Raw genomic sequence first — 440,266 nt, forward strand, 5'->3', positions numbered from 1 at the left:
CGGGGAAGGGGCGCGGGCGGCCGCGAGGCCCCTCCCTGCCCCCCGCGGCGGGATGCGCCGTCCCCGCCCGGGGAGCGCGCGGGTGGGCGCCGGGAGCCGGGGCCGCCAGATCCAGGCCTGCCCCGCCGGCCCCCCGGGGGCAGGTGGCCCGGGCTGCTGGCGGCTGCGCTACGCGGCGTGCGGCGGCCCCTCCGCGCCTGAGGGCGAGCTCGCCGGGGGTGGGCGGCCGCCCTGCTCCAGCAGGTTTCCCAAGGGGCCGGGGCCTTGCCCACCCCACCTGACTCCTGCGGGTTGCTGTGTGCTTCAGAGCCCTCATTTTATTAATGGGCCTGGTCGAGCCGCTGTCATTCGGGTGGCCCACAGCCAGCAAAGCAACAGCGTTTTGTCATTGAGCCCTAAGAGACTGGCTCGCATCTTAAGACGGGCCCAGAACTCCCCGAACAAGCAAGGGGTTGTCCCTCTGACTCGGAATCCCTTCCTTCAGGATGGTTGATAACTCTGAACTCAGGTCCTTATAAATTCTTGGAGTATCATAGGATGAATCTTTCAATGTCATGCATAATTGTCAGGAAATATATTATCAAGGATGTGTACTCGTACACATATAGGTTCCGGCCTCTGGAAGGTTCTAGTCTTAATCTTGTGTGTGTGTGTGTGTGTGTGTGTGTGGTCATCAGCTAGGCCCAGATTTCCCTAGTGATGAAATGGGAGTTGGGGACCAGTGACTGTTGTGTATTAGAAGGCCAAGGTTGGAGGAGAAGACCTTTGACAGGGAGCAGAAATAACAGGTGGCTATTCGGTTACAGTTTGTGATTCCCATTTTCATAGCTACAACTGTGATTTGATTGGAAATGAAGTAAGAAAGGACAGGGCGGTCTATGGCCGATATTCTCGAGGCGGGTATATGAGCAGCAGTGGTTTTTTACATTCAAAGATTAAGTTTCAACAGTTCTAAATGACAATCATGCTTCTCACAGCTCTACAACAACAACAACCTATTTCCTCATTGGTTCGGTTTTATTCTGTGGGCCTCTCTAGGTTGGATTCTTATTCTTCTGTGGTATATTTTGACCCAGCTATTGCTAAAGCCAAATAAAGTGAAGGAACAATCGGGCTTGGGAGGAAAATTAAAAAGTGAATGGGCTCATGGTACCCCTTTCCTGTTCGTAGAAGGCAGAACATCTTGGCAGAACAGATGCGCTGTCCCTGCTAAGGACTATTCTAGAACTTCTATAAAAACTGAAGACAAGTCATGTCTTGTGGAATGGTGGTGCTGTAGTTACAACTTTAGATATCACTTGCAAGATAGTCAAAAGAGGAAAAAATGTACTTCTAAAAGAAAAAAAAAAACCCTCAAAGTTATATAATTTCCTTGCAGTTGAAAGACTGGAAGGTTCGAGTGGCATTTTCTTCTTCTTTGAGTATGGCATTTCCTTGAAATGTGTTTCATTTGCTTCTCTTTCCTGCATACATTGTTTGTGCATGTGTGTATACACCTGGGCATGCACGTACATATTTGTTTTATAAAAAAAAGTTATGAATTGTTTCCCAAAAATGGTATCAACATTTTAAAGGTTATCTGTCATGTTGTATGATTTTTACCTTCTTCAAAGACCCATGCAAGAAGCTTTTACACCTCAAAAGTCTTTGTATGCAAACATTAAACATTTAAAAATTTATCCTTTGAATTTTAAAATAACCAGCCATGAAAGAAATGACAGAGATGATAGACAAAAAAAGAATAAACTAGTCCATAGTCCTAATAACTGAACACAAATAATTATAATATCTATGTATTTGCTATAATCTTCTTAAAACTACATGACTTTGTGTAGTTGGAATCATGGCATTGTACAGTTTTTATACTGGTTTTCCTGTTTAATATTTAGCATAAGCAATTTTTTAATTCTATACAGTATTCTTACTTAAAAAATTCTAAATAGCTGTATAAGACTGCGCCCCATGAATATAGCTTCACTTCTATGACCGTACCTCTGGTCATTGCACATTTGTTGTTTCCAGTTTCTCATCATTACAAATAACATATCAAAAATATTTGATAATCAAAATTAAATGCATTATCAAAATTATTATGGAAATATATAATATATATAATGGATATACTGTATCTATCTAGCTTTAGGTTGTTTTCCTAAAGATATAAATTTGAATAAGATGTTTTCTATGTTTCTGCAGTAAATATGCCTTCTTTTGGTATTTGTGGATCATTTTCCCTCTTTTACAGGGATAAAGGAAGATAAAAAAATATCTTGGACATATAACCTTTGCACTATGTAAAGACTTGACCTTTAACCAATTCATCTAAAATCAAGATGATAAAATATACTTCTTAGTGTAAAACCAAAATAAGAATGTTATAAAAGTGGTCAGGTGAAAAAAAAAAAAAAAAGTAAGTAAATGCAAATTCTTTTAGGAATAATGATTTTTGAGCCCAGAGGTCTAATTCTGGTTTTTTGCTTCCTAGTCAGACTTCAAATAAATGATCAAATGACTTTATATAGTGAGAAACCTTTACCCCACAGGCACAGGGAAGGGAAGACCATTTGCTTGTGGGCTGTGGACTCCGAGGCATTTCTGGTAGATTCAGCACAGATGGAACTGGACAGATGGGATGGGTGGCAAAACTAAGCTTCAGGCCACAGTTCCCTTTCGACTTGTACAAAAAATAAGGAAGAGAGTTCCAGGCAGAACTCCTTTATCTGAAGGGTGAAGTCTGAAGTTGACTTCTGAAGCAGTTTCTCCAGGAGACCCTGGGGCGGGCACAGCCATACCAGATGGAATGTGCTCCAAGGACAGGGACTGACCCCATGGTCCAAAGAGGGGTGCGGGACTGGGGCTTCTGGGAAAAGAGTCAGGAGATGAGAAGACCAAAGATCAGCACACTGTGGCCAAAGGAAGCGCGTCTGCAGAGACTGAGTGGGACTTCTTTCCAATTATGCAAAGGAAAGAGAAGGGGAGACTTTGTTTGGAGCAGGATGATAGGTCTGGAAGACAGCCAACAGAGACACACAAAGAAGTGCTCCTCCTGACAGGGAGATCAGAGCAGATGGGGTGCAGGCCGCCACGTTCTAAGTGAAATGTGAGCACTGTTTTCTTTTAGATGAAAACAAATAACCCAAATATGCAGATGGAGATGAGTTATAATGGACCAGGAAGGACTAACAAAAAGTAGCTAACATCTTGTTAGAACCTAGTGAACACTTTGCATTTGAAAAACTGAAAAAGGAAAAATACCCCATCAGTATTCTGATCAAGTTAAATTTTTTTTTTGCCAGCTGGGCAAAATGGGTAAAGGGGGTCAAAAGCATAAATTTTCAGTTATAAAATAAATAAGTCACGGGATGTAATGGACAGCATGGTGACTGTAGTTAATAATACTGTGTTGCATATTTGAAAGTTGCTAAGAAAGTAGATCTTGAAAGTTCTCATTACAGGAAAAAAACCATAAACTATGGTGATGGATGCTATCTAACTTACTGTGGTGATCATAACAACAAAAAGAAAAAGGACAAAAAATGTTTATCTACAAAGAGAACATGTAGACCGCCTTCATATATACCCTTCCCAAAATTAAGTATCAGCAAGCAGTAAAATAATATCCCAAAGTTGTATAATTCTGAATAATACCAGAAGACAATTCTTGTAGGATACTCCTGTGGGTCAAAAATGAAATAGAAAAAAAGATGAAGACATACGTATTAGGCAAGTGAAACAAAAGGTGAAAGAAGAATGTAAATAACAGAACAGTTGTTTGAAAAGTGATTAGATGAGAAAAAAGGACCTTAAAGCAATAAAAGTTACTATCTTTTTTTTTTGATGTAGTGTTCCATGATTCATTGTTTGTGCATAATAAAAGTTACTATCTTTAATAAAGTTATGATTATGAGCCTTCTAGCAATACCAGTGATCATAACAATGTAATATTTTTAGCCAAAAGTATTCTTAAGTGTATCTATTTTGGGAGACATGGCCCATAGATGCAGTATTTTCTCAAAGGTTCTGTGACCTATGATGGGATAAGAAATGAGCATTTCAGCCTAGGAGGTAAAGAAAACAACACAAGAGCACTAGAGAGGACGAGAAAGGAGGTAACGTTTAAAAAACACACGTGAATTCGTTATAAAATAGGAAAGCTTTAGACATGATAGAAGAACACTGAACAGCCAGAGCATTCCAGTTTTTGAGGCACATTAGTATACATCCAAGAACTAAAGAATGAGGTCAAGAAGAAGGAGGAAAATAACAATGGGGATCAGTGAAGGAAGGTGTTGGAGAAATTGGGTGTGCAATACCTGGAACCAGACTATGATCATGGAGCCAAGAAGTGGATAGTAGATTTATCAGCAGAACAAATGCTAACAGATCCTGGTGATCAAACCAGTAGAAGGAAAGGGAGGGCATGGGTGGAAAGTAAATCCAGGATTTCAAGCTCGGGTGATTGATTGGCGGTGTTTTGTTTTGTTTTGTTTTTTCCTATTTATAATGCCTAGACAAAACAACTAATCACTTCATCTCTCAGTGAGCAGTATCTATAGATTAAATCATTTGCTTCATTATTTTTTAAATCTGTTCTTCTTTGTTGTAATTATGAAATCCATAGGTCAGCTTCGTGGATCACTTCTGAAGTCGAGGAAGGATTTTTAAAAATTACTATTTCTAAAAAGGACAAATTACAGAAGCCTCTATCAGACAAGATACAAATTTGTATCAGACAAGTCAGTGATGACTTAAGACACTATTAAATATATATTACAGAAGTTGAGGTTAAAAAATCCTGGATAATGTAAAATGAGAGGATCTCTGAAGGATGGCAACTTCCTTAACTATTCCTCCCAGGAGCTAAAACACAGAGATGGAGATAAGTATTGTGAATAAGGGATTTAAATTTTTAGAAATAGGGCTTCTTGGATTTGGAAACACCTTTCGTTGAATTAGTATTTCTATTTCCTTCAATTTGGTATGTCAATACTTTATGGAGAAAAAAAAATATTAAACTCTGGGGAACCACAAAACAATTTTCTGCTGTTTATTAAGTAAAAATTAAAGCAATTTTAAAACCTAATTAGTTGAACTAGACAATTTGTTTTTGATTTCTTCGTTTCAAGAAATGAATAGTCATTTTCAAGGTATATTCTATACTAGAACGTTGTAGTAGAAAAGCCAAGGAAAAGAGTTCTTAATTATGTTCTCATAAGACAAAAACCAAAATCTTATTCTTGTATGTAAAGTATATTCCATGTAGTTATTTTTTTGAGAAAATTCTGAAGGTCTCTGAGGAAAACTTAAGAATAGAATATACTGCATGTACATACAGTTATAAATCAAAATTTTTGTCTCCGATTTCTATTTTGTCTCAGTTGTTGAGAACTCGTCTCTTATTTTTATCCCCAAACAACCAGTCTTGACTCTGAACTATAAACTCTGGAGGTATTAAAATGCTCTTCTGAGCATCTAGATCAGTGACCCCATCACTAATTGGGACCACTTGTGGGATAGTGTGTTAGAATTCCCTGGGGACCATTTCCCATAGTCCACCCCAGAAGGTTCTTAGTATGCCTGACATGAAGGACAACCAGGGTTGAGAATGTTTAAGAACCTCCCTGGATGATTCAGACATTCAGCAGTCTTTGGAAACTACTATTTGGAGACCTTTCACCTTCTTTGTCCAAACTTTACGGATTCCTATTACAAAATCAAATCACCACAAACAAAAAAAAAATAGGTAACTCCTTTTGAATTGCCATCTTGTTTAAGTACAGTCAGGTCAAGTTTTGAAAACCACTATTTTAAACCATCCATCTTCTTTGTGCTTTGCAGATGCATTACAAGATTAAGCAACCACAATAAAAATAGATAATCTCCTTTTCTGAGTTTTCATAATATTTAAATGATAATAGCAGTTTATCAAGATAAAATGCCTGTCCCTGAACTCTTGGAAGATGAAAACCCTCAGAGGCCCTGCGGCCATGTAGAGGACGGGAGAACCTTTACGGGACTATTCAGAGATTGGGAAATGTGACCTTCTTGCAAAGTCACACCATCAACCTCTGGTGATTTCTAACTCTGACCTTCTTTTCCTGAAATTTTCTTACACCTACACCATACCCAGAATAAGTCTCAAAATTATAAATGTATATCCTCTCTAACTTGGAGTGAATGACAAGTTTTGTTAAAAGGATTGATTGGATTTTCTGAGTAGAGATCTGGCCAGAGGCTGATTGCTTCAATTTGTAATCAATACAGTGATTAGGTGACGCAAATACAGGCCCGTGCCCTCTCCTGTGGCTGGGCCAATTTAGTTTGGGATGCAGGGTATAACAACAAAGGGGTGCTGAACCATTCTAATCTATCCTGAGTTCCTTTCCAAATCCAGTGATTTTTAAAGGTCAAAGAAAAATCAATTTTCACAAGTAAAAATGAAACAAAACAGAATTCTTAGTAATGACAGTTTTGAAGCATTCGTAGAAAGAACCAGAAAAAAGGTAATACGCTGTTTTTCTTTGGGATTTGGGAAGTAGAGTCAGTATAAAAAGTGGGGGACCATTTTCTTTCTTTCCTGTTTATTATGTTCCGTTACCCACTGTATAGCACATCATTAGTTTTTGATGTAGCGTTCAATGATTCATTAGTTGTGTATAACACCCAGTGCTCATCACAACATGTGCCCTCCTTAATACCCATCACCCTGTTACCCCATCCCCTCACCATCCTCCCCTCTGAAACCCTCAGTTTGTTTCCCGGGGTCCACAGTCTCTCATGGTTCGTTTCCCTCTCTGATGTCTTCCCCCTTCCCCTTTGGTCCTCCGTTCTGTTTTTAATCAGTGTGCTGACAAAAGGAACAGAGAACGGAAGAGCTCGGTTTAGAGGTGGCCTTTTGAAATGTTTCACTTCCTCTGCTTGGTGGCCCGTCCTGGGTGGCCCCTGCGTCCTGCTGAGACTGGACCATGCGTGCAATGCTCTGTTTTTGTAGGACTACATCCTGATTTAGCAAGGGCCAAATTGTAGATGAGTAAGCACCCAAATGAAAAGTGCATTCGGAGAGAGTCAGAGAGAGCTTGCTGCTGTGACCCCAGGGGTCAACATTTCAATGATGTCTCAGTTCTCCTGCTAACGGTTTGCGCTCTGCTGACCGCTGGAGCAGACATAAACTCAGGCTACTTTGAGAGACAAAACCACACAGCCACCTGCCTTTTCTGCAAGCAGGAGCCCGATGACAGGGAAAGATGTGTCTGGCCCATAAAATTCATGAGCAAAGGGGACTGATGACAGGCCTGCTTGAGAGTGGCCTGGGAGGACTGAACTGCACTTCTAGGGGCTGCCATGCTCAAATTTGGTTTCACCACTTAGACATGGGGGAGGCAAGAATTGGAGAATCTTCATCCCTGATCTCTGAGAAAGAAGATTCTAGTCACCACGCCTTGGAAAGGTCAGACTGAAAGATGTGGACAGCTGAAGATCACGGGGTTCAAGATCAGAAAATGACCTCGGGCGGGGCAATCTCTCAATCTCAGTTTAATCTCTAATATAGGAGTAAGAGAACACCTGTCACTGGGGCAGGGCAAGAAGTCGGTGAGATGATCCACGCAGATCTCTTAGCCTCACACGTCATAAACTCTCAGCAAATGTTAGGTGTAATTTGTGCAAGCTTCACAATGAATTATTTTCATATTGTGTTTGTTTTGAAGAAATCACAAATGAATTTCATCACTGTTGCAAAATGTTTGAATTTTATAAAAGCTCTTGAATTTCAGACTTCCCTGGAATCTAAAATTGTTTCCAATTCATGTGGCATTGGGCAAGTTTGCCTCAGATTTTTAATCTGTACAATGGAGATTTTACTAAAAACTACTTCAGAGAGATAGTTAGGCCTTGCAATTGTGCCTGGCACAGAGCCAACTTTCCATAAATGTTTGATTTCATCTTTCAAGCAGGGGGAACAAAAGAGAATACATAATGCTTGATTCTTTACATACATAAAGCTTGATTCTTTTCTGAAATTACGTACAGTGCTTTATGGACTATCACCCTACCCTAAGAACTGATCAAATGCATAAAGTTAGGAACAACTTCAAGAGTGTGATAATAGCTTTTATCATTGGGAGTGTCTTGGGATGTGATGTACTGCAAACTCCAGACGGTGCAGGAGTCCTGTCTGCAAATTTCATAATGTATAGTAATTCTCTCTGAGAATATCCAGAAAGCAGCTGGTCACCTCTCAGGATGACCCAATGCATTATTATTAGAAACTTTTAGAAAAACAGCTACTACTTGCTAACTTCTGATTGATAGCTTCCATTTAGTTTGGATTTTCCTTGCTGGAAGAACCACTACAAAACCAAATCACAACCTTGACCATGTTCTGAGCTGTGGATTTTGAGTATGGCAAAAGGACTTCTCCTGATAAACCCCTTCTTTCTGCCTTGGTACATTCTCTGCAGAAAGCATATACTCTTATGCCAAGGTGTCATATTCTAGTTTCTAGTTTCACATTCTCAGCATATTCAGTCAAGAATTTATGAGACTAAGGGCGCTTGGGTGGTTCAGTTGGTTAAGCGTCCCACTGTTGATTTGGGCCCAGATCATGATCTCAGGGTTGTGAGATAGAGCCCCGTGTGCTGCTCGGTGCTGGGCGTGGAACCTGCTTAAGATTCTCTCTCTCCGTCGCCCTCTGATCCTCCCCCCATCCCGCACACATGGGCATGCGCTCTTTCTAAAAAAAAAAAAAAAAAATTATGAGACTAAAACAAACTCTAGGAAATTAAAAAATCTGCCATCTGTAGGAAATTAAGACAGCTGTCTCTTTCCTACAAGATGTAAGATTATCAGGTGAGAGTTCACAAATGCTTTTTTCTCATTTTTATTTTGAAATTTAGAGAAAAGATAATAAAAGCATAATAGAACGTTTCTAGAATTCACCCTCGAGGAAGAAGACTGGATAATGAATAATGACTTCAGAAACCTGAAAGTGACATTTAGATAGATTCAATGAGACATTTGAAGATTCTTGCCAGAAAAAAAAGACACATTTTTATAAACGTGTGGCTGGAATAACCATCAAATGAATCATATAATAAAAATGGATTCAATTTTAAGAAATGAGAAATGTCTGCACTATTTTCACACACAAAAAATAATTGATGCCAAGAGAGTTTATAATCACTAGGTTGTATGATGAGACTATGTTGAAAAAGTAGTTTTCTTTTTATTACCACTCTGAGTTATAGTATGGTTAATTTTAAATTTAATAGTTCTGTAAGCCACATTGTCTTGGTTCATATCCTGCCTCATCTCTGAGCCCAAGAGAAAAGGTCCTTGTAAGAATGGAATGACATGATGCGCGATGCGCTTAGGAAGCCTGGCACCTGACAAGCCCTCAGTAAACGTTGGTAGGAGTCTGTTTTTACATGGCAGTTGACGGATTTTGAGAAGAAATCAACTGATGAGCTCATAATTTTACCATGGGAACTTCCTTATCTTCCAAAGCATTTCATCACACTTTTGTGGGGGTTTTTTTCCCTGTAGATTACTGTGTGTGTGTGTGTGTGTGTGTGCGTGTTTGAGGGTTGTTTTCTTTTGTGTAAAGCATTCAGACTGGGGAATATATATATTCAGCTTCATATAAAATCCTGCCTGTAATACTTGTCCTTCAGTGGTTTTGAGGATTAAGATCCAAGGTAATTAGTGAGCACCTGCTAAGCAGGAGATGCAGGGCGGTTGGAGTCCACGTGGGAGAGTGCTGTGTGCCACGCTATGGAGGCTGTAAGGGGGGAGCTCACAGTGGTGGCTGTGGAATGCTGAGAAAGCACAGGATACCGGTCCTTGGTGCCCCTAGGAGAGAACCTAGGTGCTGTGGGCTTGCAGAACTAGGGAGGAGTTTCAGCCATTCACAATGGAGTGAGAGGACACTCAGCTGGGAGAGGAGGAGGGGTCATTACAGGCTCCGGGGCACCACTGTACCCTGGAAATCGGAGGAAGGATGAGTGGACGGGATAGAGAAGCATGAGGCACGGCGGAGAGATTTTGGACCACAGAAAATAAGACAAAAATAGCGGGGCTTGCTCCCTCATTTACAAGCATGGCGTAAAATGCACGATGCTATATTCATTTTTTCTGAATGGACCTCTTCTGTTGGGAAGGACATTTGGCCAGCCAAAATGTAGAGTCTGTATATACAGAAATAACGGCATTTGGCAGTTCCATCATCAGCAATAAACATCCCCTTTGTCTTGAAACTGTTAAGATCATGTGCTGAAGTACAACGGACTATTTAAATATGCATATGGGAAAGGCAGAAAACTTGTTACAATACAGATATCAGTGGTTTGTTGGTATGGGTTTCTGCGGCCATTTAAGCAAAACAACGACAACAAAAGAAGTAGGAATACTTGAAATAAGAAATAAGATTGTAATGCTCAAAAGAATAACATCAAATTCAGTTGTCTTCCAGAATACGTGGTGATACCTTTCTCCCCTGCAAATTCAATATTGACAGCCAATCTAGAAAAAATGTCTTTTTATCTGTTTACCTGGCAAGGCCTTGCACATATAAGGATGTAAATGAGCTTAAGAGACGAGAAAGACAGAGAAAGGCAGATGTTTGAAGGGGGTGTTTGTTTACAGTTAGGATTTTCTGTGCGTCCATATTTATTGACAGAGAAAGATGTTCACAAGATACTGAAAAAAAAAAAAAACAGCTGGTTACAAGACAGTGTTTAAGCAGCCATTTAAAAATAAATATATGCATGGAAAAATATATATGGAGAAGAAGATAGTAGATATACAACCCATATGCCGTTGGAGAGTAAGTGCTGCAACTAAAGGACGAGAGGGAATATATTTGATTATTGCTCCATCTGCAGTGCTTTGCCTCGGGACGGGCACGATGTACGCACACAACAAACACTTTGCAAAAACAACGGAGTCTCTAGAAGTGGAGTTCCTGATGGTTTTCACCTTGTTCCTCATTTTGTTTTTATATTTTTTCTAATTATCCTGCTTTGTTAGTGTAATGAAAATTAAAAAATAAGATTATTTTCTTTTCGTTTTAACTTAAGATGTAGGTATTTGAGGTCCAGGAAGGGAGGATTCAGCCGTCCTGGCCTGTCACGTGACGCTCGTCGTGGCTGACAACGCAGATACAGGTGCATGTTGGGAATCAGCCGTTCGGTAAATACTTGCCCGGGGAGGTAGTGCAGAGCTAGCAATACGGTAGTGAAAAAAATAAGAATACCATTAGGTGGGGCGCCTGGGTGGCTCAGTTGGTTGAGCGACTGCCTTCGGCTTAGGTCATGATCCTGGAGTCCCGGGATCGAGTCCCGCGTCGGGCTCCCTGCTCGGCAGGGAGTCTGCTTCTCCCTCTGACCCTCCTCCCTCTCATGCTCTCTGTCTCTCATTCTCTCTCTCAAATAAATAAAATCTTAAAAAAAAAAAGTTTAAAGAATACCATTAGGTGGAAGTTGAAGAATGAGTGTGCAGCAGTGAGAGGCTCTCCTTTAATTCATCAGTTGCTCTGTCGTTAATTAAGCATGTTGTTTGCCTGTGTCAGGAGCACAGAGCATTGGAATCCTTGGAGGAAAGAGACCAAGTATGTTTTGTTAGTGCTGAATTCCTATCACCTCACACAATGGTTGGGATCCTTTTTTTTTTTTTTTTGAATGAATGCATTTTATGCAAGCATGAATGAATGAGAAACTTCTGCTAGCCATGAAGGCTGCTCTTCCAAAGACCTAACAGTAAAGCTGGAGGTGAGGAGTCCAAGGGATGGTATTGAACATTTTGTTTCCTTAATTTCCTTTTAAAAACTCTGCATGGGTTCAGTTAGGGAGTACAAAGGACTGATGTGGGATTGGCAGCAGACCAGGAAGAGGACACAGCTGGAGTAAAGCTGCTGAAGTCGCTGAGAAAGATCGTAGGGTGGGGGTGATGGGACGCTTAGCCAGTTCAAGTGGAGCATGTGGGTTGTGAGCATGACCGGAAGTGCAGGTAAAACTGAGCGGGGCGGAGTGTCCTTACAACGTGAAGCTCAAGAAGGCAGGCGGGCTGCGAGCTCCGAATGCCTTTGCTGTTCCCTGCTGGGAACCCAGCACATGTCACAGTGCCTGATACCGAAGCACATGTGCAGTCTTTCTCTGCACATGTGAATGAGTGAACTAATGTGCAAGAACCAAGGGGATAGGCTGAGAGCTTTTCTGGGTTCCAGGAGAGACCAGGTCAGTGTTTTGGGGAGTTGATGTCTGATATACAGGACGGGACATATCAGAAAGCTTGATGTTTGTGGTAGTCCTGACCTGAATCCATCGCCCAGCAAGGACTCTAGTAAACGGGGCTAAAGCCAAAGGGGCCGTGTACATCAGGACAGAGAATCTTCTGCGCATGTGAGGACCTGCACGTGAGGACATGGCCTTCTGCACGTGTGAGGAGCTGCCCGTGAGGACCCGAAGAGCTCAGAGCACTAGGATCTGGGAGTTGAGAGGAAAGGGGGAGGGTAATGTCGGACTGATACCCACCTGCCCTGTTGAGTTTCAGGTGGTGACGGTGTCGGTACGGCCTGCACCTGAGGGCAAAGATGCACGACCCGGGAGCCAGGCAGCAACAGATGGTGATGGAGACTGTACGAGCAGATGCTCATTTAAGGCATTAAGTACGGAGGACAGACACAGGGGGCAACAGGTAAAGGACATGCTGTAAACCATCATTTAGAAGATGGAAGTTTCAAAAGAGTTTAATGCAAACCCAAGAGAGCTACAAGGAGAAGAAATGACCTACAGTGTTGCAAGCACTTCACAATGAAAGAAAACTGAATCTATTCATTGCAATGGGTCAAGAAAGAACTGGAATGTCCTAAGGAAAGAGTATGCCGATGGAAGTAAAAATTTATCACAGAATGCGAAACTGGATTTTAACCATTTAAAAGGGAGCAATGAACCAAAATATCTTTTCTCTTGGAGTTGCCATTAGCTGTTTCCAGGCAAAAGATTTATCAGTGAATGTATTGTAACTGTGCAGCCTTTCCCCACTATTGAACTATTTAAATACCACTTTTAATAAGGGTGAAAAAGCTACTGGAAGCCTTGCTTTTTAAATTTAGTGCACTGCCTAATGAAGGACACTTCTGTAAACAGAAAAAAAAATATATTGGGTTATAAATACATCATAATGATAAGGCTAAGATACACAAAAGCAATTTCCTATCAAAATAATCAGCTTACCTAGGATACTTAAATATCCCTGCTGGTCTTTATCAGGGGAATAATAGGTTTGCTGTACTTAGTTATATTGACTCAACGTGAATGAATGTAAAATCATATTTCTGTGTAGAAAGGAAAATTTTTATAATCAACTGCCTCAAATTAATTTTGAACTCTTCATGTATTTGTAGTTTGCATTTATTTTACTACTTGGTTGCTTTACATAATATTTGGTATTATAAAATCAGTCAAGATTTCAGTGATTCTGGAGCTAGTGAGTTTTAATGTATATTTGTGGATTAACCAGGTTCCATGGGAGTTTGAACAGATGGTTTTCTTGGGCACTGTTTAATTTGGTGGCATTTTTGCAGTAGGTAAAATTAGGCATCTTTGCAGTAGGTAAAATTAGGCAATTAATATGACAATATCATTCATCATACACGGTTTGGGTGGGTCAAAAATTGCTAGCATAGAGATTTAAAAAAAAAATAATTCTGGATGTCTACTTCTTTAGATAAACAAATCCATAATCAAAAATCGGCTTTGCTTCAGATGGGATATTTATAATAAAAGGTGCATGGAATTCATATATGAAGGTATCACATTCATACATCAAAAATTTTTCAGACTGTAAATTATGGCCAGATCATAAGAGCAGTAAATGGTCATTCATAAGTCTCCACTGGCTCAGTGAAAAAGGTATTATGGTTGGTGGCCAGGTCTATAAAATTTTCTTGTATCATTTTTGAACAACCTTGTACAACCACACTTTATTTCCTTTGTGTTGGATTATCTTGAAGGATTTCTAAAAGATTCTGTATCCTGTTTTTGGGTACATAGGAGACTGTCATTCAAAAAGCATCCCAAATTGAGGCCGCCGGGTGTTTCCCTCCATAGTAAATCAGAGAATAAGCATAATTTGAATATTCTGCATAAATTTACATATCGATGTCAAGAGTCCCTAACTCCAATTATGTAAAATAAAATTAATTAGTGCAGCCTACTGCAAAGCCCATATTCAAATCCAGCATTCAGGGCAAGATAGCCTGGAAGTACCTAGCACATCTTAAAGCCAATTAGCTCAATTTCTTCTGGGAATAGGAGGGCTGGGCAAACACACCTACCTGGGCACATCAAGGAGATCCCGGACATAGAAGGAGGCACTCAGACAGAGAATCAAAGTCAAAGCTGATCTGTCCTGAGCTCTGTGGTTTGTGCTCTTTCCCAGTGAAAATTGCAACTGCATTTATTTACAGATCCTGCAAACACATTCTTGTTTTTCTCATGCTCCTGCGAGAACTGAGTGGTCCTCATTGTCCTTTGGTTAGAGTTCCGTGTCTAGCCCCAAGGAGCAGCCGAGAGGGCAGCCAGCATACCTTCCTGGTGGTAAAACCACTGCGTTTTCCTGACTTGGCATTTCCAGCGCTATGCGCCGCCTGGACCTTTCCCCTCCCTTTACTGGCCTTGCGCGATTCTGATCAGTCCCCAGTATCAGTTTGGTCCACTACACACGCTTAGGCTCTGTAGTCGAGGGAGCTTCTTCTGCATTTCAAGTTTGGGTGGGTAGCCTTGGTCGAGTTATTAATCACCCTGAGGCTGGAATTTCTCATGGGGGCGTGAAAAGACGAGATGTTTTCCTGTCTAGTGTCCATTGTAAAGATTAAGTAAAATATCGTTGCTAAGTGTCCAAAACATAGTATATAGCCAAAAAAAAAAAAAAAACCCACTAGCTTTGCTCCTTTCCTTTGAGACTCAGTCCAGGTGTTCATCAAATAAGTCTGTCTATGGACTCAGGGTAGCCAGGTGCCGCCTACCTTTGGGTCTCTGTTCTGTTGCACTTGTTTGCTATTTGTGTCCTGAGGGCCTGGCATACAATAGGCCCTCCTTCTGTGGCTGCTGGGCTGTGGGAGGTGGTAGCAATGGCCAGACAGAGGTGACACTTAAAGCAAGATGTGGATGATCGGAATTGTGGAAATGTATGTACATGGCAAGCGGGTATCTCATCTCCGTCTTCGGTGTGATTTGAATTTACTTCAAGGTAACTGGAAGAACTGATGCAGTTCCAGCATTCGTAAAAGGAAAAAAAAAAAAAAAACCATTTAGAGGAGGTTCTGCCCCATCTGTCTGCCCCACATCCTCTATGTCAAGGACAAAATTGGGAACTCCGTTTGAAACTATCATTGGAAATAGATGTTTGTGAGTGTCACATTAAATTAACCTGGGGGAAAATCCTGGGAAAGATCTGAGTATTTCATGTGGATTGGTCCCCTGTGCTCTGGCACAGACCGGCTTTAAGTGGAGACAGCTCTAGGCCTCAAAAAATGTCCTACTAATATGTATATCCGAAAAGGCAAAGGCATTCTACCCCAGTTAATCTAGACGAGTGCTCTCCAAACAGGCATGCAAACTGTAGATGAAGTGCACAAGATGATCTACTGGGTTGAGAAAAAAAAAAAACCCTCAAGCTTGGATTAGTATTTTTATCTTACTCTTTTAAAGTTTCTTTTTGGATGCGTTTATTATGTATCATATAGTAGAACATGTGTCTAACGAATGCGTATGTATACACGGGGGACTCCATTGTTGAAGTGATCAGGGTAAAGATGGTTTAGGTCACTAACAGAACTGTCTTTCTTCTCGCAGACTGCAGTTTTGTACTTGCTCACCAAAGCTAACTTCAGCATGCTCAAAAGGAAGCAGAGCTCCAGGGTGGAGGCCCAGCCGGTTACTGACTTTGGTCCCGATGAATCTCTTTCAGACAATGCTGACATACTCTGGATTAACAAGCCAGTAAGTTTCTTTTTTGAAGAAGGGAGAAGTGCACGCTGATACAAAGGAAATTTGATTCATATAATTCAAAAATCACGTACCTTTGGCTTTGAAATGACTGTTTGAGGTGCAGTAGAATATGGATGAGTCTCAGAGTCTGGAAGTGGAGAATAATTCGGATGAAATAAAGTGGTGTCGCGGGGAGTTATTCACATAGGAAGGTCTGCTAGGTGGTCTGCTCCCACTTTTCCCCCTCCGTGCACGCTGTCCTCAGAGTCACGCCATGCAGCGATAATGCTCCTTCTCAGTCTGAGCCAAAGCTGGAGTCCCAGATGAGTGATCTCTTCTATCATACTTCCTTGACTTAGAGTTCTCAGCATGCATGAATGTGTGAGGTGATCATCAAATGTTTGGAATTAAAGGTCGCCGTCTGAGTTGCAAGTGTTGAGTAAAAGTAAAGGTTAATGAAATAGTGGGTAGTGTCTCTGAAGAATTCCGTCACCTTCTCTGCCTAATGAAGCTGATGAGACCTTGAGGGGAACCCTGGGGTAGATCGTGTAGCAGCCAGAGGGTGGAACAGCATGTTCACGGCTCTCGGAAGCTCAGCCCAACCCCGGAGAGTAGGCGCCCCTTCCGTATGAACTCCCAGCCGAGGCTGAAGCAAGGGAATGAACTGTTCCCCTCGAGCTGATTGTCTTTCCCTTGACCGGGATAAAGGTCATCTGCCCGGGCTCCGTGCCCTTTCCAGTCTTCTCCATCTCATCTGCCCTCCAGACTCCGTGTCCAGCATGCTCAGATTTCCTCCTGCATTTCCATTTCTGTTCACATTGCCCTTCTGCTTTATAGTCGCTGAAACATCTCCCTCACCTACATTTCAAATTAAAATGTGTTAGTTGTACAGTGAGGACTTTCCTATTCTGGCTCTAACTGCCTGGCCAACTGTTCTTTCCTGGATCTGCACACTGGCCACTTGAGCCTCATCAGCGTCTTCCTGCTCCTCCGAAATGTCCAGCCAGTTCACGTTGCTTCCCTGCCTGGAGGCCTTTCCCAGCCTTTGATGAGTCAGTCCTCCTGACCCATTAAAGGCTGGCTCAGATGTCAGCCCGCCCCTGTCGGCCTCTGAACGGTTCCTCATTTGACCCTCTCCACCACACACAGAACGAACCTCTTCTCTTTCCATTTATCCTATTTTACAATTGTATGTAAATAAAAATGTATATTGCATATAAATATAAATGTGTTATGCATATCAGACTGCTAAATAGTGATGAGTCAGAAACGCGTTTAACATTTTTGTGGCCCCAGAGCCCCACAGAATTTCTTACACATAGAAGGTCTGCCATTCCTGATTAGAGAATTTAACAGGATGGAGAATAAAGCATTCACTAACTTCTTAGTGTCCTTCACATATAAGGCTTTTTGAGAACCTCTGAGGAAGGTACCATTATAGATGTAGCCTTGGATGCACTAACTAAAACGATTAATGCTTAGTTAGGATTCTTTCTTTAAATTCAAAATAGATTTATTGTGGAAGAACCCATCTTTTGAAGCTCTTTTGTGTAATTAGATCCTTTGTGTTGGAGATCCAGATGGGGCTAAATTTGCACACTGATATTTATTGAAGGGCATCCAAATTGCATGAAAAGGACATCAACCCTTAAAATGAATTGAGTCATCAGTGACTTACGTGATATAGAATTAATGGCCTTATGTCTTCATGCAAACATTGTAACTGTCAGATTAATATTATAACCCACTCACCAGCCTACAAATGTCTGAGTCTTCTCACAGTTCTGACAGTCTTTTTGATTTTTCATCATGGGTGCTTGCTAGTTTGCATAGCTGAGAAGATACCTACCATGAAACTGTGACATCTTTTTCAGGGGCGGTAGTATAATATTAAAGGATTAACATGACTGCAGATACATCCAACACTGTCAATAAATAACACATTTAAATTATGTTTAAGAATTGTGTACTGATTAATTAGCTAGTAATATTAATTGTGTGGGGGTAGCATTCAGAAGCAATGAATATTTTTTAGCCTAGGTGTTAGTTTTTGTAATAAAATATTATATGTAGGTGATCCTATTTCCTATACATACACACATGTATGTGCACACACGTGCATATACATGTTTATCTTTTTATTTCTACATCTTTATGTTGAAGTTGAGGAAAATATTCAAACAGCATGTGCATTCCTAGAATTGCAGAAACTTACCTTTTGGAATTTTGGAAAAGCTACCAGGGCTAAATTTGTACAGAATGTTCTCTAAAATAGAGAGGAAAGTCCATTTATTATCTTTTGAAAATGTAGGATGTCAGATTTTGAATATATTTTTTTATACGAGAATGTTACATTTAAGATACAAATGGAAAGAAAATCGGACACATACAAAGTGGTATGTATCAAGTCATTTTTAAAAACATTGGCAATCCAGGAGGATAAGCCATTGTGCTAGCTACCAGGGATGTTACGTTAAGTAAAATATAAGTCTCCAATTCCAGGTGCTCATAGTATATAAAAAGTATAAAAGTGAGGTACTGACCCATGTTTTAATGGGATCGGAATCTCCTTATGTTGTGGCCCGATGCCTTGGAAAGCTCAGAGCCATTGAAGTAGCCTGCCCAGGTTCACAGTGAGCCCTTGGCTCTCATTAACTGCAGGAGCACAGAAAAGTCTCTTAACCCTTCCTTCCTTTCAGCATGTGGAAATTAGGCTGCTTTCAGAATTAAATGATGTAAAATATGTGCAAATATTTAGCACATTATATGCACTTAACAGATACGAGTTTCCTACTCTCTCTTCTCCATGCGGGTAAGATATTTGAATCTCGAGATCATATTTTCCAAATGGTGTGGTTTATAACACAAGTTTAAGATCTCATTTTATGGTGTCAAATGATAACTTTGGACCGATTTTGCAGTGGGTTCACTCTTTGCTGCGCATCTGTGCCATCATCAGCGTCATTTCCGTCTGTATGAACACGCCCATGACCTTCGAACACTACCCTCCTCTTCAGTATGTGACGTTTACTCTGGATACTTTGCTGATGTTTCTCTACACGGCAGAGATGATAGCAAAAATGCACATCCGGGGTATTGTCAAGGTGAGTGTTCTAGAACCAAAATGCCTTGAACATCTAAGTTTAATAGTATTTTCAGAATAATTTCTTTTTTTTTTTAAGATTTTATTTATTTATTTGAGAGAGACAGAGATAGCGAGAGCAGGAACACAAGCAGCGGGAGTGGGAGAGGGAGAAACAGGCTTCCTGTGGAGCAGGGAGCCCGATGCGGGGCTCGATCCCAGGACCCTGGGATCATGACCTGAGCTGAAGGCAGCCGCTTAACGACTGAGCCACCCAGGTGCCCCAGAATAATTTCAATCAAACAAAACATCTCTTTATCCATACTGAAGCTTTTAAAAATAGGGCATAACTCCAGAGATTGGTGAAAATATGATGCATAAGAACATTTAAAAAGTGAAATAAATTGTGTAAGACACAAAGCCTTGAGATATCCAGGAAGGAGAGAGATATTTGGACTACAGGCTTCATGGCCAGAATAGGGTCGATTATGCCACCTATGGGTGAACCCATGGCCTGGCACAGTGACTAACCCAAGCCTGGCACCTGTGGATTTATGGGATGCCCAATAAATGTTACATGATAAAGTTACAATGTGACGATATTCAGGATGTCATTAACCTGAAATGTTCTGAAGATATAATGCGGTGAAAAGAAAGGGCATGAGGTGGAAAGCAGGAGTATAAGAAAAGCAAATGGCACCATTGGGAGACAAGAAATAAAAGAAAAAGGAAAAGAAAGAAAAGGAAAAGAAAGAAAAAGCAAAGAAAGAAAAGTTCTGTCAGAGGATATTCCTTCTATATATTACTAACCTTCACACAGGATAAAAATAGGTAGATGATGCTGTCTCTCTGAAATATTTGAAATTATGCTATTTAGGGAGCAGAAGGGACATAAGGGTCTGCAAATGACAGATTAGACTCAAATCCTAGCTCTTTCCTTTACTGGCTGTATCAGCATCTCCAGTTACATAATTTTAATGGAAAAGGACCTTATTTTGTACTAGGATTTTAAGAATCTAATGAGATGATGCATAACATGGAATTACTTATGGGTCAGTGCATCTCTTTATACATAATTCATTTTGTATTATCCTTAAAAGAGAGGGGTCACAGTCAGTGCATTACTCTTTTTCATTTTTAACCTTTTGAAAACCTTTTTATTATGGAAAATTTTAAGTTTACACAAAAGTAGAGATTATAGTTGTCATGAATCCCTATAACTCAGTATCAACAGGTAGCAGTATTTGGCCAGTTCTTTTCATTTTAAAGCAAGTCTGAGAAATCAGGTCATTTCAGAAGTAACTCCTTATGCATTACTGACTGAGAAACTTTCTTTTTAACATAACCATCATGCCATTATTGCATCTGGCAAAATTAACAATTTCTTAACGTATGCCAGTACCCAAGTCATAGACATAGTTCCCCAATTGTCTCAAACATTTCCTTTTATCATAAGTTAGCTTCTTTGAATCAGGACTCCAACAAGCTTCACAAAGTATATTTGTTATATTTTTAAATCTCATTTAAGTCTCTTTATGCCCCTTAATTCTCAACCCCACATATCCTGCAAAAAAAAAAAAAAAAAAAAAAAATTCTTGTCATCGATCCATTGGGAAAATGAGTCTTGTAGAACATTCTGCATTCTAGATATGGCTAATGCTTCCTGGTGGTTCCATTTTTAGTTTCTATATATTCCATATTCCCTGAACCATTTTGATTTTGACCAGCAATGTACACAGGTGACTCTTTCCCCAAGTGGTTGCCACAAAATAGTTCGTAAAACTTTTGGATATTTGCCCATCTGATGGGTGAGAAATGATAACTCGAAGTTTTAGTTTGAATTTTCCTTTTGAAAGTGAGGTTGAGCCTGATTGTATACAAAGGCCATCTTCAAGTTGTTACTATTTTTCATTCAAGTTTTGGGTACTCTTTGTGTTGGGAATATGAACCCTTTGTGATGTAAATTACATTTACTTTTCCCCTTTTATGATTATCTTTGCTCATGGTTATTCAGGCCACACACACTTCTTCCTATTCCAAATCATAGGCTGTCTTTCCATTCGATCAAGTCCAGTCTTGTGTCTTACAGGAGTGTTTTATACTTCTCCTTATATGCATTTTGCACATTTTTTGTTATATTTATGCTTTGGTATGTTATTTCATCTTTTTGCTATCACTGTGGGGTCTCATCTTCTACTAAGTATTCTAACTTGCTCTTATTCTTTAAATGAAGCCTGTTGATTTTTTATGTTAATATTATTTCCTGCTACTTTACTAAATTTACTAATTTCTTATATTTTTTATGGTAGTTTTTCCATTAATTCTTTTGGTATTTCCATATCATCATAGTATATAAAAATACAGATTTGTCTTTTTATTTCCAATTCTGATGTCTCTAGTTGCTCTCACTTATTTAATTGGGTCAGCTCAATTTTAAATAGTACTAGAGGCAGTGAACATCTTCTTTTAACCCCGGGCTTATTTAGAACATCTCTCACATTTCGTCATTAAATAATTTGAAGGATTAGGGTTTGAAGTATGTATATTTTATCAGGTTAAGAGAACAAACATTTAATTCCAATTTTTTACTGTAATATCAAGAATAGCTTTTAAATTTTGTTGAATGATTATTTTTCTTTTTAGCTCTTGTAATAGGGTAGATTTCCTAATATTGAACCATCCTTACATTCCTAGAAAAAACTGAGTGGGGTCACGACACAGTTTTCTTCTGGTTTAATGTGCTATTTGAGGATATTTGTTATTATTTTCCTCATTTTAATTTTGTCTAATCTTTGTCAGGTTTTGATATTAGATTTTCCATGTATGTGTGTATACTCCTATGCTTTAAAATAGTCTGAATAATCTTTAAATTGTTTTAACTTTATAAGTTTGGTACAAATCTCCTATGAAACCATCTGGTCCTAGTGCTATTTTTTGGTGGGACTCCTATTTCTGTTTCTTTTATGGAAATTGTTCTGTTCAGACTTGCTTGGTCTATGGGATCTGTTTGGTGAAGTATACTTTCTTAGGAAATTATCCACTATTTAGTTTGTTTAATTTATTAACAGAAGATTGCATACAATAATTATAATTTTCTCTGTTTGATTTATATTTCCTCTGAATTTTGAATTTTTTGTTAGATTAGAGTTTCTTTTGGTTGGGTTGGATAGTATTGTTTATTTATTTTGTTCTGTTTCATTTTGTTTTATCTTTTTTAAGATTGTATTCATTTATGTGAGAGAGAAAACATGAGTGGGGAGGGAAGGGGTGATGGGACAGAGGGAGGGGGACAAGCTTAATCCCAGGACCCTGAGATCATGACCTGAGCCGAAGGCAGACACTTAACTGACTGAGCCACCCAGGTGCCCCTCATTTTGTTTTAGATTAGCCAATTGGTTTACTTATCTTGTTGATTTTTTAAAAAGAACTAGCTTATTCATTCATTCTAACTCATTAATTTATGCTTTTAACTTTCTTTTTTTTTTTTTTGCTTTATTTGGTTTACTTCTTTTGGTCTATTTCTAGATGTTTGAAGGTGTTTCACATTTTCATTTCTTGAGATTCTTAAATATGTTACTTCATTGCTTCTGGTATAAATGTGGCTGTGAGAATGTTTTTTCCTTCTTTGTGATTTGATCTTTCTCTTAAATACTGAGAGTCTTTCCTTTTATTAGTGAACTCAGTAGATCTATGAGAATATGTCTTTTGTTGACTGTTAAGGGCATAGGTACATCACAGGATATTTATTTTATTCCATTCTGTCTTCAGGGTTTCTCTTATTTTCCAGTTACCCCAGATTATGTTTTGGTCATTTATTTCCATCATTTTCTTTATGTGTGTTTTTTCTTTTTTTTTTTTTTTCCATTTTTATCTTTTCTATATTCTGTTTCCCTATTGTACTCCCCATGCTGTCTATTCTATCTTGTGTTCCTTTGAGTTTACTTCTCTTTCTAAAATGATTTTTTTTTCATTTCTTTCTAATTCTGATTTTTTCCTGAACACTTTTCTGTCTTTTTTCACAGTCTCCTACTATTTAGACATCATTTCCGTACTTCCCTGTTTCCAGTTTTGTAGTACTTTTTAGTATCTCTTTTTCTTAATTTCTTTTGATCACTTCGTTATATTGTACTACAGTTTTTATCTGCTTTGTATGTTTATTCTTTGTGTGTCTTATTTTTATACATTATTTGGTTCATTTATATATTTATATGGACTTGATCATATATATTGTAATATATATAATCATAAGTATGATTATAATATATTCATTAGGACTTGATCATAATCCTTTTGTTCTGTTATCTTTCTTGCTATTGCTCATTTGAAATGGGAGTTTCTCCTGCTTAATGGGTAGAGTAGCTTCCATACATTATCAGTTTGAGGGCTCCTTCCCCTGTTGTTACCATGACGTATAAAATATGTAGCTTCTCTGTGTAGCAACCATCCCAGATCTGAGCTCTGCCTCCTCTGGACTGCTGGTCCTCTTATCTAATCCTTGCTATCCTTTGTCCCTCATGTCCCTGCCCTAGCCAATTTGGATTCTACTCCAGGAGTTTTTGTTTAGCTTTGGTCTCTGGTCTACCAGAAAAGGGTTTTTAATCAGGTCCACTTGGGAGATTAGGATGTTCTATTACCTCTGATCTTTCTGCAGCCCCTTGGTGGGCATTTTGCTTTTGTTACTTATTTTTGTTTTGTTCTTTTACTTTGCATTCACCTGCCATTGATAGATTGCTGTGTTACATTTCTAAGAATGTTGCCATTTATTCTCAGGTTTACTTTCTGAGGCTTCCACTAAGTGTTTTGCTAGTATTTGTTAGTAGTTTTGGTGCTATGAAATTCTTGGATCAGCCAGAATTTCCCTGCACGCCTTCCCTCTACATCCTCCCCAAGCTAGGGTCTTGAGTGGGTGTTGATATTGTCAATAGTTTGACGTTTATTTTGGAATACGTTGTCAGTTAGTTTTATTCAAGACTATGTCCATGGATATGTTTTTCTATGCTATCTCACTTGCTTTGTTTTCTTAGGAAATTTGGGAGATTCGAAAAAACTGCCATCATGATCTTACCCAAATTGAAGTCAACTGCTTAACCTTTATAGTAGTTTATTTAGCATATACTTTGTGTTAGGCACAACTGCCTACTGTGTGGCAAAAGAGACACATCCTGTTGTTGTTGTTTTTAAAGGAAGTGGTGGGTGGTCTCCTGGGTATATTGAGTGAATGAGGCACCGGAAGATCAAGCTTAAAAAGCATACTCCAGGGAGCTCTGCACTGGGGCAGCAGTGACCTCAGCTCAGGTCACACTTGGGGACAGTCTGGTCCACACACCACCACTGCTGACACTGAACATTGCCCCGGGTTCTCTCTGTCTTTGTCTTCAGAAGTCAATGTTCACAGTTCTGAGAGTGAATATATGGTTGGCCAGGTTACATTGGGATCTAGAGGAGAAGCCATGGGGGAAATGCAGTTGGTGCACCTGATAGTGAAGAGATAAAGGACAGGAGTGAGGCTGGAAGCTTGTTTACAGATACATTTTATTAATTCCCAGAGCACGGCTCTTAAAGAGTTTGTTATCGTCTGACTTCTCTCTTCTGATTTCATTGTCATAGTGGCCTTTAAAGAAATAAACTCAAAAGAGCTCACAAGTACTTTGGAGTTTGTATTAGTTTCCTACTTCTTGCATAACTAACGACAATGATCTTGGTGGCTTAAAACAACAGAAATTTATTGTCTCACAGTTCTGGAGGCCACAAGTCCAAAACCAGAATGTCATCAGGGCCTTGATCTTTCTGAAGATTCTAGGGGAAACCCCTCCTTGTTCTTCCTCACTTTGGGTGGCCCTGGGTTGTTTTTGACATTCCTTAGCTTGTAGCTGCGTTGCTCCAATTTCTGCTCCTGTCTTCATGTCGACTTCTTCCTTCCATGTGCCTCTGAGTGTCTTCTCCTCTTCTTTTAAGGACACTAGTCATTGGATTTAGGGCTCACCCTAATTCAGTAGGACCTCATCTTAACTAATTACATTATTGAAAGACCTTATTTCCATATAAGGTCACATTCTGAGGTTCTGAGTAGGCATGGATTTGGGGGGGCACACTGTTGAACTCCCTGAAGAATTAGCTTCAGCTAGCCACTGGGCCAGCCAGCTGCTTGCTATTGTCGGATATTGTAAGAAGCTTTGAAAAAAGCTTTCTGAAGTTTGTGCAATAACTCACAGAAAATTGGGGTAGAAATACAAAGGAGAAATTCAATTCAGTATAGGAATTGAACTTGAAGGGAACCATCAAAGCCACGGCAATCCTAATGCATTTACCAAGAAACCAGTAAGCTCAGAGAATCACCAAGAGCCTATTGTGGGTACAGTGAGCATGGGCCCCAGGAGAGCCAGCATGGCTGTAATATGTGATCCACAGCCCACGAGGAAGAGTTGTTGGCTTATGGGAGCAGTGGGCACCTGCCATGCCTCACCCAGTGGATTTCAGTGTGATTTGAAGATCGTCTGGGTCTTTCACAAAGTTGGTAGGCCAGATATTCTGAGCATGGGGCTTAGATACGTTGAGATGCCCAAAATTGGAAGCTAAACCAGGAGGTCAGCTTGGGGGAAAGGTGGTCTTGTGAGGGTGCTAGAGGTATCCTTTATGCCACTGTAATTTCACTCCTAGTACAGCCTAGCCCTGTTTTGAATTCTGTGATTCCCCGGAGGGCCTTGGATGATCCTGGCACTCGTGTATGTTGGTCATTCAAACAATGGCAATCTCTGAATATTTTGGGGGATTCAAATCATCATGTATTGATTTCTTTGAGATTCCAACTTGAAGGAACAAAAGCAGGACATTTCCTAGAATAAAAGTTTTGTTTCTGAAGTTATTTAATAAATTAAGACTTGGATTTCACATCATGAAAATGACGGTAGACTTCACAATGTCACAGTCTGATGATAAAAAGAACAGAGGTGGACTTAATATATTCATGCCAAGTGAACCGAGCACCGAATGAACAGAGGTTTTAATAGTTCAAATATTAAAAGTCAAAGCAACCATTAGATAAGAAAATATTTGATTTATGACCAGGTTGTTTTCAAAACCCTTTTAGTGAGTCATGCCCAGTATTTTCTGACTTCCATCAATATTTGGATGATGAGCTGTTGACTAAAATTAAAAGTGTTGCTTCAATTTTCAATCTGTAAGAACTGAAAACTGAAAATGAACATCAAACACAGTCCTTCTGTTTCTCATTTAGGAATACTTGGATTAAACACAAATATAACGCAGATTATAGTAATACTGCCTTGCTAACCTTATCTGGAAGTAATCATTACAGCCTCATATCTCATTAAAACTGGTATTCAGTGTTTAAATGCTAGCTGAGATTTGGGTATAGGAAGTCTGATTATCCTGAACCAAGCTTTACATTTATCATCTCACTGAATTCTCACCCTTGAGGTCCCCACTGCCCAAAGTCACGACTTTATTCTCATTTTTGTAACATAAATTTCTGCAGTCATGCATGTTATGACAGACACAGACCAAAGAGTATGTTGGATTTGAGATTACATTCTTGTATTTAAAACTTAACTTACTTGCCTTTGAAGATATGTACTTAGAAGTGGGATTTCAGGATTATAAGGCAGTTCTGTTTTTAATTTTTTTAGGAACCTCCATAATGTTTTTTTTATAATGGCTGGACCAATTTATATTCCCTGCAGCAGTGCACAAGGGTTTCCTTTTCTCCACACCCTCCTCAACACTTGTTATCTGTTTTCTTTTTGATAAATCCTAACATGTATGAAGTGATATCTTACCGTGGTTTTGATATTCATTTTCCTGATTGTTAGTGAAGTCGAGCACCCTTTCATACACCTGTTGGCCATCTGTATTTGTCTTTCTTAGAGAAATGTCTCTTCAGGTCCTTTGCCCTTTTAAAATAAGGTTATTTGTTTGTTTGTTTTTGCTGTTGAGTTGAAAACATATGTCAACAACTAAGTTGTACACCTTAAATATATACAATTTAAAATTTTGGGTCATATACTAAAGCTGGAAACAAATCTTAAACTTTTCATAAAGTCTTAGTTTTAGCAAAATATCACCTGTTACAGTACATTTGTGTCATTAATTTAATTTTTATTGACTCCATATTTTCATTTTATGAATTTGCTTTGGTTTACAGTTGCATGAGAAAAATGTAGGTATGTAAGTTACTCCATAATAAAAAACATCAGCCTATACAGGGGCTATATGATCATTTTCTAGAGGACCTCATGTCACTCAAGTTTGAATTACTATGCTCTCATCAGTTAACCCTATTATATGTTTTTAAACTTTTATTAAGCACCTGTCTTCCAAAAAGCTTGTTTTTTCATAAAATATTTCCCTCCTTTTTCTACCTTAATTCATTTTCCAGTAGCACTACAGTTACCTCTTACTCAACTTTTTAGTGTCTGTACCCAGAAAATTTGCAAATATGTGCTGTGTTTGTTCACTTATAGGACTTATGCTTGTGTTTTTCGCATACATATGTAGGGTCATTATGAATATATATGTGCATATCATGTTCTATTTTAAGCATCAGGTTACGCTTTTATTAATAAGTTTTCACATTGTTTGTAACAGAGCTGAACGAATATTTTGGTTGGAAATCATATTATATGTACTGATTTCCAACCACCATATTTCTGAGGAACAGTCAGATTTAGTTATTAAGTGAGTAACACCAGTATGTCATATGACCTCTGTTGGAAGACTGTGTGTGTTTGTCGATGTACACATATGTCAGAGGTTTGGGGAATGCTGGCCTTTTATTTTTGAAAGAGTGTTTTCCATGCATAAAACTATATTAATCCATATACAATGTTTATAGAAGCAAACCAGTGTATTGTTGATCCTCATCATATGCAATGTTCTAAAATCATACCTAGCCTGGTTTAGCAACATTATGGTACATCTGAAATTCATACCTGATGCTTAAGGTAAGGTGATCTAATAATACCTAGTTTATAGAAGTATCTACAACAAACCAAACCGAGAAATTCTATTTTTCAAGACAAAAGTACTGCGGCTATGGCTTTCCAGGATTGCCCACTAATTTTATTGACCGAGTGTTTTGCCTAATATATTAAAGTATGTATAAATATAAATTTAAGGTGCTAAAATTTTAAGATACCGGAGATATAAGTATAATACAAATATTAGAGGGAGTTATGTTCTCAAACCCAAGTACAGTTTCCAAGTTTCCCTTTAATCATTCAGCAAACATTGATTGGAACACTTATTATACTGAGCTCACCACTGCCGTAGGAGAAGAGACGAACAGCAGAGCCCCTGTCATCAGGGTACGTCTGGGCCACTTTGTGGATTAGACTTGTAAAGCACATATAAGCATTCCTCATTTTCTGTTTCTGATCTGTTCCTGCAAATATATTTCAGCATATTTTCAGAAAACTGGAACCTGTATTCCATCAATTTAAATGGGAAAATCAATAATGCATCATAGAAACCAAACCAACTTCTCCAGATATCACTAAATCACTCTCTAACACTAGATAATAATCTACCTGTACCTTTCTGTATAATAAACACATTTAAAACACCTATCTCTTGGGGCGCCTGGGTGGCTCAGGCGGTTAAGCGTCTGCCTTCGGCTCAGGTCATGATCTCAAGGTCCTAGGATGGAGCCCTGCATTGGGCTCCTTGCTCAGCGCGGAGTCTGCCTCTCCCTCTCCCTCTGCCTGCCGCTCTGCCTACTTGTGCTCTCTCTCTCTCTCTCTCTGTCAAATAAAAAAATAAAATATTAAAAAACAAAACAAAACACCTGTGTCTCAATTATTTGTACTTACTGAATTCAGGAGTGGGTGTTTTGCATGCACCAAACAAAAGTGAGAGCATGTGCTCTTATGTAAATAAGCAAAGAAATAATCTGTGAAAGGACTATCTACCATGTTTGACTGAATCTATGAGGTCATCACTGGTAAGACGAGGTATCACTTTATAGTCCTTAGGAAAGAAAAAGTGCTACTAATTACACTTGGATTGTAAGATGGAAGGTTGCCACTGATGCACTGATTACAAGATACATCCTAAATTTAGAAAGGTTAAACTGTGTTGGGGTGGGGTGGGGGGATAGTATGTCTTAAAATTGATGAAATAAGATCAAATGACCTGAGTTGGTAGACTCCAGTCTTAGGTACTGCGAACAGCTAACCTTCTCAGGGAAGATAGGGAAAAGGAAGATTGTGACGTACCTGACACTTACCTCTTGTTAAGTAGATGATTGATGCCAGCACAAAATTTAGCTCAAAAGAACAACAGAGTTATACATGCATCGCACACTGTATCTTGGCAGGATTTATGGGCAGCTTCAGTGTTACCACTGACACACACACAGATCCATTATAGTGGTTCTTCTTGTTACATAGTGATTTGGGGGTAAATATTTTCGCAAATATAAAGGGCGAATTATTCGTATCGTGAGAATTCAGATTGTGAGAGATATACCTTCGTTGTTTTGTGCAAATGCTGTAACAGTATTCTGTAAAAGGTACGGGGGAAGGAGGGCACAAGAAATAGTGAAAAGTCTTCTTGGGGATATCAGAGGAGTCTTGAAGAAAGAGGGAGAGGAAGCCAGTGTCCTGAAGGATGAGGAAATGTGGTCTATGGCAGGAGTGTTGGGGGATGGAAGTAAAGGATTTCACAGGGGGAGAAAAAGAATACTTGGAGTCCCAAAGGCCTGGAACAGCCTGGTGCTTTGGTGAGCTCTAGGGAGTGAGAAGTAGCATGGGGGCACGCAGAGGATTCTGTGAAGGTGGCCAGCAGCACGGTGGAGGGCCTTGCATGCCCTGTGAGGAGCTCAGACTTCATTCTGTGCTCAGTAAAGGTGCGGGGGGGATTCAGATCTGAGAGCGACATGATCTGCTTTGGATTCGAGAAGTTCACTCTGGAGGTGACGTGCTCGGTGCACTGCAGGAGAAACTGAGGCAGGAAGTCCTTCTGGCAAGAACGGTCTTCAAAAATTTTTGTTAAGAGACATGTTTTGTCTTAAGGATTTCACATCTTTTATAATGTTCCCCATGCTTGAAGTTATCTGCCAATTCATTCCCATTCCCTAATCATTCGTTCCTAATTGCCTTCCCCTTAATTCCTATTCTGAGAAGCATTCTAGCTCACCAGATCCCTGGAGGCAAAAATAAACCATTTGGGTGATAGATGTTTGTGTTGTTGTAAAGCATCCCATGTATCGCAGACTGTGAAATCTGCAGACAGTTCTCAGTTGTCTATTTGTCATCTGGCAAAAAACCCCAGTGAAGGTAACATGCATGCTCTGAGCAGTGTTGAAGTGATAAATAATAATGCTAAGACACAGTGACAGATGGGCTCTGGGAACTGGGAACAATAAGTCATGGTCTCGGGAAACTATACCAGTGCATATCATTTTGGAACTGCAAACTATATCCCTATAAATGTCTTCAGATGAATGTGTTTGGTTCGTCTGCTTATTAAATACTTGCATGGCGATTTAAGTGACTCTAATACTGCATAACTGACTGGCAGCCTCTGAGTGTTTACCTTTGTAAAAAATGACAAACAGCTCTTGAGTAACTCCTCAGCCACCAGAATGCTGCTGATTTGTGTTTATAGCTCCAGCATTCTCTGCTCTCCATTTTTGTTGATGGAACAAGCAAATTAAAACCTTTCTGTCGTATTTGAGGTGTTAAAATTTCTTGAGAGCCATACATATTAGGCCCTGGTTACATATTTTGGAAGTAGGGAAAAGGAGCAGCTCATTATTTGCAAATATTATATATGGGTATGAATACAGTAGGATTTTAAAAGGATCTGGACATACTGCACCAGTTGTGATTTAAAGTCTTTGACACACCAAAAGGAGAATTTGGTAAACGTGTCAAACACAAAATGTATTATGAGATTGTATTTCAAAGCGCCAGATTCAAAGACTGTATTTTATTTATTTCAAATTATTTTAGACTTATGAAGCCTTAGTGATTATCAGTAATGAATAACATGATATACATTTCAATTCAGTCATGTTTACAATTACATTATAGTGCACAAATTATATTCACCTTGACCCGATTCCTGTTTGCATGGCATGTAGCTTTGTTTAGTCAAACTGTATGAATCCAGGAAATATCCCAAAGTTATCTCATTATTTTCACCTGTGGTTTTTCATGGTCATATAAGAAAAAAGTCTTAACTTGAAGATATTACCTTGAAAGGTAATAGTACATCTTTCTCTCTTTGCCTGGAGTCAAAGAATCATTTCTTTTTAAGGAACAATACTTATTTCAATGAATGGATGCGTGAATGGATGCATTCATGAGGCATATGAATGGACTTCTTACTACATGCGTTGTAATCTGCAGAAACTCTCTGAGATATTGTACATATGCTTATCTAATTCACTCATTTAATATCTGCTGTATGTCATGCTCTGTGCTAGGTGGCTGAAATTGTCTAGTCTCAAGGTGTTACTAATCTTCAGAAAAGACTCAAATATTCACGGTGGGGATAGACTATTTTTTAATGCAACACCAGAGAGTAGGTTTAGAGAAGGTTTGAATGGGAAACCCAAACTTCACAACTGGAACTGATAAATAGGAGGGAGTAAACTGTAACTCATTCAACAACCAGGTGGAAATTACAAAGGACGATTCTGTAAGCTACACAATATGAACATGTTTTTAATACCCATGAGCTGAGTTTGCTGCTTGTTGCATTATGTGTGAGCTAAAGCATTTATCAGGGTAGGCTATGGTCAGATCTGAGTCTGGAGAGAAAAGTTGGCACAGACTTGGGAGAATTTTTCAGGAAGACAGAACAGCATGAAGAATAATGAACATGGAGCCTGCGTGGCTCAGTCGGTTAAGCATCCGACCCTTGCTTTGGGCTCAGGTCTTAATCTCAGAGTGGTGAGATCAGGCCCCACGTCGGACTCGTGGCTCAGCATGGAGTCTGCTTGTCCCTCTCCCTCTGTTCCTCTCCCTGCTTTCTCCCTCTCTCTCTCTTTCTCATAAATAAATAAAATCTTTCAAAAAAAAAAATAATGAACACTAAAAAGCAAAACTTAAAAAATAAAGGGCGGGGGGGGGGGCGCCTGGGTGGCTCAGTTGGTTAAGCGACTGCCTTCAGCTCAGGTCATGATCCTGGAGTCCCGGGATCGAGTCCCGCATCAGGCTCCCTGCTCAGCGGGGAGTCTGCTTCTCCCTCTAACCCTACCCCCTCTTGCCCTCTCTCTCTCACTCTCTCTCTCTCTAATAAATAAATTTAAAATAAATAAATAAATAAAGGGCGGGGGGACATCTGAGTGTTACTGGTCTTTGTGTTGCAGCTCACGGCACCACTGCTTATTAAAGGTTTTTATAAATATTAAATACCTCTTGGGAACATGAGCCAAAAAGTAATATATAAAACTTGTCCCAGTGGCTTATTTCACATGTATTATCAGGAAAGTCAAAAGAAGCCAGTTCTAATTGCCATTACATACCATCTAGTGTGTGGTGGTCTTGTTGGCAACAGGTAAGTGCCATTATGAAATGCTGGAAAGTCTAAAGCAGAGCACATTCCAAACAATGCAACTGAAATGACTTCCTAATTCAGAAATCGTTTTCTGTGTTATGTAGTGGAAGTTTTGCTAAGCCAGTTTTCATACTGTGAGCTCATTTGAGTTAGACTATGTTTGCATACTTTTGTTTTATTTGTGATCCCCACCAGGGCTTCTAAAATGATTTTAAATAATCCATCCTTTTATATAGTTGAGAATATACTTTAGGTCATCATGGCAACATCAATTTCCTTAGCAAACAAATTTATAAAGTAAATAAGAAACAAAAATTCAGCCACCTCTGTTTTGATAGCTTTATATTCTAAATTTGTGGGGCCCCAGTTTTTCAAAATTGACTTTATTTGTGCCAACTTAAAAGCAAAAAAACTTAAGAAGTTTTGATAAAGCTAGAATGTTCATCTTTTTAAAAATTTCATTTTGAAAATCTATTTAAAAAAATAAAACACATGAACATTAGTCAAAGACATGTATGAGTATAATGTGAATAGCATGTTTCTCTTCCCTCTTTGGACCCTTGCCACTCAGGTACCCTTCCCGAGAAATATCACTGTTTATTCTCACTTTTACATTTTAAATAATCCTAAATGTAATGAGATCTCATCCCGTATCTTATTGAATATAATTTGTTACTAAAGCAAGTTATGAGCAACAACGGAGGCTAATTGGAGTGACACTATGTATAATATTTTTTAATGACAAAAAAGAAAAAATAATACTGTTTGGGAAAAATACCATATAAACTCATCCTATTAGGGGCCTGTGTACCCAGTTCATCCCGGTGATCCTTTTTCTGCCAAACATTTACTTTTAATCGTTCCTATTTTAAAGTAGTTCCTTTTTTTTTTGGTCTTTCCGTTTTTATTTCATAATTTCTTTTTTTTTTTTTTAGTTTTTATTTAAATTCCAGTTAGTTAACATACAGTGTAGTATTAGTTTCAGGTGTACAATTTAGTGATTCAACACTTGGATCCAACACCCAGTGCTCATCTCAAGTGCCCTCCTGAATCCCCATCACCTATTTCCCACATCTCCCCCTCTGGTAACTATCAGTGAGTTCTCCATAGTTAAGCGTCTGTTTCCTGGTTTGCCTCTTTCCCCCCCTATTATTGTTTGTTTTGTTTCTTAAATTCCACATATGAGTGAAATCATATGGTATTCGTCTTTCTCTCACTCACTCATTTTGCTTAGTATAATACTCTCTAGCTCCATCCACATCATTGCAAATGGCAAGATTTCATTCTTTCTTATGGCTGAGTGGTAATCCATCGTATATATGAACCACCTCTTCTTTATCCATTCATCAGTCAGTGGACACTTGGGCTCTCTCCATAATTTTGCTATTGTAGATAATGCTGCTATAAACATCAAGGTGCATGTATCCCTTCGAATTAGTATTTTTGTATTCTTTGGGTAAATACCTCGTAGTGCAATTACTGGATCATGGGGTGGTGAGGATGTGGATAAAGGGGAACCCTTTTACACTGTTGGTGGGAAGGCAAACCAGTGTAGCCACTCGGGAAGACAATATGGAGGTTCCTCAAAAAGTTAAAAAAAAGAACTACTCTAAAATAGTTCTCTGTTGAGTCCCATAAAATTTCAGCTTTTGTTTGTGGGATTCTTTGCATTTTTTAAAACAATCACAACTATGCCTAGTTCTTAAAATAAAGATCAAGTGATATTTCTCTTTCCTTCTTCCTAACATTCCAGGAAAAGTACATTTGTTTAGTAAAAGTCAATTTGAAAATACACACTTTTATTTTTCTTCGTAATACTTACCAACATATATTGTAGAGTTAACATTTTTTTAAACTGAGAAGGTAAATCACATAAGGAGTTTTTGTTTTTCTTTTCATTCCTGTGTCATTACTGCCTTAAACACTGTCTAGATCATAATGGTATTCTGTACATTGAGTGAACGAATGAATGAATGACAGAATGAACAATAAATTTTGAATTTATTGAACAATAAATATTAAGAAACTCAAGGGAATCTTTAAAGTGTAACTTTAGGGACGCCTGGGTGGCTTTGTCGGTTGAGCGTCTGCCTTCAGCTCAGGTCATGATCCCAGCATCTTGGGATCGAGTCCCACATCAGGCTCCCTGCTCCGCGAGGAGCCTGCTTCTCCCTCTCCCTCTGCCTGCAGCTCCCCCTGCTTGTGCTCTCTCTCTCTGACAAGTAAATAAATAAAAATCTTTAAAATGTATCTTAAATAATTTGCGTTCCATTATCTTTTTGGTTATCAATTAAAATTAGGCTCAGAGATAATTCAATTATATATTGTCTATATTGTCTATATTTTGATTATAATTTATAATCAAATATATAATTTATGTTTTCAGCTAACCATGCGACATACAATATTCAATATTGCAATTGAATATACAGTATGCTATATACAATATGCAACTGAAATACACACTATGCAGGAACTATATTGCCTATATTTAGATTATAATTAATTTATATTTTCAGCTAACTATGCAGTATACAAGGCAAATATGATGCTTGTAGTAAAAGATATTTTGTGATATTTTGTGAGGTTTTGAGGACAACGATCATATCCTTAAATTATTTGCTCTGTATGTGATGTGTGTGTGTGTGTGTGTTTCAGGAGAACCAGAGGCTCCCCAAGGTGCAGTTTTTCTCGTCATCACGTTTAATCATCATATGTTGATCATAACACTTAACGGGTTCATTGTCCTCCTAGTTACCCAGACCCCAAGCCTCAGGCTTGCTTTCATACCTCTTTTGTGAACTTCTCAAATATACGAACTACCAAATTTAGTTGATTCTCTTACCAATGATACAATTATTTAGGCATTTGGGAGCTAGCATTGTTTTCTCTAAACTCTCCATAGAATTAATCTTCCTATCTTCCCCACCACGTTTATAGCTTTATTATAAGTTATTCTATCTTACACATTAGTTGGGTGTGTACATATCAGTTTTTCTATGCAAGATTGCTGTGTGTGTGTGTGTGTGTGTGTGTGTTTCAGGAGACATTATACATCCTCTTATGTAAAGTAGATGATTCCTCAGTATTAACTAAGTTGAATTTATACTTCACATCTGGGTCAGATAACTTTCATGAAGTGGTTTATCATAATGTTAGTTCTGTGAATAATACAGATTATTTCTGAAAACTTCTCAAGGAGTTTTTTTGATAGCCTATTTATTAATAAGAGTAGGTGGTTCTGGAAATTATTTTATTTTCCTAAATATCCTATAACAGATTTCATCCTTTTATTTAAAATCTTGGCTTTCTGTTCCTTTTTTATTTTCTAAGCAGGTTCAGTCAGAGCTGGTAATGGTAGATGTCACTGAATTCAGAGTTGAGGTTCATCGATTATGATGGAACTAGAGACTTAATGGGGCAATCCTAAGAAAGCAAAGGTCTTCCTATTTAAGGTTCCAATTCTAATCTAAGGAGGTTTTCTGTTTTGTTATTTGAAGGGAATTTTTTTTTCTAAAATTCCCATTTGATAAAAATATGCATTCTAATGTCAGAGTAGATTCATTATTAAAAGATGAAAGTAGTGTGTCTTCTTTATCACATGTGATTCCAATTAAAGTTAAAGTCAATATATGTTTGATATATTTGCTAATGAAGGTAAGTTGCTTCTTCATGTTTAATTTAGCTCGAGGTGAATTCCTGGTTAATTCCATACTTATGGTGGTTGATCCACAGGTTTAAAGGCCTTCATGCTGACCACTATTGCTCTTGGTTCTTGTAGGAAGAAAGCTGGACTTAAGCTGCCTACTGAGTGGGATGACCTCTGGTTTCTTAAATGGTAGTATCTGTGAGGCTAAGAGAAAAAATAGTGATGTTTTCTGTTTGTGTGAACTTAAAATTTTCCATGCATAGCTCTGTAGTTACTTGTGTTTCATAAATTATTTTCTTCATATAAAATGCCATTTAAAATGCCAAAGGTATTCCACCGGGTGCCTGGGTGGCTCAGTCGTTAAGCGTCTGCCTTAGGTCATGATCCCAGGGTCCTGGGATTGAGCCCCACCTCGAGCTTCCTGCCCAGCGGGGAGCCTGCTTCTTCCTCTCCAGCTCCCCCCTGCTTGTGTTCCCTCTTTGCTGTTTCTCTCTGTCAAATAAATAAATAAAATCTTTATAAAAAATAAAATAAAATGCTAAAGGTATTCCTTTTGAAAGTTTCTTCAATTCTGATACAAAAACTATAGATAGCTTATACTGAATTAACACATGACCCTTCTCTCCACAGATGTTTTTTGAAATTATTAATTTTGCATAACTCCATGTGAAATTTATTTTTAGGGGGATAGTTCCTATGTGAAAGATCGCTGGTGTGTTTTTGATGGATTTATGGTCTTCTGCCTTTGGGTTTCATTGGTGTTACAGGTAATTAAAACTTTTAATTTACATGGGGGTATTTTCCAAAATGTGCTTTGTTTTGCATTGAAACTCTAAATAAAAATAATAATCAATATATGTCAAATGTGATGGTGTAACTTTCTTCAACATCATGTTATTTTAAATGTTTATGATAAAAAACTAACATTTTAATCATTGTCAGTCACATCTGTGAATTGTTTTTCAATCAACACTATAGCAAATTATTTCTTATTAAAAAGATATAAAAATATATTTATTGAAATGAAGGACAGAAAATGGGGTAAGATTTCTGTATTTGTAGAATAAAAAAATTGAGTTTAAATATTAAAATTCCAGTCTTTTATGTGACTTGAGTCCTCACCAAAAAAAGCTGACAAATATAGATACATTGGAATGAACATAAAATACCATATCGCAAATAGAAAATGCCTTACTATGAGAAATAAGGAACATATATTTAAAAGGCTAAAGGTGGGATTTTACTGGATAATAGAATTAATTTCCATGCATTCATTTAGGCCTCAGTTTTGCATTTAATTCAACTTAAGGTAGTATATTCTTCATTACAAAATTTAGAATAGAATAAATTCACAGTCCATCCTGCAAAGTCATCTTAATGCTTATTGATGAGCTCTCCTTATTTTTACAAAGCTCACCTCTCCAACAATCTGATTTCATCCTGCATATTCATGCGTTCTTTTCCATTTAATAGCTATTATATGACTGACAAACGTTTTCTAATTATCATTTTGCCTCTGTTAGTAAATGGTACAATTCCTTTTTTATTTTTTTATAATAATCTTAACCCTTTCTCCATTACTTTATGTTCTAGCTATTTTTAAAAAAGTTCCACCAAAGGACATTATTCGTGAGGAAGGCTCAGCATACTTACTCTGTATTCTAAGTTGGCACTTGTTTTTGTAATAAAAACTGGGCTTCGATGAATTATATGGGAAATGAGTAAGAGCAATGGATTTATATTAGTTTATGTATTCATTTCTCTGAAGATAGCTATAGCTTCAAAATGGACCATTTCAGTGGAAAATAGTGCAGGGCGAAGTTCGGAGTACAGGGTGAACTCTTGATGCCATCTGTGTTTGTCATAACTACAGGCAAAGCTAAGGGAAGCTCTGAGCTTGTTTCTTCTTACCTCTTAATTCACAGGTATTTGAAATTGCTGATATAGTTGACCAGATGTCACCTTGGGGCATGTTGCGGATCCCGCGGCCACTAATTATGATTCGGGCATTCCGGATTTATTTCCGATTTGAGCTACCAAGGACCAGAATTACAAACATTTTAAAGTAAGTACTGCTTTTATGTAAGTTAAGGAGAAAAGCTGATGACATTTTTGTAAGTTTTGCCTACCTTTTTTCCCCTCTAGGCGATCGGGAGAACAAATTTGGAGCGTTTCAATTTTCCTCCTTTTCTTTCTGCTTCTTTATGGAATTTTAGGAGTTCAGATGTTTGGAACATTTACCTATCACTGTGTGGTAAATGACACGAAACCAGGGTAAGTTTATCTACTAACTGCATTTTAATCTAGGTGATAAACAAGAAAGTTTCTGCAATTCTTATGAGAAAACTCTATGTCTAAGTTGAACAAAAAAGTCTTTATGTACTCTGTTCTGTATTCTCTGTTTCCTCAAAGTTTTCTTGCCTGATTTTTAAAGACAAGTATTCAAGACAAGCCAGACTGAAAAATGTTTACCCCGTGGGAAAGTAGACTAAGCAAATTCAAAGTGTGCATTTGGAGATTTTCCTCAGTGTGACAGAATGAGGGGTGTGCTACCCTAATATCATCTGAGTATTTTCATTTCTTATTTAAATAAGATGGAAATGAGAAATGGTGTAACTACTTGGAAAAACAGCTAGGCGTTTCTTAGAAAGTTAAACAGACACCTACCATATATCCCATTCATTCCATTCCAGATATCTAACCAGGGGAAATGAAAACATATGTCCATAAAATAGACTTAGACATAGTGATTGTATTTGTAATAGCCCAAACTGCTAACAACCCAAATTTCCACCAACAGGTAAATGAATAAACAAATTGTGATATATCCATATGATGAATACTGTTTAGCAATTTAAAAAAAAGTATGAGAAATTGATAAATACAACATCTTGGACGAATCTCAAAATAATTATGCTGAGCAAATGAAGCCAGATGAAAAAGATTACATATTCTGTGATTCCATGCATACAAAATTCTAGAAAATGCAAGCTTATCTGTGACAACAAAAAGGAAATCAGGGACTGCCTGGGAGTAAGGTTACGGATAAGAATAAGGAGTTACCAAGGGGCATTAGGAAACCTTTGAGGTTGGGGCACCTGGGTGGCTCAGTCGATTAAGCGTCTGCCTTAGGCTCAGGTCATGATCCCAGGGATTGAGTCCCGCATGGGACTCCCTGCTCAGCGGGAAGTCTGTTTCTCCCTCTCACTCTGCCCCTCTCCCCGCTTGTTCTCTCTCTCCCTCTCTCTCTCTCAAATAAATAAATAAAATCTTAAAAAATAAAAAAAAGAAAACCTTTAGGGTTGATTGGTATGTTCATTATCTTGATTGTGGTTCTGTGCACATGTTAAAATTTATCAAGCTGTACAATTTAATGTGTGCAATTTATTGTATGTCAAGTATATCTTACGAAAACAGTTTAGAAATGTTCCAGTGTAAAGCGGAAATCTAAGTTTCTTCATATGGTTAGACAGTTGGTCCAGCACGATTTATTGTGTGCTGGGCCCACTGAATTTAATGCTACTTTTCTCATTTACCAATTCCCGGTCTGTATTTGGGTTTGTAACTACGGTCTCTGTTGTGCTTGATTAATCTATTTGACTTATCTTTTCACCCATATTACACTCTGGAATTTGTCTAGATAATAACATGGCTGTATGTATGGGGTCACTTTCTAGCTTCCTGCCTTATGTATACTCTGGACCCTGTTTTCTGCCTCTTGTGGGCATTAAAACCCAAGCTCTTAGCTACTGGACACTTAGCCCCCATCCATACCACGATTTTGTCAATTCATGGACTCCCCTCTATTTTTAGTTCCCTCTTACCTTTTGACCTTTTGGGACATATTTTTTCTTTCTTGTAAGCCCAGATATGCATTTTTAAATGTTACCATTTATTCAATAGATCTAGCTGTTTGTAATGGAAAGAGTTGAATTTAATATAGCCCAGTTTGCCAGACCTAGCCCTCGGGCACTCATAGCTAATTCCCCCCGCCCCCATTTTTCTCATTACACTGTGAAGTCCTTGAGGACACAAAGGACAAGGGTGGAGAAGACTCCTTTTAGGGCCAGTACCTAGTATTCTAGCATAGAGTAAGTACTTAGTAACTATGTGCTGAAGGCATGGTGTATAATACATTATATTTAGACATTGATATAGAAGAGGAAATTAAAAAAAAACAAAGGGAGAAAAGCAAGCTGTTAAATGGGACAAGGGAGAAATGGTTAAAAAATAAGAAAGCACTGCTATGAGTGGAAAGAAGAAGTGAGCTAGCACACACACAGGGTGGGGACGTTGAAGGAAGAGGTGAGTAAGGGGGTTGCCTGTGTGGGTGATGGAAGAGACACATGTGTGAAAGAAAACCTGTAGGTAGTTTTTTTTTTTTTTTAAGTGTATGTAGGCTGTAAAATCTGTCTAGATTGTTCCATGAATGAATATGGAGGTGGTAAAAAGATATTGTGTGGGCGGGAAACAATAGAAGAGAGGCAAAGAACAGAGGAAGCTTCCGCATAAGAAAGCCCGCTGTGTTCTAATAGCTGCAAGCACAGGAAGCTGATTTAAAGTTTCCATTTTATTAAAAATCAAGTCGGGATGTGTGAGAATTCTAAAGCTTGTTAAAATTGTAAAACTAGCTAGATGATCAGGCATCCTGCTGGCAAACTTAACTTTGACACATAAAGTACAATGCAAATGGCGAAGAGGTAGAGGAGCGCCTCTGACCTCAGGACCCTTGCATCACTTCAGAAACTGCTCTTTGCCATCTCCTCACCATACCCAGTACTAGGACATGAATGGCTTTGAAAAGAATACTAAAAGCCTTTTGTATTCTGAATATTAGCTCCAGCTCATTATTTTATCCTAAAAATGGAGTTCTCTATGAAGAATTACATACGTTTTGGCAGAATTTTCAGTTACTCTAGACATAGCAGTTATGGAGGAATGTCTGCATTTTCTCTTTCCCATATTTATAAAATCTGCCCATTAGCTTTATGAACATGCATATTTATTTTGCCTTCCTTTTCTGTGACAATTACTCTTTGAGAAGAAAATAGGTAGGTAGCTGCAGAGCAATACTGTTGCTCATAATAACAATTTTCATAAGTTTGATGATTCATTTCAAAGACCAATCCCTTATACCATTTTTCTTTTAATTTTCAGTTCAGTATTAACTGAATTTTAATGTCTTACTCAGAAGCAGAAAAATTGTTGATGCCGTTTTACCATTAGTTCCAGCCAGACCTTAATGTATTTTTAGACTTAAAAACCGCCCAAAGTAAAAAAAAAAAAAAATGCGTAAAAATCTCAATTAAAAAAAACTCCAACCTTTTTATTTTCTTTGGTTGCTTCTGAACTAGGAGTTTCTCATAAATTCTCATAAAAAAAACCGCCCGAAGGAAAAAAAAATGCATAAAAATCCCAATTAAAAAAAACTCCAACCTTTTTGTTTCCTTTGGTTGCTTCTGAATTAGGAGTTTCTCATAAATATCTCTAAATGAACTAGGATTAAGCTACAGTATGATGGCTGTGTTTCCAGTGATTCGTGTTGCCAGTCGCTGTCATGACCTCGTTTTTCTTAATTGTTGTCCTTTACAATCGTCCGATTTCTGCTTAATTGATTTGCATGCACTATAGCCTAATAATGGGAGAGTTTGCAGGCAGAGCTGTGTCTGCTCAGGAACCTGTATATCCCGCGTTTCAAGGCTGACCTCTGGAATTGATTGTGTATAATCTGTGAGGCAAACAAGATAAATAAGGAAGCAACTCAATACACACAGTTTTGCTTTTAGATGGAGCTGATTTCTTTTAAAGCAGAGAAAAGGGAGTCTTCCCTTTGTCCTCCATAGCATTACTCGTAAAGCTTTAGATTTTTCTCTGTTGATGAATGGGGGACCCAAGGCAATTATGGGACGAGGAATGAGATTTGACTAAGCAAAGCAGTTCATATCCTAAAGAAATTTGAGAAGAGCAGTGGCCTCTGGCAGAAACAGGTGTTGCAAAATGCCAAATCTCCCGGAAGCTACAAGATGAACATGTGAGAATGAGCTGGTAGGTGAAATAGAAGAGATGAAAGCTTATCTGCCACCTTATTACCATTCCCGAGAAAGGAGCGAAATTTAGTCCTAGCTTAGTATCAAATAATGAAATCTTCCCAAGAGTGAGATAATTAGAAAAACTCTAAAGTAAGCAAATGTAAATATTAAGTATATAAAAGTTTACTCTAAGGAGAACAGGGTTCCATCAGGAGTTCAAGTAAATGCTTATAATGGCTGAGCCATTAGGTTTGAGACATGGAGGTGGGGGGCCACATGTCACAGATGCTCAGGACAATCCTCATAGGTCCTTTCTGTGGCAGAGTAATTACTAACAGCTTTCTTTTCCATCTCAGGGGAGTTTCAGGATGGTCACCCCACCCGGGGCAGCTTGTAGGACTCGGTGGTATTTTATAAAATATCACTAACACTTAGCCTAGAGACAACACAGAGTTGGATTTGGGTTAGCTTTCTCTTGCTGGTCCCAAATAATATTTAAGTTTATCCTTTAGGGTCCTTGGAAAATAAATGAATTATTGGCTTATACATTCTGTTCACAAAATAATGAAGTTTTTTTTTTAATGGAAAGTTCAGAAGAATTAAAAATAGAAATGCAGTGGAACTTAAAATATTAATTTCTAATTTCTATGGACTTTATCAAGAGGGAATTTTGTAGAATATGTAAAATCATAACTGCCTCAAATTCATGCAAAGGTCTTTGAAGTCTTCTTGATTTATATTTAAACTTCTTTTGAAGGATGAAGACAGACTGCTACATTTAACTTACTGGATTCCTGCAGAGATGTCTGCTGGATGGGAGATAGAAGAACAAATTTGGATAAATGCATATTGGAAAGCTCGTCTTTAAAATATTTAAATAAGAAATGAAAATACTCTGATGGGTGCATATAGATTTCTAACTAAATTAATAGCAACATTTGTGGAGCACCTATTATATTTCATATATTTTGCTTCTATAACTAATTTTCAGAGCAACCTGAAAGCAGTTATTTCCCCCATTTTGCAGATGAAGACACAGTCCCAAAGAAAATAAATAATATGTTCATTTCGTAAGTGAGAGCACCAGGATTTGAACTCAGGTCTGACTTTCCAGCCTATGCTTGATCTGCCATTTGAGCAACTTCTACCATATTATAAGCCCACATTTGTAAACCTATATGCACATTAGATCCACGTCCATATGCATAAGCTCTTTATATGGCATAGAGAAAATGAAAGTCCATATGACATCTGGTTTCTTTCCATCCCCATGTAGATGTTATGTTCCAGGGGATTCTGCCCCATCCAAATCTATAAAATAGTGGCATGCAATATATTTGTATCACTCCATATATCTCTTTTAAATCCATTGTGTATACCCATCTCAAGGATGTGGCCCACCTGAGCCCCAGTTAAATCAACCTTTCATATGTTACAAATTTTTTAAAAAATATAAGAAAATATTTCAGAATAAACTGAATTCCCATATGAAAATTAATACCAAAGTGATTTTCACCAGAATAGAAAAAACATATCTGCATCTTTAGCATTAAAAAAAAAAAAAGAAAACCCTACACTTTGAAGAAGGGTCTAAAAGAAATTGGGTAATTTCTTTCAATCAATTACAATATAGCACTTTTTTTGACCTTACTTTCCAAAAAGAAGAGAATATAATAACATAGGTTATAAAACTCTTACTTACTATTAGTGGTAAATAACTTTTACTGTACAATTGATATCTGGGGTTTTTTTCTCATTTAATACCCACAACGACCTGTTAACGTCATAATCTATTTTTACACTCTGTATTACAGCCAGGAGATTGAGGCTTAGTGAGGTTAAGTAAGCTATCCAAGATGAAACAGTGTGTAAGTGCCAGAAGCAGGGTTGAAACCCAGTTCTCCCTGACACCGATTTCTATGCCTTTCAATATTCGGCTGTGCCTTGGTCGGTATATGAGATGATCTTCAACACATGTGTGTCCAAAATATTTGAGTACAATGATTAGTTTCCCTTTGGTTACAAGGAGCACATGCTTAGGAGACAGGCTCTGCATGGGGTGGATGAATACATGGTTAAGATGGCTTGTATTAGGACTGAATTCTGCCGTGAGGTCCTGGGACTCTTGATCATATTATATGAATGGGAAATGAGGAGCCCTGACAATTCAGTCCCTTGCAAATAGCATTCACTGTAGTTGCCTGTGTAGAAATCATACCTCGCCTCAGGTTCAACCAGACCAGCCTGCTTTCCCTCCGATAGAAACCGTAGTCACCATGCCATGACCATAACAGCACGAGCAGTACATTTGGGGAATTCATTTCCAGGACGAGATCTCTCTGATAGAAAAAATCACCTGGCGAGCTTTGTAAAAATACGAACTCCAAGCCACACCCATAGATTCATATTTATAGCAGGGCTAAGATTCTCAGAATCGGTTGGGTTAGAAATCAGTGTTTTAAAACCTTAGTTTTACATTAAAACTCCCAAAGATGTGTTGTAGAGTAGAACACAAATTTTGCATGGCTTCGTCAAAGATAAAGCTGGAGTCTTCAAAGAAATGCTAAGCTTTCAGCTGCTACACCCCCACTGCGGGGAACTTGACTTCCCTGTTCCCTGAAGGCTGGTTCCTTAGAAATGTCTGTGAAGCACCAGAGGTAATCAGAGCCTCTTGTCATTCTTCCAGAGAAGCAGGTTGTCGGTGTGTGTCCTGGGATCACAGGGCAGTCATCTCAATTTTACTGATTCAGGGACTCCTACCTTTTTTAGGTCTAGCAACTGAGCTGGGCAGGTGTACTGTGTGGTTGAGGGCACCTGGGGACTGGGGCTCTGGCACGTTCCACATCCTTCCCTGATCTTCACTTTTAAGGTAGCTACATGTTCTTAGCACCAGTGAGCCCTGACATCATTTGACCCCAAAGGATGGAACCCCAACCATACAACTCAGCCACACAACAGCCAGTAAACATGAATATATTTGGAGCTCCTCATATGTATGAGGCACTTTGTATTCCTAATTGCTAATTCATAATGTGATCTCATAGGTTGGACATGATGATTCTCATGAAAGAGAAGAGGAAAGAGCTCCTTGCCACACATTAATTAATTGGCAAAATCACCAACTGAAAATCTGTAATCTTGGCCCCAGATTCTGGTGGCCGTTTTCCACCATGCCAACTGACTCCTTGGTCCGTTATCCTTCCAGATAACTTCTCACCCTGGATCGTGTAGTTTCTCAAGCAAAGGGAAAAGAGTTACTGCTTGAGGAGCCCTTGGCCTAGATTCACAATGTCAAGGGTAGTAGACTTTGTCTTATGACCTCAAAACAGTTGTCACATTTCCAGTTTGGAGCTGATCAGTGCAAGCTCTGTGTCCTGATACTTTACTTTGCTGATACTCTTTGAATACATTCATATACCTCTCTTTGCCTAATCCTTGCTCAGATGCCAGTTTCCCGGCATCTGGCCCCTTATCCATATTGGTGAAGTAGTGAGCAATATAATTAAGGGAGTGAAGTTGGAGAAAATATATAATTAAAAGAACTATTCAGATACAACAAGGTATGTTGACAGTTTGAAATACTTGCTTTCAAAAGAAAATCACGTTTTGTCATTTAAATTACATACATTATTTGAAAAAATACTTAATTTTACCATTTTGATGCATGACGAATTCGGTTCTTTATGGTATGGCTTTGTCCATCTAGCCATTCAGGAATGGATTAAGGCATGGAAAATCATATTACGATACTCTCCGCTTAACAGTAAGGGGAAATTTATTCCCTAAATTTTTAGAAAATGTGCCAGATTTCCTTGTTTATAAAAAGTGGTGTGATGTCAATATTATTTCCTGCCGCAGACTACTTGTCTTGTTTGTGGTCCCTATAAAAGTCCCAGAGAGCAATTAAAAGTTTTCAAAAATCAATAAGTAGTCTCTTCTCTGCAAATTCCAGGGTGCGGTGAGTGTTCCAAAGCATCCAGCATTAGCAGTAGCCAGGCCAGTTCATAAGAGCTTTTAATTAATCCTGAAAGCGGAGGCCAAATAGGAGTGAAAACAAAGCCAGATGATTCTCTGGAATGAACCCAAAAGGCGGGTAGCAGCCAGAGCAGGTTCCTTGTCAATACAGGAAAGGGACCACATCTAAATGCAAGAAAGTGAGCCTTGTTTTTCTGGCTGCCACTAGGAATGAGGCGAGCCAGGCCTTAAGGTATCAAAGGGCACATTCACTATCCTCCCAGATGCAAAGACTCTGTGTGTGTGTGTGTGTGTGTGTGTGTGTGAGATTCACTCCATGGGTTTAACTCAAGTGTGTTGTGTTTATCACTTCTCCCTAGAACATACAGTATAAATAGAAGAGAAACCTATTGATGGCAATAAATAACAAACTGATCTTAGGCGTACAGTGTTATCTGTTGCATATGGATTTGCTGTGCTGCCTACCTCCTTTGCACCACTGACAATTTCCCCATGGAATGCAAACTTCAGAAACACCTTTGGTGTAGCTGATCCTCTGTGAATTTTTTTTACAACAAATGGACCAAATTTGGCTACAAGCCCGCAGTGTTTTTCTGCTTATGTTTAGTTCTTCAAGGGAAAAAAGAAAAATATAAACAAAAATCTGTATCTATATATATATCTATAAATTCCCATCATAGGTATATTTTATGAAAATCATGCAAATAACTTAAGTAATGATCTCTTTTGTAAATTAGTGTGTTTGACCTTTTTGGCCATTCTCACAAACGAGGGACAGATTGTAGTCAGTGCAAAGTATATCAGACATACTATGTCAGTTTGGGGGAAGCACAGATTTTTGTCTTTTTCCCCAATATGCCAATTTCTGAGAATGTAGTTTACAAATTGTTTGGTATGGTAACAAGTGATTGTTTATAAGCCCTGAGAGAAAGCTGTGAGCAGCTACACCCCAATGAAAGGGCAAAAAAGTTGTTCTCTTTCTCTCCCTGTGATTTCTTGTTCTTTCTCTCCTGTGCACACACAGGCTCTGGCATTTCCACTTTCCAGGATGCCAGGGGGTGTATCCGCCCTAGATCTCGTGTCTGTTGATCCTTTAGTGGTCACCCCAAGCAACGACCCCATTGGGAGGTCTCCCTGGTGCTCACCATCCACCACCCACACTCATGATGTTTCTGCTTGGTGTTCCTGTAATGCTAAGAGCCGATATCTGGCTCTCAAAGCATTCATCGTGCTCTCCTGTGGTCATTACTTTTCTAGGTAATAAAGACTTTGATTTGGAAATATCTTCTTAGTCATCTCCATTTCTAGCATGTTGTGTGGCGTAGAATTGGCCTTTCAAATTTAATCATTTTGAATGAATGGATGGACAAATGAAATAAAGTGGCCCTACCAGGAATATGGAAAAAACAATCTCTAAAAAGGGGTTAAGTAATGATAACCACAGTTATGTTCATAAGGGACAGTCATTACAAAAGGCCAGCACTAAATGTGTTGCAGCAGTGAGAGCAGTTTGATACTGGTAGAGAGAGATGACATTGTAATGAAGAGAGCAGTTTGAGCACAATGTCCTGAGCTATTGCATTTGGCATCGGTGAATCCTGTGGAGAGATGAGAACAGAACACAATGGGCACATGGTTCGCCCTAATTATCACCTTTCTTTTAAAAATATGAAAGTGTGATGGGGTCGTTGTGGGAATTGTTTTTTAATAATAGCTAAGAAGTTTCTCATTTTACAGATAAGGAAACTGAGGCTCAGATGGTCAAAGTGAATTGCCCAAGGTAATTAAGTTGGTTAATCATTGAACTGAGATGATAATCCTTGTGTTCCGATATACAGCTCAATCGATGCTCTTTACTATCAGGAGTAATGGTTACCTTAAAACCATACAACTCTTAAATATTGAGGTGTTGTTTGGGGCTGTTATAAACAATATTAGCAACAAGTTGAGAACATATTTTCTTAGATCTCAAACCCTTACATAATGTTATTTGTAAATACGATATTTTAAGAATTAAAAAATAAGGGCACCTGAGTATCTCTGTCGGTTAAGCATCCAACTCTTCATTTTGGCTCAGGTCATGATCTCAGGGTCATGAGATCAAGCCCTGAGTCAGGCTCCACACTCAGCTGGGAGCCTGCTTAAGATTCTCTCTCTATCCCTCTGCCCCTCTCCACCTTCCCGCTCTCTCTAAAAAACAAAACAAAACAAACCCAAAAAACAAAAAAACCATATGCCAGGCAGATAATTAATGTCTTTTGAAAAATAATTAACTTCTCCAAGGGATTCCAGTATTCATTTTGAAACATGGAAACTACTAAAGCCAAAATTTAAAAAATGGTAATTCCATGCCAATTTTTAGATATCACACTTAAAAATTGCATAGAAACAGGGGCGGCTGGGTGGCTCAGTCGTTAAGCGTCTGCCTTCGGCTCAGGTCATGATCCCAGGGTCCTGGGATCGAGCCCCGCATTGGGCTCCCTGCTCTGCCGGGAGTCTGCTTCTCCCTCTCCCACTCCCCCTGCTGTGTTCCCTCTCTCGCTGTGTCTCTCTCTGTCAAAAAAAAAAAAAAAAAAAAGGGTAAAAGAATTAAAAAAAAAAAATTGCATAGAAACAACAGGATCCAATTGTTGAAGAATTTTTTCTGTAGTTACTTTATAAGCAAACAAATAAACAAGCACATAAATAGATTTGCCATAGATTTAAATAATGGTGGAAAGAAACATTCCTTCAGTTAGCCAAAAAATAATTACGATGGCATTTTATTTATTTATTTATTTTTATTTTTAGAAGATTTTATTTATTTGAGAGAGAGGGAGAGAGAGAGAATCTCCAGCAGACTTTGCACCGAGCACAGAGCCTGCTGGGAGGCTCAATCCCAGGACTCCAAAATCATGACTGAGCCAAAACCAAGAGTGAGATACTCAACTGAATGAGCCATCCAAGCACCCCAGTAGAATTCATTTTAAAGAATTGGCTCATGTGATTGTGGGGACTAGCAAGACCAAAATCTTCAGAGCAGGCCAGCAAACTAGAAATTTCAGAATGAGCTGTTGTTGCAGTCTTGAGTCCAAAGGTAATTTGGAGGCAGGGTTCTTTTCAGAAGATGTCAGTATTTTTTCTGAAGGCCTCCCATTGATTAGATGACGCCCAGGCACATTATGTAGAGTAATCTGCTTCACTCACAATCTACTGATTTAAATGTTAATTATATCTAAAAAATTACCTTCATAGCAACATTTACATGGTGTTTGACCAAACAACTAGGCACTATAATCTAGCCAAATTCACTCATAAATTTAACCATCACAGACTATGTGTTAGGGGCTATAGGGAATTGCAGCCTACACTGGGGAATAGTCGAGTTTGGAAGACATCCAATGAACAGTTGACCACTCAAACATGAATTAGACACTTCCCAAGTGCCTGAAATGTGAAGTGTGGGTACTTGGAGAAAGCCTAACCCAGCAGAGAAGCCTAACCCAGCCTGAGGGACTTGGAGTAGCTTCCCTAAGAAAGTGACATGCAGACTGGGGGGCCCGAAAGCTGAAAGATGGGTTAACCAAGCAAAGATGGGAGGAGAGATCTCCAAGCAGAAGAAAAAGTCCTGAGGTAGAAGGAGCATACCAAGAGCTGGGAGAGGCCACCATGGTTGGATACCAGGACACTTGAAAGGGGAAGAGCCAGATCCTTTAGGATCTTATGGATGAGATTTGCCACAGACAGACCTCAGGTAAGACTGAGATTATGAAAAGTCTGTCTTAATGCTCTGTGGCTAATGGATCAGAAGGGCTGAGTGGCTGCAGGATGACCAGTTAGGGGACGAGATAGTGGTGCAGGTGGAGGTGGAGATGGTGAGAGCTGAATGAGCTCAAAAGATATTTTGGAGTATATTTAGGGACACATGACGACTAGTTATGGAAGTTGAGGGAGAAGTAGGTATCAAGGAGATTCCACAGTCTCAAGCTTGCTCAGTACTTTGGATGAAGGTCTCATGGTGCTGCTTGTTATGAAGAAATGTTGGGGAAGGAGTCTGTGTTCAGTAAGGGGTATAGAGTTGGAGGCACTTGGGGTGTAGCCAGGTGGAGACATCTACTAGGTAGTTGGACACATAACTCTGAGACTAAAAGACACCTAGGATGAGAGAGAATTGAAACTATGGAGATGGATTTGTCTGCATAGAGAGCATCATGGAAAAAGAGAGGAGGCTAAGGACCAAGCTCAGAGTAACTCAGGCCTGAGGGCCAGTTACAGGAGGAGAAGATGGAAAAGGAGAATGACCCGAGAAACAGGGACAAAACTAGCATCTTCCAAGCCAGCAACACTGCCTCTCTGTCTCTCCCTAACCACAACTGGGAAAGGTTTTCTGTTTTTACGGACTTGTGTGATTAGGTTGGGCCCACCCAGATAAACAAGGATGATCACTCAAGACTTTTAGCCTTGTTCACATCTATAACCTTAATTCCATTTGCCATGTAACATAACATCTTCAAGTGTTCCAGAGATTAGTATGTGGATATCTTTAGGGGGCCATTATTCCGCCTACTACCAAAACAACCATGTGGAATGCTGCTTAGAAGTCGTAGAAGATGAAAACTGAAAGTGTTCCAGTTGGATGGGGCACGTGGAAATAAACTAGAGCAAATTCAGTGGATTGGAGATCATGTAAATGGGCTAAAAATTAAGTCAGAGGGATTAGAAGTAGATAATTTTTTTTCAAGAAATCCAACTGTGAGTAAGGAATGCAGGTCTTGAAATCCACTTAAGCATGAGTGAATATTAGGCCTGGAAGAATCATTGTCTGTATTTAGAGTTTGGCTGGTGGTTAGCAAGAATTCTACCTTCCCTAATTCCAGAGAGCCTCTTGTGTTCTATCATGAATATCTGAGGGAAGATGAACAAGGAAATAATTAACATTAACAAATAAAAATAACACCTAGAAGATAATTGTTAACTGTGACAACGAAACTAAGATAAATAACAAATACACATTCTGAAACTCTTGATGTTTATTTCCACTTTTCAAAAGAGTAATCATCATGTGGTTTTAGATACATGAGTTCCAGGGCAATTAATCATCTAATAAATGTGTCTCTAACAAGCATTTGCTAATAGCTTGATTTTGGCAAAAATAATATGTTTCAAATCTGCTGCCTCTGAAGCCAAAAGATTTCAACATAATATCTGTGCTGGTGAAGTTTGTGCTTGAAATGAAAATCAGTGTTAATATGAAAGAAACAAAAACTAAATCAAATAAAAAAGGAAAAAAAACAATACTTAGAAACCAGTGAAAGCATAGTCATAATAGGTGACAATTATTGAGTGATTGACTAATTGCCAGTGCTATTTCGGGAGTTGTACGTTAGCTCATTTAGTCATTAAGACACTCCTACAAATAGGTAAAAAGGCTATCCCCATTTTAGAAATGTGGAAACTGAGGCAGCACACACCAGGACTAGAGTTCCAATCTAAGCAGTCTACAAATTTCGAGATACCAACAGCAGTCAGTAACACCTGATACTTGCCGTCTGCCGAGTACCCCGTTTTAAGTACCTTACAGACCTAAGTCACCCAGGTTTGCCAGAGTCCTGAGAGAGAGGCATTTCCCTGCCATCGCCTGAGGAAGAAACTGAGGCACAGATAGGGGAGGCCACATATGCAGTAAAGGCGAAGCTAGAATTCACATCCAGCAGACTGGCTCTGGAGTCCAATTTCCTACCCAAACAGCTGAAAGGTGATGTTTTTTTGAACTTTTTCATGGAGACAGTGCTTTCTTAACCATCGCTGCTGTTGTCTTCTTAAAGTCTTAGAAATGAAAAAAAAAATTAATTTCTATGGGCTTCCCTCTCTGAAGTTCACCTTCACCTTTCTTAAGTTAAGAATTGGGTGATCTATAAAGTTTCTTTCAGCTGCATAATCCCGTGAACAAAATGCTGTCGGTATCATGTGCCTGAATTCCTTCTGTTCTTCTGACAAGTCTTTATTGTGTTTTTACATGTGTTTTAATTGTATGCTACATTTTATGATCGTAATGATCACTAATTGTTTATAATAAGCATTTATTGAGCATTATTGTTATTATTGAGCCTTTCTTTATTGTAACATGCTGGGTGCTAGGCTGAGTGCTTTCCTTGGTTTCCTTTACTTAATCTTCACACAGGCTTTGCTTCTAATTACGGTTACTCTCCCTAGCTGACAGATGAAGAACTGAGCTTAGAGACATTTAGAACTTTGTTCAAGTCACACCACTCGTAATTGGCAGAGCTTGAGATCAAACCCAGAAAACCTTACTCTGAAACTCTGAAGCCCAGTCCCCTTACCACTTTGCCCCAATGTGTGGGTTCCACACCAGAAACTCAGACCAGACATCAGCAAAGATTCCATTTGCCATGTAAATTTAGCTTACATATAAAAAGGTGAAATGAAGAGAAATACATGATATGTCTGCCTAAAACCATCTCTCTCTGACATAACCAAGTGGTAATTTCCACAACAAGACCTTTCCCCTGGAGTTTTGCATGGGGGATCCAAAGGAGCAAATTAACATAGGATTGGGAACAATTCTTTAAATACTTATTCCCCGAGCCAGCAGACAGATTATTTCCTTGAAGCTAACAGAATCTGAAGGAACACACTTGAAGTGTCTGAAATGCAGGTGAGGCTTTTAGAGCTTTGTTTATGACTGAGACAGAACTGGATGAAGTGTCACCAGGCCTGGAGTGTGTATGTAAACTCATGAATGTGTGTGTGCACGGTGGCCTCATGCAGGTAATTGATCTCAGAGAGTTAGGTGTCAGACTCTAGAGAAAGCGTATTATATACAGGGAAGAAAGCAGCCAATTGAATGTAAGAGGGTATTAAAGAAGAAATATGACCCAACACGTCTGCCTCAATTGGGCCATAAGCTGAGGGACAGAGACTGTCCTGACGACGGTCCCCACTTAGGAAATGCCTAGAAACATCGAAGTAGTGGGAAATGAGTTGTAATAAAATCATGGATTTAGAAGGCTTGTGAAATTGTCTAGCCTAAACTTTGGCCACTGCACAAGCCACGTGAATTGCCTCCGATAGCAGCTATTCGGGGCCCATTTTAAAGGTCAGCCCAGAATGAGATTCCACAGTCGCCGTTCCAATGATGACCTGTCCTTGCTCCCAAGAAAGCCATTACTTATCTAAATCCTTGTACATCAATTTAATCTCCACGTTGCCCTCCAGAACAATGAAACAGGGATGTATCACTGTCCACCTAAATGACCCTCGTGTTCCTCTGCCAACACAGAGGAAGACCAGGTGTCATTTATAAGACTCATAGTAGTCGTACCATATGGAAAATGACTGTCATCATTTACTATTGCTTAGAAGTGGAGAAGTAAAATTTGTACCCACAGGTAGGTTAAGCATTTTGTGAATAACAAGGAAGCCCAAGCACATTAACATTCCTTACAAATCTACAGGAAAATTCTTTCCTTTGCTTATCTGGGTCTTGGTCCTTAATGACAAAAACAATGATGGTAATAGTATTCTTATAAAGCGCTACCGTGAGGATGAATCACGTACCATTTGAGAAATGTTTACCGTCATCTGTGCTATGAACACCATTCGGGAATCATGACTTTTACATCTGTGCCCATATGGAGCAGATGTTAGTGAAGGGTGATTACATTATTCATTTTGATCAACATTTACAAGTGTCGAAATCGGCTAACTTTTTGTAATTTGTTCACAGAAATGTAACCTGGAATAGCTTAGCTATCCCAGATACACACTGCTCACCAGAGCTGGAAGAAGGCTACCAGTGCCCCCCAGGATTTAAATGCATGGACCTTGAAGACCTGGGACTTAGCAGGCAAGAGCTGGGCTACAGTGGCTTTAATGAGATAGGTCTGTCTTACCGCTAAAACACATTTTCAGTTTCTTTTTTACAATGTTTATGAAATGGAAAGAATACTTGTGTGATTGATATTTTCTGTTAAGATTGGCTATAGAGCATTTAAGAAACACAATGGCAGATTGTAATCATCTGCCTAGATTGTGATATAGTCTCCCCTGCAGTCTATAAAGTACAGTCTGCTTTTGGGTGGATATTCAGCAGTGTCTGTGGAGAGTGAAATATCCCTGATTTTAGACTATTTTTGATTCTTAATTAGAGCACTTAAAAATATTTCATTGACCAAGGTTCAGGGCTTGTTGACTCAAAGGTAAACAAGGCTTGGTGTCCTTTCGCATGTAACCATACCCTAGTAGGCAAGGTAAGTCTTATGTCTCTGAAATAGTAGCCACTGAGTGAGTGCGTGAGAGCTGGAAAGTAATCCTGGAACAGAAGACAGCTAAGGAAATACTTAATGAATATCCATCAACTGTATAATAGATGCGTGGGAAGTGCTTATACATGAATATGATGTACTCAAATCTATACATTTATCTGTGGCTTGTCCTAGGAAGTCCTGAAATGTGCCATTATATACAGTAATGAAAGCACTTAGCATCTGCCATTTACTTGATATCATTGCATTTATTACAATTCTGTGCAAGTTGTACAAATTTCGTTACTGAATCAAAAAAAAAAAAAAAAAAACCATGGAATTCTAAACAATTATTCCAGCTTTGAGAATCTGTCTTAGCCAGCTCAGGCTGCCATAACAAAATGCCATAGACTGGGTGGTGTAAATAATGTAAACTCATTTCTCACCAGTCTGGAGGCTGGAAGTCCAAGATCAGGGTGCCGGCATGGTTGGATCTGGTGAGGCCTTTCTCCTTGGCTTGCACATGGAGGGAGGAAGAGGAAGAGGGAGAAAACTCTCTGGCTTCTTCTTGAAGGGAAATAATCCCATCATGAGAGAGCACCCTCATGACTTCATCTAAATTGAATCAACATTCCAAAGGCTCCATCTCCTAATACCATCACACTGGGGGTTAGGACTTCAACATATGAATTTGGGGTTGGCGGGAGCACAAACATTCAGTCCATAACAGAATCGTTATCAGAATCATTTGAAAAAAAACAAAAACAAAACAATTTTTCCTTGAAGTGTCAAGGCCCAGGTGCATTTAAGAGCATTTAGACACTCACAGAATCTTAGAGACTAAAATCTCAGTGTGTAGCAGGGTGGTGGTTATCTTTGGAAGCCAAATCTATTTTGTGAATTTTAGTGTGGTTTCATATCTCAGTGGACAGCTGTACAATGGGGGGTTTCCATGGCCAGGGAAGAAAGCATGAGTTCCTTTCAACCCTGATGGCAACTGCTATGAACCCAGCCAATCAATCTTTATGCATCAGGAACAGTGGCTGATAAATCCTCCTCTCGCCCCAGCCTTTAGTGATGGCAGCTCCCAGATGGTGTTATTGCAGGATGGCATCAAGAACTCTGGGCCAAGTACGGGAATTTCAGAAAGAATATGTGAAGGTCTTGCACTGATTGAGGAATATTTTTCTGGTATATGAACTAAACCACAAGGCTACAGCCTCTGGATGGAATAGAATACTGAACTTGGCCTGAAAAAACACAATAGTTGGTATTAAAAAAAAGTGAATTTTGCAAATAACATTCCTAAATTTTTACTCTTGTATTTTAATATGCCCTCAGAGGTGGATTTCCAGCATTGAATTTAGACAGATAATCTTTCATCCCTTTGGCCAATGATATAATTTTGTAAAGTAAAAAAATTTAGAAGCCAGCAGATGTGGAAGCATTTCAATTTGCTGTACTCTCTTAAACTTATCTGGCTTTGGAATCAATCTTACAGCCTTCCCCTCAGCTCCTAAGAGCAGAGGACTTTTATGCATTATACCAGTGACTCTCAGGGATGAGCAGGAAATCACAGGTGTGGTATGGGAGATGGATATATAGCTTGGGTAAACTGGTGAAACAAGCTGCAGGAATCCTAAGAGCTGGGGCACAGCTAGAACGCACGGCTTCTCAGAGCCAGCAGCTCTTTCTCTTAAGGGGGGCTAACTGGGTGTACCCATGTCTCATATGGAGGGTGGCCAGCATTCAGTAGGGAGGCTGTCCTTGCACAAAAACCTCCAGTCCTTTCGAATCCTATTGCTAAATCAAATCACTTCCTGGCCATTTTGAATGCAGCAACTGTGCCTAAACTCAAAAGGCTGCATTATGTTCAAGCTGATTCAGCTTTCTTCACTATGACTTCCAATGACTTCAACCCATGTACTCTTTGAGGGAGGGAGTTTCCTCAGAGAGTGTGTTGGCTTGAGAAGCCTGACTCAAGGAGAGAACTGCCCTGGGGGCAGCAAGCCCCCATTAAGGCAATAATCTTACTGTTTATTTGCACATTTATCTCCCAAGGATTTAAGCTCCTTGAAAACAGGAAGTACATCTTTTCATCTCCATGTCTTCAGGGCCTGGCGCAGTGCCGGCCTCTATAAATATTTACTAATGGACTGAACAAAGTATATGTTCTTTTGAATTTGATGGTGACCAGTCATGTTTGTGTTAGGATATAGAGCCATAATAGAGAAGTAAGTTGTTTTCTTGTTGTTCTTTCCCCCAGTTTTGTGTTTTTGTTGGCAGTATTCACTACTCCTCATGACTTGCTTTTCTATACAAGCTTAATTTGGTCTGCTTGCTTCTTTTTCTCAAATGATGCTTGAGTCCAACGCCATTGTTTGACTAATGGTTACATAATGAAATGTTAACTTTGTACTATAATCAGAAAATTTTAAAATGGTCACTGTAGTTTGGACTGAAAAGGTCTGTTATTATGCATCTATGTAGATACACAAATTGTGGTATTTTAGATCATCTTTAAAGTTTTTATGGAAACAAAATATAATTTTCCCCCAAAAATGAGGAGAAGAAATTATTTTCTTAGACTCACATGATCATCTCTTTTTGCATGCAGTTGAATTTAAAACAGGTGCCTAATTGTGCATATAAATTTGACCAGTGTACTTTATATGTAAGTAAGCATGATTAATTTAAAAGGAGCACATTTCCTCTTCTTACTAATCAAATTGTCATACAATACGTTGAATTGCAATGCATTTATAAAATTTCATTTATAAATAGCTTTGTCTCATTAAAATTTAAAATTGATGATATTGAGAAACTCAATTTTTGAAATATATTAAAAGCCAGAGTCATTAAAGTAGAAAAATTACACAGAGCCCCAACTGTAAAATTGCAAAGACACCTTTGCATCTCTGAAATCATCCACCGTCAAGGAGACTGAGAAACAGAAATGCAATTTCCATATTCAAGGACTCTGAAAAACCTGTGACTAATAAACCACACATCGGAAGGCCAGGTGTCTAACAGAATACTTTCTGAAAGGATTCTGGCTACTGAGGATCTCTAGCAGAGCCAGCAGAATGCTGACATTAAAAATAAAGAATATTCCCAGAGGAGCAGAACAGTCCTCTCTTTGAGCCAGGGAATCAGTGTGTGGCTGACCCTGGGAGCTTTCTGGGACTCAGTGGGGTACCTCAAAGTGGAGCCCTTGTTGGGGCCCAGCGGTTGGTAGAGAAATAGAGAAGACGACAGACCCTCAGTCTAGAGGGGCCCCAGTGCTGCTGATCTGTGCTCATGAATACGAGGGGCAACCGGGCTATACCTTAGGATGACCTTGGGGAGTTTAAAACACACCAATTCTCAAGCACCACTCCTGGGCCAGTTAAATGAAAAACCTTGGAATGATCCAAGGCATAGATGGTTTTTAGAAGCTAGAAGGTGTTCTAATGTGCATGCACAGTTATGAGCACCTGGACCGAGGCAGCAGTGATACACAGGTAAACACACCTGTCTTAGAAAAAAACTCTCTTCTCTCCAGCAGTGCTACCTGACAAATACCTGGTCCTCTAAAATTGATTTCACAGGTGAGTAACAGTCAAAAAGAATGAGGACCATATCTATAAAAATGCACTTTCAGGTATGTTTAAAACTGAGAAAAAAATCCAAGAGATATAATTTTTAAAATTGCAGAAGAAGACAACCTAAATAGATGGATTTAAAGGGTACCACTGTCTCAGTAGATGAGCAGAGAACAATCAATGCTGAGGCATTTCTTACTAAAGTTGCTGGACTTCAGAGCTAAAAAAAGCATCCAACGGGCATCCAGAAAAAAATGATCAAGTCAGTTCTTTTTCTTTTTCTTTTTCTTTTTCTTTTTCCAAGCGACGCTCAAACATGAGTAGCCCCGGGAAGAACCTAGGGTCCCCAGTCAGTTCTAAGGGGAGCCATCAGAGAGGACTGAAACTTTGTCAGAACTCAAGTCTAGGATACAAGGACACAGGGCTTACAAAGTCCTCAGAGAAAGAACATGTTCAGCTCGTTTTGGTTACTGTCGAAGAAGCAAGAACTCAGAAACTTCCTTTTATGTTAATCCTCCTTGAAGACACTCGGCCAATCAAGAAGGATGGATCATGAACCTAGTCTCTAGTATCTCCTCAGTGTAAAAACAAAGCTAATATGACTTCAGGATTTCCAGAGTATAATATAAATATTGCAGCTTATGGTCATGTAGAAGAGCAGAGAAGAAAATCAGGGGAGGTAGTGTAATGATGTTAGTGTCCTTATACTCAGCAATAAAAAATGTATCATCTTATACAATATGTGAATCACGTGATGGAGGTGTACGTGTACTTGCTCAAGAATGCATTACAAAGTAAAAAATTACCTACTTTAGGGGCGCCTGGGTGGCTCAGTTGGTTAAGCGACTGCCTTCGGCTCAGGTCATGATCCTGGAGTCCCGGGATCGAGTCCCGCATCGGGCTCCCTGCTCGGCAGGGAGTCTGCTTCTCCCTCTGACCCTCCTCCCTTTCATGCTCTCTGTCTCTCATTCTCTCTGTCTCAAATAAATAAATAAAATCTTTAAAAAAAAAAAAAAAAAAAAAAATTACCTACTTTAGAAAAAATTCAAAACTCAAAATAATGGCCTTGCGGTTTGGATCACAGCTGTACCACATACCACCCCACATACCATATACTGTGGGGTGACCTGGGAAAAGTAATTAACCTCTTCTGGCCTCAATGTCCTGATCTGTAAGATGGGGTAAAGGATAGACCTCCCTTATAGGGTTGATGTTAGAAGTCATGGAGACACTGCACTTAGGACACTTGGCACAGAGTGAACACCTGATGAGCCAGAAATCAGAGCTGCACTGGCAAAACGGGAATGCATCTCTGTGTTATTTGAGGAAAAAAAAAAAAAAGACTACTTTAATAAGAGAGAGCAGAGCACAATGCTTTCATGTTAGCCCAGCCTTGTCTCATATTATTTTCTTCTTCCTGCAGCAGTTTGTTCAGGATCTTACAGCAAGGGGGGACAGGAGAGGAGACAGGGACAAGGTGTTCTTCACCTTGCATTCTGTTCCTATTAACTGATATCCCACATTTTATCTCACTCTCCTCAACGTACAGAATTCCAGAGGGCCAATTTTTGGTGGCGTTTGGTCTTCATTAATCAATTATTCTTCTCTTGTTATTCTCAGAAATATAATTCCTTTTGTGCTTTCTCTCTCTCATTAGAATCTTACCCATATTTCGCCATTGAACTTTCTACAGTGTCATCAAGCCTTGTGCCTATACTTTTATTTATCCCTGTGCATTTGAGTTTGTGACCCCAGATTGAGCCACGCCCTGTCTTTTAGCAGACTGCCAACTTCCATAGACCTCAGAAAAGCATCCCTTGGCTCACTGAGCAAAAGCCGCCGCCGTGCTATTTCCTGCATGGTCCCCAGCCTTCAGTGGTTGACTTTCTGTCCTCCCGCAAATCTCTGTGCCAAATGGTGATGGAGATGCTGGTTGTTTCTCTGTCCCTGTCTTCCATTTAAATACCTTTCCATCTTTATTTCTGGGTACCTTTCCTGCAGCCCATTCTCAAGGACCCTCAACTAATACATCCTCTCTAGGACGTTAGCCTGTGTACTTGAGACATCACCTACTCCCCACATTCCAAGCCTATGGAGGAATATACATTATTGGAAGGACATATTTGAAGATCACAAAATCTGTTTAGTGGACATTCGCATTCTGTGATTACAGTGAGTGAATGGGGAGGTGGGGAGCCAGCACACAGTGAAAAGGTTTGGGGAATGATGACACCCCCAAAAACTATACTGGAGGAGTGAAACCAAAATACCCCATCAGTGTACCCTGTTTTGAAAATGTGTCCTGCTTCCTTCCATTTTCTGAGTACTTACCCCACTTTCAGCCAGCCTCCCCTTTCCCCTCTGTTGCCACATGCTTATCCACACGTGGGGCAAACAGTCTGAGACACTGTGATTTTCGGTAATGGGACTGAGAGTGAAACTAGAGGAATTTTGAGCTGGAAAAGATAGTAGTCATTTAGTGCACCCACACAGTTTTATCGAGAGGCCAGCTGAGCATCCGAGTGAGCAAGGTCAGAGTTCTAGAGAATTCCACATGGAGGCAGGGCTAAACTCACTTCTGATTCACAGACTCCCACCAAAACTTACCTTCGCCCTCAAACTTTTTACCCATTTCAGATCAATGTTTAATTAAGAATCAAACTTAAAAAAATACCTTGCAAAGTTAGTTGTAATCTTAATTTTGTAGTAGAAGGTTAGCGTCACTCACCTTTGGTAAGATGACGCTATAGAAGACAACTAACTATCCAAACAGATGTGATATGCCAGTTAGAAAAAAGCAACAGCAAGTCTATCACACGTGGGAAGGAAATCACAGCAAATGCCATTAAACTGGCAATTTACTTGTCATGATCTTTTAAAAGAGGTAAGAAATTGGGTAGAGCAGATGAGTACAAATCTATTCAGGTTTGAACTCTCCATTCACTGAACAGTCAGGTAAAAACGAAACATGTTCAGAGTTTTCTGTTGGTTTTCTTTTTTTATGTCTTTACTTATTTAATTTTTTTTAACTTTTTATGTTGAACTAATTTTAGACTCACAGAAAAGTTACGAAATAGTACAGAGTTCCTTTATACATGTCACCCAGAATGGTAACTTCTTGCACAACTGTACTATCTCATTACAGCTAAGACATTAACAGGACACAATGTTATTAACTATGGGGTATGCATCCTGTTAAATTTCACTGGTTGATCCACTGTTGATCTTCTCCTATCTTAAGATCCTACCCCGGATCCCACATTGTACTTAGTTATTAACACCCTAATCTCTTCCAGTCTGTAAGTTTGTCAGCTTTGTCTTTCATGGTCTTGACACTTTTCAGAAGCACGAGTCAGTTATTTTGCAGAATGTCTCTCAACTTGGTTCTATCTGGTGTTTTCTCATAAGTGGAATGAAGTTATGATCAGAGTGTTTACACGATGTCTGGCTTCCAAGACGAAAGAGAAGTTGTGTCTTCTTTACTTATTTCTTTGTTATTTCTATTTTTTTATTATGTAAATTTCAGGGGTACAGCTTTATAATTAGACATTTGTATACACCAGAGTGATCAAAACATACTTAGTTTTGAGAGAACAACCCGGTATATGACATATAAGGATAAAATTCATCCTGAGAAGTCACTTAGGAAGTAAACAGATAGCAGGCATGTCTTGTTGTCATTAGCCTTCAAAGTCATAAGAACAAAACACAAAAGCCCAAATTTGTAAAAATCCATAATAAACTAAACCTGATGGAAACAATTTATATCAGATAGAGGAAGTCCATTAGCAAGATCAAACTATAAACAGGACATTCTGACAATAAAATAGAAAAAATATTTAAGTTATATGCTTTTAATGTTAACCTGGACTGAATGTAGTGGGCTGTTTTCCCTATTCTTTATATGCAATAATCAAAGGTAAAGCCAGGAAATAACAAACACTGTGTTCTTATGGTGACTAATTGCCCTTATTGTAATTACTGTCATTTCTTATGACAAGTACTGCTTATCATTTATCGATTACTCACTATGTATCGAGCACCAGGCAAAAAGGTTTTCTGTCCGAGGTGTTTTTCATCCTCACAATAAACCCACAAGGGTCATTATCCCCAATTAAAAGTGAGCAGAGTGAGATGAAAAAGAATTGATTCGCCCAAAGTCACATCCGGGCCACAGTTGGGAGCCAAGGGTTGCTGTCCAAGTGCACACAGGTCAAAGCCTGCGTTATCTGCGAAGTCGGCCATGGGTCCCCACCATTCCCTGTCGCTGCTCAGGACAGCTGGTTCGTCAGAGGGTCTCGTTATGAGAGAGGAAGGGACATGTCTTCCAGCGTAACAACCCACCGGACCTGCTGCCTTCTTCTCCCGTCACTGTGCCTCTGGGACAGAGGGTTGAGTGTGAAGGAGGGTGATGGTGACGTCCACTGCAAACTGAGGGCCATTCGGAGCGGGTCTCTGGCTTGGCATCTATCCCCCTGCACACTGTGTGACAGAGTTGGTGCATTATAAATGTGATTTTTATGTAAGAATTGAAATATGAAAGAATATACCTGGGAGGCAGTGCAGTTTTACAAGATAATTTATCGAGCTATCAACATTTGGGCAAGGATTTGAGGCAATGGCAGCAAAAGCAGGAAATATGCTTTTGATACAAAATGAGATGATAGAGGCTAGAGATGTGGGGGAGAACATTGAAAGCAAGAAAAAATATGGTATTTGGTATATTGCAATCAGGTTCACACTTACTTGAGCTAAATTCAAAGTTCCATTATGATTTATGTGCTTTCTGTATGTACTTTATCGCTGTGTGCATTAATTTCTTCTGCATATTTGAATTTACTTTGTCTTTCCCTTTGATATGTGGATATTTAATTTTGCTTTCTAAATACCGCAAATTAACCAACAAGTTTGCTTAAGGTGATTTTGAAAATGCATATTAATTCCTTTATTAGCTATATGACATAAAAAGTATTTACCTTATTAGTCCTTTCTATTATTAAAATTTTAAAGTTTTCCTTATATGCCTTCTTTAAAATATTAGGTAGAGGGGCGCCTGGGTGGCTCAGATGGTTAAGCATATGCCTTTGGCTCAGGTCATGATCCCGGGGTCCTGGGATCGAGTCCCACATCGGGCTCCCTGCTCAGCAGGGAGCCTGTTTCTCCCTCTGCCTCGCTCTCTCTCTCTGTCTTTCATGAATAAATAAATAAAAATCTTTAAAAAAATAAAATAAAATATTAGGTAGGAAAACTACAGGTCATCGGCACCACAGAAGTTAAGATGTGGATTTGGGATGCATATACAAATTATGATCTTTGAAAATTCTTTTGATGATAAATTAATGGGCCTTTTGATAAAATGAAAAAATTTAGAGTGACTGTAGCCTGCCAGATTCTCATCTACTCCCAAGTCCCTTCTGAAGAAGGCTATTATTGGTACTGGAATTCGGGACTGGTGTTTTTTTCCAACGGGAAATATATTTTAGCTGCTATCCACTTTGCGGTATTTTCCTTATTTGACTTTGGGTGGTATTGACTACAAGGTACAGATTCAGCTCCCTGTATGAGTCCTAGATCAGTTTTATTAAATATTGATGAGAAATAGCATCAGTGGTTTCTTTCATCACTGGTAGTGTTCCGTGCTTGAAACTACCTCATATCTTGCTGAACTGGGATTGCCCATAAAGCCACCTACACTGATCTAATGTTTCAGTTTTAATACAGGATTTGCTTTACTTTAAAATTCTCCCATGTTTTTTTTTTTCTATCGGCATTCCATTATTTTTATAATTTGTCTCCTGTTACATCTGATATTAAATATGGCCATAAAACGTGATGAAAGAAAATGACTTTTACTCAAATCCTAGTAGAATGTGAATTGAACTTTGCTGATGATGCTGCTAAACACTGATTCGTAGATTTAAATGATGTTAAACTGTATTTCATGCTGCAGTATGTGGTGTCAGATGAAAACTTTACAAATGAATAGAAAAAGGGAGTTATTCTGTATCTGTAACTATGATTTATTGCAGAATGTACATAGTTGCAAAAAGCCACAGTAAAGACTCATTTGTAAAATATGTAATTGAGATTTATAATACTTTGTGGAAAAGCACCGAAGGCTTGTTTCCCCTGCATTAATCTTGATGTGCAGCGTTGCTCCTGGAATTACTTATCGATTTTTATGAAAACACATTGAGAAGAGAAAACCGGGGCAACAGAACTCAACCTAACGTCCTTCCTTGAATCTATGACAATTCTATACTTGCCGTCTGAAGGAATTCATGTGTCACAGGACAAGGAAGACCTGACATGCTTTTGTTAAATAGAGGACGAGATCATGAGGCTTCCCCAAGAGGAATAGTTGCGAGAGCCTTTGGTCAAGTACGGGGTTTTATCCCTGGGTTCAGGCATCAATACATGCCCTCAGGTTGTGTACAAAAGTGTGTGCTTGAGGTCTTCTAAAGGAATAAAGCCTTTGGGCTTCATTAGATTCTCAGACAGGGTCACAGACTTATTTAAACTGAAATTAGATATTCAGATATTGTTCAGAATATTAGGAAGACAGAGGGTCTAAAGATAGAAATTGCAGTCATGATTTTTAAAAAGTCTGTCCACTGGCATCCAGCGGATGCTCCAGAGTTCTTGTTGAATGGATTAGAGAGACAGCTGGGGAAGGACTTGCTGTCGGACAGTGAAAGAAGGGATTTTAAAAGTGGATTTTGAGGGCATAAAGTGATGATTTTTTTTCATACTATACATGGAAGACAATACTCTTTGGAAATATTTAGTGGCTTCCAAGAAATTAGCATGTTCATAGTCACATTTTAACTATTTGTAGATGACAAAAATAAGACTTCAAATAGCATAAGAGGTTTCATGACAGTAATAAATTCTGCCATATGTAAGAACCTTCCTTCCTCTCTCCTTTCCTTTCTTTCTTCCTTCTTTCATCTTTATCAGTCTCATGTTATTTAATAAAATGCTTTTAACTGTTTCCCTGCTATTAGACATTTAAGTGAATTTCAGTTTTTGACTACAGTAAGTAATTCTGTGGTGAATCCGTGCTCTCACACGCATATACATATATATGTTGTGTGCATGTGTGGTATTCTTTAAAATAGGTTCCTAGGACAATTTCTAGGTCAAAGGGGAGGCGCATTTTTAACATAATACATAGATAGCGTTTTATTTCTCAAAAAGATTGTAAGAACTCATAGTCCTGCTCTTACAGTGTGAGAGTGAATTTTTAAAAGTATAAGGGATTCTTTTTTGATATGGAATGACACTGAAGTAAAAAAATAGCAGAGGCCATATTGTATTTTGTGCTCTTCGGAACACCAGTGGTTCATTCTCTTTTCCTAGAGTTCCTTCCTCCCCTTTTTCCCTCTGAATGCCTCCTCCCCCCAATTCATGACCCACCCTCCAGGGCCTGTGCTCGTGGAACTTCCCATACATCAGCAACACTAGGCCCCTGTCTGTCTGAACTGGGACACAGAGTTTGTCCATGAAAGTTAATGCTTCATTCTGTTTGGTTCCCATTGCCTGGTGTGTGTGTGTGTGTGTGTGTGTGTGTGTGTGTGTGTGTGTGCGCACATTTTACCTTTTCTTCCCAATGAGCTCATTAGACCCCAGGTGCCTCAAGTAGGTGCAAACCTTCCTGTACTTCTTGGAATGTACTAACTCTCGGTGAGCTCGTTATCTACTCAAGGATTGGTTGATCATTTGTGGGAGAATTTTATATTAGATACATTGCCTTTTTAAATCATTATTCTGTGGAAACTTCGTGATGGAAAATTTAAATAAAATTCAGATACAACTCCTGCCCTGTAAGTTCATTCCTCATTTGAAATTAAATGGCATCTGCCTTATGCCAGATATTCACATGAAACAAATGTGAACAGACTAGCACGGAGTCTTGTGTTGACAGTCAAGAAAACTCTCCCTTGCTCGTAAGGGCAGTCAGTGGAACATAATTCCCTTGACAGTCTATGAAATTAAATTAATTTCACCAGCTAATCAGTTGGACCAAAAAGGAATAATGTCATGTAGGGAAGCCCTACACAGCTCTTCCCTCAAGGCCAATGAGGCCGTAGGAAGGCCGACTCCTGCCTCTCCTGGGATTGCATGTTCTAATACATGAGCCCTGCTTAGCACTGTGCTGACAACATGCAGGGCCTCCTCCTCTGAGGGGAAAGCTCTCTGGCCTCTGAAAATGGGTTTCTAACCTGAGCCACCCAGGGCTGTGAGAAAGTAGACGGCGGCCACTCTGAGGGGGCCACTGGACTGTGGAGACCGGGAGTCTCTTCCCTCTCTCCCCCTTTAGGCTCCTGGACCCCTCAGCTCCCATGCCCCTAGGCCTTGAATTCAGGAATTATACTGAAGATACTGAAACATACTAAATATATTAAGATAAAGATACCAAATAAAAATGAAATAAATATACAAAAATAAGTCGTAAATACCTAGTAAATATTAATTGCCACTATTAAAACAAAGGCAGCTACCACAACTGCTATTACAAAAATTATTGTGGATCAGATTTACTTCTAGATACAAAGGAAAAGTGAGATGTAGTCGCATTTTCATGAAAGTATGAGAATTTTTGGAGAATACGAGATACATTCTCATAATAAATGGAAAAGGAGATGTTTTCATAAATAAGGTACTCAACGAATATTTGTTATGTATTTACTCTATGCCAGGTGTACAGGGCCTGAAATATAATGACGTGAGTCAACATAACCAGGTTCCTTCCCCCAAACGAAATGTTAAAATAAAATGGGAAATGAAGGTGAAGTAAAGTTGGAAGAAAGGGTTGATCTTTAACTTGGTAGATCCTGCAGCTTTACACCAGGTACAGGAGTGTGTGCCCCAGTGTCAGTGCCCAAACATCTTTTTTGAGTAAGAGTATGAGAAAATGAAGCAGGAATGCTCCAATTTGCTGCAAGTCACACCTGCTCCCCCCTACACCCCGCCCCGGCCGCTTGCCTTGTATCCAGCATTTCTCCCTTTTACACAATCTGCATAAACTCTGAGACAAATGCTTTTGTTAGGTCTGATCGTTGAAAATGCTGACCCGAGAATTATATTTTTATTTTAGTTTTTGTTAAAGAAAATTTTTAATGACATAGATTAAGTGTGCCACCTTTTTTTTTGTGCTCAATGCCTCCTTCTTATCCACTTTTCTGAGAATGCCTTTATCTTATTTTTGATTAATAGCTTGACTGAGTATGGAATTCTTAGTTGGTATTTAGTTTCCGCCCAAACTTTGAAATCATTCCCTTGTATTCTGGAATACAGCCCTCCGTTGAGTCTAATTGTGGTGCTTTTGTGTTTTTGTTTTTACGGGGTTTTTTTTTTTTTACTGTATTTGTGTTTTTTCTTTGTTAATTTTTAAGATTTACTATTTGTCTTTGCAGTATGGTCTTACTTACCCCTAGGCATGGATCTTTATTTTTTTTAATCTAGTAGGGATATTTTTTTTTTTCCATTGGAGACTCATGCTTTTTTTCTGGGAGATTTTTAGGTGTTATCTTTACAAATCCTTATGTGTTGTTCTCTATTCTTTATTTTCTGGAATACTGATTACAGCTTTGTTAAACCTTCTTCTTCCATTTCCCATGCGTGTAGATCTGGCTTTCTAACTTCTCTCCACATACGGAATCTGTCCTCTGGACCCCTCCCATTAGATGCCTGGAGCATCTTCTTGTATCATATCCAAGTCTTGTAAAGTTGTTTACATATTTTTCTCCTCCACTTCTTTGCTGAACTCTGGATCATTTTCTCCCTCAGTGTGTCTAGCCTGCTATTCATCTTATTCATGGGGCTTTTTGTCCCAACATCTACAACCTGCTTATCTAGAATTTCTGTTTAATTTTTTCAAATCTGTCTGTTCTTTTATGTTATAGCCCTGTTTTTACCATTTTCTTTCTAACCCTTTATCTCATTAGACATTTTAAACATGCTTATTTTAGAATTTCTTTCTGATTCTTCCCTATCTTCTGATGCTCCATTATAATAGTTCATTTTCTCCAGTGGTTTGTAGTGTGTTTAGCTATAGTGTGATTCCAGCGAGGGTTTCTTTCTCTCTGAGGTCACTGTGGCTGCAATTCCAGGGATAGTAACCAATTCTGGACTCATTCTTATGTTACCTTTGTGGCTTGTGGGAGGAGAGACCCGTGAGCTATTGGTATTGTAGAGGACAGCGTGAATTTGGACTATGCACTTCGATCAGCCCAGGTTTGGGGTCCTAGTTTCTCTTTGGAGATTCTTCTTGGGCCCCGGATGGATCTGGACAGAAGGCCAGCAACTCTCTGCTTGCCTGGCCAGGAGGGCAGTGTTCTGGTCTCCATATATATGCAGAGCAGCCTTTGTGGAACTTCTGGCTTTGCAGACATCCCCCAGCTCAGTGTCTGCTTCCTTTCCTGGGTGAGGGTGCACCCCAACAGCAGCAGAAGGCCAGGGTCATATTGACTGTGAGTATAAATCTGTGAGCCAGCTCAAATTCAGCTTCTGCTTATGGCTCTCATTCTGTGTTCTGTCACACTCTTTGCCCACTGGATATTCCACTTGCTTTCAGGCTAATTTATACACTCAGAAATTATTTTGCTTTTTTAATCTATTTCCTTGTGTTGGTTGGGCATGGGGTCAAGAGGCAGGAATTTTTAATTTTTATAAAATTCTATGTCAGTGTCATTTTTATTACTTTTTTGCTGTTGAATTATTATACTAATCTCTGTGCAGCCTGGTAAAACTATCCCTCTGTGGTTCCTTTGGTAAAGACAAAATCTGTGAGAGACAGAGAGACTACAAATAAGCAATAGCTGTGATTGAGCACTAGAGTAAATCCTGATGGATTGAAATGGGGTTCTTAATCTTCTTAATATTAATTGCAACAAATATTCACATGCTTTCTCCAACCATGGAAATGCTTTAACAAGTAAGCAAAAAAATAAATAAATAAAATAAAAATAACAAAAAATAAATAAATAAAATAAAAATAACAAATGCCTAATCAGGCATTACCTAAATAGAAAGCAAATAAAGGTTCTTAGGCGATTCTTACTCTCATGTGTCTAATAGAAGATAAGCCATATTTGCCCAGGGAATTATATTACTTTATTTTAATCTTTTTTTTTTAAAGATTTTATTTATTTATTTGAGAGAGAGAGAATGAGAGAGAGCACATGAGAGGGGGGAGGGTCGGAGGGAGAAGCAGACTCCCTGCCGAGCAGGGAGCCCAATGCGGGACTCGATCCCGGGACTCTAGGATCATGACCTGAGCCGAAGGCAGTCGCTTAACCAACTGAGCCACCCAGGCGCCCGATATATTACTTGATTTTATTTTATTTTATTTTAAAGATTTTATTTATTTATTTGTGAGAGAGAATGAGAGACAGAGACCACGAGAGGGAGGAGGGTCAGAGGGAGAAGCAGACTCCCCGCTGAGCAGGGAGCCCGATGCGGGACTCGATCCCGGGACTCCAGGATCATGACCTGAGCCGAAGGCAGTCGCTTAACCGACTGAGCCACCCAGGCGCCCATATTACTTTATTTTATAACTACTAGTGACTACAAACCTCGACACCAAATCAAAGTTGAGTTGAAGGAGACTTTCAAGTAAAGACTACTTGGGGCTAAGTATCATAGGTGAGGAATGTCATCTCCTCATCACATCACCACATGCCTGATATTAACTCCACCCAACCAACACTGAGATTCAGGGAAGGAAAGCAGCTCTGGGGGATGGGAGCAGGGGTGACCCTATTCCCAGCGTCTCCAGTGTAGAGCTGCAGACGTGGGCATCCTGTGAGTGCTCAGGTCCTGATAAGAGAAAGACTCTGTTTCAGGATGTAATCTGTAGCTCGGTAGTGGGTAACATAGGACAAGCTCTTTGACTTCTTTCTGCCTGCAAACTCAGGGCAAAAACTGTACATATCTCAGAGACTAGTAGAAGATTAGATTATTCTCATTCTCATGCCTGAGTCCTCAGTAAAATTTAACTGTGGTTCTAATTATCATTTTTATTAGATATATAATTATCAAGTAAATAAGTGAGTGAATTATGGAACACACTATTCTAACGTCACACAGAAAGTGAGAGAAAACTCATCCAATATCTATATTCTTTCCAAGGCATCAGCTTCCCTTCTTGTAGTCTTGGCAAAACGCTCAGGCTCATACAACATAATTTAACAATATACTCACGTTTTATTGTGCTAGTGTATGCCGCCTTTACTGGTGTATTCTTTCCTCCATGTACATTTTCACTGGAATATTCACGGGGAATAAAATGTTAAGAAATATCTTCCTATGTCCTGCACTGAGATGCTGCCAGCAAAGCCAATTCTAAGCTGAGATGCTTTGTCCTTGCTGGGCTTCTAAAGAGTTAAAGCAGTGCTGAAGTTGCATGTTTACAGTGGGCGGAGCAGGACTCAGCAAGCCCTGGCTGGTGGGCCAAATCCTGCTTATTGCCTGACTTTGTAAATAAAGTTTAATGCAACTCCATGCCCGTTTGTTTATCTCTAGTCCATGGCTGCTTTCTGATGCCACAGCAGGTTTCTGCAGCTCCAACAGAAATCCCTTGGCCCACAGAGCCCACAGTATTTACCATCTGATCCTCTCCAGAGGAAGTTTGCCAACCCCTAGACTAAAGGTAGGAAAAAGTGCTTATCCCATGCTTTTTTTTTTAAGATTTTATTTATTTATTTGAGAGAGAGAGAGAGCAAGCATAAGCCGGGGAAGGGACAGAGGCAGAGGGAGAAGCAGGCTCCCCGCTGAGCCGGGAGCCCGATGTGGGACTCGATCCCAGGACCCTGGGATCATGACCTGAGCCAAAGGCGGACGCTTAACCAACTGAGCCACCCAGGCGCTCCCCCCATGCTTCTTTTTTGTTATATTTTCCCACAGCTGCCTAGACTCCTTGACAAGCTTTATGTTCACGTCTTCTTATATCCCTTGGATTTGGAAAGCCAGAGACCACAACATGTCTGTGATTTTGTCTAGGTTCATGAGAGTCCATTACTGACCCTCCTTCCCTGAGTCAAAGTTCCTTAAATTCTAAACATGGGATTTGCAAAGAAAGGTTATCCTGGATGTATATAGCCCTGAAAGTCACCTCCTCTCTGTGGTCTCATAAATACACAGGCTACTGAATCTGTAATTGATGTGGAATTTTTGAAGGATGGGTGATATGCTACACATTGAATCCAATGAATCTTGATTAGATTTAATCAGATGCATATTCTTTAGTCTGGGGATAAGTCTCAGTGGTTAAAAAGCCTCCTTAGAAAATCAGAATCAAAATACTCTTATTCCCCAGTGCCTCCTTCTAGCCAGAAAAAGTTACTGAAAATAAGTAAAAGAAGGGGGAAAGATTATTATATTTACAAAAGACCAATAAAAACAACATAAAATAGCATTTCTGAAGACAGTTTGTCTGGGAGATATAATTTGCTCGCTGCTATGTTGCACTTATTGGGACTCTTGAAATCAGGAATGTTCTGGAAGACTTAACATGGACAGTCACCATATTTGAGCAATGATTCAAGTGAGGATTGTAGATAGTCTTCTAATGGTCTTTCATTCACATATTCACTCATGCAGCACATATTTATTGAGAACCTACTACATGTTAGGCCGCTGCCTAGCGTTTAGTACTTTAAGGCACCAAGTAAGCACTGATACAGAACTACAGATGGATAGCGTTGTATTTTCATTTTATTCAAAATTCATCCTTGCTTATGAAGAGATGACTTGTTTCAGGCCTTGGGACTCTAATTGTGGATTTAATTTTTTTGGCCAACCTAAGTATAGCGCTAGATTTCAAGAAATAAATTTTTGAACAGGATTGAACTTTTTTTTTTTTAAAAGGAAACTTGTAGGCCAAAACAAAAAAATAAAATAAAATCGAAACTATGTTATTTAATAAAACAAGGCCCTTTAGGCATCAGCAGAGTTTGGTAAACTCTCAAGTCTCAAGCATATTTCTAAAATGAAACTATTTTCTTCTTTTAATCAGTTTAAAAGAAATGCCTTGTGTTCATTTTAGTTGGTGGTGGTGAACTGCATTTTATGAAGCTCTGGAAAATGAGGCCAGCATGAACAGAAATTGAATCAAAATAATGGATGACACGTCGTACATATTCTTACCATCTTGTGTCCTGACCATGCCACACTTTAACCTAAGGGCGGACACCTGGAGGGGTTCATTAGCTTGCAGCTGTTTGCGATTAGTCTGCAAAGCCTAAAAAGAAAATCGGCCACCAGAAAGCCGCTGGTACTGGCCTGGAAGATGAACAAAGGAAAGGAGCAGCTGGTGGGGAAACACACATTTGACTGAGACCTTTACAGAGGGGTTGAGAGGCCCTAGGCCCCTGGAAATGGAACCTGGGAGCAAAGTCTTGATGGCAGACAGCCTGGAATCAAGGGGCAGCTGCTGTCTGTTTTGTGTGCGGAGCGAGATTCAAGGGGATGTAGGAGTTGTGTGGTAGAGCGACCATTATCCATGTGAGTAAGGAAGAGAAATTAGCATTAATTCAGTGGCTACATTGTGCCAAGCACCACAAGAGGTACTTTTGCCTGGTCAGCTAACCTGATGTGCAAAGCAGCCCTTCGGTGGGTTAACTCCTACAGGTCCAGGGTAGCCTGGCAGGTGTAAGTGCCTCTGGCCATCTCTGTTTACATGTTTGTTCAAGACATTTCATAAAATCAACCATGGTTCATTTCTTATCTGTAGTCTGTACTGTTTCATGTGAAAGATGCATGCCTTTTGATAGTGTTCAAAATTGGTCAGTCTGATACATTGAGCTACCACGAGCCTGTGGACGGACAGGTAAGGGGTTAGTGTTGCCAAGGATGTTTCGTGCAGAAGCTTAATCCTTTGAGGAAAAGGATAGCAAGCATAATGGTGATTGTCAGGGGGGAAAAAAAGCTGCTGGAGAAAAAAAATGTATTTAAAATGTATTTACTACATAACTTGATAAAATATTTTAAATTCTGGCATTACTAAGGTTTTTTTTTCATTTTTTTTATTATGTTATGTTAATCCCCATACATTACATCATTAGTTTTTGATGTAGTGTTCCATGATTCATTGTTTGCATATAACACCCAGTGCTCCATGCAGAATGTGCCCTCCTCAATACCCACCACCAGGCTAACCCATCCTCTCACCCCCCTCCCCTCTAGAACCCTCAGTTTGTTTCTCAGAGTCTATAGTCTTTCATGGTTCGTCTCCCCCTCCGATTTCCCCCACTTCATTTTTCCCTTCCTGCTATCTTCTTCTTCTTCTTCTTCTTTTTTTTTTTTAACATATAATGTATTATTTGTTTCAGAGGTACAGGTCTGTGATTCAACAGTCTTGCACACTTCATAGCACTCACCATAGCACATACCCTCCCCAGTGTCTATCACCCAGCCACCCCATCCCTCCCACCCCCCACCAGTCCAGCAACCCTCTGTTTGTTTCCTGAGATTAAGAATTCCTCATATCAGTGAGGTCATATGATACATGTCTTTCTCTGATTGACTTATTTCGCTCAGCATAATACCCTCTAGTTCCATCCACATCGTTGTAAATGGCAAGATTTCATTCTTTTTGATGGCTGCATAATATTCCATTGTATATATATACCACATCTTCTTAATCCATTCATCTGTCGGTGGACATCTTGGCTCTTTCCACAGTTTGGCTATTGTGGACATTGCTGCCATAAACATTGGGGTGCACGTACCTGTTTGGATCCCTACATTTGTATCTTTGGGGTAAATACCCAGTAGTGCAATTGCTGGATCGTATGGTAGCTCTATTTTCAACTTTTTGAAGAACCTCCATACTGGCTAAAATTAACAAGTCAGGAAATGACAGATGTTGGCGGGGATGCGGAGAAAGGGGAACCCTCCTACACTGTTGGTGGCATTACTAAGTTTTAATGGTTCTTTTTTCTTCTTGCAGAAGGGAAGCCCCCTAAAATGTTGCTTACTGATATTATTTTTATTTACTGAGTTGAATATTTGTTATGTGGTAGTATAAGTGATGTCATCATCATTTACTCTTCTACAAGCTGGCTGGGATGTGTTATAAGTGCTCAAATTATTTTAATTCATGGTAACCCAAAGTTAGAGAATTATGAAGGATGTAAGCCATTTTATCCCTGATAGTAAAATTTTGACCCTCTGGTTTGCATAATTAAATACAATTATATTGATAATGTATATTTCTCCAATATTAACATCATATTAAGTTATTAACAGGGTAAGTTTCATTTCCCTTGGATTGCTGGGTGATATGGCATTTTGATGAATTCAGCGTTACACTTTTTATTCAGGGCGGACACATGCCTTTGTGTGATACGGGATAGCAAAATGGCAGAACACAAGGTTAAGGATTGGGGAAAATACCATGTTTTACCAAACACAAGTCTTCAGACAGTGTATAGGTAGGCCATCCACAAAGTGAACATCCTAAGGAAAGGATCAACATGAGAATACATAGATTCATGAATTGCATGTTAGTACATGTGACTACTCCCCTCATTTATTCCCACCCAGATTCATGGCAAGTTATTTATTTATTTATTTATTTATTTTATTTTATTTTATTTTATTTTTGATTCATGGCAAGTTATGAGGCCTGTTTTTCCTTCCCATCTAGATTCCATTATAAAAGCTCTGCTTTTATAGGTTGTGAATTCTAACCAATAATTGAACTGACTCTGTTGAGGCTATAGGCAGATGGTAAGATTTAAGTGTGACCCTTTATGTTCTACCCCTTAAATTTCAGGTGTATTTTTTAGTCTTTAGTTTTTTTCTCCAGCTTTATTGAAGTATAACATTGTGTAAGTTTAAGGTTTGCAATGTGATTTGTTCCATGTGTATATTGCCAAATGATTGAAGTATAAGATTAGTTGTAGGTGCTATTAAAAAAAATTATTGGGGGGGCGCCTGGGTGGCTCAGATGGTTAAGCGTCTGCCTTCGGCTCAGGTCATGATCCCAGGGTCCTGGGATCGAGTCCCACATTGGGCTCCCTGCTCCTTGGGAGCCTGCTTCTCCCTCTGCCTCTCTCTCTCTCTCTGTGTCTCTCATGAATAAATAAATAAAATCTTAAAAAAAAAAATTATTGGGAAACCTGGGTGGCTCAGTGGGTTGTGTCTGCCTTCGGCTCAGGTCATGATCCCAGGGTCCTGGGATCGAGCCCCGCATCGGGCTCCTTGCTCAGCGGGGAGTCTGCTTCTCCCTCTCCCTCTGCCTCTCCCCCTGCTTGTGTGCTCTCTCTCAGTCTGTCAAATAAATAAAATCTTTAAAAAAAATTAAAAAATTAAAAAATTACTGACTTTAAAACAATCACCATGTGCTAAGGAACTACAGTCTTAAAAATAGATTTTGGAAAAGATGGAAGAGTAATAGGGGCCTGTGGTGATAGAATCCAAGAACTTTTGCTGAATTGTTCACATCCAGAATTGTTGAATACAGATTGGTTGGTGATGTCAACAGATTATACCATTAAATTTATAATTTGTTTGACATATCTTGACAACTCAGGGATATTTATTCTAGTTAAGACAAGTGGCTGAGACAAGTGACTCATAAAAATATGGGTTATTTAAGCCTTGTCATCTGCTAAGATTCGGCAAGTTCATTATTTATAGTTCCTGATGTACTGCCTACTATACCAAATTAATTATTTGTTGATTGGTGTTTGGTATACTGATACAATTAACAGTAAGCTGTTTTATGAAGTAAGCATATTTTAAATGAAATCAGTGTTATTAAGTTATAAAAAACTGTTAATAAAGATGGTGAATTATTATTGTTACTTTGTTGGAATATAGTTTTAGAATTTTTAAAGATTCAGTCAACAAAACAGACTTATCTTTTAAAAATATGTACACTCAGAGATGTTTAACTCAATTATTTTCAGTAATTTTATAGCATTAGTTTAAACAAATGATTCCTACATAAATCACAAGTGATAGACATGAGGGATGAAACTAACTTTGTTAGTTCATCGATTCTAATATTCTGCTGAGATACAGACTTCAAATAAAAGGCACATCAAACATGGAACAGATGATTTCTTTGATAGTCTATTTAAACATACTAAATTAATGGACTGAAAATTTTTATTTTATTTTATTTTTTTTAAAGATTTTATTTATTTGACAGAGAGAGATACAGCGAGAGGGGAACACAAGCAGCGGGAGTGGGAGGGGGAGAAGCAGGCTTCCCCCCGAGCAAGGAGCCTGATGCAGGACTGGATCCCAGGACCCTGGGACCATGACCTGAGCCGAAGGCAGACGCTTAACGACTGAGCCACCCAGGCGCCCCATGGACTGAAAATATTTTTAAAATTATTGTTCTTGGGGCGCTTGAGTGGCTCAGTTGTTAAGCGTCTGCCTTCGGCTTAGGTCATGGTTCCAGGGTCCTGGGATCGAGCCCCGCATCTGGCTCCCTGCTCTGCGGGAAGCCTGCTTCTCCCTCTCCCACTCCCCCTGCTTGTGTTCCCTCTCTCGCTGTGTCTCTCTCTGTCAAATAAATAAATAAAATCTTTAAAAAAAAAATTATTGTTCTTTGGGGATGGTATGAAACCATACATCAAAGTAAGGAATTTTACACTGATATTAATGAAGTTATATACCTTTGAACCTAGCATTTGTAAATGTTGCATGCTGTAAAATGTATTATGTACCTTATCAAATAATTTACACACTATCGTTTGCACATTTTTATCATCTGCATTCTTTTACTTTGTATAATGTATATGTGTGCATTGTCAATTGATTTGCATAGTAAGAAGAATCAAAGTATATAATTATAAATCCATTTGTGTGGGTTCCCTATATCCCACATGCAAGTGTACACTCATATGCATATACAAACATACTTCTTAAAACTAGATCCAGATAATGGATACAAAGGCAATATCATTTAAAAGATAAATTCACTGGAAAAAAATCCTATAAGCATAGAGTTTGCCCTGATAGTGAATTATAATCTATGAATAGATACTGCATTTTTTTCAATGTGTTTGACTTGTAAAGTGAAGGAGTTCTATAAAACTTTAGTGTCTGCCTTATAATCTATATGTTTCTTTAATTTTAAAACATTAAATTACATAAATGATTTTATTCTTTTAAAAAATGTTAAAACAATGGTCTTTTTTGATGACTATGTCCAATTTTGGTCCCCTTTCCAGTATCCCCAAGATAACATTATTACGGGTTTGAACTGTATCCTTTCAGACTTTAAATTCATCTGCATATGGATATGCATGAGTATGTTTGCATAAGATATACATAGTGTCGTTTCCATATTAGTCTCATGAATAAATTAGCATTTTCTTCGTTTAGTTTAGCACCCATGTAATCTTTTGTTCTATGACTATCAAACATTTTATTTGGTCATTGTACAACTGAGGGATATCTTTTTCTCTTGTGTGTGATTATTAACATTGGAGTATTAAATATTCTTGCATGAGTCCCCTTGTGCACAGTGTGAATGGTTCTCTATAAAAGATAATGTGGACATAGAAGTGCCGGGTATGTACATTTTTATATTTAATAGCTACTTCTAAATTGCTCCTATGTATTTCCATTAGCATTGTGAATATGTTTTCCTTCCAGCATGTCAATATGTGAGGATATCAACCTTTTAAATTTTAGCCATTCAAATGGGCGTGGAAAGGCATTTCTATACCTTTTTAGTAATTGGTGGGGTTTTAATCAAGTGAGCATCTTCTCATATGTTTATTGGCCAATCAGATTTTTTCTTCTATAAATTGCAGGTTCATATACTTGGCCCATTTTTCTCTTGGGTTGTTTGCCCTATTCTGATGTATGCTGTGGATACTTGACTTCTGTCTGTCATTTGTTTTCAGGCTATAGTACTTTACAGTTATGAAGGTATAAAATGCCCAAAGCCTTGAACACAGAAATGTCCAAGGGATTCTAAGCAGAAGCCTTGTTCTAAATAAGGATTTGGCTGGTGGAAAGAAAGGGAAGAAAAGAGTGTGGAGTGTCATAGATGAAGGGCTTAGCACAAATGGGCTATGCAGAATCAGGAATGATTTTGTCACAACACGGGCACCAGAGAACGATATTGCCACCTGTGTCCTGATCGAGACATTAACAGGACTGCTCGGTAGACTGGCAGATCTCATTAGTACTTTCTTCTAACCCTGGGGAAATATTCCCAGGGTGGAAAAAGTTATGTGGCAGGGATTCTATTCAGAAGATGTTAGAATAAAAAAAAAACGGGTGTGCCTGGGTGGCTTAGTCGGTTGAGAGGCTGACTCTTGATTTTGGCTCAGGTCATGATCTCAGGGTTCTAAGATCGAGCCCCACATCAGGCTCCGTGCTCAGCGGAGAGTCTGGTTCAGGATTCTCTCTCTCTCTCTCTCTCTCCTCTCTCCCTCTGCCCCTTCCCCCGCTCTCTCTCTCTCTCTAAAATAAATAAATAAATCTTTAAAAAAAAAGAATAAAAAAAGGAGGAATAGATGTAGCAAGAGAGGCAGATTTGATAGCATAAAAAAATAACAATGAATAAGCTCATCTTGGGCATCTGTCAGGAGCAAGGATGGAGCTCTGAAAGCTGACTGTTGTCAGTAAGAAAAAGCCTTTGAGACACATTCAAAAACCTGAAAGCCTGGTAATGGGCCGTTCCTTACAATCAGTGTCTTAAAAGGCAGTAAACTGTCTAATGGGATATAAAAGTAGAGCCTTTTTTCTTCCCCCACCCTAATATCTTCCTATAAAAAGCTAACTTTATATGGCGCTGGAAATAACAGCACACAGCAAGAACTAGGCAATGTGGCATTATTGAGCATCTCAAGTGTCGAAAAGGTACAAAGCTAAAAACCAAATGACTTCAGCATGGAAAATGGCCCAGAATTTGTGATTTTACTTCTTTTTTTTTTTTTTTTAAAGATTTTATTTATTTATTTGACAGAGAGAGACACAGTGAGAGAGGGAACACAAGCAGGGGGAGTGGGAGAGGGAGAAGCAGGCTTCCCGCGGAGCAGGGAGCCCGATGCGGGACTCGGTCCCAGGACCCCGGGATCATGACCTGAGCCGAAGGCAGACGCTTAACGACTGAGCCACCCAGGCGCCCCTGTGATTTTACTTCTAAAACAGAAATTCAGAGGGAAAAAAAACCCAACCTTCATCTAAAATCAAACCTAAAATGACAGCCAGAGGTTTTCTAACATATATTTTATGTATGAACATTGAGAACTCATAATTTCGTCATGTTTTATTAATTTCAGTGACTTGTAATTTGAGGAAGCTGGGAGAGTCTTGTAAAATTCTTCATAGCTGAGAAGTTGCCACACATATATGTAAGACTTTCTTTGTTGTTATTGTAAGCTGAATACCTGAAGTATACGGAATAACCTAGTGTATACTCAGTACAAACAAACAGAAAAAGATGGAAAATAGAACTTACCTGGATGCCCAGGAAAGTTCTCATCACACCAGAGTGAGAAATGAGATAGGCAGGAAGAACAGGAGCCAGTGACTATCATGGGAAACATAAAAAGAATTTGATTTTAGGGGTTATGGACTTGAGATCGATTTCAAAAGAAAAATGCCTGTTTACAAATCCACAGATGCTTAGGAAATATGTAACTATTTTTAAGAAATAGTATATTTTATATTGATAAATTTTCACAGCAGTGAACTGTAACTTCATATAAAAGTAAAACTATAACTACATGTATTTCCTGATATTAGTAGAGTCCACATTTTAAACGGCATCTAAATGCAGCCCTGTTTGCTTCTTATATATACAAGAAAATCCTTTTTCTGTACAACAAATGAGTATTTTCTAACTAAGTGAGCGCTAATATGTGCAGAAAATATACATGGCTGCTTGATCTAAAATGTTTGTCTCGTGACAAGAGTAAAACATACATTCTGGGAAGATTTGAAAATGTAAAAGGGTCTAACAAAAAGAAATCACTTTGAAAGCAAGATTTATATATTTTCCAAAGATGAAATATAATAAAATATATTTTAGTCCAATATTCTGAATGCAATTAAATCTCTTTGATCCAGAAGGTAATGTACTTCCTGAGCATTTTGCCATTTAAAGCAGAACGTTTGATCTTGCAGAAGTGTAACTCTCATCTGGAGGGTCTGTATGATTGAGTCACATCAGCCCTAATACCATCACGGGTGTGGCATAGGGTAAAGCAAGGCTCAAACCCAAGGGGGGCCGAGAAGGACAGGCAGGAGAGGCTGTCGGAGTGGAAAGATCCTCAGGATGAGGTTTGCCGAATATAGCAGGTTCGGAGTGAAAAAAGCCCAACCGTCAACAGAGAAAAGCATTTCTGAACACTTACTATGTCTAGCGGCACACTTGGGGGTTACTTCCGCTCGCCTGCGAAGAGCCGCCTCTGACAGCTTCATTATTTCCCATTCACGTTCAGCTTGAGTTGCGTTCAGTCTGCAGGTACTTTCCCTCTAAAATGGACCCAGGTTATGATTCCCAGTCTCTCTATATGACTCATGATAACATTCGGCCGCACTTTCCCCACAGTTGGGAGTTCATTTGGTTCTTACTTTGGCTCGGGTTTCTTAAGTTTGAAGGAATTTCTGTTTTTATAGGTCATGTTCGTGTGACAATAATCTGTCCCATTGTCATGGTCATTCTACACCTGGGTTATGTTTAGTTGCACCCACAGGCTTTAAAAAAAAAAAAATTTAAACATTAGTTTTGAATTGTAGGTATTTCTTTTTGGTAAGTTACTGAAAATTTTAGTGTTTTCTCGAAGATTCTCTGGTCTGGATTTCCTTAGTTCCATGTAATTTTTGTCTCTGTCCTATTGCTGGTAAAAGGGACATCAAATACACAGACCTTGGATTTAATTGCATTTTTTTCTGCTTACAAGCCAAGTCATTTTAAGAAATTGATGTCAGATATATCTCCCTAACTAAGAATGCTAGATGCTGCTTCACATAATTAGGTTTCCCTAACCGGAAACCTTTTTCTCTAATGACAGTGGAAAATGCCAAATGCACCAGCTTCATTGTGTTCTAACAAGGTCCTTGCTTTTCTGTTTTTGATACCAACATAATCTCATCTTGCTCTTGAGGTATAGTCTGTCTGGGGATACAGTCTTTCATCACTTCCCTTTATTAGACATAGACTGAGCACTGCATGCATGGCTAGGGTTGGGAAGTGGGTGGATGGGATAGAGCAGATGAAAGAATTTGCAGTCTACTTGGGCTGTTAGATTTGTAAATAATGTACTTCTGCATGCTGCAAAAGGACAAAGAAAGGAGCATTTTTTTTTCCCCTTAACTATCATAGGGTCATCCCAGAAGAACGGACATTTTAGTGAGTGTCTAAAAAGAGAGTAGGGAATTTTTTAGCTTTTTAAAAAAATAATGCGATAATTCAGATATATAAAAAGAGTCAACAGGGGCGCCTGGGTGGCTCAGTCAGTTAAGCGTCTGCCTTCGGCTCAGGTCATGATCCCAGTGTCCTGGGATTGAGCCCTGCATAGGTCTCCCTGCTCAGCGGGAAGCCTGCTTCTCTCTCTCCCTCTCCCACTCCCCCTGCTTGTGTTCCCTCTCTTGCTGTGTCTCTCTCTGTCAAAAAAATAAATAAAATCTTTAAAAAAAAAAAGATATGAATAACAGATGTAAAAGTTTTCTTGAAAAAGAAGGGCAGTTATGCTCCTTAGTATTTAAAAAAAAAAAAAGAGTTAACATAAGTAACATATATGTGAGTTATGTAAGCATAGGATAAAGAAAAAAAAACAAACACCGGTTAGCCCATCATCCCAACTTAAAATACAACCTTCCTAAAACCCTGAGATTCCCAGAGTGGCCCCTGTAGAGGTGACTATTCCAGGAGAAAGTGTGAAAGATCAAAAGGGAATTAAGCACATTCCATGTTTTGGGGATCACACAACCACAGAAATTACAATGCAAGACTCTCTAAGTGATAGGCTTGATCAGTTTTATCACAGGGAATCTTGAGTGATACAGGATGTGATAGACCAGCTAGGCAGACATGGAGGCCCATGCTGGGTAGTGAAATAGTAAATTAATCAGCGAGCAGTCTCCGGTTACCAGAGCTAACTGGACCATATCATATCGGTTTAAATCAAGGACACTCCCACGGGAGAGAGAGAGGCCAGGTCATCTGGACAATGGCCCTGGTCTTCATTTTTCACATGTAGATTAGCGAGCCAGTACCTAACCTGGCTGAATTAGATCAAAATTCTTAACTGATCCTGTAATATCTCCAGAGGATATTTAAGTTATGCATAAAATTTCTTGGCTTCATCTCATAAAATTATCCTTACTTATAAATATTTCCCATATCAAACATTGTTATTTACGTCACATTATATTTTCTTAAAAAGACTTTTGTAAAATAAAATAAGTGGAAACAAATTTAACATATCTAGAACAGCCTTTCTAAATATTTGACTAAACAAATTCAGGTAATAGAAAGCCCTTTAAGTTCACCCAAACTACATTTACTTTGGGAATTCATAGATAGTCCTAAAGTGAGAATACTAGGAGGAAATATATTGAGTATTGTACACTTCAATTAGCTGTTTAAGAGTAATTAGAAACATTTAGGTTAATTATGGTAGGTAGTTGTAACAATTTATTTTAAAAATGAAAGGACATTAAACAATCTAAAATTACATCAAATATTTTTATTTAGCAGCATAAAATTACTTAATTTCCTGCATCTGTCAGTGAAGCAATTTTTTAATCATAAATGTATTCTGTGGTGATCTACATATTTTTTTTTAATTAGTAGGGACTATTGTGGTCATTTTGTCCCAACCTTTCAGAACTTTAGAAAGCGAATATATAAACTGAATGTTGTTTTTTTTTTTTTCTCATGTGATACATACAAAAAATTAAAACAAGAATTTTCCAGGGTACAGGTATAAAAGGGTACATTCTTTATAAGAAACCATGGTGCTGACAGATGGCTTAAATTTCCATCCAAGAAAAATTTAGTGCTTGAACTTCAGAAAATGGAAAATTTCTTTGCTGGACTTCACATAATATTTTCAGTGCCTACTGAAAGTCAGGAAAGATGAATGTGGAAATAAGAACTTGAAAACATGGCATAAACGGGTAATTTTGAGAAATCACCAAGGTGTATCTGTCCCGATTAGGTGTGTAGATGGAGAATAAATCTGGAATCTTTGGAAGACTCTCTAACCAAAGTTTTTCTCTCACTCGTTCAAATAAAATGCCTGGGTACTTCCCTAGGAGCTCCTTGAGGGAATAGATGTAGTTCAATTAGATTAGGGGCTGTTTGAACTTAGAGGGATAGTATACAGTTTAATGTGCTTGCTAATTAGCATGATGAATTTGACCATTATCATCTACTGCTGTGTAGGAGAGGAACAGGATGGGATATATATGTTCTGATAAGAGGAACATGACTGGGTAGCAATTGCACTTTATAGAGTGCCTTCTTACACATCACCTAAATATCCTCACGGTATCAACTAAAAAAGTATAATTCATTTTTTTAGCGTCAGAGCTACGGTTGCAACTTGAACATTGGGTGGCTTAGATTATCTTACCATTTGACCACACTGAGTGACATGCACAGAAGGCAAAGGAGAAGGTATAATAAACCCTGTCTGTCCATCAGTTATTTCAGAGCAGGTGCTGGGACTCAGGCTACATCCAGAGCGTAGTAGGTAAGAAGGAAAAACAAGATGGGCAGCTTTAAAAGGAGGAGTCAAGTCTTGACAACTCTGAGCACCCACCTCTGCAGAGATTGTAATCTCCCCCCCCCCCCACTGCTTAGAACGAATCTGCATTGGTATTTCTAAGTCTATGCTTTCTAGTCTCTGTGTTTATTATATTTGGGAAACATTATCATTAGATTAATTGATATTAGTGATGACTCGGTAGTAATTATTATTATTAACCATCACTATAAATCAATGTAAAAGAGCAAATTAATTTTAGTGGCTTTTTTGGGAGGTTGTACATTTATGGGGGTGGTACATAAATTCTTATTAGGGCAGTTTCCCTCTGCTATATCTTAACATAGAATTTCTCATTTAATTTCTACATGGAAACTTAGTATAGAAAAGATTGTTTAGTGAGCTGTGCAGCCAGCCAGCCCTACTATCATTCAAGATGATTTCTCAGTCTTTTCTGAAGGATAAAATGTGAAACGGCGTTGAAATTAGTGCTACCAGATCTATTCTTCTAGTAATCCTATCAACAATCAATCAATCAATCAACACGTAAATACAGTTTCAAAAAGGAAAGTAAACCAGATTGGAATCAGTGACCTCTTGGTGAGTTTGTTGGCTCTTGGCAGGTTCCACTTTCTCTTTTGAAAGGACTGCAGGTGTCTAGACTTTCTAGGATTAATGGTTATTTTATAATATTGACCATTTTTCTTTCTCAAGGTCAGGGCCTTGTCGGCTTTTTGCTGGTTTAGGAAATACTTCTCATTTTTACCGATTTTTCTTAAGGATTACAACTTATTTATTTACTGGTGATTTATTTGATAACTATTACATAGTGCTCTTGAACTCATGTGGTTAGGATACCTTACCCACCTCTTCTTTACATCATGTCCCCTAATTAGCCGTTCCCTCCTGACTGTGGCCTGTCCAGGTTAATGATGGTCTTCCTCAAGGCAGTAGATCAGTCCCTCCCATTTTTATCCTCATGCTCCACATTGCCAGAAATCATTATTTGTTAGAAATTTTGCAAGCTTCAACCTCATTTACCAACCTAATGTATTTATTTTTGGTTGCATACCCAGCCTTGTGCCTTTAGTACATCTTATTTATGAAATATTGGCTCCTCAGACAGTCTCTAGGTAGTTAGCTTGGTTTCTTTAGGAATTTCTTCAGCTTCTTTATTAGGATCATTTGTTTTTGTATTGACTAAGAGTTCCTCCTTGAAGCCCCTTTCTGTCTTTTCCCTGTGCCCTTTTCCTTTGAAAAGCTTTTCTCTCTATTTGAAAATCTCTTCCTTAGGTTTTCACTGGAGATGATTTCTAGGAAGCATAGGATTTGGACCTCCCTTGTGCTGTCCCCCACCCATCAGTGGGAAGCAAGAGTGACTGACAGGTATACCCTGGGATAAGATCATAAGGACAGACAACCCAGCGGATCTCGCAGGCATCCAAATCACACATTATATGCAAAGTCCTGCCTTTGTATGGGATCCTGCTGGTCTGGTGTTTGTGGAACTTAAATGATGGGTCCCCACCACATTAGTGTATCTGTGACTTCAGAAATTCACTTTGATCGGTATAATTTGTGATCAGTATTCAGTTGAACCTGAATACTGTGCATTTGTCCAAATGGAGAGAAGAGAGGACTGAACGATTCCTGGGCATATGTGGGTGATGGAGGAAAAAGATGAGCTGTAGTGTGGCTGCCCCTGGGTGTGGCTGTATTTTGCTAGTGACTAGAGAACTCACACTGATGGAACAATGTGGGCTATAAACTATAGAGACCATCTGCCGTAGAGGGAACACCTTAGGAAAATGCCACCTGTTCCTACATGAGTCTGGCCCCTGCCTCACAATTTCACATGGACTCCTGTGGTTTCTTGGGCTTTTTTTTTTTTTCTTTTGCTATTTCTCTGATTCATGCAGCTAGTCAATGACTAATGAGATTTTTACACATTCCCTGTTCTATTATTTGATTCAGTCCTGCTCTTATTTGCTTTCCAGTGGATGTGGGTGTGTTTCCTTAGGATTCTTCTGAGTTCCCTTCCTGGCCATTCAGTTATTAGAGAAAATATTTCTATTCATTCAACATTCAGCACTTGTTTATTGGGGACCTGCTATGATACAGTGAACAACATAGACAAAAAAAGTCTTTGCCTTTGTTGAGCTTACAAATTCTACAAGAAGAAACAGGAACTAATCAAGATAAAGAAGTAAAATAAGCAGTGCATTAAATGGTGGCAAGAAGAAAAGGAAAAGCAGACGAGGAAGGAGAGGGGTTGCTGTGAGCCAGGATTGCAATTCTGAATAGGGTGCCTGTGAAGGCTGCCTTCAAATAAAAAGGTGATAGTTGGGAGAGAACAGGCCTCATGGCTCTCGTGGGGAAGAATGTGCCAAGCAGACGGGGACATTCAGTGCAAAGACCCCGGGGACATTCAGTGCAAAGGCTCCATACTCTCTCTTGATACGAGGAAGCTCATGTCTTGAGAGTAAAAAGAGAATCTGGTCAGAAAGGCAACAAGGGGTAGATCATGTAGACCCCCCCCCCCATACCAGGTCAGTGCAACGTGTTTGGCTTTTGTTCTTAAATGAAATGGGAAGCCACGAGAGCACTTTTGAGCGGAGGAAAACTGAAGCTGGTCAGAAATGCCCAGCAGAGGAGGGGACCAGTCGGGAGACTGTTGTAATACTCCACTTGAGAGGTGACTTGGACTAGTGCAGTAGCAGGGGGGTTCGGGGGAGGGTTCTGGGTATACTGCACTGGTCAAGTTAATGGGATTTACTGACAGACTGGCTGAGTATTAAAAGAGAAAGATCGCTCCAAGCTTGTTTTTGGCCAGCGTGATTAAATAGAGTTGCTGTTAACTTCCAGAAGAACATGTTTGCCTGGGGAGATGAGGATTTCAGCTTTGTCACATGTGAAATTTGACGGATTTGAGTAGATTGATAATGCAACAGCTGGTAGAATTTCTTCACTTACCTTTTTTATTTTAAAACAGAGGCCTTGACTAAATAATGAAAAGTGCACCTGATTAAATTTTAAAAACTTAAATCATTGACTCTTCAGTAGCTCAGTGAGACTTGTTCAATTTTGGTCAAATAAACAAAGTCAACAGTGGTTGAGATGAGTATATGCCCTATAAAATAAGATGATCAGATTTGCAAAAGCTTGGCTACACCATTCAAATTTCACTTAAACCGTGTGACATTATTCTAAAGTCTTGCTGTAAATCATCAAAAATACTGCCTTAGGAATTCTGTGCTAATAGATAAATGAATATAGGTTGGTCGATGTACTAAAGTAGCCAATGAGGATGTTATGACTGACAGTTAAGGGAATACATCCCTACATTTTTATCACACTACGTTGGGTCAGTTTTGTATCTCACTGAGATGGCCATCATTACTATCATCAGTTGTGAGTTCAGAGTACTTTTGATGGTTTGCCAAAATACTTCCTATTCCAGTACTAAAGGTTTCTCATATTTCTTTGCCTAGATGAACAAGGTTCAGACTGGTAGTTCTTTCCTGTAAGTGAATTTCTGTGGTTGTGACTGATGTTAAAAATGTTGCAGTGTGTGTGTGTGTGTGTGTGTGTATTATTCTTTGGACTTTGCCAATATCTTAACATCTTTCAGCAAGAAATAAAACTCCTTTGGCAAGTTTTTTAGAGCATTGAAATGAGATAAAGTATACTTCTTATTCTTGAGAAATAACGTATTGCTTCATATTGTTGAATCATACCATTTAGTGAAACCCAAACGCTATATTTAAAAAGTAACAATCTCATGTTTAAAGTATCTCCTTTGAACATTTCAAAGAATCTTAAGCAAGTCTTTATGTGACATTAAATTGTTAATTTTACTTTGTTATTTAAGATCTATGGTTAGAATTCATTCTTGGGCTAGGAGTATGTGTAGAGTATGGATGCCTGTGGTTCAGCATGCCAGTAATTCAGGACAAGGTTAATAAAGTGGTTTTTGTGGGGGAAAAGAGAGCTGTTTTTTGGAAAGCCTTTTTTTGAACTTTGCCTTGTTTTCATTCCCTGAACTATCAAATCTGCTTCACATAGTTGTATGAGATCCTTACATGTCTGTATATTAAGTTTTAGATACCATATTTTTCCAGACTGACATTCCCCCAGACACAAGCCATTTCTGAGAACAGTGCTCAAGGAATAAGCTACTTTGAGTTTTAGTCTGTGTAATAGTTGGGGTAAAGCAAGCTTAGGAGAGAGAGAACCCAAAATGCAATGGTGCAAATAAAATACAAGTTCATTGCTTTCTGAAGTCATAGTCCTGGGTGGCCAAGTGGGTCAGCTCTGCCCCAAAAGGTCGTCCCAAAGGACAGCATGTGGGGCAGCCTTGCCATCCTCAACACACATTTTCCCGTCGCTTCTCTATTTCTAGCAGATGGAAGGGAAGGGAAAAAGTAGTCCAGCAAAAGGTTTTTGTAGATGGCTTGGCAGTTGCCCACATCAGGGAGAACTTTGTCACAGGGCCACACCTCTTTGCAGGAAATTCCAGCAGCCTGGGGAGAATGAGTCTGGAGGAATGACAACAGTATCTGCCACCGGTTTAAATATGCAAGGGACAAAATGCTCAGTCGATTATGAATATCTTCTAAAATTAGCCATTTAATTGAAGTGAAAACAAATCTATTTTTTATGTAAATCACTAGTCTATTTTCTGCTCTACTTCTCAAATGATTATATTTGCATCACAGAACAAAGTTATAGAATTTCAGCTAGTACAGCTTAAATGACCAGCAGGTACACCCCAAAACTACATGAGCCCCTTTTAAATGTTATGTCGTTCTGATTTATCTCATAGATTTTCCCCATAAGTGAAAATAATTAAAACTGTGCTCTATTTGCAGTGTTTAATCTGGAGTTAGAAGCTATCTCCATCTACTCTTGTCAGACAATAATGTGATGAACATGGTAGGTGTGGAGAGATGGCAGATGAATTCTCTATCCTCATCCCAAACAAACACGAAAGAACTACAGCGAATCCAAAGACACGGGGAAGAATTTTCATCTTCCCTCCCTTCCCTTTCCTTGGACTAGTCTGTTTAATTTTAAAAGCAGAATTTTGCTTTCACAAAGTATACCAGACAGGAATTTGTTCAAATTCCTCAAAACCAAGCCAAGAAAAGTTTCAGAAAGTTCAGACATGCGTGGCAGAGTGGAAAGAACATAGTTGGAGGAAAACATGAGAATACTGCTTCAGTCACTTCTGGGGGACCTTGGGCAAGCTTCTCAGCCTCACTAAGTCACACTCTCCCCATTTATAAAGTGTGAGCGATAAGAATGAACGTGGCAGTGTGTTGATATAGAATTACACCCTACGAAGGGCCTAGCGTGTAACAGGATGGTTCTCTCCATCTGTGTAAGTCTGTGAAAGTCCCAGGGAGCTCAAGGTTATTGTTCCTCTAGCTTTGTGGCCAGGAGTCATCTGTGGTTGCCCTGGGCAGGAGCTGTCTCATGCAGCTCAGGCTACCAGCGTTCCGCAGAGAGCCTGACCATTCTGAGCCATGGGTTTTTTTCCCCATGAGACAGAGGGGAGCTGGGCAACCAGAGATCTCTGTAATGGTACAAGAAAATGGAGCTGAGACTCTGTTCTGGCTGAGAAGTTCATGGTAGTGATGGCCATGAACAACTTGCTCATCCTTGCTTATTGCCACTGATGTTTATGGAACAGCCTTATTCATGTTCTGCGTGCCTGTCCCACACTTAAGTCTTCCAGCAACTGGAAGTATCTCTTCAAAACCCCAGCTTTTACCTCACAAACGTCGGGGAGTAGCCTGGGTTCTTAAAAGTCAAGAAAATGTACCTGAGAGCAGCACTTGTGTAGATCAGGGCAGGTGAAGAGGTCGAAAGATCGCATGTACAAGTCCCACCACTGCCACTGCCTAGCCACCCAACTTTGGGCAAATGACTTAGTTTGTCTCTGCCCCCACTTTCTTCATCTGTAAAATGGGATTCATAGTACTAGTAAGACTGTGAGGAGTAAATGAGCGGAAGACTGGCCTGCGCCAGCTCGTCACAGGGCTCAGCCTCGTCAGTGAATGGAGACATATTATACTGTTTGGAATCCAAGCTGGGGGGATGCATATCTGTGAGCACCAGCACTACCGGACCTCAAGGATTTACCAACATGGAGAGAAGGACAATAGATCTATGCACCTCACAGAAGACCCTTACAGGGAAAGGGTCAAATGAGGCAATAGAATGAAGATCTTGCTGGGGAGAAGTAGAGCCACTAAGCTAGAGTGATGCTTAGTTGGGGGAGGGGGGAGTTGGGAATGGGCAGCTACTCTGCTCAGGTGAGGGCCATGGAGCATCTTTCAGCAGACAAAGCAAGTCTTCTATCCCAGTATTGGGAGCCCTGGTGACTGGTGTGGGTTACCAGTTGGTCCCAGGCACCATCTCTTCCTAGAAATTAATGCAAATGGTCCACGTATGGATCCCCTCCAAGATGGCAAATGAGCAGCCTGGCCAGCTCTCAAAGTCTGCTGAACTCTGTAATTGCTGTTTTCTCAGTGTCCAGCACACCCTTCCCTCTTATGCCTGTCTCCTCTTTGTTTCCACCAGCCCCTCTTCCTGACCTAACCTACTCTCTGCTTTGTTGCTTTCATGTTTATCTTTACGTTATGTGCCAGGCACTGAGTTCTAGGAACGTGATGGTGAGCAAGACAAAGTCACTACTCTTGTGGTGCTTGCAGTCCACAGGGGGAGGGAAAGTAAACGTTAAACTTTAAAACTTGGGCAGACTTTTTAAAAGACTAGATTCTACTGATAGAATAAGGTAAATGGGTTCTCTACACTGCAGAGCATTGATTAATCCATCCCTTAAAATCAAAGCTTTTGGGAAGAAAAAATAAGAGATTGCTGGGTGTGAATTTTTCATGCAAATAAGATTGAACCTTGAATGTCAGTCTTTTGACTATTGTCTCTTTTTAAAGTAAGAGATACTCAAGAATTCTAGGTCAAAATACAGAGGTTAAAAGGCTAGAAAAGTTAAATGGGCCAGATGAAAGGGCCTTTTCATTAAAGTAGCTATGTCATTGATAGAAGTCCTTAAACTCCTTTAAACTTTATTGATTTGTGCTGGAAATGTGATATTAGTCCATGAAGACAATAGCAAATTTATTCAAGTTTAAGAGAATTATAAAACACAGCTAACATAGGTAGATAACTTATTCCCAAGCCCATAAATAAACACCATTCATGGGAAGGCAGAGTCATGGTGTCAGTCAGATAAGAGAGTTGGATAAAACATCCAGGGTTGTTGAATAAATCCATAATGGAAGTTCATTAAAACCCTCTGTCAATTGTATAATGCTGGGTTATATCAGCTAACAACAACAATAATAAATGACTAATGGAAGAGTGTGCATATATACCTGCTAAATAATAAGTTGAAAGATTTATTAAAGCTTTAAATAATTACTCCATATTCCAGACATATTTTGCTGGGTATTGGATACTAAATAATGTTGCCAGGGATGATTTTTCTGCAGTTCTCCTGACTAGGGATGAAAAGTTCACCCTATCAGCCACAGTACAAATGTCTGATTGCTCTTTTAATGTCCTGAGCTCAGATACTTGCTAGAAAGGAGCGATTCCTGACCATAGGCACTCTGGTCTGGTACAGCAGTCTTGCCAGTGTGCCTAATGAGAGCATAGAGAGACTTCATTCCAGGCATAAGCAGGCCAGATCACAGCTGCCCAAAGCTTTTTTGGCTTCAGTTAAGTTTGTTGTGCTATTATGTAATGGACACTTGAACCATATCCCATGAATGACTGTTTTTTCCTTCCTCTTTCTCCACTGTCTTATTATCACTGTTTTCTGTGTTTAATGTTGCCTTAGAGTTTGTGGTTAAAATCAAGCAGAAAAACAGGCAGATGTTAATGTGTAAGAGAAACAACCAGTAGTGGGGGAAATGACACGTGGCACAGTAAGATTCTGACACAATGACTTTAGGCCAGCCAGGGGAGGCTTCACTCTCACAATCTAGCCTTACTTTGTGCCAATCATAGCCTTTTCATTTCTATGCTGGTACTAATGCACCAAATTGTGACCAAGCAGACTAGCTTACATATGAGTAGAGAATCATGCCTCTGCACACATTAGTTTAGAATTCTCATTTTAATCAAATATGCTCATTTATCCATGCTATTTCTGGCCCATATCTTAAATCAAAAAGAAGTTAGTTGACAGCTTCTGGTTTCTGCTCCAGCATGTAAAAAGCTTGGAATTTGTCAATCCTGTTTTCACGAGAAAGCAAGCTCACCAAACTGAAGATCAATAATTCTGAAAATCAACAATGCTTCTTAGGTCTAACAAAGAATTGGGGTCACAGGGCAAAGAGCTGCCTTGAAATTTGGAGAGACAACAAAAACAGGGAATCATAGCTCCGCAGGAACAGAAGCCACTAGAGCCAGAGATACTTACACTTTAAGTGGCTAATTGGTGAAGACTGAGCATAGACTAGCTTGAGTGCAAAATCCCTCCAGTCTTAGGGGTGGGGAGCACACTTTCATGACTTACTCAGGAGCTCTGCCAGGTTCTTATGGTGATGATCAAAGAAAAATTCCCTCATGCTTCCCACAGGGGGAGAGAGGCACAGTGACCATTCTGAAGTAAACTCAGAGCCTCTGTTCTCCATAACAAAGCCATGCTCTTGAGGACACATCTACTTTCTCAGAGTCTCCTCTGACCCAGAGGGAGGGAAGGTGGAGGACTAGAGCCCCGTCTGGCTTTCTTGTATCCCATAAGCTGAGAAAAATAGGTGAAGAAACTTCTGAAGGTCACGGCCTAGGACTCAGTCTGACTAAGAAAACTGAGATTTAATTATATGATTATAGAACATTTTTCTTCCCCAGTACTTTGTCATCCTATTAATGGCTCCAAAATAACTGGATTGCAACTCAGCTACAAGACACAGATGTTATTTAGGAGGAATTTCTAGGGAAACCTAAAAACAGCAAGAGACACACAGAAACCAGCACAATAGAGGAAATTGAAGCCTCTTACACCTACAGATTCAGCATACCTTAAACACAGCCTAACCCTCAGCCAGATTAACATGAAACCTCACACAAAAGGCCTACCTATCTAAGTCACTGTTACCTAGTACATCATGTCCAGCTTTCAATGAAAAATTACAAGCCATGATAAAAGTGAAATAAAAACACAATCTGAAGAGACAAAGCAAGCATCAGAACCAGACTCAAATATGACAGGGATTTAGTAGCTACCAAATAATTTGGAATTTAAAGTACTTTAATTAATATGTTCAGTATTCTAATGGAAAAAGTGGACAGCATGCAAGAACAAATGGGCAATATAAATAGAGAGATGGAGATTCTAAGAAAAAATCAAAAGGAAATGCTAAAGATAAAAACACTGTAACAGAATTGAAGAATGCCTCTGATAGGCTTATCAGTAGACTAGACACACTGAGTCAAGAAACAATGAGATAAAAAATATTATAATAGAGACTTCACAATGTGAAATGCAAAGAGAAAAAAGAATGAAAACAATGGAACAGAATGACAAAGAACTGTGGGACAATTACAAAAGGTCTCACATACATGTAATGGAAATACCAGGAGATGAAAGAGATAAAGGACCAGAAGAAATATTTGAAGTAATAATGGCTGAGAATTTTCTAAAATTAATGTTGGACGTGAAACCACAGATCAAGGAAGCTCAGAGAACACCAAGCAGGGTAAGCACCAAAATATCTACACCTGAGTATATCATACTCAAACTGAGGATAACCAATGAAAAAGATAAAATCTTGAAAGAAGCCAAAGGGGGGAAAAGCACCTTACCTATAGAAGAATAAGGATAAGAATTATATTAGACCTCTAGAGATTCAGAAGCTATGCAAGCAAGAAGAGAGTAAAGTGAAATATTGAAAGTGTTGAAAGAAAAAAAACTGAACAACCTAGAATTTTGTATCCAGAGAGATTATCTTTCAAAGGCGAGGAGATATAAAAACTTTCTCAGTGAAACAAAATCAGAGAATTTGTTGCCAGCAGAACTGCTTTGCAAGAAATGATAAAAGTTCTTTAGAGAAGGAAAATGATACAGATCAGAAACTCAGATCTACATAAAGAAGACTTAAGAAACAAAACAGATGAACATAGGGGAAGGGAAGGAAAAATAAAATAAAATGAAAATAGAGAGGGAGGCAAACTGTAAGAGACACCAAACTCTAGGAAAAAAACAGGGTTGCTGGAGGGGAGGTCGGTGGGGGGAAAGGGATAATTGGGTGATGGGCTTTAAGGAGGGCACTTGGTGTAATGAGCACTGGGTGTTATGTACAACTGACAAATCACTGAACTCTACCCCTGAAACTAATAATACACTATATGTTAACTAACTTGAATTAAATAAAGAATTAAAAAAAGAAGAAGAAAAGGAGTAAATGAAAGTAAATAAAATATTTTTAACTGACCCAACAGATAGCTGTTTATTCAAAATAATAATAGCAACAGTTTATTAGATCATGGCTTATGGGTAAGTGACGTGAATAACAGCAATGTTATAATAGACAGGAGGAAGGAAGAGGGAACACTCTATTATAAGATACCTACACTGTCTATGAAGTGGTACAGTGTTATTTGAAAGTGGACTTAAATTTGTTGTAAGTGTATATCATAAACTATAAGGCAACCACTAATATTTTTAAAGAAATGTAATTAATATACTAAGGAGTAAAAATGGAATCATATGGAATACTCAATTAAAACCAGAAAAAGCAAAAAGAGAGAGAGAAGACAAGAAACAAGTGCAGTGAAAAGAAAACAGTTATAAATATGGTCATATTAATCCATCTATATCAATAATCACTTTAAATGTGAATGGTATAAATATACCAATTAAAAGACAGACACTAAGAGGGTCAATTAAAAAAACTAATGCCCAACTGTATGCTGTCTACAAGAAATCCACGTTGACTATAAAGACACAGATTAAAAATAAAGAGATGGGGAAAGATATACCATGATAACACTAGTGAAATGAAAACAGAAGTAGCTATTATCAATTTCAGACAAAACTGACTTCAGAACAAGAAAAATTATCAGGGAGAAAGAGAGGCATTACATTATTATGTTATTACATAGGGATCAGTCTCCAAGAAAACAATCTTTAACATGTATGCACTTATCAACAGAGCATTAAAGATATTAGTCCTTCCTAATTTGAGATCTAGATTGAACACAATCCCAATCAAAATCCTGGCATATTGTGTTGTGTATGTCAACAAACTATTTCTGAAGTTTATATGGAAAGGCAAAAAACCCAGAATAGTCAACACAACACTGAAGAATGACAAAGTCAGAGGACTGGTACTACTTGAATTCAAGATTTAATATAAAGCTATAATATTCATAATTGATAAAAACTGGAAGCAACCAAGATGCCCCTCCATAGGACACAGCTTGAGATAAACTGTGGCACATCCGTCCATACAATGGAATATTATTCAGCAATAAAAATAAATGAGTTGTCAAGCCACCAAGAGACACAGAGGAACAGTAAACGCATATTTCTAAGTGAAAGAAGCCACTCTGAAAGGCTATGTATATACTGTATGATTCCAACTATATGGCATTTTGGAAAAGGCAAAACGGTAGAGATAGTGAAGAGATCAGTGGTTACCAGGGGCTCACAGGAGGGGGTGAGGGCCAAATAGATGGGGCATAATGGATTCTCAGAATGGTGAAACTAACCTATATGATTCCATAATGGTGGATACATAATATTATATATTTTTTGAGACCCTTCTAACTATAAAATACAAAGAATTAAACCTAATGGACTATGGACTTGACTTAATAATAACATTGGTTCATCAATTGTACCAAATATACCCCACTGATGCAAGATGTTTATAATAGGGGATAGTGTGCAGTAAGAGAAGATAAATAGCAATTCTCTATGCTCTCTGCTCAATTTTTCAGTAAGCCTAAAACTGCTATAAGTAAATGAAGTCTATTCAAGTTTTTACAGTTAATTTATTACTATTTCTTCACATCCTTATCTCACCTACACAGAGTTCTGGTTTACATTGGAAATGCTGGACAAGTAGGAATATGTAGCATCTTGCTTCCTTAGTAATACAACTTTTAATGCATGCAAAATGTTTATCAATCTTAGTATAATCTTAATAAATCTAAAATTGAATCTGTGACACACCCAAATACTAAACCTAACCCAGTTGAAAAACTCCCATTTTTAAGCATGCTTTTAGTCTGAATAGTTTATGGAAGACAGTAGACAACAAATACAAGAAAAATTTTATGAATATTTTTGTGCACATGCATCAATGTGAAGATACTTGGCAAAAAATTCCCCATGTCTAGTTTTAATTTTTTAATAATTAGTTAATATATCCTATTAAGTTGTAACTATCCAACTATAATATTAGTATGAATTGTATTAGAACATCTTCTTGGTTTTTTAAACTTTAATTCCAGTATAGTTAACATGCAGTGTTATATTAGTTCCAGGTATATGATACAGTGATTCAACAATTCCATACATCACCTGGTGCTCATCATGACAAGTGCACTCCTTACTCCTCATCACCTAGTTCACCCATCCACCCACCTTCCTCCCCTCTGGTGACCATCAGTTTGTTCTCTATAATTAAGAGTCTTGTTTCTTGGCTTGTCTCTCTCTCTCCCCCTTGTTCATTTGCTTTATTTCTTAAATTCCACATATTAGTGAAATTATATGGTATTTGTCTTTATCTGACTAATTTCACTTAGCATTATAGTCTCTAGCTCCATGTCGTTGCAAATGGCAAGATTTAATTCTTTTTTATGGCTGAGTAATATTCCATTGTATATGTATACCACTCCTTTATCCAGTCATCCAGACACTTGAGTTCCTTCCCTATCTTGGCTACTGTAAATAATGCTTCTGTAAGAAAGGGGTATGTATATCCCTTTACATTAGTGTTTTTGTATTCTTTGGTTAAATACCTAGTAGTGCAATTGATGGACCATAAGGTTTTTCTATTTTTGACTTTTTAAGAACCTCCATGCTGTTTTCCACAGTGGCCGCACCAGTTTGCATTTCCACTAAGAGTGCACAAGTATTCCTTTTTCTCTACATCCTCGCCAGCACCTGTTGTTTCTTGTATTGTTGAGTTTAGCCATTCTAACAGGTGTGATGTGATATCTAAATTGTAGTTTTGATTTACATTTCCTGATAAGTGATGATGAGCATCTTTTCATATGTCTGTTGACCATCTATATGTCTTCTTTGGAGAAATGTCTGTTCATGTCTTGTGCCCATTTGTTTTTTGGGTGTTGAGTTTTATAAGTTCTTTATATATTTTGGATACTAACCCTTTATCAGATGTCATTTGCAAATGTCTTCTCCCATTCTGTAAGTTGCCTTTTAGTTTTGTTGATTTCTTCCTTTGCTGTGTGGAAGCTTTTTATTTTGATGTGGTCCTAATAGTTTATTTTTGCTTTTGTTTCCCTTACTTCAGGGGACCTACCTTCAAAAGTTGCTACAAAAAGTTGCTACAGCCGATGTCAGAGAAGTTCCTACCTACCTATGCTTTTGTTAGTTACTGCCTATCCTTCTAGGATTTTTATGGTTTCAGACCTCACATTTAGGTCTCTAATCCATTTTATTTTTGTGTATGGTATAAGAAAGTGGTCCAGTTTCATTCTTTTGCATGTTGCTTTCCAGTTTTCCTAACACCATTTGTTGAAGAGACTGTCTTTTTCCATTGGATATTCTTTCCTGCTTTGTCAGAGATTAGTTGACCTACAATTATGGGTTTATTTCTGGGTTTTCTGTTCTGTTTTATTGCTCTGTGTGTCTGTTTTTGTGTTAGTACCATGCTGTTTTGATTACTACAGCTTTGTAATATAACTTGAAGTCTGGATTTGTGATGCCTCCAGTTTTGCATTTCTTTTTCAAGATTGCTTTGGCTATTCCAGGTCTTTTGTGGTTCCATACAAATTTTAGGGTTATTTGTTCTAGTTCTGTGAAAAATGCTGTTGGTATTTTGATAGGGATGGCATTGAATTTGTAGATTGCTTTGGGTAGTATAGACATTTTAACAATATTTAGTCTATCAATTTATGAGCATGGAATGTCTTTCCACTTCTTTATGTTGTTTTCAATTTTTTTCATCAGTGTTTTATAGTTTTCAGAGTACAGCTCTTTCACATCTTTTGTTAGGTTTGTTCCTAGGTCTCTTATTATTTTTGGTGTAATTGTAAATGAGATTGTTTTCTTAAATTTCTCTTTATGCTGCTTCATTATTGGTGTATAGAAATGCAACAGATTTCTGTAGATTGATTTTGTTCTTTGACTTTACTGAATTCCTTTATCAGTTCTAGCAGTTTTTTGATAGAGTCTTTTGAGTTTTCTATAGATAGTATCACACCATCTGCAGATAGTGAAAGTTTTACTTCTTCCTTACCAAGTTGGATGCCTTTCATTTCTTTTTGTTGTCTGATTGCTATGATTAGGACTTCCAATACCATGTTGAATAAAAGTGGTGAGAGTGGACATCCTTGTCTTGTTCCTGACCTTAAGGGGAAAGCTCTCAGTTTTTCCCCATTAAGGATGATGTTAGTTGTGGGTTTTTCACATATGGCCTTTATTATGTTGAAGTATGTTCCCTCTAAACCTACTTTGCTGAGGGTTTTTATCATGAATAGATGGTGTTCTTTGTCAAATGCTTTTTCCGCTTCTATTGAAATGATCATATGGTACTTATCTTTTCTCTTGTGATGTATGATGTTGACTGATTTTCAAATATTGAACCACCCTTGCAACCCAGGAATAAATTCCACTTGATCACAATGAATGATTTTTTTAATGTATTGTTGAATTTGGTGTGCTAGTATTCTGTTGAGGATTTTTACATCTGGGTTCATCAGATATTGGCCTTCAGTTCTCTCTTTTTGTAGTGTCTTTGGTTTTGGTATCAGTGTAATGCTGGCCTCATAGAATAAATTTGGAAGTTTTCCTTTTTCTATTTTTTGGAATAGTTTGGAAAGAATAGGTATTAACTCTTCTTTAAATGTTCGGTAGAACTCACCAAAATCTTCTTGTTTTTTGTTTTATATTATCATATATATTTTTAAATCTTTTTATTATAAATCATGGACATTTTATGTTTATCATAACACAAATAAGAACTTTATTTTCATTTAAAGTCATATGTTATTTGTATTCATACTTATTGTAAATTAAATTTAGTTAATATCACTCAGCTATTTTTCTTCCTTCCCACTTAGACTTGATTCAACTTTACCATGCCTCTGTGAACAAAAATGTCAAATTATTTGTTTCCAATTTTGGTTGATCTTTTGATCCTGTGCCAGTTTACTAAGTCAGTCAGCCTTCCTATTAAAATCAGAACAAATTCTCACTACTGTGGCTATTCTGAGGCAGATGGACCAGGTTTAACCTTGGAGTTAATTCTCATTTTTCATTGCTTATGCATGATGATACAGAGATATGAATTATGTGTGTCTCAAAATATGAAGACAAGAAAGTCTTAGTCCTTTTTTCCGAATACTTGGTTCTAATTTTGCATTATTATGAAATTCTAATGTCATAACTATTAATTCCCTAAAAATTACATGAAATTTTGGTCTTTTTGCCTTTATTTCTTTTGACTGTAGTTTCCAGTAAATTTTTCAAAGATGGGTGACAAAGCTCAAACACTCTAAAAGAAACCATATTTTTGGCGTGATATGTATTGCTTGCTTTATGAGAAAATTAAAAGACTGCTAAATAACGTTTATTTAATACATTAGTGGTGACCAGCACATATCATCATTGCTGTATTCTATCTATGGGGAGCTGAGGCCCAGAATGGTCTTTGGTTTTGGTATCAGTGTAATGCTGGCCTCATAGAATAAATTTGGAAGTTTATGATCATATGGTACTTATCTTTTCTGGCTGGCCCAAGGTCAATAGATAAGAAGTAGTGGACAGTTTGAATGCTAGGGAAGGTAACTAAAAGCTAATTATGGCTAAGCTTAGTTTTTTAAAGTCAACTGACAGAAAGTAAATTTCCAAGAAATTCTTTAGATCTGAAGTCAAGGCTCCTCAAAGGCGGAGGGTAACAGGTATCTGTCATGACCTCTCCTTTGCTGCTTTCGTTCCCAGCCTACAAGGAAATAGCCCAGCACAAGAGGCTTGGAGTGTTTTTGTTGGCATGTGGGCTAAGCGTCCTTGGAACTGTTCTACTTTAATACCTAAACTTTCCTGCCAGTGTCAGCATCCGGCCTTGTCAACACTTCTTTTTCCATTTGTGAATACTATAGTTAAAGCTTTCACCTCTCCTTTTCTAGAAGTATTTTATATTCAGAACTTGGAAGTTTAGAAATTTTCTACATCTGAAGAAATACATTTCAACTAAGAATCTTTATTAGTTATTAAAAAAGTGTAACTTAGAAAATGTATATAAACATATACATGCTTTTTCCTATAGGGCCTTTGATCCTACTGCAAAACTTTAGTGCTATGAGTGAGGTTAAGGTAACAAAGTGGTTTCATCAGTGAGGCAATGTGGTGCCAAAAGAGTGCTTAACAGTAGAAACAGAACAAAACAAACAAACCAAACAAAAAAAACTAAGCTAAAGTTTAGGTCAAAAACATAAGGTTTATAAATACATTTTAAAACATTTAGAATAAAAGAGTCCCTTTGTGTTTGCTCCATGTTCTGGAATAGGAAATAAAAAGTGTTGTTTTGTTTTGCTCTTTTGATGGCCACATGGCAGTTCTCAGGCTGAATATGTGTAGCTCATTAGATGAACATGTCGATGAGTTCTGTGTAGATTATTGTAATCATAAGGTTACATCACTATCAGGCAAAAGACTTGAATTCACTATTTTGCATATATATATATCTTAGTATAATTAAACACGATTCCAAGGAATAGAAAACATTGTTCATAAAGGTTTCATTCATTAGAAAGGTGACATCATCCCAAGTAATTTAATTCTAGTTGGTTTATTGTTCAATAAACTTCTGTAATTCAGGATGGGCCTTTCTTGCTAATGCTGGTCTACTGACCTAATTCACGTTTCATGTATGTGGATACATTCAGCCTTAGTGACAGAGCTTTATTACGTTGAACCCAGATGTCCACTGTAAGACTACAACTCTCTCCTTGGTGTTTGCTTTTATAATAACCACTGTTGGGTAAAATGTATTACCACCACAGATTCAACTCTCAGGGTCTGAGTATGCAATTCACGTGAAGAGGTAAACAACGAGGTGGCGTGGGGCAGTTTGGTGGGAGAAAGATATATTGTAGAAAGTTACAGTGAATCTCACAACTGACCATTGGCTAAAATAGTCTAAATATGTGGTTAAAATGTGTGGGAGAAAGTTTATACCAGAGACTGGGGAAATTGCCAGAGATGAAAGAGACTAGGAGCTCACCAAAACAAAAAGGATTTCAGTGTAGATTCTGTTGTCAAATATGACCCCAAGCTATGAGATGTAATTGAATTAGAGAGGCCGCCATGCTGTTTGAAATTCGGTCGTGGCTGCTCAGATTCCACTGTTGAGACTTACACCCACACGTGTCATGCACCGCTCAGCAGCCTTCCGTTCGACACTCTGCTTCATGGTCCCGAGAGCCCAGAGCCCTGAATGTGGACCACAGATGAGCCCGTTTTCTTCTGTGTTTGTCCTTGAATGTAGTGAATGCCTCCTTTTGATTCAGATGCAAAACTTGTAAAATGTGTGTGTTTGTGGTTTGTCTTGGAATAATTCAGAAAGTGCCACTATAATTTTTGGTGAGGAAAATTTTTGTGCCCACTTACTTCATTCAAAATATGTGATTTTTCTTTTTAAAACTTAATTAATATACTTGTAATATCTCATTCCGCAAACGAAAATATTCCCCTTGGGATGCATGTGTGCACAGTCATCTTATAAAATTGCAAGAAGTAAAAAAAAATAAGATTTTTCTTCCAACAGAAAACTCATAAATATTAATGTAATGGTACTATTGAGCTATCCACTGTGTGGCAAATACTTTCTATAAACAAATGATGTCTTAGGATCTAGGCTTTTAGCCTTCAACAATCTTTAGAGATGAATAAAATGTCAAATTCAAATGTAGACTATTGTAAATATAGTCCAGAAATGCATTTTTAGGTCTCTCCTTTGGCCTAAAATTGTTTAACCCCCAAACTGTTCATAATAAGCCAAAGGAGAAATTTTGAGAAATCCCACAACTGTTCCATTTTCCCCTGTGTCAAGAGAGGAAATTCAATTCAGTTCAAAATACCTAATAAAGGCAAATCATATGCGAGGCCCTGAGCTAGGTAGGCACCACAGGGCAGAGCTACGGAATCAGAAAGACTGTCAAGTTAAAAAAGTGGTTCTCAACCAGGGGTAATTTTGCCCCCCAGGGGATACTAGGCAATGTCTACAAGCATTTCTGGTTTTCCCAACTTGGGGGATGGGAGTGCTGTTGGAATCTAGTGAGTAGGGGTCAAGGACGCTACAGTGCACAGAACAGCCCCCCCCCACAGCAAAGCATTATTTTGTCCCAAATGTCCCTAGTGCCAAAGTTGAGGAACCCTGGCTAGAGCATCAACGAAGCCAATGATACTTCAGGATTTAAATAACAGTGAATTCTACGTAAATCCAAACAGAGAGGACAACTTACCTTTGAGTAGCTTCAGTAAATTTCCCACTTAAACTATGCAAATCTCTTCTTTTCCTATTAGTTATGTGGTTTCATCAGAATATTGCTCTCTGGAGCAGTTCTAGAGTTTAAAAATAAAATTTCATTGGAGAGTAAGTTACATAAACGCAGACATGACAAAACAAATGAACGCCAATGAAGCACCACCCATCCCATCTTGAACAAGTTGTATTTCTGGTAATGGAAACATGCAAAGATCAAGCTCTTTACGTGTGTTCTCTTATCTGATCCCCTTTCAGGACTGAATATTTGGTCATTGCAACTATAGTCGCTAAAAAAGGCATCCATTTGGAGTCTAGGATGGGGATTATATCCTTTCACAGTAAAATATACTGGTTAAGAGCAGATTATTGAATGCACTTTTAGATCACAGACATTCATGTGCAGTGGTAGAGAAACATATAACTTCATTCTCCCTTCCAGCTGAGGGGGACGCTCAGCCTAGAAGGTAGAAGAGGAAAAGTCAATCAGCTGATCTCCAAAAAGGGTGAGATCCAATCAAAGTTAGCCAGAGGAACAGAGAGAGCAACTTAAATTTTTTTTTTTTTATTTGAGAGAGAGAATGAAAGACAGAGAGCATGAGAGGGAGGAGGGTCAGAGGGCGAAGCAGACTCCCTGCCGAGCAGGGAGCCTGATGCGGGACTCGATCCCGGGACTCCAGGATCATGACCTGAGCCGAAGGCAGTCGCTTAACCAACTGAGCCACCCAGGCGTCCCAAGAGAGAGCAACTTAGAAAAGTTGGAAGGAAACTGATGTTCTTGAGTAATGAGAATATTGTCATTGTCCCCCCCCATAAGTGAGAATCTGTGCCCTGGTGGGAAGTGAAGACAGACAATGAGATAAGTTTCATAAAAGGTACAGCAGGCTGAAAATGTTGAAGGACCAGATAAGAAGACAAATATCTATAGCAGGATGACCTAGGTAGAAGGAGGGATGATTCACTCTGGAAGTATAGGGACCACTTCTAGACTCCTGTAGCTTGCTATGCTTTGCAAAGCTAAGAGCAGATTCCAGAGGGACGGAGCCAGAGCCAACATCCAATGGGATGGATTGCCTGACCTGGAATGGAGCTGCCTCAAGAGGATGTGTGTTCCATATCACTGGAGGGATTAAAGTTCAGGAATGTTTCTTCAAGGATCCTAATATTGAGAGAGGATGGAATGGATGGTCCTAAAAGGAACTTTTGTGGTTCTATTGGGAATTCTGAGCATGGGAATAAAGGTTATTATTGTTCATACTAGGGCCTGATATACTTATTTATTCAGCTGTCTCAAGGCTACATCACCAATTCTAAATGCCCAATTTTTTTCACAATGGATTGGGTATCGCCATTATTAGAAGGGCGCCACATATATTTTGTATTTGAAGAGGAGTCTGATGGTGGGACCTCAGGTTAGTAGCTTATTATTAGTTGTCACTACAATCTTGTGGCCCTGTTTTTGAAAGTTGAATGACTCAATGGTGATGTGTAACCTAGGACTAGAAGAAACAATAGGGAATATTCCCAGGACACAATTTATCACTTTTTTTATGGAAAAAGAACAGAAGATAGCCAAGCAATAAATGTAATACTAAAGGTAGTCAGAACAATGGAAATATATTTTTTTCAGAGCTATAAAAATATCTGCTATTTCTCAGTATATGCAGCCTGTGGAAAGTTCCAGGGTATTTATTTTCTAGATGTAGACTAATGGGTCTTCTTATCCACTGAATTCAAACCACCGGTGGACAAGGTCAAGAAGGATGAATAAAATTAGAATTGATGAGCTGAGTGTCGTGATTTTGTTTCTTCTACAACTTGAATTTTTGCTTTAAGAATTTGGGGTCCAAGAATGTGGTACAATTCCAGTAGCTTCGCAGAGATATTTTTGGAGCAGGCCACATTGTTTTACAGAAAGAGAATGCATTCTATCCCCACATGCTATTGTAGAATCATTATTCATTTAACAAAATGTGGTTTTTTCAGCTAGCAAGTTTAGTTCTATAATTAAAATGGACTAAAAGTATTCTGGGGTATATCTAGAAAAAATATTTTGTATGTATAATATATAATATTTTCTAGAAATTTCCCATGGTGGATCAAACAATAGAGGAAGACTTTCTGGTTAGGATTTAGTGTGGGCTTTGAAATCTATACATGTGTATGTGTTTTAAGTGAATTTTGAAAGTCAGCAAAACATAAAATCAGTTGTAAAATAATAATTTTACATAATTTGCTTCCAAATTATCTGTGCAATATTCACAGTGAGGAAGAATTAATACAAAAGCAGATATTTGAAAAAAGCCTTCATATGTCTTAATACCATGATAATTGTTTAGTTTATCAGCAATTCTTGAGTGCTCACAATGCCGGGTACAGAGGTGAAAGATAGTTTTAACTTTGTGTGCTCACCAAGTTAGTTAGCTAATTCGTGCTAGTGAGGGAGATAAATGAGGCAGCAGGACTCAGGACACAAGATAAGTGAGGTGGCAGGTGCGAGCCGGGCTCCCTGGGAGGTCTGAGAACGCAGTGTAGCTTGAGGGCAATGGAGGTGAGCAGGGCTGCCTCACAGGACTCAGCTAAGAGGACCAGAGAGAAGAAGGGGGTGGGGGGGAGACAGAGAGCAGTGTGTGCAAAGTAGTTTGAGCAGCTCTAGTTTTCTTCCTCAGCGTTGTCCACTTACCAAAGAAAGTAAGATGATCATAAGCTTGATTTTTGTCAGTTTAAATGGTGGTGAACCATTGGGAAATCTTTCCAAAAGGGATTTTCTTTTCATACACTTCGCAAAGTCAGGGGCAGAAAAGTGATGAGGAAGGTCTTATCCAATTGCGTTTGCTCCTGCAACTCTTAGTAGCTTCTTCACAGCCTTTGATCCAGGGTAGCTCACAGGTAGGGGAAGCACTTCCTTCAGTAGTCAGCATTGCTCTTGGAGTTTTTTGGTTACATTTTCACAAACATCTCATCTCTTTGTATGAACAAACCCTGCTCTTTGAGCCACATGGTGGGTTTCTACTTCTTTCCCTTTTTTTGTGTGTCAAAATAGGAAAAATGAAGGAAACTCTTCAAGATTAGAACATATTATTTTTGTACTTACTCCCAAATAGCATATTCCCTGTAGATTTAATAAAGAAGGACCTGGCCAGATATTGGAAGGGTAATTCAGTGTTCCTTTAACCTTACATTGACAGTGCTCATATTTTACCTGTAAATGCTCAATTGGTAAAACTATTAAGCTTTAATAGTTGCTCATAATGGATTTCTGTAGCCACATTTCTGTTTTAGTTCAAATAACTAGAAGAAAATAAGGGACATAAATGATTTGTTTTATGTGAAAATTGTCTTTCATATGCAAAATGTTGGACATTTTTAGTACATATAAATCATTAATGAAAAGAGTGACTTCTGTTTTCTGTTGGCGTTTTATTTTTTGTGCATGCTGTTCTTCTCTGAATCTTTTCCTTAAAAGCCATCTTCTTGTATGAGTTTCTCAGTATGCTATATCCTTAGCCACCATAGTCCCTAAGGAGAAAAAAAAAAGACTTCATTCAAACTAAGGATGGTAGGAGAAAAAATACTCTCTTGAAAGTCCTAGTCTGGAGCAAGAGAAAATAAAAGTAAGATGCTAAAGAAAAAAAGAGTTTAAGACTTGGAACCTGATGGTGTGGGTACGGTTTCTGGTTCTATCACTTTCTACCCCAGGCAAATTCATTAACTAGTGACCTTCACTTTGTTTTTCTGTAAAAGGATGTGATGGATAATACCTGCTCTTATACACACCTACCCACCTACCTGCCTCATTAGAGGTTTCCTTAGCATTGAAATATGTAAAAGAGCCTTGACACCAAATATGATTTACAAATACTAGTTGTTATGGCAACAACTTTTCAATGTACAAAATATGATTATATGAAGTTACATTTCATGTACAGTACTTAGCGTAATAGGCATTCACTAAATGAGAATACGCTTTCCTTCTTTCTCAGCTTTTCTTTCAGAGCTGCTTCTGTCCCATTTGTCCCCATTTACCACTAGGCTTTTCTGCTGTTCTGCACACTTTGGTTCATTGATGCTGTAATTATTCTTCCTGCATGCACAGGCTCAGAGAAGCAGCTGGTCACCAGCCAACTTTAGGAACCCCCTTCTTAGTTTGGATATCTGATCGTATACATATTCTCATTTTAAACTTCTGTGTGATTAGAACATACATGGGTGGATAATTAGTTTTATATCCTCTAATAACCTGTTTATGACAGTGGAATCTATTGGGTGCAAATGTTTATAGTTTGGTGAATAACAACATGTATCATATTTGTTTTACAAACAATTTAATTCAGCACTCTTTTTACTTATGTGTTTTTGCACAAAATCACATTAAGCAATTATTTTCAATTTGTACAATAACAGTACTTAAAATTTATTCAGTACTCACCATGTGTCAATGCTTTACAGAAATGAAATTATTTAGTCTTCACCACCCTGTGAGATATTATTTACCCATTTTACAGATGGGGAAAACAAACCACAGAAAGGATGTCAGGAGGCAGGGTATCATCACAGTTAGATATGCAGGGCTTCTTTCCAGAATGCCTGGGTTAATTCTACTTCCCCTGTTATTATCTGTGCTGCATCCTTAGATAAATTACTTAGTCTTTATGTGCTTTAGTTTTCCCATCTATAAAATGGGGAAATAATCACATATCCCTCATAATGTTATGAGAATTGAACAGTCTTTCCCCAAAATGGCATTTTAGATTCTCTGAACTATTTAAAGATCTGTCTGCATATATATATTTTTTTCTTTCTTTCCATCATCAGCAGTAGCATTTCCAATGAGATAGTTCTCCCAGACAATACAAAGTGCCATTTGATGATTTACTGTCTTACGTTTCAGCGTTCAGTAAACACCATGGAATCCGAAGACAGACTCCATCATATTAATTTTTGGAGCCCTAGGAACTTTAGTGTCCCTCTGAGAGAGTGACTTCAAATGAAACCCAGTTCTCAAATTTATTTCATTTTGGCTGAAACAATAACAAGCGCTTTCAGCACACTCAAAGTGTTAAGCCCCAAGTGGCAAGCTTATACTTTACACATTATTTTTTATTACAGCTTTACTTGGTTTGAATGTTCATTTCCTTTTCCAAGCTCTTAGATGCATTTAACAGCTAAAGATAGAACATAAAGTTATTTTATTGCTTGTGAAATTGCCCTGGCTTGAAGTCAGAAACAACTTTATCAAAATCCTAAGAATAAGCGCAATCAAATGTTGCATGTGATTTCAGTCCCTTTAAAAGAGTTTTTGTCATTGAGAAAATGAGCATGGATAAATATTGATTTTTTTTCTGAACAGTGTTTCCCCATTTCCTGAGCCCGTGGTAACTCAGTCTGTTCTCTTGTGTCCTGACAGGCACCAGCATATTCACGGTCTACGAGGCTGCGTCCCAGGAAGGCTGGGTGTTCCTCATGTACAGAGCAATTGACAGCTTCCCCCGCTGGAGGTCCTACTTCTACTTCATCACGCTCATCTTCTTCCTGGCCTGGCTTGTGAAGGTACCGCAGAAACTCGTCCTAATAAAATCTGTGTTTTCCGGCCGTTTCTGCAGATCTCTTGTTTGCTTTCTGTTGCCCTCCGCTTCCTCATCCCCAGTCTTTAGTAAACGTGGTTTGTGATTTTCTTTCAGAATGTATTTATCGCTGTCATCATCGAAACATTTGCAGAAATCAGGGTACAGTTTCAACAGATGTGGGGATCGAGAAGCAGTACTACGTCAACGGCCACCACACAGGTACCGTATGGGGGGGTGGTGATGTCCTTTCCCACTAGAACACGGACATATCCGGCCCCACCCTCAGTGGGCCTTGATGGAACTTGGGAAAGCCCTCTGATAAAGGCCTTCTACGTCACGCCCACGGAGGGAGCTATTCAAAAATGCTGGTGCAAGAGCCCAAGCCCAGACCAACCAGATCAGCTTTTCTGGGTGATAGGGTGGATTCGATATAAAGCCAAGATTGTCACCACATTTACTATGTACTTTTGATTTGATTTGGCCATTGTAAGTCTTCAGAAGGCTTACAGATAAAAATGGAAACTGTAGAATTTCCCATTTTTATAAATATTTATTCATGTAACTGAAAACCAATATAATGGCCTTTATGTATAGGAGTAGAATTATTTGGGGAATGTAAGGTGTATTTCATTCAGAACGAGCCAATCACAGTATGGTAAATTATGAAGAAGACTCCATAATGCATACCTGTGATTTTTGAGGGATCACTATATATTCAGAAGGGTGCCCCTATACTCCCAAGAAATTGGGAGTGCCCTAGAATTTAATTATAAGTATCAGGGCAGTTATTACTTTGAAGGGCAATCCAGATCCAATGTCTTTGTTTTTAATTTTGGTTTGGTTTTGTGTGTGTGTTTTTGGGGGGTTCTTTTTTTGTGTTTAGAAAGAGGCAGGGAAGGTTTATATATCTTAGTCTAATTTGAATCTTTATAAAAGAGAGAGAGAAAAAATTCCTGAATCAAGAATGAAATGATTTTAATGCTTGTGACTAATTATTTTAATATTCATTTTTAAGAGAAATTTAATATAACTTTGTAAATAGTTTAATAGGACTTTGTAAATAGTGGTCTGGGGACAAAGGTATTTGTGAAAGAGCCAAGGCAAAAATTTTACTGTGAAAATCTTCAAATTGAACTTTTATTAACTATATGTTAAAAATGCTATTAAATGTGCTAATATTTGAAAAAGCCCTATGCAGCATCTTGATGGTGTTGTGAAAGTTTGAATCATCTGGCCAACTCATTATAGATGAAATAGTATTAATATTATTCAATTCTGGCAAGCAACTATTCAAATTTTCATGAAAGATTTTTTTAAAGTTATGAAGTTATGTCACAGATGATATGTAAAAAAAACCCAAAAAACCTAGTTTTTATTTCTTCTGTCATCTCCTCCAGTGAACCATGAGAATTAATGAAGTTCCAGGTCCATTCTGGTCTGTCCTTTAAGTCAGGTGACAACCTCTGGAAGGTGTGTTTTCTGCTGTCGGCATTGAGAACTAAATGGAGCGTAGATCTATGAACTCAGCGCAGAATTTACATTCAGTGTTCCTGAGAGATGACCTAAGATGTCTTTAAAACCACATCATGCTCATTCAGTAACTCGTATTTATAAAGCCACAGCTGAGAAAGTAGTTTCGGGAAGCTCCCCCACATCAGCCAGCGGTTCTAATAGAAAGTGAAATGCGAAGGGGACGTTCAACAAAGTTGTGCAAAATGGTTTTGATGCAAAATTATACTTAAGCAGGAGGAATACGTTGGTAATTCAGAGGTAATGCGCCTAGGTATTCAGCAGAGGTAATCACACAGAGGACCGTGAAAAACCTTCATTAAGAAAAATGCTGTGGCTGAGGACCCGGTTGCTAGGCAACCGGAGCTCCAGGCCGAGCCTCGGTAGAACAGCACTCGGGCTGCCTGGCAACAGGCCCCGCCCAGCCCGTCGCCAGCCACTCGGCGAGTGGCCCAGAGGCTTTCGCGTCTGGGGCGGGGTGGGGGTGGGGGGGGTTGGGGGGGGCATCATTTCCTGAGAGTCTGTTACATTTGTAAAATCTGACAGAACTCTGCGCACAAGGGCCTCTCATTGAATTGTTTAAAACACTAAATCATTAGTTTCTAATTGTAGTAAAACAGGTAGGCATTAAGGAAAGGAAAACAAAGATGGCCTTTTATTGCACAGGACACAGCTTTTCAGTAATGGCGACACTTCTTGCCATTCTTCAGCATGTGGAACATTTGCAGTTGTTCTATGTTAAGTTATCCTCACAGAAGAGCCACAGAGGAACCAGGCTTGGTGGGCTTGGTGGTGTCTTTGAGTCCATTGACTTTTCCAAGAGGGCTGTGTGTTTAGAGAGAAAATTATACATATTAACGGGATGAAAAACGGACTTTCTGAGATCTTAGGCAGTTTAAGAGGAATTGGCTCTAATATGGACTGTTCAGAGGCAAAAGAGAACCAGTGATGAGAATTGGAAGGTTTTTTTGGGTTTTTTTAAATTTTTAATAACAAAGCAACCTGCCTTCGAATCACAGCATCGAAACTCATTACAGAAAAAATTAATGCCAAAGGACTCGTGGGGACCGTAATACAACGTGTAACAGGAAAACAAAGAGAAAATGAAGTGGAAAATTTCAGAGTGGTAATCATTAATTTGCATGAGCTCTGATGGGGATAGTAGCTTTCATACCTGCATAATTATTAGCCATGGGTCACTGTTGCCCTCAGCTCAGTTAGCTGTTGGGTTAAAGGCCAAGAGACTCATTCATCTGTGACACAATGGCGCCCACATCAGTCCACAGTAGGCCTACCCATGCCACACATGCGCAGGGGTATTGCGCCAGAGCTGGATGTTGGGAGGGACAGACGTGCTACTAGAAAGTGTCCTGGACTTAGCATTTCTCTAGCCCAGGCCTTTATTCTCACTCCTTAGATGCTTCACCTCAGACATCTGTCACCAGTCATGTGGTCTTCCCATCTACACCGATTCATGGTGGGGATGAGCTTATTTCACTTTGCCTGGAGAAGAACTGAAAGAACTGTTCAACTTTAGGGCCACAAAGTCTACGTTTTTGTTACGTATACTGATAAGAGACTCAAGGCAGGTTCTGGCAATCAGTATGTATATACAAATTATGGTCCAGTAGGGTCATATTGAGGGATATGGAGAGACAGGACTTGAGCCCTGAGGATTCCTGGATTTGAATATCCTGTTTTCTACCTCACATAATTGTTACATTAACCAATCTAAATTTTGTCGTATAATTCAGGAGACTAAAGAGAAATTAGACATCAAACATGTCTGCATTTCCGTCACTTCATTTTATACAAAGAAGTGACCTTGAGAGAACAATTTTACTGACAATTAAATTGATTCATTTGATTTTGGTCAACTGGAAAAAAATAATTTAACAGAGAAAATTAGTCTGCTACTGATCAAAGCAAATATATGCCCCAGGGATCCTTTGTGCAACGATAAGAGAGTATAGGATGCATGTACAGAAGATTTTTAGCTAGTGACTGACAGGATTGCTTTTGTCTTTTCTCCTTAAAAGGAGACACCCAGAATTTTGACAGCAACTTTAAAAGGCACTTTAAAAGGTTTGCATTTCAACCAATGTATGAATTCTCAGAATGAGCCTATTCACGGGGATGTGCTTGATTCTACCACTAAGAGTACCTTTCAAAATTCATTCTAAAGGGAATCAGAATCCTGTACATAGCACCTAAGAAAAACAGTTTGTAATTGGTATCTTGGATCAAAGGATCTTTGGGCAAATATGCACCTCCATTTTGTCATTTAAAAATACTTATATGGTATATATGGACAGACGGTAGCTACACTTGTGGTGAACACAGCGTAATGTAAAAATAAGTCAGGATAATGCTTCATGGAATAATTAAATTGAGCATATGTGTAACAGTATTTTGTAGAATGTCATATAGTAGGTGCTCTCTGTATATGTTGGAAAGTATGAAATAAGTAGCATACTTGGCAAAGAGCCCTCAGTGCAATCTTCGGAAAGTACTGATTCTAGGACGCATGAACATCTGATACACCATTTTTCTGAGTGGATCTTTGTAGGTTGGCATTGTTGAGAATTCTCAGTTTAACCATTAAAAAAATGTTTTCTAATAAAAAGAAATACATATTAAGGTCTATGGATTTTGGCACTGTCCCTCACCACCTCACAAGTTTTCTTTGTACAAATAATCTACTACCTCTACTCCCAGGAATCTTAGGTATGGCACCTTTGCATTATCTCATATTTCCATCAATAATTACCCTTTTGAACACAGACTAATGTGAGGGCATGAATAAGTATGGCAAAGAGAATATTTAGTTATGTGTGTGAAACTGTGGTCTTGGGCAGGAATAAACATAGCTTCTAGTTAGTGTCTCAGAAAAAATAAAAATCATTAATTCCACCTTATCTCACTTTCAACCACACCCCTCCCCCTACACACACAAAAGGAATTGGAAAGAAAATATACTAGCATAAAATATTTATAAGTGGGAAATGTCTTCCAGTTGGGTGTAATATTGACGGATGACTAATTTTTGAGGGAGTAGAGTATGCAGTAAGATAATAACCCAGGCATCCAACAATCCAGCTATCCCATTCAATGAATATCAGATTTTAGTATCCTATACCATTCTGAATTTCATCACTTATGTATTTTAAGACAAAATACATAAAATTTTTGCTGAGCAGATTAATTTGGCATCATTAAAATAATTTCACAGAGTCCACCAAGTGACATGTCAGTCTTCTACCATTAAAATAACCAGTCTCCTTCCCTGTGCCACATGCACAGTTCTTCTGTTATTTATCCCAAGAATATTTTTCTGTTGACTCGGTGAGGAATGTCCAGTAAATAAAGATAAAAAGTCACCACTCCCAGTCAAAAACATACTAGACATAATGCTTTGGAATTCTAATTTTTATTTTTTCCCCAGGTCTAATATGTAATAATCACCAGTATAATGGGGATAAAATACCTCCTATCAAGTCTTGTTGAGAAGAATATTTGGGCAATTATATGCAAAGCACGTGTAAAGCAGAAAGGACCTGATGCATAGCAAATGCTCAATAAATGCAGGCTAGCTATTGCCATTATTCTTGTTAGATTATTATTCACTTAAGTTTTCGGTGTTCCAGTGAACATAATTGGAATGACTCAGGTTCTAAATATAAATCCACAAAAAGACAAATCTTTGATAACATAAAAACGGTAGAAGCTGGAGACATAAAGTAGGAGTTCATGATGTTCTGTATTAAGTGTCTCTGACTCATCTCCCTCTTTGTCTTGAAGATGTTTCATGAAGACGCCGCTGGTGGATGGCAGCTGGTAGCTGTGGATGTCAACAAGCCCCAGGGACGCGCCCCAGCCTGCCTCCAGGTGCAGTACAATACTTTTTTTTAAAACTCACCCAGCAAAAAAGATCTGTGACTTCTATTTTATACAAGGAAGTCCACTGCTCTCCAAACTCTAGGTCTGCCCAAGTTTATGGTCCTGGGGTCAGGGACAGTATTTGATGCCATTCCATATTCCCAGGACCCACCTTTTATTTATTTATTTATTTTTTAGATACACGGCATGATTTGGTCAATTTCAAGTGAATGAAGGTAATAACATCACAAGTAATAACATCGTGCCAACAGTATTAAATCAGTGAAGAATTTTGTTGTCATATTGGATGTTATAAAAGTACTCTACAAAGGCCTGAATTATTTAAGGGAGGGCAGTCATAATCACAATTCACTTAATTGAGTACCTTACCAAGTACCTGGGAGGGAATGTCTTAAGAGGTAGTCTGTTTGGCATCTGCAAGCTGAGCAATGTGACATAATAGAGCTGCTTCCTTAACAGATGCACCTGCAGCAAACACAAGGCTCCGGGATTGCACATGGGTTCCAAGTCCTGGGAAGTGATCAGGGGATGTCCCATCGGGTTTCGGGCCTCTGGATTTTTGGACTGCCCTGAGCTTTACTTAAAGCCCAATAAACTCCTCCTTTGCTTTGGTGGGCTACACTGGCACCTTCTTGTGTTTTGCCCCCCTCCCCGCCCCAAAATATCAATAATACTTATTCAGAACCATGTCACCTTTCCAAAAGGAGCATCCCTCCCACCCCACAGCCTTTTCACTCTGTCCATTTCCCTACTCTTTATAAGGGTGAAAAGTCAAGCCACGCCATCCTAGGGACTGAAAATTGACTCTTCCTCCTGGAGAATTCTATTTTCTTCCCTCTGGTTTTCAGTTACAAATCCTCTTCTCACAAGGGACTGATTTTTGTAGTTGCTTATGTCCCTCCCCAAAACTCGGAAAGGCTTTGTCATCTGCTTCAGGATTAGAACACACCTTCTTTCTTTCTTTTGGGTCATTCTCGAGGTGGGGGCTCATTGTGCATTTCAAGGATTACTACATGAGAAGCAAAATATTGTACTCTGAACCATTACAGGGAGCTACATTCATATGGCCTTTTAATCATGTAGTGATTTGTTCCTGTCAGTTAAAAGAATGGCGAGGAAGAGTTTACAATGAATATTGATGATATCTCATATTATGTTGTGGCTCTCTTTCTGTTGTATATTGGATGTGACAGTGCTAATAGTTAAATCCTACAACTACTTCTAGTATTACCATTGCTACTGACGGTCATAACAATGACAGCAATTGTAGCTTCTTGCCTAAAACGCACTTTCACTTAGTAATCCATCGGCCGCTATTTACTGATGCTAAGAGAGTCCTGACCAAGAAAAGCACAGCCCCTGCCCTCGTGGAGCTTACTGAAGGGTACTTCAGGGTGGGTGGACAAAAACCAGCATTGAATTAGCAATTGCAAGAGTAATGAGGATTTCAAAGAAGTAATGCTGGATGCTAAGGGAATATACATTTTGGAGTCCTCACTCCTCAACGAGGTCAGGGAAGGCCCTCACTCGGTACAGCCCAGTGATGGAGAAAGACCAGCATGCTCCCTCAGCCTTCATAGATGAGGAGGTGGAGATCCAGAGGGCCTGGGTGACCTAAAGTTGCACCTCAACCAAATGGAGAAGCCAGGACCTACACCTGGGTCTTCTGGTTCCTAGTCCCAGGCTTTATCCAGTGGAAAAAAAAATATGCCGAGGAAACATAAGTTTGTAATAGAAATAATCAGGCCTGCTATGAGTACCAAATCAGAGTCTGACTGGGATCCTGAATACATTGCTTAAAAGGTATTAAAGGGCACCTGGGTGGCTCAGTCGGTTAAGCGCCTGCCTTCAGCTCAGGTCATGATCTCAGGGTCCTGGGATCGAACCCCACATGGAGCTTCCTGCTCAGCGGGGAGTCTGCTTCTCCCTCTCCCTTTGACCCTACCCCCTGTTCATTCTGTCACTCTCTCTCTCAAATGAATAAATAAAATAAATCTTTAATACCTGCATTAAATACTTGTGAATAGATGCCTCAAGGTTGCAATCTGGAATTAGAAAGCAAGTTAGCTTCTTTATCACAGAGATTTGAGATGGCAAGAGATAAATGACCAGGAGAGTGTAATGAGGAGACAGAACTATACAGGGATATAGGAAAATGAAGGTCAGTGGAGAGGTGGGTAGATGTTAGGCTAGAATTATGTCAATGTGGCATCCAAGAGACCTGCATATTAGACATGTTTGTGAATATGGCAGCATGCTTGATAAGTTTTATGAATGATGATACATATGGTTTGAAATGAAGGTGAATAAAGTCTGACATTTGTTCAACTCAGCTTTTACATGTTTGGTCCTAAATCAAGCTTTCCAGAAGAGCTGATGTGAACGAGTACAGATGCAAAGTGGGATGGCCAAGGGATTGATCTGTTTGTAGTGAGCATGAGCTGTGAATAGAGAGAGTACATTTTCATGTCTGAGTGAAAAATTGATTAACCACTCATCAATTAATTAAAAGAGAAAAAATTAAGAAAAAATATTTAAAATAAAATGGTCATGAAATACTCATTGGCTTTTACTAATGATTAATGCCATCTAAAACTAGGTAACAAGGAAATTTTCATCTGAATCATCCACTCACTCCTGTCTAGAGCTATAATGATCTCTCAAGGACACCCTCAAGGACAAACAGTAGAATATATCACTTCTTTTTATTTTTAAAATGGGCAAAATGTGATATTACATTCTCCTAAAACATACATTAAACTATAGAAATGACATTAAAAAATAAGTATTTGCTTGAATTCCTTCCAGCTTATCCTCCCTCACCCCCTTCCAGAGGTGGCCTAGAGGTCAACAATAAGAGCCAGTTCTTCTAAGACCCATTACTCCTGCATTTACTCTGTGTATCTCTTACAAAAACATCATTTCTGCTTCCACGAGGCACTGTCATTTTTCCATGTTTCTTCTTTCTAGAACACTCTCCTGAGCCACTCAGAATTCAGCTCAAAAGTCACTTCCTTTAGGAAGCCTTCCTCATCCTCAAAGAATATCAGAGTATCAGCTCCCCTGGTTGTATATTTCCACATCATCCTATGCTTTTCTTTTGTGTTTGTCATAATTTTCATAAAATAAATTAAAATGGTATAATTCATTATTTAAAGTCTGTTTCTCCAACCAGAGGAAACTCGATGGCAGTAGGGACCACAGCAGTCGTGGTCACTGCCACAATGATTCCTGACACATGGAAGAGACTCCTCAATTACTGTTTACCAAACAAGAGAACAAGCAAGTGAAAGAAGGACGTAGAGCCTTCTTGGCTTGTGCAAGTACTCATTTGTCTTCTCATATAGAAGCAGCTCTATTTGTCCTCTTGGTCTGGTTGTAGGGAACCAGAAATTGAGTGGGTGATGGCAATAACACTATTTCTATACAAGTGTTTATTTCTAAGTCTAAAACAAGCAGTACATTGAGATTTGTTTGTAGAAAATACCCATCAAAGTTGGATAATTTTGGATGCTTTTGTCAGCCTGTCTCTTCTCCAACATGGTGGCAGAGGCTCGACAGGACCTAGCCATGACTTCTGTTATTTCCCATGGCTTTCTGAATTCTTTTTAACTTTTCAGCATGCGAAATAAATAGGTAGGAATTTAGAAATGTAGATTTAGGAATAACCTAGTTGAAAAGAACCAAAACCAATTCCTATCTCAACCAAAAAAGTCAAACTTATTGGAATGAAGCATATGAATAGCTATAATTAAATTGACTTAGTAATTTTGCCATCACTGAAATAAATCAGAAAAATGACGTATGAATAAATATCTGAGAGTTGGTAAACTGGTCATCCAGAGTCCCCATCTGAGTATTAAAGGAACTGTTGATTTTGTCCTGAGAGTGGAACTTTGTTTTAAAATTTGACCTCGGGTGCCTGGGTGGCTCAGTTGGTTAAGCGACTGCCTTCGGCTCAGGTCATGATCCTGCAGTCCCGGGATCGAGTCCCGCATCCGGCTCCCTGCTCGGCAGGGAGTCTGCTTCTCCCTCTGATCCTCCATCTCATGCTCTCTCTCTCTCTGTCTCATTCTCTCTCTCAAATAAATAAATAAAATCTTTAAAATAAATAAATAAATAAAATAAAATTTGACCTCAAGTTTAAAACACAGAATATTTTACGCAAAAACCCAAATATCCTACTGATCTGATAAAATAGGTAACCCATGAAATAAGTTGCCGTAAATATGACTTTAGTTCACAAAGATTGTATAGTAGTAAGTTGTGCATAAATTTCAATTATCCCAAAATAGTCTTTCCATAAATTTTATGTTTTCAAAATTTCAAAATTTTAAAACCACCAATTCAACATAAATGGAAACTGGCTTGAATGCCTTTATAAGTGAAGGACATTTAAAAACCATCTCTGTCCTTGTTTCAGGTGACATTGCTTTGGATTTGCATACTCTTTTCATTGGTATTATTTCTTATATTTTTGCTTTCTATTCTGTTTTCTGTATCCTAGTCTCTTTTATTGGTATGAACATCTACATGTCTTTCCTGCCAACCATAAGTAATTAACTACTTTAATAAAATAAGGTAGATTGATGTGGCTTAATCTTCCCTCTACAGTTAAACTAAATACATGGTGGGACTGATGCTTCTTTGATTCTGGGTGTTAGATGTATAATTGTTTCTCTCTCTCTCTCTGTATGTATGCATGTATCTAAAAGATGGAGATACATATATATATATATATACATATATATATGCATATGTATTCCTGCAATGTAAAAATACATATGCATATATATATGTATATATATATATATGCAGCATGCATATATATACACACACACACACACATTTTTTTTTGCCTTGCAGCAATAAATCTATTAAGATTTTATATATTCCATTGAGCAGTGATAGGATCTGAGCAACAAGATTAGTTTTTTTATTGTTTCCCTACATTGCTACATACACACATATTTTCCCTCATTCCCAGTTTTCCCTACATTGCTACATACACACATATTTCCCTCATTTCCAATGTTCCAATGTAGCTCTGCTTCCTCTGATTATGGAGGATTATTCCATAGCTGATTATGGAGCTATCAAATGAGTTAGGAAACTCAGAGGTCTTCTTACTCTTCTACAGAATGATAGGCTCTATAGAGCCAGTGGTAGAAGAAAAAATAGGCACCTTTGGTCTGCAACTAAAAAGTCTACAAAATCTACTCTGTGTTCTGAGACACAAATTTTAAGTGTAATCATAGCTATAATTATAACCATATCGGGAGTCGTACACAGGCATTCAGGAAAAGGATTCAATTTGGCACCCTTAGGGTGGTCTTTTCTGTTTTCATAATAAATGAAAATGCATCTGCTCTTAAATTTAATTGCAAAACCATAAGTTCAGAGCAAGACTTTCTAGGCTGTGAGTGATGAACTCTGTGGTAACACTTGTTGAACTTTTTAGTTGATTAACTTCGTGTTAACTTCATTAACTTAATTTTACTAGGACATTTTTCGTGTTTAGCTAGTTATTAATGAAATTTATACCATGTTTACTAAGGAACTTAGCCACAGGAGATCTATGCAATTCCTTATAAATTCATTCCTAACTTAGGGACAAATAAGCAAACCTCCTATAGCCCCTGAAACACCCCTTCTCTCCACCTCTGTCCTGCCTAGAATGTCTTTCTGCTTTTTTCTCTTCTTCCCTGTGCACTGCTGATATGCTCATCATCTGGGGTCCCACCCCTTCCTGCCATTGGCCCTTATTATGGGAACAAGATGGCTCCAAGTGACAAGGAAAAGCCTGAGAATAGGGATGAGCCAAGCCCTAGACCTGGTTTCCTTTTCTTTTTGTCTGCAACTGCCTCAAGCACATGACTCCTGACTCCCTTACCTCTCACCCCTGCCTCCCCAACTACAGACATCCTTACTTCACTCCATGAAGAAACACCCAGCACAGCATTGTTCCAGAAGGAGAATAAATCACCATATTGTAGCCTCTTAGACAGTAGGCTCTGGAGACAGACGTATTTCAGCTCTGCTATTAATTAGTAAGACCTTGGGCATATTTCTGTAAAATAGGGATAGTGCCTCCTTCCTCAGCTGTGAGGATTAAGTGAGTATTTATGCCCACTCAAGAATTGTTTGGTTGCAAGGAACAGATCGTAGGCTCACAGGGAGCCTTTGTGTATAGTCAGACCTGCCAGGCAGCTATGCTTTCTTTGTCTTTCTCTCACTCTCTGTGGGCTGACACATAATTTCTCATCTTTGTTTCTGTCCATGCATCTGCCTCTGTTTTTCTCCTTGAAGGCTGGCTTTATTCTGTTTCTTGCACAGTGCCCAAATATGGCTGTTTGCAACTGAGTTTGGTGACCTCTCATTCAAGAGCTCTAAAGAGACTCACCAAGGAAACATCCAAAGATGGGTGTGAGGCTGGGAGACTATAGTTTCATAGTAGACCTCCCCAAATGGGAGATTGGCCAGAGGCAGCTGGTCATGGGAATGGAATGGAAGCAGCAAGTCCACTTAAGTGAAGTGTTCCTACAGTAGGAACCCAAAGTAATTTTCCCTTCTTAATCCCTTCTGAAGACTTTGCCTAGTCTCTGTCTACAAGAGCCACTGCTGAACACCCCTCGGAGCTTCATGGAGCGGGTGGAGAGGGACCTAACTTTTTGGCCATATGAGTAGTGGGACTTGACCTCAGGAGTTATTACTCAGGGATAGGTTCCCTACTAAACTTCGAAGCCTTGCAGGGCTTGAGAAGTCTTGTAAGGGCCAAATAGACCACTATGGTCTGACCTGAAGTTCAAATCACCCTGTATAGGATAGTTCCTTTGAAGAAACACCACCAAATTTCCTTGTATTTATAAGTGAATAATTTGTAAATTAGAGCCATTTCACAATATAATATTCAATCCCTTCCTTGCATTAAAAAGATTATGAAATAATGTGGAGACACAGATGGGAAGAATACCTTTGTATCCACCGTTGGAAATAATAACAGCTCACATTTGTGGACCACCCCCTCTGTGTCAGCCACGCTGTGTGTTCCAGGTGTTCAATTATTTCGCGCTCACACATGCCACAGTTGTAGGTGCTATTGTGACCTCTGTGGAGGGAACAAAGGCTCCCTGTGACCTGTTTTGACCTCTGTGGAACAGATGAGGCACAGAGAGCTTAAGTAATTTGGTGAAGGTCACGTAGCTGGTTACTGACTGGGAAGATGGCACTTTCTACTCCTCGTGGCAACTTGTAACAATTATCAGTGTTTCGCATCCTGTCCACCACTGATGTTATCAGACTTTTACACCTGATGGTGTGGAGATACAGCATTCAATTTAGATCTCCCTGATTTACAGTCTGTGGAAGTTGAGCACTTTTTGAATAGATTTATAGGCCACTTTCTGTAGATTGCTTATTCATTCTATAAATAAGCCCATTTACCTGTTGATTTTTTCCAAACGATTTTCAGAAATTCTGTGCAACTCTAAAGGGCGTATCACTTCTGTCTAATGGAAAAGACACTGAGATATTAGAAAGATATGTCTGAAATATTAGTGCTTGGCATCTAGATGCACACTCTACAGTTCTCCCCTCTTCAGGTGATGGTGCAATTCTCTTAGGTGGTATTACCGAAACCATTTAGAAAGTGTCTTCAGTGTGTGCTTCATTGTGCATCTCAGAAAAGGGAAAAGTGATAGTTGACTCTTTTCACATCAACCAGTTACTTAGTTGTTTAAACTCTATTTTAGCCTAAGCAACAGCTGCACGAAGAGGTCACTCTCGTGCATGATAAAAAGTTCTGTTAAATGGGTCCCCAGCTGCTCTGTGACAAGCCATTTTTCTCCTGCGTCTCAGGTAGGCGTTTTCGTCTCTTGACAATTTGACAGATGTGGCCGCACAGTTGAGCCATCTTCCCAAACACACCCAGTGATCTATTACTGCAAAGAAAATCACTGACAAGAAAATGAAAGTATGCTCAAGCTCTGTTTCTCTCTGTAGCATCTTGTGCCTCCATCTGTAAAGAACAGAGATAATAGGCTCTAACCATAAGTAGGTCAAATGGTGGCAAAATTATTACTCTAGTGTTTTAATGCTTTCTGAGAACATTTCCATTGAAGGCAAAGATTGGGGGAGGTGGACTGTGTGATGTGTGTATTTCAAGTGATAAAGTGACATGCGAGGCACTTCTCAGACGTCTGTCTTGTTAATGAACCTTCCCAGGAACTGGCAGACAATCTCAAGAATTGATTGAACCCAGGAGAATTTAGCTTCCATCCACAAGCAAACCTCTGCTGTGCTTACAGACCAAGGTGACGAGATGGTGTGGGCCAGCTGAGACTGGCCCAGGAGAACCTGGGACGATTTGCTAAATCTCCCAGAGCCTCGGTTTGCTGACTTGAAAAATGGGGATAATGACATCTCTTGGGGGTTTGTAAGGATTGGAAATGATGCACATAAAATGTCTAGCGCAGTGTGCGGGATGCAGTTGCTCCAGCCCTGTTTCTGCATCTCAGCAGTGTCCCGAAGAGTCCAACAGACATGCGCCCACTTGTTCTCATGAGGACGTTGCCCCTCTCATCTTTTTTTTTTTTTTAAGATTTTATTTATTTATTTGACAGAGAGAGGCACAGCGAGAGAGGGAACACAAGCAGGGGGAGTGGGAGAGGGAGAAGCAGGCTTCCCGCCGAGCAGGGAGCCCGATGCGGGACTCGATCCCAGAATCCTGGGATCATGACCTGAGCCGAAGGCAGACGCTTAACGACTGAGCCACCCAGGCGCCCGCCCCTCTCATCTTGAAAAATCAAACACACCTCTCCCTGACCCATTCCCACGTAGAAACGGGCTGTTCCTGCCTCTCCAGAACTAGGATGCACCCCCATCATCCTCCCTGAGTCTGACTTGTCCACAATTCTGTCATTAATTCAGTCTTTTCAATTTCTTTGACTCGTCTCCCCTCCATCCCAATCTAATGGCCCTACCTTCAAAATCAGGTCAAACAAAACTTCCTCAATACAGTGGTTGATCTCTGACGCCTCAGTTCAGTTTGGTCACTTTCTTCTCTACTTCTGGTTGCTTCCATTATAGCTTTCACATGATAAGTGCTTGGCAAATATTTGGGGGATTATATGTGAGTGTACACATATATGTGCTTTCATGTACAGAACTACACCACCTCACACACAGCAGACACAAATTCTCACCCTCCTGTTACGCAGAGGCCCATGACACCCCTCCTGGACACTGGTGTGTGCGCACACAGTCCCATCTTCGTCTCTAAGAGCAGAACATAAAACAGCTGGCTTGGAGGAAAAGTTTTTTGGGGGAAAAAAAGGAATAAAAAGTATTCTATAAGAACCTGGAATGGGAATTAAGAACAGGAAGAATAAAATATCTAGAGCCAAAACAGCACAAACCAAAACTATAAGAAGGTAGTTAAAAAGCTAATTGAAAGAGACCTGTTATAGTCTTGAAACCAGTTATGGCCAAATTAACTAAAGAGAGGAGCTGATTGTGTAACTTTTCAATTCTAAACATTTTATATATATAAATATATATATAGTATATATATATAAAATATATTTATGTAAGTATATATATTTTATATATTTATATACATATATATTTAAATATACATTCTACATATTTATATATACAAATAGAATATATATGCATTTCAAATTATAATTATATTTAGAATAGAGACCAGACATGATAAAAATAAGATAAAATTAATACTATTTTTGTTTATTTATCTATCTTCTGTTGATTAAATGGTTTGGTGTCTTTGATTTTGGGGCCTCATGGAAGAAAGAAATATTCAAAACATCTTAAAATTATTTGCGTTTCAGATTATCCCAAACTAAATTCCTATATTGTTGTATATTTTCATCTTCTAGTTTGAATAAATCCCATGACTCTTCGATATTTACATTTATATTAACCAGGAGACATTTACCAACTTATGCCAGGCATTCATAATACAGTCTTGGGAGATGAATTTCCATCAAATATTTGTTACATTGTCACCTTTGGAAAAAATGAAGGGTACGTTGTTCTTCTTCTGAGCCTTGATTTCTGGGGTTAAATATGCGGCCCTCCTTAAAGTCCTCAGCTAAGGTTTGAAATTGCTATGTATTTATCTCTGTCTTCAGCACAGTTAGTGCAGTTGAAGGGTTTGGAGGAGCAGTGTGACTCCCTCTGTGCCCTACAGCTGATGAAAAAAATGTGTCATTTCATAGTCAGTATAGTTCCTGCCTGTTTTTTCAACCCCTCAAATTTGTTTTTCTCTCTTTCCTCAATAATTTAAGTATCTCAAAATGAATCACCCACTTGAAGATACTATCTAGTTCAAAAATTCTTGTTTAACTCTGTGTTCATCAAATGTAACAACCTAAGCCCTTCACTGTGTCAGATCTAAAATTTGTTGAAAATGACCGCTATTTAATTTCATTTTCAAATTTGTGATTCCCCTCTTGAATTTAAAGCAAAAGTTTTATGTTCACTTGTCTACCAGTTAATACTAAAAATAAAAATAAACATATGAGTAAATTTGAAGTGATTCTACATATAGACATTTTAATTAGCTACGGGAATGTCGATTGAAGTGTCCAAAGACCTTAAAATCATCATAGTGTAAGGTCCCCTGTCTAGCAGCCTTGCTGTGGACCTTCCTAACTTCTCACTAAAGTACTCATGAAGACAAAGAGAAACTCACAACAATACTGATAACTAAGACTAAGAAAGCACCTTTTGTCAAAATCTGGTGAGATTAGCTGGTAACTCTATGGCCTGTTGAACGCTAGTGAGAAAGTAGAAAATGTTAGCACCTGCAGTCTGGCATTTCACTTATAATTGACTGTAAGTCAGAATCAGAGGATCTGGGGAAGGGATGGTCACTATGGAGGCTTATTGCTGGAATACGTGCAGTAGCCTCATCGGCCAGTCATCACTCTGGGTCCTGTTGTGCCCAAGGCTGAATGGTGCAGCTCCTTGGAATATACAGATAGAAGATTATAGTACCTGAGAGGCACCTTTGTGGCTCAGTTCGTTAAGCATCCTACTAGTGATTTTGGCTCAGGTCATGATCTCAGGGTTGTGAGATCAAGGCCCGTGTTGGGCTCTGTGTTGGACATGCAGCCTGCTTAAGATTCTCTCTCTCCCTCTCCCCATCTCTCTCTCTCTCAAAAAAAAAATTACTTGAACTTAAATGTCCTAATTTGTTTTACTTACTTCACATCAATACATCTAAAAACAGGATCAAGAGTGAGAGGGTCTATGTGAGTGCCCTTGGCATTATGAGTCATGATGGGTCTCTAGGTATCGGAATGGGATATGTCATCCAGCCTAGAGTAACAAGGAGGTGCCAGAGAGCTGGGGCAGCTGGGCATGGGGCAGTGCTGTGCTTGCAAATGTTTAAAATGTTTAATAACCATCTTGAAGTGGAAGAGTCCTGACTGGTAGCTTCTGCTAATTCCCATGGTGTGCCCACTATGGCCAATTTGAAGTTAACTGAACATGAAGTTGGGGAGAGATGTACACAGTTGCAGCTCCAGCACACCACCATGGGGCCAGCTGTGTTCCCCAACCACCTTCAATCAAGATGGCATATATATAGAGAGAGAGAGAGTAAAATTTTTGATAATCCCATCTGAAGCACCTAGTTTCCAAGGTCACTATAGAGGAGAAGAGAGAAAGAGTTTGGAGAAAGCACGCCCTTTCTTAATTTCCCTTTCAAAATGACACATCACTTCCATTCCATTCCGGTGATGAGAACCACTCTTACTGCCCCACGTCGAGGCTAACAGGCTAAGTAATGTCATTTAGCTCTGTGCCCGGGGTGAGGAAACAGGCTTGGTGGGTGTATTGGTTAAACAACAAGCCCCCCCCTCCGCTAAAACTTAACAGCTTATAAAACAGACACTGATTTTTGCTCATGAATTTTTGGCTCAGCTGATCCTGGCCGGGCTCGTCCTGTATTTGCAGTCAGCCAGCATCCTCAGCTAGCTCGTCAGCTAGCATCTCTGCTTCGGGGCCGTGGCTGACTCTCGGGGTAAAGGGGATGGTGGGGCCCATGGGCTCCATGCAGCAAGCCTGCCTAGAATGTCGGCGTGATGGTCCATGGAGCTGCAAGAATAAGTCTCAACCCCCGACTATTTTCTGAATCTCTGTTCACATCATCTCTGCCATTGTCTTGCTACCAAAACAAGCCACATGGCTAAGTCCAGAGTCAGAGTGGGAGGGCGCTGCCGAGGCTGTGGCTGCAGGGACGTAGGTGCTGTTCTAGCACACGCTAGAAGAAATGTGACTAGCTGACTTACTAGCCTAATAGTCGGTCCTTCTTAGTGGCACTTCTTTTCCACTGGGCATGCATTTACTTTTCGTTAAAATCTTGTTTGCATCACACAGTGGAGCTGGCGTTTGAAAAATATTAATAACAGTAATAAATACTTGTGTGGCAATTTACGATTTAACCTCTAACCTTACTCTTGCAGAGTAGAGTGAAAGATAGGCTCATGCTGGCCAAGAGATGAAAATACCTTAGGAACCTCCTCTTCCTTCTTTCTACAATTTGACTTCCATGTTTGGGAAGTCCCCCAGCTTACTGTCCAGGAAAGAGAGCAACCCGGTCAGGGCTTGACCTATTCACGGATATCACAGACTTTCATTACCTTTGAGGGGAGTCACTTGTGGATTTCCGTCTATCCTCTGGCTCTCCAGGGGCAGATGGGAAAGGCAGAGTTTCTCAGGACATCTACTGGTTCTGTTTTCAGTCTTGTTATAAATACATTCGCTTTTTTTTTTTTAACAATTCTCTATATCAGACAGCATTATTTTATATATTGATTTTAGAAGTAACATATACCAGATGTCTTCTAAATACGGGAAACAAAAGATGCACCACTTGCACATGAGAGATGTATTTTAGGTTTTATGTACTTGGTCTTTAACACTGTGTTCTTGTTCTTATGCTCATGGCTGCATATGCAAGATGGTTTCTGAGAATATCATTGTGTAATTGCATTGTTCTCCAAATATGTTTATTTTGGACAATTAAAACAGTTTTTAGTACATGGTTGATACAATGTACAGTGCATGAAATTTGTTTACCAAGGTAGGATTTTTTATTCTCTCAAGCAGCAATTTAAAGAAAGATTTGATTTCTGAGCTGTACTATTCATTATCCTAATTTATCCTCATTGTGGCCTCGAAGGCCACAGTTTTGATCTGTTGAGCGTTTGCCTACAGGGTTTTCAGAATCTTTAAGGCAGTGTTTTATAGGCAAAATTACTGAACAAATTAATAGAAATAACTCCAATGAAGCGCTCAAGCTAAAAATGGGATAGCATAAGACCTTTCTAAAAGTCTGTACACCTTCACGGTCCCTCTCAAGATTAATTATCTCCTTGGCTTGAGTTCTCGTATTGTACCTTCTTACCTTCCCCATAAGCAACTGATTCTATCTCTACCTTTAAATGCTTAGAGTGTTTTCAGATACAGTAGTAATAATAATAAGAGTCCTGAGCGCAAGACGTTGGCTATGTGTTAGACTCTATATTAAATAGTCTCATTTCTATTCATGTTACCACCTAGAGATGTAGGTGCTCTCAAATTCGTTTCTCATATCCAAACACTAAGTCACAGAGAGGTTCAATCATGCACAGAGTCAAGATTTGAACTCAGTTCAGCCTGTCTTCAAACTGATATTTTTCCCCACCCTGGAGATTTTACCCCCTTCTGTGAGGAACAGGTCATCTTCAGCTTTCAAATACAAGGTTCACAAACTTGTTCCCTCTATTTAATCACAAACACTTAGTGAAGGAGCTGCTGTTCGTTCTTCTTTAATACATAGAACAGCGTCAGAAGCATTTTGACTGCTTATTAGAAGGCAAAAGAGCACCTACTTTGGACTCAAAACATATGAGACTACTTTCTTTCTTTCTTTCTTTTTTTTGAAGATTTATTTATTTGACAGAGAGAGACACAGCGAGAGAGGGAACACAAGCAGGGGGAGTGGGAGAGGGAGAAGCAGGCTTCCCACTGAGCAGGGAGCCCGATGTGGGGCTCAATCCCAGGACCCTGGGATCATGACCTGAGCCGAAGGCAGATGCTTAATGACTGAGCCACCCGGGCACCCCAAAACATATGAGACTACCTTCTAACTCTATGAGTTTGGAAGTCTACTTATCCTTACCTTGTCCTTTCTTCATATGTGAAAGGAGGTAACAAAACATCTATCACACAGGGTTGTTGATTAAATGATATTTTTACATCAGCACACAAAATGCTAGGAAGGAAACTTGCCACAAACCAAGCACTCAAATGGTGGTCTTGTTTTGATAATACATCTTGGTGTCAGTTTGAATTGAGTGAGGACCCCTATCCATATTTGGTGTAGACTTCACAGTCTCTTGAGAACATTCCTTTCGTGGTAGGACTCAGAACTAATAAAAGAAAAGTGACCTTTCTCATTCTTCTGTTTGAATTGGGACTCAGCATCATGCTGCAGACCCATTGTCTCATTACACGTTCTAAAACAGAGTAAGGTGTAAACCTTAGTTGCCATAATGAGTTTACATTTGTAGTAATAAAGTTTACAGAGACCCCTACTGACGTATCACCTTGGGTGGAGTCCTTTGGTGAGGTAGAATTCTGTAGCACTAGTGCTGTATGCAGTCAGGCTTCAGAGGAGATGATTGAACTAGTGTATGTCAAAATCACGAACAATATTTGTATTAGATTCCTATTCTGCTGGAGCACATTACCGCAAACTTACTGACTTACAACAACATATTATTTATAGTTGTGTAGGTCAGAACTCCAAAATGAGTTTCAGCTGGCTAAAATGAAGGTCTCAGGAAGACTGCATTACTTTTGGAGGTCTAGGGAAGAAATAATTTTCTTGCCTTTTCCAGATTCTAGACATCACTTGACTTTATGAAAGAGTCTGTGATGGGTCTTCATAAAACTCGCCCCAAATGATTGAAAAGCCAACACATACTTTGTTCTTCATGAACCTGGTTTAGTTGGGTTTTAATCTTGGAGTTGAAGAGTGGGGGGAAGGTAGGCATTCATTTTGTGGTGGTATATCCTAACATATTACCATAATATTCCAGCAAGTATTGTTCTATTCTATTCAGTGATTATAGACTTTCAGAGTCATGAAATCCTGAATTTGTGAAAACATTTATAGGTCACGCAGTTTAAACTGCTACTCAAGGAGTATCCTCTACAACAGAGCTTCTCACACTTTAATATGCACATTAATTATTGGTGACCTTGTTAAAAATGCAGATTCTGATTCAGTAGGTTTAGGATAGGGCCTGAAAACCTGCATTTCCTTTTTTTTTTTAATTAATATATAATGTATTATTTGTTTCAGGGATACAGGTCTGTGATTCATCAGTCTTACACAATTCACAGAGCTCACCATAGCACATACCCTCCCCAGGATCCATCACCCAGCCACCCCATCCCTCCCACCCCCCACCACTCCAGCAACCCTCAGTTTGTTTCCTGAGATTAAGAGTCTCTTATGGTTTGCATTTCAAATACGCTCCCAGGAAACTCCTGGTCCAGGGACCACACTTTGAGGCTCCTAAGCATTCCTGACAGATACTGCTGCTTTGGGGATGGTTCTGTTATAGTCTTTTCTTTGTATTTTGGTAATTCCAACTGTCACATACAATTGGTTTTTCTTGGATCAAAACCAAACTAAAAATATATGTAAAACTTGTCTGATTTTTTAAAAATATAAACCAAAATCACATAGCAATTGAAGGGAACCATAAAAAGTTGAATGAGTATGCAGGATCCAAAGAGTTTTATGTTACATAGAGAAATATATACATAAATGTATAAATATATATACACAAACATGCATATGTGTGTTTATAGGTGTATATATATCCACATCCATGTTAAATAATTCTGAAAAATCTCAAGTTATATAATATTTTGTGGAACTGACTCAACTTTAACATTTCCCTTTACATTAATTTTTTTAAAGATTTTTTATTTATTTATTTGACAGAGAGACAGTGAGAGAGGGAACACAAGCAGTGGGGAGTGGGAGAGGGAGAAGCAGACCTCCTGCTGAGCAGGGAGCCCAATGCGAGGCTCGATCCCCGGACCCTGGGATCATGACCTGAGCCGAAGGCAGATGCTTAATGACTGAGCCACCCAGGTGCCCCGATTTTTTATTTTCTTATATAAATTAATGTAAAAGGAGGACACCTGGGTGGCTCAGTCGTTAAGTGTCTGCCTTCAGCTCAGGTTGTGATCCCAGGGTCCTCTGTTCGAGCCCCATATTGGGCTCCCTGCTCAGCAGGAAGCCTGCTTCTCCCTCTCTCGCTCCCCCTGCTTGTGTTCCCTCTCTCACTGTGTCTCTCTCTGTCAAATAAATAAATAAAATCTTTAAAAAAATAAAATAAAATAAAAAATCGAAGGGTATAAATTTGTACTGTCCTATAGATATAAGCATGAGTCTAAATGTGATGTTTCTAGCCCTCTGCTTAATTAAGGAAACTTACAGCCAGCCAACATGGGTTGGATTGAATTGAGCTGAAGTGGATCATATCACTAGCTCTCACGTCAAAGCTAGAGTTACTGGTTCTAATATTCAGATTTAGCTACTGCACATACTGGTCACCTTAATTCTTATTTAATATTTGAAAGTTACTACTTTGGAGAAAGTCAGCTAAGCTGTGGTGATTATAGTGTATCAAAATCCATTGTAAGTGATTATTTTAATGACTCTGTACCAACAGGGCCATGTAGACATTCAGACAAAAAACAACCTAATTATAATGGCAACACCAAAGGAAGCTGTGGCAGTTACAAAACCAATTTAAGTTTTTTGACAGCCATGGCTAAAAGCTTTGTTTGGATCTTTTAGTAATAACAGTTTACTTAAGACACAAATCCACAGCTAAGGAAAATAGAGAGAGTTGTGGCTTTTCTGTCATGCAGATAAAGTAAAACTCCGTTGAAATATTTTTAATAGAACATTACGTTGAAAAGAGTATAGGAAAGGAATAATAGTTATGGAATGTAACTCTCACAAGAGACCAAATAACAATACAAATTCTAATGAGAGTAGAAATGTGCCGGCTGATTTGCTTATCTGTCTTATGAAGGTCAGTTTCTGCAAGCAAATTGGTGTGCCTTTAAATATGTTGATTGGCAGTCCTGGGATTTGATTTTGTATTACCTATAAAGTCAAAGGCACATGGATGTAATGCTTCCATACACAGACCCTTACTAAATATCTGCTTTTCCAATAGCTCCGACATCTCTCAAATTCTTAGGTCTTATCACCTTTATTTATCTCCCTTGGTCCTGGACTCCGTCAGATACACAGCATAATTAATTCTTTGACCTTGGGCAATTAATCTCCCATTCCTGGACAGAAAAAAAAATGCCTGGATTCACAGAATTGCACTTTTATTGCAAATCTTTGTAGAACACTTATAATATGCAAGCACTGCTCTAAGCGCTTTACAAATATTGACTCATTTAAAATGGTAACAACCTTTGGAGTGGCCACTGTTGTCTCTACTTTGCTGATGAGGAAACGGAAGCTCAGAAAGGCTTAGCTAACTTGTCCAGGGCTGCAGAACTTGTATGTGGCGGAATCTCCACTCCATGTAGTTTGGCTCTGAGCCCATGTCCTCAGTGACAAGTGCAGGGTATGGAAGGCCGTGTGAAGTCACATGCGTGGATGCATGAGACAGCGGCTCAGAGGAGGCAGCCCTGTTTCTCTTTTCCCATCCCCAGGTTCTACTTCAGTCAGGTGCTTTTAGTTGCCAAAATTGAAGAATTCTCAGGTCAGATCAAATGGAAGGATCCGTGCCCCTGTGTGCCAAGAAGAAACAAGGCCTGCATGCATGGTGGCGCTAGTCTCTGGGCAGTTGGTGCCAAGGGATGTGATTTAGTGGTTTGTTGTTATGCACTCAGGTCCTTTCCATAGGCCAGCTTCTCTCTCCTTTTTTTGCTGCCCGAGGCCTTCAGCCTGTACTCTCTCCTTTTATATATTGTCTACCCCACCATGGATGGACTTCAACAGACTTGGGTATGGAGCCTGCTTCTACTGTGTACTTGCTGTGTGATCTTGGACAAATGACTTAATCTCTCTGAACTCACTGGAAAAACTGAGGAATATATCCTGCTGTGTAGGGCTACAGTGGAGATGAAAAGAGATAAAGTAAAAAACGTACTTATAGTATGGCCTGGAACGTTGTAAGCATTGAATACATGCTAGCCATCATAATAACAGTCATTATTTTTGAATGCCTAATTATTTCACCTCAGTAGAGGCAGTAGACTTGGGTCCAAATTATGGGTCCACCTGCAATACTTGTGTGACAGTGGGGAAGTTATTTAACTCTCCTGAGCCTCCTTTTTCCTCTCTATAAAATTGGGGTAACTTCCTAGAGCGGTTTCTGTCTTTGTTGAGAGTGTATCTGTTTTGCCTCCTCAGCAAATGATGCGGTCGTCCGTGTTCCACATGTTCATTCTGAGCATGGTGACTGTGGATGTGATAGTAGCCGCGAGCAACTACCACAAAGGAGAGAGCTTCAGACGGCAGTACGACGAGTTCTACCTCGCAGAGGTAAGCAGCCCCTTCGGAGGCAGATCAGTGTTCAAGGTAAAGGTGAACCTCAGGTGGTGCCTTTTAGAAATATGAAAATTAACATAAGTTCCTTAATTACTTGACTTTGACCAAAGCTGATTCATTGTCTGCTTCTTAAATGTTTCTTTGGTCACTGTGTTGCCTGGCTCATTTTCTGTCGCCCTCGGACTGAGTGACTTCCCCACCGTGTCACATTGCCAAGGTAACTCCTTTGCACCTGCTCTTACTCTTTTTTTTTTTTTTTTTTTTTTTTTTTTTTTTTTTTTTTTTTTTTTTTAATTTTTTTTTTAATTTTTTTTTTTTTAATTTTTAATTTTTTATTTTTTATTTTTTTTTTTATTTATTTGAGAGAGAGAGAATGAGACAGAGAGCATGAGAAGGAGGAAGGTCAGAGGGAGAAGCAGACTCCCTGCTGAGCAGGGAGCCCGATGCGGGACTCGATCCCGGGACTCCAGGATCATGACCTGAGCCGAAGGCAGTCGCTTAACCAACTGAGCCACCCAGGCACCCTCTTACTCTTTTGAGCTTGCTATTTTCCTATCCACCTCTCATTTTCTCTCCCTTTCTCATGTTGTGTTAGTCTGTTTCCTACTAAGTGTAACAAGCACAGATTGAGAAGATTGTAAGTAAGCAAGTCAGCTCAACAAGACCAAAGAGAGGGCAGGAGGAAAATTGAAAAAGATAATACAATAATTTCTGTGCTAGAAACAGAGGTGTTACCACCTGCACTGAAGATACCAAGTCAGGAGCAAGTAGGTTTAGTGATTAAATAAGCATCTTCTAGCATCCTACATACCATACTAGAGTTTTGGAATAGTACTTCTTATTGACTGAGTAATTTTGTTAATAGTTGATTCTTAAATATTTTAATGACATCCAGAGACCACTTTCTTATTGTGAAAAATTATTTCTAAAATACATCTCAGAATTCAGTGATTACATATTTATGGAAAATTGATTGACATATAACTCTTTAGAAACCCATTTATCTTTTAAATGAGGTATGCATATACAGCTGAACTACACTTTAAGAAATCCAATATATGAAAAAATAAACTTAAAAAAAACAGAAAAAATAGTAATTTGACTATTTTTATTATAAAAGCGTTTTCCATGTAAAAAAAGAAATCAATTTGCCATATAGTTGAGTTCTCTAAGATATCCAGAATTCCTCCAGTACATTTAAAAATTGATTTGGTTAATAAAAATTCAATCCACCTGCACATAAACTTTTCAGAGAAAGAACTGATGGCATATACCTATTGAATGTTTGCATCTATGTGGGTATCAAGAAACTTTTAAGGAGTCACTTATGAATTCCCCTCTTCATGGAGGTTTGTTGCCTGTAACAAACTATCATTTATATTAAACTTCTACTGTGATGTTATGCTCCCTAATTGCTATGTGGTATATGAGCTTATAGTTTAGCAAGAAATATAGACAGTAAACAATAAGTGTTTTATGCTGTGGAGTACCAGTGACAGGAGCTCATGAAGACATTATATCGAGCCTGACACTTGAAAAATGGGTATAATTTTGCTGCAGATCCAGCACACAAAGATTGGGTTGTCATTAAAAGCACAGGGAAACATGGACCAATAGTAATTTTTGCAGGTGAATTTCTAAAGCAAGCATGGAACATTGAAGGAATCCCAGTCAAGTGATTGCTGTCTGAAGTAGAAAGCAAGGTCTATATCCAGCCTGATAACAAGACTATAAAATGGGAAGGTGTGGACCCTGTGAAGAATGCAAAAAAAAAAAAAAAAAAAAAAAATAAAAAAAAAATCAATTCCAATCCTGAAGACCCAGCTGAATTTTGAGGCTACAAATTCATAATCATACCAATTTAGACAGATCTATGCCTTTTTTAGTCTTTGCATAAAGGGGAGAAAGGCAACAATTAGACTGAGCCAGCTCTGGAGATTTTCCAGGCTGGTGGAGCTGAGAGAGGTTGAGAAGGTAAGGTTTTTTGTTTTGGTTTTGGTTTTTTGGGTTTTGTTTGTTTGTTTGTTTTGGTGCAAAATGGTGGTTTTATTAAAGCCCTGGGACAGGACCTGTGGGCAGAAAGAGCTGCTGCCCCGGGGTTATGAGGGGTGGCTGATTATATACTATGGGGTTGGGGGAGGTAAGGAAAAGGGAGGTTTCAAAAGGATTTTCTTATGTTAAAGAAGACTCACAGGATACCAAAGACCTTGCCATTGTCAAGTGAAGGTTGTTTTTCCTTCTAGCAAGGCATTAACATTAAGATAGTTGGGAGCTTCCTGGAGGAACTTTACACTCTGCCTGCTTCAAGTATCTGTCAATGGCTGCAGGATTTAGGATTTCAGAATAATTCTGGATAACTAAATATAAAATATGGAGTGTTATATGGATGTGATTGGCTCAAACATAATGATGGAGTCAAGGCAAGATGTCAAGGAGCTATCAGACTAAGATGTTGGCTGAAATCTTCACAGTGACATTGAAATCATTCAGTGTGAGGCCCGTTCTTGGGGAAGGAGCATAGGCAGGGGCATATAGGAAGGACTGATGGAGAGATTAATAGATGGCAGCCACAGGGAGAGTCAGATGAGAAGGTATCTTAACCTGATGGAATACACCTCAAAGGAGTGTTGAGGAGTAATAGACAGGGCATCTCTTCCTCATCCGTATGCTATCCTACATGGGCCATGTGGGATACTGGAGCATGAGCATCCCCTTCTGGAAAGGGCTGTGGAGGAAGGCATGCATTTGGGACAGAATCAGCTGAGGCAAGGACATAGGAAACAGATTCAGTGAACAGGGATAAGTCAGCAAAGTTTTTCTTAAAGAGCCAGATAATAAACATCATGCGCTTTTCAGGCCACATGCTCTTTATCTCAGCTACTCAACTCTACCATTGTTGTACAAAAATGATGTACAAAATGAGTGTGGGCTCAGAATGGTGGTGTTCCAATAAAACTGTATTTATAAAAATAAACAATGGGCTCAACTTTGGTTTAAGCTATAGAAACAGAGAATATGTCAACTAACATCTTTATGTGTTAAATTCAGTTATACTAACAACAATAATAGCTGCCATTTGGGGGAGATTCTATTATGTTGCCAAGTATTTTAAAGGACTTCATTATCCCATTTAATTCTTAAAATAGCTGTAGAAATTTGAGTGTATGGGCTATTGTGATTCAGTATTTAAGGCAATAGCATAATATAATATTTTGGAAAGTTTGTTTTTAAAATAGATCACAAATGGCCCTGAGCTTTCAAAGAAGTAATTTCTTGAGTTCCCACATATTCCAGGATAACCTCAAAAATCCAAAATAAACTACTCTACCCATTAGAATCAACTTGCAGTCTAAAAAACATCCTTTCTGCATAAATTAAGCTGCTTAGCTTCTGTTGTATAGCTGGAGACCAGTTTTGCTACTTTGGACTAACTAACCTAAATTTAAAATTGGTTAAGAAACAGGAAAAACTTTTCTTTGTTTTTTTAGGCTATGTATAAATGTAAAAAGGTAAATTTACTTTCTTTTGTAAGAGTTTGCATTTTTAATTCTGATCTAAGATAAAACATTGTTAGTAATAGTATACATAAAATCACATTTTTATAATGAACATAATTATATATTTAAATGGATATTCTCATTCTCTTAAGTAATAAAACTTAAACAGCACTTTTGTATTGTTATATAAAAATATATAAATATATAGGTGTATCCATTAGACTGTATGTTTAACAGAACCTTATCAGCACAGTGTTATGCACAGAAGATTAACAATTTTAACAAAATTCCTCTTTTAAGAAAGTCACAAATTGATGGGAGAGCTAGCACAATGAAGCAAGCAATGAAGAACAGCATTTCTGGTCAGGAGAAAGGTTTACCTTGTTTAGAACTCCAGGATGTCTTTTGGTTTCCTGTTTTTCTTTTCTTTCTTTTTTTTTTTTTTTTTAAGATTTTATTTATTTATTTGACAGAGAGAGAGGAACACAAGCGGGGGCATGGGAGAGGGAGAAGCAGGCTCCCCGCTGAGCAGGGAGCCCGATGCGGGGCTCGATCCCAGGACTCTGGGATCATGACCTGAGCCGAAGGCAGACACTTAACAACTGAGCCACCCAGGCGCCCCTGGTTTCCTGTTTTTCTATGGCAGCTATGTGTTTGAAGCAGAAAGTCTTTCTTTTTTTTTTTCTTTTTTTATTTTATTATGTTAGGTTAATCACCATACATTACATCATTAGTTTTTGATGTAGTGTTCCATGATTCATTGTTTGCGTATAACACCCAGTGCTCCATTCAGTATGTGCCCTCTTTAATACCCATCACCAGGCTAACCCATCCCCCCCACCGCCCTTCCCCTCTAGCACCCTCAGTTTGTTTCTCAGAGTCCATAGTCTCTCATGGTTCGTCTCCCCCTCCGACTTCCCGCCCTTCATTTTTCCCTTCCTACTATCTTCTTCCTTTTTTTTTTTTAACATATAATGTATTATTTGTTTCAGAGGTATAGATCTGTGATTCAATAGGCTTGCACAATTCACAGCACTCACCATAGCACATACCCTCCCCAATGTCTATCACCCAGCCACCCCATCACCCCCCACCACTCCAGCAACCCTCCGTTTGTTTCCTGAGGTAAAGAATTCCTCATATCAGTGAGATCATATGATACATGTCTTTCTCTGGTTGACTTATTTCGCTCAGCATAATACCCTCCAGTTCCATCCACATCGTTGCAAATGGCAAGATATCATTCCTTTTGATGGCTGCATAATATTCCATTGTATATATATATACCACATCTTCTTTATCCATTCATCTGTCAATGGACATCTTGGCTCTTTCCACAGTTTGGCTATTGTGGACATTGCTGCTATAAACATCGGGGTGCACATATGCCTTCGGATCCCTACATTTGTATCTTTGGGGTAAATACCCAGTAGTGCAATTGCTGGGTCATATGGTAGCTCTATTTTCAACTTTTTGAGGAACCTCCATACTGTTTTCCAGAGTGGCTGCACCAGCTTGCATTCCCAACCAACAGTGTAGGAGGGTTCCCCTTTCTCCGCATCCCTGCCAACATCTGTCATTTCCTGACTTGTTAATTTTAGCCATTCTGACTGGTGTGAGGGGGTATCTCATTGAGGTTTTGATTTGGATTTCCCTGATGCCGAGTGATGTTGAGCACTTTTTCATGTGTCTGTTGGCCATTTGGATGTCTTCTTTGGAAAAATGTCTGTTCATGTCTTCTGCCCATTTCTTGATTGGATCATTTGTTCTTTGGGTGTTGAGTTTAATAAGTTCTTTATAGATTTTGGATACTAGCCCTTTATCTGCTATGTCATCTGCAAATATCTTCTCCCATTTTGTCAGTAGCCTTTTGGTTTTGTTGACTGTTTCTTTTGCTGTGCAAAAGCTTTTTATCTTGATGAAGTCCCAATAGTTCATTTTTGCCCTTGCTTTCCTTGCCTTTGGCGATATTTCTAGGAAGAAGTTGCTGTGGCTGAGGTCGAAGAGGTTGCTGCCTGTGTTCTCCTTTAGGATTTTGATGGACTCCTGTCTCACATTGAGGTCTTTCAACCATTTTGAGTCTATTTTTGTGTGTGGTGTAAGAAAACGGTCCAGTTTCATTCTTCTGCATGTGGCTGTCCAATTTTCCCAACACCATTTGTTGAAGAGACTGTCTTTTTCCCATTGGACATTCTTTCCTGCTTTGTCGAAGATTAGTTGGCCATAGAGTTGAGGGTCCATTTCTGGGTTCTCTATTCTGTTCCATTGATCTATGTGTCTGTTTTTGTGCCAGTACCATACTGTCTTGATGATGACAGCTTTGTAATAGAGCTTGAAATCCGGAATTGTGATGCCACCGGCTTTGCTTTTCTTTTTCAACATTCCTCTGGTATTCAGGGTCTTTCCTGGGTCCATACAAATTTTAGGATTATTTGTTCCATTTCTTTGAAAAAAGTTGATGGTATTTTGATAGGGATTACATTAAATGTGTAGATTGTTCTAGGTAGCATTGACACTTTCACAATATTTGTTCGTGCAATCCATGAGCATGGAACGTTTTTCCATTTCTTTGTGTCTTCCTCAATTTCTTTCATGAGTATTCTGTAGTTTTCTAAGTACAGATTCTTTGCCTCTTTGGTTAGATTTATTCCTAGGTATCTTATGGTTTTAGGTGCAATTGTAAATGGGATCAACTCCTTAATTTCTCTTTCTTCTGTCTTGTTGGTGTATAGGAATGCCAATGATTTCTGTGCATTGATTTTATATCCTGCCATTCTACTGAATTCCTGTATGAGTTCTAGCAGTTTTGGGGTGGAGTCTTTTGGGTTTTCCACATAAAGTATCATATCATCTGCAACAACTGAGAGTTTGACTTCTTTGCTGATTTGGATGCCTTTTATTTCTTTTTGTTGTCTGATTGCTGTGGCTAGGACTTCCAATACTATGTTGAATAGCAGTGGTGATAGTGGACATCCCTGCCATGTTCCTGACCTTAGGGGAAAATCTCTCGGTTTTTCCCCATTGAGAATGATATTTGCTGTGGGTTTTTCATAGATGGCTTTTATGATATTGAGGTATGTACCCTCTATCCCTATACTCTGAAGAGTTTTAATCAAGAAAGGATGCTGTACTTTGTCAAATGCTTTTTCTGCATCTATTGAGAGGATCATATGGTTCTTGTTCTTTCTTTTATTAATGTATTGTATCACATTGATTGATTTGTGGATGTTGAACCAACCTTGCAGCCCAGAGATAAACCCCACTTGGTCGTGGTGAATAATCCTTTTAATGTACCATTGGATCCTATTGGCTAGTATTTTGGTGAGAATTTTTGCATCCATGTTCATCAAGGATATTGGTCTGTAATTCTCCTTTTTGATGGGGTCTTGGTCTGGTTTTGGGATCAAGGTAATGGTGGCCTCATAAAACAGGTTTGGAAGTTTTCCTTCCATTTCTATTTTTTGGAACAGTTTCAGAAGAATAGGTATTAATTCTTCTTTAAAAGTTTGGTAGAATTCCCCTGGGAAGCCATCTGGCCCTGGGCTTTTGTTTTTTGGGAGATTTTTGATGACTCCTTCAATTTCCTTAGTGGTTATAGGTTTGTTCAGGTTTTCTATTTCTTCCTGGTTCAGTTTTGGTAGTTTATACATCTCTAGGAATGCATCCATTTCTTCCATATTATCTAATTTGCTGGCATAGAGTTGCTCATAATATGTTCTTAAAATTGTTTGTATTTCTTTGGTGTTCGTTTTGATCTCTCCTCTTTCATTCATGATTTTGTTGATTTGGGTCATTTCTTTTTTCTTTTTGATAAGTCTGGCCAGGGGTTTATCAATCTTATTAATTCTTTCAAAGAACCAGCTCCTAGTCTCATTGATCTGTTCTACTGTTCTTTTAGTTTCTATTTCATTGATTTCTGAGCTGATCTTTATTATTTCTCTTCTCCTGCTGGGTTTAGGCTTTATTTGCTGTTCTTTCTCCAGCTCCTTTAGGTGTAGGGTTGGGTTGTGTATTTGAGACCTTTCTTGTTTCTTGAGAAAGGCTTGTATTGCTATATACTTTCCTTTTAGGACTGCCTTTGCTGCATCCCAAAGATTTTGAACAGTTGTATTTTCATTTTCATTGGTTTCCATGAATTTTTTTAATTCTTCTTTAATTTCCTGGTTGACCCATTCATTCTTTAGTAGGATGCTCTTTAGCTTCCATGTATTTGAGTTCTTTCCAACTTTCCTCTTGTGATTGAGTTCTAGTTTCAAAGCACTGTGGTCTGAAAATATGCAGGGAATGACCCCAATCTTTTGGTACTGGTTGAGACCTGATTTGTGACCTAGGATGTGATCTATTCTGGAGAATGTTCCATGGGCACTAGAGGAGAATGTGTATTCTGTTCCTTTGGGATCGAATGTTCTGAATATATCTGTGAAGTCCATTTGGTCCAGTGTGTCATTTAAAGTCTTTATTTCCTTGTTGATCTTTTGCTTAGATGATCTGTCCATTTCAGTGAGGGGGGTGTTAAAGTCCCCCAGTATTATTGTATTGTTGTCGATGTGTGTCTTTGCTTTTGTTATTAATTGGCTTATATAATTGGCTGCTCCCATGTTAGGGGCATAGATATTTACAATTGTTAGATCTTCTTGTTGGATAGACCCTTTAGGTAGGATATAGTATCCTTCCTCATCTCTTCTCTTATTACAGTCTTTGGTTTAAAATCTAATTTGTCTGATATAAGAATTGCCATCCCAGCTTTCTTTTGGTGTCCATTAGCATGGTAAATGGTTTTCCACCACCTCACTTTCAATCTGGGGGTGTCTTTGGGTCTAAAATGAGTCTCTTGCAGACAGCATATTGATGGGTCTTGTTTTTTAATCCAATCTGATACCTTGTGTCTTTTGATTGGGGCATTTAGCCCATTTACATTCAGGGTAACTGTTGAAAGATATGAATTTAGTGCTATTGTATTGCCTGTAAGGTGACCGTTACTGTATATTGTCTGTGTTCCTTTCCGGTCTATGTTACTTTTGCTTAGAGGACCCCTTTCAATATTTCTTTTATGGCTGGTTTCGTGTTTGCAAATTCCTTTAGATTTTTTTTTTTAAGATTTTATTTATTTGAGAGAGAGAGAGAATGAGAGACAGAGAGCATGAGAGGGAAGAGGGCAGAAGGGGAAGCAGACCCCCCGCTGAGCAGGGAGCCCGATGTGGGACTCGATCCCGGGACTCCAGGATCATGACCTGAGCCGAAGGCAGTCGCTTAACCAACTGAGCCACCCAGGCGCCCACAAATTCCTTTAGATTTTGTTTGTCCTGGAAGCTTTTTATCTCTCCTTCTATTTTCAATGACAGCCTAGCTGGATATAGTATTCTTGGCTGCATATTTTCTCATAGTGCTCTATATATATAATGCCAGTCCTTTCTGGCCTGCCAGGTCTCTGTGGCTAGTTCTGTTGCCAATCTAATGTTTCTACCTTTGTAGGTTACAGATCTCTTGTCCCGAGCTGCTTTCAGGATTTTTTCTTTGTCTTTGAGACTCGTAAGTTTTATTATTAGATGTCTGGGTGTTGACCTATTTTTATTGATTTTGAGGGGGGGTTCTCTGTGCCTCCTGGATTTTGATGCCTGTTTCCCTCCCCAAATTACAGAAGTTCTCTGCTATAATTTGCTCCAATATACCTTCTGCCCCTCTCTCTCTTTCTTCTTCTGGGATCCCAATTATTCTAATATTGTTTCATCTTATGGTATCACTTATCTCTCAAATTCTGCCCTCATGATCCAGTGGTCGTTTATCTCTCTTTTTCTCAGCTTCTTTATTTTCCATCATTTGGTCTTCTATATCACTAATTCTCTCTTCTGCCTCATTTATCCTAGCAGTTAGAGCCTCCATTTTTGATTGCACCTCATTAATAGCCTTTTTGATTTCAACTTGGTTAGATTTTAGTTCTTTTATTTCTCCAGGGAGGGTTTCTCTAATATCTTCCATGCTTTTTTCAAGCCCAGCTAGTATCTTTAAAATCGTCATTCTGAACTCTAGTTCCATCTTACTAATGTCCATATTGATTAGGTCCCTGGCAGTCGGTACTGCCTCTTGTTCTTTTTTTTTTGAGGTGATTTTTTTCCATCTTGTCATTTTGTCCAGAGGACAATGGATGAATGAAAGAACAAAATGCTAACAGGGTAACAACGACCCCAGAAAAATATACACTAAACAAATCAGAAGAGGCCTGAAACCGGGGGAAAAGAAAGGGAAGGAAGGAAAAAAGAAAAAGAAAAAAATTTAAAAAAAAGAAAAAGAATATGATCAAATATGATCAGGCTGGTGCATAGATCAGTGCCACACACTAGATTTGGGGCATATTTTGGTCTGTTGGAAGAAAGTGCCTCCCAAAATTTTAAAGAAAGAAAAGCTTATATATGTACAAAAATAAGGGTAAATATGATGAAGGGATGGAATTTGACTTCCAGAAAGTGGTTGCTTTTCTGTTCAGAAAGTTGCTGGCTATTCTTTTCTTCAATCTCCTGTTGAGTTCGTAGGTGTTCAGAATGGTTTGATCCCTATCTAGCTGAATTCCTGGGACCAGACAAAATTTAGGTCTCCTACTCCTCCGCCATCTTGCTCCTCCCCTCGCAGAAAGTCTTTCTTAAAGCGTGGACTATATGCCATCTTTCAGGAAGTCATCTTTTCTAGAAAAGTAGTTTCTGTGTCCCTCTGAGGACATTTGGCTTTATGATATTTGTTAAAATGAAATTAAAGGAAAGACTCATTTATTTTACTTCCAACAAAATCTGACACCCACATTTCACCTCATTAATCACAAGAAATGACCAAATTAAGAAAGTGACTCACTTGCCATAACAGCAGTCTTCCAGATTATCATTAAGTTTAATTTCCTTTTTGGAAAATTTTCATTAAGTTTCTTCTGACAATAACTTTTTTGGTCCTTTCTTCTAAAGGACTTGGACAGTACCCTGTTAGGTGAAAATGACATTTTCAACTATTCAGTGATCCATTTCAAAAATTTGCTCTTTAACTATGTAGATACTGAAGGCACACTATAGACTAAGAGCAGGTGATTTACAGACACCTCTAGAGGGATGCAGACAAGCATTTATTTTGATGTTATTTAATCTGAATTTCATTTAGAAGAGGGCTACCTGAATTGGATTTCTTGTGACTTTTGTCCTACAATTTTCTTTTGTGACAAATTTGCATTCATTTTCTCATTAATATCCATTATGTTTCTATGAAAATATGAAATAGAGACTGCAACACAAATCTTGGATAACATTTCAAATATCTTTCCTACATTTGGGCACCATCTCTACCATTTTATCTTCTCAGACCCACATGGCACAATCAGCTCATTTATAATTTGTCACCTATAAATGTTCATACATTATTCATTGAATTAAAAGGGCAGAACAGTTTCTATTGTTGTATTTATATTATGCATGCCATTTTCCATTTGGTTATTTTTCTCCTTACCTTCAGAAATTTGATAATCATCTTACTGTTTTACCTGCTAGCCTCACAAATCCAATTATAAGTTCTTTTAGAAAACAAGCATTTTAAGTTAAATTCTCATACTTTTCACTCTAAATAACTCCTTTAATTTTTAAATCTGCATTCCATTATTGGTAATTTTCTTGAGGACAAGAGGGTGCATTATGGTATATATGAAATGGCATAAGTATTATTATAAAATGAAAACTTGGAGAAGAAATAATAGAGTGTAGTGCTTAAAGAACTCATATAACTTGCATTCCTGAAAATATTAGTTAAAATTTGCTATGGTGACATTAAATTAGATATATCTATAGATTATGCATTTTCAATGGGGAGTGAAATACCTGTAAAGGGGTAAAAATTGGTTCTTAGGGAGGCAAAAAAAAATCTTACTCTTCCTATTTGTAGAGTAGAGATAGATATGTGAAGTATATAGACAGATATATAACATATCTATGGTATTAAAATTCCATATGGGGTGGTGATTAGGAACAAAATATCTAAAAGACTCCTGGTTGGGGAGAAGGGGCTTAAAAAAAAAAAAGATTGGAAAACTGCCTTAAGAAAATGGGAAGGAGAAAGAAATATTTGTTTTCTTCATATGTTTCCAAGTTGCTTTAAGTAATGTGACAATATTTTTTTTTTAAGATTTTATTTATTTATTTGAGAGAGAATGAGATAGAGAGAGCATGAGAAGGGGGAGGGTCAGAGGGAGAAGCAGACTCCCCGCCGAGCAGGGAGCCCGATGCGGGACTCGATCCCGGGACTCCAGGATCATGACCTGAGCCGAAGGCAGTGGCTTAACCAACTGAGCCACCCAGGTGCCCCCAGTAATGTGACAATATTTATGGAAAGTTTATCACACTTACAAATCTTAACTTCACTCTTGAAAAGATGAGTTTCAACTTGTAAGCACTCACACATAGTATCATATGGTGCAGGATGGGAGACAGAGGAAAGATCCCACGCACCAAGTCCATGTGGGGGCTGCAGAGCGAGGGGCACAGCAATGGTGTGTGCAATCCCAGGCCAGGAGTGACGAGTGGGACTCCACCCTTCTGTAGGTTGCACTGTTGACTGCCTGGGATTTAGAGAAAGCCTGAGACTGGACACATTTCTAGTTGATTCTTATGAGCACTCCTTCAGGTATTTAGGTTCCGCAGGCAGCCCTGAGGCCTTCTCCCTTTTGTATGGCCAACAGCACGACTCTGGCAAGTTCCTCCCTGTCCAGCTATTGTCAAGGCTCAGTTCACTGACACAACCCACTGAGAAGGGTTGCTACAGTTTCCCCCTCACTGCTCCACTCCGATACTTCTAAACTGTGATATTCCTCTGAATTGAAATGCTGCACTAAACCTTCTAGCCTACACTGAAATAGCTTATGAGCATGTAAGCTAATTAGATTTTCCTAAATCCCTCCTTTAATTCCTGACATAGTTCTTCCCTACACCAGAGTAACCCATAGTTATAAGTAACTTACCTATATTTTCATGTATAACATTTTTCATAAAGTTTTACCACTTTAGAATTACTGTTTCTCAGAGAACTAGAGTGTTGGCTTATAATAATTAAAAATTATGTTAAAAACAAGGTATTTGCTCCCACGAGTACTGGAATATGGTATTTACACATAATCACATAACAGTTTGCTAAATCCTTTTTTAATGGCTCTTAGTGGGTTTGAAAAGCATATCGATTTTCCCAATGAGCAAATAATAATGCAAATGGATCCAGCTGCATATTTAATTATGAATTATGATCCTTTAAAGAGATCATTCCATCTGTCTTTTTGATAGCAAATGCAAAGTTAATAAAGTGATTATTTGTATTTATATATAATGTGACAGTCTATTTGGATATATTTCAGGTATTTATTAGTAGTTCCCAACTTTAAAAAAAAAGACACTTTAATATGGATTTCATTCTTTCCTTTGGAAAGAAAGTCTGAAATACAGGTGAAGCCTATAGATATATGTGGGTGCCTGTCACTGTTCCCTCTGCTAATACAACAGCCAGGTCTGGCTGCAGGTTAGACCATCAGGAGAGATCCATCTGCATTACAGTTTCTCCGGAGATCCCCCAATGTCTTCATAGTGTTAAAAGACCTGGACTAAGAAACCAGGGCTGGAGAAAACTTGCCTGGCAGAGATTTGGATCCCCTGGCTGCCTGGGGCTGACCCTGCAAAGGAGTTGCACCTGCCCCATGGTCGCTTGTGGTCCAGAGAGAGCCAAAAGAATCCCACTGATCTTGATGAGCCAGGAAAGGAGCCTCACTAGAAGCTGAATTGTTTCCAGGTAGAGGCAGTTGGAAATGGATTCCACCAGCCTAGGAGGAGCCTTGACACAGAGAAGCTCTCTCCTTGATGCCCAGCAGAGAGACCATGGGTTTTTAGGTCACTTACCACAAAAATCACAGTGCCCCCTACTACCTCTCATTTATCACTACTCAAGAGAACATAAAAGACAAACAAAAAACAAACATGCAGTCATGAACAAGCAAAGAAAAATTATTCTCATACAAAGGGACCCAGAAACTGAGGCTGAAACTCAGAAAACCAAGATGAATGCATACAGGAGTTTCCCAAACAAGTACAATTGATGGAAGACATTACAGGGTTTGTTGTGTTTTTTTTTTAATGTCTCAAGCACAGGCAATTAAGACACAAAACAACTTTCTGAAATTTTGATAAAATTTTCAAAAAAAGAACTGAAAAAGGGCATGGTTGATGTTGAGAAAGAATTATTAATACAGAAGATCAAGTGTGTGTGTGGGGGGGGAACCTCAAAGAAATGGCAGAAATCATGGGGGAAAATCAAAAGAGACTGGCCACTCCGATGTGACCAATACAAGCCCCTGACAGAAAAAGGGAATGGATAGAAGAAAAGTAATAATGAATGAGAGAGAAAAATGTTCCTAAATTGAGGAAAAGCATAAATCAGTAGATTGAAAGGAGTCACTAAATCTCAGGGAGATTAAATGAAAAAAAAAATTCCTAGGCATATCCTTGTGACCTTCCTTGGTTGCAAGCATAAAAAAATTTTTTAAGCCTCTCAACAGGCTTAAATAACCTGCAAAAGCAAAATAAATATACTGTGCATCAGATATGACTCATCTATGATATTGGAAGGTGGAAGGCAGTGAGTCAATCTATGTACAGACCATTGAGAGGAAAGAATCTGTATGCAGCAAGAATAGTCATGTCCATGTTAAAAATGCATTTTGGTGGGTGATGGGTATTAAAGTATTAACTAAGGTATCAATTAAGGTATTGATATGATGAGCACTGGGTGTTACGTGTAAGTGATGAATCACTAAATTCTACTCCTGAAACCAGTATTACACTATATGTTAATTAACTAGAATTCAAATAAAAAATTGGAAGAAAAAGTGAATTTTGAATAGGGAAGTTTAAGAGAGTATACAACCTGTGATATTTATCTGAGCAAACTACTCCAAACTACGCTAATTGTAAGTATATTGGAGAAGTAGCAAAGGAAAAGGAGATGTAGATCAGAGAGGCTGGCAAGGAAAGAAAAGAGTGGGTGTCAGATCCAAATAAAAGATGACAATTAAAATGTCACACAAAAATCCTTGGAAAAAAGAAATAGTTATGGTTCAAGAAACTAAAAGTAAATGTATAAACGATCTCAGAAAAAGCAGAATTTAGGAAGGGGCATGATACCCATGAAGCATGGGGTGATAGAAGCGTGCTATGAAATTTGTAGTTGGCGGGGGTATGAGGGATGGGTGAGCAAGCAAATTTGTGTGGGAGAGGAGCTTACAATTATTCCATTTTGATGCAATAATAAAAAAGAATAGATTGATTTATGACAGTTGGGAATTGAACTGGGGGATTAGAAAAGTGGACTAGAATGTCCAAATTAACAAGGGGGGAAAGAAATCAGCAACAGTTTGACCATGTCAGAAAAGACAAGAAAAATTTATAGCAATGACATACAAAAAACTGGAAAGAAGACCAAGTCTAATTTTGGCACATTAAATAGGTACAGGTTGAATTTTCCTCTCAAAAGACATAGAAAATCGGATTATACTTAAACACAAACTCAAATAGTATATTGATTATAGGAAACACATACAAGGTGGCCCCAAAGGTGGCTGAAAATCATCTCTCGATGAAACAACTAAAAATGACACCTAATATATTTAAAACATTTTAAATGCTTAGCAGAACGTGCAAAAGATTAAGGAATATTCTCAAGGCCAAAAATTAAGTGTGATATGAGAGCAGAACATGAGATGGGCACTAACACCAATGGCTACTCTGAGGACATTTGCATATCCTTGTCACCTACAACTTGCCATTTTAAGAGCTATAACCAGGCTAGAGGAGGCTGTGAAGGTGAGATGCCAAAACAAGACCCCCACAGAACGTAGGACACCTGAGGTCTGTACTTCAGTGACAGAAGGAAAAATTCCACCCTCAGAAGGATACGATGAGGAAAACTTCAGTTCTGACCTTGACTCCAGATGGTTAGAAAAAGCATAAGCTTTACTGAAAATGCGTCAACACAAGCCTGCCCTCACATGGGGTTGGAGTTCCCATGGATTGTACCTACTTTTGAAGATGAGATAATTCTTATTTTATTTAGGAAATTACAAATCATGCAAAAGATGGAAAACTCTACAGTAAGTTTGAGCCTTGATAATGGTAGTACAAGTAAAATTATAGACCAATTTCAAATATGACAATAGCTACAAGTATTATAAACAACATATTATTCAATAAAATCCAGCAGGTTAGCATTACCATCTAAGATTTATTCCAGGACTATATAAATAGTCAACACCAAGGACTCTTGTGATATATTTCATTGCCTCAATGAATTAAAAGCTAAAATCCTGTAAGTAGAACAGGAGGAGTAGAAAAGTCCTTAGACATGGTAGCAATTAATTACCAAAACCCACTGCATCCATTTTACATGAATGCTGGAAAACTTTCTTTGAAAAAAGGAGAAAACTATGGATCCCTTTTATTGCCATTTCATTTGATAGAGTATTACAATATAGATGTAGCATTATAGCTAATGAATTAATACAATTAACTCCAAAATAAATCTTGAAAAAAAATCTTATCTTCATTTGCAGATGAAATTACATATTTCTATAAAACCCAGGAGGTATTATTTAAAATATTAGAAGACTCTATTAAGGCAGGTATAGAAAATCATTATAGATAAATCAGTAACTTTTTTCTCCACTGGAACTAACTAGGTGGAAATGGTAAAAATAAATAAATAAATAAATAAATAAATAAATAAATAAATAAAAATAAAGATAAGTAAAAAATGCATTTACATTAATTATCATAATATTAAATTCATAGAAATAAATTTCACAAGCAAACAATAACATCTTTATCGGAGAAATTTTTATTAAAGAACATAGTCCAAATAAATAGAAAAACTGTGTTTTTGGATATGAAGACTCAGTAGTCTTCATATCCTTCTAAAGTAGTCCTTCTAAAGTCTTATTTTGTTTTAAAATGTAAAGAAAAAATTTAAAAAGGTAAATATAGAAATATGTGACCATATAAAATCTAAAGTGCTTGTAGAGCTACTGCCACCAAAGTTAAAAATCAAACTATTGACTAGGGAAAAAATATTTGCAGTTCATAGAGCAGACAAAGATTAATGTCCTTAATATCAGCAACTCTGAAAACTGATAAGAAAGACAAAACACCACCATAAAAAATTGGCAAGGTTATGAACAGGAACATTGTTTTAAAAAGAAAAATCTCAATGATCAATACACATATGAACAGATAAGTAAAGATTTTATTAAGTTTGATTACATCTGGTGATAGTATAGATTTAGGACAAGAAACACTTTCCTGCCTTGCTAGAAGGCAAAAGGCTTACAATAACATTTTGAAAATAATCCCTTAATATTTTCTAAAATTTTAAACATGCAAACCTGTCCTTTACCCCAGCAATGCCAGCTTTGAGAGTGTATGTGTAGATATAAAAGCCCAATAAAATACTGATATTGCATAAGGATAGTTAGTGCAGTCTTGTTTTAGAAGTAGCAAAATGCTTAACCATTTTTCCTGATGATTCCTAATCAAGGAAGTACTACCTTTCAATAAATCAGTAAAGAAAATGTTGAAATAAATAAACATTGAAGACTTCTGGGTAAGATGGTAGAGTAGGAGGACCCTAAATTCACCTCGTCCCACAGATACAACTAGGTAACACCCACATTAGTGTAAATAATCCAGAAAATAACCCAAGGACTGGCAGAATAGACTCTCCATAACTAAATGGAGAGAAGAGACCACACTGAAGAGGGTAGGAAGGGCGGAGACATGGTCAAGAGCTAAATTAACCTGAGGGACTATCCGTGGGAGGGAGGAAGCTACAGCAGTTTGAAAAGCACCTGGGTTTATGGGAGGAAGATTTGTTTATTAATTTAGAGCATGTGCTAGAGGGGCAGGGGTCCTTGGGAGACTTCAAGAACAAAAGGGATGGCAGGTGCAATTGCCCTTCCACACCCCCAGCCTAGACATTTGTATACCTGTGAGAACCAGCGTGGGGACAACACTCACCACGTAATTTGCTAACAGCATGTCCCACCTGTGTGTTCTGACGACCTGCCCTTTCAATACTTCCTTGGCCAGAGCCCATCCAAAGTAGTGCCACAAGCCTGGCAGTATGTAAGCAGCCCCAACAGGAGCCAGCACCACCCCAAAGTGACTCCTACCATGGGGAAAGGGGAAGATCACACACACCTGTCCAACTGTGGCACCAGCAGTGGGTTGGGGACAGACATCTTGTCTGACTGCTGGCCCCAACCACCAATGAAAGCTTCTCAGGGGACAACACAGGGGAACTACCCTAAGTTTGGTGCTACTGCATCTCTGGAAAATACCTGGTCTGACTCAACTCAAGCCCTAGGCAGCCCCAGACTAGCCCACTAACAAAAGAGGGACCAAACCCTGCCCAAAACAGGCAAAGAGATTGACTACAGACAACTTGACTGAAAGCAAAAGAAGCTCAGCCGTAACACTAGGGCACACACAACATAAATAGGAGACACTCTTGAAGCACCAAGTTCTGGTGAGCAGGGAACATTGCACTAAAGGGCACTACAGGAACTCTTGTTCATAAGGCCATTACTTTCAAGAGCAGGAGATGTAGCTGACTTTCCTAAAACAGAAGCAAATACAGAGAGTTAGACAAAATGAGGATACAGAGGAATATGTCCCAAATGAAAGACCAGGACAAAAGAGTTAAATGGAGATAAATAATATCCCTAATAGAGAATTTAAAGTAATGACCATAAAGATACTTACTGGACTTGAGAAAAGAATGGAGAACCTCAGTAAGGCCGTTAACAAAGAGAAAGAAAATGTAAAAAAGAACCAATCAGAGATGAAGAACTCAATAACTAAAATTTTAAAATTAAATAGAATAAATAGACTAGAAGGAACAGAAGAATGAATCAGTGACTTGAAGGAAAGAGTAATGTAAAGCAATCAAGCTGAACAGGAGAGAAAAAAATAATAATAAAAAATGAAAATAGACTTAGGGAATTCAGTGACTCCATTAAGTGTAATAATATTTGCATTAGAGGGATCCCAGTAGAAGAAAGAGAAAGGGATGCAGAAAATTTAGTTGAAGAAAAAAATAGCTGAAAACTTCTCAAATTTGGAGAAAGAAACAGAAATCCAGATTTAGGAGGCACGGAGAGCCCTCAACAAAATCAACCAAGGCGGTCTACGGCAAGATACATAGTAATTAAAATGACAATTAGTAGTGACAGAGAATTTTTAAATCATCAAGAGAAAAGAAAATTGTTACATAAAGGGCAAACCCCATAAGGCTATCAGATGATTTTTCAGCAGAAACTTTTCAAGCCAGAAGGGAGCGTCATTATATATTTAAAGTGCTGAAAGAAAAAACCCTTCAGCCAAGAAAATTCTATCAGGTAAGGCTATCATTCAGAATAGGAGAGATAAAGAGTTTCCTAGACAAACAAAAGCTAAAAGAATTCGTGACCATTAAACCAGCTCTACCAGAACTGTTGAAAGGGACACTTTGAGTGGAAAATAGACCATGAGTAGGAGCAAGAGGAGCAGGAAACACAAAAGCAGTAAATTTAAGAATATCTATAAAAATTGGTCAAGGGATTCATAAAATAAAAGGATGTAAAAATGACACCGTATACCTAAAAACATAGAGGAGAGAGGAGTAAAGAATGAGTTCAAGGGGAAGGGAGGGAAAACTGAATGGGAAGAAATCAGAGAGGGAGACAAACCATGAGAGATTCTTGACTCCAGGAAACAAACTGAGGGTTACCAGAGGGAGAGGTAGGGGGGATGGGATAACTGGGTGATGGGCATTAAGGAGAGCACGTGATCTGATGTGCACTGGGTGTTATATACAACTAAGGAATCATTGAACTACATCAAAAACTAATGATGTACTATATGTTGGCTAATTGAATTTAAATTAAAAAAAAAAGAATGGGTTCAACCTTATGCAACTGTCAATATATTCTTTTTTTTAATCAACTTAATATATTCCTAAGATGTTAGATACAAACCTCATGATAACCAAAAATTAAAAACCAGTAATAGATATGCAAAAAATAAAGAGAAAGGACTCCAAATACGTCATTAAAGAAAGCCAGCCAACTGTGAGAGAAGAGAGCAAGAAAAGAAAGGAACAGAGAACTACAAAAACAACCATAAAAACAAGTAACAAAATGGCAATAAGTACATTCCTATCAGTAATTACTTTGAATGTAAATGGACTAAATGCTCCAATCAAAAGACGTAGCATGACAGAATGGATAAAAAAGCAAGACCCAGGGGTACCTAGGTGGCTCAGTCAGTTAAGCATCTGCCTTCAGCCCAGGTCATGATCCCAGAATCCTGGGTTCAAGCCTCACATCAGGCTCCCTGCTCAGTGGGAGCCTGCTTCTCCCTCTCCTCCCCACTTGTGCTCTCTCTCACTATCTCTGTCACTATCTGTCTCTCTCTCTCTCAAATAAATAAAAAAATCTAAAAAAAAAAAAGCAAGACCCATCTATAGGCTGCCTATAAGAGACTCATTTCAGACTTAAAGACACATGTACATTGAAAGTAAAGGGATGGAAAAGCATTTATCATGCAAATGGAGGTGAAAAGAAAGCTGGGATAGCAATACTTACATCGGACAAAATAGACTTTAAAGCAAAGACTGTAACAAGAGACAAAGAAGGACACAATATAATCCTAAAGGGAACAACTGAAAGAACAAGAAAATATAAAAATTGTAAATATTGCACCCAATATGGGAACTGTCCAATTTTCCGAACACCAATGGGGTTGTTGAAAAGAGACTATCTTTTTACATTGCATATTCTTGCCTCTTTTATCATAGGTTAATTGACCATATAATCGTGGGTTTATTTCTGAGCTCTCTATTCTGTTCCATTGATCTATGTGTTTATTTTTGTGCCAGTATCATACTGTTTTGATTACTAGAGCTTTGTAGAATATCTTGAAATCTGGGATTGTGATACCTCCCATTTTCTTCCTCTTTTCCAAGATTGCTTTGACTATTCAGGGTCTTTTGTGGTTCCATACAAATTTTAAGATTGTTCTAGTTCTTATTACTTATTCCTTACCAGTTGGATGCCTTTGTTTTCTTTTGCTTGTCTGATTGCTGTGGCTCAGACTTCCAGTACTATGTTGAGTAAAAGTGGTGAGAATGAACATCATTGTCTTGTTACTGATCTTAGGAGAAAAGTTCTCAGTTTTCCACCATTGAGTATGATGTTACCTGTAGGTTTTTCAAATATGGCCTTTATTATGTAATATGAGTGGGAAAAAATCCCTTCTGATATTCTACGTTGGCCTAGAAAAAGAGGGAAGCTCTCCCCTGTTCCTATTTTCCATTAAATCATCTGGTATCTTCTCAGAGGGATATGTTTGACTAATTCCAGTGTTCATTCTTGTGCTCTTTAATTAGAAGTTAATTTTGTATTACACACTTTAATTCCAGTTGCAAACTTCTTTATAAAATGAGTATTCTTACCCATAGGACAAGTAAAGGAAAAATAACATGCTGTTTTTATAAGTGTATTTTATAACATTGGTGTTTGTTATAGCAAATTCATAGAATTAATGTGATAGATTAAAAGGTTGTATCACTTATTAATATAGTAATATTCATTGTTAATTTTCTTAATAATGTAGACATAAATCATATTAATATATTAATTTATGTGTGTATATACACACACATAAATTGCTTGATAATAGAATCCATATTTCTTTGCTTGTTTATGTGGCCCAAAGCATAAATGAAATCTACACTTTTTTATTTTAATTTAATGATGTTTAGTAATATGTAAGTCATTTTACAATATACCATGTACATTATAGAAACTGTCTCTAGAAAATACAAATTATGGAAAAATGCAGCCTTTCTGTGTATATAATATGCAATAAATGGCAGTGACTTTTAATATCAAATAGTGGGTGATAAAGAAATAATACCACTTACAAACATTTAACATTTTAACACATTTTGCTGATTGCTCAAGGTGTCTGGTATGTTCTAGTTGGTGTTTTTCAAAATCATTTTTTTTTTCATGTCCATTCTGTGATGGGTAGCTTTTGTGTGTGTGTGTGTGTGTGTGTTTAATTTTTTTATTGTTATGTTAATCACCATACATTACATCATTCATTTTAGATGTAGTGTTCCATGATTCATTGTTTGTGCATAACACCCAGTGCTCCATGCAGAACGTGCCCTCTTTAATACCCATCACCAGGCTAACCCATCCTCCCACCCCCCTAAAACCAATTTTTTATAACTTGTGGGCTTTTCATTTTATATAGCAGCTTAAATTCACGCACTAACACATGTATGAAATATTTTGAAATAAATTATAATTTTAGGTTCCAATTTCACTGTCTCTTTGTTCCTCCAGGTGGCTTTTACAGTACTTTTTGATTTGGAAGCACTTCTGAAGATATGGTGTTTGGGATTTACTGGATATATTAGCTCATCTCTCCACAAATTTGAACTACTACTCGTAATTGGAACTACTCTTCATGTATATCCAGATCTTTATCATTCTCAGTTCACATACTTTCAGGTAATATGAAGAATGTCTATTTGTCTGTAGAATTTTTTTCTTTCCAGAGAAAATACCAGTCACGTTATAACAACTATACAGAATTATATTAAATAGTTATATATAATTATTATATAATAAACACAACCTTGAGGTAAGCCCAATGACATCTTCAATACCAAAAACAGTGCACTCATAAATTATAACATTGTTTTTCAAACTTCTGAAAATGCACAGTAATAAATGGAGATGTTTTAGATGAAATTTTCTCCTTAGATGAAAAAAAAATGCATTCCAACTTCACTAATTTTATTTATTGGCGATTCCAAAGCTGTTATTTTCAGAGCAATTTTAACTTCGGGTGCCAAATTACAACTTGAAACTCTATACTTCTGATACCTCAGGAAAGGACATGAAAACATAGTTCACAAAAATGATAACAAATATCCTGCAACCATGGGTGAAAAGCTGAGCCTCTAGTAATCACTGCCAAAAGTACTGAAATCACAGAGGATATCATGGTTCAATCTTTCAGTATATCAACATCTTTGGACATAAATCCCTTGTCATTTGTTGGGTTATATCCTTAGGCTTGGTTATCATAAGTGAGGTGACCGAGCAAGAGATATACATATGTTTAAGACTCTTAATCATGCCATTATATGCTCTTGGGTGCTGCTGTCTAGATTTACAAAATCAACATGAGCATTTAGTACCTACGTTTGAGAATCATTGTACATAATTATAGAAAATATGCCTGATAATCAAAACAACAAGATATCTTTAACAAACCTATTAAGTCAACCAAACTAAGAAAAATATTGATACCTATTTCAGCAAGGATACATATATAAAATATATTCAGGGCTTTAAAATTCCTCTAGTTTCTCACAGATAATTTTTTAGTGAAAAGTTAGAAATACATTAAAATTTTGAATGCAAATATATTTATTTTGGAATTGTTTATGAGAAAAAAATGGGACTTTTAAAATGGTAAACATTTGAGGAATAGCTTAGGAAGTCATATGCAAATTTGACCATAAAATAATGACTATCATGAATTTGTGATTACTTAGAGATATGATTCATTATCTCTAGTTTTTTTCTACTTGTCTATTTTTCACAAAGTATCTAAAATTAGTATGCATGGTTCTAATCATTTTTTATAGATAGAGACATAGTTGAATAATATGCTGTCAATATAGTTTGCAACTTCTAGTGTTGTCTTTGATCCTGGATTATAACCTAAAATAATTTTATTTATGTTAATGGTTAAGTGATTTTCATTTGTATCTCTCTATACATGACCGTGTTTATATTTTTCTAATGAAATAATTAAACACTACCTCAGTTATTGTTTGGCTAAAATACAGATCTCTGCAGAAGTTCAAGTGAATTTTTGCAAATTCACATATAAGAGCCCACTGTCCTGAGCAGATTAGCTCTTCGTGGGCCCACTCTGGTCTCCCTTGTGGGTCCTTGCACTTCTCATCTGACTTGGCCTTACAGCAGCAGCATGGCTTCCTTTAGTGAATTTCACATTTTCATATTGAATTGAAGTCAACAGTTTAGTACAAAATGACTCCCTTTATAGCATCAGTTATCTCTGAGAGCAATTATTGGTGTTATTCGTCTGTTTATTCAAGTTGATATTTACTGAGCACCTACTATGTGCCAGGCACAGTTCCAGATACTGAGGACAGAGTTGAACGAGCAGGGAGAAGTCCCACCTCAGTAAGCTTACATTCTAGATGGCAGACAGTTCACAAACAAGTACACATAAGAATGTGGAATAAAGTGCTGGAAATACTATAAAGGAGAAACAAGGGTAAGAAGGATAGAGGTTGGGGTGAGGGGTGGGGGTGAGGTCTATTTTAGATAAGTTGCTCATGGCAGCCCTTTCTGGAGAAGTCGCTAACGAGCAGAGACTAAGTGAAGTGAAGGGGCAAGCCAAGGGAACCTTTCACCTGAGGTGAAAACATGTTTGATGTGTTCAGAGAATAGCCTGAAGGCCAGCGTGGCTGGACTGGAATGAGCATAGGGCACCATTGTGCTGTAGGAAGAAATAAAGTTTCACAAAATGCTCTGGCTCTGACATACCCGGGTAATAATGATGACATTGGTGGGTATTTATTGTGCATTTACCATGTGTCAGGCACTGTGCCGAGTGCCTTGTGCTGTTTAGTACTCACCACAGTCCTGTGAGACAGAGTATACAATGCAAGCTGAGCTCCCAAGACATTTGATAACTTGCCCAAGACCACATAACTAGCAAGTGGTGGAAACTCATGACTAAGAAGTTTAATTTCGTAGTCTATATTCTTAGCCATGCAATTTCTAAAGTATCTCACTTGTAATGAACAGAGTGATCTTGAAGAGACAGACTTAGAAATATGACCAGGAAAGTGAGCTTTGGAAGTAGCCACAAAATGTTCTACAGTGCTTATCTTTGAGAGTATGGCTTACTTTATTCCATATCTGTAGGAACACAAAATCAAAAGGCTTTATTGGATAAACAGAGTGAAAAGGATATTTATCCCCAAATAAATGAAAAAGCATAATTAGAATCATTGATAAGGATTTTGCCTTTCCAGGGATACAGGCTTACCCCTTTGAAAATGCTGATCAAATCGGCCGTGTAGGAGTCGTGTTATGTTCTGTTTCTTCCAGCTAATGAAATATTAATTTATCAAAATTGCACAGATGTGCAGAGGCTGTTTTATTAGAATTTGGGATAGGACTCAAAATTACTTAGACAATCTTTTAAGTATGATTTTAACACAAGTGGAGAAAACCCACTGTTTTGAAAGCTGAGCTATAAAGCCAGTTAAATTGTTCCTGTAAACTTGCCTGGACTCAGCTGTTAACAATTAGATACTGAATCATTTATATCTGGGAATAACAAATCTGATAAGAATGTGAACACTTTCCATATTATTATTCTGGATATTAATATGAATGTTAATATTTTAACAGCTCTTATGATAAGGCTATTCACTTGTCATTTGGAAAGATGGCCTGAGTGTAGTATGTTCTGATTTGGAAACATACGTAAATTCTAACAGGAAGACTGGTAGCTTAACCATGTATGTAGCACAATGCTCATTTGGAACAACATGATTTTTCACATAAATTTTCTTTTTTCAGTATTGTGTGAAGGAATTAAAATTAACGACAAGGAAATACACATTTTCTCAGCTTCTTTAAACGTTTGTCCTTTAGTTTCCCATTCACGTGGCTACATTTGTATTCTGTAGACAGTAGGAATGATAAGGTTCACCATCAATATTTCCTGTTAATTCAGATTCTAGGGGAGTAAATGTGGCTCAGGTAGGCATGATGCAGAGGCTGAAATGGTATCAAAGGGACTCAGTCTATATGTTCACTCCCCTTTCTTCTCTGTCAGTATTATTAAGCTGGCTTTCTCCATCTAGTGGCAAATCTGTCTCCCAGGAGCTCAGGGCTTCGGTGGTGCTTACAGTAATGCCAACTGGAGATAAAAAATGCCACATCTTACAGGTCCAACAAAAGTTCCGAGGATGACTCAGGTCATTGTGAATATTCCCTCCAGGCCTGGATTGTGGACATCACGGAGTCCCTTTTGGACCTGGCGGACCAAGAGTGGAGCAGGAATAATTTGCCAAAGGAACATCAGGAACAGTAGGAAGCTAGGGAAGCTGGAAAAATCCAAACATATATATGTGTAAAAATTAAAATCTAGTTTAAAGCACTTCCTGTTCTTTACTATACTGAAAATAGACTATTCATTTTTCTTTTCCTAAGAAGACTTCACAGACACCTAAAGCTCTTATCAAACCGGCTTAGACACCATATATTATTATATTTATACTCACCATATTTTATTTATGCCCAGACCACAGTTTTCCTGTTTCCTATTTCCTATCTCTAAGTCTGTGATCTGCCTTACAATCAGTGGGCATACTTTAATTGGAAGCACTTTTTCTTCTCAGAGGCACATAAAAAAAATGTTAACATCTTAGACTTAATTAAAAAATTCTATTTTTCAGGGCGCCTGGGTGGCTTAGTTGTTAAGCATCTGCCTTCAGCTCAGGTCATGATCCCAGAGTCCTGGGATCGAGCCCCTCCTTGAGCCCTGCATCGGGCTCCCTGCTCCACAGGAAGCCTGCTTCTCCCCCTCTCACTCCCCCTGCTTGTGTTCCCTCTCTCACTGTGTCTCTGTCAAATAAGTAAATTAAATCTTAAAAAAAAATTTTTTTAATTCTATTTTTTCATTGCTTTATGCTTCAACTTTGGATTATATACTAATTTATACTTTTAATCTTATAAATATGCCCTTAAGAGCTATGCTCTATAAAAAAATTTTTTTAAGCTATGCCTTTGTATTATACTGCCTTTGCGATTACAGACATTGAACCTTATTTGTGCAACACAGTGTTTGACACATAATAACCAGTATTTGTTAAAGTGAATGAGCAAATGAATTTATTAATTGATAAGCAGCTATGGGGGGTGCATTTATATACTTGCAAAACATCTAAACATGTGTAGGTGTGTTTAGATGACAAGCTAAGCAGATATAACAAGGATCAAAAGTACAAGTCTTACATAAGACAGAAGTGTGTTTCTCTCCAGTAGTTGGTGGGTGTCCAGGAAAAGTCAGTGGCTCTGCTCCACACGGTCATGCAGGAAGCCAGCTGTTGAGGTGGACCAAATCTCTCAGCCTCTACACAAGGCTTCTATTTCTGGTCCAAAGGGACTACTCCATTTGTTTCTATTTCCCTGCCAGAGGAAGGCATAAAGAGTATCCAAGGCAAGTTGATTTACTTTAATGGGCGAAAAGTTGCAAATATTACTTCCTTTCATATTCCATCAGTCTGAACCTAGTCCCCTGGCCACACCTCACTACAAGTGGGACTGGAAAATGTGGTCTAAAGTCCTGCCTAGCCACTTGCTAGGCTAAAATTCTGATAGTTCTGTTATGTAAAGGGAGGGTAGAATGGATATTAGGGTATCAGTCTCAGGCATAAGTGAAGACTCCTTGTTAATAGACTTTTTAAAAAATGTTTTATATACAGTGATACATAAGAAGCTTTATTCTATGAGACAATATAGCTAATACTGAGCTAAACATTTTCTTCTACATTTGAACATTAGAAAAAAATCACTTTAATTTCAACAACATGTATTACTTAATGGCATTTTGAATTATCACATCGCATGTCAAAAAGCTTCAGTTTTCCTACATTCATTTGGGATTTATTGAGTTCTGGCTCAAGGCAGGCACTGAGCTAGACTGAGATCTTAGTTATGGTATTGTTACTTTTTGTCTGTAGCTGCTCAAATGGAAAAGTGCAATTTTTATGAAGTACTGTGAAAAATGAGGTTTTAGTGTGAACTTATTTAAGATTCAGTGTAAAAAAGTGATCAAGTACATATGTTTTTCTCTCCCACAACAGGTTCTTCGGGTAGTTCGACTTATTAAGATTTCACCAGCATTAGAAGACTTTGTGTACAAGATATTTGGTCCTGGAAAAAAGCTTGGGAGTTTGGTTGTATTTACTGCCAGCCTCTTGATTGTTATGTCAGCAGTTAGTCTGCAGATGTTCTGCTTTGTCGAAGAACTGGACAGGTTTACAACGTTTCCAAGGGTAAGAATAAAAAATGCAGCCAATTTAATTCCTTCTTCCTATTTTAGTAATAATGGTTAACATCAAAATAGTTTCCCTTTAAGAGTGGTTCAAAAATATAGCCATAATTTTGATAACTTAGAATAATTCAGTTTTGATATTTAAAATGGTCTCTTCTGCAGGGTGCAGGCATTTGAGCACATTTTCAGTATTGTGAGATTATACATCAATTCTAAAATTCTGGAAATAGTCTAATAGAATGAGATGCTGAAACCAGTCAAGATGAAAGCTAGGGTTCTCAGCACCTATAGATGAAAATATAATAGAATTTTTAAATAAAGTTTTTGTGTCTGTGAGAGTTATCATTTTAAAATCTGTTTTATAATTCATATATTTTTATGACAAGCATAATCTAGAAGGGGGTTTTGATTTTCAATGTAATAAAATTCATAAACTCTTCAGATTTTAAATGTCTTTAGAAGATTATCTAGTTCATGCCTCTGCATTATTATTAGAATTCACTTAGGCTATGAACGAAGTTAAAAATCAATCAATTCATAAACAGAACTCATGTAGAAAATATAGCTCTAATCAAGGATTCTGAAATTTAACTCCATGTGGATTTAGAAACATGAAAAAAATATAATGACCAAGACAAAAAAATATATATTCTTTCACCATAAGCTGAAATAACAAGGCCTATTATATGGGAAGGATAATCTTGGAGTAACAGCAGGATGTAATACATTTTTTAAAATAAGCTTTGAGGACAAAGGTGTCTGTACTCAAACTGGTAGACTAATAAAGCCTGGTTATTATTATTTTTTTAATCTTGTGCTAAATTTGTTACACATCACCAAGCATTTGTTGAGTGCGTATAAACAGCCAGGCAATTTTGGTGATCTTAGGACAGAAACACAACTACGTCCCTAGTTTTCAAGAAATTCTCAGTTGAAGGGGGTGCCCCGTAAGTAAACATGAAGCATGATAAAGGCAGGCTCAAGGTGCTCTGGGAACCCAGAGGTAAGGTCTGTAACCAGGAATGGAAAAGTCCAAGAAGGCTTCTTGAAGGAGGCAGTTACTAAAGAACAGTCGTAGGTAGCCAAGTATCCCAGGTTTGGGGAACAGCATATGCAAAAGGTCTGAGGTGAGCCATTCTTGTTCCAGAACTTAAAGGAGAAAGAAAGGTCAATGTGAGAGGAGGACATAAGACCAAGGAAGTTTTAAGTTGGATGAAAGTGTGATTGTGTTTAAATGCTGTTGAGAGAGCGAGGGCGAGGTTGAAGATGTATGAGACAGAGGACAGTAGCAAAATGTTCCCGGAGGGAGCATCCAGAGCACGGGCACAAAGACTGGTCTCAGTAGGTGTTGACTTGTCCTGTGTCCAGGTGGTGATATAGGACAGTGAGCCAAACTGAAAGTCACAGTGAGTCTTTGTTCACTTACTGCCACAGTGCAAGCAACAGGCAGAAATAAGCACCCGCTCCCAGCATTCCGTGTTCCCCACTGAACAGCACTGGGTGAGTGTCAGGTGGGAAAGCACAGATGTGGCAGGAAGAATAGAGAAAGATGCCTCAGTTGAGGCCCCTGATGATGCACCCTCAGAATAGAAGCACCTGAGCTAGGAATATGGCTGTGCATAAAAGCATGGTGGCCTGGAGTGGGGGGCGTGCGGAGTTTCTACCTCCAACTCCCTCCAGGGGCCTCCCCCATGAGCCCGTCAGGCAGAGCCTCCCCAGTGCCTGTGGTCAGGCCACGGGGGATGTGGTTGGCCCGGAGCCAGACTCTTCAACAAGAGGCTCAGCTCTTCCTGCAGGGCTGGGTGGGCAGATGTAGGCAGAGATGACAGTGATATCATTAAGCCCACCTTCTCTTAGTCTGCCCCCTCATGGGGGAAATGAAAATGGCAGAATGCCACTTTGAGAATGACACTGTCATTATCACAGCCCATCTCTGAGGCCGGGTTAATTCAGCACATAGTATTGAAGGCCCACTAAGGGTCAGCCATTGTTCTAGCAACAGGGGATCTTAAAAAGAAAACCACCCTCAGTCCGCTTCTTTATGAATACAGTCTTCTCTTAATTTCAAATCTTATCTTCATCTTCTACCATCTCCGCTAATCTCACGTCACTGATTTTATATCTCTTCCCCAAAACCTCTTTGAGCCGGACGGCTTTTGGAGTTCATAATATTCCAGATATTATAAGGGTGATATCACCCCCTTGTTGATCTGAATTGTTTGAATCAGCACATTGTAATCAACACACTAATGCTTCTTTAGCAAAACATCTTTGGACAAAGAAGGATAAATAAGGACAATAAATAAATCTTAGGTCAGATTGGATTTCTGCCACTAAATGAGCTACCAAAAAAAAAAGAAGGAAATATTTTAGGTATTTTCAAGAATTTTGGAATAGTGAAGTTGTGAGTCAGGGCCGTGGCATGCATAGGAAGGCATTGCGGATAGTCTGCACTTCTTGTCTTAGAGATCTGATTTCTTATTACCCCTCCAGCACTTTTTTTAAAAAAGATTTTATTTATTTATTTGACAGAGAGAGACACAGCGAGAGAGGGAACACAAGCAGGGGGAGTGGGAGAGGGAGAAGCAGGCTTCCCGTGGAGTAGGGAGCCCGATGCGGGGCTGGATCCCAGGACCCTGGGATCATGACCCGAGCCGAAGGCAGACGTTTAATGACTGAGCCACCCAGGTGCCCCACCCCTCCAGCACTTTTTGGCTGTATGACACCGGCCAAATTATTCTTGTAGCTTTTATTTTTTCACATCTAAAATCCGGGTAAAAATAGTATTTTCTTCATAGCATTGTGTGTATTGAATCATATACAAAAACAGCCCCACTCTGGGCTTAGAAAGCATTTTTCAAATGTTGTATTCTATGTAATATATTTGAAGTCGGTATTTTAGATTCTGTATGAAAGACCAGGCTGCTTCAGAGCCATCCGACTTAGCCCCATGGGATTTGCTCTATTTTTCCAGCCATAATAGTAATCAAGTAGCATTACGTTTTCAGGTCTCCAGTTACTCAATTGTGCCTTTCTGCCTGATTACTTTGACCATCTTAATGAAAGCAGCCCGGCGACTATGGGGCCCCCTAATCAGTGATTCTGCAGCTGACAGGGTTGACAGCCTAAATGTGTGAAATGACTAGGAGTAGATTTTTCCTTGCCCATGAACATAATTATGAGTTAAATCCCTGAAAAATAATCAAATTTTGCAAGAAATGTTAAAAAACATTGCAGCTACAAAAAGTAGTCATTATCATTCCCAGTCACATAAAGCACCAACCGTTGGTGCTACTTCCCTGATAGGAAATCAGAAGAGATGGTCAAAAACACATGACTGTCGATGTTAGATTTCTGTTAGGACACTCGTCTATGGGTCTTACCCCTTCCCTTCTTCTAGGACATCTCCTTCATTATACAGTGGTTGGGTATTGAGGTGGGTTGGTTAATTACAGTATTAGCCAGAGCGCACAACACACCATTGGTGGGAGCCAGCCTCCAAGATGGCCCGGACTCAAGTAAAGATGATAGAAACAAGTGCTGATTCATCTAGTTCCCATTTTACTTTGGGATGCATCATGTGATCTTTCTTACACATACTTAGACCTATGGGGTACAGGAGAGTCAACTGTGTACACACTCGAGAGATGCTGGGAGAACACCCGCCATGAAGAAAGGAGTCTAGCAAAGGTGGGTCCAGCCCGACTTGGCAAAACAGCCTCAGTCTTTGTGCCCAGGGAAGAATTTTCCTGTGGCTCTTTCTTACACCAGATCCTGAGCCAGCCATCTAGGTGGCATATTCTCCCTAGAGAAATAGGACTGGATATAAAACCACTGTTTAATTGGACTTGATTGCATCTTGGGCCCAGCTACCCTCTGTGAAACCCTCTAGGAGAACCTGACATGGACATGTGGAGATGATTTCCCCACCTACGTTCCAAGAAGAGAAGCTCAGAGGGGCAGAGGAAACAGCAATATGGACACACTAAGTGCCTGCCCAAGTGCCTGCCCACTGCTTGACCCTCTGACGGAGCTCCAGCCACACTGGAAGTCCCCAGCTACTTCCTGGAATACTTGAAGGTGAAGAGGTCCTAAAAACTTGCATTATTCCACAAGTTCCCTAATGGGTCTCCCTGCCTCAGTCAGCCGCTCTTCAATCATTCTCCATTTGCAGCAGAAATTAAACACCCTCCTGTTTAAAACGTTTCAAGGTCCTCCTTTCCCTCAAGATAACAAACATTTTAATATGGTTTCTGTATCTTTTTGTCTCCATCCCCAGTTACCTCGCTGGGCTCATATTTCAGGATTTCCCCTACCACATCTTTCAAAGGCAGAGAGGGCATCTGTCTTGTTCAGTAAATCCCCCCATGCTTAGCACAACACTTGCTAGTGAATGGGCTTTCATTGATGAATGAATAACAATGCTAGACCAAAGCAAATTTCTCCGATCCTTCCACACTGTATCAAATTCAACATCCCAGAGTCTTTCTTCCACTGCTGTCCCTTCCTCAAGGAACCACTTTACCCTCCATCACCCTAACCCTTATCCCATCTGAAATCTTTGCATAATTCTGTCAGAGTACTTTGGCAGGAAGTAGCAGAAATCTTGCCTCCCACTGACTTGAACAATTGGGAAATTTCTCACAAAATTCGAGATTAGGTAGATTAGGCAGAAAACCAAGATTCTGAATCTTTCACTGAAATGGTCTCAGTTGTGGGTTGAATTATGTGCCCCCCCAAAAAATGGTGAAGTACTCCGAAATGACTTTATTTGGAAATAGAGGTGATAAAATTCAAATGAGGTCATGAGGGCGGGCCCTGACCCAGTATGACTGATAGTTTCTAAAGAGAGGAGATTTGGACACAAACACAGACATACACAGAGGGGGGACGATATGAAGACACACGAGAAGGCAGCCATGTGATTGGGGTTTCATCTACCCACCAAGGACCTCCCAGGTTTGCTGGCAATCATCTGAAGCTAGAAGAGGCTGGGAGAATCTTTCAGAGGGAGCTTGGTCTTGCCAACACCTTGACTTCACACTGCTGAGCTGTGATATAGTAAATTCCCTTGTTTTCAGCCACTCAGTTTTGGTACTTTGTTAAAGCAGTCCAAGCAAACTACTGCAGTTGCTTTCTCCATGTGTTGTCTTCATGTATTAGCAAAACAGATGCAACATTTCCAGAATTTGCAATAAAATCTTGAGGAAGAAGAGGGTCATCCCCATCCAGGTCTCCTTCTTAAGAGCAAGGACACATTTCCCAGTACCATTTTCTACTATCCCCAGCAAACTTGCTGTCATCACTCATTGGCAGGATTGGGTAACTTGGTCATCCCTAAAGGAATCATTGGCAAGATGACCAGAGTCAACAGGATTGGCTTAGATTAATCATGTGGGAAGGGATGGCTATTGGAGAAACAACCACAAAACCCACTACAATGGTCAGATGCAGAGTTTGGACAAGATTTCTCTCACATCTCTCGCCTCCAAAGCTTTTATATGTCTGGTCCAAACAGGGTGTGTAAATAGACATGTGGTAGGAGGAGGGCTGGTGTTTAGTTTCTCTCACCAGAAGCATCTGGGCTCCAGCTCTTTGCCCACATAGTATCTGCAGAGCAGCTAGCATAGGGCCTGGCACAGAGTGGATTCCTGCTCTCCCTCTTTTTATGGCGGTTGTCACTTTCTGTTACACACCATCGACATTTATGCAAGCTTCTGTTGCCTCTACTAGACCACAAGAACTTGAGGGTGGCAGCTACGTGCTCTCCTCTCCCAAAGCACTTAACACAATGCCAATGTCATGGGGTCCAAAGCATCAGGAAGTAGAGTCGGGGCAGAAACAACCATTGGAGCCTCAGCAGATGGTCCCATGAGATGGAGAAGAGAACTTGACATTTGTTAATGGGGGGCGCGTGGGGAAAGGAAGATCTATTGATAGAATTTAATAAAACAACTTTGCCCTCTCAACTAATCACTTTCTCTCCTAATTTGGACCAAATGGACACTTCACCCAAGGAAGATCAAGTCTTGCTGTGAGGCAGGGTATTCCCCCCAGTTCTTCTTTTGTTGGGACTACTACCTTGTGTTACAAGGAGGACAATTAGATTAACTTTTCATGATGGAACAGCCTGTATAGATCATAAGGCCTAGTTGACAGGCAGGAGCCACCAGTCTTTCTTTAACAAAGACAAAGACAAGTTGTATGTTTCCCGTAGTTGTCTGACAAAAGCTCATGCTTTTTTTTTTTTTTTTTAAATATTTTATTTATTTTTTTGACGGAGAGAGACACAGCGAGAGAGGGAACACAAGCAGGGGGAGTGGGAGAGGGAGAAGCAGGCTTCCCGCCGAGCAGGGAGACTGATGCCGGCTCGATCCCAGCACCCTGGGATCATGACCTGAGCTGAGGACAGACGCTTAAGGACTGAGCCACCCAGGCCCCCTAAAGCTCATGCTTTTAAACATCCACTGTACATCTTCCTTCAGCTCAATATCTTTATTCCTTTTAATCTCCCACTAACATAACAATACACAGGCCTCATTTGTTTTCCAGTTCTACAAATGGGGAGTTTTCTAATTCATAAGCAATACATTACCATCTGTAAGAACAGGTACTCGAATTTTAATATATTATGTATTTCATATGTTTTCTTACTTTGCATTCTCTCAATGCTAATTACTTGCTCTGTTGAATTTTCACTTATAAAATCATGTCCAAAGCAGTTATATAATATAAGCAGTAAATGCTATAAAACACTTAATTACAAATTAATTTCCCTGTCTCCTCTCACCACCAAAATGGCTAATCATGCTTTTAGTTGTACTGAAAGAATTACTGAGAAATTGAAAGAAACAACTTGCTCCCTAATTTTTTTTTCATTTTTTTGCCAAATATAGAGAGTCTGACTGTATTTCTAATAAATTCAAGGTATAGTTTATCTTCAAAAGTATAGTTACTAGTTCAATCTTTATTAATTTTTGTTTTATTCTTTCACATATTTTTAATTTTTCAGGGAATATTTCAGACATGCAAAGAGATGTAAAGACTAATAAAGTATATTCTTCTGTGGCCATACGTAGCTTAACAAGCATGTTAGTAGTGGATCTCAAGTCCTTGAGTGTCCCTTCCTTCTCACTCCCTTCCCTTTCCTGGAGAAACACTTTTCTGAATTTGCTGCTTATGTTCTTAGTGCATTCCTTTATGTTTTAGTGTATGTAGAAGCATCAACTGAAAATCACATACCTTTATGCATAATTTAAACCTACCTTATATGGTCTCAAACTGTGCTGTTTCTTCTTCTAATTGCTTTTTTTTTTTTTTGGCTCAACACTATGTTTGTGAGATTTACTAACGAGTACATATACTCATTTTATTTTTCTTGTGCTTTAATAAACAACTATATATTGCATTATATTTACAATGCACTATTCATATGAACACTTCACAATTTGTTTTCCCATTCTCCTGTGTAAATAGGACTTATGACTATGATGGAATTTCACGTCTGTGAATAGGCTACTAATCAGTTAATTTGGAGTCTGTCAGAAAGGAGATTATCTTGGGTGTGCCTGACCCACTCAGAGGGACTGGGCTCTTAGTAAGAGGCATTTGTTGTAAGAGTCTCTTGTTGGCTTTGAAAAAGTAAGCTGTCATGTTAAAGGGCCATGTGGCTAGGTCTTGAGGGTAGCCATTAGGGGCTGTGTGCTTCAAGAATGCAAGATCCGGGCGCCTGGGTGGCTCAGTTCGTTAAGCAACTGCCTTCGGCTCGGGTCATGATCCCGGAGTCCCGGGATCGAGTCCCGCATTGGGCTCCCTGCTCCGCGGGAAGCCTGCTTCTCCCTCTCCCACTCCCCCTGCTTGTGTTCCCTCTCTCGCTGTGCCTCTCTCTGTCAAATAAAGAAATAAAATCTTAAAAAAAAAAAAGAATGCAAGATCCTCTGTCCTGCAACCATAGGAATTGAATTCTGAGAACAGTCTGAATGGGGGTTGAAGAAACTCCAAATGAGACCACAGCCCAGCCTACAGCTTGATTTCAAGTTCTGAGATCCTGAGCAGAGAACCCAGTTACACTGTACCCACATCTCTAACCTACAGAAACTGCAAATAATAAATTGGTATTGTTCTAAGGTGCTGAATTTGTGATTATTTGTAACCCAGAAATACAAAACTAATGCATGCAGGTTTTGGATATTTGTTTCTCATATTTTGTGACTCCAAATAGTGCTGCTCTGAACATTGCAAGTGAACTTGTACACATGTGAAATTCTGCACGTGTGGATGTTTTGGGGGGATATGTAGCTAATAATAGAATTGCTGAGTCTTAGAATAAAGATAACTCAACTTTAGCGGGTACTGATAATCTTGCATTCCGGTGTAATTTCCCCAGTGTATCTGCCAACAGTGGTACATGAGAATGTTCTCTGCTTCACAACTCAGCAACACTTGGTCTTGTCAGGCTGTGTTTTGCTTTCAACATTTAGCTCTTCATTTAACCTAAATTGATTTTTGTGGTTGCTGTGAGATAGGGAGCAATCTTATTTAATTTCCTTTCATATCCTTTGGATAACCCATTGTCACAGTACCATTTATTGACTAGTCTATCCATTCCATATGGTTCTTCTTGCTGGCTATGTCAGAATAGGATTCCATATATGTGTGTCCTGGTAAAGACACACAAACTCCTTTTTCATCTCCTTTTGCCATGAAAAAAAAACTTTGTTCATCAATCTCTGATGAAGCCCAAAGACTATCCAGCCTTACTCGAGTATCTCAGTTAGCAGCCTCCAGCTTTCAAGGGTCTGTGAATTTGCCCGTTGGGCCTGACAGTATATGAAAAACCAAAGGCTAGCAGTGACCATAAATTCCCTAAGATTGCCTTTTTTTGACCCAAGCTGCTTATCAGCTTTTAGTCCCAGGGTTTCCATTACTTCCTTGGGACCTTAACTAGGCCTTTAAAAGGATGTTTGTTGTATTTTAACCAGAATTTGGAATGGGGGATTATCAGTTTTTTCCCATATATGATCAGACACTGAGGTTCACTAGTATAAGTTTTGAGAATTAAAAAACCCATTCCATTGATTATCTTTCAGATGGATAGATTTCTTTTTTTTTCCTATAGACACAATGTGAGACCAGGCCATCCCAACATCTACCTTCACCATCTGCAGCTTCATATTTGTTTGCATTACAGATATTGTCTCCTCTTGATTCTCATAACCTCATGTTGGTGCTCCCCTAATTGAAATCCATTGTCCACAAAACATCAGATACATCCATTCACAGTGATTGACTAAATAAATTGTGTATGTGTTTTGTTGCTGTTTATAATTCAGCCCACATTCTCTGTGTGATGCAACTATGAGGTGTCCACACTTGAACAAACATACTAACTGTCGTCTTTAACTTGTAACATAGTTAAGAGTGTAAGGAAGAGGTCAACTTATCCCATAGTAGACACATAAGAAAGAACTCAAATAAGCCAGGGCGCCTGGGTGGCTCAGTCGGTTAAGCGTCTGCCTTCGGCTCAGGTCATGATCCCGGAGTCCTGGGATCGAGTCCCGCATCGGGCTCCCTGCTCGGCGGGGAGTCTGCTTCTCCCTCTGCCCCTCGCCCCTCTCATGCTCTCTCTCTCTCTCATTCTCTCTCTCAAATAAATAAAAAATCTTTAAAAAAAAAAAAAAAAAGAACTCAAATAAGCCAGAAGGTGAAATACGATATCAAAGATGTGCTGGAGAATATTTTAAAATTCTGGGAACCTACTGTGTGCTAAGCACTGAGCTTCCAAATATCACCTAATTTTATTTATTTTTTATTTTTTATTTTTTTTTAAGATTTTATTCATTTATTTGAGAGAGAATGAGCTAGAGAGAGAGCATGAGAGGGGGGAGGGTCAGAGGGAGAAGCAGACTCCCTGCCGAGCAGGGAGCCCGATGCGGGACTCGATCCCGGGACTCCAGGATCATGACCTGAGCTGAAGGCAGTCGCTTAACCAACTGAGCCACCCAGGCGCCCTATCACCTCATTTTAATAAGAGGAAGGGTTTGCTTTCAGGGATGGAGGTCTGCAAAGCTATATGAAGAGTGGTCTTTAGGGATGCGTATGGTTTCAACAGATAAGAACTTGGATAATAGCATTAGATAAGAGTATCCCTTATCAGGAAGACAGAATGAGTAAATCAGAGACATAGAGAATCACAGGGCCTGGTGGGACAGATGAGAAAGGAACTGCAGTGTTCGTTTGGAGCCAGACAATAGGGTGTTTTCTGAGGTTGGGATTGTGACACGGCGAGCTGTTGAAGATTTCACTCTTTTCTTTTCTTTCTGGAGAATAAAAGAAGAGCTATTTTAAGGAAGGTTACACTGGCAGAAATATTACTTCTCTGAGGAGGTATTTTCATTGAACAAAATTCATTTTTATTGACCAAAGACAAAACTTTATAACTGAGGAATTTGCAGCACCATCAGGGCAGGAAGGGAAGTAATTTTTTATTTTCTCTGTGTGGCCATTACTCTGTCAAATCTTCTACAGTCTCTTAAAGTTGGTCCCATCTAAGGCTTTAGGCCAAATTCATCCATGTCTGGATCTGGCTCTGTAATAGAAACTAGTACCCTGCTTTAAATTTTAAAGCATAAAGTGATATAACTTAATGTAACCATCTGCCCCCCAAAAAGCTGTAAAATTAACTTTATTTTCTTTCCACTATAACATTAGAGGGGTTGGTTGGGTTTTTTTGTTTTTTGTTCAGTTTTTTGTTTTGTTTTGTTTGTTTTGCTTTTTCTGCTCCTAGTTGAATTTCTTTCTGTGGTGATTCATCAGTGGCATAGTGATAAAATAATATCCAGTGTACTTCCTTTTAAAGGGCGACTTTAGGGCGCCTGGGTGGCTCAGTTGGTTAAGCGACTGTCTTCGGCTCAGGTCATGATCCTGGAGTCCCGGGATTGAGTCCCGCATCGGGCTCCCTGCTCAGCGAGGAGCCTGCTTCTCCCTCTGACCCTCCCCCCTCTCATGTACTCTCTCTCATTCTCGCTCTCTCAAATAAATAAATAAAATCTTTAAAAAAAAAAAAATAAATAAAAAAAAATAAAGGGCGACTTTAACGCAGCATGAATCACACAGAGACATCTGTCTTTTCCATTGTGTGTTGACATCATTAGTCCACTGAACTGCAGTTATCAGAATTATTCCTTGAATAAAGCATCCTTGTATTCCAACCCTGAATCCCAGATGGGCACTCTTTTGGGGAGGAGCTTTTTTGCACCTCATCATATTTTGGTTTTCTACCAATTTCTCATTTGCAGTTTTCCAACTATTAACTGCCGTATTACATTACTATTATTTTAATAATCAATCTACTCCATTCCACCAACTTCAGAAATAAATGAGAGCCATTAATGAGGAATATTTGCCTCAGTTAAGATGAACTTCTGTAAGGATATTTTCTGATGAGAAGGTGACTATATTATTAAATATTTTGTTGAGTCTTGCCTACAGAAAAAAAAAAATACTGTCTGTGATTAGACATTTCAACTGTCCTCTCATGACTACCTAAATTCCCCATCATTAAAAATAGACTCGTAGTACATATTTTAGAGGATGTGCTGCAATGTAACAGGCAATATAATACAACAAGTGGTCTACTTAGGGGTGTTCTTAAATGTCATGGAAACCCAATTTCTCAGCATGACCACTAAATACCTAGCAGTAATCACATAGCCCAACATACAAGGGTGCTTTAGTAAATGATTCGGGCATTAACTGAACACTAAATACTCACTTTTCTGTATTGCACTGAAAGTTTAAAAACAGGCCCCTTTTATTTTGTGAATCCCTTGATTGATTTTTGTAGGTAAAATTGATTTTACTGCTTTCGTGTTTTAACCTCCATCGTGGTTTTATAAGTGATTAATCTACTACCTTTATTATACGTTTGCATTTACCTGTGAGGTTTTCTTCTTTTCATAATTTTCTTCTCGTTATAGCGTTTTCTCTCCACTCAAAGAATTTCCTTTAATGTTTCTTATAAGGCTGGCTTAGTGGTGATGAAATCCTTTAACTTTTGTTTGTCTGAGAATCCCTTTATCTCTTCTTTATTGTGAATGATAACCTTACTGGTTGAGTATTACTTGTTGCAGCTTTCTTCCTTTCAGCACTTTGAATATATCATGTCTCTTCTTGACTGCAAATTTTTGCTGACAAATCAGCTGGTAGCCTTATGGGGGTCCCCTTGTATGTAACTGTTTTACTGCTTTTAAAATTCTCTCTTTATCACTACTTTTTGCCATTCTAATTATTACATGTCTTGGTGGACCTTCTTGGATTAATCTTGTTAGAAACTCTGTGCTTCCTGGATCTAGATGTCTGTTTCCTTCCCCAGACTAGGGAAAATTTTAGCAATTATTTCTTCAAATAAGATTTCTGCCCCCTTCTCCTTCTCTTCCTCTGAAATCCCAATAATGTAAATGTTATTATGCATGATGATGTCGCTGAGTTCCCTAACTCTATTCTCATTTTTTTTTTTAAGATTTTATTTATTTATTTGACAGAGAGAGACACAGCAAGAGAGGGAACACAAGCAGGGGGAGTGGGAGAGGGAGAAGCAGGCCTCCTGCCGAGCAGGGAACCCGATGCAGGGCTCGACCTCAGGACCCTGAAATCATGACCTGAGCCAAAGGCAGACACTTAATGACTGAGCCAGCCAGGGACCCTTCTATTCTCATTTTTTATTATTCTTTTTTGTCTTTGCTGTTCAGCTTGGTTACTTCCATTACCCAGTCTTCCAGATTGCTGATCTGTTCTTCTACATCCTCTAATCTACTGTTGATTCCCTCTAGTATATTTTTGTTTGTTTGTTTGGGTTTTTTTTTTTTTTTTTTCCCCTCTAGTATATTTTTTATTTCTGTCATTGAGTTCTTCATCTCTGGTTCATTTTTTAATATTTTATATCTTTTTGTTGAAGGTCTCACTGAGGTCTTCCACTCTTTTCTCAAGTCCAATGAATATCTTTATAATCATTACTTTGAATTCTTAATTAGGCATATTGCTTATGTCTGTTCATTTAGCTCTTTTGCTGTGATTTTATCCTGATCTTTCATCTCAAACATATTCCGCTATCTCCTCACTTTGTCTAACTTTCTGTGTTTGTTTCTATGTATTTGGAATGCCAGCTACATCTCCTGATCTTGAAAGTAGTAACCCCAATTGCAGTTTTGAATATTCTACTTAGTCAGTTCTTTGTAACTCTCTGCAAAAATACAAAAAGTAATATATACAGTAATACATATATATACACATTACATATATGCATATATATATATATTAATATATATACATGTTACAGAGAGATAAAACCAACTGCCAAATTATTGCCAGTATCTGAAATCGCTTATTATTAACTATTCCATATATGGGATTAAACCCAGGACCACTTAATGTAATGCATAGATTCATTCTTTCTTACTGCCCACCCCTTGGGTGTAATACCCAGAGTGTCAGTGAACCCTGAGCTGAGCTGCCTACCCATGCAGAGGACTGTCTCCAGCCTTCTTGAACATCTTCTCTATAAATCAATTTTTTAAAAACCTTAATTTTCAGGAAACATGATGGGATAAAGTTTATGTATGCACATGAGTGAGCTGAGTACATGTGTGTGCAGACTGGGGGTGAGGGGGTGAGGGCAGCTGTACTAGGCAAATGGAAATGAACAGCTTACATCCTTTTATCCTGTATAATGCAATACAAAAAGGGAAAAATAGTAGAGGCCAGGCAGGGACTAGATATAGAAAGAATCCTGGTAGCTAGTTCAGGATTTGGTCTGTAGTATTGCTTCCATTGTTTTTGTTGTTATTTTAGTTTTCCACATGCATTTTATTCAATTCAGAATCCTAGGGAGAAGGCAGTGGGCAAAGGACAAAAATCCTGCTTCAAACCAACAGAGATGTACTGGATACATTGCTGTAAGAAAAACTAGAGATTCGATGATAAAGTATGCATATTTAATATGAGTGACAAAATAATTCCGCTAATAGTGTGGACAATACCACATATCCTTTCTCTTTGGATAAGCCACATTTTTCAGGCTGAGTGAAAAGAGGCAGTAAAACCAATGGGACTTATGAAAAGACATGGCAAAATAAAAGAAAGGGGGCACTGTCTTGGAATGCAAGGAAGAATATATTTCTGCATTATCTAACTATATAAAAATGATTAAAGTAGTCTTAAAATTGCTGCCACTTCAACAAGACATGCAAAGAAATGTTTATTATATTTGATCCTATTCCAAAAAGAATATAATGTGTCGATAAGGATTATAGCCAGATCAAATAAATTTAAGCCAAATTTAAGAGAATTAATCTAAAGGGAAAACAAAATCAAAATTACAGTGAACACAAAAACGAAACCCAAAACACAAAAGTGCACCATGAAGACATCCGTGTTTGCTGGAGTTGAGGCACAAGGGTGACTCCAGTTTTTCTAACAAATACAGACTTAGGTAGATGAAAAGTGATAATAAGGTAAAAACAAACTACTTTGTAGAGAAGCATAATTATTCCTGATTAAGTCAAGGAAGACATTTCCCCAGGGGTCATTATTACTGATAGTAATAATTACTGTATATGAAACTTTTTACATGCGTGGCCCTTATAACAAGAAGGTTCCATAGAGAGAGAGAAGTACACATATACACACATAGATATCCACATATATCTAATGTAATCCCCAAAAAACCTATTAAGGAAGTATTTTCCCCACATTATAGATGTTATAATAAAAAGAAAAAGCAGTGAGGAGCATCATCAAAAATTGGTGAGAACCAACAAGAGAATGTACAAGGCTACTATAATAAAGAGTGTGATTTAGGGTTAACATACAAATGAATGGACAAACATGCATTAAAAAGACATCTGGCAAAGAAAGTATCACAATGAGTGATTACAAGACTAATTATTATCAAACAAGCGATATTGGGGATACCAGAGTCTCCCTGTACTCTGTATCAAAATGCCTTCCAGATGAATTATAGCAAGGATATTTGAAGTGTGAAGAGGTGAAAAACAAAGAGAAAATATCATCTTTCATCTTGGATGGTCAAGAAATTTCTAGGCCTCAGGGAATGAATTTGACTTTTCAAACAAGTCAAAAATAACCACCATAAATAATTTTTAAGAACAAAGGAAAACATGAAGATACAACATTAATTTATAATGCATGTCAGAAAGAAAGTGTTGAATGGACAAGATCTGTATGTTATTTTTATTTTTGGCTAATGGTGATGAGCATTGCTGGCAGAAAGCCCTCTCAGACATTGCATGGGGCAATGAACATTTGTGGAACTCTTCTGGGAATCGTTTTTCATTATATATGAAGACACCAAAAAGCATTTTTTCTCTTTGATCTAGTGATTGCATTTCTAGAAATCTACTCCAGGAAAATAACCAGAGATGCACACAAAGATTGATCTTTAAAAAAAATGCTCTTTGTAGCATTGTGAAAATTTTGAGACAACTTTAATGTCCAACCACCATGGAATGTCTAAATAAATTTTAAATGTGGTGGCATGTCATACAGTTATCAAAACTATATTTTTACAGCCTAACTTATGAGGTAAGCCATGCATGACACTCATGGAGGTGATAAAATATTAAGCAAAAAAGCGTAATAACAACTATGTTTGTAGCTGAATTCAGTTTTGTTTCAAATACATATAAATGCCCCGACAAAAATATATAATGTGTCCCTTTATATATCTACTCTTACCAGAGACATAAAAGTTGCAGAAGACTAATTTTAGTTATATAATAAGACTAATTTTAGTTCATGACTTATAAAATCAGCCTTTATTAAAGTCAAATCATTTCAATTAAACGTTTATTTGTAAACAACTATCAAATCTATTTTTTAAGGTATCAGAGTGCTAAAGAAGCACTATCAGAACAGAGGCAAGGCTTTGAAATCTGTATTTGTGATAGAAAAGAGCAGACAATATAATTTGCAGTAAAGCTCATTATTTGTGAACTTAGTGAAGAAAAATGATAATTCAAAGCCCATTCAAAGAGAACAAACAATGACAAACTCCATTTCTAAAGTGTAGGTTTAAAAAAAAGAAAATGCAAAACTATAAGCTTTTTCTGACCATAGTTGCTTTCTATTTGAAGCCACATAGAAAAACCTTGTTCTTGAGCATTGTTATACAAACCAATGGTAAGAAAACACTGAAATTTCCTGTGTAGACTCCGTGGTACTTTCGTTACAGAACTTTTCTTGATAAATCCTCAGCTCATTTAACAACAGGACATACTTCTGCGCTTTTAGGAGCCCTGTTTCTTTTGTATATATTACTAAATCTTTATTACACCAAAAGTAAAATGTCAACTTTCATCTGTGATTTTATGGCACATATTTGCCAGTGAAATGCATCATTTACATCATGAAAATTTAATATGACTGACATTAGCAAAATCACTAATTAAGAAATAGGGCATAAATACTCCCAGAAACTTGACAGTCTGTTCTATGAAGAAAATTAATTCAGAAGTTTCCTATTTGCATAAACCTCCAGGTCTCATTTTCACAGCTGTTTGTTCTGTCAGCTAGATGGTTGCATTTCAAAATTATTTTAACATAATCGGTGGGAAGTATACCTTTCAACTAAAAATATCATGCTCTGCAAGAAAGATTGATTGTTAGAGGAAAAATTTAAGTTCATTCAGTTCATCTTGATCTTTTTTCCTTAAGATAAATGTTTCTAATATAGGAACTTTAACCTTTACGTCGTAAATGATTAATATATTTTTATTATTAAAACAAATTAAAATTCTGTCATTTTAGATTTTCATGAAAATGAAAGCGTTATATTCTTTCCATGTGGAAAAATGTTAATGAGTGGAGTTTATTTTAGCAAAGAATAGAAGATACTGGAGATATCTACTTTTCATTAATCAGTTGAGCATAATTGGAGTTTTGTTTTTTTTTTTTTTTTTTTATTTGACAGAGAGATAGCGAGAGCAGGAACACAAGCAGGGGGAGTGGGAGAGGGAGAAGCGGGCCTCCTGCCGAGCAGGGAGCCCGATGTGGGACTCGATCCCAGGACCCTGGGATCATGACCTGAGCCGAAGGCAGATGCTTAACGACTGAGCCACCCAGGCGCCCATAATTGGAGTTTTAGACACATACCCCAGTACTGTGTAAGACAAAGAAGGTAAACGTTTTAAATATTTCTAAAATTTAAATATTACATTGTTTGTTTCAGTAATTTAGATTATGAAAGGAAATCAGCAATTATTAGATGTCTTGTACCTGCAGTGTTCAAAAGGACAGCAGGAATTTGAAGGCAACAAATCCCAGCAGAGTCCCAGTGACCTTTTGCTACCTGCAGGCCTAGGTTAATCATGTAAGGCCTCTGACTACAGTACATACAGTAATCATTCACGGGGCTATTGCTCACGTTGTTCTACATAATGGACAATAAACTGCTTCGGGAGCTGGAAAGCACCATGTAAATGCTAGTCATGGTTCAGCGTCTCTCCTCATGTCATTTTAATCTTATCCTGAAAGAAATCCCGGGAGACTACAAATCCATGATTTTGTCTGCATTGTCCGTTATGGTGTTATAGTTATAAGTGAACCCAAGCATGGCCGTTTAAAAGAAAAGAGATGTTTGGATACACCTACAGACACTTTCAGGATGAGAAAAAGATTCACTGGCTTTTGCAAATGAGTTTCTGCCATCTTTCCTTTTACTCTTGAAATTATATTTAAGTGTAAGTAATTTGCTGCTGGAGTAGGCATAATGTTCTGATGTCTGCTTTGCTTCTAATTACATTCAAGCTCATTTTGACATTTAAGGCCAATTACTTTAGTCTCGATTCAGTAAGGCTTTTCCATAGTGGTCTAAAATTTGACCAATAAACAGACTTGCCCCCCTCCTTTTTACTTGTTTAAATGGAATGCTTGGCAACAAGCACATTTTAGGAATTATAGAAGTGAAATAAATAATGTGGGTTCATTTTGGAAAAAAAGCAAAGAACTGCTTGGTCTTTTTTGTCAATATAAAAGGCAGTCACAGAATTAATTAAAACCTCCAGTTTCAACTTTTATTTCTTTCTCAGTGACAAGGAATAAGGCATAATTGTTTTATAGAGATTAGTATTTTAAATATTTCACTTCTACTAACAACAAAAGTAATTGGTTTCAACAGATCTCAAATTCCAAAAGAGTTCATATAAAGAGAGAGACCCACATGGCTCCAAAACCTTTACCATTTAAAAGTCACTGGTAACTAAACTTTCCAGAACACGGCCCTATAACAAAATCCAGTCCGTGTTTCACTGTGTTTTCAGATCTCAGTGTATGTGATAACTTCAAGCACAGATCCTCTTTTACTTAGCTGTCTATTATCAATCCATTTGCAAACAACATGATTTTTACTGTTTACTCAGTAAATACCCAGATGAATTAACAGCACCGAAAGGCAATTTTTCAGTTTCTATTAGTAACAAAACATTTACCGTAGCCTTTTTCTGTAATTTACAGGTAAAATATAGTCTGGGAAGATGGACTGGAAAATATATTGCATGAAAACCAAGTTTTCAAATTGACAGCCAGTACCAATTAATAGATCATAAAATAGAGACACTTAACAGCTATCGAGCATATGAAGGGAATTATTTAGTCCAAAGATAAAATGATGCCACCAAAACCAGTCACACTTTCAAAATCATGTATCTAAAAGGAAGTATCTTCTTAAAAATATAGTTTATCCAATATAATTTTGAACTTCATAAAAATGAAATCATACTGGATACGACATCAGGAGTTTTAAGTCATAGAGACTGTATAGGGATTCAGAAATTTAAAGAAGGGTTATTAAAGTTGTTTTTCCTTGAGAGAGATTTTTAAAATTCTTCTTAAAAAATATTACTTGTATGGTGTTTCATGTTTATAAAGTCCTCACACATACTGTATTTATTTTGATTCTCAAAACAGTCTTCGGAGTGACACTATCACACATTTGAGGAAGCTTGGTGTCAGGATGGCTCGGTGTTTCACCCAGAGCTGCTAAGCCGGGCAGCGGTTTGATCCTAAACTCAGGCCCTGTGACTACAAAGCTAAACACTTTGTTCTTTGCCTTACTGCTCTGCCACTCACAGAAGGTTGAGGTCTTATGCTCAGTTCATTCAACTTCTATTTTAAACGGCACTCTTAGCTCTCCCCTCTAGAAAGGCCATCTCTTGTGAGGACAGAGATGAGTTGGATGAAGCTAGTCAGATGACAGATGACAAGACGTTTTGGAAAGCTTGTGGCTGGTCATGGACTCACGAAAAACAGGGAAGAGACTTGCTGGACAGTGTTGAGGCCCCTTTGGGAGCCAGGGGCAGGGGGCACCGTTTTCCTAGGGGTAACCCTCTCCTCAGAGCAGCCGGTTGGGTAGGCACAGCCATGAAGAATCAGACCCACCTAGGAGCTGGCATTTTTCCTAAGAGTTGGCCAGAAAAGACAGAGAGATGGAGATTGGAGAACTGGGAAAAGTATAACTGAATTGGACCCTGGAATTCCATCAAAACCGTTAAGGAGAAATCTGAAGTAAAGAAATGGCTCCCATTTTCACTCCAGATTTCAAATCCACAGAGTTTGTATTTATGGATAACTTAGTTTTGCCACAGTAAGTGGTTGCTCTTAGAGCTTTTATTTACTGTATGTTTTAAAATACATTAAAAATGTCATTTTTATTGGGTTTTTCCACCCCCCAATTCTCCATAAGACCTTGATCTAGGTATCAGGATCTAGGTAGTATCCACATATACTCTTGATCTTATCAGTCATGATTTTGCCAGCCAACATTAGGTAAGTCCAAGATTTATTATTTATTGATCACATTTTAAATATTGTAAATGTGAGGGGCACCTGGGTGGCTCGGTCAGTTGAGTGTCCAACTCTTGGTTTTGGCTCAGGTCATGATCTCACAGTTGTGGGATGAGCCCTGCATCGGGCTCTGTGCTGAGCATAGAGTCTGCTTCAGATTCTCTCTCCCTCTCTTCCCGTCCCCCTGCTCATGCTCGCTCTCTCAAATAAATAAATAAATCTTTTTAAAAAATTACACCTTTGAATAGTTGAGTAAGTTCTAAATAAAAGGAACTATACAACAAAATATTAAAGGATCATGACATTAGTGGGTTTTTCAGAGGATAAAACTCCTCGACATATTACTGCTTTTTGAGTGGGGAGAAAGAAACAAGGACATTGAGTAGGTGACTAATTAAGACAATTAAAACCAAAGGAGGTGTCACTTTTGTACTCAGTGAATACCATCAAGTCAGATCTTCTATTTTAGAGCTGACTGGTAGTAAGACACAGCAGAGACACTCCCCATAAAAAGGTTGAGCCACTATATAAGTTGTCAAATGGATTTCATTTTGAAAGCAAATCTATTGTAGAGAAAGAGTTCTTGAAACCAGCTAAAGATAGATAAAATAGATATAAATTACATTGGTAAAATGAAAGTTGTATGTCGACATGGGTGGTATTCTTCACCATGTTTTAAAATGTTTAATGTGTATATTTTTCAAAATAAAATAAATATCTGTTTTTACATATATTTTAATACAAAAGGTAAAAGGCATATTAAGTGAAAAGGAATTTTTATGTCCACCCAAAAACCTGTACAAGAATGTTCATAGAGCATTATTCACAATAGCCAAAAAGTGGAAACAAAACAAATATCCATCAACTGATGAATAGATAAAATGTGGTCTAGCTTTATAATGCAATATCAATTGGCAATAAAGTGCTGATACACACTACAACATGGATGAACCCTGACCACAGATTGTATGATTCCATTTGTAGAAGATGTGCAGAATAGGCAAATCCATAGAGATGGAAAGTATATTGGTTACTAAAGGCTGCAGGAGGGAGGAATGGGGAGGGAATGCCAATGAGTACATAGTTTTTGAGGGGAGGTGGAGATAATGTTCTTAAATTAAATAGTGGTAATGTTGTACAACTCTGAAAACAAACTAAAAGCACTTAATTGTAGAGTTTATTTTTTTAAAAATTTATTTATTTTGGGGGGGAGGGGAAGCAGAAGAGGGAGAGAGAATCTCCAGCAGGCTCCCCACTGACCAAGGAGCCCAACACAGGGCTTGGTCTCAGGACCCTAAGATCGTGACCTGAGCTGAAATCAAGAGTTGGACACTTACCTGACTGAGCTACCCAGGCGCCCCAACACTTAATTGTAGACTTTAAATGATGAATTTTATGGTATGTAAAATATATCTCAGTAAAGCTATTACTTTAAAAAATTCAAAAGAGAGTATTTACCCCCCTTCCTAGTTCCTCAGTCCTCCCCATTCCAGTCCCCAAAGCACTAAGTTTATTTTATAGGATTTCAATCATTTTGAGGCACACAAGAACACATCTAGATTTATATATTACAGGTGGGATCATACTGTATATTCTGCTTGCTATATGTTGACCAAAACCTGAGATGTTTACCCATCCTACTTTTTAAGAATATTTATTTATTTTTTTAACCTAAATTGATATCCACATATGCTCAAAACCCAAAACATGCATTGGGGCATCAAGTTTTCAAAGGGCATCCATGATATCTTTTTAAAGGGTTATGAACTGCTTTGCAAGGCCTGGACAAAGACTTATAGCCTGTTTATTTCAGTATAGGGTAATACTCTTGCATTGCTTTCACCTAACTCTAAGAAGGTCCATCAGAAAGAGATTTGGTGTTAGAATGGATCCTTGGGGCCTTGAGAGAGAAAAAGATGTCCTGTCTTTGATCAACCTGCCACCAATACTTTGGCATGGGCCCTTGAAGGCCCTGGTGGAAGCCTGGTCTAGGGGACATTGTTCATCCCATCTGTGATCGACATTCAAGGCTATTAGTTGGAATAAAAGAGAAGCTATGAAAATACTTTTCTTATTTCTCCCTCTTTGGTAGTCTTATTTTTACTCAAGTCCCCCAGTCTCAGTTTATGACCAGAAAGGATAGCACCAAAAGGTAGGGCTACTTGGGGGGAAAATTAGCTGTTTTAGTAATGATATCAGGGAGTATTGAGAATAAATGTGGAACTGAGTCCAAGAACCAAGCAAGGTTGGATTTAGCAGGATTTCCTTATAGGCTGGATGCAGGATGTGAGGAAATGGGAAGAACCAAAAGTGTCTGTGCGGTTTTGGCCTGAGTACCTTGGAGAACGGAGCTCTCATTCTTAAGAGTTGGGAAGGAGACAGAAGGAACAGGTTTGGGGAATAGGGCATAAAGAGTTTGATGTGGAATGTCTAATGCTTGAGATTCCTGTTCGATACACATCCAAGTGGAGACCATGGAGTTGATTCCAGATGTGGGACTAGAGTCGTCAGTATATAGACAGTATTTAAAGGCATTGGAATGAGTGAGACCAACTAGTTAGTGTTGAGAGGCACAAAAGAGATCGGAGGACCGAGCCCTGAGGCTCTGTAGCTTGTAGAGATTAATCGAGAAGATGCCAGCAAAGGAGGCTGAGAAGGGCTGACAGTGAACTTTGTGGCTCTCCACTGCAGTGCTCGTGCCCTTCAGTGACCCCAGGACCCTAGTTCTCTACTCTTAGATGTGTTTCCTCCTGCATCACCCCTGGAACAGCTCGCCTTGTCACACTCCTGCCTTGCAGCTTTCACCCTCTACTCTGGTCTTGCCCTTCGTTTTGTTCCCACATACCTGAGGGATATGATGCACTCCAATTAGAAAAAGGTGCTCCCCGAACCAGTGATTTTCACAACCTTTCTTCTCCATTCAGTGAACACCATTGCCATCTCTACTCTGTGTTTTCTTTCCCACTTAACTTCTGTTCATTCAGAGATTTTTGCTTCCTTGGATTATCAACATGCTCATAACTCTGACTTTTCCATGACCCCTCTTGCTCCTACTGACCTGTATAGCTAGTCTTCAGTTGTTCACGTCCAGATGCTACAGCCAACAATGTGATTTTTCTCTATAGCTTCCACTGGAGGCTCATTAGAGATGTTTTTGATTGGTTTAGTTCTTTTCTGATGACGCAGAGTTGTTTATTCCTGATCACCTTAAGTGCAACTGGCCATTCTCTGCTTAACGGCTCATCCCTGATTCAGTTAGTGTAGCCAAGCACCTCCAGTATGAAAGGGACTGACCTGTATAGTGGTGTTTAATATATGATTATGTCATTCACAATCAAAAAGTAAAAGCACTTGTAGGGGCTCCTGGGTGGCTCAATCCCTCCCAGGAGTTAAGTAACCAACTCTTGATTTTGGCTCAGGCCGTTATCTCAGGGTGGTGAGATCAAGGTCCATGTCGGAGCTCAGGAGTTGGGCTTGGGCCTGCTTAGGATTCTCTCTCTCCCTCTCTCTCTGCCCCTCCCCCCCCACCGCATTTGCATGCACATGCACATGCACTCACTCTCTCTCTCTCTAAAGAAAAAATATAATCCTTTTAAAAAGTAAAAGCACTTGTAAACAAAGTTGTTTACTCCTATTTACATCTGTAGGTTTGGACTTGAGGGGTGAAATAGCAAAATCACAGACCCTCTGTCCCTAAAACCTAAGGAAACAAATAAAACAGTTAATTATCAGCCAGAAAAAATTACACCAGCAATAACCACACAAAAGCAAGGCCACAATTTTGTACCATTATCTTTGAATAGCAGCTACTAGGAAGGAGGGAAGAAAGGGGGGGAGAAACAGAAAATCATAAAGGATGAACTCTCTAGTCTCATGCCTTAAGCCTGTTTTTCAGATGTTGAGAAGAAAATAAATTGGAAAAGCAAATCCTAAAACATGTACTCATCTCCCTCAATTTGAGGAGACCAGGCCATGGGAGCGTGCATAGGCCTGGAAAAGGACAACAAGAAACCCCCAAGTATAGAAATGACTTGTTCCAGCTGTTTTACCTGAGAAAATAAACTGCTAGATCTCACCATTTTATTTTTCCCAGCTAGGAAGAAAGCTTGAGAGTGAAAGCAAAATAATCATAATTTCCACAAACTAATTATCTCCCATAATAAACAAAAGTTCAGCACAATGAGAGTATGAAGAGAACAGAAGCCACGAGGGGACAGGTGGCCCTGAGGGCATGGTGGCAAGGAGAGCCCCTCTTGTCCTCTCCCTCCCTCCAGAGAACCAAAATGGGCAGAATCAGGCTGTCTGCCCTCCCCTGGCGACAGCTAGGAGAGCCGGTGAATGGGAGGCTGCCAACACCTGGGACTGGTTGGCTCTGGCAGCAGTAAAGATTTCTGGGACCTATCTGAATTGAAGAAATATCTGAAGCTTGATATTCCAAGCATAACTTCGCATAGCCCCAGCGAATACTTCTGTCCCTGCAGACCCATCTCCTCAAACGAAGACAGCAAAACAGAGAGAAGAAAACCCAGCTGACATTGAAATGGGACTCTCATGAGTAGGGATGAGATTCTGGGATGACTTTCTGACACTATAATGGAGAGAACAAAAGATCTAGATAAGAAAGTTAAAAACCAAGATCCTGACAACTGTGGAGTGGATATAAAAAGCAATTAGTCCAAATTAAAGCAAGTAGTAAGAGGACCCCCAAGGAAAATATCTGAGAGTAAGAATCAAATGGTTTTGGGGTAAGTGAAGGCTTCAGGAAGAACATCTATAGGAGTGTAACAGTGGAACTTATTCCAAACAATAGATAAAACCCGTGAGAATCTGGAAGCTATAGGAAGTAGAAGGGAAAAAAGTATATATTTCTTTTCCCAATGAAATGTGTGAAAAAACAATCAGAAAATCTCAACCAAAATTAAACTAAACTAAACTGAACATTGTGTTAAGAAAGCAAAGATTCAGATAAAGTGCATTAAACTGGGCCAGATTCTGAGCAATTAGCAGACAGTGAGAAAGGGAGCCGCTCAATATGGAACATTCTCCCTCTGGTACCATATAGGTCATACACTGGAGCCCTGGAGGAGGAAGTAGGATCTGAGAACATTACCGGGCTCACAGTGAACAATATTTTCATAGTCAACATATTGACTATCAATCTGTTGATTGTCAGTGTACTGACAAGCATGAAAGACCAATTAGGACTGAAAAACATATAGCTTATGCTTATCATTCATTAAGAAACCCATCATCACGTTCCTTTACTATGCAATATTTTAACAATATGGCATCACCTTGATTAAATTTTTGAAAAATAATATTAATCAGCTTAACAAGAAATGTGTGGAAACCATATAAGAAGAAATATTTGTTCAGAATCATGAATAAAAACTTAATAAATGGAAAGATAAACATTTCCATGAGACTGGAGAATAAGAATATCAATTTTTCTTAGACTAATGTGATCTCAACAAATAAAACAAGATGTTTCGAGGAATTAATATATAAAAATAAATGAAAGAATTCTGAAAACAAAAGTTTATGAGGAGCAGCTAGGAATCTTACCAGTTATTAAAATAAATGTACAATTGTTAGACAATTTGGAGATCAGATAGATTGATGGAAAAGAATAGAAATTTAGAATTAGAGCTGAAATTATATGAGTATTCAGTACATAAGAAAGGGAGTATTTCAAATTAGTGAAAAGATAGATTTTTTTTTTCATTTATATTATGCTGAGTCAGGTGATCACCTATTTGAAAGAAAAAATAAGATTAATTCCTATCTCACTTCTTATACCAAAATAAATTCCAGATTTAGACTGATTTAAATAGTGACTTCTGGTTCAGCATGTTAAACATAATAAAATAAGGAAACTAAAAATACTTCATAAAAGTACGGGTACATTTAAGTCTAATATTCCAATGAGAGAAGTTTTTTGTTTTGTTTTTTACCTTAGATAAAAGAATAGCAAATTAGACCACATAGAAATTTAAAATTAATGTTTGCAGAAATACCGCAAATGGATAGAGGAAAATACCTTAAACATATATGATAGATAAAAGTTTAGTTTTCTTAATTTATAAAGAGCTGGTGGATACCCATAAGGAGGGACAAGAGGTCCACAGGGTAGGAAATTGGCATTACATAACAACAGGTAGCTCGGAGAAAAGAGAGGACTTCCTCCAGCCCCCTTCTCCACCGTTTACATCATACTTGTTTTCATCATGACAGTCACTTGCCATCATTTTCCCCAAACAGTTCTTGCCTCACCCAAAAGGGATACATTTGTACATCTAACTTGCTCCTTGATAGCTTTACCATAGTTCTCTTATACACCATATTTTCCATTTTACCTTTTATTAGAGTTGGTCATTTTCATCTTATTCTATCACTTTTGATTATAAATTTCTTAGTAGAAGAAACCGTGTCTTCTTCATTTCAATGCCTGACACCTCAAGCCTCCAGAAACCGCTAACAATCCATGTTTAAATAAGTAAGCTAAGCAGACTCTTCAAGGGACATTCTGTGGACAATGTAAGTGTACTTGAGTTACATCTCAATCATCGGGATTTAAATTTCTGGATAAAATCTCAGCAGATAAAAACCTGCTGGATAAAATAGCAGCCTTCATGCAAAGCACAAATTCATTTTCAGCCTGTGATAGACGTATTTCATGGCGCTACTTTTCATTGGTTTATCCACATAAGCAGCTAGAAAGACACACATTGTAACAAAGCGTTGCTCTCAAATATAATTCACAGCATCTTACAACATGCATTTTCAGGTGGCTAAGCTGTGCAGAAATGAGATTTTTTTTCTTCTTCTGAGACTCTGAAAAGAGTAGAAGATAACCCCAGTGTTCTTGCCCACATTGCTTATCTGCCAGCAACAGGTTACAATCCCATAGCTCCACGTTCCCGAGCATTTACTGAATGCATAATAGCTGAGTATTCGTGAAAGCTAATGTAGTGGATGAAAACAAATTAATTTGGTTAGTGCCCAAGGCAGTTGAAAGGTACATCTGCATTTTTTGGTCTCTAGGTACTAAGAATAGATGTTGGATTTAATCACAAGCTTGCCTGTCATTTTGGGGTAAAGAAATCCATGTTGGGTAAAATTCCCTTTATACTGGTGGGTGTTTTGATCTTCCCCTATTGGTGCTGAGTCTTTAGGATGCACACACTCTTTCACACTGGTGACATCTTCGTTGAAGAAAATACAGCAGTCTGATATTTTTATATGAATCGTCTTTGGAACCTGTGTTCCTTGTCTTTGTACGTAATAAATATTCGACAGAAAAAAAAAAAACAGGGAAAAAAATAATTGCCCTTGATGATGTGTTGGCATACTTATGAAGTTAAATGACGTGTTGCAAAATCTTCTGAAGCATTTTTAGGATGAGTTAGAGCTAATATTCTCTTAGGCGCCCTGGCAGAGAAAGTATTATATTGTCCTTGACAATGCTGATATCAAGCATCGATAACAGCATACTTCGTACTTTCCCGAACAAGACACATTGTAAGGTAATGAGATTATAGAAAAATTAACTCAAGGAGATGTTAAGTGTTTCACACATGGACAAAGAATAAGTGGAAAAACTTATCTTCTGGTACAAGAATCATTTAACAATTAATTGCTCCTTTGTTCAAATGGGTCCACTATGTGCTAGGCATTTAATGTCATACTTCTAAAACAGTTCATGTAAGTGTCCCTAGCAAAGCAAACTGCTAAGAGAGCTTACTCTGTGGGGTACAGCTTGGAAAGTAGTGGATTCAAGACCTCACTGAACACAGAATGTGGTACTTGGAAAAGGACTTACTTTGGAGTCATAATGACTCAGTGTTACTTGTTAGTGTCACACATGAGCAGGGTGACTTTGGGCTAATCACCAATCATTCTTAAGCCTCATTTTCCTTATCTTCAAAAAGAAAGAGTCAGAGTAGATTATCTGTAGTGGCCACTTTGTCTCTAAGATCCTATCAATGTAACAGGGCTTTTATCTTGGGCTCTGTCCATCTTTGTATTATCCTGGAATCTGAGAGTCCAATTTACAACTTCATTGTACTAAAGCCTATAAAGACATTTTTAAAGAGTCACTAGATTCCAATTTTCACTTTCCCCAGACATCATCATTATCATAAATCCTCATTAGGAAACATTTATTGACACTAATGTATAAAAGACACATGAGTCAGGGCTATACATATAACCCTATATTTAATAAGAAAAACTTGTCAGAATGGAACTAACCAAAGATCTTGGCAGAGAAAGTATGAGTCTTGTAGCTTGGCTGGATTCTGTTGGAATGCTCTATTTTAATTAATTAATTAATTAGTTTATTTATTTAGGTCTTGGCCTCTTTCATGGTCTTGATTCTGTGCCTTGAAAATAAAACAAAAAATAATCATGAAAAGTGTGTTTGTCTTTATTAAGTTACTCTCTATGGCAGTATCATTTAGAAATATTTGTTTCTTGGGGCACCTGGGTGGTTCTTTTGGTTAAGCCTCTGACTCTTGATTTTGGCTCAGGTCATGATCTCAGGGTCATGAGATCAAGCCCTGTCAAGCTCTACACTGAGTGTAGAGCTTGCTTGAGATTCTCTCTCCCTCTCCCACTACCCACCCCCTCTCTATTAGAAAGAAAGAGAGAGAGATGAGAGAAGAAAGAAAGAAAGAAAGAAAGAAAGAAAGAAAGAAAGAAAGAAAGAAAGAAAGAAAGAAAAATATTTCGTTCTTATAGAGTCTCATGTTTTTAATATAACTGAAATAATTTGATAGATGAATACTATAAAAGTAAAATTTAAGTCTATTATTCTCATATGCCTTTAGACAATCAATTGCAATTTGCTATAAAAATAAGTTGCACTTAGCAGCAAAATAAAAATACAGTTATCTGTTGGAAATGTTAAATCTTAGCTTGCTTAGAGAATAGAAAAAAAAAGAAAGTCAAATAACAAGAGGTCCTGATTTTTTCTTCAATTTACTCAATAGTATTTACCCACCCACAAGGCTAATTTTAATTCAGGGTGATTATTTTAGTTTTCCACACTGGAAAGTTAGGTATTAGGCTTTTAGGATTTTTAGTTCTCAGCTCTTTCCCATCTGTTGCATTAAGGCTGTTCTTCCTCAGATCAATCAGATAAAAATCAATAATGTTGACACCAGAGTCCTCCAACACCACATACTAATTTTAAAATGCATGTGCGCCTGAGCAGGTGTTTAACACCTCCATTGTCTTCCTCTGCAGGCATTTATGTCCATGTTCCAGATCCTCACCCAGGAAGGATGGGTAGACGTGATGGACCAAACCCTGAATGCTGTGGGCCACATGTGGGCACCTGTGGTGGCCATCTATTTTATTCTGTACCATCTCTTTGCCACTCTGGTGAGTTTAGCATTTCTTTTCAATTCTGTCTTAGAACCATAGTGGGATGAGCATCAACCGGTTTCTGTGGCCTAGTTTCCATTTCAGAACAAGAGCCAGAGAACCCATGTAAATAGTCCGACCAGATGAGGTCCCTTCCAGTCTCAATTCCTATGAATCGAGCTCCTTGAGGAACTAGATTTCAGATCTGAGTAAGGCGTCTCCATCAGATACAAGTGTCCACATGAGGGAAAACAAGACGAGACAAAATGGAAATCCCGCATTTGCGTACCTGTTTCACCATCTCTAAGCATTCCCGCTCTAGATAATCTAAGGATCAAGCCAGACTACGTTATTATGATTGCTGCCGTTATTATTATTTATCATGTAGAGACAAGATCTTCAGTGTCACCACTCTCTTTTCCAAGCTGAGACTAAACTGAAGACAAGGTGAAGATCTCGGGGTACAGTGAGAAGTCAGCTCAGTGTTTTGGGGCTTTGATGGAAAGAAATGCAGGGAAGAACATTAAAACTCAGAGCTACAAATAAATTGTAAAAAGCATCATGAAAATTAAATACCAAAACCCAGGAAAAATTAACTTCTGTCACACAGCAGATTTTTTTCTTTTCAATGCATTTCTATTAAGCAGAAAGAAAAAAATTGTGAAGTGTGGCCTTAACATACGAAGGGATGTAATCCTCAGGTCTTTTAATGGCAAAAGTACGTCTCCTTACAATAAAAGTGTGTGTAGTTAAGAAGCCAACTTAAGCTCTATTATGTTAAAAGTTCCAAGGTAAGAACCCAAAATGTTATCCTTTATCAGAAACACATGAAATTTAAAAAAAAAAAAAACTGCTGTTGTTCATTGAAAAGCAAAATGTTTTATAATTTTTTTCCTAGTATTTGGAACAACCAAGGTAGTTAATGCTCCTGCATTACAGATGATGAAACTGAGGCTCAGAGGAGTTAAGAAATTTGCCCAATGCCACGTAGGGTGTAAATGCTGGAGCCAGAATGTTCCCATGTCTTCCTGGACTCACAGCCTGTCATTCAGCTATGTCACTGTTTCCTTAGATTGTAATGTTTCCCACTACACCTGAAAATGTCTTCATGGAGTCAAACCTCTGCCCAAGAGTCACTAAAATAAAACAGATTACAAGTGAGTGCTAAGGTCCCTTCCAATTCTAAATATGAACCATATAAGTGCTTCAGAAACTAGATGTGTTAGAGGTTGTATTTGCTATAGGCCGAGCCTTTCTTTCAAAAACGAGACACATCCGTCAAGCAGTGTATGGGGATGTATCGTATGTGGTCTAAAGTTTTAGGTTCAAGTGGTAGAATCACATGGAAGTAGTTTTGGCATTTTTTTACATGGGGTGACTTTTAAAATATGCACAAAAGGAAAGAACATTCAGCAGGGGGAAAGGAGGCCCGGCTTCCAGAGTGAAATCTGCCCGCGCTGCTTGACACGTGGCCCTGAGCACTTTGCATCCTCCCTTCCAGGACCTTTAAGTCTCTGTCATTCATTCATTCATTCATTTGCTCATTCATTCCCTCATTTGTGAATTCAGCTGTTTATTAAGCATCTACTATGTTTAAGTTCCCTTAAAACTATGGAATAGCTTGGAGACTATTGATCCTGGGTTCAAGGTAGGAGAGATATGATTGAAATCATCCATGTATGGTAATAATCTATCTAATTGTTTTTCTATTAAAACAGTATACTTGTTTGCTGTCCTCATGGCAGATTTTTCACATAGATTTAATCCTTTAGTGAGAGTCTCACACTATACGAAAGCAAGAAGAAAACTGATTCAGCCTAATAAACTGTTTACCAAAGTAATTTTTTTTTTTCAAGTGAACTTCTACAGAGATCACTAATATGATGAAATAAAATGTTAAATCTGGTACATTGACTTCTTGGGCAGTCTCATTTTTCCTTATGGGGCAAAACCATGGCACTGACTGTGGAACATGGAAGCATTCACAAGGACTCCCAAGGGCTCACCTGCACTCCTAGGAATTCACAGAGCACATCTGGAAAACCCATATGTAGTTCTGCCTTTTCATTCTACTGAGTCAAGTATCTGCCCAAACCATTTATTGTAATTTTTCCATCATGATTTTCAAAATGTGATTCTATATTAAAACTATAAATTGAAATAATTTCTTCTTTTATTCATAATCTTTTCCAAATCTGGAAAGCAACGAGGGCACTTTGGGAAATAAGGTGGAGTATAGCTGTGGAGTTCAAAGTCTAGATTCAGGTTCTAGCTCTGTGGGTCGCAAGATGGGTGACTTTAGAAGAATCCAACAACTTCCCTAACCTCTCTGTCATGTATCTGAAAATGAGGATAATGATGCCCCACATACCTACTTTCCACAATTGCCATCTCCATGTGAGCTGTATTTTTGAGGATGTTTTAGCCGTAGAATGTGAGGAAGATCACAGCTATCCCCAACACTGAGTTTAAATAAGATGGAGTGTGCCTTTAAGGGTATACATTAATAAGTGCTAAAAAATTATTATATTAGTTCAGATGCTTTTAATTTGTAGAAGTATTATTGATCAAAGTGTCATTGATGCCCCTTCCTGGACCGAGTCCTTCTCTACCTTAATCTTTCCTTCTTTCCCCACACCTCTTCTCCCAGACAACGACTAGGATGCATTTGGTCTGAATCTATCTTCCAGTTTTAAATCATATTTTACTGAATTTAACATGCTGTCAACTATAGGAAGACTTATTTTGTTTAATAATAACAAAAAGCAACCATTAAATCATACACATAGATGATAAGGTGCACTCCAGTTTCGGAGTTGTTAAAATGTGAAAATAAATGAGTGTCTTAAAATCAATGAAGTGCAGTAGTCTCCCACATATATATGTGTCCATCAAAAACATACAGTGCTTTAAATTTAAGGTTATAATCTACATTTTATACCATTAGTTTGTAAGATTTATATTAATTTTGTAGTTTGAGAACTCTGCCCCAGTGCCCTGATGGCCGTCCCTGGGGGAGATGTCCTTGTACACTTTTTTCCCTATTATGACCACACACCATGCTGAGGCCAATTTATACTTGATCATTGTTTCCCTCCTTAAGATGATTAGTAGCAGCAATTTTCAGAATAAATGGTATCCAGCTCTGCATACATTCTCAGTACGTTTGTCACCAAAGACTGTTTTCGAAATCTTTTTATTTTAATACACGTGAAGTTCATTCAGTCATTAGTCTATATAGTCATGAATATATGGAATATAACTGACTATGCCATATTTGTTTATCAGGCCTTCCTGGTGGATATTTAGGTTGTTTTCCAATGATTTGCTCTCATAATATTGCAACTAATACGTTTGTACGCTGTGTCCACTTGTGTGAGAGTTTCTGTAGGATATATGCCAGAAAGTAGAATTCAGGATCCTCAATCCTGCCCAGATGGCTCTGTAACATGCGCCTGCAAGCCCATATATCAAATCTGGTCTGCTTTATTTATACAGCTTGTGAGCAAAGAATGGTTTACGCATTTTTAAATTCATATATTAAGTACGCACAGAATATCATCAGTGTTGTCTCTTGGCCCTCTAAGCCTAAAATATTTACTCTCTGGGGCTTATATTTGTTGACCCCTGTTCTATGTGCAAGCTGTGCTAATTCACCTTCTCAAGTGTTGAGAATCCCTGTGTTCTTATGTTCTCACTTCTAGTTGATATTGTTAGACTTAAGATTTTGACAGTCTCATGAGTTGGATGGTAATATCACTTGGCCTTAAACTTGCATTTTTGTCTTTCAGTAATTGTTAATAAGGGAGCACTTCTTCATGAGCTTACTGGCCATCTTTGTGATTCACCCAATTGTATTGTATGCTTTACGTATTTTCCTAAAGGCTAGTTTGTCTTTTTAAAATGCATTTGTTGGAGTGGTACATAGCCTCTGGATAGTAATCCCATAGGTGTTGCAAATCTCCTCTCTTAGGCAGCCTTTTGCTACTTCAGTGTACCTGTGAGGGCTTTCGACATTATGTTTTGATGTGGTCAAGATGATCATTTTTTCACTTATTTGGTCAATATTTGTTCTGGACTCATGCTTAAGAAATTCTTTCCTACCCTGAGATAGTAAAAATATTCTCCTCTGTCTTCTTCTAATTGTTTTGAATTTCTGCCTTCCACCGTTAGGTCTTTAAGTAATCATAACATACTGTTTGTATATAGTGTGAGCCAGATAAAATACACTACTGCAATAAAATTCACATTGGTTTTTCCCAACCAGATTTATGGGAAGTTTTTTACATTTAGTTAGGTTGCCTGACTGTGATATCTAAAGCCAAAAGGTCAACTACTCAGATTGCTACATTTATAAGTGATTTTTTTAGATTAGAACTAATTAATTCAGTGAAAGAAAATACTCCATATAACTAAATTAAACCTGATAGTTCCATTTCCAGACAAAAGTCTTGAGACTGAAGTCACTTCTCCAGTTCACTGGAGATTTTGCCTGGAGCATGATCAGCAGTCGCCTTGTTTTTCCTGACATCCTCCAACCCACAGTCACTACTGTGGGCTCCATCAAGTTAGCTCAATCTGATTCAACCCCGTTTTCCTGAATCTCAGCTCCTGTGTCTAAGTACTAACCTACATCCTGGCCAGATTAGACAAGAGCTTAATCCCTGCCCTTTCTGAGCCCACAACCGGTGCAGAAGTAGGGCTGGTAAACACAAACCAACCAACCAACCAACCAAGAAAGCCTGCCATTCAAGACCTAATGACACAAGTGATAAAAGGCTGTGGATTGCCGTGGGATCAGTGCCCACATAGTAAACTTCTGATTTGCACTCATCCAGCCCTACCTGATCTGATCTGTTAAAATATTGACAGCAAAACAGCTGGAGATGGTTTGTGGATTGACATAGAAGTATGTGGATGGAGGCCCTAGGCCTCTGTGACATATGCATCACATTCCCTTAAAAACTGAACACTTAGAAGTTAAAATCTCGATTCCATAAGCCTGTCTTTAGGCTTGAGCTTCATTAAAATGAGCATTTTTCTTAAATTGTATGCTGCTTTTTGCAAAATACTACAAAGCACTTTAAGCCAAATGGGGAAAAAAAAAAGTCCACATAAATATTCAAGCTCTGCTTTGTTTTTTATCCACACTGGCCCAGTGGTGCCACACAACCCAGGGAGTTTCTGATTTAGTCTTTTCAAGGACAGGCATATGCCAAGCAGCAAAACAAGAAAAAAAAGAAAAATGTTTGGCTGCGGTTTGTTCTGGAATAAAAAACAGCAGGCTATTCCATTGCCCCCTGGGGGCACCAATTCGTCAGCCCACAATGAAAATCAAGCTTAAGTGTATAGCAAATGCATATTCATAACCATTATCTATTGTCTCTTTAAAATGTCTCTCTCATCCACCAGGTATGTATTGTGTATTTCCGTCCCGACTGATTGCAGTTTGCCGGGTGCTTGTGAAATTCGTCTTTTCCCCCACTTTTGCCAATGATTAGAGGATAAGGACTGTGGAAGACTTACTGATCCAGTTGAAAGACTCTATTTTTTTTCTTCAGTGTTTTTCCCTTTATTATTGTTTCCAAGGAAAGCCCTGGGATGTGAATACTGAAAGAGAGAAAATGTAATTAAGCGTTCATTGTGGACAGTCTTTTTGTTACCTTTGAAGTGCTTAAATTAACACAGCAATCTCTTGATTTTGCTTCTCTGGTGGCAGCTTTCTGAGAATAGTCATATTTTGCTGACAAAAATGGGCATTCCAAAGTGTAAATTAAATAACTTGATTTTATAGTATTCATTTAAAAGTGCATCTGTGTTGAACATATCCCATTTTACATTGCTCTGATTACATTTGACTTTTTTGTTCACCTATGTAAAAAAGAGATTGTTTCCAACTACAGCTCACAAGACAACTTAGGATAGTGTGATTCAAAGTGGTAAGAAGGAAAAAGAAAAACACAGGACTACGGGGTGTTGACCAGATGCCTGCTGTGCTTTTACCATATGCTTGAAAATAATTTTTAAAAAGGAATTATTAATAAAGTTCACCATAGCGAGCTAAATAAGATTAAAGGTGACATTTCAGCTAATGGGCTGTCATTAAGCTGTATCGTAAGGAAAAGAAAGTAGTAAAAGTAAACTTTAAAGAAGAAGTGCGAAGGGAAAGGGGAAGATGTATGTAGGACAAGGACATGACTGTATGCAGAGCTAGAGAGAATGCAAAATAAAGGTGGAGATTCTCAGCCAAGAAAACCCACTCTCAAATGGTAAGGCCCCCCTCTTTCACAATAAACTGTGACTTTCAGCAGTCTGAGTCATGCTGACCCAAACACTGAGTGTCAGGTAGAGAGGATGAGCGCCCTGGTGTGCTGGGCAGAATGGAGGGAATAATGAGACTGGGAACACACCTGCCTCTGCATTCTGTAATCTACCGAACCGTGCTGGAATGTGTTCTGGGCAAAGGAAGGAAAACAGATTAATTGTCTGTGGTTGAATGTATAAAACTTAAAACATAGCAAATACCTAGCAAAACCTTAGCTCAGGAGAATCTGACTTTCTCAGTAGAGTGCGAGGAGTGAGAGGAGTTGTCAGAGAAGGAAAGAGGTTTTGTGGTGGCCGAACACCTATTAAGGCAGTGGGGCAGGAACCATATCGAACCTGGAAACAGATGCTTTGAAATCCACTTAGCTAGAAGGTCAGAATCATGTCCAATTCATAAAAATTCTAGGAACGAGATTTGCCAGGCTTCCAGGGACTTGATATGTGACATTTTCCCCACTAAATGCATTATCAAGGCTAAAAATATCTTGAGAATGGACGTTGTAATCTGAGCAAACTAGAAGAATTAGGTACCTAGGATATTTTAATAGTTATTCTACACCTTTTCATCGAAATTGGTGATTCATAATGTATCAATATTGCTCATAAAATAAGGAAGTGGATAAATTACATAAATTACATCAGTTGTCTATTACATGGTAGGTATGTATTACATGGTAGAACAAATACTTGCATATTAATATAATGGAATGTTATAGACCTGTTAAAAGTCTAAAAGTAGCCAAAGCATATATATATATATTCTTTTTTTAAGCATTGTACAATTAAATACCACTGGGTTGAAAGTATACGTGTGCCTTAACAAAGCTCAAGAGGAAATGAAGGGCTGGACCATGAGCCTCTTTCTCCCCTGAAAATGCATCATTTAAAAAATTGTGATGTAGTATTTTGTGCCACATTATAAATTCAAGTATTATGTAAATCTAAATATTAAAAGTTAGTAAATAAGGCAGAGCAGTTTGACTGCATAATTTAGAATTGGTCAAGTGTAAAGGTGAAAGTGTCCCATGGAAACGATGAAGCTCTTGTGATGCGTGTGGTGAGTCCCCGTAAAAAAAATTTATTGTATCAGTAACATTTTAATATAAACCTGTGAATCGCACATAACGACAATGGAAAGCCTTTTGGCACAGCAGTTGTGACATCTGTAGGTAAACACTGAAAGTAAGACTCAGACCTCAGTGTAATGTGTTCAGATTACTCATGAGCATTACCTCAGCTTTCTATAAAAACAGAACAAACAAATGAAAACAACAAAACACGGAGAGAATCGGGGAGCAGTTCTTGCTTACAGAATGAGGACTTGTCCCCACTACTGTGACTTCCGGGGCGGGGAGGAAGTGGCCGACACCCAGACCAGCATGCACCCTCAGCCCCGCTATGCACAGCACGGGTCCGTAGGAGAAGAATGTCTCTTGACAATCTCCATTAAATATGGTGACAGCGGAGCTGTCAGCCTCCCTTCACTTCTATTCCTTCATCACAGTGGTTATTGCCACCTTATTAGAGCCTGAGAAGGAACTACAAAGTAATTCTCACCTCCTTGCAATCACAGCAGTGAATCCTGCCTCTCCTGCACCTTCTATTTCTATTCCAAACAGACCATCTTCGGTCGCTACCTTATCCCAATGCTTGGCGACAGGGACCGAGCTAAAAGTCCATGTCCAAATGGAGTTTCAGGAGGAAACTCGAGCTCCACACAGATTTTTAAATACAATTTCTATGGGTGCCATCACATAGTCAGGTTGATTAAGCAGTGATGCTGAAACATGCAAAGATACTTGTTGAAAGAACTTAAGTTTAATGATGGTTGAAAGCAACCTTTAAACTTTCTCTTATATTATTCGTGAATGTGTTGCCCAGACCCCTCCCAAGTGCTTAACCCTGTAAATGTGGGGCCTTCAAACCGCACAGCACCTTCATCATTTCTCCTCGCAAAGCCAAAGCTTTTCCTTTTTGAGTCTTGCCTTCTCTCTGCCCTGAAAACTCAACTCCTATCTGCATGAGAAGGAGAAACCATGGGCGGCATCTCACATCTGTCTCTCTGTCCTGCTCTGAGGGGAGCTTTTCTCTCTCTCCTCCAGAAAGAATGTATAAAATGACTGTTGTTTTTTTTTAATGACAAAACCTTATGTATTTAATAGCCCTTTGTCAGACTGTACTTTATACTGTCTAGTCACTGTTCCAATGAGCCAATTTAAAATAACTACATTAAGCCTAAAAAAGTTACATTTGGAAGGAAAAAATTAACAGAAGGGAAGCTAATGTCATCACTTAGTGATCATTACAACCTCCCTCTCACACCTCCCAGCCTCCGTTGGTGGCATTTGGGCAAATTGCCACCCCCCTGTCCTGCCTCTCTGGCCTCTGGAAGCCGTGCTCTGTGGTACTTAACCATTCACCAGGCCCCTAATAAGCCACATGCTCCCAAGGCCTTGTCTTCGCACATGCCACCTGGAAATCCTTTCTCATAATTCTCTTCCTGCCAAAAGTGATCTTTCTCCTTGATATTTTGTTATCTTGGTAGCACACGGTTGGACTTTATCAGTGCCTCACAATCTTAAATAAGAAGCATTCAGAAGAAACACTCCGGCCCGTTGGCCCAGATCAGCTCTCAGAGGTCTAAATGCTCAGAACCAAATGTGTGATACTCTGATTGGGTTTAGTTTCTGGTTGTCAGTCTTCACACTTGTGTGAGCCTCCCTGCCAAACCCCGCTCCAATTTCCCTTCACGTTCCTCCTTTCTGGGAAGAAACAACGTTTTCTGGGACGGAGCTTGAGGGAGGCAGGGGGGCGCAGCCTGTCTCCATGGCAGGGCGGCAGCCACACTCAGGGCCCATGGCAGTGTTGGTGTCAACCCGGGTGTGCCCCACATCCATGACTTGGCCCCACTTCTCATCAGAATTGGGGGGGCGGCAGCCCTGCTGGAGGCCCCGCATAGATGAGGGGTGGCCTGCATGGAGTTGGAGGTCTGGGAAGTTCTGAGAAGAGCGGGAGGCCTGAGAGAACCTCAAGGACAAGTCCCTCTCAGTTCCCGCCTGGAATGGCAGAACTTCCCGACTTCCTGATTAGGAACAACACTCGTGTGAGAGCAACGGCTCAGGCTAGAGACCAGATGGAGAGTAGAGGGGCTTGAATGGGGACCCCCACAAAGAGATGTCCATGTCTTAACTCCCACACCTGTGAATTTGACGGTCTTTGGAATAAGGGTCTTTGCAGATGTCATTGAACTAAGGTTCTTGAAATGAGACATCCTGGATTATCCAGAGGAGCCCTAAATCCAATGACAAGTGTCCTTATGAGAAATAGATGAGGACGAGACACAGGAAGAAAGAGACGGCCACGTGAAGACAGAGGCCGAGACTGGAGTGATGCCACCACGTGCTAACGACCGCCTGGGGCCCCTGGAAGCTGGGAGAGGCAAGGTCGGTCCGCCCCTGGAGCCTATTGAAGGAGCGTGGTCCTGCTGACAACCTGATTTTGGACAATGGAATACATTTCTGTTGTTCCCAGCCACCAAGCTTGTGCAACTTGTTACAGCAGCCCCAGGAAACTAACACAGAGGGTGTCACTGAGAATCAGACCTTAGCAGGAGCTACGGGAGCTGAGATGGTGATCAATTCACCAGAGGCCCCCAAACAAGCACCATCGCTGCCCCGGATGGGGCCAGAGGACAGGCCCCATGGCCACAGTGGACCAGACGCTGATGATAAGCATGCCCTTGACCCTAGGCCAGCAAAAGGAGCATTTATTCAAATGTAACTGAGTTTTAAAGGACTGAATTGAATCAATATAGCAAGATTCAGTTTTCAGCCAGCAAAACAAATGGAGGGTTTATGGACTAAATTAAATTCATGTGTAGAAATATCAAGAAAACTATTTTAGTTTCTCCTATCTAAATTTATGTCTGTATCTTTTCATACAGGCTGTACCACACCACAGGGTTGTCAGAAGAAGATTAAATGAAAAAAAGGGATAGCTGCAATTCATTGAGCTATTGTTGTTATTATCTGTAATATTTCACAGACAAGGGCCTCAAAACTCAGTGTCTGGTGGCTAACTGAGGTCTCCCACCACGGTGCTCCTTCCGCCCGGCCGCCAGCCTACAGCGGCTCAATTTGATTGTGAACTTCGTAGCAGTGAGCCCAATGTCGTATTTGTGTTCCTGACCAGGCAGTGTCTGACACATTGATGGGGCCCAATCAACTGCCTGTTGAATTTAATCGAAGAACGTAACCTCTCTGTCCTTAAGTAGCCTGCCATCTGTCTGGTGTTGGGAAAATAATTAAAAATAAAATATCCTGCCAACCCAGAAAACCTCTCCCCACCAAGGTAGATGAGAAAGAAAACAGTTTTATGATCGAATCAGCACCAGTCCAGACTGCAGCGGGCACCACAGGCAACCCACTAAGGAGAACTCAAAGACAAAGCAGTCTCACCTTGTATATGTATAGCCCGTTACATCTGTGTCCTCCAGATGAAAATAACCAGGCCTCACATAAGAAGACATGACAACACCATTTGTAGAGTTCCCCCTAAACTCACCTGGTAATTTGGGCGGCCATCTGTGGTAGCTAATTACCTTTATCCAGAAGAAAAAGAAAACGGATTCCTTCAAGACAAGTAGGTAGTTTTGCAACATGACACCGGGTGGCTAAGTGATACTCCCCCTACCCCCCACCCCCCCGCCCCATGAAAAGGGAAAAGGGGAAATAGATAGGGTGCTGTCTGCCTGATGTTTGCGTGTCAAAGAGGTTGCCCCCCTCCCAAGGAAACCATTCCTGGGTTGTAAAATAAGTGAGACTTATTTTGCTTTTAATATGATACATATACATCTCAAAGGGGCAGGGGAAGAATTTCCAGAAAAGTTTTCTGAAGGATATGCTCTAAGAAAAGGGAAGAGAACTGTCACTTTCCCTCTTATCATCAGGGAATTTTTTTTTTCTTTTTAGATTTGTGTTTACCCTTTACTGGTAAGATAGGAAAACTGGTTAAATTAGGACTGAGGAGTGCCTGGTCAAGTATCCGATGAGTGATGGAAATGCTGTACCCCTCCACAGACACTGCTGTTGATGAGAATATCATGGTCATGCAAGGGGCCTAAACTTAAAGGGGACTCTGAAAGGTCCTGTTGAGAATAATGTCTGGTTAGAGGAAGGCTGAATATATCTGTGCCTAGATGTCCGTGGTGTGGCAGACATGGTGACATCAGTAAACATTTGTCATCTAGACCATTCTGCATCTTCTTTAAGTTCTGGTAGGATCCCAACGGACATGGCTTTTAAACAGAAGGGTATTGGCACTTGTCCCAAGGCAAGCATATACTGTCAAAATTTAATAATATCTGGAGGCTCTTTTTCCCCTTGTTATATACTCACTGAACGTGGAAGAGAGCTAGCCATTAACTTTTGCATAATAAATCTCTCTGGTACTTAAAAGTCATGACTAAATTGCCCTAACTTTCTTACCTCCATGCTTAGCCATCTAATATTAACAAATGGGAATAATTTCTTAAGAGGGAAATTGAAAGGAGGAACATAAATTAGGAATGAAAATGACTTATCAAATGAATGTGGAACTTTAGAGAATTCAAACTTGAAAAAGGACTAAAAATTAAATATTTTTTAAAATTCTACTTTTTTGTTGCTTTCTCTCTTTTACCTTATTTACCCATTCCAAAAAAAGCATATGCCTTTTTTTCTTTAATTTGTGAAATGTGGTGAAATACCAAGAAAAGGGGGAGGTCTGTTTTCCACAAAGGCAGGCACCGTTAACATTTCTAAAGTACCTCCTTCTAGCATTCACTCTGTTGTTCTTTTTTGTACTTCCTTGCACTTCTACCCTGTACACTCTTATTTAATATTGTAATGTGAGCATTTTTTCAATACTATTAAAATTCATGAGTGCATTCTTTATCTAGCTGTATAACAAATTATGGACAATAAGAGCTTACAAGGATAAACATTTATTTCTCACATATTTTCTGCAGGTCAGGAATCTGGGACAGGCTGAGCTGGATGTTTCTAGCTCAGAATGTCTCATGAGTTTGCAGTCAAAATGTTGGTGGGGCTGCAGTCAACTGAAGGCTTGACTAGGGCGGGAGGATCTTGTGAAATGGATCACTTACAGGGCAGGAGGCCTTGGTTCATCACTACATGGACCTCTCCATAGGGCCATTTGAGTGTCCTCATGACATGGCACCTGGCTTCCACCAGAGTGGGTGATCCAAGAGAGAGCAAGCTGAAAGCCACAGTGTCTTTATCACCTAGCCTCATAAGTCACCCACAATCATTTCCGTAACCTATTGCACAGACCAGCCATATTCAACTTGGGAGGAGGCTCACTAGAGTGTGAACACCAGGGGACCCTCTTGGAGACTAGCTACCACAATGGGAAATTGTAATGGCTGCGTGAATTTTATAATAGAGATCTGCATAACTGTATTACCTATTTATGTAAGGTTAGATACTATTTCTTGTATTTCATTATTACAAATAACTATCAAGCACTTTTGTACATAAAGCTTTTTAATACTCCAAATGATTTTCTTTGGATATAGTCTCAGAAGTGGGACTGTTAAGTTATAAAAACTTTTTTCTTAATTTCCATTTAAATCGGTTTCATAGAGCAAATTAATATTTTATATTGTTTATTTCAGTTAACATATGCATTTCCTTTAACATATTTGTGATAGATACCTTAAAATCCCTGTGCAGTGCTTCACAACTACATGTTCATTTTTCATTTAATGCGTTCTATGTAGTATATATTTTTAGGTAGATATTCTATATCATATATATATAATATTTTGATACTTACGGCATGTGGGTTTTTTCATTGTTATTTAACCATTTTATAGATCCTCCTGAGTTTGTTTGTTGCTGTTATTTTGGACAACTTAGAACTTGATGAAGATCTAAAGAAGCTTAAACAAGTAAGTAATGTGTGGGGAATTCTTCAAGTCTGCATTTAAAAAAAATAAGGGTAAAACATGTGCTTACAGATACTGTTAAAAGAGAGCTTCAAAGTAAAAAAATAGATTTTAATAAGGCAGTCTAAGTTGGCAAAATTTTCTTTTGTTTAATTTTTCTCCATTATCAACAGGGAAAGTTTTTTATTGCTCTATAATTATCCTAGGAATATTTTCATATTACTATTTTGAGTGAAAGTAAGAGGGACATACTACAGGAAATTGGATTGGCCACTCTTCTCCTTCTGCCATTACATGAAGGTTGTTTGAAAATGAAATGCCTCAGGGCCAGGTTGCCATTTTGCATAATTATGTGTAATACTCTTGGCCATCATCATAAAAATATTAAGCATCAACTTGCCTGACCTCTAGACACTAAAAGAGAATTTAGTCTTGGCGCTCATAGTCATTATAAGAAATGGAATAGAATAAATGATCAGCTCTATGCCCAGTTATGTGTGAAAACAGATTGGATATTATAGCATTGATCATCATACCCCAAAAAATGTAAATGAAAATGTGTGAAGGTTATATGACTGATGGCAGAAAGATGACAGGCATGATGGACCATTCTCATAGTTTCTGTTGCATGGAAGATCTTTGGCTTAAATATTTGGCTGAGTTGGTGTGAGAAGAGGACACTGGATAAGATATTCGTTTTTTATTAAAATATAGTTGACATTCAGTGTCATATTGGTTTTGGATGTTCTACATAGTGGTTCAACAATTCTATATATTATGCAATGCTCAACATAAGTGTAGTTACCATCTGTCACCATACAAAGTTATTACAATATTATTGAATATTCTCCATGCTCTACTTTTCATCCTCATGGCTTATTTATTTTATAACTGGAAGTTTGTACCTCTTAATCTCCCTCACCTATTTTGCCCTCCCCCCTCTTCCCCAGCAACGACTGGTTGGTTCTCTGTATTTATGAGTCTATTTCTGATTTTTTTGTTTATCTGTTCATTTGTTTTTTAGCTTCCACATATAATTGAAATTATATGGTGTTTGTCATTCCCTGTCTGACTTATTTCACTTATCATGATACCCTTTAGCTCCATCCATATTGTCACAAATGGCAAGATCTCATCCTTTTTATGCCTGAGTAATACCCCATTGTATATATATACCACCTCTTCTTTACCCATTCATCTATCTATGGACACTTGGGTTGCTTCCATATTTTAACTATTGTAAGTGCTGCAATAAACATAGGAGCACATATATCCTTTTGAAGTAGTGTTTTTGTTTTCTTTGGGTAAATACCCAGTAGTGGAATTACTGGATCATATGGTAATTCTATTGTTAATTTTTTGAGGAACCTCCATATTGTTTTCTACAGTGGCTGCACCAGTTTGCATTCCCACCAACAGTGCACAAGGATTCCTTTTTCTTCACATCCTCACCAACACTTGTTGTTTGTTGTGTTTTTGATTTCAGCCATTCTGACAGGTGTGAGGTGATGTCTCATTGTGGTTTGGATTTGCATGGCCTTGATGATGAGTGATGTTGAGCATCTTTTCATGTGTCTTTTGGCCATCTGGATGTCTTCTTTGGAAAAATGTCTATTCAGTTTCTCTGCCCATTTTTTAACCAGATTGTTTGGTTTTAGGGGGGTGTTGAGTTGTAGAAGTTCTTTATATATTTTGTATTTAACCCCTTATTGGATAGATCATTTGCAAATATCTTCTACCATTCAGTAGGTTACCTTTTCATTTTGTTGATGATTTCCTTTGCCATGCAGAAGCTTTTTAGTTTGGTGTAGTTCCAATAGCTTATCTTTGCTTTTGTTTCCCTTGCCTGAGAAGGGGGGTAAGATATTCTTGGATCACCCTCCCCACCACTGCAAGAATAATAATTGGGATGTTAACAAAGAACCAAGGCTACAAAACAAGTCTTACCTGGAATTCTAGGAAGGCCTTACACATTCAGAACTTTTAAATTGCATCTAAGTTGTCTTTTTAATGAAAACAAGGACATAACCTATTTAAATGGTTTTGTTGTCATTTGCATATCTTAAAGTCACTTTAGGCATTTCATCTTTGTATTTTTGTTTATCTCCAAAGTCTGTGCTTTTAACCAAGGGCAGTCAGTAAAAGAAAAAAATATATATTTGATAAAAAGGATGCCCACTGTGTGCGTATCAAGGAAGGATTTAAGTGCTTTCCTGTCCTTTAGCTACACAAGCAAAATGGCCCTCTGGGCACAATGGAAATGATTTCTTCCAGATCTTTTCAGTTTGCAGCAACAGTACAGGATATTCAGATGAGAGTTGGGAACCTCTTTTATGCCATTGATCCAAACGCTTTATGCAGCTTCTAGTTACAGAAACATGTAATTAGTGAGTTCAAAATTGAAACTGACTAACCATATCAATAGACATAACTAATAAAAATCTGCTGTTGTATAACCACCTTAGTCCTTGCTTTACAAATCTGGTATTTAGATGTGGGTTTTCCTGTATACCATGTTGACTATGCATAGATTTTTAATGTCCTCTAGTAGAGAACATTAAAATGTGTATTCTATGGATAAAATGAAAATATTCTATTTTTTTAAACTGGTGATACAGCCAGGTTCAATATGATTTTAAATAACCATTGGCCAATTAAAATTCCATATAATTCCAGCTCACATTTTTAAAATAGTTTTTCCACTAGAAAGAAGTAAAATAAATCTCTATGGCAATTTCTTTTCAAGTTTATGAATTCGAACGTACTAGTATTTGATATTAGTGTTGATATTATATATAGTATATATATATAATGTATATATATACTTTTTATCTGACCCCAAGAGAAAAACCAACAATAAAAAAATCAGGACTTTAATTGACATCTGACTTTCTTCTTGGACTATACAGTTTTAATAAACTATATGGTGCTTTGCTTTGAGCATCTATCATTATTATAAAATGGCTTTTATTTAATCACTTGCTGTATATTACTGATGCTTTGTAGTTCTGGAAATCGTATACACCATAGCTGATTATCCAATTATGCCAGCCTACAATTTGAAGTATCTTCTTAGAATATTTGGAGATATTTGAACACTGAAAATCCCAACCATAAATAAAACAGGAAACTCATTTTTATTGGTACTTTTCACATTGTTCTTTGGCCATGGTTAGACTGACACTCCCTATCTATTAAACTCACCTATTAATTCATACTTGAAACTCACCAAATATTAGCTTACTAAACTAAAATGTCCTGTTTCATTTTTTCCATTCTGTATAAGAATATTTTGTTTCATGAGTTTTTACGAATTGTGTCATTTTTTATATCCCCCCCTTATTTCCAGTGGTCTTGGCTTTTGAGGTGGGGCTCATTTACATAGTTTCAAGAATACACCCCCCCACACACACACACATATGCACTTTCATACACACATGCACATAATCATGTGAATAATGTTAGCCTGTGTCTCACAGCTTCTTGCAGACCTCCAGTAAAAATGTTACCTGAAATATCTGTTTATTTAGTTTTCAGTGTGCAGCCGCAGCCCTTAACGGTTTAAATGCAAATACTCTATTTTTATTATTCCAAGATAGAGAATAGAATGGGGAAGATGTAAAAAGTATTTGATTTTCTTAATATTTTAGGGTCCAGACAGCACTGCATACTCCATAGTCTGTCTTTGTTCAGTACAAACTTTTTCTTCCTCTTTTATCCGATCACCAACTAATCTGTAGGTTCTTACAGCTCCAGTAATACTTGTCGGACTCATCCAGTGCCAGGTGCTGTGTATTTTCACTTACTTAAATTTCACAGCAACCCTATGATGTGGTTATTATTAATATATCCATCTTACAGATGAGGAAACTAAGGCACAGAGAAGTTAAGTAGCTTGCCTAAGGCCACACAGCTAATACATAGCCGAGTTAGGATTCAAACCCAGGCAATTCAGACCTAAAGCCCAGACTGTATTACTGAGTCACAGTAAAGCTATACAGATGCCAAACATGAGTCATACCTGTTGTGGAGGCTCACTCATAAGACTGTTAATTACTCGTGTATAAATAATCATATTTTAGATGATGGAAATTTTATATTCATGAAATAACTGTTGGTGTGAGAGGCAGTTTTCTGAGGAATGGAGGTGAATTAAGCAACCCAATCATTAAAACTATCCAAAATAGTTCTTTGTTTCCCTGGAAAAGCAGATGATCTAATCAGAGCCACTGGAGTTAGGACTTTTGCAGCAGGTAAGAGCTCAGATGCTTACTATTCACTCCACACGATGGCAGATGCTGCCCAAGGCACCTCTTCTCTCAGTGACCTTCTGGAGCAATGAGCCTCTTCAGACAGTGCCACAATGTGCTTGCAATATATCACATTTCAGTGAGGCCTCTAGAGACTTTTAATGTATTTTATTATGATTGTGGTAAAAACAATTGTGTTAAAATGTAAATGTTGGTTCATAAACATTTTTCAAGAGTAATAGAAACCAGTGCGAGTCACCTCTAAAATGGAGAGGTTAAGTATGAAACACTAAACAAAGCTATTAGAAAGAAAATGTCTGTTCTCATGCTTGGTCAGAGGAGGAGATATGACCCTGAAGATGGATGGGATAGGAGAGAGCTAAAAGGTACAGGGAAGATACTAGAAAGGAAGAAAAGCAGGAAGATGTGAAGTAGGGCCCTAGGAAAGCATTCAAGATATGAAATTAAAGGAAAGAGCATAGATTATGACTCTAACCCAGTGATGAAGGAGCAGTGGGACCGAATCCAGAGTTAGGAAAGGGATCAAGTCAGGTTGTCAGATGGCAAAGGACACCAGAGCCCTTCAGGGAGAAGCTCCCTGAGGCCAGGTGCAGTCTGCATGATCCATTGTTGGTGGAATCCTGGAATCACATTCTTCTTCAGTACAAGCATGCTACGTATCTTTTTCCCATTGCTTTCTGGTCACCTTCTTGGCCTTTGAGACAGTGGTTTCCACCTGGGGACTGCTGACCTGCAGGACTCTTCAAGAGAAAGTATGGAGCCAGGCGCCATTTTTTTTTTTTTTTTAACACTTCAGGAAGCCTAGAGGGAATCGTTCATGCATCCAGTGTAAGACCAGATGTGCTAACTCAAAGCTGGAAATCTGCAAATTCCAGGTGGCAGTGCAGCCCACCTTATGCTAAAGCTCTGAAGTCTCTTCATATATGCCTTCTTTTATGAGAAAAGAAGAAACATTGAATTATTTGTTGCTTAATGAAGGCATTTTGAAAGAGGAAAGTGGTTTTTTTTTAATGGAATTCAGAGGGGCATACTAAAAGGGCTCCTTGAGGACACATTTTGAGGGGTTCTAAAGTACCTGTTCCCACCAGGCCCCCCTCGATGATATCACCAGGGTTGTGCCTTGATAGCCACTAAGGTAGCTTTTCTTTTGTCACTCTTTAAGATAAATGATGTTCTAAAAAACCATGCCAATGATGTTCCATATAAAATTCATCTTTTGCTTTCCCTGTGTGTTTGCATATAAGATGCAACCGATTCCTGGTAATGATATAGCAGTAGCGATCATTCATGGCTCCCATACCTAAGTAACTAGAGACCGTGCTTCCTTTTTCACCAGACTGACACCCAACACAGGCCCTGGAGATGGAAATAGATATAGATACAGGGTCAGATAGAAATAAAGATATAGGCATATCATGGTTTTCTACATAAGATCAGAAAATTGACTAGAAGTGAGATTGTCTGTGAATGTGTAATTTGGCTACTGAGAAGCCAGATCAATTTGCATACAAGCTAAGAATTTCCTTGACCCAATGCAGTCCTGTGAGCAGTAGTAGGAGACAGTGACCTTGATCCTCAGTGGTGTAGCAAAGACACTGGAGAATGTAGGTGGAGTTTTGCAAACTTCAAAAATGAAGAAAATCCTTGCAGCTGTAATGATTTTTGCAAATTCAGTGTAAGACAGATATAAAGGGTTTTCTTTCAAGCAGTATAAAATTCATTAAACTATGAAAAAAAAAACCATAAAGAAGCCTCAGGGAAAGAATCATTGAAAGGAGAAGTGTAGATAGTCTATTTAGATTAAATTCAAAACTCTGAAATTAAAACTGTTTCCCCAGTGCTGTGTCAAGTCTCATTTGAATCCTGGTTCAAATTTGATGATGTTTGGTCTTTGGTGGTGTCCACTGCATAGTGAGAATGGACATGTAAAGGAGCCTTTCTCTATTATGACTGTGATTTTTTAAAAATTATATTCCCTTTAAAATATGAGTTCTAGGGGAATATTTCTCTTTAACCTCACCTGGGAGCTTTCATTATTATCTCCACTTTGTGTCTATACGAAGGTCTTTCTAGATGGAGAGCAGTTGCACAGAGACAGGTGTTGGGGAGTGTGCCATTCAGCTCCACACTGGTTGCTGTCTCCTGATCTGGGTCAGGCCTTCAGTCTTCTCAGTATTTTGCCCATGAGTGAATTCATTCAGCCTAGCATAACATAAAAGAAGTGACATAACTCTGTGATCCTAAATATCACCTCTTGAAAACTACCTCATGCAAGGCGCTGCATGTTAAATTATTGGATTTTATGCTGAATATTAAAGACACAGAAACTAACGCTCAAAGGAGGACATTTCTTGCCCAAGTTCATACAATTTGTAGGTGCCTATTTGGAACAACATGGGCTCTCTGACTCGAATCCAGTGTCCTCACCAAAAGACATCACGATGCCTGCTCAGAGAACCAGTTCCTTCATTGATTATGAGATGCATGTCTAGAAAGTAGGTTGGACGATGTGCTTACATTTGTGCATCAGCATCTTCTCTTCCTGTGGGTGTATAGACGGAAGGTCAAATTATAATCAGAATATAGTGTAGGGAGCCAGGAATTGGTGTGGGGGATGAGGGAGGAGGACTGTGTGATTCAAATATGTAATGGCAGCAGGCTAAGGTCATATGAGGTATCCCTTTTATAGCTGGGATGCTACTGCTCAGAGACGAGATCTACCTGTTTCATAATCCTGAGGTCTGACTACTTATCTACTGTGCTTCAGATGTGTTAGGGGCAAGGGACATAATGATGACCAAGATATTGTTCTTGCCTTAAGTTGCTTGTGAGGTGGTGGGAGAAAGTTGGGATTCACATGCAAACAGATGCTGTGAGGGGCTTGGGGACACATAGGAGACACACACAACTTTAACAATGAAATCCGAGGTGTTTTCTCAAAGGATGGTGTAGACTAAAATCTGAAGTAATGTTTATCCGGGTGAAGGGGATTAGGAGAAAGTGGCATGAGGAAGGGCACTCAGGACCAAGAGGACAGCAAGGTTTTTCTTTGGACAAGAAAAACCATTAGAAGTTCACTGTGACTCAAGTGTTGAGGAAGGGAGAAATGGTGTGTTGGAAAAATGAGCAGGGAACTGCAGGTGAAAAGCTGTGAGCAGTGCTGAGTATTTAGGTATTTTCCTAAGGGCGTTTAAGCCCAAGAGTGACATAATGTCCCCTGCATTCCAGCGTCAACACAGGGAATGGACTGAAGGGGCCCTAGACTGATGATAGGAGCATGGGTCCTGAGCCAGACAGTGATCGCAGCCTCAACTAAAGGAAATTGAGACAAGGGAACATACAGGGGTGGTGGAATACATAGGGTAGGATTTGGTGATTAGTTGGAAGTAAGAAAAGAGCAAAGGCAGGAGACCAGGGTGTCACCCAGGTTTCTAGATTGCCCGAGCTATGCCAAGACAGAGAGAGCAAGAGAAGGAAGAAAGGGGGAGGTTCATTTGTTTTATTTGGGGGGAGGGAGCTGGCCACATTTACCATGAGATGCCTGGGAGATATTTATGAGACAATGTCTGTGGGTAGATAGAAGGTTTAAAGTTACGGTAGAGTCTTGGGGCTGAAAGAGATATTAGGGAGGAGCAAAAGTCAACATGCAGGTGGTAATTTAAGCCTTTAGAAGTCCTAGGTTTACCATGGTTCCTGAGGAATAACACATGAATGTGTAAGCCATGAGGAGGAACCTGAAATATGAATGAGAAGTCGAAGCCCAAGAGGGAGGAGGAAAGTCCAGAATCCAAAGGTAAAAGTGTTTCAAGAAGGAGACTGTGGTCAACAATCTCAAAGACTTCAGAGAGGGGAAAAAATGTCACCATAGAAAACACTTCTATTTGTAATAACATCAGGAAGAATGAAATATTGAGGTGTAACCTTAACCAAGGACATAAAAGATTTCTACACTAAAAACGATAAAACATCACTAAAAGAAATTACAGAAGACACAAATAAATGGAAAGACATCTGTGTTCATGGACTGGAAGAATTAATATTGTTAAAATGTCCTTACTACCCAATGTGATTCACAGATTCAGTGCAATCCCTATCAAAATCTTAACGTACTTTTTTGCAGAAACAGAAAAAAAAAAATCCTAAAATTCATGTGGAATCTCAAAGTTCCCCAAACAGCCAAATAAACAAACAAATAAACAAAGTCCTGAAAAGGACAAACTAAACTGAGGGCTCACACTCCCTAATCCCAAAACATATCACAAAGCTACAATAATTAAACAACATGCTACTGACATAAAGACAGACTTGTAGATCAGTGGAACAGAAGAAAGAGAGCCCAGAAATAAACCCTCATGTCTGTGGTCAAATGATCTTCAACAAGGGTGTCAAAACCACACAATGGGAAAAAGAAAGTCTCTTTAATTAGTGATGCTGGGAAAACTGGATGTCCACACGCAAATTGGACCCTTACCTTATACCATATACGGAAACTAACTCAAAATGGATTAAAGAACTTAATGTAAGACCTACAACTATAAAACTCCTAGAAGAAAACATTACAAAAAAGTTTCATGACATTGAAATTGGCAATGACTTCTTGGCTATGACATTAAAAGTACCCATAACAAAAGCAAAAATAGACAAATGGGACTACATCAAGCTTAAAAACATTTGTGCATCAAAAGAAACAATCAACATGGTGAAAAGGCACTCTATGGAATGGTAGAAAATATCTGATAAGGGGTTAATATCCAAATATATAAAGAATCCTACAACTCAACCACAACAAACAAGTAGCAAAGGACTTGAATGCACATTTCTCCAAAGAAGATGTAAGAATGGCCAAGAACCATATGAAAAGATGCTCAGCTTGGCTAATCATCAAAACCACAATGAGATACAACCATGCAGTCATTACAATGGCCACTATTAAAAAACTAGAAAATAAAAATATTGGCAAGGATATGGAGAAATTGGAACACTTGTGCAGTTACTGGGAATGTGCAGCCACCTTGGAAAACAGTATGACGTTCTTCAAAAAAATTAAAAATAGTTATGATCCAGTAATACCACTTCTGGGTATACATCCAAAAGAATTGAAATCAGGGTCTCGAAGAGATAATTTGCAAAGCCATGTTTGTTGCAGCATTATTCACAATAACCAAGAGGTGGAAGCAACTCAGATGTCCATTAGCAGGTGAATGGGTGAAGAAAATGTGGTGCATACATACAATGGAATATTAGTCAGCCTTAAAAAGGAAGGGAATTCTGATACATGCTACAGCATGGATGAACCTTGAGGACATTGTGGTCAGTGATGTAAGCCAGTGCCAGACAAATAAGTACTATATGTTTCCACTTCTGTGGGATTCCTAGAGGAGTCCAGTTTCATAGAAACAGAAAGTAGAATGGTGGCTGCCAGGAGCCAGGGGGAGGGGCCAGGGGAAGTTCAGTGGCTACAGAGTTTTAGTTCTACAAGATGAAAAAGTCCTGGAGGTCTTTTGCACAACAAGATGAATGTACTTAACACTACTGAACTGTACCCTTAAAAATGAGTGCAATGGTACATTTATGTCATGTGTTTTGATCACAACTTAAAAAAAAAATTTAATGAAAAATTGGCAACCATAGTGGCAGTAAGGTGGTGGTAGGTGACGGTGATGACAGCAAGCTCAGGCACTTGGGTAGAAGTTGGGTTCTAGGAGATGAGTAGGTATGACAGCTAAGAAGTGAAAATGGATTGCCATTCCTTTCTTCTCAGACTTGTCATCCTCAGAGCCTCCAGACAGACCACTCGTTACTGGCTCATTCTTTATATTTTCAGATATGTCACCACCATTTACTAGAGGACTATCCAACTTTTCCTTCCACTGCCGCATGTGTGGAGAGTGATGTTTACACAACACATGGGGTCAACAGCCGGGAATCCCAGGCAGTTGGAGGCATCAGACATCCAGGATTCCTGCTGCTCTTGGAAACACTGAGCTGCCCAGAGGCCAGAGGATCAATACCCTCAAGTAGCTACAAATCATTAGCGGCTGGGGGTTGGGAAACGGTGTTTACCGGAAGCCTTTGACATACTCGACTCCACTTGAAGCTGCTCTCCATCTTTTGGTCAGAAATGACTCTTCAGTTGTCAATTTACATATTACTCCCCATAATTTTCCATAATTTAAATCTCAGGAGGTCACCTTATATAGTATTTGCTTGGCTATTTCTGAAATTTCTTCATTGTTAGGCCTTTGTTTAATAACAAATTCTTATGTTAATAGAGACATGAACAGCACTATCAGTTCAAAGAGATGAAGCGACTAAAGCTGAAAACCATTCAGATCAGGGTTCAAGCCAAGAGGTCATAACAGAGGCTCAAAATTTGGGGATATCAATTATCAGCATTAGACATGGCCTAGAAATCCAGAAGTCAATGCAAAAAAGGGAAACAACCAACCAGAATTTTGAAGTTAAACCGGCAATAGTCAGGGAGCGGGGCATCAAACAGAGGAGATACCTCTTAGAATTTATGTCCTCCGGCTGTGCATTCAGTTGTATCCCTCAAAAAGACATACTGAGGCCTGAATCCCTAGTACTTGCAAAGGTGACCTTATTTGGAAACGGGGTATTGGCAAATGTAATGAAGTTAAGATGATGAGGTCTTTAGGGTGAACCTTAATCCACTCTGACTGGTGTCCTTATATGAAAAGGAGAAGAGACAGACAGACAAGAACAGCATGTGATGAAGAGGCAGGCACTGTGAGGTGTCTACAAGCTAGGGAGCATCAAGGATTGCCGACCGTCACCGGAAGCTAAGAGAGAGGCATGGAACAGACCCTCTCTCAGAACCCCCACAGGGTACCCAAGCCCACAGACATCTTGATTTTGGATTCCCAGACTCCAGAACTATGAGACAATATATTTCTGTTGTTTTAAGGCACCCAGTGTTGGTACTTTGTTACAACAGCCCTCAGGAACTAACACAACTACCAGAGCCTTGGTCTCTGGCCTCTAGATGAAGTGCTCCCTTTTCGCATGAAGTAAGTAGCTGAGAGCATGGCATAATGGGGGGTAACATGTGCACCTCAGGATGCAGACCAGGTGTCACCAACCAAGAGCAGCTTTCTCAGCAGTCGGAATCTTTACCTTCACCCTTCATCAAATAAGGCCATAAAAAGTGAGTTTTATAAATTTGAGATTTTCTTGGAAGAAGAGTTTCTCTAAGCCCTTCCGAATTTTCATTACATGAATGATGGACCCAAACAAGATCACTTTCAGAAACCTTGTTCTTTGCCTCATTCTACTGGCACTTGGGACTTTTTATAAATTACCTTAAGTCTCTCTTGCCTCTGAACAAACATAAAATGACTTGTCTACATCGAGTTGTTGGTTATATCATTCGACATTGTGCTAATTTAGAATTACTTTCATTACATTTTTTTCTCATAGCACTCTGCAAGACAATCCCTCAATTTTAAGAAATGGGAAGGTTTGTAGGGGAAAACATGCCCAAACTGGGGAGAAGCTCCCCCTTCAGCTCAGCCTGAACTCAGCACACCCAGCCCTATGCCTACAGTGGGGACTCTATCCTGTTTGCTTTCTGTAATCAAGAGAACAAATTTTTTTTAATGAACAGCAATTTTTTTTCTTTAGATCCTCTCACAGTATGGGAAACTGGATTGTTATGGTTCTAAGGAAAAAGTATGACAGACAATTGGTTTTCAGTTTTATGAATAGCAAAAGGACTCTTTCGTGGCTGTGTTAAGACTATAAGGAGTGAAGTCTATAAGGAGTGTTACCCTGTGTGTACCTAAACTCGAATGTGAATACACTGGAGGTGTTGTCATTGCCTTGACTCCTTTTGGACTTACGTTTAACACAGTCCATCTGTTCTTTATTCTGAGTCTCAGTCCATATACTTTGGATTTAAGGACATAAGTGAGAGTGTCAAGGGTGACTTTTGGTTTCAGGTTCATCTCCTTGGATGGATGATGGCAACATTCGCTGAAGCAGGAAATATTAGCACAGAACCCTTTTCAAAGGTAAAGATCAACAACTCCGTCTTGGGCATGTTGTGATGAGTGTGAGACTGAGTGGAGACATCTAACGGCTGCATGTGTACATCTAGAGTTCAAGAGTGAGGGCTGGCTCGCTAGAGATACAAATATGGATGGTCAATGTAATTTTCACGTAGCGCCTGCCTACCTCATGTCAGGCACTGTTCTAGGCATGTGGGATAAGTCAGTGAAGGAACCAGACAAAAATCCTCACACTCTCTGATTCTTCGGTTCAAGTGATGTTCTCTGTATGGACATCACGTGCAAGTTGTGACTCTGGGTGAGGTTGTATAGAGTGGAAAGAAAAGAGATACTAGAACCTTGAAGAATACTGTTTAATAACTGCAGGTGCTTTACCGTAAGCGCAACACAAATAATCTCTCTCTGATTTTCTCCATGTAAATTTTGACTTCGGGTTTTGTTACAAATAATCAACACTCTGTCTGTCTGAAGTTCAAGCTCCCAACAAGAGAAGGTCTGATTGGTACAGCTAGTCAACCTCATTCTTTAGGCCAGAATTTCCTGTCTCTGACTGCTTACAATGCTGGTCATCCCTACAGAAAGCCATCAGCTTTTAGTAGGTCCAGATCCAGACCAAACCACAAAGAGGGCCACCCTGAAATGTGACTGGTTTCCTAAGACAATCCCTTCTTCTCCTAACTCTCCACCCTGGCCTCTGCTCTGGAGAAGCTAGACCCAAAAGAAGATGTGGAGCGGTCAAAGAAGGAACCGTGTTCCCTCCCTGGTTCCAGACCATAAGTTACACTTGTAGCTCTGTGGGGTCAGGGTGAGGGGAAGGTCTGAATTGGGTAGGAGCCTGGATTGAACTAGATTGATTTTTAATAAAAGGTGGCCAGAAAGTTATGGAATTTGTTTAAGAACAGCAACCAGTCTTATTTTGATTTACTCGTAATTCTGCTTCCCTGTTCTTGAGGGTTAATGAGCTCATTCTTGGCCTTTTCTTATATTCTACTCGGTATGCTTGCTCAGGAGTAGGCACAGTGGGAGATGGGGCATGTCTGACATTCACACACAGCCATATGACAATTGCATATTTTTTACTCAGATATTACCAAAGAATGACTTAGATTATTTCTAGGAAATGAGAAACGTACATGCGTGCTATTTGGTTTGATGTTATTCCTATTTCCATTTTGCTTTGCATAAAATATGTTGATTAATGTGAATTTTCATAGTGCATCTAATAAGCCTTTTTATCAAAGTCTGCAAAATTGAACAACTCTACAATCTGCCATAAGCATACTCAGGAATGGTACTTAGAAAGTGCATGATTGTTGCCTGAAAAGGAATTACTTAAGGAGACAGAACACAGCTGAGGTTCAAGACCCAATGTGGGGACTACAAAATACATGTGTTCCATACCTCCAATATAAAGTGTGGTTTTTATTTTATGACAGATAGCATTCCTGATACTAGTTATATATACACGAAAGCGGAACAAATCAGGAAATTTACTATAGATAATGTCACACTGTCAGAAAGAAGTTACAAATAAGCAAAGGGAAGATGCCGGGATGAACCCTATGGCTGGATGGGTCTTATGAACTCAGTTTATTTTAAGATAGAAGATGGATAGATACATAGATACATAGACACATGGATGGATACATATATATGATCTAAGGTTATGTAAGACCCATCCATCCATACATAGGTGGTAAGTATAGATATATGTGTATAACACAATTTTATATACATCCATGCATTCCCTAGCTCCTTCCTCTGAATGAGCCTAGAAGCAGTGACATACCAGTAACAACAAGCAAATCCAGTGCCGAGGTTTCACTTCTAAATACCATTCTCCAGGAAAGCAAATCAGGACTCTTTGTGGAGAAATGGCTGATTCTCGAGCTCAGTCAGGGGAAACACAGGATAAGTCTTAAGTATTTTGTGGAGCCCGGAAAGTAAGGAAGAACTTTTAAAAAAGAAACGAAAAGAAAAAGAAAAAGTGTATTGAAAGAGTAGAGAAACCAACCGATGGCCAAAGCAGGAACAGTTTGAGCAATAGGATAAGTAGCAATAGTATTAGATTATTAACCCAAAGAATGAAATAAACAACCAAAACCCATACTTATGTATAAATAAATGATTGAATTTAAAAATGGAGAAGTGCCAACTCTTCCTCACAGAATAATCCCAAGTAAAAAGAAATAGAAATAATAGAATAATAAATGAGGGAAATAGAAAATCGTCATTAGAACATTACAATTACAATTGCAGCAGGCGAGATCTACTGGTGGATGCTGAAATTAGTGTGAAACTCGAAGAAGAAATAGGGAATTTGCATGACCTCCAAGTTTCTCCCTTCAAAACTTTCCTTTTTTTAATTATTCTGATGGTTTTAACATGTGCCTACAAATTCTTTGATACTCCTCCCTCTTAGAAGATAAACCTTAAGTCTTCTCTCCATGACTGGGCAGGAGTTGGTGACTTGCTTCTACCTCAGAGTGTAAGGGAAGGGTAGTGTAAGGACACCATAACATTGGAGTGGAGAAACGCTTTACCCCTGGTTACAGTTACCATCACCAGTATTGAGGCTATTGGTGTCATGTTCCCCCTGATGTCATGAAATAAGCCTATCATCTCCATGATATTCTTCTCCCGAAAGTCATAACCTCCGTCAAATCATGAGAAAACATCAGACAACCCCAAATTGAGGGACACTCTACAAGTTACCTGCCCGGGACTTCTTAAAACTGCCAAGGTCATTTACAAACAGGGAAAAGAGGAGAAACTGTCACAAAAGAAGAGACCTCAAAAGACATGATGATGAAATATAATGTGCTACCCTGCATTGGATCTTAAAACAAAAAAGACACTGATACAAAAACTGGGGAATTCCAAATAAGTTTTGCACTTTCGTTAAAAGTATTTGACCAAGGTTAATTTCTTAGTTTTGATAAATGTTCTATGGTTACATAAGATGCGAACATAAGAAAAAGCTGGGTCAAGGGGCATACAGGAACGCTGCACAATCTTTGCAACTCTTATGTAAGTTCAAAATGAACTCAACATAAAGTGTTGTTTTGTTTTGTTTTGTTTTTAAATAGGATAAGAATTCTCTATGGTAAACTCCAATAACACAACATAGAAATATAAATTGGCTGGTCTGTGGCCTTGTGCAAAGACACGTACATCTGCAAAACTTTATACTGTGAATATGTTGTATAGAATTTATAGTTAATTATGCTTTTTTGATCTTAAAAAGTTGAGAGCATGCATTTTATCAGGAGCCAAACACTTCCTATGATTTTGTTTCTAATAGAAAATCTGAGAAGACTTGTCGTTTCTCTTTCTTCATCTTTATCAGTGAAATAACCCATCTGAAATTGGGAGACTTGTTTCTGCTGGTTAATATGGCTGCTTCCACCTTGTAAAGAACCTAAGAAAAGGATAATAAAATGAGGAGAAATATCACAAATGGGCTGCTTGGGCCTGTCCGTGGGACACCACTGATTCAGCTTTTTTGTTCTCCATCTCATCACCATTGTGTTATCTTTGTCCTGTGTGTGTAAATGTATGGTGTGAGGCCACAGGGCACAGAGTCCTGCTCTTAATTTAAAACGTGCCATCTTAATAGAGAAGAGATGCACATAAGTAGGAAGTTATGGCGTAAAGGTCTGAGCACTGAGGTTGAAGAAAATGCAAAGAACATCAGGGAAGACATGCCTAACTCAGATTGGAGGCAGGGAGGGAAGATGTCTCTAAAAATGATGAATCGAATGTTGTTAGCAAAGCGAGAGAAAATATTCCATATTCAAGAAATGGCAGGTACAAAATTGCAGAAGGAAAAATGCATCTTTTGCTTGAAAATGTTGTTTTGATGAGGCCGTATAAAACAGGTTTTTTTTTTAAAGATTTTATTTATTTGTATGACAGAGAGAGACACAGCGAGAGAGGGAACACAAGCAGGGATAGCGGGAGAGGGAGAAGCAGGCCTCCCGCTGAGCGGGGAGCCAGATGCGGGGCTCGATCCCAGGATCCTGGGATCATGACCCGAGCCGAAGGCAGACGCTTAATGACTGAGCCACCCAGGTGCCCCATAAAACAGTTTTTTAGAAGCTCAGGCTCTGGAATCAGAAAGATTGCAGTCACACCCCAGTGCTCCCACTTGCAGCCATGTGACCTTGGGCAGCTGATTTAAGCTCCTGTGACCTCAGTTTCCATATCTGTAACATGCTAGAGCATGGAGCTACACCCAAGAGCTGAACTGGGGATTGAGTAATGTTAGCGACGCAAAGTGTTCAGCATGGTGTCCAACGCTCAGGTTTACTACTTCAACTCCCAGTTACTGCTATTCTGAGACATCTTCCTGGAGGAGATGGTTTTTGAGGGAGTGTAGAAGGAAAGTATGTTGCAGGCGGCAGGCGGGGGAGGGTAAGGTATGTTTGGAGGCACACATCCGTGATCTAAAGTAAGACTGTAGGAGGGACCTGCAAGCCAATATTGTTGGTGTATAAAGGGCAAGGAAGGCACGGGGGGTGGGGGGGGTCATTTATATCATGCTAAGAAGATTCCAATTGCTTCTATACACAATTGACCATCCTTGCGTTACTTTAAGGACCAGGAACATGATGGTGTTTCTTTTTCAAGTGAAAAGAAAAATGGGAATCAAGGGGCAAAACTAAGATGGAAACCCAATTAGGGGGGTTTAAGGAGTGGCATGAGATTAAAACAAACAAACAAACAAACAAAAACAGGATGCATGAGTGGCCGCTGGGTTCAGCATCGTGGGAAGTGTGGGTAACTGGTGAGAGCAGCCCCCTGACCCCGCCCCAGGTGCTGGGAAGAGACCTGAACCAGAGAGGATGGAAGATGAGTGGGGAGTGAGTGCAGAGGTTGGTGAATGCAGATAACTCTTCTGAGAAGGAAGTTTGAAAAGGGCAGGGGATGGGGAGGAACACTAGATGAGGAGGAATGTTGGCCCCTCTCTGTGTAAATGAAGAGTCTTGGAAAAATAAACAGCAGGGCAGCGAAGGGGCAGAAGCTGGAGAGTGGGAGAGGTTGCGTCCTCTGTGTTCATCCCCACTTGCTGAGATAGGAGCCTTTTCCTGCAGAGCTAGCACTTACTGAGGCATCGTGAGAGCTTTGGTTTTTATAGCACATTTCCCTTGAGTAATTCAAATTACAGGCAATATGCTATCTCACTTATATATCTGGCATTTATATAAAAGAAGGAAGATCCTCGTTTTTCATTTGAGAACGTTGAAATCCAAAGTGGTTAAGGGATTATAAAACTGAGCAAAAATTTAAATCCACATCTTCTCACTTTTTTTTACTGTTTTTATGTGGACGATGTTTTCTTATTTATTTATTTATTTATTTGAGAGACAGAGGATGAGAGACAGAGAGCACGAGAGGGGGGAGGGTCAGAGGGAGAAGCAGACTCCCCGCCGAGCAGGGAGCCCGATGCGGGACTCGATCCGGGGACTCCAGGATCATGACCTGAGCCGAAGGCAGTCGCCCAACCAACTGAGCCACCCAGGCGCCCCTAGACGATGTTTTCTCCTATGTTTTCTAAATCAAAACAGGGAGGACAATTACGTAAGCATAAATATATATATACACACACATATATACACATAAATATACATATATACACATACACACACAGACACATACATATATGTACACATACACACACACATATATATATATATGTGTGTATATATATATATTCTGAATTCCCTTTGGTGTGGGCTTTTTCCTATTACTTACTGAATATTCGTCTCATAACAAGAACCAACTATCTAGTTTACATGGAATTCTAATACAATTTCATCTGAAGTGGAGCAAAAAAATGCATTTTTTATCATAATGAACATGTTTCTATGACTCAGTAAGTTTCCTAATGGAAACAACTGGGTCTCGGTTGAGTAACACAAGAGAAATATAATGTAAAATAGAGGTGTTTGGGACCTAGAAAAAGAAGCATACAAAAGCATCCTGTGTTCATTACTACTATCTCTAAGAAACCATTAGGTCCATTAATAGGATTTCAAGGGACAATCGTATAAGTAAAACTTACCCATTCGACATAATTTGGTATTCTGGTTTTGATGGTTTTATTTTTCCCCTCTTAATAACTTGTTAGCAATTTCGGCTAGCCTAGCCCTGTTGCAACTGGTATTCACATTGCTTCACAAAGTAACCTTCTGAAGGACATTTCAAGCCTGTAAGATCTTAAGTTCGGTGCTGTGTACATCTTAGGGATGTCATAAGACGGTATAAAAGTAAGAGCCCTCCATAAGTGCTCTGCTGGTCTCCCAAATCAGGAAGCACAGAACAGCCACCTAATTCCCCAGGGCACCAACTCCTCCAAGAACACACCCCCTCTCCCCCATTTTCTTCAGGGGCATGTTGTAAGGATGAATGAGTAACACCTCTTGAGTCTGTAGAGAGATGTAGGAAAAGAGACACTGCATGGCATTAATCAACTGATGTTAAAAGCTACTGGGAACATTTTGGGGTGCCAGCTATCATATTAAAATGTATCTTTTATGGCCCACAAGCCAAGGAATAGAGCCCCCCAGTGTGTATCAATAAAACCCCAATTTGACCTTGTAAGTACTGGATGTATTCCACATTTTTTGTAAAAGGTGGGGGGGGAAGAATTAGCGACTTAAAACACTTTTTAAGGGAAAGATTTTTTATTGTGTATAGTTGTGCTGTATTATATTCAGTCATGTGGCCGACCGCCTTTTGCCCAGGGCAAAAAAAAAAAAGGAAAATGTCCTCCCTTCTAAAAAAGTCTTTATTGGACTCAACAGCCTAGTGAGGAATATTCTTTATATTTCAGATCGAGGTTTTATAGGAACACCGGGATGCAGAGATATTAATAAAGACCAACATATTTGATCATTACTCCGGATATCCCATCTGTTTTAACCCAGAAGGCATGCAGTTGGGGCTGTAACATCACAGATGCAGCACAGCAAGAGAAACTTGCTGGAGAAATAGTAGTTTATGCTTTAGGAAGAGTCTCAGTTCTGAATTACTGTGTCATGTATACATCCAGCAAAACTGGCCAAAGCCATTGTTTAAAGAAGCAAAGAGAATTCAGCCCTAATTGACTCAGGTGACAAAGAGGAACTTCTTTCTCCAGATTGCCCATAATGTGGCCATTTTTCATAGATCGAACTGCCAAAAAATACTCTTCAGCTACATTAACCTTCAGGTCTACACACATTTTTCAAACTAGTGTGAGCTAGATTTTAAAACGAGAATCCTTTCCCACGTCTGAATGCCTTTTAAATTGTTTTCTTTGCGAAAAGCACACCAGAAATTACCAAAATTTTTATTTAACATAATCCTTCAATTCAGTTATTTGTTGCAGCGTTTAGAAAGGAACTGAAAACTGAATAATGTTTGAATATTTTAACAGAAGAAAGCAAGGCTGGAATATGGAAGATGGAAGCGATGAGGCAGAACAGGGTGTGTGTCATGCAGAGCAATTACACCCAACTCTCTTGAGAAGCACAAGGAAAGCAAAAGGCTTTCAGCCGCCCAATGTGTAATGATATCTCCGCAAGACAGATGCTGAGCCATAGAATAGCACTGAGCTTAGATGATTTATATATTTTAAAGCTCAAGGTTTGAATTTTTCTCTTTGATTCTGATTTCTATTTTGCAAATGTGTGTGTTTGGTTTTTTTTTTAACCATGTGGGTCTTTTACAAATCTATCATCTGATCTATTCGTTGCAGCCAGACTTCGTGCTCCGTTGAAGCCATTATAAACTCCTTCCTTTGTGCTGGTCTTTACATTAGCTTTTTCAACATAAAGACTAAAATCTTGGGTTCACTATACTAGGTTCCTTCCATTCAAGGGTTATGATCTTTGAAATGATTTTTAAGTGAACATTTACAATTACATTTACTATCTGTTAGAAGGTCTTCTTTTGTGGTATGGTATACTGATCTTAAATTATTATCCTGTATATTCAGCGTTATCCATACTACTCACTCATTTGCATCAAAGTACATTTAATCTCAGAGAAATCTGTGCTTAAATGCAAGAAGGGGGAAGGATTCGGATAAAAGGGTTTATCATGTATTAAGAAACTTGACAGTGGCTTCCAAGGACTAGGCAGTACTTTTCTCTACCCTGGCTGCCTCATCTTCGTCCCACCCCGCACCCTCCACACACACACCAGTCCCATCTTGCTCTTTGGCCTTTTTTTTTCTCATTTTGTATCTTGGCCAAGATCATGGACTAGGGAAGGAGAAATGGTCCAAGTTATGGTGATTCATAGCAGTGGACTGAGATTTAGATGATTTTGCTCCACTCCATCAGCCCTTCTTTTTTCTTTTTAACTTTTTACTGGGTTCTATTATCCATATAGATAAAGGCATTTTGCTGAACTTTTACCAACTGAACACACCTAGCACCCAGATCAAGATCAACTGTCTCTTAAGAGCCCCGCACCACATGGCCTCGTGGTCACGATGCTTCACCCCACCCCGGGATGACCACTCTCCAGATTCTAAGCAGGATAGAGTAGTGTCACCTGCTTTTTAACTTTCTATAAATGGCATCATTCAGGATGTCCTTGTTTGCTTTGCCAGGACTCGTTCATTCAACATTAGTTTGTAAAATTCACCCAAGTCCTTGTGCGTGGGTGTAGTTTATTGACTCAGATTCATGCATATGCCACAATGGGCATTTGAGGTGTGTATGGTTTGGCACGGCCGTGGCTGGCGAGGCTGTGGTGTGTGTGTGGGCATGTTTCTGGGAGCTGTGCACCTAGGAGAGGATTTGCTGGGCTCCTGGCTGTGTGTGTGTTCATCTCCAGATGATGCTGCTTAACTGTGAACAGCAGAAAGAGCACTTGGCCACCACTGTTCCCAAAGAGGCCCCTTCCTGTTTGTAGAATATTCTAGCCAGTGCCTCCGCAGTGAGACCTGATATGTCTGCCATCCACGCATCCACCCATCCTTGTCTGGTTTAACGGGCCTGTTGGCACATCTGTGGAGCCATGATGCCTGGCATTTGAGAGGATTTGCAGGATCCTGAAGAACCTTCTGTGTCATCAAAAAGAGCTTCTCCTTTGCTCTTTGTGGTCTTACAGTTCCATGATCAATTCATGATGAATTCTAATTCATTTATTCACAAATGGTTATTATATTTCTACTCTCTAGAAAGTACCATAGACATAAATTAAAAACAGGGGCACCTGGAGGGCTCAGTCGGTTAAGCGTCTGCCTTCAGATCAAGTCATGATCTCGGTCATGGGATCGAGCCCCACAGGGAGCCTGCTTCTCCCTCTCCCACTCCCCCTGCTTGTGCACACTCTCGCTCTCTCTGTCAAATAAATAAATAAAATCTTTTTTTTAAAAAAAGAAGTAAATTAAAAATAGAATCTTCTCCCTGAGTAGTTTACAAGTTTGGGAAGGTATAAATAACTCTAACACCAAGTAGAATGAGATGAGTTCCATTTTAAAAACATACAGACAAGGGGACTATATTTTAATACTGGTAACCTACTTACATTAAACATCATATTCTAGGATATTTGATTAAATACTACAAAATTTTATGCCTAAACTTATTCTAAACATTTATCAGTTCACCAATGGTAGATGTAAGCTCAGGTTAAATGCCACAGAGTCTAATTTTATTCTCTCCTGTGAATCCAGGGACACTTACACTCCACACCAACAAATGTATTTGATCAGCAAATGGATACTTTCTGCTTATCTCTCTACCCTTCCAGATAAACCTAAAATCCTTTCTTTCATTTGCAAGTTACCTGCTAGAGAGTTTAGTTCTGCCCATGATTGTGTAATTATTCATTCAACATATGTTTGTTTAGCTTACTTTGTGTCAAATATTGCAGCCGGCCCTGAATATGAATAATGAAACATACACACCTGGTGCAAGGATCCTTGTCCTAAGATGCTTGTCCTCCTAGCACTGACAGTCTCGGGGTAAAGAGGAACAGTGTCCAAGTCACCACACGCTGCAATTTCAACTACTATATGTAGTAGATTTAATAGTGTGCCCCCAAAATTCGTGTCTACCTGGAACCTCAGAATGGGACCTTATTTGGAGATTAGATTTTTGCAGACATGATCAGTTAAGATCATATTGCTTTAGGGCAGGCCCTAATTTAAATGATTGGTATCTTTGTCCGAGAAAAGAAAAGGAGACTCAGACAGACCCACAAACACACAGGGAAGAAGCCCTTGTGATTTCAGAGGCAGGTAATGGAGTGATGCAGCTATGTCTCAAGGAACACCAGGATTGCCAAGAAGCTGAGTCAAGGAAGGACTCTTTCTTAGAGACTTAGAGGAGCTCAGCGCTGCTGACAACTTGATTTAGGGCTTCCAGCCTCCAGAATACTGGGAGAAGCCTCTGGAAATAAAAGTAGCACCATCTTTTTTTTTTTTTTTCCTCTCTCTATCCGTTTGCTCCTCACCTTGAGCTCCCAGCACTTTGTTTGTACCTCAGCTGGAATAGCTATTCTATTTGTCATTACCTGTTTATAGACCCATCTATTCGTTACAACGTGGGCTCCACGAGAGCAAATACTGCGTCTTAGTTATTTTTATATCCCCAGAACTTCACAGGGAACCTGGCCTCTGGGATTAGATTTATAAGTGACTGCACCAATATATAAATAAATGAGTCAGCAAAGGCATGAATTAAATACCTCATTTCTGCTCTTTCTTCTTGGCCTGTCTTTGGCCTTATATAATTGCCTTTCTCTCTGGTCTGACTTAACATATTAACTGCTTTTTCTTTTTCCTGTGTGCTCGCCTTACCACTGACAAATATCTTTCTACCAGTTATGCCAATAAATTTTTGGAAAGTGAGTCTCTTCATCATGAATTTCTTTTTTTATATATGGAGCCATTTTTTCTTTTGTTTTAAGATTTATTTATTTATTTGAGAGAAAGAGAGAGGGAGAGCATGCGCGCTGGGGAGGAGCAGAGGAAGAGGGAAAGAGAGAATCCCAAGCAGACTCCCTGCTGAGCGCAGAGTCCGATGCGGGGCTCGATCTCATGACTCTGAGACCATGACCTGAGCCGAAACCAAGAGTCAGACGCTTAACCAACAGCCACCCAGGCTCCCCTGAAGCCATTTTTTAATTGCCTCTATCTCATGGGAATGCTAGCAGTGTATGTTTTGCACCTTTGGGAACTAATTCTTCATCACTCTCACCATCATAGCCATCAAATGATTGGGAGCATGCTATGTTGTGTTCCATTTGGGGAGAGGGGAAGGCAACAAACAAGTCTCGCCTTCTCTAAGTGAGGTCACCACCTAAGTCAGAAATCCACAGACAAGCCCCCAAATTAAATAAGACATACACTGGCTACAGCAAAATACCTCTATTATATAAAACAATAATGTAAGAACAGTTTCTGAAGTTGATGAGAAATGAGGCATATTTTCTGAACTAGATATAATCTCACTATGAGCTCACAACCAATTAGACAACTGAGCCATATATTGTATTGAAATTGGATGTTCCCCCAAACGCAGCGCTCATGTTCTCTCTGGCCAGTTTGGATACCTCCACTTGGGGAGGAGAGAAGAATTGCCACCTTTCTTCCCGTTATAAAAGTTATAAAAACGTTCTCAGCCTCCCCTGCTCCTCTTTCCACAAACCGGAGACAGGCTGTAATTATAAAGTAAAAGCATACCCAGCAAGGGATGAGAAGATGATACTGTTTGAAACATGCTTCCCGCACCCCACCAGAAAGGCTGCCTGAATGTGATGGACCCTTTGAACAGGAACAGTGCTCCGAGACGCAGGCTGGAGGGAGGAACAGGAGATGGGCTGGGATGGAGAGGTTAGCCTCTTCTATAGAGAGGTCTGAGAGAAGGGAGTCGTAAAGAGAAGTAAGGGAGGTCAGCAAGAGAAGTCAGCCTTGGAGGAGGAAGAAGGTGCAGTGAAAAGGGGTAGAAGCACCCTCTTTCATTTTTCAGGCCAGGGTTCCGCAGGCCAAATCCATCCTTATGGCGGCTCCCTAGCTCAGCACTGGCTCCAATTAGTGATGTCAAGTCTCAGGCTCCCTGAACTCTAATTTGTAGAAATACAAAATTATATGAAAAATATAAAAACCATCTTGTAGATGGATAGATGATAGATAGATGATGAATACTGTTTGCTTGTCATTTCTTGCAAAGATACTTTATGGCATATAATGTAATAATTCCCAAGCATGTTTACAACGAAATAAAGAAGCCTCCCTGTAGGTATCAAATGTGTTGTTTCCATTTTGAGCTTTTCTTTTTGAATATGCTAGAATAAATGACCTGTTTTCTTGACATTTTCGCTAGTTACAAATATTACCATTTAGGAAACTTAGGAGTTTCATTTATTTTTATTCTTTTGGTTTCCTATTCCAGCACACATGTGTATAAAACATATTTTATTGTTATATTATTGTATATGCTAGAGATAAGTAAACAATAAAAATAACATTTGGTGTGAAAGGGGGTTTATATTTAGGAATAAAAGAACCTAATTTTTTTCTTCTAATTATTTTTTCTGGTTTCATTTTTTGCTTGGTTCAGTTTGGGTTTTGTTTTCCGGGCGGTTAAAGCTGGAGCGCACACTGAGCCGGTAGGCAGTGGGTGAGAAAGGCACTGAATGGGGCTCTGCTGCCATCTACCGTCCATAATGTACCAGCTCATTGTTCCCCTGATGCAAAAAAGCTGACAGTCTGTGACTTGAGAGTACGATAAGTTCCCCCCTTTCCTTCTTTCTATTTTTTCTTTAGTTAAAGCAAAGTGAAGCGAATGCGGACACCAAAGAAAAGCTCCCTTTGCGACTTCGAATCTTTGAAAAATTTCCAAACAGACCGCAAATGGTGAAAATCTCAAAGCTTCCTTCAGACTTTACAGTTCCTAAAATCAGGTATTAATGTACTTATTTTGTTGTATATGCCCCATACACTGTCAAGGATTTATCTTAAATCTGATTCAGCCCTTCTTTCAAATTCATGTTTGAAAGAGGGTATTTTTTTTTCTATTTTTAAGTTATTTCTTTTGACCCCTTTAAGCAATATATTCAGAACGGTCATTTGCCAAGACGAGAAAGCTGCTCCCTCCTGCTTCTCCCTGAGATGCCCCTCGGGGATTCCGCTCCCCAGGTAACTGACACAGGTGCTCAAGGTTGCAGGTAGACCCCAACCTCTGACCTTCAACCGTGGAAGGATAAAATGGCCTCTTGTGGCCTTTTATTCTCAAGTAAATAGAGAAATGCCACCAGCCAGGTTTCTGTACTACTGTAGCAGCATTCATGTAGAATGTCATGTCTGATTACGATATAATTTGCCTTCCACTTTTTCTTTTTCAAGTTTAAAAATTCTTTAATGCAGGGGCGCCTGGGTGGCTCAGTCGTTAAGCGTCTGCCTTCGGCTCAGGTCATGATCCCGGGGTCCTGGGATCGAGCCCCGCGTCGGGCTCCCTGCTCGGCGGGGAGTCTGCTTCTCCCTTTGGCGCTCCCCCTGCTTGTGCTCTCTCTCTCTCACTCTCACTCTATCTTAAATAAATAAATAAATAAATAAATAAATAAATAAATAAATAAATAAATAAAAATCTTAAAAAAATAAAAAAAATTCTTTAGTGCATCTTAGACAAAGAACAAGTATTGCATTATAAAGACTTGCTTAAAAGCATGCGAAGTCTGTTGTCATTGCTTCTTTGTGCATCATAAACAACATAACTATTACGGGAGAGAATGGCACCTCGTTCCTTCTCATCCTTAACTAAGTGTTCTTAATTTAGCATCGATACAACCTTAGAAGGAAAACCCTGGTGACATGACTTGCCCAACACTCTCACCTCAAGTTCTAATAGCTCCTCGTCTTCCATTTTTAAAGGAAAAAACATGGCATTTCCCACTTACGCTAATTTGATTTTCTACCACTTTGCCCTTCAGTGAAGCATTTGCGTAAAAGCTACTTTAAAACACTTATTTTTGATAGTTAAAGAATATTATTTAAGTTGTAGCTCAAAAATTACAAACAGAACCAAAATAGTTGAAATATGACATTTTTTATTTTTTAATTTTTTTCAGCATTGCATGTCCACTTAATTTTAATTTGTGCTAAAATCCACATAGCATTAAATTTACCATCTTAACCATTTTTAAGGGTACAGTTTACTACATTCATGTTCTTATGCAACCAACATCCACACCCTTTTCTTTCTATTGCAAGACCAAAAATCTATACACTTTCTATTGCAAGACCAAAAATCTATACACATACACAAAAATAACCCCCCGTTCCCTATAGTGCTAACCCCTGGTTCTACTTTCTGTCTCTATGAATTTGACTTTTCTAGGTACCTCACGTAAGTGGAATCATATACCATTTGTCTTTTGTGAATGGCTTATTTCACTTAGCATAATGGAAATATGACATTTTTCCAAAATTTTATTTATTTATTCATTTGAGAGAGAGAAAGAGAGCGTGCATGCAGGTGGGGGGAGGGGTAGAGGGAAAAGAAGAGAGAGAATCTCAAGCAGACTCTGTGCTGAGTGTGGAGCCCATTGCAGGGCTCAGTTCCACCATCCTGAGATCATGACCTGAGCCAAAATCAAGAGTCAGCTGCTTAACCAACTGAGCCACCCAGGTGTCCCAAAATATGACATTTTTATGTAAGTAGTTCTAAAGACAATTCTGGGGTGGGGGGGGTTGTAAAAATATGAGACTGGTTATGGTGCCATAATATTTAAAATTCAAATGGAAATACATTTGCATTTCTGATTTTAAAAAAATTTTAACTTGAAAATAGGAAGTATAAAAGAGCCACAAATTAGATTCAAGATTAGTGGTTATGTTATTTGAATTCTCACCAGACTTTGAAGATCAGATGAAGCAAGTTTCTTTTGAGTTATTTTGAGCCTTTCAATGTAAAATTATCTCTTGAAGATTCTTATGAAGAGTAGAAGTCCGAGAGATGAACTAATTCTTCCAAATCTTAGAGGGGATAAAAAAGTATTACCACAATGAGATTGAACAAAATACCATCAATGACTGAATATTATTGCTTAAAAGTTATTTCAGGGACATTACTTTTTTTTTTTTTAAAGAAAACTACTGAAAATTCAGAAAGCTTTCTCTAAATTAATTATTTTGCCAATTAAATCTAAACACCACTCTTAGCATGATGTGTCATATTTTCTATGAACATCTGTCCCCTTTATCTGAGCTCAGGCAAACGCGTCATTGTAAAATGCCATCACTTGGTCTATTTCATTAACAATGCTTGACATGTGTGTGTACTTCATTTGCAAAGGGAAAGTTTCATGAAGCAGTTCATCGATCGCCAGCAACAGGACACCTGCTGCCTCTTACGAAGCCTTCCGTCTACCTCTTCCTCGTCATGTGATCACTCCAAACGGTCTGCAATTGAAGACAACAAATACATCGACCAAAAAGTAAGAATCTTAAGAACAGAGAACAAACTGAGGGCTGATGGAGGGAGGTGGGCCAGATGGGGGATGCGGATTAAAGAAGGCATTTGTTGTGATGAGCACTGGGTGTTGGAAGGAAGTGGTGAATCACTGAATTCTGCTCCAGAAACCAAGACTGCACTAAATGTTAACTAACAAAATTTAAATTAAGAAAAATTAAGACTCACTGCTTCAAATTACCGAAGTTTTCTTAAGCATATATGTCAGGGAGAAGAACTACATAAATGCCGGTGTATATGGGGTCCTGAAATCTAATGTCTCAGGAGAATAACGAAGAAAATAATTTTGTTTGTAGAAGAAATCGTTAAACCTAACATTTGTAAATTTATGAATTTTAAATTTTGCATTTGTCCACATCAGCTTTTGTGCCATGCCAGATAGAGAGGTAGAGAGCCTCCCCAAACCCCGCGTTTCCTCACAGGCAGAAGACTCTGATTGCTGACGGTCAGCCCAGGTTTAACAGTATGCTATGTATGCTGTCTGTATGGTGTGCTGCCTGTTGCAAGAGACCCTGTTTATTCTAGTTATTACGCCAGGGAGAAAAACCAGAGCAAGTTTCTCTAAAATCAGTCAAAATAGCTACCACGTGCTTAGTGTGTGGCAGGAATTATCCCTATGCATGCTGTGATTTATCTATTTATCATTGAAAAGTAGATAGGGAATTTTGTCCCTCAGATTCCACAGTTAGAAAATGAAAGATTGGGGTGCCTGGGTGACTTGGTGGGTGAAGCGTCTGACTCTTGATTTCAGCTCAGGTCATGATCTCAGGGTTGTGAGATGGAGCCCCAAATCGGGCTTCACACTGGGCATGGAGCCTGCTTAAGATTTTCTCTCGGGCGCCTGGGTGGCTCAGTCGTTAAGCGTCTACCTTCGGCTCAGGTCATGATCCCAGGGTCCCGGGATCGAGCCCCGCATTGGGCTCCCTGCTCTGCGGGAAGTCTGTTTCTCCCACTCCCACTCCCCCTGCTTGTGTTCCCTCTCTCACTGTGTCTCTCTCTGTCAAATAAATAAATAAAAATATATAAAAAAAAAAAAGATTTTCTCTCTCCCTCTCCCTCTGCCGCTCCCTCCCACTCATTCTCTCTCTCTCCCTCTCTAAAAAAAAAAAGAAAAAGGAAAAGAAAAGAAAGAAAGAAAATAAAAGATCAATAACAGAATTTGTAAAAGATCTTGAACATTCGAGTTCACAAAAGCATCTAATTCACTTGCAAGTGTTTTACTTTGGAAGTCCTAGTTTACTTTTTTATTCCTTTGAATTGTGGCTGCCCTTTTTCTGTTGCTTATGGTCAAATACATATTTCTGTATTATCATGGGAAAATAAAATACCAGCTCCTTCATCCTTCAAGATTCTCTGTTCCCGCCACCCCACAAGGACTAGCCTTTCGCCCTATCTGTGCCTTCCTCCTCTGCTTCTTTTCTCCCACCCCCTCCCCACGTCTCCCCTTTCCCTCTCCCCAGCATCCAGTCCTCTGCTGCAGTTCCGTGATTTTGTTCTCACCTATTATGACAATGATTTCCTTGTAGCGTGTCTCTTCTTGTTCAAGGGTTTCCATTTACTTATTTATTTCAGTCACCTACAGATGTTATTTCTCTCTCCTCCAACATTGCAGAGGACAAGTCTGATGCCAATGTCATTTTTTTTTTCATTTGAATGTAATTAGGTTTTTCTTTGGTGGGTGGGTGGTTGGTAGGTTTTTTGGTTTGAGGAAGCTTTTAAAACTTTCTACATATCCTGGGAGTTCAGAAACTTTACCAGGATTTACTTTGTATGTCTTTTCTCATCAGAACTACCCTAACTGGGGAGTCTTTTCAGTTTGCAGACTGAGATATTGTCAGGGAAATTTTCATTGATTATTTGTTCAATGATTACTTTTCCATCTGCTCCTTTTTTTCTCTTACCTGTTCCATTATGATTGCCGTCTCTCTGTTTTTCTTCTGTGCTTTGAAATAATTGTTCTACTTGATCTTCCAGGCCACTAAATTGATCTCATCTGAGAGCTTCCTTTGCTTTTAAATTTTGAGTGGAAAATCACAAAATGCGTGCACACGAACACAATATCCTTAACCCTCCTTAAAGACTTCAACTGTTTTTTTAAAAAATACTATTAAATTTGTCACTTTTCTTGTCTGCAGTTATGTTTCATTCAATACTATGCACAGGGCATAGATGCGAAAGTGCATGTGTCGGTGGATAATCAAGTGGGAGGATGATGGCCTGGTTTCAGCCAAGCAGCCTGAAATTGCATTTTACATACTAGAACACAGATTGTTTATTTGTAAAATTTATTTCAGAAGCACACTTTAAGCCAGAGTTGTGGAATGAACCCCCGGCCTGGGCTGTGGTTCTGACCAGCTATCTCCAGGAAGAATGCCGAGAGCTGGTAGCAGTTATGCCCCAAAGTGGGCATAAATCCACCACATGCTCTTTAAAATCACTAAGTACATTATCCCACTGAAAACACAAAATTGAAATTAGCCCATGAAAATTTATTTTCTGTCTGAAAGCAAACGTGATGTTTCTCACACTTCCTGAACAGAGCATTTTGAAATTGGTGAGGAAGAAAATAAAGAGGTTCTTGGCAGGTGTGGGGGTGGTTGGAGGGTGGTCTGAGGAGAATTGGGCACATTCTGTGCACCCCTCTGGGTGCCCACTGCCATCCCTCCTCCAGCGATCCCTGTGTTGGGTCACAGTCAGAGAACTTCAAATGCCATTTCTGATTTCCTTAATGTCCTTATGTTTTTGTGGCTTCTTCCTACCTTCTCATTTGACAGTTCTTTTTAACTAACCGAAAGGAAGATAACAATTATAGTTTTATTCTGTAATCTCACCATTGAGCCTTTCTTATAATCTCCTAAAATCTAATGAACTAGCAAAGACACTGCTCCTCGGTGGTATCCAAGTCACTCGGCATCTTAAAAGAGACTAGAATTTTCTGAAGACTGCAGGCAGTCCCCAAACTATAAGGTTGGCTGATTCCAACACACCATATGTGATCTCATATGAGGAAAATTATCAGTGATGGTTAGGTTATCCGTCATCCCATGCAAGCCTGTTGGCCCACATATAGGTAACCCTACAGTTGGGCTAATGTTATTTAGCCCCTTGTGAGCTTCATTCTCTGGGTCCATGCTTCAGCTGGGGAGGTGGGAAGAAGAGAATATATTTTCCCTTCATCTCAGGAGCCGCTACCCTGGTGTGGCAGCAGTAAGATTTGTTACATGCTACCATTCCTTCTTAAAGCTTTGGCTTTATTTATGCCTCTGAGAAAGTCACCTTCACTCCTTTCAAGTTCCCAGTGTTTCCAGCTTCAGCTGCCATCAGCCCCTGGCATTCTTCATAAACACTTGGAACTTGTCTTTGTTGAGGGCCATCATCAGCCAGGAACACCCAAAACAGAGAAGCCTACTTAATGACTTTCAGCATGAGGATACAGAAATCGAAGAGGGAGCAGTCTGGTATTTTGTATTTTTAAATATGCCAAGCCTTTTATATTTTTATTAAGAACCCCTAAAGCAACATAAAATCACAGAAACACATGACAAAAATCCTGAACAGAGACCATACCTCTCTCAGCTCCTCTGATAAAAGATTTTTCAGCGAGCACTTGGAAATTTCTGTGACAGGCCCAGCTGCCTTTGGAAATGCCAGGCTGTGTCAAGTGGATGGCAAGGTTTCTCACTCGATGTGAAGAAACTCCCCCAGCACCGTCCAACACAACTTGGGGCTGTTTTTCCTCAGAGTAGTAAGAAATAAAAAGTAAATGAGCGGCTGGCTTATCCGTGGTTCCCATGACATGAAAAAGAGGAACACTAAAATAAAACATTTCCCTTAATGATTACCTGTAAGGAGAAACTTCTGACTCTAGCTACACTAGAGGGAATCATTTTCCTCTTGCTAAGGAAAACACTGAGTGCCCAGGAACATGAAGATCATAAGTAAAGGGATAAAAAAAAAAAAAACTGACAACAAAAGGTGGGGATGTTTTTGAGTAAGCAATGCAGGAAACGAGGAAACGTGAAAGCACCTGCCAGACAGGATTTTCTCTCAGTCATTACCCTGGCTTTGAACAACCCTAAGTAACTCCATGGCAACCTCGCTTTGCAGAAACCGTGTTCTTAAAAATAGCTCTGATTACCTTTATCACGTCGTTTAAAATACCTGTCCTTCCCGCATAAAAAACGAGCAAACAAAAACATAAAAATCTTTAAGTTACTGATACAGATCCTAAAGGAACAGAATAGGAAACTGTGCTTTCCCACCTCTTCCTTAGGGTGAATGGCTGGCCTTCCCGACTCCGTAAAAACGGGCATTCCCAAGGCTAATTACCCCATCCCTCTCTCTTCCCGTTTCCCCCACCTGGGCCATCAGCCAGGGGTTCCCTCTCCTTCTGATTAAAGGATAAACCTGCATCTCTTGAGAGGAGTTTTTCTAGTTTCCAAGCAGAAGGTAATGGTTTTCTACTCCGTTTTTTTGTCCATATTATTGAAACTAAACCCTGGGTTTCTTAAGTAGAGTGCTTATTGGTAAATTGAGATGTGAACTTGCTTTTTCAGTAACCTTGGTAATGGAAGCAACGCACTCAGTCCTCCTGAGTGAATCATTTCAGCAAAGTCAGGGTTTCCCACCTTCCCCCACTCCCCACGGTTGGATATGGGGCCTCTCACTGCCCTTTAGCTGAGCTCCCCCATCTTTCTGCCCTGCTGTCTTGGCTGCCGTGCCATGTGGGGGATGGGGGACAGAACCTCACAGTGTCTGGAGAACATGAGGGAACCACACAATCACATCAGCCCGAGAGAGACAGATGGATGAGGTCTGTCCCAGCAGCCCCCTTGTGAGTGCACTTCCTAGTATAGTTTCGGAATCGTATGATAAAGGACAGAGAGTATTTCGCTGACAATAGGGCAATGTCTGTCCTCTCTCTTACCTGCCTCCTTTCTGCTAAGCATATAGCAAGTTCCGTAGTAAGCCTTCACCATTATCAGCCAACCCATGTACAAAAGGAGGAAGGTGATACAAGTTATTACTATGTTTGCTTTACCCTTTTCATTTCCATAAGTCTTCACGCTCACTCAGTCATTCGGCAAACGTTTGTGGAACACCTGTTATTCAGCCGGCACTCTTCGGGGCCATGGGAATTCAACACTGAGCGAGATGTGAGTGGTGCCCTTTAGAAGCTTGTGGTCTAATGGGAAGAAACATGTGTAAATGCATGGAAGCAAAAAGTGCTACAGGAACCCCAGATAGGACCCCCTCCACCCCCCTTACAGGAGCAAGAAGCTGAGCAGTGTAAGAGGAAGGTGCTCCAGGCCGAGAGAAAAGCATGCAGAAAAGTGCAGGACGCAGAAGATGCTTGATCTGACTGCTCGTCATGAGAAGCAGAGCCGAAGAGTGATTATGACCATAGTGATAAGTGATATAGGTTCTGATCCTCATCTATAAAGTAGAGATAATTCTTATTTTCAGGGTTTGTTATGAGGATTAAATAATATGCCTAGCATTGCACTGGCAAAACATATGTGCCTCTGATACCAGATAAGAAAGGTTACTGATACTAAACCATACCATGAATTCATAAGCAAATAGACATATTCATCAATAAAGATGAAGGACTTTTACTTAAACAAATTAACCTTTGGTTGTAACAGTCTAGTTAAGCATGGTGTATTAATCGCCAATTTGTTTTCTTTATTGATCATGAATCTGGTTTTTTTTAGTTTGCTTTTTTATGATATTTCAGTGACTACCCCCATTGCCTATATAGTGTCTTAGACTATCAAGAAGTAAATTAAATTGCTCTGGAAAGATTTACTCTTTACAAAGCCTTTTTGATTGCCAGACAACATTTTGTATTTTTCTGTGATTATAGAGTGTTTGAGGAGTTGTTCCAGTAACTGTACATAGTAAGTTACTGATCTATAATTTCCAGGATAGTTTACTCACCAAAAAAGAGAGAGAGGGAGAACAGCCTATTTTCATCTTTAGGGCTTTTGCTCTTCTGAAAGAATTTTCTAAAATAATAGCTTAGCATCTCTGCAGTGCCATTCAAGACTTATCTCTAGGAGAAGAGTAGGAGATGACATGACACCACCACCCCACTGGGGCCCAGATCACAGAGTTACAGTGTGGTCCGGGGGAGGGAAGAAGCAGCATTCATCAGCCCAAATGTGAAAACCCTATGCACTTCTCTCTTTAGCTTCAAAATGAATTCCTGGATGATTGATTCACTCCCAATAACGGAGACAAAAAGATACAAAATAAAAATGAAAACTTTTTCTTACATTTTTATTGATCTTTTCAGGATGTTTTTGAGCTCAGATCAAAATACAGCCTAGTTCGAGTGCATGTTTTTTCATTTGACATTTATTTCTTGAGGGCCTTTATATGTAAACAGTGTCCAGGGGTCCGGGTAATAAACACATTCTGCTGCTTTCAACTAACACGAGAGGAGGAATTCCCTATCAATGATTTTTTTTTTTTGCATTTTATTTGCATATTTTGTTGTGTAATCCCACTTTGGGTTTGGGATTATCAGTAATTTGCTTGCATTCCTTAGGTGTCCATCCACTGAAGGTCAAAAGTAAATGCGTCTTAGGATCAAGCATCTTCTATAGGTAATAGGGAAGGCTTTTAACCACAAGTTTTCGGTGTTGTCTCCAAAACAGGTATCAGAGCATTGAGCTTGCAGCTAATCCTATGTGTGAAATTTACATTTTGCTCTACTTTTTCAACATTCTTCTCTTTGGAGTCCAGTTGTACTCCTAAGTTTTACTTTCCGTTAAGTGTATTGCCAGTCTTGATGTGTTAGTTTTGCTGGGGCTGGCATTCTTGTTATTTGAATCTGAAGTCCAGATACAACTGAATCATAACTGGAGAGCAAGCACTGCTCCCTTGTATTATCTGGGTGCCTTGGATTTTAAATTCACAAAGAGCTGCATGGTTCAAAGCATCTGGCACTTTCTCCCAGAATCATAAATCCACTCATCTTTTTTTTTTAAATCTCTGCAGGTTTTCAGTCTTTGTCTTTCTGTTTATATGAGCTGTAACCATGAAGTTATATGCTAGGTGTATATTACAGCTTCTCACCAGGGAGCACTGGATATGGAGCATATCTGTCTGTGAAGACACTGCTTTTCCCTCATCTTTTGCATCCTCGGCATCATTATACTAGGCTAGCTGTTGTGTAAGTTGTTGGAGATTTGGCCAAATGTCCAGTGCCACAAGCTTTAGCGACTAAAGCATTGCCATGCAATTCAAGTGCAAAGAAGTCAAGCCAATTAAGTTTCCAATCATTTACTCTCTGGTTTCACAAGATTTTCCTATATATCGAGTGAATTGATGCCTTTCAAAATGAATAGTCCTCCTTTGTAATTTTTACCTAATTCACATTTGTTATTTCAAAGATTCACTTCATATGAAAAGAAATGTAGAACGGAGAAGAGTCATCTTTAATATTAGGCATTGTATTTGTTCTTGAAATATATTTCAAGAACAAATTACAGGCAGTGCTGGACAGTGGAGGATCATGTAGTGGACAAGGAATGTACCTTCCTTATCGTATGGAGCTTATGATCTAGTGAAATTCACAGAAAAATAAAAAGATGTTTCACACACAGAGCAATGATCAACATGTACGGAGTACCCTGGAGTCCAAAGGAAGACTCTGTGTGTGTGTGTGTGTTTGCACGTGTGTGTGTACATACATATTTATAGATTTTTTTAACTTTTATGCCTGGTGTTTTTTCAAGGTTCAGAATTTATAATGTTGAAATAACAAGATCAAAAATCTCGACCCATCATCTAAAACTCCCTTTTCATAAAATCACATTCTAAGACGTATTTCAAAGCTTCGTAACATGCTATTATAATGATATTCACCTTTGTATACATTGTAATGTGACTATTTTAATTTTGCTGCCACCTACGCTAATCACTTTTTAAAATTCTTTCTTTCCGAGCATAATGTCAATTTTATAAAAAGTTTATTTTATAGAAACATCCTGCTATACATGTGATCTGTCATATGCACTTTGGAATTAGTTTTCAGTTCACAGGTGCATGAAAAATTAAAATACACTTGAATGACATACCTACCACCTTCAACCTATGTAATTTTAAGTAATTGCTTATTTCCAATTATGACATTTTATGTGGGAGACTTATTCAATAAAGCAGCTAATTACAATAATTACACTACACTTTTCTAGCAGAAGTGACATTCATCAAGCCCTGTTCATTGGACCATGGTTTTGTGCTTTATGGCCATATGTTTTTATAAATGTGTTTCCATTTATTATCAACCTGTTAATATTTTCAAAATGAAAAAAAAATATGGCTCTCAAACTTTTTCTCAGTTACAAACAGAAATACACTGTTAACAACTCCAAATCAGAAAAAGTTAGTCAAATACTTAGAATACTTATGGTTTTCTGTCTCAAGTAAATACTAACGCTGCCTTCATTAGTATTAGGTTATTTGGCTATCAGACTGAAACCGTGGCTCTTCGGACTAGCACTGCAGCATCCCAAAGGAAGCTAGTACTTATTCCCTGATATAGCTCTAGGGTGACTCTCAGACTGATAAATTGAATTAATATTCTGCTTAATTGAAAGTGGTGATGGATCCCAGCTTTCGAGGAATCAGTAGACATAAAATATAAATACCCTTATCATACTAGCACTAATAGGTTAGAAAAGTTATTGATCTCCTTTAGTGCTTCGGGGTCATTATTCTGAAAATCAGGTATGCATATATAGAACAAAGGAAAAACATGGCTAGTTTAGCTTTTGCATTAGGATTTGGGATAAGAGCAAGTTCTATGTAGAAACCAAATCTTTCAAGTCAAGCAAACAATGTTGTATCACAGTATAGTTTGGAAAATGCTTTTTTTTAATACTGTTGAGCTTAATACATTTTACATAAACATCATGTTTAGTGACAAGATTTGAACACTGCATCTGTACAATCGAGACTTCTAATTGTAATTCTTCAATTTGCAATTTGGGGGACCAAAATAGCATAATTTCTATGAATGTCAGATTTTTCACCTGTAAAAAAGAGATAATAGCACCTACCTATGAGGGTTAATTTGTAAACCCAGTTTAAAATATGTATATAATGATTCAGCACATGATCAAAGAGCCAAGAAAATTAATAAGGATTTAGAAGATTTGAAATACACAGTTGACCGGCCTTCATTCAGCAACTAGAGAACGCACATTCTGATTGAGGGACACATAAACAACTTACAAAACATGGCCACCTATGAACCACAAAAGAATTCTAAACATAAACCAAATCAGTATCCTAGAGAAGACATTTTTTGACCAAATTGTAATAAAATTAGAAACTAAATAACAACCACAAGAACATCAACACATTTCAAAATTTAAAAATCACTTATAATAATTTAGGGAACATAGAAGAAACTGCACGGAAATAAAAAGTTTCTAGAACTGAAAACTAATAAACACCATATAGATCAAACCTGTGAGAAGCAGCTAAAGGCATGTTTAGAGGGAAAATTATAGCCTTGAGTGCATATTTAGTAAAGGAATAAAGGCTGACATTAATCATCCAAATATTTAACTCAAGAATTTATAAAAATACTAACCAAGAAAACATGAAGACAGCAAAAAGAAAAAAAAAAAGATACAAGTGGATATTAATCAAATGGGAAAAGAAGCGATAAGTAATATCTGTAAAGCTAAAATTTTGTTCTTTGAAAGGACAAATAAAAATTATAAATCTGCATCAAAATTCAACAAAAAAAATAATTAAGGAGTCTTCTGGAATGATGACAGAGGCGTTGGCACAGGTTTTTAATCTCCTTGGATTCCCACATGGAAGTAAGCAAAATGTCTAGATAATAACCAAAATCCATAGATAACATTCACAACAAAATTAGGTAATTCACAAACCACAAGTCAAAACAGGTGCAGACAAACCAGTAACCACATGTTTGCATGGTGACTTAGTCTGTCAGGGTTGCTCTATTTATCTCTCAGAGTTCTGAGGCTGGAAGGTCTCAGATCAAAGTGCCGGCAGATTCGGTGTCTGGCTCCTTTTCCTGGTTCACAGATGGCTGCCTTCACATCGTGTGTTCATATGGCAGAAGGAGGATGGACTCTGGTCTCTTCCTCTTCTTATGAGGGCACAAATGCATGTCATGGGGGCTCTAGCCTCATGACCTCCTTTAGACCTAGTTACCTGCCAGAGACCCCACCTCCTAATATCTTCCCCTTTGGGGGGGTAGAGTTTCAACATATGAATTTGAGGGTATAAAACATGGTCTGGGCAACTGTGGGAAAGAAGCCGAGGTGAGTTACAGGGCATGTAATGTCTTTGAGACCAGGAAAACACCTGCCTAGCTCCATCCATACTGAAGAAAAATATCCAAGAGTGGACTCAAAATTGAGCAAGCCAGTGACAAGAGTGATGAAGGGAAAAATAGATCCAGATCAAATTGGTGGTGTCTGTTATCCATAACAGAGCCAGAAAATCTTAGAAAGAAGGCTGCCGTATGGATCACGATGTCAAAACAACAGAAGAAGAAGCTCTGAAGCCAAAATGAAATACTAAACTGCTCAGGAAAACAAATTGTGCATAAAAATGAGCAACAGAGATTTATCAAAGTCAAATTCCCTGCAAAAGTTGTAAGAAAAAAAGAATAAGGAGCAGAATACTGTCTTGATAGAGAGTGAAAGCTTACCATAAAGACATACCCACAAACGACCCAAACTGTAGCATACCATGGCAAATTGAGTTAAAAGACATACAGATTACGAAAGACTAGAATAGCAACAAAAGTAAGAAATTCAAACATAAGGTGCTAGAAATCAGGAAAGAAGTACAGTTGACTCTTGAACAACGTGAGTTTGAACTGTGTGCATCCGCTTATATGCAGATTTTTTGATAAATTCAGTATAGTACTATAAATGTATTTTCTCTTCCTTATGATTTTCTTAATAACATTTTCTTTTCTCTAGCTTACTTTGTTGTAAGAATGAAGGGTAGAATACATATGGCATACAAAATATGTGTTAAGTTACTATGTTATCGGTAAATGCATCCAGCCAATAGTAGGCTGTTAGTAGTTAAGTTTTTTGGGGGGGGGGGTGGTCAAAAGCTATATGTGTATTTTCAGCAAAATGGGTGTCAGTGCTCCTAACCCCTGCATTGTTCCAGGGCCAACTGTATAAAAAAAAGCAATTAAGACTAAGCTGGAAGGAACATAAAGTGATTACATACATCAGTTGATACCTAAAGAAAACTAGAAAGTGAAGAAGAGAAAATTTCAAGAAATCAAAAAGAAATGAAGAAAGAGATGAAAATGATTTGAAAGAAAATGACAAATTGAAGAAATTCAAAGGAGGTCCAACATCTACATTACAGGAGTCCTGAAAGAAGAAAACCAAAGCAATAGCACAGAACAAGAATTAAAACTTTTCTGAAATATAATAAGATTTGAAGCTATATACTGAAAGGACACACCATGTAACTGAAATATTAATCATGAATGACCAAAAATAAGATACATTCCAGACAAATTACAGGAACTTAAGTATATATATATATATTTTATTACATATATATATTTAAAAAGGTATCACTCTTAACTATAGAGAACAAACTGAGGGTTTCTGGAGGAGGGAGGGTGGGGGTGGGCTAAATTGGCTATGGGTATTCAGGAGGGCACTTGTGTTGAGCACTGGGTGTTGCGTGTTAAGTGATGAATAGTGATTCATCAGGAATAGAATTTCTACTACTGAAACCAATATTACGCTGTATGTTAACTGGAATTTAAATAAAAACTTGAAACCAAATAATAATAATAATATAATAAATAGGTATCCAGCTCAAAATGAACAAGTGACATATAAAGGAAAGAGCATTAGATTACCATCAGACTTTTCAGCAGGAATGCTTTATGTCAGAAGAAATTAGAGTCACATATATAGGATATCCAGAGAGAGAATATATGAGCCAGGTGTTTTTTTTATATCTGGGAAAACAGACTCTCGAGTTTAAAGGGAAAAAAGGAAAACAACTGCTATTCAGATGTAAGAATGTAAGTAACATTGTTCCTATGAGGCTTTCCTGCAGAAACTACTAGAACACATGCTTCGACAACCACAGTGAGTTCCAAAAATGACTCTACAACATTGACATAACAAGTGGTAAACATTCCTAAATTGTGGATGACCAACTATGACTCCACGAGTGTTAAAATGAAGAGAAAAATATGTAATAGCTATTTGCTCTGCCAATATGAGTATAGTGCAAGTGTACAAATAAGAGGAAAATGGGAAGAATATATTGAAATACTTTTTACAGATCCATTAACTGTATCGTGTTAGAATAGGTATTGTAATTCTAAGACTACTCTCCATAAAATGTGAAATAAAAATGAGTTATTATCAGATAGTCTAATGTGCGTCATCCTCTGTGTACGTGAAAATCAAGAGCCTTGATGTGGGGCGGAGGTGGGGAGGTGGATACAGACACAGAAGAGATCCAGATGTCATATAGAAGAGATGAGGTAAAGACCCTGTGTCCTGAATTCAAATTGAAAATATCAGAATAAACTCAGGCAAAGTCCTCAAAACAGTGACCGACTCAGTAGCAATGAGTTTCACTGGCATCTAAATTATGTTTTTCGAACCCATTTCTCAATAAATAAACCAGGGTTCTTTGGAGAAAATTGTTAATGTGGAAGAGGAAGCATATAGAAGATGAGCTTGGGATATCTTGCCATACCTAACAACAAGGAAACTTACACAAAGACTAATAGAGTCAGGGCAGAAGAACCCATGGGCCATCTTGAGAAAGCTCCCAATGAGCACAGTTGGGATACTGTGACCCTAACAATGAGGGTAATGGTTGTAATGGATTGAAACCATATATATTTAAATCCTTGAGTTCATAATAACGTTTTTAAACTAGTGATTGGTCGCCTTCAGAGGACGGATAGAAAAGCAATTAATTAAATAAAAATGAACAAGTAAAGGTAAAGAATTCAACATTTATCTTACATTTTCCATATGAATTGAACTACTGAGTAACCAAATAGTACATGAAAAGAAGTCTCTTGTTATACAAGTATTCCAACTGATAAATGAGAAAGAAGTAGTAATTTTTCACACTGAATGAATCAACAATCTAAGCAACAAACATCAGTACTACTACTAACATCACAAAAAGAAGAACAACTGGACATTATGTGGCGATGAAAGGCTACACCACCACCTTTGGCCTTACCAAAGCGATCAAGTATGAGGCTGATGAGACTCTGGGTTCAGCTGCTGATTTGCAGGAAGTACAGAAGACAGAGGAACATGAGAACTATGCCGTGAATGTGCACTTGGGAAAATCCAGACTCCCGGAAACTATAGGTCACATGGCCCAGGTCCTTCAACCATGAGGGGAAAAGGGACTACCTACAGATGAAAAGATGTTAAAGAAATTGCCAGAAAAGCAGCAAGATCCATCCATTGCTGTGTCCTTCAGCTCCAAGTTATTCAACCACAAATAACTGCAAATTTGAACCTCCTAAGTTTCACATTAAAGTGCATGGTTCTAGAGACATCTTTTACATTAAAATTGTAAGACAAAAAAAATCATCTCTGTATTGCTTGAACATTTACATTTATTTTTTTATCATTAATTCAGCCAGAGAATGGTTACCTTCTGGAGTTGGGTGTTTTAAGTTTAGAAACAAAATAAAACCACCAAAAAGGTGGTCTTTTTTTTTTTTTCAGTGCGAACTCCCTGTGACGTCACCCATACCCCTCCTTTTAAGTCCCACATGTCTGACATGTTTATATCCAGAAGAAACAATTACTGACACCTTCCATAGCTGTAACTGAAAACTTCAGATCTAAAATTACTTATCCCGAAATTGATTTCTATATTCCTTGTTTTGATCATTTCAGGTGGCTGTCAGTATCTTTTGGAGCCAGAAGAGGGCACTGCAGAGCAGCGTAGCTCTGAGTACTTGGGACTAGCAGACCCTGTCCTTTGCAGAAATGTGCAAAGCTTTACTGCAGAAATAAGAACAACTGAAGGGATAGTAGATAATCACTATAGGCCTTCTTTATTTACTAGGGAAAAAAAAGAACAGTCAAAATATATAACTATCTAAATACATATCTAGGCTATCAAATATGCATACAGATAGATGATAGATAGATATAAATGTAGATATTTCTTCTTTTAAAACATCCTAAAGCTGGAGGTGGCTGGCTGGCTTATTCAGTGGAGCATGTGACTCTTGATCTTGGGGTCCTGAGTTCGAGCCCCATATTGGGTGTGGAGCTTACTTAAAAAAAAATCAGTCAATCAATCAATCAATCTGATGCTGAATCTGAAGTTCTTCTATTATACTATTTATTCTTTGGCCACTTCTGCTATTATAAAAACAGTTTCTTATGACCTCACTGATATGAGGAATTCTTAATCGCAGGAAACAAACTGAGGGTTGCTGGAGTGGGGGGTGGGGTGGGAGGGATGGGCTGACTGGGTGATAGACACGGGGAGGGTATGTGCTCTGGTAAGCGCTGTGAATTGTGCAAGACTGTTGAATCTCAGATCTGTACCTCTGAAACAAATAATGCAATATATGTTAAGAAAAAAAAAAAAGAAGAAGAAGAAGAAGAAGGTAGCAGGAGGGGAAGAATGAAGGGGGGAAATCAGAGGGGGAGATGAGCCATGAGAGACGATGGACTCTGAAAAACAAACTGAGGGTTCTAGAGGGGAGGCAGGTGGGAGGATGGGTTAGCCTGGTGGTGGGTATTGAGGAGGGCACGTTCTGCATGGAGCACTGGGTGTTATGCACAAACAATGAATCATGGAACCCTACATCTAAAACTAATGATGTAATATATGGGGATTAACATAAGAATAAAAATAAATAAATAAATAAAAACCAGTTTCCAAGTACTTCCTTGTTCAGATTAATAGTGTATTTTATTTTAGCCAGTTCAAGTTTAGGACAAAGGAGAGCCGGCAGCCCTTCAGCAATCTCAGGCAGCACAGAAATAATAATTTTGGAATCAATATAATAAATATTACTTATTTATTTGCAGTTTCTGCAGAGGTTTTTCTGACATGAAGAACACTGCCTTCAGTGTCAACTACTCAGGTACAGGGCGGTAGATAAGTGACTGAATTCAGACCATCGCCTCACATCAAGGGAAAGATGACTAAGTCATGTCAGTGTCCCTCAAAGATGAAACAAGAGCAGTGGGGTCCAGTCCTCTCCTAAAACCTGCTGCCTTGGGTTCCCCATGGCCTGGGCTTTTCCCATGACTGTATGTGTACTTGGGTATCAAAAGGCAGAAGCACCACCATGATGGGCTCCTTCAGCTGAGTTCTGTCTCTGAAAATAACTTTAAATAACATTCCTTGGGAGATAGGCTGTCAGCTCTAGGAGGTTAAGTCAATGCCAAAAGTCAGGGGAGGTGAGGAGACTAAAGAAAGTTTCATGATACATCATGGTAAACAGCCTTTCTTGCACCACCCTGAAAATGTAATTTCTGGAAAAATTCCATCCGCTCTTAGCTCCTTGTCTACACATGAATTTATTCTTCCAAGAGTTCTGGTGAATAATGAAACCAATTCAGTTTTTCATTGAAAAAATATAAGTGTGCCATCTTTCCTCATACGAGGGAAATTGCCAATGTGTCCAATGATCTTCCCCTTCATTGCAGATCTTGCTGTGAAATATGAAAATTATATTGACAGTTCTGGTGTTCTCTAGGTTGTCAGGTGTGACTGAAAAGACCAGTTTGTGCCCACCACTTCCTCTCTAGCTGTGGCCATGTGGACACATGGGTTGGCAGTACCGCATTTGTTTATAGGCTTCTTTGTAGTTTGGAGCTCTGTGACTTTGCCCATGAAGTCACTAACTTGTTCGAAAGAAACTGGATGGTCTGTTTTTACTGAATACAGAGTTGTTCTATCTCCTGCTTATTTTTTCCTCCCTCAAATCTGTTTGAAACACAGTATGCCTTACACTGTTTCCTCCACGTAGCTCAGCACTTATGCAAATAGTCTGCTCCGGATTACTTTGCCCCATGCATGCATTTCCAACTGCAGTTCTTTGCCCACGGTCCCCTATGCAACTTCTACTCCGTCAATAACGTCTTTGCTGACATTTCAGACACGCATATTTCTCCCCACCCGGAGTCCTATAGCTTTCTCATCTTTTCTACTGGACATATCATCCAGCACTTTACTGTCTACTTTTTACTGGTAATGTCATGCGTCATAGCCCTGCCTTTGTAACTAGGCTTTTCATTTCTGGTAAGCAAGAATTCTGATTCCTAGCTAACCCATATCTCTAATAGCCACTAATAGCATACTAAGTGCTTAGTAAATCTAACCTAATCTATTGATCAAGATGAGCAGGTTGTTGTCCAGGTATTACCTTTGGTCTGACTACTAGAGTTACCTTTTCTAGTCATTTGTTATTATGATTTTTCTTAGGGTGGCATGCTTCCCTGTTCTTTCTCTGCCCTGTTCTTGCCCACTTCGGTTCTCTATACACCTGTCACCCCTCTGATTCTGCAACTATCAAGCAGGACAGAGCTGGGTTTGGAGAATCTTCTGGTTTGTAGGCAGCCTCCAGGATTTTGTTTTTCTTGGTGCTTTTCCCTGGAATAATTTCATCATCACCAACTAGGAAGCAACCTTGAAAGCTCATCTCATTTGTCTCCATGCCTGTAGGCAAAACAACTCTTTGAACTCATCGTTCAGATTAGTATCAGGTCCCAGGCCAAGAACCTGAAACAGGTGTAAAGTGGATTAGAGAACATTTTATTGGACAATGGCAAGAAAGAGTCCAACATTTGTCTTAACATTAAATTCCCTGGACACTGGAAAACCTGTTCAGATTAAGATGTTATAGCTGTGATGTGTGCCCCCACAAGCTTGTTTGCGTTTCTGCCCACATAAAAGGAAAAATAGAAGATAAAATTAAATGATAGACTCGGAGCTCCTGAGTGGTGCAGTCATTTGAGCGTCCAACTCTTGGTTTCGGCTTGGTGGTGATCTTGGGGCCCTGACACTGAGCCCCGCGTTGGGCTCCACACTCAGCATAGAGTCTGCTTGAGATTCTCTCTCCCTCTCCCTGCCCCTCCTGCTTGTGCTCTCTCTCTCTAAATAAATAAATCTTTTTAAAAAAATAAATGACAGAATCAATCGTATAATGATGCTTTAGTGGAAAAAAAATTCATGTTTGATGTTTTAATAGTGTTATCTATTTAATGTATGTAATGATTTATCAGTATATTATCCCTTTACATTCCAAAACTAAAGTCACACTTATAATTTTTCAGCTTCGCAAGTCTGTTTTCAGCATAAGGGCAAGGAATCTTCTAGAAAAGGAGACTGCAGTCACTAAAATCTTAAGGTAACACCATCAAACATTGATACATATTTAAACACAAGTGGGATTATATTAAGCAAAGAAGAGATCTTTCTTTTCAATGAGCTAATTTTCTGAGTAACAATACACACTTTCCACTGGAAATTAGATGTAGGTAACTATATACTTATAAATAATGTCAAATACATCATTAATATTTTTCCTGGAAAAGTAATATTTTATTAGCTCAGTTGTGCATTTCTTTTCTTTTCATGCACTCACACATAAATTGTAAGTATAAACATTTACAAAAAGATGAAAATAACTTTTATTCTTCCATGTTTTATGTCTTTTGTGATATCTGAGGGACAAATCACAATCTAAGGGGAAAATGGTAAAAGGGTAAGCTTTTTAGAAGTAATTATGACTTATTAATCTATTAAGAATAAATGTATTTAAAATCTGTAAGACTCAAAAGCATATCCATTTTAAAATGCTTATGAAAACATGTAACTTTAATGTTACTTTCTTAAACCTGCCTTGATAAAGTATCAGAAAGGAACATCAAGCTAGCTACTTAAGAGTATTTTAGAAGACTGTGTCATTGCATGAAGTAACATGATCTTTATAAAAATGCATGAGCATTTGGAATGTAATTTCTTGGCAGATATATTACACAGACATGTGTAATCATACAACTAAATATTGGGGGGCTGGAAGGAGAATGGCTGACAAGGGGAATGGATGAATTTTATGCTGGGAAGCCCCCCCCAACTTGTGCTGAGGGGAAGGAGTTGGACTCTCTTCTACTCTACTTCTCTTCCAGGAATAGTCATTAAAGAGTTTTTGCCAGAGTGTGTATCGCTATAACCTGGATAACTGTAACGAGGAAATAAGGCTAATATATATGGCTTGAGAAGCTATTTTGAGTTTACAGCAGTACCTGAAATTTGTATACCAAAAATGATCCTAACTAGTCAGGACCATATTTTGTGTATTCATTCTTTTATTGGCTGACAATTCACGCATAGATATGAGTATGCGTTGGAGTACCTTTTATGAGAAGAGAATAAATGTTTTGGGGGCTTGTATATTATCACCACAAAAATATAATAAGATGAATCTAAGAGGTCTGGTTGACATAGAGAAAGAAAAACTTCTCTATGCACATTTGTAACAACCTGTGTCCCAATTTCAGTTTGCTTCCAGCTGGCTCAATCCAGCTGCCATCAGATAACGTCATGGGGCCGGCCTTGAACACTACATGGTTCTCCAGGGTCTTTATCAAGCTGCAACTACTATACTAGACAAATTCCTGGCAGCATCAATCCTTAGTGTCTTGAAGACGCTCCCTGTTCACACAAGACAGAACGTGTGCGGGTCCTGCCCCACAGCCGCACTCACAGGGAAGAGAATTCAGCCTCAAATCCACAACACCCCATGAGAGGAGTGTAATACTCTGGCCTGTATTCAGAGTCTACCTGCCAAATTCAGAACCAAAATGACATTACTCACCTACCCAGAATAACTACCTTCCTGAATGTGCCCTGGGGGTTCCCAGAGACTTCGGGAGCACAGGCAGACAGGGATACTTAGAAGAAGCCACTTCTAGAACCTCGCTTCCCAATGAACTCTTTCTTAAATTTGGTCTTCCAGTTTTCTTTTCCACCACCTTTTCCTTATTCACCTGCTCCTAGTTTACAAAAAAAGGGGAGACTCTCATCCACACACAAGAAATGTGTAACTATGGTGCTTATTGATCTGGGTTGCTAAACCTAAGGAGTGTTCCCGTGCAGCCTTCTCCAGAAGGGGGATCCCCCTGGGCAGCATCTTATTGTCTTATTGTCTATCCAGGTGACAAGTTTTTGGAAAACCTCCCACCAAGAATTCGTCTGCCTTAGGGATAGGCCTTAGGAATAATGTGAGTGTCTCAAGGGTGTGTGTTAATGTGTTATATGACTTGAAAAATAAAGTCAGACTTTTTCTGGCAGATTTGGCTCATTGGCTCGACACTGAAGGCTGACTTCATGGTGCCCAAAGTCATAAAAGTGAACGCATTAGATGAATAAGCTCTCCAGTGTTTTCTCAAAGTCATATTGAAACACAGACACAATAATGCTAGAAATCACATCCTTTACTGCTAATTAACATTGTGAGGGGGAAATTTAGTTGTTGATTTTTAAATGTTCAGAAGTGGTTTTAAAAAGAGAAAATTTGGGGCGCCTGGGTGGCTCAGTTGGTTAAGCGACTGCCTTCGGCTCAGGTCATGATCCTGGAGTCCCGGGATCGAGTCCCGCATCGGGCTCCCTGCTCGGCAGGGAGTCTGCTTCTCCCTCTGACCTTCCTCCCTCTCATGCTCTCTGTCTCTCATTCTCTCTGTCAAATAAATAATAAAATCTTTAAAAAAAAAAAAAAAGAGAAAATTTTGAAGAGAGAGAGAAAATTTGTGGGGGTACCTGAGCCAAATTTTTAAGACCATCAGGGAATAGGGACGCCCTCAGACTTGCCCAGTCATTGTGTGGTTTCAGGGACACCCAGAGCCATTGGCATTTTAGGACAGCCCAGCACACCACAAAATGAAAGGCAGCTCCCTGGGGGTGCTGTTACCCAGTCAATCTCAGGAAATAATACCCTACAATTAGAAAAATTAATTTTTACAATTTTTACAATTAGAAAAAAATTAAGATTTGTTTTTAAGAATACAAATTTAATCTTTAGAAAAGCCATTTAGCTCTTTTCTCCTGTGAAAATGATTTCCTTGTTCATGCTACATTAGTCTGTGCAAAAATTAAGGACAAGATGTCAAACTGATAGTTTCTTTGAGTGTGCTTCTCTTTTTTTCACTCATAATATAGCAATAGCAATAATAACATAATAATAATAATAATATCATACCTGCATTATAATGTAACCCGTAAGTAAGAAGGTCAAGAATAGATCAGGTCCATGTCTGTGGGTCCATGAGCATTCTTCTATGCTGTTTTCCAAGGAGCAACAACAACTGAAAAGAAAAGGAAAGAAGAAAGGATAAGAGAAATTAAAAGAAAGAAAAGGAGAACATTTACAGTCACCTCAGGACAACTAGCCCTACACAAAACAGGGAAGAAGGAGAAGTTTCTACCATTCTTTCAGGGTAGTCTTACTCCCTGGGGAGACTCTCCTCCCCTAGGCTTAGAACTTTTTCTTTGTTCACTAAACTACAGCATTCCTGGGTAAGTTAGAAGTAGAAAGACAGATGCTGTATGATGTCAATTACATATGGAATCTAAAAAAGTCAAACTCAGAGAAACAGAGTAGATTGGGGATTGCCAGGCCCTGGGGCGAAGGGCAAATGGGGAGATGGTGGTCAAAGGGTACATATTTCCAGTTTTAAGCTGAATAAATTCAGGGATCTAATGTACAGTCTGGTGACTCTAGTTAGTAATACTGTATTGTAGACTTAAAACTTGCTAAGAGAGTGGATCGTAAATGTTCTCACCACACACACACACAAAAATCATAATTATGGAAAGTGATGAATGTGTTAACTATCATCGTTGTGGTGATCATTTCACAAGATATACACACATCAGGGGCACCTGGTGGCTCAGTCAGTTAAGTGGCTAACTCTTGGTTTCGGCTCAGGTCATGATCTCAGGGTCATGAGCCCCTGCATCAGACTCTGCACTCAGCAGGGAGTCTGCTTGAGATTCTCTCCCTCGTTCTCCCTCTGCCTCTGCCCCTCCATCTTGTGCTCTCTCTCTCTCTAAAAAATAAATAAAATAAATCTTTTAAAAAGTATATACACACCTCAAATCATGTTGTACACCTTATATTTACACAACATTATTTGTCAATTACCCCTCACTGAAGCTGGGGGAAAATGGCCTCTCCCATGACCATTTGCATTTTTAAAGGGAGGCGTTGAAGGAAGGAGAGAACTTTAAGACAAGGAGGTGCAGGTTTCGTGTCTTCATGGATGGGTCTGCCTTGATACAGAAGAAAGGAAGTCTAGCAGAGACTTGTTTCAGTACTCTGTCACTTGTAATTTTCCTGAGTCTTTTATTTTCATAGCCTTACTGTCCTCAGTTTCATTGAAGAGGTTCCTCCCCAAGGAGGCAGGAGTGCATTCTAGGAAGGTCTCATTAGAGAAAGACCTAAGCTGAATCATTCTGGCAAATATGTCACAGGTGGCCGTGTGTCCTGATTTGGGTGCAGATGGAGATAAGTCACATAAACTTTAAATCCAATGGTAAGTGGGGAAGATATTATGAAATATTAGTGTCTTAGAAACAACTTTTAAAAATAACAAATATTTGGGGAAAATAATACAAAACAAATCCCTGATCTAAGGTAAACAGATACATTATTTAAATCCCCAGTTCTCTGACAATTTAAGGATTGGAGGAAGTGATCCTCAGGGTCACCCTAGTTCTAACGTAAGCTACTGGACTTGGTGTCAGATGGCCTGGGCCAGCATCTGGCTCTGCTCCTCCATACCTTAAGCAACTCACTTACCTGCCTTTGCAGTGTAGACTGCCCCAATTGGTTGTCTGAACAATCTATTGATTAATCAAAGTGAGATTTAATACTTATTATAGTGAGGGAGACCACCGCCTCAGCACTCTTAGTAATGTCTCACAAGGGATAGGTCAGGAGTGGATATGTGTAAGGTTTTTGGTTTGGGGTTGTTTTTAGTGATTGAGATCGGGCAGAATTCTTGCTGTAAGAGTCTAGATCATTTCACAATATATACAAACATTGAATCATTATGTGGTATACCTGAAGCTAATAGAGTGCTATATGTCAATTATACCTCAATTAAAAAAAAAAAAAGAGTTTAGGACTCTCCAGGATACACAGGTAACAAGTACGTATTATGGACAGGTAACCATTACTATTCTGGGGTTGGGGGCACAGAAGAGGGGACATCCCTTGGCCTCCCCTGGGGTCGGGGCACAGTGGAGGGCACATCCCTTGGTCTCCCCAGGTCCCCAGTGTTCTTTCCACCTGCTCTGGCTCCACAGTTCAGTTGTCTGTTGTTCCAGTGGAGTTTGCTACTCTGTTTTTCTCTTTCCTTCCTGATGTGGGGTAACTTTCTGCTGCCCAGAAGTCTATTCTATTATGTCTTCTGAATTTTTAACCATCTCCATGCATTACCTTTAAAAATAAATTGCGGGCGCCTGGGTGGCTCAGTTGGTTAAGCAACTGCCTTCGGCTCAGGTCATGATCCCAGGGTCCTGGGATCGAGTCCCACATCGGGCTCCCGGCTCAGCAGGAAGCCTGCTTCTCCCTCTCCCACTCCCCCTGCTTGTGTTCCTGCTCTCGCTGTCTCTGTCTCTGTCAAATAAATAAATAAAATCTTAAAAAAAAAAAAAAAAGAAATGTTAAAAAAAATAAATAAATTGCAAGGTTTTTAGAAAAGCATTTTTTAAAAAAATGTTTAGGATTGATGGACCGAGCTGGGCAGGGTCTTGGCCTGAGGACCAATTATTTTTAGGTGATTGGTTTGACCAGCTGAGGCAGGGCTGGTCTATGAGTCTGTAATTCATATGAATGGATTTTCAGAGACTTCTGAAGCTAACAATGAAATTACTTATTGGTTAACAGCCTTAAATTCTTGGGTAGGAATTTCCTGGAATGAATAGTAAAGTCCTATTGATGGAGAGGCCTGAGTTCTTAGTCCTGATAATTAAGCTGCGGGGCTGCCCTGAGTCTCAGTGCTCAGGGGATCCATATTTCCATTTGAAACAGGATCCACGTTATTCCAGAAAAGAGTATGTTATATACCTTGCCTATGAAGAGGAAATTCGAGCCGACAAAGGGAAAAGTCAGAGAGAAAGGGGCCTAGAGTCGGAGGTATTTGAATCATCGGAGTCACGGGTGACTTCTACACATAATCATCTCTAATTTGTTCATCTCTGTTCTTCCATGTAGTATTTTCTTAAAATCCATCCATGCTCCGAGAAATAGAAATGAACTTCTCCATAGATTTGGGAACTCTCTGATAGAAACAGAAGTGGGGGAGGGGTGCCTGGGTGGCTCAGTCGTTAAGCGTCTGCCTTCGGCTCAGGGCATGGTCCCGGGGTCCTGGGATCGAGCCCCGCATCGGGCTCCCTGCTCAGTGGGATGCCTGCTTCTCTCTCTCCCACTCCCTCTGCTTGTGTTCCCTCTCTCGCTGTGTCTCTCTGTCAAATAAATAAAATCTTTAAAAAAAAAAAAAAAAGAAACAGAAGTGGGGCATTTTGACAGACCTTGAGGATACGGTCACATGCTTGCATGCAGGGGATTTGCCTGGGGCAAACGGGCATCCGTATTTGTTTTTCCAAGATTTATCTGGAGAGGAGTGTAAGGAGGAGGATGTTCCATCACCTAAGTTGTAAAATCCAGGGTTGCTATGAAATTCACTCTCGTTTTGACTTTGCCTATGCTGTTCAGCTCCACTGAGGAAGCTTCCCTCAGAAAGCAGTGACCTTTTCAGTACATCAGGAGAAATCAGAACAAATAGCAGTGTGCTTTCCACAGCCTCGCTGCCTCTACTGAGATTTCTCCCCTTCAGAGCCCTGAAATTGAGCACAGATGCATTATCATTCCTGCTAGGCTGAATACAGAGAGAAATGTAAAAAATAAAATAATTAAACATTTTACATTACTTGAGAAAATTCCATCCTTGGCCATCAGGACCTCACTAGTTAAGAAGTATCTTTACAGCTTTCTTGAACGATTGGTCTAGTATGCTATTTGCATTCTGATATTTGGATCTATGACAAAATTTTCCTTGCCGCGCACTGGTATTAATAACTTTTTTAAGTCTAAGTAATAGTAGTGGGGCGCCTGGGTGGCTCAGTCGGTTAAGCATCTGCCTTTGGCTCAGGTCATGATCTCAGGGTCCTGGGATTGAGCCCCATGTTGGGCTCTCTGCTCAGGGGGAAGTCTGCTTCTTCCTCTCACTCTCTGTGCTCTCTCTCTCTCTCAAATAAATAAATAAAATCTTAAAAATATAAAGTCTAAGGAATAGTTGGTAGTTGAATACTTACTACAAAAAAATTAAATATAATTAATGACGTGGGGGGTTAGTTTTTCTGTAAGAGAATCATTTTTATTGACTAGAAATACAATTTATATACTACTTAAATATGAATAAAATCAGAACATATTTATTAAGATATAGATTTTTAAATGGCATTAGCTGGATTTTCATCCTGACAGAAAGGACTCACTCATTCAAGAAATACTTCTGTAGCATCTTCTGTGTGCTAGGCACTTTCCAAGATACTGGACACATAGATTATTCCCTCAAGGAGCTCATGTTTGCCCTGAGAACGTTATTTATGACACTAGTCAGGTGGAGGGGTCTTCGATAATACCTCTAGTTCTCTGAACACAACTGTGGCAAGAAGATTCATACAGAGCATTGTCATGGTTCCCTGGCTGACTTTAATAGTTAAAATCATTTACCTAAAATGTTTCACAAAATAGAGTGTTTTTTACCTTAAACTTATTTCCATTGTGCCATGAAAATGCCTTTCCAACATGAAGATGGAGAGGAGGAGGAAAAGGGAGATGGGAAAAGAATGAATGATGAGTATTTGTGAAGACCCACGTATGATGCTAAGGTATTACGTGTGTTATCTCAATCAGTACAACACAGCTATGCAGGAAAACACTGTTATTACCCCCATGTTATGCATGACAAAGCCGAGTCTTAGACTGGGTAAGTACTTTCTCCCAAGATCACATACCATAGAAATGATCTTGGGTATCACATTGATACCAACTACAACCTGATTTCCCAAATAGGCAGCCATATTTATGTGTCCCCAACAATTTATGCAACTAAGTTCTCCCGTTTACTGGAAAGTGACTGTGTGCTAAACACTGTACTCCTTTATAAACTCTGTCTAACTAGGGCCTCATAGCAAACCCCGAAAGTCAAGGAATATTAGCTCTGTTTTAGAGATGAAGAAATTAAGGCTCAGGAAGCTTAGGCGACTTGCCTAAAGTCACCCTGTCTAGCGAGTCAGGCCACTGTGCTAGTCTTGCTAACATAAGGTACCATCAGAACATTTCATGGATATACTCCCAAACTAATAACACAGATTCATCAACCACGGTTGGCATCACCGACAGCTGGCTGAAAGTCCTGGGAATGGAGACTCACGATCTTTGAAATGCCTGAAGTGCAACTAGGACACTCTCCATTCTGCTTGATTGGGCCAGGGGAAAAAATGGTCCTATCCCAGAATTAAGAAACCTAACCGAACGGGTAGAGACCAGCACGTTGCAAGAACAACCGGCCAAGGGAGAGGGGAGGGCATGGTCACAGGTGTTGGTAAAGGTGAGCCTGATTGATTTGGCAGGTGGAAGAATGATTGAGAGTGGGACTGAAACCAAGAGCACTGGGTAGGAGGGGCTGGTGATCAGGCCCGAGGACCAGCTGGAGGAGAATCTCTACCTGCCTTCAGAGGCACCGCCCACAGAGGCACAGTGACTGCCATGGCTGAGACAAGCATGGCATTGTCTTCTGCATGGGTGGTGACTGCCTACCTGGAACCTTAGTGTGCCCCTCACTTTGGAGCTCTGTGACTGATGGGGGGCTGAGGACTTAGCCAGGGGGCTTCGTCGTGGGCGAAAGGCTGAATGTAAGTGTTTGTTTTTGCCCCATGGCCTCTTCCAGGTCCCTGTTCTCCCAGTTCTGCCTCCCTGGGGTCCAGGACAGATGAACTGACACCTGGGCTCTTCTCTAGAACATAACCATCTAGGTCACACTCCTCTGGAAGACAGATGAGCCTGATAGTGCAGAGACTGAGGAGATAGTGGAGTTTTCTGGAGGAAAGCATTCAGATTAAACCGCAGTGATGCTCTCCAAGAGGCCACCTGTTCCTATGCACATCATTAGCTACAGGACAAGGGGACTTTGAGGAAAGGACAAGCAGCCTCTTCATTCTTACTCTGTTCTCTCCAGTCTAGACCCAGAGCTTCCAGTTCTCTGAAGCAGGACCAATTACATGGAAATCTGAGGGAGCTTAATAATGCGAAACGTGGGCGCCTGGGTGGCTCAGATGGTTAAGCGTCTGCCTTCGGCTCAGGTCATGATCCCAGCGTCCTGGGATCGAGTCCCGCATCGGGCTCCCTGCTCCTTGGGAGCCTGCTTCTCCCTCTGCCTCTCTCTCTCTCTCTCTCTGTCTCTCATGAATAAATAAATAAAATCTTTAAAAAAAAAAAATAATGCGAAACGTTAGCATCTTACCCCGGGTGCTCCTGCCCATTTGACAAGCCCTCCTTTTCAAATTCTTGTTTCATCGTGTAGCCTAGTGATTCAGCAGCTTTGGAGAAGGTCAAGTGAGTTCTCTGCAGCTCCACATTCTGGGCACCACTAGCAAGAAGCACTCTGCATGGCTCAGAGGGCCTGAGCACCTTGCAGCCTCTCACAGACCTTCGGGTTAGACCTGCCAACCACTCAGTGGAATGCGCTCCAGCTGCAGGAAGGGAGGGAGGGGAGGGGAGAGGGGCCAGAAAGACCCTGCGGATGAGAGGAAGCAGATACCCCTAAAGCTGGGTTTGGGTCAGCCTCCTGACATAGCAGCAATTTTTTTTCTGTTTTATTTTTTTTTATTTTATTATGTTAATCACCATACATTACATCATTAGTTTTTGATGCAGTGTTCCATGATTCATTGTTTGTGTATAACACCCAGTGCTCCATTCAGTACGTGCCATTTTTAATGCCCATCACCAGGCTAACCCATCCCCCCACCCCTCTCCCCTCTAGAACCCTCAGTTTGTTTCTCAAAGTCCATAGTCTCTCATGGTTCGTCTCCCCCTCCGATTTCCACCCCCTTCATTTTTCCCTTCCTACTATCTTTTTCTTTTTTTTTTAACATATAATGTATTATTTGTTTCAGAGGTACAGGTCTGTGATTCAACAGTCTTATACAATTCACAGTGCTCACCATAGCACATACCCTCCCCAATGTCTATCACCCAGCCACCCCATCCCTCCCACACCCACCACTCCAGCAACCCTCACTTTGTTTCCTGAGATTAAGAATTCCTCATATCAGTGAGATCATATGATACATGTCTTTCTCTGATTGACTTATTTCGCTCAGCATAATACCCTCTAGTTCCATCCACGTTGTTGCAAATGGCAAGATTTGGGGGGGTTTTTTGATGGCTGCATAATATTCCATTGTATATATATACCACATCTTCTTTATCCATTCATAGCAGCAATTTTTTATGACAAATATTTGGCAAGAATAATCTGAAGTCTTCAAAAACCAGAGTACTGGGTATTAATATACTCAATATTAATAAAACATTAAATTATTAACATTTGATTTAGTAAAGATATTTGTTAATGTGTAATGTATTTATAGATGTTCATATATTGAATACTAATTATTAATATTGAATATATTACCAGCAAAACATTAAATATTAACCAAATACATAATGAAATATTAGATAGTTTCATAAATATTTATCTGTGATTCTATTTAGGCCGCCTAGTTGTTGTTTTCTCTTATTCCTGACATTTAAAAACTTTTGTAGATTAAGTTAAAGACCATTTGGAGAAACAGAGACTAAGTAAATATGTGGAAATTAAGTGTATTCAGAGAGCAATAAGGAGATAAAATCTCTGGGTATAAGCATTTATATAAAACATAAAAGATGAAGATTTCAAAGAGGCAAAATATAATTTAAGCAAAATAATTTTTTTTGCTTTTTTAAAACCAGACTTTCTTTCCTTGAACTTTTCTTAAATTTTTTTATTGAGATGTAATTGACACATAGCATTATATTAATTTCAGGTGTACAACATAATTCGAGGGGATTTGTGTGTATTGTGAAAATGATCATCACAGTAAGTCTAGTTAACACCCGTCATCACGCACAGTAAAATTATATATTCTAAACATGTTTTCCTAAGTCTTTCCTGATTTGTGGTAATCAAAATATGTTATATTTCATTGAGATTGTACATGATGTGTACATTATTACAAAGTGATTGTAATAGTGCTATGCATCAGGAGAGCTGCTATTAAATTTTACCTAACAGATGCAGCAAGCTATTTGAACAGGGTTTTCTTTTCCTATTTTATCATTGGAGCATAAAGTAATAAGTAGTATAAGAAAATCCGTATGGGTAGAAAAATTGGTTCATATGGTTTATGCAACATTTGCAAAATTTCACCTTTCTTATAATAAAAAGTTCAGTCTTTGCATTGTAATTTATGTATTACTAAATTTAAACCCCCAGTGTGGTGTGGGGTTTCAGACAGTCTATTTCCTGAATTCTAATTGATGCACTAAAGGCAGGGATTTCCCTTGAGCTGATTTTCCTTTTTATTTATTATACCCACTTATTATAAGACAATAAGGCTTCCTTTATGTATTCAATCTACAATGAGGTTCTGGTTGCCCGTGTATTTACTTGTGTACATATGACAACATTTTTATGAATAGCACAAGATTGGAAAGAACAAATCGGATGTCGCTTAATACTAAAGAGCCATATCCATTTACTCAGGACTGGGTTGACTCACAAAGGAGTGGGGTATTCACTACGATAAAAATGCAGCTTTTTCCTCATCTCAGCAAGAGGCCATTACAGAGAAGCTCACCTATTAGCATCTGTGGTTGTCTCCCCTTAGGAGGATTTCATTGTCACTCTCCTGGAGTCAGGTAAGAGCCCTTTCCAGGAAATACTCATTACCCATTCTCTTACCCCAGTCTACAGCCATAGTTTCACGTAATTACCACCGAAGGACTATTTTCCTGTTTTCTGTTGGTGTGATTACATTATATTAAGCAACATTCGATAATACTTTGCAATGTATAAACTTGTGGAGCTCAAAATCTAAGTAAAATCCCTCAAATTTAATGCTCTGCAAAGTTACATTGCAGTTCCTTTGGACGGTAATTACGTTTAATACCAGATGGTTTCATGCAATCTGACTTTTCTATAATGAATGGAAATAATTTGAAGACTCATAGACCTCTCTCTTTCATTACAGAATGTACAGGCTTTTCCCACACCCTTGTTCTGGAACATTAAGAAAGAAGATATGGAGAGAGAGAAGAAAGAAACTGAGGACCCCCTGCTACTATTTCTATAAACAACTAGTGGTGTTTAAAGGCTAATAAAGCTCCAAAGATCTCTCTTATAACCATAATCTTTGGGCCAATTTTAAAATATTTTAGATGGAGGAATGTCAAGAAAAATAGAGACAATTTCTTAAGACATGATTCTCTTCCCTCAACCTCCATAAAAGATTATATATATATATATATAGTTGTCATATAAGGGGCAATTGAAATTCCACAGCACAAAGGCAATGCAGAGAGAGGGAAAAAAAAAAGAATCAATCTTTCATATGTTTTTTTCAAAGGCTTGGCAAGAAACCAGGGGTAATATTTTTGCAACTGGGAATGTGTGTTTGCTGAAGAATATTCCCACATTTGAATCATCATCAGGGGTCCTAGTCTTGTTTTACTTTCAAAGGTAGAGAGGGCATAACATTAACCCCAACTGGGAAAAGGAAAATGCCTCACTGTAATTCTCCTCCAGGGAGCAGGAATAAAGGGATTACATATGCCTGCATAATGGAGAATTTCCTCACTCAGACAAGACAAAAGACTTCATTATTTTTCACCAGACACTTGAAGCCTTGTGCCTCTCAGTACCAGAAGACAGGCAGAGCAATGTTTTATATTAAACCACTAGATGGAGTTTCTAAGAAACTTGCCCTTATGAAGAGATATGGAGAAGGCAGTGAAGACTTGATACCATGACGCTATGGCCCATCCCCTAAGAAAAGCCAGACAGTGCCTGAAGTTCGTGGTGTGTGTTTTCAATATTATCAGCTTCGCTTTTTCTCTAGGCAACAAATAAAGTTTTCATCCTGAAAATTATTTATTTTATCTTCAGGTGAGACCAAAAACATCTAAATTCTAATAAAAAATTTAAAGTGGCAAAATATAACCTAATTGAATATTCAAATACTTTTCCTTCTGACTAGGTCTATCACTGAGTAGCTTTAGTGATATGTACATCTCACTTCTTATTGGTAAAGTAATAAAAGTCTCAGATTCCTTACTTACTATATCAGCGTGGTAGTAGATTCCTATAAGACACCATGTATGGAGACCATGTTCCCAGTGACAGATCAGACCACCCCATTTAAGAAATTGAAATGAGTTCAGCTCTGCCTCATATTGACTTGTAGGTTTCTCTTAATAGCTTCACATAGAATATAGATAAAGATTTATAAATTTTCTACTTGCAAGAAGCAGTGTCTGATTTTTTTTTTTTTATTCCTGTCTCAGGGTCTCATCTATTATGGGTATGCAGCCCATCCCTTGAGTAGCATAGTATCCTAACTGGAGATAAAATTAAGATTAACTTCCCTTTAAAAAGCATATTTCAAATACATGCTGTTCTGTTCATGATTATTTCCATGCTTCATAAGTGTGAAGTGATCAAAAAAGACGTTAAAATATTGGATCTTCACAAAATTTCAGGGTTCATTCATTTCACAAATATTTATTGAGCACCTACTGTGTACAAGATGAAGTAACAAGTGAGCAATGACAAAGTCAGCCCCTGCTCTCTTGGAGCTGTTTGGAGAGAGGCGCATATAAGGAACCAAAAGAGCAAAGTGGGTGACATGGCGGGAGCGAGTCCCTGATGGTAGAAGATGAAGCAGACCCTACATGACTTTGAAGTCATGCTGAGCTTCTAGACTTAGTCTTTCTCTGAAGAGCAATAGGATGTTGAAGATTTTAAGACAGCGATGATTAACTGTATTAGTTACCAGTTAGAACATCCTAATTAGTTACCAGTTGCTTGGTGATTGAAACAATGCAGATTAATCTCAAAGTCTCAGTCAGGAACTGGGTGTGGCTTACCTGGGTCTCTCACTAGGCTGCAGACATTTTGACTTGCTCGGGAGGAATCCCCTTCCTCGCTCACTCTCCCATTCTTTTTTTTTTTTTTTTTAAGATTTTATTTATTTGACAGAGAGAGACAGCGAGAGAGGGAACACAAGCAGGGGGAGTGGGAGAGGGAGAAGCAGGCTTCCTGCTGAGCAGGGAGCCCGATGCAGGGCTGGATCCCAGGACCCTGGAACCATGACCTGAGCCGAAGGCAGACGCTTAATGACTGAGCCACCCAGGTGCCCCTCACTCTTCCATTCTTAATAAGACTTAGCTCCCCATGAGCGGTCAGATTAATTAACCAATGCTTTGGTTCCTTCCTCGTCCACTGTTAGCAGAAGGCCACTCTCATTCCTTAAGAAGTGGGATCTCCCCATTCTACAGAGGGTGGCAATCCTCCACCCTCTGTAAAATGTTTTAAGACCAACCATGACCTGGGACAACGTGGCAGCCTGCTTCAGCAGAGCAGCAAGTGAGGGAGCAAGGGACAGTGAGGAAGATGAAATGCATGTCTTTTGTGACCTATCCCATCCCATTAGCCTTATATTTGTTAAGAGCAAGCCACTAAGTCTTGCCCACGTTCTTGGGTTACGCCAGAGCATGAAAACCAGGGGCGGGATCATTGGGGGCCATCTGAGAAACACCTGCATGGTGACTTGCAGGTGTTCATTTCAGAGATCACTTTGCTCACAATAATAACACACAAGGTTTATTGAGAGTGGATGCGTGGAGACAGGTGAAGAGGCTCAGCTCTAGTCTATAGCATATATCGCTGTTGATCAGGCTCAGAACAGAGAAGGCTTACCTTCCAATATGACCCTCTGTCCCACTCTCCTCTCTTCTGTCCTCCATCCTCTGTAGAATGTTTTAATACCAACCACGATATGGGACAAGATAGAAAAATAAATAATAGCAACTAAAATGTAAACAAAGTGTCAGTGTTTCCAAAGACTGGCACATTCATAATCATAGCTGATCCTCCCAACTCCCTACGAAGTTGGAGGAAAAGGTGATGTTGTTCCCTATTTTACGTAGAGCACACAGAAGCTCAAGCGATGCCCATCCCCCACCTGAGGTCCCACAACCAGCAAATGCCAAGATCAGAACCATATGGTTCTAAACCTGTGTGTGCTCAAATCAACTTCTCCATTAGGCGTCCAGTCGAAGGCAGACCTTTCTGTCTGAGCTATGCTGCCGGGTGTAAAAGTACTAACCTAATGTGCTGTTTGAACCTTGAGACTAGCAAGTTCCAGATCCAGCCCCGCACCTCCCTCAGCCTCCTGTCTCCTTATACCTCCACCGCTCTGCCTCGAGCCCACTCCTGCTCTCCATCACTCTGCCTGTGAGCACGCCAGCAACCTCTTTTCCTGGGAACTCGAGGATGAGTGCTCAGATGGTCTTTAAATAACTCGCCATCTAATGTCCAACGATGACAAAAATGCCATAAGCATTGAATAACTTTGGTTAATAATATGCTACAGGAACATGGGACATAGAACTGTCCAAGTTTGTAATTATATTACTCATGTCAGAGATACTATTTGGTAGTTCGTAGTTTGGATTATAATATATGCTTGTGTATAATACAGTTGTATTTCCTTTTAAAAATAATAAAGCAGATGCTTACCATACTTTCGTGTGAACCTTGGCACCTTGTATTAGAGAATGTATAACCTCTTAGTGAAATCCAATCATGCCAGATTGAAGTGAATAGTTTTCTACCAAGCCTGTTCTTTTCCAAAATAGCAAAATATTTTACATTATCAAAGAATGTGGCAATGGCTTATGTACAAGGCTGTTTTATTTATGCAGAAACATCCTAATGTGGCCTTCTTTCTATACCTGCTTCAATGTCCAGGTGTCGTCAGGGCAGATGTATTATGCAGTTTCTTTCTCTTGCTCCCTGCATCCCCCCTCCTACCCCAGATTTATGTCCTTCCATCCAAGTTCCTCCCTTCATCCATAGGAAACCCATTTTTGGCAGCTGGTTCTTTTGTATAATGTAGTTAGATGTTTCCCATATGTTTTCTTCTAGACGGATTTATGTATCTATAGAAGAGTTGTTTCTTCTGTACCATTACCTGTTGTTTCTGTGGGAACACTATTATAGATAAATAGCTGGTTATTAACTATTATGGATGCAGTGCCTAGAAGAGAATTTTGAGTTTTAACTTTAGTAAGATCCACCACTGTCCTTAGGAGAGGAAAAAGGCTTTCAGGAGCCTTCAAATGAACTGCCCTTCATGTGCCCTCCACTCACCCCACCCCTGCAAATTGCCTTCACCCAAATGTTTATTTAACAATTTGCTAGATGAATGTAGCCCCTAGTTTGCCGCTAAGAAACTCTAGCGTTTACCAAAGAATTTCCTACTTCAAAAACCACTGTAGATAGTCAAAGGAAAGAGTGAGATATCAGAGCATTTGGTCTGAGAGACTCAACAGGAGTTGAGCTGCCAAATGAAGATGGAGACAGTTGTTGACCTTTCTCTTGGTGCAGAGATGGGGGCAGTCCTGGGGTGTGGGGTTGGACGGGGGCTCAAGAGACAGTTGCACTGAGCCCGAGGCCCCACAGGTGATCTCAGAACACTAAGGGAAGAGGGCTGCATCTCCCTGATTTCACTTTGCTTGGGTTACGTGGGTACCTTTGGAGTTCCAGGAAAAGAGGTGGTGGGTAAGCAGCCTCTGCTCAGAGAACACAAGTTTCTGGCAGGGTCCCCTCCGTGAGGAAGTGAAAACCACCAAAGTGTATGCTTGGCTTGAGCAGAACTCTGAAGTCACTTGTCACACCATTTAACTGGCCCAGAGTTACTGAGCATTTTTTTCTCTTTCTCGTCGTTTTCTGGTTTGAAATTGTACCAGCAAACACTGTTATATACACAGAAGAAAGTGATAGGAAGAGGAAATGAGAGCCAGTGGTTTTATATATTCTACACATAGGAGTGGTTGTCTCAGTCTGATTCAACACATGTTTTCTGATTGCAGGGTAGAGCTAAAAACCGGCCCCCCCATCACCCTGACCTTCTCTTACAGAGAACAAAGATGCACATGTCACGTGCTTAGCTGAAACTGCAGCCCATTTTACTGTTATGTTCCAAATTCTCTAGACCCCAGTGGGAAAGAAAGGGCTGATCTTGAGCCAAAGAGGAAAGGGGGGTTGCTTTCTCACCACGCTTCAGCCATGTTGTTGGTGGAGGGGATGGAGATGCCATAGGGTGTGGAGTCTTTCCAATAGTGGGTGCATCTCCACCCACCATGGAGACCTCCCTGTCTTGTTCAGTCAGAGGAGGGAGTCTCAGCAGGATCCACAGAGCCACCCCAGCGGGAATGGGTGTGTTAAGTTGACTTGGGTGTTGGGACACCCATGAGGTTCTAGAGTCTGTAGATGCAGTCCTAACTCTTCCCCAGCAAGAATGCCCAGGCATGCTCAGACTGGGCTGTTGGGCAAGTACCAGCAGTCCTTTATCATACGCAGCTCGAAGCCAGTGATATTCTTCCATTTCAAACAGCAGGGATGGCCAGCTCGAAGGGGTATACTGTATTCAAGTTGCATATGTTTTGTATGTAAGCCCTAAGGGCTCAGCTACTTTAGGAGGGGGAACTCTTATGACAAAAAATAAAGTTTACTAAGACAGTAGCTAAAGTTTAAGCCTTGACGTTTACACAGATGGCAGGAATCTGTAGATCTGTGCCAAGATAACACTGCTTTCCAAATAGATGTTCTCCAGATGCTTCATCATTTGCAGTCCTTGGTCTGAAGAACAATTCTTAGTCTATATACATCGTGCAAGATTGTGCTAAAGCTTTGTGAACTCAGCGTAACTTATAAGTGCGTCTTCTTGGGGGGACACCATCCTAGTCCTGGAAATAAGTACATTCTCTATCTCTCACTGCCATAAATCCTTGGTGTTCGATAAAATTTTGACTTTGGGTTTTATCTTGAACTTCTCCGTGGTGCTTATTAAACTAAGAAGAGTGATGTGGGGGGGGATGGCTCCCTGTAACGCATTTCCATTCATTGAATTTGCATGATTTTCATAGGTATTTGCTGTAATTATCTTCATTGGCATCAAAAGCATTTTTAACTACTTGAATATACACGTGATATCGTAAGAGCTGCTTCAACGTATGCTAAACAGACATGTATCTTTTTCTTGAAGATCTTGGCTCTGAGACAGACAGTGATAATCTATCTAATTCAAAGCCAATCTAGAAATGTGTTTTAGGAAACATAAGTATGAAAGTTTCATGTAAAGCAATGACAAAAGTCATGTGTTCAGGTGTTGAAAAACATGGCATCATAAGATTTGCATATCATAAAATCCTTGCATTTTAAGTCTCTGAGTTTTCTTTGAGATCAAGGTCTTGTCCTCACTTTACCAATAAGAAAACTGAGCCCAAAGGTCACTCACCTAGTCCGTGACAGTGTCGCCTGGGGACACAGGTCTCTGAGCCTCTGTATTATTTTCTCTCCACTTGACTACTATGTCAAGGGAAATGCTGTCATTTCCAGTTGGAGGGAGCTTTCTGGAAGAGGAATTTTGTTTTCTGTTCCAATCATTCACACCCCAGGTGTTGGGTCACCCAATTATCTTCCCTCATGAGCAAATCTGAAACTATACCAGCCCAGGTATGGTTTCAAGGGGGCACGTTTTAAAAAGTCTTCAGAGTTTCTCATGGCTGCAAAGAAAGTGGTAACCGGTTACCTGTAAGCCACAGACTTTAGACTGAGGTTTCTTAGGTATTAATCTCAGCTTTCATTACTTCTCTTTACCAGTCACTTTTGCCTCTAGTTTTGTTTTCCTGTTTCCCTGGAGTTCTGCAAAATCTCCTTGGAACATATACTCCATCATCCCAGAGGCCTGGGTGGACAAATCCTTCCCCAAAGGGCTGTTCTTAGAAACCTCCTTGTCTAAATTCAAAACCAACATCATGCCTACCTATGGTGAGGCTGGCCCTACTGCTTGCAGGATCCCGATGGAAGCTCCCCCCTTGGGTGGGGGGAGACGGGTCGTGGCAGGTGGGAGCTTTCTGTTTATTTCCAGCACCCCCGCGTCGCCTAGCTGTGACAGTTGTGCTTTGTAAGTGTTCTTGACACTGAGCCTCAAGCCCATTTTCCTTCATGGTTATTTGTCATTTGCTGTGTTTTGCCTGATCATTGGTGTTTCCTTAAAAATAATAGAGTAATGAGCAGTTATGTTATTATTCATCCCAAGTGTACAGATCATGCATTTATCTCGGGCTCCTTTTTTTTTTCTAGAGCTTGCACTCGACAGCGCATGCTGAGCGGATCATTTGAGGGGCAGCCAGCAAAGGAAAGGTCAATTCTCAGTGTGCAGCATCATATCCGCCAAGAGCGCAGGTAAATACACCAGGACACAAAGCTGCAGAGAAAGTAAGGAAAGGAGTTTTACAGGAAATGGTCTCTGTGCACAGCCCCGGTTAGCAGACAGGCATGTGGGAGGAACTTTGTTCTATTTGCTGATGGCAATAATAACAAAACTCACAATCAGATTCAAAGAGTCAAAAAAAATCTTTCAAAAACCTTTTCCTTTGTGATGGCCAAATTCTTACTTTTAAGGATCAGAAGGACAAGTTCTGCAATTTGCTAGATGGGATCAAAGGCATTTGAATAAACGAAAGCTTTCGCTATGAAAAGAAATGATGAGCATTTGTGACGGTATCAGAAAAGTTACTTTATTTTGTTCTTATAATGGCCATTGTTCAAAAGTCAAAATTTGGTTTTGGATGTATTGACCAGTTGGCTGTGGTTGTTTTAGGTCACTGAGACACGGATCCAATAGCCAGAGGATCAGCAGGGGGAAATCTCTTGAAACCCTGACTCAAGATGTAAGTTCTCAGCGATGCTTTGGATTTGGGAAGCATGATTATGAAAATGCATTTAAATTACTGTTTAGAATGTTCCAGCGCCTGGACCCTTCTGTCACATTGTCCCGTCCCTGTAAGACTTTATATCAGAGGGAATCAGGAGACTCAGGAAGCAAATTGAATGGCCAGTACAAAAGAGTGACCATTAACTGTTCAAAAATCCAGACATCCCACAAAGCACATGTCTTCATTAAGATAGCAACACAAAAGTGACGTGTGACTTGCCTTTGACTGACATTAAAGATGTTCAAAGCATTATATAGAATTGATCTGTATCATTAACTTTAAATCTTTACTAAAATTTCTGAATATTCTGGAATCTAGATCCAGTGTCTGTAACTTCAGGGCTTTACCTACTAGGAAATAAAATCTTACTCCTAGAAGAATTTTTCTTTCAAAGACTGCATACTATTTCCCAAGAATTTCTTTGCTTTTAGACTCTAGGTCATTCATTGATTAATTAACTGACTCAAAGAAAATATTTACCAAGTGTTTATTATGTGCCAGGTCCTGTTCTAAGTGAGGAGGAGCAGTGGGGAAACAAGACAAAACCTCTGCCTTCCAGGAACTTAAATCCCATAAGAGAGACAAAGACTAAACAAGGAAAGAAATATATAATCATTTCTGGAAGTGTTTTTTATTTATTTTCCATCATGTCTTCATTGCTGTGACAGTTTGCTCTGCATTATAAAAAAAATAAAATGATACAAAGAAATCAAAGGTGTAGATTTGGAGGCAGGGAATGTTCGAGAAGATGGTCAGTGTTCGCACCTCTGTGTTAGACCAGAGACCCGAACGAAGCGAAGAAACAAGCCACATAAAAACCCAGGCAAACCCACGGAGGCAGAAGTCTAACCTCTGGGTTAAACTCACCAGCAGCTGTACATGCCGAGGTTTCTAAGATACTTGGAAAGTACATATTAAATAATTATCATTGGTGACACCCACATTAAACTGTAGATCTTAAGTTGAGGCTAGCTAAATTGGCTAAGAAAGCAGAGTCCTGAATATTCAGAGCCAAGGATGGCATTGGAGAAAGGAGATCTAGCAAGAGAAAGGTAGCAAGCCTTTGGGTTTTTTGGGTTTTGTTTGTCTTTTTCACCACTTTACCTCTCATTTCTTAAGTTTCTGGAGTTTCCAGAATAATACAACTGCTTTCAATAAGTAGAAACTGCTATCTTAGAGTAAACTCTCCTAACTAAGTGTTCCAAGCACAATTGACGATAGAAGAAGTTGGTGATGAGAACACCTGATGCCATCATCACCAATTTTACAAGGTTCTAATTGGTGTGCACACCTGTTGGTGCCATGATTTTTAAGCCAGAGCCCTGTCGGATATGATCTACCATATTGTCTACATGGAATTGTGATTGGATCCAACACATGGCCTATGTATGCATAATTTGGGGGCCAGGCATGTTGTATGGAGAAAACTTCTACGAGAAAATTCAGAGAGACAACACTAATTCAAAGCACTTTCCTTCAGTGTGATTCACTAGAAATACATAGTCTACTTAAGAACCAAATTAGAACACGGCTTTGAAAATATGTGTTTAAATATACACAATAAAAGACCCTACCTATATAGTCTGAATTCCAGAGGCTTAGTTCTTCTTCAAAGACTTTTTATTCTATTTATTACACAGACATATAATGAAAACCTATTCCCCGTCTTCTCCATAGCAAAAAGTGATGAGGCTCTGCTAATTTCCTAAGAAATCACTCCTGATATCTTTTCCTCCATAACAGAAGCAGTTTAAAATAGTTTCATCTGTCTCACTTATTCCAAATGATAGAAGATACAGATAATGAAATCTAAGGAATACTTGCAATAATATCTATCAGGTTATTTGAGCAATGGCTGTCCATGTCCCAGGGAGTGAAAACCAGAGTCAGGGTCCTGCATGATCAGGCCCCCTCCCACCCCCCTGATCTCAGTGTCTTGTACCCTGGTGCTTGCCCTCTTGACTCTACCCACAGGGCATCTTGCTGTTCCATGTGCACACAGCTGTTCCCTGAGCATGAGGACCCACCCATCCTCTGGAAAAGCACACTTCTGTAGATACCCAGCGGCCTGCAGATCCTTCTCATCTTTGCTCAAATAACAGCTTCTTATTGAGGCCTGCTGTGACCGGTCAAACGTGGAGCCTTCTAGCACTCTCTGTCCCCTTTGATTTTTACCATAGCACTAAACATCTTCTAACACCCTCCCATATTGTGATTCAATTTTTATCTGTCTCCCCTGACTAGAATGTCAGCCCCACAAGAACTGGATTTTATCCTTTCTTTTGGCTTTTTTGCCATATCCTCAGCACTCCCAACAGTGCCTGACACATAATAGGTCCTCAATAAATATTTCTATTGAAAAAAGATACCCTTTAGAAGGAAAAAATACCCTTATTAAGATGACTGTGGTCGGGGCGCCTGGGTGGCTCAGTTGGTTAAGCGACTGCCTTCGGCTCAGGTCATGATCCTGGAGTCCCGGGATCGAGTCCCGCATCGGGCTCCCTGCTCGGCGGGGAGCCTGCTTCTCCCTCTGACCCTTCCCCCTCTCATGTGCTCTCTGTCTCTCTCATTCTCTCTGTCTCAAATAAATAAATAAATAAAATCTTTAAAAAAAAAAGATGACTGTGGTCATGAAAGATATATATATTAAAATCAAGATATTTATTTCAGCGTTTCTAAAAATGATCTTTCTGGGCCTTCAAAAAAAAATCTTCCATTTTGATGTGCCCCCTTTTATTGTATTTCTAGCATTCCAATACAGTGAGATATAGAAACGCACAAAGAGAAGACAGTGACATCAAGATGATCCAGGAAAAAAAGGAACAAGCGGAAATGAAAAGGTATGGGGTGCTATGGTCTTTCTGGGCTCTGGCTCTGGAATGACAGCCTTTCCCTCAGCCTTCCTGTACGTGAATGTCCCCTTCCAGGAAAGTGCAGGAAGAGGAGCTGAGAGAGAATCACCCATACTTCGACAAGCCTCTGTTCATTGTTGGACGGGAGCACAGGTTCAGAAACTTCTGCCGGGTGGTGGTCCGGGCACGCTTCAATGCGTAAGTGCACTCCATTTCAGCCAGGTGTTTGGCCTGCATCGTACAAACAGCAGGGGGGGTTGTCATACTAGGAAGAAGGAACATGTAATCCTAATGGGGTCACAAAATAAACCGTGGGCTAATTAATCATGCTGCTCCTTTTGGCCAAGCGGCCGACCAGGTGGAAAACAAACAAAGGTTACAAGCCGTTAACATTTATATAAAACTCACGTTTATAAAACACTGAACAGCCATTTTTATGTGCTCATTTTAAGTCACCCAATACGTTTCTGTCGGTGTTACTAACGCCACATTTTATTTCGGAAATACCGAACCAAGAGTAGACTGAATGACGCAGGGAAGGTCATTGCCCACACCTTCTTTCAGACTTGTAGTTTCTTTGTGGTGAAAATACCCTAATTGGATTATTCTAGAATAATGTAAAATAGAAATAAAGTTGACTAGTGCTTCCGTTACCAATTGTTATGAGAAGAAACCCCACTGGCCAGTGTCTCTGTCCCTACATGCATGGAAGAAATGTGTAGGAGGCCGTCGGTGTGGTCAACCAGGAGGACATTGCATTTATGATGCCCCAAGCCAATCTCAGCAGGCAACCAGTGGATGAAATGGCATTTTTGTCCTGCGCAACTTTGGTATATATCCGGAAGAGTCCTAGAGGAAGTGTGGAAGCTTTCCATCTAAGTAGTTGGATCTTCCCCCTTGGTATCATTAGTAGTATAATAGCATATCACTATGTGTTGTGGGCTGAACTGTGTGTGTCCCCCTGCCAAAAAAATCTGTATATTGAACCCTTAATCCTTGGTACCTTAGAATTTGACTTTATTTGGAAATAGCCTCTTTAAAGAGATAATTAAATTAAAATTAGGTGATTAAGGTGGGCCCCAATCCAATATGACTGTTGTCCTTATAAGAGGAGGACATTTGGACACAGACACTGAGAGAGGGGAGACAATGTGAAGACATAGGGAGAAGACACCGTCTACAAACCAAGGAGGGAGACCTGGGACAGGTCCTTCCCTCACGGCCCCCAGAAGGAACCAACCCTGCCCATACCTTCCTCTTAGACTTCTCGCCTCCAGAACTGACAGAATACATTTCTGTTGTTTAAGCCACTTGCTCTGTGCGACTTTGTTACAACAGCCCTAGGAAACTAATACAGTATAGTAATATTTCAGGGCTGGAGGACACCTCAGGAACCATTTGGTGTCATTTGTATCCCCCCTCCTCCAAGAGAGGAGGACATTTAGGTTAGCGGAGGTTAAGGGCCTTGAGCAGGGTCCACTGCTAATGCATGGCTCCCTCTGACTGGCAGTCTAGTGATCTCTCAGTTGTTCTAGAAAGACCCGCACCATTTAAAGCACCTGAGTTTTCACACAGTAAAGAAAGAAGCTGGTAGTTTAGAGTTGATTGATCAGTTCCTCAAGTGAGTGTTTCATCTGGAATCATCCTGTTGGCTGCCTCCATGCTAACATCTAATTGCTAATTCTCCACTTCATTTAGTGTGGACTTCCTCTCCTTTTGTCAGCCCTGCAGCTGATGTGGACCGAGGACGACTCTGTTGTAATTGGGAGCACACACACACAGACCGTCACGGGCTTCACTGAAGATTGATCACGGGCTCCCTGAAAGTGAAACTTATAAGTAGGGGCCCCAAGAAATTCTATATAAATCACTCCACAAGAAATCAGTTAAACACAAGAGGGGAAAGCTCTATTTAATTTCTGGAGGTTTAATTGAACAATCATGAGGAAAACTCTTGAACTAAGGCAGAGATCTTAATGGAGTGTTTTTAAATGGAAGTCAAAGTTTTTGTCACATCCATGTCAGAAATTGTTGATTGGATTCATGAATTCTCAAATCAATTATTTTGAGAAATTTTAAACTTTACTTTCACAACCATCAGCTGCAAACTCTTCTGATTTTTTTCTGTCATTTAATGTTCTCTCCCTTTGAAAGCCACACAGTTCCTGGAAATGTAATTTTACAGAGGATACAAAAGAGATTTTAGGTAGATAAAATGTTTATAAATACCATGCTGTCAAGTGAGAACACGCTTGCTTTGTTGCAGAATGTTGTGTTTGTTGTCTTTTACAGATCTAAAACAGATCCCGTCACAGGAGCTGTGAAAAATACGAAGTACCATCAACTTTAGTAAGCATCACAAAGTCCATTTTCCATGCACATTTGAAATTTCCATGTACCACTTTATGCTGCATAAAAATGTAAAGACTCCCTTTATTTTCTTGCCATATTGTGCTAAGAAATAGATAATGGGGGCTTTCAAAAAAAAAAAAAATCCAGTCACATTTATAGAATCACAGAAGGGCCATCTCTGACCTGCACGGCCTTCCCTGGAGCGTCCGTTTCTCAGTTATGTTTGGTCTTTGGCAGTGATCTGCTGGGACTGGTAACTTACCTGGACTGGGTCATGATCATCGTAACCATCTGTTCCTGCATTTCCATGATGTTTGAGTCCCCCTTTCGAAGAGTCATGCACGCCCCGACTTTGCAGGTACGGCTGCCGAATTTCAGCCCACAGCTCAGCAGAAACACGGGGTTGCAGTTTTTCCCTTCTTGATGACCCAACTGCCTGTTGCCTATTTCAGATCGCTGAGTACGTGTTTGTGATATTCATGAGCATCGAGCTTAATCTGAAGATTATGGCAGATGGCCTATTTTTCACTCCAACTGCTGTCATCAGGGACTTTGGTGGAGTCATGGACATATTTATATATCTTGTAAGTCTCCGGTTATTTCCTAAATGTAAGGTGTTGTGGCTTTGTGAACTCTCCTGCCTTTCTTGGTACAAGAGAAAGATGCGTGAGTTCCAGAGGTTTAGATGCCATTACTGAGTCTCAAGTACCACAGGCAGATGAAGGGCATGCATGTAAAAATCTAAATAAAAAGCATTAAAAATTTCCGTGGATATGGTTCACATACATCAACTACATTCTTTTACACGTAAGACATACATTAATAAGGCCTAAGACAGAAATCTTGTTCCTACCCCACAATCCTGTGGCTCCCATACAAAAAAACAAAAAAACAAAAAAAAACCCACCACCTCCATCATATAATTGATTGATGAGTTCCTCATTGCTAAAAGCAGCCTAACATGAGAGTGGTTGGAGCTTTCTTTCAATTCCAATATACAAAATACCTGGCTAGACAAGGTGACCATTCAGCTGTTCAGTTAAACTAAATTGGGAAACCATAGGAAGGGACTCAAAGACATTTCATTTTTTCTATATGTCCAAGAAGGCATAAAATCAGTGTCTTTTCCAACATAACAAGGAGAATCATGACCACTAACATACAGTATCTTTAGATCGTCAATAAAATAGTGAGAATCAGGTCAAGCATGAAGCTTAGTATCCTTGATCAAAGACATTTCAACCTGCGCCTCCAGTGTGTAGGTTGAAGTAAGGAGCAGAAATGCACTGGGGTACACACAAAGAGTGGGCACCCCCATTTCATGCCTGCAAACAGCTGATGACTTTTCCTTTGGCGTCACTAACAGGTGTAGGTGGGGTTCAGAGCTAAGAGATTGCATATATGTACCTAGTGAATGCTGGTCCTCTGGGCCATGTGATATCTCTGCTCAAGGCAAGTTGTATGCAGTTGGCTCTCAGTGTAGATAGCGAAGGATAAATTGTATAAATTCTAGGGATATGTCTTCCCTTGCTAGGTGAGCTTGATATTTCTTTGTTGGATGCCTCAAAATGTGCCCGCTGAATCGGGAGCTCAGCTTTTAATGGTTCTTCGTTGCCTGAGACCTCTGCGGATATTCAAACTGGTGCCTCAGATGAGGAAAGTTGTTCGAGAACTTTTCAGCGGCTTCAAGGAAATTTTCTTGGTACGTTACACTTACCCTTTGCTTCCAGTTCACACAGGCCGGCTCTGTAATGAAGCTAACGAGGGGGCACAGGGAGTCTTGCTTGCCAGGGGCTAAGTGTCCAATCTTGTTTATCACCAGGAGCCTATAAAAGGCACTAACCAAACACAGTCACACATTTGGAAGCTTTGCCCATGCATGCTCTGACTTGTTGGTATATCTAATTCAATGAACATTCTTAGGAAAGTTACAATGAAAGGAAAAATCCAAGAGGTCATATTTGCTAACACTTCCATTCCTAATTTGTGACCCTAATTTTTATTCTGGGTTTCAGTTTCCTTACCTAGAAATTAAAGATAAGATTCAACACCACCTACTTCACCAATATTAGCAGTTAACACATTTGGGCTCCTTATTTTATTTCATAGGTCACCAGTTTCTTACAACATAGACTATGTCTCTGATCTTTGGAGTGTTAACATAAAATAACTTAAAAAAATGTAACATACAGTTATACCCCACTTTAAGTAGCCTCAGGATACAGTAATGAATTCTTGAAAATGGGGAGAAAACATCTTTTTCATTCTTTTTAGTTGGGCAACCTTGATCGAGGGTTCCTTCCAAGAACAGGGCTACGGAAAAAAACGATGAGTAGGAAGCTCGTTGCTCACAATCGTTACAGAAGGATCTGTGCCTTACAAAGGAGTGATCAAAGGATTCTTTTTATTATTGATGAGTTCTGCTCGTGCATGGAAAACATGAATTAATTTACATAGGCTTATTTTACATCTTGCTTTCTAGAAACACACCTACGGGGAGAGAACAGCTGTGGTTGCAGTTGATTCTAGGGTATTTTAAAGACAGGTTGTGATGTTTCTGTAGGTACAGAGTCGCTAATATTTTTTTAAAGACGTATTTGAAATCCCATATTTTCTTTGTGCTAAAGCCACAACATGGTGGCTTTTCACACAGCTTGAACTGAAGGAAAAAAGGGTATCACCCGACTGCTAATATATATGCATCTTGGAGCCCTGGTAGAATTTAGCAAAGAATCTATTTGCCTTTCTCCTGATGATGTTTCTGTGAGATTTTAGTATATTTAAGGTGTATGTTTAGATGATTCACCCAGCACAGATCAGTGGTTTTGTTCAGTGTTTGACCCTTTGCTACTTTTCTCTGCTGAGACCAAGGCACCATCCAGCAGAGGGAGCACCAGTCAATTAACAGACTTGCTTTTTAGGACCCAATGATCTCACCTCCTCTGGATGCCCTCCCTGCTCACAAGAGAGCAAAACCACTGTCTCTCTAATTTGTGCTCTGCTGATAGAGGTAGGACTCCATTTGGAGAAAATGGGGGAAATAGAATTATTCAAACACTTTTCTTTGGTTCCATTAAAGTGTCGATTTCAAAATCAGAAAAACCCAAGTCGTATCAAAAATACCATAGCCCGTTTTCTTAATGGAAAGTCATGTCCAAAATATATATATATATCCAAATATATATCCAAAAAGTAAAAATCCAAAACCTGTTGTTAATTCCCTTCTTTTAACATTCCAGCAAAGCTAATTGAATGGCCCGAGGTTGAAAAGTTAGACTATCAAGACCAAGGATTTCATACCATGTTATCTGAAAAGTCATGTCCCTATCCCTGTTGAAATCAAGCCTACTATTGAATTTCTTACCCTGAGATGTGATGTCTCACCAATTTTTTTCAGGTCTCCATTCTTTTGTTGACATTAATGCTTGTTTTTGCAAGCTTTGGAGTTCAGCTTTTTGCGGGAAAACTGGCCAAGTGCAATGATCCCAACATTATTAGGAGGGTAAGATACTACTTTCTGTTGTTTGGGATTAAAATTCGGGTAGTTTGCCATGTCTCGGTCAGCACATGCCGAGGCTACTTTGAGAACCCCTCACAAAACTAAGAACTCTCTTCCCACCAACTCCTTCTGCTTAAGGCGGGCACTATGTCTCTTCTGGCTAGCACAGGTTTGTGAGATTAAAAGCACACCCCAGATTATTCTACTCTCTCCTGCTGTTCTGGTGTGAGCCTCTGTTGACACGTTTGGCATAGCCACCCTAGATTCCATATGCTTGTCCCTTCGGGCCTCCCCTAACTTAATCCTGCTTCTGTTATCACAGGGGACTCATATCAGCAAATAGCCCCCCAGAAAGGACAGGAGGCATAGTTGAAGTTTGGCTGTCGTACCACTGTTCATTGCTTCTCCACTTCAGCTTTCTCTCCCCTGGGAAGTCCAGAATCTTCCCCAGTAGGACAGCTAACAAAGACCCAAGCTTGACCACTTCTGCTACTGTCCTTTGCCTTATCTTTCTTCAGTCAGTGTTAGTAAGAGGCGGCCAGCTCCTGGACAAGCCAGTGTTTCAGTAGCTGAACATGATGAAAGGAATACATTGCATCTTGGGTAAGGTGGACAGCTCTCCTCCAAATGCCCTCTCAGAGACTCAAGTTCCTTTTGTCTTCCTTCTTTATCCACCCTTTGCTATCTTCAGAGTCTTCTCCATTTAGCTGGCAGAGAGGAGCGCAGAACCACCTCCATGTTTGAGGGTTACAGGCTGAGCCTCGAGGCAACACATCTCACTTCTACCAGTTCCACTGGAGAGAGCACGGCCTCCCAAGGCCAGATGGGAGAATGCCGTAGGTAACTCAGTGATGTAGCCTGCAGAAACACGGGCCAAGTGTGGTTATAATTAGCCATCACTGCTACACTCTCCAGTGTCCTCGCTCTTAGGATTCTGCCCTGTGGTACATGTAGATTTAAAAAGTGAGTCACGCACTGCTTATGTACAAACAGCAAAAGCATTTCCTCTTTCATCCAGGTAAAATAATGCCTTAAGTCCATTAAAATGCATGTACCCAAAGACCTAATAGAGCTTAACTATAATACATATTTCTCCATTTCCAGCAAATATGGCTATCTAATACAGATTTTTCATTGGTATGAAAATGCCTACATTTTCAGGGCTACCAATTATAAAAATGATTCCTTCTCTAATGGTTATAAAATACAGGTCACATCTTTGTCCAGTCAAAATACATTATCTCGAGTATGTTACAGTGAGGATTTCAGGAAGCGGCAGAGCAGAAGAAACACCCTAGGTGGGGCATCACCTGCGTCGCCAGAGGTTTCTGGAATTTTGATAAGCCTGAGAAGACATAACAAGGAGCATGGCATAAAGGTCATGGTGAACCAAATTAGCTAACAAGGGAGATGATAAAGAGCTGATGCATTCATCCGCACGCTCGAGTCAGGAAGGAAGGGTTATTTTAGAATCACACTGAATGGAGGCCAGAAAGATGACAACAACATTGCAAGATGAAGCCCAGGAGGAATTTTGCAGGACTCAGTATCTTAATAATGGCCTAAGCACATTGTGATTTTACACTATCTACTCATACCCACACCAAGCTAGAGATAGAGGGACAAAAGTTAAATAACTTGTCCAAGGCCACCCCAAAATAAGTGGGGAAGCTATGATTCATGTCTAGGCAGCCTAGCCCCATCATCCATGCTTTTAACTAAGATGCCAGGACACCTCACCCCATCAAAGGTTGGCCCCCGCGGGCTCAGAAAGACAAACCGGAAGGGGCCATAAGGCCAAATATATCAAGGGGACTCTACTTGATCCACCACCACACAGCCAATAGGAGTAATGTTGTAGATGAACGTGTAAAGTTACAATGGGAAGAAAACTGCAATATATTTTAATATTTTCAAAATATTTTAATATTTTACCCTATGGAAGGGTAAAAACTGTGCCATTTCATACACACATAGGAAAAAAGACTGGAAGGATATATGCCCAAATGTCAACTGTATTTGTCTTTGGGTAATATTAGGTAAGTTTCTCCATGCCTTTGAAGTTAAAGGGGTATTATTTGTGTAAGAAGGCTGTTGTTTTAAGGGATGTTACTGGTAATCCAAAGAGAAATACTGTTGGCATTAACTAAACTAGTGGAAATAAGAATGGAGAGGAGGCCCAAGCAGGACAGGGGAAAGCCGTAGATGACTCTGAGATCTTTATGCCGGGGTTGACAAGGTGCTGGTCCGTGGACAGAAATGGGGAAGGTTGGAGGAAACAAGGTTGAAGGTGACTTTAACCAGGTTAAAATTTGAAGTTCCATTGAAATATCCAAGTGTATACACATTATACCCAGGAGAGGGGTTTAGGTTCAAAATATGACAATCGTGGCCAAAGTCACAAAGATAAGACAAAATGAATAAAGACAGAAGATGAGTGAAGAACTTCTTACTCATGTTTTAAAATCTTTTAAAAACAATGTTATTGGAGATATAATTCACATATGACACACTTTGCCTGCTGGAAGTGTACAGTTGGATAGTTTCTAGCATATTCAGAGTTGTATAATAGTCCTGGAACATTTTTATCGCCTCAAACAGAAACTCTGTCTTTTAAGTTTTCCCCTCTATACCCTTATCCCCCTGACACCCCCATCCCCAAATAACCACGCATCCACTTTCTGTCCCTATAGAGCTCCTCGTTTTGGACTTTTATATGAAGGCAATCTATGTGGTCCTTAGTGGCTGGCTTCTTTCATTTAGCACAGTGATTTAAAGGTTCATCCATGTTGTAGTCCATGTCAGCACTACATTCCTTTCTAGGGCTGAATAATATTCCATGGCGTGGCTACAGCACATTTCGTTTATGTACTCATCTGTTGATGAACACTTGGATCGTTTCCACCTGTTGATCATTATAATTAAGCTATTTACAATAATAATGACATAAACATTCATGAACAGGTTGCCATGTAGATATCTGTGTCCATTTCTCTTGGGTAAAAACGTAGGGGTGGAATTGCTGGGTGTTCCGGTAATGCTTTGTTTGGTCATTTGAGGACCTGTCATGCTGTTTTCCAAAGTGGCTGCACCATTTTCCTGCCCCACCAGCAGTGTGTGAGGCATGCAGGTGTCAGGGGGATAAGGATATAGAGAGGATTCCAATTTCTGCACATCCTCGTCAAAGCTCATTATTTGACTTTTTGATCATGGCCTTCTTAGTGGATGGGAAGTGGCATCCATCGTGGTTTTGATTTGCATTTCTTGGCTGACTGACGCCGAACATCTTTTAATGTGCACATCGGCCATTTGTGTGTCTCCCTGGGAGGAATGTCTGTTTGGATCCTTTGCCTTCTTGCGAATGTTTCCAGCGCAAGCTTTCACTACTCATCTCTGCAGTCCTTGTCCCTGTTTGCTAGGTGGCTGTCCACGTCACTGTTGCCATACAAAAACCTTTGCTATTCTAGGTTAAAAGTGTTTCTTATCTTTTATCTTTTAGGAATTCATTGTCTGACCAGGCTCCCCTCTTCCTTTTTTTTTTTTTTTTCCTATTTTAGGAAGATTGTAACGGCATATTCAGAATTAATGTAAGTGTGTCCAAGAACTTAAATTTAAAATTAAGACCTGGAGAGAAAAAGCCTGGATTCTGGGTGCCCCGTGTTTGGTAAGCATATCAAAAAAATATCCTGAAGAATGCTGTATTTGTCAGTATAAGGTTTTAAATCAATATAACATGGCATGAAAAGTAATTTTGCTGGAGGTGCCAAGATGATTTTAAGGAATACAAGGCAAAGCACTGAATTACCACAGGATGCAAAAACACAGTAAATGAGCAAGCAAGTGGTACACTGAGTCCCGTGTTGCTTCATGAAACTAATGGATTATCACCCCAGTATTTTTCTAATATTTGGAAGTATGTATCTCGATTCATATAGCATTAGAAATTAGTGAGGCTTAAAAGACAAAGATTTTCTATCAAATTAAAACTAAACTCGTCCTGAGTTTATATCTTTAAGGGAGAATCTGATATCCTCATAACAGTTGTAGAGAAGCCCAAATCATAAAGCTGTTTCAATTTTAAAACCCATTTACATTGAAGGATTTCCATTATGCAAACACTGGAAAGGAATAATCAGGAACACAAATGATTATATCTAACTTTCTCTTTAAACTTCATTTTTCTTGAAAATGAGTTTTCAAAGCATTTATATCAAAGCTAGAAGTGCCTAGTACCTTCTTTCTCATCCAGTTTATTAATGACCATGAATGAAATCTCTCAGTAGGCTTCATTGATGAACTGAGTGTCCTATTAACTTCGTTTGTCCTTTTAAGTAGTCATCTGTTTTCTTTTTATTTCATTTTACCTCTTAGAATAACAAGTGAACCACAGCGACGACTGTTTTTGTCACAATTGGTATGCTCTACTAAATGTCAGAACTCTTTCAAAGAAATTACATTTCACCCAGTTGTACCCTTAGGACTCATTGTGACCAGCTTTGGCATTTCTCTAATGTGAAATTAACTTTTATAAACAATTCAGTACAATTTATACTGGGTTTTAATTTTTTTAAATACCAAAGAATTATGAAAAAAAAAAGTTGAATTTGGATACGTGGCTTGAGCTGAGGAGGGATGTACATAACTCATGGAGATATCCTTATCCCAGTGCTTACTAGAAAAGCAGTCTAATTTACATTAAAATAAAATATTAAGGAAGCATAGAGTTTATTTTTTGTGAAGTGAAAATGCATTATTACACCATAAATAATTTATTCAGAGCAAGACATCAAATGAGATTTTTTTTTTTTACTACTGTTTTGGAATTTTGGCAAAAGCCTCCGAGCTGAGGTCACTAGGAGATAAAGTTTGATTATATTCCGAAGAGAGCAACATGCCATTTCCAGCAGCACTGACTAAAAGACCATCCACCTCCATCACCCAGCTCCCGTAAAAGGAAACGCTATGCTCAAAGACAGGGTCATGGAAGTGAAGGAATTCAGTAGACGGTGCCGTGGCTTCTGTACCTTCACTGTGGAGGAGGTTAGGGGTGCTTGTCTCCCCAGCCAAGTGAGGCCCCCCGTGGGGACTGTTTCATGTCAGAGACTAGCAAGGCGAGAAGAGATGCTCATGTAGGCAAGCTGCCCTTCACCATCTGGCAGGGCAGGGTTATTGGGTGTTTCTGGAAGCTCCGAGTCATCACTGCCTGGGGCCACCTGATCTGAGCCATCTTGATGGAACTCTGCTGCAAAAGGCTGTATGCTGGGGAGAGGGGGCTCTTGTTGGAGGGGCTGTGGGGAAGTTTCCAGGAATGAGAACTGAGGAATCACCCTCAGACAACCCTCAGCAGGAATGACACAATGGGGCACCCTCATGCTGGGGAATGTTTCAAGATATAGTCTATTAATAGAAAATTTGAGATACAGTAGAGCCAACAGATCAAGAGACAATTACCATTGAAGAGCTGGTTTGTTACTCATAGTTCCCAAGAGGATGGGGAGGCCACACAAGGAAGCACCAGGGTCAGTCACGAGGCCCAGGGGAGCTGTGGGAAGGAACCTTTATCGTGGTTTCCCTGAGTTGGGATGGGTGAGTCGGGCCGAGCAGGCTTAGGATTGGCTCGTTGAGGAACTTCAGTGGGCTCTTGGACACAGGTGCTGTCCCTAGTGGTCCGGTACCTGGTGATTCGGGCAGGTGGATGGTGGACTGGAGTGTGGAAGCCTGATAAAGGAGGTAGTTGGGGCTGTGGACTCTGGGTTGGTTGGCCTGTGTTTAAAAAAGCAAGCCCTAAAAACAACTCCTCCCAAGGAGGTGGGAGGGTGATGAGAGAGGTAGGAGGCCAAGGCAGGGTGATTCGGGCATTTTATCGAGCTGTCCAGAGCAAAGTGTGTCCATCATAGGCATGTAGGACAGACGTTAAAGTATCAAGTTTACAGAAGGTAGGAACATGGCAGACAACACACTCCATGAAAAGAATAGCTGTTGGGACCAAAGCAGCAGTGGCTGGTGTCCGCCAGTGTAAGATACATGGACTTGAACTCCATTTCTAAGTCATCACACCCCCTTCTTGTAAGAATCAGATGGTGGCCTGAAGGGGAGGAGGTTAACAGAGCAGCCAGCACTCTTCTTCCCTCCTCAAGCCGTGGATCAGGCAGAGCAGCTAAGAAAGATACTCTTGTACAGGTCACGAGAACAAAGGTTTGATGTAGGATGGAGTGGGCTTTTTAGAAGGAGACTCACATAACTGAAAGTGACCCAAAAGCTTTGGGATGTCCACAATGTCAGGAAGGGAGCTAGAAGCCTCTAGAAGGCAGTGTTGGGAGAAAAGTAAACCTGTTTCCAACCATACCCTCTGGCATCTAATCTGTTCCATAAAACCAGCTACCTGTGATTTTAAAAATTCATGCAATGTTTCATGTAAGTTATTATTAGAGGTTTCGAGTTTGACAGCACTTTAAAAGCATAAGCTGACAGAGGGGCATCACTTGAACACCATTACAATAGGGCTTGTCCATTGGTTCAGAATATTGTGACTTGGGTTAGTTTTAGGGAAATAAAAATCTTCTGTCAAACGAATGTCAACTATAACCACGCTAATTTTCACATTTTCCTTCGTTAATAAGCTCATCAAGAGTTAGCAGCCAAAATAATTTTATATTGGCAAACTTATGATTAAGAAAATAATTTATATCTTGGGAATTGGCATTGGGGAATTCTTTGATAATTATAATTGAGAAGGACATAAATATGCACTGCCTAATTCAGGAGACAGTCAGGCTTCCATATTCTCTGCTCAGATGAATACATTCATTTTCTTCTGAATCACTCAGACTTGATGAGATAAAAATTACCTTGTATATAATATATATACATATATTATAAATATTGTGTGTTTTGTTTTAAGCAGAAGTCTAGGACATAGGAAAATGGAATGCATCAAAGAAATATCAAAAATGAGTACTCAGTTTCAATAAATATATATCTTGAGTACTTACTGATCTCTAGACATTACTCTGTCACTGGGGACAAGCTGTGGTCCCCAACCCTTAGGAGCTTGAAGTGTAATGGAGAACAGAAATTAATATTACAAATAATGTAATACAATATGCTAAAGACTTTGATGCTACATAAATAAGCCTCTGAGCTCACTGGAAGCTTACCTGGAGTTTACCCCTAGGTAATTTTAAGTCATACCATGATACATTCTAGGCAGAAGAAGATCAGATTTTTGTAGAGTCTACAGCTCAAACAATTTGACTACGCTCTGTAAGGAAAATAATATAAATCTACCTTACTTTTGTTTTTTGGTTTTTTTTTAAGATTTACCCCTTCATTTAAGAGAGAGAGAGTGCATGAGCAAGGGGGAAAAGCAGAGGGAGAAAAGCAGTCTCCCCAAGCAGAGCCCAACGTGGGGCTCGATCTCATGATCCATGAGATCATGACCTGAGATGAAATTAAGATTTGGACACTAAACTGACTGAGCCACCCAGGCACCCCTTCCTTGCTTTTTTAAGTTTAACAGAAACATGATACTTCCAGGGTCTTGGAAGGGCCATTTTGGACAATGTCATCTCCTGCATTTCTCCATCCAAGGCCACAGGCTGAGCTTCTCTCCTCCTGGGGGTCCGATTCTTCCCAGAGGAGGAGCAACCCTCCTTATCACGACCTTGGGACCTTGGAGCACTTTTCACTGAGAGGTAGAAGATTAATGAAATTGTGAGGTCAGAAACCATGTCTTAGTTTTCTGAATTGGATAGACAAGATTATAATATTTTTTAAATTAACCAGAAAAGATTATATTTAAACAGGCTTCCAGATCAAGGAAGGACAACAGGAAAACTGACAACAATGGATTGTGTTTGGGATTTACTGAAGTCCTCTGTAGTTATAGGTAAAGTTTTAAACTTTCCAATTTTAGTAACATGAACAAAGCATACACAAACATCTTAGATGATTAAAACGGATACTTACTTTTTTAATGTGATGTATGGTTCCAACTAGTTAAGTCTATAATCCTCCATTTTATTTTTCTTGGTTTAGCCTAAAAGTGTATTTTTAACATATTCTAACTTCTAAAGGATGTGGAACATGAAAGTACTTTGGGTTGCTGCAAATTCAGCTAAAAAAGCACTTTTACATAAAGAAAATGGATGGGTAAGAAAGTTCAACATCAGATCTGAGAGCTGGCTTACTTGGCTTAAAAAAAAAAAAAAATCCTTATTCAATAAAACTGTAGCATCTGCAGAATCCTTACGGCTTCTGTCTGCTGTAAAATATTTTAAATTTAATTGAAACCCCTAAAGGAAAGGATGTTGGAAAAATCCAAGAGAATATGCTTGTACTTTCATACTTAAAAAATATAAATCAGAATCCCAAAATAGGAATTTCTGAGTGGGGTTTTTGCAGTATATGGAAAACATTTCTACCAATCAGCTTTAAATCTTTACGAGCAACTCAGTTTAGCTGTATGGTTTCTTATTAGATCCTCATTTATTTAGTATTTAAAAATATTTTTAAAAAGAAAACTTATAAAGGTGCATTGCATGATTGTTTCTATGATTTAAAAAATACATATAAAAGGTGGTAGAAAAATACTAACCCAGGTTTTCCCCAGAGTGTTGCCTTTTGTGAAGCTTAAATTTTGATAAATGAGCTAGCAGGAGGGCGCCTGGGTGGCTCAGTTGGTTAAGCGACTGCCTTCGGCTCAGGTCATGATCCTGGAGTCCCTGGATGGAGTCCCGCATCGGGCTTCCTGCTCGGCAGGGAGTCTGCTTCGTCCTCTGACCCTATCCCCTCTCAGGTGTTCTCTCTCTCTCATTCTCTCTCTCTCAAATAAATAAATAAATAAATAATCTTTAAAAAAATGAGCTAGCAGGAAAGAGAAATGATCAAACTATAATTTGGTTAAGCTTCTGTAGGTTTACTCTTCTTAGTAGTGCCAGGCCCAATTCGCCATCAAATTTAGGAAATACAGTAATAGTCATGACTTTCCATTGTGTAGTTGTCTAGATCTTATAATTATTTTCAATAGTCTAACAAGGGGGAAAAGAGAAAAACACTGAAATCTTTCTACTGACAACAAAAATGTTAGCTAAGACCCATAATGACTAAGGGAGATGTAATATATAGAAAAGATCCCTTTTTTCATGGGAAGAAAAAAGTAAAACATCAGAAAAACAAGAAATGACCCATCCCCCCTTCAAAAAATTTAATAGTGGAGACAGAGTGTGTTAGAAATCAGGAATCAGCTGTTGGTGTAGAAAGCATACTGCAGCGTGGGGGTCTACAAGAAGTCTCTGTTGAGAACACCCAGAGGTAATGAGAGAAAAAAAATCCCACTGGGAGAGAATGTTCTGGAAACATCTAGGCTATGAGCAAACACCTCTTGCCACTCAGTGACCTCTAAATGCGTCACTACTTTACAGCGTGATATTCCCATGACGTCAAGAATTAAGGAAAGTGGCCAGATTCTACTCTTTTTACACTTTCTATATTAACATCAGGAATTGTAGTTTACACCTGTAGAAGAGTTTTTCGGTTATAAAACTATTGCAAAATTCATACCCAGGGGCACCTGCGTGCCTCAGTCAGTTGAGCCTCAGATTTTTGGTTTCGGCTCAGGTCATGATCTCAGAGTCGTGAGTTCGAGCCCCACATCGGGCTCCATGCTCAGTTGGAAGTCTGCTTGAGATTCTCTCTCTGTTTCCCTCTGCCCCACCCCCCCACTCTCTCTCTCTCTCTCTAAAATAAATAAAGATATCTTTTTAAAAAATTCACACCCAGACTCCAGTGCCCCTTTGTGAGCATCTCCCATGCAGTTTGTAACTAGAAAGTGTGTTTCCAACCCTGGGTATAATCAGGACGAGCCAGAAACATCGCAGAACATCTAGAGCTAGAAGTTGAGTTTGTTGCCTTTTGTTGCCTCCTGCTAAGAATGCCCCATTATTACCCAAGAATTACATTTTAAAAAATTATAAGGCATTCATGCATTTTTATGATTGAGCAAACGAATGCCGTCTAGCCTACCTTCCAAATGATAAACATACCCCCTCACCTAAGACCGGAAAGAGCTACAGGATATTTGCCCTAGGCTGCTCCTCCTCGAATTTCACAGAGCATTCCTCTTTCTGACTTGCAGGGCAAATCCTCGGAATTTTAATTTTGACAATGTGGGAAATGCTATGCTGGCATTGTTTGAAGTGCTCTCCCTGAAAGGCTGGGTAGAAGTGAGGGATGTTATTATTCATCGTGTGGGGCCGGTAAGCAAGCACATGGAATCCTTTGAATGCTCAACAGCTGCTTTCCTTTGCTTTGATGAATAACCGTGTTTTTCATTTATACAGATGCATGGGATCTATATTCATGTTTTTGTATTCCTGGGTTGCATGATTGGACTGACCCTTTTTGTTGGAGTAGTTATTGCTAATTTCAATGAAAACAAGGTAAGCATTCTTGGTTTGAATACCGCAGGGTTTATTCCGTTCTAGCCACTTGCTTTGAGCTCTCTTTTTCTCCCACGGCATGAAGTCGCATTCAACCCCTAATGTGACTGGTGTAAATAATCTCTATAACTATTTGACAAGCTACCTCATCTCTGCCTTTCAGGCACACTATTTAAGAGCACGGTTCTCTTGCTAAATTTCCCCTTTTGGTAATGGTATCATTAATTCACTGACAACTGAAAGGCACATCTCCTGTTGTTCAAACGGAAAGGAGGGGCAGCAAGTTATGAAAATACAAGCTGAACTAAGGGACGCGCTGATTGCAGGTAATATTAACTTTCACACAATGTAAATTGGATGCTTTGTAACTCCAGAGGTGAACTCGGCATTTTGATGGGGCTGGGGGTGCAGGAGAAAATGTTCAATCCCAATTCACTGAATAAAAAGAAGATTTTCTAATTTCAGAGAAGAAATTTACATACTTTATGAACTCGGGAAACATTCTGAGATCATAACAGCTCTAATGATCAGTACAAGAGCTCCCAAATGGGAAAATGGCCAGCATAGTTTCCTGTCAAAAAGTGAGTTTGGGGGGAGAACATTCGACGTCATTCTTCTGGACATGGCTGACATGCCCCCTATTATGTAAGGGTCCAGTCTTCTGGAATCTTAATAATCGAGGTGCATACAGCTTTCGAGCACTTACTATGCACTAAGGTTGACATATGCTGTTTTCAATTCTCTCAACTCTTAAATGCACAGTGGAAGCGAAAACAGCTTACAGAGGTGACATAACTTGTCTGGGGCTTTTAAGGTGTAGAAAAGCCAGGGCCAGAATTCAGAAGTGGTGCCGACTCTGCAGAGTCTGAGAGTCTTCCAATTCAAGAGTATAAAAATGTCGACCATTGCCCTGCAGTGAATGAAAGCTAGACGTGCCGCACAGCACCGTGCTGCTCCTGGGATTCAGGGCTGGTACCGAATCGCACACAGCCACATCAGAGCCTGCTGGCGAGGGCAGCTTTACTTGGGACTCTATCATTCACGGCCCCCCCCCCAGGCTCCACACGTGTGGTTCCAGCTACTCAGTCAATTGCCACCTTTGATGTGTGCCTAATGAGGACCTCATTTCGTCCGGGCTTTCAAAGGGTGTGACTTAAAAATCCCCCTTTGGGTCCCAACACTACTCCGACCCACAGAAACATGGGATTTTAGTGTAAGAAAGAAGGATAGAGAGAGATCATATTGCCCAGCCCCCTATTTTACTATAACACATTCATAAATGAGTGTCTTTAAGCCCTACAGTGTGTTCAATTTAATACCAAGCAGAAGGAGGAAGATAGGTCTCTTTAGATGCCTTTGAGCCCTGCGCTAGAGCAGACACCGGGGATTCCTGAGTAAGAGCAGAAGCCAGTCAGTCAGTTAACAGAGAGCTTAGGCTCTGCTTGCTCAGAACACCGTGCTAGGCCCTCTGAGCAGACACCTGGTTTCAGGAGAATCAGGTCCTGATTTCAGAAGAATCAAATCAGCGACATAAATGCAACAACATAGATGTTCAACAACTAGAGACGAATATATAATCAATCGCAGCTCTTGAACTTAGAGGAATAGCTAAGTAAGCAGAGTGTCGGGAGGTTTACTCACAGTACTGGTTGTATTTCTGTTCTGAGGGAAGAAAGAAGCATCTTGGCTTGGGTAAGGGGAACGTGGACATAAGCTCAAGTGGGTGCTTAGAGAAAGAGGGAAAGTAGAAGAAATGACATTACCAGACATTACAAACTTGATTATTTAATTGGAGATCCAAATTTCTGAATTCTATGAACCATTTAGAAGAGATCTTTTTTTTCTGTAAGCTTTTCAGAGGGTAGTACGTGAGCTGCTGTATAACAGCATTTATTCATTTATCATTCAGTCATTCGACAGATTTCTTTGAGCACTTACTGGTGCCAGACACTGCTCTTGACCCTGGGGACACAAGAAGCTAAACACACGAACTAAACACTAAACACATAAAGATTTCTGCCCTCCTGGAGCTCACATGCTAATGGTCATATCCAAAGGTATGTGAGCAGATTTCCAAATATATAGGCAGTGGGGAAATATAAAGATATGGGAAATAAGGCAAGCTTTGGGGGCAATGTTTTCACAATTCAGAATTATGGAAAATTATGTCTTCCCTAGAAAATGGAACCCTGTCTAAAAAGTTCAAAGTCTATACTAGTAATATATGTATTTTTAATTTCTTGATTATGAGATAACAGTTTGATTAATAAACTTAATTTCACAATAATAAGCTTTCAGAGGTTTTCAGGTATTAACAAACAGATGATACCACCATGCTTATTAGTCTTTTGGATCATTTCAGAGTTCAACTTTCTAAAATAATTTGTTTTGTATAATTAAGGAATAATATGAATGTGTGTTACACCCAGAGAACCCAAAGAATTTGTTTGCAGTTAGTGAGAAAAATGGTTTAGCAATACTAATATTAGAAAAATTAACTTAAAACAAATACCATTATTAGGAATAAACAGTGTAATTAAATAATTCCAAAAGAAGCTAATCCCTAGTGAAGTATAGAACTCCTGAACCATAAAATATATGAAGAAAAAATGATCCAAATTATTTTAAAAAGCTAGCAAGTCCAAATCATAGTGAAAGATATTAACATATTTCTCTAGGAAACTCATAGACAGAAAAAAAAAAGAAAATATGAGATTTGACACAATAAAAACATTTGATCTACTGGACATAAAAAGAACCCTGACCCCAGTAATTTTCAAGTATAAAATGTACCCTCTACAAGGTCATAAAATAATACCAAAAAATTGATAATGTACAGATACATCTACAATAATAAAAAAAGATGACAAAAATCCCTCATAAGTTGAAGATGTTAAGACAACATTCTGAATAATTTATGAGTCACTGAAGAAATCAATAGGAAAGCACAAGTCATTTAGATAAATCATTTATAAAAATCATAGATGAAAGCTCGCAAGATACAGGTAAATCAGTAGAGGGAAATTTACAACTATAAGTGTACATTTTTTAAAAAATCAAAGATTAATTAATTAGTAATATGTCACATATCCAAATCAATAAATTATAATAAGAACAACAAAGTAAAATGGAAGAAAGTAACAAAGATAAGGACAAAAATTAATTATATAGAAAACAAAGATATGATAAAAGATTCAAGAATGACAAAAACAGATTCTTTAAAAAAATTAAATTGATAAACCTCTCTCAAGGTTAAGCATGAACAAAAATGTGGAAAAGGAAAATAAACAAGCTATAGTGAGTCAAACAGGTTAGGTAATGATACAAGGACAGAAAGTTAAACTTACAGAACAAAACCGAAAGTCATAGGAGGCACAGGTATATGTAAAACAGAAGTAGCACAACAAATCAGTGGAGAAGATGAGACCATCAGTAAGTGACGCTGGGGTCATTGAGTGTCTAGATAGAAGAAACTAAACAGAGATCTCTACCTCACAGCATACTCAGAAATGAATTCCAGAAGAATGAAAGACCTAGCTATGAAAAACCATTTGTCAACCATGTAGAATTTATTTTTGACCCTGCCGTAGTTGTGGATTTCTTGACTTTAACCACAAATTGGAATCCATAAAGAAAGAAATTTATAGATTAGGTTACATTAAAATGAAAAGTTCCTGAGAGATAAGAGACGTGATAAGCAAACTTTTTTTTAAAAAGCATGCTGAGACTAAGAGGAAATATTTACAACTCATATAACTGACAGAAGATTAATATCCAGAATATATTAAGAATTTCTATAACACATCTGAAAGTAAATATCCAAATACAAAAATGAGCAAAGAATATGAACAGGCAATTCACATAGGAAGATACAGAAATCACTCCCCCATTTATACACATAAAAAATGTTTCATCTCACTGATATTAGAACTAAATTACATACATTTCCCACCCATTGTGGCCAAATTTAAATGTCTGATAATATCAAGTATTGGCAAGAATATTAGGACATGAATACTTGGAGATTGCTAGCAGCAAATTTTCTTGGTTATTCCTCTTTGGACAGTAACTTCACAATATCTGAAAAACATAGAGATGCATAAATCCCTAACCCCAGCAATTCCTCTCCTAGAGATTTGCTATCAAGAAAGTCTCATAGATGTTCACCATGAGGTAATACATGTGTGCTTATTGCAACATTTTTATAGTAATATAAACCTAACTTCTGATATATTTGTACAGTGAGATACTCTGAACAGTTAAACCAATTGGGTCTAGTGTCTAGTTGTATGCACAACATAGTGTTCAGTGAAGATAAAAACAAACTGCATAAATAAGCACAGATTGGATACCATTTATATAAATTTTTGAAATTCAAAACAAATATGTTCTTATGTATTGATACATACACAAACAGTAAAATCTGAAAACATCGTGAGGGGGACATACTCTTGAAGGACAGTAATTAGCTCTGTAGAAATAAAGGAAGAACGGGAGTGGGGGTGGGTGGGTTTTTTTTTTCCAGTTCTGCCTGTATAATATAGCATAATAAAATGTTATGCAATATAATATATATGGATATAGCATTTTAATGAAGTACTCCTATATATATGCACACACATATATATAATAAATAATATTTTATCTCATTTAGACATTTGTCACAGCATTAATTCTTCAAGATTCAAATTCTGTGACTTCATATCACTTGAAAATAGTTTTTTTATTGTATGTATCAGAATGATTTAAAAAAAAAAAAAGGACACAATCACCTTAACCAGAAGCAACAGATAGACAAGCTACAGTTTTGCTGCAGCATTTCCCACAATGAAACGAAAGGAAACTAACCACTTATTAGAGTGGGTATCCCTTTTTGAAAATTTGATTGTGTAGAGAACCTTCTTTAGATTTTCCCAAACCTGAATATTATACATCTTCAAAGATGCCAGTTGAAGACCACCCTTTTGGGGACTCCTCTTAAGACCACATTTGAGAATTCTGACCATGCCTATCGAACCATCATGGTATTTGAAGAATATCTTTATTTCACACCCCCAAATTAGTCCTGTTGGTATCACCACCGCATTTGCAATGTCCTCAGTGTGGAGTAGACGACATAAGGCCTTTTTCTGCTTTCCTTTGTTTATTAAGGGGACAGCTCTGCTGACTGTAGATCAGAGAAGATGGGAAGATCTGAAGAGCCGACTGAAGATAGCACAGCCTCTTCATCTCCCACCTCGCCCGGGTATCAAAGATGCTCTGATTTTATTCATGTTGGGCACCAGTGTTCATGATTCCCCAGGAGTCTAAGATTTCAATTAAAATAATAATCGTGAGGCCACTAGGCGGTTGTGCATAAGTTAATATAGAAACAGGCTCCAAACTACAGATCTCTCCATAGGCTATTAAAATCAACCACCCAAAGGCTGTGCTTCAGTGCTCTCAGGATAAGCCCTAATGAAAAAATGAATTTTTAAATAAAATATATTTGTGCTTGTCTTTTAAACATATGAGTGAAATGTATTAAACTGACAGAAATTGAATGATGCGGTTCTCCTTCCAATACGGACGGCGTCATGCACCGTCGTTTTAAATATTCAGAACCAGCCATTCCTGCAAAACACCACACAATAGATTGAACTATAGGGGCAAAAAAAGTAATGAGTTTTAAAATGAGCATTAAAGGAAATGAAAGACAAGTAAATGTGACCTATGTCTGAAATGCCCTTGCCTCAACCTCTCTTTTGCAGATAATGATGGTTTTAGAGCTAAGATGTATGACATAACCCAGCATCCATTCTTTAAGAGGACAATTGCATTGCTTGTCCTGGCCCAGTCAGTGCTGCTGTCCGTCAAGGTACTTTTCTTTCACGCTGAAACTCTGGGAAGGACTTGTTTGTTCATTGGTGCATCCAAGAATATCGCAAGGGGCCATATCCGTTCACAGTCTATGTTTTTTAAAAAAATTAAAAATCACAGTCATGTTCTAATGAGAGAAAGAGAGGAAGGTCTTGATGTGTCTGATGGATGCAGACAAAGACCAGTGTGCTGTTTGTCTTACAGTGGGACGTGGAGGACCCAGTGACCGTTCCTTTAGCAACAATGTCGGTTGTTTTCACCTTCATCTTCGTTCTAGAGGTACGGTAATGAGCCAGCAGGCCCTGGGGGCTGCAGTGGGCATTGCAAAGTAGAGCAGTGTCCTCCTTTGATGGCGCCCATGTTCAGCTCTGTGTTCCATTGTTTTTGAAGTTTTTTTGTGGGGGAGAGGGGTGGCATGCTCATAAGATATTTTCCTTTTGGGGCTGTGAACAAAGATTTCACTTTATATGTCAGATTTGCCTAACGGCAGAAATCGCTAACTGCTGTTGATTGTTGTATCTGAATGTTGGCCTGTCTGGTTATGTGAGTTCAAATATTTGTAGCGAACTGCACATACCACTGTAATTCAGGGACTCAAATCGCAATGTTGTGGCCAAGGGAGTTAGCCCAGAAAGGATTATTTTAATATATGGTCCGTATAATATCACTTTCCAGCGTAATCTTCTTTGAAATACAAGCAGATTCTTATTTCACCCTGTACAGGTTGATGTTTCCCAAAATCAATGGTCTTTTACTTGAGGAAGAAAAACGTCCTGCTATCAGAACTAGTTGTAAAACAAGGAGAAAAGAGCCTGGAGAATATAGATTTGTAACCTACCAAGCTTTAAAATTTAGATAGATAGAGCTATTTCTATATCTCTGTATCTTTATCTATCTATCTCTTGGTAATAAATTCTTCTCTTTGGTTCCTACCTCCTTTTAAAAATGTGCCTCAAATTCACACATTTAAATATATGCTGCACACTCAGCTTCTATTTACTGTCTTCCTTATCTTCCCCCAGGTTACGATGAAGATCATAGCAATGTCACCTGCCGGCTTCTGGCAAAGCAGAAGAAACCGATATGACCTGCTGGTGACGTCGCTTGGCGTGGTCTGGGTGGTACTTCACTTTGCCCTCCTGGTATGCATATAATTCAAGTTTATTTTAGTTGATAACTTGGGTTCCGGTAACCCTGTTTCCGGTCTCATTTCAGTCCGTGTCAGCCTACCCTCAAGTGTCAGATTAACCTCCCTACATCCATCCTTGCCCGTGACGGGCCCTCAGGCGAGCTTGCACAGACAACCCCCCACACTCTTCCCACAGACAAAATCTGGCCCTTCGGAGTCCTAGAGTGGGTGAATCAGAAGAAGAACCTTTAAGATCTCTGGTTTAACTCTCATTTTCCCAAAGGATAAAAATGAGAGAGAGAGAGACAACAATGGAAACAGAGATTATGAGAACTGCCTAAATTCACATACAAGCTGGTATCAGAAGGCTCAAACCCAGTTTTCTGAACTGAAGTGTAGCATCCATGCCTCTACGTTCTACTCAGTATTTCACAGTAGGATTCTCAGGCACTTTTGCTGCCTTATTTCCTACTGACATCCAGCTGCCATTTCTCTAAAACCCATCATTCCCAGTGTCTATACCTGAGTTCTCAATAGTTTGCCTAAAATGCCTCCACCCTCCATGTAGTCTGAGGTCCAGCTCAAAATCTATACCCGTGGGTGTGCTTGACTGAGATCTAGAACTGTGTTGCCCAATAAGAACAAAATGTGGCCATGGATATAATTTCAAATATTCTAGGAGCCACATTAAAAAAATAAAAAAGGAACAGATGTTAACTTAATAATGTATGTTAACCTACCATATCCAAAATATTATCATTTTAACATATCAGCAATATAAAAATTACTCAGGAGAGAGATTACATCCTTTTTTGTACTAAATCTTTGAGTGTGTGTTTTACATTTATAGCACATCTTAATTTAGACTCACTGCATCTCAAGGGTTCAGTAACCACATGTGGCTGGTGGCTGCCATACTGGACAGCATAGCTCTAGACGGCCCTACTCTGGGCTCCACCATTTTCCAGCCTCAATCAGGTTATTTGTCATCAGTGATCCTTTGTTCCCTGCTATGAACTTGGGGATATGAACTTCATAATTTATCCATTCCGTATGAGCATTACAGAGATCAAGCACGTGAAGTTCTTGTAACTGTAAAGAGTATACAAACTCATAACACATTCTTATAAGTACCTTCTTTTTTTAGTCTTCTTTGATCCCAGACATAAATAATTTTATCAGATTTCCCTGCTCTCTTCTATCCATTCTCCGATCCTCTCCAATGTTAGAGTCACACCAGAAAAGATCCATCACACCCAGAACCCATTTACACATTACAGAGGGCGTACTTTCGTATGAAATTGCTGTGCTCCGGCAGGTAGGTATTGAGTGTACTTCTTAAAACAACTGTCACTTCAGTGTCAGGGGCTGTGCTGAACCTTGGTGGGCTCTCAGTCACCCTGATCCATTTCCTCCAACGATAAATGGTTTTGATCACTAAAGATGTGCAAGTCACCATGCTGGGAATGGAGAAGAATGCAGTGAACAAAACAAAGGCATGTTTTGTTTTATTTTAAAGTTTTAAGGCAGAGTATTTAGTCATGATCAAGAGGTTGGGGGGACTTTGGGACAGCTGCAGGTAGGCATTCATGGAAGGCTCCCAAGTCAATGAGAGTTATAGCCATAGTGAGGCAGATGGAGGAGAGACACATATTCTTGGGATGACACAAGGTAGTGGGAGGTGGCTTCATCAGAGAGGTCCTAGAAACTGTCCCTACAGAAGTGATGGCTACCGGGTTCAGTCTGTAGGACGAGGGGCATGTCAGCGGCTGTCCCTATGATGGAACACTGCGGGAGGGAAACAGTGCCTGGAGTAGAAGGAGCAAGGGAAACACGGCACGAGATCTGGATGGCACCTCTCAGGACCCGGCAAAGGATGGGGGTCATCCTCGTAGAAGCCATTGGGTGTCGTCACTTCCAGAATGCAAGGTGAGAAGCCATCTATAACAGATTTGGAATTAATGTAGAAAGGGGCAGCCAGGTCCATGTTTTTATCTTTCCCTAGACAAATGGAGCCAAAAGCTACTTGGTCCAAGCAGAAGAGTAGAGCAGGCTTCCTAATTCCGGATGTCCTAGAGAGGACATCTCACACCAAAAAGACCAACTTGCCTGTTCTCCCTGACCACTTTTGTTCTCCTGAAGAACCTCCAGTTCTGGAAGGATGCTCATCCTCCATGCAATTTTGCAGTGGTCTATTGTGAAGGAAGATGCAGTCCTGTTCCCACCCAAAGTTATTTCTATGTAGACACATTCAATTCCTTCTACCTCAAGAATATCACCAGACCCCCTTCCCGGGGGCCCATATGTGACTGTTGTCACTTGGCTAGGCAAGGCTCCTCGAGAAAAATCATGCTTTGGCATGAGTTTAATGCCACAGTTGTTATTGCGGTTCTAGCTGATGGGCTCTTTGTTTCCAAGATGAAGCTTTCTTAGTCATAAAGCAGACCCAGTCATCTCTTGCTGCCAATTGCATACTTGAAGAATGAGCTGGATGTGTTTCTGGGCAGGGTAGACATCTCTGAAATCGGCTTACAGGAATGTGGCTGGCTGGTCTCCAGAGTCTCCAGAGACCTACAGAGAGGGGAAAGCTGACCTCCCACCATCTTTTCCAACACCACACCTCCTCCTTTGCCAGGACTCCTGCATTTCCAGTCTCACTTGGCTTCCTCATGTTGCCTTGGTACCCTAAGTTTTTCTTGCTCCTCAAAGGAGCTGGTCACTATTTTATGTAAAATAAGTTTTAAAATACAGAATTCAGCTGAGCAAAACAGGGAGCGAAGTTTCATTTAAGATTTGATTTTATAGCTAATATTTATTCATGAGTTTTGGCAGTGACCTTTTCAACACCTTTTAAAGATAAATTTCTTATAAGAATTTCACATTTTATTAAACTAATTACTCAGTAGACTTCACAGAAGACTTAAAATGAAAACTGGAACTGTAACAAGATCTTTTGTGCACATTATGAGTGGCTCTCTTCTTTTTAAATTTCAGAACGCATATACCTACATGATGGGTGCCTGCGTGATTGTCTTCCGGTTTTTCTCTATCTGTGGAAAGCATGTGAGTACATTGTAAAGGATACTATCAAAGGTTACATATACACAGAAAAAAAGAGTGAAGCCTAATTGACTTCAGCTGTCCTTCTCGGTCTTGGAAGTTAACAAATTGCTGGTCATCCTAAGTCCAAATGAGCAAATATTAAATATTAAAATGCATCAGTAGCTTAGTTATCTTGTGATATGTTTCCTGATATTTATGTTGTTTTATTTATTCTTCATATTTGCTAGATGAACTCAATCATCAACTAAAGATAACATACTGGGCATGAAAGCAAAAGCCAATGGTTTTCCTTAATACTTCTTTATTTTTATTGTTTTTATTTGTAATAAAGTTATTTTACTGCAAAGAAAAATAATCTTTAATGAAGCTTCATGATTCTGTGATCCCAGATTTCTTCATATTTTTTCTTGTTCGTGCATACACTCGGCATCTATTTGTCATTTTTTAAAGTTGCTTCCTTTTTTATTAGTGACATTATTTCATAAACATTCCATACATGCACATGTTCAGTACATTCAATGTTTGATGCTATTTAGCATTTTGTCATTGTTTAGGCTTGTTTCTGTGAACATCTGTTTGTGGAAGAATCCTGTCTACGTGATGGGATAGGCCAAAAATGGACAGCCCCCCCTCATAGAAACTTAGGCAGCAAGAGAAGAGAAAACAGGAAGCTAGGAATTTTAGGGAGGGGCTTTTATTAATTTGGCTGAAAAGGCTGAACAGTTTGAAATACAAGTTGAATTTCTCTCTCTTTTTTTGAATAATATTCAGATTTAATACCCTTTAATAAGAATTAATTCAAAGCAGTCGTCAAATGAAGGTCACTCTTGTGCCAACCTGCGTACCTGTCATTCACTTCCCAGGTTGGCCCGGTTAAGTGAATTAAATATTCATTTTCCCCTCCCCATCTTCATCTACAGGTAACGCTAAAGATGCTCCTCCTGACTGTAGTCGTCAGCATGTATAAAAGCTTCTTCATCATAGTGGGGATGTTCCTATTGCTCTTATGTTATGCTTTTGCCGGAGTTGTTTTATTTGGTACTGTGAAATATGGAGAGAATATTAACAGGTGGGTGTATATTTATCTTTCTATTCATTTATCAAGCAAACTTTTTTAGTCATGAAATCATGAATAAAAAATCCAAATGACTTTTGCCTGTTGGAGACAAAAGGGAAGGGGGAAGCGATCAGTTGGAAACAAAGACAAAATAAAATGGCCAAATTTTAAATCACATTTTTCTAATTAAAAATAGCCTACATATTGACTTTAGAAACCTTATTTCCATAATACTCCCATAATGTAACACAAATCCATAATTCCAAATCTACCACCATGCAGGAATAACCACTTCTAATATCCTGGCGAATTTCTATCCATCTACTGCCAAAAAACAATATATTCTTTTTTTAATTACACTTTAAAATGACTTTGGGTTTTCCTTTTTCTTTTCTTTTTAAAACAAAACATGGGAAGTCCTAACTCCCAAAATGGTTACTATGTATGAAAAGCATTTTTCAAAGATTATCTTAAATTCTGTGGAAGCGCCTCATAGATGTTTTTTAAAACGTAATTACACAACAAATTAAATACAAATGTGTCTTGTTGCAGATATTACTTACTTGATCCGTGGCAGCTCTGCATTTTATAGCAAACTCCACGTGAACGAAGGAATCACTTTTACTTGTCAAAGCTGGGACCCTCAGTGATTCAAGATGCATGGCCACAGATTGGTGGCACCATGCTAGGGTTGGGTTATTCAGACCGCTATGCTTAAGGGCAAGTATGAATAACAAGCAAATTAAGAGGGTATAGCCTTTAGACATGGTAACTTAGCAACCAAATTTGTTCCAAAAGCTACCTGTTTTAGTGGGGACACCTTACTACTTCATGACAAACCATATTACCCACGTTCTGGTTTTTCTTCCTTACATAGGCATGCCAACTTTTCTTCAGCGGGAAAAGCCATCACTGTACTATTCCGAATCGTCACAGGCGAAGACTGGAATAAGATTATGCATGACTGTATGGTAAACTTCTCTTCATCCCTAACAGTGCCTCAACTTAGAACCAAATGAAACTCTTCACTATGCAACATTGGCAAGCGTCATCCTCGTTAGCATCAAGACTTTGTGTACAAAACACATAGCCTGGCCGTTTAGTTCATAAAATTGCATTCTTTTCCATTACAGTGTTTGGATATCCAGTGAACCCAGCTTGAGTTATTGTAGTTCCATTTGGCAATCCGAATTATGTGGACATTGTTCCTTCCCTCCTACCTTTAACATTTTGGCAGTCAAGTACAGCCAGGGGAGTTCTGCTTCTTTAACTGAATTTACTCAACAGATATTCCCTGAGCGCCTGGTTTATACTGGGCGCTATGCTAGGTGCTAGGTCTCCCATGATTCCAGGGCATACTCAAGGAGCTTACAGCCAGGCTCGGAGTTACACCGTCCCCTTGGTTCCTCTCTCCTCCTCGCTGCCCCTCCCATCTCCAGTGCAACGTGGGCTCCATCAGGAGTCCCGCCCCACGCTAAGACTGCGGTGATATGTTCCTACAGCACTCTGTGTTTCTCCTTTGTAGCATGTATACCCACTGTAGTGAGTTACTCACTTGATTATTTCATCTCTGTTTCCTCTCTCACAACCTCAAGAACAACGCTGTCCAGGAGAAATTTCGGCAATGCTGCTGGCAATCTGCTCTTTCCCATTCAGTAGCCCTATGTGGTTACTGAGCCCTTGAAATGTGACTAGTGCACCTGAGCAACTGAATTCTAAATTTTATCTAACAGTGTTTGATGTTCATTAACGTACATTTACATTTTAACAGCCACACGCAGTCCGTGGCTCCCATAGAGCTCTAGACCAGCAGCAACATGAAGGAGGGACAGAGTCTATGTCTTGCTTAGGCTTGTCTGTCTCCAACACTGGGTAGAAATCTAGCACATAGTAGGAGCTAAAGAACTCTATGTGTGAATGAACAGGGACAGAATTTACCGAATCAGATATAATAGAAGGCAGGATTAAATAAGTTCTAAATGAAGAACAAGCAGAGTGCTATGGGAATGTAGTCTCTCTGGCTGAAAGAGACCAGGTCTCTCAGAGGTGTTGGCATTTTATTGGGCCACTGAGGACAGGGAGGCTTTTGATAACCTGAGCCTTGTGCTCTTCTGTAATGTCCCAGAAATGTGCTCCAGGAATGAGGATTACTGGTTTCTTCTTACACAGTTTGAATGTGAGTCTGCTACGTATAACAAATCTTCATAAATCTTAACCCATTAGTTAGGTCAGAGAAGTCTTTTAGATGCCTTTTTCTTTGACTTTGTGTAGTTCCCATCAGAGTGACTACTTAGCATTCAGGACTAGTGGAGGTGACAGAAAGAATGTCTCTTGGAAGAAACCGGTTCATTTTCATTGTGCTTCTAAAATGGCAGTGAACTTGGGATTCTCCGAGACTGGAAGTGTAGAATAAATGAAATATTCTTTTTGATTTTTGCCACGGGTGATGTACTCAATGTATGTGGCTTCTGAGAGACTAACTTTGAAATTAGTTATATTTTCTGTGCAGAGGAATAGTTCCCTCACTTCAGCGGACGCACAGAAATTTGTATTCTTCACTCTCATCCCTCCTCCCTGTCCCCTGTGGCCCTGCAGGTCCAGCCTCCCTTTTGCACTCCAGATGAATTCACATACTGGGCAACCGACTGCGGAAATTATGCTGGGGCGCTTATGTATTTCTGTTCATTTTATGTCATCATTGCCTACATCATGCTAAATCTGCTTGTAGGTAAGTGATGTTCGTTGAATATGTTTTAATATCCTTAAGCTCAGGTACTTAGATAATTACGTACAATTTGCAAGTAATTATCCCAAATTGCTCGGGGCGGGTGTTTCATGGCATTAATTATAAATTGTTGCCTCTCAATCCAGAAGCTGAAAAGACCTTTGAAAGGTATGTAAATGACAGTTGATTGCAATTTCAAGAGTTGTCCTATTAATTATGATCATTAATTTCAAAAGAGCTCTTCTCACGTGTTGAGTTGAACAAATCTCAGGGAGGGCTACCTTTAGGGCCTCGAAAGATCACAGGTACGTTTTTGAAAGATACATGGTGTTCACCCAGGTGTGGGGCCACCCAGAACCCAATCTGACCTTTACAAACTGCCCTGGAACTGTCAACTAAGAGTGAAAGCCAGATGGCATGGATATCTCTACACACAGAAGGTCTGTTTTTGCTCATGACCCTCATGTTTTGGAAAAGGCAGAAGATGGATAAATAGCTTAGTCCAAGTGTAAGATATGCCAACTTGGAAAACACACTAAAAGCACTTTAAAAATTTGGCTTATAATGTAGGGGATAAAATTCATTATTTATAATAGATGTTTTACTCTTTCTAAAAAATGACACATTAGCCTAATTATCTAACTTCTCCACTTTGCTTCTTTCTTTTCTTAGCCATCATTGTGGAGAATTTCTCCTTGTTTTATTCCACGGAGGAGGACCAGCTTCTAAGTTATAATGATCTTCGCCACTTTCAAATCATATGGAATATGGTGGATGATAAACGAGAGGTAGGAAAGGGGGCTGCTTCTTCATGCCCACCCCAAAGAGACTCATTGCTCTCCCTCGACGATTTAACTGGTCTTTTTGTCACCGGGGGATACCTACTGAATTTGGAATGGCCATTGGTGAATTGTAATGGAGAAAGCCTCCATTGACTGTTCAGCAGAATATGCTGGGAGGGGAGAGGGACAGAGTGGTCCCCCTCATGTCCTGTCCAACCATGGACGTCCTCTTCTTTGGACATTCAGAAAGTTACCAAGGAAGGGAAACCAAGGAAGCTCTGAAGAAACCAGCCCTGGGCTGGGGGCAGGAGAAGGGGTGAAGTTCAATTCACCAGAAGGATGATGTAACACAGAGCCACGGGCAGCCACCAACTGCAATCTTAATTAGTTATTGAGTGGTTTCTGAAAGTTATTATTTTTAATTTTTTGGGGACTTATTATTTGAATGCTTTCATCATAAAGCTTACTCAAGATTTCCTAGAATTAGCCAAAGTAGCAGTACCTTCTTCTGCTGCTCCTCTTCTTCCTCTTTCTTCATCCTAGCAGACACTCGGGTGCTAGGGATGAGCACAATGGAAAGGCCCCCATGCTCGCAGAGCTTCTGTTCTAATAAAAAGTGAAACAATAATTGTAATTATTATTATTACCTCAAGAAGCTATAAGTACTTTGCAGAAAGTAATAGAGTAGAGATGGGTTGGACTGGGGGGCAGGCCACTTTAGTGGGGTGGTCATGATGGTCTGGCTGTTAGACCCAACCTCTGAAAACCAAGGAGAGTTCAACTGTGGGAAAATCTGGAGGGAAGATCCAAAAATCATTGCAGGAAGAGTTCCCAGAGGGCGTGAAGACCAAGGAGCCAGAACAGGCTGAGGAAAGGAGCATGCCAAGCTAGGCCTGCATGGCAATGCCCGGTTTCCCCTCCCCTCTGCCCCCCTCTCCCTGACGCCCCCCAGTTCTCCAGGACCAGGCTCAGGGGGCTTTCTCTGAGACAGTGGCCATCTGGCCTAGCTCTCCCCTCTCCCCTCGATCCACCTGCAGCTCCAAGATGGCTGCCTGCAGGAACCTGCTTTCCTTGGACATACACGGCAATGATGGCGCCACTGGCCACAGGTCAAGGTGTCAGTAACTGACAGGAATTCATGGGTTGCCCCTGCCCCTGCCTCTTGCCCAGGGCCTGAATTCACAGACGCTAGGTGGTATTGCCTGTGAGGGAGCAACATGTGTTCGATTTTCAGAGGGAGCTGCTCTGACCAGGTTCTCTTGTATGTAATTGTTCTAATTATGGAGAAGACCTGAATGGGAGTGATGATTCCCTAGAAGAACCACTTAGAATAAGTGTTTAGAAGTTTGTGGCATCCGGGCGAAGTGAAGAGGAGGATCGTGTACATGGGAATGTTCTGCTTTTTTGTGATAACACATTACCAACCCACTCAGCATGTGTTTTCGAGAAACAGATGAGCAGGGGCTGAGTCAGTGAAATAGGCGGGAGAAGAGGAGGCTGGCAAAGCAAGGGCTGAGGCCAGGGAGGCAGAGGGCCTGCTTGGTACCCTGCTAGGCTCCCAGGGCTGCCAGGTTCTGAGATCCCACAGACCCGGGGATGCTCCAGCAGAAAACTCCAAGGGCTCAGCTTTCAGTGTGGTGCTCCTCTCAGGCACACACCCTCACCCAGCCTCCGGGGAGGCCAACAACTTCCTTGCTACCTATCTTTTGAGAAAAAAATCTGGTGTTCTGGGTGGTTTTTGTTTTTTGTTGTTTTTTTTTTTTTTTTCTGTGAAAACAGAATTCCAAGTGAATCATTACGGCCTGAAGATGATTTACCAGTCACTGTGTTCTGCCCGCCAGGGGGTGATTCCGACTTTCCGGGTAAAGTTCCTGCTGAGGCTGCTGCGGGGGAGGCTGGAGGTGGATCTGGACAAAGACAAGCTCCTGTTTAAGCACATGTGCTACGAAATGGAGAGGCTGCATAATGGTGGTGACGTCACTTTCCATGACGTCCTCAGGTACGAAGGGGTCTTCCCAACTGCGTGTCACAGAGCTGACCCGGGTCCAGAACCTGAAGCATGCCGTTCAAGGCCTCGTGAAACACAACCAATAAGGAGGTTCATAAGCCAAGATGCCACACCCCCTGAGGTGATGAGGCGAGGCCGCCCTGCTCGGGCTCTGAGTGGCCTTGTCGCTGTCCTATAAGGACCATGTCTGAGTGAGGGCCTCACACAGGAGCAGGGAGAAGCAGTGGTCTGATGTCCCCAGAACTGCCCCTGACTGACTGGGGAGCTCCTGACGGGGAGAGGTAAGGGGCCTTGGGGAGAGTGGCCGCCTCTCGTTTTGTGAGGAAGGATCTGGTCCCGGAGAGTCATGAGACTTGCTCAGTGACGCAGCCTCAGTGGTCAAGCTGGGGCTAATGGGCAGATCTTCTCACTCGTGAGGCTGCTCTGTGATGGTTGCCCCTGCTTGGATGGCAAACCACATTTTCCATTCCATGAGCACCCAGACAGGACCAAGGGAACAAAATACCATAAACTCAGTGGTTTAAACAAGTGTATTGTTTCATAGTCCTGGAGGCTAGAAGTTTGAATTCAAGGGCCCGGCAGGGCTGGTTCCTTCTGAGGCTGCGAGGGGGAATCTGTTCCAGTTTCTGGGGTTTTGCCCGCCATCTTTGTAGAAACATCACCCCGATCTCTGCCTCCATCTTCGTGTGTGGGTCTCCCCATGTGCACGCGTGTGTGTGTGTGTGTGTATCCAAGTCTTCCCTTTTATAAGGACACCATTCATATTAGATTAGGGACCCATCCCATTCTGATATGACCTCATCTTAACTAATTACATCTGCAGTGACCTATTTCCAAATACGATCACATTTTGAGGTACTGGAGGTTATGACTCCAACATCTAATTTTTTAGGGGGAAAACAATTCAATCCATAATAGCTTTTTAAACAGGAATCCATGCATAAAATCCTGAGGTCCATGGACTTGGAAATAATCACATCTTTATTTTCATGAATCACTCCCTGAAATGCAGCATTTTCTTCAGTGATGAATGCAGGCAACAAACCACAGCCATGTTAACAATACGTGCGTCTTTGTCACCAGCAGAAATCACAGATATTTTCAGAGCACGTCAGTGACGTGGCTGATAGCTTAGATATCCTTTACACTCACCAGCACTTCTAAGTTATAATGGTCATTTGACCTCAGCTAGATGTTAATATTTAAAGCAATAATAAAGAAGCATTTATGTTACTATGTCACCATCTTGTTAAACATTTTCTAAAATTAATTTTATTTCTTTTTTTATCGACGTAGAGTTGACACAATATTACACTGGTTCCAGGTGTACAATACAGTGACTCAACAACTCTGTATGTTATGCTATGCTCACCGCAAGAGTAGGCAACACCAGTCACCAAGCAACACCATTACAGCATCATTGGCTATATTCCCTATGCTGTACTTTTCATCCCGGTGACTTATTCATTCCAACACCAGAAACCTGTGCCTCCCACATCCCCTTTGTCCATCCCCCCAGCCCCCTCACTGCCGGCAACCACCAGTTTGCTCTCTGTATTTATGGGTCTGCCTCTGCTTTGTTTGTTTCATTTTTTAGATTCCACATGTAAGTGAAATCACATGGTATCTGTCTTTCTCTGTCTGGTTTATTTCACTTAGCATAATACCCTCTAGGTCCATTCACGTTGTCACAAATAGTAAGATCTCATTCTTTTTTTATGGCTGAGAAATATTCCAGTGTATATATACTACATCTTCTTTATCCATTCTGTCATCACCTTTTTAAAGAAGATATGAGAACTGTATTTCAGTAGAGTTGGTTTCCTTTGTAATCATATGTATTTTATTTTATGCATTTAAAAGTTCTTCTAGGAAAAGTCCCATAGGCTCCACTCTCAAAGAGGCCCACCCACGGGAAAAGTCAAGGCCCTCCTCTAGCAGCAGCTGTTTTCATCAGGCTGCACGGACCTGGCAGGTCAAGTGTTGGGTGTGGTGGCTCACATTCAGCAGCATCAGGTGGACAGAAATACACTTGTGGCTGAAATTTGAAAAAAAGATCAGAACAGGAAGGACCTGGGAGAAGTTCTTGCAAGTTAATTGTTTTACTTCCCGCTATTCACTTCTCCCAAGAGCAAGCTAAAGGGCAGAAAAAGAGGCACAAAATACATGTGATTAGCAAAGGATGCCGTCTCTCTCAGAATGTCACCAAGTCGTTCCTCCTGGTGACAAATATTTTTAGGCTGAAAGCGAAGCACGGAGACAGACCGCTGTCATGAGCAATTATCATTCAGCCTCTCTGGAAGCCAGTGAGGCATCTGATGAAGTGGATCCAGGCGAAGCCAATGGGGGCATCCCTTGCCCCTCCCTGTCCCTATAGCTCAGTAAATGATGAAAACAGTTCGGCAGTGACGAGATTCTGGATGAGGCAGGGACGAGAGGAAGAGCAAACACGTTTCCTTCCTCCGTGGTGGGAAGAGCCTTAGCAAAGAGAAGGTCCCGGTGCTGCCCGGGGAGGCCTCCTGAGCACCTCCATGTGACTGAGATCTTACTATTTGTGACACACCTCTGCTGTGACGTGGGCCACGGAGGTGCCACTGAGCTCACAGACAGGCAGGCGGGGGCTGAGTGCTAACCTGGGGTCGGGTGGGGGCACCAGGGAGCGCCAAGCTGCAGAAAGGGCTGCATTCCCCTTTGTCTGTGGACCTCTCAGCCTGGGTACAGTATGAGTGTCTCACTGCCCCGGGGCCCTGAGGAAGCAACCCGTGGGCTGTGTTGGCTTCATCTGCCACTGCCTGGAGCTGTTGTGCCAAGGTCATAATGGGAGCGACTTCGCATCCACCAAAATGAATGAGGAGGATCCAGGGGCACAAAGAGATCAATAGAGAGGGAACTGGGGGGAGGGGAGGGAGCAGGAAGCATGACCTTTGGCCAAGCCTGTTACCCATCCCCACCTGGACCTGAATGTGACCAAATGTGACCAACGTGTAGAGAGAGCACTCTTCCTTCTAAGGGGGAATGTTCCAGAGCCTGAAGCAGCTGACAATGTAGATGAGGGCCCAGCCTGGATCTTTTGTTTTACAAGCACTTACAGGGCACTGACTCCTGTAAACACCTCGCAAGTATTAACTCAGTCCTTTAATAAGGTGGGTATCATGAGTGTCCCCGTCTTACAGAGGAGGTGACATAACTAGCCCATGTCCCCCAGCAAGTCCGGTGGCACAGGGACACTACCGTGGTTGGACTGAGTGATGTGCTCTCTGGAGTTTGAGATATCCACCGGTCAGAGTCCCCGGGGAGTCAGACCTGGACTGCTCTCCTGTCCCCCCACCAGCATGCTGTCCTACCGGTCGGTCGACATCCGGAAGAGTCTGCAGCTGGAAGAGCTGCTGGCCAGGGAACAGCTGGAGTACACTATCGAGGAGGAGGTGGCCAAGCAGACCATCCGCATGTGGCTGAAAAAGTGCTTAAAGCGCATCCGAGCTGTGAGTGACCTGGAAGTGTCTGGGGTTTTGTTTCCTCCTCTCAAAGGAGGAAGAAGAGGGAGAAAAGAGCAGAGCTTTGGGGATGGGGTAGGGTGCCTGGGGGGCTCAGTCAGTTAAGCGTCTGCCTTCGGCTCAGGTCATGATCTCATGGTCCTGGGATCAAGTTCCGCGTCGGGCTCCCTGCTCCGGGAAGTCTGCTTGAGACTCTCTCTCTCCCTCTGCCCCTCCCCCCATGCTCTCTTTCTCTCTCTCAATTAAATAAAATCTTTAAAAAAGAAGAGAAAAGAGTTTCATGAGCAACAGGATGAGATCCTCCTGTGATTAGCCTTGTGGCCCTTCAACTATGTCAGCTTCATCCCCCTGTGATGGCCACATGATGATTCGCGCCTTAGCTCCAGTCCAGACCCAGCTGTGCCCTCTTAAGCAGGGTTCATAAGACATTCCCATTGAATCACATTTTTATAATAGAACATGAATGTTTAAAAAGCAGTTTACTGAGGAGCGCCTGGGTGGCTCAGTCGGTTACGTGTCTGACTCTTGATTTTGGCTTAGGTCACGATCTCAGGGTCATGAGATCGAGCCACACATTGGGCTCCATGCTGGCCATGGGGCCTGCTTAAGAGTCTCTTCTCTCTCTCTCTCTCTCCCTCTTCCCACCTCCCCCCCCCACCCCCGCTTGGTGCTCTCTCTCCTTAGGAGAAAAAAAAGGCAGTTTATTGCTATTAATATATTTGTGATTTCCATTTATCAAACTCAGCTGTTCAAAATGCCCAAAATCTCTACATGTTGTGTGGCAACTGAATTTACAAAACTACTTTTAAATTGTTTCTAACAATCCCACCATATCGTTGATAATATTGTTTGGTCTTTAACAAAGGCCACCTCTCCTGGGAGTTTAATGATCTGTCTGCTGCCTTCAGAATTACAAGCTTATAAGATTCTCTGACTCATAAATCAATGAACACATTCTATGTTGACATACATCGTGTTTACAATAGGCATTTCTACTAGATAATTACTTTTATGAATGTTTTTGACTTACCCTTCACAGAGGAAAAAAATCAAATTAATCACCAAATATTTATATTTAACAGATTTTTTAAATCCTGTTTCTCAGAACAACACCAGCTGCAGGAAATATGTCTTTCTATTGGAGGAGAAAGGGTCCCCAGAGAAACGAAACAGCCCAACCTCCTACAGCAAAGCCTCAGCCATGGCTGACCCGTCCTAGCCCTGCTCACTCTAGCGATCCAACCTGCCCCCCACAGGCCCCAAGAGGGCACGGGAAGCTGGATGAGCACCAGACTGGGCTCCCGAGTGTGTGCCCAAACAGACTGGCCTGCTCCTATCCAAGAACCAAGGCAAGAGCGAGGGTTTCACTCATCCACCCAAGGCTCTCTGCTTCTAACGACCCAGAGGAAAAGGGTGGTCACTATTGGCTTAATGAGCACAGAGCAAAATAAGAAGGGAAAAAAGAGAACACCTACATTAGCGATTCAAAAATTCTATTTTAAGTACAACACAAGCTGTATCAATGGACATACTTGTTCCCATTGTTATGCAAATGAGCATGGGTTGGGGAGTCTCTAAGCCCTCCTTCACAGCAGTGTGATAGGGAAATTAGTTAAGCATCCTTATTTGGAAGTTCTGAAGAGGTCACCAAGCATACAGGTTCTTTGGGGAGGAGAGAAGAAAATATGATTTGAATGGTGGGGGACGGGGGGACGTTGGGCTGATTTTTCTGTTACCGAGAGAATAATCATATTTCCATAGAAACAGCAGCAGTCCTGCAGCATCATCCACAGCCTGAGAGAGAGCCAACAGCAGGAGCTGAGCCGGTTCCTGAATCCCCCCAGTATCGAGACCACCCAGCCCAGTGAGGACATGAACGCTAACAGTCAGGATAATAATATGCAACCTGAGGTACTGTATGAGGCGTCCTTCCTCCAAGGGTATTAGGTGCATTTTTAAAAATAAAAAATAATTTGGTGCCGTTCACATAGCCATTTCAAACAAGGTGACAGTATTTCTAATTGGAAGTTTGTTAAGTTAAAAACAACTGGAACATGTTGATCCAGACTGGATCTTTGCAACTCGGAATCCCTTTGGGGTTGTTTCAAAAGATTCTGATTCTGAATTGTATGAATACAAAAAAAAAAAAAAAGTGAATGCCCTGAACTCACTAGTTCTGTCGATTTTTGTCTAAAGAGTTAACACTGCATCTCTCTGGGCTTAATTGGAGTCCAGCGATATTACACGAAGAATGTGGTTTGCCGGAAACTCTGCCCTAAATACGTTCTTCTACCAAGTCATAGGAACTTGCAGTAGAATCAGTGGAAATGTTTGTAGCTGGCCACCAACCTCCTTAAATAATCAGACTCATTAAGGATTTGTCCTTCCTTAGTTGGGCATCGGAAGAGCATATGGAATTCAGGAGGATTAGCCCGAGGACCTTTTTACTAGGGCGTAGCTTATTTCCATTTCCAGACGCAATGTCCATGTCCATACAAATGCGCAGAGAGGCTCGGGCACCCTGGAGAGCCTTGCACGGTGACCAACAGTGGGCAGGAAGTCCTGCCCTTCATGAGGGCGCAGTCGTGGACCGGCTGGAGTTGATCCAGCTTCCTGAGATGAGCTCCCTGGCAGGGTCGGGCTTCGTGGTGTGCAGAGACACAGCCCATACAGCTCCGCGGTAAATACTGAAGCCTGAGGCTCGGCGGCCCGGTGGAATGCTCCAAGGGGACCTCTTGTTCCACAGCCCACTTTGGAGTGGATCTCATGTTGTTGGCTCCCAACACGTAGGCATCATCTGCCACTGACCCCAGGGAGTCGTGCAGGGACAGTCAGCAAAGGCGGAGGGGCGAAAGGATGGGGGGGAGGTGAACATAGAGGCTTCTACAGTGGTCCTGCCACCTGTCTGCAGTGAGGATGGGCGGAGCAGGGGTAAGACCGGGCCAGCCAGCCAGGCAGGGCTGATGAGGCTAGCAAAGCGATGATTACAGAGCTCTAAAAAAGGAAAGAAAAAAAAAGCCCATGAGGTAACAAAAGAACCAAGAGGAGATACTGAAGAGATGTGAAGACCGAGACACTGATAGGAGAGGGGAAGGTGACGGTGCACCACAGAGTGTAAAAGATGTGGAGAGTCTCAGCCTTTCTCTCTGAATTAGTCTTAACTGGTATAAGCTTCGTTCAGCTCTGGGCTGCTGTGGAATTTTATCTGCGGGGAGCGCTAGGACTGATCTCCAGGTTGGCAAGAATATACTTCCGCCAAACCAGGCAGTCCCTGCTGCCCCCCTTCCTTCCTGGTCTGTGGCGACACCCCCCCCCCCCGCCAGGTGCTGGTGGGAGGGGGGGCGGAGCTGTGGGAGTGGGGAAACCCTGGAGGGCTGCCCAGAGGAGGCGCTACCTAGAGAATTGCACCCCGTCTCTTCACGTGCAGCAGTGACTCTGACTTTTCTGGACTCTCTGAACCCATTTTGTCTTCTCCCTTCCCATTGTGCACTCTGCGGCTGCAGTACTGTTTTCCTATGGCGCTTTTTTCCTTTCTTACCATAAAATGAGAGTCCAGACCAGTGCAGAGGCCAGAAGGGGAGCAGAGCGGTCAGAAAGAGCCCTGACTGCCTCACTCTCGCCCCGTGCAGACCAGCAGCCAGCAGCAGCTCCTGAGCCCTACGCTGTCGGACAGAGGGGGAAGCCGGCAGGACGCCACAGACCCCGGGAAACCCCAAAGGAAGTTCGGGCAGTGGCGGCTGCCCTCAGGTGTGTGCCCCGGGTCCTTTCTCCCTTGACTCAGTGTCTACACTCGGTGGGCTTTGGGTCTCGGATTTCAAGTTCAGGTCTGCCTCTCCAGTTCCTTAGATTCCTCTCACTACTGCTTACACTATCTGTCCTTTTCCTTTGTTTTTATATTCTTTCTTTGTATATAGTAACGAACACCTACTCTCCCATATTTCTATGACACTTATATTTGCCCAGATTGGAACATTTAGTGATTTTTTGGTTAATTTTTTTGTGATTATCTCAAAGTGCGGTGGTGGGCGGGTAGCGTGTTTTCGAATGGTATTACTAGTTGCCCGTGAACAGAATTTTCAAGTCCATGCATATAAAGTTTATGAATATAAAGAACCGAGAGCTAGGAGGGGTTCATACTTACCATTTATGGGGGGCGTATTTAGCAGGACTGTTGTTACTGCTGGGGAGATCTCCGCTTTTCGGGAATGGCTTGCACAGGGGTGAACAGCTCCGCGTTGCTCATAGGACTCTTGTCAATTCCACAGCACCCAAACCAATAAGCCACTCAGTGTCTTCGGTCAACTTACGATTTGCAGGGCGCACAACAATGAAGTCTGTAGTGTGCAAAATGAACCCCATGACCGACACCGCGTCGTGCGGTTCCGAGGTTAAGAAGTGGTGGACCCGGCAGCTGACGGTGGAGAGCGACGAAAGTGGCGATGACCTTCTGGATATTTAGGCGGACGCAGCGCCGAGCAGGATCTCATGGGGAACACTGTTTTCCGACATTGTCCTCCTACGGTCTAACATCCGCTAGTGAGCAGTCCCAACTTGAGACGTCATTTAATTCCACCTTGTCACGAGATTTTTTTTCTTTAAGTGGATTTTTGTCCTGCCATAGGGGGGCGTAAATACTTGGTCTGTGGTAGTTGTGCATATAAGGGGTTGTTACCGTGTGTTCAAGAAAATTCGCATAATGGTAGTATTCGTAATATTGCCCAACACTAGATGTAGATCATTCAAACATTTCGTATATCCTGTCTATGAAAACTAAGGTGTATCTCCATATATGCTCGTGTGCAGTATTACCAGCCCCTGAAAGAGTGCTAAGCCCAAAGCGGCTGATATTCATGCTACAGAAGCTACAGCTTTAGTTCCTGTTTTTCCCACTTCCACTAGAAATACTGCCCTTGGGAAAATTTATTATTTATGATTGATCTGAAAAGGTCAGCACTGAGCTCATACGAAAATGATAGTAGTTTTACAAACTACAGATTCTGAATTTTTAAACGTATATTCTTTTTCTCATGTTATTCTTAAAAATATGCACAAGATATCTAGAGGTCAGACCAAGTCAATTTCTGGCCTCAGTCACTCTGATGAAACCATTGCCTGCTTCCTCGAGAATTGTGTTTACAGGGACCAGGCAAAGAAATTGGCCCAAGGAGCCAACTGGTTTAAAACAAACATGTACATAGATCGCTGGAGGGACTTGCTTACATTAAAGATGTTGAGTTTCTTTCTAAGGCTTTTAATAGCTAAGTTTAGCAAAAAGAGTAAAACTACATGATTCAGCTTATTAAAGAAATCTTCAGGTGTGTCATGTTATCACTGGTTTCATTTCCTACCCAGGGTGTGTCCGATTTGCCATAAAGTCGGCAAAGATATCATGAGTTGATCCCAACACGCCAGTTCCATGTTCAATTCAAAATGACTCCCTGCTACCAGACTCTTCTATGAAAATAATGGCAACTTTGTAAAATCCTGCTTGGAACTCACAGTTTAGGGACCCCACAACTCAGCTGTATTTGTTTCACGCACCATGTGCTCTGGGAAAATTAAAATGCGACGGGATTACGAAGTACCTGGGCCTCTTATACTGGGTCAACCAAGTAGAAGTGCATCTGGGCCCTTAACTGCATTATTTTTGATTGGAGATTTGCTGTTTCGATGATTTCTTTTAACAGAGTGATGATCTCCGAGTCCTTTGACACCCCAGGTTGCTTTATGATCTCTTTTTCTCTATTTAACGTTCTTAAAATAGCCGAATCCTTTCTGTATAACAAACGTAACATTGTGGTGCCATCTATTGTTCGTAGGATTAATTGTGACTCAAGGATAATGGGTAATTAAAGTCAGTGCTGCCAAAAGGATTTTATTTGGTTTTATGTTCAGCTGGAGTTTACTTTTTGTACATAAGCAAATCAAATAAATATTGACTTTGTAAAAGAATTTACTCTGAGTTGGTCATTTCTAAACCCTTTCTCGTGTGTGGAAGGAGGGAAGGGGGCTTTGGGGGCGGGATCATTAGGAATCAGGCACTTTGCAAACTCTGTATTTGAATATTCTGCCTATAATTAGTTGGCAAAAGCTCTGTCCCTGATCTTCATTTCAGTTCAGTTCCTAAGCCAGAATGTTCCTTTCACATGTGTGCCCATAAGGCTGAGTGAATACCTTCCAAACCCACAATAATACAGAAAAGGATCTTACATGGCCCGGGCATGAGCCTTGTACTCGTGCTGCCTGAAAACGAAATTTTATTTTTTGGCTCATTATACTTGAGTAAAACAGCTTCATTCTCAAAAAACTGCTGAGTCCTTCCTACAGCGTCTGTTAACTGGTGTTCAGCGGGACATCGTTGTTGTTCATTCTGCAGTGAAGCAAAGGGCCAAAGAGCAATGCATTTGAAGTCACAGCACCCTACATTGAAGCACCCTTCAATTCAGTGAGACAGCCAAACAATTCCTGTGGGACTCATCTCTGCTCTTTCCTGAAGCCAGCAGAACGCACAGCAAGCCGAGAAGGTAGATTTTTCATCAACATATAAAGAGTCCAGTTACGCAGATGGGAAAACTTCGGCCACAACATTCCCTGGTCCTTAGGGAGCCAGACACTGATAGTAATCCTCCATCATGCCACCCACGGCCTTTAATTAAAGGACGCTGTTGGTTCCAAGCACACCAGAAAGCATAAGGGGCAGAATAGTTGACCCAGAGCCCCCAGCGGGACCAGACCACACATGCATCGCACATATGGCAATTCAAGGGGGCTCACAGGGAACGGGGATGGAGAGAACGGCCGGACTGATGCTATTCACTCTATTCTCCGTGGTCGACTGAGAGCAGCACCCATCTTCAGCGACGGTCCAAGCTGAATAAGATAAGGGCATGTAGAAGAAAAACCAGTTATAAAGCCTTAAGCAAAAGCATTTTCAAAGCCAGATGACTGATGTGTTTGCTTGCTTCTTTGTAGGAACGGGCAGACTATAGATAAGTGGCTTCAATTGGTTGCTTGGCAGCGGTGCTCTTTCTCAAACAGGGTCCTTCAAAAGTTCCCACGATATTAACCAAGCTAAAGCAGGCATCCCTAATTGAAATGGGGATGAAGATGAGAACCCCAGTCACATGGTCTCTTTTCACCTTCTGAGATTGATTGAATTGTGCCCCCCGCCCCTCCAAAAGAGAGACATTGAAATCCTAACACCCGGTACCTGTGAATGTGCTCTTTGGGGGGGAAGAGTCTGCAGATGTAATGCGTTAAGGTGAGGTCATACTAGAGGAGGTAGACCCGTAATCCAATATGACTGGTGTCCTTTTAAGAAGAGAAAGTCACACAGGGAGGAGAATGCCCCGTGAAGACACAACACAGAGGGAAGACGGGCATGTGAAGACAAGAGGCAGAGCCTGGAGTGATGCTGACACAAGCCAAGGAATGTCTAGGGCTGCAAGAAACTGCAAGAGGTGACTAAGGATCCTCCCCTAGAGGCGTTGGAGGGAGCATGGCCCTGCCAACAGCTTGATTTTGGATTTCTAGCCTCCAGAACTGGAACTGAGATGATAAATTTTGGTCGTTGTAAGCCACCCAGTTTGTAGCATTTTGTTACAGCAGCCTTAGAAAAGTAATACACCCCCAAACCCACACCAGCCCCCAAAGATGGCCTGAACCATCCCAGTGCTCCAAAGAACCTAGTTGGAAAAACACTAGTACAGATCAAAGATCCTGAGTTTGTAGTTCGACAGATGTTTCAAGCCCTGGATTTACTGGTTACTCCTTGTTTAATCTCTGATGAGTTTCATACCCTATCAGGGCCAAAATTTAGCTTCTTGCTTTTAAAAAAAGGCAAGAGAGGGGCGCCTGGGTGGCTCAGTCAGTTAAGCGTCTGCCTTCGGCTCAGGTCGTGATCCCAGGGTCTTGGGATCAAGCCCCACATCAAGCTCTCTGCTCAGCGGGGAGTCTGCTTCTCTCTCTCTCTCTCTACCTGCCACTCCCTCTGCTTATGCTCTCTCTCTCTCCAAATAAATAAATAAAAATCTTTTTTAAAAAGTCAGGAGAGATGAATTTATTCACTTAAAAATAGAAGCACCCGTATGATTCCAGCATTACCACTTCTGGGTACATATCCAAAAGAAATGAATGCAGAGTCTCAAAGAGATATTTTTACAGCCCTGTTTATGGCAGCATTGTTCACAATAGCCAAGAGGGAAAGCACCCAAATATCCATCTTTGGGTGGATGGATTAAAAAAAAATGTACGTGCATATGATGGAATATTACTCAGTCTTAAAAAGGAAGGGAATTCTACTATAGGTAACGATAGGATGAACCTTGAGGACATCATGCTAAATGAAATAAGCCAGTCACAAAAAGACAAATACTGTAAGATTCCCCTTATATGAGGTACCAAGGGTAGTAAAACTCATAGAAACAGCAAGTAGAATGGTGATTGCCAAGGGCTGGGGGACGGAAATTGTGCAATGGGTAGAGAATTGCAGTTTTGCAAGATGAAAAAGTTCTGGAGATTGTTTACATAGCAGTGTGAATATACTTAACACTATTAAAATTTACACTTAAAAATGGTTAAAATGGTAAATTTTGTTATATGCATTTTATCAGAAATAAAAATTAAACAAAATTTTTAATATATCCTGTCATCTGATCCCAAAAGCTAAATGACCAAATTGAAATAGCAAAACAATTCCAATGCCACACTTAAATTATGCTTCCATGTCTGCTTGCTTTCTGTATTTGAGCAGTATGCCTGGTTTAAATTTAATATTTTATATTAAATTTATATCCCCAATGCTGCATGTCATTCATTCAATTAAAAAATCTGCCTGTAGTATGCCTAGTAAATATCTGAATCCCATTTGAACATTTGGAGGACTGGCCTCGCTGGCCATTGAATTAAGCTATGGATGGTTTGTTAGAGGCAGATTTGAAGTGGTTTCTTGTTCTCCCTTTGTGGGCAGTGATTCAATGTCAATGTCAATTTTAAGGCTTGGTTACAGAACCAACTTACCTACAAGAGGAATTATGTAGCTTCATTGTGTTCCTTTCACAAATGGGTATCTACCACTCCATTTCCTCTACGATGTGGATAGTGACCCCAAATCACACTAAGTGGAACCACCTGTTTGGATGCATCATTCCTTCTAGTGTTCCCAGTGCCTGACTGCCACTGAGATGTTTAGCATTTAAATGAAAGCAAACCCAACTGTAGGGACAGAAATGGGTGAAGGTCCATGGGTTCTCTGCAAATAAATACATATAAAAAATGGTACTTTTACATTCCAAGTCATGTCAAAACCATCTAAAATAATAAATCAGCCACTTGACCAAGGGCTGCCAGGAATAGCAGAGTAACAATTTCCAGAAAAGTCTTCTTTAGTGAAGATCACAATGAAGAGAGTTGTACCCATAAATTATAGCCAAGAAAGTTAGCTTTTTGATTTGAATTATTGGCATATTCTTAGGCAGTCTTTTTTTTATTATTATGTTCAGTTAGTCACCATATAGTACATCAATAGTTTTTTTTTCCATCAATAGTTTTTGATGTAGTGTTCCATGATTCATTATTTGCATACAACACCCAGTGCTCATCACAACAGGTGCCCTCCACCTGGCTACCCCATCCCTCCACCCCCGCCGAAACCCTCAGTTTGTTTCCTGGAGACCATAGTCTCTCATGGTTTGTCTCTCTCACTGATTTCTGCCCCCTTCAGTTTTCCCTCCCTTCCCCTCTGGTCTTCCGTGCTATTCCTTATGTTCCACATATGAGTTAAACCATATGATAATTGTCTTTCTCTCCTTGACTTATTTGACTTAGCATAATCCCCTCCAGTTCCATCCATGTCGATGTGAATGGTGGGTGTTCATCCTTTCTGATGGCTGAGTAATATTCCATTGTATCTATGTACCACATTTTCTTTATCCATTCATCTGTTGAAGGACATTTCGGGTCCTTCCACAGTTTGGCTACTGTGGACATTGCTGCTATGAACATTGGGGTGCATGTGCCCCTTCTTTTCACTACATCTGTTATCTTTGGGGTAGATACCTGATGTGGAGAAAGGGGAACCCTCTTACACTGTTGGTGGGAATGCAAGCTGGAACAGCCACTCTAGGCAGTCTTTATTTAATTTTGGAGACATAAGAGTATAATGTAGGTAACAGTCTTGGAGCAGAAGAGTAGGTTGGAAAGATTAAAACAAGGACAGAGCTAGGGGAACAGGGAGATGGGGAGGGATGTAGTCTCTACTCTATCCCTCCATTCTTGGAAATAGAACATATTATGTCATGTTTGCGGGCAACTAGACTAGCATGTTAGCCAGTGGGTCTGGCCAGGGAGAGCATTTCATCCGGAATAGACAGAATGAGTATATTAGAGTTCTCCATAGAAATAGAGACAATAGGATAGACATGTATATATCTAGAGAGAGAGAGAGAGATTTATTTTAAGAGACTGGCTCATGTAATTTTGTGGGATAATGACAAGTCCAAAATCTAGATGGCAGGCTAGCAGACTAGAAATTCAGGCAAGAGTTGATGTTGTAATGTTGATTCCAAAATCTACAAGCTAGAAACTCCGGCAAGATTTCTATGTCTTGGGGCAGAATTCCTTCTTCTGGAAACATCAGTCTTTGCTCTTAAGGCCTTCAACTGATTGGATGAGGTTCACTCACATTATGAAGGGTAACTGGCTTTACTCAAAGCCTAGAGATTTAGGTGTTAATCATATCTAAAAAAAAAAAATGCCTTCCTGGCAACATCTAAACTAGTGTTTGACCAAACAACTGGGCACTATAGCCTTGCCAAGTTGACACACACAAATTTAAACATCATAATGAGTATCATTTTACTACCTGGAGTTGGTTAGTACAACCTTAGATAAAGTCACTTGTCTGCCTGCAGAATCCAACCAATCGTCTTTTTTCTCCCAGAACAAGAAGCAAAGAATGTTGATTTTATTCTCTCAGCTTCTTGCATGACAAGGAAGAAGGGAAAGCAGATTGAGCAAAAAAAAAAAAAAAAAAAAAGTTGCACTGACACTGTTTTTAATATGCTTACTTGTTGTCAAGGTGCTAACCCTAATTCATAAACCTGCGTCAATGGACTTGAGAGATCCGTCACTTCCCACAGGTACAGCCTTGACGTCCTCTGTCTTAATTAGCCCCAGGAGCCTTAGGACAGTTGTCTTAGGATAGACCAGACTCCAGACACTGTCTTCTCTTTCAGAGTCTGCATTTCATGTTAGAAACATCATGTAGGGCCTACCCAGGAAAACACTGGAAGCACAACAAACAGTCCACTGGGGAACATCAGGCTGGCAACAGCTCACTAGTATATTCCACCTGTCACAGCAAGTGCTGTAGGAGTGAGCTCAGTTCCCTCCTCTGGTGCCAGGGGACACTCTCCTCCAGGCCCAGAGGAGCGAAAAGCCCCCTTCTGTTCCTATCTGAGCCCAGAGACAGGGGACGGGAATGGGAAGGAGTCCATAGTCTCTTGACGTGTTTAGTGGGACTCTTAGACTAACTGAAACATCCCTCAGGGATTCATTGCAGGGGGTATGTTGACCTCTTCCCCCAAATTGTCTCCTCCGCACCCGCGTGCAGGGCACCGAACTGCCCCCCGCGAAGCCTGCCTCTGCCACCATCTCACTTCTCCTCCTTCCCCGGGGCCATCACTGGCTGCAGAGAATGCCCATTTGCTGTGTTCTACCAGCTTAGCTTCAGAGCCAAACCCAAGCAGAATTTCAAATTGGGTGTTCTTTTTGATCCATGGACTCCTTTTTTGGGACAATGAAAAGGGGCCTAGCTCAGGGCTAGGTCAAAAGATAATTGGGGATTCTGCGAAGTCCTAATGAGCACAGCCTGAAGGTCCAGGCTGTGTTCACACTTCGAACAACTACCTTGTGTTGACACGTCACACCACCAGCCCTGATTGTCTTTTCCGGGGGTCTCCCAGCCCAGGAAGGGGTCCCACGCCCCTTCTGCAACTGCCTCACACCCTGGTCTAGCTGCTAATTAGATGCCTCATTTCTTGGCATGTGCATGGGCTTGAACCATCTGCTTATTGATCACATCCTTCAGAATATATTGGATTTTAAGGAATCCAGCCACAAAAGCAGGTAATGTTGCAGGTGGCTCCTAGAGAAGTTTTCTCCAGAGCGCCCTTCAGAGTATAGAATGAGTGTGACCCGTAGCCACACACAGGAATCAACAAGCTACAGAAATACTGGCAGCAAAGTCCATCGATTATCCTCCTTATAAAGCAATATAATAATAAAATTCAGAATTTTTTCATGAAATCCACTATGGTTGGCATTATGGAAAAGAATAATGTATGAAGTGGACCAACAAGCTGCACAGCTACAAGAAGATTAGCCAAGTACCAGAACGCTTGGTGCCCACTGGGCAGGTAATTCTGCACTTGTTTCTCCAATCCAGGTCATGTACATGGATCCTCCATGAGACCACAAAGCCTTTGAGGGGAAGGATGACCCGTCCATCCCTGTGCCTCCAGCATCTCTAAACGGCATGTTGGCACACATGTGGTTCTCAGCTCTGCTCTTTGAGCTGAACAGAATGGTGCTGCTTTGGATTGTTTTTAAACTCACCTCCAAATAAAAATGTCTGACATCCCTGACATTCATCCCAAACAAAACATAACCACTAGGAAGATGACTCATTTTTCCATCCCGAATTCCTGTCCATTTCTCCTTTTCACTCACCTCTTTGTGGGACACAGACAACTTGTTCTCAGGTTCAGGTAAGATAGCAGTGTAAATACAGCAGCACAAGCCTTCCCTGGAGCACCAGGGTCCTTTGAGATTGCTCTTCATTTTCTGTGAAAGAGCTTTATTCCAGAGACCCCTGCAGGACACAGTGCTGCAAGGGCCCCGTGGGCCATGAGAATCAAGCCTGGAATAGGTGGGGCCTACAGTCAGGGCCACAATTCAACCACCCACCCTAGCAAGTGGACCATGGGGGTGACCAAGGCTGGGTGACAGGAGGCCACCTTTGATCCTTAGCCTGCACTCCATTACCTACGAAGAAAGACGTAGGTGAGGAGGAACTTCAGTCCAAGTGACTATTGCAACAGAACACTCTAACCTGAGATCCTCTCAAAGTTCAGGCAAAAAGGAATTTTCCTTCCTGGTAGGGGTAAGCTAGGTGACAAGAACCAGGAATGGGGAGTGGGGTGACTGGACAGCTTGATCAGATAGCTGATCAGGAAATGTCTTTCCCTGAAGTCAGCCCGTTCTCACAGGGAGCAGCTGGTCTACATCCTGATGCTGACTCGACCTCAGGGGAGTCAAAGTTCAAAGGTCAAACCCAGGAAGGGGAGAAGTCTGGTAAGAGTTTGACCAAGTCAAGGTAGCAGGTATTTTGTCTCAATTGGTCAAAGAGCTAATCCCTTCTGGGGCGGAGACAGGGAACTGGAGGGTCTGTGTCTGGCCACTGCACAGGGGAAACAAGGAGACACTGGTGAGTCATGTGTTAAGTCACAGGGGAAAGATGGCTCTTTTCGGTAAGCTGTTTTCCAGAACACAGGAGGGTGAGGATTCTTGAGCAGCGCTGCTTTCCAGGAGCTGCTTCACTTCCCCAGGGCTGCTCTTTTCTCTTCTGTAAAATGACATCAGAATGATACATACCTTACCTGCCTCTCATCAAGAGTGTGAGAATCCAATGAGATGTGTTGCTGAGTGTGTTTTATAGCCAGTAAAGCCCATATGAATAATGCCAGCTATTGTTATCTCTGATAATGACCATTCAGCCCCATGCTCACAATGAGTTTCAGAGATCACCCTCGCTGTCATGACATTCATAGCATCTCCGTTCCTCACAGAGGTAATGAGTTTGCTGTGTGGGAGGCCGCAGTGGGATGTGCTGAGGGCCCCTTGGTATAACTCAATGGGGGGGTACAACTTTCCCTCTGAGCCCATTGCCAGTCTGCAAAGAACTAGAAGAATTTAGAAGCTCACGGCAGATGCCATCTAAAAGGAGTGGTAAGTAAAGCCAGCACCTGTGACAGTCTTTACATTCTCAGAGATCAGAGCTCTTAAATCTCTTTCCCTCAAACGTTTCTCATGGCCCCTGCCAGAAACTCAGACCACTGGCCTTCAGAGGGAGGAGCCTGGAGCCCCTAGCAGCAGGTGTCAAATCCTCATGGCCATGGGAGAAGTGTGAATGATGCTTCGGTCAGCAAGCTGGATAAAGATGCCTGGGGAGCAAAGCTTTCTCAGAAACCCAAGGAAGAAAATCAATGTCCCTGGAAGGGAGAGAAGAGAAAAATCTATATGAAAGGGAAATGAATGATATGGACTAGAATTTGAAGATTCCCACCTCTCAAAGCAATTGACTCAAGAGATTGGAACCTAAAAACCTCTGGTTGGAAAGGGGAAGCCTGACCCAGGAAGAGGAAGAGCCAACTGATTCTTGTATTGACTGGTCACTGGTTCACGGGTCACTTCTGGTATCTGGGCTGGTTTGTTGTTTGTTTTTTCTGAATTGTCAGAGTGGAGCTGACACAGATATTCTGAAAATGGGACATCAAGTTTAGATTTGGAACAAATGCAATGTCAGTTTATTAATTCTCCTCCCTGCTATAAATAAAACCCAAATAACTATGACAGTTTTTGCAGTTGATTTCCTGCATGAAATGTCCACAATTGCTTTTCAGAAGAGTCTTGAGCACTGATTTGCAACCTTGAGAAGCAATTTCATCAGAAATATCCTAGAGAGGGGCGCCTGGGTGGCTCAGTCATTAAGCATCTGCCTTCGGCTCAGGTCATGATCCCAGGGTCCTGGAATCGAGCCCCGCATCGGGCTCCCTGCTCAGCAGGAAGCCTGCTTCTCCCTCTCCCACTCCCCCTGCTTGTGTTCCTGCTCTCACTATCTCTCTCTGTCAAATAAATAAATAAAATCTTTTTAAAAAATTTAAAAAAAGAAATATCCTAGAGAGAAGTTCCATTTTGTGCATTTGTTTAAATGACTGTGCTGGAGGGACATATGACCTTCCCTAAGTGACATATGACCAAATCTAAAATATGAATTCTAGAATGTTAATCCATCAGTATTATATTACTGATGGAGGGGACCATGTCCCAATTATCTTTGCATGTGCACTACTGGGCATGAATACACATGTTCTCAGATAATGACATCCATATCACCATTTGTCACATAGACTACTGACCATTCTGGCCCACCTTCTATTTCTCCATCAACATCCACATTGTTCTCACAACCAATTCTCTCTCCAAAAAATGGTTGGAAAAGACCAGATGCTCTCAAACCAACATAAAGAGACAAAAATGACTTACTCCACCAGCTCTTCCTTAGATCCACCTTATTTTTCTGCCTGGGAGACCACAGCCATTTATGGAAATGATGGACAGAAAGCACGATCTGCTAGAAATATCCTCTTAGGAAAGACTGTATTGAAAATGACAGATTGGGTGTTGGGTGTTGTTACAAGCATTTACTGTTAAAATAACCCACCTCATGAAAAATAAAGGGATAAAAGTCCCAGCTAAATGGACATAACTAAAGAGTCCCAGCCTTGTAACCTGTTCATGTTTATCATTCCAAGTCTCTTGAAATCAACTGGTTATCACAACATCAGAAGTTGACAAGGGAACAATGTGATTTCTCTTTGATGTGTTTGCTCACCAACCAGGAGTTCTTGGGGGTTAACCTTTCTCTTACATTCCTTGATCCTCCAAGATCTGAAGGCTTTTAACAAAATTGACCTGACTGAGGCCTAATTCTTTCCATAATTTGTCTAAATCATAGACTGCATCCCAGATTGTGACAGAGCTCCTTGCATCTATAAATGATGACAAGGAAACCGGCCCGGGATACAACTGAATTTCTGGCCTTTTTCATTAGAACAAATGATCGGCCATTCTTTAAACATAAAATAAGTTCTGAACTGGCAGTGTAAGGATAGTTTCTCACTAGATACAACTTTTGCCCCAAGAGGAGATGAAAAAATGATTAAAGTGTATGGGGGCTCAGGTGAGAGATGCTCTGTAGGCCTGCATCCTAGTTGGCCATGCCCAGAAAAACTTAACACGTAGCCATCCTTCTGACTTCCAAAAGAATCCTAGCTTTTTAATTGTAGGTACATTCTTTCAAGCTACATTGTTTTCTCTGCATTAGAAACAAGGGAATGAACTGAAGAGAGTCTCTGGCAATAAGATGTTTCCATGATCTCCTCTTAAGCTTTTTCTGTGAAGGGGCTAACTCCCTAATCACACAGGAGATATATCCAAAATCCTGTCATTTCTCAAAAACAATTGCTTGATTGACTTGCAATTTCAGTAAAAAGGTTTTGTTTCATGAATTGGTTGTTATCTAAATTAGGTTTGAGAATTCATCGACTATCTTCTTTAAGAACAATAAGTTTTAGGACTTGAATGGAGTATTGCTCTGCATTTGGGTAGAATTCATCTTTAATTAGCATAACAGGTGGGCCCATTTTTCTACACAAGACTCACTGTAACATTCAAACATTGCATCCAATTGGGATGTGCTCTGCTACTTTCTTTATTCTGTCCCAGTAAATGTTTCCCAATTAGATAATGAGGATGATCTAAACAACAAATTAATGGATTTTGATGATTTAAAGGGAAAAGGAGGGGATTTGGAATCAAGAGCTGTTCTTCAGTCCTTAATCTGCTATTTTCTGCCTTTAGTGTCTTGAACAAATAGGCATTCTCAATCCCTGGTCTCATCATCCACAAAAAGGAACAGCAGTGCCTTATAAGGAATTTCTTATGAGGCCAAACCATACAATAAATGGGAATGCTTGTTGATAACTATAAAGTTCTCTGTAACACATTTGTTTTCCCCACTGAAAGGCAAGTTACAAAATAGTGTTACTGTGAGTTTGGGGGTCAGACAAACCTAAATTCAAACTCTGGCTCTAAAACTTACTTGTAAGTCATGTGGTCTGGGCAGTGTGGAAGGCAGAATTGTTCAATGGCCCACAGATCTTCAGCCCTAGCCCCCAGGACTGGGACTGTGATGGGAGATCATGCCCATGGCCAAAGGGATTTTGGAGATGTTGTTAAGCTTACTAATCAGTTGACTTTGAGTTAGTGAAAAATGGAGATTATCCAGGTGAACTTAATCTGATCATGGGAACTCATTAAATTTAAGCAGGGAGTTTTCTCTAGCTGGTAGCAGAAGGGGAAATCAGAAAAGCTGGAAGCATGAGAAGAAATTTGACGCATGGTTGGTATCTTGGAAGAGGAAGGGGACAATGTAAAAAGGAACTCAGAGTGGCCTCAAGAAGCTGAGAATAACCCCTGGCCAACAGTCCACAAGGGAATAGGGACCTCCATCCTATATCCATGAGGCACTAGATTCTGCCAACAGCTGGAATGAGCTGGGAAATGGCTTCTTCTCCAGAGCCAGCCCACCAAAACCCTAATTTGAGCCTGGGAGACCCTAAGCAAAGAGCTCAACTGCCTCTGCCAGACTTCTGATCTACAGAATTGTGAGATAATAAGGGGGTATGGTCTTCAGCTATTAAGTCCATGTAAATTGTTAGGGCAGCAGTAAAAAACTAATACAGACAAATCTAGGAGAAATTGAGGTAAGGAGCCTGCCCAAGGCCTGGCACATAGCAGGAAAAAAAGGAACTTGTAAATGTTAAGCTTATTCCTTTCTTTAGAGCCCCATTTCTCAAACTTTAATGTGTACATCAATCAGCTAGGGATTCCATTAAAATGCAAACTCTGATTCAGTCGGTCAAGGAGAGGCCTAGGATTCTGCATTTCTAACAAATTCTAGGTGATGCTGATGCTGCTAGTTGGGGAGCCGCATTCCATCAGGGGACCTCAACCCTGACTCCACACTGGAATCTTTTGGGGGACTTCTAAAATGGTCAGAAGCTTGATCCTACTTCTAATCAAACTGGTCTCAGGTAGAGCAGAGGCATCAGTTCTTCTAGAAAATCTCCTCTGCAGCCAGGGATGACAAGTATGGTCTCAGACCTTCACTACCCAAACCATGGTCCTTGGGCCAGCAGCATCAGCTTCATCTGGAAGTATGTTAAATATGCAAGTCCCCAGGCCCCCTCCAGACTCTTTGAATCAGAATCTCTGGAAGTAGTGTGCAAGAATCTGTGCTTTCACTAGCTTTCCAGATGATTCTAATGCTTGCTTAAGTGTGAGAAGCATAGCCTGAGATCAGTACTCTCATTCTCTCAGTGTAGAAATGAAATCTGAGAGCCTGAATGATTACCTAAGACAGAGGTTGACACAACACAACCTGTGGGCCAGATCTGGCCACTACCTGTTTAAAGTTTTATTGGAACCCAGCCACAGCCAGCCACTGGTGTGTTTGCCACTGTGTTGACTCAGTGGCAGAGTCGAGGAGGGGCAACCATGTTCAAATGTCCTGTAAAGATGAAAATATTTACTATCTGGTCCATTACAGGAAAAAAAAAATTGCTTCCCCCTGCTGTAAGAATCACTTTTAGTGAAAGAAAAGGCAGAATTCCAGCTGTTTTGCCGTAGTGGCCGACGCCGACTTCAAGAATACAGAACATTCAACCGAATGGTGACGAGGATCTGCTCTGTCCCTGTGTTTGCAGGGCTCTGAGACCTGATCCTGGTCATGGGTCTGCCAAAGATAACAGGTGGCAGGCCTCCAGGAGGATGAGCATCACCCTGAGGACCACTAGCTCCAGGCCAGGTCTTCATAAATCTCCAGTCTGCCCCTGGCTGAGAGAGATCCTGGGGCCCTTGCGCCCTTCCTAGGGGCCTCCAGCCTTTCACATTTGGCTGACATAAGGGTATCATTTTCTTTTATTAAAGCTTCAATGAAGTTAACAAAACCCAGCTTACTCTGTGATTCTTATAGTTGTCCTTGCCTCATACAGTTGTCCAAGTCCAGTCACCAACAACCACCAGGAATCCTTTGTAGTCAAACAACCTGGTTTAAATTAGTGGGTGCTGTTTTACCCACAATAGACTGGAACCACACCTCTGAGCAACCAGCCCAGGAAGCCAAACCACAACCCGTGTAGCAATCAGCCCAAAACACCCAAGCCTTGATGAATGTCAGCTTCCTTGATTTTTGTCCCCATTGCCAAGTCAGGAACAACCAGAGAAAGCCAAATATGCTCCCTTAAACAATCACATAGGATGCCCTGCTTCTAATTAGCTTACCTATAGCTTCCCCAAGCTCCAATCAGGCACCCTGAAGCTTTCTTTTTATTTTCTATAAAGCTTTCCACTCCCCTGCCTCCCACTGAGTCTGCCAAACGCCAGTGATGGTGGCAGATTCCCCTGCTATAGGAGGTTCTGGATAAATAGCCCGTGCTTGTCCTCATTTGGGTGATCTTGGTTTATTTACACAGACCCATGGGATATCTTAGTGATGGGGAATTGAGACAGGCTTCTTTTAGGATTTGCCCATTGCTAGAGGATTCGAAAGAAGCAGCAAAGGTGGTTTGAGGCTGAATGCTAACAGGATAGGTACACAATTCAGGGACTGGGCACCTTGGTAATTTCTAATTAGGAGGCAGGAGGGTTGAAGCAGGGACCAAGTAACAATCAGCAAGAAGTCTTTGATGTTAGTTGGAAAAGTAGAATGTTTACTTGTTCTGGGTGAGTTGCACAGGGTCCTTGTCTCTATGTTGTTTCTATACGGTCCTGGAGTGCTCTTATCGCTGCCTCGTTCTACTGAGTGGCCTTGTTTAAATATTGTTTATATTCTGTGAGTGTTGTTCATCTTCACTGATAACATCATGGGCTGGCTGCCATGGCTGTTTTCACTTTCTCATTGTTAACGTGGCACCTTGTCTCCTAAGCTGGGGATCAGCAAATTTTGTCTATAAAGGCAAGAGAGTAAATATTTTAGGCTTTGTGGGACACACAGGACAGTTTCTGTTGCATATTCTTTATTTTTCATAACACTTTAAAAATACGAAAATCATTCTTAGCTCCCAGGCCATACAAAAATAAGCCACAGGTTATAGTTTGCTGACCCCTGACCTAAGTCAGAGCTTCACTTTCCACCTGGAGCACATATCATTCAACCACACTAAGGCTAAGGTGAGAGCCCTAGGAAAGTGGAGCTATTGCCCTCAAGGATTATCATCCCTCCTCTTATCACCTCTTACCCATGTTGCTGTCTGACTTGAGAAATCCTACTCTTCCCAGACTGACTCTCCTAGCCTCAATTTCTCCCCAGAACTGTTGCAAGAATTTTACTGGGGAGGATGATCCAAGGAGCCAGAGGAGAGCAAGCAATGCACAAAAGAGGTGAGTCAACATAAAGATGTGTTTTTAGAGTTGGAGTTGGCCACAATAGTAGGCAACTGGTAGCTTAATCCTGCAGGACTCTTGTCCCAAGGGAAGAAAGGAGGAAGCATTTATCCATTGGCTGCTGCCTGCCCCGCTCTGATCATAGGCTCCCCACAAGGCAATCACTCCTGTGCACTGAGTTAACTCAGCTGATCAGGTCCTAGTGGCTCCCCCACATGCTGGGACCACAGAGAAGCATAAGGCCCAAAGCAAGAGCCATGTGTGAGGACGGTCAGGTTGCCCCTGCTGGAAGGTGGCTAGAACTGGTGCACAATAGGTTGCCCCACAGTGGCCAAAATACAAGACGAGGCCCAGAGGCTCATCATTCCCCACAGCCAACTACTAGAAGAAAGCCTCAAGGGAAAGACCCTTCCCCAAGGGGCACCGCTAGAAATGTCCCCGGGAAGTGAGGCCTGAGAAAACTAGACAAAGCATTCTAGAGATCCTTGCCAGCTCCTAGCTACTCAGGAATCACAGATTGACTTCTCGGCAGCCCTGGCCACCCTTGGCCACTCCCTCTCTGAAAACCTTGTTCTACCCTGGATCTCCATGGCTCCTCTCAGCTCTAGGCTTCTGGTTTCCTGGCTGCTTTGCAAGACCCTTTTCTGAATCTGAAATGTTGATGTTCCCCAGGCATTAATCTGTTTCCTCTCACTCCAAATGTTCTCCTCAGAGAAACTTTTATGTATGTCCATGCTTTAACTAGCACCTATGGACAGAAAACTCTAAAATGTTCAGCAGAGGGACCACCAGGCATCTGATGATTACCTCCACTTCCACACTAACAAGCCTTGTGAAGCCCGAACTGTGTGTGTCTGCAAGAACAGGCTTGAGCTGACATCAGGAACACCCGGCCAGCCAGTAAATGTTGTCCCCAACTTCCTACAGCCCCTGAAGCAAGAGGAACAGTGACGATTCTTACTGAATCGTCACTTGCCCTTTGCAGTAACCTGTGACCAGGCTGCCTCTATCATTGATGGGGGGCCACAGCCTCCCCCAGGGCCTCTCTCTGTGAAATATCCTAAGGGAGGTAACAAAAGAGATCTTTTACGGAACTTAGGGATTTTGCTTTATTCAGGCGTGACCTAATAGAGTTGTCTGGCTCACCTTTGATCCCAGGACCCAGTGAGAAATGGCAGGAAACTGTCTATGAAAGAAGAATGCATTTTTTCTTTCAATAATCAGAAAATGGCTTGGAGATAGGAAAGACCCTGTGGGTGGGTGGGTGAGTGGGTATGTGTAAGAAACTGGGAGGGAGAGAGATAGCTGATAATTTGAATTATTATTGAAGTTGACACAGGAAATGCAGAGACAGTGAAAAAGGAAATAAGGAATAAGAGGAAAAGCCTCTATAATTTTGCTTTGCAAAATAAGATACATGTCTCTTATGGGTTGAATGGTGTCCTCCAAATTCATATGTTGAAGTCCTAACTCCCAGTACATCAGAATGTGACTGTATTTAGAGACCTTGTTAAAGAGGTCATTAAGGTCAAATAAGGTCACAAGGGTGGGCCCTAATCCCAACAAGGAGAGATTAGGACACAGACACGCATGGAGGGAAGACCATGTGAGGACACAAGGAGAAGACAGCCATCTACAAGCCAAGGCAGGAGGCCTCGGAGAAGACTAACTCAGCCCACACCCTGATCTCAGATTCCCAGCCTCCGGAACTTTGAGAAAATGACTTTCTGTTGTTTAAGCCCCCAGCCTGGGGTACACTGTTAGGACAGCCCTTGCAAACCGATACAACACTTCATCTTAGGGTTTCTCAATTTCAGAGATGACCTCATTTGAGAGGACATTTCTTTTCTAGTTTGTTTATATACAGAAAGGATTGGTTTCCCTGTTAAAGGGTTGGCTAAATGGAGTCTCCAGAAAAATCTAATATTGAAAGCTTCCAATTAAGACTTCCCTCCCTAGTCCATGACTCTACAACCTCAGGTCTGCCATCAGGAAGGCAGACTCTCTTCCCTGCAAAATAGGGCAGGCTGAGAGGCTGCTGAACTCCCAGGAACCTCTCAGGGTGCGGTGGAGACGTCCCTCTCTTCATCTTAAGTAGCACTTATTTCCATGGACTTCTACAATCTGAAAACCTAACTTTTTGCAACAGAATGGATTAGAAAGGCAATGTGGAAAATGTAACAACCGATTACTACAAGAAACTCCCCCTGCCATTTCCCCTTTTGACTTATCTCATTAAATCAGTCAGTTTATACACAGAATCTTCCAATTTTTTAAATTAGTTATAAGTACCTGAAGGTATTGAAGCCCTGAACATTTACAAGACTGCACAGCCAGACGAAAACAGAAGGACTGCTGACTTCCCAATCAGGCAACTTAATTTCCCAATTATCTTCCCTAGGTAAATTGTAGATCTAAATATAACATATTATAATCTTTGCCATTTTTCTGCAGGGCTGATGCATCAGTGCCTTGATCTCTTGTTTTCTTTCTTTCGCTCAAGAAAACAGGGTAAGGGTGATCTAGATGCTTGTCAAATAAGACACTGCTAAATTAAAAGGGAGACCTGCATGACATTACCCAGCCAGCAGCAATAAGGGGAGATGGGAGGGCTTGAGCTCCCCATGCCCTGGACACTGGGAAGGAATTAATTAATGGTTCTGAATTTAGACCCTTCAGGCAGGATCTCTGAGGTGAGTGGCTATGGCTGATTCACAGGAAGCCCAGCTTGTTATTTCAAGGTGACACCAACTGACTGACAATGAGCCCCCAATAAGCATAATATTTATGGCAGATGATGAGAGCCCACAAAGTAAGCCAGAAGCAGTCCACTTCCCTGACACAGACCCCCACACTATTGGAGGTACGAGTGGGATCCAGCAACAACTGAGTGTGGCTGAATTCTAAATCTGCATCTAGGGAAGAGCACCCTTCTCAGCTCAAACTCTGACCTCCAACAGCTTTCTGGAAATCTCCAGCTGCAAATCCTAAAGATACCTTTCCCTTAGCAGAACCCAGAGTCATCAAGCCTGGTTTCTCAGTTGTTCTATGTTCAAATAGCTATTGATTACCACAGTCAAGGAAACTAGTTAGGATCTACTAAAGCCCTCCACCTGGCACTCTAGCTTCTAAACTCCTCCTGGCCACCCTCTCATGCCCCCTACCCACGTTCTCATCTTTCCTGATGCTGCATTTTGGTTTTGAACCTGTTTTTTTGCCAATGTGGTTTGAATTTACATTCTAGTCTTTTGCTTTGTGTTATGGGCTGAATTCTGTCCCCCCTACATTTATATGTTGAAGTCCTAACCCCCAGGACCTCAGAATGTGACTTTATTTTAGAGGTAATTAAGATTCGAAGAGGTCATTGAGGTGGACCCTACTCCAACATGACATGTCCTTATAGGAAGAAAAGATTAGGACATAGACACACACACATCTGAAGATACAGGGAGAAGACAGCCATCTACAAGCCAAAGAAAGAGACCTCAGAATGAAGCCAACCCTGCCAATGCCTTGATTTTGGGCTTCTAGTCTCCAAAACTGTGAAAAAAATAAAATTCTTCTGTTTAAGTTACTCGGTCGGTGGGACTTTGTTATGGCAGCCCAAGCAGACTAACATACCTTGATACCCTCCTGAGATATAAATTTCTATTTTTTTCTTCTTTTTTTCTCCTACACCAGCCATAGACACCCTCCCTACAATGCCCTCATCCCTTGGGACCAAGGGTGATATACAAAATATTTTAAAACTGTTAGAACATGAGCATAGATTCCAATTATAGCAGTGGGGCCACCACTATTAATAAATAGTAAGTAAATCAAGGGACCCCAGAGGAGACAGCAGTGGTTGGGGGGCTTTAATGACATTGAATGGAATGGGGACATTTAATGGAAACCATTTAACATGGAAATATTTTAGTATTTCCATAACCTCTACAGCCATCCTCATTCAAACCAGCTGGACATCAGCCTGCTTGGTCCATGCAACTGAGCAGCTAAAGGTACTCCACACTCTATCTTCCTCTGATGGGAAAGAAACACCATCATTTATTCACTCACTTTAGCAAGCTAGAAATCTCCACATCACCTTTGATTCTTCCCTCTCTTCTGTATTATTGGTAACTACCTCTGATTGATCCTATTTCTGAATATTCCTCATTTTCCCACTGAACTTCACTATATCTCACACTGGTAGGCAATGTCCCCAACCTGCTCCAAGAAGCATGACCTTTGTCCTTCAATATCAAATAGTGGGGATAACAGGCTTCCTCATAACTGCTTGGGAATGATGGTTTGTAAACCTCTGGAAGCCTTGAAGCTTACACAAGTCCTTAGGTTCACACAGCAAAACCTCCTAATTCTCACAGCCAGAAGAAAACAATGTAGGCATTGTGGGCATCTTACCGAACTTTATCGAGATGCGTAAGATTCTTGTAAGTGGAGATAGTTGGACCTTCCAGGACACAGTAGTGACATGTTTGTTGTTCCAGTTGGAAGCCTTCCTCCTCCAGTATGATGCTGTCTGAGTGGGCCCTTTCCCTGGGTCAAAGAGATCCTGTGGTCACAGTGGCCCTCTGGACTCTGGGAAGCATTTTGTCTTTTGTATTTGAAGATAGAACACAACTGAAAAATCTGGGGAGAGAATGTGTAATGTCCTAGACAAAACAATAAGACATCTAAAAGGATGCAGCCAGCACTCATTTATGTTGCAAGACATTCCTCAACAGTTGTTCCTCCTGGTGTTTGGTGTGTTATTACAACTTCCACAGGGGTATGGTTCCTGGGGCAAGCTGACGTCCTCCACCTCCTTTGCCCTAAGCCAATCCTAGTCACCTCACACTGCTGCAGCAGCTATTTCCCTGTCGGAATATGGCCACCTCTCTTGGAGACATCACCTCCATTTCCATCCTCAAGAGCAATTTCCCAGCCCTCACCTAGGATGCCCATTGCACTAATGAACAAATTCCTTACCAAGGTGATATGTCACTGCTCTATGCCACTTGTCATCTGCTAGACTATTTTGTTTTTTAGCTATCATTTCCTCTTTTAGGCGCCAGGACCCTGCATTTTCATCAATTTCTCACCATCCATCCCAAGATGAGAGGAACATCAAATCCCCTCTTGCTAATGTCCAGCAGGACAGCAAGATGCAGCCCACACAGAGGCTCTGGGAAGTTGAGCTCAAGGGCAGGGCCTTTACCCTAATTTCACATGGAAGATCACTGAAGCCTCATCAGAGCTTGAGAGGTTAGTTGCAAATGGGTGACAAAGGTCAGCAGCTTTTTGTTGTTGTTTCAATAATTCTCTCCCTCCCACCCCAGCTTGAGAAGCAGGAATTTGAATATTCCAAGATATCCATCAGCAAGCTACCTTTCTGTCACTTAGTTGCAGCTGGATGGATGATATGAAATCCATTTGGGAAATAGCATTGGGTTTCAGCTACAGCTGGACCCTATGTTAGAGACGGGGTGGGGGAATCAACCGATTTGGGGCCATAGTTTTGGTCTCAATAAGAAAGAACATAAAAAAAAAAGACACAACACAACATAAATATCCCTTTCCCTTGAAAGAAAAACATAGAGAAACTTACAGAAACTCTGTTTTAATTGTCTGATTCAAATCTTCCCTGGGAGAGATATCACTGTTATCATTCAATCACAAGATGGCACCTTCTTGGATTTATATCAGGATATACATCCCCATGGGCAGTTGATTCGGTGGCTCTCCAGTGAAACTCACAAACAGAGTTTGTGTCCTTGCAAAGTACTTTCATGTCTTCAGAGGTCTCATTCAGGGAGAAAGCAGTAGAAAGCCCCCACTTTCCTGATTTTTTTTTTCTCTTCGATTCTCAGGAATAGAGGTTCTTTACCCTGCAAACATTGTATAAAGGCTCTGTCGGCATAACCACATTTTGAATGCAGGTAACAAAGTTGTTTTGGTGTTTTTATTCCTGAGTAATAATATTTCTTACTCAAGAGCTGTTGTCCCTTTCTTCTCCTAAGAGAGAGAGACAGCTGCAGTTTTATTAGGCATGGGCCTCAAAAAATAGATTTGTATAAATATTCCAAGAGGCTAAGGGATGCTCACTCCAGGCATAGTATTTCGGAGACAACTAAAATAATTATTTGTGAAATGCTAGCAGAAGAACTCAGGGCTTCACATGAAGATACAATAAAGCAAAGAAACAGTTGAAAAAGCAATTGCAAAATTTAATACTATGGTAAACATCTGTCAGGTCACAATTCTACATGAAAATAGAACTCGAGCCACACCTAAAGTTGTATGTCCTGCTGAAAAGTAGGACAAATTTAAAAGTAAGCAAAAAGAAAGCAAAGGCACATTTGGGAAATATACAGGACTCTTGGGGGAGTTGTTTGTTTCTTTTTTTTAATGAATTGGAAAATTCAACTGGGGAAAGAGTCACAGATACAAAGAGAAGTGTGATCAAGGTTAAGAATTTTATGAAGGTAAAAGGAAATTCAAACACAAAATAAGACTGTAAAAGAACCAAATACTTGAATATTTCATTAGCAGGATAAAACTACAGGTCCTGGATTATAGATAAGACTTGCAGAACAGAGTTAATTTTTTATTTGCTTTTAGTTGGAGATCTGTTTGTGGTAGGCGGTAGAGTTTACGGTTGATGTGTATATGAGCCAAGTCCAAGACTGATATCATCCCCAATTTTACACTCTGTGTTGATATCTGCTCCAGCAAAGACAGCAGAAAAACTGAATTAAATTCAGTACATGCCATTCAACAGAGACACATCTCCTCGAATCTTTCAAGAAACAATACCCTCCCTCCTATTTAATTCTGCCATCTCCTTTATAAGCTCCTTCTTTGGTCTTTCTGTTAATTAATGCCTGAATTCTGTCCAGTGGGCAGGTTTCCTAAGGTCACTGAAGAATCACTGGTTAGGAAAAGCTGCAGATAGCTTATTTTTTAATCATGTATAGCTCAGCTTAACTTAAAGTGGGGCTAAAACTCCACCCCCTCACCCTGGGACTTCCAGGCTCTCCCTCCATCACAGAGCACCATACAACCACATATCAACCCCCCTTCCTGAAGGACACCTCCTATAAACAGTCAATAAATAGTTCTCATTTTAAATTCTATGTCAGCTTCCTCTAGTCCCTTGATAAATCAAAGCCATGAAGATAGCCATCTTTAATACTTCCGAAACATGCATTTACATTTATTGTCCTTAATAAAAAGTAACAAGTTATCAAATGTTTTGTTCTCCGATCTGATCCAATAGCCTGTAACTAGTTTTTAAATGCTCAGAGACAAACTATACCCCCACAAGTCACACTGTGGTGAGCAAAGGAAATGCATGACCATAGTTTTACATAATATTCATATGCAAAAAGATGGATACATCTCGTAGAAGCATAATTTAATAGACTGTTCTAATAATATGCTGGGGGATTTAAATGCACAGTAGTCCCCCACTTACTCGTGGTTTCATTTACCAAGGTTTCCACTGTCCATGGGAAACTGTGGCCCAGAAGTAGAACCTTTTGGTGAATCACCAGATCAGTAGTAGCCTAACGCTACGTCATGCCGCCTATGTCATTCATCTCATCACATGGGCATTTTATCCTCTTACAATGTTACAAAAAGAAGGGTGAGTACAGTACAATAAGATATAAGAAAGGCCACATTCACACAACTTGTATTACAGCATATTGTTATAATTGTTTTATTTGATTATTAGTTATTGCGGGTAACCTCTTACTGTGTCTAATTTATAAATTAAACTTTATCATAGGTATATATAAGAAAAAGCATAGAATATATGGGGTTCGGTACTATCCATGGGTTCAGGCATCCACTGGGGATCTGGAAGGTATCCCCGGTGGATAAAGGGGAGGGGCTTATAAAATTTTATAAGACTAAGAATTATTCCATGTAGTACTGAACTACATAATAGCAATTCCAAATTCAATAAAAAAGAAAAGTAGATACACTCTCCTGAACTAATCAACAAAATAGAATTTAGGGTTTTTTTCTTTGTGCATTTTTATATAAGTTTTTTTTTCCTTCACCTCCCATCATAGGATACAAAGAATGATAAATTCTGTGGTTCTATGTGAAGCTTGGAAATAGAGAATTAATATTACATAAATGTAGAAGATATCATATAATGTAAAAGAACATAATGCACGGAAGGAATGAGGCTATATATGGTTAAGAATTCTGAATACCTGTGTAAATGTCATGTTCACAGGGATACCAGGTGTGATGAATTTAGAAATCAGGTTATTTTTCAAAAGGAGGTTCTATGTTCATTTCCCAGCCACATAGGGAGTAATTTTGAAGGTATGTTATTACATGCCCCAATATGGCCTTCACTCATGGCCAACCACCCAGTCTTTGCTCTTTGTTGGCTTTTATTTTAGTGTAGTTTGTTTTCATTGTGATATAGTTTTCTGAGTATCATCCTGCAAATTCTCAACTCTCATCATAATTGTTATCAATCCACTGTTATTAGTCAAGCAAATTATGCTAAGTAATCAATTGGATATCCACATGGAAGAAAACATTAATTTTGACCCCTACCTCATACCATGAGCAAAAATCAATTCCTATTACATTCATTGCCGATCCAAATTTGAAAAGTAAAATTTTAAAGTTGTAGAAGATATCATAAGAAAATATATTTATGATGTTGGAGTAGCCAGAAGTTCTTAACAAGTGCTTAAACCACTAACTCTAAAGGAAAATAGTGATAAATTTTACTTTTTTAAAATTAGGAACTTCTGTATGTAAAAAAATCAACATTAAGTATATGAAAAGACAAAATACAAGTGGGAGAAGATATCTGTAATACATTGGCAGAAGACTTAAACCCTGCCTATTTAAAATATTCTTACAAAGATAGATAAATAATAGAACATTGCACTTAAGACTTACATAGGCACTTCACAAAAGAAAGCATCTAAATTGGCAATAAACAGGGAAAGGTCCTCAACCTCATTAATCATCAGGAAAATGAAAATTAAGGGGCGCCTGGGTGGCTCAGCCTTTGGGTGTCTGCCTTCGGCCCGGGTCATGGTCCCAGGGTCCTGGGATCGAGCCCCGCATCGGGCTCCCTGCTCAGCGGGAAGCCTGCTTCTCCCTCTCTTGCTCCCCCTGCTTGTGTTCCCTCTCTGGCTGTCTCTCTCTCTGTCAAATAAATTAAAAAAAAAAAAAACCTATAATGAGGTTACCACTACACACTTGTTAGAATGAGTAAAATTTTATAAGACTAAGAATAACAAATGTTAGCAGGACTAAAGAGCAATTAGAACTATCATTTCATGCTGGAGGGAGTCTATAATACAAGAGCTTTCGTAAGCTCTTCGGTAGTACCTGCTGAAGCTTCAAGTGTACATATGCTCAACAGAAATGTATCCAAGGGCAACAAAAGACATTTTCATCCATATTAGAATGAATTTTTAAATTGTGGTATAGTCATTCAATAGACTATATTGTATATACAGTATACAGTAGTATACAGTAATGAAAGCATGCTGCATTTAACTATATCGATGATCTCAAGAACAAAAGTAGACATACACACAAAAAGTCGATACTATAGGATTCCATTTACATCAGGTGCAAAAACAAGCAAAATCATCTTTGGTGTTAGAAGTCAGAATAGCGGTTACCTTTGGGAAAATAATAACTAAAAGGGAGCATGAAGAGACCTTCTGGTTGCTAATGTTCTACCTCTTTATATAAATTGTGGACACACAGATGTGTTATGAAAACACATCAAACTGTGTGCTTATAGCATGGAGACTTTTCCATATGTATACTGTACTTCAATTAAAACATTTATTTTTTTAAAAATGCATGGCAACAAGCACTTTCCATATTTAAAGCAAGGTAGATTCCTGCAACTGCAGACTAATGATATTCATATTGATTTCAGGGGGAAATAGTAAGTAGAAGTAGAAATCACTTCTATATCATAGGATGCTGTTAACTAAAGCTATTTTCTGATAGGTCTTGTATATGTTCCTCCAGACAGTTCCATTTTAAGCTGTATTATGAAGCTGAAAACGAGTCGGTCTTGTGAAAAATAATTAAATTAGTTTAATTTTATACAACATGATGCAATTAACTCTAAACTTCTATACTATCTTAACTCCCCAGAAGTGAACAGTAGGAGTAACACCGACCTGAAGTGTGTACAGAACAGAGTAAGTGAAGTACAGGCTGCTTTATCCTGTCAGTTCTGCTTCAGTGCAAACTAAAGTCAAACAGTTATTTTGAATATCTGCTATATTTCCTCTAATTTCTTCTGTTAGTTGCAGGATAAATGTTGATTGTCTTAGATTGGCGGTTGGGGGCCCCATAACTCACCCCTCTCTTCCTTACCAAGAAAAAGACAGATAACTAATGGAAAATTGGACAAAAGACTGAAATAGGCACTTCACAGAGACAGGGAGGATCACAACTGGAGTATCCAGGCTCCCCTAAGGAAGAGCATGAGGAAAAGCGGTCCATTCAGCAGGAGTGGGCCCCAGCAAGAGGTTCGGCCAGAACTAGCAAAAGAAAATGCATGTGGGAATACGGTCTATGGACTTGAGATGCAAGAGAACTTCCTTTTCTTTTCCATTTCTGATTTCTTACGCCACCCTCGAGTGATCACTGGGCATGGTAAGAAAGCTGCTGGTGACCAGAGAACCAGGAGCTGGACCGGTCAGGTGTTGGGAGCTGGCAGAACGCAAGCCAGGCCTGAGAACCCTCCAAAGAGCACAGGGAGAGAGGATGACTTCCCAATCATTTGGGACAGAAGTTTACACTTGACTGCTACATAGTAAATGGAAGGGGTCGGGAACACTGATTTACGTATACAGAGAATCTTATCCATAGTAGGTACCCAAAATTAGGTAGCTAATATTCTTTTCATCTACTTCTTGCCTCAAGAATATCATGAGAGCCTTCATAACACTGTTCAGAACGAAAGGGTCTATAGGAATGTCTCTGTCAGAGAATAGCTTGGATTAAAGACATTTTACAATAGAGGAGAGATATTATGAAAAAGGAACAATTGCTTGAAATCATGCCACCTTCAAATTGCCTCCTACTTGGATGATACGTCCTTCTATTTGTTGGCTTCAGAAGAGAACAAGAAAGCAGAATCAATTTGAACGTTTTTCCTTAAGTTGCATGGAGCTAATGACATTGGAACCACAGAGAAGGAAATAGAATCAGAAGATCCTCAATTCTCAGTAAACAATGTTTATCTGATCATAATAAGAGAAGTTCTACTTATTCATTCAACCAACGTTTGTTGAGTGTCTGCTAAGCACCAGGCGTCGTCTAGGCACATGGGCTAGACCAGCAAACAAGACAGAAAATAAAACAAACCAGCCTTCCCATTGTGAGCTACATCCATATGGTTTACATCCTAAAGGAGGCGGATAATACCTTATAGTTCGCCACAGAGGAGATTATGTAGGGGTACGTGCAACGGGGAAAGGAAAGAACAGGCCACGAGGGATAGGATGTGGATGGTGAAGCAAACTGCATGTTAAGATTGGGTAAGAAGACATCATTTGAAGAAAGATCTGAATCTGGTGAGGAGTAAGCCTCTGATGCCTAGGGTTTCTTGCCCAGCAAAAAGGCCAGGGTGGCGGATTCTGAGCAAATGAGAAGAAGAGAGAAAGCACTGGAAGGTGGGCAGGGAGTTGGATAGAGGGAAGTGGGCAGTTGTGTCTGGCTTTCTAGGCCCTTAGGAGGGACTCTGGCTTTCACCCCCAGTGAATCAGGGGGCCATGGCAGAGCATGAGACCAGATGAGTGACATGATCTTTAACAAGATCATTCAGGCTGTGACAGCAAGAACAGACCGGAAAGGGCAGAGGTGGAAACAGAGAGACCGGTTAGAAAGCTATTGCAGTTTCTTATTTTTAATCATTCTGTATCCAAAGCACAGAAGACTTAACCACTGTTAAAACCTAGACTGTGAATGTCAGCAAGTTGGCAATATTCAAGTAAATGCAGAGCTCCAAAAAATCAGGTCAAGGTAGGAGGAGAATATAGAGAAAACTGTGATCATGAACTATTACTTTTCATGACAGCCCCCCCTTTTTTAAAGATTTTATTACTTATTTATTTGACAGAGAGAGACACAGTGAGAGAGGGAACACAAGCAGGGGGAGTGGGAGAGGGAGAGGGAGAAGCAGGCTTCCTGCAGAGCAGGGAGCCCGATGCTGGGCTCGATCCCAGGACCCTGAGATCATGACCCAAGCCGAAGGCAGACGCTTAACAACTGAGCCACCCAGGCGCCCAAGCCCTTTATACTCTCTTGTTTTTTAGCTGCCTTCAGAATAAATGATTTTTTAAATGTAGGTGAAATATGCCCACTTCAGCCTAGAAAGGAGTTCAAGTAAATGACACAGGATTATATCCAAATTGTTCTTTGGTATTTGGGACAGGACTCATTCCCTCTAGTGGCTTTCCAAATGATTTTTAAGACATTTATTTTATTTTATCACGTCCTTTCAGTAAGGTGAGCGTTTTCCGCCATCTTCATTTATACATCTGCAATACCTAGCTTTAAACAGCTGACATTTTTGCAAAGCAAAGAGCTTGCCAGGCTTAAATATGCAGCATGACATGATAGAAAAAAACAGAGATTCCAGGCTCTGCCACTTAGGAGTAATGTTTGGAATACTTTCCTAAATATTAGCCCTAAGAGCACCTATAAAATGAGCAGAAGAGAAACATCAACTCTGAGGGTTGTTTTGAGGGTTCAGTAAGCTAAAAGATAGGAAGGACTTTGTAAATAAAAAGCGCTAAACATCTATGTTTCATGTGCCATTGCTCAGTGCTTCATAAATTCTATACATTTTATTCCTTCTTAATTCTTTATAACAATTGTTAGTGAAGGTGTGCCATTAAAATAAAATGGCAATTACCTCGAACTTTGATTCAGTTATGACAGGTGGCTGGTCCTATCAGCCACTTTGTGATGCTTCAAATCCAATTTCATCCTCTTCGGTTTCAGGTGGACCTAGTTTCTATGATGAGCTCTTTACAGTCAAAGGAAACATTTTAAGGGACTTCCCCCTTATTCCATGCAAAATTTTTCTTGATGAGAATAGTTTACTTTTATCACATGCCACAAGTGTTGGACTTTATATTTTGACATACATTTGAAATTTAAGGAGAATTATGTCAATCGCCATGAAACCACTCTACAGAGATCTTAAATAAGAGGCTCCCTACAGTCAAAATGCATGTGTAAAAAGAATGACTAATCTTTCCGACACCCTAACCATTCATGATGTCAGCTCACTGAAGGTTTAGAGACCAAGCTTTTATTAACATTGGAATCATATAATCTTTGTCTTGGCTGACAACAAGCCCTTTGTCTAACATACTTACAAGAAAACAAGAGAGATAGCCTCATATTTTCCCTGAAACTTCATTATAGTGCTAACCTTTCAACAAGAAATGGCATTTTAGAAATGCCACATGCATTTTAACTCTTGTTCCAGTTACTAATGGCAAAGGTGACCTATCAAGAAGAAAGGGGGCGGGGGGGAGAGCATCATTAACCATGTGATAACCTCAGTCCTCAAGGTTATTAATACCCTCTTTTTCAGGCAGGCCAATATCATCTTATTTGTCAATTCACTCCAAGAAATATTGCTTTCTATTACTATCAGCAAATAGGGGGATCCTGGGAGATGTGATGTTATAAAGTCCTATAAGAATGTCACTTCCAGCATCTTCCTATCTCTCTTTTATTGAATTTTCTCTTGTCGGGTTGATTGGCAGAAATTGCTTCCGATTATCCATTTCTGAGCCCAAATTGACATATCAGAAAATAAAGGTTGGAAGGGTTTTTTTTTTTTCATCCAAAATATCTCTTCAAAATATTTTCAGAGATTCTAAAAAGAGAGCAAATCTTATTTATTCTAGTTTGAAGAACAATCTACAGGCACGATCATCCATCCTGCTGGACCGTTCAGATTTGGGGAGGATATAACTGGAGTAATGAATAAGTAAAAAAGCCTCTTGCTGAGTCATGCACATTGGCCAAATCAACCCTGACTACTAACTAGGTGGTAGTTGAAGATTTTAATGTGGTCAACATTTGGAGCTGCCAAGGATTCAAGGCCAAGGTCCTCATTTTAATAAATACTCAAATGCATTCATATTTTTTTTCATTCATCAGATATCAGTTGAGGCATAAGTATTTATGCCAAACACCACTGTACGTGGTAGAAAAGCAGTGACCAAGAAAACAAGTCCTTGCCTTCATGGTGCTCCCATTCCTGATGGGGCTTAGAGAGAAACAGAGTCAGGTGAAGGAGTTTTGGGGCACCTGGTGTTGGGTGGACATTGCCACTTTACGTGGTGGTGAGAGATGTCCTCTCTGGTCAAAATGACTATCTTAGTATTTTCAGGCTGCTATTACAAAAATACCATGGAGTGGGTGGCTTACGCAACATACTTATTTCTCACAGTTCTGGAGGCTGGAAGTCCAAGATGAAGGCAGATTCAGTGTCTGGTGAGGAGCTGTGTCCTGGTTCGTAGACAGCGATCTTCTCGCTGTGTCCTCACAAGGTGGAAAGGACGAGGGGTCTCTGTGGAGTCTCTTTCATAAAAGCACTAGTCCCATTCATGACCTACTCACCTCCCAAGGCTCCATCTCCAAATCCCATCACATTGGGGGTTAGGGCTACAATATATGGATTTTGAGGGGAGACAAGAACATTCAGCCCATTGCAGGAATGGAATGAATATTTTATAAACACCTGTGGCATTTAATGCCAGGAACCATGGTACGTGCTCGACATAACATTTCCCCATCAATTCTCTGAATAGTCATGTGGGGTGACTATCCATGTCCTCATTTCATGAGGGAAATATGTCTCAGAGACATATTGGGATGGGATGGTAGAGCCAAGACTCAGACCCAGGACTGAGGGGCAACCGCAGTCCATCTTCGTCATGCTTTTTCCCTCTAATGACAAAAGAAGGATCCAATGTAATAACTGTAACCAAACAACTGTAACCAAACAACACCCCTTACTCATCACCATGCTTCCTCTATCGGCCCCTCCTGCTGGTTCTCCACAGAGCAGCCAAGGTGATTCTTTTGCAAAATTGCACATTTGTTCACCTCCTTGCTCACCACCCTCCACCCCTACTCCCTCACCCAGAATAAGGCCTCAGCTCTTCTGACCTCCCCCCATCCAGCTCTCCTTGCTAACTTCTCTTTGCCACACGAGGCTTCTTGCTCTTCCTAGAGGGAAAAAAGATAGTCTCTCCTGTCCCCAGACTACATCACTTTCTGGAACACCTGTCCCTATGCTGTTGTGTGGCTCATTCCCTCACTTTATTTGGGTTTCTACTCAAATGCCATCTTTCCAGAAAGGGCTTCCCAGAGACCCTGCCTAACACAGAACCAGCCCTCCCATTCTGCAACACCTTCCTCTGCTACAATCCTCTTCCTAGCATTACTTAGCTCTCTCCTTCCTGCTCTTTGGCTCTCATGCCTTTACCTCAAAGGTGTTTGGGGCTTTTTTCCAGGGCTGTTACTAATTCTGTTACCTGTTGCCTCACTCTTCAGGCTTCAGGAGAAGGTAAGCCTCTGCTTCGTGTCATGTCACCACCCACCGGGCCACCTCCTTGAGTATCTTGTGAATTCACTGAAGCATCACTTCAGCGTTGCTTTTCAACCTGCGCTCACAGAAACTTGCTCTTTCTGAACTGAAGGGGCGGAAGTTTCTTGTTCATTTCTGGTACTCTGTTACATTCGGATCTCTAACAGTCTTAATACAACCAACTGCTTTGGAAAACCAAATCGTAACCATTCTCAGACAGTACTCACTCCTGAAGTTTTTCAGAATGGCATACAACCCCTGAGGAGACCCATGAGTTACCACTTTGTCTTTAAATTACCTCTGCTTGATCTGTAGATTTGTAGACAATATATGGAAACGGGATTAAGAAATAGCTGGGACCATGAGCTTAGGAATCAGACAGCCCAGAAAATGTTTCTTGACGTCGGCCCTATTGACATTTGTGCTGGATAATTCCTTGTTTGGGGGCCGGTAGCACCCTCCTGCCCATTGGAGCACCTGTGAAAATGTGGCTAAATGTTGCATGGGGAGGGTCAAGATGGGGATCACTGCCCACTGCTGGTTGTGAGCCACTGGCCTCCTGGTTCTGCCCATTCTACCACTTTCCAGCTGAATAACCTCAGACAAGGTCACCTCAGGGTGCCTCAGGCCCTCCTTCCTAATGTTGGAATTAATAATACTCCTTTCTTGGGGTGCCTGGGTGGTGCAGTCAGTTAAGCGTCCAAATCTTGGTTTCAGCCCAGGTCATGAGCTCAGGGTCATGAGACTGAACCCCGCGTTGGCTCCGGGCTCAGTGCAGAGTCCGCTTGAGATTCTCTCTCTCTCCCTGCCCCTCCCACTTGTGGAGTAAATAAATAAATAAATAAATAAGTAAAGTAAATAAATCTCTCAAGTAAATAAATAAATCTTTAAAATAATAATAATACTCCTTTCTTTATGTAGTAATTGTGAGGATTTAATAAAATAATACAGGTAAAATACTTAAAACTGTGCCTGGCTCATCATAAGCATGAAGTAAGTGTTAGCTATTCTTTGGAAAGGGAATTCCAAAATACCACACAGGCTGACTGGGCTTGTCTAATGAAGTGAACTCTCACAGCAAAGACTTCAATACAGATTTTTATATACAGAGTGCATTATATAAAGGAACTTAATAAATATTAAGTGAAAAAAAATGCTATGATTCTACAAAAAGACTCCTAGTAGGTGACAAATTTTTGAGTGCTTACTAGCTGTCAAGTACAATGCTAAGAGTATTACATATATTTTCCCATTTTATTCTGAAAACAAAGTAGGAAATTGATAGTGTTTGTCCCATTTTACAGTGGGAGGACTTCAGTCTCCTGGTGATCAAACAATTTGTCCAAGCTCACCCAGACTGAAAGTGGCAGAGCCAAAACTTGAACCCAAGTCTGTCTGATGCCAAAATCTGTGCTCTTATGCATTATTTTATATCATTTTAAGGCAAGACAGGAATAGGTTGTGAGAAGTGGAAACCAAGACATAAAGGAATGAGTGATTTGTTTGAGTTCACAGCTAGTGAGAGCCAAAAGGTGACAGCTGTATAACAATGATCATCACATTTGTCATGCTACTTTATTCATAGGTTTTATTTTTAAATGTCCCAATCCCAGTAAATATACCAGGGCCATCTCTTTTAATATGCCACCTAAGGTCTCTCCTTTCTAGAAAGTGTCCTAGTTATAGACCACAGAATCTGGTGTTTTCACATGCAGACCATGCCAACAGGTGGAGACCCTATGATTTCTGTCTAGCCATCCACAGTGTGAGGGGGAGGCTAACTGCCCCCTCTCTCATGGAGTTAGTCGGTGTCTCCAAAGGTTTCCCAAAACAGATACTTCTGTGGAATCTAACATCAAAAACAAATTATTTCAATTCCCAACTTGCAATCCATGTCAAGGGAACTTGTTAAAGTTAAGGACTCAAAACAGGAAAGAGCTACAAAGTACTGCAGCAAGCATTTTGGTTGCTACTTTGGTAGAATGAGCCCTAACAAGCTGTCCAAGGCAAGAATCGTTCTGCATACACCAGCTAATGCTGCATTTGCACTTTAAATGTGCCCACATTAACTCGATCCTGGTGATACATCTATGCATTGCAAATTTGGTGGGCAATAATAAAAATCAGGAGCCAAATCTGTGAAACACTTGCTCATCAAAATTTTTGAAGCTCATCACTGTGCCCTGATATAACATGAATTACCACTGAAAAATTGGGAAGTGGTATTTTGCATAATCAGGCTTCAAGAGATCTATGCTATTATAGACAATTACATTTGGATATTGCCTCTGGATCACATATGAGAGGGTAAAGCAAGAACTCAGCCCTGGCACACTCTGCTGTTTACCCTTCTAATATCCATTCTTTCTCTTCTTTCTTACTGACAGAACCTCAAATTTGATCAGGTTTGCAGTGTGCCCAGCTAAAATAAGGTGACACCGTTCTGCCCATTGAGACATAAGCTGAAGGATTCTGGAAGGCTTCTGATGAGCCGATCTAGGTACCACTCCTTCTTTCTTCCCCTTCCTTTTTATTTTTGTCCGGAATGCAGTCACAATGACTGGAACAGCAGCAGTCATGATGGGACCATGATGACCAAACCATGCAATAAGAATGTGAGTGTTGGAAGGTAGAAGGAGGCTAATATGAAGGTCAGCAAATCCGACGTGCTCCCTGTTTTGATACAGCCTGTAAGAAGGATGGTCTTTACACTTTTAAATGGATGGGAAAAGATCAAAAGAAGAATAATATTTCATGAAACATAAAATTATACGAAATTCCATTTTATTGTCCATAAATAAAGTTTTATTGGTAGACAGCCATGCTCATTTGTTTACATGTCTATGGCTGCCATTTATTTCTCCATTATTTATTTGCCTCTTGTCTATGGCTGTTTTCACATTACAAGGGCAGACGTGAGTGGCTATAACAACCAAAATGCTTGCTGCAGTACTTTGTAGCTCTTTCCTGTTTTGAGTCCTTAACTTTAACAAGTTCCCTTGACATGGATTGCAAGTTGGGAATTGAAATAACCTGCAACGCTTAAATACTCTCTGGGCTTTTCTAAGTTTTGCCAACCCCTGCTCAGAGAACATCCTTGACCACCTAACTCTAAACTTTGTGTTGTGTGAGAAAAATAAACCCTTTGCTGATATAATCCACTATTTTTTTCAGATTTTATGTCTCTTGCAGCTGAAGGCAATCTCATTGGTGCAGAGCTAAATGAGACTTGATGAACTGGAAGAACCAAGGGTGGGTAATGAGGACAAGTGGCTGGAGGACATTCTGCAAATGTCAGGGCTCTTAATCTATTTTCCTATAATTCCCCCAAGAACCTTAAATCTTTCTTTGGAATAGGCTGTGGCTATAAAACTAGAGATGAGGGAAAAGGTAAAAACTTTAAAGAAAGATAAAATCCCTACAGGACTCTGCAGCCAAGTGGAGAGAAGCAAAATACCACCATGTATTAGTTATCTCTTGCTGCAGAAACAACATTTATTATCTCACATTTCCTGTAGCTCAGGAACGCATCATAGTTTATCTGGGCCGTCTCCTTTACAGCCTTGCACAGACTAAAATCAAGGGACTTGTGGACTAGACTCATCCCAAGGCTTGCCAGGAAAAGGATGCACTCCCATGGTTATTGTCAAGATTCAGTCTTTCCAAGGCTGTTGGACTGAGAGCCTCACGTCCTTACTGGTCATTAGCCAGAGGCTGCCTTGCTATGTGCTTCTCCCCATGGGGCATATGGCTTCATCAAGCATGCAAGTGAGAGGACAAGAGAGAAGTGTGAGCAAGATAAGAATCATGGTCTTTTATAACCCTAACCAGAAGCAACCTTCCAGCACCTTTTCTGTATTCTAGTCATTAGAAGTGAGTCACTTGATGGAGACCACTTTCAAGGGGAGGGGATCAAGCAAGGTATGAATTCTAGGAGGTGGGGATCCTTGGTGGCCCTGTCAGAAGCCACTTCCCACACTTATCAAAGTTAGTACTCAAAATAGTCATGGATTATTTCCATGTTGGTCTTGTAGAAAGCAAAGAAGGTGGACCCAGGACCACAATGGGATACATGTGAATGGCACTCCCTATGTCCATGCCCTAACAGAGGACAGTGCCTGATGCCAGCTCTCTGTAACGCACACACAGCCCACCTCCTCCAACCCCATTCCCACCTATAGAGTTCCTCATTTTAGCCAAACAAACAAGAAGAAAAAAAGTCTAACCCTGTAACCTATAATCTAGATACATTTGGAAAAGTTTTTCCCTGTGGGTAGTGTACCCTTTACCTTTTGTCTTGAAAACATTTGTTGGCTTTCCCGTGATCTGAATTCAGACTAGTTCTCCTGAGTAGCTACCTGCCAATAAAGGAAAACCAATAGTCCTTAGGTTATGTGTTCTTCCCCAGCCTTGACTGGGTCTTTGCCACTGTCCCTGACTTTCTTCCTTAACTTTCCTCCAAAAGAGGGCTCCCTCACTTCACATTCCCTCCTCCTGGTGGGAAGCACTTTCTGAAACAAAGAAGCCCTTGCCCACCCCCAAGACTGTTCAAGTGGCCACTTCTGACCAAATAGGCTTCAAGTTGGTGCTACAACTATCTGAGGGTCTGTGAATTACTCTTTAAAATGTGCAGTACTGCTTTGATCTTGGCAGACAGCATCCCTCATTTGAATGCCCCCTACCTCTTCTTCAGAGCAGATACTTTGAACCAAAGAGTTAATCAAACTCCTGAAATGAGTCCCAGGGAGTTGGAAACATGGCATCATGCCCTGCCTGCCTATTTTGCAAATTTTAAAACGCTGGGCTTCCAGAGAACTAATAGTTGAGAGTCTTTTAAACACATAGAATACTAAATGGGTTGGGGAGGGGGGGTTCTGTCATTAGCCTTGAGCAGCTAAAAGGGGAACATGAGAAGGAAATGTAAACTATTTTATTTTCTTCTTTTGGCCAGGTGCATTTCTGATTTAAAACCAGAATAAACCAATAGGCTTCAAAAGAAAAATATGCATGAATTTATACACACCTAATAGTTATACCCACTGGTTAGCACAGCTCTTTATATTAATTCATCCCTTCTTTTTTTTAATGTAACATAATGGGAGGGCTGCCCTGCCTGGCCACCCAGGAGTGGGTCACAGGGGGCAGCCACCAACAGACCAGCTTACATGAGGATGCCACAGCCCCTAGGAAAAACAGAAATAGAAAAAGATTTTAAGGAAATTAAAACTGTTGAGATAAATTTTACCCCCAAATGTTTATGGGAGAGGTACCCCAGGAGAGCAAGGGGACTTGCTCTCAGGTAGAGAGGGCATTGAATTTCCTGGTACCCATCCTCAGGGACCGATTTACGATCATCAGGGAGGGTGGCTTTTTAATATGACAGTGGAAGGGGACACCCAGCCATCCTCTGTAAGGAAGGAAGGGGTCTGTTTAAAAATAAATCATTAAAATAAATAAACAAACAAGAGACGAATATACAAATAGGCAATATCCAGACATATGTAAGAAATAGACTCTGACCCACACCTGCAGCAGCCTACCCCTGATCCACAGGGCACCAACCCCCCCGTCTGCAATAAAAAGCCCAGGAAGCCGACCAGGAAGCCAGAGTGTGAGCCCTAGTGACAATCCAAGAAGCTAACTTACGTAAGAATCTACCCCAAATGGCCAGGACTTCATTAATAACTGACAGCTTCTATAATATTTCATCTCACTTCCAACTTGGGACCAACAGAGAAAGCCAAATATGCATCCTAACCTAATCGCATCAGTCACCCCGGTTCTGGTTAGCCGTCTCCAGCTTCCCCAGGCCAGCAGCCTCCAATCAGGGCACCCTGGGAGCCCTCCCTTTTTCCTCTGGAAAGCTCTCTTATCCTCTGCCTGCTTCTCAGTCTCTGCCAAACCCAAGTGACGGTCACTGCTTCTCTTGCTATCACAAGCCCAGAATAAACAGCCCGTTTTTCTCATGTGGTCAGTCTTTGTTTATTTCCACAAAAACACCCTGAAAGGACTAAGGTATGTCTGGGGAGCCTCATTCAAAGCTCTCTGGCTAGAGAGCAAGAAAACCTCGTGAGTGGGGCCTCGGGTGAAAAGTGCCGTCACTCTCGCTATGACTGTCTCTGTCTGCGTCCCCATCTGCGTCCCCAGGCCAGAGGCAGCCTCGGAAGGGAACCCAAATCAACTCAGCTCCATAGAGTTCAAGCACTGGTTCCTCAGCTCAGTGTGGTTTCAAACTCCCTCAAATAGGCCCCTCTGGGAACCGTTCTTTCCGAGTTCTGAACGTTAAGTTACAGAGTGTATGCACTTTATTCTGTCACCCTTGTTTCCATGTGGGCTGTAGTATCGTATCTGTCCTGTAACCGTTGTCCCTAGCCAATGCTGTCAAGAGTGCTTTGCATCCTCAGGCCTTCTGATCGCTAATATTAACTGCCCTTTAGAAAACTCTTGAGCCGAAATATTGTCAACATGCATTAAATTTAGACATATGCTGGTTTGGAGTTTTAGTTAAAGAAAAACCAAGGATGTAACTGATAAAAGTCTAAGTCTCAGTGGCTTCAGGGAAAAGATGTTTATTATTCTCAATAAAGCTTACTCCAAACCAGGGGACAGATGGCCTCAGAGCAGTGATTCAAGGACCCAGGCTCCTTCTATCACATGGCTCCATCATCTTCAACCCCAGGTTCCTGAAGTTACCAAGTTTGTCTGTATCAAGCCAGAAAGACCATGGAGCCAGGCCTGGAGGTATGAACATGACTTCTAGAACATTCCATCAGACAGATCTTGATCATGGAGACACGCCTATCTGGGGAGGCGGGGGGGGCCTGGAAAATGTGATCTATTCTGGACTCAGAGGAAAGAGAAGTAAAGAGCTAACCAATTTCTGCTACATTTATTAGGGCAAAAAAACCTTTGCTGTGAAGACCTTGCTAATACCATTCCCTTACCCAAATACCTGGCTTGGTCTCTGGAAAATGTGCACAGGCTAAGCTCTAAATTGAATTCTTCGTACATCAAAGGATACAGTAAAACTCTTGATAGCTCAGCCTTCTCAGACATGAAGGACAGCTAACAATGCCTACAACAACAACAGAAAGTCCTGCCAATTCTCTCTGCCTTTTTAAAGGAGCTCTGAGCTTTAATTTTATTGCTTCCAGAAGCATTACAGCTTTCATGAGCCAGTGAACTAGTTAATTGGCTACAGTAATAACTGAGTCTTAAAAGGTGGCACTTAACCAAACAAATATTAAGAAACTGTGACTCTGGAGTACAAGCTTTCAAGGATGAAGGGTGTGTCATGGATTGACATGACACCGTATGTGACAGCTAAGGACAAGGGAGGAAATGACATTTTATAAAGGGAAAAATTGTAGGAATGCTTAGATTTGTCTCACATTCACCCATTAAGACCAGAAGCTCCTATATAGCTGATCTTTTAGCTACAATTAAAATACAAAAAAATTAAAAAATAAAGGTTTCTTTGCTTGACATTCTGTGTCTGCCCTTTTACTCCTTTTTATGTATGGACAGCCCAAGCAAATCTGATGGGAAACGTAATTGAGATTTCAGTTCTAATGCAGATCTTGATTTATTTTGACTTATATGCAGAATCCAGCAAAATGATCCACACCTTCCTCTAGAAATGAGATGTCAGGGTGGAAAGAACGTGGTGTCCTATCCACAGACAGCCACAGCCTGTCTCCCCATTTCACGTGTGCATCCTTCAAGGACAGTCAAGATCAGAGCCCCTTCATCAGACTGCCACGTGCCATGTTGCATGGCCATTTCTACAGGAATAAAAGTTGAGAGCCATACTGCATCCGAATTTTCCCTGGAGCTCACCAAAATGTAAGGTCTACTTTCAGGGGACTCATAGGAAAACCACTCATAGACTAAAAGTAGTGTGGCCATTTTTTAAATGAGAAAATGAACATGATAGATCAACCTGGCTCAGACATACCCGTCTGTTTTCCATTGTAGTTGCCCACAAATCAGCTCTCAATTTTCTGCTTGTTGTGTTCTCTAACACGTCTCTCCCTGCCCCTGCCAGTGATCACAATACACACTATCCCCAGGTAGTCTTGCTCCGCCACCTTCCCAGTCCCAGGCCACAGCCACTCTAGTTGAATTCCAAAGTTATCAGGGCAGATATTTACAATATCTAAAAAGCACATATGCGTACGTTGTCTTTTTTCCTACATTTATCTCTTATTACTTGCAATCTTGTGTTACCAGCGCCTCTTCTCCCCTCCATTAACACTGATAAATTGCAGTTGATTATAATTCAGTTCCTTTTCTAGTGGGTTAAGTGCAGTAAAATGAGCAGAAAAGTAGCAAACATGGCATCACAGCCTGTAATGGCTTATTTTTACCTCCGATATTTTCTCAGGGGATTCTGCCTAAAATTCTCCAATTTGGGCTAATGATGCAGAGAGTGTGTAATATGAGAAACTGGGGTAGAAGAAACAGATGATGATGATGGTGACAGAGGGGTTATGTGTGGATAAAAACCTAGCTCTGTGTAAAAGGCTAGTCCGGGCTAATAACCCAAGTGCTAGAATGAGTCTCTATTTAATGGCTCCATGAGTAAAAAGAATATATTTTCAAGTTTACTTTTTAAAAAACAAAAAGAACATATCTGGTGGTATGTTTAGAAATGAAGGACCTGGCTTCTGGGTTAAGAAAACCATGCTAGCTGCAACTCTCTGGTGGCACATGGACCTTCGGACTGGAGTCATCAACCCTCTAGGACCCCCCTTTTTGCATTAGAATATTGGACAAAATGTCATGGGCCTCTTGGGGGCTGATAAGATCTCCAGATGTGAATCCATCCGTATACAACCACGAGGACCACTGCTACAGAACATGAGGGACTCGTCTCTTTATTTAAAAAAAAATGTTTAGCCCAAGTTTCCATTTCTTAAGGGGCTTTATGTAGAGACATTCATGACCACAATAAAATGCTCACTCTGGGATGAGGGTGAAAGAGTTGAAATTTAGGAAGGACCAGAAATCTCTCCCGGGGCCACAGAAGGCTTGGCCTGCCATATCTCCCGTTCCCTGCAGGGACTGAATGCACCCCCCCAACCCCTAGTGCCTCGGACTCTCTCTCCTATGATACTCCAACTGACCCCTGCCAAACAACAACTCTGGAGACTGTGAAGAGCTATTTTGTAAAGCTCCCTCCCAACACCCTGGAACTGCTCACCTTTTAGATTGTCACTTATGCCCAGCATTGTGTGGGCAACCCTTCTGACCACTATCTCTCCATTTCACCCTGAACTCCAAAACATTGCACCACAAAACAAGGACAGCATGCTAACAGGACCCCCTACAGATTCATGCAAAACATGTATTCTTGGGCGCCTGGGTGGCTCAGTCGTTAAGCGTCTGCCTTTGGCTCAGGTCATGATCCCGGAGTCCCAGGATCGAGTCCCACATCGGGCTCCCTGCTCGGCAGGAAGCCTGCTTCTCCCTCTCCCACTCCCCCTGCTTGTGTTCCTGCTGTCGCTATCTCTCTCTGTCAAATAAAAAAAAAAAAAAAAACACATGTATTCTTCTCTTGTCTCACGTAAGTATATTCCCTGCTGACATGATTGCTAACCTTCCACTCTTTCAAGACCCATCTCCACACCCAATGCCCACATTTAATCTCCTACACTGGACTAGGACACTTACAGGAGCTTCAATTTCCACTGGCCATCCTATTTCTAAGGAAGAGGGCTTGATCCTCTTCTAAGGGCCCACATTTTTCTCCCTTTGCCCCTAATCTCATCCTCATGCCCTCTCTTAGTTTCAACATTCTTCCTCAATGATACCTCAAATTTCTCTGTCCTTGATACTACAGGAATCCAGAAGATGCCACCCCAAATACGCCTCTTTGGCATTAGGATTATTTTGAGAAACAGCAGGCACAGGAGAAGCTCTGAAAATGGTGTAAGTTACCCTTTGTAAGGGAAATTTACATTTATAAAGGAAATCTCCATTTGTAAGTGTGTCTCCCTTTCTGTACCAGGAAGAGAAGAAAAGCTCTAAGTCATAAGAGACTCCTACCCATGGAGAAGACTTAAATCTTCATAGCCAACCTTACCATTGTTTACTGTGCTGTTCCCCTTAACTGGCCTCCCCTACACCTTTCTTTCTTTGAATTAGCTGAAGATAGTTATTTAAGCCTGAATTCTAAACCATGTCTTTCAGCCATACTCATTTCCTAGATCTATGAGATATACATGGTGATAAACTTCTGTTTATTTTTCCCTGGTTAATCTGTCTTTTGTTACATAGGCCCCAACCAAGAACTTAGAAGGATAGAGGAAAAATTATTTTTTCTTCCCCTGCAATACAGTTCAGTCCTTGAGTTATTCCCTACTTTAAATCAAAGGAAAAAAAAAGTGAAATGAAATAAAATCTCTTTCTCTGACCTAGCTACGCTTACATTGCTCTGTTTTACTTCTGCTGCCAAATGTCTTGAGTTAGACAAAAACCCTCATAATCTATTTTTTCATTCCACCAACAAAATCTCAGTTATCCTCTCTGCAGTAATGTTTTTTTATACACCAACACTTTAAAATTTCTTTTTCCTTACATCAGACCACCAGAATATTACATCACTTCATTACTTACTGAATTTTAATCTCTTTTTAAAATGTTTATTAAAGAGCAATATACATAAAGTGGACAAATCATAAGTGAAAAGCTCATTGAATGTATACAAGTTGAACGCACCTATCTACCAGCACCCAGACCAAGAATCAGAACATGACCAGAATTCCAAACCTCCTACTCACATCCTCTTGTCACTTACCGCCCCCTCCCTCAACAAGTTAACTGCTACTCTGACTTCCGAGACCATACAGCAGTGCTGCTGGTTTGTAAACTTCCTATAAATGAAAACCTACAGGATGTATTCTTTTCCATGTGTCTTCCTTCATCCAACATTGGGATTATCTGTTTATCAATGTCATTGTGTGGCGTTGTAGTTCATCCATCGCATTCGTGGAACTTTCCACTGTGTGACTATATTACAAGGTGTTATCTCTTTCGGTCTGGGAGATTTTATGAATAGGGCTGCTGTGAACATCCTAGTAAATATTTTTCAATAAGCATATGTACACATCTCTGTTGAGTATACATTTAGAGATAAAGTTGGGGGGCATAGAGTATTCATATCTTCAGTTGTAGTATTATAGATACTGCCAGTTTCTAGAGTAGTTGTACCCATTTACACTCCCACTAGCTGTGTATGAGTTTCTGTTTGCTCCATATCCTTGCCAACACTTGGTATTTTTTTCATCTTTTATTTTAGACATCCTGGAGGTGTGCATCAATGTTTTTATTTATTAGATCGACAACCTCATCCTCCTTCAATATTTAACTTTGCAGACATCCTCTCTTACATCATAAACTCATTTCTTCCAGGTTCAGTCTATGCTGCTCATCATCTCTTCCACCGAGTCCAGTCTCTCACTAACCCCTCCTGATTTGCCACATTGCTCTTCTTTTCTTCTCTACAAACTCTCTGTGATCGTGTCCTTTACTGCAGCTTCAGTTGTCACCTCTCCAAGTGTCTCCTTTTAAGTCCTGATTCCTTCAAACCTTGACAGAGCAGTCTTGTGTTGTTTTACTCATTTATTCATCCACTTGTTACTGGTCCTTAACAAAGTGTTTGTTGATTGTTTGCTTACTGGGTATCAAGCAGTTTAAAAGGAAGCAGAGACATAAATTCTAATAAGAAATGGACTTTGCTCTCATTATGGCCTGAATTCTGTCCCCACCCCCCAAAATTCATATATATTAGAGCCATACCCCCTATGTGATTATATTTGGAGATAGGACCTATAAAGAGGTAATTAAGGTAAAATGAAGTCATAAGTGTGGGGCCCTAATCCAACATGACTTGTGTCCTTATAAGAAGAGGAAAAGACACCAGAAATGCTTTTGTGCATGGGGAAAAGGTCATGTGAGGACACAAAAAGAAGGTAGCCATCTACAAGCCAAGGAGAGAGGCCACAGTAGAAACCAGCCTTACCAGCATCTTGATCTTGGGCTTCCAACCTCCAGAGCTGTAAAAAAATCTTCTTCTGTTGTTTAAGCCGCCCAGTCTGTGGTATTTTGTTATGGCAGCCCTAGCAAACGACTATACCCTCAAACAGCTTACTATCCTGGGCAGATGACAAGAAATAAATCAACATTCACAGTACTATGTGCAATACACTGTGATAGAGGTTTACAGGGTTAACATGAAGGCACAGAGAAAGCACCAGGACAAAAAAAAAGATAAAGGTAAAAAGTGGCATAAAATGTCTTCCCCCAGGAGATGATGCTTACACTAAGTCTAAAGAAATTAGCAGAGATTATCTGGGTAAAGATTGCAGGGAAATGTATCCCACAGAGAGGAATGAACACTTGCAAAAGTGTAGACAGCATGGCATATACAGGGAAACTAAGTAGTTTCGGATGGGTGGAGGGTGGACCGTGGGAGAAGGTAGAAGCAAAAGATGAGACTGCAAACATACATTGAAGAGGGTCTACACCTTGCTAAGAAGTGACTGAATCGATAAGTCAAGGAATCCATAAACATAGTGGGGTACAGCTGTTTAATTTGCTGAAAAAAAATCATGTCTGAGTAAGGGATCCTATTTTAGTACTAAAATTCGGGCTGCCATATGTCCTGGGTTTGCCAGGACTCTACTGATTTAAAATATTTTGCCTTATCAGACCATGTGTCAGAACACAGCCCAATTTAGGGTTAGGAAAATTTTGTTACCAGAACTTCATTTCATCCCACACACCATATTGTTTTTTTCCAAATAACTGGTGACATTGTCTGTAGTCTGTAGCCTATAAAAACGATCCTGATTTGAGTTTGCAACTCATCCTTATGAATATTCAAGTGCGCAACCCCGGTTAAAGTTGGAGCTACAAGCCTATCCTACAGGCAACAAAAATAATCTTCTCAAAGCTATACTTATTTTAAGTAAAAGTTGTAGCCTGAAGGCCCAAGAAAAAGAAGAATGAATAGTTTATTATTCATTCTTGCTTCTAAACGAGTGACTTTTTTTCTTTTTTTCATTTACTAAGTATGAGGGATTTGGCTACTCTAACAGCAGAAACTTCAGCTACTTTGGCCAATTCAGGTGTAAGTCTCATGTATCTCGGGGCTTTATATGACTCCGCCTCTGCAGAAAATCAAATGTCAGGAACCCAACTCAGCGGCCAAGAAAAAATTTAAGAGGAATTCCAAACTTTAGGTCTATTTAAGAACAATTAGCAGTTACAACACACAACCCACAGCAGGAACACTTCTTAAAAGCTTCCTTCCTCCGTGTCTTCTGTCAATCCTGCAACCGTGCCAGAGCCTCTCCCTTGCCAAGTTGCTGACATTCACCCCCTCTCTCCTACCCCAGCTTTCTTATTATGGAGATTGTCTTAGTTCTTGGCTTTATTTCTGCTTGTCTTTGCTCATTATCTGCATTCTCCTCCACAAAAGGACATCGAGAGCTTAACCAGACAAGTAGGGACCCTTTCCAATTTCTTCCCATCATTTAACTCACTCAACCCATGATCCTAGTTCTACTTTATAATCAGTCCGGGAAGTGGGAAGGCAGAAGTCAAGCACTCCTTAGAGGATGAGGAGAATGAAATTTTATTAGCAAGCAATAATGAAATTTTATTTTAAAGCTGGTGGGAGTATGGTATTTCCTCAAAACAAAAACAAACAAACAAAATTAAGCATAGGATGTCCACATGTTCTAACAAATCTACTTCTAGTATATACCCAAGAGAATTTAAAGCAGGGACTCAGATATTAAACACCCATGTTCATAACAGCATTAATTACAATAGCCAAAAGGTGGAAGTAACTTAAGTGTCCATCAACAGATGAATGAATAAACAAGATTTGGTATATCCAAACAATGGAATATCACTCAGCCATTAAGAAGAATATAATTCTGATGCACGCTACAACATGGATGAATCTTAAAAACATTTACACTAAGTAAAATAAGCCAGACAAAAGGACAAATATAGCATGATCCCACTTACACGAGGTAGCTAGAATAGTCAAATTCCCAGAGACAGAAAGTAGAATAATAGTTGCCAGGGAGTGGGGGCAGAGGGAACGGGGGGTGTTTTATGAGTACAGAGTTTCAGTTTTGGAGACAGATGGTGGTGATAGCTGCACAACACTGAATATACTATGAACGAAATATTTTGCCTCCATCTCCGCCAACAATTACAGAAACTCCAGCCACCCTAAAACATCTCCCAAAAGAGTTCTAGGAGTCCCCAAGATGAATGGACAAAAATCATTTCTCTCCTTTCTAGAAAAATCTTAGATTTATGGCTAAATGCCTACTACTTTGGTCAGTAAAAATTAAAAATTTCATTTTTAAGCTGCTTACAAATCTTAGGATGAATAAAGGCATATAACACAATGCCTAAAGGTAGGAAACCCATTAAAAATGAGCAAGAACTCTTTAAAATAGGATTCTTAAAATTCTATGCCCCAGTGAATCTGCTCTAATTACAAATCATCAGTTTGAGGAAATGCAAAACAATTCTGATGCAAGTATGTCTCATAAAGAACTTACTTAAACTTAAAAAACTGTAAACTCCAGGTAGCAGTATTTTTGAACTTCAGAGCACAATTATTAACACAAGGCTGAGTCACAAAGCACATAACTTGAGGTGTGACTTTCAATATTGCCAGGATCGAACGACATCACTCTGGCCAGTCACTCTCAGAATGCTATCCATGAAAAGCAAGGTGGAAAGTCTCCATAGCAATGGCTTTTTACCAAGAGTATGTAAACATTATAGCTGCCTAGTCTTTCCATGGTCCAGATTTTCCTGGTTCAGTCAGACTGCAACTCCACATTCGCCCTGAGCTAGAATTTGACAAGACTTCAATGACAATTTTCCAGGGGAGCACTATAGAGCATGTGGGCTGACAGCCAGAGCAGCTCCGGGGCTAGGCATGAGCCCACTATGCCATCCACAACCTCTGCATCTTCTGCCCTTTAACCATATCACAACTGCATAGTCATGTCTGTATTTTTAAATGTTTTCCTGGAAATCTGAGTCACCATGAAGTAGGAGTTGCATAGCATAGTTTCTCCAAGAGTGAAAAATCCAGTCTTCAAGAGATTAAAGTGTCTTGCCCAAGGTCCTACGATATCAAAGCCAGGTCTAAAACCAGGGTTTTGTAGCTTAATCATTCATTAAAGTAATACGCAATGAGCGCCTACTATTGCCAGACACTGTTCTACACTCTTAGGATACATCAATTTAAGAACAAAAGACAATGATGTCTGATTTCATGGAGTTTACATTCTAATAGAAAAATATACTGGTTGTAATTTCAAACAGAGTGGTCAAGATAGGCCTCCCTGAGAAGAAAACATTTGTGTAAATACTTGAAAGGGGGTGAGGGAATCAGCTGTACAAATATCTCTGGGAGGTGAGTCCAGGCAGAAAGAAAAGACAGAGATGGAAAGCACTAGTCCAGAAATAAATAATATTGGTGGGGGTAAGGGTGTGTTAGGCAGTGAAAGTGATGACAAAAAGAACCCATTAGCAGATATTTTGGAAGTAGAGTTGAAATGTCTCACTGATAAATTGGTTGGATGGGTTACATTTTCTCCAGAAGGTGTTGAGATGATTTTGGAACCCATTCAAAAGACACTAGTTGAGGACATTCCATGGAACATCAGTAACGAATCCAGACTCAGACCAACATTGAGTCTGTGGCTGATACTAAGAGCAAGGAAGCATCTCAGGCTGGAGCAGAGGGAGGTGGGGAGATAGCAGTAACAGAGACCAGAGGGGAACAGAGGTAAGACCGTGGAGCCTTGTAGATCATGAGAAGGACAGTGGCTTTTACTGTGACAGAGACGAGGAGCAGGTAGAAAGCTTGAAAGAGGAGGAGAATAATCTGGTTTGGGTTTTAACAAAGCTGCTAGATTAATAATAGCCTCTCTGGGACAAGGATGGGACAGGGAAGCCAGCAGAAGTTTACTGTAATAATCCAGGCTTGAGATGATGGTGGCTGGGACCAAGGATTGGCAGTGGATGTGGTGACAAGGACCAGAATCTGGATATTTGTGGAGACAAAGCCAACAGAAGATGCTGAAGGGTTGGATGCGTGGTGTAAGAGAAAGAGAGAAATCGGGGTTAGCCCTATATTTTTGGCCTAAGCAACTAGACGCATGGCACTGTTAAGCAATGAGGGAAATAATACTAAGAAGACAGGTCTGGGGAGGAGAGACAGAAGGTCATTTCTAGGCAAGTAGAGTGAAAGATGTCCCGCTAGGAGGAGATGCTGAGAAGGCTGTTGGACTGCAAGTCTGGACTTCAGGAGACATCGTTTGGCTGAGACATGAACTCCTGGTGCTCATTCCAGCTTGACATACCTCCCACATCCACAGCTTGGACTTTTCCAGGATGAGAAACACGTGGTCAGGTTAAATCTTCAGTACCATCCTGCTGCCCTCAAATCTGCACTGGCCTTATTTCCAAGAAAAATAACCAGTCACCCTGCATTTTACCTAAGGGGATTCTCAATCGAGGGGCTCCTTGCCCAACTTCATATAGCAGAAACCTCATTACAGAACTTCAGACACAAGATGCAACTTTGTGAGAGATGGACCTTAACAAATAGACCTGCAACTGATTGAATATGGCACCATTTCTCTAATGTCTGTAGTATATTTAATCATTTTCCCCTACTTTATCAGGAGGATGCAATTTTGTTTTTTATATCCTTGTAGGAGAATTTTTTTTTAAAGCCTGGGGAAAAGCATAAGTAGCTGAGTGATCCAAAAAAGCCATACTCAATGCATCTAAATAACCCTGTGTCTGGTTAACAATGAATTGATGCCAGTGGAATGATGATATTTTAAAACTTTTCCTATAAATGTGACATATGCATCCCTGTGCATCAGCATAATCTCTGCTGAAAACATTTCAGTGAATGACAAGTTGATTGGCCCCAATTTGAAAAGCATAGTGTATAAAAACATAATTTTGGGGGGTGGCCAACATTATGACAGAAACTATATTCTGCTCATACACAGAACTGGATTGAACTGTTTGGGGAATTTTGATAGTCTGTGAATGCTTTCAACAAAGAAAATTGGCCAAATAGGAGAGGGAGGAAAAGAAAGGAATGGAATTAACAACTGTTGGGCAACTATTATCAGCCAGACATTATTTGAGAGAAAATGGTGGGGTGAGAGATTGATTGATAATCATTGTTTTCACAGCCAAAGGCAACATCAGCCTTTCAGTGGAGAGCCCTAACCCAAATCCCAGCTTTGTCTCTTAGGGTGAGACGTCACACTAATTACAACGTCATCTCTGTGACCTTCAGTTTTTAGACCTGTAAAAGGAGGAGAACAATAGATAGTTTCTAGGTAGTTGTGAGAACAGATTTCATCTGTATTCTCACACACACACACACACACACACAGAGCCTGGCTTAACTCTAACTCTACTCTATTACAAATGGGGCATCAGGGAGGATGTGATGTACAAGGTACCTGAGCTACTCAGTAGGGTACACACAAGCTTTAGATGACCACAGAAAGAGCGCCGGTCCCTTCTGCTAAGATGCCATGCGGGGTCTCATTGATTCTAGAGCTCAGAGACTTGAAAGGATAAACAGGATGCAGCACAGGTCCCTCTCCTCTGGTCAGACTATAACATCAGCCACATTGAGACCCTGTCCTGGGGTCTCCTCATACAGTTTAATGAGTTTATGTCAAAAGCTGTGGCCCTGTCGGTTAAAAGCCACCAAAAGAAATTATGACAGAAAATAGGATATAGTAATGAAAAACATATCTTGATTCTTTGGGTGAGTGGAGGTCGTAGAGAAGCTAGAAGGTATTTTTTTTTTTCCAACAGTTTCCTATCAATATACATCTGGCCCCATATTAAAGAGAGGCAAGAGGTCTGTTCTGCAAAACTGCTGACTCGTAAGGAATTGGAATCCCTTTATTATTTTCATTTTCTTCGACCTGCTTTGAATAACAGTAAGGATGCGGGCCAATTCCAAATCCTGATCCCAAATAAAAAGCCCAGGAAAATGGATGGCATATGGAGGCTGGGGATTAAGCAGGAAGGTGAAATGACAAGAATTATAGTGCTGAAGAGAGAGAAGGGAGGCGGGCCGAAAATGAAGGAAGCTTGGATTTCCAATTTGATCCCACGGGGACCTTAACTTTCAAATGTGATCCATGCCTCCCACTGGCTCCTTAAGCAAATATTGATCAGGTTTTTCAGACTGGCTCTACTGTGAGAAATTCCATGGCACTGTTAGAAGTAGAAGTGGATAGATCAGCTTCTTTTCCATTGAATTTGCTGCCAGAGCCAGAAGAAGATATGAGAAATAATAAGCAAGTGGGTGGAGAGGACTTTGCTTCAAATGTGTTATACTAGTCTCTTGCATAACAAAATCATCTCAAGAAATAGGTTTATATTAGCATCTGCATATCAGGAGCTAAAGAAAGAAAACTGCAATACAAAATTGCAATGTACTCGTTGAATGTGAAGTGTTTTCATTTTTTAAAATCTGAGCTACACAAGACAAACCTGCCTGGGGAATGTGGGACAAATCCTGTGGGACCAGGAGGGCATCCACATGATCCATGCAATGGCAACAACACTAGGAGTAGATAAGAGCCCAAGGCCATGCACTGCAGGCACAGCTGCGAAGAAGTGTCATGCAATAGGGTCAAGGCCAAGGACAAAGAGCTATGGCACAAATGCTGAAGCTTACCTGTGACCAGAGAAGACACTGGAAACTTGGTCCCTACATGGAAAGGCCTCTGAAACATGGCCTCAAGCAGCCTCCTGCCTGGAAGAGAGAAGGCGGAAGTGAGCTAGCTCTGCCCTGAGTCTTAGAGGATAATCTTTGCCCTTGGTGGAGTTTTTCCTTGGAGTCCTCTTTCCAGTCTCCTTTTGTCCTCAGAGGACTAAGAGTCAAAGGTAAAATCTGGTGTGAACAGATTGGACAGGAGCCACATTAGCAGAGATCCTGTGCCAGAGAGACAAAAGTAATCCTTGTAACTCGCAGGACTCCAGCCCGGCTCCCCGGGGCTCTCCCTGCACCTGGAGAAACCCCCAAGGGATGGGGGAGGCAGCCAGAATGCCCGGGGGCGGTTCTCTTGGCAAGGAGAGGGATGTATACTTTTTACCTGAGAAGCTGGCTACACACACACTTCTGTGCTTCCCCTGTTTTCTACCACAAACATATTATTTTGATATCACAAAACTATGATAAGTGACATCAAAATGAAGGGTAAGAACTAACACACAGAAAACCTAAAGTAGAGTTAACTTTAGGTTACTTACTCGGCTGGCCACATTCCACAATTTTTCAGACTAGCCTATCTCCTGCTGCTTCTGAAAGTGCCACTCATAGTTCATTATGAAATATTCATTTATTACCCTTGGGTTCTGGAGCAGAGACACCCTATCTTAATATTAGCAAATCCCTTACCATGAGTCAGTTAAAAGTACTACATAGTTGCTTTTGTCTTATTCTACTTAAATCCACTTTAAGCAAATATTGAAAACTATGTTTTAAGTTTAAAGATGTACAGATGGATGTCTACCCAAAAGAATTGAAAGCAGGTCCTCAAAGAGATATTTGTACACCCATGTTCACAGCAGCACTATTCATAATAGCCAAAAGATGGAAACAACCCAAATATCTGTTGACAGATGAATGGATAAACAAAATGGGGTGTATCCATACACCACTGAAATATTATTCAGCCTTAAAAAGGAAGAACATTCTGACACATGCTACATCATGGATGAAGCTTGAGGACATTATGCTCCGTGAAATAAGCCAGGCACAAGGGGACAAAAATACTGTACGATTCCACTTACGTGAAGCATCTAGAATCGTCAAATTCATAGAGTCAGAAAGTAGAACAGTGGTTGCCAGAGGTTGAGGGTAGCGAAGGAATGGGGAGTTGTTACAATGGGTACAGAATTTCAGTTTTGCAAGATGAAAGGAGTTCTGGAGATTCGCTGCATGACAAGGTGAATTTACTTAACACTAATGAACCGGTAATGATGTTAAATCGTATATGTATTTTACCACAATTAAAAACAATGAAATATGCAGAGTACAAGATATTTATTCTACTAGATGAAAAAGACTTCGAGAAAGAAGTGAAATTTCAGCAGATAATCCTTGACAGTGAGTAGGGTTGGGGGCTGGAAATCTGGCAAGGGATAGTGAAGTAAAGGGAGCCACATTCAGAAATCCATTCTGAATCCACTGGCATGCTCCCAGTCGTTTGTGGACACATTAAGGACTGGCCCAAGGGCCAATGTGAATGCATTCACAACAGAATACTGGGTAGGTCTAGAATTTGGGAGACTCGAGAGAGTTAGGGTCTTGAAGCTAAGGGCACAGCTTTGGGTATGGACGGACATAAAGGGTAATAGCAAGCCACCATGGGGGTTTGATGAGAGAGGTGACATTGCAGGTGAGAAAAATGAATTTGGCAGCTGCATGAAGGATTGAATGCAGGGGAGCCATACTAGAAGCAGGGAAGCCAGTGAGAAATGGGTTGTGATTATTGGTCTTGGAATATAAGCATTGCCTTGCCATTAAATTGATCTTACCACAATAAGTCACAGTACTTACCCAGTCCTACAATAAAATGGCTCAGTATTTTACAGTAAGAAGTCTCCAAGGAAACCCCAATATTCAAGTCCCAACAGATGCAAAAGGAAAATATCAAAGAAAGGGAGCCTTAAAAGGGGAAAAAAAGAACATGAAGGAGAAATATAAAGACTAACATGTCAGGGAAATAAATTGCAAACCCAACTGATTTGTATTAGAGCACTAGCATTCTTTTTTTCAAAACTAGCTGGACTATTTAACTCTAGCAAAAAGCAATTTATGAACATTTCACACATTAATGAGCATTTCTTCTTAGGACTGTTGAGTAACCAAAAACTCTAATGAGAAAGAATGGCATGCACAAATGAAAAAGCAGAGAGGAAAGGAAGCACTGAGCATCTTATGAAAGAGTAAGGGTCCCATTCCCAGTGGAACGTAGGGTATGAGTAAGTGAGAGGCAGAGGAAAGTGTGTGTGTGTGTGTGCGTGTGTGTGTGTGTGTGTGTCCGCGTGCACATACAAGTATGCAGGTGCTCAGGATTGGTGGGTGGTAGGAAACATAGGTAGAACCAAACAGACCCAAGGAGAATGTGATAGTGTTGACTTACACACAGACTTTATTGTCAAAGATATTTGCTGGCAAGAATGAGCTCATGAAAGATCATGAACATGGCTAAAGATAAACCTATATTTAAACCTCATGTTAGGACACTTTTTTGTGACTGGGACAGGTAACTTAACTTCATGAAGTCTCAATAAATACATGTCTAAAACAGGGTGAACTGGGCGCCTGGGTGGCCCAGTCGGTTAAGTGCACAGCTCTTGATCTCAACTCAGGTCATGATCTCAGGGTTGTGAGATCAAGCTCTGCATCAGGCTCCATGCTGGGCATGGGGCCTGCATGAGATTCTCTCTCTCCCTTTGCCCCTCCCCACCACCCTGCTTGCACTCGTGCTCTCTCTCTCTAAAAAAAAAAAAAAAAAAGCCAGGATGAGCACACTTAATGAAAGTGTTGAGAGGATTAGAGATAACATAGAGAAAGTGCCTGGAATAATGCCCAACACACAATAGGTACTAAAAAAAATAACAACAAAATGAAAATAGGATTGTATTATATATGTGTGTCTATATAAAATATTACTACTAATGATTGTTTCAAGGAAATCTACCTAGTCATATTCCCTTACAACAGCATATATTTATTGAGCATCTATTATATGCCAAATGCTAGGTACTAAAGGGATATGGCAAGGTCTCTGCCCTTAAAAGCAAATGTAACCTGACATAGTTGTATATTAACTCTCCAGAGCCTCATATATTGTTAACAGGGTCAAGTGCACAGGTGAAAATCCCAGTTGATGAGGATGGGAGAATCCCGGTAACCATCCCCAGCACCTGGGCGAAGGTGCTGGTCAGCCTGTGGAAATGCAGCACTGCCCCCTATTGGAAAGAGGACTTGATGACCGAGAGGTCTTAATTTTCTGAGTCCAAGATGGGCTTCCCAGATTGCTCACCCTTACCTCTTCAGAAACAGGGAAAGAAAAGGAAAAGCAATGCGAATAAGTGTGTCCTTGGATGAAATCAGGGGCAGCCAGCTGACTGAGGAAGGACATCTGCTGGTTCTCCCTTTGCAGGCATAAGTCATATCCCAAACCAAAAGCAAAGATCCAGACCCCTTGTAAAAGCAAGATCCAAAGCCCTGAGGGTGCTGTTGCCAATATGAGGACCAGTGTGAAGAATGAGTGAGTCTCCCCACCTGCACAGGCCAGCCCACCTCACTACTTTGATCTCATGTTGCAAACAGATATTCAGCAACCTCCAGTACCCTCTGACATGGACCATTTTCCCATCAGCCAACCATGTTCACCTCAGCTACACATGACCACCCCCATCATGTCAAGAAGAATTTTAAAAATTCATGGCGGGGCACCTGGGTGGCTCAGTCAGTTAAGTGGCTGCCTTCGGCTCAGGTCATGATCCCAGGGTCTTGGGATGGAGCCCCACGTTAGGCTCCCTGCTCAGCAGGGAGCCTGCTTCTCTCTCTCTCACCCTCTGCCTGCCTCTCTGCCTACTTGTGCTCTCTCTCTCTCTGTCAAAAAAATAAATAAAATCTTAAAAAAAATTCATGGAAACCAATGAAAATGAAAACACAACTGTTCAAAATCTTTGGGATGCAGCAAAGGCGGTCCTAAGAGGAAAGGGTATAGCAATACAAGCCTTTCTCAAGAAACAAGAAAGGTCTCAAATACACAACCCAACCCTACACCTAAAGGATCTGGAGAAAGAACAGCAAATAAAGCCTAAACCCAGCAGGAGAAGAGAAATAATAAAGATTAGAGCAGAAATCAATGAAATAGAAACTAAAAGAACAGAACAGATCAACGAAACTAGGAGCTGGTTCTTTGAAAGAATTAATCAGGTTGATAAACCCCTGGCCAGACTTACCAAAAAGAAAAGAGAAATGACCCAAATAAATAAAATCATGAATGAAAGAGAAGAGATCACAACCAACACCAAAGAAATACGAACAATTGTAAGAACATATTATGAGCAACTATATGCCAGCAAATTAGATAATCTGGAAGAAATGGATGCATTCCTAAAGATGTATAAACTACCAAAACTGAACCAGGAAGAAATAGAAAGAGAAAACCTGACCACCCCCATCATGTCAGATGCCCCCACCTCTGTCAGAGAAGAGAGCACAAAGACATAGAATAACATGTAATGTCACATGGGGCTACTCAGGGGCATTAACATTCGGCTGGCTATCAAGGGAAGTCATATAAGGATGGGGAGCTTTCAAACAGGCCTCAAAAGAAAAGTACTCACAGACAAGGTGGAGGAATGGAGAGGGCCCTAGGAGATTAGTGGGTTCAGGTGGAGGAGCTGGGGGACAGAGAACAGAAGAGCAGGTCAGGAGTCAGTTCTCAAAGATACAAACTACCAGGCTCACTCTGTGAACAATAGGGTTCTTCATGCAGAAAATAGAATTTAAGAAATATTCATTGGGCAATTCTAACTCAAGGTGTCCCATTGGAATGGTGTCCCATTCTTGTCCCTCCCTATTCCATATCCTCTTCCACTGAATTCATATCTCCCTTAATAACACCACCCACAAATTTCCCTACATAGAAACTTGCAGTCATCCTTAACATATCCCTGTCCGTGATCTAGGCAGACACTAATTCCTAGCTGTACTGCCTTCTCTAAATATTTCTCAAAACGCTCTCCTCTCCATCCCTGCTACCACCTTTATAATTCAGGCCCTCACTATCTCTTGGTCATCTTGCTTCATATTTGATGCCCTTCAGTTTAGCCTCTTGTTTCCACCCAACTGATTGCTTTCAAATTCAAATATAACCATGCTACCACCTGCTCACACTATTGACCAGCTCTCCATTGCTTTCATAAGAAAGTCCTTGGTTTGTTACATAAGACCCTTTGTAGTCTAGTACTTACCTACATCCCCTTGCTCACCTGCCCTTCCTCCTTCTATACATCTTGTTCTCTAGCTGTAGCAAACTGCCTGTTTGGGCCAGACTGTTTCATACCTCAGGACCTTTGCATGTGCTGTTCCATCTGTGTGGATCACAATTCTGTTCTCTGCATGTCCTTCAGCCACCTAGCATTTACTTATCCCTGGAGATAGCAATTCAGGTATAAGCATGACCTCTTAATGGATGCTCCTCTGGCAGCTCAGGCTGATTTTAGAACCATCTTCTCTCTTTTCACGGTACTCCACTGCCTTTATTTTAGCACACATCATGGGATGAATTGGACTTAAATGTCTGTTTCCCCCACTCGGCCATTTTATCCAGCCCTGTGTCCCCAGCACCTACCAGAGGGCTGGCTTCATGGTAGATATTTAATAATTGTGTTGAATTTAATACAAGAAGAACATTAGCAAATGATAAAAATCTGTGCCAGACAGAGAGAAACTTGGGACTCTTGAGATCTTATAACCTGAGCATCCCTCTGAATGGAAACCTCCAAAAGCAAAATGGAGCCATAACTGGGAGAGAAGCTTTGTTGAGGCCCAGGCGGTTTGGCCCATTATGTACAACGACTTGTAGGGTCAGATTATAAAGGTGGAAATACTTATGTGCCCATGTATATGTGAGTTTATTTTATTCTGATTGTACTCTGCCTCACTGAGCTTCACATGGCTCTCAACTATTTCAGTTTGGCATATATAAGGGAATTGAAATTATCTTGCAGAAAACCCAAGATGTCTGCTCAGTGTCTTTCATCTAGCCACATTGGTGCCCTCCTTGAGCCCTTGCTCCCACCTCTGCCACCACATGCCCTTCCCATCCTTAGATGTGGAAGTACACCACAATGTCAGGACAGATCTTCCCCTACCAGGCAGGACCCTGAGTCATCCTGCTGTTTTACAGAGCCAAAGCGCTCCCTGCATGGCCTCAAGTGCTTCAAAATGAACCCAGAAAGACAAGTGGAGGGCAAATATAACACAAATATGCACCTATAAAAATAGCCCTGGAATAACAGCCGCCCAAGTGCTGGATAGGAGCAGTAACAGATGGCTACGTCTGTCTGATTTTCCAATCCCTAAGGTTGTACCTCTCTGCTTCCCTTCCATCTCTTTTCCTGGAACATGGTTTTGGCAGGCAGTGGGTCCCTTGGAAACAACAGTATCCTTCAAAGTCATTCCAGAATGGTACAGTAATCGAGGCCAACCTACATGCCACCCAGAATGAGAAGCCCAGAGTTACAGACGTGAGCCATGCCCAAAACACATCTGTGACCTTGACAGGACATCCCTGCATTTTAACAAAGTACATTAGTGGATCAAATGTCCCTTTTTAAAGAAAAGCAGTGGAAATCGGGCTCAGATGAAAGTCAAAAGATATTTGGGCAATGTTGTTTGCTGATTGCCAGCTGAGCACCTGGGCACAGAAGGCCAATGCCACCCCAATTCCTGCTGCTGCCCACCACTCAGGTACAACTTTCCTCACTTACTAAAGAGTCTGCAACTTCGGACAAACATTGACTACAGCTGATCTGCTTGTTGCGTGTTTCCCAGAACAGACTACCTGTGTCCTGGCAGTTATTAATGTTTGCAAATATTTTATAGCGACTAAAAAATGTAAAACACAATGTTTTCAAAATCACCCAAACTTATTTTTTTCATTTTATTTTGATAGCTTCCTGAGTTCAGTAATTGAAAGAGATTGTATGTTGAAGTCTTAGAAGTAAAATATTTCATATATTTCTCCATCTTTAATTTTCCTTATCATAGTTATAGAAGATAAAGGAAATGGATTTAATATTTTCACCAAGCATATGTGGATGCCCCCAAAGCCCCTTCGGGTGACCTCAGTGTTCCATACCAATATCACTTTCCATGAACACCAGGAGGTGAACAAATCTGGTAGATAATATGCTAAGAAAATTGGGCTTAATATGTTAAACATTTATTGAGCACTTACTAAATATAGCACTAGGCCCTCCAGGAGGATATGACATTGATAAGGGCATCACCCTGCCCACACAAAGCTTTCCATCTAATAAGAAAGACAAACAACTAAGTCTAGTGCTCAGGAGGATGCAGCAGGTGGGGGCGCCCTTACAGAGCATGTGCAAAGAGCTTAATGTTCTTCATTTCATATAATCCTCACCACAGCCCTCTGATTTAGGTATTACCACCTTTCCAAAGGTAGGGATATTGAGGCTCTAGGAGGTTAAGTGACTTGCCCAATGTCTTACAGAGTAAATCACCAATTCTGCTCTGACTCTACAGCCCCATGTTCTTTCTCAATAAAAGCAGTACCATGGTGGGGTGACTAAGCAAGAAGAAGTTCATTCCAGTGTGTCAGAGAGGGCTTCACAAAGGAGGTGGCATTTGAGCTGAGACTTGAAGGAATATGAATTCAGTAGGAAATTCATGGGGAAGAAAAGGTGAGACTAGAGGCTATGAGCTAGCAGTTAGTGTGGTGTTACTTTAGAATTCAGGAACATGGAGGGAGAGATTAGCAAAATTATGTTGCCAGCAGAAGGCACTATGTGCCAGCCATGGCATTTTAGACATAGCAACCAGGTGAAATGCATCCATCCTCCAGACCCCTTCCACCATGGATCTTCCTCTAGCTTTCATACCACTAGTTCCTTCTTTCCTCTTTCCAAATGTTTATCTCTCCTCTTTTCTCCCTATCCCAAGCTGACTTAATGAATGTGTGAAAATCAAGTCTTCAAAAAAAAAAAAAATTCACTTGTGCTTACATAGCATTTTTGTCTCCAAAAAGGGTGGACCATTGCCCCAGCTATGTTTTTCAGGAGGTGGGAGAGGTAAATGGTCTTACATGTATTTGGACCACTAGATTTCCTCTAAGGATCTGGTGGTACAAATAATGACCTAGAATACTCACAGGAATTGGAGTAACCCTGTTCTTATCATTTTGGTGGATTTCATTAGTTGCCCAGGCTCCGTGCATGTCTCTTGAAAAGTCATGTAGGCCTCGGTGTCCTAAGCTGCTACTCCAGGAATTTGGAAGTAGCTGCTGCAGCTGGTTGGAAATAGATGTTTTGAGTAGCTTGGAGACAAAAATACTAATTGATCGATGGAGGTCCCTGAGAAGGGGGGAAGCCCTGTGGAGGGCATGTGCTTAGGTAGGATGAGGGAAGAGAAGTCCATTCCATATTGAAATGAATGGACGATATGAGGATGAATGAAGGCAAGTTTTAGGGAGATGGCATAGTTGAGATAGTTCCCATCTGATGTTTTCTGTTTCCATAGGGAAGAGCATGGGGAAACTGAGGAAGCCTTGAAGCAAATACTGTGGCAAGTGGGAGAGAGATGGCTGAGGGCCACAGGAAGTGCTGTTGCCCTCAGCTGTAAGTGGGGATCATGGTCATGGGTAGGAAGTAGCTGCAATCCAAGCATTGCACCATCTTCTCCAACAATGTTCAGCAGGCACAAGACAGGTAGATGGACAGATGAACCAAGATTGGCCTTCTGGTGAGTGGATGGGACAGAATTTAGAGCAAAATATACTGAAGGTATTGGTGAGAGGGTTGTTGAAATGTATTCATTCATTCAGCAAATATTTACTGAGTGAATGACAGATGCTAAACATTACTCTAAGGGGGAGCCTGGGTGGCTCAGTTGGTTAAATGTCTGCCTTCGGCTCAGGTCATGATCCCAGGATCCTGGGATCGGGCCCTCACATTGGGTTCCCTGCTCAGTGGGGAGTCTGCTTCTCCCTCTCACTCTCTCTCTCTATGCGCACTCTCTCTCTCTCAAATGAATAAATAAAATCTTTAAAAATAAATGAATAAACATTATTCTAAGCATTAGAGACAGTGGTGAACAAAACAGGCAAGGGTTGTTGGTGGTATTGTGCCATGGAGACAAACAAGAAACAAATAGGTAAACAAGAAAATCAGAATTGCTGATAGTGGCGGGGGCCACAGATGAAATGTGCTGAGGAGGAGGCTGTGTATTTGGAATAGTCTGGGAAAAGCTCTCTGAGGTCACTGAAGTGATGACCCGTAAGGTCTAGGCAGGATGGTGAATGAAGAAAGACTCCAGAGCCTGGTGGATAAGGAGGCTGAAAGTCATGAGGGGGTCAAAGAGGATGAGAATGCTAGGAGCCTGGAAAGCTAAGGTTAGAGCAGAGTACTTATTATATGGTTTCAGAGGTTGCACAGTTCCTGACAATTAGCTTGAAGGAATGACACGGGGGCTCTGTTCCTTCTCAGAATTGCAACTTAGGTCCAAAGCTAAGTACAAACATACTAAGAACCCCCCATTTTAAGTTCAGAGAAATTTCCAGTTATTGAGCAGTTATCTCTCCTTCAGGCTTTCTGGGAGGCATCCTTGCAAACAGAAGACTAACAAAGTAGACGGAGGCCAACAACTTTGACACCAGCTGTCAGTCACATGGGTCTGCTTCCTTTTCACCCTCACACAAAAGCTCCACATGTCCCTGCCCACGGTGTGGGGGGAGGGGAGAAAACACAGGAAAAAAAACCACACACTTCCCTCCAGTCTAAACCGGGTGTTACAGACCAAATGCTTTGTCCCCCCCAAATCTGTATGTTGAAACCCTACCTCCCAATGGGATGTATTGGGGGTGGGGTCTTTGGGAGGTAATTAGATGAGGTCATGAGGGTGGAGCCCTCACGAATGGGATGAGCACCCTTACAAGAGTTGCCAGAGAGCTTGCTTCCCCTCTGACCTCTGCCATGTGAGGATATAAGATGTCAGCCATCTGCAACCCAGAAGAGGGTTCTCACTAGATCCTGATCATGCTGGCATCCTGATCTTGGACTTCCAGTGTCCAGAACTGTGAGAAATAAATTTCCGTTGTTTATAAGCCCAGTCTATGAAACTCTGTCATAGCAGCCTGAATGGACTAGGATACTGGGACTAGAGTGACAGGCTGGTAGGAAGGAGGCCTTTAAATCACAGAGAAAGATTAGAAAGGATAGGACTAGAATAAGCTTACTAAGGCCTGAGTGCACAGTTGTGAGTCATGCTGAGAAAGTCTGCTCTTCAGTAATAACACTTTCAGGAGAAGAATTTGTATTTTATGTCTATACCCCAACAAGCTGAGACTCCATAAAAACTTGTTTTATGGACTTAAGACAGGGTGACTGAAGAAGAGCTTGCTTATACATTCATTCAACACACATTTATTTAGCACATGTGATGTGCTGAACTCAACTGTGGGTGCCAAGGAGAAAGAGCTGAGAAAGACAGGCAAATGCCTTTCCTCAATGCACTTAGGTTCCAGTGGAGGAAAGAAGCCAACACAAATATGCATGGACATTATAACTGTGGTTGTAAAGTGTGCACAGCATCAGGTTGAGAGTGATGTTGTGGGTAGGGAGAGGAAGGGACTATTCCAGACAAAGAGATCAGGGAGGGCTCTCTGGGGCATTATCATTTGAACAGGAGCTGAATGGACTAAGGAGCATACCCTGTGGATGTCTGGAGGGGCTCACCAGGCAGAGGCTATGAGGAGGGAATGAGCTTGGTAGAGTCAGAGGACTCCAGTATGATGGGAGCAAGGGGGACATGGTAGGAGGTGAAATGGAGATGAGCGGGGGTCAACCCTAGAGGGCTTTGGACTTTAGTCTCCATGTGATGAGAAGCCCCTAGAGAGTTTTTAGTGGTGTGACATGGTGTGGTCTATTTTAGGGAGATTTCTCAGGTAACTGGGTGGAAAATCGACTATGGGGGCAAGAGGAGAAAGCAGAAGCTGATTTATGAGGTTGTATATTGCAGCCCAGGTAAAAGACTGGTGGCCTGGGCTAGGTGGAAGCAGTGGAGGCAGAAGAAGGAGGGGTCAGCTTTGGGTTATATTTGGATGGTAGGTCCTACCAGGTTCTTGGTCTGTTGAGGAAGAAAAGGAGCCAAGAGCCTAGGATGAAGGGTGGATTCTTCACACCTGAGATGAAAAGATAGCCAGTGAGTGAGCCTAGAGGCTCCTCAAAAGAAGGGAGTGCCCAGAAGGTACTGTGGAGGAGTAAAAATCTGCACATTACTCAGGGAGTAAGGAGGACCCCAACCCAAATGAAGAGTGTCACTTGAGAGGGAAGTTTTCAGTGAGAGTCAGGAAGTGGATGAAGCATCTGTGACTAGATTAAGAGTATATGTGAAGTTACTTGCAATTAAGTAAAGGTTGTGATGATTATTGTGGAAAAGGTTAGGTGGAGAGCAATCACATCTGGTTCAGGGAGAAGGAAAGAGAGCCACAGGGGCTGGGATTCTAGAGAGGATGGTGACTGGAGGACTTTTTTCAGTTTGGATGAAAAACATGGATGAGTCATGGGGAAAATAACTGGCCTAGAAATTTTCACAGCATTGGGCCTGGAAGTCTGATGGATTGAGGTCTCTGGGGGAATTGAAGGACTTGGACTGCTCTGGAACAAGCCAGCTGCTCCTGGAAACCCTAGACCAGGTGGGCTGGCAACAAGATTGTTTGGTTCCCAGGAGACTCAGTGAGTGCTGGAAATAGCATTAGCTCCAGATTGATGGGAGGCCTTTCTGGATGGAATCCTTTACAGCTTGTCTTAACTGTGACTCCCAGGGAATAAATGGAAAATAGCATCATTGATTTTAAAATAACTCTAGGTGAGATAGTTGCCTGTACTTTCTGTTTCCCTTTACTCGACTCCCACTCACTTCTCAACCCACAGGGATCTGATTTCCACCCATTGCATTTCACTCAAACAGGACTGACCAAGTACACTACTGGTCTTTGTGCTGCTTGATCCTATCAGCATTTTCAGCCCCTATCTTATTTGACATTTCAGTCCTACTGACCAACACTTCTTTGTGAAACACTCTCTTCCTTTGGATTTCCACAGTGACGCCACTCTCTTTTAATCATGCTCCTACTTCTCTGGCCACTTATGTGTTCTGTCTCTAAAATCCTCATTTACTTAGCCTTTAAAATGTTGGGTTTCCCTAATCGTTGATTGTAGGCCTTCTACCTTTCTTATTTTATCTTATCTCTTTAGGCCATTTGTTCAGACCCATGGTTTCAACTGCCTGATATAGAAGACATATGAAAAATGCTATGAGTGTCCAAAGGTGCGCATGCCTGAGGCACAGGGGGAGATTACTTGAGTTGGGTCATTGCTACCCAGATGGTAAATTTAGCCTTTGGGCAGATAATGAAGCCCAAGGAGAGTATTTATAAAGAGAGAAAAGAGAATCCAAGCTAGAACTCTAGGAAAAATTATTCACTGGATTGGAAGATGAATAAGCACCAGTAAATAAAAGTAATTGCTGTTATCATTCATCACGATTACTATTATTCTACAAGTTAAGTGCTTGTTTGTACATTTCAAGGCCTGTGTACATTACCTATGCATTAACTTTTTAATAGCATTTCCTACATTCCACCCAGATAATTCATGCCTACCTTTCTCTCAGTATACCACCAGGCTTTGTTTGGTTCATCAGTTCAGTCTAGCATCGGTAATTTTTACTGATTGCTGTTAGGATGTATGGTGATATTCAAAGCACTAAAATCCATCTCTATCCTTAGAGATTTTGATGGAGTATTGCAATATTCCTACAACTTGCTGTTGTCAGCTTTTCCATCAGCATCAATTAGAAAAGACACCAAGAACCATACGTTTGTCAATTATTTTATCAAGGGAACAAGGATAGAAGCATCCCTTGCAAGTGCTCAACAATCATTATTTCATGCAACTAAAAGGAGTACATTCTACTTTTTTTTAAGAAAATAAAACACAATAGTTTTACAATTCATTTAATGGCAAATGGTAATCATCAAATTAGCAATGGTTATTTTCAAAAGTTATTACACTAGCTGTGCTGTCATTTCTCAAGGATGATTAGATACCTAGAGTCACAGACATTTCCCACATAAGATGCATCATATAAATCAGACTTGGTTTATCACCAGCATTGATAAAACCAGACCTAGGGAAGAACTAGGTCTGGGGACACATGCATGGTTAATATAGCAAATGTTTAGTCTACCCCGATTATAACAAAATCAGAACAGCAATAATATTCACAGAGTACATTCTACTTTTTTAAAAATCCACAATATAGTCAACTGACATGTATACACAATGCAGTTATCCTCAGAGTGCTCATGGCAACCCTGCTGCTAAGCTTATTGATCTTTAATGAATTACCTGCTTTGTTGACATCTGCACTCTTCAATTCCAAAATCAACCACACATTTCCTCAATAGTCCACCTCTCCACTTCCATTTATTTGCAGACTGTCCACAGAGATAATCCACTAAAAAGAGGACAACACGCACCTTGGAACCAGAATGCTTGGGTCCAAGCTTTAACTTGTAATTTAATCAACTGTGCACAAAATCTGATTTTCCTCATCTCTGTTTCTGTGTGAATTATCTTACACTCCTTCCTCATCTTTTCCAAACAAGCAGGTGGCAAAAGTATCACCATTAGGAAAAGCTTTGGAAACCCAAAAACAGCCATTGTCCTTGCTCAGTGGAAAGTTTAAGAGACAGTTATCTGTTCTCAGAAGCTTTATGACGTGAACTATGAGGATCTGCCTTACAGAAGCCACTATTAATTTATTACAAGTGCATTTGCAAAATATTAGACACACTCAACTTCAGGTCTAAACCTAGAGACATGTTCTATCCAGTTGGATCCTCAAAATTGCCCTGGAAGATAAGGAGGCAAGGGACCATTCTTCCCATTTTGCAAATGAGGAAAGGGAGGCTTGAGTCTTAGCAAACTGACCAAGATCACACAGCCAGAAAAGGGCCAAACCAGAACTTGATTTTTCAACTTTTCTAATCCCTAGTTGTTCACCTTGCAACACCTTTAACAAGAAGGAACAAGGCAGTGCACAAATCCTTTTTCAGTGCAGGAATGACAATTTAATAACCCAAGAGATTTAATGTACCTCCAGAAAGATTCACTTCTCCCCTACTTAAATTGAAAGAGTCAGGTTGATTCTACATTCTCATAAATTGATTTAAAACAATCAGGAGAAGGCTCATTAAGCTTCACCTACACAACAAAAATAAAATACTTAGCATTCATGCGTAACTTCACATTTTATAGATACTGACAAGGAGCTATCAAGAATTTATTTCATAGATAGCTATTATAATTATTTCACAACACAGAACACCTAGACAGGCTTCCTTTTTATTGGAAAGAGAGGTTTTAAAGGTCAATTTAACAATACCACTATGTGAGAGCTCCCAGCCTCAGTCTGGTGGGACGCATTCTTGAAGTCTTGCACATTTAATTTACAATGAGCTTCAATAAATTGTACCCTTTAGCTGTCTCACATGATAGAGGTCACGGACATATGCTGAAGCTTAGCTGTAGACAGACACTATACGCTGCATTCTAGTCATTTCCAGCTCAAGACACTGAAGACTCCCAACTCCTACGGTAATTAGATGTTGACAATCTCTTTGACTCAGCGAAATGAAATGCTATCGAGCCCAGTTTAAATTCTTCTTAAGTTTTCAGGGAGGGTGAGTGATTCCAGAGCAGCTTTTGCAGGTATGCGTCTGCATGAATAAGACACTAGATGGCCTGACCACAACCATGATGCCAGATTTGAGACAAGAGGATTTTGTACTTCGCAAAGTAGCATGGACCAAGAGAGCCACTCAAGCAAGCTCTTCACACATGTCTCATCAGATCGTGGCTTGGCTGCACTAGCTGCTTTTTATGAGTGTTCAGTTCATCAATAAATGGAACAGAAGATCCGAGCCTACCTTTTTAATTATAAAATGCTTCTTCTCTCTCCCCCACAATCAGACTTCTACTCATTTCAGCACTGAAAAAGAATGTCATCATCATAATTCCTAATAGCTTGCTTCTGTTTCCGCTTCAGTAGATACCCTGTAGATGGGAAGTCGCGTAACAGCTTTGCATCCCATCAAGTTGCCTCCACCCGGAAACAGCTGCAAAGCTTATCTAATTAAGCCCCAGCGCCAAACTGTGAGCTTGCGCATCAATCATTAATATTGTATTTTGGATCACTTTAAATTCTGACTGAGGGTACGTGGCTCCCCACACACTGGTTGCTGAAGGAGAGTTTTCAAATAATCTTTAAGTGGCATTGAAAAAATAAAACAAGCCGCCTGCTGTTTGACAAGAACTCTACTACCCTGCTGCACCCTGATTAGCTGTTAATACTAATTGAGAGATGAATATTGCTTATTCCGAAATGCTAAAGATTTTTTTTATTATGATTATGAAAAGGAAAAGGCAGTTCTTCTTGCCTCAGAAACATGGCTCCTTGCCCAAATTTTAAACAGCGCCAAAAGAATGGTGTTTCTGTGTCTTTCGTCTACGGTGTATGGAGTCATTATACTGAATCACTCCTTTACTCTGCGGGGCCATCCACAAGTTAGTGAACTGTGATCTCCACGTGGGATTTGCACATTCATACCCTACATCTGGAACATGGAAATGGTCTTCGCAGAGATCTGATAGCCCAGAAATATTTATGTAAATCTCTGTCCTGCTAAGGCACACTTTGATGCACTTGGGTTCAAGCTCATAAACCAAGAGGAACAGTTTCCCACATTGCTATCCTAATAGACTAAAGCCAACAGGCTAAGCCAAATGGGACAATTTAGACAAAGAGAGACTGGCAAAACCAAATGAATGTCTGCTTCCTTCTAGCATTCTAGGAAAAATACCAAGCAGCTGTGCCAAAGCATACTGCTCTTCTTTGTTAAGAAAAACACTCTGACCCACTCGAAATCAGGGGATGCAGTCAGCACCAGGTTCAGTAAATCTGTATGTAAGACAGACTTCCTAACAAGGCATGCTTGACTGCAGAAACACAACACACACCTAGCTCAGCACAAACACAGCTTAAAAATCATAAGGACATAGAACAAAGCATGAGAACCATGAGGTTCTCATTCCTATAAGCCGAGATGCCTGGGCCTTTGCCAGGGTACTGCCTGGCACTTGGCCACATCATCTACAGAGTGATGGGGAGTCTTGGAGAATACAAATAAGAAAGAGGATGATTCAAGAGTAGCAAAAATATAAGGAAAAGACAGAGGCTTAGGATGGCATAGTGCAGAAAAGAGAAGACTGAAAGACGATTCAACAGTCTGAAAGCCCATATGAAAGACCCTAGTGATGCTTAAAGGCATCTCCTGAGTCTAATTAACACAGATCAGGGCGTAGGGATTAGGACTGTCAATTTAGCTGAGCTAAAACTACATTTCCCAGAATTCCTGTGTGTGTGTGTGTGTGTGTGTGTGTGTGTGTGTGTGTGTATCTGTGTGTCTGTGTCTGTATAATTCTGTGGGGAGGGTAAGAGTCATTTTGCAGGTGATTTGGAAGATGGTAGTGACGTAGAAGCCATATTGCTTTGAAGGATTTGAAGATCAGAGCTGGGCTGGAAGCATTATTGATCTGCCTGCTTACCTCGCTGGACTACAGCAACTCTAGCTCCTGCTGACTGGGGAGTCACCTTCAACTTCTGTGACTCTATGGTCAGGAGAGTGTTTAGCTTGTTGACAAAGGGTGCCAGCCGCTCCCGGTCAACACCCCCATCATCAAAGTTGGAGGTTAGAAGGCTATGAGAGACAAACACAGATTCCAGTCCATCCTCCTGGATCCCAGCTAGTACCCGTGGCTCCCAGGTTATCCTTGCTTTCCCCACTTCATATCCATCTTCCCTCTCAGCCCCTAATCCTACCCACACTCCTATCAATGCGGCTAGTGACCACACTCAGAAAGAAGAGTAATTTTCTTTGGCTTGTAGTGGTTTAACTACAACATTTTAAGTAGCTCTCTGTGCAACTCTGTAGGAATTGGGGCTCAGGGCTTCATGAGTAATAAACGGTCTCTGATCCAGAGACCTCATGTTTGCTTCCTGTTGGTATATTTATAATTGTGGCAGGCTGACCTGTTAACTTGTAAAGAAGGGTGAAATCTCACACTCTTCTCAGTTTCAAACAACATTTTCTACATAGATTCCCATAATTTCCACATCTTTAACCCCTTCTTTGATAATGAGACATATTCCAGCAGAGAAATTACCCCCTCCTTGATTCCTCTTCTTTCTAAGAAAGGCAGAACAAGAATATGCCAAATTCTCTGCTTTTACTAGAATGCATTTCCCAGAGGTATCTGGAAAATGGAAGACTGCCATTTGTGTTTTGCTTTTCCTCTGTGCCATTTCTACAATCCACATGAGAAAAGAACCCCCTGTATCTTTCTTCCAGAAAGGTCTTCCACAGTGCCCTACCAGCATAACATCACTCCTCACTAACTGTTCTGCAGCAATGTAGAGTGCATCTCAGGTGAGCATGGGATGGATTCTGAATCCAGTCTTGTCACCTACCATCTCGGTAACTTGGACAAGTTGTGTGACATTTCTGGACCCAATTTTTCTCATATACAAATCTGAGGAATGCCTGTGTGGCTTAGTCGGTTGAGCATCCATCTCTTGGTTTTGGCTCAGCTCATGATCTTGGGGTTGTGAGATCAAGCCCCGTGTCGGGCTCTGTACTCAGCAGGGAGTCTGCTTCAGGATTCTCTCTCTCCCTCTGCCCCTCCCCCTGCTTGCTTACTCTCTCTCTCTCTCTAAAATAAATAAATCTTTTTTTAAAAAAAGAAAATTTGAGATAATGTTTGTTCTGCCTACTTACAGGGTGTGAGCATCCAATGAAATGATGTATGTGCAAATGGGGCCATAAATGTAAAGGGCTATAGGAACTTACTTCAAGTTACTGTAAAAAGAATCTTGATTTAGTTAAGCTATATATGTGGAGTCTCTGCTCAGTTATCATTGGTATACTTGGGCCCATATGCTGGTGATGGGCTTCTATGCTGTGACAGTCCCTGTCCTTTTGCCTCCCCATTTTCAAGAGTCCACTATTTCCCTGCCAAATCCTCTAGTTTCCCCCCACTATAGGACAGAACCTAACTTTGAATCTTAACTATCATGCCCAGGGCCTTCAGACCCTACTAGTTCTTGTTAGTCCTTTTTCTAGAAGGCCGGATTCTGCTCCCAACATCCCTTTCCTACTGAATGAGTTATTTTCTGTGAAAAGACAAACAACCCAAAGTCTTAATATCACACACCCTCCTTACTTCCATTTTGCTGTTTGGCCTGTCTCCATTATGGTCATGGTGTCCTGCTGCTGAATTGGACCCTCACTTTCTCTTCTGATATAAAAAGTCGATTATCTCTTCTGATTTGCAGAGTTGTACTTGATTCCCAGTTGAGCACTGGATCTTGGATCCCAAATGTCCATCACGGGTCAGCATTAGAGGTAATATCCTTTCTCACTTTCCATCTGTATCAGTTACACTAATGACCTTAATTCTTTGTCTGTCCCTATATCTTTACCTTTTAGTAGGCAGGGTATAATTTCCCAACTCTGGACTTAGTATGCAATTCATTTTGGCTAATGGGATGTTAGCCAGTGTAGCACAGAGTCTTGAACATTTCTGAACCCCAGTGAAAAGCACTCGCATGTTGGTGCTTGCTTGCCCTCCATCACTTGCTACCAGTATGAGAACATAACCAGGCTAGCCTGCTGGAAGACAAGAGACATACGAAGCAGGGCTAAGGTGCTCCAGTGATCACAGCAAAGGGTGTCCTAGAACAGCTGACAGTCAACCAACTTCCAGATACACAAGCCCACCCAAGAACCTACATGCTTAAGTAATAAACACATTATTTTAAGCCATGAGTTTTGGGCTGATGGTTGTGTATCATTACCATGGCAATAAATAACTGACTCAGAAATTGGTAGATAGGTGCATAGGTATTGCTATAACCCAAGCCCAAAGTATGTGGCATTGGTTTGTGACTAGTTGGTAAGTAGAGCCTAGAAACATGGAAATAAAACTGCTGTAGAAACCTAGAAAAAGTGGTAAGAAAACTGTTTTAGGAGGATGGGAAGTTGGGTGACTCATGTTATCCTAGTGGCAAACCATGTAATGTAAGACAGAAAATGCTCCTGATGAAATTCTAGACTTGAGCAAAGAAAGTTGAAGGCTGAATACTAATAGTGTCAGCTGTTTCTAACTAGCTGTGTATAATGAAGAATTACAAGGAAGAGGTGAACTCAGAAAATAACTGAACAACTTGGGAGATGAACTCACAATATAGTTGTGCCACAATCTGCTAGTTCGGAAAATAAAACTGATTTTCATCTCCAAACTTTCAAGCCAGAAAAGATTCTCAAATTAAGACATGGCCATGGGTAAAGACCAAATTAAGGGTGTGTCTTTGAGACCTTTTGTTGAGACGTCTTGGATAATTAAAGTGGTGCCTTGCAGACCCACAAAGCTCAACAAATGGGCTTTCAAGATTCTTTTTTTCTTTTTGGGGGGGTGGGTAGGGGCACAGGCAAAAGAGAGCGAGAATCTCAAGCAGGCTCCATGCCCATCATGGAGCCCTACATGGGGCTCAATCTCACAACCCTGAGATCATGACCTGAGCCGAAATCAAGAGTTAGATGCTTTAACCAACTGAGCCACCCAGGCAGTGCTCAAGATTCTTAAGGGCACTGTCCCACAGCAATATAAAATACAGAAAACATCAAGGATTACACAGAGAGAGAAGCACATCTCCAAAAAATTGTGGATTTTGTTTTTAATACATAGAGTAACCTCAAAGGAACCAAGACTGTTCAAGATAAAAGAAGCAGGTTGAGAAAGCTGTTCAAAGGGTACATCTTCCAATCCCTTTTCAGAAACAGCCAAGAAGGAAAACAAAAATGAGGACATCTTGGACGGCAGAGACAAGAGCTGCGGAGAACCACTCTTAGAAAGCAGAACTAGGTCCTATCAAGGCACATGCCTCACTCCCAAAGCATGTTTGGCCTTGTGACTTGCCTTGACCAGTGGATACTAACAGGTACGATGCAAATAGAGTCCTGAAAAGTGCTTGTGCATTGTTGCTTACTCACTCCTGCCCTCTGCCATCATCAGGAGAGTGTGCCTGGGTCAGCCTGATGTAAGATAAGACATCTATGGAGCAGAATGGAGCTGCCCCAGTCATCCCAGCTAAAATCATTCCAGATCAACTGACAGCTAGTCAAACACCCCAATACATGAGCAATAAATTCTTACTATTTTAAGCCACTGAGTTTTGGAGTGGTTTCTTGTGCAGCAAGATTCTGAAATAAATAACTGATACACCATCCTTCTTCATTCGATCCACTTGCCTTCCATGTGGCCAAAGTCCCAATGTGCCTCTTACCTGTAGTCATTCTTTTCTATTATTTTCATTGTCATCCTCCCTTCTATTCTCAGGAATTTTGTTACAGACTTATACATGCTTCCTACAGAGCCCTACCTATGCCACCCTCCTGTTATAGAAACAGATGTTTCTATAATCAAGGTACACCCCTCCCTGGGGCATCTACCTCTGCCACCACATACCAAGTATGTACCCAGTCCTAGGTAGCTGAGGGCCCTTGAGAATGTTGGTGAAACTCTCTAGGTCTCATTTTCCTCATCTGTAAAATGAGATTAGAGTATGGCCAAATACAATTTACATTTATACAGCACTTCCTATTTATCATGTTAAATGTGTTTTTATATGTCATTCAGTGTCTTAAACAGGATGTGGTAGATACTGTTATTTCCATTTTACAGATGAGGAAATACACGGGATGAAGCTTCCCCAGATTTCCCGAAGTCATCTAGTAGGCAAGAAGGTGGGTTAAAGTCTTCTCAGCCTTAGAGGGAAGGAAAGAGAGAAGAGAGAAGGGAAGGAAGGAAGGAAGGAAGGAAGGGAGGGATGGAGGGAGGGAGGGGAGTAGGGAGGGAGGGAGGGAGGGAGGGAAACCAAACCTGGAACAGTAACAGCAACCAAAAAAATTGGGAAGTGCTTCAGTAGGAAAGAAACCTAAATTTAGTTTATTCTGCTCAGAATTAAGGACAATTTGTCATATTCGGCAGTAAGGACTCTAATATGCTTGAAATTTAATAGAAAAAGCCTTGCATGTAAGTGACCACTTTCTGTGAATCAGGAATTTGTCCTCTGGGCACTTTTTCCCCACTACTAATAACTGACACTCTGAAGTTGGCAAACAAGTCCTTTATACCGAGCACTGCTCTTTTACTTGATTGTTCATTCAACACAAACATTTATTGATGGATGCCTGTGTGCCAGGCACTGTGCACTCGCTTTGCCAGGCATGCAGCCTAGAGCCAGACAGTCTGGTATCTGAGCTTTGAAGGCCAAGAACCAAACAGTTATATCTGGCATTTTCTAATTAAGTAATTTAATTTTTATGCAATAATGGCAGGGTCTTGAAATACAATGCAAATGTTGACAAGCTGACTGGACTCAAAGAGAAGTTGCTGGGAGATTTCCCACAAGGCCAGGCTCTCAGACAAGATGATTCCCGAATCTAACGTGTTCACTCCCGTGAAGCTGGGCACCAAGCATAATGCTTGGCCCACAGTTGGCAGCTGTTTTTCCCCACTTGCTATGCATTTGTATCTCCCAGGGAACTCCAAAACAGAGGTGCCCAACTAGCCTCTCTTCCCAGGAGATGCTCATCCAGTGGGTGGGGATCGTCTGTGGTGTTTCAACCTCTGCAGGTGATTCTTATATGCAGCCAGCAGTGAGAACCAGTCAGTGTGAACCCTATGCATATTTTTCAAGGTATGAAAAATGAATGAACAGATATTATTAAAGGAAAGGGGTTCCACACTCTTAAAACCATTTGGTACACTGCTGGGTATAAAATCTAAAAGCAAGAGAGGAATAGGAGGGAATGTAGAATTATGTGTAGCATAATGTGCAGGGACAACCACATGTACTATAATAGGGTGAACATCTTAAAGAAAGAGGGAAGAAACTTGGAGGATGCTTTTAACACCAAAACATTTCCTAGGCCCTTTTAAGATCATATTTATACTTTATTATCCTTTACCAAGAAAATACATAAGAGACAAACCCCTATGAATTTGTTAATGCTTTTAAATAATTTGAATTAGTTAATTTTAAGTGCTACTTATATTCGAAAAATACTAATCCATACATATCCAAGACATCATTCTGCTTACAGACATGGTTAGTAGCTATATGGACTCGGGAAGGAACTCAGTGACTCACTGGAATTGGTGGTCTGCAAATCAGGAACCTCAGACGGAGAGCACCTACTAGCAATAAGACTAGAAGGAAATGTTTATGCACTTTGAGAAAGAGGTGAAATTAGACCATTTAGTGGTAGGAAGCATCTTAGATTTCTACATGGCAGCAAAATAATTCATCAGGACCAAATGCAAAATTTGGGTGTTTTTTTTTTTTTATGTTACCATTCCATAAAATAGGTAATTTTGGTATACCAAAGAAAATGAAAGAAATTAGACAAGGCTCTGAGCAATAAAAAATGATTCAGAGAACATCTGAGGTAGAACAACTCTGTAATATTTTCTCACCATAAGATCAAATTTAACATAATAATATCAGGACAGACACAACCAGGGAGAGAAAAACCATTTGATTATTCAATTTTGGGGAAAGTTGCTATTATAAAATAACAGCATTGGTTAGGGAAATAATATCAAATGCATAGCTGAAAAAAGTAAAAAAGAAAAAAGTCCCATAAGAAGTCAAAAGATCATTTTAAAAAACTTATTGAAAGTCCAGGAGAAAAATGTACACCCAAGATCAAGGTCAAAAGGTGGTTCTTAAATAGAAAGCATTGCGATTAAAAAAGCAAAGTAAAAGGGACTATCATAGAAAAAGTAAAAGGCATCTTATTGAATGGATACACTGCTGATACATGCAGGTCACAGAAGTTCATGATATAGAAACAGAACTGTTGCTCTGACTTCTCTTGTCTTCATGCTTTGCCATATGACCCTGAGCTGTTCTCAGGAAATCATTAGGCTCAAGAAATGAACAAGGTGGTGAGATTTTGGATTCAACCATACCCAAGGGTCACATACCACAATTCTACCTTTTTTCCCCACACATTTCCCAATGTTATTGGCCATTTGACATGGATTACTTCACTTAAAGGAGCATATCTAATCTGTAATATATTCCTATGTATATGGAATCCAAATCATCACTAATCCCAAGTAACAGAATTGTCTGTTTTCTTCTCTTTTCTTTTTTTTTTTTAAGAGAGAGAGAGCACACGAGCCAGAGGGATGGGCAGAGAGAGAGAGAGAGAATCCCAAGCAAGCTCCAAGCCCAGTGTGGAACCCGCTGCAGAGCCCAACACAGGCAGACACAGGGCCAGATCCCACAACGCCGAGATCACGACCGGAGCTGAAATCAAGAGTCGGAAGTCCAACTGACTGAGCCACCCAGGCACCCCGTGTCCTCATTTTCTATTCAGCAACGCTTCCCAAAGTCTAGTGCTCTGCATGTTGGTCAAGATGCTCCTCAACAAAAGAGGGCTCTGTGATGAGATAATTAGGATTTGTAAAGATGCTCAGAAATCCTATGTTTACTGCATCTGTTTAGCTTTGTTTATCCCATCATTTCCCAAATTTATTTGACCTCAGATCCCCTTTATCATGTAATATTTACTAAAATTCCATAGAAATGATCTTCCTTAACATGCAATTTGGGAAACCTTACTCTAAGATACTCTGAAATCTACCCCTTCAGGCAACAAATACACTGAGCTCCCACTAGGTGCCAGGGGCTGGTCAGTGTCTGGGATTCTGTGGTGGACGAGACAGGCGTTGTGCCAGGGTCCTCATGGAACTTGTTTTCTAACAGAGAAAATGCAGTGCGCATGTAATCCAGCATATATTCCTCATCATTTCTGGTGGTGCTGAGTGCTATGAGAAAAAAAAACAAAACCCAGTGTGGGACTAGAAATTGGTTAAAATGGGGGTGGCATGTAACCAGGTGGGACAGTCAGGAAAGGCTTTTTCCAGCGGTCATATTTCAGAGTATGTCCACTTGTTGTTTTTATACTCAATATCTTTTTCTAATTGTTTGAAAATTAGTGATTGAAAAGTAGTAAGGCGAGATTAGTATTTTAGTTTCCTATTAATAAAAAAAAAAAGCCAATTAAACTGAGCACTCAGCCCCCATCTATTCCACTTAAATAAGCACGTATTGCATATGGGTCAGAAAGTTGTATCTCTCGGGATCTCACAACCCATTCTCAGAGCAGGTACATCTCTGAGGCACATCATTAAGTGGCAAACTGGGGTTTCTCGCACAACCCGGAAGAAGCCCATCCACTTTCTGGGTGAGCACTGCAATAGTTCTGCCCTTTATCCTTCTCTGAACAATGGACACACATAGTCAGACACCCAGAAACTTCTGTATGGCAAACTGACACAGGATAATCATCTTAGTGGCTTATAACGAAGGAGAGAGATAATGCTGGGGAGTCAAATCTGGCAGGACTTAAGCTACAAACCACTGTTCGCTAGCCTGCGTGCCCACTGGCTGCTCATCGAAATGCCTCTGACACCCCTTCCTCCTTCCACAACATGGAAGCTGCAGAGAGGCTTTTGCACTGTTAATGGTCTTTAATGAAATATTTCTTTCCCACAGCAACAAACCTCTTCAATCCAGCTAAGTGCTTTTAATAAGTGCTTTTGATAAATGATCTTCATAATGATCATTGTGTTATCGGTTAAAGGGTGTTAAGTAACAAAGTTTCCCCCAAAAATGCCTCTAAAAGATAAAAAGACACTAATTCAAAAGGAGGCTGTTGTTGTAAATTCCAACATGTTTCTGAGAAATCCACTTAAACATTTGCAATAACAGTGAAAAATCCTTAAGTGGATGAGTGAAAATTTCCCTCTCATTGTGTTTCGAGTACTCAAATTGCACCCAGTATTGTAAAACGAAAGGGATTTGTTGCTAAGCAATTCTAAGAATCATCCCAAATCAGGTTTTTGCCAGATTGATGAAAGTGTTCCCCCTTTAATTTGTTTTCCTCACTAGAACACCATTTTTGTTGAGCATCAAAATATGTGAACTGATCATATGAGAGTAGAATTTTGTGTGGCAATAAGTAAATCTTACCTCAACACTGACTAATATTTAATGACATGCATAATTATTGTTAGGATGCATGAAAATCAGATATAAGACAATGATTGCACTTGGCATTATGCTAACACTACAGGTCAAAGTAGCTCTGAGATCAGCCTGGAAGAAGAAAGAATGGGAAGAAACTGTGATTTGCCTCCAGAAGCGCTGCGATTCATGGTTCGAGGCCCCAGCTGTTGGGTCTCCCTGACTTGAGAAATGGTATCATTATTGGCCTATGTCTCCAAGGAGAGCACTGAAGGAGGCCGCATTCCATTGGTTAGTAAGTTTTTATATATTTGTTAAGGGTTAATCGTGTAATTGATAGTTACTGTTGATAATGAGAAGTTCACACCCTTCATGTTACTTACTAACAAAGTAAACAGGTATTTAATCGTGCTCAATTCAAAGGGAATAAAGACGACTCTAAGGGAAGTATTATCAGTATGTGAGTACTTATGGAGCCTTAGTATTCTTCACTATCTGCAAAGTTCACGTATTGATTTGAGGATGTAGACATCAAGATTCACGCAAACTAATAAAGATATATGCACACAGAGGGCAGCCTCCAATCTTTAAACTAAGTATAAAGCTCTTATAAATTTACAGTGTAATATAGTTCCTACTGTGTATATGTTGATGTAAATATCTTCAATAAATGGTCGATGGGTCAGAAATCCACTTCTGTTGAGATTTTGCTTGGTGACAATACAAATGAATGATGGTGGGCCACTTCGCCATTCTAAAGACAGTGATGCTCTCAGACAGGCTCTCACACTGGCTGTCAGTTGGATTTGGGTTTTAACTCCTAGTGTCTATGAGCAATAAAGGAAAACCAGAGCAGAACATTTCCGAGGATATTAGGGGATTTAATGAACAAGAATAACATTTAAGGGAAGAGGGGGAAAGAGGAGTGAAAATGAACTTTCCCATGCTCTTCCCTGTGAGAAGTCCCCTTGTAATTATGCATGTTTCTTAATTAAAATCACATATTCATGTTTTGCATTTTCAGTTGGCCTTATATAATTAAAACTGCATCACATCTGATGTATTTATAATTATAGCTAAATGGTTATGTTAATGTTCATCTATTCCATGCTGAAAAACAACAAAAAACATGAAGAACATTTCTGTAAATTATTTCTTACCAGAAATTCAGTCTCCAGATGTAAAGGCTCAATGACCATGTATCTTGAAAACAAAATATCTTTGAGATCAATAGTCACAGCTTTAAGTGTGAAATTCAAAAATCCTGATGCTTGCAAAAGCACAAATCCAAACTGCTTTTAAGAGATAATCTATAGAAGAAGAAAAATAAAATGAATCATACAAGGTCTAATTAAGGTCTTATAGAAGATCTCTCACTCACCTAAAAGAATTAACAGGAGACAATCGTTATCTCCTCAGCCTATAATCACTGAGCTTTAAATCCCCAAAGCGTTCCATTAAAAAAAAATTATTATGTTATAAGATCAGTGCTTTCTCTTCTGAATTTAAAAACCGTGACTAAATTGAATGCCCATTGCTAAATCTTCACTGAAAAATTCTTTCTTAATTTTTCCCAGTAATCACAAAAATGAAAGCACTGTAGGATATAAAAGTTTGTGTTAGAAATAGTAACACAAGGCTTTGGACCTAAGGCTTGGCTGTTTGGCAATATTACAGATGAAGATGCCCCGAGCAGACATCCAGCACTTAGATATTCTTGTGGGTTGAATCGTGTCTTTCAAAAATGATATGTGGAAGTCCTAACCCCTGGAATCTCAAAATGTGACCTTATTTGGAAAGGGGGTCCCTAAAATATAATAGTTAAATTAAGATGAAGTCATACTGGAGTAAGGTAGGCCCTTAATCCAATGTGACTGGTGCCTTTATAAAAAGAGGGGAAATTTGGACACAGAGACCTACAGGGAGAAGACCCGTGAAGAGGGCGGCAGAGATTTGTGTCGCATGTCCCCAAGCTGAGGAATGCCGAGCATTGCCAGCTCCACCAGGAGCCAAGAGAGAAGCACAGAACAGGTCCCAGTTCAGAGCCTCCAGTAGGAGCCAAGCCTTTCCACATCCTGATTTCAGACTTCTGGAACTGTGAAAGAATCAACTTCTGTTGTTTTAAGTCTTTCTGAAGACAGCCCTAGGAAACTAATACAGATGTCTATGAAGCGTGGAAGCTTATCTTCCCAGAATTTCAACTTGTATCCACATTCTACAAGCTTTATTAACCAAAAGTTTGCTTTTTTATAAATTCAAGCAAGAGGCTTGGGTTCTGGGAGCCTTAGCAGCCACCTTTCTGTCCTTTGTTCTCGAAGAAACAGGAGAAAGGAAAATGTTCTCCCTGCAGAGTTTATCCTCCAGGGCTAGAATCATTCATGGTATCTGCCTAAAAGGTCTGTAGTTTGAACCACAGGAGCTAAGACCTGGTGTCTGAGGTGGCAGTGGACCCTGGGTTTCCTCTCCCTCACGCTGTAGGCCATAAGGTACAGCCACTCGACAGGGTAATGAACCTAAGTGTCGGGGTGCCTTTTCAGGCTCACATACCAAGTCTGAGGGAAATTGTCTCATGAACTGGTAAGGAGAACAAGGAAAAGAAAATATTTAAAATGAGTATGACTGTTCACAGATATTAATGCAGAAACATGCATACTAAGAACATGATCTGGAAACATAAACCCGAAAGAACCACATACCTTATACTTGATTGCTCTACACATATCAACATGCCAGAAGCTCGGCTGGCCATCAGCACCTGTATTTTCTTCATAAATGTAGTGCTGTGGATCACAGAGGGGCTGAATGTACAAGTCCATATTCTAACAAACCCTAAGCAAGGATGCAGATAAACAGAGACCTTGGGGAGAAGGTGGTAGGAATCACAGATTAAATTCTGTAGCTTTTTGTATTTTACAAAGCATTCTTGGGGGAGGGGAGAAAGATGGCGGAGGAGTAGGGGACCCTATTTCAACTGGTCCCTGGAATTCAGCTGGATATCTACCAGACCACTCTGAGCACCCACGAAACCAGCCTGAGATGTAAGAAGATCTGGATCTCTACAAACAGAATATTGCAGGTGGTTGGTTTCGAGGTACTAAGCGGAGAGCCATGATCCTGCGGGCAGATATCGGAGGATAAACTGCGGCGGGAGGGTGCCTGGACGTGGGGATCCTACACCGCCGGTGAGCAACAGCCTCGAGCGCTGTGGACAGGCACAGACTCGCAGACCGGTAGCGTCGGGAAAGAACTTTAGGGCAGCCCCGGGGGTGGAAAACCAGACTGGCGGGGTCCTGCGCATGGGAACCGCAGCCCCCCCTGGACAGGAACCAGAGGGATGGTCGCGCACGCCAACTGCAGCCTCCGAGACGGAAACCCGGTGTGCCGGGGTCACGCCGGTGAACTGCAACCCCCCAGGGTGGGAACCCCAAGCGGTGGAGTCGCATGCGCGAACTGGGAGCGGCTGGCGGTTTTAGAAGCACAGAGGGCAGAGACATGCCCCGACCTGGAGGCAGGACTGGGAGCGCTGCGGAGGGGCGCACAACCCAGGACGCTGCAGTTTATAGCAGCACGGACAGAAACAGAGACAGTGTGGCCTGGAGAGCTCACTGAAGAACAGACTGCGGTCTCTCTGCTCTGAGGCAGAGGGTTGGAAACGGTCTCTTCTGCTCTGACTCGCGGAAGAGACGCGGAAAGCCGCCAGGGAAAGGCGCCAGAGAACAAAAGCCCCAAAGACTGATCCCCACTGAGCCCATCCCCTGCCACAGGGGCACAGGGCAACTCCGCCCAAACAGGGTTGCCTGAGTGACAGCGCGGCAGGCCCCTCCCGCAGAAGACAGGCTGGGAAAACAAGAGGCCAGCAACCCTAAGGTCCCAAGAAAACAGGTGCATCTTGCTTGGGTTCTGGTCAATAATTTGGACTCTATACATTCCCTCAAACACCCATCAACAGAATGACTAGGAGGAGGAGCCCCCCAAACAGAAAAGACTCAGAGATTATGACTTATGCTGCACATTTACAAATGGATGCAGATATAACCAAGATGTCAGAGATGGAATTCAGGCTGGCAATTGTGAAGACAATGGCTAGAATGGAGAAATCAATTAATGGCAACATAGAGTCTCTAAGGGCAGAAATAAAAGGTGAATTGGCAGAACTTAAAAATGCTATCAATGAGATCCAATCCCATCTAGATAATCTAACAGTTAGGGTAACTGAGACAGAAGAGAGAATAAGTGATCTGGAAGACAGTATAATAGATAAAAAGGGAAAAGAGGAGGCCAGGGAAAAACAACTCAGAATCCATGAAAATAGAATCAGAGAAATAAGTGACACCATGAGGCGTTCCAATGTCAGAATCATTGGAATCCCGGGGGGAGTGGAGAGAGAGAGAGGGCTAGAAGATGTATTTGAGCAAATCGTAGCTGAGAACTTCCCTAATCTGGGGAATGAAACAAACATTCGAGTCCTAGAGGCAGAGAGGACCCCTCCCAAGATCAAGGAAAACAGGCCAACACCCCAGCATGTAATAGTAAAACTTGCAAATCTTAGAACCAAGGAAACCATCTTAAGGGCAGTTAGGGGGGAGAGATTCCTTACGTACAGAGGGAGGAACATCAGAATAACGTCAGACCTATCCACAGAGACCTGGCAAGCCAGAAAGGCCTGGCAAGACATATTCAGGGTACTAAATTAGAAGAACATGCAGCCAAGAATACTTTATCTGGCAAGGCTTTCATTTAGAACGGATGGAGAGATGCAGAGCTTCCACGACCGGCAGAAGTTGAAAGAATATGTGACCACTAAGCCGGCCCTGCAAGAAATATTAAGGGGGGTTCTATAAAGGAGAAAGACCCCAAGAGTGATCTACAACAGAAATTTACAGGGACAATCTATAAAAACAATGTCTTCACAGGCAACATGATGACAATTAATTCATATCTTTCAATAATCACTCTCAACGTGAATGGCCTAAACGCTCCCATAAAACGGCACAGGGTTGCAGATTGGATAAAAAGACAGGACCCATCCATATGCTGTCTACAAGAGACTCATTTTGAACCTAAACATACATCCAGACTGAAAGTGAAGGGATGGAGATCTATCTTCCATGCCAGCGGACCTCAAAAGAAAGCTGGGGTAGCAATTCTTATATCAGACAAATTAGATTTTAAACTAAAGTCTGTAATAAGAGACACAGAAGGACACTATATCATTCTTAAAGGGTCTATCCAACAAGAAGATCTAACAATTGTAAAAATCTACGCCCCCAACATGGGAGCAGCCATATACATAAGCCAACTGTTAACCAAAATAAAGAGTCATATTGATAACAATACGTTAATTGTAGGAGACCTCAATACTCCACTCTCAGCAATGGACAGATCACCTAAGCAGAAAATCAACAAGGAAACAAGAGCTTTGAATGATACATTGGACCAGATGGACCTCATAGATATTTACAGAACATTCCACCCCAAAACAACAGAATACTCATTCTTGAGCGCACATGGAACTTTCTCCAGAATAGACCACATACTGGGTCACAAATCAGGTCTCAACCAATAACAAAAGATTGAGATTATTCCCTGCATATTCTCAGACCACAATGCTCTAAAACTGGAACTCAATCACAAAAAAAAATTTGGCAGAAATTCAAACACTTGGAAGCTAAAGACCACTCTGCTCAAGAATGTTTGGGTCAACCAAGAAATCAAAGAAGAACTTAAACAATTCATGGAAATCAATGAGAACGAAAACACATCGGTCCAAAACCTATGGGATACTGCAAAGGCAGTCCTAAGGGGGAAATACATAGCCATCCAAGCCTCACTCAAAAAATAGAAAAATCCCGAATTCACCAACTAACTCTACACCTTAAAGAACTAGAGAAAAAGCAACAAACGACACCTAAGCCACGCATTAGAAGAGAAATAATTAAAATTAGAGCAGAAATCAATGAATTAGAAACCAGAAACACAGTAGATCAGATCAGCGAAACTAGAAGTTGATTCTTTGAAAGAATTAATAAGATTGATAAACCACTGGCCAGACTTATCCAAAAGAAGAGAGAAAGGACCCAAATTAATAAAATTATGAATGAAAGGGGAGAGATCACGACTAACACCAAGGAAATAGAAACAATTATTAGAAATTATTATCAACAACTATATGCCAATAAACTGAGCAATCTGGATGAAATGGAGGCCTTCCTGGAAACCTATAAGCTGCCAAGACTGAAACAGGAAGAAACTGACAACCTGAATAGGCCAATAACCAGTAACGAGATTGAAGCAGTGATCAAAAATCTCCCAAAAAACAAGAGTCCAGGGCCTGATGGATTCCCTGGGGCATTCTACCAAACATTCAAAGAAGAAATAATACCTATTGTACTGAAGCTGTTTCAAAAAATAGAAACAGAAGGAAAACTTCCAAACTCATTCTATGAGGCCAGCATTACCTTAATCCCCAAATCAGGCAAAGACCCCATCAAAAAGGAGAATTTCAGACCGATATCCCTGATGAATATGGATTCCAAAATCCTCAACAAAATCCTAGCTAATAGGATCCAACAATACATTAAAAGGATCATCCACCACGACCAAGTGGGATTTATCCCCGGGATGCAAGGGTGGTTCAACATTCGCAAATCAATCAATGTGATAGAACACATTAATAAGAGGAGGGAGAAGAACCATATGGTCCTCTCAATTGATGCAGAAAAAGCATTTGACAAAATACAACATCCTTTCCTGATTAAAACTCTTCAGAGTATAGGGATAGAGGGAACATTCCTCAAGCTCATAAAATCCATCTGTGAAAAACCCACAGCGAATATCATCCTCAATGGGGAAAAGCTGAGAGCCTTTCCCTTAAGATCAGGAACACGTCAAGGGTGCCCACTCTCACCACTGTTGTTCAACATAGTACTAGAAGTCCTAGCAACAGCAATCAGACAACAAAAAGAAATAAAACGTATTCAAATTGGCAAAGAAGAAGTCAAACTCTCTCTTTTCGCAGACGACATGATACTTTATGTGGAAAACCCAAAAGACTCCACCCGCAAATTACTAGAACTCATCCAGCAATTCAGTAATGTGGCAGGATACAAAATCAATGCACAGAAATCAGTTGCTTTCTTATACACTAACAACACAACTGTAGAAAGAGAAATTAAAGAAACTATTCCATTTATAATAGCACCAAAAACCATAAGATACCTCGGAATAAACCTAACCAAAGAGGTAAAGGATCTATACTCTAGGAACTACAAAACACTCATGAAAGAAATTGAAGAAGACATAAAAAGATGGAAAAATATTCCATGCTCATGGATCGGAAGAATAAACATTGTTAAAATGTCTATGCTACCCAGAGCAATCTGTACCTTCAATGCCATCCCGATCAAAATTCCAATGACATTTTTCAAAGTGCTGGAACAAACAATCCTAAAATTTGTATGGAATCGGAAAAGACCCCGAATCGCCAAGGAACTGTTGAAAAAGAAAAACAAAGCTGGGGGCATCACGTTGCCCGATTTCAAGCTATATTACAAATCAGTGATCACCAAGACAGCATGGTACTGGCACAAAAACAGACATACAGACCAATGGAACAGAATAGAGAACCCAGATATGGACCCTCAACTCTATGGTCAAATAATCTTTGACAAAGCAGGAAAAAACATGCAATGGAAAAAAGACAGTCTCTTCAATAAATGGTGCTGGGAAAATTGAACAGCCACATGCAGAAGAATGAAACTTGACCATTCTCTAACGCCATTCACAAAGATAAACTCAAAGTGGATGAAAGACCTCAATGTGAGACAGGAATCCATCAAAATCCTAGAGGAGAACATAGGCAGTAACCTCTTTGACATCGGCCACAGCAACTTCTTTCAAGATACATCCCCAAAAGCTAGTGAAACAAAAGCAAAAATGAACTTTTGGGACTTCATCAAGATAAAAAGCTTCTGCACAGCAAAGGAAACAGTCAACAAAACAAAGAGGCAACCCACAGAATGGGAGAAGATATTTGCAAATGACACTACAGATAAAGGGCTGGTATCCAAGATCTATAAAGAACTTCTCAAACTCAACACCCAAAAAACAAATAATCAAGTCAAAAAGTGGGCAGAAGAGATGAACAGACACTTCTCTGAAGAAGACATACAAATGGCTAACAGACACATGAAAAAATGTTCATCATCATTAGCCATCAGGGAAATCCAAATCAAAACCACACTGAGATACCACCTTACACCAGTTAGAACGGCCAAAATGGACAGGGAAAGAAACAACAAATGTTGGAGAGGTTGTGGAGAAAGGGGAACCCTCTTACACTGTTGGTGGGAATGCAACTTGGTACAGCCACTTTGGAAAACAGTGTGGAGGTTCCTCAAAAATTTAAAAACAGAGCTATCCTATGACCCAGCAATTGCACTACTGGGTATTTACCCCAAAGACACAGATGTAGTGAAAAGAAGGGCCATATGTACCCCAATGTTCATAGCAGCAATGTCCGCAATAGCCAAACTGTGGAAAGAGCCGAGATGCCCTTCAACAGATGAATGGATAAAGAAGATGTGGTCCATATATACAATGCAATATTACTCAGCCATCAGAAAAGATGAATACCCAACTTTTACATCAACATGGATGGGACTGGAGGAGATTATGCTAAGTGAAATAAGTCAAGCAGAGAAAGTCAATTATATGGTTTCACTTATTTGTGGAACATAAGGCATAACATGGAGGACATTAGGAGAAGGAAGGGAAAAATGGGGAGGGGGAATTGGAGGGAGAGATGAACCATGAGAGACTATGGACTCTGAGAAACAAACTGAAGGTTCCAGAGGGGAGGGGGGTGGGGGGATGGGTTAGCCCGGTGATGGGTATTAAGGAGGGCACGTACTGCATGGAGCACTGGGTGTTATACGAAAACAATGGATTGTGGATCACCACATCAAAAACTAATGATGTATTGTATGGTGACTAACATAACATAATAAAATTTAAAAATAAATAATTAAATAAATAATTAAAAATATATTCCACATTGAGACCACTTCCATAAACCACCCCGACCTTTCACCAAGAAGCTCCACTATTGGGTGACAGAACTCAGAAGTAGAATGAGAAGAGTGAGATAAAATAGAACTAAGCAAGAATGCAGCCATCAGAAGGGGGTACAGATGGCTCTCAGATGGCCAAGAACAGTTGTGAGCTCTAAGTGCCAAGCATCCCAGCAGCTGGATACAGGTGCACCTCTGGGTGGGGGTCTCAGTGGCACCCAATGCACACCCAGGCACTGGACTAAGGGTTGAGGATGCAAACATAAGACCCAGCCTATGCCTCCAGATGCACTCAAACAAAGGATATATATACATGTAGATAAATAATTCCTCTTAGGTTTAACAACAATAACAACAAAAACAGTGCTCTTTCTGCCCTACTCTTTGAGAACGGGGAGCCTATCTTTTATTTCATTCAATAAACATTTGTTTGCCCATCGTTAGCCAGGCACTCTACTCAAAGCTAAGAAAGAATCATAAGGTAAAGCAGATAAAAGAAGGAACCAAGGCAGCATGCATGTTGCAAGGAAGGTTTACCATTCCCTACAATTCCTGGCATAGTGTACATGCCTAACCAACATTTATTAACCCTTGTTGACTTGCTTACTCATTTTTCCCTGTTTTTTTTTTATTGTGGTAAAATATTTATAACATAAAATTTACCATTTGAACCATTTTTTGGTTTACAATTCTTGCTTATTCCTTCTAAAAGCAGTGTTCTCTTCTACGAAGAGTTGAACACATGGCATGGTAATAGGAATCAGACGACCCTGTCTTTCATCTTTGGGGGAAAAGAATCCCTTAGGCTCTGGAGTCCTTAATACAAAGAAAAAGTGTTTTCTGCAGTACTACCAGTTATGATATTTGGGCAAATATCTCAGTCATTCAGCATGTCCATTTTCAGAGGGAAAAAAATTAAATTGCCCTTCTCTGGGCTAACAACCTTGGCACTGCATTTTGATCCTCCAATCTCCATACATGCTATCCTCACAACGGATGGGGGTTCTGTTTGCTGAAAGAATATAAATAATTAAAATACTGCGGGGAGCAGATTTTTATTTGCAGGGCTCTATCGTCATTCATGTATCTGGTGGGAGTATGGCAAAATTACATGAGTTTATTAAAAAACAAAAATTGATGGTTCCAGCTTCCTTCCTCTGCCTCATGGAATGAGATCAAACAGCGGCTGCATAGAGGAAGAACTGTCAGTATTTAAAGAGCTATCACTGGAATGGGGAGGGGAGCTAAATAACATTTGGTGGAATGAGTTCTCAGATGCCCAAGCTCCCCATTGTGCCCAGGGCTTCCTGGACATCGCCACATCTTGGAGTTCAGATGTTCACGCTATGAAATGTTGCCAAGCCCAACCTTAGCCCTTGTTGGATGTTCTGTTTCATCATTCCCTTTTTATTTATGATTCCCCCACATTTCTTAAGATAAAAGCTTACACTGCAGAAACAGTCTAAAGCATACCCCCTACATACAAACTGATCTCCAGATTACCAGTGAAATTGCTGCCTTTGTATACTTATGGACTGACATGATAACTGAAAATAACTTCCATTAGCACTATAAAAACTCCAGCTGATACCAAATGAATTTCATTTGATACCAGCAGAGAAAAATATTGGCTACTGAGATATTCTTTGTTCATGGTTATTTACAGTTAGCTAGAATCCATGTACAATTCAGCCAGCCAGAAGGTGCCAGATGATTTTCCTCACTCGAGGACCTTGTATGGAAGGTCTTCCACAAAAGACTGGCTCGTCTTCATTTATTGAAATCCGGGAACCATGCTTGTCACCCCTTGTCTACCACAATACATGGAAATGTCTAGTAATTAAATTTTCTGGAGTAAGAAAGATGTAAAAAATGTGTGAACGATATGTAGTGTCTGGAGTCTGACATTTCCCCCTCCACCCCAATGTCATTCTATTTTTTAAATTTTGGAAATAGTCAACAAAATGATCAGAATATCCCCCTAAACTGTACAACTGGACATTTTTTAAATGTAAATATTTCAAATGTACATGTATCACCACGAAGAATTAAGGGCCAACATTTTGTTATTTCCTTTGTAACTTTTATTCTTTAAAGAAATATCATAGATGCCCTTGAGGCCCCCCTTTTGGCACTTCCCTTTTCCAGATGAAACTGTTATCTCAAAGTTGGTGCAAATACTGCCTATTTGCTTTACTTTTAATACATATGCATGTATCATAAACAATTTTACAATCTTTAGGTAGCACATGTATCTATCTTTCCACAGACTGTTTTCTTCAACATTACAGATTTTTAAATTCTTTATGGTAAATGGTTTTTACCATTTTAACAATTTTATGTGCATAATTCAGTGATATTAATCACATTCACAACGTTGTGTAACCATCACAGGTATTCATTTCCAGAACTTTTGCATCATCCCGAAGAGAAGCTCTGTCCCCATTAAACAATAACTCCTTCCTCCCAGCCACTGGCTGCCACATTCTACTTTCTGTTCCCATGAGTCTGCCTGTTCTAGGTAGCTGGATGTCAAATGATATTTGTCCTTCAGTCTAGCTTATTCCACGTAGCAAATCAACATCAGGTTTTTGATGTCAACACATATTGACACATACACACTAGGCCAGTCATCTTAAATGTTGTATAGTATTCCAGTATATTAGAAACAATAATTTAGGGCGCCTGGGTGGCTCAGTTGGTTAAGCGACTGCCTTCAGCTCAGGTCATGATCCTGGAGTCCCGGGATCGAGTCCCACGTCGGGCTCCCTGCTCAGCAGGGGGTCTGCTTCTCCCTCTGATCCTCTTTCCTCTCATGCTCTCTGTCTCTCATTCTCTCTCTCTCTCAAATAAATAAATAAAATCTTTAAAAAAAAAAAAAAGAAACAATAATTTACCCATTACTCTAGAGATGGAAGTTGACATTTTGAACTTTTGCTATAACAAAAGCAATGTTGCAGTGAATATCGAGGGAATTCACCCAGAAGTGGAAATGCTGGCTGTGTGCATCTTAGCTTTAGCAGAGAGCTGCCAAATTACCCTCTAAAATCGTTAAGTTGATTTACATTGCTACCAGCCCTGGATCCGAGTTCCTGTTTCCCCACATCCTTACTTGCTCCGACAGGTTTTCATTTAATTTTTGACGATCTGATTGGTGTGAAATGTTATATCAAATTTTTAATTGGCATTTTCCTAATTAGTAGTGAGGCTGAGCATTTTTCCCTGCTTATTAACCATTTCATATGTTGCTTTACATATGAAATGCCTGCTCATAGTCTTTTTGCTCTTTTAGATTATTTTTTTATTGATTTCTAGAGGAGACAGATAGATACACAGATAGATACATATAGAGATGGAGATTCTGCAATCATTTGACTGCTATATAAACCAGATAACTTTGTTAATCATCTCTATTATTTCTTTGTTTTCTAGCTCAATAATTTCTGATTCTATCTTTATTATATTTTCCCTTCTACTTTGATTTACTCTGTTTTTTCTTTGTCATTTTCTTGATTTGGACACATTTTTTCCAATTTTTCTCATTTTCTAATTTGTACATATAAAGCTACAAATATCTCCCTAAGTAAATGCTTTAGCTTGCCCATAAGCATTAATAGTACTTTAATTTAATTGAAAAGATTGTGTGATGTCCCTGCTGCTGAATCCTTTCTTGTAGCTCCTTCAGTGGAGGCCTGAAGGCAGGACACTTTTTTTCCTTTGTAGATCTGAAAGTGTCTAGATTTTTGCTTTAACTCTTGAATGAGTGAAATGATGCATGTTCTTCCTCGGTCTCTTGAAGACAATCTTTGGGCAGCTTTTGTTGCCATGGGGAAGCAGCTGTCAATTCTAAGCCATCAGTCTTCCTTCTCAGGGAGAGTATAAGATGTTCTCTTTGTCTTTGGTTTCTTACAGCTCATTCCGATGCATCTGGGGTGACTTTTTTTTATTATTATTATTTTCTTAGGACTTGTGTGTTCCTTCACTTTGAGAATGTGTATCTGTCCTCAATAGAATGTTCTCTACCATTGTGTCTCTCCTCCATTCTTATCCTGTCATTCAGGAATGTCTCTTAGGTCTACATTGGAGCTTGTTACTTATAAGTTCTCTTCCAAGCCTTATACATTGTCTTTCAAATTTTCAATCTCTTGATCTCTCTCCATTTACTTTCTGAATTTTTATTTGTTTTTTTTTTCCAAATCTACTTGTTCTTTGTTAAAATATCAAATTCCTATTCTGTGATTTCTATTCCTTCCTTTAAATCTTTGATCCTTTAGAATACATCTATTTTAAATTCTTTTTTATATTATTCTTTTATCTTTTCTGTGGACTTGAAAATGCTCCCTTTATTTTATGTCTGCTGACCCTCCCTCCTTTCTTCATGTAATTCGTAATTTTGGTTATGAATTCATATCCAGAGAAAATTCATTTCCATGGAAAATTCTTTTCCAGCACTGGTTAGAGAGGCAGCCCAAGCTACACTCAAATCAGTTAAATCAGAATCTCTGGGGGGTTGGGTCCAGGAATCAGTACTTTATTAAGCACTCTGGGTGATTTCAATGTGCAGTTGAGGTTGACACCACTGTTTAGAGTGAGTATCAGCTGATATCTGCTTTCACTACCTTTGGTAAGGCATTTGCATTTAGCCTCTTCTCCTTGCTCCTAAATCTGTCTTCAATTTTGGCACCTGCCGATTTCTCTTTCTTATTTTCAGGTTGGACACATTGTGGGAGAGATTTTTTTTATTGTGGTAAAATATACATAACATAAAATTTGCCATTTTATCCATTTTTAAGCATAGAGTTCAGTGGCACTGAGTATATTCTCATTAACGGATAGCCATGATCCTGATCCATTTCCAGAACTTTTGCATTGTTCCAAACAGAAACTCTGTATCCATTAAACAAAAAACTTCCCATTGCCCTCTCTCCCTAGCCCCTGGTAACTTCTATTCCAGGTTCTGCCTCTATAGATGGAATCATAGTATTTGTCCTATTATGTCTGGCTTATTTCACTAAGCATAATGTTTTCAAGGTCCATCATTCAAGGTTATAGTATTTACTGGAACTTCTTTCTTTTTATGACTGAATAATATTCCATTATAAGTGTATACCACATTTTGTTTATTTATTTGTTTGTTGATGAACACTAGGTTGTTTCCACCATTTGGCCATTGAAAATAATATTGCTATGAACACAGGTACACAAGTATTTGTTTGAGTGCCTGCTTACAATTCTTTTGGGTATATACCTAGAAATGGAATTGCTGGGTCATATTGTAATTCTATGTTTAACTCTCTGCAGAACTGCCAAGCTGTTTTTCACAGCAGCTACACCATTTTATATTCCTACCAGCAATACACAAGAGTTCTACATCTTCGTCAACAACATTTCTCATTTTTTGATAATTGCCATCATAATGGGTGTGAAATGGTCGGGCATATTTTTAATTGCTGCCATATTTTATCCAGCATCTCTGAGTGTTGTTGAGGAAGGGGTCTTTATTTTAGCCCAGACCTCCTAATTGGTCACAAGTTCACATTTAGCTCTTGAATTAAAATAACAGGAATCACTTCACTTAAAGGTCTTTAACATAGGTCAAGAGACTAATTACCTCTCACTGCCCTCAGAGACTCTGAAAAGCCATTTTTGGGTGTACACAGGATGGATCAAAGGGAATGAATGATGCCAGAAGTTAACCACAATGAGTTTACTTATATGTTTAAAAAAGTAAATAATTATAAAATGTATAAAATAGAATGTAATTTCATACTGTGATAGATCAGCCCTGATACTAACAAGATGACACACCCATAGCAAGATAATCTGAGGAGGTTTATTTAGAAAGAATCTGTTTACAAAGAAAGGCCTGGGCCAGGAAGGAATAGTACTATAAGAATAGTACAGTAACCTAGTGTTAACACCCAGAGCTATTACCACATCTAGGCCAAAGGCATGAGTGGAGAAAGCAGATACCTGAACCCAGAAGGTGAGAGATGTGTTAAGAAGCCATTTTGATATGAGCAATGACCAAGGGACACAGCCAGCTTAGAATGACCCCAGAATGAGAAAGCCAAGGGTTTAAAAAATGGCCTCATTAGGGGCGGTTAAGTGTCCAACTCTTAATTTCAGCTCAAGTCATGATCTCAGGGTTGTGAGATCAAGCCCTGCATTGGGCTCCACACTGAGCATGGAGCCTGCTTGAGATTCTGTCTCTCCCTCTCCCTCTGCCCCTCTCCACCCTGCTTGCACACATGCAAACACTCTCTCTCTCTCAAAAAAAAAAAAAAAAATTCACTCTCCCCCTCCCCCTCGTCCTTTGTCCCTCCCCTCAAAAAAAAATGACCTCATTATCCTGCTCCCTCCAATGACCTACCAGCATGTCCATTGGTCAAACCCAAGTGGAAGCCAGATGACAAGGAAGCCCCTGATATTATTCCCATGGTCAACTGTCCAAGGCAGAGAGCATGTGCTAAATGGAGAACAGATCTAGAGGAATAGGTGGAAATTATGCACTAATGCAGTTATTTTATCTCCTAGAGGTATTTAAAGTTCCCAATGTATATTTGGAAAGTAGCCTGTGATGAGGTTACCGATTTCTATAAACCTGTAATCATGGAAATTAAAAGCAAATTGTCACATCTATATTCTGCATCCCTGCGCACATACAAACCCAGTTCACATCTTACCACTTTGAATAAACATAGGAAATGCTGTGCTTGGTTACACCAATTCTCCACTGATCTCAGCAAGCTGTTTTTGAGAGGGAAGAGACGTTTAGACATTTTGTAGGATAGCGTAGTTACTCTCCTTGAAATGATCTCCAACATTTAGGGCTGTGCTCCCCAATCATCCATAACATGAATCCATCCTTAACTCTCTCTTCTGCTTTCATCGTTTCAGTCATGGTATATAATCAAGTCATTTTTTCTGAATAAATTAATGGATAGATAGTTGAAAAATTCCTGACATTCTTTTCATTCTTTCTTCCAATGGATCATCACTCACAGCCCAGAATCCCCAATGTGGCTATGTCGGATGAGAAATGCAAGGAACCATAGAAATATATCACTTTATAAGAGAGTTTTTGTTATTATTGTTGTTATTGTGGATGAGAGAAAAGAAGTTCTGGACTAGTAAGTAGATTTTAAATTTTCCAAGAAGGGGATAGCATCTTACATTACTCCTAGATTTTCCACTCTCCAAAAAAGCAGTAACATTTTCCTCAAAATGTTCTTATCTGGTTAATTGATTTTGGTGTCAATATGGCCTCTAAGAATCTAAACTAGCACACTTAGTCACCTTAAATTTACAACCAAAAGATGAGTAAAGTTATTTTTTCTTATTACTTCCTAAAAATATATTATAGTGAAATTCTGGAAACCCTGAGTTTGAGAGTATGCAATTTGTTCAACTCCCTAAAGCCACAATATAATGGTATAATGTCTTGTAAAAGGTGTCTATACTTCCAAATCTGCACATACTTAGTGAACTATTTGGAGCTATAAAATAAAAAGGCATCATGAATTGGTAGAGAAACTCTGTAGACGAATAAAACTGACTCAATATCTCATCTAAAATGAAAGGAAGAAATTGCAAACAGCCAACTTTACTGAGCAAAGAAGCTGAAAGAGGATCGTCTCCAAAGTCTCTTGTTTAGAGATTTCTACCTTGAAATATCTGCACATAGAGGGTCCAAGTATATTTGCACAGCACTGTTTTACATGCACCAAGGAAAAAATAAGAAGCATGCCCTGTCCTCAAGGAGCTAACATCCAAGTGGTAAGTCAAAACATACAGAGATAGAGCATGAATATAAACAAGGTATCTGATGGCGGACAAACAGGAACCCTATAGACAACAAGTTCAGCTGCCACTCAGGGAAGAGAGCCACCTTAAGGGGCAGGGTAGCCAGGCATCCAAACAGGTGAAGCCATGGAGTAAGCATGGCACTTTGGAAAGCTGAGGAGGAAACCAATTTGATGGGAGCAAGAGATGTTGGAGAGTGGCAAAAAAAAATATCTACAGACATTGGGGCATGGTAGGAAGTTTTTGAGCAGAGGATTAAGCAAGCCATAGATTGGGAAGAAATATTTGCAACACCTATATCAGACAAAAGAGTTATATCTCAAATGTATCACGAATTCCTACAACTCAATAATAAAAAGACAAACAATCCAACTTATTTCGATGGGCAAAGTCTTGAACAGGCACATCACACAAGAAATATGTATACAAATGGCCAGTGGTCATGGGAAAAAGTGGCATGATTAGGCATGAGGGAAATGCAAATCCATAGGAAAATGAGATGCCACTTAGCACACACACAGTGGCTAAAATGAGTAAGACTGACAATACCAGGCAGATATTGTGAAGCAACTGGAATCCTTATATATTGCTGATAGGAACAGAAAATGGAAAACCCAGTTTGGCTATCTCATAAAATTAAATATACACTTTCCTTTGCAAAGCAGCTATTCTACTCCTGGGCATTTACCCCACCCCACCCCACCCCCACCCTCCCGCCAAATTGAAAACTTATGTCCAGAAAAAGATTTGTACATCAATATTTATGGTAACTTTATTAACAGTAACCAAAAAACTGGGGAAAAAACCCTCAAGTTTCATCAACAGGAGAATGGATAGTGGGGATATATCTACACAATAGAATATACACAATAAAAAGAAATCAACCCTCCCTCAATATAGATGGGTCTCAAAAATATTATGCTGAGAAGGAGGAGTCCAGAGCAGGCAGTTACTAATATTGTCCGATAGTTCAGTGATGACTCTGGGACCCAGGCTCTTTCTCTCTCTCTGTTCCACCACTCCTACCATCCTGACTTTTATTCTCATGGTCACAAGATGGCTGCTACATCCCTAGACATCACATCCATGTCAAGTGCAGGAGAAAGGGGTTAGGACAACACCAGCTCCATCTGTCCACTTCTCATCAGTCTTTCACTTCACAGTTCTCTTTTCTGGCTTTCTTATGCTTTGCCGGAAGCAGGTCACATAGTAACCCCCACGAAAGCCAGAGAAGAGAATTTTCGATCTTGATTTAGACCAATTTTTATTTCTCTTCTTAGAGCTAGGGCATATTACCACCCAGAGCAAAATCAGAGTTCCTCCAGCAAGCCAGACAGGAGGGCTGGATATGGCACAGATGACCACCAGTGTCAGCTATACAACTTCAAAGCAGAAACAAATTAATCTGACTCCCTTGGGCCTAGTCTAGGAAGAGACAGTGAGGGGAAGAAATGGCCTAAACCGTACTGCAGGACCCACGAGAAGTCACAGTCCTTTCTCTCAGGCAGACACTGAGAGATTCATTCAATGCCAAAGGAAGAGAACGAGTGGCGTGGCCAAATTAAATGTTTTGGAATAGCTGCTGAGTCACGAGAAGCAAGGGTCAAGAAGTCGGAAGCTCCAGAGCTAGGCACTGACATTAAGAAACAAGCCAGATTAAGGAATTTAGAGACCGAAAAATAAAGGTGCATTAGTCAGCTCAGGTTACCATCACAAAATACCACAGACTGAGTGGCTCAAACAACTGAAATTTTTTCTCACAGTTGTGAAGGCTGGAAGCCCAAGATCAAGGTACCAGACAATATGGTTCTTGGTGAGGGCTGTCTTCCTGGAATGGGACAGCTGTCTTGTCGCTGTGTCCTCACTTGCTAGAGAGACAGGGAGCCCTGGTGCCTCTTCCTCTCCTTATAAGGGCACCAGCCCTATCAGATTAGGGCCCCACTCTTAGGATCTCATTTAACCTTTGTCACCTCCTCACAGCTCCTGTCTCCAAATACAGTCACATTGGGGTTTAGGGCTTCAACATATGAATTTGGGAAGGGGACACAAATATTCGATCTATAACAAAGGGTCAACAGTGAACAGTGAACAACAAATGGGATATGTCCCATTTCAAATGAACACATGATCAGAGACATCAGGGCGTTTCTCCAAACTGAACATCTAATTCTGTTGAGAGAAAAACCATGACAGCAGCACCTGATGTGGACTAAAGCTCAAGTTTTTATTTCCCCACTGAAGTCAACAGTCTCAGTCTGAGAAATGGGCCCATTTGTTTCAAGTTTTTGAGTGCTCACCTCTACATTAACCTGCCTGCTGTATACTCCCATAGCAGAGCTCGCGATGGTTGCCTGGAGCATATGCTTTGTTTACAAACACAATACATTGGCTGGCATATAGCAGCTGTGATTAAGTTAATGACTAAGTGCTGTTTTAAGATGGCAAATATCTGAAACCCACATATCTTGCATGCTATTATTTGGCTCAGTAAATATTTAGACAGCTGGTGGAAGTTTGCCCTGACACTGGCATTAAAACGCATACTTGTGGAGTGCGCTATGCATTCCCAGCACCTGAGATTCTTTCTCCTCTTTCGTGTAGGAGATCTGCCGTTCAGAGGCAAAGCCATCAGAGCTCAACCTCTGTGCTTTGTGAGCCATGGTTTATGGGCTATACGACGAAAGGAATATGACTTCCCCTCCAGCATTGCCTCATAAGAAAGAACATGCATACATTTTAGCTGAAACAGGCATTAGTAATCTTCTAGGCCAGTGGTGTTCAAATTCCCTCTAAGCAGCAGAACCCTGTTTTCTAGTGAAATATTCCACAAAGTCCCAGTAATTAAAAGAGATAAAAGTAGTGCTGCTTAGCTAAAACACAGATGCAGGTGATTCTCTCAGCCCCCCAGGGAGGCCCTAAGTGCCTTGGCGGTACCCTAGGTCTCAAAAGAGCCTGCTTTGCAAAGTATTTCTCTTGTTGGCTTCTGAGATTTCTTGAGCCTCTTTTGACCCCTTATACATCTTGGGAAAAAGAATCAGGCCTTTCCTGGGTGCCTGGGTGGCTCAGTCGGTTAAGCATCTGCTGTCAGCTCAGGTCATGATCTCAGGGTCTGGGATCGAGCCCTTGCATCAGGCTCCCTGCTCAGTGCGGGAGTCTGCTTCTCCCTCTGTCCCTTCTCCACACCCCATCCCCCACGTGCATGTGCGTGCACTTGCACTCTCTATCTCTCTAATAAATAAAAATCTTTTTTAAAAAAATAGACTGAAAATTTCCCTTTATATCTTAGCTGAAATAAGTTGTGCATTCTATGGGCTAAAATAGTTAAAGGGAAAAGTAGGACCTCTCTCTCCCAGGAAAGAGATGAACATTAAAAAATAATAATAAAACAGTATGGATGGATTACTGGCTTATATGGGACAGGTGCGAATCCAGGCTTGAATCCAGCGAAGTGCGCTGGTTGAATGAGGGTAAGAGGCCTGCACCTCACTCACTGGTCATCTGCTGTCCCCATCCAACAAGAGCCAAAGTCTCCGAAGCCCCTCTACAGAAGGCTGAGGCTCCACAGAACCACATTTGGAAACCCATCCTTCAACACTGATGCCTGTAATAATTGGTGTACTAAATTACTAGTAAGAAAGAACGCGTCTCAGTAGGGCTATCCAAGAGAGACCATGACTCAAATCAAGCTGGCCTTCAGCATTATCAACCCCTCCTTCTGCCCCTTTGCCCACTCACCAAATACAAAGTAATCTCTCCTGTTGAGGAGAAAGGCTACCAGATGAAGCAGCTCACACTAAGGTATATGGAGGAGTCATGGCTCACTCCTTTCATGACAGTTCTAGAGAGACCAGGGGAAAAGGGCAAACAAGAAACTGAAGCATCTAAAGAGAGATAGAAAACACCGGACGGTGAGGAAATTCACAACTGTCCTCAAATCACAGCCTACAGGAGAGACCGTGACATTCACTTACCGGATAAAGTAGAGTTTAAGAAGCTGGTATAAAACAGTGAAGGAGACTCCATTCAAACAGATCTCCATGCACCTATTTTAACCAATAGTTCAACAAATATTTATTGAGCATCTACTATATGCCAAGCACTTCTATCAGCATTGGGGAGACAAAGATTAAGGACACTGGTCCCTTTCGTAAGTGAGCTCAAAAATCCAATGAAATAGATGAACAATTTAAGGGAACAGAATGTGAAGATTTATTTTTAAAGAGGGAGACACTAACTCAGTTGAGGAGGGGGTATGGTGAGGTACAGCTTCACAAAAGGGTAAGGAGAGTTTTGAATGATAAATGAAAGTTTGCCCTTGACTAAGAAAGAAAGTTTATTCCAGAACCAGAAACATGTGCAACCGGGAAACTTTTGAAAGCATGCTATAACTTATTTGGATAGATTATCCCAGTGGAACATGGAACATGTATTTGGGAGTATGGAAGCAAAGCCAGGTGCAAGGAGCCTGCTTAGAAAACTAATTTAGTAGTACTGGCAACATATGATGGAAATCGGAACTAAGGCAGCAGCAGAGGAGTTGGCTTGAAGATATATTTAAGACTGAACATTAAAGAAATTGATGACCAAGAGGGCACTCATGGAAAAGAAATTGAAAATATCCCATGGGCATCTCCTCCATCTTCCCATCACATCAAATTACTTTTATCTCTGTCACTCTCTGCATTTGTACACTATAACTCACCCAGTCCCCGCCTCGAGCCAGAAACTTGGGAGACATTCTTAATTCTTCTCTTTTCCTTATGCAGACATTCAATCTATCAGCAAATCTTAAGAAATCAACTGCTCATTATTTCTTAGATATGCTTACTTCTTCCAACCCACTTGACAATCTTGAATTTTACTTGAGCCCTGTGCTCATATAAATCATCGATGATTAACAACCTCCCCCATTCTCTTGTCTTTTAGGAAACAGCTTATTGCAAAGAAGTCCCTTTTCTTCATATGATGTAGAAAAGATTCATGGATGTCCCCGTGTTCACCTCTGACAAGACAAGACACAAACCCTCCACATTCCCATTCTTTGCCTCATAAACAATTAGATGAACTGTTTGTCCCCACTCACAAACAGAATAAAATGCCCATTGATCTGACTTGATCAAACTTTAGTTAAGCTTCTGTCCTTCCTCCAGGTCCCTGAACTTCAACTCACCCTCAGCCTGAGTCGGCATACAACCCCTCCTGAGAGGCCCCTCCCCTAATTAGGCTGACCTTGGGGTGAATCATTCTCTGTTCTACTGTCCTATCAGGCCACCCTCCTCATTCACCCCATTGCCCACACCTGGTTCTGGGTAGAGGTTCTAGGTTCTAGCCTTATTCACTCCTCCTCGTAGAAGAGAAGCATTTCCTGTCTGACGTAGGAGATGCTTGGAGGTCTCCCAGCCAAAGAGCTTTCTTTACTGCAATAGCTCCCTTTCCTCCCTGTTGTAATAATCCTTTCCAGCCAAGTCTCTCCTACACTTATTTAAATTTGTTTTATTTGGCACAGCGCATCACCCTTGGCCAAGTCGTCATTATCTCTATGCTGATATACCACAATGGGCTCCCCACTACTCCAGCCACTTTGCTTCCCTTCCAGTCAACTTCCAACTCATTTTTCACTCTCTGCTCATGAGACTCTTTTCCTTTGTTTGGTGAGACACCTAATGATTCTTGGTGTGTGGTTTCCTTCATTGGAGAGGGCCAATGAACTTGATTTTGTCAGACTACAGGTCTCACAGAGAAGCTTTAAAGGCACGGGTACACAGGTATTCATTCTATTATTATTTTTAACCTGTACATAAATGTTTTCATCACATTTACATTGAGGTTTATTTGATGTGTAAGTAAACTATGCTATCTTTATTTGCTAGGAGAAGTCAAGACTGGCATAAGCGTATCTCTGAAGTAGGTATTCAAATATACCGTGACATATCGAAAATTTCTAATGATCTCATATTTTGTTCTCAATTCATGGCATGACCGACTCTCCCAAAGAGCAATACCTCTTCCTTTCCTGACACAGACAGACTGTGAGTGGCCAAATCAAAGCATTCAGTTCATCTACAAGGATGCCAGTATCCTCTGGCTGGGGGGTTCTCCCCTCATAAAGTAGGTGATAAGGCTATGGAAATGACCCCCACCACTTTGTTCCTATTCCATTATGTCTTTCCAGATGTTTCTGCCAGTTTGATAGGGTGCACATCCCTTCTTACATCTCATATTCCTTTAGTAGTCATTACACCGACCTGTCTACTTTTTAAGGGAAAAAAAAACCTGTACCATTAAGGGCCAGACATTGTGCACTTATTAGATACAAAAAGTATCTCAAAGATAATTACAGGGGCACCTGGGTGGCTCAGTCGTTAAGCCTCTGACTTCGGCTCATGTCATGATCCCGGGGTCCTGGGGTCGAGCCCCACATCTGGCTCCCTGCTCGGCAGGAGACCTGCTTCTCCCTCTCCCACTCCCCCTGCTTGTGTTCCCTCTCTCGCTGTCTCTCTCTGTCAAATAAATAAATAAAGTCTTAAAAAAAAAAAAGATAAATTACACACATTAGATTTTTTCTGTGACTATTTTGAGCCTTGGTGAGTGATAGTGACAACACAACAGGACAATCTTTTAAATGAATCACTGATTTATTGAACATCTGTTGACTTTTAATCAGAATTCATCATTTGATGTCATAGTATAGTCTGTAATCTTACATTTTTTCATCAGAACTTGTTAACATGTTTCAACTAGAGAATTCCAAGGGTTCCCACCCACCCCCCCCATAAATAAGCAGCTATTCTTCTTCAAGAAAGAATTAATAAATTTTACTCAGAGTCTTAACATTTTGATTCTTTATGAAAACTTTCCATGGGTCCCTGCTCCCTGGCTGAGATTATTTTAGAAACCCAGTTTAGAAAACCTATTTAGAAAGTGGTGTTATGAATCTAAATTCTCTTCAGCAGTAATTAGTTATTAATATGGTAATAATAATATTAATAAAAATATCTAACATTTGCTGTGTATTTACAAGCGCCAGCTAATTTACATACCTGCATTGTCTCTTTAATCTTCCCGACAATCCTGAAAATGTAGTATCCTTATTGCCATCTGAGAGTGATGAAATGTTGGCTGACAGAGAATGGGTAACCTGCTCAAGGGCACAAAGCTGAGTCAGGATTGGGACCCAAGTCTGTCTGACCCAAAGTTTACATACCTTCCCCTATACTTGGGCTTCTGTATTGATGTTCCAGTTCATTAGCTGGTAGCTAAACCTTTGTCTGTCTATAAAGAAACAGGATTCTATTTTCATTTTTTATTTCTACCTAGAGTCATTAGGACATTCTCAAGCAAGAGGCATGCAAGGACTTCTGAATTATGTGTTAGAATGGAGAAGAAACCAGGACCACAGGGGATGGAAGTGAACAAAGTGCCAGGTGCACGGAAGGCTAACTTGTCCAGTGCTCAATGTCTGGCACAGAGAGGATGAAGGGGAAAGACCAAACTCAAGTGGGAACAGACAGGCATCAATAAGTAAAATCTCAACAAGCCACTATGTGTAGTCAGCCTCACCAGACCAGTAGCACACATACGTTAAGTCAGATGGTGGCTTTGGGATCTCCAGGCCAGCAGCCAGCAGCTGGGGGTCGTGGGGAGAAGAGGTACCAACCTCCAGGGGTGCCAACAAGAAACTGGAGAAGGAGCAGGGAAAGTGAAGGATCCTGATGTTATGAATGGATCTGGACAGCAAGAAGCTCTCAATGGGTATTTGGCTGCAACTGGTGAACTGAGGTTTCGGCTCCATTCCGCTGGTCAGAACTGGCTTGGGAAGCTAGCAGGAAGAGGGTGACAGGTGAAGGACACCTGAGAATTGAGCTAGGAGGGTGAGGAAGACCAGCAATCGGCCTTTGGTGGGGTGATTGGGGCAATTCTTTTATTGCTTAACATGTTGGAGGAGGAAAGTTTTTTAAATGGTGCACCAAGAAAAAATTTCAAAGGGCAGCGGAGGTGGCTTGAACCTCTCCCCTCCCAAGTACAGGAAGTAATGAAGACATCCTCCAACCCCAGCCCAGACCCCAGAAGCCTGCAGATTGGGAGAACATTGCATCAATTCCAAAGTAAGCAATAGCTCTCCAAATTATTTTTAATCCACTGAAATGCCCATAATGGTTAAACTCTCCACTGACTTCCTCAATGTTTCCCATCTCCACTTGCCACTGCCCCCCAAAAATCAGAGGTATTGATGAAAATAATTTTCCTCATTTTGGTGTTAGGTCTAGAAACAAAGATACAACTATTATTATGTTATAAATACTCATCCTTCAAAAGACCAACCCAAAGACCATCTGGAGGATGCCCCCCAAATGCTCCAAAAATAACAGCTACTGATAACTGCACGCACCTGTGCTTTTATGTGTTCTTTCATGTAATTACCACATTTTATGAGCACTCTTTCACTTTCCATCACATCTCTGGGGTAGATTTAATTATTGCTCCCTGTTTATAGAGAAGCCCATCTCCAGAGATATTGACTTGCCCCAGGTCACACAACCAGAAAGTTCAAGGCTGGGTCTAAATCCCATTTCTCTGAAACTCTGTAGCTTATGCTCTCTCCATCACAATGCACTGCCTCCACCCTTCAGAAATCTCTCTTCTGAAGAAATGGAGGCCAGACTCTGTGCCCATCGCAAGCCTACTCCCCAAGGTGGAATGGACCTTTTTTGAGGTCCATCAAGAAAAACCTGCCAAAGTCCTATGGTGTGGATAAGACACAATTATGATGTGTGAGCCACAGAGATGTCTGTGTAGCCTCAGAAAGAAAGAAGCCTTCTTGATTTCAATTGTGCCACATTCATTCTGTGATCATCCTCTTCTGGTCTGGTGTGTTCTTCTTCTTTAATCTCCACATAAATCCAAATGTCACAAGACACAAAAGCTGCAAAATTCTGAGCCTGCCATGGAAATACAACTCCTGATGCATGTCAAAAGAAACTGGCCAAATCCAGCAGAACTTCTTCCAAAGGAAGCTTTGCATTTTTCAGCCCATTGTTCTGACCTCCATATCAACTCTGTTGAATATAATATTATGGGTTAAGTGATTACTTTTACTTGTATTTGTTAAATAAGTACGATTTATCTATCTGTGCATAATTTTGGGTTAAAGAAATTACTCTATCCAAGACTCTCTCTGTTCAAGAGTCTCTTTCCATTACATGAGATAAACTGTAAAATTTGTCATTTTGCCATGACCATACCATAAAAATCTATTGTCTTTCTCCATGGTTTCCATCTTCTTCCAACTTTATAAATAAGATGAATCTTTCCTAGAAATATCAGTGGAGTTAGATCAGTAGTAGCACAATTCATAATTTCATACTTTGGGCTAAAGAAAAAGGCTAAGATGGGGACATGACTGTGTTCCCCCGCCCATTAAGGTGGATTGGCTCTAGATGAGGGAAAAGATCATTGATTTATAAGATACACACTCAGATTCAAACTCAGATCTCCAGAAAATTCAAGAAAACACTGGCCAATGAAAAGCAAACATTTCAAAGCATCAGCCTTTATGTCATCTGAGAGTAGTTTCTCGTCAAGGTTACCTTCAAGATTACAACTGCCCATATCTCAGTTAGAAATGAGGCTTTACTCACCTGATGCTTTTGCCTTATCGGGGAAGTTCTGGCACAAGACACAGCCTTAGTCTGAAAAGCAACCCCACAGCTTCAGTGATTGATCATCTAGGTCTCTTTGTAAATATTGTGATAAATGCTGAGGGTAAATTCTCATTTTTGCCATATGTCTTATTTACAAAATATTTGAAACTAATTAGAATCTTTATTTCCATCACCATAGGACATGAGCTGTTTACTTGTATTTACAGAACAAGGAGATTTCCTTTAAATATCACAGGGAAACAAAAAGGGAGAGCCATCAGAGTAAAGTGGTCTCAAAGTCAGAACTTGATTTTGAAATGGGCAGTTGCTCATCCACACAATCTTTTGTTAATTGATATGCTAGTTACTCACTGTACCCAGGAGATCCCCAAAATTACATTAATCTCCAGAGTAGGGGAAAATATAATAGGGTTAACTCCCAAGGGAAAAAGGACAGTGTCTCACTCCCTTCTGATTCCACAAACAAGGTAGTCACAGCCCAGAGTGGAGGAAGAAGGTCCTCCTGGCAGGTCCTCTGGCCCAGTATTCCTTGATCTTCCCTAAACCAGAGGATTCTCGAGTCATTGCAAGGCAGTCCCAGATCCTGGGATGCTTTGTTGAGGGAGTTTGGGTAACATCTAGGACTAGATATCCCAGTTTCCTGGAAGACATTAGTGTACATCTGCTGACCATGCCAAGTCATTAATAACACCCCGTTTTACTCTCAGAAGTGAATGTTGGCAAAATATTTGGGCAACATATTATTTAGCCACCCTGTTAATGACAGAAACACCTGATTCTATCTGGGTTTAATCTATGAGATTCAAATTCTTTAAACCATTATAAGAAATGAAAAAGATCAAGCACTACAAGAAAAAATATGAAATTCTCTGCTTCGTGTGTTCAACAGCTATTTACAAGGCATAGTACTTACTTAGCCTTATGCTAAATATGAATATGTGTAAGACTGTGTTCTTTGCCCTTTTTATGAATTTAGCAAAATTTATCCTAGCTCATAAGATCCTATTGACTCACATCTGTCCTTTCTGGCTGTTTGTACAAAGCCCAAACTCCTGTGAGTTTGTCTTTTTCATTATTCGACTTTCAATTCTCCATATTTCTGCTCATGTGACTCTGCTATTCCTATCTTGTTCTGCCTTGATATGTGGGAATCCTCTAAGATGGCCCCTGGTGGGAATCCTCTAAGATGGCCCCTGATGATGCTGTCTCCTGGTAGACACATCTTTGTGTGATACCCTCTCCTTGGGTCTTGGCTACACTTACAGCAGAAGTTACAAGATACCACTTTTGAGATGAGCTTACAAAAAGACTGGTTCCCATCTTGGACACCCTCTACTGTTCTTTATATCTTCAGTCTGAGGAAGCCAGCTGTCCATGGAGAGGCCCATGAGGCAAGAAACCAAAGGAGGTCTTTGGTCAACAGCCAGCAGGAAACCTAGGTCCTTGGTTCAACAGCCCATGAGAAACTCAGAAATCCTGCCAGCAATCCCATGAGTGAGCTTGAAAGCCAATTTTCCTTCAGCCAAGCTTTCACATGAGATGGCAGCCCAAGGGACACCTAGATGGCAGCTTTTGGAGAGACCTAGAGGCAGGCACATCCAGCTAGGCTTCATCCGTAGAAACTGTGAGATAGTAAATGCATTGTTTTAAGACACTACAGTTTGGGGTACCTTTTTTTTTAAAGATTTTTATTTATTAGAGAGAGAGAGTGTGTGAACAAACAGGGGGAAGGGAGAGAGAGGGACAAGTAGTCTGCTGGATGCAGGACTTGGTCCTAGGACCCTGAGATCATGACCTGAGCTGAAGTCAGATGCTTAAGTGACTGAGCTACCCAGGTGCCCCTGGGGTACATTTTTACATAGCAATAGACAACTAATACACATGATCCTTGTTCTTCCTATACCCACAGCTCAGGCTTCTCACCTTTCCAGCCCTGACCGTCTTCTAGCTCCCAGTATAGTCTAGTCAACAGGCAGCCCCAGTACTATCCTGTCCTTCAAAAAGACTGAGATGACTAAGGAAACTTCTGTGCACAGCAGACTAGTGACCATAGCCCTTGCCTGTTTCTTGCAGACCCAAGATTCTGGTGCCACATCCTGAAATCAATCCAGCCTCGGGCTAGTGAAATCACGTAGCCAGTGCCTGGGCCATCTCTTAGGATCCTTCTCTTCCTGTTTTACCCTTAGAAAGAATCAGATTTTAAACGCATCTTCTATTCTTTTCAGCATCTTTTTAAGACTTTGTTTATTTATTTGAGAGAGAGAGCGGGGGGAGGAGCAAAAGGAAAAGGACAAGCAGACTCCGGGCTGAGCATGGAGCCTGACCCCGGGCTCAATCCCACGACCCAAGATCATGACCTGAGTCAGATGCTTAGCCACCTGAGCCACACAGGCACCCCTCTTTTTAGCATTTCTAATGCAGATGGCAGATGGATGGCTGATTGTAATGCCAGATCAATCTACAGAGTTTCAAATTCAATTCCCAGCAGTTTTCTGGTACTTTTTCACAAAGGTAAATATATAGTCGATGACATGCCTGTACATTTCTATGGGGTTGTGGTAAATACAAAACCAAGTATGTTAGAAAGATACCATTGTTTTCACTCAGGATTCATGTTATTTAAAAAAAAAAAGAAAGAAAGAACCCCAAGGGCGTACATAACAAAGAGAAAACAGTGACCTGCAAAGAGATAGCACCTCAGGAAGAGTACAAGCAAGGGAGACGTAGGTGTTCACACTGTGTGGAGCTTTGGTGTTGACAGGTTTCATACTGAAGACTAGGCTGACTTCTCCAAGGATCGTTACATCTTATCCTCCTATGAGAACAATTCTCCAACCATGTAAAAGTGTTTTGGCATCCATTAACGCTTCATTCTGAAAAGCTTGACTATGACAGAAGAAAAAGGTGGAATCTCATCCAGCCTGAACTCGGGCTACTCAGCTAGAGATCAGAAAACAAATATTTCTCTTCATGAAAGCATAAGGACTATAGCTTTGATACTCTCGGGCAAGAACAGAATCACTCAGAGGCAGAGTAAGGTTTCCTTTTGGGAAAGGAATGTCTTTTACCTAACGATCATAAACAATTCTACATATTCTGTCAAATTCCATATCCCACAAATGGTCCAGACACAGAGCCACTGGGAGCCACCAACAAGAGCAAGAAGATGGCTACTCTGAAAATGGTATAAAACAGAATTCTCCTCCCTTTGCATTGCACCCCCATGGGATAACTCAAGCAGCTCTGTCCTCAACAAAGAACTCTGATTATTGTATGATCTTTGTCGGACACAATGTGCTCGTGTTTTGAGAACATAAAAGGTGACTGTATAAGCTGCATAACACTCAGCTTGACTTTTTCTAGAACTCACATCCAGTGAGCAGGACAAAGCTGTGACAACCACCATGAGGATGCATGTCCATTTCTGAAAGAGATAGATGACACCCTTGTCACAAAGTGTTTTGCAAAATCTCAGACTGGAAAGAGGCAGTGGTGGAACACCATCCAGGCCTTAGAATGTTCCAAAATTCCATCTTTAGGAAAATGAAGAAAGAAGTCAACTTGGAACCTCTGTCTTCTAAGAACCTGTCACTGCTCTCAGAGACTTGGATTTAGATCTCTGTCTGGAAAGGTCAGTAGGGTCAACAAAGATGGTCTTTGGTGTTCCTTTAGTGCGTCCTCCTCCCTGCCCCCACTCCACCTCAGGCTTACTGTTCCTCTTAGGTCATTCATTATCTCTGTGCTTTTGACTTGCCCATCTCAAACACTTTCCCCCAAACACACACACACATTCATACACAAACCCCAAAGCCTGTTCCAAATCCTTTATTCTTTCCATTCAAACTCAATCAAAATCAAATGTGCCCTCCACATAGCTAGTGACACAAAAGGGTAAGCATACCGGCCTTTGCTTATAATTTATACCAGGTCCTGTGGAGAATATGAGTCACTGCCTCCAAGTCCCAACTACCCACTCATGTTGCAATTTTTATTCAATTAATCTCTAAATAGTCCTTTGAGGTGGGAAGAAGCAGTGACTCAGAGAGTCAATAAACCAAAATACCCTAAGTCTACCTTTTCCATGTATCCCTTTCCACACTGAAGAAGAGGCAGACATGCCTCCATGCCATTACTAGGTGGTGCTGCCAAGTTCAGCCTTAAAGAGGATGAATACCAATGAGACACAGCTCAAACTCTGACTTGGCCACTGAAATTCTAGTCAGAATCAATTGAAGGCCAAATCCCTAAAGTAGACAGTAGTACAACTTCCTAGAAAACCAAATTGGCTGCATATCTTTATGGGCTGAATTGTGTCCCCTCTAGAATCCCCAAACCTCAGACTGGTGACTATGTTTGGAAATAAGGCGTTCATAGAGATGATTAAGGTGGGCCCTAATCAATATGACTGCTATCCCTAGGAGAAGAGAAAGGGAAGACAATGTAAAGAGAGAGGGAGAAGATGAGCATCTACAAGCAAAAGAGGGAGAACTGGGTCAGATGTTTTCCTCACTGCCCTCAGAAGCAACCAACCCTGCTGACACTTTGATTTCAGATTTCTGGCCTCCAGAACTGTGAGACAACACATTTCTGTGGTTTAAATCACCCAGTCCATGGTACTTTGTAACAGCAGCCCTAGCAAACTAATACAATATCCATTTCCACATTAGGGAGCAGCATGGTTCCCTGGGTAGAACCATGTCTTGGGAGTCAGATAAAGCTTGGCTGGAATTGCCAGGCCACCACTCCCTCCCTGGGTGAACTTGGGCAAGGTACTTTCTCTTTCTGGGACCAGTTTCTTCATCTGTAGGGTGGATAATAATGCCTATGTCATGGAGCTGTTATGAAGACTGAAGGAGAAAACACACATGAAATGCTGGCCACACGGAAGGTGCTCAGTAACAGTGACTCAACATTGATGGCTTCACAAGTTTTTGACCTTGATAGAACACAACTACAAACAGCAATGACATTAATAAAATAATCTCTCCTGATGTGGAAAACATCAATCTTTGTAGTTTATAAGCAGTTCAACATCAAGGGAACACCAGTGATCATAAGTTGAAGGTATCTTGGATGAATTATGAATGGTTCTGCTGACAGCCTCCTAAGTTAAATATGATACTTTCAGGAATAAATTGATACAATGGATTTAATAAATTTTTACAACCTTTCCAAGAGATGTTGAAAACCGAGATAGGTAGCATTTAATTGCAAAGCCATCTAGGTCCTAGATCCTTAGACTTTGTTCCTTATTGGATTGTGGTTTACAGTTTACTGGATGAAATCAGATTTCTCTTTAGCTTCCTCTACCAAAAGTGGAGACATCTTTCACCCACCAGAGAAGTTCTTGTCCAAGAGTTTTTCTTTACTATATGGATTTTTTTTTTTTTTTATGCTTCCTTCTTTTTACACTTTACCAAGTGCAGCCCAGCAAACGGGATACTCAAGACTAGGAGTAAACGTTGCTACAGGAAAAGGAAACATCAGGGCACAAACTTTCTTCAAGTGAGATCATCAGTGCTAAGTGGCCAGGATCCTGGTGTTCTGGACCTCATCTTGGATTGCTCCATCACATCCAGCAGAGAGGACATCACCAGGCCTGGCACAGTCTGTAATTACACCAATATTTCTGGATTAAGGTCACCTTAGCTGGTTGGCCCAAACTCACCCTGTTCTTCTGGTCCCTGGAGGAATATGATTCTTATCATTACGTCTCTTCACTCACTCATTCATTCACCAAAATCTGTAATCACTCCATTAGTCAGATAAGGCTAGGTTCTAATGTCAAAACAAACAATTCCAAAAGCTTAGTGTTGGAACACAACTGAAATTTATTTCTCCCCTTTGCAGAGTCCAGTGTATCTTGAGGGCAACCACCACCATGTGGCAACTTAGTGATCCAGGCCACCTCAACTGGGACTTCACCAACATAACACAGACCTCTTCAGTTGCTACAGCAAAGGAGAAACCTAAGAGGGGGTGGTTCTCACTGACAGTGAAATGCTTTGACCCAAAAATGGCACATGTAACTACTGCTTACAGCCCACTGACTAGAACTAATGACGTGCTCTCCCCACCTGCAAGAGGGGCTGGGAAATGTAGTGGAGCACATGGAATATTTGCTGAGACTCCCTTATAATTTTATACCGATGACATGTTAAAGCAGGAATATTTTTTATGCATTGGGTTAAATGTATTATGAAAATTAATTTCACATGTTTCTTTTTCCATTTTAATGTGGTACTAAAAATTGTAAATTACATGTATAGATCTCATTATATTTATATTGGACAGTGCTGTTCTAGACTCTACTCCAAGTTCTGGGGAGAAAAGTTTTGTATTGTTTTGTTTTAAGTAGGCTCCATGCCCAGCATGGAGCCCAACATGGGGCTTGAACTCACGATACTGAGATCAAGACCTAAACTGAAACCAAGAGTCAGATGCTTAACCAACTGAGCTACCCAGGCACCTCTGGAGAGAAGAGTTTTAAACAAGGTACTGCCTCTGTCTCCACATGGTGACCTGTGTTCCACAGACTGTAAGTGGCAGTTAGCCTTTCTAATGCTCTTCTTCCTTATCTATAAAACCTGGGTCATAATTGTGCTTCCTTCCTAGGACTGCAGCAAGGATTAAATTAGATCACATATATGAAGCATTGTATTGGGCACATAGTGAGCACTCATAATTCTTTGTCATCTTTCTGTTGCTATTATTACCTCTGGAAAAAACAACATACTAAAACTTCCTTTTCCCCATTCTATACTATTCCTGTGATTCTGCCCTTGCTCCTATCAAGTAGAAAGACAACTATTGCACACATTTTAAATGTGTGGAAGAGAGATATTGTTAAGAACACATGGGGCAAGGCTTAGTCTTGGCCAACCTTGGAGGTTTTGGTGTCCTACTGGGATAAAAATGTAGACCAAGCTAGACGACCAAGAGGTTAACAAAAGTATATAAAGAGGAACACAAAGTAGCTAAAGGAACACAAAGAATAAGAATTTGAGGAATGTTGCCTTATGTTGTATTTTAATCAATCACTGTGATTTTGGTAGTCTTAATGACCTTACTAATGTAAGTAGAGTAAAGGTCTGGATTAAGAAAACACAGGATTTCAGTCAACTCAAAAAGAGGACTTCTTGGAGGAGGGAGAGGGAGTGTGTGTGTGTGTGTGTGTGTGTGCGTGGTAAAGACAAGGGCCAGACTGAGACTTATGGGTAAGCTGGGGGTGGTAAAAACACATAATTCGGAAGCCTCCAAGCCAGCATTCTTTAAATATTTGTTCACCACTTACTTGGAGAAGAGAATGCTCACCACCTTTGGGAGGGCAGGAGAATAGGGGCTCTGATGGGTGCTCTTCACTAGCAAAACAGTTATCCCTACATCTAACCCAAGCACATCTTTTAAGGAAAGTTTATAGCCTGTTTTTGTGACTAAAGTATGCACTTTAGGGATCTCAGTTTTACTCCCAGAAAAGTATTAAATTCCCTGAGGAAAGTTCTAGTAAAGACCAATTTCTAAATCTTATTACATTTCCACTGAGGTTTTAGAACCCCCAAAAAAACTGCCTATCTGTCCTCTCCCTTGATCCAGAGAGACAAGGTACCAGGTCAAAGAGTAGGCTGATGGAAGTAAATCTGCAGCACAATGCACAAGATGTGAATTCTTACTGGATGCTCTGGTGGGAAACACCGGAGCAAAAAGAAATCTCAAAATTCATCTGGGATGTTGTTAGATGAAGTCTGGCCTAGGTCCCCTCAAAGTCTTTAAAGTCCTTGGACGGTGGGGAGAAGGTAAGGCAGAAAAGACTGGTACCCAAGGAGGAGGAGATGGTAGGGACATAAAAGGCAAGAGAGACCCATTTCAATGTATTGATCTGGCCTGGCAGCTGCCACTAAGTGTTAATGGCACAGAAAGGCTAAGTTGAAAAGCTTCCAGCAATGGGGTGGGGCAGGGCAGTTATGGTGAACACAACCCTTGGACTGTGCAGGTGCTAGGGACTGAACTGTATCCCTCCAAATTTCATATGTTGAAATCTTAACCCCCAATGTGACTGTATTTACCTCTAAGGAGGTAATTCATGTAAATGAGGTCCTAAGGGTGGGGTCCTGATTCATAGGATTAGTGTCCTTACAAGAAGAGATGCTCTTACAAGAGTTCCTGCTCTCTCTCTCTCTCTCTTTCTCTGCCATCATGTGAGGACACAAGGAGAAGGTGGCCATCTGCAAGCTGGAAAGTGGGTTCTTACCAGACACCAAATCTGCCAGCACCTTGAGCTTGGTTGGACTCCCCAGCCTCCAGGACTGTGAGAAATAAATGTTTGTTGTTTAAACCACCCAGTCTATGGAATTTTGTTATGACAGCCCACAACTAAGACAGAGTATAAAATTTTAATTCAATTTAAAATAAGAGGCATATTTTTCCCTGTTGAAAATAATAAAAAAAGATCCCCTTCCCTTCCTTCTTCTTAGAGCATTTCAAAAACCTAAAATTATAAGTCATTTTTCCTCTCTTTAAAATGCAGATAAATTCTCTACTACATAGGTCTTTTGTCAGTTTTATGACCCAGAAATGTCTTCCTCAAAGACCTGGGAGTCAACTCTTTGAAATGCAAATGACTAGATAGATAGCACCCCTTATTTCCCATTTTCTGGGAGGGTGGGAGTAGGAACCTAACTTCTGTGGGTGCGTGGCTCTGAGTAGTACAGCAAACTCCAGTCATAAAGATATGAGAAGTTTGTTTTTCCTCTGCATAAAGCCACAGATGGCCACCCCAATTATCAGATAAAGTTAGGAAGAACTATGTGTGACAAATGGTGCTGTCAAGTCCTCTTACTTGAGAGCTAGTTATTGTTTATCTTGAGAATAAGTCTGTCATGAGTTGGATCTGCTTGGCTATAAAAGGGTGGGATTGCTTTCTGTCTTCACAATCTATTAAAGGTCACCTTGATGCACATCACATTCGGATTTAATGCTTAATAATAAAAGCAGTTTCTCTTTCTCCTACCTTGGTGGAGAGGACTTCTGGATTGGGAGAATATTTTGTTCTTAATTCTATTTCCCTAACAGAGTGTAGTACTGGGCACTCTGCCTACAGAGAGACAATAGGCCATGTGGAATGGAAGGACTTAGGGGAGGGTATAGGACTGGCAAATCTACCATTAGGACTGGGCTCTGGAGGTGCCTTCTGTCCTCTCACCTCTCCTCTGAGCTGGTGAACCCTGGAGAAACACAAGCACCTAGTTATTACTTACTCAAAGAGTATGCAGCCAAATGTCTCCTCGAGGCCAAGAATGGTATGTTGATGCATTAGTTTGACCTTTGAGCTACTCTAATACCATCATGTCTCAGTCTGGACCCAGATTTCCCTCCTTCAACGCTGTGAATCTCAGAGATTAGCATCAGAATCACCTGAGGGAGTTTTTTTTAACCTGCAAATGTCCACTTCCCACCCCAGACCTACCAAATCAGAAACTCTGCAGGTAAGGACTGACGACCAGGTTTAAAAAAGCCCTCTGGGTTACTAAAAATGTCCATTAGAGCTTGAGAACCGCTGCCTTTAAACCTGAGGAGCTTTCAAAAGGACTGATGTCTGGGTCTCACCCCCCAAAATTCTGATTTAATTAGCTTGGAATGTAGCTTGCTTAAAAATCCCATGATTTTAAAAAACAACCTAGATGTTTCAAATATGCAACCCAAGTTGAGAATCTCTGCTTCAAAACATCTATATAAATGGACTCCTCCTGTATGGACCCTCTGAAATTTTGCATAAAATTGGGTGTATGTGCATATGTGTATTAATTCTCAACTAGATCTATTATGTCAAAAGTGGTTAATAATAGGAGGGTTTAAGAGATAGTGCATTCATCTTATTTATTTAGTAACTGGGAGACTCATGGAGAAAGTGGTTCAAAATTTAATGAGAAATGCTAAATTAATATGAATTAGCCTTTTCCAACCAGTAACAATATGGTTTCGTATATCTTAAAACAAGGAAGGGGAAAGAGAACAACTATTACTCCATAGTGGTCTCTATCAATGTCATCAAAAGAATTTGTTCAACACTCTGGGAAACAGGCTACCATTTTGGGTATTTATCACATTTGACCCTCACACAAACCTGTGAGCTATGCCAGGTCAGGTAATCTGATCTCATTTATACATGGGTAGTTAATTGACTTGCTCAAGGTCATGCAAGTCATAGCAAAACAAGAACTTGAAGACATTCTTCAGTGCTTGGTCTTAACTGAATATAAAATAAACAACGGCCAGACCATACATGAAAATGAATCCTAGACCCAAAACCTGCAGCAGCCTGCCCAGGAAACCTACCCCTTATCTACCATAAACATTCCAGGAAGCAGCCTTCTATAAGCCAACTTACAGGAAGCCAGAGTGCTATCTTTAGGGATAATTCAGGAAGCTAAACAATAACTTCCCTAAAAGTTGGCCCCAATGGCCAGGACCTAGTAAGTACAAGCTTTCCTAATTTTTGACCTCACCTCCAACCTAGTGCTAACCAGTGAAAGCCAGATATCACCCTAACCAATCACAAAGAACCCCACTCCTACTTGGCCCACCTCCAGCTTCCCCAGGCCAATGGTCTCCAATCAGAGCACACCTGGAGCCTTCCCTTGTTTCCTCTATGAAGCTCTCCCACTCCTTGGCCTGCCTGAGTCTCTGCCAAACACAAGTGACAATGGCTGACTCTCCCCATTCCAGCACTCTGAATGAATAGCCTTTGCTTTTCTCATCAGGTTGGTCTTTGTTTATTTCCACAACTATCAACTCAAGCCTGTCCTTCACAGTTTCAAAACAAGGACTATCACTGACAACTAAACACTGCATTTACCTTCATACTGATACACTGAGAGAATGACTCTTTTTTTTTTTTTTTTTTAATTTTATTTGACAGAGAGACACAGTGAGAGAGGGAACACAAGCAGGGGGAGTGGGAGAGGGAGAAGCAGGCCTCCCGCGGAGCAGGGAGCCCGATGCGGGGCTCGATCCCAGGATCCCGGGATCATGACCCGAGCCGAAGGCAGACACTTAACGACTGAGCCACCCAGGCGCCCCGAGAATGACTCTTTTTCAAGTTTTCCCAGCAGACCTTCTATAGGCTCGTGGTCTACAGGATGTAGGCCAATACAGTAGATAGATTCATGGAATAGACCCTAATCTCAAAATGGTCTCAGACTGAGGACCTAAATCAGATCTGAGATGAATGTTTTAAGTGATACCTTCCGCTCCCTCTCCCCTCCCCCCACCCCCGCCGGAGCTCATATCCAATTCTGACCTTCACTTTTAGACCTGACTGTGAATAATGATGATTTCTTATCTATATAGGTTTTTTTGTTATTTCCTTTTCCAAAGCATTCTTTATCATCATCTCCCCTTATTGACTGTGAGGTGGGGGGGTGGGGCAGAGAAATGAAAGGAAACTGGTCTACAGAAAGGTTGCATGGCTTGCTCAAGGTCACATGAGCAGGGCCTAGGCCTTTCAGCAAGCCTCTCTGATACTTTTTCCAAAACACACAGTGCCAATTCAATGCAAGAACACAGAACACTGCTGTCTTCATATTGCTAGCCATAGCTTCCTCATGAGGCCCTTCTGCCCCAAGGAAAGCCATTCTCTGCCTTCATTACCTGCTCACCTTGTCCCCAGGGAACCTGGAATAAGTTTCCTTCACAACCTCTTAATGACACAGTGGGGTTGGAGAAGGACATTGCTGAGTCATTTCCAGCCAAAGGAAAGTGTTATTTATAGCAATCTGCACAAAGAAACTTTGGTGTTAACTGAAATGACTTCCTTCTGGCACAGGATAAGTACTAGGCTAATTGTCGTCAGTACCCTTTAAAACAGCCCATGAAGTATATATAGGCTGCTAATTGCCTCTTCCAGGTTTTCCCATCTCTCTACCCTGGACATAATCAAGTTCTTTAGCCTCTCCCAAATGGGTTGCATTTCAGACAACCTCAGAAGGTTCTTCTTCCAACATAGTTTAAATCAATAGTGTAAATTCTACATAAAAGATGACTATGGAGAAAAATGAAAATTTTGCAGTATTTCCATCAATGTATGGTCTCTGTGTGTTTATAATTATCATTTGAATCGCCCCCTGGCATTTCTACCATACAGTCTTTCATGCAGCTTCCTTTCTGTTGCACATTATCCTCCACTATACTCACCAAGTCTTTCATCTTTCCCATACACCAAATCGATGTTGCCCTCCTGGGAGGCAGGACTCATTTCTTGATCTGGACCTTCCTATAAAAGTGCCCAGTTAAGGTTTATGTGTCATAGCGCAGGTTAAAATTAGCAACAATAGATATTACTTGACATTTACTATATTACCCAAATGAGTTCTGATTATAAATTTTCTTGCTTTTTACTCTTATATGATTAAATACTGAGAGATATCATAAACCAAGACCCTACCATATCTTCCATTTATATCACAACCCTGTTAGCCATCACTGAGTAGGTGCCTAAAAAATTTGGTTGAATCAATGTCTTTCTTATACAATATGCCTAATTTCCAGTATGTGAAAAATAAAACTGCATATTTTTTTCAAAGGTACAAATAAACTGTCATCACACACTTGTCCATTTTCTTACTTACTCGTCCATCAGTTTATTTGTCCATTTCTTACTTTTCTTGCTTGTTCCTAGATGCAGGAGTGAATAGTAAGTTTAAATTTTCTCTGATATTTGATGCTTACTAATAAGAAATAGCATCAAACTCTTATCTTTGAAATGTGGAATACACATACATCCAGGTATAAAACTTTACTTAAGACTCCAAACATTTGAAACTCCCTTTTCCACATTTGCACAGAGATACTACAAAACCCACTCAGACGGTGAGAAAGTGAAAAAATGAAATAATCATTGAAGTAAGTTTTTGCCATGGCAGTTGTATAGGTTAATGTTTGAAGTCTTTAAAATGTCAAGATAAAGTGTTAAAAGGGGTTTAATTGAAATCTGTAAGATACTACCTATGGAATAATATTATAAATTCTATAACACACATACATACTTGTCTATGCATGGAAAGTGCCTTTTACCATCTCTTTTCATCGTGTTCCTGAAATTTTACCATGACCATGAATTACATTTACAGAAAAAATACTAATTAAGATATCACCAATCTCTTAATATAATTTTCAAGACTATAGTTGGTGCCTAGATCTAGATATCTTTGGATTGGTATGACTGCTTTTTCTAATGCCCTGTGGATCTTACTCCATGGAACATTGGTCTTGACCAGAGTTGACAAACTTTTTCTGTGAACTGCTCCATAACAAATATTTGGGGCTTTGTGGACTAGTCTCTGTTGTAACTACACAACTCTGCTCTTGTTCAAAAGCAACCAAAAACAACATGTGGATGAAAGGGTGTAGTTAAGTTTCAATAAAGCTTTCTTTACAAAAACAGGCAACAGCCTGGATTTGGCTCATGGGCCATAATTTATCAACCTCAGATCTAAAGCAATACTGTAGCCACTAGCCACATGAGGCTGTTTAAATTTAAATTAATTAAAATTAAATAAAATTTAAAATTCAGGGATGCCTGGGTGGCTCAGTTGGTTAAGCATCTGACTTTTTGATTTCAGCTCAGGTCATGATCTCAGGGTCGTGAAATTGAGTCCCACGTTGGGGTCTGCACTGGGTATGGAGCCTGCTTAAGATTCTCTCTGCCACCCCCCCTCTCTCCCCATCTCTAAAGAAGAAAAGAATTTTAAATTCAGTTCCTCAGTTGTGCTAACCACATTTCGAGTCCTCAATGACCATGCACGGCCAGTGGTTGCCACATTAGACAGCACAAAGAGAATATTTCCATCATCATAGAATAGTTAAAGTCATCTCTCAAGATCTTCAAGCTACATTAGAATTCTTTGGATAAGAGTGAAAAAAAGAGTATATTATTCCCTAAGCTACTAAATCCTAGTCATTTTTGACATTTACTGAATATGAATGATTTATAATAATATCTAGTAGTGTGAAAGCTTCATATTCTGCACAAAATTGCCATGGTGTGATTTTAAGCAACATTTAATTTTCACCAGAGACAAAGTGTTAAAAAGCATGTCGAAAGTTTATTTCAAATTTAAGAATGGAAAACCAAAACTGTCTATACAACAAAGATTATGGGGTTGGCCTCTACTTACTTTAAAAAAAAAATCTTAGGAAACTGAAGTCTAAAATACAGTAGTTTCAAATAAACCCAAAAATGATGAGTGGGAGGCAGTGGGGAGAGGCGAGATAGAAGGATGCCTGACAGGGGAAGAATGAAGGGGGGATAATCGGAGGGGGAGATGAACCATGAGAGACGATGGACTCTGAAAAACAAACTGAGGGTTCTAGAGGGGAGGGGGGTGGGAGGATGGGTTAGCCTGGTGATGGGTATTAAAGAGGGCACGTTCTGCATGGAGCACTGGGTGTTATAAGCAAACAATGAATCATGGAACACTACATCAAAAACTAATGATGTAATGTATGGTGATTAACATAACATAATAATAAAAAAAAAAAAGAAGAAGAAGGATGCCTGACATAACCATGTCTAGGAAATATACCATTAAAAACTACCATCTTGTTCCAGAGGTATTTCAAGGGACTTTGTCCAAGTATTACTTCTACCCCAAGAAATCATTGTGATTTCCTTAGGAATCAGAGATGGGATGCATGATGGGACAGGGACACCTCCTTTATAAAATCGTGAGCTAGAAGAGTCTCCAGATGATGACAAGTCCTCTTGTGAAAGTCCACAGGGCATAAAGAATAAGGGGAAGGACTCTAAGAGAAAATAGCACCATAGCATTCCCCGCTTCTTCATCAGATTTGCAGAAGCTTCCATGTTTCCTGTGTATTTCTTGGAGCTTAGGGGGACACACTACTTATTGCCCACTTGTAAGTCATTTTACAGAGAGAGAATTCACATTCTGAGGACAATGGATATGTAGAACCAATGGCCTGAGGGAAGAAGCTCAGGTTCATCTACTCACCTAGTGGCCAAATGAAGTTTGTCTCCCTCAAAGCCCATTTGAAGTGGCTGTGTAAGCCTCTGGCCACAGCAGAAGCAATCAATATTTGTCCTCAAAAAATCAAGACTGCCAACTACAGAAAGGAAGATCAAGAGTCTGAGAGCAAGTCGGTTTGCTTTTGACTTTGAAGCCCACACCACAACAAGAGACCAGAAAGAAACATGTTCAGTTAAACTTGGCACAGGTGGGGAGCCAACAGTCTCATTCCAAACTGTATAATTTTATAATTAAAGAACAGGGGTGGTCAAAATAAATAGAACGACATTAATCAAGTGTTAAAAATACCAGTGTACAAATTCATCTCTTTCATTTCAAAAGGAACTTTGACAACTTCCAAAGGGCATCATGTTGTGCAAATGACACACACTATTCTGTTTAACTAGCTCAGGTATCAAAAGGCTTATGTGGCTCCACTGGGAATCCCAACATTACATCCAACAAGCTGGGAGACCACGACAGCTGTCTCAACATGACTGTGGTCGCATTCTCAATGTGACAGTCATCATCCCTAGTCCCTCAGCAAGCCCCCTTTATTCTCTGACTCAGTTTCCCTTCATAAAAATGGTTGAAATGTGAGCCTTCTCACGGGAATTTTATGGGATTTGATGTGGTTTCTGGAGACATACTTTGAAGATCAAAGCAGTAAATTCACACAAACAAATAAAAGTGAGTTGCGGTTCTCTAAAGCAGTGTTTCTCAAACTTTAATGGGATACACATCACTTGGGGATCCTGTGAAACCTGGTTCTGGGTGAGGCCTGGGATTCTGCATTTCTAACCAGCTCCCAGGTAATGGTGATGCTGCTGGTCCATGGACCACCCTTTCAGTAGCAAAGCTAAGTAGTACATTAATTCTCCATGGTCAAAGAATGATCTTTAGGCTTGGGATTGATAGAGGATAATAATATTTAAATGCAGAATTGGAAAGTAGAAGAGTGAGATGAGACCTAATAAGTTATCTAGAATAAGCTTCCTTCTTAAAAAAATATTTAAGGGCCTCACCCACAGTCACACTACAGAGTAGTGGCAGATGCTGGGTCTGGCTTCCTTCTAATAGCCGATAAAACACAGATCCCAATTGCTACAAAGTAGGACAAGTGTGTGTGCTGTGGTGGAGGGGACGTAGAGAGGGGTCGGGGGGAGAGGAGGAGATGTGGAAGGTAGTTTGTTTCTCTCATGTCTATACAACTGTACTAGACAAGAACCATGTTCCACAAGTTTAAGAACCATTGAAAAAAGTTGTCGAGCTAGCTAGGGTCCAATAAAATGAATCAATCCACAAAGATTTTTATCATTTCTAGCCACACTTTTCTTTGTAAATAATACCAGGCAACATGTGTGGATCCCATGCTTACTGTCTAATAAAAGTCTCTCCACCAACGAGGAAAGAAACAGACTTTCGATAGCACCTCTTCTGTACCTAACACCCTGCTAGTTTCTCTATATATAGTTACCTATTTCATTCTTGCAAAAAATCTGTAAAATGGATAGAATTATCCCAGTTTCTCAGGTAAGAAAACTGAATTTGAAATAATTAAGTACCAAGTCTGTGGTAATACAGCCCGTATGTGGCTTAGCTAAGATTCAAATTCCTGGTTGCCTACCCCAAACCCTGAGCTATATCTTTGCTGGTAAGCCTAAAATCATATCAGGCCCATAGCTTAAGTCAACTTATAATTAGCCTCCAAATTTATATGTGTTCCATTCTCAAAAGCTAAAGTTATTTCTAAGAGAAACTTCCTGTCCCACATTTTCTCAGCTTGTGGATCTAAGCTTTAAATAAGGAGTAAATCTATTCCAGCTTTCCAACCTCCAGCCCATAGAATTGTCCTACACACTTGCTTAAATACCTTTTTGTAACGGTTGGTAAGAACTTTAAATTCACCAAGAACCAACCTCCAAATTGGTGAATAAATCAATTTCTGGAAGTCCACTTGATTGTGATGGGTAGGTATAAAAGAAAGAGAGAACAGAAAGCATTGCCTGTCTGAAAATGCAGGGTCCTCAATGGGAAAAACTGTATGGGTGGCTTCTAAAAGATAAGTGGTCAGTGATACCAGCAGTCAACATGCACTAGCTTGTATCATCTGAGAGCATAAAGAGACCATTCTGGTGAAAGTGATCCACAGATGGAAAGTAATCTGCTACCTTGCCCTTTACAACAGTCTCCAGTAGAAGCACAGAAACAATAAGGACAACTGAGGGTCAGCATAGTTAGCGAGAGATGACCATAGACTGGGTGGCTTAGACAACAGAAATTTATTTTCTCACAGTTCTGGAAGCTGGAAGTCTAAGAGCAAGGTGTCAGAATGGTAAGTTACTGTTGAGAGCTCTCTTACTGTCTTGCAAAAAGCCACCTTCTCAACATGTCCTCTTATGGCAGAAAGAAAGAACAAGCTCTCTGGTGTCTCTACTTCTAAGGGCACTAATCCCATCATGAGGGCCCCACCCTCATGATGTCATCTAAACCTAATGACCTCTCAAAGGCCCTAGTTCCAAATGCCATCACATATGGAGGTAGGGCTTCAACATATGAATTGAGGTGGACAAAATTAGTCCATACCCATACGCAAAACTTAAATTTGCGTGCATCATACTGTTCTACTTTTGAAAACAAACATTCCCCAAAGTACATGGTCTGCTTAATGCTGCCAATGCTCCCAGTGAGCAGTGTTAGCCATTTTCATTGAAAAGCATGAACCTGAAGGGAAGCAGAGAAAGGATACCACTCAGGAATGGAGAAGAGAAGGGGGCCAAGGGGATTAATTTCTCTCTAGTCACAGTTTTGCCTGGTTTTTTGGTGTTTTCCTTCATAGAGATGGCCATGAGTATAGACCCAGGCATTGGAAAGCCAGTGCTAGGCAAGGGTGAAAACTGTGCCCCCAACCCATGCACAGATTTTCAAGCATGACCTATTGTCGTAACAGATTGATTTTACTCCATTTCTTTTTTTTTAATTTTTGCACTTCTAATATTCACAGCATGAAAGCTCCTTATTATTTTGTCTCTTTCACTTAAATAAAATTCAAGTATAAAGGTTCAGGCGATAGTTACCCAGGCAGTTGTCAGAATGATCTAAGACCTGAAGTCCCAGACCAGAGCTTTACCATGAGACAGACCATCAATGAAACTGTGGAATAGAAATGTGGATGATGTGTAAACATTTATTTTTCTATTGCCTTGAGGACATCCAAACCAAGGAAGGCAGGCAGGCATCTGAGGTTAGATCTGTGTTACTTTTGGGCCCATCTTAAGAGTTGCTAAGTCAGAAGGTCTGGGGCTAGGACCCAGGGATCTGTCTTTCTAGCAAATTCCCACATGATGCTGATGCTGCTATTCCAGGGCTCTTGCTTTGAGAATCACTCTTCTGTGCCATGTCATGATCCAAATGTGTCAAAAGATTAAGGAAATGGACTGATGGGGAGGTAGGGTGTCTCAGTCAGTTAAGCATCCAACTCTTGGTTTCTGCTCAGGTCATGACCTCAGGGTCGTGAGATCGTGCCCCCCATCGGGCTGCATGCTCAGCAGTGAATCTACTTGAAGATTCTCTCCCTCTGCCGCTCCCCGACTTGTGCACACTCACTCTTATGCACTCTCTCTCTATCTCCCTAAAATAAGTAAATCTTAAAAAAAGAAAGAAAGAAAGAAAGAAAGAAAATGGACAGGGATTCTCAACTGATTCTTTATATTTAGACAATGTTTATATAACATATGATTATTTTCATCATCCCCACATATGTCTCCTTGGTTTTTAAATCCTCATGATCCTCTAGATATATATTTGGGGCATAATTTTCACCCGGTGTTCAAAAAAACCTATAATGGACTATTCAAATACTCTGTGTCTTCATTTTTTATCTACTTGATCTGCCAGTTTCTGAGAAAGGGATGTTAGAATCTCTCACCATGAATGTAAATTTTCAATTTATTCTTTTGCTTTATTTTTATTTCAAAGCAATGATGAAGATTTTAAATAGCTTTATGATTCTTCTATCTTCTTGGCAGGTGATTTATTAATATAATGCATCTTTCCTTTTTCCTTCTCAATGCTTTCACCCTTGAGTTATATTTTGTCATTTTAACGTTTTTACTCCCGTTTTCTTTTTATTAATGTTTGCCTAGCATATAATTTTCTTTCCCTTTATTTTCAAACTTTCTGCATCATTTGGTTTTATATTTGCCTCTTGTAAACAGCTCATAATTGGATTTTTAAATTCAGTCTGAGAGTCTGTGTCATTAAAAAATGGATTGTGATTCCTGACATGGTTTTCCTTTCTGCTGTCCTGTTTTGGTTTTCTGTTTAGTGTGTACAGTTTCCGTTGTTTTCCTGATCTCTTGTTGGCAAAATGTTTTCTATTTTTCTTTTCTAATTACTTGGAAATCACTTGTCTTAAGGATCTTCTTTAAATAACCACCTTTAGATTTTTTAATATACATCTTTAAACATATTTTCCAAAACTGGAAATGAATTCATTTGTTTATTCAACAAACATTCAGTGCCTGCCTACCCTGGGTGAGGCACTGTCCTGAGAGCAGGGATTTTGCAGAGAATGAATAATAATTTCACGGAATTTACATTTCTGGTGGGAAGAGAAAGGCAATGGGAACAATAAAGACAGTGGGTGCTTACGCCAGCAAGGGGACCAGTGAGAGACAGAAAAGGCAGGAGGAGGTGATGGGGGCCAGGTCACAGAGGGCTGCATGGATCAGAGTGAGGACATTGGCTTTTGCACTGATAGTTGGGGGCCATTGGAAGGTCTTGATCAGAGGAGAGAAGCATCCTGATTTGGGTTTAAGCAGGGTCACTCCAGCTGCACTTGAAAATCTAAGGAAGGAAAGCAGAGGGAGAAGCAGAAGGCTCTTGCAAAAATTGGGCCACATATTATGGTGGCTGAATCAGAGGAGTGACAGGGGTGACAAAAAAAAAGTGGTCAAATTGTGGATATATTTTGGAGGTATGGCCAAAAATAGTTTGCTGGCCCACCAGAATCGTGGTATGAGTGAAAGAGAAGAGATGGGGATGACAAAGATGCTCTCCTGGACCTGACTCTCATCAGGCTCCTCTAAGCCCTCAAGGCTCCAATCCTGAACTCTTGTCCTTGGCCCATTCAGACCAGATTTAGCAAAAATTCTGCTGGTTTGGTTTAGTGAAAATCCCCCACCTTTGATATCTGTATGGACTGAATATTGGTGTCCCTCCCCAGACCAAAAATTCATATGTTGAAGTCTAATCTCCAGTGTGGTGGTACATAATTAAGACATGAAGGTGGAACCGTCATGAAAAGGGTCCTTGTCCCTATAAAAGTCATGAGAGAGCTTGCTTCCTCTCCCTCTGCTCCCTCTACCATGTAAGGATACAAGTAGTTGGCAATCTGCAAACTGGAGGAGAGCTCTCACCAGAATCCAACCATTCTGGTACCCCAATCTCAGATTTCTAACCTCCAGAATTGTGAGAAATTAGTTTCTGTTGTTCACAAGCCCCCCAGTCAATGGCACTTTGTTATAGCAGCCCAAACTAAGACAGTATCTTATCACCATGGCTTTCCTTTAGTAAGAACCCTGTTGAGCTGGTCTAGCATGAATCCCCTTAGCCTTGATGTTTCCTCTTAGTAATTTCCACCCATAGACTCCTATCCTGCTCCTTAACTATAAATTCCCACTTTTCCTTGTATTCAGAGTCTAGCCTGGCCTCTCTCCTCTTCTGCAAACACTTTTGTAGTAGGCCCCAGGAGCAAAGTCAGCCTTACTGTCTTTAACAAGTGTCTGAATAATTTTTTAAAAAAACAAGGATAAGACCAGGATGCTTCATCTGAATGACTAAAGGACCAGAGTTGCCATTAATGGTGGGGAAAACTGGTTATTGCAAGGCCTGTTGAGAAATATTGGGAGTTAAGTTCAGAACATATTCAATTTGAGATAACCACTATACATCTAAGTGTGATGAAAAGTGTGCAGTTATAGAGAAAGGTCTACAAGCTATGGGAGGCAGCAGGGCTAGAGATAAACTTTCAGGAGTTCTCTGCATAGAGACAGTATTTAAAGACAAGAACTTGGATGAAGTGTAGGCAAGCAGTGTAGAATGAAAAGAGTTCTAAAAACTGAGCCTTGGGACAGAGAACATTTAGAGCAGAAACCAGGAAAAATGTGTAAAAGATTGAGAAAACAGAATGATAGGAGGGAAATCAGGTGGCAGCATGTCCCAGAGACCAGGTGAAAACGGTGTTTCCAGAAGGAGAGAATGTCAGATTCTGCTCATAGTTCAAGTACGATGAGGCCAGAGATTGATCACTGGACTCAGTAACGTCATCAAGATCATTAGTAACATTGATAAAAACAATGATAATGAAGGCAAAAACCTATTTGGAGTGTTTTCTAGAAAGAAGGAGGGGAGAGAGTTTGGAGGCAATTATGGACAATACTTTCAAAGAGCTTTGCTGCAAAGGGAAGCAAAGAAAGGAGTTGCATTGGTGGCCTCAGTCAGGCCAAGAGAAATTTATTTTTTTAAGTGGGAAAAATAATAGTATGTCTGTATGTGGATGGCAACAATCCGTTTGAGAAACAATGGATCAAAACCAACTTTTGCAGAAGAGAGACAAGAATTGACAGAGAGAACGTAGACTATATGGACACCTCCTTTTCCCCCCTGGAATATATTCATTGAATACACCAGATCACTTATCCTGTAAATTTCCCACAGTCTGGATGTTGCTGTTTGCATTTCCATGGTATAGTTTAGAATGCCTTTAGTGGTTTCTAAATATAATTTTTTTATATATATATAGCAAGACTCTCTCTTTAAACAAAATACTATGTGAGTAATAGTCTCTGTGGATAAAGCATAGGAAGGTATGGCCTTCCTACTGGAGTGAATCAGGGTGGGAGAGCCAGAAATGCCCATTCTCATGCGACCCTCTCCTACCACTCCAGAACGGGGAGGGAGGGCTGCACCAGTTATCGTGGAGCCTTGGGTCTGAACAACTCTGGGGTGGAGAATTAGTAGGTAAGTATGGATTTCTGTTCAAAGTGAGCTCTTGAACACCTCCACTTGTTCATACCATCAAACTGGGATGAGATCAACATATTATTTCTTGAAATAGAGTGAAGATTTTCCATTTGAAATGATTGCCATGGCTGGAGATTATTTTCCAAGGAGAGGAACCATAGTTAACAATCCTGTTCTGGGTTTGTATATCTCTTTGCATTTTGAGAGTTTTTACAGACAAGATATCATTAAATCCTAACTGCCAACTTCCTGATAAGAAAGCTGCTCTGAAAGGTCAAGGAAGAAAGGCTATTATCACACAGATAATAAGTGGGTTTCTCTCCATATAATGTTCTCTTCTTTGGCCATCAAGATAATGGTACTGACCACAGATATTAGAAGGGCTTGCACTTTAAGTGGTTTTTCCAGAAGTGGCAAAGCATCCACGCTCAGACATTCTGTTTCCTAAATGATTAAAGGGACGTGTTCTCCCAATGACTGCAGAGCCAGGGCCACAAGCTGTGGCTACTGAACTAAGCAAAATTAACTGGCCCGTGGAAGGGTCAGAATGTGGCCTCAGCAAGGTGCTCTCACTAACTGAGCTAACCAGCCTGGGGAGACTTCTAATTCTAATTAAAATTAGAGAGGGGGTATTTGACTTGCTTGTTGTCCATTCCACGTAGGATGTAGAAACCATTTCATTGTGTCTAACATCATCTCTGATTAGGGAGCGTATTGGCTCTGTAGAAACACAGCTTCAGGGTTTATTAGAAAGAACAGTAATGGGGGCGCCTGGGTGGCTCAGTCGTTAAGCGTCTGCCTTCGGCTCAGGTCATGATCCCAGGGTCCTGGGATCGAGCCCCGCATCAGGCTCCCTGCCCGGCGGGGAGCCTGCTTCTCCCTCTCCCACTCCCCCTGCTTGTGTTCCCTCTCTCACTGTGTCTCTCTCTGTCAAATAAATAAATAAAATCTTTAAAAAGAAAAAAAAAAAAGAAAGAACAGTAGTGGAACAGAAGGGAGTGAGGCATGTCAAAATGGAGAGACTATCCAACAGAACACTGCTGTAGAGACACAGAGACCCTGTTTAGGACTGTGGTTTCTTGTCTTCTCCAGACTTACGGTAATTGCTAATATGTAATCAGGAGTTATTTTCATACCCTTATATTAAGAAGCAGAAAATTCATAAATATTTACCAGATTGTTGCATGTGACATATAATTTATTCTCTCCCCATAAATTATAAAATGTGTTCACATTGTATACATCACTAGACAGGGAAAGTGTAAGAAGACAAGGAACAAAACAGGTCATTGAAATGGCTGGCCCCACTGGTGGCTCCCTGATTCTTTTCCCCCACAAAACCCCACTATGGAGAAAGAAAGAGATTCTCAAAGCTCTGAAGTATTCACATTCCAAGATAAAACTGATTGATCCAGGTGACTTCCAAACTCAGAGTTCTCATACTCACAAAGATTCAAATAATTAACTATTAAACATGCTCCTTAATATAAGCTTGTAAACTGGGCCTAAAGGCACATTCTCTAGTTTCCCTTCCAATACTGAACTCTTCACATTGACTTTCCTCTCCTCCTCAGTTCTATCCCCCACATCCCAAACTCCTTTTGATTATCTCAAATAAAATTAATCTCAAATAATAAATACCGATTAAATAATGACTGGAATCTTAGGCCATTGCGGACACTTGTCTTGATGCACACCGGAAGGTATCAAAAACACATAGGTTAAAAACTGGTAGCTTGGGGCTCCTGGGTGGCTCAGTTGGTTAAGCATCTGACTTTGGCTCAGGCATGATCTCAGGATCCTGGGATCGAGTCCCTTGTTGGGATCCCCACACAGAAGAGAGTCCACTTCTCTCCCTCTCCCTTTGCCCCTCTCCCCTGCTCGTGTTCTCTCTCTTTCAAATAAATAAAATCGTTTTAAAAAACTGGTAGCTTACTGTTCAAATCTGATATTTAGTTGCTTACTAACATATACAAATTGTGAGATTTCTTATACATTTGATTTTATGTCTGAACCTAAAAATTTGGAAAATCTGGCAAAACTGGGTTCACTGATTCTCTTGGAGTCTCCACATTGTCACAGTCCCCACCACGCCCTATTGTCCTTACACTCATTCTGTTTCACATTGTAAAGCATTTGAGCTTGCCATCTATTTCCAAATATAATCCCTGTCCAAATGTACCCTCTTTAATAACAGAAGAATCTCGGGCGCCTGGGTGGCTCAGATGGTTAAGCGTCTGCCTTCGGCTCAGGTCATGATCCCGGGGTCCTGGGATCGAGTCCCGCATCGGGCTCCCTGCTCAGTGCAGAGCCTGCTTCTCCTTCTCCCTCTGCCATTCCCTCTGCTTGTGCTCTTCTATCTCTCTGTCAAATAAATAAATAAAATCTTTAAAAAAAATAAATAACAGAAGAATCTCTAAGATATAAATTGTAAAATCACATTTTCTTGTTCTATTCAGCTATTCATTGATTCATTCCAATAATGGCATGCCTCATGCTAGCCACTGAGACTATACAAATGACTACAGTCTAGTAGGATGGCTACCATCCAAAAACCTGACAATACCAAATGCTAACAAGGATGCAGAGCAATGGAAATTCTCACTCATTCCTGGTGGAAACTCAAACTGGTACAGTCACTTTGGAATACCGTTTGGCAGTTTCTTTGTTTCCCTTCAAAACTCATACATTGAAACACAACCCCTCCCCCCAAATGTGATAGTATTAGGAGGTGTGGGCTTTGGGATGTAATTAGGATTAGATGAGGTCATGTGTGTAGAGCCTTCATGATGGGATTAGTGCCCTTAGAACAGTCACAAGAAAGCCTGCTTTCCTCTCCGCACCCTGCTTGTGAGGATAGAGGAGAGGTCATAGTCTGCAACCCAGAAGAGATCTCTCACCAGAACCTGATTATACTGGCACCCTGATCTCAGACTTCCAGCCTCCAGACTGTGAGATATAAATTGCTGTTGTTTATAGACCGCTCCATTTATGGTACTTTATTATAGAGCAGCGTGAACTAAGACATACATGATTGTTTGTCGCAACTTTATATTCATAATTGCCAAAACTGGAACCAACAAGATGTCCTTCCATACGCAAAATGGATAAACAAATTGTGGTATGTGCATAAAATGGAATATTATTCAGTGATAATAAGGAACAAGCTATTAATTCATACAACATGAATGAATTCTTAAGTGCATTTTGTGAAGTGAAAAAAACTACTCTGAATGGCTATATATGTAGGACATTCTGGGGCCGGGGGGAACCTCTAAGGACAGAAAACAAATCAGTGGTTGCCAGGAGTTTGAAGAGGGGTGTTTGACTAGTGGAAGCACGGAGCACTTTTTAAGGTCATGTAACTCATCTGCCTGGTACAGCAGTGATACATACATGATGCTATGCATTTGTCAAACCCATAAACTTGATGGCACAAAAGAGTGAACTTCCATGTAAGCAAATTTAAAAATTATTAAGGAGGTCAGGACTTCCCAGGATGGAATGGAGCCAGGAGAATCTAACTTTATCACAAATGTCTGAAATAACTTCATATAAGGAGTGGGAGGGGAAAAGGTGCTGACCTAGTAACTTCAGAAATGAGGGGAGTTTGCAAGACTAAAGGCAGAGGGGACTGTACATAAGCATGGTACTCTAGTTGGTAAAGTTTTTCCCATGGGAAAACAGGTTAACAATTTTGAAATCATGACACATGTACAGATGGTCCCCAATTTACAGGGTTCAACTTATAATTTTTTGACATTACAATGATGAGAAAGCAATTTGTATTCAGTAGAAACCACACTTTGAATTTTGAATTTGGATCTTTTCCTGGGCTAGTGATACGCAGTACAATCCACTCTCATGATATTGGGCCGCAGCAAGTGGCTCCCAGTTGGCCACATGATCACAGATACACTTACAACCCTCCTGTACCTATATAACCATTCTGTGTGTTGCTTTCAATATAGTATTCGATAAATTACATGAGATAGTCAATATTTCCTTACAAAATAGGCTTTGTGTTAGATGATTTTGCCCAACTGTAGGCTAATGTAAGTGTTCAGATCACATTTAAGTTAGGCTAAGCTAAGCCATGGTGTTCAGTAGACTAGGTGTATATTAAATGCATTTTTGATTTATGAAATTTATCTTATGATGGGCTTATGGGGATGTAACCCCATCCTAAGTCAAAGAAGATCTGTATACTAGAATTGAAGAAGGAAGTGTAAATGGATAGCAGATGGTGGGAGCCAGGTTTTACCACCATAGGAGTGGGGGGTTACAAACAAGTGAAGGAAGGCTGGAATGATTCTTGTGGTGATGGATTAGCATTGGAGACACCAATATGAGCTTATGTTTAGTATAATAAAGATACAGATGGATACATATAGAAATATTTATAGATATGTGTATATACAGTGTACACACATATATTTCCTTGCTGTTTCAGCTAAAAAGACCTAGAAACAATAACACCCCAGTAGCAATGAACACACCCAGTGTGTGTCACAAATTAGTCTCCAATACCATTCTCCAATGAAAGGAACCAGGGCTCCTTGGAGAAATGTCTGATTCTACTGCTGGGGCAGGTTACATAGAACAAGCATATTGTAGTGCCAGAAAGTCAGGAAGTGCCCCAAAAAAATAAACTAACGGAAGTATGTAAAAGGGATACCAAAGCCTGCCTGAAGGAGCTGCTGATGGCTGGAAGACTTTGAGCAATAAAATAAATAATGTAGTATTGGATTGTAACCCAATGTATAAAATAAATATGCATGAATCCATACTAATATAAATGATTGACTAAATAAATAAATGGGAAAGAAGAGACCAATCTCCCAAAGAGAAGAATTCCAAATAATTTATGTAAAGAGTCCCTCCTCAAGGAGGTTGAGTGTGGGCTGCACTTAGTGACTTGGTTCCAATGAGTAGCAAGTGGCAAGCAGTTGAAAAAGTACACTGGAGAACCTTGATGAAAACAACCTAAGCCAGGTGATGAAGAGTGATATCATCAGTGACAAGTCATGTTGATAGCATGAAACATGTCCCCTTAAAGCACGTGATGAGAATGCACTTCACTGCTGTTGTCTTTCTCCCCAAAACCAATAATCCTAGTCTAACCATTAGAAAAACATCAGACAAAGCCAAAATGA

General features: G+C 40.1%; 1 protein-coding gene and 1 non-coding gene across 4 annotated transcripts; one reads left to right on the forward strand and one right to left on the reverse strand.

The window, feature by feature from the left end:
* Positions 1-15,890: 15,890 nt before the first annotated feature.
* On the forward strand, positions 15,891-311,613 carry NALCN (sodium leak channel, non-selective). 3 transcript variants are annotated; one of them, XM_021695962.1, is made up of 44 exons: positions 15,891-15,998; positions 18,908-19,090; positions 36,925-37,008; positions 38,167-38,306; positions 38,387-38,515; positions 53,972-54,126; positions 107,890-108,032; positions 108,164-108,268; positions 113,360-113,446; positions 131,940-132,071; positions 154,020-154,187; positions 159,605-159,796; positions 188,902-189,039; positions 202,223-202,297; positions 227,368-227,504; positions 229,895-230,036; positions 247,411-247,484; positions 259,023-259,109; positions 266,620-266,721; positions 267,140-267,209; positions 270,003-270,094; positions 270,182-270,304; positions 272,399-272,455; positions 272,696-272,816; positions 272,911-273,042; positions 273,993-274,160; positions 275,856-275,960; positions 279,515-279,621; positions 286,093-286,213; positions 286,298-286,396; positions 291,548-291,641; positions 292,147-292,253; positions 292,460-292,534; positions 293,278-293,397; positions 296,379-296,447; positions 297,368-297,516; positions 298,382-298,475; positions 300,100-300,232; positions 300,902-301,017; positions 302,853-303,010; positions 306,351-306,501; positions 308,275-308,424; positions 310,143-310,260; positions 310,779-310,972. In XM_021695962.1, the coding sequence occupies exons 1-44, from the start codon at positions 15,891-15,893 to the stop codon at positions 310,970-310,972; spliced, it is 5,304 nt and encodes a 1,767-aa protein (XP_021551637.1). The 3 variants fall into 3 exon arrangements, with proteins under 3 accessions (XP_021551637.1, XP_021551638.1, XP_021551639.1); XM_021695963.1 differs by lacking the exon at positions 259,023-259,109 and having other exon boundaries at positions 310,779-311,613; XM_021695964.1 differs by lacking the exons at positions 113,360-113,446; positions 259,023-259,109.
* A 62,844-nt stretch (positions 311,614-374,457) lies between these two features.
* LOC123324477 lies at positions 374,458-374,586 on the reverse strand. Its single transcript, XR_006539841.1, has one exon. It is a non-coding gene; the product is annotated as a small nucleolar RNA SNORA72 (small nucleolar RNA).
* Between the last annotated feature and the right edge of the window lie 65,680 nt (positions 374,587-440,266).

This window comes from Neomonachus schauinslandi, chromosome 3, assembly GCF_002201575.2.
Source record: "Neomonachus schauinslandi chromosome 3, ASM220157v2, whole genome shotgun sequence".
Taxonomy (NCBI): domain Eukaryota; kingdom Metazoa; phylum Chordata; class Mammalia; order Carnivora; family Phocidae; genus Neomonachus; species Neomonachus schauinslandi.

Coding starts and splice junctions, on each gene's coding strand:
- NALCN (XM_021695962.1), top strand. CDS start 15,891: ATGCTCAAAAGGAAGCAGAGCTCCAGGGTGGAGGCCCAGCCGGTTACT. Junction 38,307..38,386: donor AGAATTACAAACATTTTAAA/GTAAGTACTGCT, acceptor TTTCCCCTCTAG/GCGATCGGGAGAACAAATTT. Junction 293,398..296,378: donor TACTTCACTTTGCCCTCCTG/GTATGCATATAA, acceptor TTTAAATTTCAG/AACGCATATACCTACATGAT.